Genomic DNA, 484,482 nt, shown 5'->3' with positions numbered 1-484,482 from the left:
TAAAGGTGTCTAAAAAAATAGACTATAGGTACTTTGGCGTAAGATTTTTTTACACCTTTATTTTCTGTTATCTCCCAAAGCCACCATGATCCAAACTTCATAGTCGCTGATCGTTCCTCCCAGTGTTGGGGACAATACGCAGAGAAACTCTCAGCTTTTATAAAATAACGAAGGTCTGGCACGCGCTAGCTCTTAGTCCATTTACCTATGTCTTGTTTTTACGGATAGTAGACATTGGGTACGTGACTGGTTCGCTTTTTCAGAAACATAATATTGTTATAATACTATTATATTAGGTAAATTCTGATATAGGTATTATAATAGCTAGTTAATGAATGCAAATTATGTTTAGTAAGCCGTGAGCGTGCTAAATCTTTAATCGATTTTGTTGATTTTATTTAGTAATAATAAAAAATCTGTGATTAGTTGGTTCTTTGTTGTTTTTCTTATTGCTGAAAGTCGTAACTTTTTCCATTGCCTATCCCATAATTTTCTTGGGAAATTCTTGGGGAAGTAATGATGTGGATTTTCCCATGGCTTTCCGCGTACGACTCGACTAAAAGACAAGGGAGGTACCTACTAAGATTTCATCTCTTAAGATTTAAATCTAGTTCATCATCATTAATGATCAACCCATAACCGGCTCACTACAGAGCACGGGTCTCTTCTTAGAATGAGAAGGGTTTTAGCCATAGTCTACCACCATCTAGTTGGATTCGGCGGCTGACCTCTTTCTCGAAACTGGACCTACCCAACTGGATTGTGTGTTCTAGGTATATATATACCTACCGTGCATGGGAGCGTACCTGGAACTAAATATCAGTGAGGAGACATCCTATATCAACATAGTCTCAACATGAAGACCATTTCACACAGTGTTAATTTTAATTCCTACGCTAGATGGGGTGCATAAAATCGGCACAAAAAATAACTTTGTATGGAACACCTTTTCCAGCGTACTTGTATGATACGTACATTTCAGTGCTCCGAACTATGGTAGCTTCGAATTGCGTATAGAAGCAAAAACAGATTGGTGTCATGTACCTACGCAAAGTATGGGAGTCAGCGGTCTCACGGTGGTAACTGTAGATGCAAACAGGCTAACTTATTTTTAGGGTTCCGTACCTCAAAAGGAAAAACGGAACCCTTATAGGATCACTTTGTTGTCTGTCTGTCTGTCTATCGAGAAACCTACGGGGTACTTCCCGTTGACCTAGAATCATGAAATTTGGCAGGTAGACGTCCTATAGCAGACATTTGGGGAAAATCTGAAAACCGTGAATTTGTGGTTACATCGCACAAAAAACATTAAATTGTGGTCATGAACTAATAAATTATTAGTGTTTTCAATTTTCAAAGTCATAAAAGGAAAACTTGACTGACTGACTGATCTATCAACGCACAGCTCAAACTACTGGACGGATCGGGCTGAAATTTGGCGTGCAGATAGCTATTATGACGTAGAAATCAGCTAAGAAAGGAATTTTAAAAATTTAACCCTTAAGGTGGTTAATAAGGGTTTGAAATTTGTGTAGTCCACGCGTACGAAGTCGCAAGCATAAGCTAGTTATAATATATACTTAGTGTTTCCTACTATTTCATACTTTAGTTAGGTTAGATAAAAAACCGGCCAAGTGCGAGTCAGGCTCGCGCAATGAGGGTTCCGTACTACAGTCGTATTTTTTCGACATTTTGCACGATAATTCAAAAACTATGATGCATAAAAATAAATAAAAATCTGTTTTAAAATGCACAGGTGAAGACCTTTCATATGATACCCCACTTGATATAGTTATCTTACTTATTACTAATTATTAGTTCATGATTAGATCTAACCCTAAATTCACGGTTTTCAGATTATTCCCCAAATGTCAGCTATAAGATCTACCTACCTGCTAAATTTCATGATTCTAGGTCAACGGGAAGTACCCTGTAGGTTTCTTGACAGACAGACAGACAACAAAGTGATCCTATAAGGGTTCCGTTTTTCCTTTTGAGGTACGGAACCCTAAAAATATTGTACACCTAGTACAAAGTCCTCATCGTGAAGACGGGTAAAAGCGAGTTAGGTCCTGCAAAGATCCTGTTCATAATGCTAAAAATATAAACATAACGCCCGGCCAGGCTTCGGAGCACCCGCGCCGGGCAGCGCAAGGATGTTCGCAAGGGTGGGGCGAGGGGGTCCAGTTACGCAGGGTCTCCGTCGCGCGCCGCGGCGCTGGCGTCGCGCTGCCACCTGCGTCGACGCCCGACCCGTTTATTCCAGTATCCTATACCTTCCGAGTAAACCCTTGCGCGCCTTCGCGGCTTATAATATCGGTGCCCAAACTGCTTTCAGTGCCAAAAAGGACCCTTCCACCCCATCACGGGACAGGTGAGTCTCATTTTCATGATCACAATACTGTGTGCGCCCGCGCAGGGCCCGCGCGTTTCACACGAGGCTTTGACATTGACAGCCATTTGTTTATGTTATGTGTCAAGTTGTTTTTCTTGAACTTTTGTTGCATTGCGAACTTTTTCCAAAGCTCTGTTTTTATTAATAAGCGAATTTTTATATGATAACAGTGTAACCTATTTTTAAAAGGAATATTTGAGTGTAGAGCGAATGGAATGGTTACGTGTATAAGCGTAGACAGAGGTGTATAAGTTTATTGCAACTCGATTGTCCGGCGCGATTCAAAAAAGTAGATGATAGTGCAAGGGAAATTCCGCGGTGGGCGTGCGTGCGCGGTGTCGTTTAGGCCTAAAGTTGCGTGCGTGAGCAAGTAGCCTTGAGCGAAAGGGACGCGGCGCCGTCGCCGCCGCGCCGCCTTCCCAGGTAGGCCTGCGCCTGCACCGACCGACAAGATCGATGTGGCATAGATTATTAAGGCAGACCCTCCATATTCATAAGCTTTCATCAGTACCCTTATTATAAATGCGAAAGTGTGTTTGTTTGTTGGTTTGTCCTTCAATTACGACGCAACGGTGCAACGGATTGACGTGATTTTTTGCATGGGTATAGATAAAGAGGAGTGAAATAGGCTACTTTTTATCCCTGAAAATCAAAGAGTTCCCAAGGGATTTTTAAAAAACCTAATTCCACGCGAGCGCTTAGTTTTGGGCATCAGCTAGTAGGCTAAGTTAATAATTTTGGCCTGTTAATTTAATCCTACATGTTTTATTTAAATAAGATAATAGTGAACCAATTATACCTACACGTACTTATTTAACTTAACGCAGAACAAAAATGTTTGAATTTTTTCACAATAAAAGCCTAGTTCTTCTGCCATGAAGTTTGTGTTGTTTTTCGTATAATCTCTAGGTTTACATAAAACACAAAAAATGTTTCTACCTATGCCTGTTAAAGACTTTGAAATCGTTCAACCGATGTGTCCCAAACCAGTCTTCTTATTAGAAAGGCAATAATGTGAAGATGGTTTTAGAGTTTTTTTGGCGTAGTAGCACATGCCGGGTATACTTAACAGTATTATACGAACAAAAAGACGTAAAACCATGAATCCCGAATCTCTATATTATATAAAAATGAATCGCCGAATGTGTTGCTGATCGCAAATCTCGAGAACAGCTGAACCGATTTTGCTAATTCTTTTTTTATAATATTCCTTGAAGTACGAGGATGGTTATTACGGAGAGAAAAATTTTAAAAATTGCCTGAAAAGAATCGACTGTTAGGCGGTACGAAGTTCGCCGGGGCAGCTAGTAATTTAATAAATTACAAGTTTGACATAGGTACCTATAGTCCGCGACAGATTGAGATTACAATCGGGGTATGAGGCGGGGGGACGCCCCGCACACCCGCACGTCACCCGTCACACCTAAATCACTATCAAGATTAGGCATAAACTAATACATCTGAAAGTGTATTAATCTATGACGTTGTCCGTTGCGATATTTAAATCTCGATGTAGTAGAGCACTTTTACAAGTAGGAAATAAAATATACCTACCTAACTAGCTGACACGCCCCGGCTTCGCTCGGGTGGAGTTTAGAAAATTGAGGGGAGGTTGAATTAAATTTTTCTCTACGTAAGAACCATCCTCGTACTTCAAGAAATATTATAAAAAAAGAATTAGCGAAATCGGTTCAGCGGTTCTCGAGATTTGCGATGAACAACACATTTGGTGATTCATTTTTATATTATAGATTTGTTTGTTTAAGTAGGTACATACATACATTAAAGGTATAAGTATAACAGGTTTGCGTTCGACTCAATAAAATTGATACTAAGTACCTACCTACTATCAGAATAAGAATATAGGTAGAGTAGGTAGGTAGGTACTAGGTACCTAGGTAGGTAGAGAATTTGTTAGTTTACGATTAAAACTTATTTTTATCAAGATTTAATCTGATAATCTGCAAGATTGCAAGACAATAAATATCTGAACATGTAGTATAGATAGGTTAAGACGTTCGCCTCTTATTAGAAGGGTCGGGGGTTCCCTTCCCAGGCACGCACCTCTAACTTTTCGTACTTAGTTATAACAAGTAGGTAGATACGTGCCTTTTAAGCAATTAAATATCACTTCTTGCTCGGCAAAGGAAAACATCGTGAGAAAACCTGCATGCCTTTGAGTTCTCCATAATGTTCTCAATGGTAGGTAGGTATATGAAGAATGGCATTCCACACTTGGCCAGCGTGGCGGACTATGGTTTGATTAAACCCTTCTTACTCTGAGAGGAGACCCATGCTTACAGTATTGAACAACTCAGCGTTTTCAAAGTGAAAACAAGAAAGTTTAATAAAAATAATACATAGAGGGCGTCACAACCTAGCTCTTAATGAAGTAGAGCCACTACCGTGACACAGATGGCGTTGTTTAACAAACTTAATATTAATTAAACAATTACTTGCTTTAGCGCTGTATGAGGATACCTGGTAGTCTGAGAATTCTCTAATCTTATCTTCTCGAAGATATGTGAACTGTGAAGTCTGCTAATCAGCACTTAGCCTGCGTAGTGGACTTAGGAGTATGGCTTATGCCTGTCTCATTCTGAGCAGCAATAGAGGCAGAGGTAGTAGGTAGGTATATCAGCTCTACGAAATTATCGCTCGTCGCAGCCGTGTACCTATTGGCATATTTCACTTTGCCAGATTGACCTAGAGTGAGGGAACTCTCGGTTTGATCCTGAATCGACGACAATATGTCAAATATTATCTCACCTCTAATGCTCATATAGGTACCTAATATTTGACAGATGTCGATTCAGGATCAATCCAAGAGCTCAACTCCTAGGCGTGATGCTTAATGGCTTAGGTATATTTTAAGTTCGCAACAATATATTAAATGTTTAGCAATATGCACTCTTAATACGAATAAAATTATACGTTCTCGTCCAACTCCGCGCGATAAATAAATTCCCTCTTGACGTAGAAATTATATTTTATGTTTATAAATACTAATATATAATAACAGGGTTGCATGCCGAGTGGCAGGGTGGAATATTGATGCTCAAGTTAAAGAAAATTGCAGGCTTTTGTGGATTAATTGGACTGTATATAGACAGCTGTGATAGCCTAGTGGTTAGGACGTCTGCCTTCTAATCGGAGGTCGGGGGTTCGATCCCGGGCACGTACTTCTAACTTTTCGGAGTTATGTGTGTTTTAAGCAATACGCAATTAAATATCACTTGCTTTAACGGTGAAGGAAAACATCGTGAGGAAACCTGCATGCCTGAGAGTTCTCCATAATGTTCTCAAAGGTGAGTGAAGCCTACCAATCCGCACATGGCCAGCGTGGTAGACTATGGGCAAACCCTTCTCACTCTGAGAGGAGAGCCGTGCTCGGTAGTGAGCCGGCGATGGGTTGATCATGATGATGATGATAGTCATCATCCTAATTAGGACATAAGTATATTTAACTTCTGGTATAATTTTTGTTCCCAGCTCTTTAGCTATTAGAACATTTTAAAACCCATACAACATACATACAAATGAGAGGAGACCCGTGCTCTGTAGTGAGCCGGGCGGCGATGGGTTGATCATGATGATGATATAGAGTCTATATTATAGACAGATTCGTGATAGCCTTGTGGTTAAGTCTTCCGCCGTTCGAACTTCTTATTCTAAAGTTCAGACACTCAAACAGTCAACAAAAACCGGCCAAGTGCGAGTCAGACTTGCGCACCGAGGGTTCCGTACCACAGTCGTTTTTTTTTGACATTTTGCACGATAAATCAAAAACTATTATGCACAAAAGTAAATAAAAATCCGTTTTAGAATATACATTACCCACTTGTTATAGTAATCTTACTCGGAAAGTTGAAAATACCAATATTTTGTTTATGAACACATTTTAATTTTTTTCTTGTGATGTAACCACAAATTCACGATTTTCGTATTTTTTTCCCTCACTTGTGCTATAAGACCTACCTACTTGCCAAATTTCATGATTCTAGGTCAACAGGAAGTACCTTATAGGTTTTCTAATCAGGCCAAACCAGTGACAATTCTAGAAATTATGAATTCTGAAGTTATTATTATTATTTTGTTTAAAGAATATTAGCCATATTAAATGACTAATATTCCCCTTTCCTCTCCAATTAAGCGTCAGGCTTGTGCTAGGAGTAGGAGTAGGTACGACAATAGTGCAACGGGCGGGGTTTGAACCGTCGACCTTTCGGTTTTCAGTCCACTCCTATACCGGTTGAGTTATTGAGGCTCTAAAGCTCTAGGCTGTTGTCCCTGCCCTCCGTTATAAGACCACAGCACTTTATATATATGTATGTACAGTGCGCGACAGGGCAAGATGGCAATCGAGGTGGGGACCCCCCCTACACCCGCACAGCCCCCGCGCTAACCCGGTGCGGTACGGGATAGCGCGAGTGACGTGCGAGTGTGCGGGACGCCCCCCGCACCATACCCTGATTGCTATCTCGACCTGTCGCGTACGAACTATATGTATTTTCATTCAGTATTGGCTAACAGCATTATGTAGTATATTACAGAGATATGTATATAAGTATATATATTTATGTATATTTGTGTATTATTAGTATGTAGTGTGTAGGAGTGTATGTATGTACTCTAGTTTATAGTAATACTAGCTGCTCTGGCGAACTTCGTTCCGCCTAACAGTCGATTCAAAGTTTTTAAATTTTTCTCTCCGTAAGAACCATCCTCGTACCTACTTCAAGGAATATTATAAAAAAAGAATTAGCGAAATCGGTTCAGCTGTTTGTTGAGCAACACATTTAGTGACTCATTTTTATATTTATATTATAGATAATTTACCTAGAGCCATTTTCGGCTGCCGCACCAACCCGTGCTTTCGTGATTCCTTTCGTCAAAGATTGCCTGAAAGATATCGCTTTAGCGATAAGGCCGCCTTTGCATGCTACAGCTATTAGATTAAGATCCTTGTATGTTTTTAATATGTTTACTTGTGTTAATGTGTGCAATCAGTAACCTCATTATAAATGCGAAAGTGTGTTTGTTTGTTGGTTTGTCCTTCAAACACGTCGCAACGGTGCAACGGATTGACGTGATTTTGCATGGGTATAGATAAAGACCTGGAGAGTGACATGGGCTACTTTTTATCCCGGAAAATCAAAGCGTTCCCATAGGATTTTAAAAAAACCTAATTACATGCGGACGAAGTCGCGGGCATCAGCTAGTAAAGTATAAATGAATGAATAAATAAATATATTTTTTCGAAATCCAATATCTAACAGTTACCTAATAGCGATTGAATTAGAATCCGTTAATTGGCAATAGGAGGGAGACGCGAGTTACCCGGGAGGGTTCCGTCATAGGAGGGATTGTATCAAGAGATTTTCATCTAATTCGTCAAACACCTTCCAATAACCTCTCTGCGGGCGATGGTTCAATTATTGTATGGGTTTTGAAATGGTTTAATAGCTAAAGAGCTGGGGACAAAAATTATGCCAGAAGTTAAATACACTTATGTTCTAATTAGACTATCATCATCATCATCATGATCAACCCATCGCCGGCTCACTACAGAGCACGGGTCTCCTCTCAGAGTGAGAAGGGTTTGGCCATAGTCTACCACGCTGGCCATGTGCGGATTGGTAGACTTCACACACCTTTGAGAACATTATGAAGAACTCTCTGGCATGCAGGTTTCTTCACGATGTTTTCCTTCACCGTTAAAGCTAGTGATATTTAATTACTTAAACACTATGTGCGTTAACGCGGAAAAGTTAGAGGTGCGTGCCCGGGATCGAACCCCCGACCTCCGATTAGAAGGCGGACGTCCTAACCACTAGGCTATCACAGTCTGTTATGATGACTATGTAAAAAAATATATTATTTCTTAGGTACTATTAAATAGAGGGTTTGCGACAAACGTTTTTATGACGTCACATCTATCCATACAAGCTCTCTACTAAGCAAGTGTTTTGAACTTTGATAAAAAGTCGCTGATTTGACTATAGTTATCATCATTCTTATTGTTTGCATTATCAATTACATACTAGTAACTAGATGTACTTTGTGTGCGGACAAAGTAACTAGATGATGCCTCGTTACTTTGTCCGCTTGGATTTAGGTTATTAAAAAATACCATGGCACCTTTGATTTTCTGGGATAAAAAGTAGCCTCTGTAGCCTCCCTCGGGATGTAAGCTAACTTTGCACCAAATTTTATAATAACCAGTTAAATTATTGGACCGTGAAACTTTAGCAGACAGACAGACTTTAGTACGGATAAAACACTAGTTGATCCACCCATCTTCTCTCAGGTGAAAGATAAATCTATTACATTATAGCCTATGGTACTTCTAGATAAAGTAGCATTTCAATGGTGAAAGAATTATTAAACTCGGTTCAGTAATTTCAGAGTTTATCGATTACATCCCGCTATATTCCTTCTTGTATATACCTATTCTTTCCTCTTTATAATAGAAAGATGATTGACTGACTGATCTATCAACGTTCAGCTTAAACTAACCTATTGGACGGATTGGGCTGAAAGGCACGCAGATAGCTAATATGACTTAGACATTCACTAAGAAAGATTTTTTGAAAATTTGACTTCCAATGGGATAAAATGGGAGTTCGAAATTTGTGTAGTCCATGCGGACGGAGTCGCGGGAATAATATCATAATATCATATTTTTGCCACCAGCTCTCTTGATAGAATAACACGTTGGGGTTGCGAAGTACGCCCTGTGGTCTATGGGAGGGTCTTCTCGATGGCAACTGTTCAAAATCTTCCGCGTCTCGGCGGGGTATCGAGTTTTCGCGTTTCACACTGACGGCGTAGAAACGCTATTTGCATATGCAAATAGCGACTCTACCTTCTCTCTTGTCTTGTTCTACCGATTTTTTTGTAACTCAGAATATTTTGTCGTACAAAAATTATATTATTGGTAATAAGTATATTGCGAAGGTACTGTAAGAATACCTATTTACTTAAATTTCTCTCGGCAGTTTTTAATTATAAATTGCATGTGTTGTCCTTAGTGTGATAAATTTTTTCTTCCAATATCTGTCTCTTTACCCCATAGCAACATTCCGTAAGAAACTTACAATTTTTGCAATTTCCACGTTAATTATCTGTCGAATCTTTCTAACAGCTTAAGCAGCAGAGCTGAGTTCATCAGCAAATATTGTAATGCTACAAGATAGCTCACGAACCGTAAAAGGTAGAGTTAAAATTTTCACCGAATGTGAATTTCTATTGTTGCTATTACAACAAATATTAATAACTGCCGCCATGCAAATTAAAAAAAAATGTAACTACATAGTGTTAGGTATATCTTGTACAGTGGCACGGAAACCTTCATATGCGAGTCCGATTCACACTTGACCGGTTTCATTTTTTTATTTTATTCAGTCCACAAAACGGACTACAATTTTATTGTATGATAACCTAGTAGATATACTACAGAAATATTAGTTTTTAATTGTGTCTACTGGATGTGGACGTGGCATGCGCGATTAGGTGGTTCATTTGGTGAAACTCTAATGAAAATCCCCGCTGGCAGTGTGAAGGGCCTTAACATCAATTCTATCGTGTGACTTAACGGCGGTTTGAGCATCCGTCGTGGGGTCGGACCACGAAAATTGTGTTCAAACGAACGTGTAATTGTGCGGCGTGAACTTTATTGGGCCCCATACACGTGCCTGTCTCAAAACTCAAGACGTATTTACAGTACGCGACTGAAAATAATGTACATCGACCTTAAGAAGGAGATAGCGGATTTGTAGAGCATTGTCTCAGTCGTTGAGACCGACAAAACGTCACATCGGTATGAGTAACTGAGACAACGCTCTACAAAGCTGAAATCTCCGTTTTCGTTTACTTTTTGGCTGCCTAAAAGAGCCCTAAATTCCCTAAAAGCCTAAAGGTCCCTTTAGAGCCTAAAACTGCCCTGCACAGAAACAAAATAACTACTTTACAATACAACAGCAACCTAAGTACTTACCTACTGTTTATGAAAAGGAGCGACAAAATACAGATCCAGTTTAAAACAGTTTTAGGTAATTGCATCATAACACAGGTGAAAACATTGAAATTAAATATACTAAGCTAATTTTAAATAGGTCTTTTGAAATGAATAAACAACGTGCATATTTGCGGATAGCTAAGTAATTAAGTATCCATGCATGATACACGATGTGGACTTGTTGTGCGACCGGTTGGGCTACTGGTTGGGCGACAAGTATCGCCGGACTTCTCTAAACAATAATTGCAAGGGAGAAATAATAAAGTCGGCGCAACGCGGCCCGTATCCGCTTGCAATAAAAATGTAAAACGCTACCGATAAGCGGCAACGCTAAAGGCTCGAATGTAAAGGCGTAGGGCGGGCGGTAGGGCAATATAACGACAGAATTTCGATAAAACCCTCCAAAACACACTCCGTTTCACTTTGACACCGTTTCGTTGAGATAAAAGCTAGTTTTCAACAAAAACAAAAAAAACTACTAAGTACCTATTCTAATTTCAACTATAACTACTGTAAAAACAAAAAAATAGTGCAGCAAGTCAGGCAATTCTACCAAAGACAGAAAAAAACTATATGGATTAGACCTCTAGTTTAAAGTTATTTATTAAAAAAATTGTGTAAACGGTGAAACATCGTGAGGAAACCTGCCTGGCATGCCTGAAGTGGGCCCTTGGTGTGTGAGACTACTATTACCGTCCAGTGTGGCGGACTATGGCGTTCTCATTCTGGGAGGAAACTTGCGCTCATTAGTTGGCCGGGTAGCGATGGATTGATCATGAGTCATGACGATTAAATAATCTATCGACATAAGGAACTAAACACACCCCTACACGTGGCCTGCTTCAGTTTTTGCGTCCGGATCAAACCCCGGGTATTTTGTCACACAAAATATAAATGTAGCCGACTTCCTTCCTTCATTGGCCGCGTTTTATCTCAATGATTAATTACACCTTATACCGCGTGCGTGGCATTCAACAGCTAAACGGAATTTATGTTTTATTGTAGGATACGCGCGCCGCTGTTGTTCTACAACTTTATAAGTTTATACCCGCAACGAGGTACCGTGATATATGAATTCACTGTCGTAAACATGTTTTATATACCGCAGTGCTTTTGGAATATGACAAATACGAACTAAGGTTTGAATAATTTATGTCCAACTTATAATAAGTAGGTACTTCCTATTTCTATGTGTCCAATAGAGTTTTGTGTTAGATTTGATCTTTGGGGTTACAAAATTTTTGTCAAGTAGGTAATCGCATGTCTTCGACAGCGGCGGCGTGGCGGAATATGGCCTAAACTCTTGACATTCTGAGAGGACCCGTGTACAGTAGTGGGCCGGTGATAGTTTGAGAAGATCCACGCCAAGGAATTTGCGGTAAAACGCTAGTCAAAAATAAACTTACATAATCATCTACCTACTGATCAGTGATCTCATACTCTCATCGTCATCAAATTGGCTAAGTAAAGTCTAAATAATCGTACATGGAGGTTTATAAATAGTAAGGTGAAAGGGTGTAGACTCTAGAGTCTAGACGCATCTTTATTTCTAAGGCACGCAAACTTTAATAAGGCCCACTGAACCTTTATTCATTCGCGTCTTTAAATGTAAAGGGCGAATCTATCCGAGTCGTGAGAAAGTAATGATAAATACATCAATTTATACCGCGATCCGCTTTCTCGTGATGCCCAACTGTTTATTAGATGGGATATAAAGGTAGGTAACTGTTGCCTTGGGCCAGTCCATATTTATTGAAATTACTTATGATTGTACTGTAATAGGTGGCCTGTAAGCCGGTAGCCTTAAAATTAAGCAAGCTTTTTGTTTGAAACGGCTGAATTAGATGCTTTTATATGTAGACAATTTGCATGCGTCTTATTCGCTCGACCGTGGATACGATGTTTAGTTGAATAGGTAATTGAGCTTGAGCTTTATATCGACATATCATGGCGGACAAAATTGGATTTGTGTTAATAAGCGTTACAGTACGCGGCACAAAATAATGTACATCGACCTTTAGAAGGAGATTGCGGATTTGTAGAGCATGTCTCTGTCGTTGAGATCGGTAAAACGGCATATAGGTATGAGTGACAGAGACAACGCTCTACAAAGCCGAATTGTCTTTCTAAAGGCCGACGTACATTACTTTCAGGTATTTACTACTTACAGGTTGTACAAAATAAGTACCTACTTAGGTACATTTTCTAAACGTGTTTGATTGGAAAAATAGTAGTGTAAATAAGTTTGAGTGAGTACCTATACAGAACGTGGAAAGGGAATTGCCCTTTGGGAATTGGGAAGGGGGGAACAGCGAAGTATCACTCTCCTCATGAAGCGTCCTGGCATCCAATGGATGATAGACATGGGGCGGTCCGTCACATGATCCTTGAGTTGGTTGCACTTGGCGTGCTTTGGGTCCTGCATGCCTCTAACGGTGTTAAAGATAGATCATTGTACTATGGCATTTTTAACTCGTCGCAAACAAGAAAATAATCTTTCCCCAGACTTGTATATATTATCTTTGCCCAGATATAGATTTACGTTTGAATAAACTGTTAACTGTGTAACTGGCTACGAGAAGACGGTCTTTACGTCTTCTCGTAGCCAATTTATTAAACCAAATGAAATTCGAAACATCATCAACGATGAATTACGGGTGAGGCGGAGGGGGCAGTCTATCCCAGACCTTAATTGAAAAAATCCGCTACGTAACGTTAAAGAAATCTTTATCTAAGTACCACTGAAATGAACAGGTATTATACAAGACCAAATGGAAGAGCTGGGTGCGCCGAGTTTCTTGCTGGTTCTTCTCGGTAGGAACGGCATTCCGAACCAGTGGTAAATTAAAACTACCTGACTATTCATAAGCACTTGTAAAAAGTTTACATGAATAAAAAAACATTATATTCTATTCTATTCGCCGTACAAAACGACAATATCGTCTTGGACTGTAGTAATAAAACAATGTGGTTTTTTGTATAGCGGTAGTTGATGGGGTTAGAATTCATTATTAAACAGAATATTTACAAAAAAAATAATAGAATTAACGATTTAATTACACTTTTAACAATTATCAAATTTTTTAACATAGAAAATATTTTGCCGCATCTTATTTTCACGTTAAAAATTGGCATTTTTGTCGTATATGGATTGTGACGTCATTAATCCTTACAGCCTTCCTTACAGCGTGATGTTTATGTTAAAAACAAATAAAAACCGTGATTTTTAGGGTTCCGTACCTCAAAAGGTAAAACGGAACCCTTGTAGGATCACTTTGTTGTCTGTCTGTCTGTCAAGAAACCTACAGGGTACTTCTCGTTGACCTAGAATCATGAAATTTGGCATGTAGGTAGGTCTTGTACCTGACATTAGGGGAAAAATATGAAAACCGTGAATTTGAGGTTATATCACACAAAAAAAATTAATTGTGGTCATAAACTAATAATTAGGATTTTCAATTTTCGAATTAAGATAACTAAGTATATTAAGTGGGGTATCATATGAAAGGTCTTCACCTATGCATTCTAAAACAGATTTTTATTTATTTTTATGCATCATAGTTTTTGAATTATCGTGCAAAATGTCGAAAAAATACGACTGTAGTACGGAAACCTCGTTGCGCGAGCCTGACTCGCACTTGGCCGGTTATTTAAAAAATATTCTCTTTAATAATGAATTCTAGCCCCATAAGCTACCGCTATCACATCATTTTATTTCTACAGTCCAAGCCCCTATTATTTTTGTGCCAATTAGTAGGTATAGTACAGTAATAGAGGAGAGAAACTCCGAGCGTTTCTCTCTCCGTCGCCCGCTGAGTGAATAAACTAATTAATGTAGTAAGTACCTAACTACCTACCTAAGTTAAATTCACCTGAATATCTCGCAGTTCTTTTTTATTAATTTCTACACAAATAGCGATTGCGTACTCATAATTGGTGGCGTATTATTTTATATAAACATGACGTGGGAACACGGCGCGGGCTGCGTTCGGAACGTATAATTCTAACTCATAAATTTTCGACAAATAATACATATCCCAATGCAATCTTGTCTGATTGATGTCAAGTCGTATTCGCGAGCAAACGGCTTGCGTCTGCCAGTATCTTTAACGTTGGAAGGTTGGAAGTAATACTTCATCATCATCATCATCATCAACCAATAGACGTCCACTGCTGGACATAGGTCTCTTGTAGGGACTTCCACACGCCACGGTCTTGCGCCGCCTGGATCCAGCGGCTCCCTGCGACTCGTCTGATGTCGTCCGTCCACCTAGTGGGGGGTCTTCCAACGCTGCGTCTTTCGGACTTCGGTGCGAGGTCGCCATTCTAGCACATAGTAATACTTAATATTATATTATTAAATAGTTTCGTTTGCCTATTTTAGTAGTATACCTACGTATTATTGTAGTGCGCCTAGGCCTCAAATAATTTTAGAGGAGTACGCGTCTTGGACTGTTGTAAAATGATGTGATTTTTTGTATGGCGGTAGTTTATGGGGCTAGAATTCATTATTAAAGAGAATAATTTAAAAACATCACAATTAATTATTAACGTCACACCCACGGAAAGCGAATAATGACGTCACAAGGCGTAAACGACAAATATTTTCAATTTTTTAACATAAAAAATATTTTCCCGCAGTTCTAAATTTCGTAACAATTATGCACATTTCTGTGTAATAAAGAATGTTGTTTAGAAGCAGGCGTTATTTTGCGGGATTTGTGTGAGCTGCGTGGTGGTGGTGCGTATTGCTTGCCCCGGTGGCTGGCGTTTACTATGGTTTAGCAGTGGGAGAGCGTGTGGTGCATATCGCATGCCCCCGACCTCCGATTAGAAAGCGGACGTCCTAACCACTAGACTATCACAGCTTATATAGCTGTATAGGTACACTGAAAACCAGCGATTTGGTTATCTCAGTATCATAACTCTATGCTGAAAACAAACGTAAAGTTACATGTTCGTATAGTTGAGTGGTATCAAGTCTAGCCACAGTCCTGGGATGGGCGAAGCGTCAAGCGTGGCAAGTAGAGGAGGCTACCTAGAGTAGAGGAATTTCATCAAATATAGAGAAGACAGGGGCGCATACTGGCACAAAGATGCGGTGCTTTGTTTGACGATTCTTGAGCTTAACAGTAAAATGACGACGGGCGTCACTCTGAGGGTTAAGGCACAACACGACCAGAATATTCTACTTACAATTTGTACCCTTTGTGTTGTACCCGGTATATCTGGTATCCCGGTAAATGATTGAAATCAACACTGTTCGGACATCCTTTTCTTATGTGGTAGAATATTTTGTTTGCAATTTCTTACCCAATTACTTGCAAATTTTTGTTCCTTACTTCTTACTTCTTGTCCAAAACCAGTGAAATTTGTTTCCATGGCTTCCATGTCACATTTCACGCGCCAGGGACAATACTCCCACAGCTTTTCATTACCTCTTGACCTTTATTTACAAAAAACCGGCCAAGTGCGTGGCGGGCGACGCGCAGTGTAGGGTTCCGTAGTCACAATTAACCTCGAAAAACAGATATAACTCCTTAACCTGGGAACCCTACTTAGCCATGATAGTTTTCCTTTAAAGTTGATTATATATACTACGGCTGTGAATTTTTTTACGTTCCTATATATGTACTACCATTTGGCTGATAAAGGGACACACACACACACACACTTGACTCTAATGAAAATTAGCACTTTAAAACATCATATTTTACAAACGGATCTAGAAATCGAAAAATGATGTTCCCACACCCACAGTATTTTCAAAAAACCTATTCAACGATACCCCACATTATGGTAGACGAGTAAAAAAATCCCTCCCCACTTTACATGTAGGGGAGCTACCCTTAAAAAATATTTATCACAATTTTATTTCACCACTTTATCGGCGTGATTAATATTTATATTTTATACCCATGCCAAATTACAGATTTCTAGCACTAATAGTCTCTGAGATTAACCGAGGACGGACGGACGGACGGACAGACGGACGGACATGGCGAAACCCTTATAGGGTTCCCTGTTTACTACGGAACCCTAAAAAGCAACAAAGATTTTACATAATCATAGGTAGGACCTTAGTAGGTAGATTGCTACAACATCATGACGTGTAGGAGGACCGTATAACTCTTACCTTTGCTGTCATGTATTAAGTAACCATGTCCTCCTAACCACGCTGACGTGGGCATCATTTAGCCTAGTGGTTAGGACGTCCGCCTGCTAATCGGAGGTCGGGGGTCCGATTCCGGGCACACACCACTAACTTTTCCGAGTGATGTGCTTTATAATAATTAAATATCAAATGTTGTATAGAAGCAGGCGTTACCTAGCGGAAGTCCATGATATACAATGAACCAAAAGCTTAATTTGCTGTAATCCGCTGAAACAAGTCGAATCTGTATGGTGCAACATGACCACCACCACCACCATACAGATTCGACTTGTTTCAGCGGATTACAGCAAATTAAGCCTTTGGTTCATTGTAAATTAAATATCACTTGCTTTAACGGTGAAGGAAAACATCGTGAGGAAACCTGCATGCCTGAGAGTTCTCCATAATGTTCTCAAAGGTGTGTGAAGTCTACCAATCCGCACATGGCCAGCGTGGTAGACTATGGCCAACCAAACCCTTCTCACTCTGAGAGGAAACCCGTGCTCCTTTGTTGATCATGGGAATCGTCAAACAGTTTGTGCCAACCTACCCGCTTAAGAACTTAAAATGATTATTTCATAGACTAACATTTAATCGATAATCAGACCATCAATGCACCGAAATAATTTGCAAAGCTCGAGATTGAAGCGATAATGGCGAAATTGATTGCGATTGTGAATTCGCTTCGTTATCTGTGTAGAATTAAATGGACTTTGGTGCTAATTTCGGTTGTATAGATCGTTCACTACAACTAGTCCCCCGCTGTCACGTTGGCGCCATTGCAGTTCACACAATAATAAACCCTAAGCTCTAAGGAATAAAGCAAACAAAGCAATTGTGCCAACATGACGGCAAAGGACGAGTTTTAGTTAGCGGCGAACATAGTCTTTATTATTTCCTACATCCATGATAGTCTCTAAAATATATTGATATTGAAAACCTCCCTGGCGCAGTGGTAAGCGCTGTGGTCTTAATATTGGGAGGTCCCGGGTTCGATTCCTGGCAGGGATTTGGAATTTTATAATTTCTAAATTTCTGGTCTGGTCTGGTGGGAGGCTTCGGCCGTGGCTAGTTACCACCCTGCCGGCAAAGCCGTGCCGCCAAGCGATGGCGGCAAGGGGCATGGATTTATTAAAAAATCCATACCCCTTCCAGGTTAGCCCGCTACCATTAGACTTCATCGACACTTACCACCAGGTGCGATTGCAGTCAAGGGCTAACTTGTAAGTATCTGAAAAAATGATATATTATATATGCGAAAGTGTGTCTGTCTGTCTGTCTGCTAGCTTTTCACGGCCCAACAGTTGAACTGATTTTGATGAAATTTGGTACACAGTACCTACCTCAATTTTGTCATGGTATATTATTATTTATTAAACACGCTGTACTATATTGTAGGTTTACATACACCTATAGTAAGCAATAGGTCGAGATGGCAATTGGGGAAGTAACTTCCCACGCACGAATATTATAGTCATTTAACATGGCTAATATTCTTAAAAAAAAAAAACTTGTCGCGTACTATAGGCATATCGCATAAGTCACTGCTGCACATCTCCCCATATTTGTATTTATTAATGTACGGCAAGGTGGGTCAAAAATCTAATAAAGCCCCCCATGAAAATTGCTCTAAGGTCCGACCACACTATCGGACCTCGGCAAATGATTCGTGATTTATCGTGAACTAGCGGATATCCGAAATGTGCTGCTAAGCTTTACAATACGGGTTGAATCGCCAGACACAAAACATTCGCCGAATCCCGAATCAGTACACTTATTATAAATGCGAAAGTGTTTGTTTGTTGGTTTGTTGGTTTGTCCTTCAATCGTGATTCGACGTGATTTTTTGCATGGGTAATGGGTATGGATAAAGACCAAGAGAGTGACATAGGCTACTTTTTATCCTGTAAAATCAAAGAGTTCCCACGGGATTTTTAAAAAACCTAACTCCACGCGGACGAAGTCGCGGGTATCGGCTAATAGTACATACGATTGTACATACTATTCGGGTATGACCATACGATTTGCCGAAGCCGGATTATCGTGCCCGAACTCCAATCATTTGTCAAATTCCGATAGTGGTGCCGTACCATTAGGTGAAAATCACTGAGGCTGTCAATATTTGAATTACATCAGCTTACGCTCAACCAATAAGGAGGCTGGATGCACCGGAATATATCTTTACTGCCAATCACTTGTTAGAATTAGAATTTTGGTTATATTACGTTGCCTAAACAACTTTGATCGCACCGCCTTGGGGAAAATCTGACTATAACGGGGAATGTTCAATTGAGATTTGACTATGTATACCTACTTTTCGAAGACCGGAGTTAAATATTATTTATTTGCTTTAACGGTGAATCTAAAGTCATCGTGAAGAAACCGGCATGCGTGAGAGTTCTTTGTACTTTAGTCAATCAAATCATTCAAAATCGAAATTTATTAATACAAGTATAGTACTTACTTACGTGACAGGTCGAGATGGCAATCGGGGTATGAGGTATATGAGACGCCCCGCACACCCGCACGGCCCCTGCGCTAATTCGGCGCGAGCGAGCGCGGGTTACGTGCGCGTCCACCCCCATTGCCATCTCGACCTGTCGCGTACTATAGGACACAGGTATCCTACCTACGCCTTAGAAATATCGTCACGGAGGGGATTTCGATTTCCGGCAAATTTCTCTTATAGGTAATAGGTATCGACTTGCCGTTCCCACTTCCGGGATGGGAATCTGCTGTCTCTTACTGTTAGCATAGCAAAGAAAGAAAGGGAGCAGACACAGTATTTTAATTATTGAACCGTGAAGACGAAGGCACTCATTTTCTAAGGAGATTGGCCTGTTAAAATAGGTTAGATTCAAAAAGCGTTTATGCCTTTTTAATGATTTTTAGGGTCCCATACCTCAAAAGGAAAAAGTGAACTGTTACAGGATCACTTCGTAGTCTGTCTGTCTGTCCATCTGTCGTGTCTGTGAAGAAAACCTACACTTAGGGTACTTCCTGTTGAGCTAGAATCATTTTTGGCAGGTAGGTGGGTCTTATAGCACAAGTAAAGGAAAAATCCGAGAATTGAATATGTGGATACATAACAAGAAAAATAATTAAAATGGGTTCATGAACAAATACTTAATATTTTCAATTTTCGAAGTAAGATATCTATTCCAAGTGGGGTATCATATGAGAGGGTTTTACTTGTAGATTCTAAAAAAGATTTTTATTTATTTTCATGCATAATCGTTTTTGATTTATCGTGAAAAATTTCGAAAAAATACGACTGTAGTAAAAAATACGGAACCCTCGGTGCGTGAGCCTGACTCGCACTTGGCCGTTGTTTTAAAATATACAGATTATACATTACCATAGTTAAATTATTAACAGCTATCTTTTTAATTCTTAAAAATGGCATTATAAAAGTGCTGTGCAGTAAACAATCGTAAATTCCAGAGTCAATATTTGTCATAGCCTAATGATTGTAAAGGGAGGGGCACAATAAAGTAATACTTTATAGCCTGTGTGTTTGTCCGTCCGCTCCGTGCGTCATAGGCGCGCCCCATATATATTTGCCTTTCGTTACATTGAACGTACGATTTTCCGAACTAAGGTAAACTTCCGTGGGTCGCAGCAGAAGTGACTGACGTGCGCGTTGCAGTTGACGGGACTATTTTTAGGGTACCGTACCTTAAGGGTGCCAACGGGAACCTAATACTAAGTCTCTGCTGTCCGTCCGTCTGTCTGTCTATCAGCTGTAGGTATTTCGTGAATCGTAATAGTTAGAGAGTTGAAATTTTTAAAGAATGTGTATTTCTATTGCCTATTGCCTATTTTATTATCTAACATAAAAATAATAAAAATTTGAACATGCCCACTATGAAAACTAAAAAAAATGATATTTCTAGTGCAGTCCGACTTGCACTTCACCGATTTTTTTTTATTAAAGTGATAACTTCTTTAGGTGCGTTGGGCGATTTAGGGATGAGTGAAAACCTCAAGGTGATGTCAATAGTACTCGAAAACCAATAATGCTAGACCAATAGTATACACGCATACACGCACACACACACTTTTTTCTTTTTTGATTTCTCAACCTGGAGGTGGGCGTTAACAACTATAACACAGTTCCTAACTAAAGCGTTGTTACCTTTCTTAACTTTTAAGGCAATCAATGTAAAGAGAAAAACCGAGAGAAATAGTACCACTAACATTATGTTAATAGTACTCGAAGTGCCGGTAGATGTCACAGACCCCCGAACACGAAGCCTACGTCATCACCGCTCCATAGTCCGTGCCTTAGGCGTTGTCCTAATACAACGCGATTACGCGATCATCGCAACTTCACGCGAATTTTGGTCGTACGAACGCGCGATCAAACATACCTTCTGATCTCGAAATAGGTGTTTGTATTGGCGGGATGATCGCATACTCTTGTTCTATTTGGCGCAAGCACGCGATGGTCGCATCACTTGCTCGCGCGACGATCGCGTAGTCGTGTTATATTAGGACGACGCCTTACGTTGTCAAAAATTGTATTCCCGTAAGGGAAACACAAATACATCGCGGAGTTGTCACGATGTCTGATTAATTTATAGGAAGCGCCGTGCATGTCTTTATACCATATCTAAATCTTCTAATTTTTATGTCAGCTATAGCCACCATTTTTTTTAACGTGGGGAAATCCTCATGGATACCACCGCGCTCGGGGAGGTGCGGTGGTTATGTCGCACTCTTACCGACTAAAACCCCACGGTGTTCTGTCTCATCCGTCGTTGCTAGGCACAGGGACACGAATGTATACGACTGCAACCTAGCTAATGGATCCCGCCAAAGCAGGCTTAGCTCTGGGACTTAATGGGGTCCCCAACTCAGTTTTAGGCTCACCGGGGACAAGGGCTTGCCATCCAACTCAAGGACCTATTCTCCCGCGGGCAACAGACTCCCCCGTGTCTATCACCCGGAGGTCCTATTCAAGGGGGCAAGCGACGGTCAGCTATAGCCACCAAGACCAAGCTTCGCAACCCAACCTTATGGGATAGGGACGGGTTACAAAAACATATTTAAACTAGGTGATGCCCGCGGCTTCGCCCGCGTGGATTTAGGGTTTTAAAACCCTGTGGTAAATTTTGATTTTCCAGGACAATAAAAATTTTTTACAAAAAAAATAAAAACCGACTTCGATACACAAACACTAAAAATTGAAAAATAATTTAATTTATTACCGAATATATTATGTATACAAGAGTTAATATAGTTCCATAATAATATTTTTAGTGCCGGTGCCAATTAGCTTTAGCTGCGCGAATCGCGAATCTAGACTTCATATTTTTATGAGACTCCACAATGGCACCTCATTGGCACCGACCCCAAAAATATTATTATGGAACTATATTAACTCTTGTATACATAATATATTCGGTAATAAATTAAATTATTTTTCAATTTTTAGTGTTTGTGTATCGAAGTCGGTTTTTATTTTTTTTGTAAAAATTTTTTATTTCACAATTTTTAGTGGCCCCATGGAATTATGCTATGACTGGTTAAAAATCTACTGTTTACTAAGCTAATACACTGATCGCGACCAATTTACTCTTATCCGTTGAGGAGTTCCAGTATCTATCTTCGAAGATGTTCATCAGATCTTCACCAAATTTAAATGGGACCAACTTTGAACTATACCCTTTCAAACAAAAAAAGAATTTTCAAAATCGGTCCAGGCGTCTTTGAGTAATCGGGGAACATACATAAAAAATAAAAAAATAAAAAATAAAAAAAGATTCCGACGAATTGAGAACCTCCTCCTTTTTTTGAAGTCGGTTAAAAAGTAGCCTATCCGTATAGCCCGTCCCCGAGACGGTCTCCATGGAGATGGTTTGGTATCTCGGTACCAAATTTCGTAAAAACATTTAATTAAATGCATGATTCTTTAAAAATCCCGTGGGATCACCAAGATTTAAGAATGCAATTTCTTACAGCATCAGGGCTGAGGAGTTGGGTCCTCGAGTTCAAAAAGTCTTTATTTGGTAGGTAGGTACATTACCATACAAACTTCCACCGACAATTGGTTTGAACGAGATCTAGTAAGTAGTTTATGATTTATCCTGCAAAATGTCGATAAAATACGATTGTAGTACGGAACTCTCAGTGCGCGAGTCTGATTCGCACTTGGCCGGTTTTTGGTGATGTCAAATTCCTATTACCTACACGGTTTTCGGATTTTTCCCCTTACTTGTGCTATAAAACCTAAGTTTCCTAAAAATTATGCAAATATCCTGTGATAGCCTAGTGGTTAAGACGTCCGCCTTCTAATCAGAGGTCGGGGGTTCGAACCCGGGCATACACCTCTAACTTTTCGGAGTTACGTGCGTTTTAATTAATTAAATATCACTTGCTTTAACGGTGAAGGAAAACATCGTGAGGAAACCTGCATGCCTGAGAGTTCTCCATAATGTTCTCAAAGGTGTGTGGAGTCTACCAATCCGCACATGGCCAGCGTGGTAGACTATGGCCAAACCCTTCTCACTCCGAGAGGAGACCTGTGCTCTGTAGTGAGTCGGCGATGGGTTCTTCATGATGATGATGATGTAAATTGGCCCAAAATCGAAGCCATAAATGTTTAAGCTCATTATTTCGTGCCGTATCAAGTTGGTTAGCACTGCAGGGGGCCGCACCCCGGATGACTTAACGGTATGGACGCAGGCGACGTACGCGCTTGCATTATTAACACCTCCTCAGCCTCGCTAACACTAAGGGCCGGTTGTTTCAAACCATTGGTCTTCGTAAGATACGTTCGTTAAAATTTAACAGACGTAGACGAACTTTAACATCTGTTAATTTAAGAGCGTTGCTTCATTGTACAAAAAACTGTTCGTCATTGTTATTTTGGTTGCGAAACTAACCCTAAAAATTAACTTACTTCTCCGTATCCTTTTTTATTGCATTTTATATTAAACTAGCTTATGATCGCGACTTCGTCCGCGTGGACTTCACAAATTTCAAACCCCTATTTCACCCCCTTAGGGGTTGAATTTTTAAAAATCCTTTCTTAGCGGATGCCTACGACATAATAGCTATCTGCATGCCAAATTTCAGCCCGATCCGTCCAGGAGTTTAAGCTGTGCGTTGATAGATCAGTCAGTCAGTCAGTCATTCAGTCAGTCAGTCAGTCAGTCAGTCAGTCACCTTTTCCTTTTATATATTTAGATTAGTTGTGAATATTGCTACTTCGCATTTTAAACACTTTTTCTTTCTTACAAATTCTCTTTCGTCTTTGAACGATTGATTCCATTTTAATTTGTAAATAAAATATTCCGTATGTAGGAGGTATGAAGTTACGAACTGATTTGACGATCACCAATGGCGCCAGCACTGGTTAACGTAAACGTAACTTTTTAACGAACGTTAGCGCTAATAGATGCTGAATCAACGCTTTTAATTTACTTACGTTCGTTAGCGCCATATTTAAAGGTTACGTGTCCGTCAAAATTTGTTGAAACAACCGGCCCTAAATCTTTAATCGTTATGCACCTGGGACGTTATTCTGGCCTCGCTAAGCTAATGCCTGCGACTTCGTCCTCGTGGACTATACAAATAATTTAGAGCATCAATAGCTCAACCGGTAAAGGAGTGGACTGAAAACCGAAAGGTCGACGGTTCAAACCCCGCCCGTTGCACTATTGTCGTACCTACTCCTAGCACAAGCCTGACGCTTAGTTGGAGAGGAAAGGGGAATATTAGTCATTTAACATGGCTAATATTCTTTAAAAAAAAAAAAAAAAAAAAACTACTATTTTACCTCCTTAAGGTGACGCAGTACTTTCGACTGTTCGGGACGCGTAATCCAGTTATTCTGTATTACATCTATCAGAGTACTATTATAATATATTCTGTGTCAGTACCCTTATATTATAAATGCGAAAGTGTGTTTGTTTGTTGGTTTATTGGTTTGTTGGTTTGTCCTTCAATCACGTCGCAACGGTGCAACGGATTGACGAGATTTTTTTGAGGTACGTTACCCTAAAAAGCTAGTGAAGTGCGTGTCAGACCCAGAACAAGCACCTATAAGGTAGGGTTCCGTAGACAATTAGACATGCTAGTTATTAAGCTCAATAGTGAACAAGCGATGGGTTGAATGAATTAAAATAAACCGGCCAAGTACAAGTCGGACTCCCGCACGAAGGGTTCCGTACCGTTATTTATAAAATTGAACAAAAATCATTTGTGGTATAGGAGCCCCCTTAAATATTTATTTTAATCATCTGTGAAAATTTCAACTAACTATTACGGTCCATGAAATACAGCCTGGTGACAGACGGACAGACAGACGGACGGACAGCGGAGTTTTAGTAACAGAGTCCCGTTTTACCCTTTAGGTACGGAATCCTAATTAGTGGTGTAAGTACCAATCAATCAATCAATCAATCAATCAACCTGTTTGCGTCCACTGCTGGACATAGGCCTTCCCAAGAGCGCGCCACCACACACGATCCTCCACCACCACCTCCACCTCCACCTCCTCCACCACCTACTTCCCGCTACCTTCTTAAGGTCGTCAGTCCAGCGGGTTGAGGGTCGTACCACACTGCGCTTGCCGATACACGGTCTCCACTCCAGAACACGTCTGCCCCAGCGGCCATCGGTTCTGCGGCAGACGTGGCCTGCCCACTGCCACTTCAGCTGGCTAGTTCGTTGAGCTATGTCAGTCACTTTGGTTCTCCGAGTTCCGCCGGATTACCTCGTTAAGGATTTTGTCCCTCAGAGAGACACCCAATATAGCCCGCTCCATAACACGCTGAGCGACTTTGAACTTGTGGACAAGGCCAACCGTCAGTGTCCACGTCTCAGCACCATACGTCGACATCCAATACCAATAGGTTTTCCGATATTCTGGCGGAAATTACGATACTTGCTTCCGCTCTGCTTACCTACTCCTTATTGTCAAAATGCATACAAAATTAAGAAACACCCGCAGGTTGCCCCATTGTGAAGTATACAGTTGCTGTTGTTTGCATTAGGTATATACCGTTTGTTATTCACCCGAAATGGAATTGAACCTTAGAACAAAAGGGAATTCACTTTGAAATACCGTTCTTCATAGAGAACCATAGTAAGTACTTACCTTAGAAACCAAGGGGGTGTGGGTTTAGTAAAAAAAACCGGCCAAGTGCGAGTCAGGCTCGCGCAATGAGGGTTCCGTACTACAGTCGTATTTTTTCGACATTTTGCACGATAATTCAAAAACTATGATGTATAAAAATAAATAAAAATCTGTTTTAGAATGTACAGGTGAAGACCTTTCATATAATACCCCACTTGATATAGTCACTCACTTCGAAAGTTGAAAATACTAATTATTAGTTCATGACCACAATTTAATTTTTTTTGTGTGATCTAACCCTAAATTCACGGTTTTCAGTTTTAATTTTTTCCCAAATGTCAGCTATAAGATCTACCTACCTGCTAAATTTCATGATTCTAGGTCAACGGGAAGTACCCTGTAGGTTTCTTGACAGACAGACGGACAGACAGACAGACAACAAAGTGATCCTATAAGGGTTCCGTTTTTCCTTTTGAGGTACGGAACCCTAAAAACTGCTATACCACTTCCAGGTTAGCCCGCTTCCATCTTGGACTGCATCATGACTTACCACCAGGTGAGATTGCAGACAAGGGCTAACTTGTATCTGAATTAAATTAAATAAAACTTACCTAATATGATTTAAGGACTGGTTGGACGAGGGACTAATTTCCGCGGAGGACAAAAGTCCGGAGTCCCTCAGCTTTTATTACGGCAAGTATCTATTTCACTGTATTATTTGTTCATCATTTTATGCGATCAGTTATTAAGTATAGTTGGGTCATTACCAACGTGCGAACTGGGTCACAAATCATTTTTATCAGACCTCTCGCTCGCACTTACGGGCCTCATGGAACTGGAACATGATGCTCTGGTGGGGTGTGTGTAAAAAAAAAGATTTGTCGATAGTTGATAACAGATTATAAAGAGCGAGGGGAATCAATACAAAATTATTACCTACCAGCTACCTGCGTCGGAACGGCATCTCTTTATCGATAAATTCTGCGGCATTCTTACAACCCTATGATCTTAATGATTTGTGACCAAGTTCGCACGTTCATAATGACCTATTTTTGTTCTCTGCATAAAGGATAAAAGGATATTTTCGTGAAGAGATCACATGCGATCTCTTTAATTGCGGTCCAAATTCGCGAGTGATACACACCTGGATATACATGCTGTACAGTACAGAACAGTCTTTAACGGTGCAGATATTTGAAAGGGGATTTTACGTTTAGCTTTAGGCTTACAAGTTCAGACTCTAGGCCTATACGACTACGAGAATGAGAATAGTTGATGATAGGACGTAGACAGTTGAGTGTGGTTCTCGTAATGAAGACACTCGAGTCTATGAAACATTCGCTTTGAATTCTACAAGGAACTATAGAAGCTACGACGAAAGTGAAGTTTAGGCGTGAGCCTGTATAAAAGACATGAGGGCGGTCCATTAAAATTTAAGAAATAGCCACAATTGCTCAACGGTTGAGGAGCGGACTGAATTCCGAAAGATCGGCAGTTCGAACCCCACCCGTTGTACTATTGTTGTACCTACTCCTAGCACAAGTTTTATGCCTAGTTGGACGAAAAAGGAGAAAGGGACCATGATTAGCATGGCTGATAAGTATTCTTCAAAAAAAAGTCATCATCATCATGATCAACCCATCACCGGCTCACTACAGAGCACGGGTCTCCTCTCAGAGTGAGAAGGGTTTTGGCCATAGTCTACCACGCTGGCCTTGTGCGGATTGGTAGACTTCACACACCTTTGCGAACATTATGGAGAACTCTCAGGCATGCAGGTTTCCAAACGATGTTTTCCTTCACCGTTAAAGCAAGTGATACCTATTTAATTAATAAAAACTCACATAACTCTAAAAAGTTAGAAGTGCGTGCCCGGGATCGAACCCCGACCTCCGATTAGAAGGCGGACGTCCTAACCACTAGGCTATCACAGCAAAGAAAGTACATAGGTATATTGGTCTTTACCAGAAACAATCTGTATCTAAGCTGCTTTTTATCCCGGGAAAGCACCAATAAACTCGATGAGTAACGTCGTAAAGCAGAAACCTAGCTAAGATCTGTTTTTATACAATACGCAGTCAGCCTCAATGTTCTGGTTGGACTAGGTACAGTGCACGGCAGAAAATAATGTACATCGACCTTCAGAAAGAGATAGAGGTTTTGTAAAGCATTGTTTATGTCGTCGATAAAATGTCACACAGGTACACATAGGTAGAGCGTTGTCTCAGTCACTGAGTGATAGAGACAACGCCCTACAAAGCTGAAATCTCATTCTAGCTGTCGATGTACATTATTTTCGGCCGCGTACTGTTTTTTTTGTACTACTAGCATCTTGTGACATGACCAAATAAACAGCGCCGAAGTCCTAAAACGTTTTTTGTTGTCAAAAAACTAATTTTTTGAATTCGGTGACTATATAATATAGTAAAGTATTATTAACGTGCGATGTGTGTGTGGGTCTTTAACTGCCTAGTCAGGTCAGACCATGCTCTGTTTTGAATAGATATAGGGATTCAAAAGCAATATTTTCCAATGAACTCCTCCATTCAACCGTAGTAGCAACTTCCAACCCCCCATAGTATAAGTAACGCTTTGCTATTATTTTTTCTTCCTATTTTTTCTTCCCGCCAACTGCATTGTTTCAATATTTGCCGATGGCGTATGCATGTATTAATCTATCAATGAAAATTATTTTCTACGTCAGGCATGTTGTAGAGAATTGTCGACTGGACTTTTCACAAATTGAAATATTATCCCTAGAAACATAAAAAGTAAAGAAATTAAAATTTAATTTAACGTGTCGTAAAGCGCGTTGTATGTAGGTATCCACAGTACGCAGCCAAAAGTGATGAACATCGATCTAGAATGAGACAGCAGATTTGTAGAGCACTGTCTCGGTCGTTCAGACCGACAAAGCGTCATATGGGTATGAGTGACAGAGACAACGCTGAAATGATCAAAGATGAAATGTCATTCTAAAGGGCGATGTTCATCACTTTCGGCCACGTATTGTACATTGTACCTACGCGCGTATTTTAATTCATGACTTTGATTAAAAGTCTTTGAATCGTAACTTGCACGGGTGACGGGACGGGACGGAAGGATTTCTTGAACTACTATTGGATATCTAGAAAATGGACGGGACGGGACGATCTCATGGCAAGTGATGATACAATCTAAGATGGAGAACGCTTGCCTAGAACATGCCTATTCACTCTTGACTTAAAGGTACCTACCAAATAAAGCACAAAAGGGCATGATGCTGCTGCCATATACATGACACTAAGATTGTTAAGCGTACATTCTCTGAATGTATTAACACTTATAGGTATTTTTTTTCCTACCATAAAGCACCATTATAAAATGGCAGCTTTATTGCTACTACCATCTTACATCTAGCCTATGGGCTAATAAGTAATATTATTCTAGCTTAAACTTCTACTTATGATTAATTTTTAAATCTAATTTACAGTCCAATAACTGTCCTTAGTTTATTCTAACACGTACTTACAGTTCACTATGTTCTTGTGACCTAGAAAAATAAAGTAGCACAAGCACTATTACACAAACGCTGCACAGTGCACTTATGTACTTTTTAACACTAATTCGAACGGCTTGGTTCTTTTGAGCCTCCTTTTGATGTACCTTCCATATGTAAAAATTCTGTTATTATGTAAAATTATATTGTATAAGTATATCGCTGTTGATTGCAAAAAAACAAAAAAAAATAAAAATGTAAATACAGCGAAGTACTTGGGTATGACGCTATAGACGCAAAGCTTCGATGGAAAGTTCATGTTAAAAAGAAACGTCAGGAGTTAGCAGTAGAATTACGCTACAAAAAAATGTGTTGGCTGCTTGGAAGGCATTCAACGCTCTCATTACATAATAAACTTATGCTATACAAGCAAGTTCTAATGCCTGTATGGACGTATGGTATACAACTCTGGGGGTGTACTAAACCGACCAATGTTCAAGTAATACAGAGATTCCAGAAAAAAGTACTCAGGGAAATAACAAATGCACCAATGGTATGTAAGAAATCACGATCTCCACAGGGACCTTAAGATAGAGTTCGTAAACAAAATCATCCAAAAGTACGCAGAAGCTCACCAACATCGACTTCGCCATCATGTTAATTTGGAGGCTGTGAAGCTTCTAGATAACATGGACATCAAAAGGAGGCTCAAAAGAACTTATAGGTATGCATTGTAATTTGCAATATGGTAGAGTAAAAGAATTACTACATTCACACATTAGCTGCAACATGTAATGATTGTGGCCGGCAAGCTGTATCGATGGCTCTCCCCGCTAAGTAGGGCACAGAGGGGCATAATGCTGCAGCTACCCTATACATGGCATATAGATACGCAGCGGTTAGAAGCGTATGATCACTCTCTGACTGTATAATATACGCATTGTAATCTAAATATATAAAAGGAAAAGGTGACTGACTGACTGACTGATCTACCAACGCACAGCTCAAACTACTGGACGGATTGGGCTGAAATTCGGTATGCAGATAGCTATAATGACGTAGGCATCCGCTAAGAAAGCATTTTTGAAAATTCAACCCCTAACGGGGTAAAATAGAGGTTAATTTGTGTAGTCCACGCGGACGAAGTCGCGGGCATAAGCTAGTCTGTAATAATTGGTAGAGTAATAGAATACTACATTCACACATTAGCTGCAACATGCAATGATTGTGGCCGGCAAGCTGTATCGATGGTTCTCCCCCCGCTAAGTAGGGCACAGAGGGGCATAATGCAGCTATCCTAGAGACATGACATATAGACACGCAGCGGTTAGAAGCGTATGAACACTCTCTTTGACTTTAATAAAAAGATGCCTTTGACGGAAAACGTGTAAAAGGCTTTATTTTTAATGAAACATTTTCTCGTTAACAATAGGTGTGCGTTGAAGCCTGTAAGTGTATAAGGTGAATGCCTTCTTCAAATGCATCTAACTCATGTAGGTACATGTTAAAAAAATTTGAAAAAAAAATGTAGGTAGGGATTCTAAAATACCTTTACGGACCCGATTACCCTTGATTAGTAACCAATTAAAAAAATACATCTTAATAGCCAGTTACGAAAAGATGGGGAGTACCTACTTATTATTTTATCAACCGTAACAGGTAGAGAGTTGAAATTTTCACAGAATGTGTATTTCTATTGCCACTATATCTAACAACAAATAACATAAATTTCAAAATGACTGCCATGATTTTTTTTTAATTTATTGATCACGGAAATTTCAATAATAGTAGAAACTGTTGAACTGTTAAAAGTGTTATTTCTTCTACGATGGTACGGAGCCCTTTGCGTGCGAGTCCGACTCGCACTTGGCCAGTTTTTTTGGTTCTGGCCAGTCGTGTAATAAAGGAGGAGCATTTGTTTATAATCTGATGAGCTGTTGGTACAAAGACGGAAACGTCTTGACTGGAGACAAGAAAACTCGATTAGGAGAATAATTGAGCGCCGCCGTCTCAGTCGATTCCGAGTGGCCGCAGACTAACCACCCTATGATGGAGTTACGTACTGGTAAGGACATGTGATCAATTGATTGTCTGTACTATACGTACCCACCTGCTTACCTACCTGTCTACCTGCCAACTAAGGGCCAAGATACATCAAGACGCGAAGAGACACAAGATTCGTGTTCCTCATTGCTGAGGGTTTTTCCATTTATCACATAACTAGTTTTTAAAATCTCATGGATATTCAATCCTTGATTTCCTAGGGTAAAAATTAGCCTACGTCACTCTCCAGGTCTTTATCCATAACCACGAAAAATAACACTTCGATCCGTTGCTCCATTGCTTGCAACGTGATTAAAGGACAAACCAATATACCAAAAAACAAACATACTTTCACATTTATAATAATAGTAGTGATCACAATTCAGTCTATAATTTTTTTTAATTCTCACAATATTAATTATTATTGTCTTCTTGTTAATACAGGAATATTGGAGTAGGTATACAACTTCACGTGCTACGGCGTGCTACAGATCGGCCTACACGTGGTCTACGCGGCGGACTACGTGCAGCGCAGCAGGACTACGAGCAGCGGACTACGGCAGCGGAGCGGTGACTACGCACCGGGCTACGTGCATCGGAGCAGGGACTACGTGCAGCGGACTACGTGCAGCAGAGCGGCGACTTCGCAGCGGAGCGGCGGCTACGCAGCGGAGCGCCGGCTACGCAGCGGAGCGCCGGCTACGCAGCGGTCCACGTGCAGGGACTTCGTGGAGCAGATTGAAGGCATCGGACGAGTGCTTTATACAGCTTTGACCTGGATTTTTTCAGGTACGTAAATCTGAAAACCAACTTAGTATTTTAATAAGTTATCACTACCCATGTGCGAATGTGTTTGTTTGCTGTTTTATTGGTTTATTGATTTGTTAGTTTGTTGGTTTGTCCTTCGACCACGTCGCAACGGAGCAGCGGATCGGCGTGATTTTTTCCAAGGGTGTAGTTTTAGAGTGACTTAGAATACTTTTTATCGCGGAAAATCAGAGTTTCCACAGGATTTTTAAAAACCTAAATCCACGCGTACAAAGTCGCGGAGTATCAGCTAGTAACTTATAACACGTCAAATTAGGAATATTGAATACTTGTTTAAGTTGCAGGGAAACTATGAAACCCGTGATTTCATCATGATGAAGTGAAATGTTGAAATTGAGTTGTTATATTTTTAACCCCTGCCGGGATATGATTACATCCCGGTCTTTATCATTTCTTTGCGGCATAATAATATATATCTACCTAATAGGTATATCTAGTCAAAGTCAAAGTCAAACAATTTTTTCAAAATACATGTCTCACACCCGGCTTTACTCATGTGTTTAGTCGACGTTAGCCCGACTAGTTTCGAGCCCATTCGGGGTCCTTTTTCACAGGGACTCAGTTCGAGTTTAGTTTATTCACAATGGGTAATAAATTATAATTTTGATGGTCGGTTGTTAGATTTGTAAGATGATAGAATGGTGATTACGCGAGCTTAAAACTAAAGCTATACTAGTTTTTTTTTTTTTTTTTTTAAAGAATATTAGCCATATTAAATGACTAAGTTAATATTATTATGACGTAGACATCCGCTAAGAAAGGATTTTTGAAAATTCAACCCCTAAGGGGGTTAAATAGGAGTTCGAAATTTGAGTAGTTCACGCGGATGAAGTCGCGGTCATAAGCTTGTTATCTATATTTTTTTAAAGAATATTAGCCATGTTAAATGACTAATATTCCCCTATCCTCACCTACTAAGCGTCAGGCTTGTGCAAGGAGTAGGTACGACAATAGTGCAACGGGTGGGGTTTGAACCGTCGACCTTTCGGTTTTCAGTCCACTCCTTTACCGGTTGAGCTATTGCGGCTCTATATTAGCGCGTGCTAGGTGTATAATTAAAGTTAACACGTAGTTATGGGCCGCACTAACTCCTCTTTAGCCTATGTTTAGCAGCTACAATACGTTACCGTTTAGCGGGCCGCCTTGGTCGCCTGTACCCGTAGTACAAGATTTTACGTCTCACCAAACGAAACCAAATTCGAGAGTCGAAATACTTCCGCGTTACAGTAAAATGGACCTAAACAGCCTTGAATTGAAGTCAAAAATTCAATGCCACTGATTTTAATTTTGCAATGTTTCCGCTTGGAGCGCTGGCTGTAGAAGTGTAGACAAACTTGAGCTTTAAAACAAGGCATTTAAGATCCAGTTTACTGTAACGCGGAAGTATTTCGACTCTCGAATTTGGTTTGGTTTGGTGAGACGTAAAATCTTGTACTACGGGTACTGGTTTATGTGACGTTGATGGGAAAACGCAGTTACATTGACAGACGGTAAACGGATGCAAGATTCGCTCATTACATGTAAATCCTCATTAGCCAACTGATAACCCTCTCATTCTACCCCTGACTCTCCTTAAATACAACTAGCAGACCCGCCCCGGCTTCACTCGGGTGGAATATAGAAAATCAGCGTGGGGGTAGAATTTACAAAAATCCTGAAATGGGTAGGTACCTACCTCCGTATTTTTTCTTTTGTAACCGAAAACCCAAATATCAATTTTCATGGGAATAACTTGAAAAATGGACTTTCATCCCAACCGGCGACCTTTCGGATTTAAGTTTGCTCTTTTAACCGTTGAGATATAGAGCCTCTACGAGTTCTCAAGTTGACCGAGAGTATCGGAGTCTGTTGCACTCAGTCATAGATAATAGATAAGTATTGCCTATATAGGTGTACCTTTACCTAATGTCTCTTGCACCTGTCCGTCCGTCTGTCATAGCATCGTAAGTTCTAAATTAATGCACAATAAATTCAAATTATTATAATACCTATTATGATACATATCAATGGCCCCAACTCCCAAGGTAAAATACTAATGCACCTTTTTCTGAGAGAGCGCCTGCCAGATTTTTTCATACAAAAGCTTTTTAACAAAACTTTACAGTTGTGTTAAAATACGGCACCAACACTAACGCGACATGGGTAGGACACCAATACTGGTGGCAGTAGCGTGCACAGGGTTTGAAGTCAGTGTAGGCATTAGTTAGGCAGGAACCTGTTTACTGGCAGGTCATAATGAAAAATATACATTGAGCTATTACAACTGGGGTAAGCAGTGCATGTATGCCTCTATGACCTGCACGCCACTGACTGGTAGGTAGGTATATAGTACGTGACAGGTCGAGATAGCAATCGGGGAGGGAACGCCCCGCACACCCACACAGCTCCTTAGCTACCCCGGTGCGGGAGAGCGCGGGTGACGTGCGGGTGTGCGGGGTATCCCCCGCCTCTTACCCCGATTGCCATCTCGACCTGTCGCGGATCATACCAACGAGAGCGTGATAATAGCCTAGTGGTTATGACACAAGACGTCGGTCTTTTGTAGGAGGGAGGGAGGGGGGAGTATGGTCTAAACAGTTCTCATTCTAAGACGGGGCCGTTGTTTAGTAGTGGGCCGGTGATGGGTTGATCATTCATTGTTGGCAGTGACATGACGTATAATTTGGCCAAAGTTAGCATTGATAGTGGTAGGTAGATAGAGGTCTATAGGCACTAGGTATAGTCTGATTGAGATGGCAATCGGAGTATGGTGCGGGGAGACGCCCCGTACATTCGCACGTCACCCGCGCTTGCCGCACCGGGTTGGCGCGGGGGCTTTGCGAGTGTGCGGGCGTTCTCTCCCCGATTGCTACCTCGTCCTGTCGCGTACTTATCTAGGTATATTATGCACTCGGCGATTTATTGCTTTTAATTTTTTTTCAAATTTTGGTACCTACAGAGATAGTTTGCACTTTGCATCCCGGGGAAGGACATAGGTTACTTTTCATCCTGGAAAATCAAAAGTTCCTGTGGAATTTTTAAAAACTTAAATCCACGTAATGATGCGGGCATCATCTAGTACTTATAGTTTAAACTTTTATATGCGGTGACCCGGCCGTGGTCCCCGCTTCCAAAAATTAATTTTTAAGAATATATTAACATTATCTTAAGGCTACATAGGTAGTGATTTCTCCGTAGTGCAATGGAAGGTCATCACTACGACCTAGTACCTACCTAGTAGTGATTCCGTTTGCTTTCGTTACAATTCGTCATGGTTAGACTTTATAATTAATACTTTGAAAGCTTCAATATAGTAGCGTGATGTACAGTATCAGTGGCGCCATCTATTTTCAGTATACAATACTTTGCATGCATGGGGGGGGGGATTGAGATCTAAGTATCTCTCTGTTTGTCTGTCTATATTTATTTGTATTGCCGCTATAACAACAAATAATAAAAAAATCCCTTAAAAAACCGGCTAAGTGGGAGTCAGGCTCGCGCACCGAGGTTTCCGTACCTACTAGTCGTATTTTTTCGACATTTTGCACGATATATCAAAAACGGTGATGCATAAAAATAAATAAAAATCTGTTTTAGAATGCACAGGTGAAGGTCCTTTCATATGATACCCCACTTGATATAGTTATCTTACTAGAAAATTGAAAATACTAAAATACTTACTAATTATTATTTCATGACCACAATTTAATTTTTTTTTGTGTGATGTAACCACAAATTCACGATTTTCTGATTTTTGCCCTTAGGTCTGCTATAAGACCTACCTACCTGCCAAATTTCATGATTTTAAATCAACGGGAAGTACCCTGTAGGTTTCTTGACATATACAGACAGACACCAAAATGATCCTGTAAGGGTTCCGTTTTTCCTTTTGAGGTACGGAACCCTAAAAACCAAGTACACTGTGTTATATAATATGTATATTGTAGGTAGGTACGATAGTACAGACCCCTTCATGGGCGAGTCGGACTCGCACATGACTGGTTTTTTTGCACAGTAATTTTTTGTAAATTTCAACCTGTTCGTAGGTAAGTACTTAGGTACTATGTAATATATAGGTATGAGTGACAGAGACGACGCTTTTCGAAGCCGAAATCTTTTTCTAAAGTTCGATGTGCAATATTTTCGTCGGTGTACCTACCTACTACAAAATATATTATAGATACCTACTCGCGACCCGCCCCGGCTTCGCATAGGTGCAATGTAGATACTAACTAATGTGGTGTACTGGTGTCATTGCCTCGGAAACTCAAATTATAGGATTTTTTTCCGACCTAATTCACATTATTTCAATTTCTCTAGGGATTTCTAATTTTTTGAGAATGTAACTATAGCTATAAACCTTCCTCTTGAATCACTCTATCTGTTGGTGAAAACCGCATTAAAATCCGTTGCGTAGTTTAAAAGATCTACGCGTTCATACATACATACAGACAGCGGGAAGCGACTTTATTTTATACTATGTAGAGAAGTATCTACAAAATAGGTAGGGTAAGGTACTATAATGAGCGTTCTATATAATTCTGCTCCAACAATGAATCGCAGTTTAACCACGCGGCTCCGCAAACAACCGTCACTTAACCCATTTAACAAATGAGTCGTTGAAATATGATTACGGTGTGCCTTTTATTTCTCCAACAAGAAAACGACATTGTTTTGTCTTTGGAAGGAAAAGAAACGGATTTGTGGCTCCCGTGCCGCCCAGTAATTGAATTATATCATCGATTTTCCATTAAAATGCTTTATGGAATGAAATGTTAAAGTCTGGGTGGGGCGGCTGCGTGGGACGCGGTTACACTGACGGCGGCCGCTCCGGCTGATCGGAAACTCTAAAGCTACGTTCACACGTGTATCAATGACATGTTAAAATTTGAGCAGGGCGCCTGAACTCAAGAGATTTTCCGGATGTTAAGTTTAACAATGGCGCTGATTCTGTTGTTTTTCGCTAAACTAAAGTTAGAGTATCTGCATCCTTTTCTTTTTAATATTTTTTAAAAGGACGGAACATGAGTTTCAGATTAAGAGACTCTAAATGTTAGTGCACGCTACAAATTGAAACGATACCCTTGCAACTGGCAGCTAAAGTCACGATGTTTGACAGCTCGAAATTAAACTTAAAAGTCAAACTATGTCTGTCCTTTACATATTATACCTATTATTAATGGTCCGGCGGGTATTAGTACTTTCTATCTATACCATCAGCAACCATACTTATTCCTCATCATTTTTATTTTAAAAATAGGTTTGAACAAACATAGCTCCAAAACGCAACCAAATCTTAGATCAGCCTTTACGAGGTTTCTGTTAACATAACTAGAGTTTACTTATTATACCATCAACAGCCATATCCATTCAAGTCTTTTTTTGAGCTCCATATAAGCAGATTTTTTGAATCAGCATTGCTCCATAACGCAATCAAATTTTTGTTAAGTTTTACATAATTTGCATGTATAAGGCTAGCACTTACTTTCTACATGAGCAACAGCCATTTTTCTCGTCGTTTTTATTTTTGCATTACTTTGGAAGCGCATAGCTCGAAAACGTTACCGAATCGTGATCAGTCCTTATACGGTTTGCATGAGCACAACTAGTACTTACTTTCTATACCATCACCAGCCATATCCATATCATGTAATTTTTGGTAACGATAACACGTCTTTCAGGCGCCATAAATACTTATGTCAACCACTCAGGGCCGGCAGAGTGGCATATTTAGCTTCAGAGAGTTGCCCTCTGAACCAAACAAAATCCATATCGGCGATGGTTACCAAATTTGTTGTGACCCCCTAATCTAGAGGATGCGAATGCTTAAAAATTTAGTTGTGCTTAGAATCAGATCAATGTACCTGCACTTATTATTTGGTCCAAATAAAGAAATGTAAAAAGGAAGTAATTACTACACTTAATTACTACAATAGGTTTGCACAAAGACTATTTAATTAGGTATAAGTAGGCACGGGTAGATGCATTTACTTACCTACACCATATTTTTAACCGATTTAAAAAATGAGAAGGTTCTCAATTCGTCGGAATCTTTTTTTTTTTAATGTATTTTAATTTTACCGATCCGCGTTCACTCGCGCCACGCTCTACACTCTGTCCAGTATAAAGCGCAAGAATTCAATCTCGCGGTTGATGTGAAGAAATTCCTCGTAAAAGAGTACCTATGCTTTATATCTTATTACATATAAACTGATATAAATAAAACATAATAATATTATTATAAGCAAACGAAAAAATTACGATAATGTTGGGAGTTGTTTAAATGGCAATTAATTATTTGACAACCGCATCATCCGCCTTTTTCAAAATAAATTATTTCTTAGTCTTAGGGATGGTTAAACAGAGGGTCTTCCAATATACTTAAAATCCACGTCTTTTGTTAGTTTTAAACGTAATGACCATTTTAAATAATCACTTAAACTAAAAAAGCATGTCAGTGATTGTGACGTCACATTCCAGTATTTCATATTAGTATACCTAGATAACTGTGCCAACTTTACATCTCGTATCTGTAGTTTACTAGCTAAACAACCCCGGCTTTCTCGAGTGGGGTTTTAGAAACTCCGTGAAGAGGTATTTCTAAACACTTCCTACTTCTTTATTTTTGCCCGAAAGAAAAATCTGTACCAATTTTCAAAGATTTTTAATAAGAGACCCTACAGCGGACGAAACTATTAAAGTCCCTTGTTTTGCTATAAACCCCAAAAATAATGATATAACACAAATGTAACGGTTTGCTGTGAAGCTGAAGTGGTAATGGGCAGGCCACATAGTTCGTAAAACCGATAGGCGTTCGGGATCCCAAGGTACTGGAATGGCGACCTCGCACCGGAAGACACAGTGCTGAAAGACCTCCCACTAAGTGGACGGACGACATCAGACGGTCGGAGGGGGCCGCTGGATATTCAGGCGAGACCTTTGTCCAGCTGTGGACGTCTATCGGTTGATGATGACGATGATGAAGAACGTAAAGGTCTATTAAATATACCTACAGGGTAATTCCTCAAAAACCGTTACATAGTTTCACTCGTAACTTTATAAACCGCGCTGGAACTAATATTTGCCGAGTATATTTATAAAGACGTTTAATTGCCCGCGGTAACGTTTCCCGGTAAACGTTGCATTTGTAATGTGCCGACAACCGGATACTTTACCTTATTGTGGTATTTAGATTTTAGACACACGTCCTTATAATACTTACAGCCAGATTTGAATATATCTATTATCAGATACGATATTATGACGCCCGCGACTTCGTCCGCGTGTACCTATTTAGGTTTTCAGGGCCCCTTAATCGAAGGGTCTCATTCTCTCGCAAGCTAAATCCTATAGATGTACATATTTGTCTCTTTTTAGTGTTGGTTTTTCGTTTCATCGAGCTGCAAATCACAACGGTAGGTATGTACCTGAGTACCTACTAAAGAAGTTTTTAGTTTCGTCACGAGTCATTATTGGTCTGGCTCTTGCCGAGGGCACTTCTCAATAGACACTGTGTGTCGTAGGTAGGTACTGTGTTATTGTTATTGGTAAGTATTGTTATTGTTGTTGTTACCTGTGTGGTTTCTGTTGTTAGAGGTTATAGTATTAGTGGTGGTGTGGCTAGGTTAGCTGGTTGGTCTGGGACCGGTATGGGTATGGAGGAGCTGGTTTAGGTAGGGACCTAGGTAGGCTTAGATAGTGTTGTCTAGTCTCGTTGGAGAAGTTGTTGTCATGACTCATAAATGAGGGTTGCTGTAGTTATTGTTGAGAGTAGTTTGTGTTGTCTCTCGTAGTGCGAGAATATTATCAGTGCGCCCACGAAGGCTCGGTTAAATCTAATACGTTGTTATCCTGATTTATCCAATTAATCATCATCATCATCATCTTCATGAAGGCAGGCCAATCTCCTACATATTAGTAGTTAGTAGTACAAAGACGTTAAATTGCTCACGGTAGATAACGTTTCCCGTGCATTTGTAATGTGCCGACAGCCGGATACTTTACCTTATTGTGGTACCTACTATAATATGATGCCCACGAATTCGTCCGCGTGGATTAAGGTTTTTTGAAATCCCGTGGGAACTTTTTAGTTTTCTGGGATAGAAAGTAGCCTATGACCTTTCCCGGGATGTAAGCTCATCATTTTGGCGTCAGCCGAAATAAAAATATAGGTATCTACCTACCATCAGCTCGAAACTTCAGTTTAGTGCTAATGTCACGAAAATGGCGCATTAGCAATTTGTGGGCTCTTAGGTACCTACCTATACAATAAGAAAGTCACAAGTAGGTAGTTAGGTAAGTAGGTATCTCTCTTAAGTTATTTACTGTCTAAACGCGATAAGAGATGGCGCTACCTCCAATAAGAAACTAATCAAGGCAATGCGTCGCTTCGTTACACTGTAAACATGCTAATTTACGTATGACTTTTTTATAACTTAATTAATAACGTGCGAGCTACTAGAGCTTATAGACGAAGAGCAGACGAACAATACTGTAGGTAGGTCCTACAGAGCAAATAGAAGAAGCGGTCGGCACACCTATCTGCGATGCAATCCACGCGGCAAGAAACAGAGGGAAATGAAAAAACATCGTGGCAAAGATTGTATCCAAGGGGAGGCACGATCCTCAAAATTGAGGGAGCTACACAGGAAAAAGAAGTCTATGTCGTTGAGACCGACAAAACGTCATACCTATGTACAGTACCCGTAGTAGGTAGGTATACCTAAGATTTTACGTCTCACCAAACGTTGAATTCGAGAGTCGAAATAATTCCGCGTTATAGTAAACTGGATATTAAACCTCAATAGCTATAGAGCCTCAATAGCTCAACCGGTATAGGAGTGTACTGAAAACCGAAAGGTCGACGGTTCAAATCCCGCCCGTTGCACTATTGTCGTAAGTACCTACTCCTAGCACAAGCCTGACGCTTAATTGGAGAGGAAAGGGGAATATTAGTCATTTAATATGGCTAATATTCTTTTATACAAAAAAAAAACAAAAAAAAAACACCTTGTTTTAAAGCTCAAGTTTGTCTACACATCTACAGCCAGCGCTCCAAGTGGAAACATTGCGAAATTAAAATCAGTGGCATTGAATTTTTGACTTCAATTCAAGGCTCTTTAGGTCCATTTTACTTTGATGTTATTGTGCTTCGACTCTCAAATTCTAGCAACGTTTGGTGAGACGTAAAATCTTATACCTACTTACTATAACCCTCTAACAAATAAACCTGGAATAGCGGTGGAATAGTTATACTCTGTTTTGTCTTTTGCCTTCAAATGTCAAATTACTGATGACAGAGAAAGACAAAACAGAGTAAAACTATTCCACCGCTATTCCAGGTTTATTTGTTAGAGGGTACGGGTACAGGTAGATATGAGTGATAGGGACAACGCTCTACAAAGCTGAAATGACATTCTAAAGGCCGATTTACATTACTTTCTGTCGCGTACTGCTAAGTGACGTGTGGTGACGTTCTCAGAACTTTCCAGCATCTCTGCGACTACGACTAGAGGTTACGATTTAGACCAGTTTATGCTACAATTTAATTTGACGACCATCGCGTGACCAACTGTTGTCGTCACATACCTTTATGAGTGATGTAAAATAATGAAAAAATACCGGACGAACGTTTTTATGCGCCGTGTTTGATTTAGAGTCTCTGTGTTTTATGATTATGATACGTTGTTAATGTTAAACATGGAATGTATCTACCTATTGAGCCTGTCTAGTGAAAGCTGACAGTTCAAAACAAAAGAACGGTCAAGTGCCAATCGGACTCGCACACGAAGGGTTCCGTACAAGTAGGTATAGGTACTTAGGTACACACCTACCTACTTACCTAACTCTTTTATTCAGAAGTCAGAACAGTGCAAGTTAGTGACAGACTGCGCCATTCTACCCCTAAGTAGGTACCTATTTAATTATGACCTGATTCAGTAAATTAATTTTTCGTGAACAGATTTTATCTTTTTTTAGGTACTTACCTACCTCAAAAGGAAAAACGGAACCCTTATAATTAGGATCACTTTGTTGTCTGTCTAGTCTCTCTGCCTGTCAAGAAACCTACAGGGTACTTCCCGTTGACCTAGAATCATGAAATTTGGCAGGTAGGTAGATCTTATAGCTGACATTTGGAGAAAAATCTGAAAACCGTGAATTTGTGGTTAAATCACACAAAAAAAATTAAATTGTGGTCATGAACCAATAATTAGTATCTATTTTCAATTTTCTAAGTAAGATAAGTAACTATATCAAGTGGGATATCATATGAAAGGTCTTCACCTGTGCATTCTAAAACAGATTTTTATTTATTTTTATATATCATAGTTTTTGAATTATCCTGCAAAATGTCGAAAAAATACGACTGTAGTACGGAACCCTCATTGCGCGAGCCTGACCCGCACTTGGCCGGTTTTTTGGTGATGTAACCACAAATTCACAAATTTAGGTACTTGTACCTACCTACCTATAAGATATCTACCTACCTAACCTACCTACCACATTTCATGATTCTCGGTCCACAGGAAGTACTTAAGTACTTAGGTAAGTAGGTAGGTAGGTAGGTACCTAGGTACTTACCTACCTAAGTAGGTACTTCCTGTTGACCAACTACCTAGGTAGGTAGGTACCTACTTAAGAATAAAATTATGTGAATATCCTATAGGTAGTAGGTAAGTAGGTAATGTAGGTACATCGACACTTAGAAGCAGATAGCAGATATGTAGAGCGTTGTCCCTGTCATTGAGACCAACAAAACGTCATTTACTTTAAGTAGGTAGGTACAAGTAGGTAGGTTCTACAAAGCCGAAATAGGTAGGTAGGTATCATTCTAAAGGCAGATGTTCATTACTTACTTTCTGCCACGTACTGTACCTAGGTTTAAAGGTAGAGCCATCCTATAATCTCATATTGTGAAAAGGATGGCACTAACTTTAGACTAGGTAGGTATAGTTTAGAGATTTTGTGCAACCTTCCTAAGTAGAGTACAAGCAACAGGTAGGTTTCTTCCACAAGGCATCCTTCCATGCAGGCATACCTAATCTACGTTGAAAAAAGTTGGTGCCTAGGCAGGTAGATAGGCAAGGCAGGTAGGTACTAAACTGGAAATAGATAAAAATATTGAATTGGATTCATAAGTTGTCAATATTATGCATGTACCTTACCTATTGTACTATAAAGACGTTGGCTCGTTGGCACGGAGCTAGAGCCGGGCGGCAGAGGGCGTGCTCGCGCTGCACGTCGTGCGGCGCGCGGGCGTGCTCGGCGTGCGCGGGCGCCGCGGGATCGATGCGGGCGCGGGCGGGGCGGGGCGGCGCCGAGGGCGGGGCGGGCGGCCATTCGCTTGCGGCGCGCCCCGCCCCCGGCCCCGCCCGCGCGCCCCGCCGCCGCTCGCTGCTGCTCAGTGGCTCGCGAGTCGTCGTCCGCAGTGCTCGCGTCGCGTTTCATTTCCGCGTTGTTGCAGATGCGATCTCGCCGCCGTTAGCATGCCGGCCGAGGAGGAACCCGCGGCGATGGACGGCCGGGACGCCGCCGACGGCTCCCCGCAGCAGTTCTGCCTGCGCTGGAACAACTACCAGGCCAACCTCGCCACCTGCTTCGACCAGCTGCTGCAGACCGAGTCCTTCGTGGACGTGACGCTCGCGTGCGAGGGCCGCAGCCTCAAGGCGCACAAGGTGGTGCTGTCCGCGTGCAGCCCCTACTTCCAGACACTGTTCATGGACAACCCGTGCCGGCACCCGATCATCATCATGCGCGACATCAAGTACTGCGACCTGAAGGCCGTGGTGGACTTCATGTACCGCGGCGAGATCAACGTGTCGCAGGACCAGATCACGGCGCTGCTCAAGGTGGCCGAGATGCTGAAGATCCGCGGCCTGACGGACGTGAGCGGCGAGCACGCCGTGCTGCGCGCGGGCGGCGGCATGGAGGCGCGCGCCGCCAAGCGCCCGGGCAGCCACGAGGCGGAGTCGCCAGGCAAGGCGCGGCGGCGCTCCGGCGAGCGCGAGGCGCCCAGCCCGCGCGCCTCGTCTGCCGAGCTGCTGCACGCGCCACCCGACGCGCCCGCGCCCGCACTGCACGCCGACGACGTTGACATCCGCCCCGGCATCGCCGAGATGATCCGCGAGGAGGAACGGGTGAGTCCGCTCCGCACGTCCGCACCCCCGCACTCCCGCACTCCGCACCCCGTACCAAGCGCTTTTCCCGCCGCTCTCCCCTATTTCGCAAACTTTTGCAATTAGTGTGCTTTTATTTTTTTGATGTTTTGTATCGAAGCTACACACCCAACGCCGCCGCGCCGTTTAGAAATAGGTAGATGGATATCATCATTTACGGATTTTGATACAGACCTAGGTATAGGTACCTACATCTTCTGTACGGATGTTTAATAATTTATTTAGGTCCCATCCCAGGTCTATACACTAAGTAGGTACTTAAACTCTAGGCGGTGAAATAAGTAGGTACATAATAATAAAACTAATCAAGTGCAACTAAATTAACTTACAAAATATGGAAATAGGTAGAGTAGAAGATAAACTCGGTTTAAACGATTTGATATAGGTTTTTTTAATTTTTTACACTTTTATTTTACTTTTCATACCCTATTTTACAATAATACGTTTAATCTATTATTTAAGCGAGCGATTTTCAAATATGACAAATATTATTTTTGTTTAGCAATTCCATACGCGCTGCTTATCTCCACCTAGGTATGACAGCCAGCCTATCTAGCCTGCCTGCGGTTCTTACTAGGTACCTACCTACTAATAAAAATTAATTTCAACATTTTAATTATTAATAGATACAATAATACGAAATTAAGGTTTCCGTGCCTAAAAATTACTCTTTTAAACATTTTTTAAAAATTAGTATTAATAATAATTTACTTAATTTTAATAATTAGCATTTACTTAATTAATTAACCGTCAATTTAAATAAATAGAGAACTAGGTAGAATTCATATAATATTGAAGGATCCGCATTTGTTTTAGGCAATAATCAAAATAAATTCGACTCTAATTCTTTGTCATAAGACTGAGATCGCTGTGAGAGGGTTAAGAAGCTCAGCTGTTAGGTGAGGTAGGTTCGTAACATTGTCTCACCCTTCACCGCGCCTTAAGGCACGAACAGACGTGCAATTTATTTGCTAAGCGACAATTTTAATATAGATGTAAGACCAATGGGTCTTGAGTAAAAGCTGTGATAGCCTAGTGGTTAAGACGTCCGTCTCCTAATCGGAGGTCGGGGATTCGATCCCGGGCGCGCACCTCTAACTATTCGGAGCTATGTGCGTTTTAAGTAATTAAATATCACTTGCTTTAACGGTGAAGGAAAACATTCATGCCTGAGGCGCCATCCTATTGTCATCGCTCGTGCGTTCAAACAAACTGTGTTCTACTGAATATCCTATTGAAGATCGCGCGATCATGCGATGCGTTCATATTGTATTTCATCGCACGATGAAATCGCATCGCATCATCACACGAGCGATGACAATAGGACGGCGCCTGAGAGTTCTCCATAATGTTCTCAAAGGTGTGTGAAGTCTGCCAATCCGCACTTAACTATCCTAACCTTAATTAAATTAATTAATTAAAATAAATATACCTACACAGTAACTTTATTGGCCCACCCAGGGATTCGAACCCGGGACTGCAGCAGAATTAGTTAGCTACTAGTTTATTATCGAAGCCTACAAATATGGAGGAGCTCCAATGATATAATATACTTACAATATAATATTATACTTATGTAAAAGAGAAATAGATATGACTGTTATATAGTGCATATCTACCTAAGTATGTAAAGTGATAACTTTGAATTAGGAGACTTGGTTCACATAATATTTTGTAGAACCCGAGCGCTATCTTTTTTCTACTCTCGTGGGTCTATATCTTCTCTATTTACTCATCGCCGAATCATATACCTACCTACACTGAGGTATATGAACGTAACATCTACGGTTGGTATAAAGTACAATAATATACCATTACCATATTATAATGTACCATTGCGGAACTTTTATATCCATAGTCGCCTATCTGAATTGAAAATAATTACCTCAATTTAATCTTTACTTTACATTTCCTATATTATCCGTTCATCGTAAATTGACTCATGAGTAATATAAATAAATAAAATAAAAATCTTTTTTATTCGAATAAACTTTTACAAGTACTTACGAATAGTCGGATGCATCTACCACTGGTTCGGAATGACTTTCCTACGGAGATGAACCAGCAAGAAACTCGGCGGTTGCTCTATTCAAATATTTGATATAGGTACATGATTATGCCATGTATAAAATAGTATTTGCAGTCTTGTGCGTTGCTGGAACGAGCTGCAGGTCAAATCCACGCTCTTTTATCATTTAGATAATCTTCAATTGTGTAATATGCTTTTTTCAGGGGCATATTTTTAATAGATTTTTTAAACTTGTGCAAAGGTAAGTCCAAAACAGTTTGCGGGATTTTATTACAAAAGGTAATACCCATACCCACAAATGACTTCTGGACTTTCCTGAGGCGGAAGGTAGGAGCCGCAAGCTTGTCTCTGTTTCTAGTTAGCCTATTGTGTAGATCACCAATTTTCTTGTAACTAAGAATATTTTGTCTTACAAAAATTATGTTATTATAAATATATTGAGAGGCTACAGTAAGGATATCTATTTCCTTAAATTTCTCTCGAAGGGAATCGCGTGGTCTTAAGTTATAAATTGCGCGTATTGCCCTTTTTTATAATACAAAAATTCTCCCAATATCTGCCGCTTTACCCCATATTAAGATTCCATAAGACATAATACTATGGAAGTAAGCAAATATGTTGGCACTATTGCTTTATCTGCTTACTCCTTAGCACTTAGGGTTTATTATTGTGTGATTTGCAATGGTGCCAACATATTATTATTACTTACGCGTCAAGTTACGATGAACGGATAATGTTAAAATCGCTAGCAAAACTTTAATTTTTTTTCCTACCATGAAGCACTATATACCTAATGGCAGCTTTATAGAATAGAATAGAATAGAATTTATTTTATTCAAGTAGACTTATTACAAGTGCTTTTGAATCGTTAACTAGTTTAATTTACCACTGGTTCGGAATGCCGTTCCTACCGTGAAGAACCAGCAAGAAACTACTTATTGCTACTAACATCTAGTCTATAGGCTAATTAGTAGATAATATTATTCTAGCTTAAACTTCTACTTAGGTATGGTTAATTTCTAAATCTAATTTAAACTCCAAAAACTATCCTTAGTTTATTCTAATATGTAGGTACCTACTTACAGTTCACTATATTCTTGTGACCTAGATAAAAATTAAGTAGCACACGCACTATTACACAAACGTTGCACTTAGATGAACTTATTAACACTAATTCGAACGGCTTGGTTTTTTTGAGCCTCCTTTTGATGTCCATGTTATCTAGAAACTTCACAGCCTCCACATGATGGCGAAGTCGATGTTGGTGAGCTTCAGAAACCTTTAAATAATAAAAATAAAATAAAAGCGCGCGCTCGCGGCGTCTGATTTTGCCCTTAGTTTAGTTCGGTCACGCCGCGTCGTCGTCGGTAGGACGGTGGATATTCTTTTATTTGCTGTGTAAATATTTTGCCCAGTGAAAAAGGGTCCTAACATTTTTTGTTACGTGACGAACAATTGAGTCTTGGACTGTAGCAATAAAATTATGTGATTTTTTGTATGGCGGTAGTTTATGAGGCTAGAGTTCATTGTTAAAGAGAATATTTAAAAAAATTGAATTTTCGTTATTATTAACATAATTAGATAATTATAGGTATTCTATTTATATTTGTTAGTATGTTAATCAGCAATGTGTGTGTGTGTGTGTATGTGTGTGTGAGCGTGTGCATGCGTGTGTGTATAAGCACAGAATATACCTACTTAACTTATAATATACCTAAGCGTTTAATATTTCTATATAAATGTATGCGTTTGTAGGTAGGTATTTGTGACGCACACTATGGTAGCAAAATTTTATATTTCGAATAGGTAACAACAGCTAGGTACATTATATACCCATTGTTCTTTAATGTAAGAGTAATTTAGTATTTGCGAACTAAAACTGGGTCTTTCTAACAAAAGGATATTGTTCCGCCACAATTAGCATTGCAATAAGCATAGATAAGTGAATGTTTGTGCTATTGAGTTTAAAATTAACAGCGTTTCGAAAAATTGTACTTACCTAAACTGTTAACAATCGCTTTTGAAGTTTTAGTTTTATGTTCCCTTTATTTTTTAGGGTTCCGTACCTCAAAAGGAAAAAAGGAACCCTTATAGGATCACTTCCTTGTCTGTCTCTCTGTAGTGTCTGTCAAAAAACCTATAGAAACTTTTAGCCGTTGACCTAGAATCATGCAATGGGATTTTTAAAATACTGGTAGATAGATACTTATTCTGAGCACAACTAAATTTTAGAGCATTCGCATCCTCTTCTTAATAATATAATATGAAAAGGACAGACATAGTTTGACAGTTTTAAGTTTAATTTAGAGCCGTCTAACATCGTGACTTTAGCTGCCAGTCGCGAGCGTATCGCTTAAGTAGCGTGCACTAAAATTTAGTCTTTTTAAATGTAAAATATATAAATATGAAGCTGACAGAAGAATTCAGCTGGGCTGGGCAGCATTTTCAAAGCTACGAAAGGTCTTCGAATCGTCGATACCGCAAAGCTTAAGACTAAGGTCTTCAACGAGTGTGTCCTGCCTGTGATGACGTATGGAGCGGAAACGTGGACACTGACGGTTGGCCTCGTCCACAAACTAAAAGTCGCTCAGCGCGCTATGGAGCGAGCTATGTTGGATATCACTCTCAGGGATAAAATCCGGAACGAGGAAATTCGCAGAAGAACAAAAGCGGCCGACATAGCTCAAAGGATTAGCGCGCTGAAGTGGCAATGGGCAGGACATGTTTGTCGCGGAACCGATGGCCGATGGGGCAGACGTGTTCTGGAGTGGAGACCGCGTACCGGTAAGCGCAGTGTAGGACGACCCCCCGCCCGCTGGACCTGAAGAAGTTGGTGGGGAGTGGTTGGATGAGGAAGGCGGAGGACCGTGTTTGGTGGCGCGCTCTTGGAAAGGCCTATGTCTAGCAGTGGACGCAAACAGGCTGATGGATTGGATTGGATTGAAATGTAAAATTCATGTTCCGTCCTTTTTTAGCAATATTAAAAAGAATATAATGCAGATACTCTTAAATTTAGTTTTGCGAAAAACAATAGAATCAGCGCCACTGTAAAACTTACGCGGACGAAGTCGCGGACATCGTCTACTACATATCCAATCCAATCCAATCCATCAGCCTGTTTGCGTCCACTGCTGGACATAGGCCTTTCCAAGAGCGCGCCACCAAACACGGTCCTCAGCCTTCCTCATCCACCCGCTCCCCACCACCTTCTTCAGGCCATCGGTCCAGCGGTCCACACTGCGCTTACTACATAGTTCTTTATAAATTATGAACTAGGTACATAAAAGAGGGAGTAAAAAACCTGCGCCTATTTCGTTTCCGAAACTCGTAGTTAGAATATCTAATAGGCTTTAGAAAGAGCGCCAATTAATTTTTCATTTGCTTTGCATGTAAAAGTAGTGAAGTGACTTTTGAAAGTTTAAAAGCGACTATTTCGATGTCGTTTGTCTGCTTGACAAGGTACTGTCTCTGGGACGAGTTGAAACATGTAGCTACTTACAAATTAGGCACTAGATGATGCCCGTGACTTCGTCCGCGTGGGGTTAGGTTTTGAAAAATCCTGTGGGAACTCTTCAATTTTCCAGGATAAAAAGAAGCTTATTTCCTTCCCCGGGATGCAAGCTATCTCTGTACCAAATTTCGTCAAAATCGGTTGAATGGTTGAGCCGTGAAAAGCGAGCAGACAGACAGACAGACACACTTTCGCATTTATAATATTAGTATGGATGTGTGTAAACAGCGGTGTGGTTAAGACGTCGGTTTTCGGAGTCGTGGAAGTAGGTACCTACCCAAACCTGTACCCGTAGTACAAGATTTTACGTCTCACCAAACCAAACCAAATTCGAGAGTCGAAATACTTCCGCGTTACAGTAAACTGGATCTTAAATACCTTGTTTTAAAGCTCAAGTTTGTCTACACTTCTACAGCCAGCGTTCCAAGCGGAAACATTGCGAAATTAAAATCAGTGGCATTGAATATTTGACTTCAATTCAAGGCTGTTTAGGTCCATTTTACTGTAACGCGGAAGTATTTCGACTCTCGAATTTGGTTTCGTTTGGTGAGACGTAAAATCTTGTACTACGGGTACAGAGCGTGGTTTTCTAGTTTTTAACCGACTTCAAAAAAAGGAGGAGGTTCTCAATTCGTCGGAATCTTTTTTTTTTTTTTTTATGTATGTTCCCCGATTACTCGAAAACGCCTGGACCGATTTTGAAAATTCTTTATTTGTTTGAAAGGGTATACTTCAAAGTTGGTCCCATTTCAATTTGGTGAAGATCTGATGAACATCTTCGAAGATAGATAATGGAACTCCTCAACGGATAAGAGTAAATTGCTCGCGATCAGTGTAATAGCTTAGTAAACAGTAGATTTTTAACCAGTCATAGCATAATTCCATGGGGTCACTAAAAATTGTGAAATAAATTTTTTTTACAAAAAAAATAAAAACCGACTTCGTTACACAAACACTAAAAATTGAAAAATAATTTAATTTATTACCGAATATATTATGTATACAAGAGTTAATATAGTTCCATAAAAATATTTTTTGGGGTCGGTGCCAATGAGGTGCCATTGTGGAGTCCCATAAAAATATGAAGTCTAGACGATTCGCGCAGCTAAAGCTAATTGGCACCGGCACCAAAAAGTATTATTATGGAACTATATTAACTCTTGTATACATAATATATTCGGTAATAAATTAAATTATTTTTCAATTTTTAGTGTTTGTGTAACGAAGTCGGTTTTTATTTTTTTTGTAAAAAATTTCTATATAAATTTGTAAGTACTTAGTTTTACAGTTACACGGGGTCAAAGCTTTACGTACTTACCTATAGGTACCGTACAGTACCTACCCGGCAGAAAGTAATGTACATCGGCCTTTAGAATGACCATTCGGCTTTGCAGAGCGTTGTCTCTGTCACTCATATCTACTTATATGACGCTTTATCGGTTTCAACGACAGAGACAACGCTCAACAAATCTGCTATCTCCTTCTAAAGGTTTACAAATCTTTGAGATGGTATAATTTTGAAACTAAATTTCTAGAACATGTCTACAAAATTCCATCGAGTTTCATTGGCTAATTTTTAAATGACAACTAAACTGCGTTTGTAAGTACTTAGAGCCCTGGGGAGCGAGTTAGGGGTGGACAGTAGGTAGGTACGTACCTACGCGGTAGAAAACATTGCATATCGACCTTTTTAAAGAGATAGCGATTTCGTAGAGCGTTGTCTCTGTCGTTGAGACCGACAATACGTCACATGAGTGACAGAGACAGCGCTCTACAAAGCAGAAATCTCATTCTAAAGGTCGGTGTACAATATTTGTTGCCGGCTAACGTATACTTACCTAAGACTGTAACAATATCAAATACGTGACTTACGGCATATTAAAACATATGCCACAGCTATAAAAATATTAAAATAAACAATACTTCATTAGTAAAGCTTTATAAGCGTGAAAGAACACGTGCGACGCGCATTTCAATTAACCTGCTTAATTAAAAAAGTAAGAAAAAAATATAGTATTAGGCTAGTGATTAATTCGCGATAACGCTATTTATTATAGTAAGTACCTATGTACGATTAATCCTAACGTCTATTTGATTGGACTGATTAGTTGATAGGTAAGTACATAAATAAACTGGAAAAGTTTTATTACTTTTTTTTTATATAGAGATAGCGAGCAAACGAACAGGCGGGTCACCTGATGTTAAGTGATTACCGCCGCCCATGAACATTTGCGGCACCAGAGGAACCGCCGATACGTTGCCGGCCTTTTAGGAATTTGTTGGTCCGCCCCTTGAGTAGCTCCATGTTTTAATCTAGAACACCGCCGATGGGAGTTGGTTGCATGTGCGTGAAAAGAAGAAGCTGGCACAGCGGACGGTCGAAGTCCTTACTGTACTTTTTTTTTTAAAGAATATTAGCCTTATTAAATAACAAATACTCCCCTTTCCTCTCCAACTAAGCGTCAAGCTAGTTGTGCTAGGAGTAGATACGACAATATTGCAACGGGCGGGGTTTGAACCGTCTACCATTTCGTCGATCACCACGTTGTAGGGGTTTCAGTCCACTACTTTACCCGTTGAGCTATTGAGGGCTGAGGCTCTCTTATTAGCTAGGCAAAGTGTAATTCGACATACAGTACGCGGCAAAAAGTAATGTACGTCGGCCTTTAGAATGACATTTCGGCTTTTAAAGCGTTGTCACTGTCACTCATACCAATATGACGTTTTGTCGGTCTCAACGACTGAGGCAATGCTCTACAAATCTGCTATCTCCTTCTAAAGGTCGATGCACATTACTTTCGGCCGCGTACTTTACAAAATCGACTACCAGAAATCGTCGTTAATTAGTTACAGCATCATGATTATCGTCTACGTCAGCAGAAATCCTTTGTGGGATCGATTAGGTAGGTAGGTAACTAGTTCCTACCTTTCATGGTGATCAACCCATTGCCGGCTTACTACAGAGCAAAAAGCCCGCTGACAGACAGACACACAGACGGACGGACAGCTGAGGCTTAGTAATAGTAGAATAGGTATATTCCGCGACAGGTTGAGATGTCAATCGGGTCTGAGGCGGGGGGACGCCCTGCACACCCGCGCTTGCCTGCACCGGGTTAGTGTGAGGGCTCTGCGGGTGTGCGTGGCGTTCCCTCCCCGATTGCCATTTCAACCTGTCGCGTACTACTATACTAGGTAGCTACAGTATACTTCGGAACCCTAAAAAGTATCATCATAAATCAGAATGCGATCATGGAAAGTGGTTAGCGTGTTTTTTTTAGTTTTCAAATTATGATTTATTAGACATTGGTAGATACTGATTCTGAGCATACCTACATTTAAGAGTATTCACATCCTCTTCTTATTAATATACTTAATATGAAAAGGAAAGACACAGTTTGACAGTTTAAAATTTAATTTAGAGCTGTCAAACGTTGTGACTTTAGCTGTCAGTAGCGAACCTATTGTTTTTTGTAGCGTGCAAAAAAATTTAAAGCCTTTAAATGTAAAATTCATGTTCCGTCCTTTTTTAGCAATAATAAAAAGAAAAAGATGCAGATACTCTAAATTTAAGTAGTTTAGAGAAAGATAACAGAATCGGCGCCATTACTAACAAAGTGATTGTAATATTAAGATGTAAGTACCTAATAATATGGATTGAATAAAACATAATATGGCATTTAATGAAATTGAATTTCTAATAGCGATGGTTAGACGCATTCGCATGCAGCGGTGTATTTTTTATCGGTTTAGAAACCTATATTTTATTCTCACGCGAAGTCTAATGTTTGTATAAAAAATTATTAATAGCAACATTGTAGTCTTCGTTGAGGCGTGACACTGAAATAATCTAATACTTAGGGTTAGCAGCATTGCCTTATATATATATTACTTCGTAAGGACAGGACCATTGAACAAGCAAAATTGCACCGACTGATTGGTCCTAAAATGTTTATTGCAATGCAACCTCAGTGACGTCTGGATTACAAACGGGTCGTTCATTAGTATCTAAGAGGTGGCGCTGATTTATTTGGTTCCAAAACCGAGACAATTTTTGTTCGCTTGGGCATATCTTGTCATTTATACCTATCGATGGTTACCAGAGGCACTGGTGGGACTTTTTACCCGACTATGTCTAGGCTAGGTTAAGAGATATGTCACCTGCATTCTCATGAATAAAATATTGGACTAAGAGCCGGCGCGTGCCAGAACTTCGTTATTTTATGAATGCTGAAAGTTTATCTGCGTATTGTCCCCAATACACAGGGAGGAACGTTTGTTTGGATGTTTGTTTGGATCATGGTGGCTTTGGGAGATAACAGGTAGGTATCTAATAAAGGTGTGAAACCTTATGTCAAAGTATAAAGTCTAATCCATACTTAATATTGTGATCAACAAAGTGATCCTATAAGAGTTCCGTCTCCTTTTGAGGTACGGAACCCTAAAAATTAGACTTAATACGTTGACGTAAGATTTTTTACACCTTTATTACCTGATGTCTCCCAAGGCCACTATGATCCAAACAAACATCCAAACAAACGTTCCTCCCAGTGTTGGAGACCTACTCAAAAGTCTTGACAGTTGACATGTTCTAAGTACAGAATCCTAACAAGAACCTAAAAGTACTGACACGACATTATTTCCTGATGTCTGGTAACCCTAGTAAACTGTATTTCAAGGTTTATGCCTAGGTACTAAGTCACTTGGTAAATCATCATCATCATGATCAACCCATCGCCGGCTCACTACAGAGCACGGGTGTCCTCTCAGAGTGAGAAGGGTTTTGGCCCTAGTCTACCACGCTGGCCAAGTGCAGATTGGCAGACTTCACACACCATTGAGAACATTATGGAGAACTCTCAGGCATGCAGGTTTCCTCACGATGTTTTCCTTCACCGTTAAAGCAAGTGATATTTTAATTACTTAAAAACGCACATAACTCCGAAAGGTTAGAGGTGCGTGCCCGGGATCGAACCCCCGATCTCCGATTGGAAGGCGGAGGACCTAACCACTAGGCTACCACAGCAACTTGGTAAATAAAATGACAAAAAAATGCATTTTATTGAGTAAAAAGCTGCCTAACAGTCGATTCTTTTTCAAGATTTTTTTAATTTTTCTCTCCGTAAGAACCATCCTCGTACCTACTTCAAAGAATATTATAAAAAAAGAATTAGCGAAATCGGTTCTGTTGTCCTCGAGATTTACGATCAGCAACACATTCAGCGATTCATTTTTAGAGTTCCGTAGCCAAATGGCAAAAAACTGAACCCTTATAGATTCGTCATATTATCTCAGTCCGTCCGTATGTCACAGCCACTTTTTTCCGAAACTATACTGTTGTAAGTAAAGATGTATTCTGTGAACCGCATTAAGATTTTCAGACAAAAATAGAAAAAAACCCATAAATTTTGGGGGTCATACTTAGAATTGAAACTTAAATTTTTTTTTCATCAAACCCATACGTGTGGGTACGACGTAGGGTTCATGATTTCTCGAGCTTATCAATTTCTCGGGTCTCGAGAATTCTCGAGGCTAATTTCTCGGGTCTTCTCGGGTTGTCGAGAAATTAACATTTACGTACGGATTTGCATATTCTTCGGTTCCAATAATGCGATTAATCAACAAATTCAGTGGTTTCCTCTCAAATAAAAGTACCAAAATAATTATAAGACTTTTATTGACAGTCTTCAACATAATTAGCTTCTTTTTCTTAAAGAAAACTAAAAAAATAAGCTATTCTGACATTTGTGACTTATACATATATACAATTACAGCACAAGCACAGCATTAAAAAGAAAAAAATCAACTTAAAACTTCTAGCTTCTTTCTTTTAAACAAAACAAACAATAAACAAAAATTTCAACATGAAAACGTTAACCTTATCCTAACTTATAATTAAATTACAATCACAGCACCATTTTTGGCATGTTAATTAGAAAAAAAAATCAAATGAAATTTTTGCATTTAAAACAAACGGCAAACGCATATCGTTTTATTTTATAATTTCATAGACTCAAATATGATTTCTCGAGTTCTCGAGTTTTCTCGAGCTTGATTTCCCGGGAACAAAGCCCAACGATTTCCCGGGTACTGAACCCTAGTACGACGTCGCGGGAATCAGCCATAATAACGACGTATCCTTGTACATCAAGCGAGCCATGTCAGGTCAAATCTTAAAGTCTGGCTTTGCCGTAGTCGGGTAAAAAGAGCTGAGGAACAATGCTCTAGCTACCTACGCCGGTTGTGATAACGTTAATTATTTTTGTTTCGCTGTGATTCAGAGATTTTGTTTGGGTGAATAAGCGGGTGACGTGAGCGCGAATGACGCAATTTTCTTTAACATAAATACCTACTAATTGATACAAGTATTTTGGAGACTTGCGTGACCAGCAGGGTGATTCGCTAACTCAGTTTCTAACACTGAATGATAGGCACGGCGCTCATTTTTTAATTCGTTGAAGGTTTTCTACGGAAAAATATTTTAATATCACCCAGTGAAGCAGCAATGTACATCTAACCTCGGTGGCTATCATTTAGTGTTAGACACTGAGTTAGAGAATCACCTAGCTGGAAGGAATAGATAAATTAAGAAAAGAAGTAATTTCATTAGTCAGTGTGAATATTATGATAATATAGGTACCTAAGTATAGTAGGTATGCCACAGGTCGAGATGGCAATCGGGGTAAGAGGCGGGCGGACGCCCCGCACACCCGCACGTCACCCGCGCTCGCCCGCACCGGGTTAGCGTGGGGGCTCTGTGGGTGTGCGGTCCGTTCGCTCCGAGATTGCCATCTCGACCTGTCGCGGACTATAGGTACCGTATCTTATATTTGTTTATAAAGAAACAATAGCTTTTGCCCGCAATGCTTGACGTGATTTCTAATAGGTAGATACTAACTATTCTGGAAGAAAGTATAGGTAAAAAAATTAGACTGCTTTGATGTAAGACTTTTTACACCTTTATTACCTGTTATCTCCCAAAGCCACCATGATCCAAACAAACGTTCCTCCTAGTGTTGGGGACAATACGTGGATAAACTTTCAGCTTTTATAAAATAACGAAGGTCTGGCACGCGCTGGCTCTTAGTTACTAACTACAGCCAATGCCTTGAGTAGACTTGAGGAAATTTAGAAATTACAAAATCCCAAATTGATCCAGCAGGGAATCGAATCTGAGACTTCCCACGTAGGTATAAGACAGCATTCACACTGCGCCAGTGAGGTCGAGAGAATAAATTAAATAAGTCCCGATTCGCACCTGAACAATTAGCGCGCTCGCAATAAATTGATATATTATTTTAAAAGCGCGTTAATGAACAAACATAATTACATATTATACTTAATAATGATCATTATGAGAGAGGGCACGAAGAGATAATTCTGCGACGTTATTGACGCTACGAGGGTGTTAACCAAATCAGCGAAAAATATCATTTACTTACAGCTCGTTGTATATTCTGTGCCAACTGCCATTGTATAAACCTACTATTGTGTTTTATTGGCCTAAGCATGTACAATTTTAGAAAATGTTCCAAGATCAAGAACTGGCTATCCTAGCTAGATTTTTAGATCTGTGTTAAGGATAACCAGCCATTTTGTTAAATTTGACATTTCTTTTGTATTGATTCTGACTTTTATATTGCCCTTATATTTCTTAAGTGATTTAATGATGGTGCTATCAATTACTTTTACTGATGATTTGGTAGGTAATAAAATTAAATTTTGTTTTTAAAATGCCCATTGTATTGTAGATTGTACCTAAATAAACTGCTGCACTATCATTGTTCTTGCAATTATGTAAATAAATGATTTGTATTTGTAAAAAAAACACACAAATACTCACACAACTTATTGCGCCACAGGTTTCTTATGCGCTTCTCTATACAAACGTATCTATTATTATGTATATACGATTATTCTAGTACTTGTGTTCTAGATTGAGAGATATCGACTTATCTCCCCATTATCTATGCCCTAAATAAATATAAATAGCAAAAATATATTAATTATAAATGTTATAACTTATGAAACATATTTCTATTTTAAGCCAAATTATATGAGGCAACTGTGTGTAAATAAACCATGTATTTTCCTTTAGAACCTGCTCGTAAATAGGTCTCTATTTATAACAACTGCTTACCTGGCTATAAACCGTATGCACGCCACTGCTTGGTAGAGAACCAGCTATGGATGGGTTTATCTTGATGATGATGATATGATATTTATTTTATATACTGTTGAACCCATTACTCGTCCTTTGCTTCGTCCTAGTCGGATAAGAAGGTAAATGCGTAGTTAGGTAATTTTTCCCCGTAACATTACCGATACCCAGTGGCGTGCACAGGTTTGAAGCCAGGGTAGGCATTAGTTAGCTAGGAACCTGTTTATTGGCAGGTCATAATGAAAAATATACATTGAGCTATTACTACTGGGGTAAGCAGTGCATGTATGCCTCTATGATCTGAGCGCCCCTGCCGATACCTATAGGTATTTACTTAGCTATTTTAATTTACTGTGTGTTTTAATGTAATCTCTATATATTTACACCAATTAATATTTATTTGCGCGTGAAATTAAAAAATAATACCTACCTATGGGTATCGCGTTTAAATTTTACGATAACCAAGTTTAATTTAAATTCTGATTTTAATATTATCGTTGGCGCTCGATATACATTTATACAATCTTTATTTATGTTTTATACCGAAAAAACAGATATCCCTACCTATCATATTATAAGGAAACCACCGTTTTTTGTAAATTAATTTTTAATGTAAATAATAGGTATCTATTGAATATAAGTAGGTGTACATTTTTCTTTATAGAAATCTTATACGACCTAACATATCGTATTTGTGTAATAAATATTGGACTAAGAGCCAGCGCGTGCCAGACCTTCGTTGTTTTATAAAAGCTGAAAGTTTATCTCCGTATTGTCGTATGATGTTGTTGTATGATGACGATCGTGAAAACTGCAGTCAAAGACTAAACCGTACCTACCTACTTATCATCGAAAAAAACAGTTATCTCGATTTTGTACTCGAAAAAGATGCTATGGTTTAACTATCATAGTAAGAAGAATACCTTTTTTCCTATAAAAAATTCAAACGGAGCCTCCGACACACCTACGTAGACAGGTACGAACCTACCTATTCCGTTCCGAATAACTAAAAAAGATCTCTTCATAAAAGATAACGTAGAACCTCATTCGTACCAAAATAGAAACCGTTTGAGGTTCATCTAAATTCTGAAGCTCGCGATTTTAAATTAGAATCGAGGAAAACATGTTGAAAGTGTGTAAAAAATTCAATCGGCTCGCCAGCTAATTGGGAGAACTTGAAGGCTGGGACAAACGGTGCGCGGCGCGGCGATATTAAGCGACTTTTTGAAACCCCATTATTACCTACCTTATGTGAAATCTAGAAACACAAAGATTTTTTTAAGTGTAGGTGAACTTAAATTATTTTTTTAAATTTAAAAATAAATAAAGCTACCTAAAAAAAATTACGAGACATTTCACCGCGACAGCCTCATCTGGTGACAGAAGGGCTGACTTATATTTTGCGCAACGAATCAGCCTGGCTGTCCAGCGCAGAAATGCAGCCAGTATTCTCGGCACCATTCCACGCGGGTATGATTTGTACAGTAATCAGACAAGGCTAGCTTTATTGTAACGTTGTAGTTTTATTGTAACTTTTTCTTTAAAAATATTAAAAAGTGTAAACTTTAGGTACCTACCTACCTATAGGCGCGTTGGGCGATTTTAGGATGGGTTAAAACTTTAAGCATAGTTTTCATAGCAGATAGCTATGTTTAGAGTTTCTCTACATGACCAAATCAAAAATAATGAGGAGATTCGTAGGAGAACCACAGAGTGACAGACATAGCTCAACGGGTTGCGAATCTTAAGTAGCGATGGATAAGTCGATTCAGGATCAAACTGAGAGTTCCCTCACTCTAGTTCACTCTGCTGATAGTATAGTTCTTGCATTTCACGAAGGCCACTGACTCATGCTTGTGTTTAAGTCGTATCGGTATACGTAAGGTACACTAAATGTGCGCGTTTGACAACGCTTGCTCGCGACTGATTGGTCCGACATGCACGCACACTTACGCAATGCCCATGTAAACGACGTTACCATAAGTAAAGTTCACTAGCCTTCGTGAATTGCAAGAACTGTACAAAAAGGTATCTAGCGTATCTGTAACAAAACTTTAATCGCACGTCATGCAACTGGACTTAAATAGGTGAAAATAAAACGAGTGGCGATTATTTCGAGACGCGCCAACATTGACTTATATACTAAGTACTTCGTATGGACAGGGCCATTGAACAAACAAAATGGCTCTGACTCATTAGTGCTAAAGCACCAATGCAACCTCAGTGATGTCTGGATTTCAAACGGTTCGTTCATTAGTATCTAAGAGGTGGCGCTGATTTATTTTGTTCCAAAAAAAAAAAAAAACCGACTTCGTTACACAAACACTAAAAATTGAAAAATAATTTAATTTATTACCGAATATATTATATATACAAGAGTTAATATAGTTCCATAATAATACTTTTTGGTGCCGGTGCCAATTAGCTTTAGCTGCGCGAATCGTCTAGACTTCATATTTTTATGGGACTCCACAATGGCACCTCATTGGCACCGACCCCAAAAAATATTATTATGAAACTATATTAACTCTTGTATATATAATATATTCGGTAATAAATTAAATTATTTTTCAATTTTTAGTGTTTGTGTAACGAAGTCGGTTTTTATTTTTTTTGTAAAAAATTTTTATTTCACAATTTTTAGTGGCCCCATGGAATATAGCATAGCATACTATGACTTGTTAAAAATCTACTGTTTACTAAGCTATTACACTGATCGCGAGCAATTTACTCTTATCCGTTGAGGAGTTCCAGTATCTATCTTCGAAGATGTTCATCAGAGCTTCACCAAATTGAAATGGGACCAACTTTGAAGTATACCCTTTCAAACAAAAAAAGAATTTTCAAAATCGGTCCAGGCGTTTTCGAGTAATCGGGGAACATACATAAAAAAAAAAAAAAAAAGATTCCGACGAATTGAGAACCTCCTCCTTTTTTTGAAGTCGGTTAAAAAGTGAAAAATGCTTGACCATATGCTTGTCATTTATATCGAGACGCGCCAATGAGTGACCGATCCTCCATTCGGATCAGAAATTTAAATTCGTAAGTGTCATCCGCGGTCGACGGACAGCTCCGCTACTTGTGCTGATGAAATATTAAACGCTTCATTCTAAATCTGTCTGAGGTAGAGATGTGCATTATTGCTGCTTTCAAATCAGCTTCATTTGGTGAAGTTTTTTCCTTTCTTCACAGTCATATTTTCACCGGTGATTTTTCTCCGAAAGTGAGTTCAATTTTCGCAAATACCTACCAACAATCGTTTGCTGTTTAGGTAAACTTCACTAGCCGTTTTTACTAAACCTAGGAGTCGTCTAAATCGGATGCCTAAGTATTTAGGAGATGCCTAGAGAAAAAAAACGTTTCATCAACCAGGCGATGACTAACGACGCTAGGTGCCACCTAAAGTTATGACACCGATCGCCGGTGCTTAACACTAGGCACATGGAACTCCTAAATTAACAGATTTACCCAGTGATATGGTATGGATTTACCTTTCACTGTGTGTTTTATTCTTACTATATATTTAAAATAAAAAAAAACCGGCCAAGTGCGAGTCAGGCTCGCGCAACGAGGGTTCCGTACTACAGTCGTATTTTTTCGACATTTTGCATGATAACTCAAAAACTATGATGCATAAAAATAAATAAAAATCAGTTTTAGAATGCACAGGTGAAGACCTTTCATATGATACCCCACTTGATATAGTTATTTTACTTCGTAAATTGAAAACACTAATTACCTATTATAGTTCATGACCACAATTTTTGTTTTGTGTGATGTAACCACAAATTCATGGTTTTCAGATTTTCCCCTAATACCAGCTATAAGACCGACCCACCTTCCTGCCAAATTTCATGATTCTAGGTCAACGGGAAGTACCCTGTAGTTTTCTTGACAGACAGACGGACAGACATACAGACAGACAACAAAGTGATCCTATAAGGGTTCCGTTATTCCTTTTGAGGTACGGAACCCTAAAAAGGAGATTGATCGATAAAACTTAAATGCAAATATTGCAAAAGGTATATAGGTAGGTACCTAGCACACGATATATATTCCATTATAAATACGAACTAGAAAAAAATTGGATCACCCGTCCGCCAAAGGAGATTGCTTACAAAAACAAAAAATAAAAAAACGACTTTAAACAACACCGCGTCTAAATATTACACAAAAGAGTTATCTCTTTCACAATTTGTCCCAACAAACAACGGCTATTCTCTTTGCCTGTCTCATTAAGCTTGTGCACACACACTATCTGCTTTATAGTTTTAATTTAAAACAACAGATAAGGTGGAAGTGCCATTTCACGTGAATTGGGCACTTTTTAGGGTTTCGTAGCCAAATGGCAAAAAACGGAACCCTTAGGGTTTCGTAGCCAAATGGCAAAAAACGGAACCCTTAGGGTTTCGTAGCCAAATGGCAAAAAACAGAACCCTTATGGATTCGTCATGTCTGTCTGTCTGTCTGTTCGTCCGTATGTCACAGCCACTTTTTTCTGAAACTATAAGAACTATACTGTTGAAACTTGGTAAGTAGATGTATTGTGTGAACTGCATTAAGATTTTCACACAAATATAGAAGAAAAAAACAATAAATTTTGGGGTTCCCCATACTTAAAACTGAAACTCAATTTTTTTTTTTTCATCAAACCCATACGTGTCCTATGGATGTCGTAAAAATTATATTGAGGTTTCTAATATAATTTTTTTCTAAACTGAATAGTTTGCGTGAGAGACACTTCCAAAGTGGTAAAATATGTTTTCTTAAAGTAAGAGAATGATAAAACGAAAAAAAATATATGATGTAATTACCATGCAAATGTCCACCGAAAATTGGTTTGAACGAGATCTAGTAGGTAAGTAGTTTTTGATTTATCGCGCAAAATGTCGATAAAATACGATTGTAGTACGGAACCCTCAGTGCGCGAGTCTGATTCGCACTTGGCCGGTTTTTTTCCCTGTTTGCGCTTTGTCGATTCCTATGACCGCTCTAGTGTCAACACACTAACCGTTAGATCGCGCTAGCAACATGTTAATCTACTTTCTGTCTATCATCGTCGTATCAACCGTTAAACATCCACTTCTTGACATAGGTCTCATGTAGAGATTTATTTAATTTATTTTATATTATTTTTGAAATTAGAAAAAATTTTGAAAAATTATAAAGAGATTTGATAGAGGTAAGTTACTAATTAATATTTTTGTTTATAGTGTTTTACTTTTACCTATTACTTCAATAACCTAAACCTAAATAATTTTTAAATATCTACATGTCAAAAATTGCTGAACCGGTAGGATTTGAACCTAGATTACGCGACAGGTCGAGATGCCAATCGGTGTGAAGACGCCCCCCACATCCGCACAGCCCCCGCGCTAATCCGGTGCGGGATAGCGTGGGTGACGTGCGGGTGTGCGGGGCGTTCCCCTGGCTCATACCCCTATACCCCATTGCCATATCGACCTGTCGCATACTGATACTATGTGTTCCCACGGGATTCTTAAAGACCCATCCGTTTAACCGATTTGTATGAAATTTGGTACAGAGGTACTTGCATCCGGAAATTGATATACCTAGGCAACTTTTATTCCGGAAAATCAAACAGTTTCCCCGGGAATTTTGTGAAACCTAAATCCACGCGGACGAAGTCGCGGGCGTCATATAGTCTAAATATATAAAAAGAAAAGGTGACTGACTGACTGATTGACTGACTGACTGACTGATCTATCAACGCACAGCTCAAACTACCTACTGGACAGATCGGGCTGAAATTTTGCATTCAGCTATTAAAGCCTTGTTAGCTCAACCGGTAACGGAGTGGACTGAAAACCGAAAGGTCGACGGTTCAAACCCCGCCTACTATTGTCGTACCTACTCCTAGCACAAGCCTGACGCTTAGTAGGAGAGGAAAGGGGAATATTAGTCAATAAACATGGCTAATATTCTTTAAAAAAAAACATTATGACGTAGGCATCCGCTAAGAAAGGATTTCTGACAATTTAACCCCTAAGGGGGTGTAATAAGGGTTTGAAATTTGTGTTGTCCACGTGAACAAAGTCGCGAGCATAAGCTAGTACCCTAAGAACGGAAAGGGGTCAACACACTCAGCAATGAGGAGCTCAGATAGGTTATTATACCTATCTGAGCTCCTCATTGCTGAGTGTGTTGACCCCTTTCCGTTCTTATGATAATAATGTAATAATATCAACAGAGATGGTTCCATTAACAATAATACTTATTTGGCCAATGAGGCCGTATAAAGCCTCGGGATTATCAACGATCAAACAAAAGAAGATTATTATCTTTTTAGTGTTTAATCTTATCTGGGCCAGCCTTTGAGTGCCGCCTTTAATTTATATAGGAATACCTACATATAACAATAACAATTTATATACAGATAGTTCAATCCATGATAACGCGCCCCTACTCTTTGTCCCAATCGGTTACAATGTGGCTAATTCCGTTGTACACAATTTCTAAACTAAACTAAAATGGCACGTCTTAAGCTATTGCTATCCCTTTCATAACGATGCTTGCGGAAAAGGATAGCACTAGATTTAGACTTGGTAATTTAGTTTAGTTTAGAGATTGTGTACAAGAGAATCGGCCCCATTGTCTACCAATGTCTAAATTTAAGAAAAAAATATTTGACTATTTAATTGACCAATGGGGCCGATTCTCTAGTACACAATCTCTAAACTAAACTAAATTAACAGGTCTAAATCTAGTGCTTTCCTTTTCCGCAAGCAACATTATGAAAGGGATAGCAATAGATTTAGACGTGATATTTTAGTTTAGTTTAGAGATTGTGTACAAAGGAATTAGCCACACTGTTTCTATAGTGTTAAGGATTTTTTGGATAACTGTGGGATTTGACATAAATTATTATTACTTTGAATTATGACATTTTGATAATTGTAACTATAAGATTTTAAAATTTTACTGTCGTGGTCATTTCAATTTGTTCTTTGCTTAAATTTATTTTTATTGTAATTACCACATATTTTGCACGCCATACATAAATGGCAAAATGTGAAAGGGACCATCTATATATGTACGATCATTTACTACTCACATTTAGCAAAATTAAATGATTTCATTTCATTTCATTTCAATGCAAACGTGCTATGTACAGAGAGTGTGAGTTCTATCGTAAATCCTATAATGCACCTATCAGCGATGTGGGCACACGCACAAGAAGATAAATTAGGTAAAGATCACTCTCCGCACCCGTGGTTTCCCCGCACGAACAATAGTGGCACACGAGTAGATATATAGACCAGAGGGGAAACTTCATACTAGCGGCTGGATGTAGGTTCACTCACTCTAGCGCAGCTCACGCACACCACGACGTGTCACGGACGCTCCGTTTGCCGCCAAACTGGGCGCACGGAGCGTCCGTGGCACGTCGTTGTGTGCGTGAGCTAGTGTGAAGCTTCCCCTCTGGTCTATAATATCTACTCGTGTGATAGTGGGGTGCGTCTTCGTGGATTGAACTATCTATTAATCTATACCTACCTAAGCACGTATAGTACACGACAGGTTTTTAAAATTTTTTTTTTTCATTTAGTCAAATATTTTGTCGAATCGGTCGTTGATACGGATCCGTAGTTCTGTGCAATTATATTAATACAACGATCATAGGAAACCGCCAGCCATGGCGTAGATAATAATTTGTGGCGTTATTATATTAGCTGCTAATTACTTTGGCTAAGTGGTCATGCCTTTCTATGGGATGGGTTGGGCTAGGGGGCGCTCGGTATACCAATCAAATTACGTATGCATTTATAGATTACGATATCGGCTTTTGTTTTGTGTGTAACTATTTATTTTTGTAGCTTTATTCATCATCATCATCATCATCAACCGATATACGTCCAGTCCACTGCTGGACATCTCTTGTAGGAACTTCCACACGCCACGGTCTTGCGCCGTCTGCATCCAGCGGCTACCTGCGACTCGTCTGATGTCGGCCGTCCACCTAGTGGGGGTTCTTCCAACACTGCGTCTTCCGGTGCGAGGTCGCCATTCCAGCACCTTGGGACCCCATCGTCTATCGGTTTTATGAAACTATGTGCCCTGCCCATTGCCACTTCAGCTTAGCAGCCCGTTGAGCTATGTCGGTTACTCTATAGTTCTCCTACGGATCTCCTCATTTCTGACTTGATCACATAGAGAAACTCCAAGCATAGCTCTCTCCATCGCCCGCTGAGTGACTCTGATCTTTTTAGGTCATAGAATTAATTATATTTTAGGGTCTCAAATAAAACATGGAGCTCAGACTTGGTCCTTGACCAACTCCTCTAAGTCCAAAAACTAAAGTCAAGGTTTGCCAGAGCTATCGAACTACTTGGATTAAAAATAGCAGATCGCGTAAGGAATTCTGCTATTCCAAATCGCGGGTAGCCGAAGATGGCCTTGCATGGAACTGGGCAGGTCATATTGTGTGCCGGGTGCCAGATAATTTGTAGCCAAAATCTGAACTATCAGCTTTTATAAAATAACGAAGGCCAGGCACGTGCTAGTTCTCAGTCCATTATGTAGATACGGACTGCTTTTAAGTTACATCTAAATATATAAAAGGAAAGGTGACTGACTGACTGATTGGCTGATCTATCAACGCACAGCTCAAACTACTGGACAGATCGGGCTGAAATTTGGCATGTAGATTGCTATTATGACGTAGGCATCCGCTTAGAAAGGATTTTTGAAAATTCAACCCCTAAGGGCGTGAAATAGGAGAATAATTTGAAATTTGTGTAGTCCACGCGGATGAAGTCGCGAGAATAAGCTAGTTTTGATATAAAATTTTAACACACCGGTGTTTTCTATTATTGCCATACACATAGAGTGAAAGTCATACCATAAGTCATAAGTCATAACAGTTACCACCCTCTCGGAGTCGGGAGTCGTTAGTTGTCAATTTATTATGATGTAGCGTCTTGTGACGTCACGAAGTCCTGTTCGGAGTCCAACAAACACCTGTTGATAGTCGAAGGCGAGGCGATAGTACAGTGCGGGACACACGACACTTTCCATCCCGCTCTACTATATTGTGGTGGAACTAGGTTAAAAAACCGGGACAGTGCAAGTCAGACTAGCGTACCGAGGGTTCCGTACGTACTACACTCGTATCTTTTCGATAGGATTATGCACGATAAAATTGAAAATACTAATTATTTGTTCATGAACACATTTTAATATTATTTTGTGATGTAGGGGAGGTGTGCCCAAAGTGGACATAGCAGGCAAAGCGATCACTCGTTATTTTTCAGTTATTTGAAATAATATCGCGAAATTGCCTCTTTTGTTCCATAAAGAATCCTTCGCCCCACACTGGGCCATCATTCGGTAGTGGTGGGTATGATAGCGTGGATATAGTGACGAAAATAGATTTTTTAGCTGTTTCGTTGCACCACAGAGAGTAGAGACGTAAGCACTGCATGCGTGTTCTTTCGCTTTTATAATGTGGAGTGCTCTGAAGAGCTTTTTGACCTTATTCCGCCCTCCTTTTTCTAAAACCGCACCGCGCGCCACCGTAAGCAATTTCACCCTCACCACCTGGGTGTCTGGTGCACTTCGACCGTCCGTTGTGCCAGATCTTATTTGTGTCTTTCCACGCACATGCAAACTGTGGAATCAACTCCCAGCGGCGGTGTTCCCACTAGATTACAACATGGGGTTATTCTAGGGGCGGACCAACAAATTCCTGAAAGGCCGGCATCGCATCGGCAGTTCGTCTAGTGCTGCAAATGTCCATGGGCGGCGGTAAAAAGTGTTATGTATACGATGTCTATAACTTGATACAGTAGGTATGTACCTACTTCGACTTAGTGCACGTCTCCAGTAAACCAGCATTTTCACATGACCAAAACATAGCCTTGCGGAGTTGCGATGCAGGTTTTACTAATTGCAAATAATGAACATAATAATGATATGTTCTTTATATTTATACCACTTCTTGCGGCATATTGTCGATTGGATTTCGCTTCGTTTTCCCGCTGTGAGTAAAACTGTACACTTTTATTGCCGTATCAAAGAATTTATACGACAATTTTACAACATTATTTTGCATGTTGTAAAGTTAACTATTTGACTATTAGGTACCTACAATATTATTAAGGATAGGAATGTACAATATCTCTAATAGTATTAATCAAAGTTTCAATTAGGTAAAAGGATAGACTTACTGACTGACATAATATTATTAACGTATTAATTTAATTCTGACTTTTCGGAGTTTGTGCGTTTTAATTAATTAAATATCACTTGCTTTAACGGTGAAGGAAATCATCGCGAGGAAACCTGCATGCCTGAGAGTTCTCCATAATACTCTTATAGGTGTGTGAAGTCTACCAATCCGCACATGGACAGCGTGGTAGACTATGGCAAAACTCTTCTCACTCTGAGACCCGTGCTCCGTATTGAGCGGGCTACGCGTTGGTCATGATGATGATGATTTATATTTATAAGCACTCACGATAGTAAAATGCTTAAAACCCAAAATCCACGCGGATGAAGTAGCGAGGAAAACATTAATGTCGATTACCGCTAATAAAATTAAAGCTCTATAATTAGAAACATTCTAGGTAGGTAATAGTTACTTTGTAATACAGAAGCCGCGTGCTTTCTCTATTTAATAATTATTTTAATTTCAAGTAATGTATATTAATGAATTAATGAACGACTTTTTCGACACACGTATATTATAATATCTAATTAGGACGGAACACGTTTAAACTTATTAGTTCACGCTTGGGTTGTTCAAGAAATTTATAATGCGTATATTTTCGCCGAGTCGGTGCTCTATGGCATCATGTTACAGGGTGATAGTTTGATAGTGGTCATTCACGCGATAATTGTTTTTTTTAGGGGCTGATTCTCTTGTACACAACCTCTAAACTAAACTAAATTAACATGTGTAAATATCCTTGTGCTATCCTTTTCCGCAAGCAACAATATGAAATGGATAGCAATATAGTTAGACGTGTCATTTTAGTTTAGTTTAGAGATTGTGTACAAGAGAATCGGCCACAATTTACAGATTATGACAATAATAACTAAGTAATAGGTACAAGCCATGAATTATAAAAACTAGTCACTCTCCAAAATAAGTGTGTACAGAAGGATTATAATAAAAGTAACGGACGTATTAAACAATACCTAAAACTATAATTACAGAAAACAGAAATGAACATTTGTTTAAAAACGAGCACTAAATAAAGTGCATGCCATTGTGATAGTAATTATGCAAAAAAAACTTATCTATATATAAATTACATGTAGGTAAATAATAATAACCTTGAAAACACAAATATAAGGTGAATTATTAAGATACTATATGTTGTGCAAGAAGTGAAGGAAGACACAGCCGGAGGTCCCAAAAAATTTTTGTGCCTAATAAATTTTGGTCTAATGCTACGCGATGTAACAAAAAGAATAGAATGATATTTCGGTCGTTTACAGTTATTAATGAAAACACAAATTTGGGTCGCAATGTCGCAATAGCTGACGCTGCCACTCGTGTCTTCAGCAATATCGTAGAGTCAGCGCTTCACCTAGGGCTATGCAATATAATTTAGGTGTCACAGTTACGGCCTGATTTGATAATAAAAAACCGGCCAAGTGCGAGTCAGGCTCGCGCAACGAGGGTTCCGTACTACAGTCACATTTTTTCGACATTTTGCACGATAATTTAAAAACTATGATGCATAAAAATAAATAAAAATCTGTTTTATGCGCAGGTGAAGACCTTTCATATGATACCCCACTTGATAAAGTTATCTTACTTCGAAAATTTAAAATACTAATTATTAGTTCATGACAACAATTTAATTTTTTTGTGTGATATAACCACAAATTCACGTTTTTCAGATTTTTCCCCTAATGTCTGCTATAAGACCTACATACCTGACAAATTTCATGATTCTAGATCAACGGGAAGTACCCTGTAGGTTTGGACAACCAAGTGATCCTGTTAGGGTTCCGTTTTTCGTTTTGAGGTACGAAACCCTAAAAACAACAGATTTGCTATTGAATATGTCAGTATCGCTGGAGGAGACCAACTCGTTGTATAATCTGCACATTCTTAATACTAGGTGCTAGAATGACGACCTCGCACCTGAAAGCGCAGCGTTGGATGTCCTTTCAATAGATGGATAGATGATATCAAACGAGTCTCAGGGAGCCGCTGCACTGGCTGGATTCAGGCGGAAGACCGTGGTGTGGAAGTCCCTACAAGAGACATATGTCTAGCAGTGACGTATATCAGATTATTATAATGATACCAATATTCATCATCATCTTCATCCTCTCAAACCATTATAGGATACAAAATTATAGGATTTTTTATATATTTGCTCGCGTTTTTTTGTTGTATTATATCAGTAAGTAATCATCAGCACTATCATCTGTTTCTGTTTTTGCCAGCGTTCTGGTTACAACCTGTATAGAACTCTCAGGCATGAAGGTTTCCTAACGATGATTTCCCAAAGCGAGTGATTTAAATTGGCGATATTAGATAAGAGTTTAAACAGAGAAAATTCTTATTAGACAATTTTTTTTGACGGAAGTTCTCGACGAAATTTTGCATAAAGATAGCTTGCATCCCGGAAACGGCCATTTTCGACGGTAATTTTAAAAACCATCGGAAAGTCACGGATGATGTCATGGGCGTTGTTTAGTTGCATTTAGTTAAAAAATATGGCGTTATTTAAATAATCTTTTGTTATAGTTCCGAGGATCTAGAAAAAAAACTCTAATAGTTTTGTTTATGTTTTATAATTAAAGTGAATAATACCTAAATAGATTAATAAATTAGTTTCAGTTTTCGCCTTGCTGATTGCCGATAAAATCTGACCCTGTATACGGATTAAAACTTCAATACAGATGTTATTATAATTAAAGTATCCCTTATGAATATTTTAAGCGTTATCCGCGTTGAGACGTGTACATTTTAAACGTTTTTGTGGCTTTTTTACGCCAACGAATCTGCATTTTAAAATGTTAAGTGTTCAATTAGGATACTTTGAGCTGTTAGGCCTGGCGCACAATATAGATTTATATTTTATACCTATATATGATATAGTATTATTATACAATATATGTTATTTACTTATTCATAACATATGTTGCACACAAGCATACACACACTGTTGTAATTTAATTATTGTATATACCTACATTTATTCTAAATCTATTCTGTTAAAATAGTTTTAATTATAATTTTAAGTAATCTTTTTTGGCCTTCTGTTATACCTAGATTTAAATATAAATATAATAAAATTATATATTTACGCTGTTGATTACTTTCAAATAAACAAAATAAAAAATAAATAAACATATTTATTACGTATACCTAGGTACATACATTTTAACAATACTTTGTTTTTACATTGAGAAAAATCTTTTTTTTAAATAAAAAGATTAAATTAAAACATAAGGCTAGCCTTATCTAATTACTATACAAATCATGCCCACGTGGAATGGTGTCAAGAATACTGGCTGCATTTCCGCGCTGGACAGCCAGGCTGATCCGTTGCGCAAAAAATGAGCCACCAGATGAGGCAATTAATCACGGTGAAATGTCTCGTAACAATTTTTTTGCACTAAGAAAAATCTTATCTATAAAAAAAATATTTCCAAAAAATATACACCGTCCAAATGGTCATTAATAGGCATTGAATGGCTAGACCTAGCCATCGAGCTAAATACGCGCCAGCTCTAGGGGTCACAAGACGCGTGGACGTTTTGGGACACGACGTTTATGAAAGCTTTCAATAATTAGATATTGGTACTATTGTATGTATACTATATTAGGTAGGTGCTAGGTGATGCCCGCGGCTTAGCCCGCGTGAATTTAGGTTTTTAATATCCTGTGGAAACTCTTGAATTTTCCGTCGATATCGATTCAGGATCAAACTCACTCTAGTTCACTCTGGTTGTGTCAACTGCACAATAACGTGCATCGTGCAAACTGCAGTGGAACCAACTCCCATCGGCGGTGTTCCCACTAGATTATAATATGGGGTTATTCAAGGGGCGGACCAACAAATTCCTAAAAGGCCGGCAACGCATCGGCGGCTCCTCTGGTGCTGCAAATGTTCATGGGCGGCGGTAATCACTTAACATCAGGTGACCCGCCTGCTCGTTTGCTCGCTATATCTATTATAAAAAATAAAAAAAACCGCATCTGAATGCAATTTTGTTACCTCCACCTCTCGACCTGTCGCGAACTATACGTTTATTTGTATGGAAAGCGCTTTTCTTGATAATTTCATGACATTGTAGAGGTTGTAATTGTAATTTGTAACGTATTTGCCTCGGACAGCTGAGCGGTAATTGTGCTTTTGTCAACGGTAGGTACTTACCGTATCTTTCAACATTGTTAGCACGAATGTGCGCCCTCCCTTACTATTAATAAGGCTGTGTGCACTTTGTTAACTACGGTGTTTTAAGACCATTTTCATATTTTATGCGAATAGCAAATTATAGACTGTATTTTATATTTTATTATTAGGAGTGCATACCTAGTATGTGCATAAGGCGTTATTTAAATATACAGGAGCGGATCTGCAAAAGAGCTTTTTGGGGTGGACCCTAGGGCCCCATGGCATCACCTGTGAAATCACTGTGACTAAAAATAATAATTTCACATGAAATTAATAACATGAATGTCTGTCTGTTACACGTCATCAGTGGTCTGTCTGTTACCTTTTCAGGACTCAACCACTGAGCCGATGTTGATGAAAATTGGCATAGAGATAGCTTGAATCATGGAGACGAACTTTATGATACCTTAAAAAAAAATTCGGTGGGCAAGACCGTGGCGTGCGGAAGTCCCTACCAGAGTCCTATGCCCAGCTGTGGACATCTATCGGTTAACGACGACAATGATTAGGCACAATCATCACCCGTATTATAAATGCGTAAGTGCTTGTTAGTTAGTTGATTTGTCCTTTTTTGTTGGATCGACGTGATTTTTGCATGGATAAAATAGTTAAAAACATTGAGAGTGACATAGGCTAGGTACCTACTTTATATCCTAGATAATCGAAGAGTTGGGATTTTTAATTACCCTAAATCCATGCGGATGAACTCGTGGGCATCAGCTATGAATTTCAATAAAATAACTTTCAATTTTAGTCAACAAAAAATAAAAGAACAGAACCCTCATTTATCAGCCGCTCGGTCGGGCAAAATCGTCCCGTGGGACTGTTGTCAACGATTACACTAAACGTGGTTTAAAAACCGTTTAGCTGTTGACACGCGTTGGAGATTAAATCTACCCGGCTGTGTGTGTACGCACCGCTTGCCGATAAGCGGGGTTCACAGTTGGGAAAAAAGTTTGCGCTACGAAAAAAGTTCCTATGTCAACTTTTTATGTTACCCTAGTAGCTCGGGCTTAAGAAAGTATGCTAAGTATATTGTATGGTTGTTACGGATTCATTTAATCAACATTAAACAACTATTAGGGGGTTCCCTTTTGAGGTACGGAACCTTAATAAGTAATAACCCTTTCTTTTTTGAAGACCGATAAAAATTACAAAGGCGTGATATAATTAACATATTTTTTATCGGTTGCCTCAGGGCACATGTTTTGACGCAATACCTGTCTAAGCTTAGTAAAAGAGTGATATATATATTTTATACTTTTAAGTAGTTGTTGATTTTTATCTTCCAACTACCGAAGGGTTGCAGATTGTTATCAGTGTACCTATGTAACGATTATAGAGCCATTTTATTTAAACACGTGACAGTGAAAATGTATGATAAGGGAAAGTTTAAACTTGAAAAATAGCGTAGGTATACTATTACAATTTTGTTAAAGATTTTTTCTATACCTACTAATAAATAAAATTGAAGTGTCTGTCTGTAATTTCTAAATAACTACCATTTATATTAAGCTCATATGTTTATTTGAACTCTACCATAACTAAATCATACGTTTTTAAAATTTTTGTCTGTCTGTCTGTCTATTTGAACGGGCTAATCTTCGGAACGACTGAAGCTATTTTGACGGGACTATTACAGACAAGTAGAGGATAAACCAGGGAGTAGGTATAACATATGCTACTTTTTTAACCGACTTTCAAAAAAGGAGGAGTTGTGTTTTTCTACATACATCGAAATCTCCGAGATTACTGAACCGATTTGCGTAGTTTCTTTTTTCTAAATTCTATTTTTTTTTAAATTGATACTAATTCAGTTTATTGACTGACAAAAGCTGACAAATATAAAAACACACTCAATTATCAATGAACAATGCACAAAGCACGTGAATAGAATAGAATAGAATGTTTTTTTATTCATGTAAACTTTTTACAAGTGTTTATGCATAGTCAGGTAGTTTTAATTTACCACTGGTTCGGAACGCCGTTTCCACCGAGAAGAACCAGCAAGAAACTCGGCGGTTGCTCTTTTTAATTTTTCAATTTACAATGTTATTATACCGTACTATACAAGCCATTGCAGCCCCGTGCATTGCTGGAGCGAGTCAAATCCAAGCTTTTTTATCGTTTACATAGTCTGCGACTGTATAATATGCTTTTTTTAGGAGCATACTTTTAACACATTTTTTAAACTTGTGTAAAGGCAAGTCTAAAATTGCTTGTGGCATTTTATTATAAAATATTACACTCATTCCCACAAATGACTTTCCCACCTTCCAGAGGCGGAGCGCAGGAGTAGCTAGCTTATTTTTGTTTCTAGTTTGCCCATCATGGAGATCACTGTTTTTTTTTGTAACTGTGAATGTTTTGTCGTACAAAAATTATATTATTGTAAAAAATAGTGACATAACCCTCCCGAATAATAAATAGCTTGGCGTTAGGTACGGCTTTGACCTATAGAGACGTAAAGCAACGATGTGGTATCGGAATCGATAAATACTTAATCGAATAGCGCTGCTCTTCACCACTTATTGGAAACGCTCTCAGGCACAAAACAACACTTTGTCTTGAGGAGTTTCCGAACTACGATATTAGTTTAAGACGGAAATTAGCTGTAGCTTTGTAAGACTTCGCACGACAAATAAAGTCAGAAAGGTTAGAAGCTTGTTATTTGCGAGCCTTTTCCCGCGACTTCCTCTTCCTCTTGTGCAATGCTTTTTACAAAGAACCCGCGTCTCCTGAGATCGCGTCCGACGCTCTGATCACTAAGCTACGGCACGCTTGCTGGCAGTGATGAAATCTAAATATATAAAAGGAAAAGGTGACTGACTGATTACCTGACTGATCTATCAACACACAGCTGAAACTACTGGACGGATTGGGCTGAAAGCTTTTGCTTGTTACAAGTTGAATTACGGTGGTGAAATGTGACACAACTTCATCACAACTTCTAACGACTACGCAGTCCGCGTCAGTCGGTGAGCAGTTTACAACACACAACTTCTGCTGGTTGGACATTATTCTATCGAACTTTTTTGTACAACTTTTTGAGTGGAACTTTTCCAATATACAGTACACAGTAGAAAGTAAAGTACGCCTAAGTAAAGTAAAGTAAGTAAGTAAGCCTTTAGAATGACATTTCGGTTTTGTAGAGCGTTGTCTCTCATGCCTATATGACGTTTTGTCGGTCTCAACGACAGAGACGATGCTCTACAAATCTGCTATCTCCTTCAAAAGGCCGATGTACATTACTTTCGGTCGCGTACAGTAGGTAGGTACTTACTGTATCTTTCAACATTGACAGCCTTCGCCCCTTGAAAAACCCCATGTAGTAATCTAATCGGAGCACCGCCGAAGGTTGATTCCACAGTTTGCATGTCCGTGGAAAAAAGAATCTGGCATAGTTGGTAAATTAAATTAACGACCTCAGGTTCCCGAGCTGTCATCATTTTAATCGACAGTAGGTAGGTAAGTACCACTGCCAGGCCCATGATTTGTGTTCACTCTAACCGATCCTTATTCTAAACAATGATAGCCAGTTCATTTAATTACTGCAATGATCGAGGAATACATTGCGATTGTCTGGCGATATAAAATTAAATCATTAAACCTACCAGCCATGTTACCAGGATTGTAGGCGTAAGCTATAAATTAAGTTAATATATGCGCATGACGATTCTTTGTGACATTTATGAAATACTTGAATGTATAAATCGCAGAAAACTTCTCGGAAATACGGATGCTCCAGGGTTCGATCCTGGCAACCATCTTTTTTCGAAGCTATGTCCAATTAACTTATACTAAGAGGTTTAATTAGTTGTCGCGTTAGGGTACCGCTCATGCTCAGCGGTGCTCCGACGCGACGAGCGACGCTTGTATCTGAACATAAAAGATTTTTGAAATGTTAATTTAATTTTGCTAAGCAACTTGATTTTTGCCATTTTGATGCTGATAGCAGCAGCGAGCGTCATGTGAGCGTACTCGGCACGAAATGTTTGTGATAAGACATCTGTCAACGTAGTGTCAACAAAAAAATTGTTTGACTCCCGGTACGCACGGCGGGCGCTTCGAAACCATCCTACAGTACGCGTCAGAAAGTAATGTACTCGTACATCGACCTTTAGAAGGAGAGAGCAGATTTGCAGAGCATTGTCTCTGTCGTTGAGACCGACAAAACGTCATATAGATTTGAGTGACGGAGACAATGCTCTACAAAGCCGAAATATCATTCTAAAGGCCGATGTACATTACTTATTCGTTGGTAGAATATTATTTTGCTGACCGTACTATGTGATATGATGCATTTTTTGCGGTGCATGAGTGGCTGCGAGTGACATAATTAGTAGCCGCTAATTACGGTTGCCATGGACCGTGGTATGCAGTACCAGTAGGTACATATCAATCGAAGCACCGACGCAGATCTGCGCTCTGTGAGCCTTAAGGTTCGTACGCACCTGAGCGGCGCGGCGCGGCGCTTCAGTCCGACTGCAGAACGCGTCACCTCAGGCCGCTCGACGGTGCCTACCGCACTACAACTTCAGTACGCGGCACCTCGCGTCACTTGCGCGTCACTTTTATACCCGTTCGCGTAGGAGCGCGAAGCGCCGCGCCGCGCCGCTGGGTATGTCGCACTAGCGTCACTGCACTGCGCGTCGCTTCGCTGCGCTTCAAAATATTCTCTCCAGCCGTGCCGCGCGGCAACGCGCGGTGAAGCGCTGTGCAGCGCCGCTCTAGTGCGATATGCGCCATACAAAATGATAGAAATGATATTTTGACGCTCTGTGCCGCGACGTGCAGCTCGCTGAAGCGCCGCGCCGCGCCGCTTAGGTGCGTACGAACCTTTATTAACCACCGGAACATTTAATTTATAACGATTTGAATGCCCCCATTAATAACTACCTACCAAACGAGTCAAATGCGTGTCAAAACAAAACAAGCTTAAGATCAGTCAGCGACATGCTAATGTCGCAAATGGCGCCGATTGTGTTGTCTTTTTCTAAACTAAATTTAGAGTATTTGCATCCTTTTCTTTATAATATTGCTAAAAAAGGACGGAACATGAATTTTACATTTTAAAGACTAAATTTTAGTGCACGCTAAATATTTAAACACTGTGCTCGCGACTGGCAGCTAAAGTCACGAGGTTTGACAGCACTAAATTAAATTTAAAACTGTCAAACTGTGTCCGTCCTTTTCATATTACATTAGTAAGAAGAGGATGCGAATACTCTAAAATGTTGTTGTGCTCAGAATCAGTATGTAAAATAAAATAAAAACCAAATATTTTATACTTAGTTTTAAGTTTTCACTTCTATCAGCAGTTCCCTCCCCCTACTGCTAATTTTTTTCACTCTTGATTATGTAACGTTTTTAAAAAGTTTTTTCAACATCTCAGTTATAATTACCTATTGTTATTGGCGGCATATCTAAACATAAAATGTTACATAAAAACATACGTATTATTATTATGTCGATTGGTACTTATACTTAATTCATCTGTGGTAACTCTAATTTTCTGGTGTAAAACGTATTCTATGTCAGTCTCCAGCAGGGCAATTGTCTAAAACCTGCATCAATCATTATTACAATCTCAATTGTTCTGATTGGCTGAATTTGTGCGATTCTTGTTGCAACAATGCATTGTAGCCAATAGTGAGCGAGCATTAACCAATCAGAGATGATTGCGATCGTGACATTGTAGCTGTCAAACAACCGCGGTAGGGCCACAGGTGTTTAACTATCTATTATTCTATACCCATGCAAATAAATCATGTTGATCTGTTGTTTCGTTGCGTTGATTTGAATAAACGAATAGGTAAACCAACTCTTTTATGCATTTGTAATATTATGTGTAGTGAATAGTGGTACAGTATTGTGAAATTTCTTATTACAATAATATTATTCTAATAAAAACAATGACTGTCGCTTACCTATATAAAAGGTAATAAATTTATTATGTTAATGTTAAATACTTGTGTGTTAAATAACAACAAATAACAATGGCAGTGACTCATTCGTTTTGTAGTAGGTATATTATTGCTTTGCCTTTTCTTTTTTTAGGGTTCCGTACCTGAAGAGGCAAAAAGGTACCCTTAGAGGATCACTTCGTTGTCTGCCTGTCTGTCAAAAAAACCTATAGGATACTTCCCGTTGACCTAGAATCATGAAAGTTCTGTCGATCTGTCTGTCTGTCTGTCGGTCTGTCAAGAAACCTACAGGATACTTCCTGTTGACCTAGAATTATGAAATTTGTCAGGTAGGTAGGTCTTATAGCAGACATTTGGGGAAAAATCTGAAAACCGTGAATTTATGGTTACAGCACACAAAAAAAAAATTAAATTGTGGTCCCGAATTAATTATTAGTATTTTCAATTTTCGAAGTAAGATAACTATATCAAGTGGGGTATTATATGAAAGGTCTTCACCTGTGCATTCTAAAATAGATTTTATTTATTTTTATCCATCAAAGTTTTTGAATTATCGTGGAAAATGTCGAAAAAATACGACTGTAGTACGGAACTCTCGTTGCGCGAGCCTGACTCGCACTTGACCGGTTTTTTTTCTTTAAACTTGCTCCTAGGTCCTATAGTTGCACTATTGACTCTATAATTACGACCTATTATTATAGGTTCTTATAAATTGTAGTAAAGGCTTTTACGACACATTAACACGATCCGACGAGACTATTGAACTCGTTTTATATTTAATTTTTTAGTTATTATATTCATAGTTTTTGTACACAAATTTTAGTTAGCACTGACATTTTTACCCATTTGAAAAATATTGTAAAAAATAATTGCGCCCTACACTTTATAGGATTCCGTACCTCAAAACCCTTAGGATAGGATCAATTTGTTGTGTGTCTGTCTGTCGTGTCTGTCAAGAAAACCTATAGGGTACCCGTTGACCTAGAATCATGAAGTTGGGCAGGTATGTAAGTCTTGTAGCACAAGTAAAGGAAGAAAATTCGAAAACCGTGAGTTGATGAAAACATCAAAAAAAAAAAAATGCGTCCACTAAAAAAATAATTTACCAAATCACATAAAGATGGCGCAGTCCGTCACTTAGTTGAAATGTTCTACATAAAAGTGTTAGGTATATCTTGTATGATGGTGCGGAACAATTTCTGTGTGACTCCGACTCGCACTTGACAGTTTTTTATTGGTGTGGAGTTTATTCTGTGGAGAAATCCTACTTCCATGGGCTAGGTATAGTGAGTAGAATCGAAATAAAGTCAGCGTTGAAACAGAAACAAATAGTGTGCGGACAGGCCTGTGATTCGGTAGCAATAGGTACCTCCTTAATTAAATAAGTTCGCTTGTATGGAGTGACTGGTTCGTGGTGTAAGTACGTTAGTACTATTATATATTCTGTGGTATAAGTTAGATTTTAAACTGTAGATAATATAATCGTTCGTCGGAAATAAATAACTAACGATGTTCAGACCAGAGAAATTGAACGTCAAATGATATTACGAATAATAAATAGAATAAAATACTTACTCGGATTTAAATTAAATTGGTTCGCGTTATAAAATAATAATTTTAGTGCATAAATAACAGCGAGAACCGGATAGAACTAGATTAATCGCTTGCAACATTGCAACTACATTAAAGATAACTTCCCGCCCCGAACCAGCTTTATACGTAGGCTGTAATTGAAGGAAACAGACGCAATTTGTTTATTATTTATATATTATAATAACAGTCCCTCGGTTATTATCCGTCTATGTTATAGTCGAAGACAGATACGTAGTCTTGCTACGATATATCTAGCCTTTAACATAAACTTACACGCACATAATATATATATATACTGAAACAAAAAAATTACTACTGTGTTACAGAATACATAAATGATAAAAAAAATTAAACAACAAAATGGTTAAAATTTGTGTAAGTGTTAAAGTATGTAAATATTAAAGTAATAGTTAAAATTAATTTTAAACTAATGTAAGCTTATAGATTAGCCGTTAGATGTTATAATAATTATAATAATATAGTTAGCGCAACTTATGTCGACGTAATTTTATTATAGTTTTAGACTAAAATTTGTACGCCTCACATAGGCATGAAATAGAGTGACATAAAAATTTTACCAATACCTTACATATACCTATTTCAACAAATAAATAGATTTAGATTTTGATTTTTTGATTTTGATATAGTCCGTACAAAATGACTTTTCACGCACCATTTTTTTTTTTACATTGTAACTCTATGGATCAACTATCATGTTAAAAGTACGGTTCATCTGTAAAATAAGGACTAAAGTACTTTTGACATGAAATTTGACACATTAAGTTAAAATGGCGCGTGAAAAGTCATTTTTTATGCATATTTTGTTTTCACTGGGCTTGAATCCTTGTTTTCCGAGACATAGTTTTAACTAGATAGTTCGGAAAACAGGTGCCTGACTATGTCATTTTTATGTTAATATGATTATGTTATCTTAGGTGTTATACCTATTCGTTGAGCTCAACAAATTTATCTCATCTTAGTCTTAAGTCTTTGCCAGGTGCCACCATCTTTCTGCAAATTTATAAACTTACGAGTTTTTTGGTGGTTCTTTTAAAATGGGATTCCAATCCAGTGCAGTGGTAGATTCTTTTGACGATTCAAAAGCACCTGTAAAATTTGATTTCAATCAAAATCTTTCTATTTCTATACCTACGGGTTACAACATTCTCTACCTGTTCTATCTCGTACTCTTTAGGCTTTAGTAGCGGATACCCGCGACCCCATTTGCATGTATATAGGTTTTTTAAAAATCCCGTGGGAACTGTTTGATTATTCGAAATAAAAAGTAGCCAATTTTTCAGCCAAATCAAGATTAAAAAGGCGTCGGTGAAGCGGTCAAACTATGTCTGCCAATCCTGCGGATAATCTAGTCAGGCTTAGGAGCGACGTAGCTTCGGTATTGGACTGTAACATCCATAAGTTGTGTTCATGTTGGTGTGCAATGGAATTACAGGTTATTTTGCATATCTAGTCATCGCCCGACTGTAAAGTCAAAGTAGTTCTAAAAAAGGGAGACTTTTTATAAGAAACGCCAACAATACATACCTATACATACATAGGTAATGGCTTTAGTGGAAATATTAGTTATAAATTATGGCTATATCATAGGTGGTACGGGTGTAAGCGATATCACAAGCGGAGCGATTTTATAACTTGAAATATTTATCCTTTTTTTTAAATTCAAATACAAGTTAGCCCTTGACTGAAATCTCACCTGGTGGTAAGTGATGATGCAGTCTAAGATGATAGCGGGCTAACCTGGAAGGGGTATGGCAGTTTTTATTAAACCCACACCCCTTTGGTTTCTACACGGCATCGTACCGGAACACTAAATCGCTTGGCGGCACGGCTTTGCCGGTAGGGTGGTAACTAGCCACGGCCGAAGCCTCCCACCAGACCAGACCAGAAATTTAGAAATTATAAAATTCCAAACCCCTGCCAGGAATCGAACCCGGGACCTCCCACTATTAAGACCACAGCGCTCACCACTGCGCCAGGGAGGTCGTCGTCCTTCCAGATTAAAATGTACGGGGCTAAAAAGTAGTAAATTCTTTTGTTGATTTGAAGTGAAAAAATACCTTTCCAAAATCGCTCAAACAGACAATAAACAAAAGGAACAAATTTCTGAAAGGCCGGCAACGCATTGGCGGTTTCTCTGCTGCATCAAATGTTTATGGGCGGCAGTAACCACTTAACATCGAGTGACCCGTCTTGCTCGCTATTTTTATTAAAAAAACACAGTTTTAGGAGAAAAGCTGTAAATAGTCCGAAAAAATGACTCCTCGCGCGCCATTTAAACATTATGGGTCGACTGTCATGTCAAAAGTTGGTACGATGTTAGTCTTTATTTTAAAGATGAACCGCACTTTTGACATGACAGTTGATCCATAGAGTTAAAATTGCGCGTGAGAAGTCATTTTGTTCGGTCTATGCTGCCATAGATTCTTTCGTTGTCTCTGGTACTTGACAAACTTTCAAAGGTGTAGGTATATTATTCCTTGATCTTCATATTATCTCCCACCCACGGGTAGGTATCATGCTGCGAGTCACACATTGGTTCTTCAGCTTGCCGGGAAGTTACGGATATTATCTAATACCTTGTATTTTTCCTTGACGGATACCTATTCTGCCGCTTGCTTTTTTCCCCGGCTTCTTTATTAAAATATAGCTGATCCCCGCGGCTTCGCCCGCGTAGATTTAGGTTTTTAAAGATCCCGTATAGCCTATGTCACTCAGGAATAATGTAGCTTTCTACTGGTGAAAGAATTTTTAAAATCGGTTCAGTAGTTCTAAAGATTACCCCCTACAAACAAACTTAACGACATTACCTCTTTATATAATACAACGGGCCGTGCAGCAGAAATCGTAATATTTTAATTTCGCCATAACTTCAAAACCAAACGTCCAATTTTAATCATTCAAAGACCAAATATTATCTCCATAAACTGTTCTTAGTGATGAAATCATTTATTTTGATAAGGATTAATAGCATGAGTAAAATAAACGCGTTTAAATGTAGTCCAAAAAAAATTCAAGATTTTTAAATAAAAAAATGGTTGCTGTGCCTCACTCGACATAGATGGGTATAGTGTGTCGCGGACTTTTTTGTAGATATTTATAAGATCTACAATTAATTAGAACATTTTATGGTTCTATCTTTTATAGTTTAGGCAGCGTACGCAAAATAAGTAACTTTTCTGGTTGATTTTTTACACCTTGTGTCCGAAAAACCCAAATATCTTACGGAACCCTATTTTTTCCCAAAATAAAATATAGCCTATGTTACTCGTGGATAATGTAGCTTTCGAATGGTGAAAGAATTTTTAAAATCGGTCCAGTAGTTTTTGAGCCTATTCAGTACAAACAAACAAACAAACAAACAAACAAACAAACAAACAAACAAACAAACAAACAAAGTTTTCCTCTTTATAATATTAGTGTAGATAATAAACTATATTCCATAATAAACTATGTATATAAAATTATTGACATTTTTATAGTTATTACGATATTGTCACGGTGCTTGAGCAAGAAAACTGTAAATAAATAGCAATTTATATGGTTTCATGTTTAATATAGTAGTTAGATTAGTAATAAATAATTTTGCCTACTTAATATAATATTCCTGTTACCATGCGATATTAATACCGCCTTTTTCTTAGCTTAGTTAATAATTACACTTACAGGTTTTTTAAATCTTATTAATGTTGCGTAAATTATGTACCTGTTCTTAAGGCCGTTTTACACTAGAGCAACACAGTTGGAGTGGTCTTATAAGGGTTCCTATATTATCTAGAAATACCCTACCCTAAAATGGAATGAGAGACCCTAAAGCAATTAAAAAACTTTACCTAGTGTAGAATAGTTCATTTTTTCGCTTCTCAATTCTCTCCGCTGACTCTATGACCCCAACATCTGAATGAATCACTTTGGAAGGTGCGCATAGGCTCGTAATGTGCGTTAATTTGCTCTAAAAACAACATCCATTCTTTGTTTGCTAGATTTTACGAAATATGCTTTAGTTCATTTACTTATTTCTACAAACATCGCATGTTTCCCATCATCACAAACAGATTGTGTCGAGAACAGTTAACAGGGTATAGTGTACCTAATAGTTATACAATTATACATTACTTAATTTTTTTAATATTTTATATTTTATAGTATATTACCTACACTTCAAGGAAATCAGTACCCTTATCATAAATGCGAAAGTGTGTTTGTTTGTTGGTTTGTTGGTTTGTCCTTCAATTAGGTCGCAACGGTGCAACGGATTGACGTGATTTTTTGCATGGGTATAAATAAAGACCCTGGAGAGTGACATAAGCTACTTTTTATCCCGGAAAATCAAAGAGTTCTCACAGGATTTTTAAAAAACCTTATTCCACGCGGACGAAGTCGCGGACGTAAGCTAGTTTTTTTAATAATTTTATAGTGTTTTACCTACACTTCAAGGAAATTTCTAAATAATTTTAAATACAGAATGTTATCTATGTAAAACAAAAACACTATAAAAGTTTAAAAAAATATATAGTACTTAAAAAGCAAATGTGTCATTTCTCGTTCAAAGAACTGCATGTGGACCTTTGAAAGTCGTTTCGATAACTGCAAAAGCGTCGCTACTAGATGGCAAAAACAGTCGCTTTAGTACTGAGTGAACATACATATCACAAATTTCGTCACTGGCAGCAAGCGTCCCGTAGCTTAGTGGCTAAAACAGATTTTTATTTATTTTTATCCATCATAGTTGAATGTGTCAAAATACGAGTGTAGTACGGAACCCTCGGTGCGCGAGCCTTTCTCGCACTTGGCCGGTTTTCTACCATAAAAAGGATAAATTGTTTAATAATATTTTTTCTTCTTCAGGTACGTAATAAATTGTGTTATTTGACTCCGAACTCCGAGTACCTACACGGCTTGAAGTTCATCCAAAGTGAGTATGTATAGCCTTAACACTACCACAGTATCCTAAGGCCGTGTCCCCATTAGGCGAACAGTAGCGAAGATTCTATTGTCTTTCTCTTAACAAAATTAAGAGTATCTGCATCTTAACTTTTTGATATTACTAAAAAAGGATGAATATGAATTTGACATTTAAAGACTCTAAATTTTAGTGCACGCTACAAATTAAAACTGTTGGAACTGGCTGTAAACTAAATTGTTTATATTTAAATATGTTCTTATTCTTATTTTTTCTAAGAGTTTTTTGTTTTACATTCGATGACATATTCACTTACTTCAAATATATATCTCAAACAGGACAGGACGTCCAAGTTTTTCTTTTCACTGATATTTTTCCTATAAATTCTAAATATCCCAACAAAAACAATAGGATCGCGACTCGTAGCTAAAGTCACGACGTTTGACAGCTCTAAATTCAGTTTAAAACTATCACACTATGTCTGTCCTTTTCAAATTACATTAGTAAGAAGAGGATGTGAATACTCTAAAATTTAGTTGTGCTCAGATCAGTACCAGTGAGCGGCTAACTGTTTGCTTCTAGTTTGCCTCCCTCTAATTTTTTAATGGAGTACGTCAATACAGCGCGTAATATACGCAGTTTGCGGCGTTTTCCTTTCCAACTTTCCTTCTCGCCCAAGAGTTTGCCAGATCGCCGCTGACTCGACCTTGAGTTAGCCACCCATACGCCGCTCAGACTTCAGAGTCAGCCAGCAGACAGTCAGTCGCTCACTGTTCGCCCAATGGGGACACGGCCTTGGAGTCGATTCACAGTGACACGGAGTCATAACTTATTTTATTTTCCTAGTAGAAAGTGCATGACAGTATGCGGCAAGAAATATTACACATCGAACTCGATAAAGAGATAACGGTTTCGTAGAGCGTTGTCTCTGTCGTTGACACCGACAAAAAGTAACATAGGTATGAGTGACAGAGACGACGCTCTACGAAGTAGACATCTCTTTCTAATGTTCGAGATGGAATATTTACTGCCGGTATCTGTACGTTATTTATGAAGATTGGGTTCAGTAATATATTGTTATAGATTATAGCTTTGATTCGCTCGCAAATACTGTTGTCAGCACTTTATGATAAAAAATGTCAGTGTGAATAGACCCTTAGTATAAGTTTTTACTATCAACCTTGTCGGGCTAATTCGTAGTGATGTGGGTACGTTAATTATTATTTATTGTGTTTCACTAAAACATAACATACCTACCTACAAACCTACTATTTATGCAACAACAACAAAATAATTCTTACTCAGGTTTTTCCCAAAATAAAAATAATGTAATTAAACAAGATTAAAATAATTAATTACTAATGCTAGCAAAAATAATGACATTAATTACGATTTACGGGTGGTGAACAATTAAAATTTATTATTATAAACTATTATTTTACAGTCATTATTATTTAGTTAATAGCATTTGGATAGGGCAAAAACTACATACCTACCTATTTAATATTAACTAGCTAACTACGTAAGTAGATAAGTACTTACCTACATATTTATTTTATTGTTGTGGCTAATTAGGTATTCTGTTGTAGGTACACACACTCTAAACTATAAAACTGACTAGTGCCATCCTTTTCCGCAGAGAGCATTATGAAAAAAAACCGGCCTACTTGGTGCGAGTCAGGCTCGCGCACCGAGGGTTCCGTGCCTACTATAGTCGTATTCTTTCGACATTTTGCATAATAAATCAAAGACTATTGTGCGTAAAAATAAATAAAAATCTGTTTTAGAATGTACAGGTAAAGCCCTTTCATATGATACCTCAATTGGTGTAGTTATCTTACTTTGGAAATTGTCTAAAAAATACGAGCGTAGTACGGAACCCTCGGTGCGCGAGCCATGACTCGCATTTGGCCGGTTTTATAATGATCTCTGCGAAAAGGGATAGCACATAGGCTGAGCTGATGTGTTCGAAGCAACACATACCTACTTACTTTTTTTACTTAATTTGTAATTTGTAAAATCACTATGTAATTACGCGCCATTGCGAAATTAATAATTATTATATTTTTAATTAACACTTAACCGGCATAGACATCCGGATAAAATAACTAATTCAGGTTTTTCCTAAAGCCGCGTGCGTTCGCGTATATTTTCGTTACTGTTATTGTAGAGATAGATTACTTGTACAAGATGCTAAAGTGCGAGTGAAACGTGTTCTGCGAGAGGATTCCGCGCCATTACGTTTTTTTTTTCGATGACTAGTAAAGATAAGAACATTGGTAAGGGATGATGCAGTCTAGATGACAGTGAGTTGATCTGAAAGGGGTATGGCAGTTTTCATTAACACACCAGTTGATGCTCGCGACTTTGTACGCGTGGATTTAGGTTTTTAAAAATCCCGTGGGAACTCTTTGATTTTCCGGGATAAAATGCCTATGTCACTCTCCGGGTCTTAAACTATACCCATGCCAAAAATCACGTCGATTCGTTGCTACGTTGAGACTTGATTGAAGGTCAATCCAACAAACAAACACACTTTCGCATTTATAATATGGGTCATGGGTGGTAATGATATACATTCCTACCCCCTTATCTGTAGGTAATTTATATGGAAGTCGCCGTGTCTAAAGGCTTTCAAAAATGCAAATGCAAATGGCAAATGCATCAAAAAGTCAAAATACTAAAAGTGTTAGTTGACTCACTACCTATACTTAGCCTCCATCGAATTAAAAGGGTTTCGTTTTTCCAAATAGGGCTATTACGTACTTCACTTCCGTCATCCGAGTTCTCTCCGTCACCCGTGAGAAATCTCGGATTCGAATCGGATATATGAGTTAGATATGTCAAAGATGTCCACTGAATAGGTAGCTTGGATTCGGATCACAGATCGGATTAGTGCGTAAGCAATATCCGAGTTTTTATATCCGTATTTTCACGGACTCGGATCGGATGAGAACCGCTATAAGACTATTATGAGGTACCCTAAAAAGTGCAATTCCTTAGTATTCATATATGATAAAATACACCAGTTACATTGTAATGGGCGTTATCTTCTGTCGGATCAAAGTTATTTACAAAGCGGTATAGCACGGAACTACGAAAACTGGATGTGACATTAACCGCACCAATTTATAATATTAGTACCTATGGATAATCCATATCCATATTAATATTATTATGGATATAATTTATATTATTAGTATGGATAATCCATATCCATACTAATATTATAAATGCGAAAGTGTGTCTGTCTATCTGTCTATCGATCAGATAGATCGGTTGAACGGAAATCCGTTCAACCGATTTTAATGATGTTTGGAACAGAGATAGCTTGCATCCCGGGGAAGGACATAGGCTATTTTTGATCCCGGAAAATCAAAGAGTTTCCACGGAATTCTATAAAAATCTCAATCCACCCGGACGTAGTCGCGGGCATCAGTTAGTAATTAATGTGAATGTTCCGCATTTGCGGATGCGGATGTCTGTAACACCCCTGTAGGGCGATTGTCTAAAACCTGCATCAATCATTATTACAATCTCAATTGTTCTGATTGGCTGATTTTGTGCGATTCTTGTTGCAACAATGCATTGTAGCCAATTCTGAGCTAGCGTTAACCAATCAGAGATGATTGCGATCGTGACATTGTAGCTGTCATTCTCCCGCAATCGCGCAGCTGGTCTCTAGTAGGTACTTGTGAATCGTGATACTAATTGAGCTATCACAAGATTAGCTTCTGTTTTTATTTAACAATAATTAATTTACCTTACTCATTATATTTCTATTACTTAGTAGCGTCTTGATTAAAACTATGAATATTTATAATCATTCCGCCGCTGGTAGATCGTATATTTTTAAATTTAATGTTATTATAATTACAAAATATTATAATGTAAATTTTATTAATGATGAGTTTACAATTGTAATTTTAAAACATCGGTAAGTACATTATTACATAAAAAAGTTTGCTGTTTTCTTATAAACAAATTGTGTTTATAAGAAAACAGCAAACTTTTACTTTACATACCTACCTATCTTCGATATATAAAAGGAAAAGGTGACTGACTGACTGACTGATCTATCAACGCACAGCTCAAACTACTGGACGGATCGGGCTGAAATTTGGAATGCAGATAGCTATTATGACGTAAGCATCCGCTAAGAAAGGTTTATGAAAATTCAAACCCTAAGGCAGTGAAATAGGAGTTTGAAATTTGTGTAGTCCACACGGATGAAGTTGCGAGCATAAGCTAGTCTAAATATATAAAAGGAAAAGGTGACTGACTGACTGATCTATCAACGCACAGCTCAAACTACTGGACGGATCGGGCTTAAATTTGGCATGCAGATAGCTATTATGACAGACATCCGCTAAGTAGGGATTTTTGAAAATTCAACCTCTATGTCCATGCGGACGAAGTCGCGAGCATAAGCTAGCTACGTATAGTTCTGTATTAATCTAGGTGGTTTCTGTACAAGACAAAAAGACATTAGTGCCAAGATAAGTTCCGTGATTTAGCAAATTACAAAAACAAAAAAGTCCTGACTTACTGACTGACTCGTCAGCTGTTGTTAACTATGTAAGTACATTTATTGGTGACTTGGTCCTCGTTCATTTAGATGTTTTTAAAATCCCGTGGGTAGGTGTAGGTACTCTTTGATTTTGCGATAAAAATTATCCTTCGTCCATCTCCGGGATGCAAGTTAAAATAAGTATATCTGTAAATAAAAATATCAAAATCACGGATAGACCGTGAATAGACAGTAGACATAATAAGTAGGTATAATAGTCCGTAAAAAATGAATCCTCACGCGCCATTTTAACATTGTTACGAAATCGACCTGCGGATTGTGTAAATTAAGAGCTTTACATTAAACTAGAGGATGCCCGCGAATTCGTCCGCGTAGATTTAGGTTTTCAAAAATCCCGTGGGAACTTTTTGATTTGCCTGGATAAAAGTTGCCTATGTCAATTTCCGGGATGCAAGCTACCTTTTCACAAAATCTCATATAAATCGGTTAAACAGACGGGCCTTTTAGAATCCCCTGGAAACGTCCTTCCCCGGGAGCTAAGCTAACTCAAATGTACAAAATTTCATCAAAATCTGTTAACCTGCTGGGCCGTGAAAAGCTAGCTAGCAAACAGACAGACACACTTTCGCATTTATAATATTAGTATGGATTGAGAACTGGCAGATCTATCGCATCCATCAAAACAAGGCTCCGAGGCGGAGTTGAGAGAGTATGCCAAGTGCCATTGTTTTGTCAGCACTCGACTTCGTAAAAGAACATAAAAGTTAACAGCCGTCTATAAGAATATATTAAATTCGCCTTGTTTATTGCCGGCAGAAGTAATTATAACAGTTAAATGAGCGTTCATAAAAATATCTGCTCTGATTCTTAAATAATGTGGCTAGATTATAACTTTATAGGCAGCAGTTTGTACTGTCATGTCGGGTGTCGCATATTGATTTATTAGTATGATATTATATTACATAATATCTATCCCGGCTTTACTCACGTGTTTAGTCGACGTTAGCCCGACTAGTTTCGGGCTCTACGGGCAGCGGCACGCGCGGCTCGCAGTCACAACCGCGGCGCGTGCGCGAACTGACTCCCTTGAAAAAGGACCCCGGATGGGTTCTAAACTAGTCAGGCTAACGTCGACTAAACACGTAAGTAAAGACGGGATAGATATTATATATAATGGAAATCTAAATTTAAACTAAAGTTAGAGCGATAGACTAGTGGTTAAGACGTCCGCCTTCTAATCGGAAGTTGGGGGTTAGATAGGCGTTAAGTTAAATAGGTGCTTGAAGCTGTCTCTTCGCATATTTCATACTTGCTTATTCTCGCGACTTTGTCCGCGTGGATGTCTACGTCATAATAGCTATCTGCATGCCAAACGATTCTTTTTTAGGCAATTTTTAAATTTTTCTCCGTGAGAACCATCCTCGTACTTCAAGGAATAGGTCACGAATAGGTACATATTATAAAAAAAGAATAAGCGAAATCGGTTCAGCTGTCCTCGAGATTTGCGATCAGCAACACATTCAGCGATTCATTTTTATATATAGAAAGATATAGATTAGCGTCTTACTGATATTCTTAGTTAGACCATCTGCATCTTTAACTTTCCAAAATTGTAGGCATCCTTCGGTACGGAACTTAAAAAAATCGACACTGAATATTTATTATATTGTCCCATAAACAATCGGATATGAATAGAAATTCTGATGGCATTGTTGCGCGGTACAAATATTATTAATCTAGAAATATTTCTCTGTAGGATTATTAATAAATAAGAAATATTTTGGCATACGTCCCGCGACCTTCGTATAGTCTGGTAGGTATAGCATTCTAGGTAATTCATCAAACATTTGTCCATACACTTTTAATTTTATATATGACTAGCATGTTTGCGACTTTGTCCGCGTGGACTACACCAAACCCCTATTTCATGTTATACATAATTATATGTACGGAGCTCTAAAAGAGCGACGCCCAAATCGCACTTGGCCGGATTTTTTACCTAATATGTTGTGAGTGACTATTTTCAAACGTGGGCCGAGAGATAAATTATGGATTTGCAGACGTAATTTATTAAATCAGTTGTGGGGTTGTATTGAGTGAGTGAATAATAAAAAACTCACGGGCCTCGAGTCTCTAGATGCTCTACTCAATTTGTTAGCTACGGACTTAAATAGAAAATACTAGGGATTGAATTCATCACGGCGGAATTGAAATCTTAAGGTTTTCTAAATTAAATGATTTGAGACCTGTGCCCGGAGACAAGTTCTCGAGTTAAATAAGTTAGTGAAGATAGTTAGGTGACGACCTATAGGAATTGAGTGGAAAGTAAGTTTTTAGATTCTCCACATTGTTACAAAAATGCAGGCAATGCAAATAATCATTATAAAGAGTATTAAAACGTGATACCGGAGTTCATACATCGCATTTATAATAACTAAGTATGGATTCTTAAAAAAACCGGCCAAGTGCGAGTCAGGCTCGCGCAATGAGGGTTCCGTACTACAGTCGTGTTTTTTCGACATTTTGCACGATAATTCAAAAACTATGATGCATAAAAATAAATTAAAATCTGTTTTAGAATGTACAGGTGAAGACCTTTCATATGATACCCCACTTGATATAGTCACTCACTTCGAAAGTTGAAAATACTAATTATTAGTTTATGACCACAATTTAAATTTTTGTGTGATCTAACCCTAAATTCACGGTTTTCAGATTATTCCCCAAATGTCAGCTATAAGATCTACCTACCTGCCAAATTTCATGATTCTAGGTCAACGGGAAGTACCCTGTAGGTTTCTTGACAGACAGACAGCCAGACATACAGACAGACAGACAACAAAGTGATCCTATAAGGGTTCCGTTTTTCATTTTGAGGTACGGAACCCTAAAAATAGAAGTAACTATAAGTATACCTATTGTGTAACTTAATTAACAATTCAACAAGCTGTATAGTTACATTAAATCTTTAATACCTCTACATTAATATGTAAGTACATTTAAATATAATTAATTATTATACATATCTACATAGTAATAAAATGTGTACTAAAACAATAGCTTTTTTGCTTCCGTTAACATCCGGGTTCAGTCACTTCCTAGAAAGGTACCTACACTAAAGGCCCCAGTACACATTAGTCCTACGTTCGCCAAGTTTTGGCCAAAGTGTACCTACTTACTGTGTATTTATAAAAGTAACAAAAGGCGAGCAACGGCTGGTCAAACGCGTTAAATCTCGGCTAGCGGCCAATTTAACGCTAATTAGTATTTATTTTAATCTTATTTTGCATTTATATAAGTTAGCAACTTTGTTTTTTGGCAAAAATCGTATGCTCTTTTTTGACAAATAACAAGGTTGCTAAGTAATTCATAGATTACGTATAGATTGATTATTATTAATTTCAGCCGTAACCCAATAGGAATTGCTTTCACGCTCGACTTAGAGCGACCATGGAGAGCACTCTTAAAACACCATCGTTACTTACTTTTTGTTCTGAATTTTAAATTTTTTTATATATGATGTTTTTTAGGGTTCCGTACCTCAAAAGGAAAAACGGAACCCTAATAGACTCACTTTGTTGTCTGTCTGTCTGTCTATCTGTCTGTCTGTCGGTCTGTCAAGAAACCTACAGGGTACTTCCCGTTGACCTAGAATCATGAAATTAGGCTGGTAGGTAGATCTTATAACTGACATTCGGGGAAAAATCTGAAAATTGTGAATTTGTGGTTACATCACACAAAAAAAATTAAATTGTGGTCATGATTATAATAATTAATATTTTAAATTTTCTAAGTAAGATAACTATATCAAGTGGGGTATCATATGAAAAGTCTTCAGCTGTGCATTCTAAAACAGATTTTTATTTATTTTTATGTATCATAGTTTTTGAATTATCCTGCAAAATGTCGAAAAAATACGACTGTAAAACGGAACCCTCATTGCGCGAGCCTGACTCGCACTTGGCCGGTTTTTTTATATATTATGATGTTTTTTTTATAATACTTATTTGCGAGTTTGTTGTAGGTAAGTCGTAGTAACTCTATACACGTTCGCCGAGTATATTCGCCGAGCGCACTGAGCCAATGTCTACTAGGCTGTTATGTTTAAAGCAATTATCACATTCGAGAATCATAAGAGCGAATATGTTTATTTTAATTTTAATATTTTATAACTGTTACACCCACGTTTTCTCTCAAAGCACTTTAAAGTTTACATTTTAAAAAAAATCTTACGGCATTCTGGTCGGACATGTTTTATGTTGTAAAAAATATTGACATTTAAAACTACTAAGTATTCGAGTACACAATATTATGTCATTACTAGCTAATGCCCACGACTTCGTCCGCGTGGACTACACAAATTTCAAACCCCTATTTCACCCCCTTAGGGGTTGAATTTTCAAAAATCCTTTCTTAGTGGACGCCTACTCTGTACAAAGAACACACCATCCAAATTTCATGTCTCTAGGACCGTTACTTTTTTTTTAATAGCTGTAGATAACTTGAACTTTGAAATTTATGTTGTCCACGCGGACGAAGTCGCGAGGTTCAGCTAGTACGTCTATAACTATTTAATGCAATTTTCTAAAATATAATGTGTTTGCTGAGGTCTCAACGATAAATAAACTAAAGTGTAAAAAGATAAGTATCTCGTAATTGCTAAGACACAGAATAATAAGTAGTAGAGTCATATTTATAAGTGCTTAATTTTAATTTACATAATGTTATGTGTAAAATATAAAATAGGTAAACTAACAAAGGACGTGGATTTTACTTATTTTGGAAGATCCTCTATTTAATAACCACAGAGAAATAATTTATTTTTGATATAGATACTATAGTCAAATACCCAATTGTTCCATCTTGATTGAATAACAGACATACAAACTTTTGCATTAATAATATCAATGTGTCAATATACCAAGAAGACCATGACGTAATCTTAATTGATTGCAAGCTAAAACCACAGCATAATGTTATCTCTTCTCTATTCGTCTTTCGGACTTCGTCCGCGTAAAATTTCTGATTTCTCATAAGATCTGAAATTTTCCCGCTGCAAAAGGTCTCACTTACCTACTCACTCAGTCTCACCTTAAGACACGGAACCCAGAATACCTAAATGCCAATTTTCATATCTCTAACTTCAAAAACATAGGATTTTCATATAACCCTTCCACCCCCATTTTACTCCCTTAGGGGGGAATTTAATTAGATCCTTTCTTATCTGATACCTACCCCCTAGAAATAGCCTACATTTCAAATTTCAAGTAAAAATAACAATTGTTAAAACTTTTCTATAAAAACATTGCCCCCTATTTTACCACCCTTAAGGGGGGAATTTCCCAAATTGACTTAGGTATACATATTTTTATTATTTAAAGCTAATAACCTAAATGTCGATTTTCACGTCTCTATAACTCCAAAAACATAGGACTTTCATACAACCTTCGACCCCCCCCCCCCCTTTCACGCCCTTAGGGGGAGAATTTTTCAAAACCGTTTCTTAGCTGACACCTACGTCCGTCCTAGAAAGAACCTACCTTCCAAATTTCAAGTGTGTAGACTTTATAGTTTCTGAGATTTCGTGATTAATCAGTCAGTAAGTCAGTGAGTGAGTGCTATTTCTCTTTTATATATTTAGATGAATCGATGAATGTGTTGCTAATCGCAAATCTCGAGAACAGCTGAACCGATTTCGCTAATTTTTTATAATATTCCTTGAAGTACGAGGATGGTTCTTACGGAGAGAAAATTTTAAAAAAATCCTGAAAAAGAATCGACTGTTAGGCGGTACGAAGTTCGTCGGGGCAGCTAGTTGTTATAACAAAATGAACTAAATTATTTCCTCTATACTAGGCATTTCAAACAAAAATCGTGTTCCCTGAAGTTAGTAGGTATGGCATTGGACATCAAAGCATATATACAGCATGTTTTTTTTTTTACTTTTTAATCCATAGGTGATGCAGGGAAACTGTCTAGGTCCTTTGACACAACACTCTTGTGAAAACAAATTTGGCATGGTTTTTAGTACAACAGGTTCTATACAGTACTTTTCTTTTTGTGGTTCTATACAGATTTATGTGAGAGACAGAGCTATGTCTCTCACATAAATCTGTCTCGTTTTAACTCAATCATCATCATAATCTTGTACCTTGTAGTAGTAGTAGACCGCCGAGTTTCTTGCTGGTTCTTCTGTGTAGGAGAGGCATTCCAAACCAGTGGTAGATGCATCCGACTATTCGTAAGTACTTGTAAAAGTTTATACGAATAAAAAAGATTTTTATTTATTTAATCTTAAGTAACGATTAGCGACTCTGAGTACGGCGGTTAATCTCATAGTGCAGTTTCACTTATACCGTAAGTACCGCGAATCAATAAAATGCAGACATTAGATGTATCTGCATCGGATCTTTGAAGGGGAGCTTCGGTGATATGGAAATTGTGCGGAAAATGAAAAGCGTTTTCTAAGGTTACGACTTACCTTTATGCGGAAAATTACCTACATCCATCCATACTAATGTTATAAATGCGCAAGTGTGTCTGTCTGTCTGTGTGTCTGCTAGCTTTTCAAGGCCTAACAGTTCAACCGATTTTGATGAAATTTTGTACTGAGTTAGCTAAAAGTTAGATTAGATCAAGGTTTTGACGACCTCCCTGGTACAGTGGTAAGCGCTATGGTCTTGTTAGTGGGAGGTCCCGGGTTACATTCCCGGCAGGAGCTTGGAATTTTTTAATTTCTAAATGTCTGATCTGGTCTGGTGGGTGGCTTCGGCCGTGGCTAGTCACCACCCTATCGATTGGCGCTAAGCGATTTATCTTTCCGGTACGATGCCGTGTAGAGACCAAAGGGGTATGGGTTTAATAAAAACTGCTAATCCCTTCCAAGTTAGCCCGCATCCATCTTAGATTGCATCATCACTTACCACCAGGTGAGATTGCAGTCAAGGGCTAACTTGTACCTCAATAAAATAAAATAAAAATCTTTCTCACGCACTCACAACCACGCGGATTGTTGATTCAACAGCTATTATAAATACTTATCAATAGGTAGTTGTTTCTGTCAACGGTCAAATAGCGAAAAGCTTCGAACAATATCTCAAGAGGCTTTCGCTTGGCTGTTGGCTCAAGGGCCGGATACCGAAGGCAGTAGCTTATATCTTGACCGGCGCTTATAGGTGCTTGTAGTGGGAAGTTTTCTTATACAGGCGTTACTTTGCGGAAATCACTACCGCTATTATAAATGTGAAAGTGTGTTTGTTCGTTGGTTTGTTGGTTTGTCCTTCAATCACGTCGCAACGGAGCAACGGATCGACGTGATTTTTTGCATGGGTATAGTTTAAGACCTGGAAAGGGACTTAGGCAACTTTTTATCCCGGAAAATCAAAGAGTTCCCACGGGGTTTTTAAAAACCTAAATCCACGCGGACGAAGTCGTGGGCATCAGCTAGTTTGGTATAAAAATATGTTCTTTACAACAGTATTGAAATAACTGCAAATTCATACCGTTAACTTACTCCGGATTCTTTTGAATCAGTACCCTTATTATAAATGCGAAAGTGTGTTTGTTTGTTGGTTTGTCCTTCAATCACGTCGCAACGGTGAAACGGATTGGCGTTATTTTTTGCATGGGTAGAGATAAAGACCTGGAGAGTGACATAGGCTACTTTTTATCCCGGAACATCAAAGAGTTCCCACGGGATTTTTAAAAAACCTAATTCCACGCGGACGAAGTCGTTTGGTATAAAAAATATGTCCTTTACAACAGTATTGAAATAACTGCAAATTAATACCGTTAACTTACTCCAGATTCTTTTGAATAAAATATAAGATACCTACCGAGTTATCAATCATGAACCCCTTGAAAGCTAGCCATCGAGATGTTTTTGTATTCTAGAGGGATAGTGTTCAACTCTAATTGTTCATCGCCGTTTCGCTAACAAGTACCGGTTTTCAAATTATGCACTTGTACGAACCGAATCCGAAAGAATTCTTCTTCCTTACCTTATCCCACGCTACGTGGGGTCGGCACGACATGTCTTCTTCTTCCATAATACGTTGACGAAGGACAGAAGTATTCGTCAACGTATTATCCACCCCTCATCTGGTGACAGAAGGGCTGGCTCATTTTTAGCGCAACGGATCAGCCTGGCTGTCCAGTGCGGAAATGCAGCCAGTAGGTATTCTTGGCACCATTCCACGCGGGCATGATTTGTATCGTAATTAGATAAGGCTAGCTTTAAGATTTTTCATTTAAATTAAAAAAAAAAGTAAATATGTACCTATCGTTATTTAGGTGTCTAACACTGGAATTCATAGTCAAGATAAGGGCTTTTTCAGTGGACTATTTACACGACATAATATTGTGTCTTCACACCTGGCCATCGTGGTGGACTATGGCCTAACCACTATTAAATTATGAAATGATAAGCTAACAAGTGTAAGTGATGACTTGATACTACGACGCTTGGGTCGCATTTGTAGAGCGCTGACTATATTCAGGTAGGTATTATACTTCTTACTACACGATTGCCCAAAAACTAAGTTTATGTATGTGTGTATGTGAGTTCCTTATTCCATCATAACTCCTAAATGCCTTGACAACTTGAGATGTATGGGGTATGGCTAGAATGCTTACATCATCCAAAGTGACACTGGCTATACTCAAATTGAAACACCAGACTTGCAGGGCTAACCACAGTCGGGTTTTTTAAAGCATGGGTCTCTCAGAATGAGAAGGATTATAGTCTGCCACGGTAGCCCAGTGCAGATTGGCAGACTTCACACCCCTTTGAGAATGCAGAGAATTCTCAGGCATGCAGGTTTCCTCGCGATGTTGTCCTTCACCTTTACAGTTATATCAGGTGAGTATTGTATAGAAAGCATAGAGATAGGAATAAGTACCTAATATGTATTTCTATCTCTATGATAGAAAGACAAATATATTTGGTGAACCAAAAAACAAAGGATCAGGGTGGCATAAGAGACGTATTCGAAAAAGGACAGCGTTCATAAATTATTGTTCGCGTTCAAATATTGATGTTGTGTGTTTATTTTTAAAAACCGGACGCATCCAAGCTACGGTATAGTATTTAAATGTATGCACAAACAAAGGGCGAACAAGGGCCTGTGGTGCGAAGGGGGCCCCGATGCCTCCACTACTATGTACCTAATTGAAATTTTCTACATCGATTGCCGCTATTTGATACTTGACCGAGTCCCAATCTACTATACTCCGATTGAGGGGTGGTACAATATCAATAACCTGTCGTGATCCTTGTATCGTAGAACATCTGGATAAATAAAAGTATTGTTGCGATAAAGTTAATGTCATCAATATCTTTGATAGAGATCGCTACATCGCGTATCATGTGTTAATATTTATGGTGTGGCTCTTCTCATTTATAGATCAGTAAAATCAGCGAGTAAATCGCTGATTTTTTCGCAATTTGTGAAGATGAAGCATGACTTACTTATCAACAATTTGAAACTGCGATAGCCTAACGGTTAAGACATCGACCTCCTGTTTGGTCTGAGTTTCGATCCCGCGCACGCGTCTCTAATTTTTCTGAGTTATGTGCGTTTTAAGCAATTCAATATCACTTGTTTTAACAATGAACATTGTTTTGTTGTTTTATAAATGAATGATGAATGAAATTAATGTTGTTTTATGAATGAAACATCGTGAGGAAATCTGAATGCCTGAGAGTTCTACATAATGTTCTCAATGGTTGTGAAGTCTGCCAATCCGCACTTGGCCAGCCTGAACCCTTCTGAGAGGTGACCCGTGCTCAACAGTAGGCCAGCGATCGATTGATATGATGATAATTTATTAGAAACCTGATTAAAAAAATACGTTATTTTTATAGGTCACGACCTCTCGTTGTCTAGCTCAAACAACAACTGTCTGTAACAACTCAATAGTATTATTTAGTGCGTCGAATATTTAATTCGAAAGTATCAAGACCTCCCACGCGGCGTAGAGCAGAAGGACCGAGCAGCCTTTAAGTTTACTTATAATATTAAGATAAATATTTCACATGCCCATGTGAAACTGCTTTATGGTTTGAGAATATCACTTTTAAATCGTACTGTGTTCGAGGCTTGAATGTTTTAACAGCAATTAGATGCGTTTTACCCGCCCTTATTGTTAGCTGCGCTCAGGCTAGTATTGATAGTGAGTCAATATTCTGTGTGGCTGGTTGTTCCTTTGTGCGTTGTTTTCGGGTGTGCTTGTTAAAAATCTTGGTGAACTACTTTATTTTTGGGGGGCAAATAGACTACCTCAGGTTTTTAAGAGGAAGGGGCAACAGGGGCCGTTCGGCGGTAGGTGCACGCACGGTGGTCGGCGGGTACTTGACACCTAATTTGTTTGCGTTCGACGCTGATCAGATATTAAGAGCTACGGACGTACATGGAGCATGAATCTGTAAGTAGCGCTTTAGCGGAAGATTATCTCCGCATCGTATCCTCCTAATGGGCTGTACGCGGCACCGTCTCACTTCCTTGTAGGTAGGCATATGTGCTTGTTATTGAGATTGATTGGGGGCACTTTTACGGGGCTATACTCGAAGCTACTTACTCGTGCGAGTTTAATAACACCTTTTTGTCACATCTTATGAGTGTATTTCATTAAAGATTATTTATTTATAAAAGTTTTTTTTTAATTTATTTATTTATTAATGAAAAAAAAATATTTTTGTGTCGCATGCCTACTAGCATAAGGACACAACTGATTTAGTGCTTAGAATTTTTAATGTTGTCACTTTTTAATAACCGCATTATGCTCTTACCAAAAAGTGACAGCATTAGATAAAAAAATTTAGCTAACTCAGTTTACCTATAGTACGCGACAGGTCGAGACGGCTATCGGGGTATGAGGCGGGGAGACACCCCACACACCCGAAAGTCACCCGCGCTATCAGTCACCGGGTTAGCGCGGGGGCTGTGCGGGTGTGCCGGGCGTCTCCACCCCGATTGCCAACTCCACTTGTCGCGTACTATACCATCCTTGTGCAATTGGGCAATAGTATTTTAATCAACTTTGGCTAAAACACTACAATTACCTATATTATGCTACTAAATGAAAGTTATATTACCAGGTTAAGGTTGAGAGGCAAGACCGACCGTAGTTTCATTAGTACCAGGAAGGTGGTCGTTCAAAGAAGAATCTATCGCTCAACCGCCCCAGCCCCACGCCGACAAATAACAATCAGTTAGAAGTAAACAGAATTGAAACAAAGCAAACGTATTAAGCCACGCAGCGATATTACACTCGGATCGGAAGCCCGTGGCGCTACGCCGAGTATAATAATACGGGGCCAACTTTTCTCATTTTAATGTTGTTCGCTGGCAAAGTTTAAATATAAAAATATAATGATGCGGCACGCATTAGTGAGTCATTGTGAGCGTGCGTGCGCCGCGCGACTTTCAGCTCTCGCTTCGCGAAAATAGAACTTAAAAACAAATGGAAAATAAACTTTTCGAATAAAATAAAAATAACCCTCTTGGCGGCGAGGGTGGCGGCTCTCCCCAATAAAAAATATAATAACTTTTCTTTTTATTCGACGTAATAGCAACCGTTCGCTTCTAATGTTGCCGTCCCGTTCGAACGCGGATTATTGTAATGGGGTGCGAGGCCGGAATGCGGGTCACGATGCGCTGCGTGCGATACGATGCAACTATTGCCCCCATCGTCATTGCATCATTTATTTTGGCACTTCTATCTTCTTTATAAGGCTAGTTGTCTTTTCACGCTGAACGTCGGAGCAGTTAGCACTAGCTCGCCACCCTGTCAGCATTATTGAGGAACGACGCATACATCATAGTAATTCTTATAAAGTACATATTCTTATAAAGCACAGCTCGTGTGACTCAGCGCTGTTGTTTGTCAGTGATGACCAGTAAGTGTAAAGGCTGTTTTATGCCGAGCAACAATATGTGAGAATGTGACAATGAAAATCATCGATATAAATGACAAGATATGGTCAAGCGAACAAAATTTTTCACTGGAGATACGGAACCCTAAAACTGACGGAACTCTTACGCTGGGCGTCCGAATCCCACTCACAATCAAAGTGAAGTAACTACGAAGAATAATAATAATCTTTGGTATTTCCCTCCACGATCTTATCGTTGATAAGCCGCAGCGGATGTTTGCATACAAACTTTCCATAGCAATTGGTATTGTATGCAAAATTAAGTTTTACAACGATATTAATCAATGTAAGTCGATCAAAAATGACGCTAATAAAAATAAGCGGCTTTTAAAACTTTTATTTGGCGTCCATTGTCTTGTTCCGCCAAGAATTTTCTTATTTTCTTGTATATTTACCAAAGTTTTTGTTTGTTATCGCAATCAAAGTTCGTCCGCCCACCTGTTAAGTGATTGTATTGGACAACTCGTTTATCGGTAAATGTAAATTGTAAACTTTTCATCAAGTTTTTATTAAAAAAAACCGGACAAGTGCGAGTCGGACTAGCACGCGAAGAGTTCCGTACCATCGTACAAGAAATAACACTTTTAATTTTTTTTTGTCATGTAACATTGTTTTCGGATTCTCCTTTTACTTGTGCTATTAAGACATTGCTACCTACCAAACATGATTCTAGGTCATAAGTACCCTATAGGGTACTTCCCGATGACCTAGAATCATGATGATCCTACAGGTTTTGATTTCCTTGATGGGTTTTGACATACAGGCAAACAGACAGACGACAAAGTGATCCTTTAAGAGTTAGATATTTTTTTCTCTGGAAATACGGAACCCTAAAAACAGTGTTCGGAACAGTGGTGCAGCCATGAGTTCGGTGGAGGAGGTTATTAAAAGTGACGGTGATGTTTTCTCTCAATTTACTCTCTGGTGGTTGATCGCTTAAAGCTATAGAATCTTCGCTTCAACCCTAACGAACCCTATAGAGATTGAATTTTCAAAAGTCCTTTCTTTGCGGATATCTACTTATATGATAACTAGCTTCTGCCCGCGGCTTCGCCCGCGTGGCCTACAGGAAACAAATTGTATTTTTTTTCAGAAACTAACATTATAACATCAGGACGCGCACCCTGCACCAGCACCGAATAACACATATAACCTTCCAACCCCCATTTCATCCCTTGAGGGGGGGGGGGGGGGGATTTCTCATAGGTGTTTCTTAACTGACACCTAACCTCAGCCCGACCCGTCAAATAATTTGATCTGTGCGTAGACCAGGCAGTCAGTCAGTCATCTTTTTTTAGATAAGATTAGATTAGATTTATTTATTTATGTACATTAATTGATGGTGGGTGCTTAAAGCTAAATATACCTATCTACATGAGACCCTGTCAGGGTATTGCAAATACAATTTTAGGTACAATAAAATGATAAATATTAAAGATACAATGAGGCCGATTCTCTTGTACACAATCTCTAAACTAAACTAAATTAACAGGTCTAAATCTAGTGCCATCCTTTTCCGCAAGCAACATTATGAAAGGGATAGCAATAGATTTAGATGTGCCATTTTAGTTTAGTTTAGAGATTGTGTACAAAAGAATTAGCCACAGTAAAGAGTTACAATTTAAAGTACAATAAGAAAATAATTAAATTATCATTACTAGATATTATCTAAATATTATTCAATATTTTTCTTTACAATATATTTGGATTGCAGTTGCAATGTTGTTTTCAAACGCAATGGTCTCGATATACGGCCACAGCAAACCACACCACCCTCTCATATTATTTTTAGCGGCCATTATTCTTTTATTATATTTAAATTAGAATCGAACGGCGTTGTAGTTTTCAATGTCACATGAAAGAGTTGCACGGTATTCTCTACTCACATGTGTATGTAATAGAGTTGTGTTTACCTTGTGAACGTGTCATGCGCGCACGCAACAATAGAAAAGAGGACGAGATGAAAAATCTGTTCACAAACATCATCGTGTTTGAACTGTCCATTTGTTTGTTTAGTTGGGAACTAAAAAATCTACCAGCAGAATGTCTCAGCTAAATATACACATAGGTCCAGGCGATCATATATAATTTTTGACTGCCTAAACATATAAAAACAGCGCCCGCCTTTGAAATAGAAATAGAAAGATTCTTTATTCAAATAAACTTTTACAAGTGATTTTGAATAGTCTCGTAATCTAAATATATAAAAGGAAAATGTGACTGACTGACTGACTGACTGATCTATCAACGCACAGCTCAAACTACTGAATGGATCGGGCTGAAATTTGGCATGCAGATAGCTATTATAACGTAGGCATCCGCTAAGAAAGGATTTTCGAAAATTCAGCCCCTACACAAATTTCAAACCCGTGTTTTAGCAACAGGGGTTTGAAATTTGTGTAGTTAATGTGGACGAAGTCGCGAGAATAAGCTAGTTAGTTATGTGCGTTTTAAGAATGTGGCCAGCGTGGTAGTCCATGGCCAAAAATCTTCTCACTCTGAAAGGAGACCCGTGCTCTGTAGTGAGCCGGCGATGGGTAGATCATGATGATGATAATGGGCCATTATAAAGCTTCCTACACATTACACAACTTTTCGACCCATTGCACCACAGTTTGCAATATATAAAAACATGCAATCCGTCACACGGTATTGTCCCACATCCGATTTGTCAATACGCACATTACATCAAGCCGTCGTTAAATGTGACAGTCAAAATTGCATAGTTTTCTATGAGCATTCGATGCCCCGCCTCTTGCTGTAGTCGTGATTGACATTTTACTGTAATGATATAGTACGAGCACGGTCTGAATCTTAATTTATATAAAAGAGAAATACCACTCACTCACTGACTGACTGACTAACTAATCACGAAATCTCAGAAACTATAAGGCCTACAAACTTGAAGTTTGGAAGGTAGGTTCTTTCTAGGACGTTAGGACGTAGGTGCCAGCTAAGAAACGGTTTTGAAAAATTCCCCCCCTAAGGGTGGGAAAGGGGGGGTCGAAGGTTGTATGAAAGTCCTATGTTTTTGGCGTTAGAGACGTGAAAATCGACATTTAGGTTATTAGCTTTAAATAATAAAAATCTGTATAATTCAATTTGGGAAATTCCCCCCTTAAGGGTGGTAAAATAGGGGGGCAATGTTATTATAGAACAGTTTTAACAATTGTTATTTTACTTGAAATTTGAAATGTAGGCTATTTCTAGGGGGTAGGTATCAGATAAGAAAGGATCTAACTAAATTCCCCCCCCCCCCCCCCCCCCCCCCCCCTAAGGGAGTAAAATGGGGGTGGAAGGGTTATATGAAAATCCTACGTTTTTGAAGTTAGAGATATGAAAATTGGCATTTAGGTATTCTGGGCTCCGTGTCTGAAGGTGAGACTGAGTGAGTAGGTAAGTGAGGCCTTTGCAGCGGGAAAATTACAGATCTCATGTGAAACCAGTACGCGGACAAAGTCGCGGGCATCTGCTAGTATAGTATACAGTGAGACGATGACTTTGATTTTTGCGGACGACGGTTTTATGGTCGTAGCACCTATAGTCCGCGACAGGTCGAGATGGCAATCAGGGCTCGTCACCCGCGCTAGCACGCTTCCATCTTAGACTGCATCATAACTTACCACCATTACTTTATCTTGTACCTTGAGGCATCTTTTGTTAGGGTTCCGTTGCAATTTACATTAATGATTTTCACAAGCTGTTACACTGATCGCGATTGATTTGCTGTTACCATTTGAGGAGTTCCGTCCTCGATATCCAAAACGATTCATCTCACCCAACTTACATTGAATCAACCTGATATTGCAAACTTTGTTAAGTAAAAACAATTGTAAAAATTGGTGAGGGAGTTATAGTCCGTATAGGGAGTTATATAGTCCGTATGTAATGAGAACTCACCCGCCATTTTAACTCACATAGAGTTCCGAGGTTAGGTATATCCTGAAAACGTTACGATTTTTTCGGGACTACGGCATCTTTTTATATTGCGTACAAAATACTAGCTTATGCTTAAATTACTAGCTTATGCTCGCGACTACGTCCGCGTGGACTACACAAGTTTCAAACCCCTATTTCACCCCCTTAGGGGTTGAATTTTCGAAAATTCTTTCATAGCGGATGCAGCTATCCGTCCAGTAGTTTGAGCTGTGCGTTGATAGATCAGTCAGTCAGTCAGTCACCTTTTCCTTTTTTTTTATTTTTTTTATTCAGATACAAGTTAGCCCTTGACTGCAATCTCACCTGGTGGTAAGTGATGATGCAGTCTAAGATGATAGCGGGCTAACCTGGAAGGGGTGTGGCAGTTTTTAATAAACCCATGCCCCTTTGGTTTCTACATGGCATCGTACCGGAACGCTAAATCGCTTGGCGGCACGGCTTTGCCGGTAGGGTGGTAACCAACCACGGCCGAAGCCTCCCACCAGACCAGACCAGAAATTAAGAAGTTATAAAATTCCAAACCCCTGCCAGGAATCGAACCCGGGACCTCCCACTATTAAGACCACAGCGCTCACCACTGCGCCAGGGAGGTCGTCAAAGGTCGTCCTTTTATATATTCAAAGAAGATTGATTGAATTGAATCGAATAAGTAGAATAATAACGGTTTTATATGTTGTGCAGGTATAGATTGCAACATAAAAATTATACAAAATCCGATCGGATGAGACGGCTATAATCGCAATATTATATTAATAATATACTTTTGGAACGTATAACAATCGTAATAAGTATTCTTCAACTATTATTTGGAACGACCAATAATTGCTTGCGTGTGTATTATAAGTTAAAATAAAACGCCCTAATGCTCGTTCTGAGCTAGTCATCATGTTATTAGACTCTAATAAAGAAACCTGGCGTCTGCCCGCGGTTTCGCATAACTTAATGTTTGGTTTTGGAAAACCTATAGGTACCTACTATCGATAAGTAATCTATATATATATATAAAATTCAAAGTCCTGACTGACTGACTGACATATATATCAACGCACAGCCTAAACTACTTAAAAATAAAATAAAAATAAAAATCTTTTTTATTCGAATAAACTTTTACAAGTACTTTCGAATAGTCGGATGCATCTACCACTGGTTCGGAATGCCTTTCCTACTGGTCCTAGAGACATGAAATTTTGAGGGTGTGTTCTTTGTAAAGAGTAGGTATCCACTAAGAAAGGATTTTTTGAAAATTCCACCCCTAAGTGGGTTAGGTTAATAGGGGATGAAAGTTTCTATGAAAGTCCGTCATTTTTCAAGTTATTTGCATGAAAATTGGTATTTGGGTTTTCGGTCACAAATGAAGAAATACGTATTTCAGGATTTTTGGAAATTCATCCCCCTCCTCGATTTTCTAAATTCCACCCGAGCGAAGCCGGGGCGGGTCAGCTAGTACCTAATATGTAAGATAAAGTTGAAAACTAAAACCCGATTACGGTCGTCTTAATAAACGCTCAAATATTATAGTAATTTTGTTTCTGTCGCTTGGTATATTTTGATATTGTAGTACCTATGTGTACCTATTATCAGATGTCTGTCTGATTGTCTGTTACTTTTTCAAGGCTAATCCGCTTAACAGATCTTGACGTAATTCGTTACCGACGTATACCTATTGCATCTCGGAGATGGACTTAGAGCGATCACGCACTAATCCGATCCTAATCCGTGAAAATACGGATACCCATAGTATTATAAATGCGAAAGTGTGTCTGTCTGTCTGTCTGCTAGCTTTTCACGGCCCAAAAGTTTAACCGACATTAAACCGATATATCCAAGCAGAAAAAGTCACGGGCTTCTCCTAGTAATAAATAGATCTTTTGACTTACCATAGACAACTGTATTAATTTACCAAACAGGGAACCTTCCCCCATCAAACGCGGATAAGCAGTAAAACAAAAAACATAACTAACTATTGCCTAAGTCGGTTTTTTATCGTCTACAATGATACATTCACATTGTTATTAAGTTTATTATATTTTTTGTGGTCAAAAATGGTAATAACCGTCAAAAGGCTTATAGGTAACGTAATTACAGTATTTTGTCCTCACTCCACCGGCTTCGGGGTTCGATATCGGCGGGGTTAAAATTTTAATTTCCAGTTATTTTATATGGAGATCGAACACGGCCGCAAAGCCGTAACAACCCGAGGACCGTACATGGCCGCAAACGCCGTAATAGATCCGCGCAATGTTTTAGAAAGGGAGCCAGCGCGTGCCAGACCTTCGTCACTACCCCTATTATAAATGTGAAAGTGTGTTTGTTTGTTGGTTTGTCCTTCAATCACGTCGCAACGGAGCAACGGATCGACGTGATTTTTTGCATGAGTATAGTTTAAGACCTGGAAAGTGACATAGGCTACTTTTTATCCCGGAAAATCAAAGAGTTCCCACGGGATTTTTAAAAACCTAAATCCACGCGTACGAAGTCGCGGGCATCAGCTAGTTATTTTATAAAAGCTGAAAGTTTCTCTGCGTATTTTCCCCAACACTGGGAGGAACGTTTGACGTAAAATTATTTACACCTTTGCCACCTTCAGCTTCGCAACCCGTTTAGCTATGTCGGTTACTCTAGTTCTCCTACGGACCTCCTCATTTCTGATTCGATCACGTAGGGAATTACGTGGTACTCAATGCTTTTTACGGTACTGATAATAATAACAGCTATTCTGTTCGGCGTTCAGGAAAAAGTGACTAGACTAACTGACTATAACTGATCTATCAACGCACAGCTCAAACTACTGGACGATGCAAGAAACCTTCGCTCAAATGCCGACAACAATTAGTGTAGAAAGTTTCAACTCAATTGGGTATTTGACTACATCAAAAATAAATTACCTACTTATTTCTCCGTGATTATTAAATAAAGGGTCTTCCAAAATACGTAAAATCCACGTCCTTTATTAGTTTCAAGTGTAATTAGGTACCATTTTAAATTATCGATTAAACTAAAAAAATACGTCATTACGATGTGACGTCACATTCCAGTATTTCATAGAATATCGCATACTAAGTGCGCGTTTTGACGTTTGATAAAAAGATACTGATTTGACTAGTTGTCAAATACCGTATTGGGTGAACGATGCGCGAACGCATAAGTAACAATGTTTTTTTATATTAAAAAAAAGAAGATTAAAATCGAATTAAAAATTGCCAGTCAGGAATGACTATTTGCAACATAGTGATATTAATAACATTTTATTTGCCTTGTGGCCGTCAGTCGGTCCGATGGCCCTCTGTCGCTCATAGAATAAGCTTCTACAGACATGCCAAAGCCATACTTCAAGATAAAGATGGATCACGTTATTGAATTGAAGACTTTTTAGTACCATTGTGATTTGAAACTCGGTGAAACAAAAAAGCGACATGGAAAAGTAACAAACGCATACATCTATAAGTATGAGCCTGCGAGAGAATGAGATTACAGTGTTTCTTATTATTTTATACTTCAGTTACCATGCTATGCTAGGAGTTTCTTTAAGGGGCAAAATACGTAACTAGGAAATCCGTAGGAGAACCAAAGTGACCGACATAGCTTAACGAATTAGCCAGCTGAAGTGGAAGTGGGTAGGCCATGTTTGTCGCAGAACCGATGGCCGGTGAGGCAGACGTGTTCTAGAGTGGAGAAAGCGTATTAACAAGCGTAGTGTGGGATGACCTCTCCAACCCACTGGACTGACGACCTTAAGGAGGTAGTGGGAAGTGGGTGGATGAGGAAGGCGGAGTGACCGTGTGTGGTGGCGCACGCAAACAGGCTCATTGATTGATTGATTAGTACCACAACTCTATTGTCATTTGTTGAATTGAAAACAGTTTTAAAAACATGTTTTAAACAATAATTGTTTGGTTTAAAAAAGAACTGTTTTTTTTCGTGGCTACAAGTAGGGTTGCCAGGTCTTAAAACCGAAAAGCAGGACAGACCAGCCAGTAAAGCCGGACATTTAGGTAAAGGCCGGACAACCTTAATTTTTAGTACTTACCTAAATAACTCGATTTTTTTCACAACAAAGAAAAATAGGGCTTTTTGATCATTTACCTACCATAAAACCGTCTTAAATTCTAATGAAAGAACAATAAGATTCAATGAACCAGTCCTATTTTAATTATCATTCTTTACTAACTGTTGTTGAAAAAACAAAAACTGGACAGGCTGGACACCGCCTAATTTGGCCGCACAGGCAACCAAAAAGCCTGACTGTGTCCGGCTTTATCCGGACGCCTGGCAACGCTGGCTACAAGTAGGTACTTAATTAGGGACCGACAAATATAACGTTTCAATCATAATAACAAACATAAATTCCACTTAGAAAGTAAATAATTCTGAACGTAGTACCACCTGTGAAACTACATAATCTGTGGTAATATTATACATGAATCAATTTATTCGAGCAGTGCGCGCGAGCGACTGTATATTTTTCAATTACGTCAATTTAAAATAATACTTAATTCGCTATTGTGACTCATTGGGAGCATTGTGTCAGTCGGCGGGCGAATAAGAACCGCATCACACTGCGTGAGTCGCATGTATATGTTTTGCGAGATTTCAGATTCTCTACTTCTGCACGGCTTTTCTGTGGGTTACGGACAGATCACACTAATATTATAAAGGCGAAAGTTTGTATGTGTGTGTGTGTGTGTGTGTGTGTGTGTGTGTGTGTGTGTGTGTGTGTGTGTATGTTTGTTACTCCTTCACGCAAAAACTGGTGGACGGATTTGGCTAAAATTTGGAATGGAGATAGATTATACCCTGGATTAACACATAGGCACGAAGTCGTGAGCATCAGCTAGTAGGATATAATATACACACTATTTACTGCTACTGGTTACATTAGCGGTTTAATAGTGTGTTTATCTATATTTAAAAAAGGAAAAGCTTACTGACTGACTGACTGACTGATTGATCTATCCAACGCACAGCACAAACTACTGGACGGACATAGACATCCGCTACGAAAAACTGAACCCCTAGAGGGTAAAATAGGGGTTTGAAATTTGTGAAGTCCACGTGGATGAAGTCGCGGGCATAAGCTAGTAGTGTATTTACAACTTGAATATGACATGAATATAATATATTTACCTATTCAAGTAAAGTTATTATCTACATTTAATTTAAAATTCTTTGATATTAAGCTAAATAACAAATGAAACGGTTTGACGTAAGGAATTATTTCTATGATTTCTACGCGATTTCTACTGTTACATTTCACGTGTCAAACGTATAAAGGCGTCCGCTTGCTCCTTAATTAATATTGTCGGCTACCTGTTAAATAGTTTAAGGTGTTGGGTCCTCAATTACCACGCTTCTTACTGTAAGTACTTCTGTAAAAGTGGTTGTAGCAACTATCTATTTACATTGTGATTTTAGAATGGTTCCAAATATAATATAATCACTACGGAATGGTTCATGTATGTAGTATGTACACATTCGAGATGTCTTCTCGTCCAAAATTCCAAAATCAAACTGATTACCATAGCCTTCGAACAGTGCGTGTTGTCAGTGATAGAATAGAATAGAATAGGTACCTATATTTTATTCAAGTAGACTTATTACAAGTGCTTTTGAATCGTTAACTAGTTTAATTTACCACTGGTTCGGAATGCCATTCGATGATAATGAATCGTATGCGAATTGTCGACATGGCCATTGGGGTGAATCCGCACAGCCCCCGCGTGGGTGACGTGGGACAGCAAATGCAAATGTCTAAAAAAAATTTGAAATGGCCCCATTAAATCAAAAAAAAAGAAGTGTTATTTCTTGTACTATGGGACGGGAGCCTTTGTGGCGAGGCCGACTCGCACTCGACTGATTTTTTTATGACCAATAACACTTTTGAATATCGAATTCGTAGTGGGCGAATTGTCCTTGATACAACCCACTTTGGGTCATTATAGTAGGTAGGTACGCGACAGGTCGAAATGGCAATCGGGGTACACACCCACAGGTCACCCGCACTACCCCGCCCGGGATTAGCATGGAGCCTGTGCGGGTGTGGGGGCGTTCCCACCCCGATTGCCATCTTGACCTGGCGAGTACGATTATCGATCTACGATTATTGACGTATGATCTCAGCCGATTCGCTATTTTGATGGCGAGCTTTTCAGAAACCCGGATAGTCCTATAGCGGACGTTACTTTATGCTTCTGTGTAACGCTTCTGACAATGCCAACAGTTCAAAGCATTGTTCAGCTCTCACCCGACAAGTACTCAGGCAATAAAAGAATTTTACACAGAATTTATTCCACTGCTTTTTTGAGTTAAAATATTTGTAGAGCTTTAAGTGCTTTTATCTTATGCATTTACTAGCTGATGCCTGCGACTTCGTTCGCGTGGAATTAGGTTTTTTAAAAATCCCGCGTGAACTCTTTGGTTTTCCGGGATAAAAAGTAGCCTTTGTCACTCTCCAGGTATTTATCTTTACCCATGCAAAAAATCACGTCTGCACCCTGCACCTGTTGCACCGTTGCGACGTGATTGAAGGACAAACCAACAAACAAACACACTTTCGCATTTATAATAATTAATAAGAGTACCTACTGATTATATTGATGATATATGACCTAAAAGTTAATAGTGAATCGTAATGCGGTGGATTTTCTTATACTTACAGAACAGAATAACTTTAAAATGCTGTAGAATTTAATTTGATTAAAAAAATTAAGGTTAATAAGGATTAATTAGGCATCGAAAGAGAAAAATAGAGAAAATAAAAAAAATAAGAAACTCTAAAGACAATGTGAGCAGCAGCAAGGACGTAGATAGCAAATAGAAAAATAGAAATAGAATGGTAGAAAAATAGGACTATGTACATAGTCCTATTTTTCTTTGATTTTACGTCACCATAGCCTAATATTGGACATATCGTCGATTCAGGATCAAACCGAGAGTCCCCTCACTCTAGTTCACTCTGGTAAGGTGACAAAAGGTGACCGTTAACTCGCGCTTATATCTATGTAGGTACTTACTCTGTGTCGCTATGCGTAGATATGTGTCACACACAAACGATTATACGAATTGGTCTATACTTTTTAATATACAAATGTATATGAGCTTTGCCTACCGGGAGTTTATTTGTTTAAAAAAACCATGATTTGTCTTCACTGAGTCTATAGAAACGAAAAATATATTCGCCGAAGTTATTTTGTCATTTACTTATATAGGTACAGGTACAATAACTATAAAAATATAATGTAGGTACATATAGGTAACTAGTACCTATATATACCTCCTAATAGTAGGCATTCAGATCATAAATAAAATAAAATGGCAAAAATATACGGTATATTATATTTAATGACATTCGAGTAATTATTGTCTTATTTTATGAAGTCGTATGAAAAGGTTGAATCGATTAAATCGATTATTTTATAGTTTTTCGTTGCAACCATAAAAGAAATTGGATGTAGTCATTTTAAGAGTTAAATATAATTATTATTTTACACTTTACGAGCGCCCCGATCGATGTCTGACGTGGAGTCCAACAATATAATTATGGTTTTTATCACTTAAAAATCAATGAAAAGCGTGACCACGTCTTGCGTTACGAGGATTCCGTAGGTAGGTTTACCTAAATGGTTCTTAAAGTAACAAGTCGTAATTAAAAAAAGAAAACATGACTGTTCTGAAAAAACGAACTAAAACGACTTTTCAAATTCGAAAAGGGCGCCATATTATTTATAAGGGTTCAATACCTAAAAAGGAAAAAGGAACCCTTAGGTATAGGATATTTCGTTGTCTGTCTGTCTGTCAAAAAACCTATAAAACCTCCCTTTGACTTAGAATCACGAAATTTGGCAGGTAGGCAAGTCTAATAGCACACGTAAGGGGAAAAATCCGAAAACCGTGAATTTGTGGTTACATTACAAAAAAATATTAAATTGTGTTCATGAATAGTAATTAGTATTTTCAACTTTCAAAGTAAGATTAGTGAGGTATCATATGAAAGGGCTTTACTTGTACATTCTAAGACAGATTTCTATTTATTTCGCATATTAGTTTTTGAGTTGTCGTGTAGAATGTCGAAAAAATACGACTGTAGTAAAACGAGTCGCAGGGAGCCGGTGGATTCGGGGGGGGTGTAAGACCGTGGCGTGTGGAAGTGGTGGTCTACAAAAGACCGTTGTCCAGCCGTGGACGTCACTGATGATTCCGTGCTCGGCTTCCGCCCCGTGCGGACGTTTGCTGATGCGCTCCGTTTCTCGGTACCGGTTTGAACTCTCTCGCGCGAGTTCGCCAGTGTCAGTGCAAGTGCCATTATCAGTGCCATCGGATTGTTCCTGCGTTGGGTGTAGTATTAGTGTAGTTCTAGGATCCAGGTCCCGTGAGTACACTAGTCTAAGCGCAGCATAGGTTCACACCCCCGTCACCCAAGGGCGGGGACTCACATTAGGGCCACACCGTAGGTACCCACCTCCCTGCCTTGGCAGGGAGGACCTTTAGCGCCACCGGGTCCACTATGGGCCCCAACCACCCCGACCAACCCGCTCCTGGGCCCCATCAGGGCCCGGAGTTCCCCCAGACCTTCTACAAGGACGTCGACATGAGTGCTCTCATCGCCGACCTCGCGACCCGAGACCCCAACTACCTTAAGAAATTTAAGGTACATGCAAGTCGGACGCCTACGCGCTACGACCGTCCCCCGGCATCTCCTCCCTCGGCCACGGCCATGGAGGACGATACCCCGACCGTGACACCGACCGACACTAAGGAGCCTCACTCCAAAACCCCAGCCGGGCCTTCAGCCCAAAAACCGATCCCGACCAAGGAGCCTCACTCCGAAACGTCCCCAGCCTCCTCTGAAACAGAGGAATTCATGACGGTGCAGACGAAGGCCCAGAAGCGAAAGCTGAAGGCCTCAAAGTCGCACGCAAACCCACCTAAAAAGGTGGGCGTTGCAGCCCCTTCAGGGCCCGGTAACCAACCCACAACCTCCCAAGCGACCTCCGAGGAGGAGTCTGAAGACTCCCCCATGGAGGAACCGCCAAGGGAAAAAGTCCCTCCTCTCTTCATTAGAGAGAAACTGAGCTGGCAGCGTATCCTGCCACTATTAGACCAGCAGGGTATCTCCTTCACGAGTGCCCGCTCGACCGCAGTGGGCATAAAAGTTCAATGCCCAACTTCAGGCGACCATCGCCTTCTCACCAAGACTCTCCGTCAAGAGAATGTAGGGTTCCACACCTACGCTCTTCCCGACGAACGCGTTTTACGCGTAGTCATTCGCGGCCTTCCGAAGGAGCTGAACACCGACCACATAAAGACAGACCTCCTTTCCCAGGAGCTGCCAGTACTAGAGGTTCACAGGATGTACCATCCTAGAACCAAAGCCCCCTACGAGATGGTGCTCGTAACCCTCGAACTTACCCCCGCGGGTAAGAAAATCAATAACATCACATCGGTGTGTCGCCTCACGGGTCTTAAAATAGAGCCCCCCCGTAACCGCGGCAGGATGGGCCAGTGCCATCGCTGCCAGATGTACGGCCATTCCGCAAGGAATTGTTTCGCCCACCCCAGGTGCGTTAAGTGCCTAGGGGACCACGGCACCTCCGACTGCCCCAGGAAGCAACCTACCGAGGAACCCCCGAGCTGTGTTCTTTGCAGGTCTCAAGGGCACACCGCGAATTATCGCGGATGCCCTAAAGCCCCCAAGGAGCAAAAGCGAAGGGTCAAACCGGCCGGCCGCAAACCTGCTGCAGCTCCCCAACCCGCCCAGAAATTCGTCCCTGCGCCGGCTCCGGCCACCAACGCATGGGAAAAACCCCTTCCCAGGGCTAACCCCCCTGCGCCAAAGCCCGCCCAACCAGCCCCGGCCAAGCCCGCCCAATCAGCCCCGGTAAAGGCTTCCGCGCCTACGCCCCAGCCCCAAGCAGAGCCTTCTCTCCATTCATCCGCGGCGACTAACGCTGCGGATAATCTCCACTTAATCGAAACTGTCCTCGCCTCTATTGATATAGTGGAGATGGAAGTTTTCGCCCGGACCTTCAGGAAGGATCCCAAATTAGCTATTACCCAACACTTGGGTCTGCTCATCTCCATTAATAACCTTAAAGCAACCCATAATGGATAGTACGACCAAAGGTAGATTAAAACCCCACTCCTTAGTAGTCGCGTTCTACAACGCGAACGGCCTTATCGACCAAATGGACGAAGTCCGCGAATTTGTATGTGCACATCAAACCGACATTCTTCTAGTGCAAGAGACCTTCTTGAAACCTAGCAGAAGTAATCCCAGAATTGCTAATTTTAATATAGTCAGAAACGACAGGGCCACTGCTAAGGGTGGCACTGCCATATACTACAGAAGGGCTCTTCACTGCACTCCTCTCGATCCTCCACAACTAACCAACATGGAAGCTTCCATATGTCAGGTGAGTATGACTGGCCATCCGTCGGTCATACTAGCATCCGTTTATCTCTCTCCCTCGAAAGATCTGTTAGAAAGTGACATCCGCGCACTTCTCTCATTAGGAGACTCCGTTATCGTGGCCGGAGACCTTAACGCCAAACATCAAAGTTGGAATTGCCGCTCCCCGAACTCACGAGGACGCCAACTCGAAAGACTGACGCACCGCCCCGATCTTAACTTCATAGTTATAGCCCCTGACACACCGACTCGTTATCCAATGACCGACAATTCAACAGACAGACCGGACATACTCGATATAGCTCTTCTAAAGAACATCGCCCTTCAGGTGAGTCCTTTGGAGGTGCTGTCCGAGCTAGGCTCAGACCACCGTCCCGTCCTATTGCGGCTAGGACCCCCGCCCACCGCGGCCCCCCCGACCAAAACAGTCATTGACTTCAAGAAGCTCTCAGAGCATCTTAAGTCTATAGACTCAGTGCACATCTCTCAAATTCCTGACATTATAGGTAGTCTAGATGAAGCGCATGCAGCCTCACTGCACCTTACTAATCATATCCGCGATGCTCTAAGCGCCTGCTCCCGACAGATGCCGAACGGTTTCACCCGTCGACAGTTGCCGGACGACGCCAGAGAACTCATCACCATCAAAAACGCTAAACGTAGAGCCCATGACGCATGTCCTAACGCCGACAACCGGAGAGAACTCTGGAGAGCCCAGAGGGAGGTAAAGGCTCGCCTTGCCGAACTCCGCGACGAACAATGGGACAGGAAGCTGAGTGAGCTCAAGCCATCGCATGTAGCCTACTACAGCCTGGCGAGAGCTCTCAAAGCCGACCCTGTCTCGGCCACTCCTCCGCTTTTACGTCCCAATCAACCGCCCGCCTTTGAAGATGTCGATAAGGCCGAATGCTTGGCCGATAGCTTAGAAGCCCAATGCTCCCCGAGCACCATCTCTGTAGACAAGTCCCACATAGAACTAGTTGAAAACAAACTAGCATCTATCTTCTCTTCCGCCCCAGGTGGCGATCCAATCCTCCCGACAAATAGCGGCGAAGTTCGTCAAATTATCAAAGAATTTCACGCCAAAAAAGCCCCAGGCCCCGACTCTATTAATAACAAAACTCTAAAGTTACTCCCTGACGTATTAATCAACCTCCTGGTTGTAATTTTTAACACCCTCATGGCAGGATGCTCCTTCCCCGACAGGTGGAAAGAAGCTACCGTTATAGGCATCCCCAAGCCAGGGAAACCTAGGAACCTCCCTACTAGCTACCGCCCCATTAGTTTGCTCAACACCCTCGGCAAGGTGTATGAGAAAGTTATCCTTAATCGACTTAGGTCCGTCGTAGAGGAGAAAAACCTCCTCAACGACGAGCAATTTGGCTTTCGAACCAGACACTCATGTGTTCATCAAGTGCACCGCCTCACGGAGCACATCCTTCTCGGCTTCAACCGATTCAAAACGAGAGGTATCCCAACGGGAGCCCTCTTCTTCGATGTAGCCAAAGCCTTCGACAAGGTGTGGCACGCCGGCTTGATCTACAAGCTTTACCATCTAGGCGTGCCCGAAAGACTCGTACGTTTACTACGAGAATTTCTCACCAATCGAACTTTTCGCTACCGTCTGGATGGGACCCTATCCTCCCCAAGACCTCTCCGAGCAGGAGTCCCTCAGGGCTCCCTGCTCTCGCCACTTTTGTACGCGCTGTACACCAGCGACATTCCCAGATCCCCTCATGTTCATATAGCCCAGTTCGCGGATGACACCGCTCTATATAGCTCCGACTTAAACTACCGGAACGTTAAAGCTCGACTCCAAAAGGCAGTCAGTAGCCTAGGCCACTGGTTCCGCCTTTGGAGGATAGAGGTTAACCCGGAGAAAAGCGCAGCAGTGCTCTTTCAAAAGTCCAAAAGGAAATCACAATACAAACTTCGACAGATTGAAATAACTCTTTACGACCGCCCCATTCCCTGGCAAACTAATACCAAGTACTTGGGTGTAACCTTTGATGACAAGATGAGCTTCGCCGCGCACATTCGTAGAGTCCGCAAGAACGCAGCGTATGTGCTCTCCCGTCTTTACCCCATGATTTGCGCAAAGAGCAAAATGTCACTTCGACACAAAGTCACGCTATACAAAACGTGCATCCGCCCAATAATGTCTTATGCCTGTGTTGCATTTGCACACCTGCCGCCCTCCTCTCTCAAACCTCTCCAAGTCCTACAGAATAAGTTTATGCGTACGGCCACTGGCTCCCCGTGGTACATGCGCAACGTGGACCTCCACAGAGACCTCCAACTCCCGACAATAGCTCATTACTTTAAACAGCTTTCCAAAAATTATTTTGAGAAAGCCATTAGACACCCCAACCCCCTAATAGTTGAGGCAGCGACTTACACCCCTGACCGAAACGACCCCCCAGATAAAAGACGCCCTAAGCACGTCCTTAATGACCCCGACGATCAAATCATGACCGACAATGCACCCTATCTCGTAGGGCTACACAATTCAACCTCATCACAGCGTCTTCGCCGGCGAAGACGAGGTCCCCGATTTCTAACGTCACCCGGACGTGGGCTCACGCCACGGCCTCGGGGGCGCACGGACTAACCAACAAAACCGACAACTCAACCCATCCCAACGTCATCCTAAGCCGTGGTCCGAGCCTCACAGGAGGCGCCCTTAGGAGGACGTTGCCCCCCGACCTCTCGTATTATTTCTTCGAGCCCTAGGGCTCACCCCCAGGCGGAGCTTCGCGCTCGCCAACCCCCCCGGTGACGCTGTAGCGGCCAGTAGGGCCTACGCAGCATAGTCAATCCGAAACAACACACAAAAACGTGGACGTCTATCGGTTGATCTTCTTCTTTGCGTGCCTCTCCGACTAGCGGAGGTTGGCAGTAAGCTTAGCGTATTCCACTCTGTTCTTCGTGAGGCGAAATGTTTCTGTAGCACTCGCGATTCCCGTCCAATCCCGGATGTTGCGCTGCCAAGATTTTTTTCTGCGCGCCTCTTCTTCCGGCAACTTTTCCCATCATGATGAGTTGTAGAAGTTCGTACCTCTCGTGCTTAAGCACATGTCCTAAATATGCGACTTTCCTCATCTTAGTTTGCATAAGTTCCCGTTTTGGATGGACGCGTCGCAGAACTTTGGTTGATAATGATGATAAAACCCTCAGTTTCAAGTCACCAGATGGTTTGTTAACGGGTAATATGATAGACGGGATAAATGCACCCGTTCCGTTTTTATCTATTGTCGTGCGGAACTCTTAAAAGTAACGTAAAGTATAAGTTTTAATGGCGGCAAGCATATTTATGATGAATTAAGTTGCAGCTGTCGTCACCTCGGCCCGCATTGTACAAATATCGCATGCAAATGGTTCTCCTGCAACAAATTAACTACGTAGTGGAAGCGTAGGGGCGCGTTAGCGACAAGTTGCATGATAAAATGTCGCAAAGCTCTTTGCCATTCTCATAGAGGTCATAGTATATGTAAAGACGATGCACAAGAAAGTGAAAGCTGCATTTTGTAATACTAACAAATATAAAATAAAAAACTGGCCAAGTGCGAGTCAGGCTCGCTCAACGAGGGTTCCGTACTACAGTCGTATTTTTTCAACATTTTGCACGATAATTCAAAAACTATGATGCATAAAAATAAGTAAAATCTGTAGAATGCACAGGTGTAAGTTACCCATATTATTTTGTCAAAAGTATATTTGAAAATGTTAGAATGTGCGAAAGAGGGGGATGATCAAGGTAATAAATAATAAACATCCTTAGAAGCCACATGTTGACTTACATTAAATAAATATTTTTGCATTTGTAAAAAAAAGAAGAACAACAACTTGTGAACCAAAAATCGCAAATGTGAACGCTAACTTTTTATAGGAAAATATTGAAAATAAGCTTTAAACTAAGCTTTAAAATCAAATTATATATACTTACGTGCCGTTTCCCTTGGCCGATGCGTTTTAATTTACACTCGATGCCAAGAATTATGCATAACTTTAGGTTTAATGACCATTTTATCGCATTATTCGAACTGCCAATTACAATTTTAAATACGTGCATAAACATACCTATTTTTTACGTTACATTTCCTTTTCTTTGAGTAATAAAATAGTATATTTAATACATATTTAATACAGCCAATGTTGAGATAAAAAATGGAAAAACGGTGAGGAAAAGAATAACGCCTCGGCATATTATTATCATAATACTGATATTCGCAAACAGGCGATGTAGTAGGTACTTAAGTATATTTTTGCACAGGTATTTATAGAAAAAATCGGCCAAGTGCGAGTCAGGCTCGCGCAATGAGGGTTCCGTACTACAGTCGTATTTTTTCGACATTTTGCACGATAATTCAAAAACTATGATGCATAAAAATAAATAAAAATCTGTTTTAGAATGTATAGGTGAATGAAGGAACCTTTCATATGATATCTCAATTGATATAGTCACTCACTTCGAAAGTTGAAAATACTAATTATTAGTTCATGACCACAATTTAATTTTTTTTGTGTGATCTAACCCTAAATTCACGGTTTTCAGATTTTTCCCCAAATATCAGCTATAAGATCTACCTACCTGCAAAATTTTATGATTCTAGGTCACCGGGAAGTACCCTGTAGGTTTCTTGACAGACAGACGGACAGACAGACAGACAGACAACAAAGTGATCCTGTAAGGGTTCCGTTTTTCCTTTTGAGGTACGGAACCCTAAAAAGCTTATTATTAATTTATGTTAGCATATTTTTACCACGGCAAGATTATGAGCTTAGCGTTATTATATTATTAAACCATAGGTACGCTATGTTTGTATAACTCTTTATACGAACATAGCATGCCTATATCCATACTAATATTATAAATGCGAAAGTGTGTCTGTCTGTCTGTCTGTCTGTCTGTTAGCTTTTCACGCCCAACAGTTTTAACCGATGTTGAAATTTGGAACAGAGTTAGCTTACATCCCGGAGAAGGACATAGGCTACTTTTTATCCCGGAAACTGAAAGAGTTCCCACAGGATTTTTAAAAACCTAAATCCACGCGAACGAAGTCGCGGGCATCCCCTAGTCAATATACTTATAATAAAACTGTAACAGGTCAAATTCTGTACATTGAAGATATTTTGAAAATTTTTTTTCGAGGGCACTCTATAATCGATACTGAACCCAAAACTGTAATTTTTTTCATTTTTGTCTGTCTGTCTGTCTGTCTATCTGTCTGTCTGTCTGTCTGTCTGTCTGTCTGTCTGTCTGTCTGTCTGTCTGTCTGTTTGTATCACGGCCGCGCATCACGCTGAAACTACTGAATGGATTCCAATGAAACTTGGTACGATTTGAGGTCATACTATGAGGAAGAATATAGGATACTTTTTATCACGAAATTCAGCATGGTTCCCGTAGGAGAGGGGATGAAAGTTAAAATGTATACTGAGTTGTAATTCATTAACGCGTAGTCCGATTTCATTCATTCTTTTTTTCTTAGAAAGGGGATATTTTAAAGATTGTTCCGTAAATATTTCAAGGTCATCAGTTTTTAACCGACTGTCAAAAAGGAGGTGGTTCTTTTTTCTACATCGATTTTTTCGAGGTATCTGGACCGATTTACAAATATTTTTTTAAAATCAACAAAAAAAGTTATCGTGGTGGTCACATAAAAATTTCTGGATTTTACTCCTTAATCCTGATGCTGCTGGGTTACTGCCCGCCTGAGTTATCAAGATTCAGGAAGTGTTCATAGTGAATTCATATTGTAGGTACCAAGCAACGACTTTATTCTCAGACTTCAAGTCCCAACTCCTCAACCCTGATGATGTAGGGTACAGCACTCCAAAACTATAATGTTTCAGTAACTGCGGATGATGCAAAATTAATTTAGGTACCAAGCATAGGCTACATCATTGAACTTCGGATCCTAACTCCTCAATCCTGATGCTGCAAAGTACTAAAGTCCTAAATCGTGGGGATTTTAGAATTTCTGATAGTGAATTGATATTTTAGGTATCAAGCAACGGCTTCACGATGACATTCCCAGTCCGAAATACTCCATCCGAGCGAAGCCGGGGCGGGTCAGCTAGTTTAATATAATTCCGCTAAGCTCATTCGGTGCATATCTTTGGAGATGGAGAACGGAACTCCTCAACGGATATCAGTAAATCGATCATGATTAAGTAGTATAAAGTTTATATAAATTGTAGATTTCTAGATTTAGCCTTGTCAATACCAAATAAAAATTACAGTAATAATAATGCTCGAAAATACGACGAAACGCTTCGAGAAAAGGTACGTAGTGCCCCGTCCTCTAGTTTGGCTCGTCTTGGCGAGGGCACGGCCGTGCCACACGAGTAGATATATAGACCAGAGGGGAAGCTTCATACTAGCGGCTGGCTGTAGGTTCACTCACTCTAGCGCAGCTCACGCACACCACGACGTGTCACGGACGCTCCGTTTGCCGCCAAACTGGGCGCACGGAGAGTCCGTGGCACGTCGTGGTGTGCGTGAGCTAGAGTGAAGCTTCCCCTCTGGTCTATAATATCTACTCGTGTGGCCGTGCCCCCTGATATCATCATGCGGCGGACGTTTTAACCACTAGGCTTTTTAACCACATCTTGAGAACTACCTGCCTATTGAAGCTTTTTGAAAATGTTACAATAAAATTTAAAGCTAGTCGTATATAACTGTTCTGTACAAAACATGCCCGCGTAGAATGGTCCCAAGACACGCTGGACAGCCAGGCTGATCCTTTACGAATTATTTCTATTATGTTTTATTTATTTAACATCTTTATTGCTATACTGTCACTTTAGTTAAGAGATTGTCTACAATAGGATTGGTCACATTGTTAGTTTCGTTGCAGTTCTACAATAGATCGACCGGTCACTTCAAGAACGGCCCACGAATCGAACTTTACACACAACATGCATGTTTTAACAATGTAGCCGGCCGGCTCGCGCTCTGTATTTGGTTTATATACGTACAGCGCTTAACTTTAATTATCCAATTTATATTCAAGTTGCACTGAAGAGTGGTTCTGTATAATTTATCGCTCGAATTAAGGACGCGAATGCTGTTTTGTTTCAACCCCGCTCCTTGGCTGTAACGAAATATAACTGCGATAATCTAATTACTACAGATATCACATAAGTACCATATAAAAACAGATAGTGTTACTATTGGATTAAGAGCCTGCCAGGGCCAGACCTTCATGTAAATATATCAGGATTGACTGACTAACTGATCTATCAACGCACAGCTTAAACTACTGGACGGATTGGGCTGAAATTTGGCATGCAGATAGCTATTATGACGTAGGCATCCGCTAAGAAAGGATTTTTGAAAATACAACCTCTGAGAGGGTGAAATAGGTTTTTGAAATTTGTGTAGTCCATGCGGACGAAGTCGCGAGCATAAGCTACTTATAGTTGTTTTATAAAAGCTGAAAGTTTCACTGCGTATTGTCCCCATCACAGGAACCCCCTGCCAGACTCCCTTAAAGTTTTAAAGTTTAAGGGTGTCTGGCAATGCATGACGGCATTTCTAATACTATTCCGAAGAAAAAAAATTAGGTATACCTACTTAATACGTAAGATTTTTTTTAAAAAGAATATAAGCCATGTTAAATTACTAATATTCCCCTTTCCTCTCCAACTAAGCGTCAGGCTTGTGCTAGGAGTAGGTACGACAATAGTGCAACGGGCGGGGTTTGAACAGTCGACCTTTCGGGTTTCAGTCCACTCCTTTATCGGTTCAGCTATTGAGGCTCTTAAAGATTCTTTACACCTTTGTGACCTGTCATCTCACGCTGACCATGTGCGGATTGGTGAATTATTGGCGAATAAAATTGGTAATTAAAAAGAAATAGTTATATATGATATTATTGGAACCTTGTACATTTACGTAGCTATGGAAGCAACTATTGAGAATAATTTAAATGTAATGCAAATTGTATGCTGCACGTGTGTCAGTGGCCTTAAAATTGTTATTTCGATCCCATCCCGCTTTGAAATTATAATTTATATAATATATTACCTACTAGTTGATGCCCCCGATTCCTCCGCGTGGATTTAGGTTTTTAAAAATACCAAGGAAATTCTTAAATTTTTCGACAATATAGCATAGGTAGGTACGTATTTCCATCCCCGGGGTGCAACCTATCGCTGTACCGAATTTCGTCGAAATCGGTTTAGTCGACTAGCCGTAAAAACCTACACGTTCTTACGGCGATTATGCACTACACTTCAGTCATCCGAGTTCTATCCATCATCCGTGAGAATACCAGCGACGAATCTTCGACATACGTAGATACATCATAAGCTCGCATACAAAACAAAATTAGAATGGACAAGTAAATACCTTTCATATGATACCCCACTTGATAAAGTTACTTACTTCGAAAATTGGAAATACTAATTATTAGTTCGTGACCACAATTTAATTTTTTTGTGTGTGGTCTAACCCTAAATTCACGCTTTTCAGATTTTTCCCCAAATGTCAGCTATAAGATCTACCTACCTGCCAAATTTCATGATTCTAGGTCAACGGGAAGTACCCTGTAGGTTTCTTGACAGACAGACAGACAGACAGATAGGCAGACAGACAGACAGACAGACAACAAAGTGATCCTATAAGGGTTCCGTTTTTCCTTTTGAGGTACGGAACCCTAAGAACGTATTTTTTTCAGACTCGGATCGGGTGTAGTGCATAACCGCTCTAAGTGCAAACACTTTAACAGTTAAAGTAATATGATTAGTATCTATGAATTTTAGTGAAAAAAACTCTACTGTCGGTTGACCATCAAGTTATTTCATAATACTGTATAAATAAAAAGAAATTCCAAGGTCAAGTAATTTGATATCACAGTATCAAGCTTCTTATAATACCGGGTGTAACCAGAACGCTGGCAAAAACTTAGCGTTATTGTTATATGTACTACCTAAACACAATCCAATACAGATCTCAACATTAGAGACGGAAGCAGTCGAGTGACGAGTCTTATGCGATAAGAAGGAACCGCAAGAATAACTGCCGTACCTACTCGAAATCGCTAATCGTTACTTAAGATTGAGTTAAAACAAGAAGATTCATGTGAGAGTGTACCTAGCTCTGTCTCGTTTTAACTAAACTTAAGTAACGATTAAGCGACTCTGAGTACGGCTATAAGTGATGAAAAGCCAAGTCCACAAAACATTAGAATAAAGACATAAGAGGCCATACAAATTCTTAAAAAATATAAATGACCATTAAATATTGTATCGGTGTTGATTAAAGAGAATTACCGTTGTCAATACATATTTAACTGGTGCTATAATGTGAAATGAACCTTAAAATATAGGGGTTTGAGTACACTATACTTTGCAAGTTCATAACCTATTGGACCATGAGCCGATGGGAAATTTCGAGAAGATACTTGATCAAATCAAAATTGCAATATAATACTGATGATTCTGTAAAAATAGACCTGCTAGCAGATTCGGGACAGATTCGTGATTATTTATTCTAAATCATCCGTAGTTTAGTCTTCTTTGTTTGTTCTTCTTGTACATTATCCCACGCTTAGACTTTAGATGCCAATGGTGAGCCTATTGTTTAAATTTGTAGAGAAGCATTGAAATTTAGAGAACATATTAAGAAGAAAAATATAATTAAATAGAAAAAGCTGCAGATAGGTACTCTAAACTTAGTTTAGATTTCAGATATTTTTCTCTATATACCTATCAGAATCGACTCCAATATTAAAGTGATGCTTAATATCAAATAGACATCCAATCGTTTTGGAGCAGATAGTTCCACGGTCACTTTTTAACATCCTTAGATCATCTTGTGATTTTTCATCAGTTTACAAACAAAAGTCAAAGCCAAACCATTTATTCGAAAAAAGTACTATTGTATACTCTTGGATTGTAAATCGTTGAACTTGTAAAGTAATTGATGTAATGGTGATAATTAACTATGTAAGCTTAAAACTAAAGCTTTTAGCAACTTATCAAGCTACCTCCCCAAAGTCCCCACCACCTCCCAGGCTATATGGGTGTCAATGCACTCATACATATTAATATCTATTTGCACTCATCTGTTGCACTTCGCTTTATTAAATGTTTTATACTTAAGTTTCTTCTTTTTATTCCTGTTCAATCATTCGTAATGAGAGAAACTACTGATAGGGTTCGCAACATTGTATCTGTTTAGAATGAAAAGAAAAAACCGGACAAGCGCAAGTTGGACACGCATACCGCAAGGGTTCCGTACTTTAGATGGATGGAATTTTAGATTTGTAACACCCTTCCAGCATCAGTTTTCCCCTCCAATTATAATATGGGTACCTTGAAGACAAGAGTGAATAGGCATCTTCTAGGCAAGCGCGCTCCATCTTAAGCTGCATTATCACTTGCCACCAGGTCTGATTGCAGCCAAGCGCTAGTCTATAAATTAAAAAAAAACTTTAATTTATTTATTTGGTTAAATTATTCCACCGTCTGAAAAGTAAAATAAGCTAGATAATCAGATCTTTGTCACACGGTAGGTACCTACAGTATGCATTTTTTTTTAAATTTTTTTGATTTGGACTCCAAGAGTGACCCCCTTATTCAATTTTCAATTCAAATTCAAACACATAATGACATGACTGTGTTTGGGTCACAACAATTCATATGTGTACCAGATTTAAACTTAATCAAGTTCAGTAGATTCCGAGCGAATTTCCGAAAGATTTAATTTATTTTTATGCATCATAGTTTTTGATTTATCGTGCAAAATGTCGAAAAAATACGACTGTAATACGGAATCCTCTGTGCGCGAGTCTGACTCGCACTAGGTCGGTTTTTTAACATTGCATCTATAATATTAAATTATATGCTTGTTATGGCAGCAATAGGTTGCAAGTTAATGTTCCTGAAAGTAATTACTATAGCTTATCTAATTTACAACTTAATACGTCAGAAGCCAGTGCGAGCGGTCGCGACCAGCTAGAATGCTATGCTTGCGTGCCATGCCAGAAACTCGCAGGTATGTAACGTATACCTACTGAAAATTATTTATTATTGAAGTATTAGGTATATAAACGGAAATTGATAGGGGCACTTGACTTAAAATAATTCAAGGTAATTTATTTTCCGAGATGTTATATTTTATTACGCTTAAATTATATTTCACTATCAATCATTTGTTTTAACGGATAAGGTAAACATCGTGAGGAAACCTGCATGCCTGAGAGTTCTCCATAAGGCCAACGTGGTAGACTATGGCCAAAACCCTAATGAGCCGGCGATGCACGATGGGTTGATGATGATGAATGACTCTAACTTCCGCACTTTTACGGTTTTCAGGATTTCAAGATCTTTGCTTAGCCTTTGTAGTACAGTTGCATTCTTGACACGCTGCACCCAAGAGCCATTAAATCGCACTACAACAGTGTTAGAATTTCGGGGATAATTATTATTCTTATCACTTGCCAGTATACAACGTCATGAAACAACAGTGTAGCCACGTCAATATACCTTATTGAACATGTCATTATACTGTTGTCAATATACGTTTCATGACAAGACGTATATTGGCAAAAGTAATTATTATTGTCCGGAAGTGGATGTCATGAAAACTACAGTGTAGGCACGTCAATATACCTCATCAAATATGTCATTATCTTTTGTCAATATACGTTGCATAAAAAGACGTATATTGACAAAGGCAATTATTACTGTTTGGAAGTGGTAACGACTTGTATTTAATACAGATGTTTTGGATAACCAGGGCTCAGACTTTTGTCAATCATAGTTGTGTTCATACGTTAATTATGGTGCGAAAGTGTTTAAGTTATGAAGTTGTTATATTATGATTATGTGATTATATGATTATGAGATGAGATGAGAAGTAAAAGCATACAAAGAATAAAATATGAGTTTGATGTGATTCTCGAGTATTATTGCAAGGAAATATCCCCCTGAGCTTTCAACAGTGATACTGATACCTAATATAAGTCCCGCTAATTGCTATTGCGCTGGAACCATGTCTCATTACGTCGAAATGACGTAATTTTGACAAAAATATACCATCAGCTCAAAACTTCAGTCTAGTGCTAACGTCACTAAAATGGCGGCCGCGCGCCATTGACTTATATATCACTTCGTATGGACAGGGCCATTGAACAAACAAAATGGCACTGACTCAGTGGTGCTGTAGCACCAATGCAACCTCAGTGACGTCTGGATTTCAAACGGGTCGTTTATTAGGTACTCATTAGTATCTGAGGTGGCGCTGATTTATTTGGTTCCAACACCGTGAAAAATTTTGTTCGCTTGGGCATATCTAATTGATATACATGCCACGCGTATTAGCAATTTGCGGGACTTAAACAAGAGAAATTGTGAAAACACGAAATAAAGCGTCCGAAAGTGCAAACATTCGTCGAACCGGAATCAGTTGCAATGACCTCATTTCAGTTCATAAACAGACCTTGACCTATGTCTGAACTTAAGTCAGAAACAAGCGATGTTCATTCCGTTCCTCAAACTTTGGACCAACACAAAAGTACCAACCTAAAGTTTTTACTATTTATAACCTACAACAGCTGGGGAATTAGAGTTAAGTATATAGGGTTCACAGTTTACAGGGTGTATGTTTCAATATTCCACCATAACTTCAAAATCAGTACCCTTATTATAAATTCGAAAGTGTGTTTGTTTTCTGGTTTGTCCTTCAATCACGTCGTAATGGTGCAACGGATTGACGTGATTTTTTGCATGTGTTTAGATAAAGACCTGGAGAGTGACATAGGCTACTTTTTATCCCGGAAAATCAAAGAGCTCCCACGGGATTCTTAAAAACCGAATTCCACGCGGACGAAGTCGCGGGCATCAGCTAGTGCATTATAAACCCATTTGGATGTATGGGGTTATCTATATTGCTTGGGGTCTACGTAATAGAGAAATTTTACATGCGATTTCAAAATTCTATCTTCAGCGGTTTGAGCTATAGTTATGTTGATATCTAATAATTGATATACGTCAGTCAGTTTTATTTATTTTTATTTATTCTATTTTTATTTTTATGTAAAGGAAGAACATTATGGCTCCCTTAAGGTCACCTTGGCAGTATAACAGCCAAGAGGTTGTAAAAAAGGAACTCTATGGGTGAAATCTATAGATCGCACTCTGACTTAGCTTAGACTTAAGACAGAGACAGAACTATATCTGTCACATAAATCTGTCTCGTTTTAACTCAATCTTAAGTCTGAGCAAAGTCAAAGTGCGCTCTATAGATCTCAGCCTTATGTGTAGTTGAAAAATGGAGCATCCTTACGCGTCACCACGCGGTGCGTTGGTCATTTATTATATTAGTCGATAAAGAGAGTATCGACCATTACAAGCCGAAGGTCGATTTCATTTGCGGGCCTATATTCGAATGTATCACCGTATACGTAGGCTTAGTACTAGTTTGTAAATCTCGACAACATTCATAGATTTCGAGTATCGAAACAGCGTCAACGTAAATTAAACCCACAGTACGCGGCAGAAAATATTGTACATTGACCTTTAGAAAGAGTTGTGACCTCTGTCGTTAAGACCAACAAAACGTCACACAGGTATGAGGGACAAAAACAACGCTCTACAAAGCCGAAATCTCATTCCAGCGGTCGATGTACAATATTTCTTGCCGGCTACTGTAAATTGCTTTATTTTACAGTTTGAATTCTACAACTCATCTATAGCTCCAAGCGAACAAGTCATCTCATCATGTCACAACATCTATAAACAAAAAAAATTTGCTTACGCCTTGATGCCGTACTAATTTTGACAGCTTCATAGAAGTCATAGAACACATTTTTTTGTTTGAAATAGCTGTTTTATAGCTAGTAAGTTTAGTTCAGTGGTTACATTCAGTACTACACTGAATGTTTACTCTTAAAGAAGGATCATTAGGTCTATTGTATTCTGACGTTATGAGTTACAAGTCTCGAAATCTATCAACTTTTTCGAGAAGTGTAAACTCTTACTTGGGCCCTCCTCACATGTGCACTGTATTGTGTCGGCGTGGCTTGTAAGCGATTTGTTTCTGTGTATGCGTATGTCTTAAGGCGTTGCCACACTGTATTAAGACTACGTTTCTAAACAGCTTTATTTAGCTTCGTAGATTTGTTTAAAATCTTATACTTCCTTATTTGTAACGCATAGTAGTAAAATGGCTAAGTCAGGGTCGTCGCGGAAACAACAAGAGTAAAAAGTTTAGTAGTGATAGTGTAATTTATACCCTGGGATCCAGAATCTAAACATTAAATATAATTACTAATCTTATAAAGAGGAAAGATTTGTTTGTTGTATTATATATTGTCGTATACCTAGGTCAGAGTGAACTAGAGCAAGGGAACTTCTTTCCACGCACGTGCAAACTGTGGAACCAACTCCCATCGGCGGTGTTCCCACTAGATTATAACATGGGGTTATTCAAGGGGCGGACCAACAAATTCCTAAAAGGCCGGCAACGGATCGGCGGCTCCTCTGGTGCTGCAAATGTTTATGGGGGGCGGTAATCACTTAACATCAGGTGACCCAACTGCTCGTTTGCTCGCTATATCTATTTAAAGAAAAAAAAAAACTCTCGGTTTGATCTTAAATCGACCATATGTCAAATATTAGGCTTTGGTGACGTGAAATCAAAGAAAAATAGGGCTACCTTCGGGCTAACTAGCGTCAAATGTTCTATCATTTGACGCCTGCCAGTGACGTCAAAGCCTCGGCCACTAACATTACCGTGCCTCGGCGTTTTGTTAGAAGTTTCCTAACTGTCGTGAACTGTGCCTAGGTGATAATTATATAGCTGGGCGGGCATATTAATTATCAAGCTTGACCGTCTCTCTCCGAACCGTCATACTCATACCGCAACTGCCTCACAAGTCACAGTGTACACTACAGAAAAAAAACCGGTCAAGTGCGAGTAGGGCTCGCACACGAAGGGTTCTGTACCATTGTACAAAATATTTTAACCCCTTTATGTGAAACTCTGCAAGTTAATGACGGACATGGCCATCTATATGTTCGTGAACACATTTTTTTTGTGTTGTACCTAACCACAAATTCACGGTTTTCGGATTTTTTTGCTTTACTTGTGCTCTAAGACATACCTACCTGTCAAATTTCATGACCAACGGGAAGTACCTTATAGGTTTTTCTTGACAGACAGATAACGATGTGATCCTATAAGGGATCCTTTTTTCCTTTTGAAGTACTGAACTCTAAAAACATGCAACATCTTCAGTTTCTACACCCTTTACGTTCATCTGTAAGCCAATTTGGTCAGTCAGACAGTGTGAACTCTTCCTTACCCGTTAAGGCAGCTGGGTCGTCGACTTTAATCTGTTTCATTGTAATATACAATTTATTTAAATGCCCTGTTTTGATAGATGGCTGTAGGATTTGCATCGAGTGGTGTGCGCACAAGATATTTCCATTTATTATATTTTATTTCTGTTTAGTTTAACGACGTCTACGTTTATGTAGACCATTAATATATATATAGCTGTTCGTGCTGATTCACTGATTGACTGACTGACTCACTCATTGATCACCTCTCCTGAACATTTTTGTATGAAAAATTTTTTTTCACTGATGGTTTCGTATAGAAGATAAAAATTCATTTGTAGGAAAAATACGGAGAGAGCTGATGATTGAGGATTTCAGAGACAGGTGAAGAGCACGCTTAAGGTATTAAAGATAGGTTGGGGGTGCTCGAGCAAATGTCACTCGAAACGTCATCCAATTGCCAGTGAGCTAAAACAAATTCAAAATGGCGAAAAAAAGATGGCCGCCATACAAATATCGGCGGCGTCCATCTCGGAGAGTATAAAAAATGGAGGAGTAGTTTCTTCGCAAAAGATGATCAGGATCCGAACGTCTACTCGATGAATAGAAAAAAAATTTAAGATGGCGGAATTTATTTTTCCATAGAAAATGTATGGCGAATGAAGTCCACATTTTGAAAAACCAACGCCGCATGCTCGCGGACCACTTCATGCTTCAGTGGTCCGCGCACCCACGCGCCCTACTAGTTTGTTTATATACCTATTGGAATGGATATTATAATATGTTGATAACAATTAATTTTTATCCATCATCATCACTATCAACCCATAGCCGGCTCACTACAGAGAACCGTGGGGTGATTACGTAAAAAGTTGCAGTAGCGACAGCAGTAGCAATCCGACAGATAATTTGCTGTCTCTCGTCCTCTTCTTCTTATTTTGCTTTGTGGCTATTGCTGTCTCTCTCTAGCCGGACGTTTGACAGCAATGATCGCGAGATACGTAATCACCCCGCCCGCCCGATCTCCTCTCAGAGTGAGAAGGGTTTTGGCCATAGTCTACCACGCAAGGTATTTTGTGAGATGATTGAGCCCCCATTTCACCAACGATGCTGTTATCCAAAAATAACTCTGTCAAGAATATAATTAACCGCTACATTTACTCTTGGATAACTTACAATCATCATCATCATCAGCCTGTGGACGTCCACTGTTGGACATAGGCCTTCCCTAAAAAGCGCCACCACACCCCGCCTCAGCCTTCCTCATCCAGCCACTTCCCGCCAGCCTCTTTATATCGTCGGTCCATAACTTACAATATATTTCACCAACCTTTCATCTAAATATATAAAAGGAAAAGGTAAATGCATGTGTGCGGTTCTTAGATGTTAAGAACAGCTCACATACATAGCTTGCTTACCTTTACCTGTAAGTGTAATTGCGAATAAATACATAAACGCAAAACAACCCCACTTACATAAATATTTGGCGTACATATGAAATTATAATAGATATTTATCATTGTTCCTGAAACAATAGATCGTATCATTTAAATAATTTTATCTGCTACAAGTGTATATGTATTGAGTACGCTCGCGAACAGAAGTGTTAGCGTCGGATGTCTGGCATTTCGCCTAGAGGGATTATTTATTCTTTATCTTGTTCTTTTTTAGTAGTCTTATTTTTGATTTTCCGGGATAAAAAGTAGCCTATGTGTTAAGATAAGTTATAAGCTATCTCCATTCCAAATTTCAGCCAAATCCGTTCAGTAGTTTTTGCGTGAAAGAGTAACACACACAAACACAAACTTTTGCTTTGCACGAGGGTGACACATGGCTAACTTCCTAACTCCGGACTTGTAGTGAGATTTTCTTAACAGAAAAACCCGATATTTATTCTTAGCCTAGAATCGAACCCAGTGCCTCGTTTTCCTCAGTCAAACATGCTAACCACTAAACTAACGAGACACTTAGTCTTCATATATCCATTTTTCTACATTTGCCTCTTTATGCATGCCTTTCTTTGTTGGGCGAGCCAGTATAAATAAATATCTTACATTGATACTTTAATAATAATCCATTAAAAATATTATATTTATTGTTTATAGGTAGTATCACTACTTTTCTCGCCGACTATACCGAATAACACGTAAGATCCCGAGCACTTTCTTACAGTGCAACCGATTTAGAACTCTAATAAAATGAAATAAAGTCTAAAATTGTTCACAACTCTGATCCTATTACCTACTTGATATCATATCCATAATATGGTTCCTTTAAATTGCACGACAGTTGGTTTCGACAAAGACACGACATTATTTATGATTTGATTAAAAAAATCATATTCAAGCTTAACGATCAAGCAAAACTAGCGGTTAGTTTATTTTGTTATATTTGAGTATTTATACGATATTGAGTATATATAATTGAACGCCTTATTAGATGTATATTAGACTGGTTTAATCTCACGCTGACTTTTGCTGCCAGTCGCGAGCCTATTGTTAAACGAGCTCTAAAATTTAGACTATTTAAATGTGAAATTCATGTTCCGTCCTTTTTTAGGAATATGAATAAGAAAAAAATGCAGATACTCCAAATTTAGTTTAGAGAAAGACAACAGAATCGCCGCCATTGTCGCCTAGTGTAAAGCGAAGAAAGATATTCGCGCAATGGATTAGACGCGATATAGCGTGTCTCTTAAGTCTTAAAGCACTGTCACACGACACGGAAATGAATATTGCATTCAGCGTGGACACGCCCCTACAATTGAACGGCACTTCGCGCGCCGCCGGCTACAAATTGGTCACCCATATGTCACTTTATTACACCTTGTTTGACTTGGTAGACTTTTAACGTCCTGGGCCATACCTAGGCAATTACTTAATATTATAAAGAGGAAAGATTTTGTGTGTTTGTTTGTAATCGATAAACCCTGAAACTTTTAAGATTCATTTTACTCTGCGTGCATGTGTTTCCATGCTCGAATTCGATTAACGTTGGAAATGCTAAGATTTGGAACACCCTTCCAGCATCAGTTTTCCCCTACAACTTTAATATGGGTACTTTAAAGTCAAGAGTGAATAGGCATCTTCTAGGCAAGCGCGCTCCATCTATAGACTGCCTTAATCACTTGCTACCAGGCCTGATTGCAGCCAAAAAATTTAAAGCTTATTTAGCGCTTATTAAACGGCTGCCGCCCACTCCTAACTTTTCGTGTGAAAGGTCTCTAACATTTACGTTCAATCGGCCTTGATATGTTATAGTATATCCACACTAATAATAAAATCGCAATGTTTGACAGTACGTGGGACTCATTGTTTGCGTTTCGCTGCATACTTGCCCAACTTGGTGATTTAAGCCATGGCAACATAGTCGAATATATTATATTTTCGAATATATTAGGTATACCTAATAATGCAGATATGATAGCCTAATGGTTAGGACGTCCGCCTTCTAATCAGAGGTTGGGGGTTCGATCCCGGGCACGCTCCTCTAACTTTTTGGAGTTATGTGCGTTTTAATTAATTAAATATTACTTGCTTTAACGTTGAAGGAAAATATCGTGAGGAAACATGCATGCCTGAGAGTTCTCCATAATGTTCTCAAAGGTGTGTGAAGTCTACCAATCCGCACATGGCCAGCGCGGTAGACTATGGCCAAACCCTTCTCATTCTGAGAGGAGACCCGTGCTCTGTGGTGAGCCGGCGATGGGTTGACCATGATGATGATGATACCTAATAATATAATATCGGAAATCGGAATATCCAGTTTGAATAAAAATTCCAAAAGAATCCTGGGTTTACCACTGTTACCTATTGTCATCATCATCGTGATCAACCTATCGCTGGATCACTGCAGAGCACGGGTCTCCTCTCAGAGTGAGAAAGGTTAAGCCGTAGTCTACCACGCTGCCCGCTGGTCATGTGTATGGTAGACTTCACACACATTTGAGAACATTATGGACAACTCTGAGGCATGCAGGTTTCCTTACAATGTTTTCCTTCACCATTAAAGCAAGTGATACTTAAATACTTGAAACGCACATAGCTCCGAATAGTTAGACGTGCGTGTCCAGTATCGAACCCCCGACCTCCGGATAAGAAGGCGGACGTCCTTACCATTAGGCTATCACAGCTTCAGCACTGTCCAGGAGGAGTAATTTGTTAGTTTGGCGTTGGTCCATGCTAGATGACAGCCGTCTTCAAATACACCATTTCACTGTCATGTGACGGCCGCTATATTAAAGAATATTAGCCATGCTTATCATGAATCCAATCCAATAAAATCCATCAGCCTGTTTCCGTCCACTGCTGGACATAGGCCTTTCCAAGAGCGCGCCACCAAACACGGTCCTCCGCCTTCCTCATCCATCCGCTCCCCACCACCTTCGCTACCGTAATCGGAAATAGCAGGGCTGCCGGGAACTGGGGGCCTTTGTCTGTTGGCGCTGCTCATTAGAAGTAATGCCCATACTGACCACGCTGCTGGGCAGGCGGGTTGGTCAGCGCAGGGCTGTAGGCCATTTCGCACCAGTGACGCTGCTGCCCGTCTCTGGTCTGTTTTATTTAAAGCCAAGCCATATGGAATGGTTATCCCGCCATTCTTCGCTCGTCATATCCTCGTTCGCTGATTCGCAGGGGCACCACGTGCAGGTGAGGTTGACATTTGGGGTGCTAAGAAGTTAGCGCACCCCCTTAGCCCCTCGCACCTCCTTACCCCGCCTAATCATGAATAATAGTCCCGTTTCCCCTCCAACTAAGCGTAAAGCAAACTACTCCAACTAAGTGTAAAGTTTTAAAGTTTCCTCTCCAACTAACTGTGAAGCTTAGTTGGAGAGGAAAAAGGGGAATATTAGTCATTTAACATGGCTAATGTTCTTTTTTTTAAAAAAAAAAAAACTTGTGTTAAGAGTAGGTACGACAATAGTGCAACGAGTGAGATTTGACCCGCCGACCTTTCGGATTTCTGTCCGCGCCTTAACCGTTGAGCTATTGAGGCTCTATATTGCAGCACGAATCTAGAAAACCGTAGCTTTCCCGTCGCGCGTTCTGTTTCGGCCTTTACACACGCCGTGGAATAGCGTTTTGTTATTTTATCAGGATGTAGATATAACATGATACGCATAGTTAAACAACAAGAAGCCGGCGTCATTGTTTGCCTTAAATTAAAATAATTTGGCCCCTCCGCCATATCATGCTACCGAGTTAAAGTTATAAAGTTATACCGCAGAGTAAGGATAGGTATTTATATAGCCTAGTGGTTAGGCCGTCCGCCTCCTAATCGGGGGTCAGGGGTTCGATCCCGGGGTATAACTTTTCGAAGTTATGTGCGTTTTTGTAATTAAAATATCACTTGCTTTAAGGGCGTTGTGCACTCATCCGTATTCGTGATTTGGAAGTGTCATACAAATACGTACTCATTCGATTCGTATTTTTACGGAATCCGTGGTTTTACGGATGAGTGCACAAACGCCCTTAGGTACACCTAGTGTATAGGTAAGTTCTTGCATTTCACGAAGACGAGTGAACTTTACTTGTGGTTACGTCGTTTACATGGGCATTGCGTAAGTGTGCGTGCATGTCGGACCAATCAGTCGCGAGCAAGCGCTAGCAAACGCACGCATACCGACCGACGATATAACCTGACATTACGAATTGAATAAGTTGTACTCTGCTGCGAACAAGAACATTATGGAGAACTCTCAGGCATGTAGGTTTTCTCACTATGTTTTCCTTTACTGTTAAGTGATAGCTTTTCTGATAAGCCGTGAAAAGCTAGCAGACTTACAGAGAAACTAGAGAAATATTAGATGATGCCCGCGACTTCGTCCGCGTGGATTTAGGTTTTTGAAAATCCCGTGGGAACTCTTTAATTTTTCGGGATAAAAAGTAGCCTATGTCCTTCCCCGGGATACAAACTATCTCTGTACCAAATTTCGTCAAAATCGGTTGAACGGTTGAGCCGTGAAACAGATGAAACAGACAGACAGACAGACACACTTTCGCATTAATAATATTAGTATGGATTACTAATATTAATATGGATATATATTAATAATATAATATTAATAATATGGATATGTTCTCAAAGGTGTGTGAAGTCTACCAATCCGCACTTGGCCAGCGTGGCCAAAACCCCTTCCCACTATGAGAGGAGACCCATGATCTATAATGAGCCGGCTATGCGTTGATCATGATGATATGCCAAATAATGTGCGGTGTTCGAGACGCATGCGTCTTGCCGCAAATGTTCTGAATGCCATTTTTTATGTGTTTATGTATTCTAATTTTATTGTTTTCTTTATTCGCGTCCCACTTTTGTTCGGTTCGGAGGCCGGCATTGTTCGCCGTCGTAAACGCCGATTTAGATGATAAATAAAATGTTGTAATAATAAAAATTTGCCGTATGAAAATTTTTATTTAGTGCGCGTATTTTTTATCGCGTAGCGGGCGTCGGGTACTAATGTTTTTCCTTGTTACGTGATTGTGTAATAAATTTTCATTTATTCTGTTTATTTGTATCGCGGACCGCATTTTTTACGTTCTGTGTTCAAATACTTCTATATTTTGTTGTTGTGAGAAATATGAAATCTATTAAAACCTATATCAAAATATATAGCAGGAAAAGCTGACTGACTGATTGACTGACTGGCTGACTTACTGACTGACTGTAGTCCACGCGGACGAAGTCGCGGGGATAAGCTAGTATTTCTATATATATTTAAAAGAAAAAGCAGAATGACTGACTAACTGATTGATCATACGCACAGTTCAAACTACTAGACGAATCGGGATGAAATTTAGCTTTAGAAAGGATTTTTGAAAATTCAACCCCTTAAGGGATAAAATATTCGTTTGAAATGTTTAAAATCCACGCGGATGAAGTGGCGGGGATAGGCTAGTTTATCATAAGAGCCGTGATCAACTAGTGGTTATTAAGACGTATGTCTCCGTCTCCTACTTGGGAGGTCGGGGGTTCGATCCTGGGCAAGCATCCCATAACCATAACTTTTCGGAGTTATGTGCTTTTAAGCAATTGAATAGGTATTACTTGCTTTGACAGTGAATAACATCGTGAGGAAATTTGGATGCCTGAGAATTCTCCATAATGGTTTCAAATGTGTGTCTTCATCATCATCAGGCAATAATACGAAGATGGTTTTAGACTACTAAAACAATGTATTACTTAGGCTATTTTTTATTGTAGTTGCATACGCAGGGTATTCACTAGTGGTTAAATATAATTACATCAAATTGATATTTCTGACGAGGGAACTATTTCGGCAAAGACAACAAAATCGGAAAGCGGAACGCAAAAATATCTTAAAGCCGAGGTATTTGATTGCAGTATGACGGTAAATATTAATATTGAGGATTCGAGCTTTGATGCCCCGCCTGTGTAGACTCTTTGACTCGGAAAATGCGCAAAAAATGAAGCCCGAACGTTTGAAATTGGCCAGAGTACTTGTGATGTTTCGTCAAATAAATTACTTATTGCAGAAATGGTATAGGTACTCGTGAGGAAACCTGCACGCCTGAGAGTTCTCCATAAGGGACATCGGCCATGGCGACTTTTTGTAGGGATACAGTCGCGTGTACAAACGCATAAATATCTTGAAGCCGAGGTTTTTAATTGCAGTATGACGGTAAATATTGAGGTTTCGAGCTTTGATGCCCCGCCTGTGTGGACTCTTTGACTCGGAAAATGCGCAAAAAATGAAGCCCGAACGTTTGAAATTGGCCAGAGTACTTGTGATGTTTCGTTAAATAAATTACTTATTGCAGAAATGGTATAGGTACTCGTGAGGAAACCTGCACGCCTGAGCGTTCTCCATAAGGGACATCGGCCATGGCGACTTTTTGTAGGGATACAGTCGCGTGTACGAACGCATAAATATCTTGAAGCCGAGGTTTTTGATTGCAGTATGACGGTAAATATTGAGGTTTCGAGCTTTGATGCCCTGCCTGTGTAGACTCTTTGACTCGGAAAATGCGCAAAAAATGAAGCCCGAACGTTTGAAATTGGCCAGAGTGTACTTGTGATGTTTCGTCAAATACTTATTGCAGTAATGGTATGGTAGGTACTGGTGAGGAAACCTGCACTGCACGCCTGTGACTTCTCCATAAGGGACATCGGCCATGGCGACTTTTTGTAGGGATACAGTCGCGTGTATCTTGAATGCGATTCTAAAATCAAATCAAATCAAATCATTTGTTTGCTGATTGTAGGGGGTACAGTATGCGACAGATCGAGATGGTTTCTTTAAAATTTATTATCAACATACAAAAAAAAATGTTATGCACGCATTGCAAAAAAACCACAGAGGTTTGACCCTCAATGCTTACGTCTGCGCATTAAACCATGCCTACTTATCATAACAATTAAAAATGTACAATATTACTAGCTTAATTTTAAAAACAAGAACAGATGAAACAAGGTTAACAAATGAAAATAAAAAGTACAACAAAAAACACAATCACAACAATATTAAAATACTTAATTTAAAGAATAGTTAAAGGCTTAATTTATACTAATTCAATCTTAAAATACTTATTATCATTCATTCTTTGTACACCTACTGTTTTTTTACGGGTGACATTATTATTTATAAAAGCTTTGATAGCCTAGTGGTTAGGACGTCCGCCGTCTAATCGCAGGTCGGGGGTTCGATCCCGGGCACGCACCTCTAACTTTTATGTGCGAGTTATGTGCGTTTTTATTGATTAAATATCAATTGCTTTAACCTTTAATTGTGAGGAAACCTGCATGCCTGAGAGTTCTCCATAATGTTCTCCAAGTTGTGTGAAGTCTACCAATCGGCACATGACCAGCGTGGTAGACCATGGCCAAAACCCTTCTCACTCGCTCTGTAGTGAGCCGGTGATGGGTTGATCATGATGATTATTATTTACATTTTAAAGCGCCAATATCGGGGTATGAGGCGGGAGGACGTCCCTCACACCCGCACGTCACTCACGCTATCCCGCACCGGGTTAGCGCCGGCGCCCGTACAAGGTGTGCGGGCGCCCCCACCCCGATTTCCATCTCGACCTATCGCGTATTCAATGTATTACAGAAGGTACCTAATAATAAATAAATATCTATATATATACAAATGAATCGTTGAATGTGTTGCTGATCGCAAACCTCGAGAACAGCTGAACCGATTTCGCAATTTTTTTTTAATAATATTCCTTGAAGTACGAGGATGGTTTTTACGGAGAAAAAAAATTAAAAAATTTGAATCGACTGTTAGGCGGTACGAAGTTCGCCGGGGCATAATAAATAATAAATAAAAAGATAATAATGGAAAATTATTTATCAAAAATGTTACTTATTTATGATTTTCGGAATTAGTACCTATCTTTAATATATAAAAGGAAAAGGTGACTGACTGACTGATCTGTTTATAATAGTAATAAAATAATTGCTATAATGTAAAAAATATATAATAGATTATAGGTACCTAATTAATAATTAATAGATTAATTAAAAATTTCTAAACAAAAAGGGGGCCCATCTACGTCGTGAGTGTCATCTCATGCCACCTAGAATCGTTAATGTTAAGAGCTAAGCCTTATTATCTATATTATTCGAATGCATACAAGAATTCGGCAGGGTTACTTATATTAATTAAGCTAAGCCAAGCCAAGCCTTATTGCTATTTAACTAAGCTAAGCCAAGCCAAGCCCTTTTTGCTATTATTTGCAATGCAATGTTAGTGTTCAGCTTGTCCTAAAGGACAAGATTCGTCAAATTACGCAGGAAGTTATCAGTGCCCGCGCCACTGTTTCACAAACGTAGATGTACTGTGAGAAAATACTGTGCAACGTTCGTTTATATACTTCACGACTGAAAAAACTTTCATAGCGCGATGCGCGCGATCAATCCGGAAATACACCTTCTAACACTTAAACCATTCAAATTTTGTGACACAGAAGTATTTTATGTCGCATAAATTAATTATGAATAATCATCGCCGGAATAAACATAAAAACAACGTAGCAATAACTTAAAATTATTACTTACTTTGACTTTCTTATGACGTCAGAGCTAGTACACCAGTAAGTTTTTCGATCCTCAATGGAAAGATGGCACAAAAATATGTTTAAGAGAAAATATTTAAACAAACTCAAAATGTTTAAATAGCACGTGAATAAAAAAACAATACAAGCGTATAGTATGTTAGAAATAGGGACAACAATAATAAATGGTTGGATTTGAACCTGACCTGTCATACTTCGTATGGTTTTCAGTCCGCGCCCTGACCGTTGCGCTATCAGGTTCTCAATAGGTATTTACCTAGTACCTACCTACCAGGCTACCTACTTCTTAAGGATCTAGAACCTGCTGAGCCTACCGTATTATTAATTAATTATTTATTATTAACCTAACACAACTGAAAACTCCTTCTATTAACCTTTGTTTGCATTCTGCACATTGTACCTGTAACTTGAATATTTTTTATCACTTACCCACATTTATCATAATTCAAAACCAAATGTAAAAGCAACTCTGTTTGCGTGCAAAGACATTTTACTTGTATGTTTGCATGTTTATTTATTACCTTTTTATGGCTGAACTACTAAACCAGTCTTGCCAAAATTGGGAACAGATATAGTTTGCACCCGGAGACGGACATAAGATAACATTTATCCCAAAAAATAATTGAACTTTTAAAGAAAATATTACAATAAAACTTGAAGCTAGCCTTATATAATTACTATACAAATCATGCCCGCGTGGAATGGTGCCGAGAATACTGGCTGTATTTCTGCGCTGGACAGCCAGGCTGATCCGTTGCGCAAAAATGAGCCAGCCAGAATATCAAAGTCTTCCCACGGGATTTCAAAATAGACCTAAATTCGCAGATATCAGCTAGTAGACACTATAAAATGTATATAATAATACTATAATATAATACTCTCTATATTTCACGAGGAGAAGGCAGCGAAGCGGCGTGAAACAGATAGCATTTTTGAAAATAGGTACCTACTCGTGTCGCGTTTTGCCACTATACGATAGTCGTAAGTAGTCCATTAAGAATAGCATGGCGTTAGTTAGCGCCCGAACGTAGCCTGCTGCTCGATTGCGGTAGAATGACAGCTACAATGTCACGATTGCAATCACCTCTGATTGGTTGATGCTTGCTCACTATTGGCTACAATTCATTGTTGCAACAAGAATCGCACAAATTCAGCCAATCAGAATAATTGAGATTGTAATAATGATTTTACAGACCACTACATAATATGACGTTCCCGCGGGGCGAATACCCCTAAACGAATTTAAACTTAGAACTTATGGTTTTTATTCCCGATCGAATGTTACGAAATGATAATAGGATTAGTAAATAAGCTGACGTGGTAGCCTAGTGGTTAGGACGTCCGCCTTCTGAACAAATAGAAATGACCTAGGAGGATTGTCCTATCAAGTACTTCTTAGTCCAAACTCCTGCTTACGCCTGACGAGTTTTTGGTCCATTCACAGAGTGCTAGTCTAAATTTTCTTTTTTAAAATATTGTTTTATTTAAACTTTAAACGCATTCAAAAACATAATTCAGTACTGCCTAGACTAAAGCAAAAACCCATCGCCGGCTCACTTCCGAGAACGCATAATATATCCACATTGATGGCCGAACTTTAGCCAAAAATGGGCATTTGCCTTTACTGAATTTTAGGCCAGAACCGCAAAGTTTGGGTCAGAAGGCTGCTTTGCGCGCATCTCCATCGGGTCGATGCAGGCCGCGTTTACGTTCTATTTCCGAAGGAACGCGAAACCGACACGACCATCAGCTATAATAAATTTCTTGTCTTATAAAAATAAAACTTTTCTTTTTGCCCGCGCCACGCGGGGCTGTGTTCATAGAGTAGTAAAAGCAGTAAGTCTAGCGATTTTCCTACTCAAATAATTATTTTGTACTTAGCTGACCCGGCGAACTTCGTACCGCCTAATTTTTTTGATTTTATCTCTCCGTAAGAACCATCCTCGTACTTCAAGGAATCTACACTAATATTATAAAGAGGAAAACTTTGTTTGTTTGTTTGTTTGTTTGTTTGTACTGAATAGGCTCAAAAACTACTGGACCGATTTTAAAAATTCCTTCACCATTCGAAAGCTACATTATCCACGAGTAACATAGGCTATATTTTATTTTGGAAAAAAATAGGGTTCCGTAAGATATTTGGGTTTTTCGGACACAAGGTGTAAAAAATCAACCAGAAAAGTTACTTATTTTGCGTACGCTGCCTAAACTATAAAAGATAGAACCATAAAATGTTCTAATTAATTGTAGATCTTATAAATATCTACAAAAAAGTCCGCGACACACTATACCCATCTATGTCGAGTGAGGCACAGCAACCATTTTTTTATTTAAAAATCTTGAATTTTTTTTGGACTACATTTAAACGCGTTTATTTTACTCATGCTATTAATCCTTATCAAAATAAATGATTTCATCACTAAGAACAGTTTATGGAGATAATATTTGGTCTTTGAATGATTAAAATTGGACGTTTGGTTTTGAAGTTATGGCGAAATTAAAATATTACGATTTCTGCTGCACGGCCCGTTGTATTATATAAAGAGGTAATGTCGTTAAGTTTGTTTGTAGGGGGTAATCTTTAGAACTACTGAACCGATTTTAAAAATTCTTTCACCAGTAGAAAGCTACATTATTCCTGAGTGACATAGGCTATACGGGATCTTTAAAAACCTAAATCTACGCGGGCGAAGCCGCGGGGATCAGCTAGTCTTATTATATAAAAAGAATTAGCGAAATCGGTTCAGCTGTTCTCGAGCTTTGCGATCAGTAACACATTCAGCGATTCATTTTTATACAGGAAGATTTATTTGGTTTTGCACAAATTTTTTTGGTGGTTCTGTATAGTTAATAGAACACATTTCCATTCATAATTTTGTACCTTTTTAGAATTTTTTTAAACCCTTCAAAAAATAGGATAGTTTATAAAAATTTTAAAGAATAGGCACAATTAATTGGTCTTCACAAATGAAGTTTCTAATTAAGTACATAATTATGTCTAATAGAATGTTTAAGGATAATAATATTCATAAGGTTTGTTAAAAGTCAGAGTATTTTTGGGGTTTGATGATTGTTCCAGATTTAAAGAAGTTTTACTTCAATAAAAAGTCTTATGAATACTATTCAAAAATCAAAATCATAATCTATTTATTTGTTGAAATAGGTATGTATGTAATGTATGTAATATATTATAATAGACATAAATGTTGTGTATGTTTATGTATAACCTATGTATGTATAGCTGCATTACGACTTCGTATAAATGTATTACAGTTCTATAAGTTTTTGAGTATGGATTGCCTGGAAGATATCACTGTAGTGATAAGATAGCCGTTTGATTTTTAAGTGTATCCTGTATTCTTACTCTTTGTAATTTTGTTAACAATAAAGATGTTTAAATAAAATCATCATCATCATCATCATCATCATCAACCAATAGACGTCCACTGCTGGACATAGGTCTCTTGTAGGGACTTCCACACGCCACTGTCTTGCGCCGCCTGAATCCAGCGGCTCCCTGCGACTCGTTTGATGTCGTCCGTCCACCTAGTGGGGGGTCTTCCAACGCTGCGTCTTCCGGTGCGAGGTCGCCATTCCAGCACCTTGGGACCCCCTACGCCGTCTATCGGTAGTACGAACTATGTGCGCAGCCCATAAAAAATTAAATCAGTACCCTTAATATAAATGCGAAAGTGTGTTAGTTTGTTGGTTTCTTGGTTTGTCCTTCAATCACGTCGCAACGGTGCAATTGATTGACGTGATTTTTTGCATGGGTATAAATAAAGACCAGTGCCCTGTTTATCAAACGTTACAAGTCTTGTATTACAAGCGTTTCTCTTGTAAATTTTTGCATTTTTACAAGAATGCGTTTATCAAAACTACACTTGTAAACTACAAGCTACTAGTAATATCACTTGTAATACAAGTGTTTTTCACACTTGTATTTGTGGTTTTGTTCATCAAAAATGCCTTTGTAACTTTTAGCTTGTAACTTGTAACGAAAAAGTTGGAGAGCCTCCGTTGACTCTTAATTTATTTTACAAGTTGTATGCAAGTATGATATTGTATAAAAGAATAATTAAATTATCTAGTACCTAGTAAGTAGTAGTAAATAGGTAAAATAACTATAAAATAATTCGAAGGTGTAATTTTATTAAACTTATCAATGCTGCTCTTTTTAAATTTGACCAAAACGTGTCTCATGTACATACGAGTATGCTGGCATAATCTTTTTCGGCAGATACAAGTCCAAGCGACTGACATAGCAATAGTATCTCTTTCCACTCTGCTATTTTTTGGTCTTTAGATAATTTATCAGTAAATGCGCCAAATAAAATATCTTTTTTGTCACGAATTACTTACTTGAAGAATAATTGTAACTTTCGAATCAGATTTCGCTATTTTTTGCAGTGTAATTCGAATAGCGAAAATTTTTAAAGTCTATCCTTTTTTTCAAATTTTAAGTCTAACCTTAATTCATGAAAAAGAATGTAATATTTTTAATTTAAACTTTTTGTGTCGGTACTTTCTGTTGGTGTACCGAAATAGAATAAATAAAAGTAGATAGGTAAGTAAAATAAGAAGCAACAGGTTTTACAAATAGGTTATTTAACACAAAATTAAATTATTTGAAAAATAAAATTATTTTTAACAATAACTTGACTAGTTATGGTACCGTAATTTCTATTTTATCGTCATTTATTACGGTTGAAAAATTATTTTGCAATTTAGCAAAAATAAAGTGTTATAAATTAAAAATACAAGTTCTACAAGTCTTGTAAAATCCTACAAGTCTTGTGAAATTATTTGATAAACATAATTTACAAGAGTTTGTAAAAAAGTTCTTGTAACTTGTAACTTGTAGCTTGTAGACTTGTAATGTTTGATAAACAGGGCACTGGAGAGTGACATTGGCTTCTTTTTATCCCGGAAAATCAAAGAGTTCCCACGGGATTTTTAAAAAGCCTAATTCCACGCGGATGAAGTCGGCTATCAGCTAGTAAAAAATAAAAATTACGTAGCACTGAAGTGGCTGCTCTGTGGCGGGGTGGCAGGGTGGGTAGTCTCGGCAAAGTTGTGAATTGGCCGCGCACACAGGCCCGCTCCGCATTATCGTGATTCATGTCGCTTATAATTTTATATTATGTTAAAACGGGGAGGCCGCGGGGCGGGGGATATTAAAAATACAAGAGCACGCCGAGTTTCTGCACCGTCTGCATGGAAACGAACTTTGTTTGTGCTCAAACTATTGATCCATTCAAATTCGGTGGGACTTTTTACGTCGTAATTCCTTTCCACGAGTAGGTTGGTATATTGTTGGCGTAAATTACTTATACGTAACTAGCTTATTCTCTCAACTGCATGGAATCAGATTTTATGAAGACCGCTTCAAATTTCTTTTCTCTCACTTTAAAAATCATGGTACTTTTTAATTTTCCGGGATAATTTTATAGTTTATACCTATTTAAAGAAGGACTGTACGGATTGGGCTGAAATTTGGCATGCAGATTTAAGCTATTATGACGTAGGCATCTGCTAAGAAAGTATTTTTAAATTCAACCTCTAAGGGGGTAAAAATAGGGGTTTGAAATTGGTGTAGACCACGCAGACGAAGTCGCGAGCATAAGCTAGTTTTAAAATATGAATAATGTGTGAACAATACTTACGCAACAAATAACGAAACGTCATGTCAACTCTGCGTGTCATGTACGCTAACAATATTTTGAGGAATTATTACTTTTTTAATGTATCTATATTTTAGGACACTAGATTTGATTTTTTAAACTGCATAAACGTGGTGTAAGACGTGACGCCATTTCGATGTTAATGAGACATAATTCCAGCGCAATAGCAATTTGCGGGACTTATACATGTAAATGTTTGATAGGTCGTCGTATGTGAGTTGTGACGAATCTCATTATAACTTGTTTTGTTGAGTTGGCATTTGTACTTCAGAATTTCGAGTAGATTTCAAATATGAAATATAAATGGTTCCTCTTCAACAAATTGTATTATTGTTCCAAGATCCCACTGCCACCAGACGTTCCTCAAATAAATCGTAAACACCTACCTTTTTGTCCGTGATTTCACTTTTTTAAGGCTCCCACTGAAAACCAGCGCTGCAGCTTGCTGCAGCATGATGCTGAGTGGGAGACCTATATTTGGTTACACGTGACATTTTATTTAGAATATTTTTTACCTATAAGCATAATTATTATGTAGTTAATTAAACTAGCTTTAAGGTTTATTGGAGTGTTCATTGTGATCAAATAAAAAACTTTTCTTTCTTTCTTTCCTTATTTTCTGGGAAGGTCTGGCTGCAGTGGGATTTTGCTCTAAGTATATGACAATGCAGACGCAATTTAATTTACTAGCAGAAAACGGAGTTTTCAACATGTTTTATGTACTTAAATGTTTCCAATTTAAATGTAAAACAGAGCTTTTAACATGTTTTATGTACTTAAATGTTTCGTCAGTGCAAACTCAAAGTTATGTAGAGAAACTTTTCCATAACAAATTCACGAAGCAAAGTTATTTTATCAAGTGAATACCTACCTAACTAAAAACAGAGCTAAACATTTTGATATTATTATGTTACCTTGATATTCGTAGTTTTTATACTAGTCTACAAAATTGCTTGCAATAGGTACACGCCAAATGTCGATATGAACACATAATAATGTGGCCGCTATAAAATCATAGTAAAAAACGAAACGCTGCAATTTACCTACATTAATATTTACGATTGACTATATATAGATAGTGCTTAATTTAAATATTTTATAACTATTAAGTAAACATGCCATCAATAAAAACATTTTATTATTACACCTTCACCCTTATTGCTATTAATTTAAGTGCCATATAACGGAGTTGGCCGTGCCCAGTATAGAGGCATGCCAACTAGTGTCAAGTGATAATGCCTTATTTGTAAAAAGGGCTAATTAAAGGCGAAACTAAAATAATATTAAGTTGCCGCATTACAAATATCAAGTCGCTTTTTAATATGACGAGTTTATAACGAGCTAGCTTGATAAAAAGTATAGATGTGACTATGCAATGGCTGTTTAAGGCTAGCTCACACTGTTTAGCGGACGCACACTTTTTGCCCGTGAAAAAAGTCACCAATAGGTATGCTTAGTATGAGATTTAACATTTAACTAACGTTGATAGCATTCGAGCATCGAAACAATAACATCAGAATTTTAAAAAATCTTGATTTAAGAGTTTATTTGTAGCGCGTTCCAAACAAACGTAGTTTGATTCGCATTGGAATATTAATCATTTAAACTCAATAAAGTCTTGTAGACACATTCTAGAAATTAATATCTACGTCAGTGGTTTTCTAGACTTCTCTAGAAATGTGTAGTTTTAAAATTAAGTTAGATTTACCCACAAATCTTTGAGCCCATGTAACTTTGAAACTATTACATGGTTTTACATAAATCTGTCAAACCTTAGACACAGATTTCAATTTCTAGGATGAATTTATAATACTTTCGCAAATATAATATGTAATATAAATATAATAATTTCGCAAAGTTGCAGCAGATATATGAACAAACTTTAATATGGATTTAATTTACAAACTGATTGCAGCCAAATGCTAGCCTATTAAAAAAAACCGGTCAAGTGCGAGTCAGGCTCGCGCAATGAGGGTTCCGTACTACAGTCGTATTTTTTCGACATTTTGCACGATAATTCAAAAACTATGATCCATAAAAATAAATAAAAATCTGTTTTCGAATGTACAGGTGAAGACCTTTCATATGATACCCCACTTGATATACATAGTCACTCACTTCGAAAGTTGAAAATACTCATTATTTCATGACCACAATTTAATTTTTTTGCGTGATCTAACCCTAAATTCACGGTTTTCAGATTTTTCCCCAAATGTCAGCTATAAGATCTACCTACCTGCCAAATTACATGATTCTAGTTCAACGGGAAGTACCCTGTAGGTTTCTTGACAGACAGACAGACAGACAGACAACAAAGTGATCCTATAAGGGTTCTGTTTTTCCTTTTGAGGTACGGAACCTTAAAAAGACAAATTTATAGTATGCGCATTAAAATATGGTATTCAAGGTCCATTATTCTTTAACGCAGAAATGTTTTAACGCTCGAATTCTATCAACAGTGGTGCGATATGAAAATCTTATACTAAGGCCTCTGTATCATAATATCGAAGCAGCGTCAAGATTCGTTATCTACGCTTTTATGGATGCCTCACTCTTTCTTTCAACAGCGATGTCACATTCCTTATCCTCATATCGGCATGTTGTCTTGAATATTTATAGCAAAAATTATAAAACACACAGTATTTGCTAGTAAGTAGTAACATATTAATCATAAAGTACGAGTATCATTCATAAACCAATATCAATAATATTATTATAGTACCTATACGAAATATATTGAATGCACATAATTAAAAAATAAACAGGTATATCACATTGTGAAGAATTAATAGTTAGTTATGTTCACGAGAATAAAATACCGTTATCATAATTTAATCACCGTGGCATTGAAGAATGAAATAGACTAGAAATGTATTAATATTTTTTAATAATAATATGTAGATATGTGTATCACATTGTAAAATATAAAATATTATATATAATGTAACTCGTACACGTTAATTTAGTGAATTGGCAATGGGCAGGGCACATAGTTCGTAAAACCGATAGACGTAGGGGTCCCGAGGTGCTGGAATGGCGACCTCGCACCGGAAGACGCAGTGTTGGAAGACCCCCCACTAGGTCGACGGAATACATCAGACGAGTCGCAGGGAGCTGCTGGATTCAGGCGGCTCAAGACCGTGACGTGTGGAAGTCCCTACAAGAGACCTATGTCCAGCAGTGGACGTCTATCGGTTGATGATGATGATGACCATAATTTAGTGACTGGCATTGATAGATTTGCAGTGTATTAATATATAGAGATAGCTTTCATTTTTAAATTCTGATATGCTCGTGGCTTAAACGTAGTAATTATCAGATTGGTTCTGGAAGAATTAAGGTAATATTGTAAATCACAACGTAGTTATAACATGCAACTACTTCAGTGACGTGATTTGAACCAAATAGTTTACTAGGTATATCTACTAATTAATTGACCATATTTACCAACCGTAGTAACCGTACTAACCAACCGTAGTAACGGACCACTATTTTTCGAAATAGATATACTTAATGCGTAAAATTTAACTCCTCACGCGCCATTTCAATTTTTTGTGTCGTAATTCATCTCAAAAGTAGGTACGATGTTAGTCCTTATTTTAAAGGAAAACCAAAATTTGACATGAGAGTTAAAATGGCGCGTGATTAGTCATTTTTACGGACTATACGCGCCAATGTGTCAATAGTAAAACTAAAGTTTGTTCTGCTGCTTTCTGCCAGTCGGTATGATCCCTCCCTGTCACGGAGGTTGCTCTGTCTAGACGTTTCCGTCGACCTACTGTACAAAGTATCTTTTTAGGCTGTGGTAATAGTGTGTGTAGCCCTTAATATACACTTATCTACATTGAATTGATAAAAATGTTGAAACGCGGTTTTTAAGGTGATCTTAACTTCTTAAGCCTTAGCAGAAAACTTTTAAATGAATATTAATCGTATAATTTAATTCAACAGACGTCAAGTCTAGTAGTATGGTCAGCATAATTAATTTCAAGTATTCCTGTGATAAAAATACACTCCTACTTATCAATTAAACTGACAACACGACTCTATCAAGAGGCCCAGAGGCGGCACTACACTGGGTTTATTTGGTCACATCATCAACCGATAGACGACCACTGCTGGACACAGATCTCTTGTGGGGACTTCCATACGCCACGGTCTTGCATAGCTTGACATAGCTCATCGGGTGGCGAAGCTAAAGTGGCGATGGGCAGGGCACATAAATCGAAAAACTGATAGGTCCCAAGGTGGTATGAGATTTCACATCTCATGAGCGCCGGTAAAATTAAAACACTTTAGCGTAAGTGACATGCACCTCCATCTATCGACATATAGGTACTGAATTTTTTATTTTAAATCAACTTCTTTAGATCCATTTTACTCTGAAGTTATTGTATTTTGACATGCTCGAATTCTATCAATGTTGGTGAGGTGCAAAACCTCATACTCAGCATAATTCCGGTATTATGTGTGCAAAATGGCTTCTCACACGCCATTTTAACTTTATGTTATAGACATGTAAAAAGTACGATTTTAGTCCTTGGTCCTTATTTTAAAAGTACTGTACCTTTAACATGACAGTTGACCCATAGAGTTAAAATAACGCGTGAGAAGTAATTTTGCACGGGCTATAGTTACAAACTGACATAGTTAAGACTGCCGAAACGTCGAAGGAATGTTACCTCCCGTCGCATCTTCTAGCAAGCTGCTCTTATGAAATTCCAATATGGGCAACTTCAACGTATAGCAGAAACGACAATATCAGCACAAACTACACGGAAGCAACCTTATTAAATTACCTAAAGCATCTATTAAACGGTCCAGCAGACCGGCGCGCATACACAAACCTATATTTATATACGTTACAATTTCATTATTAGACCACTATTTGTGACTCGTTATTCCTATTGTCGCTTTTTCTATTTATTACAGATACAATGTGTGATTATAATGTGGCTCATAGCGAATGAGCTATGTGGGAGTCGGGACGTTCCACACGGTCGGTTTTATTAACGGTTTACATTTTCTGTATGCAATTATTGAGTTACAACATTTTTTGCGGCGATGTCTTTTTTATTATTTTTTTCTATTTCGTACTAGCGGATACCCAGTGTATGCTACTAAGCTAAAAAAATATTTCCTAATGCATCTTTGAATTTTTGCCCTTCTAATGAAATTGGTTTGGGTCACATCGCGATCGGTTAGATGGTTTCAAAGTCTATAACGGACACAGGTAGATATACATTTTTTGTGCTACTACGCATAAAAAAATTGCCTTATACACTTTTTATTGGTCTAAACTAAACCATGTTTAGACCAATAAAATTGCCTTTCTAATGAAATTGGTCGGGGCACATCGGTTGAGAAACATTTTTTATGTTTTATATACTAATTTAGAAATTAGGAGTTTAGGGTATAATAATGTATAATTTTACTACCTTCTTGCCGCGAAATTTTTGTACCTCTGCAATTATTGAGATACTAGCTGATCCCCGCGGCTTCGCCCGCGTAGATTTAGGTTTTTAAAGATCCCGTATAGCCTATGTCACTCAGGAATAATGTAGCTTTCTACTGGTGAAAGAATTTTTAAAATCGTTTCAGTAGTTCTAAAGATTACCCCCTACAAACAAACTTAACGACATTACCTCTTTATATAATATAGCTGATCCCCGCGGCTTCGCCCGCGTAGATTTAGGTTTTTAAAGATCCCGTATAGCCTATGTCACTCAGGAATAATGTAGCTTTCTACAGCTGGTGAAAGAATTTTTAAAATCGGTTCAGTAGTTCTAAAGATAACCCCCTACAAACAAACTTAACGACATTACCTCTTTCGGGCCGTGCAGCAGAAATCGTAATATTTTAATTTCGCCATAACTTCAAAACCAAACGTCCAATTTTAATCATTCAAAGACCAAATATTATCTCCATAAACTGTTCTTAGTGATGAAATCATTTATTTTGATAAGGATTAATAGCATGAGTAAAATAAACGCGTTTAAATGTAGTCCAAAAAAAATTCAAGATTTTTAAATAAAAAAATGGTTGCTGTGCCTCACTCGACATAGTTGGGTATAGTGTGTCGCGGACTTTTTTGTAGATATTTATAAGATCTACAATTAATTAGAACATTTTATGGTTCTATCTTTTATAGTTTAGGCAGCGTACGCAAAATAAGTAACTTTTCTGGTTGATTTTTTACACCTTGTGTCCGAAAAACCCAAATATCTTACGGAACCCTATTTTTTTCCAAAATAAAATATAGCCTATGTTACTCGTGGATAATGTAGCTTTCGAATGGTGAAAGAATTTTTAAAATCGGTCCAGTAGTTTTTGAGCCTATTCAGTACAAACAAACAAACAAACAAACAAACAAACAAACAAACAAAGTTTTCCTCTTTATAATATTAGTGTAGATAATTTTTTTAGGGCGTTGTCTTTTCCATTCTTTTTCCTATTTCATGAAAAATTTGAGGTGTAATAAATTACTAGCTTCTGGTCGCAAAATTTTTGTATGCAATAATTGAGTTATTTATTATTTTTTCTATTTTGTTTCACAAGTTTAGGGTCTAGTGTAACTTTTCTAGCTTCTGGCTGTGACATTTTTGTATGCAAGTATTTAATTCAATTCAATTTTCTTTATAGCGAATATGGGTAAACAGTGAAGATGTTACAAAAACAAAAAGGTACAGCCAAATTCTGCCTATTGGCATGTAATATGTTATGATATACCTAATATATGTATTGAGTTACAACATTTTTTGCGGCTATATCTCTTTTATTATTAGATCAGGGAATAGGTAATATCTATTTGGTATGTAAGATCTTGTTATATACTGACTGATGTCATAGTGTAGGACCTATTGAAAGAAAAAAGAAGAATAAAAAAAATTGTAAATCTAACGTAGTGTAACTCGATCGAGACTATAATGGACGTCCTTAGGAACAAATCTCATTACAAATTGTAAGGTCATAACTGTTTGATAAAATGCAAATGACTATCGACTCTAAATATATAAAAATAAACATTATAATCACTTGTCGCGTAAGAATCTTGTTCTGAACTTTGAATACGTTGTAGATTACTGGTATCATTGTAATATCGCTAAATTTAAGTTTTACTGTGTTTAAATTTGGACTTTAAAATCAAGTTATTGTGGTTCATTTTACTGGTTAAATAGTTTAGTAATAAATCCTAAGTGTCATTTATTAGAGTCGGGTCTACGGAAACTCTTTAATGCAGGGCTATGTCTCACTCAGCATGATCTATTAAGCTTTCAGTCGAAAAATTGGCGGATTGATCTGGATTCGCAGTTGTTAGCAGCATTAGATAACGATATGGGTTTATTCAAGGGGCGGGCCAACAAATTCCTGAAAGGCCAGCAACGCATGGTGGTTCCTCTGGTACTGCAAATGTTCATCGTTAGGAAACCTGTATACCTAAGAGTTCTCCATAATGCTTTTAAAGGTGTATGAAATCTGCCAATCTGCACTTTGCCAGCGTGGTAGACTATGAACAAAATCCTTCTCACTTTAAGACGAGACCCGTTCTCTGTTTTATCCATTTACTAAAGTATATAACTCGCCAACTTTATATATTCTATGCCACTGACGTTTGGGTAATATAAAAGGCGGTGACTGAAAATCAGCATTGGGGCGTCTGGTACCTCAGATATTTGGTATAGAGATTTGGTGTCTGAGGGGCCGACGCGTGACGTCTCAATACAAGCTGAGTGGCCTACCTGTTCGAGGAGTTGCACTGCTGTACAGAACGATATTGCCTGCACCATGTACCACCCATATGATACCTCGAATAAACATTATTCTATTCTATTGTATTTATAGATTTTTCCGCAAGCGTATTCACAAGTATCTCAATAAATCCAACAGTGCATAGTTTCGCTCAGTGAGGAAATTTTAAATCGTGAACTGTTTTCGAATGCTCGCTATAGTGCTAGTAGGTATTTGGAAAAGTTTTGCGCTCAACTTTGTTATAATATTGAAGTTCACGTTCGTTGCAATTTAATTATAAATTTTTAGGATTCCGTATCTCAAAAGGAAAAAAGAAACCCTTATAGGATCACTTCGTTGTCTGTCTGTCTATCAATAATATTCAAGTTGACCTAGAATCATAAAATTAGCCAGATAGCAATGTTAGCACAAGTAAAATTGTAACCGTATGAATTCATTTTTTATATAATCTAGAGATAAACATAGCTTATGCTCGCAACTTCGTTCGACTTCGACTACACAAATTTCAAACCCGTATTTTACCCCCTCAGGGATTGAATTTCCAAAAATCTTTTCTTAGTGGATGCCCAAATGAAAACTGAATCTAAACACAAAAATAATAACACTAGCGGTCGCCCGCGATTTCGCTCGTGTACAATATCAAATTTTACAAGAAATTTAAAAAAAATCCGCCGTAGGTAGGTCCTACTGCTGTTTTTTTTACTGGGGCAGTATGGGGAAATCCTAAACCATTGGAGAGACAAGGAAACTTTCTGTGGAACCTTTAGGATTATTTTGGTGAAAACGATTTTAGCATAAGAGTCAGTTTTTTGGTCAAGCGTGAGTTGTCCATAAAAATAAATGAAATTGATTACTTTTTTTAAATGCCGATCGATTCAGTTTCATGTAATGATAATTCATTTATTCGAAGGAAAGAAATCGGGACAGCAGAAATTGGTCTTTTACATACAATATGAGGAACCTACTAAAATGTCATAGTCGAACTACTCGTTCACGAATCACAATACATTTAAAAATTGTTCCATAACTGAATTTCATGTCAATAAGTACTACATACGAGTACATAACCCAAGAATTAGGCTTCCTATTCGTGGTGTCCAGGATTCGATCGGACCACCACGCGGACGAAGTCGTGGGCACAAGCTAGTTGGGAAATAAATGTATTTAAACCAAAGTAAAGGGAAAAATCCGAAAAACGTGACTTTGTGGTCAAACTTAAAAAGCGTCGAAAAAATATATTTACTAAATCACATCATAGATGGCGTTGTACGCACATTTGCTATTTTCTGACCCGCGGTCCCTGGGGTCACGAGTGCGCGGTGGGCTAGGTGTGGGAGCAAAAACGATGGTACGGAACCCTTCGTGTGAGAGTCCGATTCGCACTTGACCGGTTTTTTATTTTTGATTACGCACTATTGCACAAAATATATGTTTACTAAATCACATAATAGATGGCGATGTACGTACATTTACTATTTTCTGACCCGCGATCCCTGAGGTCACGAGTGCACGGTGGGCTAGGTGTGGGAGCAAAAATTTTTACAAAAAAAATAAAAACCGACTTCGTTACATAAACACTAAAAATTGAAAAATAATTTAATTTATTACCGAATATAATTATGTATACAAGAGTTAATATAGTTCCATAATAATACTTTTTGGTGCCGGTGCCAATTAGCTTTAGCTGCGCGAATCGTCTAGACTTCATATTTTTATGGGACTCCACAATGGCACCTCATTGGCACCGACCCCAAAAAAATATTATTATGGAACTATATTAACTCTTGTATACATAATTATATTCGGTAATAAATTAAATTATTTTTCAATTTTTAGTGTTTATGTAACGAAGTCGGTTTTTATTTTTTTTGTAAAAATTTTTTATTTCACAATTTTTAGTGGCCCCATGGAATTATGCTATGACTGGTTAAAAATCTACTGTTTACTAAGCTATTACACTGATCGCGAGCAATTTACTCTTATCCGTTGAGGAGTTCCAGTATCTATCTTCGAAGATGTTCATCAGATCTTCACCAAATTGAAATGGGACCAACTTTGAAGTATACCCTTCCAAACAAAAAAAGAATTTTCAAAATCGGTCCAGGCGTTTTTGAGTAATCGGGGAACATACATAAAAAATAAAAAAAAAAAAAAAAAAAAAAAAAAAAAAAATTCCGACGAATTGAGAACCTCCTCCTTTTTTTGAAGTCGGTTAAAAAGTGTTATTGTACGATGGTACGGAACCCTTCGTGTGAGAGTCCGATTCGCTCTTGACCGGTTTTTTATTTTCGATTACCCACTATTGCAAAAGTTTCAGATTAACTGATTTTAAGTATCCGTTAGTAACTTCTGTTTTTGTTCCGATTCAAAATGAGGTTAACTGTACCTATAATTCTGAAGCTCCGAATTAGTTTCCATGTTTCGTGCTTTTGTTTGTTAAAGCATAGGTTTTATGAATTCCATCGTTATTTAAGATACTTTTAAAATTTCAACGTATAATATGTAATGTTTTAAACAGCTTTAAACCCGTGATGTGCATTCCATAGAAATAATATGTTATACCACTTATGTTTATAATGTCACTTACAGCCGTACTCAGAGTCGCTTAATCGTTACTTAAGTTTAGATAAAACGAGACAGTGCTATATTATCTCTCACATAAATCTGTCTCGTTTTAACTCAATCTTCAGTAACGATTAGCGACTCTATTGGGTTTAATAAAAACTGCCATACACCTTCCAGGTTAGCCCGCTTCCATCTTAGACTGCATCATCACTTACCACCAAAAAAAGAACCACCACTTACCACCAGGAAAATCAAAGAGCTACTACAGGATTCATAAAAACCTAAATCCACGCAAACGAAGACGAGGGTATCATTCATCAGCTAATATTTCTATGTATCTACAACTTATGTTTATAAGCTGTGATAGCCTAGTGGTTAGGACGTCCGCCTTCTAATCGGAGGTCGGGGGTTCGATCCCAGGCACGCACCTCTAGCTTTTCGGAGTTATGTGCGTTTTAATTAATTAAATATCACATGCTTTAACGGTGAAGAAAAACATCGTGAAGAAACCTGCCAGAGATTTCTTCATAATGTTCTCAAAGGTGTGTGAAGTCTACCAATCCGCACATGGCCAGCGTGGTAGACTATGGCCAAAACCCTTTTCACTCTGAGAGGAGACCCGTGCTCTGTAGTGTGCCGGTGATGAGTTGATCATGATGATGATGATGTTTATTATTTCAGCATGGATATTATCCATCCATCCATCCATCAGCCTGTTTGCGTCCACTGCTGGACATAGGCCTTTCCAAGAGCGCGCCACCAAACACGGTCCTCAGCCTTCCTCATCCACCCGCTCCCCACCACCTTCTTCAGGTCATCGGTCCAACGGGCTGGAGGTCGTCCCACACTGCGCTTAACACATAACTACTTAATACACACTTTTACTTTACCGGGAATAGAACCTAGCAGGGGGAGTGACTAGGAAGTAAACGTAGAGGTAACAATTGGTTAATTATATCTACAGACAATATTAATTATTAAAAAACATCGAAAATGTCAGCCCTGACAGGTGTTGTAATGAAAAATTATATTTTATTCGACCAAATACAAGAGCACTGGAAACAAAGTATGGTATTAAATTAATAAAAGGAAGAATTATAATCCGTAATTACAGTGCGGGAATATTAAAGTTATTGTCGTTTTTCGAGACGCACGAAATTATACTATTAAAGTCGTTCGCGACAGTATGTCTGTAGGTACATTAAGCATTCCTTATTATATTTGAGGCTCAAATATTATATTCACTTTTTAGGGTTCCGTTCCGTAGTAATCAGTACCCTTATTATAAATGCGAAAGTGTGTTTGTTTGTTGGTTTGTCCTTCAATCACGTCGCAACGGTGCAATTGAAGTGATTTTTTGCATGAATATAGATAAATATCTGGAGAGTGACATATGCTACTTTTTATCCCGGAAAATCAAAGAGTTCAAAGAGAGTTACAGCATATTTTCAGTAGGTACCTACTACCTACTCGTTGCTTGTTTTGTGTTAAAATCTAGCAACAAATTAATTCCTTACCCCTCCAGAGAGGCCATAGAAAAGTTTACAAAGACCCGAGAGAGCACCGGCCCGTACCATTCTTCGTCGAAACAATAAAAATATACTACTGATAAATAATTATAATAACACGCTACATTAGATACCAAGTTAATTAGCCCATTGTTCAAAGTGAATAGATATCGAGTTTTATTATAAAGAAACACAGTTGAATAAACCGAAACAAAAAATACTTACTCGTAGCATACATCGCCTGTGAAAATTGTGTTAGGTTCCTTCCACACCTGTAGGATTACTACGACTTTGCATATCTCGACCAATAAGACGTTCTCACTTGGTCATATAAATATGACCCGAAAAATATACCTATGGCGAAGAAAAATATACCTTCGACGGCACTGGCGTAACTCTTGCCTCTTACTAGCTTATGCTTACGACTTCGGCCGCGTGGACTACACATATTTTAAACCCATGTTTTACCCGCTTAGGGGTTGAACTTTCAAAAAAAAATCTTAGCGGATGTCCTTGTGATAATAGCTATCTGTGTGCCAAATTTCAGCATCATCCGTCCAGTAGTTTGAGCTGTGCGTTGATAGATCAGTCAGTCAGGTTTTCATTTTATAAATATAGAAATTAGAAAGATAGCGTTTATAAAATTTTAGGCCGCGCCTGTCACGTACAGAGTACCAACCTCCCCGCTAATAGCACATGCTGACTTTCTTGCCGAATAGAATCTGCTTTCCGAACCGTTGGTAAAGTCTTGACATATCATAAGTGGCAAAAATTGTTCTACATCAAATAAATAGGTACTCATTTCAATACGTTTATATGACTAGTGATTCTTGTTACGATGCGATAAAGTTTAATTCAGTTCTTCACTGCACTTCGTCCTAAAATACATTAAGGCTGTTTAGAAAGGTACTTGAGAGTTCTTTAGTGCTCTCAAAAGTGTGTGAAGTCTGCCAATCTGCACTTGGCCAGCGTGGTGGACTATAGCCTAAACCCTTTTATTTACCACCGGAGATTCATTTTAGTACCCGATTTTCCAGAGTGGAGACTTTTCCGTATGCTCTACTGTGGACGAACCCTAATTCACTTATGTAGGGTTCCCACACACACAAGATATGATATCTTTCTGGCATGTTTCTCGCAGCGCTATGTATTTCTTCTCTGATATTATTTCCCTGGCTGTTATTTAGAACTACATTTTAATTATCCTAAGACTTACATGCATAATCTCAAGATTCTAGACCCAGTGCGGCGGTTTGAAAATAATAATATAATCAGTTACTTATATTATAGAAACTGCAGTTTTAACTTGATGATGACACAGCACAAAATAGTGTAGATAGTGTGAAGGGGGATATAGGGGTTTGAAATTTGTGTATGAAGTAGCGGGCATAAGCTAGTCTTTGTTACTTTGTGTAGGATATACCTAAGTACAGTAGCCGGCAGGAAATATTGTACGTCGGCCCTTAGAAAGAGATAGCGATTTCGTAGAGCGCTGTCTTTGCCGTTGAGACCGACAAAACTTCACATAGGTATTAGTGACAGAGACAACGCTCTACGAAGCCGAAATCCCTATCTAAAGGTCGATGTACAATATTTCTTGCCGGCTACTGTACTTGAGTATATGCAGGTACTACTTACCTAAAAAGCCAATTTCATTAGTAAACAAGTGCGAGGCAGACTCGCGCACTGAGGGTTCCGTAATGCAATCGTATTTTATCGACATTTTGCACGATAATCAAAAACTATGATGCCTAAAAATAAATAAAAATCTGTTTTAATGTACTCGTAAAGCCCTTTCATATTATGATACCCCACTTAGTATAGTAATCTTACTCTGAAAGTTGAAAGTAGCAATATAAGTTCATGAACTGACATGAATTTTAATTTTTTTCTTGTGATGTAACTAGAAATTTACGCTTTTTTAGATTTTTGGCCTCATGTCTGCTAAAAGACCTACCTTTCTGCCAAATTCCATGATTCTAGATCAACGGGAAGTACCCTATAGGTTTCTTGATAAACTGACAGACAGACAACAAAGTTATAAGGGTTCCGTTTTTCCTTTTGAGGTACGGAACCCTAAAACTAGTAGTTGAGTTGTTTTATTTTTGAAGTGGTCTTGAACCCCTTGACTCTTGACAGACATAGACAGCGAAGTTATCTGGATATATGCATACGGAACCCTGAAAAGGGGAAAGTTTTATGTGTAATAACTTATTATTAAAGTGAAAAGAAAAAATATATAATAATATAATATCGTAATTATAATGATTTCGTCCGCTTTCGTGCGCCGGGCTCGGTGGCGGTCGGCGAGGGGAACAATAAAATATACTTTAATTATAAGCCAGCCGTAGTCGGATCCGGGGGCGATGACCCCCGCTACATTAGTACGTGCTACATTAGGATACTCGGCTATCGATCATTTTTCGCGCAAGTTAACGGTGACGGCGCCCTGCGTCACGACACAGTTCACGATAGAGGCGTCAAATGCTACCTACTTTTGACGGTAGGTAGGTGGTGGACTATGGTCAAATCCTTCTCATTCTGAGAGAAGACCCGTGATCAGTTGTAAGCCGGTGATGGATTGATAAGTTGATGATGACGATGAATTTTTGTTAAACAGACCTCCCTGGCGCAGTGGTAAGCACTGTGGTACTAGTCAGAGATCCCGGGTTCGATTCCTGGCAGGGGTTTGGAGTTTCATAATTTCTAAATTCCTGGTTAGGTCTGGTGGGAGGCGCTGTCGCTAGTTACCAACCTACCATCAAAGCCGTGCCGCCAAAGCGTTCCAGTACGATGCCGTGTAGAAACCAAAGGGGTATGGGTTTAATAAAAACTGCCATACCCCCCTTCCAGGTTAGCCCGCTTCCATCTTAGACTGCATCTTCACTTACCACCAGGTGAGATTGCAGTCATGGGCGTCTTCTTCTTCTTCGGTCTGGGCTGGGCTGGTTTCCGCACTTAAACGTTTCCGTCTGTTGTGCGTGCATTGCCCCTCGCCCCTAAAGTCTTCACTCCAGCCATCCAAGCCCGCTCCAGAAGCCGAGTAGACCGCCCAGGTTGCCGAGAGCTTCATGGAGTGAGGTCGGGGAACCCAAAAGCGTTCGCGTTATTCTGCCACGCCCGTGCACCTGCGTCGGTGTTTCCTCGACCTCCATGCAGTCCGTGCACAGAGGACTGTCCGTGACACCTATAACGAAAAAGTGTTTGTTTAGTGGGCTATACCCTGTTATGAGTCCCACCAGCTTCCTAAGTTTACCTGTGTCCAGGTGGAGTTGTTTGTTAGTTTGTCGCTTGTCTATGTTGACAAAGCCAGCAGTCGAGGGCTAACTTGTATCTGAATAAAATAATTAAAATAAAAACTCCTCAGTTATGCGTTACGTCTGTAATTAGACGCATTTTAAACAACATTCAGTCAAATAAAAACACAATCGATACAACTTTGTCCCACTCCCCCATACAAAAACAACGCCAGGTGCATCGCTTGTTTACAACTGTTTCCGATTTGAATACTTACCAACCAAACAGAGGCCTTTGAAGGGGAGCCGATATGTGCAACCCCGATCTGCCAAAGTATTGGACCACTGGGTCAAAAATATAAGCCAGTTTTATTATTTTTATGATAGTGTTGTTAGCTACACTTCAAGGAAATTTCTAAATATTTTAAATACATAACAAAAACTGCGGAACCGGCAGGATTTGAACCTGCGTCCTCTGGGTTCGCGCCAACGCCTTGACCGCTAGGCCACGAGTTCGCTTACTGCCAGTGCCAGTAAAATTATTTAGAAATAAGCCAGTTTCTTAATGTGTGTAGATATGCGTTCTTATATTTTTATCCGACACGAACCGATTCTTTCAATTCGACTTTTTTGTAATAATCTTTTTCGCATAATATATATTTTATAGCATTTCCCTGAGTTCTATGGACCGATTAGTCATGGGTTCTATTTGTTTTGGTAAGTAGTTTATAGGGTTCCATACTACATAATGGTAAAAATAAACCTATATAGTATGGTGTTATTGTCAATTAGTCTGTCCGTATATCGAGGCACTTTTTCTCGGGAATGACTTTAATTATCAAGTTGATACTAGATAGTACGATTAAATTTTTACAGCAATTAGTGCTGTTAACATTTAAACTCAATTAACTCAACAGTTAACTCCATAAAAAGTTATACCTTTTCAAATCGTATTTTCATAAAAAGTGTGGTATGTACTCGTAAGAGTTTGATATGTGAGTTGTTTCGTTTTTTAATTGTTAATTTGTAGTGCCCTCTAGATTTTATTTTTGAGGCGGCTGGATAATTTAATAAAATAAATACCTACTTAATTAAAATTCTTATCCATCCTGTCCTATCCTACCAAGCTACAGAAACCTCGGTGTGCTAGTCTGACTTGCACTTAGCCGGGCTTTTTATGTTTGGGTTGATGCACCATTATTTTGTAGACGATTCAAATACACGGTTACAAAATATACGAGAAAAAATCGAAACTTATGTAAACTTTAAAAATCGCAAAACACAATGGCGTGATTCGCCGATCTCTAACGGTGTTATACCCCCTGGACTTTCGCTTGACGCTATTTTTTGGACACCCTGTATTATTTAGACTACGGGATATAAATTATATTATAGTCCCGGTCAATATTGCCATTCCCAACATTCGTTCCCAATCCCAATTTTTGCTCTAATAATTAGTACGAATGTTGGGAATGCCAATATTGACTGGGACTATAATGTAATTTATATCCCGTAATGTAAAATAAGCTTTATCAAACACCGGCGCAAAGTCTTCTATACTATGCGTTACTTGATGTTACGAACCGTAGACTTCGCTGCATCGATTTAAAAATTCTTTCCCCGTAGACTGATTGTAATGAAACAAAGTCAGAGCATTTCTCTTTCAAATGGCTTCACAAACGGGCTATAAAAATTGCATCTTGCTGAAAAACTAGCTGAAGCTCAGTAAAAATATCATTGACTAAATGATTTGCGCGACTTTGTGGATATACATTTAGGTTTTGTAAAAATTCCGAGGGAACTCTTCGATTTTCCGGGATAAAAAATAGCCAGTGTTCATCTGCGGGATTCAATATAGCTCTGTACCAAATTTATTAATATACTATATTAATATACTATCAAGGAACTCTAATTTTATCAAAGATGGAACTAATAACACAATGCACCTACTTATACCTCGAATAAACATTATTCTATTCTATTCTAATTATTATAAATATAAATACGAAAGTGTGTCTCACTTTCGTATTTATAATTATTTTAATTATAAGTCCCGAAAATTTCTTATGCGCGTGGCCGCCATTTTAGTGACATCGGCACTAGACTGAAGTTTCGAGCTGATGGTAATGACGTCAAAATGACGTCATTTCGATGTTAATGAGACATGGTTCCAGTGTCATAGCAATTTGCGGGACTTATAGTATGGATATGGATAGTATAGATTATTTGGCAACACAGTTGCATCTCCAAACTAAAAAAAAATCCTTTTGTAAGCGTCTTAAGAATTTTATTTCATTAATAATAACCGCAAAATAACCACATAGATAAATAATAAATAAAATAAAAAAGCTTTATTTTTATTCCTTACTAATTAATTTTACATTTTTATCTATAGTTTAAACTAGATATTCTTATTTTCATTCTTCCCACCTTACTTAATATTTACACTAAACAATTTAAATAATCTAATCTCTACAATAAAAGTTTTATATTGCACTTTTTTTACTTAAGTTCTATGTAAGGGCCGCCAGTGGCGGTAAAAGCCTCCTCCATTTTGCTCCATGTACCTATCTCTGGCCAGCGTACTCCAAATCTTCCCCGCAACTTTCGCGAGGTCGTCTTCCCATCTTTTTAATGATCTTCCGTCACCATATAGATATTTTGAGGTAAAAATTTAACAAATAGACCTCCAATCTGAGGTTTAATTAAACAACTGCTGCAATACAATTTTCGATCTCGGCTTTGTTTCGATATAAGTATTATAATGTAAACTAGCTTATGCTCGCGACTTCGTCCGCGTGGACTACACAAATTTTAAACCTCTATTTCACCCCTGGGGTTGAATTTTAAAAAATCATTTCTTAGCAATGCGTCATACGTTTTACATTACGTCATAATAGCTATCTGCATGCCAAATTAGCCCGATATGTCCAGTAGTTTGAGCTGTGTGTTGATAGATCAGTCAGTCAGTCAATCAATCAATCCTTTTATATATTTAGATAACGGGTACATCATGATTCGTGACCACGACTAATACAACATACAACTGAGTCGCAATATTGACAAATCAAAATCATCAAATCAATCGTGGTATAACGCGTAAAATTTAACTCCTCACGCACCATTTTAGCTTTTGTGTGAAATTTCATGTCAAAAATACGATTTTAGTCCTTATTTTAAAGGTGAACCGTACTTTTGACATGACAGAGTTAAAATGGCGCGTGGGGAGTCATTTTGTACGGACTATATGCAGCTGTTATCTACTATTCTCTGTCTAGTCTGTGTTGCTTTACCAACAATTTTTTTTCTTATAATAATTCCTTAGAAGTCCTCCTTTTCTATCTCGATATAGCTATCGCTATGGTGATTGGTAATAGCTTTGTGGTTAAAACTTCGGCCACCTAATCCGGAGGTCTGGAGTTTGATCCAGGGCATGCACCTCTAATTTACGGAGCTAACCTTTTAAGCATTCAAATATCACTTGATTTAACGGTGAAGTAAAACATCGCTACAGGCCTATATACCAGTTTAGGCCCATATCTCTCTAGGACACCATGGTGGCACCACCTACGGTTGACAAAAACCTGAGCAGACACCAGGGTTGTCAGTTCCAAAATGGACGTCGAAGGAAATTACTTTCTGGAAAAAAAAAATATAAAAATAAAAAAACGATCATGCTACAATGAGAAAAATCCCACAACATCAATGTGTCATTGATCGGAGGTGCGTTCCTGGTAGCGCAACTGGTGGTCGAGTGCGTGAAACGCCAAATAGCTCTATAGGTACAGACCTATTAGTGATTGCGCCAAATTGCGCAACCAAGCGGGTAGATAGATAAAGCGGGTACCCTCCATATAGTTGTATACATTTTGTTGGTAGCACCGTTGGGTTCCCCCAACACTGGTGTCCTGGTGAGACAGTGGCCTTAGAGTCCTGTAAAATGAAAGCAAGTCTTTATAAATAACGACTAAAGGACTCAAGTCTCTTTCATCACTAGCTAGCTGGCGTTTAAGCGGCATGCGACTTTGTAGACAAGGACTCTTGACGTCTCTCATCTTATTATGGCATCTTATATAAAAAACGGTCAAGTACGAGTCGGACCTCTTTTTTTAGAGTTCCGTACATAATTATGTTTTTGTCACAGCTCACAAACTACTTTATGAATCGCTGTTTTTAGTACTTGTGTTAATTAAATACAGTAATTGGTAATTGGCGTCTCTGGGAGTACTTACTACATGAACAAAAACAGTAGGCTGACTAATCTTTTCACCACGACGGCTACCTTTAAGACTGAGCTATCGAGGTTGCGGCATTTTGGGCTGCCCATGTTTGAGGTGACCGTCGACTCGAGAAGAAGAAGAAGTAATTGGTAATGAATGGTACGAATAAAAACCAAAATTTCATATTCCTAACTATGTAGTTTAATTTTTAAGATAGGACTCGTCACAAAAATGGTCTAAAACTAACCACTTTGACGACCACATTTTTTTTAATTTGAAAAGATAAAAAATCGTACTCCACCCGCTATATGAGCTCTAGACAGTGGATACCCCGCGTGCTCAATAAGAATTTTTTTCCGGCTCCTTTTTTGTGTACTATGGGAGCCTCCTGAAAAATGATTTAATTGAATTTCTAATTCAATATACAGTTATAGGTCAACGTTCTACACCAAATACCAAAATTTCAAGTTTGTAACTCATTTCGTCTATGACCTATAGACCCGTGACACGCGGACAGATAGACAGTCAGACAGCAGAAGTGCTTCGTCTTACCCTTTGGGTACAGAACCCTAAAAATGACAGGCTACTTTACCGGTGATCTGGTTCAGTTGAGGCTATTAATCACTTGAGGACCATCGTCAGCTGTCTCGTTGAAGCGCCTTGCGACTTTGTCCATAAGTGGCACGTTACATCGTTTAAAGTATCAACGTACTTTATAATAATATGTAAAGTATTATTGCCTTCTACGTATATACAGTGTGTCGCTGGATAAAGTGCACAAACGAAAATGGGTGAAACTAGACAAAAAATATTAAAAAAAAATTAGACAAAAACTTCTTTATAGACATGTGTTTCTTCCCTCGATGACTGTTTTGAATGAGGTTTTTTAAAAATCCCATGGGGACTTTAATTTTCAAGGATTTTTTATCTTTGAACTAGCATATGTCACTCTCCAGGTCTTTATCTATACCCATGCAAAAAATCACGTCGATCTGTTGCACCATTGCGACGTGATTGAAGGCCAAACCAACAAACAAACACACTTTCGCATTTATAATAAGGGTACTGATACAACGCCAATTATTATTATCAGCCATCATTATTGTTTTTATTTTAAAGAAATTCACTCATTTAATAAAGTTATTATTTTTAAATCAGGGTTCTTTAAAAAAGATCTTTGAGTCCATAAAAGTTACTTACGTACTTAAATTATTTTCCAATTTTTTTTTGTCGATGAATAATGGTCTAGTTTCACCCGTTTTTGTTTTTTTATTTTTTTATTTTATTTTATTAGATATGCCAACGATAAATTGTAACAACATTCACAAATATTAAAAACATGTCACAAACAATTCCAGTCCTACTACAATCATCAATTATAGGCATATACAGCATTACATAAGTCTCCGATTGTGTTAACAATAAGCTACCTACATTACAAACTTTTAACATTAACCACTAATTAATAAATATAATCTACAGCTAAATTAATAGATACAATTGCTTAATTAATTAAATTAGATAAGAGTCAGATAACGATAACAATTTAAGGATTAAAGATTACGACAATGTCAGCTCATTCATGGAGTACAATTTTTTCTTAAATTTAATTAGAGAATCGTGGAAGATATCAATGTCAGTGTATGTTAAGTTATTGTAAGAGTTCATTAATCGATTTGAAGGGGCAAATTTTCCTAGATTACTTTTGGAAAAATGGGGCAAGAAAGTTTTATTTACAGGAAGTCTAGGAGGTCGTCGTGGGACATGGATGTTTATCAGGTTCAATAGGTCAGGGGAATCCAGAGTGTTGTGGACAATTTTGTGCAGAGTTATTATGTCCGACATAAGCCTGCGTTTTTCCAGGGATTGGATTTTAAAGTGTTTCATTCGTATTTCGTAATCGGCGCGATATGGACATGACTTATCTTTGAAGGCCAGGTACCTTGTGAAGGAACGCTGAATTCGCTCTATTCTTGCCGTATGAGTTTTGTAATGCGGATTCCATGCTGGGACTGCATATTCTAAGATACTGCGGGTCAGTGCATTAAATATTTGTTTGTGCACTTTATCCAGGGACACACAGTGTAGGTACCTATGTTTTATTGAAAATGTTTAATATACATATATATTACAAAAAATATTCAAATTAACCACAGTGTGGTTGTGGAATATACCTACTAACATGCAATAACTTAAAGTTACATTATAGTAATACAATTTTTTAAGACAGACCTTTAAAAGTTGGGCCTTTTTGATAGAAAAACACAAATCTTTGAAACCACTGAATTGATCCGGAAAATATGACCTCTAGGGTTAGGATGCAATTTTGTCTTTTTTAAACGATAGTACAACATTATCTATATAATATATTACCTTATGCTCGCGATTTCGTCCGCGTGGACTGTACAAATTTCAAACCCCTATTTCACTCTCTTAGGGGTTGAATTTTCAAAAATCCTTTCTTAGCGGATGTCTACGTCATAATAGATATCTGCATGCCAAATTTCAGCCCGATCCGTTCAGTAGCTTGAGCTGTGCGCTGATAGATCAGTCAGTCAGTCATTCAGTCAGTCACCTTTTCCTTTTATATATTTAGATATACCTACTAAAACATTTTGTTGACCTTATAATATGTAAAGTAGGTGGTACACGCATTTTTAACACCAACTTTCCAAACTCCAGGTAATGAAAATTTCTTGACAGAAAACCTCTTGAAGAATTTTTTTTGCTATCCTGACCGGTAAGTACATCAAAATCTGCAGCTAAAAAGCTAAAAACTAAACGAACCTGGCACAGTTCACGATAGTTATGTAGCACTAGTTATGAACACTGGCAGGCGTCAAATATATAGATAAGCTAGTTAGGCTTCGAAACGACTAGGCATTTTTGATTTCACGTCACCCCTAGCTAGTAGACAGATGTCGATTCAGGATCAAATCGATCAAATCGAGAGTTTCCTCACTCTAGTTCACTCTGAACGTGGCAGTTAAAATGCCTTATTATACCATATCAACCGTTCGCCACTTCTGCCGAGTTTCGTATTTAATTGCAACATTTTATTCCCGGCTGCTTTTTTCAATTGTTATAATTATGGCTTTCACAGCAACGTTGCCGTGCGAATGGAGATCTAAAGTCTGTTTTGTAACGACTCTAGCGATGCTATAACTATATATTTTATTTATTATTTTGTTATTATATTGTTTTTATAAGTATACATGAACATAAAGTGAAAAACCCGCACAAATATTTTAAAACTGTACTTAATAACTAAACCAGAAAACTCTTGGCCATTTGCGTGTGAGGTGAAGTTCGAGCTGTCATGGGCAGTAGCGAGCTACTCTCTTTCTTGTTATTTTCGCTGGAACTTCACGAGCTGTCCGGCAAAATACACTCACAACGTCACTATTAACTTTGGACGTACTAGTACGATGCTATACTGGTTGGCATAATTCTTGCAATTCTAGTTTTCTACAATACAAACATGTGGTTAAACCAATGACTATGTTCAAACTTGAATTTATTTTCTACTCGATGTGTATCACTACCCATATAATAATAAATGCGAAAGTGTGTTTGTTTGTAGGGTTGTCCATCAATCACGCCGCAACAAAGTATAAATTGGAACATTGTCTAGAAAATAAATTTATTTCTCTAATCGCCGCTATGGCGTGGAGGCACATATTTTGAAAAAACATATTATTAAAATAAACAATTCATTTACATGGTTAATCTTATCATTTAACCTACCATTAGGTGAGGTTGCAGTCAAGTGCAAAAATCTTCATTAAAAAAATTCGCTCACGCTTCGCTTATAACTGAGCTACCGCCCCAGCCTTATTTGTTTGTTTGACCTTGTTACATTGTCTCCCACCGCACCGGGACAAAAAGGCACTTGTTGATACAAAACTACAGGCAGCCCAGCCGTGTGTAGCAGGCTTAACATAAGTCCGCGATTACACAATATACGACTCCGTGCCGATTTTTTTTAATTTTATTAATTACTAACATAGAGAATGTTTAACAAATCCAATTTAGACACAGCAAAAAACCACGAAGGTTTAAAAAGTGTGTCTTTCGATCTACTTATTAATCTAAATATATAAAAGGAAAAGGTGACTGACTGACTGACTGATCTATCAACGCACAGCTCAATCTACTGCACGGATCGGGCTGAAATTTGGCATGCAGATAGCTATTATGACGTGGACATCCGCTAAAAAAAGGATTTTTGAAAATTCGACCCCTAAGGGGGTGAAATAGGGGTTTAAAATTTGTGTAGTCCACGCGGACGAAGTCGCGAGCGTAAGCTATTACATAATAATAGTGCTACTCTAAACAATTTACATTACATTACATTTAATACAAAAATCAAACAATTATTGTGAACTAGCTGATACCCGCGACTTCGTCCGCGTGAAATTAGGTTTTTTAATAATCCCGTGGGAACTCCTTGATTTTCCGGGATATAAAGTAGCCTACGTCACTCTCCAGGTCTTTATCCATACCCATTCAAATAATCACGTCAATCCGTTGCACCGTTGCGACGTGATTGAAAGACAAACCAACAAACAAAGACACTTTCGCATTTATAAAAAGGGTACTGATATTGATGTATACGTTTAACGTTATTTTTTAGAACAGCTTAAACCATCTCAGGGATGCAAGCTTTTTCTGTGCTAAAAGTCAATCGCATAAAGTTGATGGGCCGTGAAATGTTAACAGACAGACAGACACACTTTCGCATTTATTTTATTAGTATGGATTATTAAGTTAACATTTGTATATATTTATGCGTATACTAATAAGTAATACAATACAAACGAATACCTTTTATGAAATACATAGAAACTACATACCTACTAGTTCGTTACAATATAATAAACATTAATAAAATAATTGATAATATTATTAATATTAATAAAATGTAATAATAAATGAATACGCAATTCATCTGTGGCATACCTAGGTAAATAATACAATGTTATAATATTATGGAAACTTACTAAGTAGAAACGGGTAAGGCACATAATATGTTCGAAAAACCGATAGGCGTTGGGGTTCTCAGATGCTGGAATGGCGCCCTCGCACTGGAAAACGCATTTTTTTTGTGTGTTTCGGATTGACTATGCTGCGTAGGCCCTACTGGCCGCTACAGCGTCACCGCGAGGGTTGGTGAGCGCGAAGCTCCGCCTGAGGGCTCGAAGAAATAATTCGAGAGGTCGGGGGGCAACGTCCTCCTAAGAGCGCCTCCTGTGAGGCTCGGACCACGGCTTAGGATAACGTTGGGATGGGTGGACTTGTTGGACTACTGGTTAGTCCGTACGCCCCCGAGGCCGTGGCGAAAGCAAGACCCCCCTACTAAGTAGGAAGATGACATCAAACGATTTGCAGCGAGCAGCTGAATTCAGGCGGCGGCGCAAGACTTATATGCCGTAGCGTGTGGATTGTGGAAGTCCATACAAGCGACCTATGTCCAGCTGTGGACGTCTATATGTTGACGATGATGGTGTTTTCTACAAACGACTATCAACGTAAAATAGGGGGCGCGCGAGTCGTATTGCAATGCACGCCGAGCATCAGCTAATCTAAATATATAAAAGGGAAAAGGTGACTGACTGACTGACTGATCTATCAACGCACAGCTGAAACTACTGGACGGATAGGGCTGAAATTTGGCATGCAGATATATATTATGACGTAGGCATCCGCTTAGAAAGAATTTTTGACCATTCAACCCCTAAGAGAGTGAAATAGGGGCACAGAATATATAATAGTTGATAGGTGTTTGAAATTTGTGTAGTCCACGCGGACGAAGTCGCGAGCATAAGGTTTTGTCTTTGTTTTTTCTACATAACAACGATTAAGTTGTATATAAACATTGTTATTCTAAAAAGGTTCTTTTGTGCATACAAATAAGAGTCAAAACCATAATCAAAAAAGCCGCCGACTAAACTCCCGTTTGTAATGTAAGTGCTGCCCTATGGAGAATGCTGTAGACGGCAAAATGCCTACATATTATAGGCAATATTTTATTACACTTAATTGCATACTATACCTACTTATATTTTTTACTATAATAAAACCCAATTACGCCTCGAGAACCCAATAAATTTTCATATCTGTTTACCATTTAGGTACTGCAATTTCTGTAGGTGTGTTTAAGGATTAATATGAAGTGCATTTTTCAGGTTCCGTAACCCGAAACCATAGCGAAGCGTGCCAACGGGACCCTATTATACAGTACGCGGCCGAAAGAGATGAACATCGGCCTTTAGAATGACATTTCAGGTTTGTAGAGCGTTGTCTCTGTCACTCATACCCATATGACGCTTTGTCGGTCTTAACGACCGAGACAGTGCTCTACAAATCTGCTATCTACTTCTAAAGATCGATGTTCATCACTTTTGGCCGCGTACAAGACTCCGCTGTCTACTGAGTGCTGAGTCACTGGCAACCCCCTGCCAGAGGCCTCAATCAAAGGGCCTCAATAGTTCAACCGGTAAAGGAGTGGACTGAAAACCGAAAGGTCGACGGTTCAAACTCCGCCCGTTGCACTATTGTCGTACCTACTTCTAGCACAAGCCTGACGCTTAGTTGGAGAGGAAAGGGGAATATTAGTCATTTAACATGTCACTTTTGGCCGCGTGCTGTACTAAGACTCCGCTGCCTGCTGAGTGCTGAGTCACTGGTTACCCCCTGCCAGAGGCTTTTAAAGTTTAAAAGTGTTAGGTTGTTTGGCAGGGGGTTGCCATACTAAGTGTCTGACAGAAAAATTTGCCTTTATACTTTGACGAAAGATTTCTTACCTACCTGTCCTTTATTACCTGTTATCTCCCAAAGCCACTATGATCCAAACTTCATAGTCGCTGATCGTCCCTCCATGTGATAGGGACAACACGCAGAGAAACTTTTAGCTTTTATAAAATGTCTGGCACGCACTGGCTCTTAGTCCAATATAATTAGTACGAACGGTAACAATATTTTGACTAATTAGTATAGCTAATTACTTACAGTATACATAATATTGCTATTTTTTATATGTCTTTTAGGACACTCTACTACGCGGCCGAAAGTAAACGAAGGAGATAGCAGATTTGTAGAGCGTTGTCCCTGTCGTTGAGACCGACAAAACGTCACATAGGAATGAGTGACAGAGACAACGCTCTACAAAGCCGAAATGTCATTCTAAAGGCCGATGTACATCGGCAAGCAGCAGTAAGCAGTTTAAAAATTTTACTAAAATTAATTAATTATAAAAAAGTAAAAAAATAATGGTGATTGGTGTATATACCGATATAATATGTATATAATATATTGAATAACAATACTTAAACTCAAATAAGTATACCTAACTTATATAATACTAGCAGTTGCCCGCGACTTCGTCCGCGTAAAAATTTTGTTTTGTCATGAGATCTGAAATTTTCAAAGAGGCAAAAGGCCTCACTTACCTACTCACCCAACGGAACCCAGAATACCTAAATGTCAATTTTCATATCTCTTACTACAAAAACATAGGATTTTCATATAACTTTTGAACCCCCATTACACCCCCTTAGGGGGAGAATTTAGTTAGATCCTTTCTTATCTGATACCTACCCCCTAGAAAGAACCTACGTTTCAAATTTCAAGTGAAAATAACAATAGGTATAACTTTTCTATAAAAACTTTTCTCCCTATTTTACCACATTTCCCAAATTGACTTATACAGATTTTCATTATTTAAAGCTAGTAACTTAAATGTCGATTTTCATGTCTCTAACTTCAAAAACATAGGACTTTCATACAACCTTCCACCCCCCCTTTCACGCCATTAGGGCGGAATTTTTCAAAACCGTTTCTTAGCTGACACCTAAGTCCTAGAAAGAACCTACTTTCCAAATTTCAAGTTTGTAGGCTTTAAGGTTCGTACGCACCTGAGCGGCGCGGCGCGGCGCTTCAGTCCGACTGCAGAACGCGTCACCTCAGGCCGCTCGACGGTGCCTACCGCACTACAACTTCAGTACGCGGCACCTCGCGTCACTTGCGCGTCACTTTTATACCCGTTCGCGTACGAGCGCGAAGCGCCGTGCCGCGCCGCTGGGTATGTCGCACTAGCGTCACTGCACTGCGCGTCGCTTCGCTGCGCTTCAAAATATTCTCTCCAGCCGTGCCGCGCGGCAACGCGCGGTGAAGCGCTGTGCAGCGCCGCTCTAGTGCGATATGCGCCATACAAAATGATAGAAATGATATTTTGACGCTCTGTGCCGCGACGTGCAGCTCGCTGAAGCGCCGCGCCGCGCCGCTCAGGTGCGTACGAACCTTTATAGTTTCTGAGATTTCGTGATTAGTCAGTCAGTCAGTCAGTGAGTGAGTGGTATTTCTCTTTTATATATTTAGAAGATGTAGGAGGTATTAGAACTTTATAAAATCAGGTCTATAATATAATTATTATAGACCTACTTTACAACAACTAAGTAAGTTAAGCTTGAAGAAAATCAGAGTTGAGCGCTAACTTGCTTACTTATGCCACTAAGTAACTAAGTTAGCTTCGAACTCGATGAAAATAAATTCATTGATTAACATAAGTTTATAAATAATTATTGGAATGAATAGGTATACCTCGCCTCGCATACCTGGTATTATAAAGTAAAATGGAGTATGGTAGGTATAGGTACATTCCATATTCAAAAACCAGAACTTACCAAGTATTATGTTGATTTTATTAATTATAGTGTCGTCACGCATCGCCGGGCGCTAAGTCTATATAAGTCCCTCGAAAAAAATTAATATTGAAAACTTTACAATAAATAATATTCGTTTGCCAACATCGCGGACATTTACATTATGCGGGATAATCTCATTAATATTTATGACGAAATAAAAATAAATTATCCTCGAGTACCGTCGTCGGCGAGTGACCCGCAGCCGACCCGCTCGTTTCACGTCTTTATCCCTCACACAATAAGAACCATAACAGCTTACGTTGCCGCCCTCTTGAGCGTCGTCTAAGTCGATCAGCGTACATTCATGCATTTTTTCGTTAGGTATCCACAACACAGAGAACAAACCCCTTTTCGTTCTGTTGTGAGAATAGAATAGAATAGAATAGAATAGAATGTTTTTTTATTCATGTAAACTTTTTAAAAGTGCTTATGAATAGTCAGGTTTAATTTACCACTGGTTCGGAATGCCGTCCTACCGAGAAGAACCAGCAAGAAACTCGGCGGTTGCTCTTTTTAATTTTTCAATTTACAATGTTATTATACCGTACTATACAAGCCATTGAATTTAATTGAGAATAATAATAGGCACCTAATGTATAGAACGCGACAGGCTGAGATGGCAATCGGGGCGGGATCGCCCCGCATACCCGCATAGCCCCCGCGCTAACCCGCGGGGTGATTACGTAAAACGTTGCAGTAGCGACAGCAACGCGACAGCAGTAGCAATGCGACAGTTCATTTGCTGTCTCTCTTTTTTTTCTTATTTTGCTTTGTGGCTATTGCTGTCTCTCTCTAGCCGGACATTTGACAGCAATGATCACGAGATTTACGCCTGTCGCGAGATACGTAGGTAATCACCTTCCCGGTGGGGGCGACGTGTGACAGGTGACGTGCGGGTGTGCAGGGCCTCCTCCGCCTCATACCCGGATTGTCATCTCAACCTGTCACTGACTATATCTACACAGTACAGGTGTTCTTTTTGTATATTAATATGATTAGAAGAACCAAGATAATTAACTTACGAGATTTCCCTTTTTCCTATCTACCAAAAGGTAACAATTTATAAAAATGGATATTGGGATCGCCGATTTTAGCAACTCATTTGTTACAAAAATAATTCGAAAGACAGTCTTTTTGCCCGGAAGAGATCACTGTAGTTATAATTCTATGTAGGTAATACTAGCTTATGGTCGCGACTTCGTTTGCGTGGACTATATAAATTTGTAACCCACACTTAGGGGTGGAATTTCGAAAAATCCTTTCTGAATGGGTATCTACTTTCTTGTTCTATCACACCCTCTAAATTTCCTGTTTTTAGGACCAGCGGTTTAGGCTTTGCGTTGATATATCAGGACTTTGAATTATCGCGACTTCGTCCGCGTGGACTACACCAATTTCAAATCCCTATTTCAGCCCCTTAGGAGTTGAATTTTCAAAAATCCTTTCTTAGCGGATGCCTACGTCATAATAGCTATCTGCATGCCAAATTTCAGCCCGATCCGTCGAGTAGTTTGACCTGTGCGTTGATAGATCAGTCAGTTTGTCAGTCAGTCAGTCAAACAGTCGGTCACCTTTTTCTTTTATAATGACTAGCTTATTCCCGCGATTTCATCCGCGTGGACTACACAAATTTCAAACCCCTATTTCACCCCCTTAGGAGTTGAATTTTCGAAAATCCTTTCTTAGCGGATGCCTACGTCATAATAGCTATCTGCAAGCCAAATTTCAGCCCGATCCGTCCAGTATTTTGAGCTGTGCGTTGATAGATCAGTCAATTTGTCAGTCAGTCAGTCAAACAGTCAGTCACCTTTTTCTTTTATATATTGAAGATGATAAGTAAAAAATAAAAATATGTATTGTGACAATTCCTCAAAGTGGCCATGTTGGTTAGATCCGCCGACTCAGTCACGAAATTATCAAATTTCCGTTGCTCGCGTTATCATTAGGAATTTTCCCAGTTAAGAGCATAAAAACAACAAACGTCGCAAGGCTGCCTTTGACGTATTAATACCTCGGTGAATACATAATTCCGCGCCGACCCACCGGCACCGACACGGCTACGAAATATTATAGCATCGACATGACTAAGTAATGTAATAGAATAATAAATGATAACATCCGCGTTAAGAGAACTTACGGGGCATCATTTTATATTTAAGCGACAACAATGGACCCGGCTTGTGTAGAGGCAAGTATTATTTTACTGTACACTCGTGTAAAAAAAGTCTGGGAACGAAGTCTGCTCGCGGAACGTGACGTATAGTCCTCGGCAGTTAAATAGTTGCGTTTGAGCTACGATGCGAATGCGAGCTCGCGCAAGTATTGTTCCACATGCTCGTGTACTGTGTACGGATGTAGCACTCACACTAATGCAGATGGTGAATTTGAGGTACGGCGCGGTGCGCGGGCTAGTATGTTCCACTCCCTCGCGTTGCGTGCCCGACTGACGGCTAACAAGGTATTGCGAATAGTAACTTCAAGAACGACTATTTAATTAGCGCGGAGTGTAGTTGACGATGGGCATTGGGCATTGACGTTGAGTTTTGCTTTGTGGCTATTGCTGTCTCTCTCTCTAGCCGATTTTACGTATGACGTTTGACAGCAATGATCGCGAGATTAACGCCTGTCGCAAGCCTGTCGCGAGATACGTAATCACCTCGCGGGTTAGTGCGGTGGCTGTGTGGGTGTGCGGGGCGTTCCCACTTCTATATATATACCTACCTGGTAACTGATACCAGTCATGTCTTTACCTTTAGGTAACATGCATTTCGACGACCTCCCTGGCGCAGTGGTGAGCGCTGTGGTCTTAATAGTGGGAGGTCCCGGGTTCGATTCCTGGCAGGGGTTTGGAATTTTATAAATTCTAAATTTCTGGTCTGGTCTAGTGGGAGGCTTCGGCCGTGGCTAGTTACCACCCTACCGGCAAAGCCGTGCTGCCAAGCGATTTAGCGTTCCGGTACGATGCCGTGTAGAAACCAAAGGGGTATGGGTTTAATAAAAACTGCCATACCCCTTCCAGGTTAGCCCGCTATCATCTTAGACTGCATCATCACTTACCACCAGGTGAGATTGCAGTCAAATGCTAACTTGTATCTGAATAAAAAAAAAATGCACCAATTTTCCAAAGCATTATATTTAGTTCATGTAATTAGCTGAATAAAATGCTTCCTCCATTAGAACTTTTTTCCACGATTGTCCTTTACGACAGATTCGTTCCGACGTCGGACAATTAATATTAATTAAGATTTAAATTGGTCTAATTACATAGAGCCCGGCCCATCTTCCAGCAGGCGATCCTACGGACACGCGGACAACGGAATACTTATTGTTTTAACATGTCTTCAAAGACGTGAAAATCAAAGTTACAATCATTCATTCATGTCCGGTTTCTGAACTCGCTAGTTATGTTCTCATTAGCTATTGACTCAATAAAGTGATGTATATAAAATTATGTATATAGGATAAACGTCGGTTAACTGTCCATGCGTTTTTGAATACAACAATAACTATGAAACCGATAACCAGTTCATTATTCTGTCGCTTGGTGGGTCTGTTACAGGAAACGCGTTTGAAATGCATATGTCAGCTGTCGGTTCAATGTTGATCTTCCTGATTCTCCGTCACATATTATTCTTTTACTTCGCCATCAACACTAGTTTTATTATTAAATAGTATTTTTTTCTATGCTAAATAAGTGGCTAAACACTGTTTTTGCAAAGTAACGAACAACTTAATATTAAAATACTTTTTAATCTAAAAACACGCAAGTCATGAACTACCTACTGGCAGATAAAACGTCAAATAACTTTATGGAATCGATAAACGGCGCAAAGTGGCCAGTTAAGTTTATACGGAGTTTATCTTGCATTGCGTTGTTCAGAATCGCACTGTTTCGAGTTATCGAACCAATAGCGCTATTGAATAGATAAACCATCTTTAAAAGTACCTCAGAAACCGGGCATCAAAGTGACACAGACCACTTTTTGAATGGCAATAGTTGAATTTAACAGAACAGTGAGGTAATGGTGTAATTACGTCAACTTAAAACTAAAGCCACGAGGGTTGAAACCCGAGGGGTCCGAGAAGTTCACAAGAAACTCAGCAGCAACGACTTCCATATCTATTAGCTACCCGCCCTGGCTGCGCACGTATAGCTTATTACAATTTTCGCAGGGATTTCTATTTTTTTTTTAATTTAAATATAGCTCATATCATCACCCAGGATTAATTTAGCTTCCTACAGTTCAGTAGTTCCACAGATTACTTCCTACAAACGAACTTACAAAGTTTATCTCTTTATAATATTAGTATATATTGTATTAGTAATTTAGTACCTATAGATTACGCACTAAACGGATAATTCCGAACAAAAAATTTTGGGGACTTCAACTCGCTTTTGCTTATACCTAGAGAGAGCCAGTGCGTGCCAGCCCTTCGTTATTTTATAAAAGCTGATAGTTTATCTGCGTATTGTCCCCAAATTCAGTCCCCTTTTCCTTTTATGTATTTAGATTATATAAAATTTTAAATTTTCAATACAAAATATATATTAGTTATGGTTATTACCTATATAGAACGGGACAGGTCGAGATGGCAATCGGGGTGGGGACGTCCAGCACACCCGCACAACTGCCGCGCTAGCCCGGTGCGAGATAGCGCGGTTGTCGTGCGGGGTGTCCCCCGTCTCATACCCCGATTGCCATCTCAACCTGTCGCGTACTACGTACAAAGTCATTATTCTAACTTCCCTAAATTTAGTGAACTACGTTCCTATAATACAAGTAATAAGAAGTAACGACTTAAAGTCACGGCGCGTAGCTCATTACGTGTTATTATAAACGCTGGCTTGTTTTAATTTTTAATGGCCCTATTTGAAACTAAAAACAGAGTAATAAAGTTTTGTATATTTAAATAGGTACGAGGACTAATTAGGCACAGAAATATAGTGATTTATGATTCCATTATAACGCTTTTTTGATACATTTCAAGAAGTTGTGAGTGTTTGGTGAGACCGGCTCTTTTTATATGGCGCTGGGACATTGTCGGAATATGGAAGTCGCAACTCGCTGGTAATAAATGGAATCAATTTGTATCCATACAAATATGTCAACACTAAAAAAAGGAATGAATTGAAATCAACACGTTATCAGTCTCGACCATTAATAAACTACTCATGATCAACCCATCACCGGCTCACTACAGAGCACGGGTCTCCTCTCAGAGTGAGAAGGATTTTAGCCATAGTCTACCACGCTGGCCATGTGCGGAGTGGTAGACTTCACACAGCTTTGAGTACATTATGGAGAACTCTCAGGCATGCAGGTTTCCTCGCGATGTTTTCCTTCATCGTTAAAGCAAGTGATATTTAATTAATTAAAACGCACATAACTCCGAAAAGTTAGCGGTGCGTGCCCGAGATAGTACCCCCCGTCCTCAGATTAGAAGGCGGATGTCCCAACCACTAGGCTCTTTATAAAGGTCGATGAACAATATTTGTTTGCTACTGTAAATATATAATTCCTTAAAGGTACCTACCTAAACATTGTGAGGAAACCTGCATGACTTTCTACACACTATTGTTTGATTTAATTCGCGTCTGGAAGTGACCTACGAGAAAGTCTAGCTGTGTATGTATATGTCGCTTGAACATTAATTTAGAAATATGAAGTATATTTTACAGCAACAATGATAAATATTCAGTTTAATAATTATCTAAAAAAAATCTATCTTTTCAGGTAAGTGAAGACAGTTCTACTCCCGTCTAAGGCATTGCAGCCATTTGGTAAGCTAATTTAGTGCCCAGGTATTATTAGGCTGATTTTCAGAAAGTATGATTTATAGCCAGCTAGATGATGCTCGCGACTTCGTCGTGGATTTAGGTTTTTAAAAATCCCGTAGGAACTCTTTGATTTTCTTAAATAAAAAGTCTATGTCTTTCCTTGGAATGTAAACTATCTCTGTACCAAATTTCATTAAAATCGGTTGAACGGATGGGCCGTACAAAGCCAACAGACAGACACACCTTTATATTTATAATATTAGTATGGAGTAAGGGCAAGTTTACGTTTTACATATTCGTTCCAAGTGTGTAAAATTTAACTCATCACGCGCCGGAGGCATTTTAGGGTTCCGTACCTTAAAAGGAAAAAGGATCACTTCGTTGTCTGTCTGTCTGTCTGTCCATTTGTCTGTCGTGTCTGTCACGAAAACCTATAGGGTACTTCTCGTTGACCTAAAATAATAAAATTTGGCAAATGTATATTTCTTATTGCAAAAGAAAAGGAATAAATCTGAAAACCGTGGATTTGTGGTAATATCACACAAAAAAAATGTGTTAATGAACAATTAGTATTTTCGATTTTCAAAGTGAGATAACTATACCTTCAAGTATCACCTGTATATTCTAAAACAGATTTTTTATTTATTATCTTTATGCATAATAGTTTTTGATTTATCGTGCTTTTGTGTGTCGAAAAAAATACTCGAGTACGGAACCCTCGGTGCGCGTGTCTGACTCGCTTTGGCCGGTTTTTTACAGACTAAAAAAAATTAGGTAGTTAAGTAAATTCGTCGCATTGTTGTCGATGCAAGCTCTCTAAGTTGTATATTTTCCGTATAAAATATCAAACATAGGTAAAGCTTTTAGCGGCAAAGCTCTCCGGTCTGTCTGAATAAATACACTACTATATGTTACGCCTTTCAGATTGTTACGCGACTTAAACCCTAACAGCTTCTTTTAGTTTACGGCACTAGCTTTTTTGTGTCCGTAGCCGCAATTACCCCTTTCATTTTCTTCGTGTGGCAACGCTTTTATTTTATCCGCACCGTCTACGATACTTTTTATGGTTCCGTACCTCAAAAGGAAATAAGAAACCCTTATAGGATCACTTTGTTGTGTGTCTGTCAAGAAAACCTGTAGGGTACTTACTTCTACTAGAATGTGTGAACAAATAATTAGTATTTTCAATTTTTAAAGTAAGATGACCGTTTAACTGATATACCCTATAAGCCCTTTCATGTGATATCCCACTTGGTATAAATAAAAATCAGAATTTTATTTATTTTTGATTTATCGTGCGAAATGTCGAAAAAAGTACCCGAGTACGGAACACTCGGTGCGCGAGTTTGATTCGCACCTGGCCGGTTTTTTTTATATGCACGCGTATCGCCGTGACTTTTAATAGCGCCGACTCCCTTTCATCGGGGCGACAATGTACCTTCTGTCGCCGCGAGCTTAAAAATTACACGCTCACCTAGTGGTGTGAATTGTCTCTTAATTTGTGGTTTCACTATATCCCGACGCCAGCTTCGCGTTAGTGCATCATTGAGGGCGGCAAAGCTTTGCGTTGCTGAGTTTTTCGCTTGGGATAATAGCTCTAAAAAATGTTAGCGAGTCGCGTGCCGCGCCACACCGTTTGTTGTCGAGATAATTTGTATGAAGTCGTTATTGCGCCGGCAATAATGTGTTACGCCAGTATCTTTATCAAAAGAATCGCTAGGAGGGTTTAATTTTATTTCAGCTCGCACACGAATCGTAAAGTTTAATTTATTTTGATGTAACGCGTTGCACGTGTAAACACAGTCGTTCTAGTGCTGCCGTGCTACTGACGAGATCACTTTGAATGCATTGCACCGTACTCGTAGACCCTTCAAAGAAATTATTTTGCTACAAAGTAACTCGTTACTTCCATTGAGTTATACCTATTTAGAATCTAGAATTTAAGCCCATTATATTATTTCAGGTTTCTAGAAACACATCTAATGATTACAAAGGAAGAGGGTTGGAACACAAAAAATGCATGTGAACATAATATGTATTAAGTACCTAAGTACTTAAAATATATATAAACCAACGAATGCGAACGACTAACATATTTTGCGAAACCCAACGAAATCCGAAAATACCTCCAAAGTCTTAAACTTAGAAAAGCCCCTGGTGCAGACGGGGTAAATAATTATCTTTTACGCAATCTGCCACAAAAAGCTGTAGTACTTTTGACTAAAATATTTAATAAATGTTTGCGCATGGCTTACTTCCCTAAAATATGGAAGAGTGCTAAAGTTATCCCTATACATAAACCTGGAAAAGACACTGCTTCAGCACTTAGTTATAGGCCAATTAGCTTACTTCCTACTATGGGCAAATTGTTTGAAAAAATTATTCATAAACAATTATCTCGGACTGCTAAAAACATTTTTATTAATGAACAATTTGGGTTTAAAGAACAACACTCTACTGTCCAGCAGCTTGCCAGAGTAGCTGAACACATAGCTCATAACTTAAACCTTGGTTGTTCAACCGGAATGCTTCTTTTAGACCTTGAAAAGGCATTTGACACAGTCTGGCACAAGGGACTTCTGTACAAGATGCGTATGCAAAGTTTTCTTCCTGGACTGACTAAACTAGTGTCGTCTTACCTCGACAGCCGCAGTTTTAGTGTTCATATTGGTGAATATCACTCTACTCCAAGGGTGGTAAGAGCTGGCGTTCCCCAGGGCTCCATCCTCGGTCCCTTACTTTTTCTAATCTATGTGAATGATATTCCCATACAACCTTGGACACACCTGGCATGTTACGCTGATGTCACTGCATCTTATACATCATCCAAAGATGTTGATATAATTATTAGCAGACTGCAATGGGCTATAGAAGGGTTAAGCGACTATTTCACTACATGGAAATTGAAACTTAACGACAGCAAAACAGAAGCGATACTCTTCACAAGAAGCCGTAAGGTTCCGAGGAGAAAAATTAAAATTGCCGGTCACGAAATCCTATGGACTAAATCCGTGAAATACTTAGGCGTCCTCTTGACAAAAAATTAAACTGGAGTGAACACCTAGCAAACCTGAGAGTAAAAGGCTTCAAAGCATTAAGTGCAATCCATCCACTAATTAAACGGAAATCAAACCTAAGTCCTAACATTAAACTTAAACTATATACATCTCTGATAAGACCCTGTATTACTTACGCATGCCCAGTATGGAGCAGTAGATGTAACTCGAACTATACAAAACTACAAGTAGTGCAAAATAAAGCATTAAAATCAGCTTATAATACGCCATTTCGCGCAAATCTTTCGTCATTACATAACCGTATAAAATTACCTACATTAAAAACATTTATTTTAAGGCAATCTAGAAAGTTTTATCTTTTTACTAACATTAAACATAAAAATTCCCTTGTGAACGCAATTGGCAGGAGCCGGTCGAAAGACTTATCATACATCGATAAGTACAATCGATACCGACTCCCACATCACTATTTACTGAACGATTGAATGTGATCTTTGAGTGAAGTTCCGCGCTTTACCCTCAACTAGCGTTAAATAAAAATATAAGATTAGTGATTAGTTAAATTAACTACTTACCTAAATTTTGTATTTATGATAGAATATTAGAAATAGTGCTTGAATATTAAAAAAAAAAAAAAAAAATGTTTACAAGTGATAACCGGTGTAAAGGTTAGCATAACAAATTTTTATCCTATTGTTGGTGTATTTATGGTGTAAATAGAACGTTAAAATATGAAGCTGGTAAGTTTGAAAGGGGCGTCTTAGCCTGCCAAACTATGTTTAATTATATTTTCATGTGTTTATCCTAGGTTAATAGGACATAAACTATGTATATATTTTTGTTTAATTATTAATAAAGACATTTTTCAAACAAACAAAAACAAACTTAAAATATATTTCTTTTGTATGCTTGTGTCTATGAACATGTAATTGAAATAAACGCTGCTCGACTAGAGCAGGTACTTAGGCGTTATAAGTCATTATTACCTACGGTTTAAAGTGCTGAAAAATGCAACGCCAAAAAATTTTAAAAGGAGCATTCTTAAAAGTCACTTGACAAAAAAGGCACACTTTCAGATGCCCTCTTGAAGTAAAATTGTCACTCGTTTTTTATGAAATACTGACTAGCTTTAGATAGTTAAGTTTATGTAAGTATTTCTCAACATTACGTCAATTTACCTATTTGTTAAATGCAACAACTGACAATCAACACCAGTCAAGTGCGAGTCGGACTCGCACATGAAGGGTTCCGTAGTCAAAAGTACGATTTTAGTCCTTATTTTAAGGTGAACCATACTTTTGACATGACAGCTTGACCGATAGAGTTAAAATGGCGCATAAAAAGTCATTTTGTATGACGTATAACAATATTTTGACCTTAGAAATCTTAATAACATTGTACTGCTGCAAAGAGAGCCAATGAAGAATTCAAAGATTTTTATTCCAAATCCCGCTAAGCAGTTTCTATTGTCTCTAAAGAGGCATAGAAACTAGATTCTATTCATCGATGCGTAGGAACTACAATCAAGATCATATACCTGTACAAAGATTGCGTTTGAACGAATAGGTAGGTATACATGTAATCAAGTTCTATTGAAATTAAAAAAGAAAACTTCATTTTCTTCGTCATTAAAGGTAATAAACAGAAAAAGCTTTGGCCTTAGTATACAAAAAGTGACTGCCAGCTCTAACACTATTAAAACCTCGCACTCCCCCGGTCACAAATCATCATTTCTTATAGGCAAAGAGCCACAATAATTAAGTAGCAGGTTCTCAAACGCCATCGCGCGCGGAACGGAGATGGATGGCGGTTCGGTATAGTGCGTTAATTATCACATTTCAGTGTTAAATCTCATTTTAATTCGACGTATGAGGCTCTCGGGGCGCGGCCTGTGAAAGGGCCCTCTCATTAAATTAGTCCGGCGGTTGGAGAACTATGTATATACTTAGCTCACGCACTGATTCACGTAAGTGTGAAAGTCGCGCTCTCAGCCCTTCTGTGAATTAGTGAAACACAGCCTGAATACCTTCTATGGGGCAATATGAGTAGATTTTTTTATTCAGCTAATTTTACTTGTACGAGCGCCGCCGAGGTTTCGAGGTTACAAAACGGTATACGGTTTGGATTATAAAAAACTTCCCTTAATAGGCATTACTTTTCATGTAAGATTTTTTATTCTACCTAAGTGTTAGGTAAATTAGTTTGCAGCTCGTGACTTTGTGTGCGTGCTGTTTTGTTGAACGTATATCAAAATCTTTCTTATCTAACACTAGTAGTTGCCCGCGACTTCGTCCGCGTAAAATTTCTGGTTTCTCATGAGATCTGAAATTTTCCCGCTGCAAAAGGCCTCACTTACCTACTCACTCAGTCTCACCTTAAGGCACGGAACCCAGAATACCTAAATGCCAATTTTCATATCTCTAACTTCAAAAACATAGGATTTTCATATAACTTTTCTACCCCCCTTTCACCTCCTTAGGGGGGGAATTTAGTTAGATTCTTTCTTATCTGATACCTACCCCCTAGAAAGAACCTACGTTTCAAATTTCAAGTAAAAATTACAATAGTTATAACTTTTTTATAAAAACATTTCCCCCTATTTTACCACCCTAAAGGGGGGATTCCCAAATTGAATTATACAGATTTTTATTATTTAAACCTAAATGACGATTTTCATGTCTCTAACTTCAAAAACATAGGACTTTCATACAACCTTCGACCCCCCCCTTTCACGTCCTTAGGGGGAGAATTTTTCGAAACAGTTTTTTAGCTGACACCTACGTCCTAGCAATAACCTATCTCCCAAATTTCAAGTTTGTAGGCCTTATAGTTCCTGAGATTTCGTGATTAGTCAGTCAGTCAGTGAGTGGTATTTCGCTTTTATGTTATTTAAGAAGATGATGTTCTATAATACGGGCTTGAACAGCTCTACTAATGGGCAAAAATAATAATAACTAATGGTGCCGATTCTGTTGCCTTTCTCTAAACTAAATTTAAAGTATCTGCATTTTTTTTCTTTTTAATATCGCTAAAAAAGGACAGCTCACGGGGAGTGATAGATTTTTAAATTGAAATAATATTTTATTTCTTTAATCTTATGATTCTAATGTTAAAACTACCCTCTGGCATCGAGGAGCGCATAGATTGCTTGTTTTATCCCGCTTGGAATAATTATTATAATGGGTGCGAATGAACAATAGGGGGAAGATTTAATGTGAAATATAACCGGTGGGGTCCCGAATGGTAAAGTGCGTGCGCAGAGGTCCGCGCTCCTCTGCGCAGTTTGCGAGCTATGCCAGCTGCATGGAGGACTCCAAAGAGGGTCGCGGGAAATCGATCACGGGACCGGAAAATATCGCATTTATAATTAGGTTTTGTGACGCTTTTGGGCGATATCGATATGATTTTTCAGGATAAGATTTTTTTTAAAATTTCTGTCCATACTAATGTTACAGCGATATAGTATGTTGTTACGTCTACAGAAGCAAAAAAAAGTGACTGTCATAATGTAAATACTAGAAACAAAAATGAACTTGTAATGCCCACCTCTAGGCTAAGTAAAGTTAGCATTTTCTTTGTTGGTAATTCTATATGTTTTTATAATAAGCTTTCAGATCAGAAGACATATTATTGGAGATGTCTCTCAACAAGTTCAAAGTTTTCATAAAACGTAAACTTATTGAAAAAACCTATTACAATGTTAGGGACGATTTAAATGATAAGAAACCTTGGGAATGAGTTGCTCAACAGCTTTGTGATAGTTCTAATAGGTTTAAGTGATTTTGTACTGCTGTAAATATTTCCCCTGCCAAACAGCGAAGCAAATTAGCATGTTTCATACCAGGGGACAGTCAGTCTGGCTCGCGGGATGTAACGGAATAAATAGCGAACACGGAGAGCATGTAACGTGCCAAGTATCTGAGCAGCCAGAACTAAGGCACTGGGTTACATGGCGAAATATTGGAGAGCATCACATCTCACTAATAAATTATAAAGGCAGAAGTTTGTTTGTATGTGAGTATGTTTGTTACTCTTTCACCCAAACCCTTTTGAACGGACTTGGCTGAAATTCGGAATGGAGATAGATTATACCCTGGATTAACACATACCTCTACCTGGGCTACTTTTTATCCCGGAAAACCAAAAAGTTCTCACGGGATTTTGTAAAACCTATATCCACGCGAATGAAGTAGCAGGCATCAGCTACTTACATGAGTAAAACTTACAGGTGTATCCGCAGCCTAAAATAGATAATAGATTATTTCAGTATATTCCTAAAATCACTGCAATGCTTTCAATAACAAAACCAGTCTCGGTCGTATGGAAGAAAGTGCGGCTAACAAAACTGACAGTACGATAGACATGCTCATTAAAAAAATAATGTGATTAGTGTGGATACGAATTGAAAATAGATTCGCGACAGAGCTAGTGCTAATGCAAAGGGCACTGAAACTATTCACTTTATTTATTTATTTATACATGAATAAATATGCAAATAAATAAATATTCTTTTACTAGATGATGCCCGCGACTTCGTCTACGTGCGATTTAGGTTTTTTTAATTCTGTGGGATCTCTTTGATTTGTCTGAATAAGAAGTTGCCTATGATAATTTCCGGGATGCAAGCTACCTCTACTAATTCCATACTAATATTACAAATACGAAAGTGTGTCTGTTATCTATTCATGGCCCATCCGTTTGACTGTCCATCTGTCATTGAGAGAAACGCTCTACAAAACCGAAAACTCTTTCTAAAGATCGATGTACAATATTTCTTGCCGGCTACTGTGAATATATGGATAATCTTGGACTATGGTACGGAATCCGTCGTGTGTGGGTACGACTCGCACTTGACCGGTTTTTTAAGTAGGTAAGTACAGTAAGGTACAAGTTCGATATTATTTTGAATACAAATATATAATATCTGTCCCGGTTTTACTCACGTGTTTAGTCGACGTTAGGACTAGTTTCGAACCCATCTGGGGTCCTTTTTCAAGCGAGTCAGTTCGCGCACGCGTCGCGGTTGTGACTGGAGCTGTGTTGAAAAAGGACCCCGGGTGGGTTGGAAACTAGTCCTAACGTCGACTAAACACGTGAGTAAAGCCGGGACATATATTAGGTATATATAATGGAAATCACTCACGATAGTTTAAACGCTGAATACAAATAATAATATGGCAGCGATTTTCCAAGCCAAATCGCATGGACATAGTCACCGACATGAACCTATCAAGTCGAACCATTTATTATGAAATCCTACATATAAAACATGCATCGCAGACGTATGCAATTATTGTATACATCGTTTACACTCAATCATTAAAGCATATTTTATTCAGATCGCTCGATTAAATGTCGTCCAATAAATCGTGCCACTGTTCGCGTAATAATAAATGTTTTCGCTTGTAAGAACAGTAAAACTTATGCATTTAATAAGTCTACCAAGTCATGATCAACCCGTTGCCGGCTCACTACAGAGCACGGGTCATAAGTTGCCTACCATGCTGGCCCAGTGTGGATTGGCATAACTTTGTTCTCAAAACATCATAAAACATTACTATCAGTTAAATCATCATCATCATCATCATCATCATCACTGATTCCCTACTGAGCAAGAAGAATGAGAGGGACTAGGCCATAGTCTACCAAGCTGGCCATATGTAGAGTGGCAGACTTCACACACCTTTGAGAACATTATGGAGAACGCTCAGACATGCAGGTTTCCTCACGATGGTTTTTCTTCGCCATTTAAAGCAAGAAATTAAATATAATTTCCACTTAATATTATTTTTAGATTTATTTGCAATCTATTTACATTCTACAATTGCTATCGATCTGATATCATTTACCTAGACGTTGGCTATTATCATATTAAAATTACCTACATAGTTACTTTAACTATTATATAGTGACGAGCTTGAAGTTCTATCGATATGGAAAAAAACAAAAGTTTGCGGCAAAAAATGATATCTTTGATTTATCAAACACGCTGTATATTGTTTTAATATTTTCATCTAGTGACAGAAAATAATGATTATAACTAAAAATATAATTGCGTTGCACTTGATAATAAGAAATGAACAGGTAGGTATATCATTGCGTTACAAATTATTATACAAAAGTTTTCATTAGCTTAGCTAATTTATTCATGTACAACAATTTTATTTTTATTGTTAAATCTATTTGAATATCTTTTACAAAATATCTTATATTACAACATATTCGCAAATTAATCAAATAAGAACACGAAATGAATTCAATCAAACACCAAAATGTATTTATCGTTTAGTCGAGTCACTCGAAAGATCAAAGTTATCCAGGGGTGGTGCAGTCACCATTTATCAAGCATTAAGAATCTCAATCGACGTAGGTACCTACTTATCCCTAATTATCATTAGGGAATCATCAAAATGTATATATCGATAACTAAGTCGAGTCACTCGAGGGATCAAAGTTATCCAGGGGTGGTTTAGTCACCATTTATCAAGCATTAAAGAAATGAATCTCAATCGACGTATCCCTGAATAATTTATGCAGAAGGTGCCCTTTTATGAAGTTTCCCAACATACTTACGCGAAAACGGTACGCTTGCGGTATTGTCATTTTATTCCTGGTAGACAGTGTACATAATAGATCATAATAGATAGATCGATAGGCAATTTTGCGGTTGGTATTTGGTTTTAGCGATGTTATTATACTACTTTATACTTACTCTTTACATCACTTTACAGTTTGCCAAGTATATTTTGTTGTGGATCTTATTCTTCTTCTTCTTCAAAGTCTCTTCAGGGATGAAGCCACTTAAGTATAGAACATTGTGATTAGCTCCTTCATCAAGATGAGCATGAACGCAAATCTGGTGCACATGCCCAAACACGAGAGATGGAACTGTGAACAAAGACATCATTATTGTCAACCGATAGACGTCCGCTGCTGGACATACGAGTACGTCTCTTGTAGGGACTTCCGCATGCCGCCGTCTTGCGCCGCCTGAATCCAGCGGCTCCCTGCGACTCACCGTTAGAGTGGACCGTAGTGAATGCCGCCAAACCACGTTTCACGACAATTAGGGATCTTCTAACAAAACGTCACTCATTATCAACCCATCACCGGCTTACTACAGAGCACGGCTCTCCTCTCAGAGTGAGGAGGAGAAGGAGGACTTTGGCCATAGTCTACCACGCTGGCCATGTGCGTATTGGTAAACCTCACACGCCTGAGAGAATATTATGGAGAACTCTCAGGCATGCAGGTTTCCTCACGATGTTTTCCTTCACCTTAAATCAAGTGATATTAAATTAATGAAAACGCAAATATCTCCGAAAAGTTAGAGGTGCGTGCCCGGGGTCGTACCCCCGACCTCCGATTAGAAGGCAGACGTCCTAACCACTAGGCTATCACAGCTTTCAACAAAATGTCACTGGCAAGCGTTAAATGTTTCTACATTTGGCGCCAAGTAGCCTATGAATCGCCTATTTTTCTTTGATTTCACGTCAACCCATAGCCTAATTTGACATAATCGTCGATTCAGGATCAAACTGAGCCCCATTCTAGTTCACTCTGGCCAAACGGTTTCGCACGACGAATAGAGGTGTATAATCGAAGCGACTGCCAAAAAATCTGAGTCAATGATGACCTACTTCGTCGCTTATATAGAGTTCATGTGAACTGCCACCTCTGCAAAAACAACAGTATTTAAAAATGTGTTCGAAATTTTTATAAAATTTACTTAAAAGTCGATCATGGGTGCCAATTTATTCACTTGAATCGGGATATACAGTTGGGCTTTTGAAATTGGTCGCCATTACAACTCACGACACACAACAGATGTATCTCAGAATGTTTCTCTATAAGAAATTAAATGGGTATATAGTATATACTTGACACAAACAATTTCGCAGTCGCACGTAGCATGTGATAAATGACGTGAAAAGCGTAGGCTAGTAACACTTCCTTTGTCACATGTGAAAGTTTGAAAATTATCACATGAAACCACACTATCTTAAATATATAAAAGGATTGACTGACTGACAGATCTATCAACGCACAGCACAAACTACTGGACGGATCGGGCTGAAATTTGCCATGCAGATAGCTATTATGACGTAGGCACCCGCTAAGAAAGGATTTTTGAAAATTTAACCGCTAAAGGGGTGAAATAGGGATTTGAAATTTGTTTAGTCCACGCGGACGAAGTCGCAAGCATAAGCTAGTATTGTATAAATTTGGCGCGCGCATGGTTGCATGGTTTTCGACCCGAGATAAAGAGCGCGATCAATATTGCTGATATTTTGCACTTTTTTTGTACAAAAAAGGTGCGAGTACTCTTACATTAAGTTGGCATCTGAATCAGCGTCCATGTCGTAGAAGTGTCGCAACGTTGTTGGTTTTTATTGTCGTGTGTAGTAAATTGGGGGAATTGACGGAATACCGCGAACACTTGCGGCGCGATTCAAGGGTCAATTTTATGTGTTCGTGACGGGAAAGCGGATGTCTCCATTGACGGAGCTTGTTTAATACTTGAAAAATTATTCTACGGAACCAATTATTGAATAAAAACACTACCTATTCCACCTCCATCCGTTCCATCGAACGTCATTGTACAAGGTCGTGCGGTCGTTTATTAAAATCATCATCATTATGATCAACCCATCGCCGGCTCACTACACTCACGCACGAGTCTTCTCTCAGAGAAGGGTTTGGCCATGTTCACCACGCTGGCCAAATGCGGACTGACTGACAAACACACCTTTGAGAACATCATGGAGAACTCTCCGGCATGCAGGTTTCCTCACGATCTTTTCCTTCACCGTTAATTGCTTTTGATGGACTTACTGTTCCGCTACACTAATTCATTTGAGGCACCGAATGTTTTCGTAATTCCGGAAACATAAGCTGCTAGAGAGAATCGCAAGAGCCTTAGTGAAATATTGTAACCCATAATCATGACTACTCTGATCTTCTTCTTCTTCTCGAGTCGACGGTCACCTCAAACACGGGTAACCCAAGAAGACGCAACTGCGATATCTCGGTCTTAAAGGTGCGATGGCCACCTTAAAGACCGATCTATGATGGTGAAAAGATTAGTCAGCCTACTTATCTTTTTTTTTTTTTATTCAGATACAAGTTAGCCCTTGACTGCAATCTCACCTGGTGGGAAGTGATGATGCAGTCTAAGATGATAGCGGGCTAACCTGGAAGGGGTATGGCAATTTTTATTAAACCCATACCCCTTTGGTTTCTACACGGCATCGTACCGGAACGCTAAATCGCTTGGCGGCACGGCTTTGCCGGTAGGGTGGTAACTAGCCACGGCCGAAGCCTCCCACCAGACCAGACCAGAAATTTAGAAATTATAAAATTCCAAACCCCTGCCAGGAATCGAACCCGGGACCTCCCACTATTAAGACCACAGCGCTCACCACTTGCGGTCGTCAAATCTGGTATCTGGTATGGAGGTATCTGTTTGTATAGTAGCTGCTTCCAGGGACGCCGGGTTCTTGTGATCGGTATAAAACTAAGCATCACGCGGGGAGGTTCTTTTCATGTCCTCACACTCTGATAAGAGTGAATGAAGAGGAAGAAGGAGGTGCCGTCGTCATCGTCTACCGATAGACGTCCACTGTTGGAGATTGGTCTCCACATAGATGATTCCACGACTCGTTTGATGGCATCTGTTGACTTGAGGGGGTCTGCAAACGCTGCGCTTTCCGGTACGAGGTCGCCATTCCTTGGGAACTCAACGCCCATTGAACCTCCAGACTTCAGGAGGATCTTGGGGTTTATCAACGTGCTCAAATTAGAAATGAGAGTAACTCACATAAAGAGATTCTACCATCTCCTAAATCTATATCATCCTAAGAGGATAATAAGTAAAGATAATATGTACTAAATAACAACCAGACCCAGTTTCCAGTCAAGCTTCGCAGATTCAATCTATCAAGGAAACTATCTGTATTTGTATAGATAAATATGCTAGGCAACATGTTTTTTCTACTCGTAGCCTCAATTTCCAAAGTTGGGAACACCGAGTAGGAATGGCTTAGTAGGTAAGTCCTCGAAAATTCGAAACATCAATTTAGGCGATTTTATTTTTTCGAAGATGGGGAATTCTTTTGACGTTCGGCGCGCTAAAATGAATAATGGAACTACACCAGTTCCGAACAAACATAACATGGAAGTAGTTTTAACCGAAAATTCACCTTTAACACATATCACTCGGAGCTAAGTGGGGAGGTATGCAGATGGTATTAAAAATAGATGCCAAAATATATGACGCTATTTCGTATGTGGAGTGGATTTCATAACGTGGTCCTTCCATTAAAGTCACGCTCAGAAGGCGAGCTCAAACGTTCGCCCTATTCTCGCAAAAAGAGTAAGCCCGCTCGCCGTTATTGATTTAATACCGGCACATGCAGTCACCGAGCGAGGCGAGGGGGTGAAAAAAATAAAATTAAAAAATATGCATAATAAAAATTTGGCCGATGACTCCCCCGTCGCAGTCTCCGTTAAAAAGGGGTGAAGGATCGATTATTTTTCGAATTACGTCTATGTACCTATAGATGCGTATAATATATGTATAACGCTCAGTGGCCCTTTTATTGTGTGTTACTAATTGCCCAATATTATGAACTAGATGATGCCCGCGACTTCGTCCGCGTGGATTTAAGTTTTTAAAAAACCTGTGGGAACTCTTTGATTTTCTGCGATAAAAGTAGCCTATGTCCTTCCCCGGGGTGCAAGCTATCGCTTTACCAAATTTCATCAAAGTCGGTTGAACGGATGGGCCGTGAAAGGCTAGCAGACAGACAGACGAACAGACAGACAGACACACTTTCGCATTTATAATAAGGGTACTGATAGCAACCAATTTCACCAAGATTTTAATCCCCGTTTAGGTTAACATTTGTAATGCTATCCCTTTTTGGCAGATGACATACGCGATTTTCAAAAAGGAGAGATAATGTTAACTAAACCATGATTAATTTGCTTGGTGAAATCAGACATAAGGGTGTTTTAATTGAATAGAGAATGCCCGCGATTGCCGTTCACGCATAGGAATATTTCTGACCCAACACGATTTCGAATATACGAGGAACTAGGAAATAATATGTAAACATCTAAACAGAGCTATTGGTAAATAGGTAAATGCTCGTGCATGTAATACCTACTAAATATTACTATTAGTCATTGAATGCATTGAATGAAATGTATGGAACGGCTAATCCGGCAAATATCATGTTTGAAGCTATCAAAGCTAATATGACACTGGAGTCTGGACTTCAAGTCGTAAACAAAAACCCTATTAGCCCGGAAATGTATGTGATGATGTCAGTATAAAAGTCGTTATTATTACTAGCTTATGCTCGCGACTTCGTCCACGTGGACTACACAAATTTCAAACCCATATTTCACCCCTTTCCAGTCAGTCAGTCTTTCCTTCCCACCAGCCAGTCACCTTTTCCTTTTATATATTTAGATTAGTAATATTCGTACGAATGATTATTATTAATAAAAATATTGTATTAGCGATATAATAATTTATGAAAATGTTTACATAAATTTTTGCTTCTGTCAATAACATGCTCTGTGCGGTCAATTGCGAACTTTGATATTATAATTGGCTCAGTCCATTTGATGCCAGTATCGAATTTTACACGGAATTTAATTCATCATTTCACTGATTTAACTGACACGCTGATAGACCTGTGACGTTAACATTTAAATTGGCGTGTTTGCAGCTTTATATAGTGGTCTCCATACTCTGATTGGCTTTAAATTGTTTACGAATATTCGATTAAAAAATCACCGCGTTTTCGACGTCCGTTATTTGATTTTCGCGCGTGATGAGTCGACATACGGTTGTTTTTGTCCAGCCGTTCGTGACGTGCCCTCCAAGGTGGTTGATTGGCATTTTTAGGGTTCCGTACCTCAAAAGGAAAAACGGAACCCTTATAGGAACACTTTGTTGTCTGTCTGTCTGTCAAGAAACATACAGGGTAGGTACTTCTACTAGGCTAGAATCATGAAATTTGGCAGGTAGGTAGATCTTATAGCTGACATTTGGGGAAAAATCTGAAAACCGTGAATTTAGGGTTAGATCACATTCAAATTTCGAAGTAAATTTAAATGACTATATCAAGTGGGGTATCATATGAAAGAACTTCATTTGTACATTCTAAAACAGATTTTTATTTATTTTTAGGTATAATAGTTTTAGATTTATCATGCAAAATGTCGATAAAATACCATTGTATTACGGAACCCTCAGTGCACGAGTCTGACTCGCACTTGGCCGGTTTTTTTTTGTATTGCATCTGACGTCACTTCAAGATGAATATCCAGATAATGAATACTGTGGTGCTGATGTTAAAGTGGCCTCATAAGAAAGCTCAGAGTCACTCAGCGGGTGATGCTATACTTGGGGTTTCTCTAAGTGACCAAATCAGAAATGAGGAGATCCATAGGAGAACTAGCTTAGCTTAGCTTAGCAGAGAGAAGTGATAAGGGACAGCGTGCATAGTTTGAAGAACCGATAGGCGTTGGGTTACTAAGGTACTGGAATGGCGACCTCTCACCGGAAAGTGCAGCGTTGGATGACCCCCCATTAGGTGGACAGACGTGGCGTGTGGAAGGTCCTACGAGATACCTAAATCGAGTAGCGGATGTCTATTGTTTGATGATGATGGAGGACATAATACGGTATTTGACAGCTTGTCAAATCATTAACTTTTTATCAAACGTCAAAACGCGCGCTTAGTATGCGATATTCTATGAAATACCAGTGTGTGACGTCACAATCATTTGACGTGCTTCTTTTAGTTTAATCGATAATTTAAAATGGTTATTACACTTAAAACCAACAAAGGACGTAGATCTTACGTATTTTGGAAGACCCTCTATTTAATAATCACTGAGAAACAATTTATTTTTGATGTTGTCAAATACCCAATTGACATTTAAACACAATATATGAATATATGAAACATTTAGATGATAACATTACTTAACATCTAAGTAAGTGACCCATCTGCTCATCTACCCTTTTAAGTTGTATGAATTTTTTTTTTTTACATTTGTTTTCCTTTAAATAAAGTAATATCAAAAGTGCATGATATCTATTGTTCATGGCTACGCGAGGTGTAAAAATGCAACGTCTTCATACTCGAAGAAAGCATTAGCAAAATTACTGCGGACGACCGTATAAAGTTAGTATTCGGACTACTAAGTATACGTGCTACTTTTTTAAATTGAAGATCAGTACCCTTATTATAAATGCGAATAAATAATAATAAATAATAAATATAATAATAAATAAACGTTTATTCGCTGCAATGTTTGTACATGTAGGTGTTACATCAGTTGAGTTGCCTTACACATTCTACCAGATCCAGTCCCCCAATTGTGTAAGAATAACCATTTCATGGCTATCGCAATCGTCAAGAATTCTGCCCTTTGATTGGCTGTGAAAAAATGTAAACAGCGAATCAACCAATCAAAGGGCAGAATTTCTTGACGATTGCGATAGCCATGAAATGGTTATTCTTACACAATTGGGGGGCTGGTGTGCAAATGGTTAAAGAATATTACAATTACATTAAAATTATTTTAGTTCATTACAGTGTGTTTGTTTGTTGGCCAAATTACAAATAAGTACAAAATTACCATGCAATGTGCCGTATGTATTTTTGTGAGTGTGTGTATGTAAACCACTATAAACCAATGATACCCAGATTATTTTGCTAATTGTCTGGTTTCACCACGTACGAGTAAAAGACAGGATTATCTGTCAACGTACAGCTCAATTAATAACAATTAGAATGGCATACAGAACTAAATTAATAGGAAATAATATAATTAAAATAAAATAACATATTGTATTACTTTCGTGTAAATAAAGCCGCGTTCAAATAAAGCAAAGCAATCATCTGCAAAAATTGAAAACGAAATGGCATTCGAATTCCTGCTAGTTTATTAATGGAAATTCAAAATCAATCGACATCGCTACACAGGTTAGCTTTAGGTTGTATTTTTTTTTATCTAAGTTTCATTCTAAGTTTATACACTAAAATGCTTTTTTAATGTATAAAAACCGGCCAAGTGCGAATCAGACTCGCGCACTGAGGGTTCCGTAGTACAATCGTATTTTATCGACATTTTGCACGATAAATCAAAAACTACTTACTAGATTTTTCGGTGGAAGTTTGCATGGTAATGTACATCATATATTTTTTTAGTTTTATTATTCTCTTATTTTAGAAGTTACAGGGTGGGAGGGGGCACACATTTTACACCACTTTGGAAGTATCTCTCGCGCAAACTATTCAGTTTAGAAAAAAATTATATTAGAAACCTCAATATCATTTTTAAAGACCTATCCATAGAGACCCCCACACTTATGGGTTTGGTGAAAAATTTTTTTTTGAGTTTCAGTTCTAAGTATGGGGAACCCCAAAATTTTTTGTTTATTTTTTCTATTTTTGTGTAAAAATCTTAATGCGGTTCACAGAATACATCTACTTACCAAGTTTCAACAGTATAGCTCTTATAGTTTCGGAAAAAAGTGGCTGTGACATACATCCAGACAGACAGACATGACGAATTTATAAGGGTTCCGTTTTGTTCCATTCAGCTACGGAACCCTAAAAACTGCCATACCCCTTCCAGGTTAGCCTGCTACCATCTTAGACTGCATCATCACTTACCACCAGGTAAGATTGCAGTCAAGGGCTAACTTGTATCTGAATAAAATAAAGTATATACTTGGTGTATTAACTAAGGATATTTGATACTTTAGGTACATTTTTTAATGTTCACTTGGGTAAACGGACTGCTTAACTTAATATAACTAGACTAAAGCTAGGCTCCAATAAGACCTACTTGCTTTATGCTTAAGAATAATTAGAACTAACTCCCATCTGATGTGTTTCCATAAAAAAGTATAAAATACTTAATTAGGATTTAAGTTAAAAAATCCATGAACACTCTGATTTTCTGTCTCTAGGAGGCATGCTATCTCTGTGGTCCAAATCAGTTAAACAAAAAAAAATGGTCCAAATAGGTTAAGCGAACAAAAACAGATAATGATGATGATGATTAGTGAGAGCGATCATCCTCGTTATAAACCCTTCTACTATTATCTATTTCACATCCCCATAACAACACTTAGCCATCAGCTAAAGTGATACAACTGCAACGTGACGACAACGACCACTTCGGTATACGATTTAGAAGAATAGGCCTTTCATCATTACGAATTAGACATTACATACTAAGGATTTAAAAACCTTTGGTGTTTTAAGTACCTTTATGTCCCTTCCCTATTAGAGTCGCGAAACAAACTTTGACGCGGTACCCATTATGTACTTTCGTCAAATTTTTGGTGCTTATTTCAATTCTTTCATCTCTGAGAGTGTAAGAGCGCGCGATCTTCAGAACGAAGTTGTTTGAGCGTTTCATTATTGTCTTTGTCGGAGCTATGTGTTATCGCACTTATAATAATTAATTATCTCTGACAGAATTCACGTGATGTGTTGCATCACCGTCTTGAGTCGATGGTATAAATACGGGTTGTTTATGATTCTAAAGGCAGTCTGCGTTCCGACGCTAGACTCATTCGACTATTAAATGCTTTTGTGTTTAGGTCGCCATTTTAATACATTGGTTGTAATAGTGATTTGGTGCCTGATCAGGTTTTAATTTTGTAGTTAGGTTAGTATAAAGATTAAACCTCCCGGTAAGCTCTGCGCGTGTGACCAATGTCGGCGAGCAAGTTTAAAGGAGAGGACATTCCAATAACCAATACAAAAATAGCTTACAATGCCCTGCTTTTCTGTCTCACTTTTTAACTCACTTCTGGTACTCTTTTATATGCTATAGTTTATTATCTAATTTGTTGATAATGGACTTGAAAAATCACGTGAAAAGCAGTTTCATATTATTATGTAACACTTCCAAGGTACAGGTAGGTTATTTACTCGTAGTAGTAGTAACAATCACGAAGCAAGGAAACAAAGTCTCAAAAAGTTATTATATATTTTTTTTAATTCTTTTATTAACAGGCTTTTACATTTATGTATGTCAGCCTTTATTATATTTAATCCCGTTTATTTCCGTACATTTCACGCGTGCTCGGTCCTCGTCCCGAGTACAGTAAAGAGCGCGTGAGCGAGAACACTACCATCGCTGCATATTAGAAATGGGAAAACATCTAGTTAAATTCATCATGATCAACCCACCGCCGGCTCACTGCAGAGCATGGGTTTCTTCCCAGAGTGAGAAAGGTTTTGGCCATAGTCTACCACGCTGGCCAAGTGCGGATTGGCAGACTTCCCACAACTTTGAGAACATTATGTATAACTCTCAGGTATGCAGGTTTACTCACGATGTTTTCCTTCACCGTTAAAGCAAGTGATGTTTAATTACTTAAAACGCACATAACTCCGAAAAGTTAAAGGTGCGTGCCCGGGATCGAACTCCTGACCTTCGATTAGGAGGCGGACGTCCTAAGCATTAGGCTATCACAGCTGCTTCACCCGTACAAAACTACCTGCGATATAATATTATCAGCACTTTTGATCATAATCCCTAGTTAATTTAATGTAGCAAGTGTGAAAAATCACAAATCATTTTCCGTGAAAAAACGGCCTGTGATATCACTGTGAAAAATAATAATAATAGGCTACTTGACTCATATCTAATTTCATCCAATAAATGATTATTTATTATAGTATTTTGCTTAAGACAACGAAATATATCAATAACAATTATTAAAAACGCAGGATGGATATATAAATCCAATTTAAAAAAATACAGTTTTTATTTTTATTTGAAACGCAGAAAACGCTGTCAGCCATGATGTGACGTCATTAAATATGTAAACAAAGAAATGTCATCTCTATGTCACGCGGGGACTAACGTAGTATCCATATATATAAAATTTAAAGTCCTGACTAACTTATATATCAACGCACAGCCTAAACATCTAAACAGCTGGTCCTAGATACATGAAATTTATTGGGTGTGTTCTTTGTAGGTAAAGAGAAGGTATCAACTAGGAAAAGATTTTTTGAAATTCCACCCCTGAGTGGGTTAATGGGGGTTTGAAATTTATGAAGTCCACGCGGGCGAAGTCACGAGCATAAGCTAGTTTTTATATATTTCTAAAAACTCATAGTAAACGTAAAAAAATATCGTTTTCTCTTTATAAATTGAATAAGTTATTAAGTAAGACTTACAACAAAGTGATCTTTGCAAAAATAAATTTGGGTTGAAGTCGTTAGTCATATAGGATCCCTTTAAGCAAGTCTTCGCGTGTTACGTATATTTATTTCACTGGGCACTCTAATCCACAACTTTCCTGTGGTCTTTATCGATGCGTTTTTACATTCTCGGATGATACAATAACGATATTTACTATATTTTTCATGTAAACTAGTATAGAAGTCATGTTTATTAAACTTTGGGAGGTTATGCTGTTGTTTACAAATGCATGACGTCAGAGCACAGATAATCTATCGGTCAAACATGGCCGACAGTGTTTTCAGCTGTCTAAGAAAAATATATTTTTAAATTAAAGTTTTACGGTTTTTAGGGCGCAAAAAAATATAGTGTTAATTTTTTTGATCTAATAGGACAAATATTAACCATTTAAGACCAACTTAAAAAAAGTGTCAACTAGCCTATTATGCTTATGCACCAAATGAAAATGATCTAAGAGTAGCAATTATGCTTATGTCTAGTCGCTAGTAATGAGTATTTTTTTACTAAGTTATTTCTAAAATATAAGTGTAGTTTATGTAATCGCCAGCTCTTTGCCTACTGATGGCAACTCGGAATGCTTATACCACATTTTAGCCGCCGTGTTTAAGTAGCTTCCTGTTACATTTCTTTGATGTTCTCTTCGTGCGACTTGCGAGTGAAAAGTTGGGTAGTTTAAGAAAATCAGCCAAGTGCGTGTCAGGCTCGCGCAACGAGGGTTCCGTACTACTGTCGTATTTTTTTGACATTTTGCACAATAATTCAAAAACTATGATACATAATTATAAATAAAAATCTGTTTTAGAATGCACAGGTGAAGACCTTTCATTTGATACCCCACTTGATATAGTTATCTTACTTTGAAAATTGAAAATCCTAATTATTAGTTCATGACCACAATTTAATTTTTTTTGTGTAATGTAACCACAAATTCACGGTTTTCAGATTTTTCCCCGAATGTCTGCTAGGTCTTACTATCTATCTGCCAAATTTCATGATTCTAGGTCAACGGGAAATACCCTGTAGGTTTCTTGACAGACCGACAGAGAGACAGACAACAAAGTGATCCTATAAGGGTTCCGTTTTTCCTTTTGAGGTACGGAACCCTAAAAATGAACTATTATTATGTTCTTGCGTTTTTTCATTGGTAAGGCACCCATAACATTTTATTCAGCGTTATTTACATACATAAGTTTGTATAAATTGACATTGAGAAAAAAACTTAGGTGTAAATTATTATATACCTACTTAATAGTTTTATATAGGTAGGTATAGTACGCGACAGGCTGAGATGACAATCTGGGAGGGAACGCCCCGCATACCGCAACCTGTGCGGGTGACGTGCGTATGTACCGAGCATCCCCCCGCCTCATACCCTGATTGCAATCTTGACCTGTCGCGTACTATAGTATCATAGTTATTGTACAAAACAAACCACAAGCCTATAAAACAAATAGGCGTTTCTACTAAAACCCCAGCAAATAATATTTTGCTGCACCAAAAATCTGTTCGGACACGAGCAAAATCGCCACACAATAAAATAATATCGGGCACTTAAAATCTGCCAGTCAATCATTTCAATTTTGCCGTCCGCGGTTTTATTCCTCATTTGAACATAATGCGCGCAACTAGTGGTCTAAAAATCCCCCCCATTTACGCCGGCCGGACACGCATTATCGGCGCAAATATGTGGCAACGTAAAAACGGTTTAATTGGCCCGCGGATCATTCCGATCGACGCGCCTCACCACTACAGTTAGGGTATGTTCACATGCGGCTGCGTTCAGACGACAATATTGTCCCCGTATACAGCACACGAGTTTTTATCGATGACACCGTTCACGACAGTTAATGCTAGCGCGCATCACGGTGCAGTTAGTTGTGATGCGTTTTAAAATACGCAAATTTGAATTTTCATCTATCAAAATCATCATCTACTAGGTATTTATAATATTTTATACTGTTGTAGTCAAATCATTAACTATTAAGCAAAATTGTAAAATTGTAATCATATTTGGCCTTAGTTTAGTATTAAGTCTTAAATCTAAAAATAATTATTATCTATCTGTAGCGCTGTTGATTACTAATAAATGAATAAAATAAATTAAAATCGCGCGCAACTCTATGTAGTTCTATGGTTCACAGATTTTGTGGGAAAAAAACGTACGGAAATACGGTACGTACGGAAACGTACCGTGGTGCGTGCTAGTTCTTAGGAAACCTATAATAAAATGTCAAGGCTTCACCTACACTGGCAGTCGTCAAATTTTATCTGAAATTGTCGCTAGGTAGGCTATGAAACGAATAGGTATCTTAGATTTCACCCTTAGCCTAATATTTAACAGATGTCGAGTCAGGATCAAAACCGAGAGTTTCCTCACTCTAGTTCACTCAGCTCACACGGCAATATTTTTTGCCGTACCGTAGCCGTGCGCGTGTGAAAAGAGCCTTGGGACGCTTTTAAATTTAGGTACTGATACATGCGGATGTGGCGTAAAGTCGAGTTTACACTATCGTACGTGGCTTTACATTGTCCCCTGTCTGCGCTGAACTTTGACATATGTCACTCGTCCACGCGGACGCGTACGTGTGAACTGTGGGTCCGGCAAAGTGGCGTCCTGAATAATCGCATCAGTTATGTGGCTTAACGTTTTTACAAACTATCACTATGGACTAGTCTTCTATAAATCGTCCTCATCGACCCATCGTCGAGTCACTACTGAGCTTATTCTGAGAGGGTTTCATTTCAGTGCATAGTCCCCCACACTGGACAATTATTGTGGATTAGCAGAATTCGTACATTATTAAAAACACTATGGAGTACTCTCAGGCATGCAGGTTTCTCACGATGTTTTCCTTCACCGTTAAAGCAAATGATATTTAATTGCTTAAAACGCACATCTTTCTATATATAAAAATGAATCGCGAAATGTTGCTGATCGCAAATCTCGAGACCAACTGAACCGATTTCGGTAATTCTTTTTTCATAATATTCCTTGAAGTACAGGAATGGTTTTTACGGAGAGAAAATTCAAAAAAAATCCTGAAAAAGAATCGACTGTTAGGCGGTACGAAGTTCGCCGAGGCAGCTAGTACCTAATATTATCTCCAAAAAGTTATGCTTACAGCAAGACCGTTATTTCTGAGTAACCCACTGAGATTTGGGAGCTCTCAGTCTATAATATTCTATGGGCCTCATAAGAAAGCTCAGAGTCACTCAGCGGGCGATGGAGAGAGCTATGTGCGGAGTTTCTCTACGTGATCAAATCAGAAATGAGGAGATCCGTAGGAGAACTAGAGTAACCGACATAATTCAACGGGTTGCGAAGCTGAAGTGGCAATGGGCAGGGCACATAGTTCGTACAACCGATAGACATTGGGGTCCTAAGGTGCTGGAATGGCAACCTCGCACCGGAAGACGCAGCGTTGGAAGACCTCCACTAGATAGACGGACGACATCAGACGAGTCGCAGGGAGCCGCTGGATCCAGGCGGCGCAAGACCGTGGCGTGTGGAAGTCCCTACAAGAGACCTATGCCCAGCAGTGAAAGTCTATTGGTTGATGATGATGATGAGTTTATAATATCTTAACATGCTCTTCCATTCCGCTATGTGAATGCGTTACAAATTGTATCATGAACGTGTCAGTAAACGTGTCGGTAATCAGTATTCAATATACAATGATCTAATAAAAAGTAGACAAGGACAGCGTAGACTTCATAAAAGCTTTTCTGTATCAGTTTCATTTCAAAATATAACAGCCTTAACAATGCCCTTACCATTAGACTGCACCAATGCGTTACATTACCTACTGTGTCTTGGATGTCCTTTTTTTAATTTAAAACTAGATGATGCCCGCGACTTCATCCGCGTGGATTTAGGTTTTTTAAAATCCCGTGGGAACTCTCTAGCCTACGTCATTCTGTTGACGTTTTTAGGGTTCCGTACCTCAAAAGGAAAAGGAAAGGAAAAACGGAACGGAAAGGTTAGCCCGCTATCATCTTAGACTGCATCATCACTTACCACCAGGTTAGATTGCAGTCAAGGGCTAACTTGTATCTGAATAAATAAAAAAGATCGCAAAACAATTCCAAACAGTTTCATTCACGGAATCAGTGTTAAAACACAAAACAAAATTTCGCACGTAAACAGATCCGATCCACACTATTGAATGACCGTGTATCGGAGATTGAATAACATCGAATCTGTAAAATAGGTTTTATCCGTCGTCGGTGGCGCGGGCGTTTTTGTTTAATTCGGCAAACAACAGGTGTGTCACTGTGGACGGGACATTTAAAAATAGTGCAAATTTGGCGACCTGTTAGCCCCGGCCCGTCATGACGAGACCAAGTTTTGCCAAACATTACTGCCTCTATTCGGCCGCTGAATTGTTAACACCAATGTCCGAATAGTACTTCGTTTCGTGCCGCTTATATTTCACTCTGTACACCGCATTTTTGCGAGTCTCTCCACAGTGTTAGGTACTTCATGTTTTGACACTTCCTAGTTTATTTATGTATCGGCTTAATATACACTGATTTTAGCGTACTATGAACCTGACGAAATAGTGGTTAGAAGCAGTTGTGTAATAAAATCGTGGATTGAGAAATTGTGGTTTTTTTTAATGTTACCTCATCATTATCATGATCAACCATCGACCGTATGTGATAGGTGTGATCAACTCATTGCCGGACCATTACTGTGTACAGATCTCCTCTCAAAATGAAAAGGGTATAGGCCATAGTTCGCCATGCTGGCCAAATGCGGTTTGGGAGACTTAACACATCTTTAAAACCATAGAGAACTTTTAAGCATGCAGATTTCATCACTATGTTTTCCTCCACCGTTAAAGCAAGTGATATGTTGCTTAAAACGTTTATGGTCATCGTGGTAGACCATGGCCAGAACCCTTCTCACTCTGAGAGGAGACCCGTGCTCTGTAGTGAGCCGGCAATGTGTTGATAATGATGATGATGAAGGTGGTTTTCTCGGTTGAAATGCGTGGAAAGCCGTACGTGTTAGTTAGTATTTGTGATCTTGTTTGTCTCCATGTTTTTTTCCTGTACGTTTGTTTGGTGTTGTTGTGTTTTGTATAACTGTAAACTGTGCGCTATGGTCCCAAATAAAAGATTATTTATTTATTTATTTAAGGTAAAATAGATGTTTGAAATTTGTGTAGTCCACGCGGACAAAGTCGCGAGCATAAGCTAGTAATTTATAAATAAGTAACAGAAACCAGATTGACCAAAATCAACCGTCATTAATATGAAATTACAAAACACTGCACCTCATTCCTTTTTTTATTCCAACATGTCGTTAATAAGATTGCTTCGGACAACATAAATCATAACGAGAAAAAGCACATCTTAATTAGTTTTAAAATAAACGGCGACAGAACAATTGTGACTAGTTTTTGCGCGTTATGGGAAACTTTAATTATAAAATTCCTATTACATTCAATTAGCAATGAGGTATTTGTACACAGCATGGCGTGCTGTTATCAAAATTATGTTTTCAATTTATAATTGTGTCGATGTAGCTATAATTCTTGTTATTTTTTTTTTGAAAACAGAAATACGCAAAGAACATGTCAGACATTCGTATAAAAATATAAATACCCGAAGGAAAAATGACATTATTCCTTAAAAATATTTAAATAATAATAAAAATAATAATACCGTCTACCTTCACAGAGCATAGAGCAAGTCGCAAGCAATACACATAGAAATAGTGGCATTAATCGTTTAAAAAATACGTAAACAAAATATAGTGTTACTAAACTTAACACACACTAAACTTAACTTAACACACACTAAACTTAAAACTTAACACTGACTATGCAGAGAGATCGTCGATATTTTTCCCCCTCCACAGGGCATGTCGAGCCAGACGTCGGACAGCGTGCTATGGGATATTCGATTAAGTCGGTTGACCATGTCAATGACTTGAATTTCAATTAGAACAAATTATCAAGGGATGCGCATAGCAAACTTGATTTGGGCACGCAGCCTCTGCGCCAGGGCCCGGCCGGAGCTACGAATTAGTACAGCCCATTTTGGATTTGCAGTGGTTTTGCTCTGATATACGGTGGATACGAACAATCTATTTTCTCGTATGGCCGAAATCTCGGTGAATTAGCCCGGCAAGGTACGCTCCAATCAACGGAGCCAATTTTGTTGGGAATTGTTAACGCTCAAAATTAAATTAATTATTATTTAGGTGCTGCAAATAATTCGGCGCTGTATATTTACGAATATTAAATCCTGGATTTGACTCGATTATATAATATCGATAGCTTATCGTAGTTACGTGCGTTTTACGCAATTAAATATCATTTGCTTTAACGGTGAAGGAAAACATCGTGAGAAAACCTGCATGCCTGAGAGTTCTCTAAAATGTGTAAAGTCTTCTGCCAATCAAAAATGTGGAAAAAATACGACTACAATACGGAACCCTCGGTGCGCGACTCTGACTCGCACTAAGCTCGTTTTTTTTTCTTTATGATGTACTAACCACAAATTCACGATTTTCGGATTTTTCCCTTACTTGTGCCATAAGACATTGCTACCTGGAAAATTCCATGATAATAGTCAACGGGAAGTACCCTATAGGTTTTAATCTCCTTTAAAGGTCTTGACAGGCACGACAGACATCCAAAGAAGTAATCCTATAAGTGTTTTTTTCTCTGGACATACGGAACCCTTAGAATAGTTAGTTAGTATGAAACGTGAATTAATGCCTCATCCATAATGAGTATCTCCTACACAGCACGCATTTCCTCCATACCCAAAACTATTATGCGAATTACCTGTACCATTGGCGATGGGCGTCCGCGATTTAAATTAGCCACGCCGATACCGCCCTTATGTCATGTGAAATAAGACACATAAAATGAGCTCGTAGTTCCCGACCTGCCTCAACTGGATCGAAACAATCGATACCGTCAATGCGAATCAACCTTCATTAGACTCGTAGGTACTACGTAAAATGTTTACGTCACGTTTTCCTCCTAATCCATCCTTCGATGAATACCTCACTAGTATTTATTTATTTTATTTATTTACACTGCACACAACACAAAGTAAACATTGAAAAAACATACAAGGATCTCAATCTAATAGCTGTAGCATGCAAAGGCGGCCTTATCGCTAAGGCGATCTCTTCCAGGCAACCTTTGACGAAAGGAATCACGAAAGGACGGGTTGGTGCGGCAGCCGAAAATGTAGTAGTCTAGTATCTACGGATAGGAAGTGTTAATCAACTTATTAGTTACTATAGCTTATGCTCGTGACATCGTCCGCGTAGACTACACAAATTTCAAACCCCTATTTCAACTCCTTGGGCGTTGAATTTTAAAAAAATCCTTTCTTATCGGATGCCTACGTCATACTAGCTATCTGCATGCCAAATTTCAGCCCAATCCGTACAATAGTTTGAGCTGTGCGTTGATAGATCAGTCCGTAAGTCAGTCACCTTTTTCTTTCATATATTTAGACTAGCGACCGGCGCCGCCTTCGCACGGGTAGCTTATTACAAATGTCGTCAGGTTAACCTCAAACCTAAAAATTTGCCGTTTTTGGAGGAAATCCCTTTTAGGATCACATCGTTGTCTGTCTGTGTCCGTCTATCGTGTCTGTCAAGAAAACCTATAGGGTACTTCCCGTTGACTTAGGATCATGAAATTTGGCAGGTAGGTAAGTCTAGCACAAGTAAAGAAAAAATCCGAAAATCGTGAATTTGTGGTTAAGATTCATAACAAAAAAATTAACATGTGTTCATGTTAATTAGCATTTTCGATTTTCAAAGTAAGATAACTATACCAAATGGGGTATCATATGAAAGTGCTTGTAAGTACATTCTAAAACAGGTTTTTATTTATTTTTATGCATAATAGGTTTTGATTTCTCGTGCAAAATTATGAAACAATAAGACTGTAGAGGTGCGTGCCCGGGATAGAACCACCGACCTCCCGAATAGGAGGTGGACGTCGTAAGTACTAAGCTATCACGGCTCTGGTAGGTACCTATACAACCTGGACCTATGTAAGTAGGTGGTCTTAACACGGGTACAATATTTGCTTCTGTTTATCTTAATACGTAGGGAATAAGTTCGGAGCACATTACTAGTACAGAACTACAGATCAATTTTAGGCGTAACAAACTCTACAAGTCTAATAAATGGGATCGATGGCACTCATCAGCGCTATAGAATAGAGGCCCTTAATTGAACGTGTGTTAGCTAAATAGGAACACCGCATACGCCGCCCCGCAGCCGCAGTGTCTGACCATGCTTATTGCGATATTTGATTATTGCTTGTCAACTCGTCAGGGAAATCTGATGCGGGCTGTTGACAGTTCCAAGTATAGAGCACGTAACGTGCTCTGAAAATACACGGTTAGATACGTACGATTTGTAATTAGGACCGGCTTAGTCCTAAATAAAGCAATAAAGTATATACATACATATACTGACTATACATCATCATCATGATCAACCCATAGCCGGCTCACTACAGAACACGGGTCTCCTCTCAGAGTAAGAAGGGTTTTTTTGGCCATAGTCTACCACGCTGGCCATGTGCGGATTGGTAGACTTCACACACATTTGAGAACATTATGGAGAACTCTCAGGCATGCAGATTTCCTCGCGATGTTTTCCTTTATCGTTGAAGCAAGTGATATTTAATTAAGTACTTAAAACGCACATAACTACGAAAAGTTACAGGTGCGTGCCCGGGATCGAACCCCCGACCTCCGATTAGAAGGCGGACGTCCTAACCACAAGGCTATCACAGCTTTTTTGATATTGGATTATTGCTTGTCAACTCGTCAGGAAAAATCTGATGCGGGCTATTGACAGTTCCAAGTATAGAGCACGTCACGTGCTCTACAAATACACGGCTACGTACGATTCATAATTAGAACCGGCTCAGTCCAAAATGGAACTATACTGACTATACGTTGTCACGCATTCGTGTTGGACTATGCAATGTTATCATCCTGAGAGGAGACCCTTAATTGGTTGATCATGATGATGATGATGATTTCGATTTGATGTTACGAATGATAAAGGCGAAGGCCATCTTTTTGAAAAACTTTTTCTGTGTTTTTTCGAAAGTGCAATGAAAGCTATCCTGTGGTTTTAAGAATTGGGAAATCTAAGATCAAAATAATGTAATCAGGAGGCATCCTTGGCCTCGTGCTCTTACAAGTGGGAGATCCCGGGATCGATTCTAGGCCGACCGTCTCGATTTATAATTAGGACCAGCTCAGTCCAAAATGGAACCATACTGACTATACGTGATCACGCATTCTAGGTTTCTGTGAAGAGGTATATGTTACGGCTTCTGCTGAGCACTGAAGTGGCAAAGTGATAGGCACATAGCTCGGGGACCGATAGGGGTCGCAAAGTTGACGCCGCACCGGAAATCATAGTTTTGGCACAGGTACGTCGATAGGCGACATCAAACGAATCACAGGTAGCCGCTGGATACAAACGGCATTGGGTTGTAGAATTTGGAAATCCCTACAATAATCAGTTGAACATCTGAAGTCAGCAGTCTGTAATATTTTTTCCAGTAACACGTGGAGTTTATTGGAAAACTCATATTGTTTAAAGTATTAATAATTAGATATGATAACACTTTTGGATGCTCTGGTAAGACTTGGGTAGCTATATTCTTTTTTTTTTTTTTTTTTTTAATTGTATGTTTCGCTGGCAATCCTCCGACATGGTTATCGGAGACTTTGTATAGCTTAACACGGCATTTTTTTTTTTTAACCTTTTTCTTTTATATTGTCATGAAACAGGTTCTTTTTTAACCGACTTCAAAAAAAGGAGGAGGTTCTCAATTCGTCGGAATCTTTTTTTTTTATTTTTTTTTTTTTATTTTTTTTTTTATGTATGTTCCCCGATTACTCAAAAACGCCTGGACCGATTTTGAAAATTCTTTTTTTGTTTGAAAGGGTATACTTCAAAGTTGGTCCCATTTCAATTTGGTGAAGATCTGATGAACATCTTCGAAGATAGATAATGGAACTCCTAGCTATATTCATCGTCTATCAGTTGAAGAAGACTTCTTCAACTGATAAACCTTATAGGTCTCTTGCAGGGACTTCCACACACCACAGTCTTGCGCCGCTAAAATCCAGCGTCTACCTGCCACTCGCTTTATGTTGAGTCCACCTAGTGAGGGTTTTCCAACGCTGCGCTTTCCGAGACAAGCTCGCAACTTATTAACTTTGGGACCCTAATGAGTATCCTTCGAACTTGTGCGCCGCTTGGTACCACTTCAGTTTCGTAACCTAATGAGCATGTTGGTTACTTTGATTATTTAATGATCTAATTTTTAGGGTTCCGTACCTCAAAAGGAAAAACAGAACCCTTATAGGATCACTTAGTTGTCTGTCTGTCTGTCCGTCTGTCTGTCAATAAACCTACAGGGTACTTTCCGTTGACCTAGAATCATGAAATTTGGCAGGTAGGTAGATCTTATAGCTGACATTTGGGGAAATATCTGAAAACTGTGAATTTAGGGTTAGATCACATAAAAAAAATTAAATTGTGGTCATGAACTAATAATTAGTGTGTTCTACTTTCGAAGTGCGTGACTATATCAAGTGGTGTATCATATGAAAGGTCTTCACCTGTACATTCTAAAACAGATTTTTATTTATTTTTATGCATCATAGTTTTTGAAATATCGTGCAAAATGTCGAAAAAATACGACTGTAGTACGGAACCCTCATTGCGCGAGCCTGACTCGCACTTGGCCGGTTTTTTATTTGATCACGTGGGGAAATTTAATGCGTGCTCACTCCAACGCCCGCTGAGTGACTCTGAGCTTTCTTGTGAGTCCCAAAGTTATCGATCAAATCACAGACCCGATTTCGTCACTAGCGAATTGGACCTAACTACCTGATTCGTATTTCCTAGGGATATATTGAACTCCTTTACAAATTGGAGTGCAGAGCTATATGTGAAAATGTTGAAAAATTTTAATAAGCAAATTAAAATCTGCTGTAGTACATAAGTGTACATTAGTGAAGTTATTAAACTCACTCACTTAAATACCTTAAAAACACTAGGTTAAAGAAGAAAACGCATGTGTGTTGTGGCAACAGAAATTGATTTCAATATGATTATGTTTAGCGTTGCGCGGCGGTCGTTTGAATCCGTACGAAGAAGCGCCCGGAACTTGTTATCCTGTAAAATTCTGTGCGCGCCTTTGAAGTCGTCCTTAAGAGTGGTTTATTCATAGTGCGCTCCAAAAATATGCAGTATTGCACTCATTTGAATACTAACCAATCACACTCATTGAAATTTTGTAGATATGTTCTCGAAACTAATACGTATGTCTGTGGTTTCGTTAAACTATTCAGTTTCAAAGTTATAGTACGCGACAGGTTGAGATGGCAATTGGGGTAGGGACGCCGCGCACACCCGCAAAGCCTGCACGCTCCCGCACAGACCTGCGGGTGACGTGCGGGTGTGTGGGGGTCCCCCCCCGCCGCTTATGACACGGGGTACTGAGTATGTAAAAGTTCTCAAACAAAATATTAGTCATTTAACATGGCTAATATTCTTTTAAAAAAAAAAAAGCACATAAAAGTGTTATACCTTGTTCTATGATGCGAAACCCTTCGCGTGCAAGTCCGACTCGCACTTGACCGGTTTTTTATTATTCTTCTATTTTCTCTATTAGGGATCTCGTACGTCTGTTGCCTAATGTTAGTGTTTTATACAAAGATACATTTTAAGGTCATCAATATTTCACGGCATCGCTGCGTCAGCGTTGCAACGAGGCAGCCTGTTTTGAGAATAGTGCCGCTGATCGTGTATGTACTAGGCATAATGAATCAGAATTGCAGAGCGCGCCCCGTTGTTTACGTATCTCCACACGATACTTCCTATGTCCGATTGTTTCGAACGGTCCAGGGGGGTCGCTATCGCGGACGCCTACAGCCGTATCTGCATTTTGGTTAATTCTGAATGTCAAAATAGTCGCCCTTTCGCACGCCGTTAAATTATTGCAATTTAGGCAAAGTGTGCCTACGCAGGTAATTTGGTACTTGCTACACTATTTTCAGCATGCATCTTAACACAAACCAACTATTATCAATAGGTATAAAATGCAGATCGGTGCTAACGAAATGTGATTATAACTTTTCAGCCCCCCAATTGTGTAAGAATAACCATTTCATGGCTATCGCAATCGTCAAGAAATTCTGCCCTTTGATTGGCTGTGAAAAAATGTAAACAGCGAATCAACCAATCAATGGGCAGAATTTCTTGACGATTGCGATAGCCATGAAATGGTTATTCTTACACAATCGGGGGGCTGGTTAACGTGACATGAGCGTTAGAGTGATTTAGTTCAGTTAACTTTCGAAAAGCACATACCTCCGATGAAGCTGAAATTTGGTATAATAAAGTATTTTGACCTACTAATCACGAATATTATAATGAAAATTGGCGCAAACGCCATTTTGAATATTTGATAAGTATATTCAAAAGAAGGAAAGGGGAACTGGGAACTATGAGGCGTCATAACTCCCACATTTTGGCTGACCAGTGTTGTAGGTAGGTATTATGTTAGAATCGGTATAAAGTTATAAGTAGGTATATAAGTATAGGTATGCAGGTTGAAATGGCAATCGGGGTGGGAACACCCCGCACACTCGCACATCCCCCGCGCTAACCCGGTGCGGGCGAGCGCGGGTGACGTGCGGGTGTGCGGGCCGTCCCCCCGTCTCATACCCCGATTGCCATCTCGACCTTTCACGTACTAGGTAGTTCATGATAGGGATTTGCGCCGAATTTCCACAACAAGGCCGTCAAGACAACACGGACCGTATAAGTTCGTTAGCGATCAGAATGTTGAATATTTAAGTCCGCCGCTGTAGGTATACCTATCCCGGCCGTTATTGCATCCGTACCTAACTCTTCGGTATGTGAAATACATAAAGCTACGCACACATTGTTTCCGAGCGAGTAAACGCTTGCAGATTAGATATCCGGGATGTGAGCGAGGGCCCCGAGGAAAGTACACAATAATTTTAGACCCGGATTTCGAACGGAATACCTAAGTGTAAACGCAGCTTAATCTACAATCGCATGTGCATACGTGCTTAGGGCGATTGAAGCTTTAATTTGGAATTAGTAGATAGCAACACCATACCATGAATGGTGGAGGAATCGATTAATTCGCAGAACGTTTGTTTCTGTCCGCAAAGGCGATTATGTTGATAGTCCCCATTTATGTACCTACCTGCTCTTATTTATCTACAATACCCGTAATCGTTATATACCTACTAATGTAAATTATTACATTGCTATATTAAATAATTAAAGTTGTGATAGCCTAGTGGTTAGCACGTCCGCCTTCTAATCGGAGGTCGGAGGTTCGATCCCGGGCACGCACCTCTAAATTTTCGGAGTTATGTGCGTTTTAATTAATCAATTAATATCACTTGTTTTAGCGGTGAAGGAAATTTGATTTCATTTGTTCTCCATAATGTTCTCAAAGGTATGTGAAGTCTACCATTATTGTCATTTACTTAGCCATTTTTTATCCCGGAAAATGAAAGAGTTCCCACGGGATTTTAAAAAGACCTAAATCCACGCGGATGAAATTATAGGCAACATAATCATAATCATAATACGTAGTATTCTACGCTGTAAAAAAATTACAGCCATGGATAGAAATGACAAGATATGGTCAAGCGAACAAAATTTTTCACGGTTTAGAAACCAAATAAATCAGCGCCACCTCTTAGATACTAATGAACCCGTTTAAAATCCAGACGTCACTGAGGTTGGATTAGTGCTATAGCACCAATGAGTCGGTGCCATTTTGTTTGTTAAATAATCCTGTCCATACGAAGTAATATATAAGTCAATGTTTACAGCTTAGAATTTGGTGTCATAGTTCCTCTCCATAATAAAACAAAGGGACATTAGAGCGAGAAATTATCCCGATCGGCATATCTCCGTCCGAACATCCAGCGTCCGATGTTTAAAGGACGCAATTACATCGCATCGTCCAGTGTATAGGCTTTTTACAATAGTTACCACAGTGGAATAACGCATTATTGTCATATACCTACTTAGACTTTTTTATCCCGGAAAATAACGCATTATTGTCATATACCTACTTAGCCTTTTTCCAGAAAATAAAAGGGTTCCCACGGGATTTTAAAAAGACCAAAATCCACGCGGATGAAATATTAGGCATTATAATCATAATATGTAGTATATTCTAAGCTGTGAAAACTATTAGAGTTTAGAATTGGATGTCATAGTTCCTCTTCATAATAAAACAAAGGGACATTAGAGCGAGAAATTATCCCGATCGGCATATCTCCGTCCGAACATCCAGCGTCCGATGTTTAAAGGACGCAATGACATCGTCCAGTGTATAGGCTTTTTACAATAGTTACCACAGTGGCACAGCCATTGTTGTCATAAGCGAAGTTCGCCATTGTTGATTGCAAAGTTGGAGGCATCGGCGCGAGATACGGTATGACGCGGACGCCCGTTCAAAGGACCTCCGATGGCGAGTGAATTAATCGCCTGTCGGCGCGTCAAAACGATCGCCCCCGAGATACCGCCCAGCCTGAAACTTCAGTACATTTGTAACTATTATTAGGCAATCGGTAAATAGTTCGTAACCATTGATATAAATGACAAGATTTGCCCAAGCGAACAAAAATTTTCACGGTTTTGGAACCCAATAAATCAGCGCCACCTCTTAGATAGGTACTAATGAACGACCCGTTTGAAATCCAGACGTCACTGAAGTTGCATCGGTGCTAAATAAACATTTTAGGACCAATGAGTCGGTGTCATTTTGCTTGTTCAATGGCCCTGTCCTTACGAAGTAATCCATACTAATATTATAAATGCGAAAGTGTGTCTGTCTATCTTTCTGTCTTTCTGCTAGCTTTTCACGGCTCAACCGTTCAACCGATTTTGACGAAATTTAGTACAGAGATAGTTTGTATCCCGGGGAAGGACATAGGCTACTTATCCCGGAAAATTAAAGAATTCCCACGGGATTTTCAAAAACCTAAATCCACGTGGACGAAGTCGCGGGCATCAGCTAGTACTTAAATAAGTAAATAGTTCGTAACTGTTTAGTGTTTGACCACCTTTTGCCATGGAAAATAGTGGAAATAAAAGAGACATGGTAGTAAGCGACTTCTCTACATAAGTATAAAATAAAGTCACTTCCCGCCGTCTGTCCCTCTGTACGCTTAAACTTTCACAGTGGATTTAAATGCGGTTATTATCAGTGATTCAAGAGGAAGGTTTATAGGATTACGGGAAGTGCCTTATATTTCAGGTTTTGATTCCCTTGACGGGTCTCGACACACTGGCAGACACAAAGTGATCTTATAAGGGTTCCTTTCTCCTTTTGAGGTACGGACCCCTAAAAGCAGTTTAACGAAAAATCCTTTCCAGCAACTGCAATATTTTACAGTGAAAAATCCACAAATATATGTAGTTATGCAAGAACAATAGTAGATAACGAAGAGCGAGTGTTTGGTTTCGAATCAACGTAAAAACAGTCAGCTCTCGTTGCCAAAACCAGTATATTCCTGCACATCGGTTAGAACACATGTAGATAGATGCCAAATAAATAATATTCCAATAGCATTCGAATACTTCGGCTCTCCTCCTTACTAATTGTAATTATTAGTAGAAAAAATATTGTAAAATACGAGACCTAAGGCTCATTAGCATAAAAAAACAAGTTTCTAGTTTCAATCATGACGATCAACCCATCGCCCGCCGGCTCACTACAGAGCGCGGGTCTCCTCTCACAGTGAGAATGGTTTTGGCCATAGTCTACCACGCTGGCCATGTGCGGATTGGTAGCCTTCACACACCTTTGAGAACATTATGGAGAACTCTTTCTCTCGACTCGACTTTAGCTGTCAGTCGCGAGCATTTGTAGCGTGCACTATTTAGTCTTTACAGTCCGTACTTTTCCCCTGACGTCATGTTGGCACCATTGCTTTGTTTGCTTTATTCCTTAGAGCTTAAGGTTTATTATAATTGTGTGATTTGCAATGGTGCCAAATATAGCGTCAGGGAAAAGTTATAGTGAATGGACTGTAAATGTAAAATTAATTTTCCGTCCTTTTTTAACAATATTAAAAAGAAAATCGTGCACACTGCACATACTCTAAAATTAGTTTAGAGAAATACAACAGAATTTAATAAATATAATTAATATATCTAAAATTATACGCGCACGGTATAATTTAGAATCGTTTCCTTACGAAACGCGCTACGCGAAGAAAATCAAAAGCTTTATTTACTTAGGGAAACGTACCAGACGTAACATAAAATTCGAATAAATAATTCAGGAGTACCATTACGTCGCTCCGGAGACGGCGAATCGACCTGAGGAAACTACGGCCTTAAATATTTTATCACAGGCGTTATATGTATTGCAATTTTCATTAATGATTGATGAGGATTCCAGTTGGGGAAGGAGCGCCTGCCGATCGGCAACACCCATACATAACTAAACTGTACTGTGCGTCCAGGCTGCTTAGTTGGAGCGGAAAATATTGTGACCATACCTACTATGTTTATGGCCCCGTATTTCTTTGAAGAATATAATATGCGTATACTGGCTTATAGACGCTGTGAAAGCCTAGTGGTTAGGACGTCCACCTTCTAATCGGAGGTCGGGGGTTCGATCCCGATCATTTTTCATAGTATAAATCTCGCAACGCAAATTGCTATTGCGCTGGAACCATGTCTCGTTAACATCGAAATGACGTCTTTTTGACCTCAGCCGAAATAAAAACATACAATCAGCTCGAAACTTCAGTCTAATGCTGACGTCATTAAAATGGCAGCCACGCGCATTAGCAATTTGTGGAATTTATAGGTACCTACGTCATCATTTTTATTTTTTGATTTTTTATTTCCACACAAAAAGAAAAATCACTTACAATATTGGTTTCTTCGTGCTCGTAAGCGCTTGGCAGCTTGTCTGAGCACTGCACATTCCTTTGTAGATAATACTTAGTATAATATTCTAGGTAGGTATGTGTAACTATTATGTGTAACAAATGTAGGTAGGTAGTTTTAAAATAAAATTTGTCCGCGTATACAAGCTTCAATTTCTGCATACGAGTTTGATTCCTCATAACTACCTACATGCCCCTCATCTCTCTCTCTCGCTCTCTTTATCTGTCTTTCTATCTCTCTTAACGCCGCTGTAGGTATATTTCTCGGTAGGTAGGTATAACCTATAACTTAAAAGTTCTTTGGTTTACTTACTTTTCATGGCAACATTAGGTATTTCAAAATATTTGCTGTTGTTTAGTTTAGGCGTAAACCATCGCATCTCCCATTTCCAATTAATAAACAAGCTTCCGGTAATATGGCTAACGTCTAATCAAGATATAGCTTGATGTGCATTGTTAATAGAGAAGGCTTGTGCGGGTGCCGGGTGGTCCTAGTCTAGGGTTACCAATTATTTCAAACCCCAATACAATATCATCTATATATAATATCTATCATCATCATCATCATCAATCGATGGACGTCAACAGCTGGACTGGTCTTGGCCGCATGAGTCCAGCGGCTCCCTGCTACTCGTCTGATATCGTCCGTCCACCTAGTGGGGGTCTTCCAACACTACGTCTTCCGATGCGAGGTCGCCATTCCAGCACCTTGGGACCCCAACGTCTATTGATTTACGAACTATGTGTCCTGCCCATTCCCACTTCAGCTTCGCAACCCGTTGAGCTATGTCGGTTACTCCTGTTCTCCTACGAATATCCTCATTTCTGATTTGATCACGTCGAGAAACTCCAAGCATAGCTCTCTCCATCGCCCGCTGAGTTTTCTTATGAGGCCCATAATTAATAGAGACCATGTCTCGGATCCATAATATGTCATCACTGGTAACACGCACTGCTCGAAGACTTCGGTCTTCAAGCACTGAGGAATTTTGGATAACCCTATTTCCTCCTAATTCTCTTTTAGCGGCACAATACCTATCTAGCCAATCAGTGGGTACATGCGGGGCCGCGACACCGTCGCGAACAGACCTCTATTAATTATTCACGCTTACTTGTATGTGAAATAAACCCTATTTTATTCGAAGTTGGTTGGATTTTGCCAACCAAAAGTTATTACTAATATTTACCCGACTAAGGACCAGTTGCTCCACTCCAATTTTTTTATTACTTTATTATAAACTAGGACAAAAATAATGACGTAAACTAAAAAAAACTAATTAAATCGATCAAATAACAAAAAAGTTATAAGCATTTAAATATTTCTGATTAGACAGAGATAGAGATACAGAATTTTGACGTCACACCTTAGCCTTAGTAGATTCGTGCGGTTTCATACAAATTTTCGTTTTGCGAGAAAGGGCCTGTAACTTTGTATATCTTTGTTGGATTTTAATATTTTTTTCAGCGTACGTCATTATTTTTATCCTAGTTTATTATAAAGTAATAATATTTATCAAATTCAAAAGTAGGAAAATACCCAATTGCATCTCAGTTCTAAAGTGTCATCATAATAATTATCATAATCAACCGATAGACGTCATGCGGTCTCTTGTAGGGACTTTAAAAATAAAATAAAATAAAAATATTTTTTATTAAATTAAACTTTTACAAGTATTTTTGAATCTTTGACGACTTCCCTCCCTCCCAGTAGGGGCAATTGGCAGGGGGGATTTATAGTTTATTAAGTAGAGCGCCGCACACTCGCATAGACCCCGCGCTGACCCGGTACGGATGAGTGCGGGTGATGTGCGGGTGTGCGAGGTGTTCCCCCGCCTCGTACTCCGATTGCCATCTCAACTTGCCGTGGACTATAGGTGTACGGGGGCTCTGTGTCGTAGGCTCGACCGGAATAATACAAAGATCTTCGTCCGTGCGACGACGCGACGGTGTTCTAGGGGCCCAGCTGGTCCAACCTTTATAATAAATTTTGGAATTTTTAGGGTTCCGTACCTCAAAAGGAAAAACGGTACCCTTATAGGATCACTTTGCTGTCTGTCTGTCTGTCGGTCTGTCAAGAAACCTACAGGGTATGTACTTCCCGTTGACCTAGAATCATGAAATTTGGCAGGTAGGTAGGTCCTATAGCAGACATCAGGGGAAAAAACTGAAAACCGTGAATTTGTGGTAACATCGCACAAAAAAAATTAAATTGTGGTCATGTACTAATAATTAGTATTTTCATATTTCGAAGTAAGATCACTATATCAACTATCAAGTGGGGTATCATATGAAAGGGTTTCACTTGTGCATTCTAAAACGGATTTTTATTTATTTTTATGCATCTTAGTTTATGAATTATCGTGCAAAATGTTGAAAAAATAAGACTGTAGTACGGAACCCTCATTGCGCGAGCCTGACTCGCACTTGGCCGGTTTTTTTTAATGGAAACAGTTAATGTTCTTGTTACAAGTTTCATAACTGTCGTGAACTACAGGTATGTTATAATTGATTAGAAATGTTGCCGACTGTCGCAGTTGAAGGTAATAGGGCAGCTTGGAATTGCAATAGATGGATAATATCCCGTTCAATTGGGATGCATCCGGCATGTCCCGGCAATTGTATTTATCAACGAATTGCTTTTCGATTGCTTATGAATTTTGAATTCGCGCATGAACATTACCTACAGGTTCCCGAACCCGAAAGGAGCAGAAACAAATTAAATTTATTGTCTTTGATTTCGAGACAGGTAGCTGCTTTTTATCTAAATACTAGCTGATGCCCGCGACTTCGTCTGCGTGGAATCAGGTTTTTTAAAAATCCTGTGGGAACTCTTTGATTTTCCGCGATAAAAAGTAGTCCCTGCGACTCGTCTGATGTCGTCCGTCCATCTAGGAGGGGGGGTGTCTTCCAACACTGCGTCTTCCGGTGCGAGGTTGCCATTCCAGCACCTTGGGACCCCAACGCCTATCGGTTTTACGAACTATGTGCCCTGCCCATTGCCACTTCAGCTTCGCAACCCGTTGAGCTATGTCGGTTACTCTAGTTCTCCTACGGATCTCCTCATTTCTGATTTGATCACGTTGAGAAACTCCAAACATAGCTCTCTCCATCGCCCGCTGAGTGCCGTAATGTTATGATATAATTAATAGTTCCGCCTAGATGTTGATTACAATGTAATCCATTTATCATGATTACAATAACAACTTTAAGAAAAAATAATAATCTCAATTAACTTTGATAAACACTTTAGCATCACGCAATTTATAAAATAAAAGTATTATTGCAGGCAATCGTATTTTTTTTATTAAAATCTGCGAAACAATTTACTCATTTGATTACTTTTTATCACGCACTCGAATGAATTGATTTAATTTGATCAGACTATATTATTTCTATATTTGCCAAGAATAGTAAATATAATAATAAGTATAATCTAAATATATAATCTTTAAAAAAAATACCTATCGCGTACTATAGGTTATTCTAGTACCTATTTGTTTCGAAAAAATTGTTACCTACCTACTCGACAACAGAACATTTTTGTTTTTGAAGAAATTCTCATCGTTTGCATTAAGTAATGTTGGTCTTCCTTCGAAACGGGGCGTCTATAAACAATTGTGGTACACTACAGTAAATCAACATAAGAGAGAACAAAGAAATGTTTATAGGTTTTATCAGAAAATGTCATTATTGCAGCTCTGTAACAAACGACTTGCTACAAACAACTCCATTTGAAGCAACAAATTATTGTTTTAGATTTTCAAAATAACATTCATCATCATCATCATCAGCCCGTGTACGTCGACTGTTGGACATAGGCCTTCCCTAAAGAGCGCCAACACACCCGGTCCTCAGCCTTCCTCATCCAGCCACTTCCCGCCAGCCTCTTTATATCGTCGGTCCATCGTGCTGGAGGGCGTCCCACACTACGCTTGCTTAAACGCGGTCTCCACTCAAAGACTTTCCGGCTCCAACGGCCATCGCCTTTACGACAGGCATGACCTGCCCACTGCCACTTCAGCTTGTTAATAACATTCAATGGTGGATAATAAAGCTCAGAGTCACTCAGCGAGCGATGGAGAGAGCTATGCTTGCAGTTACTCTACGTGATCAAATCAGAAATGAGGAGATCCGTAAGAGAACCAGAGTAACATAGCGGGTGGCGGGTGGGTCAGCTTCGCCACCCGGCAGAGCACATAATTCGAAAACCGATAGACGTTGGGGTCCCAAGGTGCTGGAATGGCGACCTCGCATTGGAAGTGCAGTGTCGGAAGACCCCCAATACGTGGACGGACGACATCAGGTGAGTCGCAGGGAGCCGCTGAATTCAGGTGGCGCAAGATGGTGGCGTGTGGAAGTCCCTACAAGAGACCTATGTTCCGCAGTGGACGTCTATCAGCTGTTGTTGTTGTTGTTGTTGTTGATGATGATGATGATGATGATTTAATGGTGGACTATTGGTGATTTGTATTCCTAAGGATCATACGTCAAATAAATTATTATAACCACTTAATTTCTAGTCATTTTCTGCCCTTTCATTATACCAAATAAATATTCAAGACATTAATAGTTACAGTTTTTCTATTCTTCGTAAAGGTGGCTTTCCACGGCATGTTAAAAGACGCGCCACGTTATCGCTCTCAAATTAGCACTAACTCTTAATGTAGCTCCATGAAATCTTAGGAGTACGTCCATTTTCATACTAAGACATTGTCTGTCCATTGTACGGCCATTCGGCTTCCCGCCGAATCACTCCAGCCAGCCGTGCTCCCTGCCGAACCCCAGGCCACTTAGGTCACAAGGGTGTCATTTAAAGCTGTGGCTGAAAACGGTTGCACAGCCTAATAGCTGTTATTAAAATTGTAAATATGAAAAGATTTTGTACGACTGATATGACAAATATTGCGATATATATACAGATATTGCGAAATATGACAAATATTGCGATTTATAAGGCTACAGGCGTCAGAATAAATTGCGAAATAGCGCGTTTTGTATGCGCGTGCTAATTTTGTGAGAGATGTTTTGATGCTTGTAGTTTCACGCACTGTTAGGACCTACCTTAACACTGAAGCGAACTTAACTTCAAAGAGTCCGCGTCACTTTCAAGTCTCTTGTAAATAATTAATGTAGCCTTTTCTTCCTCTTTTAACTACTTAACTATTAACGGCCCTTCAACAATCGAACGGAATAGCGTTATATTTTTCATTAGTAGATATACTTGGAATAAGTTACTTTAACTATTTTATAAACGGAAAGCGGGGACTGCATCTCATGATGGTTGCTAGAAATAGGAATTTACTTTAATGAAACAACTGAGAACAACGAACAAAAGCTAATTTTGTTTTCACTAAATTTTTATCATCATTATCATCTTCATCATCAGCCTGTGGACGTCCACTGTTGGGCATATGCCTTCCCTAAACAAGCCCCAACACACCGGGTCCTCAGCCTTCCTCATCCAGCCACTTCCCGCCAGCCTCTTTATGTCGTCGGTCCATCGTGCTGGAGGGCGTCCCACACTACGCTTGCTTAAACGCGGTCTCCACTCAAGGACTTTCCGGCTCCAACGGCCATCGCCTCTACGACAGGCATGGCCTGCCCACTGCCAATTTAACACCAATATAATAGAATTGTTCAGTCTGTCCACTAACTCATTTTGAATAAGAATAAGATTATTATAATATAATATATCTAATTATTATAATTATTATATTATTATATTATAACTAGCTTATGCTCGCGACTTCGTCCACGTGGACTGCACAATTTTCAAACCCCTATTTCACCCCCTTAGGTGTTGAATTTTCAAAAATCCTTTCTTAGCGGATGCCTACGTCATAACAGCTATCTGCATCCCAAATTTCAATCCGATCCGTCAAGTAGTTTGAGCTGTGCGTTGATAGATCAGTCAGTTAGTCAGCCAGTCAGTCACCTTTTCCTTTTATATATTTAGATATAATTATTATAATTATTCAAACAATAAGATTCATTTTGAAATTGTAGGGTACTATTGTTAGTCTTAATTGTAGTTTTTATTGTTAGTTGTAAGAATTATTGTACTTTTAGCTTATTGAGTAAGTAATTAATTTAATTATTGAAGATTTTACGCAAAGAATGTCTTTTTAGAAGTTCTAGTTAAGCATGTTGAGTTAGCCTGTAAGTGAGTATATATATTGATAGGCCTAAGTTTATATTATAAGTCGTCATAATTAGTTTTCTTTGTATACCGTTGGCTTCCTATTAAACAAAATAAAATAAAAATAAAAAACTCGGTCTTCAAACAGTTCACACGAAACTACAGCTATCGGATGATGCCCGCGACTTCGTCCGCGTGGAATTAGGGGTTTAAAAAATCCCGTGGGAACTCTTTGATTTTCCGGGATAAAAAGTAGCCTATGTCACTCTCCTGGTCTTTATCTATACCCATGCAAAAAATCACGTCAATCCGTTGCACCGTTGCGACGTGATTGAAGGACAAACTAGAGTTCCCACAGGATTTTTAAAAACCTAAATTCACGCGTACGAAGTCGCGGGCATAAGCTAGTATTATATATGTGTAATTCTGTGGGCGGTTCTTTGACAAATTTAATAAAATAAAATTAAATCTCTGGTGCTACAAATGTTCATGGCCGGCGGTAATCACTTAACATCAGGTGACCCGCCTGCTCGTTTGCTCGCTATCTCTATAAAAAAAAACCGGTCAAGTGCGAGTCAGGCTCGCGCAACGAGGGTTCCATACTATAGTCGTATTTTTCTACATTTTGCACGATAATTCAGAAACTATGATGCATAAAAATAAATAAAAATCTGTTTTAGAATGCACAGGAGAAGCCCTTTCATATGATACCCCACTTGATATAGTTATCTTACTTCGAAAATTGAAAATACTAGTTATTAGTTTATGACCACAATTTTTTTTGTGTGATGTGACCACAAATTCACAGTTTTCAGATTTTTCTCCTAATGCCAGCTAAAAGGCCCACCTATCTGCCAAATTTCATGATTCTAGGTCAACGGGAAGTACCATGTAGGTTTCTTGACAGACAGACAGACAGACAACAAAGTGATCCTATAAGGATTCCGTTTTTCCTTTTAAGGCACGGAACTATAAAAAAATTAAACACTCCAGGTCTTTAGGACATGGATCCGGTTCTATTGCTGCATGTTGAATACAAAATGATAAATAAACACATTTTCGTATTTTATGACGCGACCCCACCGCGCGCCGCCGCCGGTCCGTACAGCGTGAGTTCAGCTTGACTCGATCTAGATAGATTTAGCCAGATTTCCCTCCGCACACGGAACTCTAAAAAGACGATTAATGTTACATCAAATATAAAGTAAAGCACATTGAAGCGGGTGTTCACAAAAAGCGATGGCGGTGTCAAAGCGGTAGTTAGACTGATAGCGCCTACGGTTAGCACAAATAGCATTAATATAAACTAGAATCGAACGTTGCGCGCTATCGATTAGGAGCCGGCGTTTACAACAATTAATGACCTGCATGTCCCTCCGACAAAGCTATGGCAAAACAAATAGACGCGACGCGCCTCCCCGATCTACAGAGTGCTCGGAAACTGACACACGCCAATGAGTAGCTGAATACCATCTCGGGGTAGGCAGCCCGAAATTTATTGGGTGCGGCAGCTTCACTTCACATTTTATTGTCGACGTAATATGTCATCCTTTCATTCATTTTATCTCTATAATAGGCAGCTTTTTTACAAAGATAGATTACGTCCTTATTGCAATGAACATAAAGTTAAAAAATAAACAATAAAAAATTGAAATAACGGGCACAAATTAGAAGTAATACAGTCAGCTATCTTGCTACCAGTGCATAAGCACATGGGCAAGATTTTTACAGTAAACAGATTACATTAGCCATAGGTTTTATTGTAAAAGTGTATTTAAAATCACTGGGTACATTATAATTTTTTTAAGTCTAGGTACTGACTGAAGAATGATAATGAATTATTATTTTAATTTAATTAGTAAAATAAATTCATTTTCTTCTAAATAATATGTGTAATGTAATGTATTAGTTACAGGAGACAACTAATTAACTACACTAATGTAAATTTTTAATACGGGCAAAAACTAATTATTCAACTAAACATGGAACATCCTGTATTCTAGTAGCGTTGTGGGGTGCAAGAGCTATACGCAATTGTGTGCGTAGGTTGTTTGTGTGAGTTAGTTTAGGCAGGGGTGCTGTGCTTAGACAATTTTAGTATCACATATTGCAAAATAATGCATGCTCATATCGCATGGCAGTAACCGAACCTTGTTTATGGGGTTTTAGATTCTGAACCTTTACCTTGTTTTTGGAACATTTTCGGGTGCTTTTGTTCCAAATATGGGCTAGTAGTTTTTGTCATTATCATCATGTAACTCCTCACGCGCCATTTTAATATTTTGGTGTCTAATTGCAATCATGTCAAAAGTACGATATCAGTCCTTATTTTAAAGGTGAACCCATAGATAATATGGCGCGTGGGAAGTCATTTGGTACATAACAAATTAAAAGATTTAATGATGACGAAATGATATGCATATGATCGAAAGCTACATTCTGCTGGTCGATTTCGGAAAAACGGTATGAATCATTATTACAATCACAATTGTTGTGATTGGCTGCATTTGTCGTATTCTTGTTGCAAAAATGCATCGTAGCCAATAGTGAGCGAGCAACAACCAATCTGAGGTGATTGCGATCGTGACTTTGTAGCTGTCATTTTTCTCCTTTTTTATTATTCTTTTATTCGGATACAAGTTAGCCCATGACTGCAATCTCACCTGATGGTAAGTGACGAGCGGAGCGGTGATCTAAGATGGAAGCGGGCTAACCTGGAAGGGGTATGGGAGTTTTTAATAAACCCATGCCCCTTTGGTTTCTATATGGCATCGTACCGGAACGCTATATCGCTTGGCGGTACGGCTTTTCCGGTAGGGTGGTAACTAGCCACGGCCGAAGCCTCCCACCAGACAAATTTTAACGTAATCGAGCCGCTGGTCGCTATGTTACTGCACCACTTTCCTAGGAAAGCCAAGCTTTACTAATAACGATTTAAAATCTTTGCGCATTACTCATGCCATGCCGTATCGGGTGAGCGCGATTGGTTTGGGTGGATTGGGACGCACCCGCTATCCGGGTCCTTACTTAGTCATGATCACGTTACGACATTTTGCACGAATCTATCGTGCAATCTATATTTATCTATACCTATTTATAAAAGGAAACCGTGGACGGTACGGATTCCGTGGACTGCCGAGCGCACAAACGTGTCTATCCTTTCGCAACTTGGAATCACTGCTCGACTCCTCCATATGTTACCAACGATTGCTCTCATTTTTCGGCCACATTATACGGCGGGGGGACGACAGCTTAGAAAAGCTAATAGTGACGGGCAACACAGGGCAAAAGGGCGAGAGGCCGCTCACCAACTAGGTGGTCTGACCAGCTAAAGGAGTCCAGCAGGTGTGAATTTTATCACATTGTGAAAATGGCCACCAACAGAAGCCGGTGGAAACAGATAATCCATTCGAGGGCAGTTTGCCAGGACCACGATCTTCAGCAATGAAGGAATGACCGGAGAAAGATAAAAGGAAAAGCTAACTGACTGACTGATCTATCAACGCACAGCTCAAATTACTGAACGGTTTGGGCTGAAATTACGCCAATACTGACCGGACTACAGTAAGTAGGTATAGTTTATATTATCCCGTGAAATATTATGAAATAAGCTACGAGGGTTGTAAACGCGCCCAGGTCTGAGAAGAGCCCACAACAAGCTCAGCCGGGTATTCTTTCTAAAACGACATAAACGAGTCACAGGGAGCCGCTTGATTTAGGCGGCGGAAGAGCGTGGCGTGTGGACCCTACAAGAGACCTATGTCCAGCTGTAAATATCTATCGCTTGATAATAATGATGATGATGATGTCTATGGTATAAAGTCATCAATTTTATCGTTCAAAGTTTCCTATTCTCTCCAGTGATAGAAACAGTGCGCTTTCTGTCAGTCTACCACCAGTTGTATGGGTATAAAAAGCTGAATACATGAATGCATCAATGCTTGCCAATTGACGGTCTATCGCGCAAGTTGCGTTTCGACTATCATCGCTTAAAGAATCTGACTGACACGTCATTTCCGCCCAGCCGTGGTCTCACATCATCACTATGGACGCAGGAGCCTATTGTCGAAATGTAAAAACGGGACTCTCTTTATACAAAAATAGATAATATGCCGCGATTGGTAACAGACACACTAGGTACAGTAGCAGGCAAGAATTATTGTACATAGACCTTAAGAGCGATCACGCACTCATCCGATCCGAATCCGTGAAAATACGGATTACGGATATAAAAATATCTACGTCATAATAATATGTCATAAGCTACCATGCAAATAGTTCTATGATTACTTCGGAACGTATTTTCACGGACTCGGATCGGATGAGTGCGTAACCGATGAGATTTTGGGTTTGTAGAGCATTGTCATGGTCACTCATACCTGTGTGACGTTTTATCGGTCTCAACGACAGAGGCAACGTATAACAAAACACGCAATCTCTTTCTAAAGGTCGATGTACTGCAATATTTTTTGCCGCGTTCTGTATACAGTCAGATAGTGCGCTATTAACACTAGATGATGCCCGCAGCTTCGCTCACGTGGATTTAGGGTTTTATATGTGCTAAATCCCGTGGGAACTCTTTGAGTTTCCGGGATGAAAATTAACATAATATGTTTATCCCCAGGATGTATGCTCTTTATCAAAAGTCTGATGTGCTGAAAAAGATTACAGACTGATTCTAGTATGGATGAGAAACAATTTTCAGAAAATCTACCCGAGCAAAACCAGTGCGGGTCGCTTGTATAAAACTGTAACTGAATAAAGCGCATGAAATCTTTAGGAATTTGGAAATTATTTATCATCATCATCATCATGACCAACCCATTACCGGCTCACTACAGAACACGGGTCTCCCTCTCTGAGAGGGATTTTGGCCATAGTCTACCACGCTGGCCATGTTCGGATTGGTAGACTTCCCACACCTTTGAGAACATTATGGAGAACTCTCAGGCATGCAGGTTTCCTCACGATGTTTTCCTTCACCGTTAAAGCAAGTGATATTTAATTACTTAAAACCCACATAACTCCGAAAAATTAGAGGTGCGTGCCCGGGATCGAACCCCCGACCTCCGATTAGAAGGCGGACGTCCTAACCACTAGGCTATCACAGCTTAATCATCAAATCATAGAATCAAATATAGAAATCACTTATACATTTCTCAAAATCCGTTAATACCGTTTGATCTTACGTAAGTGATCTGACATTATCAGTAACGCCGCATACCTCGTACGGATGTAACTGGCCAAAATTCTGATTTGAACGTTCAACAACGGGATTCTTAACAAGGCCTCGGGCCGGCCGGTAGCGGAAAATCTCGAAAATCCTACCGCAGATCGCACGAGGATCGAAATATGCCATAAGGTATTTAGCGAAATGTTTGGCTGTGTGCGCTGCTATACACATAGTCGGATCGGCACAACTAAGCTGTAGAATGGAATGAAAAAATATTTAGGTGGATCACTATCCAACCCATATTACAAAATACGCGAAAGTGTGTTTTTTTGTTGGTTCATTGTTTGTCACTTCACAACGCAACGAAGCAATGTATCGACGTGATTTTTTTAAAAACTGTGAAGAAACCCAAAAGGAAGATCCGTTCCTATGTCCGCTCGTTACTATTCAAGGGCTCAACAGATTTTAGTTCATGATACATTATTAGATTCATCTTGATGGCGCCAGTGAGTACATACAATTCTTAAAAAAAACAAAGTCGGCTTTAATGTGTGGGCTGAAAAAGATGCAGATTACTTGTTACAGGGGGATAGTTAAAAATTTGGACAGTTACATATGCTACTTTTTATCCCGGATAATCAAAGAGTGCACACGGAATTTTTATAAACCTGAAGGTTGCTCGCCTCACCCGCATATCCGGTATATCCGGTTTTAAGTGGCAAAGCCGGGCGACGAATCCATTGCAGGTGCCTCAAGCACGTGCCTCATAGGTTTTGTTGTTTAGCAAAAATTCCGACTAGAATGTGCCGACCCGACTATGTGTAGAGCATCCCTTACGTTCGCCACATTCCAAGCTACCTACCGTAAACGACACACACCGTGGTGTGGTTTTTTTTCGCAATTAGTTTAAGTCATCACTTTTGATGTCTTCCACCTTGCGTTAAAGAATGTAACTAGTGAAATGATCCAACTTTTTCTTTCATTTCTGTGTCTTTAGGTATTTTAATAGATAAATAGGTCGATAGTGATACTTCTCAGCTTTTAAGGTTAGATCTTGGATAGTAGATAACAACATGCACATTTTGTTATATATTTGAAAAACTGTTGTTTTTTATTTTGTCAATTTATAATTAAGTAAATATTCGCAGGGCAGATTCTCAGGAATGCAAGTTTCCTCACAATGTTTTCCTTCACCGTTAAAGCAAGTGATATTTAATTACTTAAAACGCACATAACTCCGAAAAGTTAGAGGTGCGTGCCCGGGATCGAACCCCCGACCTCCAATTGGAAGGCGGACGTCCTAACCACTAGGACTTCCAACGCTGCGTCTTCCGGTGCGAGGTCGCCATTCCAGCACCTTGGGACCCCAACGTCTATCGGTTGTACGAACTACAGTATGTGCCCTGCCCATTGCTACTTCAGCTTCACGGTTGCGAATACTAGAGTAACCGACATAGCTCAACGGGTTCGTTGAGCTATGTCGGTTACTCTAGTTCTCCTAGGGATCTCCTCATTTCTGGTTTGATCACGTAGAGAAACTCCAAGCATAGCTCTCTCCATCGCGAAACGAAACCCTAAAATCATTAAAAAATCTACAAAGAGTATTTAGCAGAGAACAATGGCTAAGGGCGTCATGATATAAGCAGAGTTTGTTTATAAATAGGCGCGGATTCGCAAAATAACCGGTGATTGTTATAGTTTTAGGGTTCCGTAACTCAAAAGGAAAAAATGCGCCCTTATAGAATTACTTTGTTGTCTGTCTGCCCGTTCGTCGTGTCTTTTAAGAAAACCTATAGGGTACTTCCCGTTGAACTAGAATCATGAAATTTGGCAGGTAGTTTGGTCTTATAACTTACTTATTAAATTTGTGGTAACATCACAAAAAATGTTGTTTACTAAATCACATAAACTTGCAGTGTTCTACATAAAAGTGTACCCACATATATATGACGGTACGGAACCTTCGTGCGCGAGTCCGACTCGCACTTGACCGGTTTTATTGTTATTAATAATTCTATTTTTCTCTGTTTCAGGTAAGTCGCACAATAAAATTGGATTTGTTTGGAATTCCGAGCTGCACGTAACAATCGATCGGCTAAGCGTAAGTATACAAAACAATGCTATATTTACTGTAAGCGGTGGATTGTTGGCCTTACTTGGAAAACCTTTGATATTACAAGCGCATAATAATTATTAGAATTTGATACATATCAAACATTCGTCTTACAGTTCTATAAGTTCTTAAGTATGTGTTATATTTGTCCCGGCTTTACTCACGTGTTTAGTAGAGTGTTTAGGAGTAGTGTTCTTAAGTATGGTTTACTGGAAGAGATCACTGGTAGTGATAAGGTCGTCCTTTGTTTTTAAGCATATCCTGATTTTTTTTTCTTTGTCATAGTATTAAGGACAAAGTCAAATGTTTTATTCAAAATAGGTAATAAATTACATGATGGTTGGTTGTTGCATTTGTAAAATTATGATATTGTGGCTAATTCCTTTGTACACAATCTCTAAACTAAACTAAAATATCACGTCTAAATCTATTGCTATCCCTTTCATAATGTTGCTTGCGGAAAAGGAAAGCACTAGATTTAGACCTGTTAATTTAGTTTAGTTTAGAGATTGTGTACTAGAGAATCGGCCCCATTGTGGTGATAATTTTTACGCGAACTTAAAACTGAAGCTACGAGGGTTCCAACCAGGGACAGGTCTGAGAAGAGCCCACAACAAACTCAGCCGGGTATTAGCTTTGCTTTGTATCTTTGTAATTGAACTTCCACAATTTGAATAGGTATTATTTGACGACCTCGCTGGTGCAGTGGTAAGCGCTTTGGTCTTGTTAGTGGGAGGTCCCGGGTTCGAAACCCAGCAGGGGTTTGTAATTTTTATTTCTAAAATTTCTGGTCTGGTGTGGTAGGAGGCTTCGGCCGTGGCTAGTTACTACCCTAACGGCAAAGCCATGCTGCCAAGCGATTTAGTGTTCCGGTATGAAACAAAGGTTTAATAAAACTGCCATACCCCTTCCAGATTAGCCCGCATCTATTTTAGATTGCATCATCACTTACCACCAGGTGTGATTGCAGTTACTAACTTGTATCTGAATAAAAAAAAACAAAAAAAAACTAATTATTTGTCTCTCTTCTTTTCTGTAAACAGAGTTACCAAGTCTACGAGACTAATCATACTTATTTTGAATTTGGTGAAATTTTTTGTTCGCTCTAAAAGATATTGGGAACAAAAAAGGGCATTGAGTGGTTGAAGGAATGTGTAGACAGGCTTCGAACTTGTGTAATTGATCTTTGTGCCGAGTGTATGTAGTGTATTATGTAGCTCGTATACGGCGCGCTAAGTACACCACACATAGTTCAATTAGGTATAAGTTATTACTAATTTGTTGTCTCTTGTCTTCTCTAAACAACTAACTTCATGCTGAGTTTCATTGCCTGTAAACCGAGTGTTTGTAAATTGCATATAAAAGAGGTAAGTATTACAAATCTGTCATTTCTTTGTTTTTGTCTAAACAGTGTCTATACTAAGTTGTGTTATTTTGATTATAGTGTCATTTTTTCCTTTGCCGCGAAAGATGTTGGGAACAAAAAAAGGCATGATCGGTTGGCGGAAAGTGTAGACATGCTTTGAATCATACCTACCCTTTTCACTGAGTATGAGTTTCATTGCGTGTATAAGGTGCGCCGCGCAAACTATTTACCTTGTATAGGTACCTATACTAATTTGCCATCTCTTTATTTCTTTACAAAGTTGTGTAATTATCTAGTCTATTCTAAGTTGTGTAATTTTGAATTTTGTGTCATTTTTCCTTCGCCCTAATGGACATTGGGAACAAAAGAGGGCATGAGTGGTTGAGGGAAGGTGTAGACACGCTTTGAACCTTTGGGAATACACTTCGCACTCAGTTTCATTGCGTGTATAGATAATATACTAATTTGCCATCTCTTTATTTCTTTACAAAGTTGTGTAATTATCTAGTCTATTCTAAGTTGTGTAATTTTGAATTTTGTGTCATTTTTTCCTTCGCCCTAATGGACATTGGGAACAAAAGAGGGCATGAGTGGTTGAGGGAAGGTGTAGACACGCTTTGAACCTTTGGGAATACACTTCGCACTCAGTTTCATTGCGTGTATAGATATACTAATTTTCCATCTCTTTATTTCTTTACAAAGTTGTGTAATTATCTAGTCTATTCTAAGTTGTGTAATTTTGAATTTTGTGTCATTTTTTCCTTCGCCCTAATGGACATTGGGAACAAAAGAGGGCATGAATGGTTGAGGGAAGGTGTAGACACGCTTTGAACCTTTGTGATTACACTTCGCACCGAGTTTCATCGCCTGTTTATATACGCCACGCTCCTTGTTTTTGTAGATGTTATTCTTTAGTATTATTTAGATACTTTAATAATTAATTGGTACTGATTCTGAGCACAACCTAATTTTGGAGTATTCACATCCTCTTACTAATGTAAAATGAAAAGGACAGACGCAGTTTGACAGTTTTAAATTTAATTTTTAGATGGTACAACCCGTGATTTTAGCGCACAGTCGCAAGCCTACCGTTTAAGTTTGTAACGTGCACTAAAATTTAGAGTCTTTAAATGTAAAGTTCATGTTCTGTCCCTTTTTTGCATTGTTAAAAAGAAAAGGATGCAGACACTCTAAATTTAGTTTAGAGAAAGACACGGAATCGGTGCCATTGTGGCTAATTCCTTTGTACACAATATCTAAACTAAACTAAAATGACACGTCTAAATCGATTGCTATCCCTGTCATAATATTGCTTGCGGAAAAGGATAGCACTAGATTTAGACCTGTTAATTTAGTTTAGTTTAGAGATTGTGTACAAGAGAATCGGCCCCTTGTCACTTTATATTTGTTTCATTTGCCGCGGAGAATCTAGAACTATCTGCAAATCATTTAAAAAAATGTTTTTTTAAAGAGAGAATTCTGATTTGTAATTTATTTATCAACACTTTAGGTATTGTCTGCAGACAGACACACAGTAAAAACATCGAAAAACATAAAAAGTACAAAACTTTTGTTTAAAACGACTAATCGAGTGCCCGATAGGACTTCCTATCATCCCCTATTTAACCTCATTAGGGTCGATTCACATCGGTAGCGAATCGAAACAAAATCCTAAAATTTTACATAGCAGATAGAGGTCAATAACCTCCATGTCTACTACGTAAAGCACTCTACCGAGAAAAAAACGCGCGAATACGCCATGTGCTGCCAATGTGAATCGACTCTTAGGGTAAGAATTTTCATCAGCCTCTCTCATTAGATAATAACAATAAGTATATAAGGAACTCAATAATTTCATGATTCTAAACCAACTTGTTTCAGCTTACCTACGTTGTCTATCAGTCAGTGTTAATGGTTTTAGGCTAACTTTGTGGTTTAACAATGTAAATAACGGGTAGGTAGGTACCTACCACGATTTATACGATTATTTTGAGATATCGATATTTCGACTCAGAATTAATCCCGTATAAGTCCCGCAAATTGCTATTGCGCTAGAACCATGTCTCATTAACATCGAAATAACGTCATTTGACGTATATTTAAGTAAAACTAAACCATCAGCTCGAAACTTTAGTCTAATGCTGACGTCACTAAACTGGCGGCCACGTGCATTAGCAACTTGTGGGACTCATACCTACCCGTTATTTACATTAGGATAATAGTCAGTGTTAGGATTTTACTAAGAAGATATTTACAATTCTTCTTCCTCACCTTATCCCACGCTACGTGGGGTCGCCACAACATGTCTTCTTCTTCCACTTACTTCGTCAACGTACTAAGTATCCACTCCTTTTTCACGCATATCCTCTTTCACGCAATTTTGGTCGTCCTCTCCTCTTTTTTCAAGAAGATATTTATAATTCATTAATTAATATCAGACAGGATAGGCAGACTGTTTTTAAAGGTTTGATTCAGTCCGACTGAAAGCTCGTTGAATTCAAACTTGTACCTATTGTACAAACTTTGTCGGGAGGGGTAACTTCGGGAGTATAGAACAAATTATAAATAAAATAGGTGAACGTTATTTTTCGAATACATTTTTCATTTTATATTGTACGGAAGGCGGGTGTCGCGGAGGAGGCGAGGGAGTTAAAATAAAGAGAAGCGCAATTGAATTTTTAATATTTTATGAGGAGGGACGGCGGAGCGGGGCCTGTAGCAGTTTTAATGGGGTTGCGTGGCGTCCGCGTCCGCTCCAGCTTCCGCGCCCGCCTCCGTCTTAGAGACGCCACTGTCTTGTTCTTCGTTCGTTATGTGTGTTTTAAGCAATCATCATAATCATCAACCAATAGACGTCCACTGCTGGACATAGGTCTCTTGTAGGGACTTCCATACGCCACGGTCTTGCGCCGCGCGGCTCCCTGCGACTCATCTGATGTCATCCGTCCACCTAGTGGGGAGTCTTCCAACGCTGCGTCTTCCGGTGCGAGTTTTAAACAATGCAATATTACAATGCTTTTACGGTGAAGGAAAACATCTTGAGGAAACCTGCATGCCTGTGAGTTCTCCATAATGATCTCAAAGGTGCGAGTCCCACTCGAACTTGACTGGTTTTTTTTTAATATTACAATAAAACTTAAAGCTAGCCTTATCTAATTACTGGTTTTTTAGATATAGGACGGCAGAATAGCCTTCCCTTTTCCAAGCAGTGAGTTTCAGTGACAGGTTTTTCGCATTTTAATTTCTAAACACTTGCAACTCGAAATTGAAGCGGAAAGTCAGCCATCAAAAGTCGGCGCAACTTTTTTAATCAAAGGTTTTTATTTCTCCGTGTGTGCCTCAACGACTGCTTTTTTGCGACGCGTTCCGAAAAGTATCACTTGCAATAAATAAAAGTAATATGTAGGTATGCACAAGCCAGCAAATAATTCGTTTTTTTTAAATAGAGATAGTGAGCAAACGAGCAGACGGGTCACCTGATGTTAAGTGATTACCGCCGCCCATGAACATTTGCAGCACCAGAGGAACCGCCGATGCGTTGCCGGCCTTTTAGGAATTTGTTGGTCCGCCCCTTGAATAACCCCATGTTGTAATCTAGTGGGAACACCGCCCGATGGGAGTTGGTTCCACAGTTTGCATGTGCGTGGAAAGAAGGATAATTCGTTATTGTGTAGGTAAGGTACTGCTAACATGTACACTGTCACAACAGGATCAACCCATCGCAGGCTCACTACAGAGCAGGGTCTCCTCTCAGAGTGAGAAAGGTTTTGGCCATAGTCTACCACGCTGGCCAAGTGCGGATTGCCAGACTTCACACACCTTTGAGAATATTATGGAGAAATCTCAGGCATGCAGGTTTCCTCACAATGTTTTACTTCACCGTTTACTTAAAACGTACGTTTTCGAAAAGTTAGAGGTGCGTGCCCGGGATCGAACCCCTGACGTACCGAATAGACGGCTGATGCGACGTCTTAACCACTACGCTATTACCGCTTCCGACGTCATAAGTTTGAACGACTAGCTCGCTTAGTACCTATTACAAATCTATCCAATGGTCAAAGATGAGCTCGTACCCTTAGTAGGTACAAGATTTTATGTATCACCAACATTGATAGTATTCGAGTGTCGAAACACTTCCGCGTTATGGTAAACTGGATCTTAACTGCCTTGTTTTAAAGCTCAAGTTTCTCTACACATCTACAGCTAGCGCTCCAAGCGGAAACGTAGTGAAATTAAAATAAAATTTCTGATTCGAACAGCGAAGATTTGGAACACCCTTCCAGCATCAGTTTTTCCCTCCAATTATAATATGGGTACCTTCAAGTCAACAGTGATTAGGCATCTTCTAGGCAAGCGCGCTCCAACTTAGGCTGAATCATCACTTGCCACCAGGTCTGATTGCAGCCAAGCGCTTGTCTATAAAAAATAATTAGTGGCATTGAGTTTTGGACTTTAATTCAAGGCATTTTTAAGTCCATTTTACTTTGACGTATTTGTGTTTTGACTCTCGAATTCTGACAACGTTCGTGAGACGTCAAATCTTATACTAAGCGTACTGATGAATTAACTCATAAGGTGACGCAGTACGCTCGACCTAACCTGTTTGCTTTTCACTTGACTATGAGAAAGGTGAGAGACACAATTATTTTCACTGAAATCAAGGGTTTAGGAAAAGTATTTTTGAGAACAAAATACTAAATGTATGTTTGCAAAATAAAGATATTTCAACTAATGAATAAATAAACTATGTCTAATGCTTTGTTTAAGAGTTTTCATACCCTAATCTTATTTATTTATCGCCCAAGTTGTCATAAATTTAGTGTTAAAATAGGAATCTTTGGAGGACCATAACTTTAAAATTAATATCTTTTTCAATGTTTTATATATCAACTAGCTTATTCTCGCGACTTCGTTCGCGTGGACTACACAAACTTCAAACCCCTATTTCACCACCTTAGGGGTTGAATTTTCAAAAATCCTTTCTTAGCGGATGCCTACGTCATAATAGCTATCTGCATGCCAAATTTCAGCCCGATCCGTCCAGTAGTTTGAGCTGTGCGTTGATAGATCAGTCAGTCAGTCAGTCAGTCAGTCAGTCAGTCAGTCAGTCAGTCAGTCAGTCAGTCACCTTATCCTTTTATATATTTTGAATAAATAAACTATGTCTAATGCTTTGTTTAAGAGTTTTCATACCCTAATCTTATTTATTTATCGCCCAAGTTGTCATAAATTTAGTGTTAAAATAGGAATCTTTGGAGGACCATAACTTTAAAATTAATATCTTTTTCAATGTTTTATATATCAACTAGCTTATTCTCGCGACTTCGTTCGCGTGGACTACACAAACTTCAAACCCCTATTTCACCACCTTAGGGGTTGAATTTTCAAAAATCCTTTCTTAGCGGATGCCTACGTCATAATAGCTATCTGCATGCCAAATTTCAGCCCGATCCGTCCAGTAGTTTGAGCTGTGCGTTGATAGATCAGTCAGTCAGTCAGTCAGTCAGTCAGTCAGTCAGTCAGTCAGTCAGTCACCTTATCCTTTTATATATTTAGATAAACCTTGATAATGACGAGACTAATCAATATAACAATTAGTTTTGGGCGTACAATATCAAATAATGTCGTAATTACCCTTCTACGTTTGTATGAATAGAGCACCGTCCTGCGCCCACTTACTTCAAGGCTCTTTAGGTCAATTTTACTTTGACGTATTTGTGTTTCGACTCTCGAATTCTAGCAACATTGGTGAGACGTAAAATGTTATGCTAAGCGTACTGATGAATTAACTCTTAAATGGCCAGCAGGCTACGTGCCCGACGTACTTTTCCCGAATTATGCACATTACGACGACGCCGGCAGTGGCTCGACAGTAACTCAATTCCATGTGCCAACAGTGGATGCGATCTCTACCACTATCTACGTACACATTACAATCTAATTTCGATACAATGTGGAACCGAATTGCGACTTTGTCACTAAGGTACCCATATTACGAAAACTTACTACTTAAAGCGTCGACTACACAAACAAACCCTTATTTCATCCCCTTAGGGGTTGATTTTTCAAAAATCCTTTCTTAGCGAATGCCTGTCATCAGCCCGATCCGTCCAGCAGTAGTTTGAGCTGTGCTTTGATAGATCAGTCAGTCGTTGACATGCTGGAATGGCGACCTCGCACCGGAAGGCGCAGCGTTGGAAGACCTCCCCCCTAGTTGGACGGACAACCTTTGAACTTACATCCTGGAGATGAGACACAGGCTACTTAGTGTTTATCCTGGAAAATACAAAAATCCTCACGGACTAAGTCACGGACATTATCTAGCATAATAATATACCTTCATATTATAGCTGCAGGCAGATATCATGGGTCGTATTTTATATTCATTTATACACCGACCAGCGGGTAAACGGACTAAATCGCGAGTATATTATACATAGTATCACTTTACTCGCCCCTTGTTACAACTAAGTATAGTAATAACTTAAAATTAATTATCATACTAATTACTGCACCTAATATGATGGTACTTTAAAACCTTTAAACATTCCTCCCTACAAAGTTGCGGGCATCTGCTATGTTATTATTATTTTGTTTAAAAAAAAAAACTATAGCCATCGACACGGCTAATAAATATGGTTACCCGGTTTCAGTCAGCGTATAATTGACTCCCTCTTACATCAACAATGGTCTCCCCCTAGACATATTATATTTTAAACAGGCATTGTAATAAAAAGTCACCCTTTGCATTTTTACAACAGTCGTGTAGCAACCTATCCTTAACTATCTACCTGTATATTAAAAAACCAGCCAAGTGCGAGTCAGGCTCGCGCGAAGAGGGTTCCACACTACAGTCGTATTTTTTCGACATTTTGCACGATAATTCAAAAACTATGATGCACAAAAATAAATAAAAATCTGTTTTAGAATGCACAGGTGAAGCCCTTTCATATGATACCCCACTTGATATAGTTATCTTACTTAGAAAATTGAAAATACTAATTATTAGTTGATGACCACAATTGATTTTTTTTTGTGTGGTGTAACCACAAGTTCATGGTTTTCAGATTTTTTCCCAAATGTCAGCTATAAGATCTACCTACCTGCCAAATTTCATGATTCTAGGTCGCATTCATTTTGCACGATAAATCAAAAACGATTATGCATAAAAATAAATGAAAATCTGTTTCAGAATGTACCATTAAAGCCCTTTCATATGATACCCCACTAGATATAGTTATCTAACTTTGAAAATTGAAAATACTAATATTCGTTCGTGAACACATTTAAATTTTTCTGTGATGTTATCTCAAATTCACGGTTTACGGATTTATTCCTCTACTTGTGCTATAAGACCCTACCTAGCAAATTTCCTGATTCTAGGTCAACGGTAGGTAAGTACCATATAGGTTTTCTTGATAGACACGACAGACAAATGGACAGATGGACAGATGGACAGATGGACAGATGGACAGACAGACAGACAGCGAAGTGATCCTATAAGTGTTCCTTTTTTCCCTTTGAGGTACGGAAAAAAAGATAGGCCAAAAGGTCAACAAAGTTCTAAATTATTGAACAAACAATGTCAATACAAAGTAACTGTATTTGTAGTTTTCAAATAAAAAGCTTCCAGAAAGTCGCAAAAATTTTCATATGTGCCCTGCAGTTACACTGCTGAGTTTTGTACCTCCTTTTAATATTCTACTTTTCGAATTGGTGCGGTGATCGTAGAATTTTGACATAAGCAATTATCATTTCAATCAATTCAAGTTGGGCCTACATGAAATTAAGATTTTTTGAAGTATAAAAATACTAGCTAATGGCCGCGACTTCGTTCACGTAGTGTTCGATTTTTAACAAATTTTTAGTTCTATTTTCTTTCTTTATAGTATAAGTGTTGTTTAATAGTGAGTAGTGACACTTCCGTTACTTGTATAACTGCTTTTGCACACACTATTTTTTTGGAGAGTTAGTTTTTATACATGGCTTGTATTACTCAGTTATTATTGTCATTATCTGTTTTCTGTCCAATAAAAAAAACCGGCCAAGTGCGAGTCAGGCTCGCGCTATGAGGGTTCCGTACTACAGTCGTATTTTTTCGACATTTTGCACGATAATTCAAATACTATGATGTATAAAAATAAATAAAAATCTGTTTTAGAATGTACAGGTGAAGACCTTTCATATGATATCCCACTTGATATAGTCACTCACTTCGAAAGTTGAAAATACTAATTATTAGTTCATGACCACAATTTAATTTTTTGTGTGATCTAACCCTAAATTCACGGTTTTCAGATTTTTCCCCAAATGTCAACTATAAGATCTACCTCCCTGCCAAATTTCATGATTCTAGGTCAACGGGAAGTACCCTGTAGGTTTATACGGACGGACAGACAGACAGACAGACAACAAAGTGATCCTATAAGGGTTCCGTTTTTCCTTTTGAGGTACGGAACCCTAAAAATGGCATACAAATTGCATCACTATCTATATTATAAATGCGAAAGTGTGTTTGTTTGTTGGTTTATTCGTCTCTCGTCACAAACATTTCAGTTTGACGTAAACAGTAGTCTCATGGCACAATTTCCCCTAATCTACACTAATATTATAAAGAGGAAAACTTTGTTTGTTTGTTTGTTTGTTTGTTTGTTTGATTGTACTGAATAGGCTCAAAAACTACTGGACCGATTTTAAAAATTCTTTCACCATTCGAAAGCTACATTATCCACGAGTAACATAGGCTATATTTTATTTTGGAAAAAAATAGGGTTCCGTAAGATATTTGGGTTTTTCGGACACAAGGTGTAAAAAATCAACCAGAAAAGTTACTTATTTTGCGTACGCTGCCTAAACTATAAAAGATAGAACCATAAAATGTTCTAATTAATTGTAGATCTTATAAATATCTACAAAAAAGTCCGCGACACACTATACCCATCTATGTCGAGTGAGGCACAGCAACCATTTTTTATTTAAAAATCTTGAATTTTTTTTGGACTACATTTAAACGCGTTTATTTTACTCATGCTATTAATCCTTATCAAAATAAATGATTTCATCACTAAGAACAGTTTATGGAGATAATATTTGGTCTTTGAATGATTAAAATTGGACGTTTGGTTTTGAAGTTATGGCGAAATTAAAATATTACGATTTCTGCTGCACGGCCCGATGTCGTTAAGTTTGTTTGTAGGGGGTAATCTTTAGAACTACTGAACCGATTTTAAAAATTCTTTCACCAGTAGAAAGCTACATTATTCCTGAGTGACATAGGCTATACGGGATCTTTAAAAACCTAAATCTACGCGGGCGAAGCCGCGGGGATCAGCTAGTTATTCAATATAGTGAGAATTTTTCACCGGAGATCGCAATACCCAGGCACATATGAAAGTACAAAGGTAGTGTGTAAAAAGTTAAAGAGTCAAAGCTTCAACTACGACCCACTTTGTCACAAAGGATTTTTTGCCCCCAAAGTTCGCTGCGAGTAAAAAATTGATTCCGTGTAAGCACAGGATTGTATTGGAAAAATCCGACTACACGAACAAGTGAGGCACGTATTTCAGGTGCAGCGTGGGTGCATCCTTTCTAAATTAATGCTTAAAAGGGAATAAAGTGGCGCGACTCTTTTTGGGTACATTTTTGGGAAGAACCGGGAGTGGACTTGAAACGCACGCCCAAAAGGTGAGGATGATTTTTTCGTTTTACGAATAGCGATAGTCAGCCGCCGCGCGCCGCGCCGGGGCGTTTGTTGTACCGTCAATTTTACTAACAATACAAGGAATGCTGTGAGTACCATATAAAGAACCTTCCAATATCATCCGCTTTGTGAGCTATTTTTTTTTTATTCAGATACAAGTTAGCCCTTGACTGCAATCTCACCTGGTGGTAAGTGATGATGAAGTCTAAGATGATAGCGGGCTAACCTGGAAGGGGTATGGCAGTTTTTATGAAACCCATACCCCTTTGGTTTCTACACGGCATCGTACCGGAACGCTAAATCGCTTGGCGCCACGGATTTGCCGGTAGGGTGGTAACTAGCCACGGCCGAAGCCTCCCACCAGACAAAAATTCTCCATTCATTTATATATTATATTTTTTTGCTTTTGTAGACGTTATATTTTGTAACTAGCTTATGCTCGCGACTTCGTCCGCGTGGACTACACAAATTTCAAACCCTTATTTCACTCCCTTAGGGGTTGAATTTTCAAAAATCCTTTCTTAGCGGATGCCTATGTCATAATAGCTATCTGCATGCCAAATTTCAGCCCGATCCCTCCAGTAGTTGGAGCTGTGCGTTGATAGATTAGTCAGTCAGTCACCTTTTCCTTTTATATATTTAAGATGATCGACACCTATGAACGTATGAAAAGAATTCGATAAGCTTTACCAATAAAGTACTTACGTACGCGGCCGATAATAATGTACATCGGCCTTTAGAATGACATATCGGCTTTGTAGAGCGTTGTCTCTGTCACTCATACCTATATGACGTTTTGTCGATCTCAACGACGGAGACAGTGCTACTCATTGTGTTTATCCCGGAAACTCATTGAATTTCCGGGATAGAATAGAATAGAATAGAATGTTTTTTTATTTATGTAAACTTTTTACAAGTGTTTATGAATAGTCAGGTAGTTTTAATTTACCACTGGTTCGGAACGCCGTTCCCACCGAGAAGAACCAGCAAGAAACTCGGCGGTTGCTCTTTTTGATTTTTCAATTTACAATGTTATTATACCGTACTATACAAGCCATTGCAGCCCCGTGCATTGCTGGAGCGAGTCAAATCCAAGCTTTTTATTATAAAAAGTAGCCTATGTGTCTCTCCATGCTAAATCACGTCGATCCGTTGCGACGTGATTGAAGGACAAATCCACAAAAAAACCACATTATTACAAACACATTTATAATACGGGTAGTGATTTGGTATATACAGAAGTAATAGTCTTATCATCAGTTCGTACGAAAACGTATGAAGTTTCTAAGAATTCCGAACTCGTTCGCAATACGTCGCCCGCCATAGAAGAACATTTCAATGTATTGAAATTGATAGCCACGGCGTCAATTTGCGTCTCGTTTACCACTAATAGTTTTGACACCGGAGCGCGATATCCTGCTATTATATTATGTTTACTTTTTACTTGAAACACAATATAATGAGCGTAATGTAACTATTCTTCCGCTCCTCAAATGCATAATAATACAATCACTTAGCGTTTCGATGAAGACATCGAGACGGCTCGCTTACGGATACACTCTGCCCATTGAGTATTGATGGGTTTTTAATAAAATCGTCTTCTAATTAAATAGCGGCTTTGCATTTTACCAACGATATATTATCAAACACCAATAGTAATGAAATGAAATCATTTAATTTTGCTAAATGTGAGTAGTAAATGATCGTACATACATAGATGGTCCCTTTCACATTTTGCCATTTATGTATGGCGTGCAAAATATGTGGTACTTACAATAATAATAAATAAATATATAAAAAAACAAATAGAAATGACCACGACAGTAAAATTTTAAAAATGGTTACACTACTTCCTTAATCTTTACTCTTACTCCTATAGTTACTTATGGTTACTTACATTATCAAAATGTCATAATTCATAGTAATAATAATCTCACTACAGCGAGGAAAACGGTAGATGTTCGATACAGTACCGTGGAGGTTTCAATAAAAAGTTTCTATATGAATAGGGCACAACCACAAGTGAGCCAGTGAAGGAGGTTCTAATTCAAGAAGATTCTACATACGAATAAATTTTTTTTCGGCCAATAATGAAGATAATCCTTGGATATGGGATAACCTGTAACGTTGTATTCAGTCATTATTCAGTTGTATTTGTTTTGTTATTATATTGTATTGTAATACAATAATATTTGAAAAAAGTAAGTAGGTACGCAACCATAGACCTGCACACACAGTTCGTCACGTTCGAATTTCAACTCGTACTTTGTCACACACAAAATTACCACTTTTCACTCAGATTTCAAAGGAGGAACGGATTCTTTCCGAGTGAGTGAGATGAAAAGGCTATTTTTATCTCAGAAAATCAAAGAGTTTTCACAGAATTAGAATTTTTGAAAACACACGTTGACAAAATTGCGGACATTAGCTAGTAGTTTATAAATATGATTATAGATAAAATAATTATTATTTGCAAATAATTTATTTGTTTATATAATATATTATTTTGACTAAGTAGTTAATAAGTGTTTAATCAGTTTTACACCAGGATAATATAAATAAATCGCTAAAGCGTTATGTTTGTTGGATACAACTGTAGTAAACATAACATGCTTCCATTACGTATATTCGTACGTAGGTACTTCAAGGAACAGGAGCATTGCAAACATAAATCAATTAGTTGCCTCCAGTAGTAAGTAAATAGTATTAAACTAATAACGCAGTTAATATACCTAATTGTGAAAAATTATTAAAAATAAAAATATTTCAACGTCTTCGCGGTTAATAGAAAATTATTTCCATAGTCTAATAAAGAAATGTGTGCGGGGAAAAGAGAGCGGAGCTCCGACGCCGCGCCATATAGTTATCACAATTAATTTTTCATTGTTCTAACTCCATTTAAAAAGTAGGCCGTTATTTCCACATTCATTAATTGTAGCTGTCTGTCCATGAGAAGGTTGCAAGGTAAGCGGGTCAGGTCCGCCGTCTGAGCCTGACCCATATAGCACAATGGGCTTCCGTAAACCACCACGCAATTAAGCGATACACCAGACATAAAAAATTACCGAAACAAAAGGGCCCCTACCCGTCGCAGTACAATTTATCATAGCAAATAAAAATACGGCGAATTAAAAAGAAAGGGACGAAGAAAGCGAGGCGAGAGAGAGCGACAATCGTTGGGAGCCGAACGTCCAAAATATAATGCCGTTTATTTTTTTATGGCCGGCCAGGGCGACAACTCCAGAGGGGAGTTTTCACAAAATCGATACTTGAACGTGACCAATTAAAAAAACGTACCGCTTCTACTACGATTAATGTTTGATATTACTGAATTACTTATTTAGCTAATAATTACTTTAAGAGTGCGCCGTCCTCGTGTTATTTTTTCAATCAATAGACACGTATTACTATGTAAAAGTTTTAGGCTTAATGTCTTACTTTTGATAATGATACCTTCTTATAAATTTTATTATTGACGAAGTCCGTTCGGATGTATTTTTTTATTAATGCTATAATTTTTTTTAAAGCAATAGGTACATTTCGTAAATTAGTGATCTGTGTTTGGTATTAGCTTAACAAAATTAAATAGGAAGACACAAACAGGAAACAGAAAAAAAGGAAACAGGCGACACTCGTGCAACTTTTGGGCCCTACAAAAGCTTAGGCGCGGAGTTTTTTTAAATTTAGTTTAATTTGAAACTAGATGATGCCCGTGACTTGGTCCTCGGGGATTTAGCTTTTTAAAAATCTCGTGGGAACTCTTTGATTTTCCGGGATAATAGCCTATGCCCGTCTGTCTGTCTGCTAGCTTTCCACGGCCGATTCGTTAAACCGATAATGACGAAATTTGGTACAGAGAAAGCTCAGTGAAGAACATAGTCTACTTTTTGTCCCAGAAAGTATAAAGTTCCCATGGGATTTTTGCAACACTTAAATCGGCGCAGAAGAAGTCACGGGCCACATCTGCTTGGTACAGAAATAGCTTGCCTCTGTATATAGATTAGGTACATACTTTTATCCCGGAAAATCAAAATCGGAACTTATGTGAAGTAATCATATCATATTATTATAGTTTCTTATAAGTATTTTGCTCTAATTTATTTTCCAGCTTCTCCCTCAGAGATTCAATCAAAAAAAATTATTCGCAAAAACATTCCGCGAGGAAATTGGTATGTTTTCGTTTTTACCAAAAGCAGGGAATGGTAGATCGTCTATTGAATCTCGGCCCGATCGGTATGCTCTCCACTTTGAATCGGTGATCATATGATATCAAAGATCCATCACACGGCTTAGCCAATTAATTATTTTGCTTTAAAAGCGTCTGCCACCAATTACATGCTGCAGAATGCCGGTATACCGATGAAACTTTCCTCTTTTCATGTAAAGTGCCTAGATAACTACTTCACGCTAGATTCAAAAGCAGGTAGTTCGTAGATGGAGCAGATATAAAATCTTTATCTATATATAAAAGGAAAAGCCGACCGACTAACTAACTGACTGATCTATCAACGTACAGCTCAAACTACAAGATAGATCGGGCTGACATTCGGCATGCAGATAGCTGGAAAATTCAACCTCTAAGGGGATAAAAAAGGGATTTAAAATTTGTATAATTCACGCGGATGAAGTCACGGCCATAAGCTAGTTAAAAATATAGTCGTTAATACATTAAATAGTCATCATCATCATCATGATCAACCCACTGCTGAGTTTGGGTCTCCTCTCAGAATGAGAACGGTTTGGCCATAGTTCACCACGTTGGCCAAGTGCGGATTGCTGACCTAAAATAAATAAAAGAAAAAGGTGACTGATGGACTGACTGACTGACTGATCTGTCAACGCACAGCTCAAACTATTGAACGGATCGTGCTGAAATTTGGCATGCAGATAGAAATTATGACGTAGACGTCAGCTAAGAAAGGATTTTTCAAACTACCCCTAACGTGGGTTTGAAATTTGCGTAGTCCACGCGGACGAAGTCGCGAGCATAAGCTAGTCTATATATACAAAAAGGAAAAGCTGACTGACTGACTGATCTATCAACGCATAGCTCAAACTACTCGACGAATCGGGAAAGACGAAAAGGGTTTTGAGCACCTGAATGAAGCCGGGGCGGCTTGACTTGTCAGTTTATAAGGATGTCAAATTGGAGATTGTCTAATGACTCAGAAATCTCGGTCCAATCGGCTGTTCTCCACTTTGAATTGGTAATCAATTGATTTCAAAGACCCGTCACAGCTTAGCCAATTAATATTTGCTGTAAAACCGACTGTTGCCAATTACTTGATCGCAATCCGTTGGAATCAGAAATGAGGAGATCCGTAGGAGATAGTTCTCTAGTGAGTACCTAACCGACAAAGCTCAATGGGTTGCGAGCTGAAGTGGCAATGGGCAGGGCACATAGTTCGTAAAACCGATAGACGTTGGGGTCCCAAGGTGCTGGAATGGCGACCTCGCACCGGAAGACGCAGCGTTGGAAGACCCCCACTAGGTGGACGGACGACATCAGACGAGTCGCAGGGAGCCGCTGTATGAAACTAGCTTATGCTTGCGACTTTCATAATATTAATTACTTACTAGATGATGCCCTTGACGTCATCCACGTCGATTTAGTTTTTAGAAAATCCAGAGCTATACAGGCTACCTTTTATCCCGGAAAATCAAAGAGTTTCCACGGAAAAAGAAATCGAAATCCATCACAATGAAGTCGCGGGCATCATCTAGTTTGAAAGATTAGATGATGCTTGCGACTTCGTCCGCGTGGACTACACAAACTTCAAACCCCTTTTTCACCCCCTTAGGGGTTGAATTTTCAAATATCCTTTCTTAGCGGGTGCCTACATCATAATAGCTATCTGTAGGTATGCCAAATTTCAGCCCGATCCGTCCAGTAGTTTGAGTGGTGCGTTGATAGATCAGTCAGTCAGTCAGTCAGTCAGTCAGTCAACTTTTCCTTTTATATATTTAGATTCGGTACAGAGGTAGCTTGCGTCGCGGAAATTGACGTAGGCAACTTTTTATCCCGGAAAATCAAAGAATTCCTTAGGGATTTTTAAAAACCCTATATCCACGCGGACGAAGTCGCGGGCATCCTCTAGCTACTTAATATTTTATTTCGTTCAGTGCTGCAATTAAGTGTCAGTTTTTTCCACTCCCCTTTACCTAGAGTGTGGAGTGGGCACAAATAAGCGCTTGAGATGTCGCGAAGCTGAATCGAAATTGATAATGAATGAATTTCTCGATAATTAATGAGAGTAATGAGCTTGTTTACCGCTCTTCGCTGAGTATACCTACTGTTTTTATTGAAAGAGTCGACGGTGTTAATTACAATTTACAACTGCAGTTTTATTTTTTAAGTTCTTATTTAAGGCACGGTCTGCCCGCGAAGTTCAAATTTGATTTGGTTTTAGGTAGGCTTACCTATGGCATTCAAATTGAGCCCCTAGCACTATCATCTTCACATGCTTATATAAAAATCTTTACTTGAAAGTGTCCAGTTTAAGAAATTAGTCAAAATAATGAGTTTGACGTGAGCTACTCACAAATTAGTCATTATGTTGACTAATTTCTTAAACTGGACACTTTCAAGTAAAGATTTTTATATAAACCTGTGAAGATGATACTGCTAGCTCAATTTAAATGCCACAAGCCTACGTTGTTGCATTACTTTACGAATTGTGATAAACCCAATTAAATTTGAATTTTCTGCTCACTGCTGAGTTTGGGTCTCCTCTCAGAATGAGAAGGGTTTGGCCATAGGCACACACGTTGGCCAAGTGCGGATTGCTGACATAATATTTATAAAAGAAAAAGGTGACTGACTGACTGACTGATCTGTCAACGCACTGTTCAAACTATTGGACGGATCGTGCTGAAATTTGGCATGCAGATAGCTATTATGATGTAGACATCCGCTAAGAAAGGATTTTTGAGAATTCAACTCCTAAGGGGTTAAAATAGTGGTTTGGAAGTTGTGTAGTCCACGCGGATAAAGTCGCGAGCATAAACTATACCCATAACTTATGACACTGAAAAAGTCCACTTTAATTGTTTCAGACGTTCAAACGGAACGAAACTTTTACTTAACGATGCTAAGGTTAATAATAAATTGATAAAGTTTATCACTCTAACATTCTACACGTAATTAAAGTATTATAAATTTATAGTCTATACCCGACATGTGCCTACTTAATAATAAGGGAGTCTATAAACCATCAATTAATTAGAGGAGGCAAGTGCGTCTGAATTTGATCCAGACTGGCCGAAATTAGGTTTTGTCTACACTATTTAGGGCGTTTACGTACTAAAACCGATTTTGTCTTGTATCATCATGATCAACCCATCACCGGCAGTACAGAGCACGGGGTCTCCTCTCAGAGTGAGAAGGGGTTTGGCCATAGTCTACCACGCTGGCCATGTGCGGATTGGTGGACTTAACACACCTTCGAGAACATTATGGAGAACTCTCAGGCATGCAGGTTTTCTCACGATGTTTTCCTTCACCGTTAAAGCAAGTTATATTTAGTTAATTAAAACGCACATAGCTCCGAAAAGTTAGAGGTGCGTGCCCGGGATCGAACACCCGACCTCCGATTAGAAGGCGGACGTCCTACCCACTAGGCTATCACAGCCCGTACTTGTAAAACTTTAATTGAATAAAGATATTTTTGATTGGATTTGATATTGTGTCGGTATTCGCGTAGGTGTGTGATCAGCCTAAGGTGCACTCCGACCGCCCGTGTCGCTCACAAGTGGCGGGGGTAACACTTGCGGGATATAATACGAGGGGACAAAGTAATTCCCTCTAACGTGAACAATGCGTTATCACAACGAGAAAGTATAGTATTAAAAACCGTGCAACCAAAGACTGCACTTCTGTTATACTGAGTAGATATTTTTATTAGTGACTCTTTATAAGTGTTATGAATTTTTCGTGTTGGTTAATAATCATGGTATACATTTTGCGAAGACGAGTGGCTCATGCTTGTGTTTAGGTTAGCAAGTAAGGTGTGCATTTGCGAGCGCTTGCTCGCGACTGATTGGTCCGACATGCACGCACACTTACACAATGATCATGTAAACGACGTAACCACAAGCAATGTTCACTCGTCTTCGAAAATTGCAAGAACTGTAGTCAGACGTTTGTCGTTATCAACCCATATAAGTATATTGCTAGACATAGTCTCTTGTAGGAAGTTCCATACACCACGGTCTTGCGCCACCTGTATCCAGCGGCTCCCTGGGACTCGTTTGATGTCGTCTGTTCACTCAGTGGGGGCTTTGTCATCGCTGCCTTTTCCGATGCGAGGTTGCAGTTCCAGCACATTGGGACCCCGACGTCTACTGGTTCTTCGAACTATGGTCATACGTTCAAAAAAAAGTGAGGATGAATATTGTCACAGCGTGTGATAATTTTATTAATCTAAAACCATCTTCGCATTATCGCCTTCCTAATGAAACTGGTTTAGGGCACATAGGTTGGATGGTTTCAAAGTCTATAACGGATAGAGGTAGAAACATTATCGTGTTCTATATATTAGGAGGCGTTTTTTATACCCAAATAAAGGGATAAATAAAAAATACTAACAGTACTTTATCTAATCATATTATATCTCCAGTTATCCAACTTTTACAAACTCGGCCACGGTCACTATCACGTAGTTATTATAAGGTAAAAAGAAAACATGCACATTGACTGTTGTATCAGGATCGAGGTCCGTGAAAATGTTTTCCTGACGTTTTATTTTTGATAGATATTTTACAATGAACTTCTAAAATAAATGAAGCACCGCTCGAAGCGTTCGGCGGATTTTGTTGCTTTTCTAATTTTCGCACATAACTGACAAACGTTATGGGTGGTAGATTTACGCTGGAAAAATTTAGAAAATTCTGAAACGTTACGCATGCACTATGCAAACCCCTTTGATTGCACTTGTCGAAAGCTTATTTTGTACTCTCTCCGTCATTCGCTCTATACAAACATAGTTTGGTTCTTATTTAAATACTACCCAATCAAACTATGTCATTTTTAACCGATTTCCAAAAAAGAGGTGGTGTCTCAATTCGACCCGTTCCTTTTTTTAAAAGTATGTACACCGATTTTTTCGAGGTTTCTGGACCGATTTGCAATTTTTTTAATCAACAGAGGAAATTTCCGTGGTGGTCCCATACAATTTTGTAGAAACGTTTTAGTAACTATGATAGTAGTTTGGGTTGGGTATTTTTGCGGTTTGCCAATTCCGTAATAATAACAGGTTTTAAAGTGACACGGGTTTAAAGATTTGTATGTAGATTCTTGAGACCGTGTAACTTTCAAGTTTGAGTATTTTAAGGAAATCTAGAAAACCATTTTTCCATCCATTTGTTGGATTAACAAATTACAAATTAATAATTGTAGTAGCTAGTAGCTACCTACCTATCTATCAAAGACTAAAATTAATTAATTTGTAAATAAAACCTTTAAAGTTAGTTCAGTATTTACATAGAGCACTATTAACATTAGCATGTCGGTGACGCCACCTTGAAGTTTTTACCCATCCAAAAATCGTCTAACGCCTAAAAAAGTTCTCACTTCTAAAACTAAGATTTACGTTCACCTTTCCCTTACAACTAAACGTAAGTCGTTATACAAGTGGGTATGACAATACTTACGACGTTCAACGACCTGATACGAATTTCAGTCCGCCCCCTTGAGACTATTTAGCCGCAGAACCGTATCTTTCCTAAAGTACGTCCTACTGTTATTAATATAATGTAAGTCTCATAAATATTTACGCTTAGCATTAAAGCTACTCTGTTCTTCATACTGGTTTTTATCGACAAAATATATCAATAACTTGTCTGTTTTTTTTTCTTCATAAAATGCTGTAGTGAATAATTTTGAAAGGCATTTGCCATTTGTAAGTCGGACGAATGTGTAAAGCTTCGAAACTCGAAACACAAAGTCGATACAAAGTCTTATTAAAGCTCAACGCTGCAGATGCGTCGCCGACGCCCGCCGCGCGTCACCTTTGATCCCTGCACGCCGCAGCCTCTGAGAGGCTACTACTCCCATTACTCTATGCAGATTTTATACTTTGTGTCATTTTTGTGCGAACGCCGCGCCACCCACCCCACTGACGCGCCCCCTCGAGACCGCGCGGGGGCTTTACTTAGCTGATGACTTATTAAGAGCACATTCTTTAGAGGTGTCTGCCTGTCGCGGCGGGCTTAATGACGTGGGAGGTACGCTTGCCGATTCTCTTCGCCGCCGTTCCGTGGCCCACTTTCATTCGAACAATGCTTGTTATTGAAGACTGAATTCCGATTTATTTTTCTGTTTTTATAAATAGTTTATAGAAGCGATCGACATTGGCGTTGCACGTGTTTCAAAGGTGACCTTGCACTGGAATACACAGCGTTAAGATCTTGTCCAGAAGGGGTGCATTCGCCGCGAATCGTTTCGGGCGTACATACGCGGGTATGTTGCGTCCAGCAGAAGAAGCGTGCAACGCGCTAGCATTCATACCACTCCTGTGCCTAGGTACGTGAACTCGCTCTGAAGTTCGCGCTTAACCTGGACGCAACCGAAGCGTCTCTTATATCTCGACTCGCGCGAGTACCCTATGTATACATTTACTCTTTGCGCGCAAGAGACGCACATCATACGCGAGAGCCGAGAGTCTGGCGTATTACTTGCGATTTACGCGCGTATTTTAAATTCGCGTGATGCTTCTGGACGCGACGCTTTGACGCCCGGTACCTTATCACGCGCGTATGAATTCGCCCAAACTCTATTTTCTGGACAAGATCTTAGAGACCTTCCACTAGTTGGATAGTCGATCTCAAGCGTGTCTCTGGAAGCCGCTGAAACGCCACAAGTTCGTATTCTGTGTCGATCAGTTTTTTATGGTGAAATAGACTTGTGCTTAGCGATGATTATCAGTACCCTTATTATAAATGCGAAAGTGTGTTTGTTTGTTGGTTTATTGGTTTGTTGATTTGTCCTTCAATCACGTCGCAACGGAGCAACGGATCGACGTGATTTCTTGCATGGGGAACTCTTTGATTTTTCTGGATAAAAAGTAGCTTATGTCATAGGCTACTTTTTATCCAGAAAAATCAAAGAGTTCGCCCGAAATTTTAAAAACCTAAATCCATACGAACGAAGTCGCGGGCATCAGCTAGTAAAAATTAATGATAAGATCTAAGTTTGAGCGTGCTTGCGGTAGAAGATACCTATTCATCCGATTATAATCTACCTTCAAGGCAAGAGAAACACGGTCGCATATTCTACACCTGAGTAGTTCGTATCAGAAACGTTAAGCAAAAACGTTCCTACGATTAGATTGGGTATCGACCACATAAGAATGCCAACGTTCACGGTTTCTCGCTGCCTTGCTAGAGATCTATGTCCAGCTGTGGACGTGTATTGGTTGAGACGACGATGATTATAAATAAAGTAGCACTCCACCGTCAGCACTTTTTGTCTTTGTAAAGGCCACGTCACACGAATTTTGGTGTAATTGCAGACAGAAGAGCACGACGGACGGATGACGTTTGATTAAAATTTTTTCGTTGTGTTGGTCTCGCTGTAAAGTAAGTAATTATGCGATACTGTTGTATATTGTTTACTTTTGAATTTATGAATTCTACACGTCCGTGGTTCAAAATAACTTGCGCTATTGTTTTACAGAGTAATTATATGCAAAGTTGTGTTAATTTAGCTGGCTATAAAGTTACAGAGAAGCTATAGCTTATTAGGTACGATATAATTCAAAGCAGCCACATTGTATCACTATGTTTGAAGAATAGTTCTAATTTCGATTTCGAAGAGATAAAAGAGCGTGGATTTGACCTGCAGCTCCTTCCAGCAATGCGCGGGTCTGCGATTACTTTTTATACACCTAAGTATGGCATAATATCAAAAGCTGTGATGGCCTAGTGGTTAGGACGTCCGCCTTCTAATCGGAGGTCGGGTGTTCGATTCCGGGCACGCACCTCTAACTTTTCGGAGCTATGTGCGTTAAGTTATTAAGTAAAAACATCGTGAGGAAACCTGCATGCCTGAGAGTTCTCTATAATGTTCTCAAAGGAGTTCTCAATTTTACTATTAGGAGACATCCGCTAAGAAAAGAGCTTTTAAAATTCAACCCCTAAGGATTATTAAATAAGGATTTGAAACTTGTGTAGTCCACGCGGACGAAGTCGCGGGAATAAGCTAGTAGAAGTTAAAGGCTAAATTGTTAGCTGCCAGTGTTGATAATACAAACTATCAAGGTCTGACAATGCAATATTAAAAGGGCTTCGGGCTTTGTTCGCGCTTCCGAATTAAAGCACGCAACTTTAACGCTACAAATAAAACCCCATTTTTAGGGTTCCGTACCCAAAGGGTAAAATGACCCTATTAATGTCATTCTACTGTCTCTCTGTCCGTCTATTTGTCTGTCCAGCGCCCGCGTATCACAGGTCTCTAGCTCGTAGAAAAAATGAGTTACAAACCTGTTTGCTATTTAGTGAAGAACGTTGACCCAAAACCGAATATTCAAATTTCATGCATCTAGGTCAACGGGAAGTACCCTATACGTTTTTTGACAGACACGACAGACAGACAGACAACGAAGTGATCATATAAAGGTTCCTTTCTTCCTTTTCAGGTATGGAACCCTAAAAAGGAACCCGATCGGTTCAAAATTAACCCGCCGCCCGTTGGCTTTACGCCATGATATTTAATCACTTTAATAAAACCATAAACTTGGCTGCCCACAGGCCGGCTCGAACAATGGCAACATATGATTTCAAATAAAACGAGCACCATAATATCTGATACATTAAAACACGGATTGATTCCTGCGTGCACCACAATGACTAATTAAAAGGGATTTTAATTTACTTTAATGATTTATAATGGTGTTCGGTTTGATCGACAGTGCCAAGAGTTGTTTTCGTTTTATAGGACCTTGAATTTTCCTGTGTTGATTCGTAAATCAATTGGGTCCACGTTTACCCACCTACAGATGCATTTTGACCCTTTTTTAGGGTTCCGTACCTCAAAAGGAAAAACCGAACCCTTATAGGATCACTTTGTTGTCTGTCGGTCTGTCAAGAAACCTACAGCAGGGTACTTCCTGTTGACTTAGAATCAATAAATTTGGCAGATAGGTAGGTCTTATTGCAGACATAAGGGGAAAAATCTGAAAACCCTGAATTTGTGGTTCCATCACACAAAAAAAAATTAATTGTGGTCTTGAAATAATTATTAGCATTTTCAATTTTGGAAGTAAGATAACTATATCAACTATCAAGTGGGGTATCATATGAAACGGCTTTACCTGTGCTGTGCATTTTAAAACAGATTTTAATTTATTTTTATGCATCATAGTTTTTGAAATAATGTGCAAAATGTCTAAAAAATACGGCTGTAGTACGGAACTCTCGCAGTGACTCGCACTTGGCTGGATTTTATTAAAGAATATTAGCTTATAGGAGTAGGTATGACAAAAGTGCATAGGCTGGGCTGAGTTTGAATTGAACCACCGACCTTTGGGATTTCAGTCCATTCCATTAACCGTTGAGCTATTGAGGCTTTGAAATTATTTTGGATTTTTATAATTATAATTAATTTTGGTATTGCTGGTTCTTTTCATTAGGAAATCATTCCGAACTAACATTTATTTCGACGATTAAAAAGTACGTGTAAAAGTTAAGTTAAAAATATTTCTGTTTTATTCTAAAATTCTGTTGTAAACTCTCTAAACTAAACTTAATTGACAGATTTAGTTAGTCCCAAGAAATTTATCCTTTTGTATAGATAGATTCCCATAGGTATTTCTCTTCTAGTAATTAAAAAAAATGAAGTAGCTATGTCCAGCAACAACTAGCACAGGCGAGGATTGGTTTTAAAAAGTTACTTGTTTATTTATGGGAATGCGCGCATTCTCGTTGCAAATATTAGAAATGCAATTCTCTTATATCCTTTGATGAACCTAGATTTTAGCGGTATTGCGTCGTGTGCTGGCTCCTCTATAAACTTTTTATTACGCTTGCATTGTGATTGAATTTGCCAAGAGTGCTCGCAATCCATTAATATATGAGATCCAGTCTTGTGTGTTTGTTTGACGACGTTCAGCTAAAAAGGATTGAGAGAATTCTATGATTTTATTATTTCTATTAGTATAGTTCACGACACGTCGAGATGGCAATGGGCGGCGCCCCGCACACCCGCGCTTTCCAGCGCTATCCTGCGCTTGGTGTGCGGAGCGTCCCCACCCCGATTGCCATTTAAGCTGTGATGGCCTAATGGTTAGGACATACGCCTCCAAATCGGAGGTTGCAGGTTCAATCCCGGACACGCATCTCTAACTTTTCGGAGTTATGTGCGTTTTTAAGTAATTAAATTATCACTTTAACCGTAAGGAAAACATCGTGAGGAAACCTGCATGCCTTAATGTTTTCAAAGGTGTGTGAAGTCTGCCAATCCGCAATTGGCCAGCATGGTAGACAATGGCCAAAACCATTTTCACTCTGAGAAGAGACCAGTGCTCTGTAATGAGCCTGCGATGCGTTAATCATGATGATGATAATGAAGTCCATAATAATAATATAAATGCAAACGTGTGAAAAACCGATAGACGTTAGGATCCCAAGGTTCTGGAATAGCAACCTCGCACCGGAATGCGCAGAGTTGGAAGACCCCCACTAGGTGGACAGACGACATCAGATGAGCCGCAGGGAGCCGCTGGATTCAGGCGGCGCAAGACCGTGGCGTGCGGAAGTCCCTACAAGAAACCTATGCCCAGTTGTGGACGCCTATCGGTTGATGATGATGATGATTATATTCAAATGAGAACCAAACTACATTTGTTTGGAGCGCGCTACGAATAAGCCCCTCTTAATGAACATAATCTAGATCTAACTAACATTAACAGAACAATGCTTTGCAATTTACATTTACGTAATTGTTGTATTGGTCACGTTTGATTCATGCGATGGACGTTGAAAAACGACTGCACTAACTTTTTGTAAGGCCATTTAATCATCATCATCATCATCATCAATCTATCACCGGCCCATTACTGAGCACGGGATTCTCCTTAGAATCATTAGGGTTTTAGGCCATAGTCAGCAGGTCGCAGGTAGATTGATACTCTTAAATACTTCATATTTAAATAAATAATAATTACCTTATTATAAGTTTTCTGTTTAAAATATATAATATTTATTTATTTTAATAAAACGAATCTGAACAATTGAACATAAAAAATAAAGATCGAAAATATCATCTAAACCACCGCATCGAGGCAGGGTGCTCAGAACGCTGGCAGCGTTACCTTCATATTTAGGATTATAATATGGGAATATCCCATCATTTTAGAATAGTAAAAACATTATTAACAATTAATTCGTATGAATGCAGGTTCCATTAACCTAAATTACTACTTGAATCTTGCGGGAATAAAACATATAAGAATGCGCACGTTGGCGCCAGAAGCTTCAAAGTGTTACTCTTCTGTTAGTTAATAGCCACGTATCGGAGGTTCAGTTCAGGACGGGTGCAGGCAGAGAGATGTTGTATACTAGAGGTTGGGATGTCCCGCAAAACCGCTTCAATCCGCATGGCACTACTACTAGACTACTAGTCTTTTTTTGATCAAGAAATTGGTGTGCAAACAAAATTAATTGATAGCCTAGAGCGGACTGAAAACTGAAAGGTCGCCGGTTCAAATCCCACCCGTTGCACTATTGTCGTACCTACTCCTAGCACAAGCTTTACGCTTAATTGGAGGGGAAAGGGGAATATGAATCAGCAATTTGGCTAATATTTTAAAAAAAAAAACAGCTTCTACTTTTCTGGTGAGAGGCTTCGGCCGTGGCTAGTTACCACCCTACCGGCAAAGCCGTACCGCCAAGCGATTTAGCGTTCCGGTACGATGCCGTGTAGAAACCAAAGGGGTATGGATTTAGTAAAAAACTGCCATACCCCTTCCAGGTTAGCCCGCTACTATTTTAGACTGCATCATCACTTACCAACAGGTGAGATTGCAGTCAAGGGCTAACTTGTATCTGAATAAAAATAAAAAATAAAACACCTCTAGGTGTCGGCACGATCAGGTCTACATCTGTGACCTATAACTCGATGGGTTCAGGGATTTGGCACGCCGCATGCTGTGAGATTCGTCCCTCCTTCCGACCCCTAGTGCCGCTTCCCCACGCTTTTTTGTGTTTTTATTGCCTTACTTTTTCTATATGAAGGTCCACTCACTTATTCATGCCAGCGGGATTGTAGTTTTTTCTACTTTTTGCATGCGCCGTATACATATAGATATTTTGGCTACCTCCTATTTTTCCCCGGACTATAAAACTCAACCGGGTCGTGTCGGGTACTTTTTTCGCGGTGCCCCTACTGGGGCGTTAGGGGGGAGAGGGGTGAAGGGTGTTCGCAGTTAGGGAATTATTCATTGCCTACCCCCGCCGAACCAACTTCCCGTTATTTCTGTTTGTTATGAATTATGTCCAATGACTTTTCCAACGCCCGGCTTTCTTTCGTTTTCGCTAATTACATTTTCTATAGAAACTATAAATCTTTTGTCGTTTCCCTAATCGAATTTCTTTATACCTAGATCGTGCGCTATTGTGAACTGTAACGGACGTAGTCGTTCTGTTCTCTTTATGCTTTGTTTCTCTACTGAAACACTCCCAACTATGTTATTCACGAACAGACAGACAAAAGACTAATAAACTATAATCATAGTATATATTTTTAAAATCACTACTAATACGCAAGAAAAGCACTAAATGAATATCGTAAAATTGACTTTGTAACAACTTGTCGTCTACCTCCTTGGTCTCTCATACCGCTTCGTTCGCCTTCGTTTATTCTATGACAGCGAAGGCGAACGAGTGTTCGTTGCCCAATGTTCTCCGCCCACAACTCAACTAAGTCAGTACCCGTAGTACAAGATTTTACGTCTCACCAAACGAAACCAAATTCGAGAGTCGAAATACTTCCGCGTTACAGTAAACTGGATCTTAAATCCCTTGTTTTAAAGCTCAAGTTTGTCTACACTTCTACAGCCAGCGCTCCAAGCGGAAACATTGCGAAATTAAAATCAGTGGCATTGAATATTTGACTTCAATTCAAGGCTGTTTAGGTCCATTTTACTGTAACGCGGAAGTATTTCGACTCTCGAATTTGGTTTCGTTTGGTGAGACGTAAAATCTTGTACTACGGGTACTGTACGCACCATAATAAGGCTCTACGCTAAAAAAAACCGCTAGAAAATATTATGAGATAGAAATGTGCGCTACGAGCGACGTAGCACTACGGCCTACGAGAATCGTAGACTATTACACTCGTATTTCAGAATTTATCTCACCATGTCTAACCGAGTTTGTTACATGAGGAGTCTACGCATTGTTGCCTAACCGACGTGCTAAACGCTAACAAAAGATTCTAATTCACGTTCTGTTGCCTACTAAAATATGTAGAAGAGCTCGCTCCCAGCCCGCGATAGAAATTTGAATTTCATGTACGTATGTTTCATCTATTACAGATGCACTCATTAATATCTTAAGTGATGTATGTAGTCCGACGCTACACAATTTCGAACCTTATTTTTAGAGGAATAGAATTCAGAAATGGTTAACTATAGTATCTGTCGCCGATTATACAAAGCACGCGTTAAGATTACGTCGCATGAAAAATGCAGCAAATTGCATGACCCCTCTATGGAAAAACTTTATCATTACGGGCACATCCGGCGCGCTATCGTTTTGCATGTAAATCTGAAGAGGGCGCTTATAGTTTCTGCGGTAAACTTGTCTAACAGATACTTGTTTATACTTTGAATTCGAGACGTCAACGCCGTTGTAGGATAATCATAAAAAAATGCGTTCTAAACACGATTTTTTATTATTTTACTAGTGACGAAATTTTTCATTAAAGATTTTCCAAAAGGTATAAAAGTAGACACTGAGTGGTTGACTTAACATCGTACAGCTCATACCGCTGAGTCTAGAATCTTCGCATGACGTTTTCTTTAGTCGCTCATGAGTGACTTAGAAAAGTTTTCGTAAAATTCCCGAGCGAAACAGGGCTAGACAGGTAGGTCATACTAGTAAGTATTGTCTACTACTTACTAATAGAAATCAGCTTAGCTTATCACTATGTTATAATCCATATCCATACTAATATTATAAATGCGAAAGTGTGTCTGTCTGCTAGCTTTGCACGGCCTATCAGTTTAACAAATTTTGACGAAATTTGGTACAAAACTTGCACCCGGAGAGTGGACATAGGCTACTTTTGGTTCTGGAAAGTAAAAGTAAAAGAGTTCCAATGGGCTTCTCAAAAGCCCTGTTTTTTTAAATAGCGATAGTGAGCAAACGACCAGGCGGGTCATCTGATGTTAAGTGATTACCACCGCCCATGATCATTTGCAGCACCAGAGGAACTGCCGATGCGTCGCCGGCCTTTCAGGAATTTGTTGGTCCGCCGCGCCCCTTGAATAACCCCATGTTCTAATCTAATGTTTATGAGGTCGCCAGCATCACCTAGTAGTCTAAATATATAAAAGGAAAAGGTGGCTGGCTGACTGACTGACTGACTGACTGACTGACTGACTGACTGATCTATCAACGCACAGCTCAAACTACTGGACGGATCGGGTTGAAATTTGGCATGCAGATAGCTATTATGACGTAAACATCCGCTAAGAAAGGATTTTTGAATAGAGGTTTGTAAATTGTGTAATATAGCTGTTTTGAGAAGTTATCTCACACGTATAAATTTTAAAGTACATGTAATTCCTCGAACGCCAACGTTTGCTTGTTGGACACATATCTCTATTACCCATCCCGTGAATATCTTTTAAACTCGTCGGGGTTAAGCGTCTCTATTCACTCGGTGTGCGGAATATTATGTGAGCGAATGTCGCCATGTGATGGCCTTTCACGAAAAAGGATCCCGTATGTTTGTCCCATTCATTCACATGGAACGACGCGCCGCCGCTCAGGGCCGACATTGGTTGCCATGATTATTTATTTTATTTACATTTAATACAGTATTCTTTATTTTTATGTTCACACATAAAACGCCTGTCTGCTTTTAGGTTTCCGTTCCCGAATATTGCTTGATTCGTAACTCATAGCGATTTGCCTCCTTATTTCTGATTCGAACCGCTAAGATTTGGAACACGCTTTCAGAATCAGTTTTCCCCTCCAATTATAATATAGGTAGGTACCTTCAAGTCAAGAGTGAATAGGCATCTTCTAGGCAAGCGCGCTCCATATTATGCTGCATTATCACTCGCCACCAGTGGCAGTGGCCCTACCGCGGTTGTTTGACAGCTACAATGTCACGATCGCAATCATCTCTGATTGGTTAATGCTCGCTCACTATTGGCCACAATGCATTGTTGCAACAAGAATCGCACAAATTCAGCCAATCAGAACAATTGAGATTGTAATAATGATTGATGCAGGTTTTAGACAATCGCCCTACTGGTCTGATTGCAGCCAAGCGCTAATCTATAAATTAAAAAAAAAAACAAAATCTTGATTCACATAAAACATCTTACTTGTTACACAAAATAAAAACATAAACTCTCAAAGTATTCTTAAGAAAAAGTTGCAAATCGTGGACGATATTGTGGAAATTGAAAAGCGAAAGAATGGCACATTGTTCCTTAGTGTAATAAAAAAACTTTTGCTAAAAGGCTTACGTTGAGTTACACTTAATAAAATGTCGTAATTAAGCTTTGGAATACGGTTTTCTGTTTACACAAGCAACGGTATGGCTGCTGGCAAAGTTTCAATTTATTTTACCCCTAACCCAATTCGACAAATATGAAAAAGTATGGGCAACTGTAATAAATTTCGATTTCGTAATTTTAAATTTTAAGAACGTTTTTTACTTTAATTGAATTTTCCGCTGAACTTATATTAACTGTTAGTAACATTTAGGTATTAATAGTTTCTTGTTTATTCACGCTATTTTTTGCAATTGCGTTTGACTATTACGTCATTTGTGGGTCTATTTTTAATAACCCCATGCCCCTTTGGATTCTACACGGCATCGTACCGGAACGCTAAATCGCTTGGTGGCACGGTTTTGCCGGTAGGGTGGTAACTAGCCACGGCCGAAGCCTCCCACCAGACATACGCGTGGATACAGTCGTGGGCATCAGCAAGTTTAAAGGTAAAACTTAACTGAGTGCTAATTAAAGTATCGCACGAATACGGCCCTGTGCGTCTTGGAGGCAGCCCTCATATTAATAGAGGTATGGCACAAGCTCCTGTGATGTTCTGACAAAGGGTTGTGCGAGACGACTATTTTTATTAAAACCTACGGCAAAGGCACACTTTTTTTAATAACTTATGTACGTAGGTGCGGGTCGAGCCATTTGAATTGCACTCCGTACAGTTTGCGCGCGCGGTTTTTTTTTTGAGAAAACTGTGGAGTGCGACGCTTTGTGATGGTGTTGCTTGAGTCGCGGGGCTTATTTCAACATTTTTTCCTCATAACCCCCTGATATCTATTCTTGTTACGTTCGTTCGCGGCAATTTCGATTCTATTAAATACTGGGCTCCGCGTGTATTTGGTTTTTTTAGAAGGCCTTGCGAATTCTTTCATTTACTGGGATAAAAAGTAGTCTATGTCCCTCTCCAGAATGCAAGTAGTCTATGTCCCTCTTTCTGTACCAAGTAGACTCTTTGTGATGGCGGGGCTTATTTCAACATGTTTTCCTTTTAACCCCCCTGATATCTATTCTTGTTACTTTTCGATTATATTACTACTAGATGATTATAACTTCGTCCGGGTGGGGTTATTAATATTCCGTGAGGACTCTTTGATTTGCCGGGATAAAAAGTAGTGTATATTCGTCTCCATAATGCAACTATCTCTATACCAAGTAGATCAAAGAGTCTACTTGGTGACTTGAGTTGCGGGGCTTAATTCAAGATGTTTTCCTTTTAACCCCCTGATAGATTTATATTCTTCTCACGTTCGCGACAATTTTGATTCTATTAAGTACCTACTGCTGTGATAGCCTAATGGTTAGGACGTCCGCGTTCTAATCGGGGGTCGTGGGTTCGATCCCGGGCACGCACCTCTAATTTTTCGGAGTTATGTGCGTTTTAAGTAATTAAATATCACTTGCTTTAACGGTGAAGGAAAACATCGAGGGGAAACCTGCATGCCTGAGAGTTCTCCACAATGTTTACAAAGGTGTGTGAAGTCTAACAATCCGCACATGGCCAGCGTGGTAGACTATGGCCAAAACCCTTCTCACTCTGAGGGGAGACCCGTGCTCTGTAGTGAGCTGGCGATGGGTTGATCATGATGATGATGATGATGATATCAAGGCACGTTCATAATGTGTTAATTAGTTTACTCCTATAATATGGTTAAGAAGGACAGGCTATACTAATTCAATGATCATAAATAGAAAGTTGCTTCACAAACAAGTATAAAGCTAATTTCACACTACGGGATACTCCTAGCACAAGCTTAAAGCTTATTTGGAGGGGAAAGGGGAATACTAGTCATCATTGGCTAATAAAAGGTAATCCGCTTCTATTTTAGACTACATCATCACTTACCATCGGGTGAGATCACAATCAAGGGATAGTCGTAAGTTGTAATGGAAAACGAAAAACGTTAAAAACCCCATGAGCCACGCGCAATGAGACACGGCGTTTATACATTAACGTATTCATAGTCCCGCCATACACGTGCACAGCTAAATGAAACGTCACCGAACCTCGTGGCTTAGACGAAAGACGCTGGAATTAAAAGGTATCAAATATGGATGGTGTATGCATGAGGCATGAATAACCCCTCTCGCCAGCCGGCGCGCCGGTGCTCCTAACAACTAAAACAGATCCATTAATAATGCGTTTGCTTACAACTTACAATGCGCTTTAAATGTAGATCCGAAATTCCACCTCTCGCACCGTCGTCGCCTCTCGCTCCCACGCCGGCGCCGGCTCATGCAAAATGCACGCCAAAGCGACTAACGCTCCTCTACCCTCTCAAGATAATACCTCCCCTCCCCTACCTACTCCCTAATCGGGCCATATTGATGGTCACTCATATCTACGACGAATGTGCGATCCGATGCGTGATTCAATTTGCGGTTTTGCTCTGCTACACTAATCTCTCTTTGATCATTGCTCAGCATTTAATGTGCGTTTATTTTGTGCATTTGCGCACCTAGGTACGCTTTGGATGCGATGCGGAATAATATACGTAAAGATTACAATAATTGCACGACTTGCTGGACTGGGGCAGATTTTGATCGAGATCATAACAGGTCGAGAAGACCGAGCCCGGTGCGGGATAACGCGGGTGTGTGGGGCGTCCCCCCGCCTCATACCCCGATTGCTATCTCGACCTGTCGCGTACTATAGTTATGACGTTATGGTGGAAAGAAGAAACTCATATAAGTACACTTTTTTGGGCAGTAGAGTAGTGTAAATTATATTGAGCACTAGATGATGCCCGCGACTTCGTCCGCGTGGATTTAGGTTTTAAAATCCCGTGGATCGATAAAGAGATAACTGGAGTCCCGGAAATTGACATTTTTTAAAACAAAAATGGCGAGCAAACGAGCAGGCGGGTCCTGATGTTAAGTGATTACCGCCGCCCATGAACGCAGTTCATAGGCAATTTTATATCCTGGAGGATCAAAAAGTTCCCACGGGATTCTTGAAAAACCGAAATCCACGCGGACGTAGTCGCAGGCATCATCCATACCATACTAATATTATAAATGTATATTTGTTACTTTTTGATGCCTGTCTGATCACCCATTTTGATGGATTCTGATACAGGGATAACTTGCATCCTGGGTATATTGCAAGGCTATTTTTACCCCGTGAAATCAAAGAGTTCATACGGGATTTTTATAAAACCTAAATCCACTCGGACCAAGTCGCGGCCTCGGACCGCACATCGTACAAACGTCTCCATTCTCAAATCAAAGGCTTTCCTCACTAGTACAATTGCGAATCCTCAAGTTCTTTGGGCACATCACAAGGAAGAGTGGTACCATCGAAAACCTCGTGGTACAAGGTCGAGTGGAGGGCACACGTCCACGTGGGCGTTCCCCAACTAGGTGGACGGACTTAATCAGATCCGCAACAAACACACCTGTCTCCGTGTGTGCACATAATGCCAACAACACAAGTCGCTGGAAGGAGATCGCACGAGCAGCAGTGGAGAGTTCATAGCCACGACCACTCTGTCAAGAGTGAACGATTGAGAAGAAGAAGAAATCCACGCGTACAAAATCGCGAGCATCATCTATAGTCTGCGAAGGTCGAGATGCCAAACGGGGAGAGCACAGCCCCCGCGCCAGCCCGGTGCGTGCTAGCGTGGGTGACGTGCGGGTGTTCGGGGCGTTCCCCTGCCTCATACCACGATTGCCATCTCGACCTGTCACGCACTATAGTTAAGCATAAACTATGAGCTATTCTTGTATTTATGTCTCGAGATAGAAGATAAATAATATGTAGAATTTTTTCGTTCCCGTTTTGTATTATAATAAGTATGGTACGCGACAGGTCGAGATAGCAATCGGGAAGGTAACGCCTCGTATACCCGCACAGCCCCCGCGCTGATTCGTTGCGAGCGAGCGCGAGTGGCGTGTGGGTGTGCAGGGCGTCCCCCGCCTCACATCCCGATTGCCATCTCAACCTGTCGTGGACTATAGGTATTATTTCAATGTACGACTACCTTCTTTATATGTATTATGTATAGTCAATATCGCTAGCCAAGACAGGGAAATGTAAGTTTGAATAAACCATTAGATATGGCGCGTTTCTCTAAATTATGTATTACTTAGTTTTGGTGTAAGTTAGCCACCTACAACGGTAGTCGCTAAGTGCCATCCAATTTTTTCACTACATATTGTAAAACAAATTCACCCACCGCGTTGAGGAATATGCAGTTAATTTTTTTATAATTTTAATTCACTTTTTACTTTCATACATAATAATATAGTAAAAAATATAAATATTGTTTGAAATGCTCAAATTATTTTTTAAAATAATATTTAAAAACATTGCGAAGATTTGATCTGTTCAAACGCCGCCATTTTACGCGGGATCTGAATGACGTCACATTGTACATTCTAGAACAGATTTTTATTTATTTTTGTGCCTAATAGTTTTTTATATATATCGTGCAAAATGTCGAAAAATTACGACTGTAGTACGGAACTCTCGGTGCGCGCGTCCGACTCGTACTTGGCCGGATTTTTTTTAACCATATAGGCTTGCAATTGACTGCAATTCTATATAGTACCTAGGTGATGATGCAGCCTAAGATAGAGCGCGCCTGCCTAGACCTACTTACTCATTTATTAATACCGGGTTGTTAAATAGCTATTTACTTACCTACTTTATGTATAAAGTTTGAGTTAATACTGTTTCGCCACTATTTGTGAAGTCGGTGATAAATTTTAATGGTCTCGGGCTACGCCTGTTTGCGGTCACTGTTTGTCTTTTCGCTGTAGGCTTTTTACCCCGTGTTGTATACATAAGTCGCTCAGCCATGTTTTATATTAAACTAGCTGCCCCGGCGAACTTCGTACCGCCTAACAGTCGATTATTTTTAGGCAATTTTTTAAATTTTTCTCTCCGTAAGAACCATTCTCGTACTTCAAGGAATATTATAAAAAAAAATTAGCGAAATCTCGAGAATTGCGATCAGCAACACATTCAGCGATTCGTTTTTATATATAGAAGAAGACTAGCTGACCGATGACCCGCCTCGACTTCGCTCGGTTGAAATTTCTGAAAATTCTTTCTTACCACTTGTCGTTTTGCGGGCCCGGATTAAAATCGGATGTTCCAGTGGCAGAATATTTTATATTATGAAGCTATTCACACTTGTCGGATTGATTTTGTGTCAAAATGTACTACCTCTGAAATATCAAGCTACAAGCGACAAACTGCAAGTGGGAACGGGGGGGTTCGTTACCTGTTATCTCCCAAAGCCATCATGACCAAAACTTCATAGTCGCTGATCGTTCCTCCGTGTGTTGGGGACAATACGCAGAGAAAATTTTAGTTTTTATAAAATAACGAAGTTCTGGCACGCGCTGGTTCTTAGTCCATTGTATACCAGTATGTTAAAATAAAATGGATTTATATATCTAAATTTCTAAATAACTCTTTCAAAACGGAGGCTCCATAATATACCTAAACGTCTGCTAAAATTGTATTGCTATTAAGATTGCGATAGCGCGGTGTTGAAAAATAATTGTTTACCGCTTTCAAAGGCGTGTTTTTAATTACGTTTTTGTTTGATTTTTAATTATTTACGCTTTGAATGAAACTCGGGAACTTCCTGTTTTTGTTTGTTCATTTTTTTAAGAAACGTAGAGTTTGTTTTATGACAGTTTAGGAACTGTTATTTCAATTTGTTCTTAGTAAACTTTTCCAGTCCATTTAGGCCCTCTTTTTCTTGTGAAAGAAGCCTTATGATGTTTATTGTGTAAATACTGATTTTTAAAATTTAATTTCATTTGTGTTTTTGTAGCCTGGGGAGACGAATCGGGCGACTGTAATGTCTCCCCGGGAATGTTTTTATCAATAAAGAATGAATAGGGTCAAAAATCCTTTCTTAGCGGATGTCTACTTTGTAATAGCAACCTGCTGCCAAAGTTCAGCCCGAGCCGTCCAGTAGTTTGAGCTGATAGATAGGGAGATTAGTCAGTCAGTCAGTCAGTCACCTTTTCCTTTTATATATATAGATATTATTTGCCCAATTAGTTGTAGGTATTGTAATCCCTCAATGCTAAATGGAATTGAACTTTTTACATTTTTTGTTTGATCCAATAATGTACTTACATACGGATAAACCTTTGCTTTTGAAGGATTTAGCCAGCACTCAATTAATCAAATTAATCGAGTAAGAACATACAGTCACAAAAACACTTATCAAACGCAAATACAAAATACTGGCGAGCCATTTGTATTTTTGTTGACAAATAAAATTACAAGTTTATCCAGCTCCTCTATCAAGTGCTGCCTAAATAAACCATACAATTGGGAATATATATAGTTGCAAAACTCTTGTTTTTGAAGGGAAAACTTCTTTAGTAGGTACCGTTGTGATTTGAAACTCGATGACACTACTAAAACAATCACGTACATTTATCAATAGGATTTAGCTTGCGAGTAAATGAGATACAATACATTATAAATGTTGATTATGAAGTGTTTCGTGATCTTTAGTATTATTTTATACTTTGGTTTTACTATAAAGTTCTCGTGTCATTTGTTGAAATTGAAAACTGCAAGAAGAACCAGCCATCAGGCAAGCAATACGCACCACCACCATGCAGCACCACATCGTGGATTGTAAGATCTACATCTCCTGAGGATGCTCTGTGTCGGGGCGAAACGTGCGTCGAGTGTATTTTGGGATTTGTGTGGTGCTGCGTGGTGGTTGTGCGTATCGCTTGCCTGGTGGCTGGTTTTTTTGCATGTTTGGCAGTGGGAGGGCGGGCGGTGCATGTCGCATGCTGCATGTTGCACCATACAGATTCGACTTGTTTCAGCGGATTATAGCAAATTAAGACAACTGTCCGCGGTGAAACGTCTCGTAACAATTTTATAGCACTAAGACTTTATATTTTTATTTTTATTAATTGTTCTGTATTAAAAGGTTGTTTGTTGTGAAGTCTATAAAACCATTACCATAATTTAATATTTATAATTCTTTTACTGTTATTTATTATTTTACTGTCACGCTTCACCTTTAAAAGTAAAAATAATAGCCATCTTATAAAAATAAGCCGTGATAGTCTAGCGATAAAGAGGTTGATCTAGTCGGGGTGTCCAGGGTTCGATCACGGGTATGCACCTCTAACTATTTAGAGCTTTGTGCTTTTCATGCTTTAATATGTGTAGGAAAACATCTTGAGAAAATCCGCATGCCTGAGAGTTCTCCATTATGTTCTCAATGGAGCCATTAAAGTCTGCCAATCCGCATTAGGCCAGCTGGTGCACTTTTGACCAAACCCTCCTCATTTTGAGAGGAAGCCTGTGCTCAGTAGTGAGCCCACGAGGAATTGATGATGATGTTTGTATTATTTATAATCTTTTTATAAACCACAATGTATTAAATATACATTGGTGTAAGTAATACCATTTATCCAATACGTTAAACTTGTTTCTTACATTTACCCAAAATGGTGGCGCATATGTTGCAACTTCAAATTGCCTCGGCTTGCAACAAAAAATATATAAATGGCCGACAAATAATTATCACATCAATAAATAATTGTTTAGATACAACCATCGATATAAATGACTACGACATACGATATATATGCCCAAGCGAACGGTTTTGGAACCAAATAAACCAGCGCCACCTCATACTAATGAACGAATGAATGTTTGAAATCCAGACATCACTGAGGTTGCATTGGTACTAAAGCACCACTGAGTCGGTGCTATTTTGTTTGTTCAATGGCCCTGTCCATACAAAGTAATATATAAGTCAATGGATACAGCTAATGTCAACAGCCAAGGACACATCGCCAATTTTAAAAGCTAATCGACACCAGAAAGTTTTTCTTAATTTTTTTATAGCATAATATGAATACTTACACATAGTAAAATGCAGCTTGAAATAATATATATTTTTATTGCGTTGCTTGTTTGATTGTTTTTATCATAATATCGCAGGTGATTCTCAAGGAGTCTTACAACTACAAATATAGTTTATAATGAGTTTCAATAAAATAATACTTGCAACCTTATTTGGGATATATAAATTTTAGTGTTAGTGAAAATTACTTTATATTATCTAGATATACTTTGGTAAGAATCGTCTTTAATGGCCGTGGTTCGTCTTTAATTAACCACTTTCCGTGCGGCGTGACGTTAATAATTATTTATTTTAAAAATGAATGAAAAATCATGTTTTTTTTTAAATCGAATTCTAGCCCTATAAACTGCCGCTATACAAAAAATTACGTCATTTTATTACTACAGTCCAAGACCCTATTGGGTATAATAGTACGCGACAGGTTGAGATGCCAATCGGGGTGGGGACGCCCCGCAAATCTGCACAGCCCCCGTATTAACCTGGTGCGGGTGAGCACGGGTGACAAGCGGGTGTGCGGAGCGACCCCCGCCTCATATCCCGATTGCCATCTCGGCCTGTCGCGAACTATAGGTAATATTCTAGCAATCGAAAACTTTGCAAAATCGTAGCTCCGAAACCTCATAGACAGTGATGAGACAGTGGTCATAAAAAAATGAGTCATTGAATTTTGCGTGCAAATAGAGAGGAGGTCGGGCATAATAGGCAAGAATCACGTAGTCCGCGATCAATCGTTATACACACCGGGAACCAATCAAGGCGTCGGATCCGCTTTGAAATTAGAATCATAGCGACATAGACGTAACAAGTTTCTTTCAATTCTGACGATAACATGACGGTAACGAAGTTTAGCTTTTAATTCCACGCCCTGTCCCATCCTGGACTCTTTTAATTGATCTCTGTCGTTTTCTATTCGTTCCGGAGGTCCGATTGTCCCCCGACCTACCCACTGCCGACTGCCATTTACCTACTCTAAACTATTACCAATACATATAGCAATCTCCTGACTCACTGACTCGATAACACTCCAACAGCCACTATGACATTTGTGTCTATCAATTTGGAACTGCATTTTTGCAGGTTTTTAATGTTCCGTACCTCAAAAGGAAAAAAGGAACCCTTATAGGTTCACTTTGTTGTCTGTCTGTATGTCTGTCTGTCAAGAAAACCTATAGGGTACTTCCCGTTGACCTATAGAATCATGAAATTTGGCAGGAAGGTAGCTACGTCTTATAGCAGACATGAGGGCAAAAATCTGAAAACCGTGAATTCATTATACCAAGTGGGGTATCATAAATGAAAGGGCTTTACTTGTACATGCTACAACAGATTTTTATTTAATTTAAGGCATAATAGTTTTTATTTATCTTGTACAATGTAGATAAAAATACGATTGTATTACGAACCCTCAAAGCGCGAGTCTAACTCGCACTTGGCCGGTCTTTTTTATTAACTTTCTCTGTTAGTTTGTTAGGGTCAATTCTTGCAATCGAATATGACAGGGTCTCTCCACGAATCGGGTTAACGTGAGTTATGCATGAGTGCAATTTCCATTCAAAAGGCTTTAGAATTGCTGAGAATTCACCGCCGCGTCGTACGAATTCGTGGCAATTCTAGAGATTTTAGAATCATATTTGACTTTGAATAACTACGAGTAGGTAGTTAATTCCGATGTGTACTTAAATATTAGCGTTCAAATGAAATGTGTCAATCCAATCCAATTCATTCCATCAGCCTATATGCGTCCACTGCTGGCCATAGGCCTTTCCAAGAGCGCACCACCAAACACGGTCCTCCGCCTTCCTCATCCAACCGCTCTCCACCACCTTCTTCAGGTCATCGGTCCTACCTGTGATGACGTATGGAGCGGAAGTTACACAAATTTCGAGCCCCTATTTTACCCCCTTAGGGGTTGAATTTTCAAAAATCCTTTCATAGCGGATGTCCACGTCCTAATAGCTATCTGCATGCGAAATTTCAGCACGATCCGTCCAGTACTTTGAGCTGTGCATTAATAGATCAGTCAGTCAGTCGACGCGACTAAGACGCGACGTCGCGTCGTGTGTTCTCTATCCTTTTTTAATTTGACCCACCGCGTAACGTCGCGTGAAGTTATTTGTTGACCGTAGAATTCATATGCCAAATTAATTTCTCAGGGGCTACTAGGGGAAGGATTAAACAATCGGAAAGTTGGTGTTGCCATGACATTCACGCTTATTGTTTCAGTTATGCGAAGTTTTTTCTTATTGTTTCAGTTATGCGAAACTTTTTCCACAAAGTGAGCGTAATTTTTTAACTTGTTTGAGAATAATAATAATGCTGTTTTGAGTCCTAAAGTTAACGAAAAGTTAGAGGTGCGTGCCCGGGATCGGACCCACAACCTTCGATCAGGAGGCGGACGTTCTAACCACTAGCCTATCAGTCCTAGTTAACAAAAATGTCCAGGGTATGCTATTCCTAAGCTGTTATGCTGTATTCCTTAGCTATATGCTCTTCTCAAAGGTGTGTGAAGTCTACCAATCCGCACATGGCCAGCGTGGTAGACTATGGCCAAAACCCCTCTCACTCTGAGAGGAGACCCGTGCTCTGTAGTGAGCCGGCGATAGGTTGATCATGATGATGATGATGATGATGATGGTATTCCTATAACAGTCATATAGCGTAGATATTGCCCCCCAGTCTGGAGTCGAAGTTACGTCACAAACAATATTGTTTGACATTCGCAGTTTTAGTTAAACAACGAGTTACTATTGTCGCCTTTGCGCGCTGGTATTGGGTGGCTTTTACCATTGTCTATGGGTGCAGTAACAGTGCGAGATTATTCCCTTTTTTCACTCTTTTTTTCAATCTCTGCTAAAGGAAAACGACATCGAATTGGCTTGTATTGGATTTCAAATTCGTTATAACGTTAGTGACGTTTTTGCTTGCAGGAGATTTCTGCCTAAGGGGTTTTATTGGAATTTTTGTGTGATCACACTTGATCATGTAGTTTGAGAGTTCGATATTGATAATCTGGGATAGGAGTAATATCATCATCATCCTCCACCGATAGACGTCCACTACTACAATGTCGGTACATGAAAAAAAAAAAAAGGTATAGGTAAAATAGGTAGGTAGGTGTAGGGGCTTCCACATGCCAAGTCTTGCGCCATCTAAATCCAGCGGCTCCCCGCGACTCATCTGATGTCATCCGTCCATCTAGTGGGGAGTCTTCCAACGCTGCGTCTTCTAGTGCGAGGTCCCCATTCCAGCATTTCGGAACCCCAACGTCTGTCGGTTTTGCGAACAATGTGCCCTGCCCATTGCCACTTCAGCTTCGTAACCCGCTGAGCTATCCTACGGGTCTCCTAATTTAACATTATTCTATAACTATTTCAAAAACAAAATGAAATGAAATCACACCAATAATTGTCGTTAAAAATATAATTGGAAAATGTGTCATTCCAGGAAATCCATACTAATACTAATATTATTATAAATGCGAAAGTGTGTTTGTTTGTCCTTCCTTCACGCCCTAACTAAGCAACCAATCGACTTGAATTTTCGCATATAGCTAGTTGAAAAGACGGAGTAACATAGGCTACTTTTTGTCCCGAAAAATCAAAGAATTCCAACGGGATTTAAAATAAACCGAAATCCACGGGAATGGTTTCTAAAGTTACTCTTCTTTTGATTGTAAAATGTGTCGTTATAGGAAATTAATTATGAAGTTACTCTCTTTTTGATTATACAATATGTCGTTCTAAAAAATTGTTTATAAAGTTACTCTCCTTTTGATTGTAAAATGTGTCGTTCTAGTAAATGATTTATAAAATTACTGTCCTTTTGACTGTAAAATAAGTAGTTATCGGAAATACTCTTCTTTTGTGTCGTTACTGGGTACATAAACAAATGATTTACTTCACACGCATTCTATTCAAAAATGAATTGGAAACATCGCAAACTTCATTCCCACACAATGTAACAATCACAGCTATGTCCTAAACCACGTCCACAGTCGAATACAGTGCGGGTTGAAATAAATTATTTGACACGGCGAAACAAAACAGTGAAATATGCAAAAGTCGTCCCGATGCAAGTTACGTTGGTGCAAACGTAATGGACTAAGAGCCAGCGCGTGCCAGACCTTCGTTATTTTATAAAAGCTGAAAGTTTCTCTGCGTATTGTCCCCAACACGGGGAGGAACGTTTGTTTAGATCATTGTGGCTTTGGGAGATAACGGGTAATAAAGGTGTAAAAAATCTGACATCAAAGTATAGAGTCTAATTTGTTATATTTTCTTCAGAACAGTATTAGAAATCACGTAATGCATTGCCAGACACTTGCTAAGCTTTTATACAATAACGAAGGTCTGGCACACGCTGGCTCTCTCTCTATAAAAAATACACGACCAGCCGGGGGTGCACAACTAGCCGTTTTTGGAACTCTTGACGTGCATAAATTTAACCCTTTACTGTCGCCTCTAGATTGAGATGTCATTCGGCGATTTGTACGCTGGAGCCCCCAGCATTTATTGAGATAGTGTTACGCTACCGGTGAACGGCGTCGTTCGTAATTAATAGCCGGTGCGTCCGAAGTCGGATTTATCGCTCATAGTTTATAGTTACGCGTGTTTACTAATTCGGGTAATTGATTTTCTTATTTTGTACGTCTCTTTTACTGACAAGTAACCTAATTGGCGTATTAAAACTCAAAACTCAAATCACTTATTCAGATTGGATATAATATTTTTATTGTTTATTCATTTTTTATTTTTTTATTGGACAACTTAAAACTATCATTACAGGTTAACCTAATGCGATAGGTAAGTTAACTTAAATTAATTATAGGTATTAATATTACTTTTTACTATATTCAACTAGCATTGGCTTCTAGTATTATTGTATAGCTTTCTGTTTGTCAAGACAGAGAACAAGTCATTGAAAAGACTACTTTTAGGTTACTTTTTATCCCGGAAAATCAAAAAGTTCCCACGGGATTTTTAGAAAACTAAATCCACGCTAACGAAGTCGCGGGCATCAGCTAGTATGTGAGAGCAGCAGCTTTCTATTATATATATTCTATGATATATAACAAGATATAAACCTATCATGATATTTACGCCTTGATAAAATATTTATTAATTTCGGAACGAATGAATATTTTTATTCTGACGTCTGAATTGGTTACACCTGCCTACGCAAAGATTGTGCAGTAGGTATTCTAGTTATTATTATAAATTAAATATAAATGGAGGTTTGTAAGTATAGGTGGAAATACGCGGGCGAAGCTGGAGGCAAAATGAGTTCATACATAATATACTAACACAACTTAATAATTTATGGACTTACCGCTAGCGAATAAGCGCCGGCCCTCCATAGAGATAGCTAACTATTGTAGTTTAATAAAATAAGACGGAGAAATATAGTATGTACCTTGTATTTATATTTACTTAGATATAGCAGTAATAGACTTTATTTATTATCATTACCTATTCAAAATGGCAAAAAATACAATTCTTACACTTAAAACTAAAATAAATTAAATTAAATCTAAAACATCATCGAGACCACCGCAGCGAGGCATTGTACCCAAGATGCTGGCAGCATTACCCCTTTGGATGGCCAAACTAATTCCTTGTCCAAGGTAGACTCAATAACCTTTTTCGGAATTTCCTCAAAAAGAGCTCGAGGCCCCGTGCCACACGGCTCCAAGGTCTCCATACCAAAAGGTACGAACATGACACTCCCATAGAGGTTTTCATATTTGCGTTCATTTGACGCCTGCCAGGCCTCTGACGTTTTGTTAGTTAAGTTTCATAACTCTCGTGAACTGTGACCTAATGGTGGTAAAGCAATTTCATAAAAATAAATCATACTATTAATACAAATTATACATATTATGCGTTGTATATAATATCCACTGTAATAGAGCTTATCGCATTTCGCCGCGAAACGTGAAAGCCGTTAATCTTCGGCCGTTTTCAGTTTATGTTATTGAAACATATAAACGTTGTAAATAAAGTACGATAAATTTGAGCTCCGACGCTGCATAATTTATCGGGAATAATTTCGTATCGATCAAGCCGGTCGCAAACGCAGGTCTCAACGCGTTTATTACGAAATTAAATAATAACACTTGACTGCGAACTGGTTTCGCACAGAGAGGGTTCCGTAGGTGTAAAAATCTGTAATTTAATCTATACTAATATTATAAAAGCGAAAGTGGTCTACTTGTTTGCTAGATTTTCACGGCCCATTCGTTTAATCGATTTTGAAGAAATTTAGTACACATATAGCTTGCATCCCAGGGATGGACATGGGATTTTCGGCACTTTTTATCCCGGAAAATCAAACCTGAACTCCCATGGAAAAATTACTGGCATAATCTATTTGGTACCTACATAGCAGCGTCCTGGAAATGCTACTTTTGGCACTGAAAATCAAAAATTTCCCACGGGATCTAAATAAAACCTATATCGGGAAATCACGGGCAACATCAAGTTATTAATAACTATTTTACTTTTCTTTTACTACCAATATTGGAGGAAAATAAATTTAATGTATTATTATTACTTATTCTTTATTTATTATTAATATACAACCTATATTATTATTGAAAATAAAATTACTAATGCTATAGAAATACAACGTTGGATAAAAATTTCAAGTCAATCAATCGATTACTACTTTTTGAGTTTTCCGAACACAAGCATGGAAGCTGAATTTGAAAATCTGGTAGGTAAGTAATTTAAGTAGAAAAAATACTCAATAATGAATCAAAGATTAATTATCCTATTCTTTTTGCTTACAGTATAACATAAAAACATGTTTCCTGATATAGGTTTATAATTTACTTGCTGATCTGTCTGTGCCATGTCTCTCTATATCCATGCAAAAAATCACGCCGATCCGCCGCGTTGCTCTGTTGCGGCATGATTCAAGAACAAACAAACACACATTCGCATTTATAATATAAGTATGATTAATTAAAAACAAACGACAAAATAATTCGTCCCATTTTTGCTCAACAAAGTTTCGATGGATCTTAATAGCCGTCCGCTAAGTTATTTAACTTTTTAAATGTCTGAAGTACCTATGTTTTCCTATTTTTATTTACTGTTACTTAATTATAGGATTCGAACAATAATAGAGACTATTCACTGCTTTAATTATCGGCTTTGTATCCAGAGTAGTGAAACGCCAGTCTGATAAATGTGTCTATTATAAAATCATAACTTGGCATAACGTATAAATGAAAATAAAAAATTAAATCATATCGTGACAACCCCCTGCCAAACACAATTAAACTTTAATGATCTAGGGCATCTGGCAGGGGGTTGCCACGACGCTGTGACGAAGTATCTGGCAATGCATGACGTGATTTTTAAAATATATAAATATTAATATTAATAAATATATAAATATAATGTAAATATTTTGAAAATATAAAAAAATTAGACTTTATACTTTGACGTAAGATTTTTTACACCTTTATTACCTGTAATTTAACAAAGCCACCATGATCCAAACTTCATAGTCACTGATCGTTGGTCCCATGTGTAGGGGACAATACGCAGAGAAACTTTCGACTTTTATAAAATAACGAAGCTCTGGCACGCGCTGGCTCTCTCTCTCTATAAATATTAATACAATAAGTTTTTAGAAATGACATACATATAACAAACTGTAATAATTTACAAAAAAATATATACGTCTAGGTGATCATACATTGCTTTTTTATTTCGATTCTAGAATAGAATAGAATAGAATAATGTTAATTCGAGGTATATAGGTGGTACATGGAGTAGGCAATATGGTCCTGTACAGCAGTGCAACACCTCGAACAGGTAGGCCACTCAGCTTGTGTTGAGACGTCGCCGGGCCCCTCAGACACAAACCTCTATAGCAAACATCTGAGGTACCAGACGCCTCAACGCTGATTTTCAGTGACCGCCTTTTATACTACCCAAACGTCAGTGGCATAGAATATGTAAAGTTGGCGAGTAAATGGATAAATAAAATGAAATAAAGTGTTTTGAAATGAAATAAATTCTGACTGGCCATAATAACCCGTCTCTTAATTCGAGGCGTCTCAATGGCGTCGAGATGTTAAAACCGCCAAAAAATGATAGAACTCGAGCGATGATAGATTTCCATCAAGATGGGCATATTACGGAACCCAGAAACAAGCGGCGCCCATTAATAAATGTTTCGCTACCGATTAGCGTGCGATTTAATACAGCGCATATTTCTCCCGCTGAAAAAACCCGCGGTGCGAACTGCGCCGCGGGCGTTGTCCGGGTTATCTTTAATTTGTAAACCAATAAATGTTAATACATCACCGTGCGCGGCCATCGAAATCGCCCGTTCAATTAAATTTTTCGCTGCCAAACTAATTTGTGAACTATACCGCCCGCCCTTCGGTCTCCGTTCGGTCGTTCCGTAATTATATTGTTTGCGAATGTTTTTCGCGGGGAAATTTTACGTGTTGTACGGGGGTCAATATTTGATCCGTACCGGCAGAGTTGAGGCCACTTTTGGTCCTGAGTATTGTTTAAATTTCGTTTAATTCTCTGCCCAAACACACTCGTAGCGCCGCGCTATACATATTTGTCATTATTTGAGCGTGGCTTTGATGTTAGCATACGTCGCAATTAAATCCATTCAGTACATTTGTACAGTAATTAGTTTAGCCTAGCTTGAAGTTTCTGTAACATTTTCAACTAAACTAAATACTAAAAGAAACTGTAATAAAAAAACTTCAAAAAATGTATACCTACTAATATGTATTATAATCGTGAAAATGTGTCTGTCAGTCTGTTACCTTTTCATTTCAAATCTGCTTAACTGATTTTAACGAAACTTCATAGCATCTCTTAGACCAGTGGTCGGCAACCTGTGGCTCGCGAGCCACATATTATGGCTATTTCGATGTAAAATTGTGGCTCTCCGGTTCCACACATAATAATAATAATTTGACTACAAAAACCCTTAAAATCGTGTAATCTATCCTTAAATTGAGTAATGTCTTTGGGTCAACACATTCGTGCGAGCAACCATTCTCTTTCATGAATATAAAAAGTAAACTAAGAAGCCAATTAAAAAACAAAAATTTAAACTCGTACTTGAAATTTAAAACAAGTTATGAGCCAGATTTATCCAAACTTTTAAAAGGCATGCAAAAACATTGATGTAAGTATCTATTATTCAATTACTTTGGATTAACTCTTTTTATTATTCCAGCTAAAATACATTTTGTGAAAACATATTCAAAGTAGTTGATTTTTAACAAAATATCAGACATATTGTATAAGCAAATACTATATTAAAACGAAAATTTTAGTGGCTCTTTAAAAACTGGGTAATTTTTAAATTGTTTGGCTCTTCCATCACAAAAGGTTGCCGACCCCTGCCTTGGACGGACATTGGTACTGATTCTGAGCACAACCTAATTTTAGAGTATTTGCATACTCTTCGTACTAATGTAATATGAAAAGGACAGACGCAGTTTGACAGTTTTAAATTTTATTTTTAGATGGTAAAACCCGCGGTTTTAGCGCACAGTCGCGAGCCTACTGTTTTTTGTAGCGTGCACTAAAATTTAGAGTCTTTAAATGTAAAGTTCATGTTCTGTCACTTTTTAGCATTGTTAAAAAGAAAAGGATGCAGATACTCTAAATTTAGTTTAGAGAAAGACAACGGAGTCGGTGCCATTAGCTATTTTTTATCCTAGACAATCACAAAGTACCCAATGGATTGAAAAAAAATCTCGCGACTTGGTCCGCGTGGACCTCGGTGGGAATGGCGTTCCGAACCAGTGGTAAATTAAAACTACCTGACTATTCATAAACACTTGTAAAAAGTTTACATGTATAAAAAAACATTATATTCTATTCTATTCTATTAAATATCGCGTTGAAACTTGCAGTTTCGGAACTTTTCATATCTATAGGTACTCCACATCGCTGACTCCGTGTAAATAATGTACCAACCTACAAGATCTCTCATTATAATCATATTATTGTAAAAAAACCGGCCAAGTGCGAGTCAGACTCGCGCACCGAGGGTTCTGCACTACAGTCGTATATTTTCGACATTTGGTACGATAAATCAAAACTATTATGCACAAAAATAAATAAAAATCTATTTTAGAACGTACAAGTAAAGCCCTTTCATATGATACCACACTTAGAATATTAATCTTACTTTGAAAGTTTAAATACTAATATTTGTTCATGAACACATTTAAATTTTTTTTTCAGGATGTAACCACAAATTCTTGGTTTCAGATTTTTCCCCTAAAGTGTGCTATAAGACCTACCTACCTGCCGAATTTCATGATTAGTCAACGGAAAGTACCCTCTAAGTTTCTTGACAGACAGACTAACGGACAGACAGAGAGACACAAAGCGATCCTATAAGGGTTCCGTTTTTCCTTTTGAGGTATAGAACCTTAAAAATCCAATCCAGAAACTGACTTAGGCAGTAAGTAGAAAATTAATGTTAAATAATGCGAGGATTAATTCAACAATTTCCTTCCAAATTGTGTACGTTGGTTTTTAACCCACTGAAGCGGCGTACTATTTTTTACTGTAACAGGTTTCAATTAATACTGTTACTAATACGTATCATGATAGCTTATTAGTAGAATCTAAATATATAAAACACAAAAAATGTTTCTACCTAATTACTTACGTTCGTTTTAGACTTTGAAACCATTCAACCGATACCCGCTAGTAAGTTTCAATCATCGTCATCATCATCATGATCAACCCATCATCGGCTCACTACAGAGCACGGGTCTCCTCTCAGAGTGAGAAGGGTTTTGGCCATAGTCTACCACGCTGGCCATGTGCGGATTGGTAGACAGTATGTATTAATGCTATATATCAATTCACACTTTATGCTACACCAGCTTTTCCGCGTGATAGTATATAGCCAAAAGTAATAAATGGAAAAGGTGACTGACTGACTGATCTATCCAGGATCTATCAATGCACAGCTGCTACTGGACGGATTGGTCAGAAATTTGGTATGTAGATGCCAGATCAGATCAGAGTGACTCTGAGCTAGCAACCATGTCTCAGATCCATATATCAACACTTACATCACGCACTGCTATAATTAGTCTTACAGTCTATTATTTATTTTTCCATAAAAGTGAACAAGTAATTCGCCTAAATAGACACTCAAACTCTACTACTAGACTAGTCAAATTCGTCTAGAGAGAGTAATTGATATTTGATATAACTTTTCTGAATGTCCATCATTTACAAATTCACTCTAATTTGGAACGGCTATTATTTAATGGTCCCAAAAAGTCATAAAAATGTTGCAACACTCAAAAGAAATGGATAAAAAGACTTGACCATTAGCAAATATTTGCTGAAAATACTCGGTAGGTATTACATGTAAGAGTATTTAATCATGAAACCAAAATTATAATTTGAATTCTATCTGTATGCATGTAAAGTACATTTTAGCTCTGCGCAGCTAATTGCATATCAATGGGTGTTATACTTTTTTCTCCTCGCCTACCGTTGCTCACTCTGATCTTCCAAAGTTGTTGCCCATCCCTTTTTAAACCTTTTAAATTAAGAGTTAATCTCATCGAAAGCCTACCTTTATACGCTCGACTTTTTATTTGATATCAAGTGCTAAAAAGCAACAACCGTGGTCCAGTGGCCCTACCGCGGTTGTTTGACAGCTACAATGTCACGATCGCAATCATCTCTGATTGGTTAATGCTCGCTCACTATTGGCTACAATGCATTGTTGCAATAAGAATCGCACAAATTCAGCCAATCAGAACAATTGAGATTGTAATAATGATTGATGCAGGTTTTAGACAATCGCCCTACTGGTTATGGATTACAAAGTTTACACCGTTGTATTTTATCATGGCATCAGAAGCGGGAACATTGAAGTATTTATCTACGTATACCTAACTTACACTATAAACATCGTAGTCATCACTGCCCCTATTATAAATGCGAAAGTGTGTTTGTTTGTTTGTTGGTTTGTTGGTTTATTGGTTTGTTGGTTTGTCCTTTAATCACGAGCATCGGATCGACGTGATTTTTTGCATGGGCATAGTCAAAGACCTGGAGAGTGACATAGTTGACTTTTTATCCCGGAAAATCAAAGAGTTCCCGCGGGATTTTTAAAAACCTAAATCCACGCGTACGAAGTCGCGGGCATCAGCTATTATTTTACATAGATACCTAGTTGACAGATTAAGATTCAGAATTCTTTATTTGCATTTTATGTTTAATAATATTAGCCCAAGCGACATACAAATATTATTGAACTAGCTGATGCCCGCGACTTCGTACGCGTGGATTTAGGTTATAAAATCCCATGAGAACTCTTTGATTTTCCGGGATAAAAAGTAGCCTATGCCACTCTCCAGGTCTTAAACTATACCCATGCAAAAATTATGTCAAGCCGTTGCACCGTTGCGACGTGATTGAAGGACAAACTAACAATCAAACACACTTTCGCATTTATAATAAGTAGGGGTACTGATTCAAAACCTTCAGAAATTGGCATTTATTTTGGACAATTTATTTCACATGAATCCTTAACATAACAGGACAATGAACAGCTAAATGTGGGCAATAAAATAAAAAGGTGTTACCAAATCGAATGAAACATTGGGCATCCATCCGGCGAGATATTGCCGATATCACTCTGCTGTAAAATATTGAATCGGGGCCTGAACGATTCAACTATTTGTATATTACTTTACAATTTAATCATCATCATGATCAACCCATCGCCGGCTCACTACACAGCACTGGTCTCCTCTCAGAGTGAAAAGGGTTTTGGCCATAGTCTACCAGGCCATGTGCGGATTGGTAGACTTCACACGCATTTGAGAATATTATGGAGAACTCTCAGGCATGCAGGTTTCCTCACGATGTTTTCCTTCACCGTTAAAGCAAGTGATATTTAACTACTAAAAACGCACATAACTCCGAAAAGTTAGAGGTGCGTGCCCGGGATCGAACCCCCGACCTCCGATTAGAAGGCGGACGTCCTAACCACTAGGCTATCACAGCTATTACATTTACAATTTAATATTATACGAAAAACTATCTCACTCATAGTATCGCATATACTTTTAAGTCCCTACATTTTAGGGCGGTTTCGCACACATCCGATCCGAGTCCGTGAAAATACGTTCCGAAGTAGTCATAGAACTATTTGTATGGTAGCTCACGCACTAGATCAGGCTTCCGTCATCCGAGTGTTCTCCATCGGACATAAGTATGACGTAGATTAGAAGTAGAGACTATCTGACGTAGGTACTCAGAGTGGCTTAATCGTTACTTAAGTTTAGTTAAAACGAGACAGAGATATATCTCTCACATGAATCTGTCTCGTTTTAATTTAATCTTAAGTAACGATTAGCGACTCTGAGTGCGGCTGTATAAAACAATATAGGAACATTTTCTTTTGCGCACACAAAAGACAAACACAGGCTGCATGGTAACTGGCAACCGCTAGTAATTATTAAAAAGCTTCATGTTTGTATGTCATAAAATTCCGCAAAGTAACGCTTGCTTCTATTAATCATTCACACTTCTTCTATTGCTATTGTGAGCAATAAATTCTTCACATGAAGCCATATATCATATACGTTATATTAAATAAAAAATACGAGGACATTTAATAACATATGATCATATGGGCTGCTGTGCCATTTATTTCCTTAGGCAATAAAACTGGGCCCATAAATATGTGTAACCCATATATTTGGTAGCTTCCATTAGACATACAAATAAAAATTATGTACTTTCGCCAATTCGGCATTCGGGCATTCGGAACCAGAGGTAGATTTATTTGACGATTCAAAAGCATGTATAAAACTTCTTCGGCGCGTTGGGCGATTTTGAAATAGATAAAAACTTCAAGGTCGCGTCACCGACTTGCTGCTCATAGTACCGATAGATGTAAAGACTTTTCATAATGAAAATATTACAATAAAACTTACAGCTAGCCTTATCTAATTACTATAGAAATCACGCCCGCGTGGAATGGTGCCAAGAATACCAGTTGCGCTTCTGCGTTAGACAGCCCGGCTGATCCGTTGCAAAAAATTTAGTCAGCCCTTCTGTCACCAGATGAGGCTATTAATTGCGGTGAAATGTCTCGTAAAAATGTTTTTGCATTGAGACTCCATGGCCTCAGGACATTCGGCAAACGGAACAAAAATGTAACTCTCGATAAGAGAGGCATACCTACTTGCGCCGAAAATAAATGTTATTTCATAGTTTTAAGTTTTCACTTCATCGAAGCTGCGTGAAATCTGCACTTGGTCAGCGTGGTGGACCCTGAAGACTGAGAGAGGCTGGCGATTGGTGTATATGAAAATGACTTGGTTAGTCTCCGTTGAGAATTGAGATTGGCCTTTAGTCAGGAGAACATTATTATTACATTCTAAATCAATTACAGCTAGTAAAGGTCTGTACCTATTACGAACAATCAATATTCAAGTGGCCCTGTCAAACCTATTACACTGAGCCTTCGGGGACTGGGATGAGCAAAGGCAATACCGAGTCGGCCACAATACGGTTTTTGGGGTTTCCTTCCCTTTAAACTTTTTCTACCCCAATTTAGAATCCAATATTTTCGAACTCGAGTCTGGGTGTTCGTGCTAGGTCTCGTTTTAATAACGCGATAGATAGGTCCGGTGGCAAATAGTGGACGACTTATAGTGAGACTAAAAAGGCAACGGTCATAGTAAACTAAGGCCTCGTGCCCACTGCTCACGGCCTCCGACTACTTAATACAACCTTCCAGGTACAAAAGGCTCACTCCACAAAGACGTCCGACGGCGGATTTTTAGCAACTTACATTCTCCATCAATCTATATATTTGAAAAGAAATTGCAAAGAAATTTTGAAAAAGTATCTGTTATCACTAAACTATGATGAAGTGGAATCGCTTTTGATACGTACCATATAACAACTATTGTAGTACTTACTAGGTTTATTTGACTATTTTGTTTAATACTCACATAATATAAGCATAGACCACGCGCGCACACACACACACACACGCACACACGCACACACACACACACGCACACGCGCACACACACACACAAATACACACATACATATATCTATCCATACACTTACTAACTCACACACGTTTGCTTGATATCGCTGATGAAAATATTGTTAAGGAAGAGCGGTGTCTTCTGACACAGGAGTAGTTCGCCTACTCCTAAAAGAAGGCTCCAACCTCCTACAGCTACTGTAAACTCAAGTTATTTGAAATAAATTATTTGAATTATTTGAAAATTATTTGAATATATATAAAAAAGGAAAAGCTGACTGACTGACTGATCTCACAGCTCAAACTATACTTGCGTAAATTAATCACGAGGGGTTGAATTTTCAAAAATCCCTTCTTAGCGGATGCCTACGTCATAATATCTGCATACCAAATTTCAGCCCAATCCGTCCAGTAGTTTCAGCTGTGCGTTGATAGATCAATCAGTCAGTCAGTCACCTTTTCCATTTATATATTTAGACTAGCTGACGCCCGCGACGTCGTCCGCGTGGATTTAGATTTTTAAGAATCCCGCGGGAACTCTGGTTTTCTGGGACAAAAAGTAGTAGCCTATATCACTTTCCAGGTGTTTGACTTGTACCCATGCAAAAAATCACATCAATCCATTGCTCCGTTGCGACGTGAATGAAGGACAAACCAACAAACACACTTTCGCATTTATAATAAGGGTATGTATTATTACCGAAGTTAATGAAGACGCTACGCAAATTATTCCTATTGTAGCACCGTTGAATCGTTAATACCAGCCCCCCAATTGTGTAAGAATAACCATTTCATGGCTATCGCAATCGTCAAGAAATTCTGCCCTTTGATTATATGCTTACACTTTACTGCTGTTTACATTTTTTCACAGCCAATCAAAGGGCAGAATTCTTGCCCGTCAGTCACTAGAATCGGAACCAGCATTGTAAAAATATTATAAGCAATGAATAAATATGAACGCGTTTACCTTATTTTATTTTTTACAATGCGTCGGTTTAAAAAAAAACACAATCTTTACTTAAGGGTACGCTACTAGCAGGGTTGGCATTGTTTTAAACAGTTAATCCATACTTAATATTATAAATGCGAAAGTGTGTCTGTCTGTCGGCTAGCCTTTCACGGCCCATCCATTAAACTGATTTTGACGAAATTTGGTACAAATGTAGCTTGCATCCCGGGAAAGGACATAGGCTACTTTGTATCCCGAAAAATCAAAGAGTTCCCATAGGATTTTTAAAAACCTAAATCCACGCGGACCAAGTCGCGGCCACCATCTAATATTTAATAGGTACAGGTGTTTTAAACATGTTTAAAGTGTAAAAAAAACACGTTTCTTCATACAAATTGCGATGCGTTGATCGACCGCGCGTCGGACGTGGCACGGCTCGGGCCCGGCACGGTCTAGCATAAATCATCCCTTATCGTAGAATAAACAAACTCACAATTCAACCTGAAAACATTTAAAGTTTTTATTTAATTTATAGACTAGCGCTTGTCTGCAATCAAACCTGGGTGGCAAGTGATGATGCAGCTTAAGATGGAGCGCGCTTGCCTAGAAGATGCCTATTCACTCTTGACTTGAAGGTACCCATTTTTTAATTGGAGGGGAAAACTGATGCTGGAAGGGTGTTCCAAATCTTAGCGGTTCGAATTAGAAATGAGGAGGCAAATCGCTTCGTACCTATCCGTGGAATTTCGTCTACGTACAGGTGTAGTCCTTTTTGTAGCTGACTATGTTTGTGTGGAAAAGTGCGAGTAGTGTAACCTTAAAGATTCTAGAAAAAAGCCGTACCTACCTACGGGTACTCATATCGACAAATTACTAACTATTATACTTCCCCGAACATTGTAATCATACTATCGATGCACACTATAGGTACATACTATATACGTTGTGTGCGCAAGCGTATCATATTATATACTTACGTACTAACTAGTAGCTAAATGCATTCCATACGTAATGTTATAAATGCGAAAGTGTTGGTCTGTCTGTGTCTGTCTGTCTGCTAGCTTTTCACGGCACATCCGTTTAACCGATTTCAATGAAATTTGGCACGAGATAGCTTGCATCCCGCGGAAGGACATAGTCTACTTTTGATACCGGAAAATTAAAGAGTTCCTACGGGATTTTAAAAACCTAAATCCACGCAAATGAAGTCGCAGGCATCATCTAGTTTACCATATTTATGGTGTCGGGCATAAGTATAATACTGACGAGATAAATCGATAATAACTGCCTTAGTTTTAGATCTTAAAGAGCAAAATGTCGTCTGTGTGGACTACAAATTTCAAATCCTTATTTACCCTCCTAGGGGTTGAATTTCCAAAAAAATCCTTCCTTAGCGGATGTCTTCGTCATATTAGCTAACTTCATGCCAAATTTCAGGCCGACCCATCCAGTAGTTTGAGCTGTGCGATGATAGATCAGTCAGTTAGTCAGTCAAATTTTTCTTTTTATATTTGTACATTAGTCAGATAATCTACGAAATGCGTTTGTATGCAGAAGCGCGTATGAGTTTTAACTTAACCCTCGACCCAGTGGACGGTAGGCCTAACAGTCCCGTAATAATTGCACCGGGCAATTAACACCGTATCGCGGGTCAGTCGGCTTAATCCCGGCTAGTTTTTACCCCAAACCTGTGCCACGGATATCTGATACGTGTCACCGTGGAAAATAAAAAAGTTGGCTAAGTGCGAGTCAGATTCGTGCACCGAGGGCTCCGTCGTATTTTTTTGATATTTTGCACAATAAATCAAAAACTATTAAGCATAAAAATAAATAAAAACCTGTTTTAGTATGCCCACGTAAAGCCCTTTCATATGATACCCCACTTGGTAAGCTATGTTACTTAGAAAATTGAAAATATTATTCACACACATATTTATGAATTTTTTTGGTGATGTTACCACAAATTCGTTTCGGTTTTCGGATTTTTCCTCTTACGTTTGCTATAAGACCTACCTACCTGCCAAATTCTAGGTCAACGGAAAGTACCCTAGAGGTTTTCTTAATAGAGACACGACATACAGACAGACAGACGGGCGGGTTCCTTTTCCCTTTTGAGGTACGGAACCCTAAAAAACACGCGGTGATGGGGTGTGATTCGATTCAGATAGCTTTAGGTACGGTTACTTTGTTTTCGATGTAGGCGCGGGGTGCCTTGTTCATACCGCTAACGGGTTAAAGGTAAACGGGCACTTTAGTATGGAGACACAAGCGAAATTAACAGTAGGTATGTACAGTACGCGGCAGAAAGTAATGTACATTGACCTTTAGAAAGATATAGCGGATTTGTAGAGCGTTGTCTCTGTCGTTCAGACCAACAAAACGTCATCATATAGGTATGAGTGACAGAGAAAGCCGAAATGTCATTCTAAAGGCCGATGTACATTACTTTCTGCTGCGTACTGTATTCAAATACGGCTCCGATCTACCTTGACTTAGGTTGCGTTATTGTGGGTCCTAGGAATTATGAAAAAATTCAAATAATTTTTGTACTTAAATTGAAAAAAAACCCTATTGATTTATACTCTTTTCAATGTTAAATAACTTTTTACCATCGAGTTTGAATCAAATATTTATACAAACGGAAAGGTTATATTCAATATTACCTTTGATTAAAAACTATTTTCGATGAAGGAAAACATCGTAAGGAAACCTGCATGCCTGAGAGTTCTCCATAATGTTTTCAAAGGCGCGTGTGAAATCAGCTGATCCGCACTTGGCCAGACCCTTTTCATTCTGAGAGGACACCCGTGCTCGGTAGTAAGCCGACGACGGGTTGATGATGATGATGATGAACTGAATCGAATAGTGCAAATTACTCGATACAATAGAGCCTTCTTTTCCTTCCTCGTTCTGTAGGTATGACAGGGCGTCGACCCAAATCCAAGCCGAAGAAAAGATAGCAAACACATTAACATTTCATGAGTTATTCATATATTTCCAAATACTCAAGTATATAGGGTGTTACGTTACAATGATCGACGATACAATGCAAATTGTAGTTTTCCGTAACTGTTTTGCATATTCCGTCTAGTGCAGTTACAGCATGAAAGTTGCTACAATCCGGTATTTGACAACTTGTCAAAGCAGTAACTTTTTATCAAACGTCAAAACGCGCGCTTAGTATGCGAGATTCTATGAAATACAGGATGTGACGTCACTATCATTTGATGTCCATTTTTTACTTTAATCGGTAATTTAAAATGGTTATATCACTCGTAAAACTAATAATAGACGTGAATCACTGAGAAATTATTTATTTTGACATAGTCAAATACGGTATTGCAATAAAAGCAACCGAATAGTTGACTAGTCTTCTTTAAGACTAGTAGATCTTTAGGATCTGTAAACTATCCCAAATTCGCAATAATGAAAATTGAATTGAATCGAATAGAATAGTAGGTATATAGTCCGCACTGTAGAGCCATAGCACTAAAGTAAAGGCAATACAAATTAATAACTGTTAAATTTGAAATAATCCCGCTTCGAGTCAAATATTAAAAAAGGTGGAACAGAGGTAGAAAATAAAAAAGTGAAAACGCAATAAGTTATCTTTCGCTGTGCAGGGCAAGCGCACTTTGCTGTTATTAAATTTTAAATTACGCACTCAAGTGGGACACTGCTGCATGAATAATACGGAATTATGGAAGAAATTCAATAGAATACCTATAATTCGATTGTTTATTTAGCTTTGCGAGAGGATTCTTGTAATATGTAATCATCATCATCATGATCAAACCATCTCCGGACTACTACTTTAGTGTGCGACGGGTCGAGATGGCAATCGGGGTGCGAATCATAGCGCCCGCGCTAACCTGGCGCGGAGTATATGCGCCTCATACCCCGATTGCCATCCCGACTTGTCGCGTACTATACGTGTCTCCTCTCAGTATGACAAGTCTATAGTCCACCACGCTGGTAAGTGCAGATTAGCAATCTTTATACTTCTTGAGAACATTCGTCCGCGTGGACTACATAAATTTCAAATCCCCATTTAACCCACTTAGGGGTGGAATTTCACAAAATCCTTTCTTAGTGGATACCTACTCTTTACAAAGAACACACCCTCCAAATTTCATGTCTCTAGGACCAGCGGTTTAGGCTGTGCCTTGATATATATGTCAGTCAGTCAGTCAGTCAGGACTTTGAATTTTATATATATAGAAGATACAGATTTGGCATTCATTCATGTTCACTCTGCCTCAGGTCATAGAAATCATACCATGACCTGCTCGTAACTATTAACGGTCAGAGAACAAACTAGGCAAGAAGTACTTACACACTGTGAGTTGTATTCACCTTAAAAACATTTGATGCGAAACGATGTAATTATATAGGCGTATTTATTACTTCATGCCACTTCGAAGAACAAAAACGTAAATATATTATTTTATCTTCGTCAATTACAACAGCTAATTGCCGTTAAGTACAAAACAGGAATACAACATATGAAAATAGTTACTAGAATAGAAATTAAATTATAATTTATTGTTAAAGATTACTAATATAATTTGCACACCGAAAAGGTAGAGTATGTCGAAACTGATAAAATAAGTGACAATCTTTTTTGTACCCTTACTCGTGAATTGAGAAAATAATAGTAGGTAACTACCATCGGTACAAATGACAAGATATGCCCAAGCGAACAAAATTTTTAACAGTTTTGGAACCAAATAAATCAGACCCACCTATTAGATACTAATGAACGACCCGTTTGAAATCCAGACGTCACTGAGGTTGCATTGGTGCTAAATAAACATTTTAGGACCAATGAGTCGGTGCCCTTGTGCTTGTTCAATGGCCCTGTCCTTACGAAGTAATATAAAAGTCTATGAAGTTAAATTATAATTTAGTGTTAAAGATTATTAATATTTGCACACCGAAAAGGCAGAGTATGTCGAAACTGATAAAATAAGTGACCATATTTTTTGTATCTTTACTTAAATTGAGAAAATATTAGTAACTGCCTACATTACTGCATGAGACCGGGAAGTAAGCGTTGTCTGATTGAGCATGAGTTAGACGGCCGAGCCATGGCAAGGACATCTATAACACGAGGCCAGAAAGGCACTCCCAGCCGAGGCATGTACCTATAGTGCTTATTTAAAAAACCGGCCAAGTGCGAGTTAGACTCGCGCACCGAGGGTTCTGTACTCGGGTATTGAGATCTCGTTCAAACCAATTTTCGGTGGAAGTTTGCATGGTGTACATCACATATTTTCATCCAAACATCCACACTTTTACATTTATAATATTATTAGGATTGTATGTTAATATAATGCCTTTTGCCATAATCTACCACACTGGCCAAGTATCCGTGTATTGGCAGACATTACACACCTTTGAGAACATTATAATGGAGAACTATGTCGGTTACTCTGGTTCTTCTACTATATAAGATACTAGCTGATCCCCGCGGCTTCGCCCTCGCGTATATAATATAGCCTATGTCACTCAGGAATAATGTAGCTTTCTATTGGTGAAAGAATTTTCAAAATCAGTTCAGTAGTTCCAGAGATTACCCCCTACAAACAAACTTAACGACATTACCTCTTTATAGTATTAGTATAGATAACTCTTATAACTTTTTTAAATTGAAAAAATACAATAAAAAATTTTACAAAAAAAATAAAAACCGACTTCGTTACACAAACACTAAAAATTGAAAAATAATTTAATTTATTACCGAATATATTATGTATACAAGAGTTAATATAGTTCCATAATAATACTTTTTGGTGCCGGTGCCAATTAGCTTCAGCTGCGCGAATCGTCTAGACTTCATATTTTTATGGGACTCCACAATGGCACCTCATTGGCACCGACCCCAAAAAATATTATTATGGAACTATATTAACTCTTGTATACATATTATATTCGGTAATAAATTAAATTATTTTTCTATTTTTAGTGTTTGTGTAAAGAAGTCGGTTTTTATTTTTTTTGTAAAAAAAAATTATTTCACAATTTTTAGTGGCTCCATGGAATTATGCTATGACTGGTTAAAAATCTACTGTTTACTAAGCTATTACACTGATCGCGAGCAATTTACTCTTATCCGTTGAGGAGTTCCAGTATCTATCTTCGAAGATGTTCATCAGATCTTCACCAAATTGAAATGGGACCAACTTTGAAGTATACCCTTTCAAACAAAAAAAGAATTTTCAAAATCGGTCCAGGCGTTTTCGAGTAATCGGGGAACATACATAAAAAATAAAAATAAAAGATTCCGACGAATTGAGAACCTCCTTCTTTTTTTGAAGTCGGTTAAAAATGTAATGTATGTGAGAAAACATTAGTTTTCTTTTTATTGGTTTCTCTAAAAGGAAAACAATTATGTTTTTACTAGCTGACCTGCCCCGGCTTCGCTCGGGTAGAGTTTAAAAACTTGAGATGTAGGTTCAATTTCCAAAAATCCTGGAATCCATATTTCTTTATTTGTTACCGAAAACCCAAATACAAATTTTCACGCAAATAACTTGAAAAATGACGGACTTTCATACAAACTTTCATCCCCTATCTAACCCCCTTGGTAGTAGAATTTCCAAAAATCGTGAAATACGTATTTATTTATTTTTAACCGAAAGCTTAAATACCAATTTTCATCAAGGTAACTTCAAAAATGACGGACTTTCATACAAACTTCCATCCCCCATTTAACCCACTTAGGGGAAGAATATCAAAAAATCCTTTCTTAGTGGATACCTACTCGTTACAAAGAACATATCCTCAAAATTCCATGTCTCTAGGACCAGCGGTTTAGGCTGTGCGTTGATATATATGTCAGTCAGTCAGTCAGAACTTTAAATTTTATATATATTATGTTTTTATAACAAATTTCTAATGTTTATTAGATTAGAAGGAATTTTAACTGCATGAGGGTATAATTAAGTGTAGTATAGAATTATGTATTATTCTACACCATGAGGGCGCCGACGGTGAGTAACTTAGTAACCAATAGGTAAGTAATTAAACTAAAAAGTCTTTATAAAGAGGACTGACTGATCTATCAACGCACAGCTCAAACTACTGAACGGATCGGGCTGAAATTTTTCATGCCGATAGCTATTATGATGTAGACATCTGCTAAGAAAGGATTTTAGAAAATTCCACCCTTAAAGGGGTGAAAATAGGGTTTGAAATTTGTGTAGTCCACGCGAAGTCGCGGGAATTACCTTGTATAATATAAACGTACCATGTCTACAGTAGGTATAATATGTCATTGTATGTATTTACCTACTCTATATCATTGTATGTTGGAAGAGCCACTGAGTTCTATATAGATAGGATACTACGCACTTAACTATTTGTCTTTCCGAACAGAAATTTTTGCGGGCTGGAATGCCTTATTGCTTACAACCATGGAAGTCGGAAGTTGAGGTTGATACTTGATGTATCATACTTATTTCGAACCTTAATGTATACGTCCCGCAAATTGCTAATGCGCGTGGCCGCCATTTTAGTGACGTCAGTACTAGACTGAAGTTTTGAGCTGATGGTAAGATATTTTTATTTCGGCTGACGTCAAAATGACGTCATTTCGATGTTAATGAGACATGGTTCCAACGCAATAGCAATTTGCGGGACTTTGAATAGGATTTTTGAATGATATTAGACAACAAATGTGGCAATACTTAATGTTGGCAATACTTAAAACCCTACAATGACAAAAAAATAAACAAACTGAATATACAAAACAGGGCCCTTCGGAATATTCCTAAAAATAACGAGTCATTTTATTTGTATAGCGATTGATAGTTTATAATCATTGTTCGCGTTCTCTCCTATATTTTCAACGCGCCATGAACAAAAGTAACTTAATATGTGTAAAAATTCAAACAAAAGTGGAAGAAAAACAAAAGAGCATTATCAAATTGAACGACTGGCATCATAGCAGCTGCTTTTTAATTAATCGAATCTGCTACATAGAAAAGAGCGTGTGTACACCACCGCCTAAAGTATACGCAACTCTGTAGCGTGCCAAACTTTTTGTATGAAAATGAATTTTTTTTCTTTATTGCAATATCTTGTACAAAGTAATCATCATCATCATCATCATATCATCATCATCATTACCATCACCGTCATCATCATCATCATTACCATCACCATCAGCAACATCATCATCATCATCATCACCATCATCATCACCATCATCATCATCATCATCATCATCATCATCATCATCAACCGATAGACGTGCAGGTTGCCTCCTAATGTTTTCTTTCACAGTATTGAATTGTTTGGTACCGTTAAAGCAAGTGATATTTATTTAGTTAATTTCTCAAATCCAAAAGTAAGAGGTGCGTGCCCGGTATCGAACCCCGGACCACCCGAGAAAGAGGTCTTAACCACTATGCTATCACCGCTTTTAATTTGGGTACTTGCCATCGATATAAATGACAAGATATGGTGAAGCGAACAAAATTTTCACGGTTTAGAAACCAAATAAATCAGCGCCACCTCTTAGATACTAATGAAAGATCCGTTTGAAATCAAAACGTCACTGAGGTTGCATTGGTGCATAAGCACCAATGAGTCGGTGCCATTTTGTTTGTTCAATAACCCTGTCCATACAAAGTAATACATAAGTCAATGGTATTTGCTCAAAAATCTACGTAAAAGCTTTTTGTACCAGTAGTAAATCACTTCAACAATAATATAAATGCTGTTTTATATTTTACAAGTTGTCAAACAGGTATGCATGTGTACAAAGGCTGCAACATCAAAGTAAAATATATTTCCTTTTTTAGTTTATTTGCTCGAACGTTTCGATGAATTTATTTTTCATCGAATAACGTTTACATATGATCAGCGTAACGTTTAGAGAGAAATATAAAATGCATTGCATGGAAATAGTTCTTGAATATTTTTATATCAAATGGGTGTTTTGTTTGAATTAAGTATAGGTAGGTACATCTTTGTGCGAGTACAAGCATAGTAAGTACTCGTGGAGATATGCTGATAATTAGGGCTTCTCTTCATCGGCAATTTTTAGGGTTCCGTACCTACCTCAAAAGGAAAAACGGAACCCTGATAGAATCACTTTGTTGTCTGTCTGTCGGTCAGTCAAGAAACCTACAGGATACTTCCCGTTGACCTAGAATCGTGAAATTTGGCAAGTAGGTAGATCTTATAGCAGACATTCGGGGAAAAATCTGAAAACCGTAAATTTGTGGTTACGTCACACAAAAAAAATTAAATTGTGGCCTTGAACTAAAAATTAGTATTTTCAATTTTCGAAGTAACATAACTACGTCAAAGGGTATCATATAAAAGGGCTTTACATGTATCATCATTTTAGGCTGTTTAGGCATGGCTCTCTTAACGATACAATTAAAAGAGCTCTTGCCACCATAAATATTCCTGCGCTCATTGAGCCGGCAGGGATTAGTCGGGATGATGGCAAGAGACCTGATGGATTGACGCTGGTTCCCTGGGAACGGGGACGGGCGCTAATGTGGGACGCAACTTGCGTTGACACATTGGCCCCGTGTCATATCAGGAAGACAGCATCAAGACCGGGAGCCGCAGCAGAAACAGCTGAAAACGGCAAGCGGCGCAAGTATGCCTCTCTTATAGAGAGTTACATTTTTGTGCCGTTTGCCGTGGAGACCCTGGGGCCATGGAGTCTTAGTGCTAAAAATTTTTTACGAGACATTTCACCGCGATTAATAGCCTCAACTGGTGACAGAAGGGCTGGCTCATTTTTTGCGCAGCGGATCAGCCTGGCTGTCCAGCGCGGAAATGCAGCCAGTATTCTTGGCACCATTCCACGCGGTCATGATTTATATAGTAATTAGATAAGGCTAGCTTTAAGTTTTATTGTATTTAAAAAAAAAAAAATTTTAGAATTATCGTGCAAAATGTCGAAAAATTACGACTGTAGTACGGAACCCTCGTTGCGCGAGCCTGACTCGCACTTGGTCGGTTTTTTTCTATTTATAGCGTGCCCTCCTGCCTATTTGATACAACTTCTTTGAAGAGAGAAAAAGCTATGAAATATAGGTAAGCCTTGCTTTAGCAACCCTTGTTATCATAGAAGTGCTAACAATTACTTACACAAAATTCGGACCGAAACTAGAGCATTAGCTTATTAACGGCCTGTTTCCCAACTTCCAGACAAACTTTACCTATCTAACAAATAAAGATGTTAAGAGTTTACCTGCTAGTTGTAAACAGGCTGCAAATGTTTTTTCTTTCTAATAATAATTGAATCATTTGTAACTGTGAAAAGCTAGCAGACAGACAGACATATCTCGATTTTTTTTCCAAGCATAGCTCTCTTCGTCGCCTGTTGAGTGACTCTGAGCTTTCTTATGAGGCCCTCAGTTAATAAACGTGTCTCGAATCCATGACATCACTGGCAACACGCACTGTTCGAAGACTTTTGGTCTTCCAGCACTGAGACATTTTGGACGCGCAGACTCGACGCTTCCCGAACGCTGCCCAGCCGAGTTGGATTCGCCGAGACAGTCGTGTAGAAGATAAAACCGGCCAACTGCGAATCAGACTCGCACTTGGTTGGTTTTATTTTTGTGATGTAACCACAAATTCACGGTTTTCGGATTTTTCCCTTTACTTGTGCTATAACACAGCTACCTACCTGTCGAATTTCATGATTCTAGGTCTTCGGGAAGTACCTACCCTATAGGTTTTCTTGATAGACAGACAAAAAAGTGATCATACAAGGATTCCTTTTTCTTTTGAGGTACGGAACCCTAAAAAGAAGGGTGCATAGATAAACCGGATGTGAGACTGCAAAAACATAAATATAATATCCCTTTGAGTAAAAAACTATACCCCTAAATAGAGACGCATCAACACGATAACATGAACCACTTTATAATAATTGTGAATGGGAAATGTGTTTAAATTCTAAAAGAACAATTACCTCACACATCGCAACAATACATTCCTTCGATATACACATATATATAATAGATATACTATTCCGAGCATACTTAATTAGCAACATTGTTGCAAATGTCGGCATCGATGCAATTACTACACCCGCCTGCATTAATTCATACATTTGTTAGATGTCAATAAAAACATTTTATTCATTATTCGGATTGAGTTAAACGGCTCAAGTAAAAGCCGATATGTTTTTGTTAGAACGATGATTAGTTCCGTTTAATGAATGAATTATTCAATTCAAATGTGGGGTGGAGGTTATTTATCTCAATATATTATGTACAAATTATATCTATAGTCCGTACAAAATAATTCCTCACGCGCCATTTTAACTCTATTGGTCAACTGTCATATCAAAAGTACGTTCATTTTTAAAATAAGGACTAAAATCCTACTTTCCTATCCTGAACGGATTTGGATGAAATTTGGAATGAAGGTAGACTAGGTATACCCTGGATTAACACATAGGCTACTTTTTATCCCGGAAAATCAAAGAGTTCCGCGGGATTTTGAATAATGTATATCCACGCGGATGAAGTCGCGGGCTTCAGCTAGTTTTTTCAATATAATTTTGTAAGACTTGATTCTTAAAATGTGTTTTCTTTTTTTTCAGGTAAGTTATTTGAAAGTTTTGAAGACACAAGCAGACCAAATTACTTCATGACGGGTGGTAAGTACCATAGGTGCTTCGACTTACTATAACTATTATAGGTAACTCTCAAACAAAATTAAATTCGAATGAAGCATAAAAACAGGCTCTCGTGAAAACTTGAAACTTGGAACGAAAGAACAATTTCCTTAACGACCTCTTTCTTTTTAAAGTTCTTTCTCGAAGGTAAGACCAACACTCCGACATCGGGATATCCGCAGGAGATGTAGAGTCAACCTCAAGGAAATAAGTTTATTATTCCTCGGGACTTGCGAAAGCCTCAGGAGATGTAGAGTCAAAGAATTTTGATCCTAGTATATCGGCCTACCTGCATCTATGCAATATTTTAAACATAAATACGAGAATTTGAGACGTAGAAACGGTTCCCTAATATCCACTTTTTTCTTAATCGAAGATCAAGATTCTTCAGGAGATATAGACTGAACCTTAATAAGTTTATGTTGTTCCTCGATACTCGGTAAAGCCTGGAGATCTTAGGAAGTAAATAAAGTTGTGTCTTGTGTCTGCCTACCGGCTTCTATGCAAAATTTTGATCAGCAATACAAGAACTTGTGACGTAGTAACGGTTTCCACAAAAAGTCCTCCTTTTTCCTAATCGAAGATCAAGACCAATTTCACTTCATCATCGGAGCATCTTCAGGATATAATGTAGACTAAACCTTAAAATAAGTTTATGTTGTGCCTCGATACTTGCCAAAGCCTGGAGATCTCCTCAGGAAGTAAATAAAGTTGTCTTGTGGCTGTCTACCTGTTTCTATGCAAAATTTTGAACCGCAATACAAGAACTTGTGACGTAGTAACGGTTTCCACAAAAGTCCTCCTTTTTCCTAATCGAAGCTCGCCCCCCCCCCCCCCCCCCCCAATTAGGGAGCCGTGTAAGTGTGGCGTAACCATGGTTCGCTCCGGACAGATAAAATTCGCTCCTTTGCCGAAACGATCGATCGCGGACATAAAAGGAACAATTCGAAGTGCATCGCCTTTTTTCGAACTCGGTCGGGGTGGGGGCCGCCCCCTTGACGCGCGCTTGACGCTTCCAAAGTGCTAGTGACGAAAGTGCCAACGATGTGTTCCTGCCTACAATTAGCTTTGTGCGGAACGCATCGCTCTATCGAGATTGCTGGCGCTAATTTTATCATATTAATCCACGTACGTGACGATGAATGCCTCAACTTACAGAAATACTATTCGTAGTTCTATATATTCGTATGTATAAAGAAACATTGCTTAGTGCTAGAAAAATAGATAGATTGTACTTACACTGAGTTATGAGTAGTTATATTTTTAGGTAAGCGTAAAGCTTGGTTCTTGTTAGTAGACAGGTAAGTAGGTATAGTACACAAAAGGTCCAGATGGCAATCGGGGTATGTGGTGGAGGGTCGCTCCGCACACCTGCACTGTGCCGACTAGTGCGGGGGCTGTGCGGATGTGCGGAGCGTTTCCGCTCCGATTGCTATCTCGACCTGTCGCTTACCATAGAAGATAATTTGAATAGGTGGAATGGGTGATGTTTAATCCTATGACCTTTAGGATTTCAGTCCGCCCCTTAAACCGATGAGTTATTACTGCTTCATCCGTTTACCGTCTACCTTTTTCTATAGTCTAAGCACACGTATGTACCACGGGTGTGAAAATCGCGCAGCTTTAGATAGGCGGCAGCCCAGACTTGGAGTAGGTAATCAGCACCATAATCATTGCCTCTTTACCATACTGGTAGCGAGTGAAAGGGACAGAGGATCGATTGAACGATTATTCGGCCGATACGCTATTATTTATCGTTTTGTTAGTTCCATTAGCCGGAGTATCAGACCGAGACATTTTTTATCTGTCTCCACTTCTCGTTACGGAAGTCTTCAGAATTTTATGTTAATAGCTTGGTACCTATATCATAGCTCGCGACTTTGTCTACTATATTATACTTCATTTTTCTCGTATTTAGTTGAACAACAGTTCACGACAATTCGGGAACTTCTAACATTGCCCCCGATTTCGTCCGCGTGGATGTAGGTTTTAAAAATCCCGTGGGAACTCTTTGATTTTCCGGGATGAAAGTTAGCCTATCTCACTCTCCAGGACTTTAACTATACCCATGCGAAAAATCACGTTAACCCCTTGCTCCGTTGCGACGTGGTTGAGGACAAACCAACAAACCAATAAACCAACAAACTAATAAATCTTCAAACCAACAAACAATCACATTTATAATATTGGTAGTGACGAGCTAATGATGTAGGTATTCATTGCAATGTGACTCGCGCGATATTTTTGTATGTTGATGGTAGGTCAGAAACTTTCGCGTACCTAACTGTCCACAACAACAAAAAACCGGCCAAGTGCGAGTCAGGCTCGCGCAATGAGGGTTCCGTACTACAGTCGTATTTTTTCGACATTTTGCACGATAATTCAAAAACTATGATGCATAAAAATAAATAAAAATCTGTTTTAGAATGTACAGGTGAAGACCTTTCATATGATACCCCACTTGATATAGTCACTCACTTCGAAAGTTGAAAATACTAATTATTAGTTCATGACCACAATTTAATTTTTTTTGTGTGATCTAACCGTAAATTCACGGTTTTAAGATTTTTCCCCAAATGTCAGCTATAAGATCTACCTACCTGCCAAATTTCATGATTCTAGGTCAACGGGAAGTACCCTGTAGGTTTCTTGACAGACAGACAGACAGACAGACAGACAGACAGACAGACAGACAGATAACAAAGTGATCCTATAAGGGTTCCGTTTTTCCTTTTGAGGTACGGAACCCTAAAAACTAGATATAAGTTAAGTTAAGGTTAGATTAGATTATTGTAAATCAGAGCTAAGATGTTGCAGTTTAAATAGCAACCGGTAGAAAAAAAAAACTGTCTACAACACAACTACTATAGGTACAAAGTTTTAACGAAGAACGATGCTTGATCATTCATAGGTAACGAAAGGACGAAATCACAAACATTATTTATTGTAGGTATATATTACATATTTTTTTTTAAAGAATATTAGCCATGTTAAATGACTAATATTCCCCTTTCCTCTCCAACTAAGCGTCAGGCTTGTGCTAGGAGTAGGTACGACTAATGTCGCAAAAGGAGTCGGCGGAGCGCATGAGAGAAGATGATTTCGACTCTCATGCCATCCGTCGTAGGAGGGTCGGGCGTAGGCGAGCCGCCCACGACCGCCGCCAACCCCCTTGAGAAGGACTCTCGGGCAATGGACGCGGGGAGTCTATCGTCCGGAAAGAAACCAGTCCTCGAATCGGGAGGCGCACCTTCGTGTTCCTGGTGCGCCTCAGACGGTGTGTAGGGATTTTATTGGTCCCTCGGAGGTGGATCCTTAGCAGGCGCCGCTGGCTGGGTTGCGCGAACGTGTTTGGCCCCGTAGCCCAGCCACCAGGCGATGCGTGGAACATCGTGGGGTTTTAGTCGGTAAGAGTCCGACATAACCTCCGTACCTCCCCGGGTGCGGTGGCATCCATGAGGATTTCCCCACGGAAAAAAAAGGAGTAGGTACGACAATAGTGCAACGGGCGGGGTTTGAACCGTCGTCGACCTTTCGGTTTTCAGTCCACTCCTTTACCGGTTGAGCTATTGAGGCTCAAATTATTAGTACGCCCTTTCGTTACAGTATGAATTGTTGTAATAATACAATAAATAATGTTTGTGTACCGTTCGTCTGTAGCCATCTGTAGCGGTATTTCTTAAAACCGGTATTTAGTGAATAAAGTTCTTGTTTTCTGTTAAGCTTAATTAATTATGTGGACAAATCTTTTTCCGAACAGGTTAATAGGTAATCTTCTACTGAATTACTAATTATTATTTATTAACTAGTCATTACGTATTATTATCTACAATTTCATACAATTTCAATAAAAAAATCGATGATTCCATCAAACTAATTTTCATAATTATAATAATAATTCAATTATTGCAGTCAGTGCGTCGATTAAAATACGTAATTAATTTTATAATAATTAAATATGAAATTCTTGGTTAACTGCGTCTCGCGAAAGAATGAATCTTTCAAATGTTCATTAAAGCGAAAAAATACATTAGTCAGAGAATACTAACTACTTCTTCATCTAATTGCTCGTCTCTATGTAACATGATAAAGTATAAAAACCGGCCAAGTGCGAATCAGGCTCGCGCAATGAGGGTTCCGTACTACAGTCGTATTTTTTCGTCATTTTGCACGACAATTCAAAAACTATGATGCATAAAAATAAATAAAAATCTGTTTTAGAATATACAGGTGAAGACCTTTCATGATACCCCACTTATATAGTTATCTCACTTCGAAAGTTGAAAATACTAATTATTAGTTCATGACCACAATTTAATTTTTTTTATAATCTAACCCTAAATACACGGTTTTCAGATTTTTCCCCAAATGTCAGCTATAAGATCTACCTACCTGCCAAATTTCATGAGTCTAGGTCAACGGAAAGTACCCTGTAGGTTTCTTGACAGACAGACTTACAGACAGACAACAAAGTGATCCTGTAAGGGTTCCGTTTTTCCTTTTGAGGTACGGAACCCAAAAAGTACATTAGTCAGAGAATACTAACTACTTCTTCATCTAATTGCTCGTCTCTATGTAACATGATAAAGTATAAAAACTAAATCACAACTACTAAGTACTTAGTATAAAATTTAATATTATTTTTAGCGGGCATTAGCTAGTAGTAGTAGGATATCCATACTAATATTATAAATGCGAAAATGTGTCTGTCTGTCTGTCTGTCTGCTAGCTTTTCACGGCCCAACCGTTCAACCGATTTTGATGAAATTTGGTACTGGGTTAGCTTATATCCCGGGGAAGGACATAGGCTACTTTTTATCCCGAAAAATTGAAGAGTTCCCACGGGATTTCAAAACCTAAATCCACGCGGACGAAGTCGCGGGCATCAGCTAGTAAAATATAAATTGTATATTTTATGAAACAACCATTTTTTTTCACTACTAGAAAACTGGATATACTTATTTGTAGTTTTTTCATTACCATCCCTATTATAAATGCGAAAGTGTGTTTGTTTGTTGGTTTATCGGTTTGTTCGTTTGTTGGTTTGTCCTTCAATCACGTCAAAACGGAGTAACGGATCGACGTGATTTTTTGCATGGGTATAGGTTAAGACCTGGAGAGTGACATAGGCTACTGTTTATCCCGGAAAATCAAAGAGTTCCCACGGGATTTTAAAAAAAACTGAATCCACGCGTGCAAAGTCGCGGGCTTTAGCTATAATTTTCATATAGCCCATGAAACGCAGGACTATAAGACAAAACGAAAGACATCTCATTAGCGGAGATTTGGCAATTATTTGTGACCGATGAACCAAAGAACACAATATCATATAATATACATAGTATATACGCGTATTACATACATACATAGGCCACTTAACGCAGCTCTTCTGAAACTGTAGGTGTAGTAGGTATATTTTTGTAACGAACAGACGACGTTCGCTGTAATTAAATGTATTGATTATTTCATTGTCTTACTAAGTATTTTCCCACTTATAAATAATCAATAATAGTTTACACTTCACTAGATAATTGTGTCTATAATAACAACTTAGCTGTTTTTACTATACTACGACTTTCTAACAATTTCACGATGAGTAACCGCACCTGATCTTCTTTCATATATACATAAAAACCGGCTAAGTGCGAGTCAGGCTCGCGCAACGAGGGTTCCGTACTACAGTCGTATTTTTTCGACATTTTGCACGATTAATCAAAAACTACGATGCATAAAAATAAATAAAAATCTGTTTTAGAATGCACAAGTGAAGCCCTTTTAAATAGGATACCCCACTTGATATAGTTAGGTATCTTACTTTGAAAATTGGAAACACTAATTATTAGTTCATGACCACAATTTAATTTTTTTGTGTGATGTAATCACAAATTCACGGTTTTCAGATTTTTCCCTTACGTCTGCTATAAGACCTACCTACCTACAAAATTTCATGATTCTAGGTCAACGGGAAGTACCCTATAGTCCCTGTAGGTTTCTTGACAGACAGACAGATGGACAGACAGACAGACAGACAACAAAGTGATCCTATAAGGGTTCCGTTTTTACTTTTGAGGTACGGAACCCTAAAAACTTAGTTGATAGCCTAAAACTTCGTCCGCGTGGAGTTGGTTTTTAAAACCCTGCGGGAATTCTTTGATTCTCCGAGATGAATAAGAGTCTATGTCACTCTCCAGCCTACTGATTCGCTAACTCAGTGTCGTACACTGTTTTTTTTTAAATTTTATTATCACGGTATTTGGTTGTTACACGACATCGTACCGGAACGCTAAATCGCTTGGCGAAGCCACGGCCGAAGTCTCCCACTAGAATAAAATTATATAAATAACTAGCTGACCCGGCGAACTCCGTACCGCCTAACAGTCGATTCTTTTTTTTTTAATTTAACATTTTTTTAAGTTTTTCTCTCCGTTAGAACCATCCTCGTACTTCAAGGAATATTAAAAAAAGGATTGGCGAAATCGGTTCAGCTGTTCTCGAGATTTGCGATCAGCAACACATTAAGCGATTCATTTTTATATATAGAGATATCGCGCGGACGAATTCGCGGGCCAAAGCTAGTTAGTTATTATCAAGATATTATGTAGCGTTTAGAGCACTAGACATTTTAAAAGCATCTTATCCAGACTCAAGACAGATTCAATTAGTTTTCCTATCAACGATAAAGCAAACTTTGAACACTCCCCTTTTTAATATTCCTGTTATAATGTAACAAGAAAATTGTTTTCATATTTTGATAAGCAGACAGAACGACGTCCATCTTCTTTTACAGCTATATTCAGACTTCCATACTAATATTTTAAACTAGCCCATGCTCGCGAGTTCGTCCGCGTGGACTACACGAATTTCAACCCCCTATTGAACCCTAGTGAACCGCTTAGGGGTTGAATTTTCAAAAATCCTTTCTTACCGGATACCTATGTCATAATAGCTATTTGCATCATGCATGCCAAATTTCAGCCTGATCCGCCCAGTAGTTTGAGCTGTGTTGATAGATCAGTCAGTCAGTCAGTCACCTTTTCCTTTTATATATTTAGACTTGCTGATGCCCGCGACTTTGCCTGAAATCCCTAGGGAGTTCTTTAATTTTCCGGGATAAAAAAGCCTTTGTAAAAGTATGTGAGATGTGCATCTGCAATGTGCAATGTGCATCTGCAATGTGCAATGTGCATCTGCAATGTGCAATGTGCATCTGCAATGTGCAATGTGCATGGGTATGGTTGAAGACCTGGGTCTTCAACTAAACCCATGCACATTGCACATATCTCGCATATTTACATATCGACCTTCTTTCTATCTTCTATAATATAAAAATGAATCGCTGAATGTGTTGCTGATCGTAAATCTCGAGAACAGCTGAACCGATTTCGCTAATTCTTTTTTTATAATATTCCTTGAAGTACGAGGATGGTTCTTACAGAGAGAAAAATTTTAAAAATTTGAATCGACTGTTAGGCGGAACGAAGTTCGCCTGGGCAGATAGTTATCCATAAAATATATATCTACACGTCAGAGACCTTGAACTTTGAATCTAGAACAAAAAAGCAATACACTTGTTATTGTAGCGTAGGTAATTATAGTTGTCATATTCAATTTCGAAAATATTAACATTGCAAATTGAAGAGAGCAATTTTGCAGGTGCGTTCGATATAGTTAATTGAGTCGTCCCTTTATGAAATTGCTAAATGTTAATTGTTTACCAAACAGGAAACTCGGTTCTTCTATCGTCATTCCTGCTCGGCTTTTTTTATGTAAGAACTTTAATCATACTTTTATAGACGATCAATTACCGAATAATTATTTCTTATAAAAACCGGCCAAGTGCGAGTCAGGCTGCGCACCGAGGGTTCCGTAATACAGTCGTATTTTTTCGACATTTTGCACGATAAATCAAAAACTATGATTCATAAAAATAAATAAAAATCTGTTTTAGAATCTACAGGTGAAGCCCTTTCATATGATATCCCACTTGATATAGTTATCTTACTTTTTATTCCCCTACTATAGCAACGTATCTATATTAGAGATCGGAGATAGTGTAGCTAAGGGCCGGTTGTTTCAACAAACTTTGACGGACACGTAACCTAACCTTTAAATATGGCGCTAACGAACGTAAGTAAAGAAAAAGCGTTGATTCAGCATCTATTAGCGCTAACGTTCGTTAAAAAGTTACGTTTACGTTAACCAGTGCTGGCGCCATTGGTGATCGTCAAATCAGTTCGTAACTTCATACTTCTTACAAACGGAATATTTTATTTACAAATTATAATGGAATCAATTTAATTCAAAGCTTTTAATGGTAGTTTTTTTGAAGATGAAAGAGAATTTGTAAGAAAGAAAAAGTGTTTAAAATGCGAAGTAGCAATATTAATAACTATGTATATAATTTAATATACTTAAAATGAAATAAAAAAAGGATACGGAGAAGTAAGTTAATTTTTAGGGTTAGTTTCGCAACCAAATTAACAATGACGAACAGTTTTTTGTACAATGAAGCAACGCACTTAAATTAACAGATGTTAAAGTTCGTCTACGTCTGTTAAATTTTAACGAACGTATCTTACGAAGACCAATGGTTTGAAACAACCGGCCCTAAGTAATATTTAAGATTAAAATAGAAGTAGTAGAAGTATTAGCTTAGTACAATTTTCAGAATTGGATCATTGTAGCAAGAGTGTAAAAAGCATCAAAGAACGAAACAGTTTCTTGATCTCTCACCAAGAACAATTTAATAAACTAAAACAATATCCAACATAAACGTCGGTACTCACAGGTGTAGGTGTAAAATTGCCATTTCCACGTTCGGATTCGTCCACACTCCACATCAAAGACACTCGGTGATTAGCTGTGAGGAAGCGTACAAAGTAGGACGTGGCAAAGTGACCGGGATATTAGCATCCGTTCGCATCCTAGCTAAACGACTAACGACCTGAATGAATTAGCCTTATTTTATGTTCCCGTCGCGTTATCTTGAACGTCGATAGCACGGTAATGTTATCTATGCAGTATTCCAACTTCATACAAACGGGCGAAACACGAGCTATACCTACGCGCCTCGATCTCGCGGTGCGCTCGCGGTGCAGCCAGTCGCGACTGTGCCGCAGTGACGAACGGACGGTGTTTTTTTTAATAACCGCGCGATTTTTTCACTAAAAATAAGTTCAAGTACATATTTAATATGACAAGAACATATTATTTATACACAAAGTAAGCAAATGTAGTTAAAATGCCGGAGGCGGGCAGCCCTATCGCATGTTTACGTACCGCGCTGCTGTAGGTATTTATTTCAAAGATATGGCCGAGTTACAATACTGTATAGATAACATTACCGTGTCGATAGCTTAGCACGCTCTTCTTTATCATCATCATCATGATCAGAGCACGGGTCTCCGCTCAGAGTGAGAAGGGTTTAGAATAGAATAGAATATGTTTTATTCAAGTAAACTTTTTACAAGTGCTTATGAATCGTCAGGTAGTTTTAATTTACCACTGGTTCGGAATGCCGTTCCTACCGAGAAGAACCAGCAAGAAACTCGGCGGTTGCTCTTTTTAATTTTTCAATTTACAATGGTATTATACCATACTATACAAGCCATTGCAGCCCCGTGCATTGCTGGAGCGAGTCAAATCCAAGCTTTTTAATCATTTACATAGTCTTCGACTGTATAATAAGCTTTTTTGACCATAGTCTACCACGCTGGCCAAGTGCGGATTGGCAGACTTCACGCAGCTTTGAGAACATTATGGAGAACTCTCAGGCATGCAGGTTTCCTCGATGTTTTCCTTCACAGTTAAAGCAATTGATACTTAATTACTTAAAACGCACATAACTTCGAAAAGTTATAGGTTCGTGGCCGGAATCGAACCCCGATCTCCGATTATAAGGCGGACGTCCTAATCACTAGGATATCACGCTCTTCTTACCAACTTCCAATTTAAATACTAATGTGGTGACAGTGTGGTTATCTATAGGTACCTATATATAAATCTTAAAGTTATCTATATATGTACATGTATTATATATGTATGTATTATATATACGGTCTGTAGTGACGCTATTAAATTGTCAATTTTTTTTTACAAAAAAAATAAAAACCGACTTCGATACACAAACACTAAAAATTGAAAAATAATTTAATTTATTACCGAATATATTATGTATACAAGAGTTAATATAGTTCCATAATAATACTTTTTGGTGCCGGTGCCAATTAGCTTCGCTGCGCGAATCGTCTAGACTTCATATTTTTATGGGACTCCACAATGGCACCTCATTGGCACCGACCCCAAAAAATATTATTATGGAACTATATTAACTCTTGTATACATAATATATTCGGTAATAAATTAAATTATTTTTCAATTTTTAGTGTTTGTGTAACGAAGTCGGTTTTTATTTTTTTTGTAAAAAAATTTTATTTCACAATTTTTAGTGGCCCCATGGTATTAAAATATGCTATGCCTGGTTAAAATTCTACTGTTTACTAAGCTATTACACTGTTCGCGAGCAATTTACTCTTATCCGTTGAGGAGTTCCATTATCTATTTTCGAAGATGTTCATCAGATCTTCACAAAATTTAAATAGGGCCAACTTTCAAGTATACCCTTTCAAACAAAAAAAGAATTTTCAAAATCGGTCCAGGCGTCTTCGAGTAATCAGGGAACATACGTAAAAAAAAATAAAAAAATAAAAAAAGATTCCGATGAATTGAGAACCTCCTCCTTTTTTTGAAGTCGGTTAAAAAAGACCATAACTTATTTTGACTAAATAATCTATCGATAGATTATAGATAGGATTGATTATTTCATCAATTTATTTCATTGATATTCAACCCTAATTCCGCTTAGCGATGATTGCCTGAATTTAAAAATAAAACGTACCTTCGGGCAGTCTTTTAACTTTTCCTTTCCCATTCCGAGCAAGGTAAAGGGCTTAATGAATGAGCTCTCTATTAGGGGCTAAACGGCAGCAATTCGATTTGCTAATCCCTGCTACCTACAGTATCAACAATTGAAATGGCTTTTGTAATGCTATATAGGCCTCGCCGTTGGGCAGACTTTCGACGGCGACTCGACTAAAAACAATAAGTACCTCTTCCTCTTTGTTTATCAGTTCAATAGAAGGTACAGTACGCGGCAGAAAATATTGTATATAAACCTATAGAGTGAGATTTTGGCTTTGTAGAGCGTTGTCTCTCTCACTCATACCTATGTGTCGTTTTGTCGGGACAAAGCTCTACAAAAAAAAATTAAATTGTGGTCATTAACTAATAATTAGTATTTTCAATTTTCTAAGTAAGATAACGATCCGTACGAACGAAGAAGATTTTCTAAGATCCGTAACGAGGAAATCCGTAGCAGAACCAGAGTGACCGACATAGCCCAACGAATTAGCCAGCTGAAGTGGCAGTGGGCAGGCCACGTCTGCCGCAGAACCGATGGCCGATGGGGCAGACGTGTTCTGGAGTGGAGACCGCGTATCAGCAAGCGCAGTGTGGGACGACCTCCAACCCGCTGGACTGACGACCTTAAGAAGATAGCGGGAAGTGGGTGGATGAGGAAGGCGGAGGATCATGTGTGGTGGCGTGCTCTTGGGAAGGCCTATGTCCAGCAGTGGACGTAAACAGGCTGATTGATTGATTGAAGTAAGATAACTATACTTATCATATGGGGCATCATATGAAAGGTCTTCATTTGTGCATTCTAAAACAGATGTTTATTTATTTTTATGTATCATAGTTTTTGAATTATCCTGCAAAATGTCGAAAAAATACGACTGCAGTACGGAACCCTCATTGCGCGAGCCTGAGTCGCACTTGGCCGGTTTTTTTTTCTTATTTTATTATCAACTGGATGTTTGGAAAATCAAAGAGTTCCCACGGAATTTGTTAAAACCTAAATCCACGCGGATGAAGTCGCAGACATCAGATAGTGAACGTCTAAGCAAACTTATCACCAAAGTTTCCTAGACTTCCATAACTTACCATAACGCAAATAATAACATTAGCGAAACATCGTAAACAATGGCTCAACTTAAGATAATTAGATTAAAGCGTACCGGAATAGGACGAAAACCGATAGGGTGTCACAGAACTGAGGGTAGGTAGGTAGAGTAGGTATTTCCCCTTCAAGCTCGCGTTCGTTGTATCGTATGTCTCAAGGTGAATGCCCTGTCTACCCTCCCACCCGCCGCGTGACCCGCCCAGCACTTGCGCTAGGTCAGGGTCGAAACATCCGAACCGGCTTACCAAGACCCCGGGGATATAGGGCCCGCCGTCTAACACGCGGCGCCGTCTAAGTTGGACGTATCTCGACTCATGCGGTCGGTCGCCCGATTTTTCCGTTCGAATAGATACTGATACGACCGACGTTCTGTTGACCCTTGGGTCAGGTCAAGGATCATGTTTCTTAGAACCTTCACATACTAACTTTTCGTCTACTTTCCCCATATTTATTGAGTTCATGAAATGAAAACTTCTATGAGCGCGTTTGACGATTTTGAGATAGGTATAAACTTCAAGGACACATCTATGGCATGCTTATATTAATAGTGCTCAAACTGCCGAAGGATGTAAAACCTGCAGAAATACCTATTAAGTACCTTACTTAAAAATGGTTTTAATTTGCAAATTATGAAATTTTAATTTTTGATATCTAAAAAAAACCAGCCAAATGCGAGTCAGGCTCGCGCAACGAGGTTTCCGTACTCCGTAGGTACAGTCGTATTTTTTCGACATTTTGCACGATAATTCAAAAACTATGATGGATAAAAATAAATAAAAATCTGCTTTAGAATGAACAGGTGAAGCCCTTTCATATGATACCCTACTTGATATAGTTAGCTTACTTCGAAAATTAAAAATACTTACCAATTTTTAGTTCACAACACATTAAAATTTTTTTTTGTGAAGAAATCACAAATTCACGGTTTTCGGATTTATTCCTTTACATGTGCTATCATGGTAAGTAGGTACTTCTTAACCTACCTACGGACAGACAAACAGACAGACAACAAAATGATCCTATAAGGGTTCCATTTTTTCCTTTTGAGGTACTCATTGATCGTTCGTTGGAAAGCTAACGTGAAGACTGAAGAACCTATTTACCTATCTAGGTCTTTATCCAGCGACCGTAGTACCTAGTAGGTTTACGTCCCGCAAATTGCTAATGCGCGTGTCAGCACTAGACTGACGTTTCGAGCTGATGGTATATTTTTATTTCGGCTGCCGTTAAAATCACGTCATTTCGATGAGAATGAGACATGGTTCCAGTGCAATAGCAATTTGCGGGACTTATACGTTGATAGGTATAGGTAGATAGCAGTGGCGTGCACTGGGTTTGAAGCCAGGGTATGCATTAGTAAGGTAGGAACCTGTTTACTGGCAGGTCATAATATGCATTGAGCTATTACAACTGCGGTAAGCAGTGCATTTATGCCTCTATGACCTGCACGCCACTGGTAGGTAGGTTATACTACTGATTGATTCATTTTTATTATGACAAAAATCGATCAAAGAAAATATAGATTACGTTAAACTATAATAAATAACCTACTGTAGACGTAATCATTTTGAACTGTCGCTTCGTCCAATAACAACTTATTCTCTATTTGTTTCTCTAGGTATTAATAAACCTTTCTACACTCATCGATCAGCTATACTCGGCCTGTGTAATTTTGTTGAATTATTTAAGTATCCAGTTCATGTAATATAGTGCTTTATGTTACACTGGTTTTTGCCCACGACTTCGCCCGTGTGATGTAATTTACCCATACTAATATTATTAATACTAATAATATTATTATTATTAAGCTGTGACAGCCTAGTGGTTAGGACGTCCGCCTTCTAATCGGAGGTCGCGGGTTCGATCCCGGGCACGCACCTCTAACTTTTCGGAGTTATGTGCATTTCAAGTAATTAAATATCACTTGCTTTAACGGTGAAGGAAAACATCGTGAGGAAACCTGCATAGCTGAGAGTTCTCCATAATGTTCTCAAAGGTGTGTGAAGTCTACCAATCCGCACATGGCCAGCGTGGTAGACTATGGCCAAACCCTTCTCACTCTGAGAGGAGACCTGTGCCCTGTAGTGAGCCGGCGATGGGTTGATCATGATGAATATTATTAATGCGAAAGTGTGTCTGTCTGTATGTCTGCTATCTTTTCACGGTCCAACAGTTCAACCGATTTTGATGAAATTTAGTACAGAGTTAGCTTTCATCCCGGGGAAGGACATTTACCTACTTTATTACTTTTTATCCCGGTAAATTAATGATTTCCCACGGAATTTTTGAAATACCTGAATCCACGCGGAGGAAGTCGTAATTATCTAGTAGATGTTATTATAAAGAGGTGAAGTTTGAAAGTTTGAAGTTTTTTAAAAATCCCCTGGGAACTACAATTTTCTGGGATAAAAAGTAGTATATGTCCGTCCCTGGGATGCAAGCTACCTCTGAACAGTACGCGGCAGAAAGTAATGTACCTACATCGAACTTTAGAACTCCTTCTAAAGTTCGATGTACATTACTTTCTGTCGCGTACTGTACTAAATTTCGTCAAATTCTATTTAAAGGATGAGCCGTAAAAAGTTAGCAGACATACAGCAGACACACTTTCGCATTTATAATCCTTCTTAAGTATGGAAGTATGGATTTAGATAAAAATATAATACGTATAGGTAAGCTCACCCGAGCGGAGCAGGGGCGAGATAATATATAATATAAAAATGGAGATATATCTCATTCCCAATTCAATACAAAGGAATATAAAATATTACACGAAGAAAATTTCAAATCGAAATTTGAATAATTCAAAACAAAAGACGGGGGATGAGAAGAGAAAGAACCTAATTATCATAGCAATGGCGGCGCGTAGCTATCACATGCGCGATTTGTGTAACATTATGATTTTATTATTAATTTAAATATCGCGTACGAAGCTACGGAGTGTGCCGTAGCAATTTCATTATTATTTCAATCAACTGAATGTAAATTTATTCAACAATCTCACGAGGTAATTGCGATGTCTCCGTCCCGCTTCCCCCTGTGCCTATCTCCTTCTAACCCACTTCGGTTCCGTTGAGGGTTGCCAACGGGAATAAAACGATCGCAGACACATAGTTGCTAAACTGTATGACCTTTACCATGAATCTAATACTAGCTGATGCTCGTTACATCGTCCGTCCGCGTCGGTACATCTACACCATAACCTAACCTCAGCTTTCCGGGATGTTACGGATATTATCTAAAAAAAACATTCTTAAGTCTACCTGGAATTTTAAAATATATTTGCTTTATCATAATATTATACTAATATCCCACTAATATTATAAATGTGAAAGTGTGGATGTTTGGATGTTTGTTACTCAATCATGCAAAAACTACTGGACGGATTTGGCTGAAATTTGGAATAGAGATAGATTATACCCTAGCTTTACAAATAAGGTACTTTTTATCCCGGAAAATCAAAGATTTTGAAAAACGTAAATCAACGCGGACGAAGTCGCGGGCATCAGTTAGTGTTGTATACATCTTTTTTCTGTCAAGTCGATCAAAATTCCTTGGAAAGCGGGACTCGTAGTAGGCAACCCTATCGCACCAGAACCCCACATTCTTATGCGTTCAATCAAACATGAGCTCGCTTGCTTTATGTTGCGACTCTGCCTATATCTCGGCACCATTGTTTGCTCCTTTTGTTCTATTATAAAAATTAGATGTCGACGACCGGACGTATGACGCTCATGTGAGAGGAAATTCTTTATTTTCTAACCCACCCGCTGTATGATGGATTTGCCACAAGGTGCTTAGAAATTGAGAGGAAAAACGAGACAATGCGTTCAGTTTCTGCATTCATTCACTTTTCATTGGCAGGAAAAGACTAATTTGATAGAACCAGGACAGAACTGTACTATTTATTGTGGTTTATCATAAACGGTGGGCAGCCTAAAGGTAGGCTTGTTCAATAACAAATAGTGTATCGTTTACCAACCCTAAAGAAAATAAGGGAAATTCTAACCACATCTACCATAGATTTTACGAGAATTAAATTAAATTAAATTAAATTTCAAAATCCTAAAACCCCGCGGATGAATCAGCTAGTGCTTTATAATATTATGCTAGTATTATGCAAAGTTAAACCACATTCGGTAGCCTTACTAAATCATTTCATTACTTCCCTCCCATGCTGAGACCACGTTAATCGGTTCCGGTTATTATCAATTATAACTGATGATAGTCGTTAACCTAAGGTCGAAACATATTAAACTAATGCGCTAATAGGTTTACCATTTAAAACCTTGTCGTCAGTCAACTAAAACTAAACTACAAAGCTCAATAAGCTAAAGCCATTCGGATTTTAGTTTAGTCGAAAAGAGATCAGTCACGATTAGTAAGTACGGAAATCATGTTTACTAAATTTTTTTTGAGAACTAGCTTATGCTCGCGACTTCGTCCGCGTGGACTACACAAATTTCAAACACCTATTTCACACCCTTAGGAGTTGAATTTTCAAAACTCCTTTCTTAGCGGATGCCTACGTCATAATAACTATCTGCATGCAAAATTTCAGCCCGATACGTCCAGTAGTTTGAGCTGTGCGTTGATAGATCGGTCAGTCAGTCAATCACCTTTTCCTTTTATATGTATATTTAGATTAATTAATAATTTCTTCCTTTTTTCCTAACACGTTCTTCTTTCTTTCTTTCTATCTATTACACTGACCTAAAAAGTAGGAAATAGATTGAGACGTACGCAAGAAATCTTGCTAAGATGCCTATATTTAATGATTGCCAGACTCTTGTTCAATGTCGAGGGAATTGCTAGGTCGATGAGACAGACAATGAAATCTATTATTCATTGTAAAGGTATGGGCAAACATCAGGCGGATAAGTGTGACACATCTCTCGTGGTTTTAAGTTCCGAAGGATACCAATGGGACCCTATTATTAAGCCTCCGCTATCCGTCAGAGGGCTATAGGTGTGCCATGAATTTCAAAAAAATCCCTACCTTTTACGATTCGCTTACGGTGGTATGCGGTACGGTTGTAGAAAAAGGAGGGTGGGAAAATGGCAAAATTCATCGAAATCGGTTAAACAGATATACCGTGAAAAGCTAGCAAACAGACACACTACGCACTTCGCAATTTTAATATCACTCACGATAGCCCAAAGTGTTTAAACGCTACAACTTCTATATAAACATTTCTGACGCGTATACCTGCCGTGGCGCGTTGGATGCGCCCAGGTGTTTAGAAACGAACGTATAAATAGGACAAAGTCGGGGCGCGGGGCTCTGCGACCATAATTTGAGTGTGTAATCGGGCCGGGGTGCATATTGGGTGCAATATTTAAGCGAATCAGGCAATAAATTTTAGTCCGTAGTCGGCTTGCACTTGATGATTCACGAGGAATAGGAAATTCGGAATACATTTTACTTACTATTATTATTCGTTTTTGGAGAGCACGTTAAGGTATGATTCCGAACCACGCTTCACGCAGCAGCGCTGCCGCAACAGTGCTGTCACCAGCTGTCACAGTCCTGTCGCGGCACTACTGGTCCCCATACAATCTCTATAAGCTTATATGACATTACATTCCGAGCTAGGCAGCAATGTCGCGGCAGCAATGTAGCGGAACATTGCTGCCTAGCTCGGAATGTAAACTCATATAAGCTTATAGAGATTGTATGGTGACCAGTAGTGCTGCGACAGGACTCTGACAGCTGGTGACAGCATTAGTTGCGGCAGCGCTGCTGCGTGCAGCGTGGTTCGGAATCATAACTTTAAGCTGATAATCACGTTTGTGTAGAAGCGGGCGTTACTTTGCGGAGGTCCAGGACATAGAAGGTAGGTACTATACGTTTAATCTAAATCTAAATAATATAGATAGAAAAGGTGACTGAGTGACTGATCTATGAACGCACAGCTCAAACTACTGGACGGATCGGGCTGAAATTTTGCATGCAGATAGCTATTATGACATAGGCATCCGCTAAGAAAGGGTTTTTGAACCACTAAGGGGGTGAATAGGGGTTTGAAATTTGTGTAGTCCACGCGGACAAAGTCGCGAGCATAACCTAGTTTGGTATATTCCAATGAAACAGACAAATCTGTATGGTATAACATGCAGCATGCGATATGCACCGATCGCCCTCCCACTGCTAAACATGCAGGAAATGTCAACTAACCAAGCAAGCAATACGCACCACCACGCAGCACCACACCAAACCCCCCCAAAAAACACTCGCTCCGACACCGGAGTATCCTCAGGAATTGTAGATCTTAAAATGCAAATACTATTGTACACTTTTTGATTGTTAATATATTTGTAAGATAATTGATGTACCTACCTAATAATTCAAAAACTATGATGCATAAAAATAAATAAAAATCTATTTTAGAATGCACAGGTGAAGCCCTTTCATATGATACCCCACTTGATATAGTTATCTTACTTCGAAAATTGAAAATACTAATTATTAATTCGTGACAACAATTTAATTTTTTTGGTGTGATCTAACCACAAGTTCACGGTTTTCTGATTTTTCCCCTAATGTCTCCTATAAGACCTACGGTAAACGGGAAGTACCCTGTAGGTTTCTTGACAGACCGACAAACAGGCAGACAGCAAAGTGATCCTATAAAGGTTCCGTTTTTCCTTTTGAGGTACGGAACCCTAAAAACGATTTACAATTTCATTACGTTGCATTTTAATCTTGCCGTAAGCGAATTATAGCTGAATATTCAACGAGCAAACGATCGCGGATAAGCGTGTATGCATCAAATATTGTATTATTAAAGTCCCTATTTAAATAGCAATACGGTTTTTTCCCCGTCGGAAACTGCCTCATAGAATATGAACCACTTCTGTTAAACGATCCAGCCTATAAAACGTATAGCGCGCATTTTAAACTACAGATACTTACTCAAAATTAAAACTGTTATAACACAGTCGGTGGAAATTAAATGAAAAAGACTTTGAATAAGTTCATAATTTAAGGACCGACAAACACGGCCCGACCAGGGCGGCTTGTCAGCTATGGGGGATGATTTTAATATGCGCTTCGCCAGATAAAAAAACTTGGTCTTGCTTTGAAAAGTAAAACACTTGGTTTTTTCATAAGCTCGGCCCGTTTGGCATGTGTACGGCTAAACAAATGTTGCGGCACTCGTGTGTAAATCGCGGTACAAATTATCAAAGAAACTTGGTCACATGTATTTGGATTTTAGATGTCGCGTTGGCATTTTTTTTTTTACTTTCGCTGTCTATAAAATTAGAGCTTCAGTTCTTTTCGTTACCTGTAAGTACTTCTATACTTCATCATCATCATGATCAACCCATCGCCGGCTCACTACAGAGCACGGGTTTTCTCTCAGAGTGAGAAAGGGTTTGGCCATAGTCTACCACGCTGGCCATGTGCGGATTGGCAGACTTCACACACCTTTGAGAACATTATGGAGAACTCTCAGGCATGCAGGTTTCCTCACAATGTTTTCCTTCACCGTTAAAGCAAGTGATATTTTAATTACTTAAAAACGCACATAACTCCGAAAAGTTAGAGGTGCGTGCCCGGGATCGAACCCCGACCTCCGATTGGAAGGCGGACGTCCTAACCACTAGGCCTGTGGCCTACCACAGCTTCCTTCTATACTTACCTACTCCTAATATTATAAAGAGGTGAAATTTATTTATTTATTTATTAGTTTTTGAGTTTGTATGTATAGTTCTTGCATTTCACGAAGGCCACTGACTTATGCTTGTGTTTAAGTCCTATCGGAATACGTACCTAAGGTAGGTACACTAAATGTGTGCGTTTGACAGCGCTTGCTCGCGACTGATTGGTCCGACATGCACGCACACTTACGCAATGACCATGTAAACGACGTTACCACAAGTAAAGTTCAGTAGCCTTCGTGAATTGCAAGAACTGTACCTACTAACTATATTTTTGTATATACTAGTAGATAATAGATAATATAAAGAGTTAAAGTTTGTAAGTTTGAATCTCCGGGGCTAATGATCCGATTCTGAATGTTATTTTACTGGTAGGTACATTATCCCTGAGGGCCACGAAGAAGAAGAAGAAGAAGATATCACGAAAGAATGCACAGTTCCCGTAGGTCACTCGGACGAAATCGCGAGCAAAAGCTAATCAGTTATACCTACCTGTCTCAGCATCGTAAATACGTAAAGTATTCTTCAGTGCTTTTTCAACAACAAGAAACGGTATACGTTGATATTATGTCAGTCAATGGTACTGACTACTGCTTGCTGATTATGAGCACAACTAAATTTTAGAGCATTCGCTTCCTCTTCTTATTAAAATAATATGAAAAGGACAGACATAGTTTGACAGTTTTAAGTTTAATTTGGAGCCGTCATCCTCGTGACTTTAGCTGCCAAACTAAATTTAGAGTAACTGCATCCTCTTCTTTGTAACAATGCTAAAAAGGGACAGAACATGAATTTTACATTTAAAGACTCTATATTTTAGTGCACATTACAAATTTAAACGATACGCTCGCGACTGTGCGCTAAGGTCACGGATTATCCATCTAAAAATAAAATTTAAAACTGTCACACTGCGTCTGTCCTTTTCATATTACATTAGTAGAGTATGCGAATACTCTAAAATTAGGTTGTGCTCAGAATCAGTACCATTGTCTGCTTTTATTTTGTGCCTACGATACAGTTGAGATACTACCTAGGTCAATTAAGCGCGCGTCATGATAGGTATTCACACTCCGTCGCCAATTTTCGAGGTGTCACGCTTCGTGAAGTTGGCTGTGACAGATGACGCGTCGAGGATCTCCGCTGCTTGTCAGCACTGTTCGTTAAAATGTTTAAAAAAAGTCTTCGGCAGTGGCGTGCACACGGTTTAAAGCCAGGGTAAGCAGTAGTTAGATAGCTTTGTACCCACTTACTGGATAGACAAAGGATAATGAGCATTGAGCTATTTCAACTAGGGTAACTATTTCTTGGGTAAGCAGTGCTTTTAGGCCTCTATGAGTTACACGCCACTGGTCTTCGGTAAAGTCGTATACTCGACAGGTCGAGATGGGAATCGGAGTGGGGACGCCCCGCACACCCAAACAGCCCCCGTGCTAACCCGGTGCGGGCGAGTGCGGGTAATGTGGGGGTGTGCCCCCCCCCCGTTAAAACCTAGCAAACCGGACAGACATACTTTTGCATTTATACTTAATATTAGTAAGAAGCGGAGCTTACGATGCATTAACGTATCTTTCCTAGGAAAACATTACAATAATTGTTCATCACCATGAAGGCGACTCTCATGCAAATGACGGTATGCTATTTGACGTTACAATACCAAACACTGCTTTTTAGGAAACCATGTGATCTTCGGGGTGATTCGCTAACTCAATGAACCCAACAAACTCATTGGTTGGTTCTACATTGCTGCTTCATCATCATCAACAACTAAACGCTACAACCCTGGGTAGGTATTGGCTTAGTCAAGCAAACTCCGCCATCAAGGCCGGTCAGAAGCAGCTTCCATCCAGCTCCGAAACCCCAAAACCCTCATGTCCTACTCCACTCCGTCTATCCATCGACCTCTAGGTTTTCCTCGGCCTCTACGGTCCTCTGGTTTGCTGTCCAACAACTTTTTGAGAGCTCTTATATCGTCCATGCCTTGCACATGTCCTGCCCATAGTATATTGCTGCTTCACTGAGCGATATAAAAATATTTTTCGTAGATCAACGGATTAAAAATATACGTCAAATGAGCTTGATGGCTTTCATTCACTCATGTTATATGATGTGACTTAGCTTGTCCATATATGTAGATAAAGTAATCGTTTAGATTGACGCTAGGTATATGACGGAACTCTTACAAAACAGTAGCTTTATGCGTCAATAGTATGCGTGTTGATAAAGCCTGCAGTCCGAGGTACAACCAGACACACGTCGCCTCTCATTAAGGCTTTACAAATAACCAAGAGCAGAGCAGAATTCATGATTGTACATTGTTTACAACAATAGCTCAGGACTTGTGCACTCTTGATATGGAACAGAGGGCTAATTGAAGATTAGACTCATCCATACTAATACCTATTATAAATGCAAAAGTGTGTCTGTCTAGCTTTTCACAGCCCAACCGGTCAACCGAGGTATAGAGCTAGCTTATATCCTGGGGAAGGACATAGGCTTACTTACTTTACTTTATATCCCGGAAAATTAAAGAGTTGCCATGGGATTTTAAAAACCTAAATCCACGCGGATGAAGTCGCGGGCGTCATCTAGTTGGAAATAACACTGTTAGAGATTGTCTGGTGTAGGTATTCAAATCAAATCAAAGTTATCATTGTATACTCTTTGATTGACAATTGTTAAATTTGTAAGGTAATTAATGTAATGGTAATAATTAATTACACATTATATAAATTTAAAATTGAAGCTTCGAGGTTCCGAACGGGCCCTGGTCTGAGAAGAAGTTCACAACAAACTTGGATATAATTTTTGGTTTGATAGGCACCCCCATGAAAGCCCAATGAAATTGCTCCTTTTGCCATCTAAATAACTTTTGGTCATACGACAACACAGCCGTACACTCAAAAATACAATACCAATTCCATTTTTTCCTCAGATAATTCCTTTCAAATCTGCGTGTAACGAATCGAAAACACGAAACAAGAGCAGAATCGAGGTAAATTTCCTCTCGTGTATTTCTAAAAATAAATATTGTACAGATATAAATTGGACCACGTCCACTCTTTTGAAAGGAAAATGAAACGGCCGCAAAGAAAGATAGAAAACAAATCGGACCGCTTAAGTTTTTGTCAAAGGGACGCGGGGACAAAGTTCCTTTTCCATTTGTCTAAAAATGTTGCAATTGAATGCATTTCGGTATGGAATATTGAAACCTCAGAGTGGGTGAGTGTTTCTCATCCGTGCACGCATGGGGGGATGCACAGGGGGCTGGGGGCCGAGCCGCCACCGTCGCCTCCCTGCGCCCCCGCGTCTGCTTTCTAAACCTCTACGCAAATAGTACACGTTTGCTTGGCAACATTTCATGCTTAGTGTATACAAATAATGTACGGCACGGCTACAAACTGCGCAAAGGGAATACTAATGCGAGCGAACACAGGCCTCAAGTTAAACATTTCGCCAATGATCATTTGTATTGTAATGGCCTTTATTGGCGCCTGAATTACCAGCGTGTTTTCAGCGCCGTTAGAGATTCATTCGCACATCTACATAGTGGTCTCTCCCTCGGCCCCTATGCTCCTCCTCGCGCAGCGGCGTCTTGCTGTTTGGTTCGGTCCGGTCTACTTTAAAATGTATTAGTCTCGAATTTTCATATCTAAACAAATAAAAAGGAAAAAGGTGACTGACTGATCTATCAACGCACGGCTCAAACTACTGGACGGATCGGGCTGAAAGTTGGCATGCAGATAGCTATTATGACGTAGGCATCGGTTAAGAAAATATTTTAGAAATAGGGGTTTGAAAGTTGTGTAGTCCAAGCGGACGAAGTCGCTAGCATGAGCTAGTTTTAAATAATTTAAAAGGTGTATGGGTCTAAAATATTGTAAGTAGATTTACGTTTTGAAATTGATGCACCAGGTTTGGAATGCTTGAGCGATCGGGTAATGAAGAATTGGGGGTTCGATCCCTGGCGTGCACCTCGAACTTTTCGGAGTTATACGCGTTTTAAGCAATAATATCATTTGCTTTAACGGTGAACGAAAACATCGTGAGGAAATCTGCATGTTTGCGTGAGAATTCTCCATAATGTTTTCAAAGGTGTGTAAAGTCTACCGTCCGCACTGGGCTCACGTGGCAGTCTATGGCCGAAACTCTTCTCATTCTGAGAGAAACCCCGTGCTCAGTAGTAGGCCGGCAATGGGTTGATCATAATGATGATGACGATGATAATAATTTTTGATGTTCCGAATATAACGTTTATTCAAGAAACATAGCTATTACAACATTCAAAGATAGGAAGGGATAGGAGGGCAATCGGAGTCGAATCGGGTATCGCTCGGCACGCAACCATTTCCCTTAACGTAGTTTTGTGATAACGGGAGGCCATTAACGTTTTAGTCGTGGTCCCGCCATCGACAATCCCCAAGTGCGCTGACAATTTAGCAAAAGGCTGGCCCCACAATCTGCCGGTGACGGCGGATAAACACTAGTACTCCCCAGCCGCTCTTCCACAAAGTCCGACTGATTCGCAATGCAAAACGCATCGGCCGGCCCACCTATCTAATATTGCCTGATGTATTTTGAATAATTGCCGGGTACGCCGGCGGCTGATTGCGCTCGTACAAAGAGATCGGTGGCTGCACTACGGAAAATGTCTTGCCCGGGATTTGTGCGGACGGCGCTTTGTGGATCGGCTGAGCATGGACAAAAGTGGCACTCTCTGTAGCGCCTAGCCACATGACTAGATATCCCTACAGAGGGGAAGCTTCCTAATACCGTTAAAAAATTTATACCTATTCTTATAGGGTTGTCACCTGTTGCAAGTGAAAAATTTAAAGAAAAAATACTATATATAAGTCCCGCAAATTGCTAATGTGCGCGGCCGCCATTATAGTGACGTCATCACTAGACTTTAGTTGATTTCTAGGGTACACAAAAAAGAAATATCCTTATTTTTACAAGACAAACTTAAACATACTGAAAAATGGTTAGGCACTTAAATCTATAGTAAGTCAATTTTTTGTAACACGTAACTAATTCGGAAGTAATATATAAATATCGTATCGTATACGATATCGTATCGTATCGTATCGTATCGTATATAAATATATAAACATCGAACTGGGCGCACACGGAGCGTTCCGCGTCCATGACACGTCGCGGTGTGCGTGAGCAGCGCTATGAGTGAGTGTACCTACAGCCAGCCGCTTGTACGAAGCTTACGCTCTGGTCCTACTCTGTGGTCTAGCGTTGGAACGATCTACCGACGTGTTTGTGAGACTTTACCACCCCGCACGTTGGCCCCCGAGCGGAGCCAGGGCCAGGGACCCAGTGCCATACAAACTTAAACAAGTCATTACGAGTTTCCTACCGGCAATCTTGAATCTTTTAGATTAGTTTCAGTGCGGCAGCAATCATTAATATGTCGCGTGGAATAAATAATTGCTAGTAATTAATTACGTTTTATAATCACTTTAAAGATCGCATGTGTTTAATTATCTATTGAAAACTAAGTGATACCTGCGATTTTGTTCGCTTGAGAGGAATATTTTTCCCCTCCAATTTTAACATAGGTACCTTAAACATCTTCGAGGGCAAGCGTTTCATCACTTGCCAGCATGTCTGAATCCAGCCAAGCGCTAGTCTATGTTTTATTTAAAGTATAGTATTTTGAGTGTTATTTTTTTTCAATACTTATTTTTTTACAATAATAGATAGGTACGCTACAATGTTTTTGACTGCCCCTTTTATAGAGATAGAATGGATGAAATTTCGCTTAGGGGCTAAAAATTTTTGCACAAGGAAAAACACTCAATAAAGTGAATTTGAATAATACTTATGGAAAGTTCGAGTATTGATTATGTGGCGGTTGCCACAGTACAAACTAGATGGCGCTGTTCAATCGACGACGTAGTCCCGAACAAAATATGTACCGCCGACAGTACTCGCACTAACAGAGTGTTCTGCAATCTGGACTATATATAGAAGTTTCAAGATACAACCGTCGGTCCAGCTGGCGCTACCGAGCACAACCAACCGCTCGGTGGGAGATTTCCCTTTGGTACGGTCGAGCCTGCACACCGCTCCCGTACAACTATAAGAAAAAAAAATTGTTTCCTCGAAGCCTTCAGTTTTGATTTTCAGTCATTACATATTTATATCAGTTATTATAACAGACAATAGTATTTCATGTTTTATTATACTTATTAATCTATTGATATAAAAAATAATAGGTCACTTGAGCTAAGTAACAATGGATAACATTATATACTTCATCGTCATCGTCTTTGTTTCAACTGATAGATGTTAGACCTAGGTCACTTTCAAGGATTGCCAAAGAACACCGCCCTCTGTCGAGGATCACAGCAACTCGCTATACCACTTCCGCTTCCACTTTGCCGGCTCTTCTATTTTTTTATTCAGATACAAGTTAACCCTTGACTGCAATCTCACCAGTGATAGATGATGATGCAATCTAAGATGGATGCGGGCTAAGCTGAAAGGGGTATAGCAGTTTTTATTAAACCCATACCCCTTTGGTTTCTACACGGCATCGTACCGGAACGCTAAATCGCTTGGCGGTACGGCTTTGCCGGTAGGGTGCTAGCCACGACCAAAGCCTCCCACCAGACCAGGCCGGAAATTTAGAAATAATATAATTCTAAACCCTGCCTGCCTTGCCTGGAATCGAATCCGGGACCTCCCACTAACAAGACCACAGCGCTTACCACTGCGCCAGGGAGGTCGTCAAAACTTCTCAATAGAACCTTCTTTCCGAAGTCCTTATTCTTGACATCATTAAGTACCCCTATTATAAATGCGCAAGCGTGTTTGTTGGTTTTTCCTTCAATCACGTCGCAACGATGCAACGGATCGGCGTAATTTTTTCAGCCATCAAGGCAGGCAGTTCATCAAGCCACGTAATATAGTACGAACGCGGCAAGCAACGTGACAGGTCGAAATGGCAATCGTGGAGGGAATGCCCCGCACACCCGCACAGCCCCTGCGCTAACCCGGTGAAGGCGAGCGCGGGTGACGCGTGGGTGCATCCCCCCCGCCTCATACCCCGATTGCCATCTCAACCTGTCGTGGACTATACCTACATACGTAAACACATATTTTTAATAGATGTACAGATATCGTTCGACAAATAAACACAATTTGTTCATTATTATAGATTCATTAACGTGCTTATTTATCTACGATCACCGATACTTTTTGCTGCGCTTTTTGTTTAAGAATCGACACAGCGCGTATAATTAATTTTATATTCTAATGAAATTCTCCCCGCCTTCTTTGATTCTCTCGTTCCATCAAACAATCGTGAAACCGTTACGTATATTCTTTTTTATAACAAAAATGTAACATTAACACGCGATTAAGGAATTGGAATATAAGCGCGGAAGAAATATATTGTAGTAATGATTGTAAAACGGAATTATTTCGCAATTATGCGAAATTCATGTCATGCAACGGCGATATAGAAAAGTTATGCTCCCCTACTGCGATCATCCATTTTACGGACAGCATTTCCAAATATCGTTTTTAAATTGGATTAAGCCCTAGCTCATTATATTATTTTGAATAAATGGCCCATTATGCCTCTATAATGCACAACGATTATTTTATAGACACTTTTTTTTTTTTTTAATAGATATAGCGAGCAAGCGAGCAGGCGGGTCACCTGATGTTAAGTGATTACCGCCGCCCATGAACATTTGCAGCACCAGAGGAGCCGCCGATGCGTTGCCGGCCTTTTAGGAATTTGTTGGTCCGCCCCTTGAATAACCCCATGTTATAATCTAGTGGGAACACCGCCGATGGGAGTTGGTTCCACAGTTTGCACGTGCGTGGAAAGAAGGATCTGGCGCAGCGGACGGTCGAAGTGCACCAGACATCCAGATGGTGAGGTTTTGTTGTATTTAATATTTGTTGGATCAACAAATAAATCTATTCTATTTTATGCATCACAGTTTTTGAGTTATCGTGCAAAATGTCGAAAAAATACGACTGTAGTACGGATCCCTCGGTGCGCGAGCCTGACCGAACTTGGCCGGTTTTTTTATTTTTCGAAATAATCTGTTTGTTTTAGAATTTTGTTAAACGGCTGTTTACTATAAAGGTTATCAACCAATCAATCCATCAGCCTGTTTTCGTCCACTGCTGGAAATAGGCTTTTCCAAGAGCGCGCCACCACACACGATCCTCCGCCTTCCTCATCCACCCACTTCCGGTCGTCAGTCCAGCGGGTTAGAGGTCGTCCCATATTGCGCTTGCTGATATGCGGTCTTCACTCTGGAACACGTCTGCCCCAGCGGCCATTGGTTCTGCGGCAGACGTGGCCTGCTCATTGCCACTTCAGGTGGCTAATTCGTTGAGCTATGTCGGTCAGTCTGGTTCTGCTACGGATTTCCTCGTTACGGATCTTAGGAAATCTTCTTCGTTCGTACGGATCGTTATCTTACTTAGAAAATTGAAAATACTAATTATTAGTTAATGACCACAATTTTTTTTTTGTAGAGCTTTGTCCCGACTAAACGTCACATAGGTATGAGTGAGAGAGACAACGCTCTACAAAGCCAAAATCTCACTCTATAGGTTGATATACAATATTTTCTGCTGCGTACTGTACCTTTACTGTACCTGTACTTGTCCCTCTGAGAAATGGCCAACATAGCCCGCTCCATAGCACGCTGCGCGACTTTGAACTTGTGGACAAGGCCAACTGTCAGTGTCCACGTTTCAGCGCCATACTATAAAGGTTAACTCTGTGTCAATTTTTATTTTTAGAAATAATCGACTTGTCGTAAGTTCTAGAATCTTGTTTCCCTTAAAAAAAACTTCTAAACTAAAATCTCTCCTTCTGTTCAGAATGTAAAGAAAAATTATATTGATTTAACGCGTAGGTGTTCGAAGTAGGGCACCTATTTAATGGGATTACTTGTCTACATCCATTGAGTTAAAAATCATAGAGGTGCAGACCTCATACACCAATAGAAATGCCCACAGTTGGACAGTATTCGTCAGTAGGTATTCCCTAATCGGGGTGGGGACGCCCCGTACACCCGCTCAGCCAACGCGCTAACCCCGCATGGAATGGGGTTGAATTTTCAAAAATCCTTTCTTAGCGGATGCCTACGTCATAATAGCTATCTGTATGCCAAATTTCAGCCCGATCCGTCCAGTAGTTGGAGCTGTGCGTTGATAGATCAGTCAGTCACCTTTTCCTTTTTTATATGTAAGATATCCCACGGCTCCGTGTGATTCTGATGTCGTCTGTCCATTTAGTAGGCCAGTGTCAAGTCACCGTTCTTGAACTCCATACATCAGGTGTCATAAAACATAGGCAAAACCGTAATTGCAGTTTTTGCAAAGAGGTTCCTTTTACATTAATGTTTGCTTACGGAAGATCACTGCCTCTAGTAAATGGCACCTCCTTGGCTACATCTCGGAAAATGCTCCCATGAGTGTGTACCCTGTTAAGTTTTCCAGTTCAAGCGACCGATCTCTTTGATGATTATACCAAGACCGTTAATAACTATCATGTATTCACGTCAACCTTATTTATTTCCATATTGATAAGTTTTATATAATTTTAATTGCTAGGATGAGCAATATCTATTGATTGCTCAAGTTTGTTTCAGCATCATCATCTTCACCATCAACATAGTCTACTACGCTGGTCATATGCGGATTGGTAGACTTCACACGCCTTTGAGAACATTCTGGAGAACTCTCAGGCATGCAGATTTCCTCACGATGTTTCCTTCACCGTTAAAGCAATTGATATTTAATTACTTAAAACGCAAATAACTCCAAAAATTTAGAGGTTCGCACCTCTGAATTTTCGGAGTTACGTGCGTATTGCGCCCGGGATCGAACCCCCGACCTCCGATTAGAAGGCGGACGTCCTAACCACTATCTAGTCTATCTAAGCTATCACAGCTTCTTTAGGCATCACCCGGTTAGTAATATAAAGAACTTCTTATTCTAGTAGGTATATGCATTGTAATTATTTGCTTGAGTACCGTATGACACGGCGCGATCGCGAATAGAATAGAATAGAATGTTTTTTTATTCATGTAAACTTTTTACAAGTGTTTATGAATAGTCAGGTAGTTTTAATTTACCACTGGTTCGGAACGCCGTTCCCACCGAGAAGAACCAGCAAGAAACTCGGCGGTTGCTCTTTTTAATTTTTCAATTTACAATGTTATTATACCGTACTATACAAGCCACAGCGACTCGCGAGTCTTTGTTTAAAGTTCTAACTTATACCTAAGTGCGATAGCTCGAATCATACGTACGAGTAAGTATGAAATTGCACGGCAACACACAAGTCGTATTTAGTAGCGCGGATTCTAATTAACACAGAATAGGAATCGATCTAACATTTCCTACCACCTTCCACCGCCCCCCTTGCTCACACCACGGTCTGCAAGGCAGTGAAGTCAAAATTGTTGATTCATCATTTTGCGGCCGCACCATAACTGATTTTCGAGAATGTCACATGGCTCCCTCGCTTGTATAGAAACACGCATAATATATTGGTTAGTGCATAAGTTTGTTCGTCGTCAATCAGTGTGTTTGTTTGTTGGTTTGTCCTTCAATCACGTCGCAACGGTGCAACGGATTGATGTGATTTTTGCATGGGTATAGATAAAGACCTGGAGGGTGACATAGGCTACATTTTATCCCGGAAAATCAAAGAGTTCCCACGGGATTTTTAAAAACCTAATTCCACGCGGACGAAGTCGCGGGCTTCAGCTAGTACAATATAAATCATACAAATACCTCATCTTCTTGGTATAGAGATTAATCTTTCTTTATTTGTCCGCGTGAATTAGGTTCTTCAAAATCCCGTGGTAACTATCTGATTTCCTGGGGTAAAAGTAGCCTATGTGTTAATCATGGGTATAGTCTATCTCCGTTTCAAATTTTTGCCAAATACGTTCAGTTGTTTTTGGGTGAAAGAGTAACAAACATACACACACACACACACATACTTTTGCCTTTATAATATTAGTGTGATTAGTGTGATGCCCAGCTGTGGACACATACCTACATGCATGTATGCATGTATGGGCCTGAGGGATGGATGAATTGATGATGCCTACAGACTTAATAAATTTTTAGGTGACATGTTGCGCTTATAATATTAATTACTACGAGAAATATTATCATTTATAAACTACCTTAACCGTGACCATCTCGAGTCTAATTAAAAGGCTATCTAGGCCAAAAAATATGCTCTGGCGCCCGTCATTCCCATTACCGTTTTAGGCTCAACGCAATATGTGGGGCATTTAGAATTTAGATGTAGGTTGTTTAATTAAGGATGGGGATTAACTAAGCCGGAGTGCAATTTCAATATTAGCATTATATTAACTTCGAAAAAAAAATATATAATTCATTAGGTATTTTGAGCAATGTTAATCAATAATTATACTTAATATATTTTATTTCTTATGGCCGGTTTTTGCCAAAAGTATTGCAGTGGGCCATTATATGATCCATTTCTATAGATCATATTTATTAGCCTGGAATTTCTATAGATAATAATATTATTTATAAAATTAACTGGCTTATGCTCGCGAGTTCGTCCGCGTGGACTAGACAAAGTTCAAACTCATATTTAAAAATCCTTTCTTAGGGGATGTCTACTCATACGTCATAATAGCTATGTGCATACCTTTCAGCCCGATCCGTCCAGTGGTTTGAACTGTGCGTTGATAGATCAGTCAGTCAGCTTTTCCTTTTATATATATATAGATCTCCATACTGAATAAATGGCCGGTTTTGCCAAAAATATTGCAGTGGGCCAGATATTATGATCTAATAATATATATCTGTATCGGAGGTATAAGATTAATATTCTGTCTGAATTCTATAAAATTGTCCCAACAAAATCATACTAATTTTAATGGACAGACAGTGGCATTATCTTGTATCCAAATATTATTTTAGAGCGATAGCTGCAAAGCCTAGGTTTAGTATAATAGGTAGCTGAACGTGATATTAAATAGAGCAGCCCAGATTAGTTTAAACCTAAAGCCTATATTCCAACGACTGTTTGTGTACAAGTAGTCTTAAACTAGTAAACTACTACATCTATACTTCGATATAATATCTTCTTGTTCTGAATATATAAAAGGCAAAGGAGACTGACTGACTGACTGATCTATCGACGCACAGGTTAAATAAACTACTGGATGGATCGGGCTTAAATTTGGCGTGCAGATAGCTATTATGTCGTAGGTACTCCACTAAACTAGGGGTTTGAAAATTGTGTAGTCCACGCGCACGAAGGCCTCATTTACGGAGACGCGGGGCGTTGCGCGTCGCGTGTGGCGTGGCGTCTCGCGGCGCGTCGTACGTTTATTTTGTTTACGGTGAGGCGGCGCGTGAAGCGGCACTTATCATCGCACGCATAAACACAAACATATGACAATATACGATGTTGTTCATAGAGATGCGAGGCGGGAAGAGTGGCGATGCCCGCTGCTGTGCTTGCGGCGTTGCACGTGGCGGGCGCGTCTGCGTTGTGCGATTTCCAAATAAAGACTGGCAGAAGGTTAAGCTGCGGGGATCGCTTTATCGAGAATTGCCGCCGCGTGCGCCGCCACGATGAACGCCGCGTGGGACACGTCGATGCCATCCGCGGGCTCGGCCGCAAAAAAACGCTCCATCTCAAACAAACGCGTATAAAATTGCTTCTCCGTAAACTCATACAACGCCATATGTTTAAATTCAGTGCGGGCCGCGCCGCCCATCGGAACGCACGACGCCCCGCGTCTCCGTATACGAGGCCGAAGTCGCCGGCATAAGCTAGTTATTTCATAAAATACTTAATAAAATATATTTACCTAAATCTAAAATCAGTCTTAATTATTATAACAAGTTAATAACTAATGGAAATATATTAAATTTCTATTTCAACTAAAAAATATTTCAGCGTACAATATTTTTTTTAAACATTAAAACCTGCACACAAAGTGGAAATTAATTAAAACAACTCTAAACTTTATGAAAGTGAATGAAATTATGCGATCTGCGCTATAATAAATTTTAGCTTACAACTTTTTGTTTTGGAGTATTTCAAAAACTCCTAACAAGGTTGCCGACATGTCGGTATATTTTTATTAAAATGCACGTGACTCGAAATGAAAACAGTATTTGAACATTTGATACGTCGATATTGGTATTGCGGTAACATACCATACATACCGTGCGTTGCTGAACGGTATTATTAGCAAAATAACTTTTGCCGGCAGGGACTAATGTTATCTATAATACATTTTTTTTTCATTCAATATATGTTAGCCCTTGACTGCAATCCCACCTGGTGGTAAATGTTAATGCAGTTTAAGATGAAAGCGGGCTAACCTGGAAGGGGTATGGTAGTTTTTTTTTAAATTCATGCCCCTTTGGTTTCTACACGGCATCGTATTGGAACGCTAAATCGCTTCGCGACGTGGACTTTGCTAGTAGGGTAAGCCTCCCACCAGACCAGACCAGAAATGTAGAAATTATAAACTTCCAAATCCGTGCTAGGAATCGAACCCGGGGCCTCCCACTAATAACACCACAGCGCTTACCACTGCGCCGAGAGGTTTGACGTTAAGTAAGTTCTTAAACGACTAGGTATCTTTGATTTCACTTCACCCCTAGCAGAGTTAACTAAGTAACGTAATCTGTGCCCCTAGCCTAGTATTAGACAGATGTCGATTCAACGATCAAAGTTTCCTCACTCAAGTTCCCTCTGGTATTAGTCAATAGTCTTTATTTGGTAACCCCAAAGTTCGGTTCGGTGATTCAGTTACCGGCTTGAGACAACTTAGTTAAACGCAAAATGTGCGCCGTTTCGAGTGAAGCCACACGATGTGTTGCGTTGGCGGTGCGTCAAACTACATACAAATCGGTGTATGCCATGCCACACGATGCGTTACGACGTCGTGCGTCAACGGATTTGACCAGGGAGGCGGGGAGGAATGGTACGTTGAATCCCCCCCATTCTTTTCGTCGGAGCAGCAACGCAGTGACCGTGTTGCACTGTACACTCAAATTCATGCGGTGCGGCGGCTTCGCAACGCACCGGAAACGCATCGTGTGGCCTCTGCCTTAGCCACACAATATCCATCGATGTATAGTCCGCGAAAGGTTCGAGATCACGTCACCCGCGCTCGCCCGCACCGGGTCAGCGCCGGGGCTGTGCGGGTGTGCAAGGCGTTCCCTCCCATTGCCATTTTGACCTGTCGCGTACTATATATACAATACACCTGTAAGTGTCCAAGGAACTATTGGAAAACTTCTCAGACGCTACGCAGGATGAGCACTCCGCGCAATTCCAATCCATCCAACTCGCGCACGTTCTCACCACAAAAAGCGAAAACAATAAAAAAGAGCAAAAGTGCTAGCTCGCGTTCACCCTTTCCAAGTGATTTCACTTATGGGCTTTGTTCGTAGAGTAACACAAACGATAGCGACAAAGCCGGCAAAGAAGTGTTCTCCTATTCCGGCCGGCGACGTAAAGTTCATTAAAGGCGAGCAGAGCGTGTTAGAGTGGCCACCGGCGCAAGGGGCCAATCGCCGGCCACCCTCCTCCTTCCCCCCGGGAACAACACCACCCGCCTAATATTTTCTATATGAATATTAACACCTCTGACGTCAGTTAACGTCATGCCCGTGTCAGTCCCTATCGGGCGACATTGTTCTTCTGGGATACGCGCCTGCACGCGGGTTCCTGCTCGATAAGATTGACTTTACAATGAATTGGAACGTAACTACCATGTTGACGTTTGAATTTGTGATATTATGTCCCAATATCAGATTATATGAACTGTTTTCTAGGACAGAATAGAATTTTCTAAAAGTTATCCAAAGATGATTTCTCATCTAAAACTTTTTTTTAGTATAGTATGGTATAATAACATTGTAAATTGTAAAATTAAAATTAAGAAGAGCAACCGCCGAGTTTCTTGCTGGTTCTTCTCGGTAGGAACGGCATTCCGAACCAGTGGTAAATTAAAACTACCCGACTAGTCGAAAGCGCTTGTAAAAAGTCTACTTGAATAGAAACATATTCTATTCTATTCTATTTCTATTCTGTAGGACTTTTAGAATTGATGAGTAGGTAGTTGATCTGCTCCTGGAGTTTTTTGAAAAACTACGTTATAGAGAAAACTTTAAAGTGCTTTGACGCTCAATGACTTGTTTTTTCTACAAGTAGATAGGTATGTATAATACACAATGCCCAGCATGCATTGCAATTTCTTTTTCAATCGCTGTGAGACCTCTACTCTGCTATGGCCTAGGCAGACACCACCATTGAAACAATGTAGGTACCTACACATCGTTTGTAAAATATCTATTACGATTAAATTTATTTGCCAGAAATATATATATTTCTATGAATTCCACACTGTAAATAACATCACAATTTGCGCCAATTTCCGAAAGAGAAAATGTCGATGCTGAGACAATATACTCGCCAGAAATATAAATAGATTTACATGAATTCCACACTGTAAACAACGTCACAGTTTGCGCCTAATTCCGAAAGGGAAAACTTCGATGCCGATAAAATACATTTGCCAGAAATATATAGATTTACACGAATTCCACATGGTAAATAACGTCACAATTTGCACGAAATTCCGAAAGAGTCTCATAATGCCACACTTTCACCTAAAAATACACGTAGGATTTCCCCAATATGAACCTCTACATAACGTAGAACTAGCGTAACGCTAATGGCTACACTGATGCACCGGATTTTCTTTTTGCATCTCACGAAACTTCGCAATAGTGTCAGGTCGTGTGTGGTTTTATTTCCTGTTCATTTTCCCTACAGTTTTTGCGGTTTTTAGGGTGCCGTACCTCAAATTGATAAAAGGAACCCTTATAGGATCACATCGTCGTATGTCTGTCAAGAAACCTATAGAGTACATCCCGTTTACCTATAATCATGAAATATATAGATTTACACGAATTCCACATGGTAAATAACGTCACAGTTTGCGCCTAATTCCGAAAGGGAAAACTTCGATGCCGATAAAATACATTTGCCAGAAATATATAGATTTACACGAATTCCACATGGTAAATAACGTCACAATTTGCGCGAAATTCCGAAAGAGTCTCATAATGCCACACTTTTAGCAACACCTAAAAATACACGCAGGATTTCCCCAATATGAACCTCTACATAACGTGGAACTAGCGTAACGCTAATGGCTGCACTGATGCACCGGATTTTCCTTTTGCATCTCACGAAACTTCGCAATAGTGTCAGGTCGTGTGTGGTTTTATTTCCTGTTCATTTTCCATACAGTTTTTGCAGTTTTTAGGGTTCCGCACCCCAAAAGAAATATAGTAGGCTTATATAGTCCGTACAAAATGACTCCTCCCGCGCCATTGTATTGGTCAACTGTCATGTCAGAAGTACGGTTTACCTTTAAAATGTGGACTAAAATCGTACTTTTGACATGAAATTTGACACAAAAAGTTAAAATGACGCGTGATTAGTTAAATATTACGTGTTATATATATAACTAGGTTATTCCCGCGACTTCGTCTGCGTGGACTACACAAATATCGAACCCTAATTTTACACCGTTAGGGGTCAAATTTTCAAAAATCCATTCTTAGCGGATGTCCACATCAGCCTGATCCATACAGTAGTTTGAGATGTGCGTTTATAGATCAATCAGTTAGTCCGTCACATTTTCCTTTTATTATAGACGAGCTGCCCTGGCGAACTTCGTTCCGCCTAACAGACGATTCAATTTTTTTAATTTTTCTCTCCGTACGAACCATCCTCGTACTTCAAGGTATATTATAAAAAAAGAATTAGCGAAATCGGTTCAGCTGTTCTCGAGATTTGCGATCAGCAACACATTTAGTGATTCATTTTTATACTATAGAGAAGATAACCGATGATGTCAACGTTTCGGCCAGAAAGTTCGCCGCTTCAAGACAACTTCCAGTGTTTTGTACTGCCGCACAGCCTCGTGCTTAAAACTTTAATAAGCTTGACGTCGTTCCACGCGAAGTTAGTTTTCTTGTAGAGGGGAAACTTGTGACCAGAACAGAACAAGGGCTTTGCATTCTATAAAACTATCTACTAAGAACCATTTGCCATTAGCCAAAAGCTCAGTATCTTTGAATGCAATTAAGCTTAAGTTACATTGCCCATAACTAAATTTTTAGAACGAAATTCAGCATAAGTTTTGAACTTTATCTCCATTCATCATCATCATCATCAACCGATAGACGTCCACTGCTGGACATAGGTCTCTTGTAACGACTTCCACACGCCACGGTCTTGCGCCGCCTGAATCCAGCGGCTCCCTGCGACTCGTCTGATGTCGTCCGTCCACCTAGTGGGGGGTCTTCCAATACTGCGTCTTGCGGTGCGAGGTCGCCATTCTAGCACCTTGGGATCGAAACGTCTATCGGTTTTACGAACTATGTGCCCTGCCCACTTCAGCTTCGCAACCCGTTGAGCAATGTCGGTTACTCTAGTAACTAGTTCTACTACGGATCTCCTCATTTCTGATTTCATCGCGTGGAGAAACTCCAAGCATAGGTTTCTCCATCGCCCGCTGAGTGCTTATGAGCTTTCTTATGAGGCCCAGATAGTTAGCGACCATGTCTCGGATCCATGTCATCTCCATTAGTAACCTGCAAATAAGAAGCTGTGATAGCCTGATGGTTAGAACGTCCACCTCGTAATTAGAGGTCGGGGGTTCGATCCCAGGCACACACCTCTAACTTGTCGGAGTTATGTGCGTTTTAAGTAATTAAATATCACTTGCTTTAACGGTGAAGGAAAAGGTCGTGAGGAAACCTGCATGCCTGAGAATTCTAGCCGCGGCCGAAGCCTCCCGCTAGACCAGACCAGACCAAACCAGACCAGACATTTAGAAACTATAAAATTACAAATCTCTGCCAAGAATCGAACCCGGGACCTCCCACTAATAAGACCACAGCGCTTACGACTTCACCAGGGAGTTCGTCAAAAAATCTTAATCTAGTACTATGCCTTTCTGTAGGCTGCAGGGAGCATTATGAAAGGGGTACATAGGTACCTATATAATTTTAAGCATAAGTCAGAAAAGTAGGTTTAATTTCACTAATTATATAAGTTATTAAAATGTCCCCTCATATAAAGCTTGCACTTGGATATAGATCACAACGCGTAGGCTTATCGAGAGTTTTAATCTTTATAATAACCTAAGTGTAATATTGAGTATTGACTTGATTAGGGCACAATTGCTATTGCAACCACATAATCAAAATAGCGACCTAAACACAAAATGTAATAGTCGTCGAGTCTCGAGTCGGAACGAGACTTGAGTAAAACTACCTAGTAGTAAACTTGCGCGCCCGCAAGGACGCGGGAGATGCATTTCCGAGGCGGCGGTGGAGTAAAAACCGTCAAGCACCCGTATTTATACAAATCGATTCAAGATGGCTAACCCACCAGGCCACCACAGATTGCGTGACATCGGATGAGTCAAATATTGTCTAATTCATTAAACTACCTTCAATAAGCTAACATAATGTACATAGTAATACCTCATCATTCGCCTTATCTGATGTATAGGAATCTCCATTAGGACGAATCCTCGGAGACGGGCCGGGACGAAGAGACGGTTAACTGAATTCGGACACCCATGTGTTCGTGTGGTCGACTTTGAATACTGATCTGAGTAAATTCGTAAGACGGGTAAGCCTATTTGAGGATTGAGTATTTGCGGAGTCTGTGTCTAGATTCCATTCAGGAATATCGAGTGGCTTGTCGTTGAGACAACATGGATAGGACAATCGTCTCTGTAGTGTCATGTAAAGTGTCTTGTTTAGCCTCTTAATGCAGATTGCGGAACCAGAGACCACGTATGTTATACCAACTACGAACGCAAAAGTGAGAAAAATACATTGTCCTTACTAATCCGTACTAATATTATAAATGCGAAAGTGTGTCTGTCTGTCTGTCTGCTAGCTTTTCACGGCTCAACCGTTCAACCGATTTTGACGAAATTTGGTACAGAGATAGCTTGCATCCCGGGGAAGGACATAGGCTTTTTATCTCGGAAAATTGAAGAGTTCCCACAGGATTTTTAAAAACCTAAATCCACGCGGACGAAGTATCATATAGTTTTTTATAAAAGTAGAAAAAAGAAAAGATATTTACACATTCATGCTTGCAAAATACTAAACGACATAACATAACAGTGTCTATGTTGCCTAGCGTTTGACGCTGAGAGTTCGTACTCCCAAAGGATATGATTTGCCGGTATACTTATATGCGAGTAGTTTTCAGTGAAGTGAAAAATGTGTGAATATATTCAGGAGGGACGGAGCGTCAGCATAGAATAGAATAGAAATATTTTTATTCAATTAAACTTTTACAAATATCTGCTTTTGAATCGTCAAATGCATTTTAGCATTTAAACTATCGTGAGTGATTTCCATTATATATAATATCTTACACCCGGCTTTACTCACGTGTTTAGTCGACGATGTAGGTACGGGTAAAGCCCTTTCATATGATATCCCACTTGGTATACTAATCTTACTTTGAAAGTTGAAAATACTAATAAAGTATTTGTTCATGAACACACTTTTCGTGATGTAACCACAACTTCACGATTTTCGGATTTTCCCCTTACGTGTGCTAAGACCTGCCTACCTGCCTAATTGCCAGACATACAACAAAGTGATCCTATAAGGGTTCCATTTCTTCTTTTGAGGTAAGACGGGCGCGTCTATCCGTAGTTATACTTAACAAACGAAATCAAGTTACGTAGCTCAGGCAAATTATATTATATCTGCCATTAAAACTCTGACGCTTGCAACGGCGCGACGCGACGGCGTTGAGAAACTTGATAAGCATTTAATAATTTTACTAAAATTTAAGCTCGTCTCGCGACAAACGTTACAATTTAAGCTCGTCTCGCGACAAACGTTACAATTTAAGCTCGTCTCGCGACAAACGTTACAATTTAAGCTCGTCTCGCAACAAACGTTACAATTTACTAACGCGTTGTGTTGTATTCCACAAAATATTCAAAACTAGCTCTTGCGCCGACTTCGTCTGTGATACATATATAATTAGAACATGATAATCTCTATATATAAAAAAAACCGGCCAAGTGCGAGTCGGGCTCGCGCAATGAGCGTTCCGTACTACAGTCGTATTTTTTCGACATTTTGCATGATAATTCAAAAACTATGATGCATAAAAATAAATAAAAATCTGTTATAGAATGTACAGGTGAAGACCTCACTTCGAAAGTTGAAAATACTAATCATGACCACAATACTAGTTCATGACCACAATTTAATTTTTTTTGTGTGATCTAACCCTAAATTCACGGTTTTTAGATTTTTCCCCAAATGTCAGCTATAAGATGTATCTACCTTCCAAATTTCGTGATTCTAGGTCAACGGGAAGTACCCTGTAGGTTTCTTGACAGACAGACAGACAGACAGACAACAAAGTGATCCTATAAGGGTTCCGTTTTTCCTTTCGAGGTACGGAACCCTAAAAATGAATCGCTAAATGTGTTGCTGATCGCAAATCTCGAGAACATCTGAACCGATTTCGCTAATTCTTTTTTGTAAGACCCCCACAAGGTGGACGGACGACATCAGACGAGTCGCAGGGAGCCGCTGGATTCAGGCGGCGCAAGACCGTCGCGTGTGGAAGTCCCTACAAGAGACCTATGTCCAGTAGTAGAAGTCTATACTGTATGCTTAGGTATTCTTGTAAACTAATTACCTTCAAGATCATAACAACCTTCATAAATGCAAGCGAAATTCACTCTCGACTTAAAACAATTTCCACGAAAATACAGACGGTTTTCGTGAAACAGGTCGTGAATCGCGATCGATTCGCTAGCAATTTAAAATCCACTTAAAGACAACCACAGGCTAATCGAAAACTTTGCGATAGAGCGCGAAACCTCTAATTGCTTGTATTAAAATAACTGACTGATGTCAAACATATCTGGGGCGCGCGGCGGTGCCTGGTACAGCGTTTCACATGTTAATAATCATTATGATAACATCAAGTATGCGATAGCCGCCATTACACCCCCGCGGAGGGTTGCCACCGACCCCTTTCTAAATCGAAATGTACATTAACTAAGACTTCACTACATAACAATAATATTGTAAATTGATCACTTGAAAAGAGCAGCCACCGAGTTTCTTGCTGGTTCTTCTCTGTAGGAACGTCATTCCGAACCAGTGGTAAATTAAACTAGTTGACGATTCAAAAGCAAAAAGAAATAGAGAAGTTTTTCGTATGATGACCTCCAAACGTTTTGAAGAAGGCACGCGATGATGATGATTCATCATTCATGAAGCACTTGTAAAGTTTACTTGAATAAAAATATATTCTATTCTATTACAAATGATTAAGACATCGGCAAAGTGTGCATCTCTATACAGTCACAATTCTACGGACACGATGCCTTCTAGTTTGAACTGCTAGGATATGGAATATACCTACCCTTCGGCTTTCGTTTTTGCCTCCACTTTTCATATACGAGAAGGTGCGCGTAGCTTTAAATTAAGAGTGAATTGGCTGGACAGCGTTCGGGAAGCTTCTCGTCTCAAATTGTTTGAAGACCAAAATCTTCGAACAGTGCGTGTTGCCAGGGATGACATATATGTCCGACACATGGTCGATAATTACTAAATGACTCTAGTCCTTATAAGAAAGCTCAGTCACTCACCGGACGACGGAGAGAGCTATGCTTCGATTTTGTCTCACCAATAGGTATTTCTGTCGATGGAGTGCATATAGAGTGCATATCGAATTTCGTATATTTATTGCAAAACTTACTCCATTTACCGACCTAATGTTAAAGTTTGATTCAGTTATAAAATAAAGAACCTTATTTCAACTTTTCCCTTTACCAAACTGCTGTTTAAACTAATAAAATAAAGTTTCCCAGCGATAAGCCGACTGGGTAGGTACATTTTTATTACAATTTATGTGTAACACGCCGAATTATACGAATACAAGTTAATTACATGCGAAATTATAAAGGCTACACTTGTAACGAGACAGATAACATCTAATATTCAAAATATAACTCAGTTAATCTGAACTGCAAGATAAGGTTAATGCTTTTTGTTAATTTTTCCAAATAATTATTGCTAGGGGAATTGTGTAAACATCTCTATTATTGTTCAAATGTACACTTAATTGCATGTCGACATTTCATTTTTATAATAAAGTAGATCGCACACTAAAGCATGCGTAGCAAGCACCCGAATCTAAGCTGAAAGTTCAATGCTGAACGAACGAGCGACACCCATTCAACTGGCTACAACGCGTGTTTAGCAATATGAACGCTATCGTATGTTTCTAATCCAGGAGCTGCATTGCCAAGTGGATTGTGCTTTAAGTTAAATCAGAAAAATTCAAATGACGTCATCATTCCAGTACTGTACAAGACTGAGCAAAGTCAACTATAATCAGTAGGTACATATAAAAAGTTCTGACTCGCTCACGGACTCATCAGTTTGCCTTACCATCCCATGGCTAGCCTCTTAAATCTAGAAAACTGAAATTTTGCACAGAGGATTCCTTTATAATGTAGACAAGGAATACGGCTTCAAGTTTTTAAATTTTCACGGGATAACAAAATAAATGAGGATTTACATTTTCGGCGAGCACAGACGTGGGCAGCCGTTAGTGACTAATATATTATAGGACATCAGATTCCACCAAGTGAGGAATTTCGTAGCTTCTTGCGTTATGAGCCGGTCCGCACGTGCGGAGCTAATGTGCGTAAAGCATTAGGCCGGACGCATTTCATCAAAAATTGTTTCTCAGACAAAATTCTGACGCGTGCTGGAAGATTATTTGCTCGTATATTTTGTACCAGACAAATATGGCCAGTGACTATCTCAATGTCGCCGGATCGGAAGTATTATATATGTTTTCGATGTGCGCAAACTGAGTGAGACAAAGTTTTCTGTCAGATATTTTCTAATAACATGCGGTTGGACCAAAACCATTTTATTTTCGCCCATAAAGATTTGTTTTTAACCAAAAAGATTTTCCACGGCACGACTGTAATACCGCTCTAACTATTTAATTTTACACATAAATTGTATAGCACGCCACATTTTGGGAGTCATTAAGGCACACTTGACTGAACACTAATTTTGTTATAGAGTAGCGCACGCCGAGCGAGCGACTAACGGAATAAGGTTGTAAAATAATAAAATTACGTACCTTCTCAGTGATCGAGTTATTGTAACCTCTTTGGAAATTGACGTCAACAGCGAAACAAGCACATACGCCATCATCATCACTTTCCATCAGGTGTGATTGTGGTTAAGCATGTGCCTATCTGCACTAATATTATAAAGAGGTAAAGTTTGTAAGTTTGTTTGTAGGAAGTAATCTCTGGAACTACTGAACCGATTTTGAAAATTCTTTAATTCTTTCACCAGTGAGAGCTACATTATTTTCTGAGTGACATAGGCTGTATAAACAGCGATTCCTACGAAAATTGTAATGAGCTACCAGTGCGAAGCCGTGGTGAGGATGATGATGGATTATATTGCAGTGGGTACTTACTAGTTACTACAGTACGTATTTCTCGATTGAGATGCATGGAAAGCCGTACTTATTAGTTTCCGGCAAGGATTTGGAATTTTATAATATCTAAATTTCTGTTGTGGTCTGGTGGGAGGCTTCGACCGCGGCTAGTTACCACCCTACCGGCAAAGCCGTGCCGCCAAGCGATTTAGCGTTCCGGTACGACGCCGTGTAGAAACCAAAGGTTCTTACCAAATACAAACTCCTTCCAGGTTAGCCCGCTTCCATATTAAACTGCATCATCACTTACCACCAGGTGCATTGCAGTCAAGGGCTAACTTGTAGCGGAATAAATAAATAAAAAAGACTATGCAAGCGGCAACCCTGCCTGCCCGCGGCCCCAACCCTCTGTCGGGAAAGGTTCGTTCTACGAGAATTACTAGCGATTACTCCATGTTCGTAGGTGTTTCCTTCCCCAACAATTCACTAGAACATTGTTCATAAAAACACCCCAGATTATGTGTCCTTATGCTAGCTCTACACGTGCGTACTACATACGCGGCCGAAAGTAATATGGGTACATCGACATTTAGAAAGAAAGAAAGAAAGAAAATGCATTTATTTGTTGTTGGTGTCACAGATAAAAACAAAGTACAGATGTAACATTTTCATCTGTGACACCACCCCAAATGGGTGTACAGCTCAGCATAATGTCTTGCATCATATGCGTTAACACACATAAGATGCAGGACGCTGATTTTCAGCTGTGACACCACAGTTACAACCGTAAATTATAAGTATAACACATAGATTTAAATTATTAATCTTTAAATAAAAGTTCTAAAAGAAGAATATAAGGAGGAAGGAGATAGCAGATTTGTAGAGCGTTGTCCCTGTCATTGAGACCGACAACATGTCATATAGGTATATGTGACAGAGACAACGCTCTACAAAGTCGAAATGTCATTCTAAAGGCCGATGTACATTACTTTCTGTCGCGTACTGTACATTCTCGACGTTAGGCTTCGGTCACTATTAATGTGTGCTTAGTATAAGATTTTACATCTCCCAAACGTTAATAAAATTCGAGCCTCAAACACTTCAGCGTTAAAGTAAAATAGACTTTAAACTGCATATATGAAAGCTGAAGTTCGTCCATACATCTACAGCCAGCGGCAACCTTGTGAAACTTAAATCGATTGTACCTACTGAAATTTTGACTCTAAACCAGTTGTCTTGAGATTCATATCACTCTGATACTATTTTGTTTCAACGCCGAGCACTTCTATATAATCATTGTCATTGCTCTACATGAAACTTGCTCGTCAAGCTAGTACAGATATGTATCGAGCATGTTCTCGTCGAGGCATAGGGGCACAGCTTAACAGTGTTCATAAAAACAATCATAGGATTAATGTTTGGTTGTACGTACGTACGGAACATGTATGTACCATGTGAATCCAACGTCGAGCTTCGCTATTATTAATTGGTATTGCTTTACATGAAACTTGCACGCCGAGCTAGTTCAGATACATGTTCGACGAGGCATAAGGGCACAGCTTAACATTGTTCATAAAAATAATCAGGATTATTTTGTACCATACATATGAAAAGTCGATTTGTTAACCTACCACTTTCTTGATGTAAATCGAAATTCTTGAATTCTAATGAGCTATGGCAAAAGTTTTTGCCACGCGCGGCGTCGGCTTCTCCGGAAAACTGTTTTTAAAACAAGCCTTCCTAATTCCTGTTAAGGACTAGCTTATGCCCGCGACTGCGTCCGCGTAGACTACACAAATTTCAAACCCCTGTTTTACCCCCTTAGGGGTTGAATTTTCAAACATCCTTTCTTAGTGTGTCTACGTCATAATAACTACTTGTATGCCGAATTTCAGCCCGATCTCTCCAGCAGTTTGAGCTGTGCATTAATTGATCAGCTAGGCAGTCAGTCAGCAGTTAAAATCTGTCGGCTGATCTCACTCCGGTCGTGTCCGATTGCCGTCCCTTTCAACTGTGTGGGTGGGGGAATAGCGAGTGCACTGTGTTGGCTAGTCTCTGGTAAGACTGGCTGTCGTGGCAAAATTCGGCCAGAAATTTAATGAAATCCATACTAATATTTTAATGCTACTGTGCTAATGCTACTTTTTCACGGCCCATATATTCTACCGATTTGGACAAAATATGGCACAGAAGTAGCTTACATCCCGGAGAAGGACATAAGGCTACTTTTTATCCCGGAAAATCAAAGGGTTCTCACGGGATTTTTAAAATTCTAAATTCACGCGGACGAATTTGCGGGCATCATCTAGTAGAATAATATAATTTTATTCAAGTAATCTTTTACAAGTGCTTTTGAATCGTCAAAATAATTTACCAGGAAAACTTTATATATATGACTAGCACTCATAAGTTTCAAATTCACTTTAACTTCTGAGGAAGACTAAACATAAAGGCAAAAGTACAGTCTTATCAGTAGCTGTAACTATATTCCTACAGGGCTAGATTCCTCCTCCATCAATGATTTGTACCAGCCATGACACTCAAATTCACCTTAGCTTCTGGGGAAGACCAAACATAACTAATGTTAACTAGAAGCTAAGTTCTAATAATTAGTCTTGTCCGTGTATATGGAAATCGGCGGCTAATCGCCGTAGCGTATTGGGGGTAGTGTGAAATTAGCAATCAATTATGAAATTACCATATATACTCTATATAATTATATTATTACAAGTCATCGCCCTTACGTGGTGACGTAATTTGCGCAGGGTAAACTACCTACGGATAGATACGGTGTAAACTTAGTAAAATATGTAATATTAAAATGTTTAAGTCGCAGGCATAAATATATAATTATATATTATATAAATATATATATAATTTTAGAGCCTCAATAGCTCAACCGGTATAGGAGTGGACTGAAAACCGAAAGGTCGACGGTTCAAATCCCGCCCGTTGCACTATTGTCGTACCTACTCCTAGCACAAGCCTGACGCTTAATTGGAGAGGAAAGGGGAATATTAGTCATTTAATATGGCTAATATTCATTTTTTAAAAAGATATATATAAAAACGGAAAAGCTGACTAACTGACTGATCTATCAACGCACAGCTCAAACTACTAAACGGGTTGGGCCGAAATTTGGCTTGCAGATAGCTATTATGAGTGACGCATCCGCTAAGAAAGGATTTTTGAAAATTCAATGCCTTATGGGGTAAAATAGAGGTTTGAAGTTTGTGTAGTCTACGCGGACGAAGTCGCGGGCACAAACTAATTTTATATAAGCGCTCTCCAAGTTTCAATATGAAATTGTTGAGGATAAGTTATATTTCTTGGTATCGACTATCTATCGTCTTATTGTTTTCTAATAAATATTACTTGAGTCTTATTTCATAGAATATTGGTTCACTTCAGAATGATTTTTATCTTATAAAGTATTGGAATCTTTGTTTTCTTAGTTCACTTCGGACTTCCGTACCAATTTCTCACCAATAGGTAAGTAGTTCTTGCATTTCACGAGGGCGAGTGGCTCATGCTAGTGTTAAGTTGTATCGGTATAAGAAAGGTACAGTAAATGTGTGCGTTTGCGTGCGCTTGCTCACGATTGATTGGTCCGACGTGCACGCACACTTACACAATGCCCTTGTATACGACGTAACGACAAGTAAAGTTCACTCGCCTTCGTGAATTGCAAGAACTGTACCTGCTTATAGTAGAAGTAAGATCACTAGATTTAATACCATTTGATACACGATATACATTTTTAGTTTCAGAACGCATAAGGTCGGGTTATAAAAACCCTAGTCGTGCCATGAAAAAACCATTTTGCAATAAAGCAAAAAAAAAATCAGAAACTAATTTATTTATGTTTTGAATTTTTTATTCACTGTTTCCGTGTTGCCAGTGATAACATATTATGGGCCTCATAAGAAAGCTCAGAGTCACTCAGCGGGCGATAGAGAGAGCTATGCTTCTCTACGTGATCAATCAGAAATAAGGAGATCCGTAGGAGAACCAAAGTAACTGACATAACTCAACAGCTTGCCAAGTGCGAGTCAGGCTCGCGCAACGAGGGTTCCGTACTACAGTCGTATTTTTTCGACAATTTGCACGATAATTCAAAAACTATGATGCATAAAAATAAATGAAAATCTGTTTTAGAATGCACAGGTAAAGCCCTTTCATATGATACCCAATTTAATATAGTTATCTTACTTCGGAAATTGAAAATACTAATTATTATTTCATGACCACAATTTTTTTAACGGTTGCCAGATTTTTCCTCTTATGTCTGCTATAAGACCCACCTACCTGCCAAATTTCATGATTCTAAGTCAACGAGAAGTACCCTGTAGGTTTCTTGACAGTCCGACAGACAGACGGACAACAAAGTGATCCTGTAAGGGTTCCGTTTTTCCTTTTGAGGTACGGAACCCTAAAAACCTCGCATAGGAAAGCGCAGCGTCTGAAGATTCCCCACTAGGTGGACAGACGACATCAGACTGCACGAAACTATAAAGATTAAGATACGGAACCCTATAAACCCGTTTATAGTAAACGCTGCACAGTGGCGATGTTCGCAGTAAGAATTAAAAGTTTGTCCACAACCCGGTGTTTCCTTCCCCGAGTGCTTTCTACCTACCGCTAAGTTTTGCTGTAGCTATTTTCACCGTCATAATATTCAAGTTTTCCGAGCTGTTTCAAGTTTTCTGTTGCTGTTTTAATTATAAATTATGCCGCCATCTGGACACTTTTAAGTGCCCTACAAAATCTATAAAATGTGATATTTATTTTAATGCTCAACTATTAGAGGCACTGGGATAACCAAATCCGTAGGTATAACTCGTGATGTGTGGCATGACTTTCAAAAAAATACGTTTTTTTTTCTTTTTGTCTTTCTTTTCTTTTCATATTTTGCATAGACTTATAATAGTAGCTAGGTATAGGCAAAGGCTCACAAACGAATTCACATCGCTCAAGTGGCCTTGTTTGCACACATAATATAGACATTTATGTTTCTTATTACGAAATGGAGAAAAAGTTTTATAATTTGCAAAATCTTGTCATTGACAGTAAATTTAAAATATTCGAATTTTTCAAATGACAGCAAAAATATTTATTCTAAAATAAAACTTAGCAATTTAAGTCTAGAAAGAGTAATTTGAAATAAGCTTTTTGGCTATTTTTCGGGAAGCACTTATTTCATGTCTTGAGAATTTTATTTTAATAATATTTTGGTGATGATTATTTTTAATTACTTTTACGGCTGGCATCAAAACACTGACCATCCATTAGTTCATATTCTTAACAACGGCTAATATCAATAAATATGAAATCTATGAATATTGTCCTCCGGACCGAATTTCGGCCACGGCGGCCAATCTCAACGGGAACTAACTATCTACGCAGGAAAGTTTAATGTTTAGGTAGGTACAATGTGTGCACAGATGCACTCTTTTCCTTCACTCACCAATGTGACGGCAAGCAGACACGATCAGAGACAGAGAGATCAAACCCAAGACCGACGACTTCAAGTACTCTCCGAGGCACGAGGGTTTAACTCCGTCAACTTCCCAAATCCAAGAACTACTGCATTCAAGATATAGCCCCTTCACGGCAGTAAATAGAAATCCCAGAATTTGGCCGTTAGGTGTTCTTTTAAACCGTTCCCTGAAAATATACCTAGAGTTTTGAACGTGGTAAAAAATAGGCGAAGTTATTTCAAAGCCCTGCGTAATGGTATCGCAATTCGAGATTTGGGCACCTTTTAATACGGAGTAGAACGGGTCGCATTTCCACTGTCAGGCACCGGCACTGACACAGTGACGGCACGGCAAAGTAGGAATTATATGACACCCTTTTAAACTCGCCGGCGACGGATACATTGCGCTTCCGATTTTGTCGTGCCGTTCGTATAAAGTTTATACTATACTAGCAACCCGCCCCGGCTTCGCATGGGTGCAACGTAGATACTAATGTGGTGTCATTGCCTCGGAAACTCTCAAATGAGAGGATTTTTTTCTGACCTAATTCACATTACTTCAATTTCTCTAGGGATCTCAAATTTTTTGAGAAATAAACTATAGCTATAAACCTTCCTCTTGAATTACTCTATCTATTGGTGAAAACCGCATTAAAATCCGTTGCGTAGTTTAAAAGATCTACGCGTTCATACATACATACATACATATTTTATACTATGTAGAGAAACTGTGCCGGGTTCGTCGCCGTACCGGCCAATGGAAAACCGCCCGATGGAGCAATTTACGCGAACTCGATAGTCGTTTCTCGATTTCCCGACCGATTCCGATGCATGCTCGATTCCGGAACCGTTCACAATACGAGCTAAAATATAATTTTTATCGCCCAGCCAGTACTTAGGTATCGGGGAATTTTGAGAAAGAAAATATAATATCATGTTCTTGAAAGACATAAATTAATTTTGTTCTTAAAAAATGTCTAACAATAAGTAGGTAGGTAGAAGAAAAAAACCTAAACAAAATTAAAACTAAGTTAGTGTATGTTAGTTTATTAGTATTCTTTTTCACATGTAATTGACAACCGTACTGTTGTATTTAAATGTTTTATGGTATTTTATGTATGGAACTTGTTGGTGACGAATAAAAAAAAACTAATCCCAGTCCGGGAAAATGGTCCGGTTATTCATAATTTGGTTAATCATAATTGTTTAACTCGTCGCTGGTCCACTACTGAGAACGTGGGTCCATTCTCAGAATAGGTATAGTTTAGGCTATATTCTACCACGCTGCTAATGGCAAACTTCACACACCTTTGAGAACATTCTTAGGCCATCATACAGGTTTCTTACGATATTTTCCTTTAAGACTGTTTGCCAGGGATCGGACTTTGAAGCTTCCGGATAGGAGACCAGGGTCTTAACCAAAAAACTCAGACGTGCTTGCCAGGGATCGAACTTGGAACCTTGCGGATAAAAGATCGGTCCACTGGTTGTCGCCGCTACTTTGGTTGATATTGGTTTTAAATTGGACTAAAATGCAGTTAGCATTAAACTGAAATCGGAATAGTCTAAAACCGCCGAATGCCATTTAATTCCCCAATTCGGCTGCTAATGAAAATGTTTGTTGGGCACCTCTTCACTATATTTACCTCCGCAAACATTTACATTGCTACGTCCCGAACCGGATATTATAAATTAGTCCTTCTATTTCAATGTAAATTCAATCTCGCTTAGTGGATGCTGAACGGGACCGGCACCGTTTTATTTGGCTGATTAAAATGGATCACAAACGAGGCCTAATACTGCCCTGAGGCTGTTAAGTTAAATAAAATTTAATTTAATTTACTTTTTGTCTGTGACACCAACAACAAATATATATATTTCCTTGCTTTTCAATCCTTTCTACGAGTATTTATTTGTTAGTTCGCGAGAACTATGTCCGTTCAATTCAATTCTCTAATTACTTACATGTAGGGTGGGGTTATTTATGTCACAAAATATAACTATAGTTCGTAGAAAATGACTTTTCAAGCGCCATTTTAATTCTATGGGTCAACCTGTGGTGTCAAAAGTACGGTTCACTTTCTCTTTTAAAATAAGGATGAAATGTTTTGACATGTTTGACACAAATAGTTAAAATGGCATGTGAGAAGTCATTTTTTACGCATTATACCTATAATATTTGCTAGTTTAGCTTTAATTGTGTAGGTTATTTGTGTAATGGAGAATCACTCTGACATAGATCACATTATCGAAAACGTAGACCGCGGCCCATAAGAAAAAGTTTTACGTTTAAAAATTAGTAATAATTGTTATTACTAAGAATTAGTACTTAAAATTTCTTTGGATGTTTGTCAATAGGTGAAAATAATTAATATACGCTAATGACGTCATGTGTTGCATTATTTAATACCTATTTTATGGTTTATCGGCGTTACTAGTAAACGTTGTAACTAAACCTCATAGATTTCTCTCTTTCTATCCATAATTTGACTTTGAAATAAGAAAACACAGCATTGTGAAAAAAAACGTATTTTAAAACACATCTCATTATTAAATTCACAATTTCTCAACAATGGTTTTGCATGAAGATACCAATTGTAACCCCTGTTTCACCACCGAACATGAACAATGGCATAATACATATTATCCACACCGACGCCCAAGTCGCCCATCAGAAAACCCCGTAGCTTTTCGTTCAGGAATTTATTCATAAAAGAAAAAATCACCGCGCGCCGGCCTACGTGACCCCACCGCGTCCTCCACGCGCTACTTTTTCATCTGTTTGGAACTGAGGCAGGATATTAATGAATTTCCTCGGTGAAGCGCTGCCAGATTAGTTCGTTAATCTGATTAGGTCGCTGGCCCGGAACCGGTATATCTCTTGCCGATAGCTACGTGGCCGGCAATGGACGGCGTGTGCGCGCATTGTTCCCACCTTGTTAGCCCGCACTTCGGTCCTCGTAATAATTAGTGACACGCTTGAGGTGGATGCCTGGAGTATTACAATACGCTAATTGTAGCCGTGAACCGCAAGATGCCTATTAATGATCCCCAGATGTATGTTATATTATATATGTATTTTGCCTGTCCTAATCATCATTTCCATTCTGAATACGACGGGAGCGCTACACCTAACAAAATACTCTGCATTCCTGAATACTGTATACAGGAATTGAGTGGAGTTCGCGTGCATAGAAATTTTCAGTCAACGTTTCTAACTACATACCTAGGTAACACTTTTGTTTATCAATAGCTGCGGGCTTAACTTTGTCTAAAAATCATTACCCAGCGAAAGTGTGTTTATTTTTGTTGGTTTATCTTTCAATTACTTCGCAACAAAAACCAATGAAGGTAATTTTTTGATGGTTAAAAAAGTTTGAATAGGCAATTTTTTCTCACATAGATCACTTTTTATCTCAGAAAAACAAAATGTAACTTCACCCACGGGATGTTAAACAATTTAAATCCACGTGGATGAAGTCGCGGGCATCGCCTATACTCTATCTACGGAGATAAGTTAGTATAGGGCACTCTAACTAGCGCAGTGTGGGACGACTGCTGGACTGACGACCATAAGGAGATAGCGGGAAGTGGGTGGATGAGGAAGGCGGAGGATCGTGTGTGGTGGCGTGCTCATGGGAAGGCCTATGTCCAGCAGTGGACGCAAACAGGCTGATTGATTGATTGATTGATTGACTCTAGTTGTCATTGTTACGTAATCCCATACGTAATGACAAAGACAAAAAACTTGGTGAGACCTTTTTAAAATTTATGCACTAAATACAATTTTTTCAGTAAATTCAAGTGGCATGCTAAAAATGAGCACAATAATAATTAACCCTTTCATACTTAAATAATACCTGATTTAAAAACGATTACTCATAACGACGTAAAAGGCTGTAAATGGCTTTACTGCTTCCCGACACTCGGATTACGCGTTACGCGTTGGAATTTCATGAATTACGCGTTTCTTTGCGCCGTAAAGTGACCAATTAAGAGGTACAGCCAGGGTTGCCACGAAAAATGAGGCGATCCGTACGTGAACCAAAATAACCGACATAGTCACAGATTTATACTCGTACCTACAGATTTGCAACTAGCGTGGCCCCCTCAGTCCCTCTCGCTAAAGCAGAGTTACGAGTACTTACTTCTGAAATGTTATTCAGTCTATTTTACGTTTACGGCTATTGTAGCCTAGTTATTAGTATACTGCAACCCATCATTGCACAATAACTTCGAAACAAAAAAAACAAGTCAGTTATAATGTCTTTAAAATACTTGAGTCAACATAACCTCACTCCACGTTGTTTGTCAAGATCTCATGTACAAAAGACATTTTGACAAACAAAAAAGTGGCCACGGTGATAAGGACAAAACATAATCATTCTGTCACGTTCTAATAAGAGCTTAAATGCATTTAGCTATTTCGCTATAACAGTAAGAGCAACTTCTACAGGGTATTCATTCTGAGGACATATTAATAATTAATGGGCAAGCACATATAAGTAGGTAGTTCAAGAACTGATAGACTTTGGTGTCTCAGGGTGCGCGACCTTGCACTGGAAAACGCAGCGTTGGAAATATCCCCACTAGCTGGTGGTCAGACGACATCAAACGAGTCGAAAGAGCCGCTGGTACGGGCGGGGCCTGTGCATTCTAAAACAGATTTTTATTTATTTTTATGCATCATAGTTTTTGAATTATCGTGGAAAATGTCAAAAAAAACGACTGTAGTACGGAACTCTCGTTGCGCGAGCCTGACTCGCACTTGACCGGATTTTTTAAATACTTATCAGGGATAAATGATCAAATTTTTCTTAAAAAAGTGTTGCATGTATGGGAATCCATTTTTGTAAATGAATCGCAAAACAGCTGTCAAGTCAAGGGACAGAGTCGTGAAAAGAATCTATGACAGTAAATTGGGATCACCTCGATAAAAGATAGCGACGCTAGCGCTGTTCTTCTGTTTGCGTGGCTGTTAGGCGGCCATCTTCAACGGAAGTGACGTTTGAACGCTACTTGCGTCTGAAAAAAGGATGCTGTTATTCTCAAAGTCTCACGTCTAAAGAAGCTTTACTTAAAAATTTGGCAGCCCTAAGTACATCCCGCAACACGTCAGCTGATCCAAAGCCGAGCAACCCGCATCCTTTCCTTCCACGGATTAAGAGCTATATTCCTTTAAATTTGAATATGTGTATATTCGCAGCTTCCTTTCGTACACTTTACATTTCGGTAGGATTTTTATAGCCCTCCCATGGAGGCGGTAAGCGGACCGTTGAGATATAAATCAAACTCATATAGTGATTTAGCAAGCCTCATTATTGTAACAATACCCCGTATTTACATATAAAACATTATTTTAGACCTTATTTATTGTTGCTTGTAATCCAATACAAACGGTTTCGCTGTAAGTTCAACTTATATGCGCTCTCCGGTTACTGGATACGTATTAATTTATAAGGGGGTCGATTCCTTGCTTTTTTTCTCATTTCTCCCTTATTGGTTTTGGTTTTTAAATACGTATGGGTCACATTAATAGAGGTCAGTGGACTGGCTGATTAACTGACCTGTATAAGTCCCGCAAATTGCTAATGCGCGTGGCCGCCTTTTTAGTGACTACAGCACTAGACTGAAATTTCGAGCTGATGTTTTTTTTTTGGACTGACGTCAAAATGACGTCATTTCGATGTTAATGAGACATGGCTCCAGCGCAATAGCAATTTGCGGGACTTATACAATTCGTACAATTCATGCAAGCCACCAACCGACCAATATCGTTCTTTTGACATGAAATTTGACACAAAAAGTTCAAATTACGAGTTATATAAGCGTTAGCCCAAAAACTATAATAAAATTTAAAAATCTATCGAGTTTCTCATCAAATACGGAAATAGTAACATAATTGACTTAGGATCCGGACCGAGCTGTAGTTAGTAACACCCACGTTTTCAACTACACGTGCAGAAATAATCATTTTACCATTAGGTTCTATCTTCGGACCTCTGTTATACGCTTCAGTAAATTCACGGTTGAAACTTGAAACGCAAAACTTGGAAATAGAAACAGAAATTGCAAGATTTTTTATTCAAATAAACTTTTAACACTATAAAGTGCTTTTCGTCAAGTAAATCGGTCATTTCATTCGAAATGCTCTTCCTACAGAGAAGGGCTAACAAGAAACTTGGTGCTTGCTCTTTTCAAGTAGGTAGGTATATTATAAAAAGCTGTGATAGCCTAGTGGTAAGGACTCGGATCGGTAACCGCTCTAAGTCTAGTATTTCACATTTGTTTCATAATGTCATAAGTGTGTATGAAATCTATGAACGTTACAATCTATAGCACCTACCTAACCTATAATTCACGACAGGTCGAGATGGCATTCGGAGTGGAGACGCCCCGCGCACCCGCACAGCCTCGCGCTAAGTTGAAAATACTAATTATGTGTGCCAGAACACATTTTTGACTACAAATTCACGGTTTTAAAATTTTTACTTTATGCGTCCTACCTAACGCCAAATTTCATGATTCTAGGTCAATGGAAGAGATTTCTTGACAGACATGTCAGATAGACAGACAGACAGACAACGAAGTGATCCTATAAGGATTCCTTTTTTTCCTTTTGTGGTACGGAACCCCTTAAAATGGGCCGTATTACGAACCTCCTACTTTTTGGAAACCGAACAAAAATATACCTAATTATATTATTATAAAAAATTAGCTGATCAACCCGACCCGCCAAAGCCGTACTGTATCATATTTATAACTATGTAGCTGCCCTGGCGAACTTCGTTCCGCCTAACAGTCGATTAAAACTTTTTAAATTTTTCTATCTCTAGGAACCATCCTCGTACTTCAAGGAATATTATAAAAAAAGAATTAGCGAAATCGGTTCAGCTGTTCTCGAGATTTGCGATGCGCAACACATTTAGTGATTCATTTTTATATTATAGAAGATAGATTTAATATACTAGCCTATGTTACGTCTGGATTAGGTAGCTCCCTAATAGTGAATAAAGTATACAAATACTTTTCAGTAGTTTCAGAGTTTATCGATTAAACAAACAAATCTTTTTCTTTATAATATTAGTATAATTTGATAAATAAAATAATTTGAAGGAAGTAAACTTATTCGTATACAATAAATAAACTCTGCGGAACGTTTACGAAAAGTTTTACTTTTTGCAAAAGGTTACTTATTTTACTGTGAACTAAACAAGAAATAAAATTCTTAGTATGCAACATTTTATGAACGAGGGCTTTTATAAAATAAATTAAATGTACATTATTCTCTTCATACCACATTACCAAATTAAAAAAATCGCAGCGAATCTCTGGCGTTTCTATATTTGTCTTTGCATTATGCCGACGACACGCGGCGACCTCCGAGTCTTAAATATAAATAACGGGCACTCGTGTTTGTGTGTACGTGATATGTGTGTTTACACGCACCGAACACACTCACACGCCCGGAAAACAATACGAACAATTTCAGCCGGTTGTGTATCAAAAGCTATAACAGAATAAACAAGAACAACTTTTCTGTTTTATTCAACGTTGTTTCAACGTACCTACTATGTTGTTTGATTTTTCACAATGCTATTTGTTTCATATAGCTGCGTGTTCTCTATTTTGTTTTCATATTGTTATTGACACATTCTAACCAATGAACCAATTAGAATAGAATAGAATAATGTTTATTCGAGGTATATAGGTGGTACAATGGTGTAGGCAATTGGGCATTCAACTCCAATTTTTTTATTACTTTATCATAAACTAATATTTTTATTCTAGTCTAGTAGTTTAGTAAATATTTCTGATTAGACAGAGATAGCGATACAGCAGTTTGACGTCACACCTACTAATGCTATAGTAGCTTCGTGCGGTTTCATACGTATTTTCATTTTGCGAGAAAGGGATAGAAGACCCTCCCACTCCAAAATTAAAATGCCTGTAACTTTGTAAATCTTTGTTGGATTTTAATATTTTTTTCAGTGTACGTCATTATTTTTATCCGAATTTATAATAAAGTAATAATATTTATCAAATTCTAAAGTAGGAAAATACCCAATTCGCAGTGCCTTGGCGGTGCCGCATTCCTATTCCTAGTAGGTACAACACTAGCACTATAACGAATTTTTAGTTTTTTTTTTTCATTCAAAACTTTGTTTTCGCTGTTCGTGCCCCATTGTTATGGACGTTCATCTTAAATGTAATTAAGAAAACATTTTAACAGTCTTCAAATTGACAAATTCTTGAAATACCTTCCTGAGCGCTTTCGCTTACGAAATTAGGTGATCGCGGGTGGTCGGCTGCAATTTGTTAAACATCTTTTTTAATCTAAGCTTTTTTTTGGGAAGACAATTTAGAAATTTTCCTTTTGTTTTATCTTTCTATAAATTGGTTTATCTTTTGATTTATTTAAAGGTTCGAACTTAAAAAGGTGGATTTGACACAGTTGAGTAATGCGCGGGACTGCAGTTATTTTAAATAAGTACATTTTACAATAAATATTTTTTGGCAATTATTCTAATATTTGTAGAAAAAAACCCCCCGAGTTTCTGGTTGGTTCCTCTCATTAGGGAATACCCTTTGAATCAGGCAGTGGTTGATTATATTAAAAATCAAAAGCATTGTAAAAGTTTATTTAAATAAATATAGAATAAGGGGTATTTACATGTTTAATTATAGATCTGTTATGTTTTTCTATTTATCAGTTCGATTTAAGAAAGGAAACTTTAAAAATATATATATATAGTTATTCCTCGCCTTAGGTACATGCCCGATTTGATATCTTATGAGTGCCGATTTAACCAAACGGCGAGGGACGTTTAATCAAAGAATAAGTCCTGCAAATTGATAATACGCGTGGCCGCCATTTTAGTGACATCAGCACTAGACTGTAGTTTCGAGCTGATGGTATATTTTTATTTCGGCTGACGTCAAAATGCTGCAATTTCAATGTTAATGAGACATGGTACCAGCGCAATAGCAATTTGCGGGGCTTATACTGAAAACCTGCCACAATATCAAATTTATTCTCGGATAAGACTTATTTTACATTGTGTGAAATCGGCCCTGCAATGTATAGAATATTATTCAATGATATTGGAGCCCTTTGACTTTAAACTATATTGAAATATTTATTGAAACAGATCGTTTCCTGTACAAAAGAGGTCCTACATTTAAAATTTTAAACACTCCATAGAGTTACAGGCTTTTGAACGTCACTGCATCCAATGCATGTGTTACAGAGAGAGAGCCAGTGCGTGCCAGACTTTCGTTATTTTATAAAAGCTGAAAGTTGCTCTGCGTATTGTTCTCAACACATGGAGAAACGACTAGCGACTATGAAGTTTGGATCATAGGAGTTTGGGAGATAACAGGTAATAAAGGAATAAAAATGTTACGTCAAAGTATAAAGTCTATTTTTTATATTTTCTTCCAGACGCCCTTAAAGTTTTAATAGTTTAATTGTGTCTGGTAAAAAGTTTCCACGACACTACGTGTCTGGCAATGCATGACGTGATGTCTAATACTATTCTGAAGAAAATATAAATACTTTGACGTATGTTTTTTTACACCTTTGTTACCTGTTATCTCCTAAAGCAACCACGATCCAAACTTCATAATCGCTGAATCGTTCCTCCCTGTGTTGGGAGAAACTGTCAGCTTTTATAAAATATCGAAGGTCTGGCACGCGCTGGCTCTTAGTCCATTATACACTGCATACAATTTTAATTTCAAATATATATGAATGGGGACTATAAATAAATATTATAGTCTATTTACGTTATCAATTTACTTATGCAGGCATCTACTGACGTAGGTACTATTATGTACATAGATTAGTCCTACTAGCACAGAATATATAATAGTCAGTGGCGTGCAGGTCATAGAGGCATAAATGCACTGCTTACCCTAGTTGTAATAGCTCAATGCATATTTTTCATTATGACCTGTCAGTAAACAGATTCCTACCTAACTAATGCTTACCCTGGCTTCAAACACTGTGCACGCCACTGATAATAGTACTAGCCAATAGGTACCTACTTACTGCTTGGTATAGCTATAAAATTAGGACGGTCTAAATAAAAAAAAATCTAAAAAACCAACTTCCAAAACCACTACAAAGTAAAAAATAAATTTTGTTTCTACACGTGTATGTTTGTTGAAGGCGGGCGAGCTTCACGTTTTGATTTCTAGTTTCTTTTTAAGCTAGCCCGACAAATACACACATACAATGGTATATAATGTACCTATTTTGTATACAATCAGTGCCCTTATTATAAATGCGGAAGTGTGTTTGTTTGTTGGTTTGTCCTTCAATCACGTCGCAACGGTGCAACGGATTGCCTTGATTTCTTGCATGGGTATAGATAAAGACCTTAAGAGTGACATAGACTACTTTTTATCCCGGGATTCTTAAAAAAAACCTAATTCCACGCGGACGGTGTCGCGGGCATCAGCTAGTAATATTATAAATTATGTACTCGTATAGCATTCTGGGCGCGCTGTGCCCTGTCTTTAAACATTAAATGCATGAAATATGCTCTGATTTGAAACAATGGGAAAATATACATATAATAACATCAATGAATAACAATGGAGTATAAATTATCATTTAAACTGTTGTACATTTTATAAAATATTGTAGCCCTTGTGTTTTGTACGAAATATAATGCGACCATGTAATTTGTTGAGGTGTGTTTATAAATATGTTTGTAGTAAAACCCTGGCGAGAGTTATTACGAATGCCCTTTCGCAGTTTGCAATTTTTGCTCGACCATTGCATTATGGGCTGTTTTAAATAATGTGTTCCATTTTAATAAATACTAGCTTATGCCTGCGACTTCATCCGCGTCATCATCATCATCATCATGATTAACCCATCGCCGGCTCACTACAGAGCACGGGTCTCCTCTCAGAGTGAGAAGGGTTTTGGCTACAATCTACCATGCTGGCCATGTGCAGATTGGTAGACTTCACACACCTTTGAGATCATTATGGAGAACTCTCAGACATGCAGATTTCCTCACGATGTTTTCCTTCACCGTTAAAGCGAGTGAAATTTTATTAATTAAAACGCACATAACTCCGAAAAGTTAGAGTTGCGTGCCCGAGATCGAACCTCCGACCTCCGATTAGAAGGTGGACGCCACTAGGCTTGTACAGCTTTTTACAGCTTCATCCGCGTAGACTACTCAAATTTTAAAACCCTATTTTAACCCCTAAGGTGTTGAATTTTAAAAATCTTTTCTTAGAGGATGTCTACGACATAATAGCTATCTGCATGCCAAATTGCAGCCCGATGCTACCAGTAGTTTGAACTGTGCGTTGATACTTGATAAATCAGTCAGTCAGCTTTTCCTTTTATGGATATAGTCTAGCGAGTGTACAATGTAATGCTAATATGTGGTGTCAGTGTGGTTTTTTTACGTGTTATCTCCCAAAGCCACCTTGATTCAAACAAACATCCGAACAAAAGTTCCTACCCGTGTTGGGGACAATACGCAGATAAACTTTCAGCTTTTATAAAATAAGGAAGGTCTGGCAGGTGCTGGCTCTTAGTCCATATTTTTTATTGGATCTGCAATACCATACTGGAGTGCGATAGTATTAACGGTGTACATCCATTCTTAGAGTCCAATCTGTGTCTTTAATTAATAAAAAAGTAACGCCGCAAATCAAAGTAAAGTAAGTAGTATTAACGGTGTAAATCAATTCTTAGATTCCAATCTGTGACTTTAATCAATAAAAAGCAACGCCGCAAATTAAAGTAAACCCATACAATATCAATTCAATTAAATCCTTCACACAGTTGAAAAAAAGGGAGAGCGGATTTTTTTTTTTTTGTGAGAAAATATCATTGAACTACCTGTTGATCCGGGGACAGCCTCCGTGATAGTAGGTGTACAGCGAAAATTATTGGCTCGCCAATTGCGACCTAAAAAGGATTATATTGTATAATGGTATGTAATTGGGCGTGGTTTTTATACATGCTTTACGCTAGATCTCCACGTGCGTACATGCTCGATGATTTAAAGTGCACTTAGAGCGGGTTCAGATTAGCGCCTTTTTGCGTTTTATAAGCACGTTTTTGTACGCGCGCCTTTCCATTGCTGCGTTTTCCGGTGTGAAGTCGCCATTTTAGCATATTGGTTTCGGTTTTTCGGACAATGTGCCTTGTCCATTGCTGCTTCAGTCGATCTTTCAATTTATGGTTTAATCACGTAAAGAAGCTCCAACAATAGCTGTTGAAAGACCCTCCACTAGATGGACAGACGACATCAGACGAGTTGCAGGGAGTCGCTGGATTCAGGCAGCGCAAGATCGTGGCGTGAAGCCCATTCAAGAGACCTTTGTAAAACTGTGGACGTCTATCGTTTAAATAATGATAAGCGCACCTATTGTCATCTTGTACGAGCATATAGACGCATACTTAACTAGAGATCGCCCGCGGCTTCGTTCGGTGAAAATATACAGCCTCTTTATGCCCCATTTATTGATAATTTGCATTCATGTACATTATAAAATATCATTATAATAACAACATGAAGCGCTTTCCCTGATAACTACGCCGCGCGCCGGCGCCGGGCGTATTCAGAGTTTGCGAGAAGTCTTCACTTCTTCTTCACTCTGGCTGATTTCCGCACTTAAACGTTTCCGTCTGTTGTGCGTTTTGCAAGAAGTCATGGCTTTGTTCAGTATGAACCCTGCTCGTCGAGCATGTGCGTGCGTGCGAACCCAGCTTTATATAGCAATACGCTTTCCCTGATAACTACGCCGCCGGGTGTACGGTTGCGGTCGCTGTAGTTAATGAATAGTTTTATACAGCTTTGCCCGGATTAGCTCAACGTGGGTAAAAGATTAATGTAATCTACGTGAATAGGAATCATGAGGTTTTATCGTTAATAAATATTTTTTTCTTTATAGTTTAGTGTTAGTGGTTAGTATTTTGCGGCTGAGCTGGATATAACGTATACCTACTCCGTTGGGTCTGATTTAGTTTTACTCGGACATGGATGTAGAAATAGTATGCCACGTTTGTGACATGTAGGTAGGTAGGTATAGTCCGCGACAGGTTGAGATGGCAATCGGGATATGAGACGGGGGACGTCCCGCACACCCGCACTTCACCCGCACTCGCCCGTACCGGGTTAGAGCAGGGGCTGCGCGCGTGTGCTGGGAGTTCCCTCCCCGATGCCATCTCGACCTGTCGCGTAATATAGGTATTTTATTTGATTTGTCTTTAGAAAGTGTCCATTTCGACTTGATTTTGTTTATGGCAATGTCTCTGGTCTGGACTGGTAAGAGGCTACAGCCATGGGTTAGCTGCCACCCTTCAGGCAAAGCCATGGAGCAGGGTTCCGTTTTTCCTTTTGAGGCACGTAACCCTAAAAATATGTCACAGAACGAGGCAACCCTGCGGGCGGTCGGAGCCAAACACGACTACTGTTTACGTTCGTGAAACTCGCGCGCACGATTGCCTTGTAGATGATTTTTTCGTGATCGAGCCGCGCATTGTTCAGTAGCATTTATTGGATTGAAATTGTTCACAACAACGGTCAGTGAGGGCCTCGTTCACGTCTCCTTATGATCTATTAGTACGGTGAGCACGTTGGCGTATCGACCTCTGTGTCATACATACAAATATGTTCTTTATTGTTACACAATAAGTGACATTTTTCCGTGTATAAAACGGACGGAAAACAGGGGCGTCTCCCATAGCAGATATAACAGTATAAACTATACAGGGAACACGTTCGGTGGTCGTGGTTTACCATGAGATTTTAATATGTTTGAATCTCGGCAGGTTTGCCTGACTTGGCCATCTATCTTCATTCTTCTGGTGAACAAAGTTGTCATTTATTAAGGATGGGTGAAAAATATTGTTAAATTTCATCTCTATGTTAAACAAATAAAAATCATCTTCGATATTGACACTTACGACTGTTGTATCATCTAATTTGTTCACGATAAACTTCTGTTCTACAAATTCATTTACTATAAGCTGATACATTTCCAGCTGTACTAGAACCTATTGGTTTGGCCCGTAGCGATGGCAAGAGACCTGATGGTATGACGGTCGTTCCGTGGCAGATGGGCAGGTCGCTTGTTTGGGATGCAACGTGTGCAGATACTTTAGCTGCATCCCACATTCAGGCGACCTCCTCTATGGCGGGTGCAGCGGCCATCAGCGTCGAACAAGCCAAGAGGCGCTAATATGAAAACCTCGATGGGAGCTTCATATTCGTGCCTTTTGGTGTGGTCCCCCCGCCTCATACCTCGATTGCAATCTTGACCTGTCGAGTACATAGGTGATACCCGCGACCTTGACTTTCGGTTTTTTTTAATCCCGCAGGAAATCTTTTCCAGAACAAAATGTGATGATTATCATGTCAGGGTATAAACTATATCCATTCCAAATTACAGCCATTAGGCTTATGCTTAGCTTTATGATTTGAATGTTCAAAGTACATATATGATTTTTCATATTCAAACTAGATGGCGCCACTGGTATTGTATGTCGCGTTAATATACTGGCGATTGTTAAAGTATAGAACGTGGAGTCGTTCGTTTCTCGATTAATGGTTCCGAAGTGATGCCCTTCCATTGCACTGCGGTTGGGTTCATTATACTCATATACAGAAGGGACTTCCGATAAACCAAAGTTTGACCAGACAACATAATTTTTGGAAGCGGGGAGTGCGGCCGACTCCCCACTTATAAACCATGAGAAATATGGAGACTGATCGATCACGATCAACTCAATCATCGCTAGCTCACTATTGTGCAGTGTGCAGAGATCTCTCAGATTGAGAAGGATTTAGGCCATAGTCTGCCACGCTGGTCTAGTGCAGATTGTCAGACTTCACATACCTTTGCGGACTGTTAGGTTGTTGTTAAAAATTGATTCGATTCCCGGCAGAGGCAATTTGGGCATTTACTATTTCTAAATTGTTTCTGGTCTGGTCTGGTGGGAGGCTTGTGCCGTGGCTAGTTATCACCCTTTAAGGCGTGCCACCGAGCGATTTATCATTCCGGTAAGATGCCGTGTAGAAACCGATTAGGGGTATCAGTACCCTTATTATAAATGCGAAAGTGTGTTTGTTTGTTGGTTTGTCCTTCAATCGTGTCGCAACGGTGCAACGGATTGACGTGATTTTTTGCATGGGTATAGACAAAGAGTGACATAGGTTACTTTTTATCCCGGAAAATCAAAGAGTTCCCACGGGATTTTCGAAAACCTAAATCCACGCGCACAAAGTCGCGGGCATCCTCTAGTAATCTATAATATAAAAATGAATCACGAAATGTGTTGCTCATAGCAAATCTCGAGAACAGCTGAACCGATTTCGCTAATTCTTTTTTTATAATATTCCTTGAAGTACGAGGATGGTTCTTACGGAGAGAAAAATTTAAAAATTTGAATCGACTGTTAGGCGGAACGAAGTTCGCCGGGGCAGCTAGTAGGTAATTAATATATATGTGCCTGTAGTTTTCAGATTCCTCTTTTTCATTTAAATTACATATGCTTTTAAAGGAACGGCGGGAATATTCCGATGTTTATCATGTTTTATCTGATCGCGCGGAGAGAACGGTACAGATATTTTACATAATAGCAACATTTTCTATTGCTATGAGAAATATCTTTGAAATACAGTACAAAAGATGTGAACGTAACTTTTGTTGTAGAGAGATTTAAATAGGCCACTTTTGATAGTTGATAAGAATTAATAGTAAAGAAAGAAAAGAAAAATCATTATCATCATCATGATCAACCCATCGCCGGCTCGCTATACAGCACGGGTCTCCTCTCAGAGTGAGAATGGTTTTGGCCATAGTCTACCACGCCGGCCATATGCGGTTTGGTAGACTTTACACACCTTTGAGAACATTTTGGAGAACTCTCAGGCATGCAGGTTTCGATGTTTTCTTTCACCGTTAAAGCAAGTGATATTTAATTAAGTACCTACTTAAAACGCACATAATTCCGAAAAGTTAGAGGTGCGTGCCCGGGATCGAACCCCCGACCTCCGATTGGAAGGCGGACGTCCTAACCACTAGGCTATCACAGCTTTTCACAGCAAAGAAAAATAATCACTGGCAATACGTAACATTTCATCTAAATATATAAAAAGAAAAGGTGACTGACCGACTACCTGACTGAATGACTGACTGATCTATCAACGCACAGCTGACAGACGGATCGGGCTGTTTGGCATGCAGATAGCTATTTATAACGCCTACGTTAAGAAAGGATTTTGAAAATTCAACCCCTAAGTAGTTTAATATCACAATTTAAATACAAAAGAAAACTATATATAGTATATACATATAGAAAAAAGTTATCACTAAAAAATTTATATTTACAAAAAATAAGGTTATAATACTTAATAAAAATTTACAATACCCCTAAGTTGGTAAACTACCTGACGATTCAAAAGCACTTGTAAAAGTTTACTTGAATAAAAATATATTCTATCCTAAGGGGGTGAAATAGTGGTTTGATATTTGTGTAGTCCACGCGAGCATAAGCTAGTCTAAATATATAAAAGGAAAAGGTGGCTGACTGACTGACTGACTGATCTGTCAACGCACAGCTCAAACTAATGAACGGATCGGGCTGAAACTTGGCATGCAGATAGCTATTATGATGTAGGCATCCGCTAAGAAAGGATTTTTGAAAGTTCAACCCCTAAGGGGGTGAAATAGGGGTTCGAAATTTGTGAAGTCCACGCGGACGAAGTCGCGAGCATAAGCTAGTAGTATTCACACCAAATTCTGGGCAAAGAATCGAAAGAGCTCGACTCTATTAACGCTTTGGCTTTTACAAGTTTTATTGCACTTGTTTGGACGAGCGCGACAGTACGTGCCGCTGTTTAGTCCACTAATAACCACCAATGTCTGTGTCTGTACTACTTATTTGCTCACGCTTTTTCTTTAGCACTTTATCTTCTAAATATATAAAAGAACAAGGTGACTAACTGACTGACTGATCTATCAACGCACAGCTCGAACTACTGGGCGGATCGGGCTGAAATTTGGCATGCAGATAACTATTATGACGTAAGCATCCGCTAAAAAAGAATTTATGAAAATTCAACCCCTAAGGGGAGTGGAGAGTGACGTAGGCTACTTTTTATCCCGGAAAGTCAAACGCACACAACTCCGAAAAGTTAGAGGTGCGTGCCCGGGATCGAACCCTCGACCTCCGATTAGAAGGCAGACGTCCTAACCACTAGGCTATAACAGCTATTTGAATATCGCGTCAAGCAAAACTTTTCGCTTAGACCCAACTCCGCTACATCCATTACCGACCATTTCCCTCCACAAAAAGTTATGGACCTTTTGATTTATCAGACTGTCCGCCTGTGTTTCTGTTTCGCATTCGCATCGTGCAGTTTTCAAATGTGCAGGACATTTCAGCTTTGGAGTTATAATCCGGTATTTGACACCTAGTCAAATCAGTAACTTTTTATCAAACGTCAAAACGCGTCCTTAGTATGCGAATTGCTACGGAATGCCGGTATGTGACGTCACAATCATTTGACGTGCTTTTTTTTAGTTTAATTGATAATTTAAAATGGTTTTAACACATAAAACTAACAAAGGATGTGGAATTTACGTATTTTGGAAGACGCTCTATTTAATAATAATCACTGAGAAATAATTTATTTTTCACATAGTCAAATACCGTATTGGGTACCTATTTTACTACTTTTGAATTTAATAAATAATTATTTACTTTATTATAAACTAGGATGAAAGTAATGTAAGTACATTGGCCTTTAGAATGACATTTCGGCTTTGCAGAGCGTTGTCTCTGTCACTCATACCAATATGACGTTTTGTCAGTCTCAACGACAGAGACAACGCTGTACAAATCTCTTTCTAAAGGTCGATGTACATTATACTTTCGGTCGAGTACTGTACTGGTAAATATCACATTTGTCGTGTAATGTACTCACAAGTATTTGTAGGGATACTTCTGAATTCTGTCGCTTTTGAACCCCATACTTGAAGCGCACATCTAATTAATTAATTCGATTGAATCGTCAAAGCTACTCTCCGACTCGTATAGTAGCATTCTGATAGAAAAATTCCCTTTTAGTTATCATTTCCTAACGTTGATTAGTTCGGTAAGCCGGGACTTGAGCCGCCTATCAGAGAGCGTCAGAACATCTGGTTACTTGTATGGGTCTATCGAAGCCTCGTATTTGTAAAGTAATTTGAATCATTGCTAATGATCCACTGAGGGCTCTCCAGTCCTCACATTCAAAGGGGCTTATCTTATCAATTACTAGCGACCCGCCCCAGCTTCGCATGGGTGCAATGTAGATACTAATGTGGTTTCATTGAGGTGTCATTGCCTCAGAAACTCTGAAATTAGAGAAATTTTTTCCGACCTAATTCACATTATTTCAATTTCTATAGGGATCTCTAATTTTTTGAGAATTAAACTATACTTTTAAACCTTCCTCTTGAATCACTCTATCTGTGGTGAAAACCGCATTAAAATCCGTTGCGTAGTTTAAAAAATCTACGCGTTCATACATACAGACAGCGGGAAGCGACTTTATTTTATACTATGTAGAGACTAGCGACCCGCCCCGGCTTCGTACGGGTGCAATGTAGATACCAATGTGGTGTTAGTGTGATTATCTAAATATATAAAAGGAAAAGGTGACTGACTGATCTATCAACGCACAGCTCAAACTACTGGATGGGTCGGGCTGAAATTTGGCATTCAGATAGCAGTATCCGCTAAGAAAGGATTTTTGGAAATTCAGCCCCTAAGGGAGTGAAATAGGGGTTTGAAATTTGTGTAGTCCACGCAGACGAAGTCGCGAGCATAAACTAGTTTTGTTATATTTCAAAAGAATAAGACAGTATTCAAAGTTTTAGTCAAATTATTTATTCAGAATAGGTAACATGTTACGCTTACTGATGGTCAACTTTGTATATTTGTAAGATGATATAGTAGTGAGAATTAATTACGTACTTAAAACTAAAACTACGAGGGTTCCAAACGCGCCCAAGTCTGAGAAGAGCCCACAACAAACACAATCGGGTATTTTTTTTATTATCACCACTTTGCAAACACTTAAACCTATTAGAACTATCACAAATCTGTTAAGCAACTCATTCCCAAGCTTTCTTATCATTTAAATAATCCTTTACATTGTAATAGGAGTCTTCAATAAGTTTTTATGAAAAGTTTGATCTTTTTGAGAGACATCCCCCAATATGTCTTCTGGACCGAAGTTTATTATAAAAACATATAGAATTTTCGACGAAAGCTGTCGTCGTCGGCTTGATTTCTTCCGACGTTTTGAACAATTAATGTCAATTGTCATATTTAAGAAAAAAAAAACAAATTATGCGTATAAATCTTCCTGTTGAATCACTACAGGTATGTTGATGAAAACTGCATTGAAATCTGTTAGTAGTAAGTAGTATGGTAAGCACATGCGTCTATTTCTCCGCTCTGGTGGATGAGGCCTAAAATTCGCATTTAAGTACTTTATACCTTTTACGTAATGATAATAAGCAAGCGTCTTTGTCGTACAATTTTCTTTGAAAGAGGTATCAGAACTGAGAAGTTAACTCGTAGGTCAGAGTTGTAAACGTTGTAGATTTCCGCCCCCTGGGAAACACTTCGCCCAGCAAAGGGTTATTCTTCCTTTGAGCCGCACTGCAAGAAATTTAGCTTACAATCAAGTCGGGCAGCTATAAGGCACAACGCAAATACACCGATCTAAAAAACGGACGATCGTAAGACACTGCGTACCACCGAAAAGTGCATGCGTTTTGAAATTTTATTGTGTATTAGCTTATGCTCGCGACTTCGTCCGCGTGGACTACACAAATTTCAAACCCCTGTTTTACCCCCTTAGGGGTTGAATTTTCAAAAATCCTTTCTTAGTGGACGTCTACGTCATAATAGCTATCTGCATGCCAAATTTCAGCATCATCCGTCTAGTAGTTTGAGCTGTGCGTTGATAGATCAATCAGTCAGTCACCTTTTCCTTTTGTATATTTAGATTGTGAAGTCTACAGATTTGTCAGTTTTGGTGCATTATAGCGAATTAAGTTTGTGGTTCCTTGTATATCATTGACTTCTTTAAAGTACCTAACGCGTACTTCTATCCAACAGAGTTTGCCTTTCCAACTTTAATTAGTTGTAAATATAAAATGATTATACCTACTAACATAGTTTCTAAGCATTTCTATACTAACAAAATATGGGTCTCTGTTGCCTTAATAAAGAAATTATTTATTTATTTAATAACTAGCTGTTGCCCGCGATTTCATCCGCGTGGAATTAAGTTTTTTAAAAATCCCGTAGGAACTCTTTGATTTTCGGGATGAAAAGTAGCCTATGTCACTCTCCAGGTCTTTATCTATACCTACCCATGCAAAAAATCACATCAATCCGTTGCACCGTTGTAACGTGATAGAAGGACAAACCAACAAACCAATGAACCAACAAACAAGCACACTTTCGCATTTATAATAAGGCTACTTTAATAATAAGGCACCATCTCCACGGACGAGAGTCACGGATAAGTCTCGCCGTACCACCTAGTTCGATATAGTCCTTTATACCCTATCTCCGATCTATCGACGACGATAGTAAGTCCGGACTCGTTGAGATTACCTCGCCCGTGGAGATGACGCCTAAATCAGAATCTGACCGGACTAGCTCTCACATGTCCGGTTCGTGTGCGGCCGCACTAAGACTGTTTACCAGACGGGCCACTTACGCAAATACAGTCTATTGTTAGTTGTTACACGGGCGGGTATCTTCGCAATTTTCGTCGTTCTCGGCAATTTCACAGGCGGCTTGCTACGGTCAGATGTATAATGGTGTGCACCCACCCGCGCAAAAAGAAACCTGCGGCATTGCTTTGGCTAATTTCATAAACCGACGCGATCGTTCTTACCCGGAACCGCTATTCCCCGAACCGAAGTTACTGCTGGGTATCCACACAAGATATGGTCAAGCGGACAAAATTTTTCACGGTTTAGAAACCAACAGACAGACAGACAACGCAGTGATCCTATAAAAGCTCCTTTGTTCCTTTTGAGGTACGGAACCCGAAAAATGTTTACAAAGAAGTTTAGGTAGTAGTACAACTTGGAACTATTTAACAGTATTTTATTGCTACCTAATCACCTAAAAATAGAATTTAATCTATGTATTAAAAATTAATAAGGTAAAAGATCCGCTAAAAAAGTAACGGATACGGATATTCGGAACATCACTTATTATTATCATCAATGATATTATTGTAAACATAGAATGTTATTTATTTAAAGGTGTATAAAATCTGTGCTCGCTCGCGCTGGTCAGAAAAAGGGAAGATGCAAAACGTACAAGAGTAGAAAAGATACCTAGCTATCGACGAATGATATCAAAATGCGGTATTTTTTTGTCATCACTTTAGACGCGTTGGCATGTAACGTTTCTACTTCAGTTTTTATTACATACTGCCTAATGCCCGCGACTTCTCCACTTGGATTTAAATTTTAAAATTCCGGGGGAACTCTTTTTGATTTTCCGTGAAAAAACTAGCCTATGTCCTCCAGATCTTTAGGTACATGCAAAAAACCACGTCGAACCATTGCTCCGTTGCTGCGTGATTGTAGGACAAACCAACAAATCATCAACTAAACACACTTTCGCATTTAAGATTATTGGTAGAGATTAACTTTATTAAGCAAAATAATGGCGCTGATTCTGTTGTGTTTCGCTAAACTAAATTAAGAGTATCTGCATCCTTTCCTTTTTAATATTGCTAAAAAAGGGCGGAACATGACTTTTACATTTAAAGACTCTAAATTTTAGTGCACGCTACCAATTTAAACGATACGCTCGCAAATAGCAGTAAAAGCAAGTAGGTTTCTATGCGTGGTCTAACTATGCCTGTCCTATATTAGTAAGAAGAGGATGCGAATGCTCTAGTTGTGCTCAGAATCAGCTGCGCGATTGCGGGAGATTGACAGTTACAATGTCACGATCGCAATCACCTCTGATTGGTTGACGCTCGTTCACTATTGGCTACAATGCATTGTTGCAACAAGAATCGCACAAATTCAGCCTATCAGAACAATTGAGATTGTAATAATAATTGTACTGTACCATTGTCTCAATGTCACAAGCACATGAAGGTTGAGTAGCCATATTGGTAGTTGAAGACTAATTTAAATAAACTGCGAGGGCAGTTTTGACAGACATCTCAGAAGCGTTACACCATGAAGCTTGCTTCCATAATAGAGCATTTGTTAGAATATTAAATTTAGTACAAATCCTCCCGGCATTACTCTTTCAAACGCTGTTATTTGAATATTTTAATAGCTTCGAGGAGAAACCTAACGGCTCCGAGGCTCACCTGAATGGAAAAGTACATAAATTAAATTTTAATTAGAAATAAACTGCCCCATCGCCGGGAAATTATTGAAGACATGCTTAGTATAGACTTGCTAAACGTTTTGATATATCTACACCTAGGGACTTTTAAGGTAGGTAGGTAGGTATTTATGATATACAATATAGTACCTATAGAAATTGTTATTTATTACGATGCTAAGAGACATCCAGTGTTCGTTACCAATGCTTCGCTTGGTTCGCTTCGGTGTGGTTGGTTCATTGAAAGTTTGTGCAGTTATTGTTGGGACTTGTGGGAAGCACCTTGGTCATCTCTGTTTCACTTAGGTCAAGACGGGGGTACAGGTCTACTTGCGCGGCTGTGGTGCGGGGTCTTGAACGCTTCCCCGGTAACGTTTTTAACGTGACGCAGTACGCTCGACCAAAATTGCCGGTTTACGTGGGTAACCTGTTTGCTTTTCATCTAATATTGTATGAGAAAGGTGAGAGGCACGATGATTTTCACCGAACGAAGTCGCGAGCATCAGCTTGTTTTTATATAAACCGCTTAAACAGGTAGATGATATTCCGGGATAAAAAATAACCTATCTCCGTTCCCGGGATGTAAGCTAACTTTATACCAAAATGTATCAAAATCAGTTGGGGCTAGCTTTCATAAGTGTGTCTAGCACGAAACTAGGTTGTCAGTTCCATAGCCCAGTCATTTTCCGTTGAAACGTTGATCAGTCAGTGAATTGATTGAAACAGCTTGATTACAGAATTAGATTGCTTCGGTACCTTGCCAGTTTACCAGTGACCCCGGGGAGAGAATGGGGTTTGATTAAGTATTAGGAGGGGCTATAAATACTTACATTACCGCAGGGCCACTAATTTGTCATATAAGCGAGGAAAGCAACTTATTTGCGGGTAAAAATAATGCTAGACGATCGCTACAGTGGGTATTTACAGTTCTTTGCTAATGCGCGGCACAGAATACTTAATAACTTCCAGGTATAGAAGGATCACTCCGTGAATACCAATGTCTAAATGGAAGCTAAAGGAACACTTCCTTAGGGACCCCCTTAAACTCTTATTATTATTTTTATTTTATTCTGTTATATCAGATTGGGGATTTTATAATAAGCTTCCAGAAGACATATTGGAGATGTCTCTCAACAAGTTCAAAGTTTTCATAAAACGTAAACTTATTGAAAAATCCTATTACAATGTACAGGATTATTTGAATGATAAGAAAGCTTGGGAATGAGTTGCTTAACAGCTCTGTGTTAGTTCTAAGTGATTTTGTAAAGTGGTGATAATAAGAAGAATACCCGGCTGAGTTTGTTGTGGGCTCTTCTCAGACCTGGACGCGTTTGGAGCCCTCGTAGCTTTAGTTTTAAGTACGTATTAATTATCACCACTATATCATACCTATCATCTTACAAATAAAAATTTATCACAATCTGAATAAATAATTTGAGTTTGAGTTTGAGTTTGATCTCTGATGAACTTATGCCACATATGATACGTCAAGATTCTACCATCCCTTAGGTGTGCTCAGAATCAGTACAATTAACTATTACATTACATTGTGGGCTGCTGAATGCAATACCGATCGTCTCCGTGCGTCTTTTCGTCAATTTTCTATCCGCACGAATCTGCCGCTTATGGGACAATGTAGTGGCTCTCCACTCCCGCTCATGCGACACAGTCGTGGCCCCATGGTTACAATAAACCGCCACATGACGGGCATAGCATTCCGAACTAAAATACCTTTTTCTTCCGACGTTTCCTGCCTTTGTTCGCAATATTTTTTTAACGAAAGCAAACGATTAATGCTAATGTATGTTATCGGTTTGGAAATTGCAAGGCGATTTGTATATCTTGGTATTTTATTAATCGGTCTAACTAACCATATTTAGCTCTAGCCAGTTCGCTGCTGGCTTCGCGTAAGTATATTTTGTGAGTCATTTTAAACGAACTCTATGGCGTAGGTTTGGGTTAACTCGTCTCACTAGAGTGTTCCGCACGTGATGGCAGTGCAACATGGTAACGTGTCCAACGTATAGTGCGCGACAGGTCGAGATGGCACTCGGCGTGGCGGGGAGACGCCCCGCACTCCCGCACGTCTTCCGCGCTCGCCTGCACCGGATTTGCGCTGGGGTATTTCATATTTTTATGTCATAACTCATAATATAATGTACTGACAAAATTAGTATCAAGTTATGTAAAGGCGATTTGCAGCCTGCAATTTTTTATCGTGTTATCTAGTGCGTAGTAAAAAGAGGTCGTCGTCGTCATTGTCGAAACGTTAAATATACAGTACGCAACAGAAAATATTGTACATCGACCTTTAGATAGAGATAGTGATTTCGTAGAACGTTGTCTCCTAGATCAACGTTGTCTCGTAGATCCTAGCCTAATGGACGCTAGCCTTTACTATCAAGTTGCATACTATAAACAAACTAGCTTATGCCCGCTACACAAATTTTAAACCCCTATTTTACACCCTTAGGTTTGATCTTTAACTATGAGATAATATGTACTGCTAATTGCAAAAATATTAACTACAAAACTTCTTTATAGACACTTCAAAACTGACAGAGTTTCATACAAACTTCAAACCCCTATTTTACCCCTTGAGGGGTTGAATTTTGAAAAATCCCTTCTTAGCGGACGCCTACGTTATAATAGCAATATGCATGCCGAATTACAGCTCGATCCGTCCAGTAGTTTGAGCTGTGCGTTGATAGATCAGTCAGTCAGTCAGTCACCTTTTCCTTTTATATATATAGATTTTACTTCAAAAGCATTGAAATTCCCTAAAAATTTTCGAAGTATTAAGCGAATTCACAGACCAACATGAAGAAAGAATTGCAAGTTTGTTTAACTCCATTTAGGAGGGTGTCATTCTAAATACCTACACGTACAAGAATTATGTGGTACAATAAAAATAGATCGGAATGGTAGATAAATACCTACTAAAGGTATGATTCCGAACCACGCTGCACGCAGCAGTCTGCAGTGTTGCCGCAACAGTGCTGTCACTACACTACTGGTGTTGTATGTTCCGCTACATTGCTGCCGCGACATTGTTGCCTAGCTCGGAATGTAATGTCATATAAGCTTATAGAGATTGTATGGGGACCAGTAGTGTCGCGACAGGACTGTGACAGCTGGTGACAGCACTGCTGCGTGCAGCGTTGTTCGGAATCATACCTTTATTCCCCCTATCTCTTTAACTAAACGCAAAGCAAAATATACGTCTTTTTATGACAGCTTGCCAATTATAAGCTGTGAAGACTTAATTAATACCATCACATTGACTACTTTGTGTTTTCTAGAATGTACCTGTTTGAAGAGTTAATTAGTAGACAAGTTGATCGTTAAATATTATAGAGCTTACTAAGCACGAAAAGGTGTCTTATAATGAGACCAACATTGTATTACATTTTGTAATCAATAATTCAGTACTTAATATTATAAATGCGACAGTGTGTCTGTCTGTCAGCTAGCTTTTTACGGCCCATCCGTTAAACCGATTTTGATGAACTTTGGTATTTAGTTAGCTTACATCCCGGAATCTACCAATCCGCACATGGTCAGCGTGGTAGACTATGGAAAACCCAACTCACTCTGAGAGGAGACCCGTTCTCTGTAGTGAGCCGGCGATGGGTTAATCACGATGACATCCCGGAATCTGACATAGACTTTTTATCCCTGAAAATTAATAAGTTCCCACGGGATTATTGAAACCTAAATCCACGCAGACGAAGAATCTTTTTTTTTGAATTAGTCTAGTGCTTGCCTGCTATCAGATATGGTGGCAAGTGATGATGTAGCCTAAGATGGAGCGCGTTTGCCTTACCTTGCTTGCTGAAGTGGCAATGAACAGTGGCCCTACCGCGGTTGTTTGACAGCCACAATGTCACGATCGCAATCATCTCTGATTGGTTAATGCTCGCTCACTATTGGCCACAATGCGTTGTTGCAACAAGAATCGCACAAATTCAGCCAATCAGAACAATTGAGATTGTAATAATGATTGATGCAGGTTTTAGACAATCGCCCTACTGCGCACATAGTTCAAGAAACCGATAGACCCCAACGTCTATCGGTTTTTCGAATTAGGTGCCGCCCTGCCCATTGCCACTTCAGCTACCCAAGCTAGCTTCCCAAGGTGCTAGAAAGGCAACGTCGCTCCAGAAAGCGCAGCATTGGAAGACTAGGTAGACAGAAACATCAAACGAGTCACCGAAAGCCACCGCGCTGAGTTTAGGTGGTGCAAGACCATAGAGCAGAAACAAAGAGGAGTTGGCCTAAGCAACTGTGCACTGTGATTTTCAACTAGGTCCTGACGTCATCACTGTGGGCGGGGCCTTAGTTAGTATGCTGTCTGCGTTCGTCAGGTTCACATATATTGAGACTCGTATTATCGGCGTGTTTTCGCGTTTTTAAGAACAAAAGGATGAAGTGTTGTGTTTTATCGTGTCAAAGTTATTCAGACAGACGTTCTGATGCTATGAATGGTATCACATTTCATTTGTAAGTAATTTTATACGTAATTATTAAAATAGTTCTAGATTATTGACATCTACTGTGAGATAGCTGAACTATGTAGTGACATCGATGTTAGGTCGCTAAGCGAGTAGTTTTGCTACTAACCCGCAGATGGAAAATTGAGAAGTGGGCGGCGTTCCACAACCCCTCACCCCGCAAAATGTCACTCGATATTTCATAGGGAAATCTTAATACAACATCTCCTCTTTGTTTCTGCTCTATGTGCAAGACCGTGGCGTGTGGAAGTCCCTACAAGAGACCTATGTCCAGCTATGAACGTGTTTGTTGATGATGATGATGATGATTTTAAGATCGCAGTTTTATTGCAGCCGGGTGAAAGACACATAACAAAAGCTCGGGAACGTTAAAAAAATATCTCATCAAGTGGGACGTCTCAAATTAATGCTCCAGTGCGTTATTCACGCATTTGTTTCGCCGTCCAACAGTTATATGTTAAACAAAATTTATTATTAGCGGACATTAAAGATCCGAGGCGCCGTCTGCCTGCCGCACGCCGCCCGCACTAGTAGGGTGGCCAAGCCGGACCCCCCTGTTATGTTCTTTCTTCAATCTGAGCAGATTTCCACACTACGGGAGTTTCGCACTTTTAGCAGACATCCAGTACCGCACTTTGTTAACTCGCATCCACACAGAGAACTATCAGTGTTTGTCTTATGAGCTATGAAGGAATGATGTCTTATGAGCTATGAGGAAAAATGACATATTTTTTAAAAGATTCGTTCTAATCAATGACGTTTATATGTAACTAGCTTATACCCGCGACTTCGTCCGCGTGGACTACACAAATATCAAACCCCTATTTCACCCCCTTACGGGTCAGATTTTCAAAAATCTTTTCTTAGCGGATGCCTACGTTATAATAGCTACCTGCATGCCAAATTTCAGCCTGATCCGTCCAGTAGTTAGAGCTGTGCGTTGATAGATCAGTCAGTCAGTCAGTCAACTTTTCCTTTTATATTTACACTAGCTTATTCCCGCGATTTCATCCGCGTGGACTACACAAATTTCAAACCCCTATTTCACCCCCTTAGGGGTTGAATTTTCGAAAATCCTTTCTTAGCGGATGCCTACGTCATAATAGCTATCTGCAAGCCAAATTTCAGCCCGCTCCGTCCAGTAGTTTGAGCTGTACGGTGATAGATCAGTCAGTCAGTCAGTCAGTCAGTCACCTTTTCCTTTTATATATTTAGAAGATGTAATAGCAGTAGTAGTTATATTCCCATTTCAAGGGAAGTAGATGGTCACCCCGGACGGTCTCACCTACAATGAGTATTATGTTTAAGCAAACATCACTACTGCTATTGTTGGACTTGTATCTAATACAAAAGAACCGCTAACAAGTAATACATGATGGTAAGGCAAATTATATAATAACTGGCTGATGCCCGCGACTTCGTCCGCGTGGAATTAGGTTATTAAAAATCCCGTGGGAACTCGTTGATTTTCCGGGATAAAAAGTAGCCTATGTCACTCTCCAGGTCTATGACTATACCCATGCAAAAAATCACGTCAATCCGTTGGTCTGTTGCGACATGATTGAAGGACAAACCAACAAACCAATAAACCAACAAACAAACACACTTTCGCATTTATAATAAGGGTACTGATCATCACCGGCAGCCGATGGACGTCCACTGCTGGAAATAAGTCCCTTGTAAAGACAACACACAAAAAACTTCACACAAAAAGCTGTGATAGCCTAATGGTTAGGACGTCCGCCTTCTAAACGGAGGTTGAGGGTTCGATCCCGGGCACGCCCCTCTAACTTTTCGGAGTTATGTGCATATCAAAGGTGTGTGAAGTCTACCAATCCGCACATGGTCAGCGTGGTAGACTACGGCCAAGACCCTTCCCTCTCTGAGAGGAGACCCGTGCTCTGTAGTGAGCCGGCGATGGGTTGACAATGATGATGATGAAATACTTCACGTGCCACGTTCTAGCGCACCATCTGAATCCAGCGGCTGTCTGCGACTCATTTGATGTGGTCTGTCAGCCTATTGGAGAGCTCTTTCAATGCTGCGCTTTCGGTTACTATTCTAGCACTTTGGAACCTAAGCGTTTATCGGTTTTCTAGACTATGTAGTTTTCTGGACTGAGTTTGTTGCGGGCTCTACTCAGACCTGAGCGCGTTCGGAACCCTCGTAGCTTTAGTTTTAAGTAGACTACACTAGGCTATCACCCCTCAGTAGGTATATATCATCACTAGCTTATGCTCGCGACTTCGTCTGCGTGGACCACACAAATTTGGAACCGCTATTTCACCCCCATAGGGGTTATCTACACATATTATCTTAACATAATAGCTATCTGCATGCTAAATTCCAGCCTGATAGTAGTTTGAGTTGTGCGTTGATAGATCAGTCAGTCAGTTAGTCAGTCAGTCAGTCACCTTTTCTTTTTATATATTTAGATATCATCATCAGTGATTATGGATAAGGATTACATTAAAAAGTTGCGCATTAATAACAATAATTTGTATTCTATCATAATAGAATACATTTGTCCCTCAAACGGACACGCGGGCCCGCGCGGCGGCGCGGCGGCGCTAAACACAACAATAGTGAGAGCCAGATCAAAGCGGCGCCTGTTTACCGCCGGACCATCGACTAATCAACCGACTGATTAATTTAATTAAACATTACGAGAAAGTTCTGTTTACTCTATGTTTCCTCGGCCCCACATGCACGTTCAAAGGAAGTAGGCCGGAGTGTAAACAAGCGCCATTGTTGAGACAGTCAGCGCGCTATCACGCCCCGCATCTTTCAGAATAAATACACTTTGCCGTGGAACTTTTGACTTGCTCTTTGATATATTAACTTTATAAAGTTTCAAGAGTGTTGTTAATAAAACTATTGTTGTGCCTATTGTTGTCGTTTTGCAACACGCTAAGAGGCCTGAATAGCTCAACGGTCGGACTGAAGTCCAAACTCTAAAAGATAGGTGGTTCCAAACCCCCCCCCCCCCCCCCCCCCCCATCAGAATCAGATCATTTCTTCTAGAGATTACCTCCTACATCAAAACTTACAAATTTTTCCTCTTATAATATTTGGTTGAAGTGGCTAATGTGGCTAATTCTTTAATACAAAACTCTAAACTTAACTAAATTGATAGGTCTAAATCTAGTGCTATCCTTTTCCGCAGGGAGCATTATGAAAAGCATAGCAATATTAAGACATTTTACGAATGTACGAAGTCGCGGTAATCAACCAGTTCAAAAATAAATTCTGTCCCACATTTCAATATCGCAGAACCCTCATGTTCAAAAAACTACGTATTAAATTAAACGCAGCTCAACCCTAAACGAGCTGGAAGCTTATTTACTATTGATGGCTTGTGATTCACGTCACGATTTTGACAACGCCGCACGCTCTACCCATGTAAGTTTTTAGGGTTTCGTAGTTAAACAAGGAACCCTAACGGCCTGCGCAGACGAGGGACTACTGTCCGCGGCGGATAAAAATGGGTCACTAAGAACTGTATCGCACACCGCACACGATCAACTCATGTCTAATCTTAAAGGCCAAGTGCGAGTCAAACTTGCACACGAAGGGTTCTGTACTATCGTACAAGAAATTACACTTTTTTATGTAACCACAAATTCACAGTTTTCGGATTTTTTCCTTTACGTGTGCAGACAAACAGACAGACAACAAAGTGATCCTATAAGGGTTCCGTTTTTCCTTGTGAGGTACGGAACCCTTAAAAAAGATTTTTGAGCAAACTGACTAAATTAAGTAAAATCTAATTCCACTGCAGAATAAAGCTCAGTAGGTATATTTTGTTGTGAACAAAGTAATTCCGTACTCTACTGAAATAAATTCGGGCGTAATTTTATTCAATTTATTATTTACCTCGACCATCGAAGCCACTTTATATTTATAAGTTGCCTTATAAATATTCCTTGTTCCTAAAATATAAAGTTGACTAAATAAGCTTGGTGCTGAAGAAGTTACGTTTGTTGTACACAAAATAAAACGATCAACGCTTTCGAAAAAACCGGTCAAGTGCGAGTCTGACTCGCACACGATGGGCTCCGTACCATCGTACAAAAAAAATAATTTTTCATTATTTTTTTAATGATGTAACCACAAATTTAAGGTTTTTGGATTTTTTCATTTACTTGTGCTAAAAGACAGTCATCATGATCAACCCATCGCCGGCTCACTACAGAACACGGGTCTCCTCTCAGAGTGAGAAAGGTTTGGCCATAGTCTACCACGCTGGCCGTGTGATTGGTAGACTTCACACACCTTTGAGAACATTATGGAGAACTCTCAGGCATGCCTTCCTGCCTGCATGTTTTCCTTCACCGTTAAAACAAGTGATATTTAATTACTTAAAACGGACATTACCCCGAAAAGTTAGAGGTGCGTGCCCGGGATCGAACTCCCGACCTCCGATTTGAAGGCAGATTCCTATTTCCTACCCACTAGTCTTCACAAAGTTTAAAGGCAGTAAGTAGCTAAAAGACAGTGCTACCTCTCAAATTTCATGATGATACATATATATGTTTTGTTATATCTTGACAGACAGATATACTGACAGACAACAAAGTAAACCTATTAGGGTTCCGTTTTTCTCTGGAGATACGGAACTCTCAAAAGCTTCCGACAGTTTAGAGAGGCGAATACGTATTCCGCACGCGGACGATCGCTTCATCTTTGTGCGATTCCGACCGACAAAAACAGGCCAAGTGCGAGTCGCACTTGCGCACCGAGGGCTCCGCGGGTACCTTGGAAGGTATTATTATGTTTAAGACATTATTATTTTTAATTATTTTTTGCTTAAAATATCTGTAACTGCAAATATAAGTTTGTGATTGCAAATTTTGGTATTATTTAAGGGAATCAAAACCTATAGATTACCTGCTTCCCATTGTCCTAGAATTACGAGCAGATGGCAGTCTTATAGCACAAGTACCTAAAGGGAAAAACCCGGAAACCGTGAATTTCTGGTTGTATCTCATAAAACTTCATGTGCGGGTCCGAGTCGCACTTGACTCGACTTGTTGTGGGCTCTTCTCAATCCCGCGTGCGTTTGGAACCCTCGTAGCTTAAGTTTTAAGTACGTATTAATTATAACCACTATGTCATCTTACAAATTAAAATTTTGACCATCAGTACCTAAGCGTAAAAGGACAATGGCAGAATTTCTATGGAACCGTGACCCATTTTATTATATAAAAGTCGTTTACACGTATGCTTTATATATAATAAAATGGGTCACGGTTCCATAGAACCTCCTCCTTTTTTTGAAGTCGGTTAAATAGTCGTTTACACGTATGCTTTATATATAATAAAATGGGTCACGGTTCCATAGAACCTCCTCCTTTTTTTGAAGTCGGTTAAAAAGTCGTTTACACGTATGCTTTATGCAGTATTTTGTTGCTGTTTCATCACTGATAACTAAACATAGGATTTAACACCTCTAGAACTTGCGGTTTTTTATTAAATCTAAGTTTAAATCACAATGATTCCAGGTTATATGCAATTTGCCTATAATATTGTGAAACTAAATGGAAACTAATAAAAACATCCGCAAGTTTAAAACCACAATGGTTATTATTTAATACTAGGATGATTATCATTAATTTATATTGTTTAAAATTGGTGGGCCAGGATCTGTCATTCTCCTTTTACCTATTCTGAATATAATTTGAGTTTGAGTTTGAGTTTGACCTGTTTTTTCTTTGAGGTACGTAACCCTAAAAACGGATCGCAACAATACGCAAACGGATTCGTAAATAGAACAAAATGGCGTCATAACACACGAAGGTCCTTAACCCTCATTAGCTGGACGAAAGGGAAAGCGCGCGAAAAAGAAAGAGTTTTAATTCGGGAAAGCCAGTTCCCCGCGCTCAAGTGCGCTTCTTTTTCGTTTTGTTTTTTAATTAGTTGCCGCTTAAACTTTAGCGCGTTCCGTTGTTCACTTTTTTTGTTCTATTTTTATTTTACCCCTACCAATTACGTTTTGAAGGACAGCTCACATTAAACGCTGACAACTTGTTAGGCTGCGAAAACAATTAGGCTCTCGCGATTATTATAAAACACTAGCTGCCCCGGCGAACTTCTACCTACCGCCTAGCAGTCGATTCTTTTTCAGGATTTTTTTTTAATTTTTTTCTCCGTAAGAACCATCCTCGTACTTCAAGGAATATTATAAAAAAAGAATTAGCGAAATCGGTTCAGCTGTACTCGAGATTTGCGATCAGCAACGCATTCAGCGATTCATTTTTATATTTAGAGTTTTATTACTGTCAGAGTGAACTAGAGTGAGGGAACTCTCGGTTTGATCCTGAATCGACGATATGTCAAATATTGGGTAAGTAGGTGAAATTAAAGAAAAATGGGCTATTCATAGGCTATCTATAATCCAGTGTCAAATGTAGTTGTATTTGACACCTGCCAGTGACGTCGAAGCGTCGATATTTTGTTACAAGTGCCCTAACTGTTGTGAACTGTGTTACGGCGGTTACGCACTCATTCGATACGAGTATGTGAAAATACGTTCCTTTTTGTTTTGTATCAGAGCTTATGACATAATATGTATGTCGTAGATAATCGCTGGTATTCTCACGGATGACGGAAGTGCAGTGTGTAATCGCCGTTACTGTGCCAAACTTCTTTTTACATATTATAATACTTATAACTAATGCCCACGACTGCATTAGCGTTTTTCCAGGTCTTAACTTTAACCATACAAAAATCACGTCGATCCCTTTCTCTAGTGAAGCGTGATTGAAAGGCAACATTGACTATAAATTGCATATGTAACGCGAACGAAATGTCGGGAAAACCTAAGTATCTACTATAAGTATAATAAAACTAGCTAACCCGCCCCGGCTTCGCTCGGGTGGAATTTAGAAAATCGAAGTGGGGGTTGAATTTCTAAAAATCCTGAAACATGTATTTCTTAATTTGTGACCGAAAACTCCAGCCAATTTTCATGCAAATAACTTGAAAAAATTAACGGACTCTCATACAAAATTTAACCCCCGTGGTAGTAGAATTTTCAGAAATTATAAGTATTTTTTTTATTTTTAACCATAAGCTCAAATACCAATTTTCATCGACGTAACTTCAAAAACGACGGACTTTCATACAAACTTCCATCCCCCATACCCATTTAGGGGTAGAATTTTGAAAAATCCTTTCTTCACTAAGAAAGGATTTTCTTTAATTCACTAATACCTACCTACTTACTCTTTACAAAGAACACACCCTCAAAATTTCAGGTCTCGAGGACCAGCACTTTAGGCTGTGCGTTGATATATAAGTCAGTCAGTCAGTCAGTCAGAACTTTGAATTTTATACATAAAGATTGGTGCTAAATTAAAAATATAATCTGTTTAAAAAACGGAACTCCCCTCCGTTGATTGATATTGATGAAACTGGCCCGCGTTCGGAAAGTTCGAAAAGTATTTCCGAGCTTTTCCGATGCGCGTCGCGTATTGTTTCGTTATGAAAAAACTGGTCATGTTCGTGTCAGAACACGCATTTAAGGTAAAGTTCCGTAATGCTAGTTATTATAAACTAGATGATGCCCGCGACATGGTCCGCGTGGATTTAGGTTTTTTAAAAATCTCGTGGAAACTCTTTGATTTTCCGGGATAAAAAGTAGCCAATGTCCTTCCCCGGGATGTAAGCTACCTCTGTACCAAATGTCATTAAAATCGGTTAAAACGTTGGGCCGTGAAAGCTAGCAGACAGACAGACAGACAGACACACTTTCGAATTTAAAATATTATTATGGATGGCAGTTGTTTATAGTTATTTTAAAATATCTTTCCAACGAAGTGTCACTCGAGATGGTAAATGAAAAGAGGATGCAGATTTGCATTATAATATTGGCTAATCTCTATAGAGATTGGCCGCCTTAATGACTTTCAGATTCTTTTGGACAGCCTCTTACAGAGCCTTACACTGCCCAACAATAATGGTTTTAAAGAAAAGTTTCCTTTAATTTTAGATCATAGGAAAATTAACAGCGAAATATTACAATAAGTTTCTTAGATGCTAATTACAGAAATATGACCAATTACAGATTTTCTCGAAAAAATTAACAATGGAATTTCCTTCATAAAACAAACATAACAAACTGTCGTGTTGCCATAAAATAGGTATAGGACGCGACAGGTCGAAATGGCAAACGAGATACGAGGCGGGGTCGTATCACGATCGCCATCTCGACCTGTCGCGGTCTACAGGTAGAAATTAACAAACCACTTTATAATATTAGAGTATTTCTATAATTCTGTATTCGACTTTTGAAATCTAATGTGTTATTGCAAGTTGTTTGTATTTGATTATGAAGGAGTGATGTGCGCGTCCGCCATTTTCTTAAGGAATATAGGAATAACAGAGCTCCGATTTTAATTTAACAAAACATAATAGCGCACCACGTTCAAAGCGTACGTATGAAAACAAAACAATAGACATTGAGTCGTAAAATTCAGTATTAATGTTCTAAATTAATTATAAACAGATGCGGGCGAAAATTTTCTCGACTGCCACGTAGGTAGATATATAATGTGTATTATTAGTAATTGTGTTATCGTTTAATTTGTACTATCAAATGCGTCCATGACTCTATTTGTTTATTTTCTACGTTATGTATCTTGGACTGTTTCATGAGAAGTATCTCAGCCTATTGTTTACACAAATAAAATGCTGTTAAAAATAATTTGCCGCAGAAATTATTATAATAAATAAATAATCTTTATAATATATTTTAATTTATATTTTAACGTTAACAATTTGAAAAATATTTGTCGTTTATCACCTTGTAACGCCATTGATCGCCTTCCGTACAGCGCGACGTTAATAATAATTAATTATGTTAAAAATTATTACGTTTACTTATTTAGTTTAATCATGATTTTTATCCCCATAAACTACCACTATACAAACCATAACATAATTTTATTACTACCGTCTAAGGCCCTATTGAGTATTTTAGGTACAATAAAGGAGTTATATATTGCCGTTGTAAGCAAATAAATTTCACTGTTTTCACCGGTGAAGGAAAACATCGTGAAAACCTGCATGCCTGAGAGTTCTTCATATAGTTCTTATAGATGTGTGAAGTCTGCCAATTCACGCTTATAGCTATAAAATCTACTAAATCCACTTATGAATATAAACGCCACAAATGCTTCTGTGAATTCAATTATAATATAGATTAGTTTATTCCCGCGACTTCGTCCGCGTGGACTACACACATTCCAAACACCTGTTTTACGCCCTTGTTGTTGTATTTTCATACTTAAATACTTTCTTAGCGGATGTCTACGTCATAATAGCTATCTGCATGCCAAATTTCGGCCCGATCCGTCCCATAGTTTGAGCTATGCGTTGATAGATCAGTCACTCAGTCAGTTTTTCCATTTATATACATATATAGATTTATAACAACGACAATAAATTTTGCCCATGTATACGGATGTAGGCTACTTTTTATCCCGGAAAATCGAAGAGTCAGTCAGTCAGTCAGTCATTCAGTCAGTCAGTTTTTCTTTACATAGACATGCCATCAGCTTACATCCTATAAAATAGCCTGTCAACGATGAAAAAAACTAAGTGCGCGGCAAGTTTACCAAAACGCCGCTGAAATAAAGAGCACGACGTAAATATTTGATACGGGCGTAATGCGGAACTTGTCATTATTTATTCAGCCCGTTCTATCCACATCATACCTGGTTCAGCCTTCCCGATGAATAATATATTATCTCGGCTATAATTTCTACATACGTGTAAAAGTGGTTCTAAAATTAAAAACAAATGTTCGACAAAGTTCGCAGTAAATAATTCAGTCATTGTGCCCGGACGCTGCCGAAATAATTGGTAGTGTTAGGGCGGATGGTGCGGAGTGAGGCGCGGGATGCTAGGGGGGAAGGGGCGAAGAGGTGAGGAAGCTGTGGGGCGATAATTAACATGTTTGTCTTGCTTACATCGTCACCAGCGCCGAAACTACGCCGAAGTCAAATAAAGTCTTACTCGTTTTGCATAAGTACCAGGCGCTTACTAATATTTGACTTCGCAGATACGAGAGACGCTGTAATTAATGCTAAGAATTAAAACTTCTGTGCGCCCGACTGTGTGTTGTCGGTAACTTCCCTTGTAAAAACACAGTCCCGCGCGTACTTGCGCGCCTGGAACAATAGAGAGCCTAAAAGTTTGTATGATTTAAACACCGCACTCATGTTTGCTTCGTACAGAGATATATATACACATACAGGTCTCGCCTGTTTTTGTATGTTAGCGCTACGAAACACTCGGAAAAACTAGTCAAGGCTTTGATTCTGATGTCTTTCTCTGAACTAGAGTATCTGCATCTTTTTCTTTTTAATATTGCTAAGAAAGGACGGAATCTGAATTTTAAATTAAAGACTTCAAATGACGACTATGAAGTTTGGATCATAGTGGCCTTCGGAGATTACATGTAATAAAGGTATAAAAATGCCTTACGTCTTACGTCAACGTATAGTCTATTTTTTTTTATAATTTCTTCCTTAGACTTTAAACTTTAAGATTTTTTACACCTTTATTACAATACGCGGCAGAAACAATCTACATCGACTTTTAGAAGGAGATAGCGGATTTGTAGAGCATTATCTCTGCCGTTGAGACCGACAAAACGACATATAGGTATGAGTGACAGACAACGCTCTACAAAGCCGAAATATCATTATTCTATAGGTCAATTTTCTGCCGCGTACTGTACTTGTTATCTCCCAAAGTTACCATGATAGAAACTTCAAAGTTACCATGATAGAAACTTCATAGTCGCTGATCGTTCCTCAATGTGTTGGACTGTTGGGTACAGCATTCTAGTTTTTTTTATCATTTATTTATTTATTCTTATTAATTTTACAGAGGTCTTACATTTCTAACTCGCCAAACTGGTGATATCTACTTTCAACTTTTATAAAATAACGAAGGTCTGGCACGTACTGGCTCATTCTCTATTAGTTAGGGTTCCATAGACGGGACTATAAAGGGTCTTACTCACACTGAAGGCAAAACTGTTTAAAAATCCTTGTTGGAAGCCTAAAAAGCTCTTTGATTTTCCAGGATAAAAAGTAGCCTATGTCTTTCCATAAGATGCAAGCTCTCTGAACCAAATTCGACTAAATCGGTTAAATAGATCGGCCGTGAAAAGGCAGATGGATAAACTTTCGCATTTATAATTTTAGCGTGGATGAATATATAGATTATGTTTAAATAATAGTCATTTTTTATGTTATTACTTAAATATTAATGAGCCATTCTTTCCAGAGGTATGGAAAATCCATACTAATATTATAAATGCGAAAGTGTGTCTGTCTGTCTGTCTGTCTGTTTGCTAGCTTTTCACGGCCCAACCATTCAACCGATTTTGATGAAATTTGGTACGGAGTTAGCTTATATCCCGGGGAAGGACATAGGCTACTTTTCATCCCGGAAAATTGATGAGTTCCCACGGGATTTTTAATAACCTGAATCCACGCGTACGAAGTCGCGGGCATCAGCTAGTAAATACATACTGTAGACCCAACATGAAGAATAACTCGCGTGTTTTATAACATAAACCAACTCGAACAGAAAGTTTTAAAACATGTGCATAGGAATCCTTGACTTTTTATTACCAGTATGATGACTCAATTATTCAAGACAGCCATATTGTATGTTGCTTTGCAAGGAAAAGAAAATGTCTAACTTGTCAACATTTTCTGATGTATTCATTCCATAGCATGATTTATGGGAAAAGAAAATTTGAAGCAAAATAATGCTTATTTTTACTTATAGCAAGTTACCCCTTAACTGCGATCTTACATGATCAAATCGCGATACAGCCTTGGTAACGGGCCGCCATTTTGGAAGCACGTTCGTTGGTGTCAAAAGTATTTATGTAGTCTATGCCGCTACGCGTAGGTATGTGTCGGACGGACAGACAGACACACTATCGCATTAATAATATTAGTATAGATAGTATGGAAGTATGGATGGATGGATAGTATGGATTTTAAGAAAAAGATTTATTCCCTCTCTGCTCTGTGAGAGACGTTAGGTAAAGTGGATGAATTATAACACTTCTGTGTTCTAACGTAAGCTTAGGTCTTTTGATAGCATCAACAATTGACTTTTCGGCTACCCAAAATCAAAACCCAGTAAACGACATACAGACGAAATCGAAGGGAGCCCCTGGATTTACTCGGCGCAAGACCGTTGCGTGTGGAAGTCCATACAAGAGACCTATGTCCAGCAGTGGACGTCTATCGGTTGATGATGATGATGATGATGATGAGACGGAGACCTCGTTTCGTTCGGTCAAGTAATAGAGCGTCTAACATAAAATTATATGTCACTCGCTTGAAAAAATCCACGCCAGCGCGTATACCAAAATTATCTAATTATAGGTATACACTAGTCAAATAAATCATCGATCTTATGATATATTACTATATTACTACACGGTTAGCGGAAAATTGTCTATGTCGTGAGCATAGTAAATCTAGATAACTACGTAGTGTATATACAATAATACATTTTTGATTTCAAAATTTATCAAAACAGAAACTTAAGTAAATAAAAAAAATATTAAAAAACCGACTTCCAAAACCACTACAAAGTAAAAAATAACTTTTGTTTCTAGTTTCTACACGTTTAGAATTACATTTCATCTTTGTAGAGCGTTGTCTCTGTCACTCATACCCATATGACGCTTTATCGGTCTCAACGACCGAGACGGTGCTCTACAAATCTGCTGTCTCTTTTGGCCGCGTACTGTACACACTTTGATTTAGTTACAGCTGATGTTGAAAGTAGAAGTCCTTTTCTAGTTGTGAAAATGGATAGGTATACACTAGTCAAATAAATCATCGGCCTTATTATATATAACTACACGGTTTGCGGTAAATCGTCTATGTCGTGAGCATAGTAATTTAGATAAATACGTAGTGTAGTGTATTAGTATTTATTATAAATATTACTAGCCGATGCCCGCGACTTCGCCCGCGTGGAATAAGGTTTTTTCAAAACCAACCCCGTGGGAACTCTTTGATTTTCTGAGATAAAAAGTCAGCTTATGTCACTCTCAGGGTCTTTATCTACACCCGTACAAAAATCACGTCAATCCGTTGCACCGTTGCGTCGTGATTTAAGGACAAACCAACAAACTAACAAATCAACAAACAAACACACTTTCGCATTTATACCTAATAAGGGTACTGATGTACTTAGACGTAAAATATCGGTTTAAAATAGGGACTCGCCCGTCCAGTCGAATGTTGTGACAGGTCTCAATTATTATTTGTTACCACTTGTTACCTAGGTAAGTATTTGTGTAGTTTTCTTGTCAAACAAATAACTACATTTATAATCCGTACAAAATGTCTCCTCACGTACCATTTTAACTTTATGGTTTAACTGTCATGTTAAAAGTACGGGGTTCACCTTTAAAATAAAGACTTTTGACATGAAATTTGACCCGTAACGTTAAAATGGCGCTGAGGACTTAAATTTTACGCGTTGTAAGTTCCTAATAAAAGAGAGAGAGAGCTAGCGCTGATGTTAAAAGTAGAAGTCCTTTTCTGGTTGTAAAAATTGATTAATTACTTACTAATTTTACATAAAATGGTACCTATATATTAAAATTTAGGATAGGTAGACGTCGGTTCGCATCGGTGTAAGGACACGTAGAGTGGCGAATGTAGTTTTCTTAGTGCGTCATTTGATATAGGCAAGTTTCGCCGAAGTCAGCGTAACACCTCTCCCATTGGATGCGCAAGTATTCGGTGATATTGGAAGTGAAGCCGAATATAGCGGCATACTGGTAGTATTAAAAAAGTTCTTAATTAATCGAATGATTGTTGAGCTGCTCTCTGAGGCCGCGATCTATAGAGCGCACTTTGACTTTGCTCAGACTTAAGATTGATTTAAAACGAGACAGGTTTATGTGAGAGATATAGCTCTGTCTCGTTTAACTCTGTCTTAAGTCTAAGTAAAGTCAGAGATAGAACTTACCCTGAGTCTCCTTAGACAGAGTGATAGGCGTGGACGTTTCATCTATCTCCTGTAACAGTATGATTACCTATACTAGATGTGTTCTCCGGAAGAGTTGGTGATTCAGTTAGTGATATCTTCTGACTGACTTCTGAATTGACCTTCGGGCATTCAGCCTCAAGCCTTCAAGGTCTCGGAAGAAACCAAGCTAACTTAGAACATACATCGACAATGCTGTCTAATTCTTTTGAAATAGGTATACCAAAATAACCACACTGATACACAGTAGTATCTATATTTCACACGTGCAAAGCTAGAACGGGTTGCTAGTTTTATATACATCAATCCAATCCATCAGCCTGTTTGCGTCCACTGCTGGACATAGGCCTTTCCAAGAGCGCGCCACCAAACACGGTCCTCCGCCTTCCTCATCCAACATATAGGTTTATATACATAGGTTTAGAATCATAAAAATTGATACCTCTTCAGTCTTCGCTCGTGCGCTCCACTGACGACGAAGAATACGCAATAAAAAGGGCATTAAATTACTAATGAATGAAAACAGATGAATAGTGTTCCATATAAGCACAGCAATAGTCCTAGAAACAGTCACAACAATGGCAGATAGGAGGGTGGAATAGAAAAGTGCCTATCAAGCCTTTAGACACTGTAAACATATAAAATGAAGGCAGTTATTGTTCTTCTGAAACAATAAGAGCAACATATTCCACAATTGACTGAAGCCATTTCAAGTGAAAGCGCTGTAGAGAAAAATAACCATTGGATACCACATCGACGCACGGTTAAACAATCAAACGGGGAACAAAAAGACAGTAAGGGCGGTTTCAGATAAGCGTATTTTTTGCGCGTATACGGTCGTTTCAGCATACGCGCTTACACGCGCGCTACATACGCGCTTCAAAAAACCGGACGCGCGTATACGGGCATATTTCGGCGTGTACGCTCGAACCGGTGGCCCGGTGGGTGGAGGTCTCTCGCGGCTCGCGCTTATACGAGCTGAGAAGCGCGTCAACGCTCGTACGAGTTGAGCGTGTGCCAAAAGCCGCGCCTACACGCACCTATATGCAATTTCAAAAACGAGCGTATAATACGCTAGTCTGAAACCGCCCTAATGTGGAAGTGGATAATGCAAAAGCGGCAAAGTGCGGCCCCATTGATAGATGCCCGAGGCGGTTAGATGTTACTTTACTGGATGAATAATATTTATGGCTGTATCGTTGATTAAAATGAATGGAGGTGTGATAGTGGTTAGGACGTCCGCCTTCTAATCGGAGGTCGGGAGTTCGATCCCGGTCACGCACGTCTAACTTTTCGGAGTTATGTGCGTTTTAAGCAATTAAATATCACTTGCTTTAACGGGGAAGGTAAACATCGTGAGGAAACCTGCATGCCTGAGAGTTCTCCATAATGTTCTCAAAGGTGTGTGAAGTCAACCAATCCGCACATGGCCAGCGTGGTAGACTATGGCCAAAACCTTTCTCACTCTGAGAGGAGACCCATGCTCTGTAGTGAGCCGGCGATGGGTTGATCATGATGATGATGATGAATGCTGACTTAGAACATTGGTTGCATTGACGACATTTAGTTTGAATTTTTCGAATTTTTGACATGCATTTTGAGTTTTGACACAAAAAGTTGAAATGGCGAGTGAGGAGTTAAACTTTACGCGTTATATCGTCAGTGCGACAAATAATTAGTTAGGCAATACCAAAATTAAATTTTAACATTTTAAGAACCTTTTAGTTTACAGTAACAAACAGACGTGATTCTATTCTATTCAAAATAACGCGGTATGAAAATAGACAGCTTATACAAAAAACCGGCCAAGTGTGAGTCAGGCTCGCGCACCGAGGGTTCCGTAGTACAGTCGTATTTTTTCGACATTTTGCACGATAAGACAAAAACTATGATTCATAAAAATAAATAAAAATCTGTTTTAGAATACACAGGTGAAGCCCTTTCTTATGATACCCCACTTGATATAGTTATCTTACTTTGATAATTGAAAATACTAATTATTAGTTCATGACCATAATTTAATTTTTTTTTGTGTGATGTGATCACAAATTCACGGTTTTCAGATTTTTCCCCTAAAGCCAGCTATAAGACCTACCCACCTGCCAAATTTCATGATTCTAGGTCAACGGGAAGTGCCCTGTAGGTTTCTTGACAGACCGACGGACAGACAGACAGACAACAAAGTGATCCTATAAGGGTTCCGTTTTTCCTTTTTTATGGTATGGACATAATCTTTGTCATTTTCCATACTTTTCTTTAGGTTAGGAAAATGAAAAATAAAGCTTTCATATTTGCTTACCCAATAATGTGGTAGGAAGGCAAGTGTAAATTAACAATTTATTATTCATTGTTATAATGTAGTCAACTAAAATTAATTAATTAACCATGAGAATAGGCAATAGGTACGTAAAAATATTTCAAATTTTCATCACATTTCCAGACGATAAATAAATTTCATTTCGATTCCCTGAGCACAATGTCGCTGCCCAATCACAATGTTCGAATGGTCGCCCAGATGGAAGATCTTACGGTCAAGTGCATATTGCAGTTTCACTCCTACAATGCGCAAGGAATATTGCTACGTAAATAACAAGATCTTTAAAAGTTTTGCAGTAAGTACATAGATATCGTTGGTACCCTTCAGGTAATAAATACCTGAGGGGTTATTTGTTAACTCAGTGATCATCACTAAATGAAAGCCACTAAGCTCATTTGACATTTATGTTTAATACATTTTAATATCGCCATCTCGATCTGTCGAATTATACAGGGTTCTGTTATACTACCCAAACATAATCCAATACCAATAACTATTTGCCTCATTTTGTAGTTTTAGTGATTTTGTCTTTTTCAAACCCGCAATGTATAGCGTGCAAAACTCGGGTCAATGCCCCGCCTACGACGCGGCATTAACTCCGAGTGGCCTACTTCGCAACGTTCATTGACCTCTAGCGTCTTTGCAATATATCGTAAACTTTTACAAAAGTATAGAATTTTTTTATATTTTTTCGCGTTTTTTTTGTGGTGATTAGCAGTAATCATCAGTACTATCACCTGTCTTAGTTTTTTCCAGCGTTCTGGTTACAGCCTGTATATATTTAGATACAACTCTTGATAGAAAAAAATGTTGGTCACAATTAATCGCCACAACTGTGCCCGCGCCCTTACCTCCGTTAAGAGGATGCGTGATTAGTTTTATCCTTCGCCATATATCCTCGCCTCCCCATTCTTCGCTCTCGTAACACAAATGAATCACCCCGTATTAAGGTGGAAACTGCTTAACTGTTCCAACAAATTGAAATCAATAATAATGCTACTCGAGTTTTAATAGTACGAGTACTTTTCAGTTCTCGCCGCTTGGGACTATTAAAATGCTCTTCGATAGGGACGTTCCGATACAAACAAATCGATGACGATACCAACTTTTTCCTAGATAATCTGAAATCTGTGACAAAAGTCAGAGCCAGAGTCCAGTATACCTTTGAATTTACCAAAATTATGTAAAGACTAGCTTATGCTCGCGACTTTGTCAGCGTGGACCACAAAAATCTCATACCCCTGTTTTACTCTCTTACTGTGGTTACGCATTCATCCGATCCGAATCCGTGAAAATACGTTCCTTTTTGATTTGTATGGTAGCTTATGACATTATGTCGTAGATATTTTTTATATCCGTATTTTCACGGATTCGGATCGGATGAGTGCGTGATCGCTGTTAGGAGTAAAATTTTCAAAAATCCTTTTTTTAGTGTATGTCTACGTCATAATAGCTATCAGCATAGCAAATTCCGGCCCGATCAGTCCAGTAGTTTGAGTTGTGCGTTGATAGATCAGTCAGTCAGTCAGTCAGCTTTTCCTTTTATATATTTAGATGTCAAATCGATCGAGGCATCAACTACACTGGCAGCATGGATATAGAAAGTAATAATTCTTATTACATCAAAAATTTGAACTTAAAATTTCTTTGACTGGCAGTCAAATGTAGGTTATAAAACAACCAGGTATGTGACAATTAGAATGAAAAGGTGACTGACTGACTGACTGACTGATCTATCAACGCACAGCTCAAACTACTGGACGGATCGGGCTGAAATTTGGCATGCGGATAGCTATTAAGACATAGTAGGCATCCGCTAAGAAAGGATTTTTGGAAATTCAACCCCTAAGGGGGTGAAATAGGGGTTTGAAATTTGTGTAGTCCACGCGGACGAAGTCGCGAGCATAAGCTAGTATTATAATATTTTCACATGTTTGATTCAACGTCACCCTTAGTGCTCATATACCTAATAATTAACAAATGTCGATTCAGGATTGAACCGAGAGCTCACTCACACTAATTCACTCTGTTACTGTTACATATTTGACACATAGAGGTCACTGCTCAACCCTGAATGTCACGTTTGATAACTTGTAAATTTACACTAAGCTTAACTTAAGCTGTGATAGCCTTAGGACGTCCGCCTTCTGTTCGAATTTCGCGACTTCAATCTCGGGCCTTTACCTTTTCGAAGTTATGTGCGTTTTAAGTGATATCACTTGTTTTAACAGCGAAGGAACACATCGTGAGGACCTACATGCCTGAGAGTTCTCCATAATTTTCTCAAAGATGTGTGAAGTCTGCCAATCCGCACTTGGCCAGCTTGGTAGACCCTTCTCACTCTGAGCGGAGACCCGGGCTATGTAGTGAGCAAGTGATGGATTGGTTGGTTAATCATCATGATAATGATGATGGTGAAACTTACACATGTATCGGAACTTATACCGGAGCATCCCTACTGGTGGAATTTATTGAAATGGAAGAAATGTGTTAAATAACTATTCGTTCGTCGCTTTTTAGGGTTCCGTAGCCAAATGGGAAAATATGGATAGGTCTTCAAAAATGATATTGAGGTTTCTAATATCATTTTTTTCTTAACTGAATAGTTTGCGCGAGAGACTTCCAAAGTGGTAAAATGTGTGTGTCTCCCCCTGTAACTTCTAAGATAAGAGAATGATAAAACTAAAAAAAATATATGATGTACATAACCATGCAAAGTCCCACCGAAAATTGGTTTGAACGAGATCTAGTAATAATCGTTTAATAATTTATGTTATTAATATTGGAATGTAATAAGAGACACTATTTGCTTGTTTTACATTATAAATAATGGGCTTTGCATTAATATTTTGCACGATAAATCAAAAACTTTGATTTCTCGTGCAAAATGTCGATAAAATACGATTGTAGTACGGAACCCTCAGTGCGCGAGTCTGATTCGCACTTGGCCGTTTTTTATTCATTAACCACGACGCCTCGGCGAGCTCGTTCTGTTTATAGCGAGGGAAATATTGTATCGGTTGATTATTGTCACCTTGCCTGTTTAATTAATTTTGTAACGTGAAATGGCGTTTCGAAATTCTGCATTGGCATTTTCAATGCTCCTTACTTTAGGCAGTTGTCCAACTATTAGCGAGAAACGAGTTGAACGTTTAGACTATCGTGAGTTTAGACTATCGTGAGTGATTTCCATTATACATGTACTAGCTGATTCGCGTGGAATTAGGTCTGTAAAATCCCGTGGGAACTCTTTTATTTTCCGGGATAAAAAGTAGCCTATGTCACTCTCCAGGTCTTTATCTATACCCATGTAAAAAATCACGTCAATCAGTTGCACCGTTGCGACGTGATTGAAGGACAAACCAACAAACAAACACACTTTCGCATTTATAATAAGGGTACTGATGACAAAACTGCTTTACTCACGTATTTCGTCGCCGTTAGCCCGACTAGTTTCAAACCCATCTTCAGAACCGCGACGCGTGCGCGAATACGTGAGTAAAGCCGTTTTGTCATACATGTATATAAACGAGTTGAGCTAAAAAACTAGAAACAACTTGTCGAGTAGAAAGTTTGGATTATGAGCGCGTGTTTGAGTGCGAAAAAACGCGGGCGAAATCAAACGCAAATCCTAATCCTAATCCTAATAATATTATAAATGTGAAAGTGTGGATGTTTGGATGTTCGGATGTTTGTTACTCAATCACGCAAAAACGGCGGAACGGATTTGGATGAAATTTGGAATGGAGATATAATACCCTGGATTAACACATAGGCTACTTTTTAACCCGGAAAACCAAAGAAACGCAGGGTTTTGAAAAATGAAAGTCGCGAATGTAATCGGAAGTCGCGGGCATCAGCTAGTACCTTATAAGTAAGCAAGTAATGTAAAGGTATCCTCTCAGTATAATAGCTGAAAACTAGTATTAATCCCGCCATTATATAGCATCATAGGTAATTGCGTAATACGGAAGTTTATTACTGTTTCGTACGCAGAACTTTCGCATGGGCCTCTGAAATAGGATAACATAATAACCGACGCATTAGGCTCATTTGCGACTGGGAAGTTATTGCTAGACCTTAATGCCTTTTGATTCCTCTGCACATGTTATCTGCAACTATGGAACTGGTGTACAACTCGTCGGAAATATCTGCGCACCTCGCTGGAATGCGCTTCCCCGCAGCTCATCCATTTTCTCCTATTCAGTAAAAATAAATAAAATAAAAATAAAAATAGCCTTTATATCCAAGAACTTGCAAATAATTATTATTATTAAATTAGATTATTAAATATTTATTACAACTATTTACCTTAATATAAATCATAATGTTTATAATGATATCCAGTAGGTACCCAAAGAGTATATAAACACTACGTTCTACGAGTACCAGTACCAGTGCCAGTACCGTTGCCCACGTAAGCACGTTGCAAGACGTCATTAAGCCAGGTTCTCAGATATTTCCGACGTGTTGTATGTATGTGATTCCACTAGTTCTTTCAAACTCTAACTCTAACTCAAACTCAAGAAACTGTGAGGCTTTTTAATGGAAAATTTCTTTATCTCATAGGGAAATTAGAAATTGTACGCGGACGAAGTCGCGGACAACCGCTAGTCTTTACTTAAAAAGTTTTCCAGGCAGTATGTCATATTACTTCCCTACATTGACTTACATATATATTACTTCGTATATTATTATTATTTTTAACAATTGTACATTTGTATTTGTATTTACTTTTATGTATGTCCAAATGGGTTCAAGTTGCCTAAATAAATGACTATTTTATTATTATTATTATTATTATAGACAGGGTCATTGAACAAACAAAATGGCAACCTCAGTGACGTCTGGATTTCAAACCGGTCGTTCATTAGTATCTAAAAGGTGGTGCTGATTTATTTGGTTCCAAAACCGTGAAAAATTGTGTTCGCTTGGGCATATCTTGTCATTTATATCGATGCTTCCCTACATTTATAATATCGTTTCAATAAATACAAAACGAGCTATGTTTCCACGTTTTGATTACATGTATGGGGCAGTTTGTCGATTGCTGCGCTGAGGTCGATAGAACCATTATTACACAGGGAGTGTTATTTATACGTTGGGCTTTTAATAAGGGGTTAGGGACGCCCGTGCTCGAGTAAATAATATTAAAAATTTATTTACAGTTTACGAAAATTCAGAAATTGGTGTATGCTTTCTCAACAAGCCCTTTATATACGCTAAAAAATCCTGTGGGAATGGAAATCCTTGATTTACCTGAACAAAAAGTGACCTATGTCACTCCAGATCTTTAACTATATCCATAAAAAGCGACTTATGTCACTCCAGATCTTTAACTATATCCGTAAAAAATGACCTATGTCACTGCAGGTCTTCAACTATATCCATAAAAAGTGACCTATGTCACTCCAGGTCTTTAACTATATCCATGAAAAAATATGTCAATTCGTTGGTATAAGGCCCGCAAATTGCTATTGCGCTGGAACCATGTCTCAATAACATCGAAATGACGTCATTTTGACGTCAGCTGAAATAAAAATATACCATCAGCTCGAAATTTCAGTCTAGTGCTGACGTCACTAAAATGGCGGCCACGCGCATTAGCAACTTGCGGGACCTATACGTTTCGTACGCATGAACAAAACTACAATAAACAATCGAGCAAACAAACACACTTTCGCATTTGTTATAATATGGTTAGTGGCGACATTCAGCGTCAGGTGTTGGTAGGAAAATGATGGTGAACCTTTCCTTTTAAAATTCCAATACTAAAAGATAACAGAGTCTACCCATAAAATATAACCGATATCATTTGTGTTGTCCGTAATACGTTGATGGAATATTATTAATTCGAATTGAGATCAATTGATCTCGACTTTTGTCTAAACGTACACTGACTTCACCTTTGAACTCGACAGACAGACGTTTGTCGTTAGTCGATACAACGACGACGTTTGCACCTGAACACTGACAAAATGTTATAAATTATGTACTACGTATGTATGTGATGCCCACGACTTCGTCCGCGTGGATTTAGGTTTGTAAAATCCCGTGGGAGCTCTTTGATTTTCCGGGATAAAAAGTAGCCTATGTCACTTTCCAGGTCTTATAATATACCCATGCAAAAAATCACGCTGATACGTTGTTCGGTTGCGATGTGATTAAAGGACAAATCTACAAACAAACACACTTTCACATTTATAATATGGGTAGGTAGTGATAATATATAAAAAATCGGTTTTTATATACATATAACCGATTTTTTGACCGATAAAAAATCGGTTAAGTGTGAGGAACTCGCACACAAGGATTCTATGCCATCGTACAAGATTATATATACTTTTTAGTTTTTATTTATTTACAAGTGCGGCCATTTAGAAATTATTAGGTCATCATCATCATCAACTGATAGACGTCCACTGCTGAACATAGTCTCTTGTAGGGAGTTCCACAAGCCACGGTCTTGCGCCGCCTGTATCCAGCGGCTTCCTGCGACTCGTCTGATGTCGTTATTATTAGGTAATTATTAGGTAGATAAGTATTATTTGTTGTTGTAACGGCAACAGAAATACATACTCTGTGAAAATTTTCAACACTCTACCTATAAATTGTTCATGAGATACAGCCCGTTAACAGACAAACAGACGTGCGAGCAGCGAAGGCTTTGTATCGTCATGTTGGCACGTCTTAAAAACTAAATGATGTCCGTGACCTCGTTCGCTAAAAAAACCCCAAGGAAACTCGATTTTCTGGGATAAAAAGTATCATGTATCCACATACATTTATTTATTATTTATTATTTATTATTATTTATTATACACGGACAAAAAATATTGTCGTACTTATAAATCTGTATATGCATATAAAAGGGAAAGCTGACTGACTGCTCTATTATAACGCGCAGCTCAAACTACAGGACGGATCCAGCTGAAATTTGGCATGCAGATAGCTATTATGGCGTACACATTAGCTAAGAAAGGATTTTTGAAAATTCAAGGATAAGTAATGCCTTAAGTATCGATTAAGCGACTCTGAGTGCGGCTGTAAGGGGTGAAACAGGGGTTTGAAATTTGTGTAGTCCACGCGGATGAAGTCGCGGGTATAAGCTAGTTTAAATTATAAACCTATTCGCTAGTGCAACGATAAATAAAGTCATTTGCTAATTGTATGACTGTAATATATAAATTAATTTCCCGTGTTTGCTTGCGAAATGTGACATGTAATTAAAACACAAGTTGCGTCGCCCCGAACACGCCGCCGCCATATTGAACAATTGTAATCATGCAATAGAAATGCGATGTTAGAAATAGGCACAGGCCACGCTAAATGTGATTCATTAGGGTCTATCAGTACCCTTATTATAAATGCGAAAGTGTGTTTGTTTGTTGGTTTGTTGGTTTATCCTTCAATCACGTCACAACGGAGCAACGCATTGACGTGATTTTTTGCATCCGCAACTGTGACTGCGAGTGACTTCGTCCGCGTGGAATTAGGTTTTATAATATAAATATAAAGTCGCAGGTATGATCACTAATCATACCTGCGACTTTATCCACGTGAATGAAACTGATGAAACTGAAAAACCGGCCAAGTGCGAGTCAGACTCGCGCACTGAGGGTTCCGTAATACAGTCGTATTTTTCGACATTTTGCACGATAATTCAAAAACTATGATGGATAAAAATAAATTAAAATTGTTTTAGAATGCACAGGTGAAGCCCTTCCATTTGGTACCCCACTTGATATAGCTATCTGACTAAAAAACCTGCATAACTTTAATCAATGGTATTTTGTAAAAGTAGATAGAGCCGTATAATACTTATTATTTAACTAGCTTATGCTCGCGACTTCGTCCGTGTGGACTACACAAATTTCAAACCCCTATTTCACCCCCATAGGGGTTGAATTTTCAGAAATCCTTTCTTAGCGGATGTCTACGTCATAATAGCTATCTGCATGCCAAATTTCAGCCCGATCCGTCCAGTAGTTTGAACTGTGCGTTGATAGATCAGTCAGTCAGTCAGTCACGTTTTCCTTTTATATTGATATATACAGATTCCATGAAACTTTTTCATTAGGAATTTTTGTTTGACCGATCAACATTTTTCTAATAGAGAAATAACAATGTAAATAGTGCCAGATGAAAAATAAAACAAGCACCTACCCGGGATTTTCAAACCCCAAATCCACGCGGACAAAGTTGCAGGCAAAGTTAGTCATATGTAAAGTTGGAGAGATTGCGGGCCGTCCGCGTATTCGAGTAATAGAGAGCGATAGAGCCAGCGCGTGCCAAACCTTCGTTATTTTATAAAAGTTGACATAGCGACAATTGAGTTTGGATCATGGTGGCTTTGGGAGAAAATAGCTAATAAAGTTGTAAAAAATCGTACGTCAAAGTATAAAGTCTAATTTTTTTAAAGTTATTTTTTTAGTATCATGGTAACCTCTGCCAGACGTCCTTACAGTTTAAAAGTTTAAGGGTGTCAGGTAGGGGCTTGCCACGATACTAAGTGCCTCGCAATGCATGACGTGATTTCTTATACTATTCCGAAGAAAATATTAAAAATTAGACTGTAATTTGACGTAACATTTTTTTACACCTTTATTACCTGTTACCTCGTAAAGCCACCACGATCCAAACTTCATAGTCGCTGATCTTATTATCTGTATTGGGGACAATATTGGGAATTATCAGTTTTTATAAAATAACGAAGATCCATGCACGCACTGGCTCTTAGTCAATAACGGCGAGATGAAAAGATCGATTCATTAATTTACACCTCCCGATCTCGAACAGGAAGTTTACGATCGGACATTTTATCTAATGCTACTGTATTCCACGCCTATCTCCGTCCCGGTTTATTTGTATTGGAACAGAGAATCGGCCGCGCAAAGAGCGGCATTCTTTGTGCGCGCTACTACTAAGCTTTATCGAAGTTTTAATTGTGAACGCAGACAAAAGCGCCGTGTAATGGGCAGCTGTAAATGAGTAACAATAGAATCTACAAATAAAATGTTTTATTAAGTTGACGCGCGCCGGCGCGCCGCGCCGCGCCGCTAGCGCGCACGTGCCCTAAGTACCAGTGGAAACGCTCCGATGTATTGTTTGTTTACCCGAATAAAACACTAAAATCCAATTCAATAACAAAGAATTAAAGATCCCAAAATAAAATTTATTGCTCGCGTACGATAAAATAGATTTATGAACGCGCGGCCCGAGCGACTTGCCCATAATATTATTAGGTACACACCGGCAAACAATTTACGTCTGAATATAATAACTATACCGCAGTGTGTGCTGCGTTATGTAAATATAAACGATATTACCTACCGGAGCCAATTTCATGGGGCATACGGCAATTTCTTGGCAACTGTGATTCCTGTGGTAATATTATGATTTTATACGCGCATAAATGTGTTTAGTGTGCCACGTTTACATTAAAAGATAGCTAATACATATTATCGTCATAATCGTAGAATTGTGTCGGTTATGCAAAAAACTCTAAAATGACTTTTTGCTGTACTTGATTACTGTTGCCAGTTGTTAACGCTTATGCTATGTATCTTTTATTAGATTAATAGATAGACAGATAGAAATCTTTGAAAAGAGCAACCGCCGAGTTTCTTGCTGGTTAGTGGTAGATGCATCTGACGATTCAAAAATACTTGTAAAAGGTTATTGAATAAAAAATATTTTTTTTAAATTTTATTTTATAATTTTAATAAGTGCGAAAATTGACACTTTCCGTGAAAATTGCCTGTGCTGTGAACAAAAATAACATGAAAATGATTTAAAATTAGCAATCATGCCCATTGCCAGTAATGCATAAGTTTAAGTTCATTAAGTTCTCAGGCGTCATTTTATCTTTATGACAACCGTCATGTCAAAAGTACGATTTTAGTCCTTATTTTAAAGGCGAACAGTACTTACTTTTGAAGAAAATCGCTCGTAAGAACTCATTTTGTACGGACTTTACCTATACATATTATTATTGATTTTACGATCAATCAGACGAACCCGACTGATTGCAGATAATGACAAGGAAAAAAAAATTATTATTGTGTCGCTGTAGGCCGCAAGATGTCGCCGCGTGAACAAGCACCACTGACATGTCACATGACGCGCCAAAATGACATTGCGAACACGCGGCAGACATGTTCAAAAAACGACTGCGGTTCCCTTCGTCAGCCACATTTTAAAAATATTTACCTCAATTATGAAAAGTGTGATGAGTGATTTTTTTGTTTGTTACAATTTTCATGAAAATACCCACTCTTTGTTTTTATTAGGATGCGTAAGGTGCCAACGGGAGGGTCCGAGCGAGGATCATGATTCGTGATTATTATGATAACATGATGATAACATCAATGTAACAAGTAACAACCAATTTTTGATTTTTTGAAATAGTCATAATATTTATAATTTTAATTTATTGTAGACAATTTATTATACTTGTAAATTATGTAAAATTAAAATATATTTTTTCTTTATTTTCAGGCAAAATTGCTTGAAAATTCTCATGCATGGCTCGGTGCCTCCACGTCGTCGATTGCAGGTCAGTTAAATTTTGTTAATCTTATCTAAATGCTCTGTGTTAATGCACTTTTTATTGGTACTGCTTTGACACTAATACATACGTACCTATATAGTCCAACAATTTGATAGACGATACCTCATCATCCATAGTAGCTTATAGTAGTTAAGATGGCCTCCTCCTGTTCGGGAGGTTGGGAAATGAGGAGTTTGATCACGGGCACGCACTTCTGACTTCTCGGAGTTAAATGCATCCTAAGCAATTAAATATCCCTTGCTTTAACGGTGAAAGAAAACGAGAAGAAACCTGCATATGGTCTAAATCCTTCTCATTCTGAGAGGAGACCAGTGTTCAGTCATGTATCGTATAGAATATCAGGAGAGTGCCATATTACCTGGGTGGATCATACGGCGCCCACGCACCGTTTCCGCGCTTCACGGTTAGCGCAAGATTTCAGCAACTTAGTACAACTGTCAGTTCTTCCCATCTAACTGATTCACTTGTAACTAATTCCCTTTTCGCTTCCAACTAAGCATTAAGCTTGTGCTAGGAGTAGGTACGCCAATAGTGCAACGGGTGGGTTTGAACCGGCAACGTTTCGGATTTCAGTCCGCTCCTTTAACCGTTGAGCTATTGAGGCTCTCGATCATCTCTGATCATGTAGAGACGTCGTTGGAAGGCCATACAGAAAACAGTGGTATACGGAACCCTTGTTATAATTTTATCCCGTTTTCACGAAAGAACTCTTTTTCTTGTCAGTCAGCCCATGGATATTGACATTCAAATTGTTGGACTAAGTAGGTATAGAACAAAGCCAAGATATAAGATAGCGCTATATGGAAGTTATATAAATTGAACTGAAATCAAATTGTCTTCAATCGACCGTCAATCATGCCTATTCCTTTAAAATTAGCGTCTATTCGTTCCTATAACATTTTAATTACTATAAGGGTGCGTTTCAATAGAAGCAGATAGGAGACATGTTAAATAGATGTACCAGGTTATAGTTAGATGGCGTAATTGGAAGAAAGAAAAAAAAAAGAAAATCAATTTATTCGATGGTAGGTAGTGTCATGAACAAACACAATACAATAATTATTGTACTTAATAATATGTTTGTCTGAGATAGAAGTATAGCTCACTTTTCTGTTTTGTATCATACACGCAAATTCGCATAAAGTCTAATCCATACTAATATTATAAATGCGAAAGTGTGTCAACAGACAGACAGACAGACAGACGGACAGACAGACGTTTGTCTGTCTGTCTGTCTGCTAGGCTTTCAAGGCCCATCCGTTCAACCGATTGTGACGAAATTTGGTACAGCGATAGCTTGCATCCCGGGGAAGGACATAGGACATACTTTTTATCCCGGAAAATCAAAGAGTACCTACGGGATTTTAAAAAACCTAATTCCACGCGGACGAAGTCGCGGGCATCAGCTAGTATCTATATATAATCTTTAATCTTTCTACTGTGACCAGGGTGACGTCACATACAATAGAATTACCTACTAAATTAGCCCACATAATATGATATAACTAACCTATATTTCACTAAATAATAAAAGAAATTTTAGCATCTCTCGATAATCTGATTGGTCGGAATCCCATTTCCGCTTCAATAGAAACGCACCCTAAGCGTCAAAGGCGTCCACTTCCATGTAGCGACATCAATAACTTGTAGGTAAACACATTGCAATCACGCAAATAATGCACTAGGATTTATAAAATAAGCAGTTGTAAATTGTGTATCCGTGAATGATATATGAAGTTGTTGTATTGCACGTAGTCTTCTATTAGGTGCTATTTTGTAATTCTATTTCATTATAATCCGTACAAGTAATGTATGATCATTCAAATAAAAGAATACCGTGAGAAAACGTCGGGAAAGAGAACGCTTATACGCCCTATTTTCACTTCAATTCTTTATTGTTTAAAATGTTACAGTTCTATAGTAGGGGAGCCAAAGATGCTAAATAGGGATTTACTCGAGCGTCGTGGGGACCTATTGGATTGTGAAGATTAGGTGCTAAAAAGAAAAAAAAGGTTTTATGATGTGGTGTTTTTAAAAATGTAAAAAAATATAGTCACAGAGAAAAACTCGAGCGCTTTAGATAATAATAGCGTATAATGTGCCCCACGTGTTTTTTTATCGCAAAAATATTTATCTGCCGGTTTGCATTTTGGGGGTGGGCATACGAAAGGATAGAAGAGGGCGCTCCATCTTAGGCTGCGTTATCACTTCAAACCAAGTCTAATTGCAGCCAAGCGCGAGTCTTTAAATTAAAAAAAAGAGAAAATAGAACGAAAAATATTTATCGAGCACGTCAGATATTGAGAAGGGATGTTAAGTGAACATTCAACTAGCTTCTATTAAAAAAAACTGACGTTCGCTGGCGCTCGAGTAAATCCCAAAATCCCCTCTTGGGCTCCCCTACCATAAGTATAGCAATCTAGAGTGCATACCGTAAGTTTAATGCGCGTATTATTTAAAAAAAACTATATGTAATTATATATTGTTGCATTGTTATTCGTGCGTAGCCATCATTCGTGCAATAAAAATATAATACAGTATATTTCTTGTTACTCAATTATATCTATTATCTTCACAATAGAATCTTGTTGAATATAAAACTCATTCTAGTCTGGACTGAACGTATATAATGTATAATATAGTCAGTCTCTGTTACAATCCTCAATGCAAAAGTTATGTTATTGTTCAAAGTATAGTCCGCGACAGGGCGAGATGGCAGTCGGGGAATAAGGCGGGGAGACGCCCCACACACCCGCACGTCATCCGCGCTCGCCCGCACCGGGTAAGCGCGGGGGTTGTGTGGGTGTGCGGGGCGATTCCTCCACGATTGCCATCTTGACCTGTCGCGTACTATAGGTACCTAAGCGACAATACGGCGCAAAATTACATCAAATCTATCCTATTCTCAGTTCTCATTTCATAGACATTGTATGTAATAATTTCCCATCTGTTCAGAAAGCTAGTTTCAAATTTGAATATCCAATTCTGAACAGACAATGTGTAATGTGTTCTTTCTAAGTATAATAATTATTGGGCTTACAAAATAAATAATATGAAACAAAATTTTACAAAAAATTATGAACAAGGAAGGACAGCGTATAGAAGTACTTATTCGTATGATTCGGGCATACACTGAGATTTATGCCAGCACGTGGTGAGCGCGGGCCGTGCCACGTACGACGTGCGGACGAGGCACGGATTCAAAACATCACGAACATTTTATATGAAGCAGTTTATGCTTCACCGTTCCGTGTCCATCATGCGTCTGTGCCTCGTAAGTGGAACGGCCCGCGCCCGCCACGTGCTTGCATAAATCATCCCTTAGTCATAATTGTTTGTTAGCTGAAATACATTATTCGTACGGTCATAGTTTTTTTAAAGAATATTAGCCATGTTAAATGACTAATATTCCCCTTTCCTCTCCAACTAAGTGACAAGCTTGTGCTAGGAGTAGGTACGACAATAGTGCAACGGGCGGGGTTTGAACCGTCGACCTTTCGGTTTTTAGTCCACTCAACCCGTTGAGCTATTGAGGCTCTTAGAGCTCTTAGTTTGTTGACACGTAGCGTTCTTGCTTTTATTTCTCGATTAGAATACCACGGTCATACCCTGAAGTTGAAGGCCCCCACGTGGTCGCAGAGCCAGCTCCAAGAGGCGATACAAGCCGTCGTCACCCAGCGCATGAGGTTCACACAGGCCGCCACGCACTACGGAATACCCAAAGGAACTTTGTACGATAATATACTAGGGAAGTCCAAACGTATGGCAGTGTTAGACGAGGCTGGGTTGACAGCTAGCGAGGAGAGAGCCATATTAGACTTCTGTTGCGAAACTAGTGTCTCTCCGTACAATAGACGCACTAAGAAGTCCTTAGCTGAAGTTCTGGCTTTTGTAGAGAAGTTGAGACGGAGTAGAGACCCGAGTTTCACTTTCATAGGTCTGACAGGGTTCCGCTGGTGGTGGGCGTTCTGTAAGAAGCATTCGATTGTATCACTTTATTACGAAGTAGCGACGAAACCTAAAAATTCTAAAGTAAAAAATGAGAGCCACACTACTGATGACGAATGTTAATTATTAGATTGTGTTTGCCTAAATAACATGTAATACACAGGTGCTGTTTTGTGACGTAGGTGCTTAGTACCTACTTATAAAGCTTTATAGAGAGAGAGCCAGCGCGTATCAGACCTTTGTTATTTTATTAAAGCTGAATGTTTCTCTGCGTAGTGTCCCCAACACTGGGAGGAATGTTTGTTTAGATCATGTTGGCTTTGGGAGATAACAGGTAATAAAGGTGTAAAAAATCTTACGTCAAAGTATAGAGTCTGTTTTTTTTTCTTCGGAATAGTATTACAAACCACGTCATGCATTGCCAGACACTTCGTGGCAACCCCCTGCCAGACAGCCTTCAACTTTTAAACTTTAAGTGTCTGGCAATGCATGCCGCGATTTCTAATACTATTCTCAAAAAAATTAGACTTTATACTTCTCTGTAAGATTTTTTACACCTTTATTACCTGATATCTCCCAAATCCACCATGATCCAAATAAGTATTCCTCCCAGTGTTGGCGACAGTACGCAGATAAACTTTCAGCTTTTACAAAATAACGAATGTCTGGCACGCGCTGGCTCTTAGTCCATTATTTAAACAGAAGCAAATTCCACGCGGTATAAGCAAGTGTCTGAGCATAATGTATTGACGTGTCCAAATTGACGTGGGTTTTTTGCGTGCCACTTCCCGCGCGTAATTTGCTTTAGTCTGACCAAAGCTTTATGTCAGCATAGGGTGGAAACATACTTACTAAGTATACTATATCCAGAATAAAAAATACAAACGAGCAATGCCTGCATAGCATCGTGTAACCCTATGCGTCGTCGGGTAGCGTTTTTTTTTTTTTATTCAGATACAAGTTAGCCCTTGACTGCAATCTCACCTGGTGGTAAGTGATGATGCAGTCTAAGATGATAGCGGGCTAACCTGGTAGGGGTATGGCAGTTTTTATTAAACCCATACCCCTTTGGTTGGTCCCTGGCACAATTTTAAAAAGACCTTTTAAAACAAATAAAACAAATAAATCATTTCATTTCATTTCATTTCATTTGGTTTCTACACGGCATCGTACCGGAACGCTAAATCGCTTGGCGGCACGGCTTTGCCGGTTACAAAGGTATATGTAAGTATGTTGAAACCCTTAATCAAATAATGGAAACTAATGACTTTTAATTACCTCAATTAGGTATATATTCCATTTTGGATTCCGATGTCCTAGTGTAACGGCGATTACGCACTGCACTTCCGGTCATCCGAGTTCTATCCGTCATCTGTGAGAATACCAGCGATTATCTACGACATATGTCATAAGCTACCTACCATACAAAATAAAAAGGAACGTATTTTCACGGACTCGGATCGGATGAGTGCGTAACTGTCGTAACTTTTCAAGTAAACTAACATGACAACATGGTATAAATACACAAACGTCATAATTTGTCCTACTAATAAATAGTAATAAATAGAGAAATAAACTTAATGCTACACGACTTAATTATTATTGACAACTACATATTAAGTTACAACAGCTAGGAAGTATATTGTTGTCGTATCGAGTTTGATACTAACTTTGCAACCACTTTTGATCCAGCAAGCACCTACACGCAATCGTATTAAACTTGAAGCGCCGATCTCTAATAGAAATAAATAATAGCTCTGTCTTGTATCTTGTATTTCTTTAAAGCTGTTTCCTCTTGAACTTGAAGATTGTAAAGATAGTTATTCTATGGTAATAACATTTCTATTGAAACTATCGTCAATCGCACCTGTACATAATTGTATGACGCGATTATTAAGTATTTGCTCTAAAATATTAGTATTAAGTAAACGACGACAAAGTATTCAGACTTTAGATTTTAAGTAAGTACTTACTACTTATTACTTAGTTAAGTTAAACACTCAAATCCTAGAGAGTAAAATAAGCATTGGGCGCTTTTCCATTGGACGGCCCGGTGACGGCTTTTTAACGAAAAAGACTCGTATGATACGTTTTTCCGCTCGTCAGTCGACGATAGTGAGTAGTAACGCCAACACTATTCGATTGAGCCCGAAACAACGCGCGACAGCACCGTGGTGGACGACTTCAAACCTAACGCAACTTCTAGAAGTTGAAGTATAAGGAACTGTATGAAGGCATTAACTTTTTCACGTTGATAGTATTGTGATTAAGACATCGGCGTCCTAGTCGGCGGTCCGGGGTTCGATCTTGGGCATGCACCTCTAACTTTTCGGAGCTATGTGCGTTTTAAACAATTAAGTAGGTGTACTTGCTTCTTGAAGCTTTGCTTGCTTTAAGGAAGAAATCGTGAAGAAACCTGCATGCCTGAGAGTTATCCATAATGTTCTTAAAGATGTGTGCAGTCTGCCAATACGCCAATACGCACTTGACCAGCGTGGGCCTCTAATTCTGAAAGGAGATCCGTGGTCAATAGTGATCTGGTGATGAGTAGATGATGATGGCTACAACTGGTTAATATGGATTCGCGCGGTTTGTGTAACTTCTTGCCGTAAGCTTACCTTCACGCCGAGCGAGCTATGTTTCAGGCGTTATTCTTTTAATATAGCGATCTCTCTAGTCTCTATCTACCTAATCCCATACGAAAAGAGAGAGAGCGCTATATTAACTACATTCCGCGAATAGTGTATAGGGGGTGCCAGTACTGGTGACGGTCAGTACGAGACAATGGAAAAGCGCCCATTTTTATTGACTGATTAATGTAAGTTACGTGTACTATCAGTCAAATTAATTACGCTAGTTAATAAGTGCCTTACAATATTGTGATAATTTTTATGTATCGTTGGTGTATAAACTAAAAGAGTCACAGTTATGTATTTATAACATCTTAAGACATGCTAGAAATCATCTTTATATTAATAACACTTATTCTATGTCTTAGGCTGACTATTCAACTAAAATAACTAATGATTGAAATATGAATACACTGATCACTGAAAATTAAAATTAAACTAATTAAAATCAGCAGTGTACCTATGTGTTATTTAGGATACAGGATAGTAAAAATGGCATTTAAAGTAAAAATGGATTTTTCCCGGAACATTTGAAACATCTGGATATGAATTTGAAATGAACGGCATCCAAAGCAGTCAAAACAGAAAAACTACTGTTTCCATCGTTATAGGAAAAGCAGCATTTTCAGAGCTCTGTTTCGCCTCTGGCACTCAATTACTGAGCCTTCGCTGTCCGTCCGTCTGTCACCGGCAGAGCGGGCTGCATCTCATAGGTAGAGATTTGAAATTTTCACAGAGTGTGTATTTCTGTTGCCACTATAACAACTGTGACGAAAAACTAAGATGTATATTAGAAATTAAAAGTATGTAGGTAAAATTAGTGGTAAATTTTGTGTGAGTCCAACTCGCACTTGACCGGTTTTTTAGGGTTCCGTACTGCAAAAGGAAAAATGGAACCCTTATAGGATCACTTTGTTGTCTGTCTGTCTGTCTGTCTATCAGTCTGTCAAGAAACCTATAGGGTACTTCTTTAAATTTTTTGAATGTTGTTGGATTAGAATCATGAAATTTGGCAGGTAGGTAGGTCTTATAGCAGACATTAAAGGGAAAATCTGAAAATCGTGAATTTGTGGTTACATCACACACAAAAAAAATTGTGGTCATGAACTAAAAAGTTGTATTTTCAATTTTTGAAGTAAGATAACTATAGCAAGTGGGGGTATCATATTATGAAAGGGCTTTACCTGTGCATTCTAAAACAGATTTGGAATTATTTTTATGCATCTTAGTTTTTGAATTATCGTGCAAAATGTCGAAAAAATATGACTGTAGCACGGAACCCTTGATGCGCGAGCCTGACTCGCACTTGGCTGGTTTTGTTAAATATAGTGACAGTGTAATAATATACAAATAACATTCGATCGCGGCCAGTGTTTTACACATCGCATCGTTAAAACATCTTTAAACACATGGTAACGCTAATTTCTTTGATTTAAAACGGCCTTAAGCGTAAACGACATAGGGTCGAAAATATCCCAAGCGTTTAATAAAACAATAAGTAATTAATAGGGGGTTATAGGACAAACGTAGCCACCTGTGACCCGTTATAGTTCGAGGAACGGAACTAAACCCTTAAATGCGGCGGGTCACTTGAGCGATAACAATTTTTTACTACAAAAACTCTACATTGTATATTGAGTAAAACAAAGGCATGACGTGTTTTTGTTGCCGTTTATTTTGCGATATAGAATCTATAGTTGGCGACAGGTCGATATGGCAATCGGGATATGAGGTAAGACGTGCAGGGGGGGGGGACACCCGCGCTGTTTTAGCTTTAGTGTTGCACGAATCCGTATCTCGTCTAAAGGTATTATTATTATATTTATTTATTATTTATTTATTATTTAATTAGAACGGCCATAAAGCTAATTACACTTTATTAAAGGTATGATTCCGAACCACGCTGCACGCAGCAGTTCTGTCGTGGCACTACTGGTCCCCATGCAATCTCTAACCCTCTAACAAATAAACCTGGAATAGCGGTGGAATAGTTATACTCTGTTTTGTCTTTCTCTGTCATCAGTAATTTGACATTTGAAGGAAAAAGACAAAACAGAGTATAACTATTCCACCGCTATTCCAGGTTTATTTGTTAGAGGGTATAAGCTTATATGACATTACATTCCGAGATAGGCAGCAATGTCGCGGCAGCAATGTAGCGGAACATTGCTGCCTAGCTCGGAATGTAATCTCATATAAGCTTATAGAGATTGTATGGGGACCAGTAGTGCCGCGACAGCACTGTTGCGGCAGCACTGCTGCGTGCAGCGTGGTTCGGAATCATACCTTAAGCTTGTGCACCGCACCCCTTGAACCCCCGGGTAAAGACGGCCCTGGGTTGGTGTGATTTTATGCAGGTAGTTAATAAATCAATGGCAAGGATATATTTAAAAACGGGGAGTGATTTAGGCTTCTTTACCCCAGAAAATTAAAGAGTTCCCATAGGATTTCAAAAACTTGAATGCAAGTTGACGAAGTCGCGGACATCAGCTAGTAAATATACATATAATATCTTTACGTGGATGTTAGGTATAGATAACCATAAAAAGGCATATTTACAATAACAAAACAGTCCATATAAGTGGCTAGCTACAGTATGTTTTGTCATGTTAACTCAAGATGTTATCTATTACTGTGTAATTGTGTATCATGAAAGCAATTAACCATTTATAGTCAGCACAACACTAGTAAGGGGAAAAGGCTGAATTTTTTTCAAGATAAGAACTAGGTTTTGTCTCTATATCTAATAGGATTACAATATAGCGACAGCGAATGTTCACTCCTAATTTTTAGGGTTAGGGAAAGGTTAGGGTAGGGGGAAAAACGGAACCCTTATAGGATGACTTTGTTGTCTGTCTGTCGGTCTGTCAAGAAACCTACAGGGTACTTCCCGTTGACCTAGAATCATGAAATTTAGCAAATAGGTAGGTCTTATAGCTGGTATTAGGGGAAAATCTGAAAACTGTGAATTTGTGGTTACATCACACAAAAAAAATTAAATTGTGGTCATAAACTAGTAATTAGTATTTTCAACTTTCGAAGTAAGATAACTATATCAAGTGGGGTATCATATGAAAGGTCTTCACCTGTACATTCTAAAACAGATTTTTATTTATTTTTATGCATCATTTTTGAATTATCGTGCAAAATGTCGAAAAAATACGACTGTGGTACGGAACCCTCGTTGCGCGAGCCTGACTCGCACTTGGCCGGTTTTTCTTTCAAACGAATATTTCGGAAATAATCCATCCATACTAGTATTATAAAATATGTGAAAGTGTATCTCTCTGTCTGTCTGCTAGCTATTCACGGCCCAACAGTTCAACCGATTTTGATGAAATTTGGTACAGAGTTAGCTTACATCCCGGGTAAGGACATAGGCTTTCTTTTTATACCGGAATTTTAAAGAGTTATTCCTAAGTGACTTAGAGATATCTGCGAAAATTTTAATAAGTTACTCGTCGCTGGTAAAGAATATGTAGGTATAATACCATTCAATACACATATCAAAGTTAAAATGAATTTCTTATTGAAAACATTCTTGCATACTTTGCATGGATCGTTTTGAGACAACATACCAAAACCTTAAAGTCGAGAATAAAAAGTAATAATTATAAACGGAACATGCAATTATCTTAATGATCTTAGCTATACAAATTGGACAAGTGCGTGCAAGGACACGCATAAGGTAGGGTTCCGTAGACTGTGTTATGAGTTTATGACCATGCTCGTAGCTCAAAAGTTTTGCGGCCTTATTTGATGGGCGGTCATTTCTTAAACGGCTTTGATGAATGATTTCGAAAACGGCGCAAGAATTGTGATTTAATTTTGTTAACCGACTCTGCAACTATTAAACCGATTTTAATAATTCTTTTACCATTAGAAAGCTAGGTACTTTATCCAGAAGTAACATAGGGCCATCGGCCAAGTATAAGTTACACGTGTACTTACCGCGGACTGGATGAAACTAAAAAACTTCTCTTACTACGGAACCCTAATAAGATAAATTATTAACAAGTAAATGTTCTGTTTCGTTTTTTACTTACTGTATTAAAGTATCGAAACGTTGAATTAAAAAAAACCGGCCAAGTGCGAGTCAGGCTCGCGCAGCAAGGGTTCCGTACTACAGACATATTTTTTCGACATTTAGCACGATAATTCAAAAACTATGATACATAAAAATAAATAAAAATCTGTTTGCCCTGGAAGCCCTTTCATATGGTACCCCACTTGATATAGTTATCTTACTTCAAAAATTGAAAATACTAATTATTATTAGTTCATGACCATAATTTAATTTTTTTGTGTGATGTAACCACAAATTCACATTTTTCAGATTTTTCCCCGAATGTCTGCTAATATGATCTACCTACCTGCCAAATTTCATGATTCTAGGTCAACGGGACGTACCCTGTAGGTTTCTGGACAGACCTACAGACAGACAGACAACAAAGTGATCCTATAAGGGTTCCGTTTTCCTTTTGTGGTACGGAACCCTAAAAATAGGTATTTTGCTTCATTAATTAATAACTGCAGCACCGCTGTTCCATTGTCCAACAAAAAACTGTAAGTGACATTATTTCTCGTTGGGTCAATGCATTGACGCTATCTTCAACACAGATAATTGGGTATTTGACTCCAATTTTTTTATTATTTTATAAACTAGGATAAAAATAATGACGTAAACTGAAAAACGAATTAAATCGATCTAATAACAAAAAAGTTTTAAGCATTTAAATATTTCTGACTAGACAGAGATGGCGATAAGCTAATAATATTTATCAAATTCGAAAGTAGGAAAATACCCAATTCACAGGTGGTGGTCTGTCTTCCAATGACCAATTTACATTAAATCTAAATATATAAAAGAGAAATACCACTCACTCACTGACTGACTGACTAATCACGAAATCTCAGAAACTATAAAACCTAATAACTTGAAATTTGGAAGGTAGGTTCTTTCTAGGACGTAGGTGTCAGCTAAGAAAGGGGGGGTCGAAGGTTGTATGAAAGTCCTATGTTTTTGGAGTTAGAGACATGAAAATCGACCTTTAGGTTATTAGCTTTAAATAATAAAAATCTGTATAATTCAATTTGGGAAATTTCCCCCTTAAGGGTGGTAAAATAGGGGGGCAATGTTTTTATAGAAAAGTTTTAACAATTGTTACTTTTACTTGAAAAATTGAAATGTAGGCTATTTCTAGGGGGTAGGTATCAGATAAGAAAGGATCTAACTAAATTCCCCCCCTAAGGGAGTAAAATGGGGGTGGAAGGGCTATATGAAAATCCTATGTTTTTGAAGTTAGAGATATGAAAATGGTCATTTAGGTATTCTGGGTTCCGTGTCTTAAGGTGAGACTGAGTGAGTAGGTAAGTGAGGCCTTTTGCAGCGGGAAAATTTCAGATCTCATGAGAAACCAGTACGCGGACGAAGTCGCGGGCAACTGCTAGTAATACATATAAGAAATACGTGTTACAGGGTTTTTAGAAATTTTACCCTCAACGGGGTTAAATATGGACTTAAAATTTGTATGAAAGTCCGTCATTTTTTATGATTCATCTATGAAAATTGCTAGGTAATCTAGGTACATATGTATGTATGTATATTCTTTATGCACTACAAAACACAAATGACAGGTTACAAATAGAGTTGGGCTTTTGGGCAAAAATGAAGAAGTATGTGTATAATTTTAAATACACATCAAAAATTGCGTACCGGCAGGAATCGAACCCAAAAAGCAAGTATGTCATTTCTTGTTCAAAGAGCTGCATTGAAATACGGGCCTTTGAAAGTAGTTTCGATAACTGCAAAAAGATGTCGCTACTAGATGGCAGAAACAGTCGCATCAGTACTGAGTGAGCATACACATCACTAATTTCGTCACTGGCAGTAAGCGGGCTGTAGCTTAGTGGTTAGAGAGTCGGGCGCGATCCCAGGAGACGCGGGTTCGATTCCTGCCGGTTCGCAATTTTTGATGTGTATTTAAAATTATTTAGAAATTTCCTTCAAGTATAGGTAAAAACACTATAAAAATTATAAAGTATGTGTATACCTACTTCTTCACATACTATATATTGTTTATTGTTAGTAAACTATTCCATTTTTCCGTTAATTTATTTCCATTATTATAACAATATTCAACAACGTGACCCAATATTGGCCTAGTGCCTTGGCCCAACACGCTGGCCAGACTGAACAGTTCTAATACTATGCTCGTAAAGATAAAATAGAAATAATTATTATAATTAAAACTGCAGCTATTCAGATAAAATCAAATTCTGCCTGTAATTGCGCACACAACCCGCCAATTGCCGCTGTATGTAGGGTTACCAGACGTCAGGATTTATATTCATAATAGCTGTCCCGACCCGGCTTCGCTCGAGTGGATTTTTTTATAAAAGGTGAGGGGATGGAATTTCCTAAAATACTGAAACACATACTTCTACAGTTTTGCCCGAAAGTCCAACTCTTTTTGTAACCTGTCATTTATGTTTTGTGGTGCCATAAAGAATATACAATACATATACATAAATTGCAATTTTCATAAATGAATCTTAAAAAGTGACGGACGTTCATACAATTTTTTATTCCCTACTAGCTGCCCAGGAGAACTTCATTCCGCCTAACAGTCGATTCAATTTTTTTTAATTTTTCTCTCCTTAAGAACCATCCTCGTACTTCAAGGAATATTATAAAAAAAGAATTAGCGAATCGGTTCAGCTGTTCTCGATGAGCAACACATTTAGTGATTCATTTTTATATTTTTGATTTGACCAATTGAGGGTGTAATTTCTAAAAACCCTGAAACACGTATTTCTTAATTTTTAACCAACATAAATACCAATTTTCAACGATGTAACTTTCAAAATGACGGATCTTCATACAAACTTCCATCCCCCCTTAGGGGTTTAATTTCCAAAAATATTTTGTATTGTAACCACACATTTACGGTTTCCGGATTTTCCCCTTTACATTGCTAGTTGCAATACCATAATACTTTCCAGAAATACCAGGGGACCGTCAAGGGAATCTATCCCTACACGTGTCTTGACAGACTAAGAGACAGGCATACACAGACAGACAGACAACTAAGTGATCCTATAAGTAAGGGATCCTTTTTTCATACAGGACTCTTAAACAGTTTTCTTAGTTTCTGAAAAAAAGTGTTTTTGCGTTGAAACAGTTTTAATCCTTAGGGCTTTTTGTCCGGACTTTTCAATTTTACACTTGGTGACCCTAACTATATGTAATTCAATGTGTAGACGTAACACAATTACCTATAATAATATTGAAATATTGAACCACAGAACACTTGCAGCGATTGCGATTTTTAATTAAGATAAAATTAATTTAGCAAAATCGGATCTTCTATCTCATGAAAGCTGTTAAATTTAATAGTTAACTTAGTATAAATGAGTACTTAAAACTGTAATGACTATGTATTATTATTCATGCTTAAATTAAGTAGCTAAATAATTTTTTTCCTAACTTTTTTTCAAGTGGCGTATTTTTGAAGTGTCCGTTTGTTCGATCATATTCATAGGTATATTTTGTTAGGCTTTGCGGAGTTTATAGTACAGAAAAGTAACTTAGGTCCAGGAGAGCGAAAAAACTTGCTGTTTTCAGAGATTTGGGTAGTTATGGATACCGCGCAGTTGCTTTTTAGGTTACCTTAAAAGGAAGAACCGGCCAAGTGCGAGTCAGACTCACGCACCAAGAGTTCCGTATTCGGGTTTTTTTTTTCAAATTTTTCACGATAAATCAAATACTATTATGGATAAAAATAAAATAAAAATCTGTTTTAGAATGTACAGGTATAGATATATATCCCTTTTTGCTCTTTTCTTGTTATGTAGGTAAGAAAAAGATGTAATTACTCTAAAGTTTAGTTACCATCAGAATCAGTTTGACCATTGTCAGTGTAATAAAACATGAAATTCGCACGAGCTGTAAAATCCGCGTTTACGATGATCTTATTTTTAGGGTTCCGTACCTCATAAGGAAAAAGGAACTCTTAAAGGATCACTTTATTGTCTGTCTGTCTATCCGTCTGCCCGTCTCTCCGTCGTGTCTGTCAAGAAAACCTACAGGGTTACCCCGATGACCTAGAATAAAAACAAATTGGCAGATATAGCATACTTAAGTAAATGAAAAATTCCGGAAACTGTAGTTACATCACAAAAAAGTTGAATGTGTTCACGAAAAAAAATTTGCTAAATCACATATATCGCATTCTGTCATAAACTTTCAGTGTTCTACATAAAAGTGTTAGATATATATCTTGTGCGATGGTACGGAACCCTTCGTGCGCGAGTCCTCTTCGCGCTTGACCGGTTCTTTGTACCGCGAAAACAGTTGCAACAAAATACTTAATTATGTTTTATAACGGTGTATAAATTAGGGGAAACAGACACATGGTTGATTGTTTACGAGTAATTACATGTGGCCTAAGACACAGCGCTTGCCAGACTTTCCTTATTTTACAAAAGCTGAAAGTCTATCTGCGTATTTTCCTCAACACTAAGAGGAATGTTTTTTTTGGATCATGGTGGCATTGGGAGATAACAAGTAATAAACGTGTAGAAAATCTTACGTCAGAAATCACGTTATTCATTGCCAGACACCATTCCATAGTATCGTGGCAACCACATGCTAGACACCTTTAAAGTTTTATAAATTACTAGCTTATGCCCGTGACTTCGTCCGCGTGGCCTACACAAATTTTAAACCCCTATTTTACACCCTTAGGTTTGATCTTTAACTATGAGATTTTAACATGAGCTTAATATAATATGTCATATCTACTGCTAATTGCAAAAATATTAACTATAAAACTTCTTTATAGACACTTCAAAACTGACAGACTTTCATACAAACTTCAAACCCCTATTTCACCCCTTTAGGGGTTGCATTTTGAAGAATCCTTTCTTAGCGGACGCCTACGCTATAATAGCTATCTGCATGACGAATTTCAGCGTGATCCGTCCAGTAGTTTGAGCTGTGCGTTGAGAGATCAGTCAGTCAGTCAGTCAGTCAGTCAGGCAGTCAGTCACCTTTTCCTTTTATATATATATATATATATATATATATATATATAGATTAACGTTTAAGGGTGTCTGGCGGGGGTTCCCACGACACTAAGTGTCTGGCAATGCACGACGTGATTTTTAATACTGCTCCGAAGAAAATATTAAAAAAAATACTTTGACGTAAGATTTTTAACCTCTTTGTTACCCATTTGTCTCCCAAAGCCACCATGATCCAAACAAACATCCAAACAAACTTTCCTACTAGTGTTGGGGACAATACGCAGAGAATCTTTCAGCTTTTATAAAATAAGGAAAGTCTGACACGCGCTGGATCTCTCTTTAATACGAGCCACCTGTTTCGCCTTTGAATATGCCGTTGTTACGTATTTTATATATACCCTATCTGTGGAATGAAGTTAATATAGCGCTCTCTCGATCTAATCCCATACAAAAAAAGAGAGAGCGCTATACTACCTTCGTTCTGCGGATAGGGTATAGTAAGAAAAATTACGAATGCACATGTGGTATAGTTGCTAATTTCAGCCCGATCCGTCCAGTAGTTTGAGCTGTGCGTTGATAGATCAGTCAGTCAGTCACTTTTTCCTTTTATATATTTAAGATGATTAAATTTGAATGAAATTCTACACCCATATAATATTCCATAACAAGAATTCGTCTCTGGTACGCATAAGTATAGTTCCTAGTCGACAAAGAACTCAATAGAACAACAAACTTCTGTGAAAACTTCAAAGTAAAACTCGCTGTACGGTACATAATATCTAGTAGGTAGGTACTTCTTATGCTTCTGTTTTCATCTCAAAAACTCAATTTCTGCTGCAAGTAGTACTCGAATATCTTTTTTATAAAATACTTATATTAAAATCTTCAGCGGTGGCTTTTTATTAAGAAACAAGATTAATTGCTTTTTTTTATTGTAAACACTCCACTTTAACAATCGAAAGAACCCAAGAAATGAAGATTTTTTTATAAATTAAATTAGTATTAAAAACGTTCAAAAAAATTTCATCTATTCCATATTTCTCATCTATTAGGTAAATACAGTACCCGGCAGGAAATATTGTACATCGACCTTAAGAAAGAGATAGCGATTTCGTAGAGCGTTATCTCTATCGATGAGACTGAGAAAACGTCTCCTAGGTATGAGTGACAGAGACATCCCTCTATGAAGCCAAAACTTCTCTCTAAAGGTCACAATTTCCTACCGGCTACTCTACATAATTAGTGTATTATCTGCCTGCCTATTTCTGAAATGCCTGCTATTGACTTAAATATAAAAGAATGCTCAGCCTAAACGTGACATATCTCGTAAGTGTTAAAATGTTATCTACATTTTCTCTCTTGAAAGATAATTCAATATCTCAGTTAAATGTACTAATTTTTGAATATTGAGAGATTTTTCGATAGTTGATTGTGTGATTTCTCTTTTAACAAAAAATTGCAATCATACATATTATGACTATTAAGGACTTTATATACTGTGATTTTTATGTATAAAGAATAGAGATAGATATTGCGCTAGCTTTAGATGATTAAGAAAATTATTTTTTCTTACTTTAAGTTTATCCTCGTAGATTAGCGTTGAGAAGAATCGTGTGTTTTGTTAAAATGGTCCAATTTGTACTGACCTATCTTTATTACGTAACATACAAATTTAATAACGACAAAGAGACGGCGCTGTACTTCGTCTCTACACCAGTGTGCCTTGACCCTTAGATACATGATAAAAAGTTATAACGAGAATAGTCCTAGATTGCGTACTATTATTATATTAATTGTTATTATAGTCGATGAAAAATATATATAATTATAATAATTTTTTTGAATTTTTTTTTTTTTTTTTTTTTTTTTTTTTTTTTTTTTTTTAATACAATAAAACTTAAAGCTAGCCTTATTATAATAATTAACGTACGTTATTTCAGAGAAACTAAATTCATACCTATTCAGTGACTTAAGACTTTCTAATACTGAGGCATCATTCTCCTTTTAATTCAATTCTAACTTTACCAGAATATGATAAGTTAAAAATTGATTTTCCATTTGTTTTTCTATTATTATCATTGACTCAATAGAAACTTTTCTGCTATTAATTTTTCATATTACCTGATAGTTAGCAGATTTTTTATGTTTTGCCTATATTTAGTTAGTTAAGGAGACTAATAAATATGTTTTGTTTTTCTTTCTCTTTTATATTCTTTTTCTTTTTAAACTGTTACTCTATAAAGTTATATTATTGTGTAAAAGTTGAATTCTGGCATAAATAAAATTTTCCCTTCAGACGTGTTTTATTTATCTTAATGCTCTACTAATATTTTTTTTTAGCTATAGATTTTCTAGAGGTCAGTATTTAGGTGTTTTGTACCTGTTATTATTGCATGCTTAATAAATTTGTGAACGTTGAAAATAGAGAAACCATAATATCTATTTATATGCAAGATGGTGTCGGTAGATAACTTTAATTTTCTTATGAGCTCAACACATTTCGTAATTAAGTACGTAATTAAATAGAACAAGAAGTCTAAAACAAAAATGTAACGTTATTTATCGACACTTGCGGAAATATTTTCATTTCTTTTAGAAGTTTGTTCATAAGGGTGAGTCTATACTACCAAGAAACATATTATAAAACTTTTGTTGTATAACACAACAATTTTGTAGTGTCGTCTACATTGTAACATTGTTATATAACATGTAATATATACTTTATAACATGTTTCATAACTAGATTCAGCTTTATTAGGTACATATTTTGTGACATAATTTTTAACAAATTGTGATAGTTTAAAAATGAATCAGTAGTATTTTTAAATTCAGCTTCATTTAATAAGACAATGATGTGGACCTATTTAATGTTTTAGTTTTAAAATTGGATACCTATTATCTTTTGGCCATGAGTTTTCTGCGTGATTTTGTTTTCCCGGAATAAAATTTTATGTCCGTTTTCAAGACACAAGCTATCTCTGTGCCTGTTTTTGTTGAATATTTTAAGGCTAAAGATGTAAAATAGACACAATATGAGATTTAGAATATTTGTATCAATTTTGCTATACCAATTTTTTTCTACAAATATATGAACACGAGCCTTTTCATTTCCAGCAGATAGCTACCAGTACCAGCTGCAGTCCATGTGGCAGAAATGCTGGAACACCAACCAGAGTCTCGTCCACAACCTAAGGTTCCGCGAGCGTGGGCCTCTGAAATCCTGGAGACCAGAGACCATGGCCGAGGCTATATTCTCAGTACTGAAGGAGGGGCTGTCGCTCTCCCAGGCTGCGAGGAAATACGACATCCCGTACCCCACATTTGTGTTGTACGCAAACAGGGTGCATAACATGCTGGGCCCCAGCGCAGATGGTGGTGCAGGTATGTCACATTTGGTGTACTCGGACGGTGGCAAATGAATGTTGTATCGCGATCGGGACTGATAAGATCTTTGGTATGACCTTTTATTAAGAGCCTGTGCCGCGGATGATGATGTGAATCAAGTACATATAAAGCTTTGGACAATTAAAAAACTAACTGTAAAAATATCCATATTTAGATTTATCCACAGACCACCACCGATAGACGCCTAATAGCCGGACACCCCCGATTGCCTAACTAAGGCAGTTGCTTAGCATAAAAGCGACCCACGCCCGTTCGGTACCCTCATTCCACACATTGTCTTGATTGCGTGACTTTTGAATCCACCAACCACAACAAAGCATTCTCTCCTGTCTCCCGCCAACATTTTACGATTTTGTTTTCGTGCAAAACCTTGTAAGTGTTCTCATTCAAAAACAAATCAAAAGTTAAACAAAGTGATCCTATAAGGGTTCCGTTTTTCCTTTTGAGGTACGGCACCCTAAAAATACTTAAAAGTAAAACAATTTTTAAATGTACTAAAATGGATTGAAACTTAAACTTTTTTCAGTTTTAACTTTCATTGGTTTCTAGAGTCTTCAGACGAACGATTGTACCGAGCTATTCAAAAACTGGCCCAAAACTTTACAAGGAATTCCTCAATTACAACATTCATTTGCCATCCGCTTAGCCTTTGACACGGGTTTCTGATTGAATTTGGCGTTGATACAGAATTTTATTTAGCCTACTAGCACTATCCTAATCTAAAGCTTACGTATGTGCTAACTTCGTAGATAAAATACTTTGTAATCGAATACGGCGATTTATTCTTATATCTAGTCTTAAACAATGGTCATCATTTATCATAATTAGTTTAGAATCATTGTACCTAATTGACTCCAAGGCACAGTCAGAAACCTGTGAATCATTTCATATTCTTGTACAGTTCTTGTACTCTTCGTAGTAATATGATCGACATGATAATGAATTGCGTGTGTTATTAAATGGCTCGACGAATAAAAAAGTCTGTTGAACTGTTGTTCTCTCTCTTACACGATTATAAGTTAAGAAAGAGAAAACAATAGGTCGTTACGAATGACCATATCAGGCAGAAAGGGTTGATTAATATTATCACGCAATTCTTACTTCATGTTGTGTTTAATGTATAAGTTAATTCATTATTGGAAATTAATTAATATGATTAATTATTTATTACCCAATGCATAGCGAACTGTTTTTATATAATATTAGGTGCGATTTTAACTAGATTAAGATTTCCTTCAGTTTATAAGTGCTTTTGCGATTTTTATGCATACTTATATTGTTATTTATAGTTTTTATGATAGTGGTTTTACCTGTACTTTAAGGAAGTTTCTAAGTACATATCCACAATTTCGGCACTGGCAGCAAGTGAACCTCAGTGACCTAGCAGTCCAAAGCGCTCCGGGGGCGATTCTCAGGGAAATCCTACCGGTTCCGCAATTTGTGAATGACTGCCCCATGACCTTTCCACTATGAGCAATATATTATAAGCGCCGCGCTATATGTTCTTTGTGATTACAAACGAAATACATCCACTACTGGGTATAGCTTTTTTGCAAGGATCGCAACAGAACCCCACAGGTCAGTTTTGCTGGCAGTGTGGTATTCCATTACGGCGCTCTCTAGGCACCCATATGTAAAACAAGCAATTTTTTATTATTTATACAGAACTAGATGATGCCCGCGACTTCGTCCGCGTGGATTTAGGTTTTTAAAAATCCCGTGGGACTTGGGAGCTCTTTAATTTTCCGGGATAAAAAGTAGCCTATGTTCTTCCTGGGATGCAAGCTATCTCTGTACCAAATTTAGTCAAAATCGGTTGAACGGATAGGCCGTGAAAGGCTAGCAGACAGACAGACAGGCACACTTTTGCATTTATAATATTAGTATGGATAGATGCTAAACGCTATACATCTGAAATGAGCATATCAAACCTAATAAAATGTTTTTGATAATGAGACAGAATAGAAAAAATTATGCTACAAATAAAATGAGTTACACTTCAAATCATAATTAAAAAAACTTTCTTGTACCTACTCTTCGATTGTAGCAATCAAATGATCCATCTACCTCATTATAGAGCATCCTAAGTCGCTGCCCATTCGGGGCTTGAACGTCAAATTATTTTGCATCGCCTGGTGAACGGGAAAAACCTATGCACCTACTTTACTAACTTCGTATCAACGAAAGGTAGCCGCGATTCAAGGGGCATCGACTCACCATAGGCACGCCGCACCGTGACGCTAATTTCGTTGAACCATAAGTATCTCAGCGGAGTTGAGAGCGGAGCGGCGCGGCGCGCGGTAATCAAATGTATGGAAGGGATGAGTCTGAAACCGCTCATGGCTAGAGCGGCGCGAATTGCGGTAGCGTGGCGTAGATAGAGCTTCTATGTTCCTTCTATGTCAGAACCCATAGAATACTTAAAGGGAAGTGGGAAGAGCGTCGGAACGCGAACGGTAGGAACATCGCATTGTATTGCATAAACGTGGGGCCAGTCTAACTTTATCTTTATGCATTTGTTTCTAGTTATTCGCTGCGCTATATTACCTTGCGTAGCGGAAAGGTCGTGGACAAGCCAGTGTATAATTTAAGTCATTACCGATGAAATTGACGATTTTTATAGGAAACGTTTTTTTGACAGTAAAAAATAATTATATACCAACCTATTCCAGCTTATTCCAGCTTTTTTGTTATTCCTCAAACTTATAAACCATAAAAATTTATTGAAATTCCTTAACAAAACGATTATGAAATAATATGTTTGTTTAATTATGAAAAGCGAGGTTATGAAAAACTGCAAGTATTTTGTACGATAAATATTTTATTTGGAGAAATGCACCTTGAACGCGTGTGGCATACTTAGTGTAACTTCGTACCGACTTCAGAATTATCGTCTTAATAAAACTTACCAAAGAACATTGCGACCTTCTGAGAAGAATTTGGTATTGTTCGGGAAACTCCCATAAACTTTTGTGAAGGCATAAATTGTTGCTCAAGTTAATATATCAAATATTTTGAGAGATAAAATCCCTACACACCTTTCTTCGTTTGTATATACGAGTATAAAAACTAGAATTAATTTCTGTCTTGACGAATGAACACAAGATACTTGAGAAGTTGTGCTTTATCAGTTCACGCTTTACGGTTGTGACTCGTTCCAGATTTGAGACCCAAAGGTCGCGGACGACCGCAACGCATCCTGCTGGGCGTGTGGCCCGACGAACACATCCGCGGCGTCATCCGCGCCGTCGTGTTCCGCGACTCGCACGCTGCACACGCCGCCCACGCTACGCATCACATTAAGGAGGAGGTGCTCCCCGTCTATCCTGCTATCACGGTCAGTATTGCACTCACCCCCTCCCGACTCGACTTCTTTTCCCTGATAAAACTTCGTCGAACGAAAACCCTCCCTTTTTGTTCATACTTTTGATTCATTGCTTTTTAACGACCTCCATATTCCTTGTGCTAATGCGAACATGCCTGCGAATTGCAGTTGTAATTGGCTGAGCGATTATCAACGTTTTATATTTAATTGGAGTTTTCGGAGACATTATCTATATCTATATATAGATGATAATTTGTTTATGTTTTTCCAGTGAATTATTTGGTTTGATAGCTTTGCGAAAGTACTCGGAGGATATTAGCGGGTTCTCATGTTGGCGGATGCGTGTTACAGGACGGCATGACGGCGGTGCAGAACACTTACCCGGTGCCGTGCGGCAATGGGCGCGAGGGCGGCGTGTCGCCCAACGCCGCGGCCGCTGCCGCTGTGGCCGCTGTGGCGCACGGCCTGCGCCGCCAGATGTGCAACATGGTGGTGGCCGCCCAGAGGCCACCCGACCACCCGCAGCACCTCGGCCTGCCCCCGATGCCGCTGCAGTCGCCGCGCCTGCCCTCGCCGCTCTCTGCCGGATTGGAGTCGCCGCTGTGCTCGCCGCCGCCCCCCGGCCACGCTCTCGAGCCCCCAAAGCCTTCCGACCCGTTCCGACCCTTCGCCTCGCCCCGCCCTGACAGCCGCTACAGCGAACGCGACGTCGTCGCGGAGATGACCGACATGGGTCCGCCTAAGACCCCGATCTCGATGACCAAGAACGGCAAGGAGCTGTCGTCGCCGCTGCCGGTGAAGATGGAGCCGCCGCCGGCGGAGGCGCGCGCTGAGAACATCTGAAGCGAGGCCGCGGGAGTGGCGCCGGTGCACGCACCGGTGGGCGTTCCGCCGCCGCTGCCCGCTTACCCGTACTTCGTCCCCAATCGCAACTCCGTCGGCTACTTCTAAAGCGGAAGCGAGTGTGCAGGACGGGCGCGGAGCGGGAGCGGGGCGGCCGCCGCGACGCCCGCGCCGCTTTCGCTTCGACGTGTCACAAGTATTTAATCACGAAATATGATTGTATTCGGCATTACTTTATCATATTTAATTAACTATTATTTAAAGTGGACTCGCTGTGCAATACATTGCTTGTTGTTTAGTTACGAATTTCGTAATATTATGAAGGATTATTTTTAGTTTAATTACCTATTATATTTAGTTTTTGTATACATTGTTTGTTTATGTATGTTTCGATTACACATTTAAGTATATAATAATTATGTTTCGCTAAGTGTGTAGGAGGCGCAGAGCGCGGGAGGGCGCGCGCGCGTCGTGCCCGCGCGCTCTCCCATAGGACTAATGTTACGTGTAAGCTTATAACGACTTAGATCCATCTGTGAACGTAGAGATATCAAAATTAAAAACATTTGGCCGGATTCAAAAGACTGTTTGGTATACCTATTCATTATAAATCAACTACCTACATACATTTTATGCGTAAGACAAAATCATGAATATAAATTAGCCCTAGTTGTATGTTTAAATTAAAGCATAGATGTATGTTTCATTTTATCATGAGGTCGATGTCAATTTCTCTATAGCAGGATAGCGGTGTTGTTGCTTGCGGCTTTCCCCGGGCGCCTCGGCCGCGCGGCTCGCGGTTCTCGCCCGCGCGGCTCTACGAGTAGACTTAGAGATCGCCAAATGTAACATAGATGTATCTTTAGCCAGTAGTGATTGTTCCAAATGTTAGGCTAATTAGAGTTCGGGGCTCGACCGACCTCTCCGCATTAACTTATAATATCGTATCGATGTCGTTCAGCTTCCTGTGTCTCTAAAGTTCCTCGTGCCTATCGAGCTACTCTATTTAGCGATTAGATAACAAACGGCCGATTGCAACACTAGGCTTACGGTAATTCTTAACTCGCCCCCGTGGACAGTTCATTTAAACTTCTAACTACATCTCCATGGAATTAAAAATACCATCTAAAGTCCTAACCAAAATGCATAATTTAACCGTGCTTTACAATTTCTATTGCCAATACTATAATAGATTTAAAGAATTCATTTATAGTACCTACCCACCTACTAGTGTTGCAATCGCAAAAAATTTCAAAAAACATAATTGTGTATCGATGTTATTGATGTAAAAGATCATTTGTTAATGTAAGGAGGTACATCGGCTTGCCCATTTTAGTTTTAGGAGCACCAAAATCGCCAAGCATTCGACGTATTTACATCATTCGTCTGCTAACCTACCTATTGCGTAGCTCTAGATTATGTCTACATTTCAATTAACTTAGATTAGCTGTGTAACTTATTCGTAGCATTTAGTATTCTCGCCGACGACGCGACGACGCCGACCCGCGGCCGTCGACGACACGACAGTCCGACGAATGACACAGCGAGCGAGCGCCACAGGAGCTCATTTTCGTTGGCGCGAATACATATTATAAGGTGTATATGTACAAATTTGTTTTAACACCTTCCTGTTAAAAAGTTATTTTATTACACACTTTCGGCGGGAAAAATTGTAGTGTACTGATCTTCTTGCCGCAAGGGTATACCATGATTTAGATATTGTTGGCGGACATTCGTTGGCGTTATCACGTAAAATATTGAAGGGGAGGGCGGGCCGCAGCACGCGGGCGAACACCGAACACACTCTAGGAAAACAAAGGAAGTGATTGCGCGATCGCACCGGGCCGTGCGTGCAGTTCGCTCGCCTCGCTCTGCGGCTCGCCGCACGAGTCTCGTCGCAGAACTAGCTCGAGAAGCATGTTAAAAAATAAGTCTTCAAGTGGCCTTGATATCTCACTATTGTTTGGAATTTGGATTATCTGGTTCGGTTAAAGTTTGGAAATTAGTGTATAAAAGAGACCAAATTATTAAAAAGACATTTGCGATTCAGATCTAGTGTTGATGAAACTTTTGGCTATCCTTTTGGAAATAAAGTTAACTATAGGAAAATTAAAAAAATTATATAAACGGCCTATACGTTTCGGATGAATTGCGTAAATTTGGTAAATGTTACTACGCATATTTTCTATTGTGTAAGTTTAGGCTAATGTGTTCAAAAAATAAATTAAAATTTTTGAAAAAGTAGAAAGTGCCTTCCAAATTTTTGACCACGGTAAGTGTTGGAACGGGTGCGGCGATGATCGGCTGGAAGCGGCCCGTGGCGGCGCGGCGCGGCGTGCCGGCCGGCCCCGTGCGGCCTCGTGAGTCGACGCGCGGGCGCGTGCGACTGCGGACGACGCGCCTCGCCGTCACTCGACCGCACTGTACGTGCTTAACTATAAAAAGTTAGACTAATAAAAATTCAAAATTATTATATAAAAAATTAAATACATATGACTATTATATAGTAAAAAATATACTAAAAATTATATATTTGGCCGATGTGGTATTACCCTGACAGGCAAGCGTTAGCTGACTATTCGGCATCAAAATTGACTCTATTATATTATTTTCTTTACAAATAAATAGTTAACAAAAATCGGAAAACAATGCATACCTACATGCAATGTGCCATTTGTTTGAACTGATTACGTTCGTTTTTGTATCACACTTGGATTTTGTAGTTATAATATAAACATAATTAATTTATTGTACTGGATTGAAAGTATACATTTCGATTACATAAAGTATAAGTGACTATATTATTTTCGCGATAGTTAAGTAAAGATTACTAATTGTATGTAGTAATATCGTACCTATTCCTCCCGAGGCGATTGTTTTGGTACTTTATTCCTGTTGTGACTTCGACTCTGACGGCACCTGCGTGCCTTGTATCGCATGACAATTTTTTCAAGTCCAGTATATTCTTTTGTGATAAAAATGCATATAATTATATTTTTAATTATTGTAAAGAAGCCTTTTTGCAATATACTGCTACTATGTTTAAATAATTTTATTTATATTACTTATTAGTTAAAATCCTTCCGCCGTTTTGGGCTCAAAGTATTTAATTTCTTTACCTGCAGAGTAACCAAAAACTTTTTTTTAACAATTGAAGTATTGTATTTTACACGTGACTGTTTAGTTGTAAGTAGTTTTCCCCGTGGGTTAAATTATCAAATAGAACATTTAAGATTATGATTTGCTTCTGGAAATTTTTGAAGCATAGGAATATTATTATGGATCCCTAAGTTGTTTTTACTATTCCTGTGTGTTTTTTTTCTATTTATATCCACGTTAGATAACAAGACACATCATTTTTAAAATTTGGAATAAGCGCTTTCTAATAAATTCGCATATAATTTTGCCGAGTCGGTATATGTTCACATTATGCGGTTATATCTGATTCCTTTTTACTTATTCATTGAATTATGTAGCTACTACAAAACCCTACAATTAAATATAATCCACTCTACGTAGGAAGTGTTAGATTTACTAGCCAAAAAACCAATTTAAAACTTTTAGTAGCTGTATATAATAATATATGGCAGTAACAAACGGATACTGAAAAGAAAAGTCAATTAATTTTAAAGGCCAATATCTACTTAGGTCGAAACTGTTTTTCGATATTTTTTTATTCAGAACAATATGCCTAAAATAGGTTTTTCAGTAAAAATAACGTCTTCTTAACTTTTAAGACGCTTTTCAGTATTCGGAGACAGAAAGCGCATGTTCCGTTGTTAATATTGTGTTTATAACTTAAATGTTTTGATCTCTACCAGTTTATTTATTACCTATATTTCATTATATGTAGTATTTTCGATACAGCTACGGAAACTTATTTGAAATATTTTAAAAGTATTTAAAATAATAAATCCAGTAAAATTAATTAATTTTAAGATTAAACATTTAGTTATTTATAATTATTTCTTCCAATTTATCGATCGAATAATGAAATCTCTCTTTATTTCTAAAAGCATCTTTCATATTAAGTGACTTATAAAAACCAGTCACATCATCATACTTATTTATAAGAAGATATTAATTATTAAGAGATGCTACAGTTTTCGGCTGTTTCCACTAGCGATGGCCGATGGTTGCAAAAACATTCGAATGAATTGAACAATTGATTAATCGATTGTTGATATTTTGTCTTCACAAAAATCGATAGTCGATTGTTCAATATTGTTTGATTCATTCTACTGTTAAATCGACGAGCGCACGGTCTGAAACGAATAAATCGAAAATCTAAATCAATTGCACAATTGCATTCGATTTTCGATACATTAATCCCAGACTCGCGCGCTAAGCAACAATTGAACGATCGAAAACGATCGATTGTTTTTCAAATGTTCATTCGATTGTTATCGAAAAATAACAATAGTCGAATAATTTGATTGTTATTCGAATGAATCGCCCATCGCTAGTTTATACCAGTGAAATCAATACTTATATCAATTCTTAGCGGTATCTAAACACAGGAATGTTAAAAATACTTACGTAATAAAAATTAAAATGGTTTTAGTTTATAACATTTACGTTAAAATCCTGTCACAGTGACATTATATCGTTATATGACGATTATGTTAATGCAATTTATTGTTGTTAAGATTAGGTATTTCCTTCTCAACTACCTGTGTTCCTGGAGAAAAATAAATGTGTAAAAGAAATGCTTATATATTGTGATCAAAGGTGTACTATAATGTATGTCCGAAGTGTGTTTCAAGCATAGTGTTTACTGGTCGATGCTGTACCTTTTTATGATTATTATTACGTACTTTTTTCAAAATTTTCCTTTAAGTATATAAAATACTAGATGCAGCGTGGATTTAGGTTTTTGAAAATCCCTTGGGAACTCTTTGATTTACCAGGATTAAAAGTAGTATATTATGTCCTTCCCGGGATGCACACTATTTCTGTACCAAATTTCATCAAAATCGGTTGAATGGGTGGGCCGTGAAAAGCTAGTAGACAGACAGACAGACACACTTTCGCATTTATAATATTAGTTTGTGGAAGTGTCCTATATTGTCACCGTTCGCAAGTGCCAGCCCTATGCGCTTTCGAATTGTCTAAAGAAGAACATAAATTGGGTATTTGACTCCAATTTTTTTATTACTTTATTATAAACTAGGATAAAAATAATGACGTAAACTGAAAAAACTAATTAAATCGATCAATTAATATAAAAGTTATAGGCATTTAAATATTTCTGATTAGACAGAGATAGCAATATAGAATCATGACGTCATTTTGACAAATGCCATAGCAGCTTCGTGCGGTTTCATACAAATTTTCGTTCTGCGAGAAAGGGATAGAAGACCCTCCCACTCCAAAATGTCTGTAAGTTTGTAAATCTTTGTTGGATTTTAATATTTTTTTCAGTGTACGTCATTATTTTCATCCTAGTTTATAATAAAGTAATAATATTTATCAAATTCAAAAGTAGTAAGATACCCAATTCTACCTATATTTAAGTAGGTAGGTAGGTGATAAAAGATAACATAATGTGATATGATAATGTTGCTTTAAAACAATCACACACTAAGTACCTAGGTACGTAATTAAAAAATCTATACCAATACTTGAAAGTATACCTAATTTGGGAACAAAGGTACCTGGTTTTTTATTATTAATTTTTTGTGTGATTATACAATATGTATTGTCCTACCTAGTCCACCGGGTTGGCGCGGGGACTGTGCGGGGTGTAGTGCGTCCACACCCCGATTGCCTTCTCGACCTGTCGCGTACTATAGTAAAAAAATACTGCGAAACCCTAATAAGAATGTCGTGTCTGAAACTTGCTCCATATTTTTCTTTTATATTTTTCCTATCTTTCATCTAGTCCGCAGTGCATATTTTTAAGAATGAAAAGCACCGGAAAATTGAGGCCAGTAAATATCGGAAAAATATCCGCCAGTAAACACTAGGCAACAAAGCTAAGGGCGTCACTGACTTCAACTCGGCTCGTGCTTCGTCTCCATCAGACGAGAGGTTTTGTAATCTGTATCAATCAATGAGGAAGTTTCAGGGACAGCTTCAATAAAATTTTCATAGATGTCTCTTGAATATTTCGCATAGGTCGCCACGAAAGAGGAAAAATAATACCTATATCTATATTATGATCTATGCTTTAATGTTTAGGTCGTGTCAATCAATGACATAGATGAAGAGTAAGAGCTAGCGTGCACTGCAATTTTCCTTACTTTTCTTCCTCACAATATCTGTGAACTATAATAGAAGTAATTAATTAATTTCGCATCCGATTTAAATTTAAAAATTTAAAGCATATATGATATAGGTATTATTTTTCGTCTTTAGTGGTGGTAATATATTCAGCGCCATCTATGAAAATTTTCTCGAACGTTGCCTGGAAAACTCCTCATTCCGTTAAATATAAGCGATGAATTATTAATGATTAATTCAGCCGTGGCTAGTTAGAACTAAACTACCGGCAAAGCCGTGCCGCCAAGCAATTAAGCGTTCCGGTGCAATGCCGTGTGGAAACCGGTAAGAAGTAAGGCTTAATGAAATTGCCATACTCCTTCCAACTTAGCCCACTTCCATCTTAGGGTGAGATCTATAGAGCGCAGTCTGACTTAAATTAGACTTAAGACAGAGTTAAAACGAGACAGAGCTATATCTCTCACATAAATTTGTTTTAACTCAATCTTAAGTCCGAGCAAAGTGAAATTACGCTCGATAGATCTCAGCCTAAGATTGTATTATCACTTACCACCAGGTGAGATCGCAATCAAAAGATAACTTGTTACGGAATAAATGAAAATTGCAAAATACATTTTACCCGTCTGCCCCGCGGGTTTTTTAAAATTCAGATATAAATTAGCTCTTGATTGCAATCTCACCTGGTGGTAAGTGACGACGCAGTCTAAGAGTGGGTAAGATGGGTTCACGGGAGGCGTTCCGCAAGCAAAGTGAACGGACTATTGCTTCCCAACATCATTTGCACCCGAATTTCCGACCACTGTAGAAAATATACTTGTGCCATTATGAACTTGCAAACAGGATCATAAATAATTATTACGATCATAGGGTTGTGAGAATGCCACTGATCGTTATCGTTAAAGGGGTGCCGTTCGGACGCAGACGTATCTAATTTTGTTTAACTCTTTTTTTACTCTTATACTCTTATGCACAACACCAGAGCATCATGATCCAGTTCCACAAGGCTTGTAAGTGCGAGCGAGAGGTCAAAAATTATTTATAACTCAGTTCGCACGTTCGTAATGACCCTACTTTAAGTGATCCAATTTGATCGCGCGTTTACTAGACAGTTCGTAGATTGCCCCCAGGCGCTACATGGGCTAGAACCTACTAGACCCTGGATGTCATTCGATTGCAATAGAATCGGGATATGAATTGACTGGAGCAGCTTGAGTCAGTGACTACCATTTAGCCTCTAATCGTCTTTTTATCAAGTACAATGTAAAATTGGTGTATTTCTTCAATATTCAATGTTTAACACATGTAGTTGATAGTATCCAAGTTACTCCGAAGCCGTTTAGTGACAGTTTATCAGATAAATTATTATGTAGAATGTGTATCTTACATTTTAAGTTCGTTATTGTCACAGTGTACCGTTGTCTGAATGAATATATAAAAATAGAGCAAACAGTGTCGTTTTATTTCTACCAGCGATTAAATGCTCCACTCGATGCGTTGCCTCATATATGTACCTACGAGTAAGACTCGCAAATTGCTAGTGACGTCTACACTAGACTGAAGTTTCAAGCTGATGGTAAGTATATTATTCTTATTTTGGCTGACGTCAGAATGACGTCATTTCGATGTCAATGAGACATAGTTCCAGCGCAATAGCAATTTGCGGGACTTATAGTACATTTCTTGCAATTCACGAAGGCGAGTGAACTTTACTTGTGGTTACGTCGGATACGCCGGCATTGCGTAAATGTGCGTGCATGTCGAACCAATCAGTCGCGAGCAAGCGCTCGCAAACGCACTCATTCAGTGTACCAACCTTATACCGACTTAAACACAATCATGAGCCACTCGCCTTCGTCAATTGCAAAAACTATAATATGTTTCAACGAGCTTGTTGTAATAGCTCAATGCATATTTTTCATTTTGACCTGCCAATAAACAGGTTTCTAGCTAACTAGTGCCTACCCTGGCTTCAAACCTGTGCACGCCACTGCTCCCATGGCCCCACCAACCTCGCGGTTATATGGGCCGAAATGCGGGAGGGCGCCCGTTCGGTACTTGCTCGGTGGCTCTTTCCCGGGGCGCCTTCTTGACTCGCTACAAACTATTTTTTCCTTGTCCCTTTTCGTCTTTCTCCCCTTTCTGGGGCAGACGTAGGTACACAAAAACGCAGATCCCCACGTCATCCGTGAGAATACCAGCGATTATCTACGACATATCCATACTAATATCATAAATGCGAAAGTGTGTCTGTCTGTCTGTCTGCTAGCCTTTCACGGCCCATCCGTTCAACTGATTATGACAAAATTTGGTACAGAGTTAGTTTGCCTCCCAGGGAAGGACATAGGCTTATTTTTATCCCGGAAAATCAAAGAGTTCCAACTGGATTTTCGAAAACTTATATCCACGCGGACGAAGTCGCGGGCATCATCTAGTTATGTCATAAGCTACCATACAAAACAAAAAACAAAAAGGAACGTATTTTCACGGACTCGGATCGGATGAGTGCGTAACCGCCGTAACTCGGTATTGGACAGAATATAGTCCAGAGACTGGCCAAATTCGTGATTAGACTCCAGTTCTGTCCGCTTTAGATGCAGTCCGTTTCTACGAACATAAATTGCTAAGTTTGAAAAGGCTTGTAGTCATTAAAGCTATCTATGCAGTATACTCACCCAAATATGATAAACGGACAAACGGACTGCGTCTAAAGCGGATTACAATTGGCAGTAGTGCGGAAGGGATGAAACGCGGCATCTATTAGAACATTTATATCGCTGATTTCTAGCCTCTTTATTTAGGTATAGTACGTGACAGGTCGAGATGGCAATCGGGGTATGAGGCGGGGGGACGCCCGCACACCCACACACTGCGCTCGCCTGTACCGGTAGTGCGGGGGCTGTGTGGGTGTGCGGGGGGTTCCCTCCCCAATTGCCATCTCGACCTGTCGCGTACTACACATAGTCTATGCCATCAGATACATGATAGCCTAGTAGTTAAGACGTCCGCCTTTTATTCGGGAGATTGGAATTCGATCTCGGGTACGCACCCCTAACTTGCGTTTTAATTCAATCAATCAAAAATTCCACTTGCTTACGGTGAAGGCAAACTTCGTGAGGAAACCTGTATAGGTATCTGAGAGTTCTCCATAATGTTCTCAAAGGTGTGTGAAGTCTGCCAACCCATACTTAGGCTTGGGCAGCTTGGATGGCCAAATCCTTCTCCTTACAGCAGAGAACAGTGCTCAGTAGTGAGCCGGTGATACAGCTTTCGTTTGTCGTGCAGTAGGAAAATACTCATCATCATCATCATCAACCGATAGACGTCCACTGCTGGACACAGCTCTCTTTTACAGGCCATGTTCTTGCGCCGCCTGACGTTTGGATCATGGTGGCTGGTGGCTTTGGGAGATAACAGATAACGTGTAAAAAATCTTACGTTAAAGTATAAAGCGTAATATTTTTATATTTTCTTCGGAGTAGTACTCACCTATTAGAAATCACGTCATACATTGCCATATATCGTGGCAAACCCGAGACACCCTTAAATTTTAACAATAGTTAAAAATAAAATAACGAAGGTCTGGTCCTTGCGGGCGCTTAGTCCATGAAGCTATAGGATGTCCAAGGTCTACGTTTGCCTTGTATGGTAAAGCTATAGCAGGTAAGGTTAAGGGTAAGGCAGGAGGCTTCGATCTACTCGACTTAAATGGATAAGTAGGTACCTACCGGTCCTAAGGCAAGGTAAATGCCGCCAACTTCGTTGTTAGTTCCATTGATTGAACAATCCGGAAAAATGGTCTAGGTAAGCTATTATACTTACCAAACCATTTCTAAAAAGAACCCGAGCAGTCTCAGATCGTTCTTTTTCCGGATTGTTTGACAACCGCACTAACCTAGTCTACTGTCTAACAGAATGAAATAAATAAGTAAGTATAACGTTTCCGATCTGTTAGACCGAGCAGTTGAATAGGCCGGATTTTTACCCAGACTATCCGATCAATTTGACGCCTAACAGAGCCGAATAGAAAGGTAAATGCTACTAACTATACCACCCAAAGAATTTTAAGTACTAGTACCTACCTAGATAACTACGAAGTAGTTAGGTATAGTACGCGACAGGTCAAGGTGGCAATCGGGGTATAAGGTGGGGGGACGCCCCGCATTTCAACCGCGCTTTCCCGCACCGCATTAGCGAGCAGGCTGTGTGCGTGTGCGGGGCATCCCCACCCCGATTACCATCTCGACCTGTCGCGTACTAATTCCTAATTCCATGATATCACCAACCGATCACAACGAACTCATGTTTTCGAATTGAATTTCGAATGTTTTTTTTTGATAGAGTTCTCTAATAGAGTAAGTAGTACAGGAAAAATTGGTTAGTTTATGATTCGTTGGCCCCACACAATGGTTAACGCCCAGTGGGTTTTTGTCTTTGTCATTTGTACGGAATTACGTAACAGAGATAGTCCTGTACTAACTTCTCGGTTCTCCCCGTGGATAGAGTAAAGTGCTAGAAATAATAAAACAAAAGTAAACTTAAAAACAACTGACTTTATTCAAATCATACCATTATACTAATACAAGCGAAAAAAGAAATTAAGATAATAAAAAAAGGTAAAATATAGAACATTAATCCTTAATATGCCCCGTCATTATACATAGTAGGCCTCTCAGTATTTAGTGGTGAGTCTGAGTCGTTTCAACAGCATTAAAATATTGCTAAACCCTCATAGAAACAAACCCCCCACGTTAATATTAAAGTATTTAAAAGATTCCAGTCTGTACCTTATTAGACAAACGCTTTGTTTTGTTGCTGCTCTAGAAAACTTTGTTAAAACGTGATTGCTAAACCTACGTTCTAGTCGTAACAAACCCCATGCCATAGCATAGCTGGCTTTAATTATACCCCGTTTACACCGCATTTGTTTTTTCAGGATAAATCTTACCGTATGTATGTACATAGTCCGTAAAAAATGACTCGTCCTCACGCGTCATTTCAACTCAATGGGTCACTTGTTATGTCGAAAGTACGGTTCACCTTTAAAATACTTTCGACATGAAATTTGACACAAAAAGTAAAAATGGCGCGTGAGGAGTAAAATTTCATGCGTTATATCTACGTTGTGCCGCATAAATCTAATATGTAAAAGGAAAAGGCGACTGACTGACTGACCTATCAACGCACAGCTCAAACTACTGGACCGATCGGGCTGAAATTTGGCATGGAGATAGCTATTATAACGTAGGCATCCGTTTTTGTAAATTTAACCCCTAAGGGGGTGAATTAGGCGTTGAAATTTGTGTAGTCCACGCGGACTATAGGTACCTACGTAGGTACGTAGAACGTACGTATAAATTGTAACTTAATTAATTATTACATTGAAAACAAACCAAAATAACAATAATGACGCTGAAAAATACTTTGTAATGTGATCAAGTATACTGACAAGATGTGAAAATAAAAGTCGTAACTGTAGTTGAAACTTATTTTTATTTCTTTATTTGTCTAGCCCATTCTTACACTAGAATCGATAAATTGTTTACAGCAAAATCGAATACATTTTGTTTTGTATTGAACGGGGTGGGCCTTGCATTGAGAGTTTAGGTCGCATCGACCGACGCATGAAGTCGGTTAATAATGTCTTAATTATTGTCTTACCATATGCCTTTATCATACACGACGGTTTAGCTTTTGGGGAACTCTTAATACAGTTATTACTTCTAAGTATGTAATTGTGGAAATCAGTAAAAAATATACGATTAAATTGGTTTTAATATTGCGAGCTTACTGTTTATAATCTATACATATAAAAAGATTTGTAGTTATACTTATACTATTTAGTTGCTATAGTTACCAGCTAAATTTACAGCAAGATGCGCTTGGCTGGTGGTTAAGTTACTTTAAGATGTTAATCAACTAGCCGTATTAGTCCCTAATTGTCAGCACAATTGATTTGAATATTGCTGGGCTAGTACAATAATATATTTATTTGCGATAGAACAGTTTGAGCATTTACAGCGAGATACAATTAGTAATTATTATTACAGCTCGGCTGAACCTAACACAGTATTGCATGGGCTATATAATTGTCAGCAAAATTTACAGCACGCTGCAATTTTCATAGCGCGATTAATAGCCAATTAAGACGTTAACCAGCTGGCGTATCAGCCTGGACGTTACGTATAAGGACTTCAGAGACGGTCAAGCGGCTAGACGTCAAGCACGTAGTTTCGTTTTGCTTGATCAAGCTCTTGATGCGACCTTCCAGCAGCTTGATCAAGCAAACGGCACTTGTCTCAAAAATATAAAATCGTATCAATCACCATCAAGCACGTAAATGCTTGACTCAAGCATCAAGCAAACTTTGTAAACGGTAAAAATTGCTTGACTCAAGCAAAAATCTACGTGACGTTCAGCGGCTTGACCGACTCGGAAGCCTGATACGTTTATCAGAGCTTTCTGTGACGATAATTTACATTCCAATACGTTATCGATAACTCCATAACGCCCTGCTTCTATAACTAAAGAACTGAAATGACCATAATAAACAGAAAGCTAAAGAAGACGAATTGCTAGGTAGGTACCTGCATACGATATAAAAATAGGAATGATTTTCTGCTATACAGTGACGTCCTAGCTATCAATATAAATCAATGCATATTTTATATAGTTTTTAAGTCTATGTATTATTGAAGGAATTTTTGAAATTGAATTAGTTGTAGAGGCAATAAGGCCGCCTTTGCATACAATAATTTTGTTAGTTTAAGTTTCTGTAATAGTTATGTAATTTTTTTTTTGTGTGCAATAATGTATTTCTATCTATCTATCTATCTAGTTTCGGAGATTACTTCCTACATCTAAAATTACAAACTTTACTTTTTTATAATATAAGTGTAGATGTCATCGACATCCCATCAGTTTTGCGTCATCATTCCTTATACGAATGGCAAGGTTTGGAATACTCTTCCACGATATGCGTTTCCTACCAATTACAACCCGGGTATCTTCATAACAAGAGTGAATAGGCATCTTCTAGGAAAACGCGTCCCATCTTAGGCCGCATCATCACATTCCATGTGTGATTGTGGTCAAGCATTTGCCAATCTGAATATATAAAAGGAAAAGGTGACTGACTGACTGACTGACTGATCTATCAACGCACAGCTCAAACTACTGGACGGATCGGGCTGAAAGTAGGCATGCAGATAGCAATTATGACGTAGGCATCCGCTAAGAAAGGATTTTTTAAAATTCAACCCCTAAGGGGGTGAAACAGGGGTTTGAAATTTGTGTAGTCCACGCGGACGAAGTCGCGAGCATAAGCTAGTAATGAATAAAAAAAAATGTAAAAAAAACCAGCAAACTATTTTGCTTTCAAATCATACTTTTCAAGTGACAGTTCACAAGTCGAGGTCACTGACATTCCTATTCTTATCTTGTTCGCTTTTTACTCTTTTATTAAGTATACAATATAGAGTGACTACCGGTCATATATTATGGAGAACAAAAATTTTGTAATAATGCCTTAAGTGTAAGTTTTGAGATAACAAACTTGCGTCACTGAAGTAGGTAGGTACATTATATCAAATACATATTATTTATATATTGGCGTTGCACTAAAAAAACATAGTCATTTCTCACTTAGCTACCTATAATAGTGAGCAGTTTTCACGTTTCAAAAATATACACTCAAGGCTATGATAAAGGAAGCAGGCACAGAGTTTTACAGTACATTACGAATTATACATTGTTATAGTATATACATATACAATGAGTAAATTGGTTATACGCAGGCGGTTATAATCACATGTATATGATTGTGATTAATTAACCACCTCTCACTCCTAGGCGCCACAAGGGCAAGGAAAATCGTTAACATTATAGAGAGAGCCAGCGCGTGCCAGACCTTCCTTATTTTATAAAAACTGAAATTGTATCTGCGTATTGTCCCGAACACTGGGAGAAACGTTTGATTGGATGTTTCTTTGAATCTTGGTGGCTTTGGGAGATAACAGGTAATAAAGGTGTAAAAAATCTTACGTCGAAGTATAGTCTAATTTTTTTATATTTTCTTCGGTGTAGTACCTACTAGAAATGACGTCATACATTGCCAGACACTTAGTGTGGTGGCAATCCCCTGGCAGACACCTTTAAAGTTTAATAAATTATTAACGTTTAATTGTGTCTGGCGGTGGTTCCCACCATACGTAGATAAACTTTCAGTTTTTATAAAACAAGGAAGGTCTGACACGCGCTGGCTCTTATGCTATTAAGGGCCTGTTGCACAACCGCCGGATAAACTTAACGAATAAATTTGACATTGACAGATTCGCAATACAAAAACTGTCATAACGTCAAATTTATTCGTTAGATAGTTTATCTCGCGGCTGTGGAACAGGCAGTAAGTCTAAATACTAAATTAAAGAGTAACTAAGTAAGAATGATAATTAGTAACCTTCTCAACAAGGGATGGTTCAGACTAGTTTCTTATAACGCCCTAGTTATCATGCGTTGTACGGTACGTGCCCAGACTTCTAAGGCTGAAATCTGATGAGCTCTTTTTGACTTTGCTCAGACTTAATACAATTAAAATGAGATATAAATCTGTCTTAAGTCTGAGCAAAGTCGAATTGCGCTCTATAGATCTCATCCTAAGGGCCAGCGCAAACAGACGTTGTGACTGGAGTCGAGTCTTTTTCATAACTAATTAAACTCAGTTTTATATACTTTTGGTATATGGTTAATATGGCGCATAAGGAACGCCGCCTATTTTTTTCAGCTACAGGTCAGTTTTTTTCAGGAAAAGGTCGCGATACAGTAGCAATGCGTCGCTGGTCCCGTGTACCTTTGCACACGATTCTGCATCACTACTGTCACTTTTTTTTAAAATAGCGTTCAACATACGCGCAGCTGTAGCGCTACAAAAAGTTGCAGTGGACAATGCCTCTAAGTGCAACTTTCTAGTTAAAAGTCAGCATTTGCCCATTCAAAATAAATGATCGCTTTACTGATTAACTTTAACCACCAATTAAAAGCAAAGTGGGTTGCACACGCCAGTAGTCATACCTCCATGATTAAGGTTAAAGAACTTGTGCAACCCATTTTGCTTTTATTGACGTAACGTTAACTGCAATATATGCAACTGGCCCTATTGCTTGGTTTTACTGAGAAGTTACATTAGGGCCTCATAAAAAATATGGATATATAATCTGAACCGAGCCTAACGTTTACATTAAACAATATAAAGTGATAAAATATAAGTAAATATAAATATACCAATTATTTATATTTACTTATATTTAGCATTATCCGAAAAGGAATCTGGGTATTGGCTGCATGCCTTGCCATCAAAAAATCTCGGCACACTTTTAGATAACGAAAGTTTTCGTGTGGCTCTAGGTCTCAGATTGGGAACACCACTGTGCCATCAGCACAGATGTCCGTGTGGAAAAGAGGTTGATAAATTTGGAATCCACGGACTCTCTTGCCAAAGGAGCTCCGGTAGGCTGTTTAGGCATGGCTCTCTTAACGATACAATTAAAAGAGCTCTTGCCACCATAAATATTCCTGCGCTCATTGAGCCGGCAGGGATTAGTCGGGATGATGGCAAGAGACCTGATGGATTGACGCTGGTTCCCTGGGAACGGGGACGGGCGCTAATGTGGGACGCAACTTGCGTTGACACATTGGCCCCGTGTCATATCAGGAAGACAGCATCAAGACCGGGAGCCGCAGCAGAAACAGCTGAAAACGGCAAGCGGCGCAAGTATGCCTCTCTTATAGAGAGTTACATTTTTGTGCCGTTTGCCGTGGAGACCCTGGGGCCATGGAGTCTTAGTGCTAAAAATTTTTTACGAGACATTTCACCGCGATTAATAGCCTCAACTGGTGACAGAAGGGCTGGCTCATTTTTTGCGCAGCGGATCAGCCTGGCTGTCCAGCGCGGAAATGCAGTCAGTATTCTTGGCACCATTCCACGCGGTCATGATTTATATAGTAATTAAATAAGGCTAGCTTTAAGTTTTATTGTATTAAAAAAAAAAAAAAAAAAAAAAAAAAAAAAAAAAAAAAAAAAAAAATATACCAATTAAATTTAAAATGTTTGCATTCCTCTTAAATAATCAATTATACCAGCTGTTTGTTTCAGGCAGCTTGTGGATTTGCAAATAACACAATCCATTCCATTATGCCACTCTGGCTAAAACGATGTATTTGGACCATATTATAATATTTAGCTGTAGAATAAATAAAGCATCCCATGTAGGCACTATGTTATTTATTCAATCTAAGAGCGCGTTCGCACTAGCAACTTTAGTCTCTGCTAGTTTCGTTTCGTTTCATCTCAGATGCCGAAATGAAAAAATCACACATGTGATTGTAAAGGGCATCCAGACTTGAATTAATGTGGGCGACAAAACTAAGTTAGAAGGAAAAGTTGCTCGCGTGTGCACCCTCTAAAGGTCAATAATTCTACCCCTTGAGTTAAGAGAAATGTACTGTGAATGTGGAATCAAGAAGCTAATGGCTCAAAGGTGAAATATTCCTAGAATAAAAATCTGGGTCGAAAATATTTGCATTTAACTCCCGATAGCTTGGATAAAACACTTCGTCGATCATGACCGTTGGAGTTGGAATCGTTGTTGGAGAGCTACACACAAAAAGTAAGGTATTGCTTAACCTATGCCGCCATTATTGAAATTGAAAAAAATAGTAAAAGTATAATACGGGTTGCAGACCAAGAGCTAAGCTAAGTTAGATTAGCTTGCACAACTAAGTTTTTTATACTTGTGTGCAGACTGCAAACTAAGCTGTGTGAGCCGACTAAAATATGCGAAACTAAGTTAGTTGTGTTCGCCACTGCGCAGCTACACGTGCTAAGCTAGACTGGCACCCCTTCTTATTTCCTTCGCCAGTATTGTCCTGAGCTTTCGCTTAGTTTTGGTGTGCACAGGACATATTTCTAGTTTAGATCAGCCTAGTATAGCTGAGCTGACTTAGTTTAGCTTTAACATAGCTTAGTTTTCAGTCTGCACCCGGCTTTAGGCTGAGATCCAAATAGCGTCAGCCAAGATGCAGTATGGTGGGAAACATGTTCGTGAAGGAATCATTAGCGCCAATGGAAAGATGGAATATCTTACCGCCACCTTGGTTTTGCCCGCTTTTAACATTTCAACTTTCCACCGACGTGATTAATTTTTTTAAATACTACAATTAAACTATATCTATTCTTCAGTCTTCGTTTATTAATTTACCAACCGTAGACACGCACGGGTGGTCGTGCCCGGTACCAACCGGCTTGAGCAGACTATCTACTAGGTTATCGAACTATCCGCGCTCCTCCTATGTTTCAGCAGCAAACCTGCAGATTGGAGCAGCGTCCTTACAAGATCTTAAACTTAAGCATTATTTAATTACACATTTACAGTTGAAATTGGTATAATGAAAGCAAACCACAGAGACTTAGGCTGAGATCTATAGAGCGTACTTTGCTCAGACTTAAGTAAATTAAGCGATATAACGCTGTCTCGTTTTAGTAGTGTCTTAAGCTCTACAGATTTCAGCCTCAAACTCCACTTCTCTGAATCACCACCGTAAAATAAATAAAGTAAATAAAGCCGCGTTTGAGTGATTGAGATAAGACGCTCGACTCCTCTCCAATTAAAGGTCGGCGTTGAATCTTATTTGATACATTGACACGCTCCAAAAAGCAGGATTGTGTAAAATTTTAAGCTTTATCAAGCACTTCGAGGATATAGATCAAGCTGAGATCTATAGAGATTACTTTGACTTTGATCAAATTCAGAGTTAAAACGAGATAGAGTTATTGCTCTGACATATTACCTGTCTCGTTTTAACGCTATAAGTCTGAGTAAAGTCAAAGTACGCTCTATAGTTGTAAGACTGAGATCTATAGAGCGTGATTTGACTTTGGTCAGACTTAAGCTTTAGTTAAAACAAACAGATTTATATAGCATGGTATCGTTTAACATGTCTAATTTAGTCTGAGCAAAGTCGAAATTCGCTTTATAATCTTAGATCTATCTCACTGCGTGCCGTCAATACCATTTAAGAACTATCAGCAATAACAGGCGGTTAACGTTACTTTACGGTTACCGTTAAACTTCGACAGTCAATAAAATCAGTATGGGTTGCACAAATCAGGTCGATTCGTGTAATCCGCGTTGCATTTTTATGTTGTAAAAAGTTTAACTGTAAACGTTTAACCACCTGATATGCAACTCTAAGCAGTAGATAACAGGAGAGCAATAGGCTTTAGGTTCGCGAACAAAGTAGATAAACAGCTTTGGTAGTGCCGGTTTTGCGTACCAAGGTGGTCCTTTTAGACTGTCCACCAATACACTCTTATAACCATAACCACATTTTATATTTACACAACAAACTGTCGGATCTATATTTTACATCCCGCAAACTAACTGTAGAGCCGGATTTATAGATTCTTGCATTTCACGAGTGCGCGTGGCTCATGCTTAAGTTTTTAAGTCGTATCGGTATAAGTAAAGTGCCTCTGCAATACCGACAGGCACGCACACTTACGCAATGTGCTTGTAACGTAACCACGAGTTTAAGCTCACGGCAGCTCTCGAATTGCAAGAACTAAATATACATAACATTTTTATTACACATATGTAGGCGCATCAGGATTTAAGATAGAGATTATGACGGAGAATCAGGAATATCAACATTGAAATGACTAAACTGCTATCCCACTTCTGATGTAGCCTCCGTCATCAGAAGTGGGATAGCAGTTTAGTCATTTCAATGTTGATCTTCCTGATTCTCCGTCATAGTTTCTATCTTAACTTCTGATGCAGCCTCCGTCATATACATAATGTCAAAATAACAAGTATAGGTTTTTCAAATAGCCCTCTTTACATAATTTTAACTATATATAAAGGACATGGTTTTAACTTAACAAAATTTGTGAATGCGTGATGTATAAAATAGAAGTTTCCCAAACCGCTTAAATTTAATTTACATGTATGTTTTAACTTTTAAAATCACAAATGATTCCATTATGGGAACGTTAGCATAGAAAAGTATGTATTATGTATTGTTATATATTGTATTCAAATGTTTGAAATGCGTAAATATACGTTTAACCCCTATGTTATAGATTTATTATATTTTATTTATGCAATTTATTTACCTAACCTTTGATTATGTATAAATATGTTTATAAAAAAAATATACGCACAAAATACACCCAATGTAAAGGCATACAAAATTTTGACGTAATATAAAGTGACCGACGATTCTAGGTCCCTTTCTTTTCTACGGGTCTAACATAGAAATTGAAAAGGACAGGTAGTAGTTGATCACAACAGGTCAAAGAAATTTTATATCACTTCAACATATTTTATCATAATATTATTCTAAACACAGATTTCTTTAGGGATAAATATTTAAGGATTTATAATATTGTTAAATTGTAAATTGTTTTGTTAATGTAATGCACAATTAAAATAAAATAATTATAAATTAACCTTAAAATATATAGAATCAATTAAATATATATGATTAATTATTAATATTATAATACATAGGTATATATAGGTAAAACATATTTTAAAATTAGCCTGCTTTATGAATCGGTAAATAATAACGTTTGGGATAAATCTGAGAATCTGGCATGTTTTGCATAAGAAATCAGCCCTTAAAATATTTATGAATTAAATTTTAAAATAATAATATTATTATTGACAGACACAATATTTGATCAAATTATAAATTGTTTAGAACTAGAGCTGACTTTGTTTAATTGATGAGGATAAAATAACTAATTTCATGATTAATGTGAAAACAAAATTAAAAAATAGCAATTAATCCAATTAGTTAATAGTATTCCTAAAACTGACCTAATTAATAATAACTATACAAGAGTGAAATTAAAAAAAAATTCTTTATTTAAAAAATACAATAGAAGAGTATCTTTCGACAAAATAGGACTTCTTGAAAGAAGTAGACATGTAAACTATAAGTAACGGCACGCGGCTTTAACACCTCATGTTTTGATTGCAGGATAAACCGAATGCGTAGTGTCGCATACACTGAGTTTAGAACCATTCATACGGTTTAAACGATTTAATCTGCAAAAAATGTGCGGGCATCATCTAGTTTTACCATATGTATAACTAGGGGCCCGTTTCGAGTTCGCCGATTTGAATAACATAAGATATAGCCCGTCTCGAATAATGAACCTTTAAGTAATGAAAAAAAAAATCAAATACACTCAGTAAGAGTGACATATATCGAAAAATACAGGTCTACTCTGGTCTCGGAGATTATTATAAACAAAAACTCACAATTCTCACTTTTACTTTATAATGTTAGTATAAATTGATTAGTAACCATACTAAAGTTAATGATTTTAAGCTTATTTCGTGGTTTAACGACATATTTTAATGTGCATAACAGGTACATACCACGATTAATTTTTGTTTTTATTTGTCGATATTTCAACCCAATTGCACGGGTCGTGGTCACGACGGGACTACGTCGTGTCCCCTTCCCGTCGTGACCACGACCCGTGCAATTGGGTTGAAATATCGACAAATAAAAACAAAAATTAATGGTGGTATGTAACGGGTACATATACATTAAAACATACTAAAGTTACTCTTCTACCATAAAGCAACTATGAAATTGCAATAGTAGCAAAATAAAAGTAAAATTTACACTAAAAATAGATAAAAATATTGCAATAGTAAAATTATTACATGAAATGTTATTAAAAATTAAAATAGAGAAGTTAGTATTAGTCCTCGTAGTAGATCTTTTCAATATACCACTACCTACTGACTACTCTATCAAAATAAAAAATTCTAATAAAAGAAACCAATATAGGGATAGAAGGAAATTAAATTGAAAAATATATTATAAACACAAACACAATTTATTTCAATATTAAATTACCGGAGAATGTCAAACAGAGTAAAGTGTAATTTTAATTTCGTTGAAAATTGGAAATGTCATATAGAAAAAAAAATTACGTTTTACACTAAATACACGAAAAAAAATCTAGTCTTAAAATAACAATCAGAAATTATAACGAAACAGCCAATATGGTATTAAAAAGATAAAATTAACGATCATATTATTATTGAAATTGTATGTTGTATTGTGTGAAAATGTCTGAATGTATAAACTAAAGCTAAGATCCGATATCCTCGTAACTCTTTGGGACAATGAAGAAAATAACAATGTACAATGCGTAAAAAATGACTCCTCACGCGCCATTTTAACTTTTTGTGTAAAATTTCATGTCAAAAATACGATTTTAGTCCTTATTTTAAAGGTGAACCACACTTTTGACATGAAAGTTGGCCTATAGAGTTAAAGTGGCGCGTGAGGAGTCATTTTTCACGGACTATAAGAGCAATTTAGCATCACCACTCTTTCCCTACTTCTGCAAGACCGGCCATTTCAATGCAAATGTCACCATTTTCTTAATATTGGTTGGTTTATTCTTTATAATTACAGCCGCGATGCAGATCAACATGTAGAACCAATCAATTTGACAGTTAGCATAGATGGTAGCATTTTTAAATAACCAGAGCTGGTGGCTATATTGAATATTAAAGGAACTGCACCCAATGATGGCACGGCAGGGGATTTTAATCCAACGAACAGAAACAGAAATAAAGAGGCTCGCGGGAAGTGGCTGGATGAGAAAGGCCGAGGACCGGGTGTCGTGGCGCTATTTAGGGAAGGCCTATGTCCAACAGCGGATATACACAGGCTGATGATGATGATGATGAACAAAAACAGAATTTAATAGGTACCGGACTGACACAGTTGTTTCGGTTTTGTACCAGTGTTGGATAGGTCGCGAGGAGACACAGCTCCGCACAGCACACGCTCGAAGAGTGCCCAAAGAGATGGGGTATCTTAAGGTTTCCCCCTCGAAAAAAGATATACTGGCAATTTCGCGCCGTGCCGTGCAGTCAGTGGGCGCAGGCCCTAATGTCTTAAGTCTTTAGTACGCCTACTCATTCGCAACGATTAGCGATTTGCCTACGGCCGTAAAGGCATATAGCGTACGAATGCGTCGGTATGCTAAAATGCGATAGTCCAATTTCGTCCGTCAATCTTCTTGTAATCACTTATTCGGAATAGTATTAAATAATAATATGTTTAATAATGTATATATTGCAAAAGAAATAACTTAAAAAATATTGTGATTATAATTGCAAGAGGGCGGGAATAATAGAATAGGCCTTAAAACATAATATGAAATATGCGTCCGTTATTCGAGACGTCATCACAACACGCACATTTCAAACATTCTACGTGCCCCGATATCGGATCTGATCTATGGAAATGAAAGTCCTCATGTTAAACCCCATTATTGAAATCAGAATTAAGCCAGTAATACATGTAATATACCTCACGCCACGCCACGCGTGTTAAAACTTAATAAAACCACAAACAACCGACGCGATATATAGCGGACAGACAGGACACCCCATTCAAAGCTCTCTGGAAGTCTACTTTAGTTTGTACATAGACTAAGTTTGTTACTATATAGTTCTTACTTCAACAGTGCGCGTGGCTCATGCTTGTGTTTAAGTAGTATTGGTAAAGTAAAGTAAAGTAAAGTGCGTTTGCGAGCGCTTGCTTGCAACTGATTGGTCCAAGAGGCACACACACTATCGCAATGTGCTTGTATACAATATAACCACAAGTAAAGAACACACGCACTCGCAAATTGCAAGAACTATAACACATAAACTGTTACTAAGAGAAATATTTGTTGTGGTATTTATCCATACTAATATTATAAATGCGAAAGTGTGCCTGTCTGTCCGTCTGTCTGTCTGTCAGCTAGCCTTTCACGGCCCAACCGTTCAACCGATTTTGATGAAATTTGGTACAGAGATAGCTTGCATCCCGAGGAAGGACATAGGCTACTTTTTATCCCGAAAAATCAAAAAGTTCCCACGGGACTTTAAAAAAAACTTAAATCCACGCGGACGAAGTCGCGGGCATCATCTAGTATAAAATAAATGAGCGAATGGAGAGTCGAGTGGTTGGAGTATTTTTTAAACAAGTAGCCCTTGACTGCGCCCTCATCTAGTGGTCCAAGATGGAAGCGGGCTGCGGTATGTAAGTTTTTATTGGGTATTTGACTCCAATTTTTTTATTACTTTATTATTTAAACTAGGATAAAAATAATGACTTGAACTGAAAAAACTAATTAATTCGATCAAATAATAAAAAAATTATAAGCATTTAAATATTTCTGATTAGACAGAGATAGCAATATATAATTATGACGTCATTTTGAGCTTTGTGCGGTTTCATACAAATTTTCGTTTTGCGAGAAAGGGATTAAAGACCCTCCCACTCCAAAATTAAAATGCCTGTAACTTTGTAAATCTTTGTTGGATTTTAATATTTTTTTCAGCGTACGTCATTATTTTTATCCTAGTTTATAATAAAGTAAAAATATTTATCAAATTCAAAAGTGGGAAAATACCCAATTGAACCCATAATTTCGTCGAATTTTAATCAGACTGCAATTGGTTTCTACGTGGCTCAAATTGCGTAACGTGGCTTGTGGTGATGCAGCGTTTTACAAGTATTACCGACTGATTATTCTATAAGAATAGGGTCTTGGACTGTAGTAATCAAATGATGTGATTTTTTGTATAGCGGTAGAGTATGGGGCTAGAATTCATCTAAATATACTATAAAAGGAAAGGGTGACTGACTGACTAATCTATCAACGCACAGCTCAAACTACTGGACGGATCGAGCTGAAATTTGGCATGCAGATAGCTATTATGACGTAGGCATCCGCTAAGGATTTTTGAAAATTTCGCCCCTAATAGGGGTTTGAAATTTGTGTAGTCCACGCGGACGAAGTCGCGAGCATAAGCTAGTTTTATTAAATAATTAAAAATCACGATTTTTAATTGTTTTCAACAACATAAATTTTTAACGTCACGCTGTACGGAAAGCGAATAATGATGTCACAATGCGTAAACGACAAATATTTTTCAATTTTTTAACATAAAAAAATATTTTTTTACAAAAAGTCACATCATTTCATTACTACCGTCTAATACCCTATTGCAATATATCAAATTGGTATCGAATGGGTACAAGGCAATCAAAGTAAATTGTGGAATTATGCAACTAAACGGTCCTTAAAAACTAAAATTATTATGCCATTTGATATTATGCACGATTTTTATAATTATTATGCACGAATGGGCCATGGAATTAAGAAGTTCTTATGTACAGCCTGAAGACTTTCTCTCAAATCATGATTATCAAAAACTCAATGTTGAATTGCATAAAACTGCAAATTCAAGAGCAAAAAGCTAGGTGCTCTATAATATATTTTGCCACATCGTATTGTTCTCAAGCTCAATATTTAAATAAAACTGATGATAGTCCACAGTATTGAGTTAGCATCACCATTTTTTTAGGGTTCTGTGCCACAAAAGGAAAAAGGAACCCTTATGGGCTCACTTCGTTGTCTGTCTGTCTGTCCGTCAATAGTAACTGTCAAGAAAACCTATAGGGTACTTCCCGTTGACCTAGAATCATGAAATTTGGAAAATGTGTAGGTCTTATAGCACAACTGAAGGATTTTTATCCGAAACCCTACATTTGTGCTTACATCACAAGAAAATAATGTGTTCATAAACAATAATTAGTATTTTCAACTTTCAAAGTAAGATTAATATACCAAGAGGGGTATCATATGAAAGGGCTTTATTTGTACATTTCAAAACAGATTTTTATTTATTTTTATGCATAATAGGTAGTTTTTGATTTATCGTGCAAAATTTTAAAAAATACGACTGTAGTACGGAACCCTCGGCGCTTGCGCTTGACTGCAATCACACCAAACGGGAGATGGTGCAGCCTAAGGTAAAGCGCGCCTGCGCAGATGGTGCTTATTCACTCTCCTTAGAAAGGGACGCGTCAAGATTTAGTGATTCTCTTTCGCTCGCGTTAATTTCGTCACTGCTATCAGTGTGCTTAGTACATTAGATTTTAGATTTCACCAACGTTGATAGAATTCAAGTGCAGAAACACAATAACGTCAGAGTAAAAAAGGTCTAAGGACTTTGATTTACAGTCAAAAATTCAGTAACGCCGATTTGATTTCACAAGGTTTCCGCTTGGAGCGATGGCGAATTATGGACGAACTTGAGCTTTAAGAGGAACTTACCGTTAAAATTCTTATAACGCTGAAGTGTTTTACCGCTTGAATTATATCAACGTTGGTGAGATATAAAATCTAATACTAAGCACACTAATTGCTAGGCCTTCAGGTTCTACATAAGTGCTTCCTAATTCCATGACCTGAGCCCAAGTGCAAGTTTTCAAGTTAAATAACAATAACGCGACACTGAAGTCTGCCGTGGAGATGTCAGTGCTTGTATAACTTCAAGTTAACGTTCTGTCATTTAGTACAAGTAATCTGTTATTTAGTATGGAGACTCCGTCCATTTACCATCCATACTAAAGGATTTACGAACAGTTTACGAGTAAAAGATATTACATCTGATCAACATTGGCAGAATTTGAGCATCGTAACACTTTAGCGTCAAATAAAATCGACTTTAACTGCCTAGTTTTAAAGCTCAAGTTCATCCATACATTAACAGATAGCGCTCCAAGCGGAAACATTGCTAAGTAACAATCGATGTTACTGATTTTTTTAATTTTTAATTAAGGAACTTCAGGTGTATTTTACTCGTAAAATCTCATACTAAGCTCATTGATCGCGAGTTTCCTATTTACATATTAAATACATGAATGACAAAACGTCAACGCATGTGCCACGTTATCTTAATGAAAAGTTGCACCAGGGCTCGACGGTCGCCTGGTGGGTAAACTTTGTAATAGTTTCACGATAAACTAGTCTTAACGAACTAACTACACACTCGTACCTGCTATAGCCATTATAAAGATCGGATCAAATATTCCACGAGATTTTTAATGATATACATTACCTACAATAATGTGTTGAATATTTTGTCCAATGAATTAAACACCGCTTAAAAATGACGACACTTGATAATTATTATGGACATGATTTACTTTTATAATATAATATTGTAAAACCAAACACACTATTACTGGTGTGCCAGCTAGTGTAGCATGTAGCAATTGCGATAAAATACAAGCATTACTTGAGAATGTCATAGTGCTTTATACCGTTATATAACATTCTCTAACATATGTTGGAATTCTTCGCAATTTGTTACATGGCGTACTCATTCCAACAGTGATATTTGGTTTTACAATGTTATGTAGCACATGGGAACAGTTATTTATAGCTTAGTGATTTTTGTGATACAATTATTTGTGATTGATGTTTGGTAACAAATGTGATGAATTATATTAAAACAGAAGTTTTGTGTGAACAGAACTTTTACAACTTTACACACACTGTAATTTTTTTACGGCCCTGGATATCAGTCCTTTAAGGCCTTATACACTGTAAGGAAAAACTAAAATTAAACATAATATAATCAAGATAAAATACATAGGATGAATTAAATTATCCTTGCCAAAAACCTGAAAGCTTTTTGAAAGCTGTATAGTAAAAAAACGTAATGAATTCTTATTTGAAAGTAATAGTTTCAGAAATAATGCCTACCTATTATTTAGATATTTAAAGAAAATACTTTGCGAAAACGGCGTACGTTTACTGTTATTTCCACAAAAACTATGGGAGCTAGGGAAAACACCAAAAACTGAACAAAAATAAAAATAATTAATTAATGTCCAAAATTGTCATTAGTTAATTTTGATAAGAGGACTAATAATGTCCATAAATAGAGTCATAAAATAAAATGTAATTTCAGCAATCATTATAGTTCAAAATGCAATATTAGTATAGTTACGACACGATTAATATTAAATCTATTTGGTGTTGAGTCAGTATAATTAATTATTCATTTTTAGTTCAGCTGAGGTTGTGTTATAATAAAATATCGTTTAACTGAATAGTGTACAAACTTTTGTAAAAATTAATTGAATAATAATTTCAGAAAAAAGGCTCTATATATATAGAACAAAAACAAATAAAATCCTAACATAAAATGTCCATAAATAGAGTCATAAAATAAAATGTAATTTCAGCAATCATTATAGTTCAAAATGCAATATTAGTATAGTTACGACACGATTAATATTAAATCTATTTGGTGTTGAGTCAGTATAATTAATTAATCATTTTTAGTTCAGCTGAGGTTGCGTTATAATAAAATACCATTTAACTAAATAGTGAACAAAGTAGTTATTAGTTATTTTTACAAAAGGACTAATAATTTCGGAAAAATGCCTCTGTATACAGAATAAATACAAATAGAATCCTAACATAAAATGTCCATTATCAGAGTAATAAAATAAAATGAAATGTCATCAATTATTATAATTCAACAAGTAATGTATAGTTAAGACACGATTAATATTAAATCTATTTGGTTCATTATTCATTTTTAGATCAGCTGAGGTTGCGTTATAATAACATATCATGTTGAAATCGTCATTTTGCGGCAGTAAAAATAGGCTCTTACTAAAAAAAATATACACACTGCGTTAACATGGCTTTAAACACGTTGAAAAGAGACTGTGATGACGTGTATAGGCCACTATTGCCATCCTTCTTCTAAATAGCGGTTAACAGCAAAAACTAGTTTGAAAGTGATCGCCAAAAAGACGGGAATTTAGAAAAGCTGATGTAAAGGTTTCTATACAGAAACAAACTAAACAATTTGGTTCTATGTAGCATTTTTTGAAAAACATCAGTTTTTATAAAATCCTCGTTTTTGGCGATAAGTCAAAATCTACTTTTACATTTAACCACTTTTTAGAAAAAAAAAAAGAGGATAGAATGAGTGTAAATTGTTAGTAGTAAGGCTGATAGCATTTAGCAGTTCCACGGGGCGTACATGTTAGCGTATCGACGCACGATGCGCCGGTTAAGTCTATGCTATTCGTCGCATTTTCTACAAGCTCCGGGTACGTCGAAATCCAGTACAAGCAACTTGGTTTCCTCAGTACCATTTCTGGAGCCGACAGCGCATATCAGCTTGGTGGCTGAGGCTCGGATACGCCATACGACACCGCCCGAGCCTCCTGAGCCTAGTTCGACGAGGTTACGAATAAATTCCCCAGTCTGTACGTCCCACAGTTTGACTGTACCGTCATCGGATGAAGTGATCACGAAACGGTTGCTAGATTGGAGGCACGTTACCGCTGACTGGTGTTTGTTTGGGCCTGTGTAAGGATCAAAGATGTAATACTACGCAATAGACTTGAATAAAAAAAATTATGGGCTGCAACTCATTTTTGCTAACAACTTGATGGCATACTAATTATCATGGAACACGATTTTTTTTAAATAGATTTTACTAATTTAGTTCAATGGTAAGAATAGTAAATTATTTGAAGGAACAGAATATTTTAAGTTTATGTATTTCAGTTGACCTAAGTCCATATTTCTAGTATTCTACTCAACAGAAAAAACATGAAGTAGTTGTGATGTTTGACATTGGAGTAAAACTGCATACAAGAATGAAAAGAATGATTATTATGAGTCAATGTGTGTTTTAATCGACCCAATTGAATGTCGCTAGTTTCTATTTATATTCTACTCACCAGACAGAGTATGAAGGCAGTGTCCGGTAGTGATGTCCCACACCTTGACAGTAGAATCCGCGTTACCAGACACCAGGATGTTGGAATGCAACTCCATACCAGATGTGAGAGACTGGTGGCCGGTCAGCGTGTGTTTTAGTTGACCTGATTCCACATCCCAAACGCGGATTGAAGTGTCCAGGGATCCGCTCACTACGTGGATGCCGTCAAACTGAAAAACGTTAAATTACTTCTGCTTAACGACACCGTAAGTTGCCATTGCATTTTTTTCTATAAGAAAGTACCAAACTTATCCGAAAATTTGTCTCTTGAAAATTTAAAGATTCCGAGAAGGCAAGGATGCTGTACAAATTAGTATTAAAAGGGCTTAGACGTAGAAATTAAGACATTTTTGTATGCGATTTGTACTCTACAGGGGTGACATGCTCACTTTATGAGCAAACCCCTTTAAATAAATTAGATTAAAAGATATTAGAGTTGATATGAAAGTTATTAGAAGCGCAAACAGCAATTGGTGAAGTATATTATTTCAATAGTTGAAAAAAAACCTTATAGCTTAATGTGTGGGTGAGTTGCCACTTATCGTGCCAAAAGATCTTCCTCTCTTGAATTTATCGTTATTTTTTATAATTGAAAGGGACTATTTTGTAATTGAAGGAGAGAAATAACAGACGAATGGGAGTGTCCCCCAATTTTCTCAGCTTTAGTGAAAAACGGCTAGAGGATCATTGCACACGATGCAGTCTAAGATGGAAGCAGGCTAACTTGGAAGGGGTATGGCAGTTTTTATTAAATCCATATCCCTTTGGTTTCTACACGGCATCGTACCGGGACGCTTGACGGCACGTCTTTTGCCGGTAGGGTGGTCTAGCCACGGCCGAAGCCTCTCACCAGACATTTATATGTCGTGTTCTGACGCCATTCGACGATATTTTGGATCAATACAGCCGCAACTCTTAACACACAAACGACTGTGACGCGTTAGAATATAGCACTGACGCTTGCCATTGGTCTATTGTGTCTTGATGGTGCCATTTCCCTGCCCTTCTAACCCCGCCCCTTTCACGTATCGGTATACGTGAAAGGGGCGGGGGATCGCTTCTGATGCGACAACACAGATGCCATCACAACAGATTGCGCATTAGTAATGTGAACGTTACCATACTAAATTCCATTCTGATGCGTCACGGCACGACACGTTAGGCAAATATGAATTCGCCTTTAGAATATTATAATATTCCAGAATTTGCCGAAGTAATTATAGACTCCGGAGACTACGACTTTGCCATCTTATTGTTGTATACGTTTTCAATGAATACGGCTTTTCGAAGACTTAAAAAATCACTTACTTGTAAGCTATAGACCCTATTGGTATGCCCAGCCAGTGTGTGCAAGCACTCCCCAGTTTCAGGATTCCATACTTTGACGAAGTAATCATAGGCTCCGGATACTACGACTTTGCCGTCGTATTGTACGCATCGCACGGCCGCCAAGTGTCCAATCAGCACACGAAGACAACGCCCGTCTGGGATGGACCAAACGCGTAAAGTTGCATCACGCGATCCTGATACCACTCTGTAAAGAAACGACACAATTGGCTTTATCCAAATCATCTAAGTTTTAAAGGCTGATTAAATGACACGGCTGTTCAAGCTGACATTTAGAATATAATAGAAGTACATTTATTAGTTGATCCGACACATGATAAACACAAACACAAATATTTACAAGAAAAACATTCCTTAAAATCTAATAGGTACCTATTATCTAAAATGTGTCGTGCCAACGAAAAGGCCCGAACTCAGCTGAATGTTGTGGTTACACGATGTAACCACAACGCTGGTTTTCTGTTCGAGCCCAAACGAGGGAAGTCCTGGTTAGTTCATAGTCATTTCAATCAACGGGGCTAACACCACCATTAGAAATCTAACATGTCGAAATGGCAATCCGGGAGAGAACACCTCAGACACCCGCACAGTCCTCGCGCTAATCAGATGCGGGCGAGCGCGGGTGACATGCGGGTGGACGGGGCGTCCCCGACTATACTTTCTCCAGAAGTAACATAATCAGTACCCACACAGTAAAGTGTGTTTGCTTGTTGGTTTGTTGGTTTGTCAATCACGTCTCAACAGAGCAACCGATTGACGTGATTTTGCATGGGTAAAGTTAAAGACCTGGAGAGTGACATAGGCTACTTTTTATCCCGGAAAATTACCACGAGTTCCCACGGGATTTTTAAAAACCTAAATCCACGCGTACGAAGTCGCGGGCACAGCTAGTATGTTATAAACTACATATTTACTGCGGACAAAGACACGAGCAAAAGCTAGTATATAGTACGATTCAGTATGGAAAACCGTACTTTTTACATGACAATTGACGCAGAGCAACATGGCGAGTCCTTTCTACGCATTATATACTTATAAAACACGCACGCCGAAAACAATAAAAATTCGCTTGATTTTTGAGATTATGCACACCAGCTTAAAACTACACTCAGCATTCCTTATAAACATATATATCATAACATATATTGGTACTGATTCTGAGCACAACCTAATTTTAGAGTATTCGCATATTCTTCTTACTAATGTAATATGAAAATGACAGACGCAGTTTGACAGTTTTAAATTTTATTTTTAGATGGTTTTACTATAATTTGGTACGCTACGCAAATTATACATACATCTTCTGTTTTCTCAATTTTTTCCAAGACACATTTTAACATACAAATAATCTTAGATATCGCATAGCAGTGACCACTTGAGCATAAGCAATTTTGACAAGTAAAACATAGTTCGCTTGCCGGTTTTTTTATACCATACCACCATACTCATAATCATACCTGGTAAAAAGTGATGCAGGAGTCAAATTGCATCTACTTTTTGGATATCAGTCCACTCAGTAGAGTTATTAAAGTTTAGAGCTACCCTGAGAAAGTCATAATAAAAGAGACGTCACAAAACTAACCGTCATTACTGTCATTCCGTGTGAACCTCTTTTCTCTGCAACTAAAACTGGATGCGAATACTAGAGAATATAGTTCCTATTTCAGTTATTTCCGTTGAGTTATTGAGGCTTTGGGCTACTTGAGGATGTCAAATTAAAAGTGACGTCACAAAACCCTTACTTGTTCTGGTGCAGATGCATGCAGCGCACAGTCGAGGTATGCCCAGCTAGGACTTTTAAGCATTGTCCACTCTTGGCGCTCCAGACGCGAAGGGTTCGGTCCGTAGAGCCGCTGATGACCAGATCGCCCACCATCTGTGATGACCACACTCCCCCGGAATGACCGACCAACGTGCGAAGGCACTGGAACACAAATTAGTTAGTAGTTAGTTAGTCTGTAGTTCTGCATGGTGTACAAATTTAGATACAGTTCTTGCAATTCACGAAGGCTAGTGAACTTTACTTGTGGTAACGTCGTCGGTCATTGCGTAAGTGTGCGTGCATGTCGGACCAATCAGTCGCGAGCAAGCGCTGTTAAACGCACACATTTAGTATACCTAAACCTCCGTTTTTTCACGACCTCCCTGGCGCAGTGGTGAGCGCTGTGGTCTTATTAGTGGGAGGTCCCGGGTTCGATTCCTGGCAGGGGTTTGGAATTTTATAATTTCTAAATTTCTGGTCTGGTCTGGTGGGAGGCTTCGGCCGTGGCTAGTTACCACCCTACCGGCAAAGCCGTGCCGCCAAGCGATTTAGCGTTCCGGTACGATGCCGTGTAGAAACCAAAGGGGTATGGGTTTAATAAAAACTGCCATACCCCTTCCAGGTTAGCCCGCTATCATCTTAGACTGCATCATCACTTACCATCAGGTGAGATTCAGTCAAGGGCTAACTTGTATCTGAATTTAAAAAAAATTTAAAAAAACCTTACGTATACCGATACGACTTAAACACAAGCATGAGGCAGTGGCCTTCGTGAAATGCAAGAACTACACTGACAGCAGACATTTGTGTAAAAGATTGAAAGCGTTTAGATATTATGTATGTATGAGCATGAAAGTCAAATTGTTACAACTGTTTTTATTATTCTTTCTACGCTTTTTATGGCGTACAAAATTAGATGCAGACGGAAGACATAATGTGTAACAGCCAATTTTTTCAAAGTTTTAATTTTTCACTTCTTGATATTTTTTGTAGTATGTTTATTAGTAAAGACATACTCTTTACTACTATTAGTTAGAACTATTATTAACTTACCTTCCCGGTAATGGCGGACCAGACTTTGAGCGTAGTGTCATCACTGCCACTCAGTATGCGATTTCCGTAGAACTGTAGACAAGTGATGACATGCTCATCATGACCGCGCATCACTATGGGACTCAGCACGGACTTATGGAGCCAGTTATCTTGGATCATGGACTGACGCATGAAGGCGGTTTTCCAGGGACTGTCGTAACGTGGCAGGGATCTTGGCATCTTCTTGAGGGTCGTTAGACCTATACGACGGCACTGCTCCTTCCAAAGGAGATTGTCATCTGCCAAGAACCTGTGGAATAGTGATAAGGACTTTTTACCATATATCCATCAATGTGTATTCATCATAATCATCATCATCATAAAAATAAAAAATTATAATTAATCATGATCATCATCATCATAAAAAAAACCGGCCAAGTGCGAGTCAGGCTCGCGCAATGAGGGTTCCTGTACTACAGTCGTATTTTTTCGACATTTTGCACGATAATTCAAAAACTATGATGCATAAAAATAAATAAAAATCTGCTTTAGAATGTACAGATGAAGAGCTTTCATATGATCTAACCCTAAATTCACGGTTTTCAGATTTTTCCCCAAATGTCAGCTATAAGATTTATCTACCTGCCAAATTTCATGATTCTGTCAATGGGAAGTACCCTGTAGGTTTCTTGACAGACTGACAAACAGACAGACAGACAGACAGACAGACAGACAGACAGACAGACAGACAGACAGACAGACAGAGAGACATAGTTATGTTATGATATGATCATCATCATGATGATTCTCAGTATGTTTATTTTTTCAGTCATTTCTAGGGGTATAGTGCTAGTATCAGCTAGTAGTGTAATAAAGTGAGTTCTGACCTCCAATAACGGCAAGTCTGTGCGGCCCGGAGCAGATCCTTTGGCGCCAAGTACCCCAGCACCGTTAGGGCCAATTCCTTGGGCAGTAGGGAGATGAAATCTCTTTGGAAAAGCGGCTCGATCGACTTCATCATGTAGCGGACGTGGCTTGGAGTGCACAGGTTTATGAAAGCATCTATCGCTTGAACCTTCTCACCGTTAGACCACTGTAGGAACCTGCGAAAGAAACAATCATTTTAATATATTAAAAAACTAGCTTGCGCTCGCGACTTTGTCCGCGTGGACTACACAAATTTCAAACCCCTATTTCACGTCCTTAGGGGTTGAATTTTCAAAAATCCTTTCTTAGGGGATGCCTACGTCATAATAGATATATGCATGCCTAATTTCAGCCCGATCCGTCCAGTAGTTAGAGCTGTGCGTTGATAGATCAGTCAGACAGTCAGTCAGTCAGTCAGTCACCTTTTCCTTTTATATATTTAGATATCGTTTAAAGATGCAAATACAAATATATTTTTCGTTTTTATGCCAAGGAGTTATAATTTAAGTACCTACGAAAAATTATAGCCCTGATTCCCAAACTAGGAGACCCGTATCTTGGAAGTTAGTGTTTTCCTTTAATCTAAAAGTGCATGTTGTCAGACAAGAAATGAAAAAAATAAAACAATACTCAAACCATAACAACATGCATGCAAACTGTGTATGTGTATTTTTTTATTTTTTTTTATTCAGATACAAGTAAGCCCTTAACTGCAATCTCACCTGATGGTAAGTGACGATGCAGTCTAAGGTGGGAGCGGGCTAACCTGGAAGGAGTATGGCAGTTTTTAGTAAATCCATACACCTTTGGGTTCTACACGGCATCGTACTGGAACGCTAAATCGCTTGGCGGCACGGCTTTGCCGGTAGGGTAGGTATATGAATGCGCGTGTGTATGTGTACATATTTATACAAGAATGCGTGTGTTTCATATTTCCAAGGCTTTCCATAGCTCGGTAATCCAACTCGTTTATCCAAGACTAGCGACCCGCCCCAGCGTCGTACGGGTGTAAAGTAGATACTAATGTGGTGTCAGTGTGGGTATCCTAATCCTAATCCTAATTAATTAGAGCCTCAATAGCTCTACCGGTAAAGGAGTGGACTGAAAACCGAAAGGTCGACGGTTCAAACCCCGCCCGTTGCACTATTGTCGTACCTACTCCTAGCACAAGCCTGACGCTTAGTTGGAGAGGAAAGGGGAATATTAGTCATTTAACATGGCTAATGTTCTTAATATATATATATATATATCAGTGGCGAAGGGTGAAAATCTGATAAAGGGAAGCCGGAAACGTACTTACCTAAAAGAATATCAGAAAGAAAGAAAGAAAGAAAGAAAACTTTTATTTGATCACAATACCTACTACAATAAACCTTAAAAGCTAATTAAGTTAATCTACATAATTAAACTAATAACAAAAAAATATAATAATAAAAAATAATACCTATATATATATACAAGTACGTGTGACCAAATATAGGTCTCCCACTCAGCATCATGCTGCAGCAAGCTGCAGCGCTGGTTTTCAGTGGGAGCCTTAACAAGTGAAGTCACGGACGATTTACCTAGTACAGTATATTATAAAAATAAAATACGCAAACAACTAAACTATCAACAAACTATATATATCAGCTGTTCGATTTTTGTTTTCAAAACTTAATTTAGAAAAATTACTATCGTTACGTAACAAGAAATCTGTTAAACAACAATCTATGTGAATTAAGGCCATTTCTGATTTTGGCTTACCAAACTGAATCAAAATTACCGTGAACTTACCACTTATAAGTTATTAATCACATCCCCAATTTATTATATCAAAATAAAACACCACTAACAACTTAAACAAACAAGCATGGCCGCTTCACAAAAACAAATGTATCAATATCAAATCACCCTTCAAAATACAAAATACTCAAAATAGTAGCATGTACCTGTTAAAACAATAGTATTAATATAATTTTTAATTTGGAGGTATTATAGGGTAACTCGGATCCAACCGAGTTATTTACGTCAAATTTGTCTGACCTGTCAGAGTTCCAAATTCGTATTCGCTACTGGGCCAGACTAAATTGGTGTGCTCTTTATTAGTCGACCGTAGAGCGAGACAGACCTAGTTCGTTCCTTTCGCTTTCGCTAGGGAAATGAAAGAGATAAATACTAAGCAAAAATCTAACTAGGGAATCCGATATTTTACGGCTTGTACGGTGTAGGACTGTAGGTGTATGTTACTTACATTAGCTGTTATGTTTTTAACTTAAATTAGTACTTAATAACAACAAAAAAAAAATTAGCATTTGTGACGATCGAACCTTTGTATTTACGAATGTATTACGGAATTTATGTGAATAGTACCTACTTACGCTATATTATGCCAATTCTTAAAGGGAAGCCGATAGGAATCGTGTTATATTGACTCTTCGCCGCTGATATATATATATATATATATGTGAAAGTGTGGATGTTTGGATTGTTTGTTACTCAATCACGAAAAAACGGCTGAACGGATTTGGATGAAATTTGGAATGGAGATAGATTATACCCCGAATTAACACAGGCTACTTTTTATCCCGGAAAGTCGCGGGCATCAGCTAGTAATAAATAGAAACAAGATTTATAATGCACTATTTTCGAAAAAGACATTCGTCTGTTACGAGTATGTCATAACGATAACTCACTCGACACTTCACGTTTCCCGAAACACCGAGAGCCATATTTTGAAAAACAAGATCAGGTTTATATGCACACAAATTTACATCGAAATCTTTTGTCACAATGGCATACACCACGGGTCATGAAATTCTAACGAATCAGTCCGGGTCTTTCCAGAATATAAAAAAACAGGTCAAGTGCGAGTTTGACTCGCCTATTGAGGGTTCCGTTGAAAAAAAAAACATTGATGATCTACCGTCTCAAAAGGGTTTCTTGATAATACCAATAAAGAGACCTTATTTGGGACCGCTAAACTCAAAAGTTTTGTTTGTGAACGCTTAATGATGATATTTGATATCCCTGCAGTCGATGACTCCTCTTGCAATTGAAATAATTAAAGTTAGGGAAGCATTATTCAAAACTAACTGCCGCACTCAGAGTCACTAATCGTTACTTAAGATTGAGTTAAAACGTGACAGATTTATGTGAGAGACATAGCTCTGTCTCGTCTTAACTAAACTTAAGTAACGATTAAGCGACTCTGAGTACGGCTGTAATCCTTTTAAGTTGATAGTTTTAATAGTTACTAAAATAAGCAGGTGTGAGTACGGATGGACGAAACTTTTAGTTAAAAATAAATAAAAAATATATTCGTAGTCTATTCAATGAGATCTAAGATGATAGATGAAGAAACAATGATACCCGACATGTTAGGGTTAAAAAACCGTTTTTACCCTTTGGGTACGGAACCCTAAAAACTAAAGCATAACATCTTCAAGGAATGCTTACGTAGGCACTGCATACTGCGTGATCTAATTCTATGTATATGTTTAACATTACGTTCTGAGAAGTGTTGCGAGTTGCGACACTCCTTTATGGGAATGCAACTCAGCATTTGTTGGGAGTCAGCTTATAAAATTGACTAGCTAATGCCTGCGACATCGTCCACGGGGATTTAGTGTTTTTAGAAATCCCGACGGATTCTCTCTATAACGTATATATAAGTTTGTCTAGCTTATACCCGCGACTTCGTCCGCGTGGACTAGACAAATTTCAACTCCCTTAATAGTTGAATTTTAAAAAATCTTTTCTTAGCGTATGTCTACGTCATAATAGCTATCTGAATGCCAAATTTCAGCCCGATCCATCCAATAGCGTGCGTTGATCGTCAGTCAGTCAGTCAGTCAGTCAGTCAGTCAGCTTTTCCTTTCATATATACGTATTAAGACTACCACGGATTTACCTACCTAACACCTACGTCCAAAATCGCAAATTGGTATGTGCCATTTACAGGTCTAATTATGGTTCTAGATTCAGCGGTTTGAACTGTACTGTATGTTGATTATGTCAGTCAGTTTGTTCTTTTTTACACTAGAATCACTAGATAATAATCGCGACATCGTCCGCGTGGATTTAGGTTTACCAAAATTTGAAACTAATAAGATATTCGGGGATAAAAATTAGCCTATGTCCGTCTCCGGGATGCAAGCCACATCTGTACCAAATTTCGTGAAAATCAGTTAAAAGTATGGGCTGTGAATAGGTACAAGACAGACAGACACACTTTCGCATTTATATCATTAGTATGGATATGGATTAAGTGGTGAAACAAATCTTCTATTCTATACAGGGTGTAACCAGAACGCTGGCAAAAACAAAGACGGGTGATAGTACTGATGATTGCTGATATGATACCACAAAAAAACGCGAATAATAAATAAAATAAATAAAAAGTTTACGATATATTGCAAATAAAACATCTGACTAACGCTAGAGGTCCACGAACGTTGCGTAAGTAGGCCACTCGGAGTCAAAGCCGCGTCGTAGGTGGGGCATTAACCTGAGTTTTGCACGCTATACATGGCGGGTTTGAAAAATACTAAACCAGTAAAAATGAGGCAAATGGTTATTGTTGTTGGATTATGTGTTAGGTAGTGTAACACTAACGCTAAGTTTATGCTAGCGTTCTTGTTACGCCTGTATCTAGTCCGTTATTACGCTTACGAAAACAAAATTGCAAACATTGTGAAGAATACTTACGTAATACTGACGTCCGCCTTCCAATCGGAGGTCGGGGGTTCGATCCCGGGCACGCATCTCTAACTTTTTTGAGTTATGTGCGTGTTTAAGTAATTAAAATATTACTTGCTTTAACGGTGAAGTAAAACATCGTGAGGAAACCCGCATGCCTGAGAGTTCTACATATAATGTTCTCAAAGGTGTGTGAAGTCTGCCAATTTGCACTTGGCCAGCGTGTTAGACTATGGCCAAATCCCTTCTCACTCTGAGAGGAGACCCGTGAACTGTAGTGAGCCCGCGATGGGTTGATCATGATGTGTAGTATGAAAGTTTGATTGCAGTACAAATTAAAAGAAAACGATATTTTATCAATATCTTACCTCTGGAGCCATTGCTTTATCTCTGGAGGTCCCTGAAGGCTAGTAGAGTTTTGTAGCGAGATATTCGAGTGGATGGTGGGCCATTCGGATCCAGCGTTGGGCATAACACTGCCGTCTGGGCAGAACTTCTTAGCAGACTGAGGTGGCGGGGGCTCATAGCGCCGTTTTCTCTGTAACAAATGTATAAAATATATTTCCCAGACATGTTCATATTCATGGGCGGCGGTAATCACTTAACTTCAGGTGACCCGCCTGCTCGTTTGCTCGCTATCTCCAATAAAAAAAAGACAAATAACTGTCTCAAAATTGTAGGAGCTTAGACCGAGATCTACAATGTGTATAATGCATACAAAATGAGTTCTCACACGCCATTTTAATTTTGTGTCCACTGTCATGTAAAAGTATGATTTTAGTCCTTATTTATAGACTAGAGTCTCTCCGTAACTTACTCCATACAATCGTAGTTTGATTCTCATTTGAATATTAAGCAACACAAAGTCTATGTAATTTTGCAGACACATTTTAGAAACTAATATCTGTGACAGTAATTTTCTAGATCTACTGTAAATAAGTATATAAAGTAAGTAAAGTAGTCTGTCTCTATTTTCAATATATCAATATTTATCATTAAACTAGCTGATTCCTGCGACTTCGTACGCGTGGAATTAGGTTTTTAAAAATCCTGTAGGAACTCTTTGATTTTCCGCAATAAAAAGAAGCCTACGTCACTCTCCAGGTCTTTATCTATAGACTATACCCATGCAAAAATCACGTCAATCCGTGGACGCATCACCGCTGCGACGTGATTGAAGGACAAACCAACAAACAAACACCTTTCGCATTTATAATAAGATACTGATTAATGTTACTTGTGTTCTCTTGTATTGGGCAGTGCGAATAATAATCCATACTAATATTAAATGCGAAAGTGTGTCTCTCTGGCTGCTAGCCGTTCACGGCTCATCCGTTCAACTGATTTTGACGAAATTTGGTGCAGCGATAGCTTGAATCCCGGGGAAGGACAGGCTGCTTTTATCCCGGAAAGAAAAATAGTTCCCACGGGATTTTCAATAACTCTCATCTAGTATTATAATATAGGTATAGTATTTGGAAGTATGGATTTCTTACCCGAAAACTGTGGGCCGGCAAGGATATCAAAAATATTTCCCAAACTGTTCACTTATATTATTCGACTAACTCACTAGTCACTACTAAATTCTAACATTACTAAACTAAACTCTAACAACTAATAACTAACATCTAACATAACTACACTTTTTTTGTTTTTTTCGTTTACTTTTTTGTTTTTGTTTTTTACTTACTGCTTACTTATATTATTCGACTAACTCACTAGTCACTACTAAATTCTAACATTACTGAACTAAACTCTAACAACTAATAACTAACATCTAGCATAACTAAACTTTTTTGTTTTTTTTGTTCACTTTTTTTTTTGGTTTACTTTTTTGTTTACATTTTTTGTTTTTTTTTTAATTTTTTCACTTAAAAACGACGGCGACGTCCGGGCTGTGCTGATTTTCTAAAGCATGGAAATTTCAAGGATGTTTGAATGAAAGACTCATCTGAGATAAACATATAGTATGCCAAGTTAATATACGTTAGATAAACGTATGTTAACTTGAACAGTTAACCAGGGCTTTAGAACTTTAAACTTTAAAACACGAATTTAAAATCCAGCCACGCCCGGACGTCGACTACAGTAATACTAAGCTTCACCCAAGTATTTATTAGATTCATGTTTATATTCAGTCCCCTACTCCCCTATTCCTAGTATATAAACAACTTGAAATTTGATAACTTTGCTTCGTAGGCAGTACGCGGCAGGAAGTAACGTCACGGTAATATTATCATACAGTATTCCAACTTCATACAAACGGACGAAACGCGAGCTATACCTATGCGCCTCGATCTCGGGATGTGCTCGGAACACTGCCAGTCACGACTGTGCCGCAGTGACGAACGGATGGTGTTTTGTTTTTTAATAACCGCGCGATTTTTCACTAAAATAAGTTCAAGTACATATTTAGTATGACGAGTAAGAAATATTGTGCTGTTTGTTCGCATGAATTCTTCATTAACGCATCCAGAGATAAGTTTTTTTAAATTACCTGCAAAGGCGGGCAGCCCTATCGCATGTTTACGTACCGCGCTGCTGTAGGTATTTATTTCAAAGATACGGCCGAGTTACAATACTGTATGATAACATTACCGTGGTAACGTACATCGACGTAGCGTGTTTATATTAGTTAGTAGATGCCCGCGACTTCGTCCGCGTGGGTTTCGGTTTTTTTTAAATCCCGTGGGAACTCTTCGATTGACCAGGACAAAAGTGGTCTATGTCCGTGTCCTGGGGTACAAGCTATCTCTGTGCCGAATCGCATCACAATCCGTCCAAAGGATGGAAAGTAAAAAGGTAACTAGCAAAGAGACACAGACACACTGTTGCATATTTTGTAACGTTATCATGGATTTTTGCTACGTCAAAATGTCCACTGAGTAGTCTGTGTTTATGTATAGTTTCTTGCTGGTTCTTCTCGGTAGGAAAGGCATTCCGAACCAGTGGTAGATGCATTAAACTATTCGAAAGTACTTGTAAAAGTTTATTCGAATAAAAATCGATTTATATTTATTTATTTATACTAGGTGTTCTAAGTAAGGGACTTTGTCTAATTGTTTATGCCTTCGACTGAGGATATTATTATCATCTTAACACATCGACAGCCCACTACTGAGTCACGTTAATGTTATCTATATGAGTTCTCTTCTCCGAATAAGAACGGTTTAAGCCATAGTCCACCACGCCGGCAATTGCGGATTCGCAGACTTCGCAATTTTTACGTTTTTCAAAATCCCGCGGGAACTCTTTGGTTTCCGGGATAAAAAGTAGAATATGTGTTAATCCAGGGTATAATCTATCTTCATTCCAAATTTCAGCCAAATCTATCCAGTAGTTTTTGTGTGATTGAGTAACAAACATCAAAAAATCCACACTTTCACATCAGTACCCTTATTATAAATGCGAAAGTGTTTGTTTGTTGGTTTGTCCTTCAATCACGTCGCAACGGTGCAATGGATTAACGTGATTTTTTGCATGGGTATAGATAAATACCTGGAGAGTGACATAGGCTACTTTTATCCCGAAAAACCAATGAGTTCCCACGGGATTGGTAAAAACCTAAATCCACGCGTACGAAGTCGCGGGCGTCAGCTAGTTTATAATAATATTATTATTAGGATTAGGATTAGTCTGACGCTCTGTCGCGGCCGTCACTCTCGCCACAGACGCGCGACTCAAAAGTTGTCAAAACTGTCTAGGCCTACAATATACAATCATCATTATCATGATCAACCCATCACCGGCTCACTACAGAGCGCGGGTCCGTTAAAGCAAGTGATATATAATTAATTAAAACGCACATGACTCCGAAAAGTTACAGGTGCGTGCCCGGGATCAAACCCCCGACCTCCGATTAGAAGGCGGACGTCCTAACCACTAGGCTATCACAGCTACTAATCAATACTTATAATATATACAATATGAACATATATTATTTGACTTACCCATAGCCTTTCGTCAGGTTCCGGTTCATCGTCTTCATCGTCATCCTGCAAACAATATCTTCGATTAACATACTAAATGATTACAGAATAAACTCTTTACCACGGGACTGACGGGTTTCTTTCGTTATATGTAAAGGATTATTTGAATGATAAGAAAGCTTGGGAATGAGTTGCTTAACAGATTTGTGTTAGTTCTAAGTGATTTTGTAAAGTGGTGATAATAAAAAGAATACCCGGCTGAGTTCGTTGTGGGCTCCTCTCAGACCTGCGCGCCTTTGGAACCCTCGTAGCTTTAGTTTTAAGTACATATTAACTATCACCACTATATCATATTATCACACAAATAAAAAAGTTTGACAATCAGGAAGCGTAAAATTTTACCAATTCTGAATATAATTTGAGTTTGAGTTATACATAGAGAGAGTATTATTTTACATATAGGTTTAAGTAAAACCACGCGCTTCACTGTTTGAAAATAATTTGATATCTATATGGAGAAAACAAGCAACATCGTATCAGGGGGCACGGCAGTGCCCCCGCCAAGACGAGCCAAACTAAAGGACGGGGCACTACGTACCTTTTCTCGAAGCGTTTCGTCGTTTTCTTACTTTGTAGGCTTACTCGTTGTAATTTTGTTAACAATAAAGTTATTTAAGTAAATAAATGAAAATCGCCATGCAGAACAATAATTATGCAGCATGTCAGCGTTTTTTTTAAATGGTTAAATTGATGATTTATGGTAAACTAGCCCGCGACTTCGTCCGCGTGGACTACACAAATTTCAAACCCCTTATTTTTCTACTTAGGGGCTGAATTTTTCAAAAACCATGATACACGTTTTACGATTCTAAATTCAAAACTGAAAGATTTTCATACAAATTTCAAACCCCATTTTACCCCTTTAGGGGTTGAATTTAGAAAAATCCTTTCTTAGCGGATGCCTACGTTATAATAGCTATCTGCATGCCAAATTTTAGCCCAATCTGTTCAGTAGTTTGAGCTGTGCGTTGATAGAACAGTCAGTCATTCATCCAGTCACCTTTTCCTTTTATATGTTTAGATTTTGTCTTGATTGCACTTGAACATAGCATTATGCCACGATGAACATAGCATTATGAACGAACTCTACCATCAGACTAAATTACAGTCTTTCTTTTAATGTATATAGACTAGCGCTTGAATCAGACCTTCTGGCAAGTGATGGTGCAGCTTTAGATAGAGCGTGCTTGCCTAGAAGATGCCTATTCACTTTTGTCTTAAAAGTGGAGGGGAAAACTGATGACGGAAGGGTTCATATTCTATCGGTTCGAAATAGAAATGAGGGAACAAAGCGCTTTGTAGATGTTCGTGGAATTTCGACTACTAGTCTTAAACTTAAGCCGCCAAGCGCTTACGAGCACGAAGAAACCAACATAAAAAATCAATACGTAAGAAACATTACAGATCAAGAAACCGCTTCTTCTACATTAACCCTGAGATGCTACGATATATTTCTTATCGCCAAAACTCGCAGATTAACAATGCATACTTTGACCTCTAAAATGGCGCTCATTGTTATTAAAATTTCAATATATTCGAACTCAGATCTCTAACATTATATTTTTTTGTGTGTGCGCCCTCAATTCGCGTGTTACGTCATCAAAGATTTATCTATATTTTTATCCATCACCAAATATATTTTTATATATCTATCACAAGTAGGTTATATTTGTCGGAATAAGATAATCTGAGTTACTAGTTAGAGTTGAAAAAGGACCCCGGATGGGTTCGAAACTAGTCGGGCTGACGTCGACTAAACACGTGAGTAAAGCCGGGACAGATAGTATTGCTATCCCTTTAAAAATAAGCTCTGTGGGAAAGAACAGTTCTAGATTCCGAACTGTCAATTTAGGTTAGAAGCTCCATGTTCGCGATTACTCTCGAGCTCGAGCTCTACCAATTTTTTTAAATGACGATAGATGATTCTTAAAAACTTAAATCAATGGTTCTTATACAGGTGCATACACGGTAAAATCAAGTTTATATAATAATATATTATTAATAGTAATCCGTAAACCTCTTAAGGAAAATAGTATTCCCCGTAAAAGCATCAACATTATTATCATAAAACATAAACAAGAGCGACCTAAATTACTGCAGTTCAAATTAAAACAAGAGACCTATGTCCAACAGCGGACACTGGACATCTATCGGTTGATAACGACGATAATGATGATAAATTATTTATTACAGTAGCCGGCAGGAAACATTGTACATGGACCTCCAAAAAGAGATTTCGGCTTCGTAGATCGTTGTCTCTGTCGCTAATGAGTACCTGTGACTTTTTGTCGGTCCCAACGACAGAGACAACGCTCTACAAATTCACTATCTCATTCTAAAGGTCGATGTACAATATTTTCTGCCGGGTACTCTACACATGGTAAGTTAAACTAAAAAGCTTTTACCTCTTGAGATGAGAGGCAAATGCACCACGACTCCTCGTTGATTTCGTCGTCAGAATCGTCGTCTCCGTCGCAGTATTGGTACTTCTGTAATTAGTACGCATAGTATAGCCACAGCTATTACCTCGTGAGATGAGAGGCAAGTGCACCACGACTCCTCGTTGACATCGTTGTCAGAATCGTCGTCTCCGTCGTAGTATTGGTACTTCTGTAATTAGTACGCATAGTATAGCCACAGCTTTTACCTCGTGAGATGAGAGGCAAGTGCACCACGACTCCTCGTTGACATCGTTGTCAGAATCGTCGTCTCCGTCGCAGTATTGGTACTTCTGTAATTAGTACGCATAGTATAGCCACAGCTATTACCTCGTGAGATGAGAGGCAAGTGCACCACGACTCCTCGTTGACATCGTTGTCAGAATCGTCGTCTCCGTCGCAGTATTGGTACTTCTGTAATTAGTACGCATAGTATAGCCACAGCTTTTACCTCGTGAGATGAGAGGCAAGTGCACCACGACTCCTCGTTGATTTCGTCGTCAGAATCGTCGTCTCCGTCGCAGTATTGGTACTTCTGTAATTAGTACGCATAGTATAGCCACAGCTTTTACCTCGTGAGATGAGAGGCAAGTGCACCACGACTCCTCGTTGACATCGTTGTCAGAATCGTCGTCTCCGTCGCAGTATTGGTAATTCTGAAACAAATTTACAATTACACTCTAGTTTCATTGGCCTATCTATGTGAGAGTTCTCCATGTTCTCAAAGATGTGTGAAGTCTACCAATCCGCATTTGGCCAGAGTGGTAGACTAAGGTCAAAACCCTTTTCACTCTGACAGGAGACCCGTGCTCTATAGTAGCTGGCGATGGGTTGCTCAAGGTAATGATGATCTATGTTTACTAGATGATGCCCGCAACTTAGTCTGCATGGATTTAGGTGTTCAAAAATCCGAGGGATCTTTTTGATTTTCCGGGACTCATCCACTTTCAAATTAGGTTAGTGAGTCTGTAACAACCTCCTTTTTTAGGGTTCCGAACTCAAAAAAGGAACCCTTTTAGGATCACTTCGTTGTCTATCTGTTTGTCTATCAAGAAACCTATAGGGTACTTCCCGTTGAAATAGAATCTTGAAATTTGGCAGGTAGATAGGTCTTATAGCACACGTAAAGGGGAAAAAATCTAAAAACCGTGAGTTTATGGTTCCATCACAAAGAAAAAATTAAAATGTGTTTATAAACATTAATAATATGTATTTCAACTTTCAAAGTAAGATTACTATACCAAGTGAGTTATCAAATAAAGGGGCTATTTCTGTGCATTCTAAAACAGATTTTTTCAACTCAAAGTCCAATTAATGGCTTTTAGGTGTGACAACTGGGCAACAGATTTTTTTTACATAATAGTTTTCTATTTATCATGCAAAATGTCAACAAATACGACTATACGTCTAAGTCGCAAATATTTTTACTATTTAGTAATGTACAAACAGTAATGATACTAAGAAGTATTTTCGAAAATTCCAACTGAGAGAAGCCAGAGCCGGAAGACTAGTATTAGAATTTTGTTGTTTCTAGATCTTATTACGAACGCCGTATTTAGCACAATGCAATGTTGGGCAAATATTCATGCATAATAAACAATCCTTATCTATTATGTATTTACTTCTGTGCGTCTTTGATTATAATTATTATGCAAATTTAAAAAACATAGTGTTGTACTTTTCCATTTCATCTCCTTTAACCATATAAGGGTATTATACCTAGCTACTATTATTATTACCTAGGTATTATTATTGAATGAGTGGCCCAGTTGCGACAAGGCATATTCCACTCACTGCGCCGGGTTAGCAGCGTTCACTCGAGTCAGTAACTGGATGGATCTTTGTATTGGAGTTTCGTTTCTCCCATGCCTTAGATAGAATGTTCCGTTATTATCACTAATATTGATGATAATATATCAATAGAATGTAAGATTATTCTATTTTTGATTGTTTCTGTTATTTCACTGTTTGTTGTTTCTGTTATTTTATTGTTTGTAGTTTATCTGTTATTCTATTGTTTGTCGTTTCTGTTATTTCATTGTTTGTAGTTTCAGTTATTTTATTGTTTGTTGTTTCTGTTATTTTATTGTTTATTGTTTCTGTTATTTTATTGATTGTAGTTTTTGTTATTTTATTGCTTTTTGTTTTTATTATTTTAATGTTTGTTGTTTTTGTTGTTTTATTGTTTGTTGTTTTATTGTTTGTTGTTTCTGATATTTTATTGTTTATTGTTTCTGTTATTTGTTTGTTGCTTCTGTTATTTTAATGTCTGTTGTTTCTGTTATTTTATTTTTTGTAAACATTTTAAAAATGTGATGTGAATGAGATTTTTAAATATAATATGAGAGCTTGTCATACACTTTCTGAGTCTTACTGAGTGGTATTGGGAAAGGACTGAACTGAACTGGGAACTTGTCCCATCATTAATGAAATTTAAATACATAATAATTTAATGAGAGGAGTGTGCGAGTCAAAGCAATGAGTAAAACGATGTAAACTGTCGTGTTATTTAGTCCTACATAGATGTCGTAGTTATGTAATATATGTTATATGTTTACAGTATAATAAATAATTAAAGATAAAACATATTATTGTGATAACATTTTATGAATTAATTTTACATCCACATACTTCCAATGTTAAATGTATGTGTATGTTTAATGATATAATATGTTTTCTAATAAGCGGTGATAGCCTAATGGTAAAGACTGGTTATTCGGGATGACATACGTTCGGTCCCGGGCATGTACCTCTAATTTTTCGAAGTTATGTGTGTTTTAAAAACAATAAAATATCACTTGCTTTAATGGTGAAAGAAAACATCGTGAGAAAACCTACATACCTGAGAGTTCTCCATAAAACTCTCAAAGGTGTGTGAAGTCTGTCAATCCACACTCGGCTAGCATGGTAGTCTATAGCCAAATCCTTCTTATTCTAAGTGGAGACCCATGCTCAGTAGTGAGTATAGAAATCACCAATTAATAATTCATTCTTCAATTTATGTAGCAATTGATTAATCTGCCCTAAGTCAGTATAAATGTGGATAAACTGGACAGGATTATGTACAGTACGCAGCCGAAAGTAATATACATCGATATTTAGAAGGAGATAGCAGATTTGAAGAGTGTTATCCCTGTCATTGAGACCGACAAAATGTCATATAGGTATGAGTGACAGAGACAACGCTTTACAAAGCCGAAATGTCATTCAAAAGGCTGATGTACATTACTTTCTGGCGGGTACTGTAAGTACACTGACTTGAACATAGACTAAAATACCTATAAAAATACTTACAGAAGATTTAGAGCTTCCGCTGCCATTTCTCTTACTGCTGTCATCTAAGCCTAATAACTTTTCAGCGTTAGAAGTTGAAGGAACTGTAAAGTCTTTGCCTTCAGAACTTGTGCTTGCAATACTAGAGGCATTAGAGCTAGTCCGACTTGTAGATCCACTCATTTCCTCGCACATATCTGCATCGCCAGAGTGCTCCATCAAATCACTTTTGTAAAGCTTCCCTTTCGGAAAGTCCTTCTTTTCTTGTATGTTACTACTTAATAACTTTTGCATAAAATCCACCTTTTTATTAGGTGTCGTCTTTGTTCCTTGATACAATGGTCTTCGTGAGTGAATCATGTTCTTTATTGTGGCATTGCTGCCTTCACAGTCGTCGTTCTTGCTGCAGCCAGGCAAGCTGAAGTCATTTGCCATCATATTTGATAAAGTTGATATTGTTTCCGAGCTGGAGGCAAGACTTGAGCTAGCACTAGATAGGTTACCAGAGAAACGTGACGCAGCCGCAATTTCATCATCAACTATCATACTAGAGCAGTGCTTTAACATTCTATTCTCCTCCTCGAAGTCCTCCCGTTCGAGATCATCTATTTTTTGTCTAACATTACATGAGCTGCTTGACTTTTCACCTAATTTGTTGTTGCTACCAGTCTTATTTTCTACATTGTTTTCGTATGAGGTTTTGCTTATTTCAAACACGTCGCACTTAGAATGTGAACATGACGGTTCCATTCTAATTTATTCTGAAAAGAAATGCAAAATAATTAATTTGCTACTTACACTTAATATAACCAATTAAGTAAATATCACTTGTTTCAATGGTGAAGGAAAACGTCGTGAGCAAAGCAGCATATCTGAGTTTTCCATAATGTTCTCAAAAGGTGTGTGGTGTGTGGGCTTTGAACATTTTTGTATGGAACCTGGCATACCTAGCAGTTCGCAATTTTAAAAAAAACATCGTTTCGGCGGCCAGTGATAAAACATTACCCATGTGGTGGTTTTGCTTTGTACCTATGTGTTATTCTGTACTAATTTTGTAGCACACAATAAAACATTAATTAATTAATTCATTCATTCAAGATGTCTATTTTCTCTTGACTTGACTTGACTTGAGGAACCTATATTAAAAGTGGAAGGTAAAACTAACGCCGGAAGGCTGTTCCATATCCTAGTGGTTCGAATTAGAAATGAGGAGACAAATCGCTTTGTACATATCCATATCCAATTTTGACTATGTATAGGTGCAGACCTTGAAGATGCTTTGCTGAAAGTGCCCTTGCAATGCATCCTGGGCATTAGCTATCATCATCATCATCATCAACCAAAATATATAAATAGACGTCCACTGCTGGACATAGGTCTCTTATAGGGACTTCCACACGCCACGGTCTTGCCCCGCCTGAATCCAGCGGCTCCCTGCAACTCGTCTGATGTCGTCCGTCTACCTAGTGGGGGGTCTTCCAACGCTGCGTCTTCCGGTGCGAGGTCACCATTCCAGCACCTTGGGACCCCAACGTCTATCGGTTTTACAAACTATGTGCCCTGCCTATTGCCACTTCAGCTTCGCAACCAGTTGAGCGATGTCGGTTACTCTAGTTCTCCTACGGATCTCCTCATTTCTGATTTGATCACATAAAGAAACTCCAAGCATAGCTCTCTCTATCGCGCGCTGAGTGACTCTGAGCTTTCTTATGAGCCCCATAACTATAATTATAAATTATTATTCTAATTTGTACTGAACTTGACCATGGTCCGACTCATTTCTACAGTTGAAGCTAGACGGAACTTGTTTATGAACTAATGCTAGATCCAAAGTTTGTTTATAGACATGTATCAGCATAGGGACCCAGTTTAAACTTTAACATAACTCAGGCCTTATCATTTAATATTTGTATAATGCATACATTTTGAGAACTCACTCGCCATGTGTCAACTGACATGTCAAAAGTATGATTCTTGTCCAATAAGTATGAATCATAAGTGAACCGTACTTTTGACACATAGGACAAATATGGCGAGTGAGGTCTCAAAATTTATACATTATAGGCTCTACTGGTTCGCAGTCAGTTTGCTATAGTCACGGCTATGGCATAACCTAGTTGTTAACTAATGCAACAGGTGGTCCGCGGAACCCTGAGGTTCCATGAAAGGGTCACAGAGGTTCCGCGGTTTATCCGAGAGTTTAAGAAAACGTTTGTGGAAGATAATTATAACCGTACCGGGCACCATCGCATCTACCTAGTCTCGGTAGAAGTATGGCAATTTCAATTAAATCCATACTAGTTTGGTGGTACGTCTTTACCGGTACGGTGGTAACTAACCGCGGCCGAAGCCTACCAGTCACACCTACCTATAACTCACAAGACCAGACTTGAGCCAGTATCGAATCCGGGACCTCTCAACTTTTAATACAACAGCGCATGCACTGCACAACAGAGGTTGGAACATTGTATTTCTTGGTCACAATTAATGTTTTGACAAGTAGATTATTATTTTTCATCACTTATATTTTTTTCTTTTTTCGAGTCTCTATAACATGAATATATTCAAACTATACAAAGTAAACCCTTTACTTATCAAAATAACCGCCTTCAGTTTCAATTATGAAATGTGACCTATGTTACTATCCCAAATATGTACAAGGCTATTGTACAAAATGACACTTCTTTCTTCGCTCTGGGCTGGTTTCCGCACTTAAGCGTTTTCGTCTGTTGTGCGTGAAAAAAATGACACTTACGTAATTATATAAAAAACTTGAAAACTAAGCCTCCATTTAATATAAGTAACTTTTTTTAAAATATTAATTACTTAAATATCAAATTGCAATTTTTTTTATTGTGTGTTAGTGTACATTACTTACGTATATGGTAAAATGTAGACAAGGTTTATTAGCAATTACAGGCTAAGAATTACAAAAAGCTATTTGCTAAATGTTTACAGAAACTATTAATCAATAAATTACAAGAATGTATCTGTAATAAAACATGATAAAACTAAGCATGTGTGCTAGATAGGAAATGTAAGGAAGTCAATGCTTGTTGAGTGTTTATGTAAGTGGCAACAAGTTAGGAAGTAGTCAATAGAGATTGAAGCCAGAATATACAATGCCCCACATGCCCACAATCATCAGCTCAAAGTCACTCAATTCCAATAAACCCACTGTCATAATCAAGGCCAAACTAATCTATGTTTTACGTTTTAGAGAAAAAAGCCTCTGACAACACAAAAACGCATTACGTTCAATAATGTTCACTTCGTCACGTATCACACGTATTCCGTCAGTTATGAATACAGGAAATCGGCCCATGTGTAAAAGAACCAAAAAAAGACCCACGATATCGAAATAAAGGTGTCCGAGCGTGAGAAGATTTTTTTTTCAAGCAGCGCAGGATTCACTTGCACCCATGCTAACAAAAAAAATCCATAAGCAATTATCCACGGTTTGTGGCGAAATTCACTGACCTTATAATAAAAACCCATCGTACCCAACCAACGACTTTAAGTTATATATCAGCTGTATCATGTATGCGCAGAAACGCACTTCCAAGTCCCAGCTGAACAGCTCTATCTGGGATTTTTTAAGTATTAGGTGTGAAAACATAAAAATGTGGAACGAAAAACTAATTACGAACTCTACATCTGTCATAAAACATTGCCTAGGCTACTCACCTGTATTGAATCTGTTATAACGAAAATTTCATTGGGTCTTCTATGAATGTTTTTATTTCACTAACATAATAATTAACAGTCGGAAAAGTCTTGCAAACGCTCAGCGAACTATCTTTTTCATGACCAACACCAGCTAACACCGTGGTCAGCCATCCATTGACATAAACAAGTAGAATTTTATTGTAGTCTATGACAGTCTATGAATGAAAAAAAAACATGGCAATGTTAGTTCCGATTTTCGCCACGCGCCAAGATAGCCATGTCGCACTGTAGTGATTAGGTACATACTCTTTGGTTCAAGCACAGACCAGAGCCATGTAAAATCCCAAAAACGTAGTGATTAGGTACCTACTCTTTGATCAATACTACGTGATCCCAACATAGAGTAAGATGTACCATAGAGTAGGGGATGTACCGTAGATATAGTAATAAAGCTAGATTGAAGTAATGTGTAACCGCGTATGAGATAGCGATAGCACGACGTAACGATGAATAACACGACAATTTATAACCATTGTTTAGTAATCAATATTTGTATTAACTGATCAACAATATTTGTATTCTAATGAGAAATACAATGACGCCACGAATTCTCAAAGTTTGTTTTGCAACTAAAGTTGCATTGTATATATTCTTGAAAAAACCCGGTTACACGATAAGGGACAAAAATAGGTTAGCTGCGTTTCTGTTTATCAAATTAGTAACTTTATCTGTGCTCTCTTTTTAGTGTGAATGAGAAAGTAAACGTTCCTGTTTCTAGCTTTATTACTCTATCTACGGGATGTACCCAAGGTGGTTCAAGGTTCACGTACACGTGGTTTTCGATTTTGGGATTGGAATTGGAAGGATTTTGTTCTATTTTCTGTGAAATAACCGCAACCCTAGTCAAGGCCGAAATGGACGACCCCTGTTTGGATGTCACAGTGGAGTTCATGAATCATGCGTTTAAATGTTTTTACGAAATTTGGTAGGTACAGAAATAGCCCGGGGACGGGCTACCTACTACGGATAGGCTACTTTTCCCGGAAAATCAAAACTTCCCCCGGGATTTTTAAAAACGCGAATCCAAGCCGCGGGCATCAGCTATAAAAGAGCCGGGTGCCAGCCAGCCAGATACGTACTTATAAAATAAAGGCATCTAAAGTCACAAGGATAACTTCGTTGGAGCGTTGACCTGTCTCAATCAGGGATTGTAAGCCTAATCGGAGCGAGACCAATAATTAATCTATGGCCTAATTATTGTTGATTCTCATCGAATAGAATAGAATAGATTTTTATTCAAGTTGAATCGTCAACTAGTTTAATTTATATAAGAGACCCGTGTTCTGCAGTGAGTCGGCGATGGGTTGATCATGATGATGATAGTAAGCTTGGAGAAGAAATAAAACGCTAAATTTTCCGAAAATAAAAAGAAAATAAGTTTATTGTCCTTGTTAAATATTATTTTGCCATTGTCTTATATAATTTACTATACATAGGATTAAGTTTCAAAAGAAATTACAAGGTTTATAAATTGAATTAGGAGATAAGTTTGTCGTGGAACGTTGCATCACCCCAAGCTTCACAAGATTTTTTTTTTAAATAGACCAGCGCTTGGCTGCAATCAGACTTGGTGGCAAGTGATGAGATGCAGCCTAAGATGAAGCGCGCTTGCCTAGAAGATGCCTATTCACTCAACTTGAATTTCTTTTACCTTAAGCGCTCTCCTGATGCGACAAGCGCTTGAAAGGTTTTTGTGGGGGGGGGGAGGGGGCTGGGGGGGGGGGTTAATTGTTATAAATAACATTACAAGAGATGCGTTATTTTAACATAAATTTCTTTATTACGATTTTATGATGTTCACCACTGTGACAATAAATCAAAATCTGTAAGACGTTGCACTACAAACTGCCGCTTCCTTATTTTCTTCTGAGTCACACCTTTGCTAGAATCTTTTTCTTCTGCTCGGGCAGAGATCTTTTTTGGAGGTTTCTTTTCTTCGGTTTCCTTCATTTTTTGGACTTCACATTCCAAATCAAAAGGGCATTGATCTGCAGGTTGTATTGGCATCATGATGACTGGTACATAGTTTGATTTGCCTCCTTTCTGTAAGAGGACTCAATAAAAAAAACTACTTTAAAGAAAAGCTAAGCTATTTGAAAAAAAATTAAACTTTGGAACTAGGTATTGTTCGCGACAGGTCGAGATGGTAATTTTCTAGTGAGGTGACATCGCATATTTTATTTACCAGGTAATCGTTGAACGTGGTCGATACGGACTCGTGCAACCCTAAACCTATGACAGTGCGGATATGCCGGGCGTCCCCCCTGCACGACACCTCATACCCCGATTGTCATGTCTACGTCGCATAATAAGTACCTATGGAACTGACAGAAAAAAACATAGGTACAGCATAATATGCATCTACCTGATTTTCAGAGGCACACTGGCCGCAGTAACTTTGTGCTGCAGATACGGCATTCGAATTCACTAAATGTTGAACTATGGCCTTAAGCCGCTTTTCGTCTAAGTTACAAGGTTTAGAGCTTTCCCATTTGCCATCTGTATTCATTTGAACTAATACAGGCGCTGACATCGCTAGGGTATCAAACCCAGGTTTTGCAATAGGTCTGAAATTATTCTCAAACAAAATTATTGTTGCTTAGGTACTTTATAAGACGGATTTAACTTCTATGGTTGCTAACAATAATAACTAACATTTAGTAATTTTTTTATTAGATTAGTCTACCTTTATTATTACCGAAATTTATTATTACCGGGCACATGAATATATTTTTAAGATGTCTTGTTATCGTTTTGACAGATATTCGTTTTGTCAGATTTTTGTTTCTGCAGATTTTCGTTTCGTCGGATTTTTGTTTTGACAGCGTGTCACTTTGTTATCTCCCAAAGCCACAATGATTCAGACAAACGTTCCTTCGAGTGTTGGGGACAATACGCAGAGAAACTTTCAGCTTTTATAAAATAAGGAAGGTCTGGCACGCGCTGGCTCTTAGACCATAATATGTAGTATGTACCCATATAATGGGATGAGATAAGTATTTAATTTATGAACTTACACTTTTGCAAGTTTAGCTAAATCTATGTTGTTCATTTTTAATTTTCCTGTTTTTCGCTATTTTCTGTTTTTTCAAATATATTTACTTAAAATTAACTTTTAAATTTTGACTTTGCAATTAGAAAAGCATTAAAATATTTGGGTATCTTGACTTTGTCATTTCAACTGCCAGCTGTCTGTCAGGATTTTCGTGTGTTTTTCTAGGTTTTTATGGTTTTTCTCTCAGAATCAAAAAGAAGTTGGAAGTACTATTTTTCTCATGTTTGATATTAGATCTCAATGAGAGACTTAACCGAATTCAAAAAAGGAGGAGGTTCTCAATTCGTCGGAATCTTTTTTTATTTTATTTTTAATGTATGTTCCCCGATTCGACGCCTGGACCGATTTTGAACATTATTTTTTATTTGAAATACTTTAACTTAATTTACTTAATAATTTTAATTTTGAAAACATCTGACTGACGCTAGAGGTCAACAAACGTTGCGTAAATAGGCCATTCGGAGTCAGTGCTACGTCGTAGGTGGGGCATTAACCCCAGTTTCTAAAAATACTAAATCACTAAAACTACAGTAGCAAATGGTTATTGTTATTGGATTGTGTTTAGATATTATGTATAACAATTTTAGCTAAGTTTTTGCTACTAGCGTTTTGGTTACATATTAAACGTGTGTATGACCGTTTTAATAAACTAATAGGTAGATAAGTATATATTTTGAGAGCAGGTAGTTTTATAGTAAAAGAACCGAAACAATCATTTTATAATTTATTTTAGAAGATTTTTTTTTCATTTCATTTTCTTAAATTCAGTGATGAACAGATTTGATGATGAACAGACGTAAACAGTCTTGTACCTATTGTCTACCATTGAGACAGCAAATCGAAATCTGTGTGTCTGCTTAGCAACCATGGCTTAGGTTTCTGTAGTGGTCCCCCTCCACGCTTCTGTTCGGCGCCCTTATGCCCTTTGCTCTTCTTACACGAATGCCATATAAATCTGAAAAAAAATTAAAGAAAATAATGTACCTACTGTATAATTCGCGACAGGTCGATATGGCAATTGGGGTGGGGCGCCCCGTACACAGCCCCTGCGCTAACACGAGACGTGCGGGTGTGCGGGGCGTCCTCCCACCTCATACCCCGATTGCCATCTCAACCTGTCTCGGACTATAGGTTGGTAGTAGATACATGATAATAAAAACCGGCCAAGTGCGAGTCAGGCTTGCGCACCGAGTGTTCCGTACTACAGTCGTATTTTTTCGACATTTTGCACGATAATTCAAAAACTATGATGCATCAAAATAAATAAATCTACTATTAATTTAATCCTGCCATCTTTTGTCATTTCGAAGCAATACAAAACAAAAAGTAGTGTCGGGGTTTTATTGGAAATAGTCATTTACCTTAGCAACAGATGGCGCTAAAACTTATACACCATTACCACCTACAGCATACTCCTTATACTGTGCTATTACTTACGGAGTTACAACTTACGACAGATGTCGCTAGCTGTGATATTTATTGTTAACTTATACAGGGCGAACTTTAAATATACAGTCGAAACAAGTGACAATTCAAGGGACAATAATGCTAGTTTTGCACATTATGTGATGCGAAAAAAATGACTCCTTACGCGCCATTTTAACTTTATGTGTCAAATTTCATGTTAAAAGTACGATTTTAGTCTTTATTTTAAATATGAATCGTATTTTTGACATGACAGTTGACCCATAGAGTTAAAATGGCGCGTGGAATCATTTTTTACGGACTATACATAGAATTACAATCCTCCAGTCTTTAGATACCTTGGGGTTCTAATGGTCTGATTGTGTACGGGGCACTGGAACTCCCAATCGGGAAGCTGCAAGATATAAATGATTTCCTCGTCTTCCTCTGCCTCTTTTCGTTTATCTGCTTCGGATTTTGAGTATGGCTAAATTGAAAGAGAAAAAAAAAGTACATAATAAGTATTTTCTAGTCCCTTAAATTATAATTACGTCTTAGGTACTTCATTTCTACAGCCCAACAAAATTGGTTCCGTCCATTTTGGTTACCTACCAAACATGGGAAACATTGGTTACCTACCAACGTGGACGGAACCTGTAAGGTTCCGTAGTAATAACCTGTCAGTATTATACTTATGGTACGCGACAGGTCGAGATAGCAACCGGGGAGGGACCGCCGCGCACACCCACACAGCTCCTTGGGTGTACTATAAGGGTTTCTTGTTTACTACGGAACGCTAAAAATAGGGGCATGACCGAAGCTGCCCAGAGAAAGTCTAATAAAAAGATTCAATCGGAATTGTAAATATAGGAAGGAAGGTAGGTATATTTACGAAAACACTGGGTGCAGAAATCGCTGCGCTTGGGTCTAGGAATCCGTCCAAAATTTGTTGGTTAATCTTGTACTTTCTCGCCAGGTTAAAGTTCTTAACATCATCTTGGGCCATTGGAAACGTTATGAGGGGTCGCCTGGTCGCAAAAAAATAGATACAACTTCTTAGTCTGCGGCCCAGCTGGGAGCGGGTGCGTCTTGCGGGGCGGAAAGCGGGGCGCAATACCATACTCTCCGACCCGCTCTCTTCCTACCAATTTCTTGTAAATATTATTTGTGTCTACCAATCCGCACATGGCCAGCTTGGTAGACTGTGACCAAAACCCTTCTCACTCTGAGAGGAGACCCGTTCTCTGTAGTGAGCCGGTGATGGGTTGATCATGATGATGATGATGATTAAGAGTTTGTTTTACACAATGATCGCCCCGCAGTACGCTCCCGCTCCCACCTGGGCCGCAGTCTCACAGTAATAAATACAATTGTATTAAACTAGCTTCTGCCCGCGGCTTCGCCCGCGTGGACAAATGGCATTTTTTTTCAGAAACAAACATTATAACATCAGGACACGCACTCTGAACAGCACCGAATAACACATATTATAACCTTCCAACCCCCATTTCACTCCTTTAGGGGAAGGGGGGGGGGGGGGGGGGACAAGCGGTTTAGGCTGTGCGTTGATATCTATGTCAGTCAGTCAGTCAGGACTTTGAATTTTATATATATAGAAGATACATATTATGTGGTCATTTTTGTACCTAGATGTTTTGGGGTCTATATACCTACTTATACTTAGGAACATTTTAATGTGCAGAAGTCGTCCTGTTAAAGTTTTATTGCTATGATGTATGGGCGAGCACAAAAAGAAACTACCTAACTACTTATATAAATCGAATGCTCGCCCGGCTTCAACTTAGACTTATTTTTTTACCATGCCTACCTAAAAGGGTCCAGGTATAGGGCCCGTTCTGGCAATTTGAAATGTTTCTTGATGTAGTCCTCATCGAGAAGCTGGAACTGGTCTGTCGCTCTGTTTGTGGCTGGTGTTGGCTGAGGTTTAGGACTGTTGTCGGGTCCCCCATCACGAGGGACGAGGCAGATGAGAGGCAGGTTTGACTTCGCTGAGCTGCCGGGGCCGCACGGACAGCAACTGAGGAAATAGAAGCACTTCGTCAGCATCTCAACCCATTGCCTGCCCACTACCAAACACAGTTCTCCTCTCAGGTTTAGGCCATAGTCCGACACCTGGCCCAATGCGGTTTGGCAGACCCCACTTTGTGTGAAAGTCCCTAGGTACATGAGTCCAACAAGCGTCATCTATCGGTTGATAATGACGATGATGAAAGTATTTTTTAATAAAGCATTTACCTTGCCATTTTAACGGGGCGTATTTAAAAAACCCTAAAGATATTAAATCCACAATATTAACATTTTTTTTGTTTTAATTTATTTCAAAATTTTTATTTAATAGCCCTCGGAGAACATTATTTAATTTTTTTAAATTTTTATAATAAAATGTCGAAACGACAATGTTGATTTTTGAAACTATTTTGAGTGATTTTGAGTAAATCAAGTAAGTATTTGACGGAATACCTACCAACTATTTTTTTAATTTGTCATAAAAGGTTTTAAAATATATATTATCCTATACAGGGTCTGTCCCACAGAAGAACGAAACTATGGCACGCGCTGGCTATTAGGCCATGATGTGTTCCAAGTACGAAGTATATAAACAGTCAGTGGTTCCAAGCGTTGTTATTGTGCTTATTGTGCAAATATCTGAAAAATATGTTTCACCATATACTTAGTAGAAGATGTATAGTATAGGAAGAAGAAGGGACACATATAGCACGTACAAGGCTTCGGACCCATTAGACAAATCTAGTTAATGGGTCTGAAGCCTTGTACGTGCTATATGTGTACCTATACTATACATCTTCTAGGAGCCTTGAAGCCTTGAAGCAAGTAATAAGGCATAGTTCCTGGGAGCGAGGTATTTAATTTTAAAGTAGGTATGTACCTTCTATATAACCGACGACCAAAGCATAGTGTATCATATTATTATAAAATATGTCCTTTGTAGTGAACATGTAGTAAAATTTAATAACTTCAATACCAATACATATTATATTTTATACATAGCTATAAGTATATATAAAAGAAATTGATTATATTATACGCGTCTTAGAACTATCGCAATTGACCCAAACTTTGTGCTTTGTATGTAAGTACAAAGTTTGTACTTACATAGCTATTTCTTTTATTCTCGTGCGTTTTGTATAGCTTCTTTCTTACTCATCACCGAGAATTGATTTTATACGCCCATAGAGATACAATATAGTGGTCTATGTATACGCCATATTATAAACATAATCCTTTAACTCCTCACGCGCCATTTCAAAAAGTACGATCTTAGTTCTTATTCTAAAGGTGAACAATACTTCCGACATCACAGTTGACCGATAGAGTTAAAATGGCGCGTGAGAGTAAGGGCTATATTTACTGTCGTATTTTACTAATACGCCGCGCGCCGCGCCGGTTCAAACTTCAATGGTTAGTCTTCTGAAAATCAAAGAGTTCCTACGGAATTTTTTAAATCTAAATCTACGCGGATGAAGTTGCGGGCGTCAAATTCTCTACAATAAAATGACTAACTTTTCCAGTTTGCCAAAGTTTGGTAGGTACTTAGGTATGTATATTGATAGAAATACAAATATCACGTTGTTACATTTCAATATCTAAATAAAACACAAAACATTATCTGGCTTTGTTGATTCGACAACTTCAAATAAGGCACATCAAACAAACTTATCATTTACAAGCCCTATTGCGTTGAACGTCGAGCTACATAACCCATAGATGATCAGCCGTTCTGAGGTGCAAACTGTTAGCAATCCTCATGGTTTTGGTTTAAAATCCCTTTCCTCAAGTCCAAGGTGCTACAGAATTCACCACACCAAGATTGAAATTGTAATTATTTACACTAAAAAAAACTACAAAAATAAGTTGCTGTTTTCTAGAATCTAGAAATGTAATGCAGTTTTGAATTTTTAGTCGAGTAAATTGTATCCAATCGTGTTTTTAACACACGCGGAATTTAGTTTACAACCAAAAAACATGTACTGAAACTTTATTGTGTTTATACTTAGCTGTTTTCAAATAAAAAGCTTCCAAAACTCGCAAACTTTGGCATAGGTGTGGTCCGTCAAACCGCAATGCACTGGTGCTTTTGTTCCGAATTACTTTGGCTCGATTAATCAGTACTATAACATTATAATAACCATTATACTCACCGGAATCATTTTCAAGTAATATCTACTAACATATTACCTACCTGAATCAGGGTCCCAAAAGAAAATCAAAGAACACACGAAACATAAACTATTCTAGTTTCGAAGCAGTACCACACTCATGACACCTGTTATCCTTGCGTTTCTGAAACTGAAAATTTCAGAACTAAATGCTCAAGTGCTGGAGGCGTTGGGCCCCAGAGTAACATATTTACCCAATTGCAAAGTTTTGTGTGACACAGATTTTAAATAAAAGTTTTGTCTATCTTCTTTCTTCGCGCATATTGCTGCTCTAAGTGTTACAAGCTCGATGGCGAAAAACTACCAACAGTTTCAATATTACGAGCAGCGCGTGATCGCCACGCGTCACTTTCCATCGGGAAAATCTTTAACCAACGCCAACATTTCTATTTCATTAAAATGTTGCAATCTATTTTCACCTTTATTTAGTGACTCGTAAAGAATATATTTGCTTACATATTTTACGTTTTAACTGTAAATAATGAGCTGAAGGCGACAACGTTCTACTATTTATTGCTCACGGCTACTAGTTTATTGCTTGCCGATCATCTTTTCCGTAAAAAACCGGTCACAATATAGTAAAAGATTTAATTTTATTTTTCCCTTAAAATATACTTACATAAACTTCTATTGACCATAATTA

The 484,482-nt window shown here is 38.7% G+C and overlaps 4 protein-coding genes across 5 annotated transcripts; 1 reads left to right on the top strand and 3 right to left on the bottom strand.

Annotated features, from left to right (window-relative positions):
- The first annotated feature begins 43,402 nt into the window (after positions 1 to 43,402).
- Positions 43,403 to 430,756, top strand: LOC117995311 (protein bric-a-brac 1-like). 2 transcript variants are annotated; one of them, XM_034983310.2, is made up of 5 exons: positions 43,403 to 44,122; positions 399,832 to 399,889; positions 418,630 to 418,893; positions 422,079 to 422,254; positions 422,594 to 430,756. In XM_034983310.2, the coding sequence occupies exons 1-5, from the start codon at positions 43,472 to 43,474 to the stop codon at positions 423,083 to 423,085; spliced, it is 1,641 nt and encodes a 546-aa protein (XP_034839201.2). In that variant the 5' UTR covers positions 43,403 to 43,471; the 3' UTR covers positions 423,086 to 430,756. The 2 variants fall into 2 exon arrangements, with proteins under 2 accessions (XP_034839201.2, XP_034839200.2); XM_034983309.2 differs by having other exon boundaries at positions 418,627 to 418,893.
- Positions 430,757 to 447,395: 16,639 nt separating this feature from the next.
- Positions 447,396 to 475,288, bottom strand: ago (F-box and WD-40 domain protein 7). Its single transcript, XM_069508904.1, has 11 exons — positions 475,140 to 475,288; positions 471,474 to 472,213; positions 468,752 to 468,835; positions 465,703 to 465,747; positions 462,121 to 462,290; positions 457,033 to 457,248; positions 456,167 to 456,455; positions 455,094 to 455,275; positions 453,313 to 453,538; positions 451,964 to 452,174; positions 447,396 to 451,582 (listed from the first exon to the last, which is right to left on the bottom strand). Exons 2-11 carry the CDS (start codon positions 472,200 to 472,202, stop codon positions 451,296 to 451,298), a joined length of 2,439 nt encoding a protein of 812 aa, XP_069365005.1. The 5' UTR covers positions 472,203 to 472,213; positions 475,140 to 475,288; the 3' UTR covers positions 447,396 to 451,295.
- A 1,669-nt stretch (positions 475,289 to 476,957) lies between these two features.
- On the bottom strand, positions 476,958 to 478,261 carry LOC117995657 (uncharacterized). Its single transcript, XM_034983640.2, has 3 exons — positions 478,199 to 478,261; positions 477,547 to 477,748; positions 476,958 to 477,224 (listed from the first exon to the last, which is right to left on the bottom strand). Exons 1-3 carry the CDS (start codon positions 478,231 to 478,233, stop codon positions 476,979 to 476,981), a joined length of 483 nt encoding a protein of 160 aa, XP_034839531.1. The 5' UTR covers positions 478,234 to 478,261; the 3' UTR covers positions 476,958 to 476,978.
- Positions 478,262 to 479,047: 786 nt separating this feature from the next.
- LOC117995310 (uncharacterized) lies at positions 479,048 to 481,904 on the bottom strand. The gene is made up of 5 exons (XM_034983308.2): positions 481,897 to 481,904; positions 481,469 to 481,678; positions 480,533 to 480,668; positions 480,000 to 480,127; positions 479,048 to 479,191 (listed from the first exon to the last, which is right to left on the bottom strand). The coding sequence occupies exons 1-5, from the start codon at positions 481,902 to 481,904 to the stop codon at positions 479,056 to 479,058; spliced, it is 618 nt and encodes a 205-aa protein (XP_034839199.1). The 3' UTR covers positions 479,048 to 479,055.
- Between the last annotated feature and the right edge of the window lie 2,578 nt (positions 481,905 to 484,482).

This window comes from Maniola hyperantus, chromosome Z (assembly GCF_902806685.2).
Source record: "Maniola hyperantus chromosome Z, iAphHyp1.2, whole genome shotgun sequence".
NCBI classification, from domain to species: domain Eukaryota; kingdom Metazoa; phylum Arthropoda; class Insecta; order Lepidoptera; family Nymphalidae; genus Maniola; species Maniola hyperantus.
This window is presented reverse-complemented; position numbering and strand designations above follow the sequence as displayed.

Bases quoted from the DNA above. Each gene is read 5' to 3' on its own strand.
- LOC117995311 (XM_034983309.2), top strand. From the start codon at position 43,472: ATGCCGGCCGAGGAGGAACCCGCGGCGATGGACGGCCGGGACGCCGCC. The intron at 418,894-422,078 runs GTATGTCACATT...GACTCGTTCCAG, and splicing joins CAGCGCAGATGGTGGTGCAG to ATTTGAGACCCAAAGGTCGC. The intron at 422,255-422,593 runs GTCAGTATTGCA...TGCGTGTTACAG, and splicing joins CCGTCTATCCTGCTATCACG to GACGGCATGACGGCGGTGCA.
- ago (XM_069508904.1), bottom strand. From the start codon at position 472,202: ATGGAACCGTCATGTTCACATTCTAAGTGCGACGTGTTTGAAATAAGC. The intron at 462,291-465,702 runs GTAAGTCAAATA...CATTTGTTACAG, and splicing joins AACCTGACGAAAGGCTATGG to AGAAAACGGCGCTATGAGCC. The intron at 455,276-456,166 runs GTAAGTTAATAA...TTTGTGTTCCAG, and splicing joins GGTCCGCCATTACCGGGAAG to TGCCTTCGCACGTTGGTCGG.
- LOC117995657 (XM_034983640.2), bottom strand. From the start codon at position 478,233: ATGAACAACATAGATTTAGCTAAACTTGCAAAAGT. The intron at 477,749-478,198 runs GTAAGTTCATAA...GAATAATTTCAG, and splicing joins TTAGCTAAACTTGCAAAAGT to ACCTATTGCAAAACCTGGGT. The intron at 477,225-477,546 runs GTAGATGCATAT...GTCCTCTTACAG, and splicing joins AGTGTGCCTCTGAAAATCAG to AAAGGAGGCAAATCAAACTA.
- LOC117995310 (XM_034983308.2), bottom strand. The intron at 480,669-481,468 runs GTAGGCATGGTA...TTTTGCGACCAG, and splicing joins CTATACCTGGACCCTTTTAG to GCGACCCCTCATAACGTTTC. The intron at 480,128-480,532 runs GTAAATATACCT...CTTTCAATTTAG, and splicing joins TTTCTGCACCCAGTGTTTTC to CCATACTCAAAATCCGAAGC.